Consider the following 576,716-nt stretch of genomic DNA (forward strand, 5'->3'; position numbering starts at 1 on the left):
GGCAGCTCCATAGTATTGCTTTCCCCTAAACACTCCCTAAAATCTCTACAAATGTGATGTGTGTGCTTCAATTCATGCAGAGTGTTTTTTTTTTCTTTTTTTGGGGGGGTTGTGCAAAACTAATTAGGAACCCCCCTCCCCCCAACTGCTAGGCCAGCTGATAGCAATCTTCTATCTGTTGACTTTACCAAACCCAATCCACAACAATACCTACCTTTTTGATGCTCACATTTATGGATGAATTCACCTAAGCATGTAGTGTAAGGGCCTGCCTCAATACTTTAACCTTTTTTTTGCTTTTAACCTATTAATTATCTGGATATGTAATAGCAGAATGTCAAAAAGTGCTTACATTTTGAGTAATTTTTTGTATTCTGACACTTCTTACCTGTCCGGTGGGCTGCCAATAGTGTAACTAAGGAGGGGCTTCCCAAAGTATCACACATTATTTAGGCATTCAGCTCTCAATCAAGTGGAGAGGGTTACCTGTCCTAAACACCCCCCCCCCTCATTTTTTAGCAAAGGCCCATCAGATGGGGGGGGGGGGGGGTGATGACTCTCATAAGGGGACATTAGACTTTAGGCTTTAAATACTCAGTTCGCAAAATGTTTTACTAATTTTGTCACAAAATGTTTGTGTCTAATCTGCTTGGAATGTTGATTGGTCAAACTAATAATTTTTGTTCTTGTTTCAATCCACAGTGTCCTTCAACGCCACAGGAATGGCAGACTGTGGCCTCCCACTTTGCCAGTCGTTGGGACTTTCCCAATTGTGGAGGAGCAATAAATGGGAAGCACGTCCGCATCGTCCCACCACCCAACTTGGGGTCATACTATTTTAACTATAAGGGGTTTCATAGTATCGTGATGTTGGCAGTGGTGTCTGCGACATATGAGTTTTTGTATGTGGACGTGGGGCAAAATGGACGGATGTCGGATGGTGGAGTGTTCTCACGGACAGAGTTCTACTGGCGTCTCCAGAGTGGAAGTCTGGGCTTGCCACCCCCAGAGGAGAATCAAGAAGGACTCCAGTTCGTCTTCGTCGTAGATGAGGCGTTTGCCCTGACGAACCATCTGATGCGGCCTTTCCCCATGAGGACCCTCACCCCAGAGCAGAGGATTTTTAATTTCCGCCTGTCCAGAGCCCGAAGAGTGGTGGAGAACACTTTTGATATACTGGCCAGCCGGTTCCGCCTTTTTCTTACGCCTATTCACATGGCAGAATACAAACTGAATCACATAGTGCTGGCGTGCTGTGTTCTGCACAATTATTTGAAAAAAGTTTCTGCGAACTATGCGGTCTCAGTTGGCCAACAAGAAGCAGACTTGATGGACAATGCAGATAACCTCACGGGCCTTCAACATGCTCATCCTGGCTTGCCCCCCCAAAGTGAGGTTAGAACACAATACATAAACTACTTTGTGGGTAGGGGGGCCATTGATATGCCAGACAATGTCTGAGCGGCATCTTAAAATTAAATTTTTATCTGAAACTCCTTCATTTACTGCTTGGCTTGGTTTTATGTGTCTCGTAGGTATAATTAGGTTTGATCAAGTTGTGCCTTTTTCACCAACAGTGCAAACCCAAGTTCAGAGCGAGATGAGGGGACAGTCTCTTCTTCCGCTAATGTTATTATGTTGTGGGTCTGCTACACACACACCTTCTTTTTTGTTAACTAATGTATGTAGTGCATTAGTGACCCAAATCGTGCTCATTTTCAGCACCATGGCAGGAAAATGGCATGATTGACCAAATTTACACATCACTGTGGGTGTTTTTTTAGTAAAGGCACATCCACTATGCACTACAAGTGCACTGCAAAAGTACACCTGAAACTGCCCTGGGAGTGCAAAGTGGAGTTGCCTTTAGTAAATCACACTCCTTCTCAGCACAAACTTAAATTGTACTCCAAATAAATTTTTGGTGCCATGAAAAAAAAAGCCACACATTGTTGCTAATTAGACATGTGCAGAGTAAAATATTTCGTTTCGGAATTTCGTTTTCGTCCGAAAACGTAATTTCTTTAGTTACTCCCGAAATTCGTTTTTATTTATTTAGTTTTTCGTTCAAAAATTGCATTCGTCCGAAAATCCACATGAATTATGATCGAAATCTGTCTTTGAAGGCTTATGGTGTCTGTCGAATGTATGAAGAAGATTTGACGGAGCTAGTATATAGCATACTTTAGAACCCTATTAAAGTCTATAGGACTCCAACGTTCAAAATCTAAAGTGCTAATTGTAAAGACTAATTTGCAAGTTACTGTCCTAAAAAATGTTTGGGGACCCGGGTCCTGCCCCAGGGGACATGTATCAATGCAAAAAAAAGTTTTAAAAACGGCCGTTTTTTCGGGAGCAGTGATTTTAATAATGATTAAAGTGAAACAATAAAAGTGTAATATTCCTTTAAATTTCGTAGGGGGGGGGGGGGGGTTGTCTATAGTATGCCTGTGAAGGGGCGCATGTTTCTGGTGCTTAGAACTGTCCCTGCACAAAGTGTCATTTATGCAGGAAAAAGTCCTTTAAAATCACTCGCAGCTATTATGAATTGCCGGCTCCGTAATACAGAGAACACTTATTGAAAGTCATTAATAAAAAAAAAAAAAAAAAAAAAAGCGTGGGGGGGCGTGGCCGGACGTGCAACAGGGCAGACGTGTGGACACAGAGCTCCTCACCACCGCGCCCAATCTACAGCCACCCGCAGCCCCAAACGACGAATCTTAACCACCGCAGGTACCGGGAGGCTGCCGAACAGCGACGGGAGGTATCCACGGGGAAATCTTGGCTTTTTACCGCGATCGCGCGGCTCGGACCTGCATCGCGGCCCGCCACCATCTTGCGGCCTAGCAGCAGCGGACGTGGATGCCTCTCCGGGAGTAGCAGCGGAGGTATGGGAGACAGAGCAGAGCTGCGAACACCTTGGGGGACCTCCACGGGAACTGGGCAGCTACCGGGAACCTCCGCACATCCCGGACCCCGCCGGTACCATGCCGCACCGGCTGCAGAGGAAGGCGAATGGCCGCCATTTTGACCAGGCCTAAAGCACTGACTACCAGGAGCATGATTGGGCGCGAGGGAGAGATGGCTGCTTAAAGACGGAGCTAGGGGGGGAAAGACAGCTCACACAGCAAAGCGATCAATCACCAACACCATGGGCAAAGCATCTAAGGGGGCGTCTCACTACAACCACCCCCGCACCCCCGGAACCTCCAAAACAAAACAGATCCCGGAGATATTCCTGTCACAAGGGCAGGGAAGGAGAGGACCCGAGGAGGACAAGATGGCCCGCTCTGATATGAGGGAGGAGGAAGAGGACTTTGAATCCGCCTCACTAACGAACTCCGAGGACACGGTAAGAGACATATCACCTATAGACCAACCACTCACTCATGCTGCCATGATGGACATAGCTGCTGACATAAAGACATCACTGTCCACAGCCATTACTGACTTGAAAGCTGATATTCTAATGCTCACAGAGCAGATGGCTGCGGGAGAAAGAGCAGGCAGGCAAAGAGACAGAGCCATCCAGAGACTGGAGGATATTTCCATCACTCATTCACAACACATGATTAATGTGAATAGGCACTTAGAGGATTTGGATAACAGGGGCAGACGATGCAACATTAGAGTCAGAGGCATTCCTGAATCTGTACCCGCAGAACAGATCAGACCTGCCCTTTGTTCAATCTTTAACAGGCTTATGGATAGACCGCAGGAATCTCCTATAGACTTTGATAGGGCGCACAGAGCACTGAGACCTAGAGCACAAGATCCAGCTCCGCCCCGTGATATCATCTGCTGCCTTTCCAGCTACACACTGAAAGAAGAAATTCTACAGAAAGCGAGGCAAAATGATCAAATCACTTTCAATGATTCCAACATACAACTGTTCCAAGATCTATCGCCTATCACCCTAAGGAACAGAAGGGCAATCAAGCCTCTCCTGGAAGCCCTTAGAGAGAAGGGAATTCAATATAAATGGAGATTCCCCTTTGCTCTACAAGTCTCTTACAATGGTAAACAATTCCTACTGCGCACTCCAGAAGACCTTCCTGGTTTTTGCGATAATATCCAGATGGATCTGATAGACCTGCCAGAGTGTTATCAAGAATTTCGACTACCCCCAATGATGCCTAATTCCTCCTCCCCTTCTCGCTTGCCAACATGTAAGTCACCCTTCGCCAAAGGAACAAGTGGGAAGAAACAAAAGCTGTTTGAGAACTACCACCCAGCTACCCCTCCACTTAAATCCAGTAGAATGAAAGATAACCGTTAACTACATATATCTTACAGCAGGATTTTAGAATCTGTTTTCGTTAACTTCCACAACATGCTGAACAAATGACCACTTACATCCTCCAAGAAACATTTTTTGTTCCTTTTTTCTTTCTGCACTTTTTTCCACGGCTATTTCTTCTTTCCCCTACCACTAGATGGACCCAATATCCAGTTCAGCACACTGTGGAGCGCTGATAAAACACTCTAAAGGTTTTCCCACAGAGTCTCTGTTCTGGACAACCTGATGACTGCACTTCACTTGCTTTATTTCATCCCACAGGCAAAACGCAGCCCTACGGTTCTTCGGAATGAGGAGAGACCCTATAATCTAACCAAACATTGACGCTTGATAAGCTGGTATACGAGAGAAGAAGTGACAGTCCAGACTTACTTAAAGATTTCTTTCTTTGGGTTTATTTTTCTTTTTTTTTCTCTCTGATTAGGCAGACCAACATTTGCTACAATGCTACTCACTGGTTGTTGAGGTAACTTAACTCTCGAGAATCAGTGACACTCACACACCGATTTTGGTGTTTTGACTATCTGTTCTCGTATAATTTTCAAAAGCTGCGACGAGCTTTACTGTTCTCACAATCTACCATCACGGACTCAGTCCCAGACTCATCTCCTCAGTCCTAGACTGCATAATTGAACTGAACCTGACAATTTCTGATCTCTAGATCTGAGGAGTAATTGAAAAGTTCTCATAACCATTGGGCTTACCATTTTTTCTTTTTTTTTTGTGTTTACTTTTTCTTTCTCTCTCCTCAACAGCTACCATCCAGTAGAAACTCTATCATCCAAGCATACTTAGCCTCTAATCCTGGTTTGATAGCTATTATGCTGTCTAAGAGTTTCATCTGACAATATTTTGATAAGCGTACAGGCTTTGAAGGGGGAGGAAAGGAGAGATAGGAAGGCTGAGACAACCTTATAAACCACTTATCTGTATAATTCTACTGTCTTACCCCTTCCTATACAGTTCATCAACCGTATTGCCACAAATTTCCTTCTAATACTACATCACATTGCCTAAATCTCAGATGTCAATTAAAGCTTTGGCATATAACATATTACCCGAGAAAGTCCAACGGGTTCTAGGGACATGATCCCATTCCCCTGAGCCTTAACGTAACCAAGGGTGTTTCCACTCTGCTGGGTGTATACCAATTCCCCTCTAGGATCACTACAATATAACCCAAGAACCCCTCAAACCTATATCCCTATATCACAGAGTTAAGTGGTCATCATATGTTAAGGTTGTCTCAACATTCATGGAAATTCTCTATATACATATCCTGCTATGTTATGATGTTATTACGTTTTTATCTTACACTATGCTATTTTTCAAAGTTATAGGTTATAACTCTTATCTTGGTTATCAAGGTTGACAAGGCCCCAAGGCTTCCACACCTTGACACGCCGACGGGTCACACAAGACTTGTCGAGGGTGTGGAGCCGAAGGGTTTTACTTTTGTTTAGGTTAATTATAATTATCGATCGCTCAATACACCACCACAGTTTGCTTCTAGGTGGGCGGTCTTTCCCCTCTTTCTCCCTGACTCCGTCCACTTTACTTAGATTTCAGACAGGTTTTTCATTCACCGTCTGTTCGGTGCTAATCTACCCACTAACCCCCCAATTTACACTTTAAGCATAATAGAATATCTTATTGCCTAACCTTATTCCCACATTCAGTCACAGAGGAGTTTTTCTCGTCGTGACAGAATATTAACAGTTTCCTTATCCCCCTATCCATTTTTCCTCCTCCCCCCCCCCCCCTCCTTCTTTTTCTTTTTTTTTTTTCTCTCCCCTTCCTTCCTCTTTTTTTTTTCTCTTCTTCACTAGCGATAAGTCATAGGCACCTCACATTATGGCATTCCAAGGCCTGGGACCAGCACCCACAATTATCTCACATAATGTGAACGGCCCAAATACACCTGAAAAAAGAAACAAATTTCTTACTGAACTTAGGAAAGCTAGACCACAAATTGTCTTTATTCAAGAAACCCATTTCAAGGGACACCAGATACCCAGACTAACAAATAATTTTTTCTCCGAAGCCTTTCACGCCACAAACCCACATGCTAAGACAAAAGGAGTCTCGATCCTCTTTAGCAGGGAGTCTTCTTTTGTTGCTCAACACCAATTAATAGACCCAGATGGTAGATACATTTTCCTGAAAGGTTCTATACATGGCAAACCAATCACACTAGCCAATGTATATTTTCCAAATACGTCCCATGTCTCTTTTTGCCAGCGGATTATTGACGAACTAAAAAGTTTCGCAGAGGGCTGCATCATCCTAGGCGGAGATTTCAACATCCCTCTAGAACCAACACTAGATGCCTCCTCAGGCAAAACATGCATAGCTTACTCTATCCTCAAAAAAATTAAGGCCCTACTTAAATCCCTGACTCTCCTAGACACATGGCGTTTACTACACCCTTCGGTCAAGGACTTTACTTTCTTTTCAAACGCACATAAACGCTACTCACGAATTGACCTTCTTTTCATCACCCAAAGTGACTTACAAGACCTTCAGAAAGCAGAAATAGGTTCTATAAATCTATCTGACCATGCACCCATTTCCATCAAACTACAAACGAACATTAATCACAAACGCACATTCTGCTGGAGATTAAATGCCTCCCTTTTAACAGATCCTGTCATTTACACACAAATTCATGCAACCCTTACTGATTATTTTGCCTTAAATAACACACCTGACATGTCACCTCTAACTATATGGGAGGCGCATAAAAGTGTGGTCAGAGGTGAACTAATCAAATGGGGCGCTAGGAAGAAAAGAGAAAGAGAAGAAAATGCAAACAAGCTATTACAGAAAATTACATCACTAGAACTAGCGCATAAACACTCTTTAGCCCAAGCTCACCTACAGGAGCTAACGAAGGCTAGACAGGAATTGCAGGACCTTCTAGATACTAGAACCAGGAAATTATTATTTTTCAAAAAGACCATTTACTATGATCAAGGAGACAAAAGCGGTAGATTACTAGCCAGGGCGTTAAAAGACTCTATCTTATCCAATAATATCCATGGGATACGGTCCTCAGACGGGAAAATAACACACGACTCTTCCAAAATAGCCAATTTATTTCACTCTTACTACTCATCCTTATATAACATTCAACCCCCCAACAAGGTACCAACAAACATCAGGGACAAGGAACAGGCCTTCTCCAATTATCTATCCAACTGCAACATGCCCGTTCTATCACAAACAGACACAGACTCTATTGACAACCCCATCTCCCCGTCCGAAATAACAAAAGCCATTAAAGAAATGGCCTCAGGGAAAAGCCCGGGTCCCGACGGTCTCACTTCCCAGTACTTTAAGTCCTTTACAGATATCCTGACTGAACCCCTAACTAGAGCCCTAAATGCTTTCTCATCAGGACATCAAGCCTCATCTGAATTCCTTACGGCCCACATAACGGTCCTACCAAAACCCAATAAAGATCCCACCGATTGCTCAAATTATAGACCCATCTCGCTCCTCAACCTAGACCTAAAAATCTTAGCGAAGATCATAGCGAACAGACTTAGACCCATGTTGGAGAAGCTCATTGGCCCTGAACAAGTTGGTTTCATGCCGAATCGCGAAGCGAAAGATAACACCACCAAAACCCTTAATTTAATCCATAGAGCGGCACGGGACAAGGTCGAGGGTCTTCTATTGTCTACCGATGCGGAGAGGGCCTTCGACCGAGTCGCTTGGGACTACATGTTCCGAGTATGCGAACACGTGGGATTTGGCACCAATCTGATGAAATGGATAAGGGCTATTTATGCTAACCCGAATGCTAAAATCAAAGTAAATGGGACTCTCTCCAACATGGTAAAAATTCATAATGGAACGAGACAGGGATGCCCCCTCTCGCCACTACTATTTATACTTTCCATTGAATCACTCATTAGAACTATAAACCTTCAATCAGACATAAGAGGTCTTTTAATTTCCGGACGAGAGTACAAGGTAGCAGCGTATGCTGATGATTTGCTCTTTTACATAACTCAGCCCCACATCTCAATCCCAAATCTCATCAAGGCCTTTCGAGAATTCCATCTCCTATCAAATTTTAAGATCAACCACAAAAAATGTGAAGCCCTGGGACTTAACCTCTCTCAAGAAACCGAACGGTTAACAAGGTCCAACTGCCCTTTTAAGTGGGAAATTAATTCCCTACAATACCTAGGAGTGCATGTCTCCTCAAAATTGGACTCACTATACACACAAAATTTCATACCTCTGCTGAAGAGAATCGAGGCTGATCTTTGTAGGTGGGGAGGTGGGAGGTTTTCCTGGTTTGGCAGGGCAGTCATTCTGAAAATGGCAGTCCTGCCGAGACTACTCTACTTATTTCATACCCTCCCTATCGACATTCCCGATTCCTTCTTCAAACACTTAAATAGAATTCAGGGTGCCTTCCTCTGGGCAAAAAAAAAACCTTGCATAAGTCTCAATTACCTGCAAAGACCTAAATCAAAAGGTGGCATAGGCTTACCCGACTTTAGAAAATACTATTTTGCTTCACACCTCGCCAGAATCATTGACTGGCACTGCCACCGAAAATGTAAAGATTGGATGAGACTGGAGGAAACGAGTTCGGATCTAAATGTCCGGTTTTTGCCCTGAACAAGGTACTCCTCTATCCCACTCAGCATTAAAGGAAACCCTATCATCAATACCACACTTCAGATTTTCCACAGGATAGCATCAAAACACATGATCTCCTCGGTCCCCGGCCCCCTCACATCTTTGGCCAACAACCCAGATTTTATCCCGGGTTTAAATAATAAAAAACTCTTTAGAGAATTTCCCAATGAACCTCTAACAGTATCCCATTGTCTTCAAAACAATCATTTTAAAGAGTTCACAGACCTTAACCACGAATTAGATCAGCAACTCCTGAATCCCTGGACTTATACCCAAATACATGATTTTATCTTTAATGGTAAAAACAAAGAGGCCTTTCTCAGGCAACTAACTAATTTTGAACACATTTGCGCTGGGAGGATGCCGACAAAAAAAAGCACCTCTCTTATGTACAAATGGCTTATCCAGCCGGTGTCGGACTCCCCAGACAGGCATAAACTGATGTGGGAAAACGATCTACAAATACAAATTTCTGAACCCCTTTGGGAGAAAGCAAATATCTTTACTCACAAATGCTCACTGAGCACCCGCATGCAAGAGACCTCCTATAAATTGCACTCCCAATGGTACATAACTCCGATCAAAAAGAAACTATGGTTTCCTGGGGAGTCTGACACTTGCTGGAGATGTGGAGAGGGAGTGGGATCTTTCCTCCATATATGGTGGAACTGCTCTAAAATCCGACCTTTCTGGGCGCAGGTTATACATTGGACAAAACACATCACAGGGTATAAAGGGGACCTCAATGCTGCTTGGTGCCTCCTCCATGTAACACACCTATCATATAAGGCATACAAGAAATCTCTCATCAGACACTTGCGGAATGCAGCGAAGAGTTTGATCCCAACACATTGGAACTCTCAAGGTATCCCTTCCATCAAAGACTGGCTTACTAAGATAAACTACATCCAAAGTATGGAAGAGATAGTGGCTATAAAAATAGAAAACACTGACAAGTTCCATCAGTTATGGGAACCTTGGAACTCCTTCACCTCATCCAACACCTACACGACCTTGGTCAAACCTCTGAGATTATGGCCGCGTACACACGCGCGGACTGTTCGCCCAACTTTGTCCGTCCAACAGTTTCGGCAAACAGTCCGCTCAAAATTAGCATGGACGGACATGGCCACACACGACGAACGAACAGTTTGCTGAAACCGTGCGCGATGACGTGAACGGCACGTACGACGGGACGAAAAATACGACGTCCTATACACTGCATTATAACTTTCGGCGTGAAAATCCTTTCTGAGCATGCGCGGAACTTAGTTTGACGAACAAGCCTACACACGGGCGGACTGTTCGCTGAAACAAGGTTTCAGCGGACAGTTTTACGGAATTTCCGAAAAACCTTGTTCGTCAAACTGTCCGCTGAAACTGTCCGCTGAAAGCCCACACATGAGCGGACTGTCCGCCCAAACACTGTTCAGCGGACAAAGTTGGGCGAGCAGTCCGCGCGTGTGTACGCGGCCTAAGACTTGATTAAAACGATACAGATTAATTGATCCTTGTCCTTCCAATTTCGTGCTCCATCCATGCATTGTCCCTTTGATCCGGGTTTCTGATGGTCTATTTCTCTAGTATTAAATTATTTTCATGTTTTTCTGTTTCCATATACGAGACTATTATGATTGCATTAAAATATGACTCGCATTTATATTATAGCACATTGTACTATTACCTAATGTCACAACTCATATCCATATACAATACGCTTTATGTTATTATTTCCTAACTGTCACCTTTGTTATTACTTATTTTCATTAATAAAACTATTGTGAAAAAAATAAAAATAAAAGTGTGGGGGTCCCCCAAATTTAATTACCAGGCCTTTCAGGTCTGGTATGGATATTAAGGGGAACCCTACTTCAAATTTAAGAACAAATTTGATGTGGGGTTCCCCCTAAATATCCATAACCAGACCCTTCAGGTCTGGTATGGATATTAAGGGGAACTCTGCGTCAAATTTTAAAAAAAATTGACGTGGGGTCCCCCTAAAAATCCATACCAGACCCTTTATCCGAGCACACAACCTGGCAGGCCGCAGGAAAAGAGGGGGGACGAGAGAGCGGCCCCCCCTCCCTCCTGAACCGTACCAGGCCACATGCCCTCAACATTGGGAGGATGCTTTGGGGGTCTCTGACCCCTCAAAGCACCTTGTCCCCATGTTGATGAGGACAAGGGCCTCATTCCCACAACCCTGGCCGGTGGTTGTGGGTGTCTGCGGGCGGGAGGCTTATCAGAATCTGGAAGCCCCTTTAACAAAGGGACCCCCAGATCCCGGCCCCCCCCTGTTTGAAATGGTAAGGGGGTACAAAAGTACCCCTACCGTTTCACAAAGAAAGTGTAAAAAATAGTTAAATAAGACAAACACACTTTTGAAAAATTCCTTTATTAAAAATAAAAAAAATAAAAAAAAAGATTCCAGCGGTGCTAATCCCCTCTTGCTATCCAGCGATGGACGATCATCTCTCCGGGGTCCAGCGATGGCTCATCTGAATCAGCGCAGCATCCTTCTTCTGTCTCCATGGAGGAGACACTGCAGGGATTCCGGCGGCCTGACGTTTCTTATATACGGAGGGTGGGGCCCCCCGTCACCTGACCCCACCCCCTCTGACGCAAGGGGAAACCCGGGGTTCCCCCTGACGTATGGGTGACCCCGCCCCCCTCTGATGTAACTGAAACCTGCCTGTGTTACATCAGAGCTGTGCGGGGTCACCCATACGTCACAGGGAACCCCGGGTTTCCCCTTGCATCAGAGGGGGGCGGGGTCAGGTGACGGGTGGCCCCGCCCTCCGTATATAAGAAACGTCAGGCCGCCGGAATCCCTGCAGTGTCTCCTCCACGAAGACAGAAGAAGGATGGATTTGCTGCACTGATTCAGATCAGCCATCGCTGGAGAGATGACCGTCCGTCGCTGGATAGCAAGAGTGGATTACCACCGCTGGAATCTTTTTTTTTTTTTTTTTTTTTTTTAATAATAAATTTTCAAAAGTGTGTTTGTCTTATTTAACTATTTTTTACACTTTCTTTGTGAAATGGTAGGGGTACTTTTGTACCCCCTTACCATTTCAAACAGGGGGGGCGGGATCTGGGGGTCCCCTTGTTAAAGGGGGCTTCCAGATTCTGATAAGCCCCCCGCCCGCAGACCCTCACAACCACCGGCCAGGGTTGTGAGGATGAGGCCCTTGTCCTCATCAACATGGGGACAAGGTGCTTTTTTTCCTGCATAAATGACACTTTGTGCAGGGACAGTTCTAAGCACCAGAAACATGAGCCCCCTCACAGGCATACTATAGACACCCCCCCTACGAAATTTAAAGGAATATTACACTTTTATTGTTTCACTTTGATCATTATTAAAATCACTGCTCCCGAAAAAACGGCCGTTTTTAAAACTTTTTTTGCATTGATCCATGTCCCCTGGGGCAGGACCCGGGTCCCCAAATACTTTTTAGGACAGTAACTTGCAGAATATTTTCTCTCTGTCAAATCTTTTTTCTCTGTCGAATATTTTCTCTATATCAGGGATGTCCAAACTTGTGCGAGGGCCGACCATTTTGCCTGACATTCTTTGAACCATTAAAATTCGCTCTAAGTGTGTTCGTCTGAGCACTAATACACTTCCCCACAAGAATTCTCTTGCCTTTGTGGCTGTGTGTGGTGAATGTTTGAACTCAAGTGTATTATTTGGATACAGCGTATTTATTGGCGTATAACACGCACCATCACTTCAGGGAAGCTTCAGGAAAAAAAAACTTACAATTTTAAATAAACAAATGTGAAGCAAAATAAGGGTCAGTGTCCATCTGCAGACCCACCATTGCTAGGAATGCAGTGCCCACCATTGCCAGGGTGGCACCCACCATTGCCAGGGATGCACTCACCATTGCCAGCAATTCACCCACCATTGCCAGCAATGCACCCACCATTGCCAGGAATGCACCCACCATTGCCAGGAATGCTGCCACCATTGCCAGCAATGCACCCACCATTGCCAGGAATGCACCCACCATTGCCAGGAATGCACCCACCATTGCCAGGAATTCCCTCACCATTGCCGGGAATGCTGCCAACATTTCCGGGAATGCTGCCAACATTGCCGGGAATGCTGCCAACATTGCCGGGAATGCACCCACCATTGCCGGGAATGCACCCACCATTGCCAGGGATTCACCCGCCATTGCCAGGAATGCAGCCACCATTGCCAGGAATGCAGCCACCATTGCCAGGAATTCACTTCCCATTGCCAGGAATGCACCCACCATTGCCAGGAATGCACCCACCATTGCCAGGAATGCACCCACCATTGCCAGGAATTCACTCACCATTGCCGGGAATTCACTCATCATTGCTGGGAATGCAGCCAGCATTACCGGGAATGCAGCCACCATTACCGGGAATGCAGCCACCATTACCGGGAATGCAGCCACCATTGCCGGGAATGCAGCCACCATTGCCGGGAATGCTGCCACCATTGCCAGGAATGCTGCCACCATTGCCAGGGATTCACCCACCATTGCCAGGGATTCACCCCCCATTGACGGGAATGCAGCCACCATTGCCGGGAATGCAGCCACCATTGCCGGGAATGCTGCCACCATTGCCAGGAATGCAGCCACCATTGCCAGGAATGCAGCCACCATTGCCAGGAATTCACTCGCCATTGCCGGGAATGCTGCCACAATTGCCAGGAATGCACCCACCATTGCCAGGAATGCAGCCACCATTGCCGGGAATGCTGCCACCATTGCCGGGAATGCTGCCACCATTGCCGGAAATGCAGCCACCATTGCCAGGAATGCAGCCACCATTGCCAGGGATTTACCTGCCATTACCAGGAATTCATTGACCATTGTCGGGAATGCTGCCACCATTGCCAGGAATGCAGCCACCACTGCCAGGAATGCAGCCACCATTGCCAGGAATTCACTTGCCATTGCCAGGAATGCACCCACCATTGCCAGGAATGCACCCACCATTGCCAGGAATGCACCCACCATTGCCAGGAATTCACTCACCATTGCCGGGAATTCACTCACCATTGCCGGGAATGCAGCCAGCATTACCGGGAATGCAGCCACCATTACCGGGAATGCAGCCACCATTACCGGGAATGCAGCCACCATTGCCGGGAATGCAGCCACCATTGCCAGTAATGCTGCCACCATTGCCAGGGATTCACCCACCATTGCCAGGGATTCACCCCCCATTGCCGGGAATGCAGCCACCATTGCCGGGAATGCAGCCACCATTGCCGGGAATGCAGCCACCATTGCCGGGAATGCTGCCACCATTGCCAGGAATGCAGCCACCATTGCCAGGAATGCAGCCACCATTGCCAGGAATGCAGCCACCATTGCCAGGAATTCACTCGCCATTGCCGGGAATGCTGCCACAATTGTCAGGAATGCAGCCACCATTGCCAGGAATGCAGCCACCATTGCCGGGAATGCTGCCACCATTGCCGGGAATGCTGCCACCATTGCCGGGAATGCAGCCACCATTGCCAGGAATGCAGCCACCATTGCCAGGGATTTACCTGCCATTACCAGGAATTCATTGACCATTGTCGGGAATGCTGCCACCATTGCCAGGAATGCTGCCACCATTGCCAGGAATGCAGCCACCATTGCCAGGAATGCTGCCACCATTGCCGGGAATTTCACCCACCATTGCCAGGAATGCAGCCACCATTACCAGGGATTCACCCACCATTGACAGGGATTCACCCGCCATTGCCAGGAATGCTGCCACCATTGCCGGGAATTTCACCCATCATTGCCAGGAATGCAGCCACCATTGCAAGGGATTCACCCACAATTGCCAGGAATGCAGCCACCATTGCCAGGAATGCAGCCACCATTGCCAGGAATTCACTCGCCATTGCCAGGAATGCTGCCACCATTGCCCGGAATGCAGCCACCATTGCTGGGAATTTCACCCACCATTGCCAGGAATGCAGCCACCATTGCTAGGAATTCACTCACCATTGCCGGGAATTCACTCACCATTGCCGGGAATGCAGCCACCATTACCGGAAATGCAGCCACCATTACCGGGAATGCAGCCACCATTACCGGGAATGCTGCCACCATTACCGGGAATGCTGCCACCATTGCCGGGGATGCTGCCACCATTGCCAGGAATGCTGCCACCATTGCCAGGGATTCACCCACCATTGCCGGGAATGCACCCACCATTGCCAGGAATGCAGCCACCATTGCCGGGAATTTCACCCACCATTGCCAGGAATTTCACCCACCATTGCCAGGAATGCAGCCACCATTGCCAGGAATGCAGCCACCATTGCCAGGAATTCACTTGCCATTGCCAGGAATGCACCCACCATTGCCAGGAATGCACCCACCATTGCCAGGAATTCACTCACCATTGCCGGGAATTCACTCACCATTGCCAGGAATGCAGCCAGCATTACCGGGAATGCAGCCACCATTACCGGGAATGCAGCCACCATTACCGGGAATGCAGCCACCATTGCCGGGAATGCAGCCACCATTGCCGGGAATGCTGCCACCATTGCCAGGAATGCTGCCACCATTGCCAGAGATTCACCCACCATTGCCAGTGATTCACCCCCCATTGCCGGGAATGCAGCCACCATTGCCGGGAATGCAGCCACCATTGCCGGGAATGCTGCCACCATTGCCAGGAATGCAGCCACCATTGCCAGGAATGCAGCCACCATTGCCAGGAATGCAGCCACCATTGCCAGGAATTCACTCGCCATTGCCGGGAATGCTGCCACAATTGTCAGGAATGCAGCCACCATTGCCAGGAATGCAGCCACCATTGCCGGGAATGCTGCCACCATTGCCGGGAATGCTGCCACCATTGCCGGGAATGCAGCCACCATTGCCAGGAATGCAGCCACCATTGCCAGGGATTTACCTGCCATTACCAGGAATTCATTGACCATTGTCGGGAATGCTGCCACCATTGCCAGGAATGCTGCCACCATTGCCAGGAATGCAGCCACCATTGCCAGGAATGCTGCCACCATTGCCGGGAATTTCACCCACCATTGCCAGGAATGCAGCCACCATTACCAGGGATTCACCCACCATTGACAGGGATTCACCCGCCATTGCCAGGAATGCAGCCACCATTGCCAGGAATGCAGCCACCATTGCCAGGAATGCTGCCACCATTGCCGAGAATTTCACCCATCATTGCCAGGAATGCAGCCACCATTGCAAGGGATTCACCCACCATTGCCAGGAATGCAGCCACCATTGCCAGGAATGCAGCCACCATTGCCAGGAATTCACTCGCCATTGCCAGGAATGCTGCCACCATTGCCAGGAATGCAGCCACCATTGCTGGGAATTTCACCCACCATTGCCAGGAATGCAGCCACCATTGCTAGGAATTCACTCACCATTTCCGGGAATTCACTCACCATTGCCGGGAATTCACTCACCATTGCCGGGAATGCAGCCACCATTACCGGAAATGCAGCCACCATTACCGGGAATGCAGCCACCATTACCGGGAATGCTGCCACCATTACCGGGAATGCTGCCACCATTGCCAGGAATGCAGCCACCATTGCTGGGAATTTCACCCACCATTGCCAGGAATGCAGCCACCATTGCTAGGAATTCACTCACCATTTCCGGGAATTCACTTACCATTGCCGGGAATTCACTCACCATTGCCGGGAATGCAGCCACCATTACCGGAAATGCAGCCACCATTACCGGGAATGCAGCCACCATTACCGGGAATGCTGCCACCATTACCGGGAATGCTGCCACCATTGCCGGGAATGCTGCCACCATTGCCAGGAATGCTGCCACCATTGCCAGGGATTCACCCACCATTGCCGGGAATTTCACCCACCATTGCCAGGAATGCAGCCACCATTGCCGGGAATTTCACCCACCATTGCCAGGAATTTCACCCACCATTGCCAGGAATGCAGCCACCATTGCCAGGAATGCAGCCACCATTGCTGGGAATTTCACCCACCATTGCCGGGAATGCAGCCACCATTGCTAGGAATTCACTCACCATTGCCAGGAATGCAGCTCCACAATTGCAATTGCCAGGAATGCAGCCACCATTACCATCAGTGCAGCCATGGAGGGCAGGACGAGCGCTAAAGACATCCTACTGGAGAATCTCCTGTTTACACAGCGGCCTCTTTAAGAGAAAGTCCCGCCTCCTTTGATGGACAGCACAGTCGTCCAATGGCAGAGACGGGACTTCCTATTACAGAGGCTGCCGTGTAAACAGGAAATTCTCCTCCTGTGTGCATGGCACTCGTCCCGCCTCCTCCCTCCGAGGCAGCCGGACTATATATCTTTTTTGGCCCCGGTGCTGGGAGATCGCCGGGGGCCACAAAAGATATATATGTTTAAATAATCAGGCGGGCCGTTCAAAACCGGACTGCGGGCCGCGATTGGCCTGCGGGCAAGACTTTGGACATGCCTGCTCTATATAATCTTGGACTAATAGAGGTAAGGTAAGGCACATTCGACCACAGGTTCTATAGACAGATTGTTATTGTCAGAGTCACGTCGAATCTTCTATTCTATATCGAACTGTTGTAACAATGAAAACGAAATTAAAGCATTTATTTATGTCGGATCTTTCGTTTTTCGGATTCTGTGCTTTCGTTATCGTTTGTCAAAACGAAAATAGCTGAAATTCGGACGAAAATGCATTCGTACGAAAACGAATGCACATGTCTATTGCTAATTGAACTGTTTAATCCAACCACATTCACATGTGCATTTTGAAAAGGTTTGTACAACCAACCTAGAAATTGTGTTTTTTCAAAAATGAGTTTCTTGAAAATTTGGTTTAATTATTGTTTTGGTGTAAACAGGCATATATCTAACTGTAAAATACAGGACACAGGAACATACAAAGTTCCACTTTGAAAAGTGAAGACAATATCAGACATGAGTATGTACAAACTGGCCTGATCTTGCCTTCATCACATGGGGTGTCACCCCTGAAAAATCCAAATTTGGAAGATGCACAGAGTGTGTCAACATGTGCTAGCTCCCATCATGGGGGATCAATGTACATGCTTTGGGGCTGCAACCCCTTCATCTCAGACACTAAACACAAAACACATACATTGATCCCACATGATGGGAGATAATGCATGTTTCCACACTCTGTGCATCTTCCAAATGTCGAATTTGGAGAACTACAACATTTTGGTCTTAAAATTCAAAAAAATAAGACCCTATCTAGTTTGGGGTGTTTCACACTCTCCCCAAAACATCAAATTTAAATTAACATCATTGATGTTTTGCAGGATATGTTCCCAATACCCATTGCACCCCATTATCTCCCTGATCTGGGCACTTTCACTGGTAAATAGTGATGGCCGAACGGTTCGCCCGGCGGTCGTTTCGCGGCGAATTTCCGACATTCGCGGTCCGCACGTTCGAACGCCTTTTTCCGTCGTTCGCCGCGGCGGACTTACGTGTTTAATGTATACAAGAACTTTAACCTTTGGTGACACGTTTATCATGTGATACAGGACAGCCAATTGAGACATGACAGCACATGGACACTTGTACATTCCCCCTAACCTATAAATACACCCGATCCGGTGGCCATTTTACATTCTTTCTTCTGTTACGATAGGGACAGGTTCCTGTGTGGAGTAGGGAGAGATAAACCACTAGCTATTTGGTACACAAAAGTTCTTTTCAGGACTGGTATAGGTGTTAGGTGTTGATAGGTTTGCTGTGCTGCTGATTCTTGCAGCAGCCTGAGTGTCTTTTGTTAGTTTAGAGAAAGGGAAAGGACGGTGTATGCTACAGGGACAGCCAGATTAGTCTTTCATCATCATCATCATCATCATCATCATTAGCTGTTACTATCAAGGTCCACAAAAGAGCTGTTCCAGTAACCACTAATCGTTCTCTTTTTTTGCCAATTTGTATAGGGACAGGAAGGAAGCAGTGTTGTCAGGCAGTGAGGGTAATTTTAAAGACTTGCTGTTATTATTAGTTCCACAAAGGTTCTTTTCAGGACTGGTATCAGTGGTACAGTAATAGGCTTGTACATGTATAATATTCTTTCTTCCAAATATAGAAAGGATATTATACTTGACTGCTGCCCTTCTGCTGCAGTCTGCTAAACATTCACAACTCACTTGTTCCACAAAAGTTCTTATAAGGACTGGTAACTTGGTATAGGGTGCTACGGTACATAGGCTTGAGTGCGGTACAGTCTGCTGTTCTGTAAGGACCGCTATCGGTCCACAATAGATAGGGTTGACGTGCACCACTGCTGACCGCTGCCCTATACTGCAGCAGTCCTTCAGCGGTATAGGGACTGACGTACAGTCTGCTAAACACTAATACACAACCTGCTTGGTCCACAAAAGTTCTTATAAGGACTGGTAACTTGGTATAGGGTGCTACGGTACATAGGCTTGAGTGCGGTACAGTCTGCTGTTCTGTAAGGACCGCTATCGGTCCACAATAGATAGGGTTGACGTGCACCACTGCTGACCGCTGCCCTATACTGCAGCAGTCCTTCAGCGGTATAGGGACTGACGTACAGTCTGCTAATCACTAACACACAACCTGCTTGTTCCACAAAAGTTCTTATAAGGACTGGTAACTTGGTATAGGGTGCTACGGTACATAGGCTTGAGTGCGGTACAGTCTGCTGTTCTGTAAGGACCGCTATCGGTCCACAATAGATAGGGTTGACGTGCACCACTGCTGACCGCTGCCCTATACTGCAGCAGTCCTTCAGCGGTATAGGGACTGACGTACAGTCTGCTAAACACTAATACACAACCTGCTTGGTCCACAAAAGTTCTTATAAGGACTGGTAACTTGGTATAGGGTGCTACGGTACATAGGCTTGAGTGCGGTACAGTCTGCTGTTCTGTAAGGACCGCTATTGGTCCACAATAGATAGGGTTGACGTGCACCACTGCTGACCGCTGCCCTATACTGCAGCAGTCCTTCAGCGGTATAGGGACTGACATACAGTCTGCTAAACACTAATACACAACCTGCTTGGTCCACAAAAGTTCTTATAAGGACTGGTAACTTGGTATAGGGTGCTACGGTACATAGGCTTGAGTGCGGTACAGTCTGCTGTTCTGTAAGGACCGCTATCGGTCCACAATAGATAGGGTTGACGTGCACCACTGCTGACCGCTGCCCTATACTGCAGCAGTCCTTCAGCGGTATAGGGACTGACGTACAGTCTGCTAATCACTAACACACAACCTGCTTGTTCCACAAAAGTTCTTATAAGGACTGGTAACTTGGTATAGGGTGCTACGGTACATAGGCTTGAGTGCGGTACAGTCTGCTGTTCTGTAAGGACCGCTATCGGTCCACAATAGATAGGGTTGACGTGCACCACTGCTGACCGCTGCCCTATACTGCAGCAGTCCTTCAGCGGTATAGGGACTGACGTACAGTCTGCTAAACACTAATACACAACCTGCTTGGTCCACAAAAGTTCTTATAAGGACTGGTAACTTGGTATAGGGTGCTACGGTACATAGGCTTGAGTGCGGTACAGTCTGCTGTTCTGTAAGGACCGCTATCGGTCCACAATAGATAGGGTTGACGTGCACCACTGCTGACCGCTGCCCTATACTGCAGCAGTCCTTCAGCGGTATAGGGACTGACATACAGTCTGCTAAACACTAATACACAACCTGCTTGGTCCACAAAAGTTCTTATAAGGACTGGTAACTTGGTATAGGGTGCTACGGTACATAGGCTTGAGTGCGGTACAGTCTGCTGTTCTGTAAGGACCGCTATCGGTCCACAATAGATAGGGTTGACGTGCACCACTGCTGACCGCTCACCTATACTGCAGCAGTCCTTCAGCGGTATAGGGACTGACGTACAGTCTGCTAATCACTAATACACAACCTGCTTGGTCCACAAAAGTTCTTATAAGGACTGGTAACTTGGTATAGGGTGCTACGGTACATAGGCTTGAGTGCGGTACAGTCTGCTGTTCTGTAAGGACCGCTATCGGTCCACAATAGATAGGGTTGACGTGCACCACTGCTGACCGCTGCCCTATACTGCAGCAGTCCTTCATCGGTATAGGGACTAAGAGTTTTGTCACAGGGTCATTTAAAAAATGACAGGCAGCGGAAGAGGCAGGCCCTTCCGCAGGGGTGGTAGGGGTAGGGCAGGAGCAACAGGCTTGAGCCAAAGTGGGAAGTTGCAGAAGGTGCGTTCAATTACTTTAAAGGATGCACCAGACTTGGTTGAGTGGCTCGCTCAGCCTTACTCTTCTGCACCCTCCTCATCCTCTCGATCTGCACCCTCTTCTTCACTCTCTGCTATGTGCACCCCCAAAGACACTACCACCAACAACACGACCACCACCACCACCACCACATACCTTCCGCTTGAGTCACTGGAATTATTTTCCGATCCATATCAAGAGGACATTTCTGATGCGCAGCCACTCTTGGTATTGGATCAGGAAGAGGAGGTAGCAACAAGCGCTACTCAGCAGTCTGACGCCAGTACCCAGATCAGCCCAAGGAGGAGGTTGGTCCCCGGTGTTGCTGCCTACTCCGAGATCTCTACTTATAGCGGTGGGGAAGGTGACGTTGATGATGACGTGTCTAGTGATGTCACGTGGGTGCCCACAAGAGAGGAAGAGGAGGGGAGTTCAGAGGGAGATATGGACCAGCAGATAGGGAGGAGAAGCAGCAATGACTTACATTGCACAGCAGGGACAAAGCAGACTGCAAATGTATCAGGAGCGAGTCATCGACCATGTACGGTCACATCTGGCGCTCCCAGGACACCGGCACATGGCTCCGCAGTGTGGGCTTTTTTTAACGTGTCCGCTGCTGACAATAGCGTTGCCATCTGCAATCTTTGCAGTCAACGCGTTAGTCGCGGTAAGCCCAATACTCACCTAGGGACGACCGCCTTAAGAAGGCACATGAGCAGCCATCACCGAGCCCAGTGGGAGCAACGGAACACACAAAGCCACACTGCAGGCTCTCACCGTCCAGCCTCGTCTTCTACTTCTCCTTCTCCTCTCTCCTCACAATTGTCCTCCACTCCACCTTCCATCACGCCAAGCTCACATTTTTCTGCAAAAAGGCAGGCTTCCGTGGGCCTAATGTTTGAGCGTAAAAAAATGATGACGCCGGATAACCCTCTTGCCCAACGGTTGGCGGCTGGCTTGTCAGAACTCATAGCCCGCCAACTACTGCCATATAAACTGGTGGACTCGGAGGCCTTTCGCAAATTTGTGGCCATTGGAACACCACAATGGAAGGTCCCAGGAAGGAAGTATTTCTCAGAGAAGGGCATCCCAGAGCTATATGGCCATGTTCAGCGGCAAGTGAATGTATCTCTGGCACACAGTGTCGGTGCCAAGATACATCTGACCACAGACACGTGGTCTAGCAAACACGGGCAGGGAAGGTATATCAGTTTTACTGCCCACTGGGTGAACCTTCTGACGGCCGTCAAGCATGTAACCCGTGGCACCCGTGTAGATTTGGTTTTACCGCCACGGATTGCATGCAGGCCTGACTCTTCTTCTCCTCCTCCTACTCCATCCTCCTCCCTCTCCTCCTCAGCTGCCTCCTCCTTTTCCGCTGCTAGCGTCTCTTCCACTGCACCGCCCAAGCTCCCCAGAACCTATTCCACATGCCAGGTGAGACGTTGCCATGCCGTGCTGCGTCTGTTGTGCCTGGAAGCAAAGAGCCACACTGGCCCGGCACTCCTTTCAGCTTTGCGTTCACAGGCAGATGAGTGGCTAACACCGCTCAATTTGACAGTTGGTAAAGTGGTGTGTGACAACGGTGCCAATCTGCTTAGCGCATTGAAACAGGGCAAAATCACGCACGTGCCGTGCATGGCACACGTCTTAAACTTGGTCGTGCAGCGATTCCTTGTCAAATACCCTGGGGTCCAGGACATCTTGCGGCAGGCAAGGAAAATCTCGGCCCATTTCAGAAGATCTTACACGGCCATGGCTCGCCTTGCTGACATTCAGCGGCGACACCATCTGCCGGTCAGACGTCTTATTTGCGATTGCCCGACGCGATGGAACTCAACCTTCTATATGCTTGATAGGCTGCTCCAGCAGAAACGTGCAGTTAACGTCTACCTGTATGAACTCTGCGAAAGAAACGGTTCTGGGGAGCTGGGTTTTTTTTCACCGCGCCAGTGGCTGCTCATGCGCGACACATGCAGACTTCTGCGGCCATTTGAGGAGATCACCAAACTGGTCAGTCGCAGCCATGGCGCCATCAGTGACATGGTACCTTATGCCTTCTTTCTGGAGCGTGCATTGCGTCGTGTCATTGATCAGGCTGTGGAGGAGCAGGAGCGGGAAGATGAGGAAGTCGCAATGCTGGATGAATTCCCAGGGGGGGCTACTCTATCTGAGACAAGTCAACAACAGGAGTCTGATGAGGAGTCAGAGGAGGATGGTGCCGGGGCGGATGAGCAGGAGCAAGAAGAGCATGCTTTAAACCTTTCTGGGATCCCTGTTGTGCGAGGATGGGGAGAGGAGAATGAAGAGGACGACATTATCCTGGATGATGAGCAGGAGCCAGGCCACCACACCGCTTCCACTTTAGTGCAAATGGGGGCCTTCATGCTCCAGTGTTTTAATAGGGACCCCCGTATAAAAAGCATGAGGGTCAAGGACCAGTACTGGGTGGCAACGTACTTAGACCCCCGGTACAAACACAAAATGGCGGAAATGTTACCGCCGTCGCAGAGGGCTGTCAGAATGCAGCACTTCCAGGCCTTGCTTCGAGAAATGCTGCATTCTGCTTTTGCGTGCGCTGGCAGAGGAGCAATTCCCACTCCCAGAGAAGGATTTGCGGGTACCAATCCAACAGCGCCTGCAAGAAGAGGCCGGTTTGAAGATGTGTTGGTGACTTCGGATATGAGGTCATTCTTTCAGCCGACCCATCGACAGGTGTCATCCGGATCCAGCATCAGGGAACGCCTAGACCGTCAGGTGTCCGACTACATTGGGTTAACGGCCGATGTGGACGCTCTGAGGAGTGATGAACCCCTAGACTACTGGGTGGGCAGGCTTGACCTCTGGCCAGAGCTTGCCCAATTTGCAATCGAACTGTTGGCTTGCCCCTCATCCAGTGTCCTGTCCGAAAGGACGTTCAGCGCAGCAGGGGGGATTGTGACCGATAAGCGTACTCGCCTAGCTCACCACAGTGTTAACTACCTCACATTTCTAAAAATGAATGAGGCATGGATCTCGGAGGAATTCAACACATGTGACCAGTAGACCATGTATATGTCTATAAACTATTTTTTTAATCAAGCACACAGACCTTCTTAATTCATTTGGCTCACTTCCTTGACCCAAAAAAGCACACCGTACTATATGCCCCTACCCTCCTCTTTGAAGAGGTTGAGCGGTGTCATATTTCTACTGGGGCTGCTTATGATATCCCTGTGCTGTGCTGACTTCCTCCTGGGGGTTCTTATTATGAAGGGATCACACTATCCCTGTGCTGTGCTGACTTCCTCCTGGGGGTTCTTATTATGAGGGGATCACACCATCCCTGTGCTGTGCTGACTTCCTCCTGGGGCTGCTTACGGTGCTGCTGTCAGTGCTGTATGTCACGGTGCTGCTGTCAGCGCTGTATGTCACGGTGCTGCTGTCAGCGCTGTATGTCACGGTGCTGCTGTCAGCGCTGTATGTCACGGTGCTGCTGTCAGCGCTGTATGTCACGGTGCTGCTGTCAGCGCTGTATGTCACGGTGCTGCTGTCAGCGCTGTATGTCACGGTGCTGCTGTCAGCGCTGTATGTCACGGTGCTGCTGTCAGCGCTGTATGTCACGGTGCTGCTGTCAGTGCTCTGTATTACGGTGCTGCTGTCAGATGCCTCTATCACGGTGCATGTGTCATTCCGGTATGTCACGCTGCTGGTGATCATCTCCTGCACCCTCTTCTTTGCCTACCCTGGTCCCTGACCTTCCCTCTCCTCCATTGCCTTCATTAGCTCCATAGTCCTGAATTGTTAGAACAATTTCCCAAATAAAATAAAAATGCTTGTAGTTATCGATCCCAAATTCACCTCATACATGTATTATGTCATTGTCCAGATGGTGGGACTACGTTTTACCCCCTAATAATTACCACGTGGCCGCAAATTCGACATGAAGGTTTGCAAAGTTCGCCTCCCATTGAAGTCAATGGGGCCCGCGGCGAACGTTCGGTTTCGCGAACGTTTGGGTCCGTTCGCATTTCGCGTTCGCGAAACGTCCCGTCGGAAGTTCGTCCATCACTACTGGTAAAACGGAAATCTTCTTCCACATCACCTATAAAACAAAACAAAAAAAACATGTAATTTAAATATGGTGACATACATTGATGAGCTTACCGGAAGCTGTGTTCTCCGACACTCACCTGTTGTGGTGACAATTTGCACAACCTGCACGATCTCTCCTTCCTCCTCCTCCTGCTCCCCTGTTTGTTCTTTTGGAAGTTGTCCTTCTTTGTGAGGGGTGGGGTCCCTGGTGTCCTCATACTTGACGAGTCTTCTCTCCCCTATGAGATTTGTAAAAATTAAATAATTATCACACAGAGGGCAGAATTAACAATATGAAACATTGTTTGGAAGTGTTGTTCAATTGTTTATTTTGGCCGAGCTTCAAGGTCATAACATTATTGGGGACACTGTGTTCAGCTGGAATACTTATCTGCAGAACGATGTTTCCTGCGAACGAATGAAACCATGAACTTGAAAGTGGCCATTTTAAAATGCACAACATGAACTCAAAGCACATGGAGCAGTATGCAAGCAAAAATAATCATATGAACACACAACTACTTACTTTTGTCCATAACACGCTTGATCTTTATGTACTGCTCGTGCTCCCTCAGTTTCAGGTCTGACCAGCGTTTTCTCAGTTGATCCATGGATCGGTGTACCCCAAAATTAGGCAGAAGACACTTCACAACTTTATTCATGATCTTGGCCTTTCTGATATTTGGGTTTGGGTAAAGTCCATATTTCCCATCATAGTCGGTCATGTTCAATATGTCGACCATCTCCAACATCTCTCCAAAATATATAATATATATAATATAAAATATAGACATATTTGCGGCCTTAAATCTTGTCTTCCTGGATCGGGACGTTTCAGGCTCCGGCCTTTCCTCACCTTCCTCCTCGTTTAGTGTAATTATTAGTGCGCACCTGTGTTCTCTCCGCCATGTGCTCTCCCCACTGCGCCGGAAGCGAAGGGGCGGGGAATAGTCTGGACTCTGAAAAGAACGTCAGGGGCAGGCGGAGTTGCACGTATGCGCACTGTATATAAAACGTAACATGCGTGTGTCGTCCGTACGATCTGTGAACAGAGGGAGAAGCTGAGGCGGCGAACGCGCAAACAGGTAAAATTTTGAACTTGGCACATCACTAGGCTATACTGCTTCTAGATTGAGGCCTGCATTAGTGGAGTTTAGCCTGACATTAGGGTTTGTCTTGTGTTGTGTCTTGCAGACATGGGCGGGTTTAATGACTACAGCTTCCTCCCTCTATTCATCGACAAATATCGAGACCTGCCAGTCCTGTGGCAAAACACCCATCCTTTTTACAGTAACAGAGCAAAGAGGCAGGCAGCAATAATGGAACTGGTTGAGTTTGTGAAGCCGGTGGTCCCCAGGGCAGATGAGAAATATATTAAAAAGAAAATTGGGAACCTCAGGAGTACATATCTGAAGGAGAGGAATAAGGTGGTGAAGTCCATGAAATCAGGAAATTCAGCAGCTGACGTTTATGTTCCCACCCTGTGGTATTATGACAGGATGAATCTTCTGTCAGACCAGGCTGAGGCCAGACAATCACTCTCTACTCTTCCTTCCACGCGTCCTATGCTCCATTCTACACCCGCTGAGTCTTCTGACGTCCAACCTGGGCCTTCCACTCAGGAAGAACTGGAGGAGCCCAGCTTGAGCCAGGTATAGTATTGTTGTACATATTTGTGGAGTCAAAATGAATGATGTTAACTTGATTTCTGCTCCCTAATTGGTGAGTTTTGAAAGTGTTTCACATATCAATAGACAGTAGTGGCCAAAACCTTTGGGACAATAAAGAAAAATGCTGGGCTCAGAATGATAGTCTTTTCTTTTTTTTTTCCATAAAGATTTTATTGAAAAGTGTAACAGTTTACAGGAACAGGTCAACATAAGTGAACAGGTACACGTCAAGAGGCCAAACACACCAAGGAAATAATGCACGGTGGGGGAGCAGCCAACAGGGACCTCCCAACGGTACTAAGCAGAAGAATAGGCTTGAATACTGTTCCAATCACTATATCAGTACTACATCAAGTCTAATTATGATGGCTTCACAGCCGCGGGAGGGGGACAGCTCGGGTGGCTACCTGCGCCCACCCGAGAAACCCCAGGGAGAACAAAGGGTATAAGGTAAGGGCAAAGGTAAGTGTCGAGGAAAATAAGAAAAAGGGAAACCGGAGAGAAGAGGTGTCAACAGGGGAGGGGTCTTGGGGAAAGAAGAGGAGGGGGGGAGGGAGCAAAGAAGGGAGGGAGAAAGACGGAAATGGGTGGGGGGAGAGGAGAAAGGGAAGGAGAGGGGGGGAAGTGAGGGAGGAGGGAAGGAGAGAGGAAGGGGGTGTGTGGGGTGTGTGGCCTCCCGCCCCAGGGGGGGGCTCAGGGGAAGTAATAGACGGTTGGTAGAGAATCAGGTGGGGGTCAGCCTTCAGCCAGGAGGAACATGTTGTTTATACTCAGGAGTAGTTGTGAAATGAGACCAACAGGCCCACGTAAAGGAGTATTTCTCGAATCTCTCTTGGGAGATGTGGATCAGCTCCTCCATGCCAGCAATCCTGGAGATAGTCGAAAACCATTCGGCCAATGAAGGGGCACGCGTAGACCGCCAGTGTCTGGGAACACACAACCTGGCAGCATTGACCATATGCATGGCCAGGGATTTCAAGTAGGTTCTCCGAGAAAGGGAGGTGTGATGGAGGAGGAATTGTGCCGGAGTGTAATCAAGATCAAGAGTAGTAACGGCTAGGATGAGTCTGTGGACTTCCCTCCAGAAGAGTTGGATGATCGGACACGCCCACCAGATGTGGAGCATTGTCCCAATATCAGCGTTGCATCTCCAGCAGACATTTGGGGTAGAGGGGGAGAACTTATGAAGGCGGGAAGGGGTCCTGTACCATCTGGTTAAAATTTTGTAACCATTCTCCTGGATGGCTACATTCAGCGAGCCTTTATGAGTATATTCATGGACTCTAGTCCATTCCGTCTGTGTTAGAGGAGTCGGTAGATCCCTATGCCAGGAGGATTGAGAGGGGGAAAGGGTCGGGGCAGCCGGGTCCGCGATGAGGGCATACAGGAGGGAGACAAGGTGTTTTTGGGGTATCTTACGGTTGCACAAGTCTTCAAACGGGGTGAGTGGTCGTATCCATTCCTCCAAAGGGGCCCGGGTGGAAAGAAAATGGTGAACCTGGCGGTACGTCCAAAACGAGAAGGAGGAGGCATTCGGGAGGCTACGAAGGGCGTCCAAAGAGAGAACTTTGCCCCCCTGGAAAAAATGAAGGGCCAGGACGTCCTCGAAAGGCCAGACCTGTCGAAGAAAGCTGGGTGAGTAACCAGGGGGGAAGTCAGGGTTGAATCTCAGTGTGGTTAAGGGGCCCGGGGACGGCGCAATAGGTACGGAGGCAGAAATTTTCCTGCATAGCATCAGGGAAGTGTGGATAAATGGGTGTGTTGCGAGGGAATGGGGCCATTGTTTTGGGAGCAACCAGGGGAGGAGGTGAATGGGGACTGTGGAGAAGGCATCTTCTAGAGATACCCACAGTTTGTCAAGAGAGTGGATATGCCAGTCCGCTACTCTGGTAAGGTGGCAGGCGACGTAATACTTGTATAGGTCTGGGAGGGCGATCCCCCCTTTGGATTTGGGGAGGGTGAGCCTGGAATATTTGATCCTCGGGGGGGAGTCTCTCCACAAAAAGGACGAGCAGACCTTCCGGTAGGAGGAAAAGAAACTACAGGGCAGGGCCATAGGGATGGTCTGGAACAGGTATAAAAAGCGGGGCAAGATGATCATTTTAATTAAGGCCGCTCGTCCGAACCAAGACACGTTAAGGTGGATCCAATCCTTAAGATAGGTTTGGGTGTGGGTCAGGACCGCGTGGAAGTTAAGGGAGTAAAGGTCAGAAAGGAAGCGAGGAATTTTGATGCCTAGGTATGAGATAGCGGTGTGTTCTTCCATGGGATACTTCCCGGGGGGGTAGGGAGACATTTAGGGCTTGGGATTTGGAATAGTTGATCTTAAGGTTGGAGATCTTACCAAAAACTTCTAGATCTTGAAGCAGTGATGGAAGAGAAGTGCGCGGCGCAGTCAGAGAGAGCAAGATGTCGTCCGCAAAGGCCGAAACCTTGAGCTCCCTCTCCTTAATCGAGATCCCCCTAATATCCGGGTTCGTTCTGAGTTTATTCAAAAGTGGCTCCAGAGTGAGGATGTATATCAGTGGTGAGAGGGGGCAGCCCTGACGAGTGCCGTTGCTGATAGGGAAGGCGTCCGATAGGTGGCCGTTGACTCTCACCGCTGCAGTAGGGCCCGCGTATAAGGTCATTATAGAAGCTAGCATGCGGTCGCCCAGGCCCACCGCTGTTAAGACTGCACGCATGTAGTCCCAGGCCACTCTATCGAACGCCTTCTCGGCGTCGAGGGAGAGGAAGAAACCAGGGGTTTTAGAAGAAGTGAGCCAATGGTGAAGGTTCAAGGCGCGGATAGTGTTGTCCCGAGCCTCCCTTCCCGGGACGAACCCCACCTGGTCATTGGGGATTAGGCTGGGGATCAAGGGGAGCAATCTGTTGGCTAAAATTTTGGCATAAAGTTTGATGTCAACATTTAACAGTGAGATTGGCCTATAGTTTGCTGGCAAGAGGGGATCCTTGCCCTCCTTGGGTATCACAGTTATGTGAGCCTTTAACATTTGATCTGACTTCACCTGGGGGTCCGCGAGGGCATTGAAGGTGAGAAGAAGGTGCGGGGAGAGGGTGTCCAGGAAAGATTTGTAGTACTGGAGGGAGAAACCATCCGGCCCCGGGCTTTTGCCAACCTTCATCTGCTTCAGTGCAGTATCCAGTTCCAGGGAGGAAAATCGTGCCTCCAGAGATTGAGCACACAGGGGAGAGATAGGGCTGGGGCTATGTGACGCGAGAAAATCTGCGATAAGAGCGTCCCGGGCCGCTCTTGCGGTCTGAGAAAGGGGAGAAGGGTGAAGGTTATAAAGTTTGGTGTAGAAGTTTTCGAATTCCTTCGCAATATCCTCATTTTTAGTAAGTAAGGATCCCGAGGGATGTCGCAGGCCATGGACAGAGGGAGATAATTTAGCTGATTGGACCGACCGAGCCAGGAGACGGCCACATTTGTTGCCGTGTTCGTAAAAGACCCTTTGGCCTAAGACATAACGTCTTTTAGTGCGTTTGCCCAGCTCATCTGTGAGCAGAGTGTGAGTGTGTATCAGCTCATTGAGGGTAGCTTGGGCCTGAGATAATTTGTGGGACGTTTCCAACGTCTTCAGCTTTGTCAAAAGGGAGTTCACGCGCTCCTGGTGTAGTTTTTTGGCTTGGGAAGATAGGGCCAGCAGCTCCCCTCTAATTACACACTTATGGGCCTCCCAGAGAGAAACCGGGGAAGCAACGGACCCCGAATTCTCCTGGAAGAACAGTCGTATGCTCGAGCGAATACGCTCCAGGGCGAGGGAATCTTTAAGCAAGGACGGGTTGAAGCGCCAGGTTTTAGTTTTGGGGCAGGAATCGGGGAGGGAGAGCGTGACGGTGATAGGGTGATGGTCAGAGAGGAACATGGGCTCAATGGATGAGTGTTGAAGGAGAGGGAGGTCCCTCTGGGACAAAAAGAAAAAATCAATTCTGGAATATTTTTGGTGGGGAGCCGAGTAGAAGGTGTAGTCTTTGGAGGAGGGGTGAAGCGTACGCCAGGCGTCGTGAAGTGATAAAGCTTGGAGCTGAGCTTTAATCTGGCGGAGGGCTCTGTAAGTCAGCGAGGATGTCCCCGTGGACGTATCAAGAAGAGGGTTCAGAGGGACATTAAAGTCCCCCGCTAAAAGAAGCAGCCCACTCTGGAAGGAGGATAAGAGGGTACAGATCGTGCGGAAAAAGGTTACCTGATGTTCGTTAGGGCAATAGATGTTGGCCAAAGTAATCGGTGTAGAAGCGTAGGTGCCCTTAAGGAAGACATACCTGCCCTCCGGGTCTATCAGGGAGTCGGAGAGATGAAAGTTAGTGGCCTGGAGACAAGGACGGACACACCCTTCGTTTTTGCTGCAGGATTGGTGGCATGGAAGGCCGTCTTATATACGTGGTTCGAGAGTTTAGGTATAGCGTCAGAGCGGAAGTGCGTCTCCTGTAAGAAAACAAAGTGTGCTTTAAACTTGGTCAATGAGGATAAAACTTGAGATCTTTTTTCCGGTAGGTTGAGTCCCTTAACGTTAAGGGAAACACATTTCAGTTGCAGGGGAACGCTATTCGCGGATGAAGGCTGCATCCTGAGGGGTTGGGCAGGTGGAAAAGGTTTGTACCGGGAATACCGGAATAGAGGCCTATAGAGGGGGACGTGGGGCAGGAGACCACAAACCCCGGGGCAAGGGAAGAAGAGAAAGGGGAAAGGGGCGGAGAAGCAGAGATGAAGAGAGAGAGGACAGGGAGTTAGGGAAAGGTAGGAAAGGGAAGGGACGGGCAGGGGATCAGGGGGGAAGAAAAGGACAAAAAAAGACCAGAGGTAGAATTAGACCAGCTATCTACCTAGAGGGACGGGTGGTGAAATCTGGTGTGTCAGCCTAGTCTAGGAGAGACTGCTGTGCGGGAACAGTGGGGTAGACGAAAGACACATGACGTCTGCGAACCAGGGAATCTAGGTGAGTATGAAAGGGGTCCCGCCCATTTGTATTGGGGAGGGACCAGGCGTATAGGGGAGCCTACCAACAATAAAGGGGAACAGGAGAAAAAGGGGAAGGAGGGCCTACTGTTAGGTATTAGGGACTATACAGAGAGTAATAGAACGTGATGGAGCCGTGGCTGGAGGCGAAAGAGACATGTCATGGGTCTCAAATCCTAGAAAGTGGAGTAAGGATGCACAAATAACATAACAACTTAACAGATAAAAAAGAAACAATATTAACATCAGTATAATAGCCTAAGACTGATAAGCCTGAGAGAAGTCTCGGTCGAGTACCTACCCCATATGAGGCGGGGATTGGGGGGGAAAGGAGGGGAAGGGGGGGGGAAGTGGGGGAGGACGGAGGGGAGGGCGGGAGGGCGGTAGGGCTTTGAGGGGGGGAAGTAGGGAGGGGGAAGGAAGGAGAGGTAGGGGAAGGGAGGGGGAGAGCAGCAAATATAAAACAGAGAGATCCAAAGAAAAAGAGGGTTTTCAAAATCCTCTCCCCCCCCCTCCCCCCACCCACACATCCAAGCAATGATACATAGTACCCGGTATAGGAAGGGCAAGCGTAGTAAGCCAAAGTCTGTGTCCGTCTCTTACCCTTCCAGATGAGAAAGGAGTCTGCAATTAGAGAATTTGGAGCCGGGAGGGAAGCAAACCTCGGGGGTTAGAGGTAAAATCAGGGTACAGTAGCAAAAAAAAATAAAAATAAAAAAAAAAAAGGGGGGGGGGTCTCACAAGCATAGGTGACTCCCCGCAGAGCAGGATTATTTCACAGAGGAAAGTCGATGGATTCCAAGAGTCCGGACGGCAGCAGGGGACGAGGGATCCTTGTCAAGGCGAGAAGTCCCATTTCTGGAGTAAGGAGTGTTGAGAAAGGTAGGTGAGGGGTGGCCAGGGAGACACCTGCGGGCCATGCAGGGCGCAATGGAGCTTGGTGGATGGAAGCCAAAAGCAATCGGTTAAGGGAGCACGGGGAAGGAAGGAGAGAGGGCGAGGTGGACAAAGGTGAGTCTCGGGGAGAGGGCAGGAGGGAAGCGGGGCAGGGTACTCACTCAGAACGTAGAACGAACGGCTGAAATCTCTCTTAGTCCTCAGGGGCTTCGCCTCGTGCTAGCGAAGGTGAGGGGCTTCATTGGCGCAGTTCCCGTCGGATAGGACGGTCGTTAGGAGACCTCGGATCCAGGCGGCGATGTCGCGAACGTTGACGCGCGGCTTTCGGTGATGGATTGAGAGACACAGGACGCCAGGGCTCCGTCGGAAAAAAGGTCGAATACCAGTCCAGGAGTTCGATGAGTGGCAGGTCAAGTTGGTCGCAGAAGGCTGGGAGATCCTCTGGGGTGCGAAGAAGTGCAGAGCGCCCTCTGGCTGAGGCTGAGAGGCCAAAAGGGAATCTCCAGCGGTACTGGATGTTTCTAGAGCGGAGGGCCTCCAGTAACGGACGGAGCGCCTTCCTGTTCTGGAGAGTGATCTGTGAAAGATCCTGGAAGAGCTTCACATCTGCCCCGTTGTACACAATACGCCCCTTCATGCGTGCTTTTCGAAGAATTTCCTCTTTCAAAGGGTAGTTGACAATGGCACAGATGATGTCTCTGGGTGGCTCAGAGTCTCTGGGTGGGGGGCGGAGGGCCCGATGAGCCCTTTCCATGTCAATAGGGGAATCCGCGGGGCGCTCCATGAGATCATTAAATATGGCGCATAGGGTCGGCTGAATGGCGTCTGGCTCGATGCTTTCGGGGACACCCCGGACCCGTATGTTGTGCCTCCGACCGCGGTTGTCCAGGTCCTCGACGTGTCTATGGAGTTCGAAGACTTGAGAAAGCTGGGAGTCATACGCGGATTGCACTTGGCGGATGGCCGCCGCGTGGGTCTGGGTAGTCTGCTCCACGTTGTCCATGCGGCGGGCAACTGCCAGTAGGTCCGTCTTGAGGTCCGCGATCGCTGCAGTCACCGTGCACTTAATGTCCTGGGCGACTTTCTCCAGATCAAGGAGGCTCGGGGGTTGGGAACCCCCAGGTCCAGGTATGGACGCCCCGGGCATGTGGGCAGGCGAGGATCCGTCAGGTGAGGCCGGGGATTGGGCCTGTGAAGGCTCGAGGGCCTGGTAGCGCTGCGACCGGAATATGTCCGGAATGTGCCTCCCCTGAGCGGTCTTGGGCTCCTTAGGGGTGCGGGAGGTGGACGAGCTCCTGGTAGACCTGTTCATAGCAGGGAAAGGAGGTAGGCTCCCGTGTAAGCAGGCAAAGTATTCCCGGGACGCAGGAGCTCACTCGTTAGGCGTCCATCACGGTCTCCGTCCAGGCCACGCCCCCGATAGTCTTTTCTATTGGTTACCAATTTGCAACAGTGTTGATGTAAAAATTGTGTGTGTTTGATGAACCAAAAACTCAAACTATGTCCCTTTTTCATACACAGGAAGAACTCAGCCAGGACCAGGAGGGTGTGGAATGCAGCAGCCAGGAGGTGGCTGTGGAAAGTGGCAGCCAGGAGGAGGCAGGTGCCTTGAAGCATTCGGTGAGGCAAGGAGCCTCACCGAATGCCAGGTCCCTCCCCTCCGCCTTCCACGTAGAAGGGCGAGAAAGGGGGGGAATGTTGAGGAGTCGGCCCTGAGGCTGATTGGTGAGGCTTCTGTGGCACTACAAGCAAAACCAACACACCAAGAGGCCTTGGCCACCTTGATTGTGTGCAAGCTTGAGAAAATGGAGCAGGGGCAACAGATCTGGTGTGAGCAGGTTATTCTCCAAACCCTCAACACGGGTCTGTTGGGCCAAATGACACGAGAATCACACTTGTGTCATTTGGCCCATGCCCCTGCTCCTCCTCCTCCTCCTCCTTCTGCCACACCTCCAGCACCACAGCCACAGCCTGGAAGGAAGCGTGTAAGGAAGACCAGAGTGTGATGACCTGGGTTCAGTCTGGTCTGCCAGAAGATTCATTCTGTTGTAGTACCACAGCCTGGGAACATAGATGTCATCTGCTGCTGTTCCGGGTTTCATGGACTTCAGGACCAGACTTCTCTCCCTCAGATATGTACTCCTCAGGCCACCAATTTTTGCGTTGAAATATTTGATGTGTGCCCTGGGGGCCAAAGTCTTCACAAATCTCCCCAGTTTCAACATTGCTGCCTCTCTCTTTATCTGTTACTGACACCGAAATAAAGGTATTTCTTGATCATACATCACGGGACACAGGAGCTTCATTACATAGTGGGTTATATAGGCACCTCTGGTGATTGGACACTGGTTGACCCTAATTAAAGAGAATTCCTCCCCTATATAACCCCTCCCATCTGGGAGGCACCTCAGTTTTTTCGCCAGTGTCTGGTTGATGGTCACGTAAAACTTAGCTCTATGCAGGTCCCTGCGAGGGCCGAAGGGCTACAACAAACCGGATCCATACCTCGGGCCGATATTGACTCCCATGATGGTATGGTACCCAGGCCTCGTCTGCCGAAGAAACAAGGTTTTTCCTGTAAGTCCTCTCCATTGGAAGACTGGGCTCTGGGAAAACCAGACTTGGGGTACTGTTTACTCAGAGCGCCCGTAAGTTTCTGGCAGAGCTTTCTACATGGCCCAGGTGGGAGGATCTTTTCGTAAGAGCCCCAGATATACCTGAAGGTTGGCTAACAATACCCGCCGTGATGGGTGAAGGCTGGAATTGGTCTGATATCAGCAATTCCTGCGGCGGGGACAGGTAAGGGAAGTCATCCTATATATTTAAATATATGAATGGATTTCTTCATTGTGAGTAGTTGTATGTCTTACCTGGTTTCCACCACTAGAGGGAGTAAGAGCAGCCTGATGCATACTTACATGCCTTTCAATAGAAACACGCTCAGTGAAAGCCTGGTTCTCCAGCTACTCACGTCTCCTTTCCTGCCACAGTTAAAGATAAAAAGGGGTCCCACGCAGGTCAGGGGTCCCACGTTGCTCCCTTTGGGTTCTCCTTCCCCCCCCCCTGGATTCCGCGGTCCTCGTGCTCGCGCGCGGGCGCGTGCACGCGCGCCGGGCGCGCTCCCGGCCTAATGGAGGAGGGGGGGTGTGGTTGCGAGCCGTGCACGTTAGTGTGCACGGCGCTGTACTGCGCAGGCGCCAGGCGGCAGTTTTAAAAAGCCCAGAGCGTCAGGGGACTGTAACTGGAGACACAGGAGCTGTGGGCTGTAAGCATCCATGGGGATTGGATCCAGGCAAACTTTAAGACACCTACTCAGCATCAGGTTGTGCAGTTTAAGCATATATTTATTTATTGTGAGACTTTAAGCGCAACAGTGATCGCATTTGTACTAGTACCTCTGCTTTGTAGCTTAGTACTATGTCTCCTCGTAAGAGGGTCTCAGGGGGAGGTAATAAGAGCACTGGCAAGTCACCGCCTAGGTCCAGGGGTTCCAAAAGTGCCTGTAAATTACCATCCCCCTCTGCAAGACTGAAGCCTGCCTCTCAAGACGAGTCGGTGCCCCTTTCAGGCTTTGCAGCCTCTCCTAATGTCGCAGCCCCGGTCTATGTCACTGAGGACTCCCTTAGGGCTACATTGGAGGGTTTTGAAGGGAGGATCATGAATTTTATTTCTGCTTCCCTAAAAGATAGCAGGAAAAGGGGTAGATCCCCTCCCTCTGTTGAAATCCCTCTCTCAGATACTTGTTCTGAAAATGAGGAGGGATCCCTATCTTTGGATAGGGATCATGAGCAGTCGGATGAGTCAGAGGAAGAGGAGATAGTCCCCTCCTCCCAGGCACTCAGAAAGCAGGTGCAGTATTATACTGAATTGGTGCGTACCACATTCAGAATGCCGGCTGCTGAAGTCGCTACATCCTCTGTCTCTTCCCTGGGAGTCAGGAAAGCCCCACAGACTGCTTGTTGCTTCCCAATTCATCCTTTAATGGATGAATTGATGTATGAGGATTGGGGACATCCCGATAAACTGTTTACTCCTCCCAAAAGGTTTTCTATGCATTATCCTGTGGAGGAAAGTTTCACCAAGAAATGGGGGGTCCCATCTGTCGATGCGGCTGTTTCTTGTGTGAATAAAAACCTAACTTGTCCTTTGGATAATGCGCAGGTATTTAAGGATCCAGCTGACAAAAGGCTGGAAACCTTATTAAAAGCCTCCTTTTCCATGGCTGGCGCTGTGGTGCAACCTACAGTCGCAGCCGTGGGGTTGTGTCAGTTCCTCAAGGAACAGGTTAAACAGATGTTTGGACTCCTTCCCAGTGAGGAAGTAGAGAATTATGCAGAATTGCCTCACATCTTGTGTTTCATAATTGATGCGATTTTGGATTCTGTCCAACAAGCATCACGTTTGTCCCTCATGTTGGTTCACATGCGAAGGACCCTATGGCTAAAAAATTGGGCTGCTGAGATGTCATGCAAAAAGCATTTGACTGGGTTCCCGTTTAAAGGGGAACGTTTGTTTGGGGAAGAATTAGATAAGTTCGTCCAAAATATTTCAGGAGGTAAGTCTACTCTCCTTCCAGTCAAAAAGAGCAAACGTCCTTCATTCAGGCGTACTCTTTCTCCCGAAGCATCAAGCTCAAAACAGTGGCGACGGCCTTCCCAGCCCTCCTCTGCTAGAAAGCCTCAGGGCCGAGCGCAGGGACAGAAAAAGACTTGGGGGCGAAAGCCTGCCAAGCAGACCCCCAAGACCTCCTTGTGAAGGGGCGCCCCCGCTCGGCAGAGTGGGGGGAAGGCTCCTGCAGTTTGCAGGCGCCTGGCGGGAAGAGATTCAGGACAAGTGGGTGATCTCTTCGGTATCTCTGGGCTACAGGCTAGAGTTTCAGGAGATTCCACCTTATCGTTTCCTAAGGTCAAGGATCCCCAAGGATCCAGTAAAGCAGAAGCCGCTATTCCTGGCCTTAGATCAGTTACTATCCCAGGGTGTGATAGTAGAAGTGAGCCCGAAAGAGCAGGGTTCAGGTTTTTATTCAAATCTCTTCACCGTTCCAAAGCCAAACGGAAGTGTCAGACCTATCCTGGATCTGAGAGACCTAAACCGGTTTTTACATATCCAGGCCTTCCGGATGCAGTCAATCCGCACTGTGGTCTCCTCCCTGCAAGGGGGAGAATTCATGGCATCAATAGATATCAAAGACGCATATCTCCATGTGCCAATATTTCCCGCACACCAGAAGTTTCTAAGGTTCGCGGTAGAGCGGCGCCATTTTCAATTTGTGGCCTTGCCGTTCGGGCTGGCTACAGCCCCTCGAGTCTTCACGAAGATTCTGGACCCTCTCTTAGCAATCTTAAGAGTTCAGGGCATAGCCGTCAGGGCTTACCTAGACGACTTGCTTCTCGTAGAGAGAACTGCAGCGTGCCTAAGTCGCAGCGTCACCAAGAAGCTAGAACATCTAGAGCACCTAGGTTGGATTATAAACCTAGAAAAGTCATCCTTGCAACCGACCACCAGGTTGGATTACCTGGGTTTGATTATCGACACCGCTCAGGGCAGGGTGTTTCTTCCAAGGCCAAAGGCCTTGGCCATTGGAGATCTGGTGCGCCTGATTCTGGGCAGAAGATCTTCCTCCATTCGGTTATGTATGAGACTTTTGGGAAAGATGGTCGCCTCATTCGAGGCCGTCCCATTCGCCCAGTTCCACTCAAGGCCTCTGCAAAGATGCATCCTTGCGGTTTGGAACAGGAAGCCCCAATCCCTGGATCTTCCTATGCACGCAAAAGTCTTGTCTGGTGGTTACAAACCAGGAATTTGCTGAAAGGCAAAACTTTTCTTCCCCTCTCATGGAAGATTGTCACAACGGATGCCAGCCTGACAGGCTGGGGAGCCGTATTAGAGGGAACGTGCTCGCAGGGGAAATGGTCTGCGACCGAAAGTCTGCTGCCCATAAATATCTTGGAGATTCGGGCAGTTTACATGGCACTCATAGAGTGGTCTTACAGACTGCGAGGTTTCCCAGTTCGGATTCAGTCCGACAATGCCACCGCAGTGGCTTACATCAATCACCAGGGCGGTACCAGAAGTCTGGTGGCCCAAAAGGAGGTGAATCACATACTTGTCTGGGCAGAAGAGCATGTTCCGTGTCTTTCTGCAGTCTTCATCCCAGGAGTGGAGAATTGGCAGGCGGATTTTCTCAGCCGCCAGCAGCTATGCCCAGGAGAATGGGCTCTGCACCCCGACGTGTTTCAGAACATATGTCACAAGTGGGGCACTCCAGACGTGGATCTGTTTGCGTCCAGATTCAACAAGAAACTGGACAGGTTTGTGTCAAGGACAAGAGATGCGCTTGCCCAGGGGTCAGATGCTCTGACGGTTCCCTGGGATCAGTACAATCTGATCTATGCCTTCCCCCCGAGCCCGCTGCTATTGCGGTTCCTGGGAAGGGTCAAGAGGGAGTCGAAGTCGGTCCTTTTGGTGGCCTCAGCTTGGCCCAGGCGACCATGGTTTGCAGAAATCATGAATTTGGCAGTGGGCAGGCCATGGACCCTCCCTCTCCGGCCAGATCTGCTCTCACAGGGTCCAATCTACCATCCTGCTTTACGCAGTCTGAATTTGACGGTCTGGCTGCTGAGACCCACATTCTGAGAGACCGTGGCCTTTCGGGGCCAGTCCTTTCTACTCTGGTCAATGCCAGAAAGCCGGCCTCCAGGCGTATCTATTACAAGATCTGGAGGACATATGTTTCCTGGTGTGAACTCAGGAGATGGCATCCTAGAAAGTATGTCATTAACAGAATCTTGGCCTTTCTCCAGTCAGGCCTAGAAATGAATTTGGCCATAAGCACCATCAAGGTGCAGATTTCGGCCCTGTCGGTATTTTTTCAAAAACCTCTTGCATCACACTCCCTAGTACGGGCTTTTATCCAGGGGGCTATGCGGATAAAACCGCCAGTTAAACCTCCCGTATGCCCATGGGATCTGAATTTGGTTCTCTCGGCCTTACAGGGCCAACCATTTGAACCTTTGCATCTGGCTTCTTTAGCTCTCTTGACTAAAAAGCTGGTCTTCTTAGTAGCCATATCCACGGCTAGAAGAGTATCAGAATTGGCAGCTCTTTCCAGTAAAGAGCCGTATTTAATTATCCACAAGGACCGGGTGGTTATGCGTCCCAGCGGGGCCTTTCTACCTAAGGTGGTTTCGGGTTTCCATCTGAATCAGGATATAATCCTACCATCCTTTTTTCCGAATCCTCAGTCCATAGAGGAAGAGTCTTTACACACTTTAGATGTGGTTAGAGCAATCAGTCTTTATCTTCAAGCAACTGCTCAGATAAGGAAAACTGACTGTTTATTTATTCTGCCGGAAGGCCCTAGAAGGGGTCAGGCAGCGTCAAAGTCCACTCTCTCAAGGTGGATCAGACAAGTTATTTCTCAGGCCTATAGCTTAAAGGGGAAGATTCCTCCTTTTCAGGTGAAAGCGCACTCTACTAGGGCTGTCAGTGCCTCTTGGGCAGTGCATCACCAGGCCTCCCTGGCTCAGATCTGTAAGGCTGCGACTTGGTCATCAGTCCACACATTCACCAGATTCTATCAGGTGGATGTCAGAGGGCAAGAGGATATCGCCTTCGGGCGCAGTGTACTGCAGGCTGCAGTTTAGGTCCTCAGGTCCCTGGCGGTCTATTTTTATGATCTGTGTCTCCCTCCCCTCAACCTGAGCATTGCTATGGGACATCCCACTATGTAATGAAGCTCCTGTGTCCCGTGATGTATGATCAAGAAAATGGGATTTTTATATACAGCTTACCTGTAAAATCCTTTTCTTGAGAGTACATCACGGGACACAGGGCTCCCGCCCCTCTTGGGTTTTACGTGGTTTCTTATTGCTTTCCTACAAAACTGAGGTGCCTCCCAGATGGGAGGGGTTATATAGGGGAGGAATTCTCTTTAATTAGGGTCAACCAGTGTCCAATCACCAGAGGTGCCTATATAACCCACTATGTAATGAAGCTCCTGTGTCCCGTGATGTACTCTCAAGAAAAGGATTTTACAGGTAAGCTGTATATAAAAATCCCATTTTTTTGTTTGGATGAAATACTTGCGTATGTGTTTTCCTTAAAAAAGGCCAGTTTATTTGTGAGCAGGCAGGTACATTTCCAAAAAACAAAGTGAAATAAATAACAAGGGGTGTTAACACTAAACAACCTCCTGTAGATTAAAAAAGAAAAACAAAATCTCAAAAATTAAATAATGTTGTTGTTGTAAGTTTACACAAAAAAAAAAAAAGGAGAAATGAGCAAAGTGTCTTTAAAGGAGATTTTTAGGGAATCCCCCCCCCAAAAAACATCCCAAAAATAAAAAAAACAAATCAAACATTGTGTAGATGTGACGCAAACTAAAATTGTATTGCCAAAATGGTTAAAAAAGAGTAATGAAATCCGTTCGGGAGAAGTGTGTGTGACTATAAGCATAAAAAGAAGTTGGTTCTTGCAGCATTGTAAAGAACAAGAGAATGCGCTTGATGAATGATTTTTTAACATTGCAGCGTGACGAATGTGCTATATCGCTTACGAGCAGTAGTTTTACCTGGACGAGCACTTCCGTGTCGGAATTTGAATGTGAGCATGCGTTGCACTTGGTCCGATGAAAATGCTCTACACATGATCGGATTAGGTCCGTCCGGCCCAGTTGGTCATGAAATCTTTCCAACATATTGGAAAATGGGTCGGACGGAGATTCGGACGGAATCAGTCCGATGCATACCACACACGGTCGGATTATCTGACGACACGGTCCGATAAGACTCATTCCGACAGATTCTCCGACCGTGTGTACAAGGGCTAAGGATGCTGCATTTACAGCCCCGGACACTTGCTGGGTCTGTGCAACTGACAGATTCCACCCTAGCTCTGGCCCAGCTGGGGTCCTTAAAGTTGGATTAATAATTCAACTTTAAGGACCACAGAACAAGAAGAACAAGTAGTTCACAGTGGGCAACTTCTTATGAATCAGGACTTTTTAAAAAATGTGATCTTTTATGTCTGCCAGCCACTCTTTTCCCTTCAGCTTCACACATGGACCGTGTCATCGGTCACAAGCAGAGGTTACAAAAGGATTTATCCAGATGCTCAAGTCAGGGTCTTACGAGTATGCATTTTGTCTGTATGGACATGTTTTCTGGATGTACAATGGCTAATGCTACTGCAAAGGGCACAGTAAAACTTGTTATTATAAGTACCGTATATACTCGAGTATAGGCCGACCCGAATATAAGCCGAGGCCCCCAATTTACCCCCAAAAAACTGGAAAACTTATTGACTCGTGTATAAGCCGAGGGTGAGACATGGCTGTCCATCCCTGTGTGTCCGTCCATCCCTGTGTGTGTGTCCGTCCATCCATCCCTGTGTGTGTGTCCATCCATCCATCCATCCCTGTGTGTGTGTCCGTCCATCCATCCCTGTGTGTGTGTCCATCCATCCATCCATCCCTGTGTGTGTGTGTGTGTGTGTGTATCCATCCATCCATCCATCCATCCCTGTGTGTGTGTGTGTGTGTGTGTGTGTGTATCCATCCATCCATCCATCCATCCCTGTGTGTGTGTGTGTGTGTGTGTGTATCCATCCATCCATCCATCCATCCCTGTGTGTGTGTGTGTGTGTGTGTGTGTGTGTGTGTGTGTCCATCCATCCATCCCTGTGTGTGTGTCCGTGCAGCCTTGTGTGTGTGTCCAGCCTACCTGTGTCCCGAGCCTCCGTCCCGAGCCTCCTCCGTCCCGAGCCTCCTCCGTCCCGTGCCTCCTCCGTCCCGTGTCGTGCCGATGGATCGCCGCTCTTCTCGGCAGCCATTCTACAATTCAAAAGCCGCGCCTCCGCCTCCGCCTGTGATAGGCGGAACACTCAATTTCCCAGCAGCCTGTGTTCCGCCTATCACGGACATCCTCTCATCGTCGTCCGTAGTATGAGAATGAGCGGATGTCCGTGATAGGCGGAACACTGACTGCTGGGAAATTCAGTGTTCCGCCTATCACAGGCGGAGGCGGAGAAGGAGGCGCGGCTTTTGAATTTTAATGTCCGCCGTCTGTCTGCTCGATACGCTGATCGAGCAGTCAGACAGCGGTGACTCGAGTATAAGCCGAGGGGGCACTTTCAGCCTCAAAAAAGAGGCTGAAAATCTCGGCTTATACTCGAGTATATACGGTAGTTTGTAAGTACAGAGTGCAGAATCTACAGAGAGTAACAGAGGAAATCATGTTTATAGGAGCGTCCTTACTGGAAGTTTTTATTTTTACACCCCCTACAGTCTATAATGTAGCGGAAAAAGTAGAGTAAGAAACTAGAAAACTTTTGCCTGAATGTTTATTATATTTTATCAAGCTCCTAAGTGGATGTTGGACTCTCTCCCTATGGGATTTGGTTTGGGAGTGTGTTACTCACTTGGTTATATTTTGTCTCAGCAGCTGAAGTCCTCCATTTGGATCTCACAGAGAATTTTGCTTATCTTTTAAGGTTTTTGACAAACTCATTTATTATTATTATTATTATTCAGGATTTATATAGCGCTAGCAATTTACGCAGCGCTTTACAATATAAAAGGGAGACAATACAGTTACAATACAATTAAATACAAGAGGATTAAGAGGGCCCTGCTCAGAAGAGCTTACAATCTAAAAGGTTGGGGCAGGTGGTACAGAAGGTTATAACTGTTGGGAATGAGTTGATGAAAGTGGTAGGAGATTAGTTTGAGACGTGATAGGCTTCCCTGAATAGATGAATTTTCAGGGATCGCCTGAAGGTAGCAAGAGTAGGGGATAGCCGGACCGGTGGAGGTAGCGAGTCCCAGAGGATTGGAGAGGCTCTGGAGAAATCCTGGAGACAAGTGTGGGAGGAGGAGAGGAGAGAGCTTGAGAGTAGGAGGTCTTGAGAAGAACGGAGGGGACGGTTTGGGTGATATTTGGAGACAAGATTGGTGATGTAGCTCGGGGCACAGTTGTGAATGGCTTTGTATGTGGTGGTTAGTATTTTGAATTTAATTCGCTGGGTGATTGGGAGCCAGTGTAGGGATTGGAGGAGAGGGTTGGCAGACACTGAGCGGTTGGTAAGGTGGATAAGTCTGGCAGCAGCATTCATGATAGACTGAAGAGGAGATAGCCTATGGAGAGACAGGCCAATGAGAAGGGAGTTGCAATAGTCAAGGTGAGAGATAACAAGGGAGTGAATGAGGAGCTTGGTAGTTTCATTTGTATAAAAGGGGCGAATTTTAGAGATGTAACGGAGGTGAAATCTACAAACTTTTGACAACGATTGGACTTGGGGCTGAAATGACAAGTCAGGGTCTAGGGTTAGACCTAGTACCCTGGCGTGAGGGGAGGGCCTGATGGTTGCATTGTTGATTTTGATGGAAAAGTCATGGAGGGGGGCATGTGCAGGGGGGATTATTAATAGCTCAGTTTTAGAGAGGTTTAGTTTAAGGAAATGGTGTGACATCCATGCTGATATGTCAGTTAGCAGGTTAGTAATGCGAGAGGACACTGAAGGAGTGAGGTGAGGAGTAGACAGATAGATTTGGGTGTCATCGGCGTATAAGTGGTATTGGAAGCCATGGGCGGTTATCAAGTGACCAAGGGAGGAGGTATAAATAGAGAAGAGAAGGGGTCCAAGAACAGAGCCTTGGGGGACCCCCACAGAAAGAGGCAATGGAGAGGAGGATACAGAGTTGTAGGTGACACTGAAGGAGCGCTGTGATAGATAGGCAGAGAACCAGGAAAGCGCAGAATCTCGGAGGCCAAGGGAATGTAGTTTATTGAGGAGGAGCGGGTGGTCAACAGTATCAAAGGCAGCAGAGAGGTCAAGTAGTAGGAGTATGGAGTACTGGCTGTTGGTTTTAGCAGTTAGTAGATCGTTAGTGAGTTTTAGTAAGGCAGTTTCCGTGGAGTGCTGAGAGCGCAAGCCAGACTGTAATGGGTCAAGAAGGTTATTTTCACTTTTATTTATGTGTTTTCTTCCCAATTCCAGAAGGACCTAAAACTAAAGCCAGGTGACTTGTGGATTGTTAAGAAACATTTATATATAAGGAAATGTTTGGAGACCCAATACAGCATCTATTTAATGTACAATTATGCAAAACTTGAAGAAAAGTCCCCTGGATCCACACCAGACACTGCAAAAATGACTAAATTAAGGAAATCTTTGTGTTTGATTTGCAATCACAGTCTAGGGTACTGTTTGATTCAATTACTTTAATTGTAAGTATGTTATATATATATATATATATATATATATATATATATATATATATATATATATATATATATATATATATATATAATGTGATTTGAAGTTTGGCATGTCAAAGTCATATTTATCTTTTGTACGTCTTCCATTTTATGTAGAATTGTCTGTGTTTACATATGCTAATAAATCATAAATCAGCATGCCAACAATTAAGTTAGAAGGCCATGGAGTGTACAGTCGATATTCTGTAAATATGTCTTATCAAACATTTGTTTTTCACAATGAAAAGTCATTTTGTAATGAAAAAGCTGCTCAGCTATTATATTCTCCACAATGGAGTTTTGCCTCTTTGTACAGGACTACCTTGACCTAAGCATGTGGAGGTTCCAGGTTAAAGGTGATAGCAGGTAGGGTTATTGATCAAAATATTGATCAAAAGTGAGGAGATTGTTGTAACATTAATGTGATACCTGCGTAATCATGTGTATAAAAACCTGCAGAGTGTATCTTTTGTGTCTGTTCCCTACTGCAGTAGTTATTAATTTGGACCCACTAATCAATATGAGGATAGGAGTTGCCTATCTATAAAAAGGCCAGGTCAATGGGCACTTATAAAAAGATGTATGCTCAGTTAAAGTGAATGGATATGGATGGTTGAACTCTCTGGGGTGTTTTGATTTGTCTCAAATCACTTGGAAAGCTGCAGGATGTACAGCACACTCTGTCTCACGCTGCTTTACTTTTCCTGACTTGGAAATCCCTTCAAGTCATATGTCATTCTGTACATCCCCCTTCCACACTGCCTCATTCTTTATGTCATGCTGGATGTTCCTCGTTCCACAATGCCTCATTTTGTATGCCATGCTATATGTTCCCTATCCACAATGCCTCATTCTGTATGTCATGCTGGATGTTCCCTATTCCACAATGCCTCATTCCATATGCAATATTGCATGTTCCCTATTCCACAATGCCTCATTCCTTATGCCATGTTGTATATTCCCTATTCCACAATCTCTCATTCCATATGCAATGCTGCATATTCCCTATTCCACAATGCCTCATTCTGTATGCCATGCTGGATGTTCCCTATTTTACAATGCCTCATTCCATGTGCCATGCTGGATGTTCCCTATTCCACAATGCCTCATTCTGTATGCCATGCTGGATGTTCCCTATTTTACAATGCCTCATTCCGTGTGCCATGCTGGATGTTCCTTATTTCACAATGCCTCATTCCGTGTGCCATGCTGGATGTTCCCTATTCCACAATGCCTCATTCTGTATGCCATGCTGGATGTTCCCTATTTCACAGTGCCTCATTCCGTGTGCCATGCTGGATGTTCCCTATTCCACAATGCTTTATTCCGTATGAAATGGTGCATGTTCCCTTTTCCACAATGCCTCATTTTGTTTGCCATGCTGCACATTACCTGTTCCGCAATGCTACATTTCATATGTCATGCCGTACTTTCTCTGTTCACACACTCTCTCATTCTATACACATTTATGTACATGTTATATTCCACAAAGTCTTATTCAGCATACTGTGCTGTACAATCCTTTTTCTGCATCACCTTACTCAGTACACGCTATACATTTCCTCTTTCACCTGACAAATTTTCTACTGTGTTGTACAATTTATATCAGTTATATACAGTTGATCCATTCTGTGCAGTGGGTTGTACATGTTATTCCACACTGCCTTTTTGTATGCACTGTGCTGTACATGTTTTGTTTCACACTAACCCTTTCTGTATGCTGCACTGTACAATTTATATTTCAAACCATCCTATTCTGTATACATTGTACTGAACATTTCCCATTCCATACCCCCTCAGGCTGGATTCACAGCTATGCCTTTTTTGTGCGTTTTGCATTTTGCAGATTTGCACTACAGAACGTGTTCCATAGGAAACCATGGTAGATGGACTGTAGTGCAAATCTGCAAAATGCAAAAAGCACTAAAACTGCACAGGGGTGAATCCAGCCTAATTCTGAATTCTATGCTGTTCATGTTACATTTCTCACTGCTCTGTTTTTTTTTTTTGAGAGACATGCAGTATACTCCCTATTCCACACAGTGTCATTTTGCATGCTGTGCTGTACGTTATATGTTTAATTTTAAACACTGTGCTCTACCTACAGTCCCACAGTGAGGCATGAAAAAGTCTCCCTTTTGCACTGGTGGAAAATCCCAATCAAACTTTTTTATCTTAATAGCACTGACAGCATGGCAGGAAAAAGATTTGTTCTAAGGAAAAAAAGCCCACCTTAAAGCAAACCTGTCATTACCTGCTCATTACGACATGTGATGTATTGAGCTCCCTCATATATCTAGGGAAGCACCAATTAGGCAGTAGGTGAAGGAGGTTATCTCTTCCCATAATACCTTTATATTACAGACCAGTAGAACAGTTAAGCTTTCCAGTAACTATAGATATGTCTATGTGATAGTAGGAGGGAGTCCCCGTATTTACTGTTCCCTAATCTTGTCTTACAGGTTCACTAAATCCTAGATGGCCCTTGTACAGCTGTATTCTTTGAACAAAATGAGTGTCTGCCCCTGTGTCATTTAGTCTCCTTTTTTCCTGTTGTGATGTTACTAACATTGCAATTTTAAAGCTTAGATCAGTAAATTTAAATTCTGACAATTGATGCTTTTTCTGATTTGTAAAAAAAAAATAGCTATCAGAAACTGATTAATTCTGCATGCTGACATTTGCATGTTAAAAGAGAAGTATGGGTTTCCTTTTTGTATTGCTTACATCTATTCTATGTGAGCTGCTGATATCTAAAAACCTTTCCAGCCCTCTCAGAAGTCCCCCCATTTTGTTAAAACCAAGCTACAGTAGGTGACCGCGATATTGTGTCAATCTTGCCGCTTTTATCGGCGACATTGACACCCTGCGAGCCCCATCACGGGAGCCAGCGTCGAGCCGGCTCGCATCGGGAAAGGAAAAATGTTTCTTTGCCTTTCCCGCTAAGCAACAAGCATCGCTGACATTGAGGCTGGGTTCACGCTGGTGCGGGGTCCGAATTGGATTCCCGCCAATACCAGGCACTGTATTTGGTATGAATCCTAAGGGAGAACTCCACGCCAAATTAAAAAAAAAAACAGCATGGGTTCCCCCTCCGGAGGCATACCAGGCCCTTAGGTCTGGCAGGGATTTTAAGGGGAATCTCCTATGCCGAAAAAAAACGGCGTGGGGGTCCCCCCAAAATCCATACCAGACCCCTATCTGAGCACGCAGCACCTTGTCCCCATGTTGATGAGGACAAGTGCCTCTTCCCGACAACCCTGGCTGTTGGTTGTCGGGGTCTGCAGGCGGGGGGCTTATCGGAATCCGGGAGCCCCATTTAAGAAGAGGGCCCCCAGATACTGGCCCCCCACCCTATGTGAATGAGTATTGGGGTACCATGTACTATGTACCATTCACCTGGTGAAAAAAAAAGTAAATAAAACACAACACACAAGGGTTAAAAATAGTTTATTGCACAGCTCCGGTGGTCTTCCGTCTTGGGGGTCTTCTCGCCGCCGCCCGGGGTCTTCTTCTGACTTTGGGGGTCTTGTCCCCCTCTTCGGTTCTTGCCAGGCCTCTGCTTTCTTCCTTTAGCTCTTTTACAAGCGGAGGCCTGGTCTTCCGCCGCCCCTTCTTCCGACTTCGGGGGTCTTGTCCCCCTCTTGGGTTCTTTTTGCCGGGCCATCGCTCCTTCTTCCAGCTCTTTTACTAGCAGTGGCCCGGTCTTCTGCCGCCGTCGCCTCCCGCCGCCGCCTTCCGTTCTTCTGTTCTTCTTCCTTCTTGAGATGTTGACTCAACGCTCTCTCTGGCCGCAATGCCAGGGACACGGTGTGCGGCAACTTATATAGGGATAAGGGGCGGGGTCACCGGTTGATGTCACATGGTGACCTCGCCCCCTTATGATGTCACAGTCCCGGAGGATGCTGGGGCTAATTGATTGGGCATTGATCAAAATACCAAGAATAGAAAATATAAAACACAAGGATTTTTATTAAATTACAAAATAGTAAAAACAAAAGGAAAACAGCAATACTTCCATACAGCAGGATATAAATATTAATTGGATATAAATATATAAAGCGCTAGCACTCTCGACATGTTTCTCTCATTAGAGTTTCTTCAGGAGATTGATGGTAAAGCTCTTTTGTATGCTGCAATAGAACATAAATAAGAAACATCCTTTTGAAGAGCATATAAGCATAGATACATCATACAATGTTAATTGAGATTAATGACTGTAATCAAGGACTGTGAAAGATCTGTGAAAATGTGGAATAGACTCCCTCCAGAGGTGGTTCTGGCCAGCTCAGTAGATTGCTTTCAGAAAGGCCTGGTTTCTTTCCTAAATGTACATAATATAACTGGGTACTGACATTTATAGGTAAAGTTGATCCAATGAAAATCTGATTGCATCTCTGGGATAAGGATTTTTTTTCCCTGCTGTACCAAATTGGATAATGCTTTTCTGGGGGTTTTCCTTCCTCTGGATCAACTGTGGGTATAAGATTGGGTATATGGAATTGTATAATATTTTTTTTTTATTTATTTTTTATGCTTAAACTAGATGGACTTGTGTCTTTTTTCAACCTGACTAACTATGTAACTATATGTTTATTGAATTTATAATAATAAGAGCCGCAGCAGTTCATTCGTTTCTGTGTACGGTTCATTCCTTTCTGTGTACACGCACCTGTGGCACTGGTATTTTATAATACATTGTTCCATATTATATTTATCACTGCTCTATTTTTTAAAGGTTGATGTATACTCCCTATTCCACACAGCCTCATTTTGTATGCTGTGCTGTACACTATATGCTCCATTTTAAACACTGTGCTGTACCTATAGTCTCACAGTGAGGCATGACAAAAATTCCCCCTTTTGCATTGGTGCCAGTAGGACTCCCAATCAAACTTTTTTTCTTAATACAGCTGACACCATGGCAGGAAAGGGTTTTGTTCTAAAAAAAAAGGTCCCCCTTTAAAGCAAACCTGTCATTACCTGCTCATGACGACACACGATGTCTTGATCTTTCTCATATGCGCCAATTTGGGGTTATCCAGTGAATGCCCCATCATGTCTTGGCCAAAAAGCATCAAAAGGGAATGGAAAAAGCATTCTGATTGTCTAAGCACCAATTAGGCTCTATTCACTCTAATGTGTTTTTTGATGCAATTTTTTAACATGGTTTCATATGGAACATGTTCACATCCATGCATTTTTGTGCATCTGTGTTTTTGTAAAGGATCGGGGACCTTTTTTCCCACAAAACGCAGCGTTTTGTATGTAATAGACTTCAATGGACCCACATCCACTCAAGTACCGCGTTTTCGGTTCAATTCGTGTTTTTTTGTTACACTGTATATAGCTGGTTGCTGGGGGGGGGGGGCTGGGAAGCTGGCTGCTATATCCTTAACAACTGATTACTCATCAGCTGTCAGGGGGCTCTGCTTGGTGCCCCCCACCCCAAAGCACCCTGCCCCCATGTTGAAGGGACAAGGGCCTCTGATAAGCCCCCTGCCCGCAGACCCCGACAACCACTGGGCAAGGGTTGTCGGGGTCTGCGGGTGGGGGGCTTATCAGAATCTGGAAGCCTCCTTTAACATGGGAACCCCCAAATCCCGGCCTCCCTCCATGTGAATGAGTATTGGGTACATTGTGCCCATACCCATTCACCAAAAAAAAGTAATGTAGGGTTAAAAATACAGTGGACAGTTTTTGACAAGTCTTTTATTAAAAATATCTTCTTCCCCGCTTCTTCCTTCAGTCTTTCTCCATATTCTCTCACATCTTCATCCTCTGGGCTTCTCCTTCTCCCACTGCTTCTTCTTCTGCTCTTCTTCTTTCTTCTGTCTTCTTTGTCTGGTGTTCTTCTTTTTCTGCCGCCACTCCCGCCGATGACCCTTCTCTGATGCTGAGTTAAGCTGATCTGTCAGTGACTATGTCAAGCATTTCTTGGATAGCAATTTTTTTTGGTGAATGGGTAGGGCTACAATATACCCCATACTCATTCACATAGGGAGAGGAGGCCAGGATCTGGGGGGCCACCTTGTTAAAGGGAGCTTCCAGATTCTAATAAGCCTCCTGCCCATAGACCCCGATAACCACCAAGCAAGGGTCTTCGGGAAGAGGTTCTTGTCCCCATCAACATGGGTACAAGGTGCTTTGGAGTGGGAGGCACAGAGTGCCCTGGCCCCAAAGCACTCATCCCCTAAAATTGAGGGTGTGTGGCCTGGTATGGTTCAGGAGGGGGGCTCTCGATCGTCCCCTCCCTTCCCTGGCCTGCATGCTCATATAAGGGTCTAGTATGGATTTTGTGGGGGACCCACACCATTTAAAAAAAATTGGTGTGGGGGTCCCCTCCGAATCCATATTAGACCCAAGGGCCTGGTATGGTGGTATGGACCTCGGGGGGATCCAACTCTGTTTTTTTTTTCTTTTTTTCTTTTTCTTTTTTTTACACAATTTTTTTTTAGCCGGAAATTCTTTTTTTTACATTCAGTGGGAAAGCCCACTGACAGCTGATGATGCATCGGTTGTTCCCAGCCCTCTCTTTAGCAACCAGCTATATACAGTGTAAAAAAAACCCCGCAAAATGCAAATTTCGGTAAAAACACGTGTCCAAAAACGTGGCAAGCACGGAAAAAAGCACTGCAGAAACGCACAAAAGCAACATTCATAGATCTAAATCAAGCCTTAGGCCGCGTACACACGGGCGGATTTTCTGCCCAACTAAGTTCGTCAGACAATCCGACAGACAGTCTGTTAAAAATTTGCATGAACGGACTTGACCACACACGATGAGAAGACAGTCCGCTGAAAGCGTGCGTGATGACGTTTACAGCACGTACGACGGGACTAGAAAAACGACGTCCTATACACTGCAATGCAACCTTCGGCCGTGTAAATCCTTTCTGAGCATGCGCCATACTTAGTCCGTCCAACTTGCCTACACAAGAGCGGACTGTCCACTGAAACCAAGTTTGGACGGACAAAACCAAGTTTGAACGGACTGTCTTACAGAAATTCCGTAAGACTTTGTTCGTCAGATTGTCCGCTGAAAAAGTCAGCTGAAGCCCACACACGAGCGGATTGTCCGCTGAAACACGGTTCAGCGGACTAAGTTGGACAGACAATCCGCCCGTGTGTACGCGGCCTTAGGCAGTAGGTGAAGGAGGTTATCTATGCCCGCAACACCTGGGTATTACAAACCAGTAGAACAGTTAGGGTTTTTACTAACCATAGATATATCTATGTGATAGTAGGAGTGAGTCCCAGTATTCGCTGTTCCCTAATCTAACACTGTAATTTTAACATTTAGATCAGTAAAGTTCAATACTGACAATTAGGCATCTAAAGTTACGTGCACTCACTTTTCCTTTTCCTCTCAAGCAACATAAAAGCTTTAAGACCCGAGACCTTTAACATGCAAATTTCAGTATGGAGATTAAATCAGTTTTTGATAGAGATCAGAGATGCTTCTGCTTATTTGTACAAAAATATCTATCACAAACTGGTTTAATCTCCATACTGAAATCTGCATGTTAAAGGTGTTGGGTCTTAAATGACAAAGGGCCTCATCCCTACAACCCTTGCCTGGTGGTTGTGGGGGTATGTGGGCAGGGGGCTTATTGGAATTTGGAATCCCCCTTTAACAAGAGGACCCACAGATCCCGCCCCCCCCTATGCGAATTGGTAACGGGGTACATTGTACCCTTACCATTTCACAAAAAAGTGTCAAAAGTGGTAAAAAAGACAAGAGACAGCTTGGGACAAGTCCTTTATTAAAAATAAAAAAAATAAAAATGTCCGGTGATATAAATTCATGCCGCCCGATGGACTGGAAAGATAAATAAATGTGCAACAGTTCCACCTCCATGGGAAGCTCCTGCCCATGGACACTTCGTCTGGGTGACAGCTGTAATATAGCTGAAGGCGGGACCACCCGGTGATATGAATGGATGACACCTCCCCCCGCTGACACCACGGGGGCTTCCCCGTGGCTTCCCATGGCGTCAGATGGGGGCAGGTCACCTGTTTCCTGCAGTCTGCCAGGTTGTGTGCTTGGATATGGGTCTGGTATGGATTCTGGGGGGGACCTTGACACAATTTATTTTTACTTTTGCAAGGTTCCCCTTAATTTCCATACCAGACCTGAAGGGCCTGGTATGGATTTTGGGGGGGGGGGCCCACACAATTTTTTATTTTAAATTTTGGTTGGGGGTTCCCCTTAATATTCATAACCCAAAGAGCTTGGTAATAGACTGGGGTGGAGCCCTTTTTTTCAATGAGTTTTATGTATATTGCCGAGACTCGACAACTCATTACAGCCGTGATCACTTTTGAATGACAATTTTTCCTTTAGAAAAGTCACTTTGCTGTGGTACTGTTCTAAACATGGGGGAAATTTGCCACTTTACAGGCATACTATAGACACCCCCCAGGCATGATATTTAAAGGAATATTTAATTTTTATTGTTTCACTTTACAGGTGGAGGAGTATGCCTATATATCAAGAATAATGTACACGTGAATGTGAGAGATGACATCACGAAGGGAGCTAGGGAGGAGGTGGAATCCTTATGGGTAGATCTCCAAAGGGATGAAGCTAAGGGGAAAATAATACTATATAGTGTCAGAAACCATGAACCAGATGGAGACAGAAGCACAATTAAATCACACTTAAAAAATAAAAAGGTACATGCATACCCCACTTTTAAGTACACAATTTATTTACTAAAGCTAGAAAGTGCAAAATCAGGCTCACTTCTGCATAGAAACCAATGAGCTTCTAAACACAGTTTGTTCAATTAATCTTTGGTAATAAAACCTGGAAGCTCATTGGTTTCTATGCAGAAGTGAGCCTGATTTTGCACTCTAGCTTTAGTAAATAAAACCAATTGTGTACTTAAAAGTGAGGTATGTGAGTAAATAGAGTAAGCATAGTCAAAGCATAGCCAGAGTCCAGTACCCAGATTGAGTAGTCAGCCAGGCTAGAGTTCAGTAACCAGATCGGTAATCAGCCAGGCCAGAAGTCAGGGATCCAAGTAAAGGAACAGCAAGCAGGATAATGGGCCAGAAGGGATGTCAGCAAGCCAGTCTTTAAACAGGAATGTAGGAGATGGTTTCTTGTGATGTGACCAAGGTGAAGGCAGAGATGAAGTGAGCTGGACAGCTTTAAGTAGACAGGTCAGACGAGCAGGATCAGGAACAGCTGTGAAGAGAGATGAGAGCTGGCAATTAACCAATAACTGAGCCAGCCCAGAGAAGGAAAGGATAAGCCAGCCCTGACAGTACCCCCCCTCAACGACCCCTCCCCCTGGGAGGACCACCGGGCTTGAGGGGAAAACATCTATGGAAATCGCAGAGGAGGGCAGGGGCATGTACGTCCGAGGATGAAACCCAGTGAAATCCATAGACAGGTGGGTCCAGGGCCTCTCTACATTGGGTATGGGTTGTAGGAGGCCCACTGGAAGGTGTTGTGGAGTCTTACTCTGAGCACACACGGAACAGGCAGCTATGAAGGCAGTTACATCTGCCCGTAGACTAGGCCACCAGAATTGTTGGGAAATAGCCCAAATGAGTTAATTCTTCCCAGGATGGCCAGCTGCCTTGGGAGAATGGTAAGTCTGGAGCAAAGCAGTATGGAGACTCTCTGGGACAAAGCAGCGGTCACAAGGTTTCTCAGGAGGAGCATGGACCTGAGCAGGAAAAATATTGTCACCCAAAGGAGAAGTAAGACTGGTGCGAACTGTAGCCAGGATACGATCAGGAGAAATCACAGGAACTGAAACCACAACTTGGAAGTGGAGGAAAATTGTCGTGACAAGGCATCAGCCCTTACATTCTTAGTACCGGGTAAGAATGAGACAATGTAATTAAAAATGTCTCCATTCTTTCAGGGCTATAATGATCTCCAACAGCTCTCTGTCATCAATCTAGTAATTGCACTCAGCAGGTGACAATTTCTTGGAAAAGTAGCCACACGGATGCATAGCGCTCTCAGAGTTAGGACATTGAGACAGAAGGGTGCCAATTCCAGTCTCAGAAGCACCAACTTCTAGGATAAAAGGCAACATAGGATCAGGATGTGCCAACACAGGAGCAGAAACAAAGGCAGCCCTGAGAGTCTCAAAGGCCTTAATGGACTCCGGAGACTAACTCTGTAGGTCTTTCTGGTCATATCAGTCAGGGGCTTGACCAGAGATGAGAAGTTACGAATAAACTTCCGATAATAGTTGGCAGAGCCCAGGAAACGCTGCAGAGGACGTAAATCCACAGGTCGAGGTCACTGTAGGAAAGCTGGAAGTTTCTCTGGGTCCATCGAAAAAACAGCAGTGGAAATGACATAGCCCAGGAATTTAACCTGTTCAAGATGGAACTCACACTCCAGTTTACAATAGAGATTGTTCTCTAGAAAGTCGACAAAAAGAACAGAAATTTCACCGCTTTCAATTCATCGGTCTTTAAACTTGGAGAAAAAGAGAAATCTCATAGCATTGCAGTGTGATATCTCCTGTATATATACAATTCACAAATAATGTTCGAGTGAGTTTACACACACTGCGTTTATATATCACTATCTTATGTGGAATAGACGGTGTCTATACACCTGTCACAGTTATTGCATTACAGATGCCTCTGCATTGTCCATGCAGGTCATCAGTCTTTATATGGGCCATCTGCGTGGATTGTGCGGGGTCATCATAGGTTGGGGGGGTTATTCTTCCTTTCTATTTTCCCCTTCATTTTTAACTCTTCAATCATAATGTTAATGGAACACTTAAGTTATGGTCGGCCACCAAGAGTACATGGCTCATTTAGGTGCATTTATTGTTTTATGCATCTGATTGAGGCTTCAAGACTCATTTCATTGTCCGTGAGGGTTCTCAAAGCTTTTTGTTTTCTTTTTTTGTTTTGTTTTATTTTATATCAACAATTTTATATGTAACATGTTTTTTTTTTACTTTTTGAAAATATGATGGTAGTTGTGAACATATTTTTATGATTATGTATTGATCGATGCATCATTTAAATATCAGTATTTATCTATCCACCGACAAAAGCATGAGATCGGTTGGTGTATGTACAATCTTATAAATGTTTGGCGGCTATGGTTTGTTCTGAGTCCTGGGTTCTCCGTGCATGCGAACTACTTGTCATCTGAATAATGCTATCAATTGTATGGCTTTACACTGGCTTTTTACATTCATTTTTTGACAGTCCATACAAATATTTCCATTAATTTGATGCGGTTTTGTTCAGTGCATGTTCATTCCTGTCACTCTTAGCCCCTGTACACACGGTCGGAGATTTCCACAACGAAATCCGTCAGATTTTGTCCGTCAAATTTATGCCACGTACACACGGGCGGACTGTCTGTCCAACTTAGTCCGCTGAAACACATTTCAGCGGACAGTCCGCTCGTGTGTGGGCTTCAGCTGACTTTTTCAGCGGACAGTCTGGCTGACTAAGTCTTTCGGAATTTCCGTAATATTGTCCGTCCAACTTTGGTTTCAGCGGACAGTCCGCTCGTGAGTAGGCAAGTTGGGCGGACTAAGTATGGCGCATGCTCAGAAAGGATGTACACGGCGGAAGGTTGCATTGCTGTGTATTGGACGTCTTATTTCTAGTCCCGTCGTACGTGCTGTACACGTCATCGCGCAAGCTTTCAACGGACTGTCTGTTCATCGTGTGTGGTCAAGTCCGTTCATTCAAAAGTAGGACGGACTGTCCGTCGGATTGTCTGACGGACTTAGTTGGCCAGACAGTCCGCCCGTGTGTACGCGGCTTAAGTCTGACGGATTGTGTCCGAAACTGTTGCATACACACAGTCGGACTAAGTTGTCGAAAAATCCGAACTTTCAGAACGTGATGACGTAATTTCGTTACGATGGGACTAGATTCAGGCTAGTAGCCAATAGCTTTGATGTAGGAATTTGATGTGAGCATGCGTGGCACTTGGTCCAATCAAAATTCTCTACACATGATCGGATTACGTCCGACCGGCCCAGTTGGTTGGGAAATGTTTCCAACGTGTTGGAAAATTGGGTCCAACGGAGATTCGGACGGAATCAGTCCGATGCATACCACACACAGTCAGATTATCTGACGACGCGGTCCGATAAGACGCATTCCGACGGATTCTCCGATCGTGTGTGCGTGGCATTAGACCACATTTTCCTCTAAATATGGAATCTATATATATATATATATATATATATATATATATATATATATAAATATTTAACACTGTTCTTTTTGATTCTAAATTGTATAATATTCATTCACCCTTTTTCTTGTTTATGCATTCATAGTTTACTTTGCACAAATGCACAATCAGCATTATATTGAATTATATTTGTATTAATGTATTTACATACATACATTTACATATATATTTTCTTTTACTTTATACACTGTCACTCTCACCCACACATTTTTGTACATTCATATTTTGCTTCAAACCCATATAATCACTTTTCACCACACAGATATTTTCACCCCTTTTTTCCTAGTCATTCTCATCAATTAACAACTGGGTGTGGAATGCATGTGTGGAGAATCTACGATGATAGTTAACCAGCTGTCACAGTTTTACTTCTGATTTCACCATTGTGTGTCTATACTTGAATGGTATATATTTGTTTTTTATTCAGAACAAATGTCAGCTATGAGTAAGCGCTGTTTGTAGCGTGAAACGCGTCAGTAACCTTGTTCTATTTTTTTGTTCCCCTTTGCTGTGATTTGTTGTTCAATGGAGTTTTGCACTTGCATTTGAAGAAATAAAGGCACTTTATTTTTTATTCAATCCGGAGTGCGGCTATCCAGAGTTTTGTTCAGATTTTGCACACTTGGCTAATGCAATCAGCCTGCACCTGGAACCCCTACCTACCTGGAGAGCTAGTAGCCTGTCAGTGGATTGACCTGGAGCGGTGAAATTTCTGTTCTTTTTGTCGACTTTCTAGAGAACAATCTCTATTGTAAACTGGAGTGTGAGTTCCATCGTGAACAGGTTAAATTCCTGGGCTATGTCATATGTCATAAACTTCCAGCTTTCCTACAGTGACCTCGACCCATGGATTTACGTCCTCTGCAGCGTTTCCTGGGCTCTGCCAACTATTATCGGAAGTTTATTCGTAACTTCTCATCTCTGGTCAAGCCCCTGACTGATATGACCAGAAAGACCCACAGAGTTGGTCTCCGGAGTCCATTAAGGCCTTTGAGACTCTCAGGGCTGCCTTTGTTTCTGCTCCTGTGTTGGCACATCCTGATCCTATGTTGCCTTTTATCCTAAAAGTTGGTGCTTCTGAGACTGGAGTTGGCACCCTTCTGTCTCAATGTCCTAAACCTGAGAGCGCTATGCATCCGTGTGGCTACTTTTCCAAGATATTGTCACCTGCTGAGTGCAATTACTAGATTGATGACAGAGAGCTGTTGGCGATCATTATAGCCCTGAAAGAATGGAGACATTTTTAATTACATTGTCTCATTCTTGCCCGGTACTAAGAATGTAAGGGCTGACGACAATTTTCCTCCACTTCCAAGTTGGAGTCGGTTCTGGTTTCAGTTCCTGTGATTCCTCCTGATCGTATCCTGGCTACAGTTCGCACCAGTCTTACTTCTCCTTTGGGTGACAATATTTTTCCTGCTCAGGTCCATGCTCCTCCTGAGAAACCTTGTGACCGCTGCTTTGTCCCAGAGAGTCTCCATACTGCTGTGCACTTTATTTTTTATTCAATCCGGAGTGCGGCTATCCAGAGTTTTGTTCAGATTTTGCACACTTAGAGATTGTTCTCTCTTAGTTTCGGAAGCACATGACAGACACCTGTGTGGTGGCTCTCCAGGGACTTGGAAAATATGAGGATTTCATTGAGATAAACCACTACACATATCTGCAACAAATCTCGGAGGACATCAGTAATAAATTCCTTGAAAACTGCCAGGGCGTTACAAAGGCATTACCAGGTAATCATAATGCCCTGTTCTGGTATTAAAAGCAGTTTTCCACTCGTCGACCTCCTTAATCCACACAAGATTGTATGCCCCTCTTAAAAAAAGCTTTGTGAAAACCGTTGCTCCCTTGAGGTGGTCAAATCATTCTGTAATCAATGGAATCGGGTAGGCATTGTTAATCGTGACACGATTGAGACCCCTATAATCAATACAAGGTCTCAGTTCAGCACTCTTCTTATTCATAAAGAAGAAACCAGCACCAGCAGGAGACAAAGATGTGCAGATGAAACCTTGAGAAAGTGTGTCTGCAACATGCTCCTCCATGGCCTTATCCTCCAAGACCGACAAAGGATTAACCGGGCCACAAGTTGAAGGTCAATAGCACAATCATAAGACCGGTGTAGAGGCAAACTATCGGCTTGATCTTTGTCAAAGACATTGCTAAAATAGCAGTACTCCTCCGGCAGGGAGGAGAGTGAAGAGGTGCACAAGACCTTGGATACCTTCAGGAAGCATGTCTCACTGCATTGTGGTGACCAGGAGAGAACCTCAGCACGGAGCCAATCAAAAGAGGGGTTATGCCTCTATAACCAAGGATAACCATTAACCAGCGGAAACCTGGGTGAGGAAATAACTTGGAATTGGATTATCTCATGGTGAAGAGCCCCTACGGCCATGGACAATGGAACTGTTTTATGAGTCAAATGGGCAGGCTGTAGAGGTCTCCCGTCAAGAGCCTTAATGGCAAGTGGAGTGTCACACAACTGCAGCAGAATCCAAACAAAGGCAGCATCAATGAACAGGCCTGCAGCCCCAGAGTCGATTAGAGCCTGTATCTCGGTGGACGACTCAGCCCAAGAAAGGGTGACTGGGGGCTTATCCTTCTGGATAACTGGGGACGAAACAACGCTACCTAAGGTCTATCCATGACAGGACCTCAAGGTTCAGGCGTTCACAATAAAGGCACAATCTCTCCCTCCTCCTAAAGGCTCTCTCATCCGCAGAGAGACACGTGAAGCCCAAGTGCATGGGTTCATCTTCACTAACCGACTCGGTACCAGGAGGCATGGGTGGGACTGCAAAGCTCGGAGGCAAACATACAGGAGGCTTCTGCAAGTGCTTCTTTTTTTTTTTTTTTTAAAGAGCTTTATTGAAACATAGTCAAAAAAAATGTGACAATAGGTCTCCCGCGCAGGGGAGTCGAGAACATAAGGCTACAGAACAGAGGCTCAGCAGATCTGACAAAAGCTCTACTACTTGCATAGTAAGTCAGGGGGTGAGCGGATCAAGACCCGCCACCTGGCCCGTATCGTTTGGTTGCTCAAAGAGAACACTGAACAAGGCACAACAGTTAAATTAAAGCAAAAATTGCTCCGGAACCCCAACACCCCTTCTGGGATCATGCTGTGTCGGGGACACGGAGCAATCCCATGAGACGGCAAATTATATTATCAAGGGCCCTCTCCGAGCAGGGTCCACGTTTGCCACATCGGTTAGCTAGGGTAATGTCAGATAAGGAAGAAAGGAATAATAGGGAGGAGGGGTTCGGGAAAAGGGAGAAAAAGGAGGAAGAGAGAAGAGGAGAGAGAAGACATTCAGGAGGAAAGTGGGGGAGAGGGGAGAGGCCTCGGGGAGAACCCGGCCCCTCCGGAGGAAGGCTCCCTCAAGGAGGGGACCTAGAGGGGAAGAAAAGAGATCGGGCCTTAACCGAGAGAAATCCCCATATGACTGGCCCAGGGTTCCAGTATTCTTTTAAACCGGTCTACTTTGTCTAGAATAACGCTGGAAGTTCGTTCTTGGAACATGATCCAAGTAATCTTTTGTTTTGTAGAGTGGATGGATACCTTAGGTGATTTCCAGGCCCTGGCAATGGACAATTTCGCTCCAGTTAGGATGAAGTGGACTAAAATTCGGGAGTATTTCTTCACATGAGGAATATCCTGATTGAGAAGAGCAATCTTGGGGTCCTGGGAAATCCCAAGCCCCGTGACTTTGCGAATAAGGCTGAAAACATTATTCCAATATCCTCTGATTCTGGGGCATTCCCAGAAAGTGTGTATAAGGGATCCTAAGTGGCCACATCCCCTGAAGCAAAGGGGGGAGGATTGGGGGAAAATTGAAGCTAAGCGCGTCGGAACCAGATACCATCTGGAAATCACCTTGAGGATGGCCTCCATCAAAGAGATATTGATAATCCCCTTGAACCCTCTCATGAAGCTGCCATGCCAGGTATCCAGGTCCCATTCGAAATCAAGATCTCGCTCCCATTTCAGCATGTATCCTGCCTTTTCCTGTGGTTCTGCTAGAGCTGCATAGATCAGGGAGATTCCCCCTCTCATAACCACGGCTGATGTGCACCATTGTTCATAGGGGGTGACTGTCAGAGGGCCTAAAGTGCAGGAGGAAAGTGAGTTCAGGAAGTGGTAGATTTGGTGAAAGCGCAATCTCTCAGTAGGGGGCATCTCGAGTTTCGATTTACACTGTTCTAGCGTGAGAGGGCCGTTGGAGTTGAAGTAGTTCCCTATTCTAATGAGACCCTTGTTGAGCCACCATTGAAACGCTTTGATGTCTAGCCCAGGAGGAAACTGGGGATTATTGAAGATGTGGGCTAAGGGACGCCACTGGGAAGTCAGGGAGTTCGATGAGTAGATTGAGTCACAGAGGGCCATTGAGTGAGACAAAGTGGGGGACATAATCGGAGGCCTGGACTTGGGGGGTCGCCAAATAAGGAAGTCTATGGTGAAGTTGGGAATGGCTTGTCTTTCCATGTCAACCCAATCCGGTTTCCCACCTTTAGAATAGATACAGGAGATCTGGCTCATCTGAGCAGCTTGGTAGTACCACCAAAGATTAGGTAATCCAAGTCCTCCTTTCTGTCTAGGTCGAAAGAGAACCGATTTGGAAAGTCTATGGGAAGAACCGCCCCACACAAAGCGGATTATCGAAGAGTGCAGACTGTTGATGTGAGATTTGGGAACCGAAATAGGGAGCGAACGAAAGAGATAAAGGATTCGGGGTAGTAATGTCATCTTAATGGCATTAACTCTACCTAACCAGGAGAGCTTGTAGAGGGACCATTGGTCCAAGTCCGCTTTCAATTTATTAAACATAGGGGGGAAATTATGCTTGTAAAGTAGGCCTATGTTTGAGGTGAGGTGAATTCCCAAATACGGGATGGACGTAGGGTTCCACGAGAAGGGGAACTGGGTTTGGAGTTTTGCAACCGAGAAAGAGTTGACAGAGACGTTAAGAGCCACTGACTTAGACATGTTGACTTGCAGACCAGAGGCTTGCAAAAAACTTGTGAAGCACCCGTAGAATGTTAGGAGTGGAGATGAGTGGCGAGGTAATGAAGAGGAGGACATCGTCCGCGAATAACGCGCATTTATGTGTAGAGGGGCCGCATTTCACGCCGTGGATATCTGGATGTGTCCTAAAAGAGATTGCTAGAGTTTCTATAGCTATAGCGAATAAGAGGGGGGATAATGGGCATCCCTGCCTAGTTCCCTTGGCAATAGGAAATGGGTCTGATAGGTGGCCTTGGAGTTTGATCTGGGCACTAGGTTGGGAATAAAGGGCAGAAAGAGTATTAATAAATTTGTGGCCAAAGCCCCACCGCTCCAGTGTGCGAAATAAGTAGGGCCAGGTAACGGTATCAAAGGCCTTTTGTAGATCTATGGACAGCAGAAAACCTTCCTGGAGAGGGCCGCCATCCCAGCCAGACTGGAGGATGGAAATGATGTCAATAGCTCTCCTCACCTGGTCCGGTCCCTGTCTGCCTGGTATGAAACCTGCCTGGTCCTTATGGACATATGAGCCTATAAAAGAGCCCAGTCTGTTTGAAAGGATCTTAGTCATTATTTTCAGGTCATTATTAATTAGGGATATAGGTCTATAATTGCTCACCAGGCTTAGGTCTTTATCAGGTTTAGGTATCACCAATATAAAGGCCAGGTTAGCCGTCGGATCCAGAGGTGACTTATTGTTGAGGGAGTTAAAAAAGCGGGCCAGGTAAGGAGCCAGAACATCGATGAACGTTTTATAGTATTTAGTTGAGAACCCGTCAGGGCCAGGGGCCGAGCCGAGTTTGAGTCCTTTAATGACTTCTCTGACCTCCTCCTCTGAAATAGAGGATTCCATAAGATCCCTATGGGGGTCTGAGATTCTATTGAGTGCGATTCCGTCCAGGAAGGCATCAATCTGTTGATTGCTGGCGGGGTCAGGGTTAGAATAAAGATTAGAATAAAACTCATTAAAGGCCTCAAGTATCTGTTTAGGATTTTGGGTCAATTTTCCGGAAAGGGACTTTACTTTGGGGAGTGCATGAATCCTGTGCCGGGGGGAGAGCCTCGCAGCCAACTGGGGGCCAAATTTGTTAGAATGGAGGTAGAATCTGCCACTGGTCCATTTTAGATGGTTCTCAGCACTGGAAGTCAGGGCCATATTTAGAGCAATTCTGGCGGTGTCCATTTTGGCTAAGGAAGTGGGTGAGGGACTTTTCTTGTGAGCAGCACTTAGGGCCTGGAAGTCCCGTTCCAGATTGACTATGCCTAGGGTTTTTTCCCTCTTGAGCTGGGAGGTCAACTGAATAATTTTGCCTCTCATGACTGCTTTGTGGGCCCCCCACAACGTGCCCGGGGAGACTTCAGGAGTATCATTAGTTTGAAAGAACTCTTTTAAGTCTTTCTCAAGCTTCGTACAGTGTACTTGGTTAGCGAGGAGGGACTCATTAAGGCGCCATTGGGGGGGGCCCGCTGGAGCCAGAAAGCCCACCAGCTTAATGTAGATGATGGAATGATCAGACCACGATACCTCTTTAATACAAGCCTGGGATAAACAGTTAATATCTGCTGTGTGGACAAAAATGTGGTCTATGCGGGAGAATGTCCTGTGTGGTGCTGAAAAGTGGGTGTAATCCCTAGAGTCAGGGTGAAGCTCCCTCCAAGAGTCAATCATCCCTAGTGAATGTAGAAGTTTGGCGATTTTTAGACTCTGTTTGGGGGGACGTTTCAAGTGGGTTCTGCCATTGGAAGTCTTGTCCATGAGGTGGTCAAACGCGATGTTCGAGTCACCTCCCAGGATTACCCTACCCTCCAGGTGGGAGGATAGGGTAGTCAGCATGGATGAAAAGAAAGGAGCTTGGTTTTTGTTGGGCGCATAATAGGAGACAAAGGAGAAAAGGGTATCGTTAATAAGGCCTTTAACCATGATAAATCTCCCTTCGTTAGCTCTAATGGTTTGAATGTGGGTAAATGGGGTATGTTTGGAAAATAGGATGGCGACCCCCCTTGTCTTGTCATCAGCGTTAGCTAAAAAAAAGGTAGGGTAATTTCGGTGTAAAAATGTGGGGTTATAGCTTTTGGGGAAATGGGTTTCTTGGAGCATAACAATATTAAGGCCCCTATTGTAGTAACTGTGGAGGGCTTTACGTCTTTTAGACGGGGAGTTTAGGCCTTGTGTATTATGAGACGCTATCTTGAGCGTCGTCTTATTAATATGTGGATCAGCCATGGTTATCAGAGTATGGGATCAGAATAGAGAGAAACGATCTTACCCTGGGTTGTAGGGCTTGTTCGCTGTTCCGATGGTCAGGATACAGGGGCTGGAACATGCTATTGTCGGACGGGCGGGAACTCCCCGAGGACTCCTGTAGGTAGAGGGAAATAGAAAAAGAAAGGGTGAAAGAAGACGGATAGGTAGGGGAGGGAAGGGAGAGGGGGGGAAGGGGAAGGACCCGAGAATGGGAAAGCTCGGAACCTTCTATGGCAGGTCTGGTTTGGCAGAGCCTACCCCGAGTCCCCTGAACCATGAGGACTCGGACTAAGGGCAGTCTAAAATCAGACTGCATTCCTGGTGACCCCAAGGGAGAGGATCTCCACGAGGGGGCAACAGGTAGAGTGGCACACGGCAAATAGCCCCGCTCCGGCTCCAGCACCTCTATTAGAATGCTGAAAGAAGTGGACGCCAGCGGGAAGTAACAAAAAAAAAAACATAAACCATAGAGAACTAAAGAACAATCGAGCACCGGAACTGCACAAAAATATAAGGAGGCACATAAACAAATAAGTGGGGGGGGGTAGAAAAAAAAAATAATTTTTGTGGGGGAAAAAAATTGAGTCCAGAGGGTCCTGAGAAGGACCGGAGGGAAGCCGGAAAGTCCGTCGGCCCCTCCTGAGAATCATCAGGATTCAAAAAAGATAAGTCAGGGGCCTAGAGGCCCTGAGGGCTTAGGAGTCACTTTGGAGGTACAGAATCACGTTGCCTCTTCGACTTCTGTTTCACCCACAGGGGGGCCAACGGGCTGTTCGGGGGGGTCTTTTAGACGCGTTCGTCCAGCTCTCCAACTGGTTGGGTTGTAAATCTTGTGAGATGAGCCCGAGTTGCAGGAGGAGGGTTTCCCCGTCTTGGAAGTTGGTGAAGCTGTACTGTCTTTCTTTATACTGGAACTGCAGGCGAAATGGGAAGGCCCATCTGTATTTGATCGAATTTTGATTGAGGACCTCCAGAAGGGGTCTGAGAGATCTTCTCTTTTGTATCGTGGCAGGAGAGATGTCCGCGAAAACTTGAATTTTATTGCCCTGGATGGTGAGATTGTCACGATTGCGAGACCGCAGCATGATTTCCTCTTTTATCCCGTAGAAGTGAGGCTTGATCACTATGTCTCGGGGTAGACCGTCTTGGCGAGGGGCTTGTAAAGCTTGATGGGCCCTATCCAGCTCAAGCTTGTGGTCCGGGACGTCCGGGATAATGTCCTTAATGAAGGCCTTGACGGTACCTTGGATGTCCGTGACAGATTCAGGCACTCCTCTGATGCGGAAGTTATACCTTCTGCTTCTGTTTTCCAAATCATCTATTTTTGAGAGAGCAGAGTCCAATTGCTCCTGCAGGGATTGTATGCATTTAGTGTTCTGGTTGGTGCGTGCTGCTGTATCGTCCACTGCCTGTTTTATGACATCCATTCTGGCCCCAAGATTCTGCAGGTCTGCTTTGATAGAGGAAGTTATTTGAGCAGCATTCTGGGCCAGACCTGCTGCCAGCATTTCAGAGAATCTGCTTAAAAGCTGTGCCATATCAGGTGGATGGATAGGCTGTGGGGAGGCCTGCAGGGCCTCAGCCAGGCTGTTTGGGGAGATGATTTGGGTAGAATAGGAGTAGCCTGCCAGCGATCTGTTTATGAGGGATATAGTGGATGCTGGAGAAGTCAGGGGGTCCTAGTGGTTACTCACGTCAGCGGAGGAGAGCTGAGGAGGGGGGGGATCCGTGATGTTGTCCTGGGTGTCCGTGTCTCCGCCTGAGAGAGGAGCGGTCGCCATCTTGGTAGACTCAGGCGCGGCTAGGCCGTAATGTAGCTGGCGGCTGGCGATCGATTTTGCCCGGCCTTTGGGCATATGGACGAACGCCTGGCGTCTTCCGGAGCTCGGTAGTGGTGGCGGCGGAGGTTCCCGCTGGCTGGGGAGGCTGATGTGAGCGCCGAAGGGCCGGAGCGGTGCGGAGCTCCCGATCAAGGCGTCCGACCGGAAGTCCCGCGCATGCGCACTCTCTGCAAGTGCTTCTTAAGAGAGTGTCTTTCTCTGAGTCTGGAGTCAATGAGGATGGCAAACAAGATACAAGTTCTCCAACTCAGTGGGTATATGTCGGGCTGCTATCTCATCCTTGATGGAACCCAAGAGACCACGAGGGCTTCATTGTTCCAAGCAACCTCTGCTGACATAGTATGGAATTCAATGGGGTAGTTGGCAACAGTTCTCATACTCTGTTTGATGGACATGAGGCACTTGGCAGCAGAAGCAGAGCATGCTGGAACGTCAAATACCCTTTTAAAGGAGGCCACAAAGTCAGGGTAACTTAAGACAACAGGTTTTTGCATCACCCATAGAGGGTTTGCCCAGACCAAGGCTCTCTCAGAAAGCAAAGATATCACAAAACCTACTTTGCTTCTGTCTGTGGGAAACGCCTGGGGCAGCATCTCAAAGTAAATCTCAACCTGGTTGAGAAACCCTCTGCATTGAACTTGACCGCCTCCAAATCGCTGGGGAAGTGGAGCAGAATCAGACATAACTTTTATAGAGGTAATACTTGAGGCAGGTGCCTGCACAGAGACTAGCGCAGCAGCAGGGACGGCCTGCAATTCAGGTTGTACCAGAGCAGCCACAGTGGGGGATTCCAGGTGAGCCAATGCGACTCAGGAGTGTTTGTAACGCTATGGCAAACTGATCCATGCAGTGATCTTGCTCATCCAATCTGAAAAAATATTATCAACAAGTGGATTGACTGTATCTTCTGAATTCATGGCCTTCGCCTACTGTCAGAAACTATGAACCAGACTGAGACAGAAGTACAATTAAATCACACTTGTTTATTAATAAAAAATAAAAAGATAAATAGAGTAAGCGTAGTCAAAGCATAGCCAGAGTCCAGTAACCGGATCGAGTAGTCAGCCAGGCCCAAGTTCAATAACCAGATCGGGTAATCAGCCAGACCAGAAGTCATGGATCCAATTAGAGGAACAGCAAGCAGAATAAGGAGCCAGAAGGGATGTCAGCAAGTCAGTCTTTAAACAGGAATGCAGGAGATGGTTTCTTGTGATGTGACCAAGGTGAAGGCAGAGATGAAGTGAGCTGGACAGCTTTAAGTAGGCAGGTCAGACGAGCAGGATCAGGAACAGCTGGGTAACTGTGAAGAGAGATGGGAGCTGGCAATTAACCGACAGCTGAGCAGTCAGCCCAGAGAAGGAAGGGCTAAGCCAGCCCTAACATATAGGCCCCCTTACCTGTGGGAGGAAGGGGAGAGAGATCGCCTATCACAATTTGGATTAGCAGCAAGGATGGGAAGTGTTATCTGCATGGCTGTCATCTCAGAAGGAAGCCTCTTCTAAAGATGTCATAGTCATAGTAGGTGAGGTTGAAAAAAGACAAAATCCATCAAGCTATGTATTATTATTAGGGATGAGCTTTGAGTTTGAGTCGAACTCATGTTCGACTTGAACATTGCCTGTTCACCTGTTCATCGAACAGTGAACAATTTGGGCTGTTTGCGGCAAATTCGAAAAGCCGGAACACCCTGTACAAGTCTATGGGAGAAATCTAAAGTGCTAATTTTAAAGGCTAATATGCAAGTTACTGTCCTAAAAAGTGTTTGGGGACCTGGGTCCTGCCCCAGGGGACATGGATCAATGTAAAAAAAGTTTTAAAAACAGAGACGTTTTTTCAGGAGCAGTGATTTTAATAATGATTAAAGTGAAACAATAAAAGTGTAATATTCCATTCAATTTCGTACCTGGGGGGTGTCTATAGTATGCCTGTGAAGGGGCACATGTTTCCCGTGCTTAGAACTGTCCCTGCACAAAGTGTCATTTTGCAAGGAAAAAAGGTCTTTTAAAATCACGTTGAATTGTCGGTTCCCGTAATACAATATTTTTCTGTATTACGGAGCCGACAATTCATTCATTGATAAAAAAAAGCGTGGGGTTCCCCTAAATTGAATTACCAGGCCCTTAAGGTCTGTTATGGATATTAAGGGGAACCCCGCATCAAATAAAAAATAAATTGACGTGGCAGTCCCCCTAAAATCCATACCAGACCCTTTATCCGAGCACGCAACCTGGCAGGCCGCAGGAAAAGAGGAGGGGACGAGAGAGCGCCCCCCTCCTGAACTGTACCAGGCCACATGCCCTCAACATTGGGAGGATGCTTTGGGGGTCTGTGACCTCTCAAAGCACCATGTCCCCATGTTGATGGGGACAAGGGCCTCATCCCCACAACCCTGGCCGGTGGTTGTGGGGGTCTGTGGGCGGGGGGCTTATCAGAATCTGGAAGCCTCCTTTAACAAGGGGACCCTCGGATCCCACCCCCCCCCCCTGTTTGAAATGGTAAGGGGGTACAAAAGTACCCCTACCATTTCACAAAGAAAGTGTAAAAAATGGTTAAATAAGACAAAACACACTTTTGAAAAATTCCTTTATTAAAAATAAAAAAAATAAAAAAAAGATTCCAGCGGTGGTAATCCACTCTTGCTTTCCAGTGATGGATGATCATCTCTCCGGGGTCCAGCGATGGCTGATCTGATCCAGCGATGGGTGATTTTCAGTCCAGCGCAGTCAAATCCATCCATCTTCTGTCTCCACTGAGGAGACACTGCAGGGATCCCAGCACTGACGTTTCTTATATTAGGAGGGCGGGGCCACCCGTCACCTGACCCTGCCCCTGTGATGCTAGTGAGGGAAGCCAGGGGTTTATCAATGACGTATGGGTGACCCTGCCCCCCTCTGATGTAACGGAAACCTGCGTTACATAAGAGGGGGCAGGGTCACCCATACGTCATTGGGGAACCCCTGGCTTCCCTCACCAGCGTCAGAGGGGGCGGGTCAGATGACGGGTGGCCCCGCCCTCCTAATATAAGAAACGTCAGCGCTGGGATCCCTGCAGTATCTCCTCAGTGGAGACAGAAGACGGATGCATGGATGCACTGCGCTGGACTGAAAATCACCCTTCGCTGGATCAGATCAGCCATCACTGGACCCCGGAGAGATGATCATCCATCACTGGAAAGCAAGAGTGGATTACCACCACTGGAATCTTTTTTTTTTTTTAATAAAGGAATTTTTCAAAAGTGTGTTTGTCTTATTTAACCATTATTTACACCTTCTTTGTGAAATGGTAGGGGTACTTTTGTACCACCTTACCATTTCATACAGGGGGGGGCGAGATCTGGGGGTCCCCTTGTTAAAGGGGGCTTCCAGATTCTGATAAGCCCCCTGCCCACAGACCCCCACAACCACCGGCCAGGGTTGTGGGGATGAGGCCCTTGTCCCCATCAACATGGGGACATGGTGCTTTGAGGGGTCACAGACCCCCAAAGCATCCTCTCAATGTTGAGGGCATGTGGCCTGGTATGGTTCAGGAGGGGGCGCTCTCTCGTCCCCCCTCTTTTCCTGCGGCCTGCCAGGTTGCGTGCTTGGATAAAGGGTCCGGTATTGATTTTTAGGGGGACCCTCACGTCAATTTTTTTTTTATTTGACGCAGGGGTTCCCCTTAATATCCATACCAGACCTGAAGGGCCTGGTAATTGAATTTAGGGGAACCCCACGCTTTTTCTTTTTTTTTATCAATGAATGAATTGTCAGCTCATTGAGTGTTCTCTGTATTACGGGAGCTGACAATTCAAAGTGATTTTAAAAGACTTTTTTTCCTCACGAAATTAAACTTTGTGCAGGGACAGTTCTAAGCACGGAAAGCATGTGCCCCTTCACAGGCATACTATAGACACCCCCCAGGTATGAAATTTAAAGGAATATTACACTTTTATTGTTTCACTTTAATCATTATTAACCAGTTGCCGACCAGCGCACGCCGATGTACGTCTGCAGAATGGCACGGGCAGGCAAATGGGCGTACCTGTACCGCCCTTTAAATTGGCCGCCCTGCCGTCGGGATCGTGCCGCCGGCGGCGCGCTCCCGCGCTGGTCAGGACCCCCTTGAGTCCAGTCGCGGGACCCGTGGACTCGATCGCCGCGGGCATACCTGCGATTGTCTCACGGAGTGGCCGAATGAAGAAATGCCATTGTAAACAGCATTTCTCCATTCTGCCTAGCAACTAGTGACACTGACCTCTGCTCCATGTGATTGGAGCAGAGTTCATTGTTCACTAAATTAAAGCCCAGCCCCCAACAGTTAGTAACACACCCCTAGGAACACTTAACTCCTACACTGCCACCCACTGGTTAACCCCTTCACTGCCAGTGTCATTTACACAGGAATCACTGCATTTATATAGCAGTGATTGCGGTATAAATGACAATGGTCCCAAAAATGTGTCAAAAATGTCCGATGTGTCCGCCATAATGTCGCAGTCACTATAAAAATCGCGGATCGCCGCCATTACTAGTAAAAAAAAAATATTAATAAAAATGCCATAAAACTATCCCTTATTTTGTAAACGCTATAACTTTTGCGCAAACCAATCAATAATCGCTTATTGTGATTTTTTTTTACCAAAAATATGTAGAAGACTACGTATCGGCCTAAACTGAGGGAAAAAAATGTTTTTTTATATATTTTTGGGGATATTTATTATAACAAAGTAAAAAATAATGTGTTTTTTTCAAAATTGTCGCTCTATTTTTGTTTATAGCGCAAAAAATAAAAACCGCAGAGGTGATCCAATACCACCAAAAGAAAGCTCTATTTGTGGGAAAAAAAGGACGTCAATTTTGTTTGGGAGCCATGTCGCATGACCGCGTGATTGTCAGTTAAAGCGACACAGTGCTGAATCGCAAAAAGTGGTCTGGTCTTTGACCAGCAAAATGGTCCGGTCTGTAAGTGGAAATCATTGCTCCTGAAAAAACTGCAGTTTTTAAAAAAAATTTTTGCATTGATCCATGTCCCCTGGGGCAGGACCCAGGTCCCCAAAACACTTTTTAGGACAGTAACTTGCATATTAGCCTTAAAAATTAGCACTTTATATTTTGAACGTTCGAGTCCCATAGACTTTAATAGGGTTCTAACGTTCACACGAAGTTTAGGTCTGTTTGCAGGTTCTGGTGCAAACCGGACAGGGGGGTGTTCGGTTCATCCTTAATTATTATCATAATAGGGGATTTTAATTATCCAGACATAGACCAGGCAGAGGGAACCACGCATTCATCTTATGCCTTGTACACACCGTTGGACATTCCGACCACCAAATCGGTCAGATTTTTTCCGATGGATTTTGTCCCAAACTTGTGTTGCATATACACAGTCGCACAAAGTTATCGGAATTTCCAATCATCAAGAACGACGTACAACGCATATGGCGGGACTATAAAAGGGAAGTTCAGCACCACGTGCGGCACCCTTTGGGCTCCTTCTGCTGATCTTGTGTTTATCGCGTGTTAATAGAAGTTTGGTTAGAGACGATTCATGCTTTTCAGACTTGTTCAGATCATACTCTATGTAGATGCTCTACAGTTTGTGCTTGTCGGTGCGTATCTGCTTATCAGTGCGTGTAGTCAGTTCGCATTTGTTTGTCATTGCGGCCTATATTTATATAGTACGCTTTGATTTTCAGTGCTTGTTGTCCGCCCGTTTCTGGTTATTAGTTCGTTCTTCCAGGCCTTGCTGTTTATCATGCTTTTTGTTATTCCGTTCTGACCAGCCGACCGTTTTGAAGCCATGTTGCGTGTATGTACTGGGCGTAGAGTTTGTGCTGTGCAGGGGCTTGGTGTTGGGCTTTTAGCTTTGACACAAACTCAGTCCATGAACAGGGCGAGGAGGAGTTCATGGAGCAAGAATTGGTTGCTCCATCGTGACCAATTCTCACACATGCCTTTGCTTCATGAGATCCGGGAGAACAATCCTGATGATTTCAGGAATTATCTCAGGATGAGGGACCCCGTTTTTCACCATCTGTTGGCTTTGCTGACCCCTTATATCAGCAGGCAGGATACCTGCATGCGGCAAGCCATCACTCCGGAGCAGAGGCTAGTTGCCACGTTGTGGTACTTGGTGACAGGAAGAAGCCTTCAGGGCCTCAAGTTCTCTACAGGCATCTCCCCCAGTCTCTGGTGATCATTATTCCAGAGACCTGTTCTGCCATCATTCAGGTCCTGCAGAAGGACTATATTAAGGTAAGATTTCTTCTTTAACATCATATTCTATGTATTTAATGTTTGCTAACGTATTGTATTTCTTTCATCGTTCCCTAATTATCATGATTGGAATGTGCTGTAATATGCTGTGCCCCTTTGTCCTCATGCATGCTGGAAGCTTTTAAACTTCTTTTTTTGTTCTTCATGCATATTTGCCTTCACTAACCTCCCCATCATGCTCTTCTGGGCCCATAAACATCTCTAACCTAGTCACTTAGCAATGTATTTTGTCTGCTTAATAGTAGTGCTTTCCCCTAAACACCCCCTAAAATGTGTAAAAATGTTATGTGTGTCCTTAAATTCATGCAGAGTGCCAGAGGCTTTTTTTTTGGTGGGCCAAACTCATTAGGAACCCCCCTCTCCCAACTGCTAAGTCAGCTGATACCAATCCTCTATCTGCTGACTTTGCCAAACCCAATACACACTACACCTACCTTTTTTGTGGTCAGATTTATGGATGAATTCACCGAAGCATATCGTGCAAGGGCCTGCCTCAATACTTTCAACTGCTACTGTTTTAAGTTTTTTTTTATCCTATTATTATCTTGATAGGTATTAGCAGAATGTAAAAATGTGCTTCCATTTGTTCATTGTTTTTTTTTTTTTTTTGATTATGACACTTCTTACCTGTCCAGCGGGCTGCCAATAGTGTAAGTAAAGAGGGGCTGGCCAAAGTAACACACATTAGACGGCACAGTGGGGTAATGGTTAGCACTCTCACCTAGCAGTAACAAGGGTTGCTGGTTTGAATCCCAACCATGACACTACCTGCCTGCAGTTTGCATGTTCTCCCTGTGCCTGCATGGGATTCCTCTGGGCACTCCAGTTTCCTCCCACACTCCAAAGACATGCAGGAAAGTTAATTGGCTTCTGTCCATGTTTGGCCCTAGTATATGAATGGGGACCTTGGATTGTGGGCTCCTTGAGGGTAGGGACCGATGTGAGTGTGCAATGTACAGGGATAGGGACAATTGTAGACACTCACTCAGGTTGGCCTGGTGTATTTATTCAACCTAACTAACATTATTTATGCATTCAGCTCTCAATGAAGTGGAGAGGGTTACCTTTCCAAAACATCCCCCCCCCCCCTATTTTTTTGCAATGGGCCATCAGAGGAATCTGATAAGGGGACTTTATACATTTGGCTTCAAATACTCATATCCAAAAATGTTATACAGATATCGTGGGCAAAAATGTTTGTGCCTAATCTTCTTGCAATGTTGATGTGCAAAATTTCTATTTTTCTTTCTTGTTTGATTCCACAGTTTCCTTCAATGTCACAGGAATGGCAGACTGTGGCCTCCCACTTTGCCACCTATTGGGACTTTCCCAGTTGTGGAGGTGCAATTGATGGGAAACATGTCTGCATCGTCCCACCCCCCAACTCAGGGTCCTACTATTATAATTACAAGGGGTATAATAGTATCGTGATGTTGGCGGTGGTGTCAGCTACCTACGAGTTCCTGTATGTGGACGTGGGGATAAATGGCCGGATGTCAGATGGTGGAGTGATTGCGCAGACGGAGTTCTACTGGCGTCTCCAGAGTGGCAGTTTGGGCTTGCCACCTCCAGAGGAGAATGTAGAAGGACTCCCCTTTGTCTTCATCGAGGATGAAGCGTTTGCGCTAGGGGACACTCTTATGCGGCCATTCCCGATGAGGACCCTCACCCAGAGAAGAGTGGTGGAGAACGCTTTCGGGATAATTGCCAGCCGGTTTTTGACACCCATCCACATGGCGAAATATACACTGAACCATATAGTGCTTTCCTGCTGCATTCTGCACAATTTTTAAAAAAAGTACTCTCCAAATTATGTGGCCTCAGTTGGGCCTCAGACAGACTTTCCTGAACTTGCCAACCTGACGGCACTTAAAGCTGGTCGGTCTGGCTTGCCCCCCCAAAGCGCCCGTGAGGTCAGAAACAGATACACGGTGTACTTTGTGGGCAGGGGGGCCATTGATATGCCAGACAATGTCTGAGAGGCATTTTTTAATTACATTTCTCTTTCAAACTGCAATAATATGTGTTTTCATTTACTGCTTGGGTTTGTTTTAGGTGTCTCCTAGCTTTTTTTTTGGTTTATTTTTTGGGCCTTTTCTTCAACAGTGCAAAACAAATTTCTGTATGAGATGAGGTTACAGTCTCTTCTTCTTCACATAATATTATTATGTTGTTGGTCTGCTACACACACACACACACCTTGTTTTTGGTAATGTAGGTAGTGCATTACTGACAAACATATTCCTAATTTTCAGCACCATGACAGAAATGTGTAGAGTCATGAAAATGGCATGATTGGGGAAAATTGTATAGCACTGAGGGTGTTATTTACTAAAGGCAAATTCACTATGTACTACAAGTGCACTGCAAAAGTACACATGAAACTGCACTGCAACAGTACAAAGTGGATTTTCTTTTAGTAAATAACACCCATTGCCACAGAAAACAACAACTTTACTACAAATACTGTTTTTGCACATTGAAAAGGGAAGCCACACATTGTTGATAATTAAACTTTTTACTCAAAGCACATTCACATGTGCGTTTATAAAAAGGTTTTACAACAAACCAACATATTTGGTGTATATAACATTATTTTTGGTAACTGGCATGTATCAAAGCATAACATACAGAGTACATTGATCCCACATGATGGGAGATAGCACATGTTGACACACTGTGTGCATCTTCCAAATTTGGCTTTTGTCAAAATGTAAAACTGTTTTTTCAAATATAAAATTGATGCTAGCTAGTTTTGGGTGTTTCAGATTCTCCCTAAAACATCAATGATGTTCTTAATTTTTTGTTGAACATCATTGATGTTTTTCTTTAGATTTTCTAAATCGTGATTGCACCCCATTATCTCCCCGATGAGGATCTGGGCACTTTCACTTGTAAAATGCAATTCTTCTTCCACAACATCCACATCACCTAAAAATAAACCAAAAAACACACCGTATACCGTATATGCCAGCATACATCGATTACCTTACCTGAAGCTGTGGTCTTAGACACTCACCTGTTGTGGTGCCAATTTCGTCAATTTCAACAACCTCTCCTTCCTCCCCCTCCTCTGCTTTTGGTGTTGGTCTTTCACCTTCTTTGTGAAGTGTGGGGTCCTTGGTGTCTTCAGACGTGCCAAGTCTTCTCTCCCCTATGAGAATGTAAAAAAGGAATACTTTTAGCACACAGATATTTGAGGGCAGAAATAGGAATAGGAAACAAGTGTCGTACAATTGTCTTTTTTGGCAGAGTTCTGGAAGCTTCCATCAAAAGAAAGCTCTATTTGTGTAAAGAAAATGATAAAAATTTCACATGGTTACAGTGTAGCATGACCGCGCAATTGTCATTCAAATTGTGACAGCACTGAAAGCTGAAAAATGGCCTGGGCAGGAAGGGGGTAAAAATTTCTCTTAAGCTCAACCCTAATACAAACAAAAAAAATATATTAGAATGTTCACAGTACACCCACCAGAATAAAAATGAATGGATCTGAATCAATTGGGATCATTTGGTTTGTTGCGTTTTTTTCGGCTGCTCCAAATATTAACAAAAGGCCCAGACTAATGCATCATGTTACCCAAATGAAACAAATGAATACAAATGAATTAGTTATTCTTGTTATCATTTATATTTTCCTTGGAATTCATTACTATGCAAAGTTTGTCCGAATTTTGATTCATAACGAAATGAATAGCGCACGTCTAGTAGCGTGATGTACAATGTCACAGCAAAAGATTAATTATTAAGTGAAATAATTTCTATACCAATTCGGTCAAATACAGATCATAGGGTATTGTAACTTGTACAACATACCGTATTTTTCGGACTATAAGGCGCACGTAAAAGCCTAAATTTTCTCCCAAAAACGACCGTGCGCCTTATAATCCGGTGCGCCTTATATATGACCTGTTGACATCGCTGGAGATTCGTGGAAAAAGCCACCCGGTCTCTTGACGTTAACCTTCGGACTATAAGGCGCACGTAAAAGCCTAAATTTTCTCACAAAATCGACCGTGCGCCTTATAGTCCGATGCGCCTTATATATATGGAAATATCCATTTTATCAGCCGGTCGTTGCTAGTGCGCCTTATAATGCGGTGCGCCTTATAGTCCGATGCGCCTTATATATGGAAATATCCATTTTATCAGCCGGTCGTTGCTAGTGCGCCTTATAATCCGGTGCGCCTTATAGTCCGAAAAATACGGTAACTGATATATATATATATATATATATATATATATATATATATATATATATATATATATATTATACAGGAATTCTGTGCAGTGAGCAATAGGGTCAGGTATTGGCGCTAAAATATTACAAAAAAAATGGAAATACTTGGGGTAGGACTTTGCATGTGCCTCAGTGGAGTATGAACAATAATTTATAGCACAATGTTTTTTGTTTTTATTTTAAATACAAATACTTTATTTACATCCTTGGATGGGAATAATTAAAACATTACAAACTGAATGAAGATAAAATTTACTATTGGTTGACCCAGGTTGTGCGAATCCTGGGAGTATTGGGAGTGTGGCCTATGCGTTTCACGGGAACCCCACTTTGTCAGGGCCTTTTAGAACAGCACAAACAGCATGTAAATATTAAAGGTATCCTAGAGATACAAAATTACAAAATTAGCTATATCATAAAATAGAATAATATTTAGTAAAATATTAAAGTTACATATGTAAAAAATATAGAAAACTCCTACACCGTTGTAGGGTGTTATATAATTACCTGTTGGTCTAGAATACCAATATTAATATAACATAATGATGTTCTTTTTAACAAAAAAAAAAAAAATCATGTTTAATAGTTTGTTATAAAATTTTGCAAACAGGTCATTTTTCTCCTTCATTGAAGTGCGCTGATGAGGCGGCACTGTTAGGCTGCACTGGTGGGCACTGATAGGCTGCACTGGATGTAAATAAATTCCAAGGATGTAAATAAAGTACCGTATTTACTGGCGTATAACACGCGTCAGCGTATAACACGCACCCCAAGTTTAGGAGGGAATTTAAAAGAAAAAAACTTTTAGGAGAGAAGTTTAACCACTTGCTTACTGGGCACTTACACCCCCCTCAGTCCCAGACCAATTTTCAGCTTTCAGCGCTGATGTACTTTGAATGACAATTGCGCGGGCATACAACACTGTACCCAAATGAAATTTTTATCATTTTTTTCCCACAAATAGAGCTTTCTTTTGGTGGTATTTAGTTACAGCTCAGAGTTTTATTTTTTGCTAAACAAACAAAAAAAGATGCAAAAAAAAAATAAAAAATCATGTTTTAATAGTTTGTTATAAAATTTTGCAAACGGGTCATTTTTCTCCTTCATTGAAGTGCGCTGATTAGGCGGCACTGATAGGCTGCACTGGTGGGCACTGATGGGCTGCATTGGTGGGCACTGATGGGCTGCATTGGTGGGCACTGATAGGCTGCACTGGTGGGCACTGATAGGCATAGTTAAGGCGGCACTAATAGGCACAGATAAGGCGACACCGATGGGCACAGATAAGGCGGCACTGATGGGCAAAGATGGGCACAGATAAGATGGCATGGATGGGTGGCACGGATGGGCACTGATAGGTACCACTGATAGATGGGACTGATGGGCACTGATAGGTGGCACTGCTGGGCACTGATGGGTGGCACTGCTGGGCACTGGTAGATGACACTGATGGGCACGGATATGTGACACTGGGGTGCAGCACCTTTGAGGCAGATTGTGGGCACTGCTGGGTGGCACTGTGGGTGGCACTGCTGGGTGGCACTGTGGGCACTGCTGGGTGGCACTGACGGGTGGCACTTACTTTTCGTACATGTGGCACTGCAGGGGGCAGGTGGGCACTGGCAGGGGGCAGGTAGGCATTAGCAGGGCTGGCCGTGATCGGGACTGATGTCCCGATCACGGCCGCCCGTGATCGGCTGTTAGCGCGAGGAGGAATAATAGCCGATTACCGGCTCCGTTATATCACATGATCAGCTGTCATTGGCTGACAGCTGATCACGTGATAAGGGGTCGGGATCGACCCCTTGCACGGATCGGTGATCAGGCGAGTCTCATGGACTCGCCGATCACAGAGCGCGCCGCTCGCGCCCCTCAGGGAGCGCGCAGGCCGCTCGTACACGGGACGACGTCTATTGATGTCGTCCCGGAAAAGGAGATCTGCGCTGTAGCCGTCATTTGGCTATAGCGCGGATCTCAAGTGGTTAAGGAAAGAAACTTACATTTAAATGCCCATTAATGCAGCCTTGTCAGTCATTTGCAGCCTTGTCAGCGTCTTTGCCGGCTTGCCGTTTAAAAATGGCGCAGCCAAGATACAGAGCGGATGTCCTGTGTATCTTGACGGCGCTCGGTAGCTCTCGGCGGCTTTTGGCTATTTTCGGCCATTCTCGGCTACTTTCGGCTGCAATCGGCTGTTCTCTGCGGTTTTCAGCTTAGAAATGGCGGGGGATCGGCGTATAACACGCACCCACGATTTTCCAGATTTTAAGGGGAAAAAAGTGCATGTTATACGCCGATAAATACAGTATTTATATATTTTTAAATCATTGGGGGTTATTTACGTAAGGCAAATCCACTTTGCACTGCAAGTGCACTTGGAAGTAAAGTCACTGTAAATCCAAGGGGGAAAAGGAAAATAAAAAAACAGCATTTTAGCTTGCACATGATTGGATGATAAGATCAGCAGAGCTTCCCCTCATTTCAGATCTACCCCTCAGATTTACAGCGACTGCACTTCCAAGTGCACTTGCAGTGTACTTGTAGTGCAAAGTGGATTTGCCTTTCGTAAATAGCCCCCAAATTATTGTTTATACTCCACTGAGGCACATGAAAAGTCCCACCCCAAGTCTTTCCAATTCTGTATCTATTTATCTATCTATCTACCTATTTTATATATATTTGAAGATTTGGATACATTTGGATACATCCGTATCTCCGAATAGCGAAAATGTTGCCCAATTTTGATTGTCACAGCAAAAGATTAATTATTAAGTGAAATCATTTCTATACCAATTCGATCAAGTACAGATTGTAGTTTATTGTAACTTGTACAGCATATCCAACCAATCCAACTGATCAATATATATTTATACAGGATCTCTGTGCAGTGAGCAATAGAGTCAGGTATTGGCTCTCAAACATATCTATCTATCTATCTATCTATCTATCTATCTATCTATCTATCTACTTATTACTGTATATATATATATATATATATATAGGTGCGGACTGAACATTTGGCCACTCGGGCACCGCCCGAGGGCCCTGGGCCACTAGGGGGCCCCATCAGGATTGCTAGCCTCAGTAAAACCAGGGACAGTATGTAAAAATCTGTGTTTTTTTTACATCTGTCTCTGAAATATCCCTTACCGACATCCTTTTGGTTTAAAAATCCTGAGATTATAGCTGCCCCATCTCTCCAGTACGTTCTCAGCTAATAGAAACATGTCTGTGTATACTGTGTGTACATGTATGTGTATACTGTGTGATGATATACTGTGTGGCCCCATAATTTGATTGTCCGGGGGCCCCATGAGTTGTCAGTCCGCCCCTGTATATATATATATATATATATATATATATATATATATATAAAGAGAGAGAGCACATATTTTAGTGATATAATGTGATACACACAATAGGACTGATACGTTAAAACTGTATAAAAAGAAAGAAATAGAAAGGTTTCACCTTTCATTTTGTGAAATAATTAAAGTGACACCAAACTCTGTTTTTTTCTTTTTGTTTCGTTTTCAAACCTCCAAATTCCTTTTCTTTTTTTTTTTTTTACTGCTGTGATATGACTTCTTGTTCCCCGACTTCCCTTCCTGAGGGTAGCTATGGTTGTTCTTAATGTCCCAATAATAGTAGATGTGTATTGATTACATTTAGAGAATAATCATTTAGTGTCATTTTAAGTAAGAATTTTGATTGGTCACGATGACCAACGCTTTTTATTTACTTCTTATTTTCTTTTTTGCATACAAATAGCAACATACTATTACTAATCTGTATAACATGAATCGAACTTGGTCAACGTATGAGCTAATATTATTGTATTTTTAAGCCCTTGTACACACGGTCGGATGTTCCGACGGAAAATGTCCGATCATAATATATATATATATAATCCGACTGTGTGTGGGCTCCATCGGACTGTTTACGTCGGAATATCCGATGGACAAAGTTTTAGAGCTTCGACAACATGATCCAATCGGACTTTGTCCAATTGTGTGCAGAGAATTCCGATCGGACAAAGTGCCACGCATGCTCAGATCAATTTCCTAGACCAAAGCTATTGGCTACTAGGCTGAACGTAGTCCCGTCGCAACGAAATAACGTCATCACGTTCTGAACGATCTGATTTTCCGACAACTGTTGCGTGTATGCAACACAAGTTCGGACAAAATCCGTCGGACAAAATCCGACGGATTTTATTGTCGGAATGTCCAACCGTGTGTACAAGGGCTTAGATTGTTGCAGTGCAATAAACATGTGAAGGTAACATTATTAAGAATTATTATTATTATTTTTTTTTTTTTATATGGCTGCTTTGATATTAGATGTGTTTGAGGTGGAATTAAAAAAAAATATTCTAAAAAATAAAATTGCTGACATAATGCAATTTTCAAATCTTTATTAAGTCTCTATATTTAGGTAAAAGGAACAGGTTATTTGCATTTTGTTATGTAATAACCTGAGTAGACAGGCTTGTCTAGCAATTCCTTGGTTGAAAAGAAAAATACCTTTCAGAAGATTCCTTCCTCATAGTCTAAAATTAAGAAGGAAAAAAAGAGTAATGTTTGCTGATTGTAGAGATTGGATATTTCCTTACCCTTCCTGGTGTGAGGTCACTAACATACCAGATATTCTTATAAATAGCAAGAAGTAACTGTATCTTATACTACTAAAAGGTACAATGTACCAGCCTACCAGCTTTATGGTGCTGTGGATGGCACAGGCTCTCTTTGGTGTCGTTACTATGGATTCAGGTATTTGTTCCTCTATGACTGACCATTTATCTCATAGAAATTTGGCATTATAGGCAATAAGATAAAAATAAGATAAGGCAATAAGATAAAAAAATGATTTTAATAAAGACAGCAAGACAACAGAATTACATTATAAGGTATAGTCACTGATGTCTTGTTTTAGCTGTATTTGTTATTTTAACTAATTATAATTTCCTCTTAAAAGTGGTTAGTTCACAAACCTAAATATTTCCAGGGTGTTTAACCCCCTTTTCCTTGTTAAATCTTTTTATTGAATTTCAAGAGAAAAAAAAAGGGAAGTTTACAGATCATAACGAGCATCATATCATGAGTATCGTAAATTAACAATATAGTTATAATCAGGTATTGATCACATAGATTAGGTATGTTATAAGTGAAAGTATAAGTAACACAGAGATTATATACTATAATATTATAAGTACTGAACTAAATTAGGAACAAACTATATGAGAGAATTAATGAAATATGCCTCCAGACCACCTGTCCACCCCAAATGGGTTCAAGCTGTGAACAGGTGGGGGCAGATATAATTAAAAAGTAAAACTCTTTTCCTGGTTAACTTTAGCTCAGCACAACCAGTATTTAAAGAAAGTTTTGAAGAATAGACCCTCTAAAAGAGAGATCGATTCTCTATGTTGATGAGAAATAAACCAAGTTTTGAAATATAAAACATAAATAAAATAAAAAAATAAACAAAAGAAGAAGAGGGATAGAAAAGGAGGAAAAGAGAGAAGAAAAGGGATGAGATGAAAACTCTTGAGGTAGTGACCTGGTACGTGACATAAATCAATAGCACAACAGCTATACACAAGGATTTTATTGTGGGAACAGCAATGACTGGTCAAAATCAGAAGGAAAGAAATGTTTAACCCATGGTTGCCAAATCATGTGAAATTTACTAATATTATTGTTTTCAATAGCTGTCATTTTATCGAAAATGAGAGCTTTGTTCAGTCTGTGTTTGGCTTTCGCCACAATTAAATTCTCGGTTTTCCATGCCTTAGCTATGGTTTGTTTAGCTGCCGTATTAATATAAACAAGTAGTTTGAATTGTGTCCATGTGAGTGAATCTGGTTTGAGATTTAAAAGTGCAATAGCTGGGTCTGGGGCAATATAGATATCTAAAGCTTTAGAGGCCATTGCAAATATGTTATTCCAAAATTCTTGCGCCACCGGACAATCCCACCATATATGAAAATTAGTACCAGGAGAGGAGCAACCTCTAAAACAATGATTAGGGTAAGATGGAGAACATTTTGCAATCCTTGCTGGTACTAGGTACCATCGTGCCAGAACTTTAAAGTTAGTTTCCAAAGCATAACAGTTGGGAGATGATGATTTAGTAGCTAACCAAATGTTGGACCAGTCATTGTTGTTAAATATTCAACCCAAATCCTGTGCCCATTTAACAGAATATGATGGAAGTACCTCATTGGGGTTAGTAATAAGGGTTTGGTACACATATGAAATTAAACCTTTAACATGTGGGTCACTTATACAAATATGTTCAAATTTAGACATCTGACGAAGTGCTAAACCTGACCCAATAAGAGGCATATAGAAATTTTTAATTTGTAGATATCGAAATATCTCATTGTTTGAGAGCCCGTAGTTTGTACATAGCATAGGGAATGTTTGAAAGGTATTTGAGGATAATAGCTTATAGAATCTAGTCAGATTAGTAGAAGACCATGCTGAAAAAGATTTCGGAAATGTCCATGCAGGATAAAAAGCTGGATTCCCTAGAAAGGAAAGAAGTGGATTATGTACTGATTGTAATTTACATGAACTACCAAATCTATCCCAGATAACCAATGAATGTTTTGTGATAGGATTAGTCAGATGCGATCTGTCCTTTGGCTGAATCCATAGTAGATTGGCCACTGATATGGGGTCACAATCAATGGCTTCAATAGATACCCATAAAGGTATGTCTTCTGTTGAATGATATTTAGGGAGTATCGATAGTTGAGCTGCAAAGTAGTAAGAAGCGAAGTTAGGTAGCCCCAAGCCTCCACTGGTTTTACTAAGATATAAAGTGGATTTAGGTATACGGGGTTTAATATTCTTCCAAATAAAAGACATAATTCTACGCTGTGTGTCGTAAAAAATATGAAGGTATGGAAATGGGAAGTACCCTATATAAATATAAAAACGTAGGCAGTGTTGACATTTTTATTGCGTTAATCCGACCCATCCATGATAGTGGTACTGCGGACCATTGCTTTAATAAGCCTGTAACTTGCTTCAGCAGGGGTAAATAATTAGCTGCAAAAAAATGAGAAAGTGAGGATGTAAGGTGTAAACCTAAATATGGTATTTGGCGATCAACCCAATTGAAAGGTAGAGTGGATTGAGCCTGTAATAGGTCAGAGTGTTTTATAGAAATATTCAATGCATTTGATTTGGTGGGGTTTACAAAGAGACTGGAAATATGTGAAAATGTATCCAATATTCGCAGAAGAATTGGGGCAGAAATGTGGGGATGAGATAGATAAATAAGTATGTCATCCGCATAAAGACACAGTTTATGGTGATGCCCACCTAGTTCAATACCTTTGATATCTGGGTTAGATCTAATTAATTGTGCCAAAGGTTCCATAAGTAGGGCAAAAAGTAGTGGGGATAAGGGACAACCCTGTCTTGTGCCTCTTCTGATGTCTATTATTGCTGATTTATAACCTGCATATTTAATATACGCCCTGGGATTGTTATAGAGGGAAGAGATCCAAGTCAGGAAATGATTACCAAAACCCAATTTTTTGAGAGTAAATTGCATATAAGGCCAGGTGACTGAGTCAAAAGCCTTAATGATATCCAAAGATAGAAGGCAAGTTGGGATACGTCTGTTTTTAGCGGCTTGAATAAGTAATAGTGTTTTTCTAATATTGTCTCCTGCCTGTCTCTTGGGTATAAAACCCATTTGGTCTTGATGAATTAGGTGACCTATAAAATTATTCAAACGAGACGCAAGGACCTTAGCTAATATTTTAATGTCTAAGTTAAGGAGAGAAATGGGACGATAATTAGATGAAAATAGTTCAATCTGATCATGGTTTAGGTAACATAACTATAATAGAAGATAATGGCTCAGGCTGAAATAAATGACCCAACAGAAGGGAGTTGAAGGCTCTGGTTAAGACTGGTGTTAAAATATGCTCAAAGTTTTTATAATACAATGTCAAGTAGTCATCTGGGCCAGGCCTTTTATGTAATTTTAGTCCCTTTATATCAGTCTGAACCTCATTAGTTGTAATAGGGCTTTCTAGTCTCTCTCTTTGTTCAATATCAAGAGTAGGGAGATTAATATTAGAAAATAGCCTGTCCGCACTGGCCTGATTGAAATCAGTAGCAGGGGAGTCAATTTTAGCTAATTTGGAACGAAACACCTCTAAAATTTTCACTGGATTACTGGGCTTATGGAGGATCTGATTTGATTTATTGATCTTAAACTTCTGGCCATAAGGGAGTCTGGTTTATTAGCTTTGAAGTATTGTGTATGTTGGCGTTTACGGAGGAGTTTATCTGCCGAATCCCTTAAAAATAGATCTAAATCTAAACGGGCTTTATCTAATTTAGCATTATTAATGGCATTTGGGGAAGATTGAATTGTATCATGACAGGAAGTGAAGTTAGCTTCCAGATTTGTAAACATGAGTTTACGTTCTTTTTTAAGCTTTGCAGCTAGTTGTATCAACTTACTCCTAACAACGGTTTTATGGGCTTCCCACAATGTCAAGTCGGAAGTGTCACCAGTATCATTAAATGAAAGATAGTCATTAATCTCTTTTTCTATCGTCTGTCGATGTAGAGGGTTAGCTAATGTAGAGTCGTTTATGCACCAGGTGGTATCATGTGATCTGGGTATTATAGAAGCAATAGTTGTGAATACGGCACAATGGTCGGACCATGTGAACGGGATAATATTAGATGATAGAATTTCAGGTAGCATACTAGAAGGGACCAGAATATGATCAATACGGGAGAAAGATTTATGTGGGTAGGGGTAATATGTAAAACGTCTACTAGTCTGATTGGTTTCACGCCATGTATAAACCAGATTATGTTTGGCAAGTAAATGTTGAAGATTAAGCTTATTAGAGCTAGTGATAGGGGCTGGGGGAGACTTATCTAGAAAAGGAAATACCATATTATTCGAGTCACCACATAGGACTACAGTACCAAATTTATGTGTCTCAACCACTTGAAAAAGATGGGATAAAAAAGATTCTGTTTTTTTATTTGGAGCATAATATGAAACAATTGTAATAGCTATATCTGCTATATATCCAGTAAGGAGTAGATATCTACCTTTGGGAGCATTTAGTTGTGTTAAGAGGGTGAATGGCATGGAATAGTGAAATCCAATAAGAGTTCCGCGTTGTTTAACCGTGGTAGAAGCGGTAAAAAATTGCGGGTATGAGGAGAAAAGAAATTTAGGGGCAGCTTTGTCAATAAAATGGGTTTCCTGCAAACAGATTATATGTGCCTTCTTGGCCGAGAAAGATCTCATTGCTTTTGTTCGTTTGTGTGGGATATTAAATCCTTGTACATTAAGAGATAAAATATTCATGGGGGCCATAAAAAGTCTAAGTAAACTAGCTCATAATAAGAACAATGACTTGAACTTAGAATACAGGTCACCATCTCAAGAGAAAAAAGAAGAGAAGACAGAATAGAATAAAGAAGAACATAGCTTGGAAGAATAACCCTAATATGAAAATCACTAGGGTATGAGAGCAACTCCTGGGAGTGAACAAAGGATCTACAGGGGCTCCACAGCCATCATCAGAGTCTCGCATAATAAAAGCAAGGGTCTCAGGATGGCAAAAGGGCAGCAAGTAGTTCCTAAAGTGACGAACCACGCCAGAGAACCACAGGAACTATACAAAAAGCATCTATACTATCATAATAATAACTGTATATATATTATCCAGAAAAAAAAAAGGGGGTGGGGGGTGTTGGAAGACTATCAAGACCATAACCTCAGGAAATTACCACATAAGTATCTTTGACTGATATGAGAGAGGGAGACAAAAAAAAAAGATAAGAAAAAAAAAAGGGGGGGGGGGTTTAATTAAATAAGCAGTAAAAAAAAAAAAAAAGTTTTATATAGAAGAGGCCCAGCAAAGAATTGTAAGCCAAAGGGCCATAAAGTTGCAAAAATTAGTAACTTAAAAATTAAGTTGTTTCAGAAAAAGTGGAATCCTGCAGTTCTGAAAAAGAGGAAATGTATCAAAGAGGAGAAAAAAAAATATTTATTTTAAACTCAGTCCATAGAGTCTTCAGTATTAGGAGGCTGATGTTCAAATCGACTACATTTATGCTGATTATGGTGAGAAGGAGCAGATGACTTAGAGCTGGTTGCAGTGTTTTGTTGAGGGGACCTGGAAGCTGATCCTCTGCGGAATTGGTCTTTAACCACTTCAATACTGGGCACTTAAACACCTTCCTGCCCAGACCAATTTTGAGCTTTCAGCGCTGTCGCACTTTGAATGACAATTGCACGGTCATGCTACACTGTACCCAAATGAAATTTTTATCATTTTTTTCCCACAAATAGAGCTTTCTTTTGGTGGTATTTGATCACCTCTGCGGTTTTTATTTTTTGTGCTACAAATAAAAAAATACCGAAAATTTTGAAAAAAAAAATGTTTTTTTTTTGTTTCAGTTTCAAAACTTTGTAAATAAGTACGTTTTCTCCTTCACGGATGGGCACTGATGGGGCTACACTGATGGGCACTGATAAGGGGGCACTGATGGGCACCAATTAAGTGGCACTGATGAGGTGGCATTGATGGACACTGATAGGCGGCACTGATAGGCGGCACTGATAGGCGACACTGATAGGCGACACTGATAGGCGACACGGATGGGCGACACGGATGGGCGACACGGATGGACACTGATAGGTGGCACAAATTGGCACTGATAGCTGGCACGTATTGGCATGGATGGGCGGCACAGATGGGCATGGGTAGGCGGCACAGATGGGCATGGGTAGGCGGCACAGATGGGCATTGGTAGGCGGCACAGATGGGCATGGGTGGGCACTGATAGGCGGCACAGGTGGGCACTGATAGGCAGCACAGATGGGCACTCATTAGCGGCACAGGTGGGCACTCATTAGCGGCACAGGTGGGCACTCATTAGCAACACAGGTTTTATACTGTACTAATGGATGCCAATCAGTGCCAAACAATAATGCATGCCAATCAGTGATGCCCATTGTGGGCACTGATTGCCATCCATTATGGGCACTGATTGGCATCCATTGTGCCTGACTGGCATCCCTGGTGGTCTAGGGAGGATTACCTCTGCTGGGCATCCCTGGTGGTCTGGTGGCGTCCCTGGTGGTCCAGTGTGGGCATCCTCGGGGGGGCTGTGCTGATAATCGATCAGCACAGACCCCCCCTGTCAGAGGAGCAGCCGATCGGCTCTCCTCTACTCGCGTCTGACAGACGCGAGTGAGGAAAAGCCGATCACCGGCTCTTCCCATTTACACTAAGATCAGCCGTGATTGGACACGGCTGATCACGTGGTAAAGAGTCTCCGTCGGAGAGTCTTTACCGAGATCGTAGTTGCCGGGTGTCAGACTGACACCCCGCAACAACGATCGCCGCGATGCGCGACCCCGGGGGCGCGCAGCGGCTCATAATCCTGATCACGTCATATGACGTCCGGTTAGGATTATGAAACCACTTTGCCGCGGTCTATTTGTAATAGGGCGGGCGGCAAGTGGTTAATTGTGGTTTAATCTGCAAGACCTAATTCGACCAAGGCTGACTGTAAGTCCTCTGAAGAGCGACATACATATCTGGTTTACAGATGTGTGAATTTGAGGGAGAAAGGAAACCCCCAATGATAAGTGATCTGGTGCTGTTGAAGTATTTGTAGCTGTGGTTTAAGAGCTCGTCCTTTAGCCACTGTAATAGGAGATAAATCTGAGAAGAGTTGGTATACTTGTCCTTGGAACATTAGGGAACCCTTTTCTCTGGCTACTGCCAACAATTGTTCTTTTGTACGAAAATAGTGCATTTTGGCAATTATGTCCCTGGGAAAGCCGTTAGGTTTACGTGGCGCTAACGCTCTATGCACTCTGTCCATTTCTAATCTCTCCACAGAGATACCAGGGTGCAATTCCTGAAATAAAGCAATCATAGTGGCATTCACATCCATGACAGTCTCTGGAATGCCTCTGATCCTCAAGTTGGCCCTTCTGTCTCTATTCTCCTGGTCCTCTAAACGTGACTGAAATATGACAGTCTCTTCTTTGAGACTATTAAATTCAGAAATGTAGTGCTGAGTTTGACTTTCAATATCATCTACTCGTATCACTAATTCAGCTGTTCTCTGACCCAGCTCTCTAATTTATATTGTCAGTTTGTCAGTAATATGATCTGATGTCTGTTTCAAAGCCTTCTGTAAAATATGCTCACATTTTTTAACCACTTGCTTACTGGGCACTTAAACCCCCCTCAGTCCCAGACCAATTTTCAGCTTTCAGCGCTGATGCACTTTGAATGACAATTGCGCGGGCATACAACACTGTACCCAAATGAAATTTTTATCATTTTTTTCCCACAAATAGAGCTTTCTTTTGGTGGTATTTAGTTACAGCTCGGAGTTTTATTTTTTGCTAAACAAACAAAAAAAGATGCAAAAAAAAAAAAAAAAAAAATCATGTTTTAATAGTTTGTTATAAAATTTTGCAAACGGGTCATTTTTCTCCTTCATTGAAGTGCGCTGATAAGGCGGCACTGATAGGCTGCATTGGTGGGCACTGATGGGCTGCATTGGTGGGCACTGATAGGCTGCATTGGTGGGCACTGATAGGCTGCACTTGTGGGCACTGATAGGCATAGTTAAGGCGGCACTAATAGGCACAGATAAGGCGGCACTGATGGGCACAGATAAGGCGGCACTGATGGGCAAAGATGGGCACAGATAAGATGGCACGGATGGGTGGCACGGATAAGTGGCACGGATGGGTGGCACGGATGGGCACTGATAGGTACCACAGATAGATGGGACTGATGGGCACTGATAGGTGGCACTGATAGGTGGCTCTGATAGGTGGCACTGCTGGGCACTGATGGGCGGCACTGCTGGGCACTGATGGGCGGCACTGCTGGGCACTGATGGGCGGCACTGGGGTGCAGCACCTTTGAGGCAGATTGGGTGGCACTGTGGGTGGCACTGTGGGTGGCACTGTGGGGTGGCACTGTGGGGTGGCACTGTGGGTGGCACTGTGGGTGGCACTGTGGGCATTATGGGCACAGACGGGGGGCACTTACTTTTACTTTGTTATATTTCAGGATGGCACTGCGGGAGGCAGGTGGGCACTGGCAGGTGGCATGTGGTGCCTTTCATTGCTGGCCGTGATCGGGACTGATGTCCCGATCACGGCCGCCGGTGATCGGCTTTTTTTTTTTCTCCTCGCGCTGTCAGCGCGAGGAGGAATAATAGCCGATTACCGGCTCCGTTCTATCACATGATCAGCTGTCATTGGCTGACAGCTGATCACGTGATAAGGGGTCGGGATCGACCCCTTACACGGATCGGTGATCAGGCGAGTCTCACGGACTCGCCGATCACAGAGCGCGCCGCGCGCGCCCCTCAGGGGGCGCGCAGGCCGCTCGTAATCAGAGCCCTCAGTATTTTCTGTGGTGTTTATATTGGATTTAGGAGGTTTAGCCAGCTGTGAAGAATGAGGCTGTGAGGAGACTGCTGCAGCCATCTTGGAAGACGGCTGAGGTAATTTCTCTTTGCATGTTCCACTTTTAAATTTACCCTTTGTACCCTTTAAAACCATACTTATATGTGCCTGAGTCTTAGTAGTAGGTTTTTCTCTCATTTTGTGTACAATTAGGGACTTCTGTGACCTGTAGTCCTCCGGCGCCTTCATCACAGGAGAGGAGCTCTAAGCCGGCATTACCGTCCTGATAGGCATCCACACATGCTCCTTCATTTAACCCCCTTTTCATGAAAAAGCTATTTACCATATATACTGATTATTATTTTATCATCACTTCAAATTGCTCTTTCCCTGCTCTACTCAATAGACACCTTACTGAAACTCACAAGACAATAGTATTTTAAATTAGTATTTTAACCACTAGACCCTCTAAAAGAGAGATCGATTCTCTATGTTGATGAGAAATAAACCAAGTTTTGAAATATAAAACATAAATAAAATAAAAAAATAAACAAAAGAAGAAGAGGGATAGAAAAGGAGGAAAAGAGAGAAGAAAAGGGATGAGATGAAAACTCTTGAGGTAGTGACCTGGTACGTGACATAAATCAATAGCACAACAGCTATACACAAGGATTTTATTGTGGGAACAGCAATGACTGGTCAAAATCAGAAGGAAAGAAATGTTTAACCCATGGTTGCCAAATCATGTGAAATTTACTAATATTATTGTTTTCAATAGCTGTCATTTTATCGAAAATGAGAGCTTTGTTCAGTCTGTGTTTGGCTTTCGCCACAATTAAATTCTCGGTTTTCCATGCCTTAGCTATGGTTTGTTTAGCTGCCGTATTAATATAAACAAGTAGTTTGAATTGTGTCCATGTGAGTGAATCTGGTTTGAGATTTAAAAGTGCAATAGCTGGGTCTGGGGCAATATAGATATCTAAAGCTTTAGAGGCCATTGCAAATATGTTATTCCAAAATTCTTGCGCCACCGGACAATCCCACCATATATGAAAATTAGTACCAGGAGAGGAGCAACCTCTAAAACAATGATTAGGGTAAGATGGAGAACATTTTGCAATCCTTGCTGGTACTAGGTACCATCGTGCCAGAACTTTAAAGTTAGTTTCCAAAGCATAACAGTTGGGAGATGATGATTTAGTAGCTAACCAAATGTTGGACCAGTCATTGTTGTTAAATATTCAACCCAAATCCTGTGCCCATTTAACAGAATATGATGGAAGTACCTCATTGGGGTTAGTAATAAGGGTTTGGTACACATATGAAATTAAACCTTTAACATGTGGGTCACTTATACAAATATGTTCAAATTTAGACATCTGACGAAGTGCTAAACCTGACCCAATAAGAGGCATATAGAAATTTTTAATTTGTAGATATCGAAATATCTCATTGTTTGAGAGCCCGTAGTTTGTACATAGCATAGGGAATGTTTGAAAGGTATTTGAGGATAATAGCTTATAGAATCTAGTCAGATTAGTAGAAGACCATGCTGAAAAAGATTTCGGAAATGTCCATGCAGGATAAAAAGCTGGATTCCCTAGAAAGGAAAGAAGTGGATTATGTACTGATTGTAATTTACATGAACTACCAAATCTATCCCAGATAACCAATGAATGTTTTGTGATAGGATTAGTCAGATGCGATCTGTCCTTTGGCTGAATCCATAGTAGATTGGCCACTGATATGGGGTCACAATCAATGGCTTCAATAGATACCCATAAAGGTATGTCTTCTGTTGAATGATATTTAGGGAGTATCGATAGTTGAGCTGCAAAGTAGTAAGAAGCGAAGTTAGGTAGCCCCAAGCCTCCACTGGTTTTACTAAGATATAAAGTGGATTTAGGTATACGGGGTTTAATATTCTTCCAAATAAAAGACATAATTCTACGCTGTGTGTCGTAAAAAATATGAAGGTATGGAAATGGGAAGTACCCTATATAAATATAAAAACGTAGGCAGTGTTGACATTTTTATTGCGTTAATCCGACCCATCCATGATAGTGGTACTGCGGACCATTGCTTTAATAAGCCTGTAACTTGCTTCAGCAGGGGTAAATAATTAGCTGCAAAAAAATGAGAAAGTGAGGATGTAAGGTGTAAACCTAAATATGGTATTTGGCGATCAACCCAATTGAAAGGTAGAGTGGATTGAGCCTGTAATAGGTCAGAGTGTTTTATAGAAATATTCAATGCATTTGATTTGGTGGGGTTTACAAAGAGACTGGAAATATGTGAAAATGTATCCAATATTCGCAGAAGAATTGGGGCAGAAATGTGGGGATGAGATAGATAAATAAGTATGTCATCCGCATAAAGACACAGTTTATGGTGATGCCCACCTAGTTCAATACCTTTGATATCTGGGTTAGATCTAATTAATTGTGCCAAAGGTTCCATAAGTAGGGCAAAAAGTAGTGGGGATAAGGGACAACCCTGTCTTGTGCCTCTTCTGATGTCTATTATTGCTGATTTATAACCTGCATATTTAATATACGCCCTGGGATTGTTATAGAGGGAAGAGATCCAAGTCAGGAAATGATTACCAAAACCCAATTTTTTGAGAGTAAATTGCATATAAGGCCAGGTGACTGAGTCAAAAGCCTTAATGATATCCAAAGATAGAAGGCAAGTTGGGATACGTCTGTTTTTAGCGGCTTGAATAAGTAATAGTGTTTTTCTAATATTGTCTCCTGCCTGTCTCTTGGGTATAAAACCCATTTGGTCTTGATGAATTAGGTGACCTATAAAATTATTCAAACGAGACGCAAGGACCTTAGCTAATATTTTAATGTCTAAGTTAAGGAGAGAAATGGGACGATAATTAGATGAAAATAGTTCAATCTGATCATGGTTTAGGTAACATAACTATAATAGAAGATAATGGCTCAGGCTGAAATAAATGACCCAACAGAAGGGAGTTGAAGGCTCTGGTTAAGACTGGTGTTAAAATATGCTCAAAGTTTTTATAATACAATGTCAAGTAGTCATCTGGGCCAGGCCTTTTATGTAATTTTAGTCCCTTTATATCAGTCTGAACCTCATTAGTTGTAATAGGGCTTTCTAGTCTCTCTCTTTGTTCAATATCAAGAGTAGGGAGATTAATATTAGAAAATAGCCTGTCCGCACTGGCCTGATTGAAATCAGTAGCAGGGGAGTCAATTTTAGCTAATTTGGAACGAAACACCTCTAAAATTTTCACTGGATTACTGGGCTTATGGAGGATCTGATTTGATTTATTGATCTTAAACTTCTGGCCATAAGGGAGTCTGGTTTATTAGCTTTGAAGTATTGTGTATGTTGGCGTTTACGGAGGAGTTTATCTGCCGAATCCCTTAAAAATAGATCTAAATCTAAACGGGCTTTATCTAATTTAGCATTATTAATGGCATTTGGGGAAGATTGAATTGTATCATGACAGGAAGTGAAGTTAGCTTCCAGATTTGTAAACATGAGTTTACGTTCTTTTTTAAGCTTTGCAGCTAGTTGTATCAACTTACTCCTAACAACGGTTTTATGGGCTTCCCACAATGTCAAGTCGGAAGTGTCACCAGTATCATTAAATGAAAGATAGTCATTAATCTCTTTTTCTATCGTCTGTCGATGTAGAGGGTTAGCTAATGTAGAGTCGTTTATGCACCAGGTGGTATCATGTGATCTGGGTATTATAGAAGCAATAGTTGTGAATACGGCACAATGGTCGGACCATGTGAACGGGATAATATTAGATGATAGAATTTCAGGTAGCATACTAGAAGGGACCAGAATATGATCAATACGGGAGAAAGATTTATGTGGGTAGGGGTAATATGTAAAACGTCTACTAGTCTGATTGGTTTCACGCCATGTATAAACCAGATTATGTTTGGCAAGTAAATGTTGAAGATTAAGCTTATTAGAGCTAGTGATAGGGGCTGGGGGAGACTTATCTAGAAAAGGAAATACCATATTATTCGAGTCACCACATAGGACTACAGTACCAAATTTATGTGTCTCAACCACTTGAAAAAGATGGGATAAAAAAGATTCTGTTTTTTTATTTGGAGCATAATATGAAACAATTGTAATAGCTATATCTGCTATATATCCAGTAAGGAGTAGATATCTACCTTTGGGAGCATTTAGTTGTGTTAAGAGGGTGAATGGCATGGAATAGTGAAATCCAATAAGAGTTCCGCGTTGTTTAACCGTGGTAGAAGCGGTAAAAAATTGCGGGTATGAGGAGAAAAGAAATTTAGGGGCAGCTTTGTCAATAAAATGGGTTTCCTGCAAACAGATTATATGTGCCTTCTTGGCCGAGAAAGATCTCATTGCTTTTGTTCGTTTGTGTGGGATATTAAATCCTTGTACATTAAGAGATAAAATATTCATGGGGGCCATAAAAAGTCTAAGTAAACTAGCTCATAATAAGAACAATGACTTGAACTTAGAATACAGGTCACCATCTCAAGAGAAAAAAGAAGAGAAGACAGAATAGAATAAAGAAGAACATAGCTTGGAAGAATAACCCTAATATGAAAATCACTAGGGTATGAGAGCAACTCCTGGGAGTGAACAAAGGATCTACAGGGGCTCCACAGCCATCATCAGAGTCTCGCATAATAAAAGCAAGGGTCTCAGGATGGCAAAAGGGCAGCAAGTAGTTCCTAAAGTGACGAACCACGCCAGAGAACCACAGGAACTATACAAAAAGCATCTATACTATCATAATAATAACTGTATATATATTATCCAGAAAAAAAAAAGGGGGTGGGGGGTGTTGGAAGACTATCAAGACCATAACCTCAGGAAATTACCACATAAGTATCTTTGACTGATATGAGAGAGGGAGACAAAAAAAAAAGATAAGAAAAAAAAAAGGGGGGGGGGGTTTAATTAAATAAGCAGTAAAAAAAAAAAAAAAGTTTTATATAGAAGAGGCCCAGCAAAGAATTGTAAGCCAAAGGGCCATAAAGTTGCAAAAATTAGTAACTTAAAAATTAAGTTGTTTCAGAAAAAGTGGAATCCTGCAGTTCTGAAAAAGAGGAAATGTATCAAAGAGGAGAAAAAAAAATATTTATTTTAAACTCAGTCCATAGAGTCTTCAGTATTAGGAGGCTGATGTTCAAATCGACTACATTTATGCTGATTATGGTGAGAAGGAGCAGATGACTTAGAGCTGGTTGCAGTGTTTTGTTGAGGGGACCTGGAAGCTGATCCTCTGCGGAATTGGTCTTTAACCACTTCAATACTGGGCACTTAAACACCTTCCTGCCCAGACCAATTTTGAGCTTTCAGCGCTGTCGCACTTTGAATGACAATTGCACGGTCATGCTACACTGTACCCAAATGAAATTTTTATCATTTTTTTCCCACAAATAGAGCTTTCTTTTGGTGGTATTTGATCACCTCTGCGGTTTTTATTTTTTGTGCTACAAATAAAAAAATACCGAAAATTTTGAAAAAAAAAATGTTTTTTTTTTGTTTCAGTTTCAAAACTTTGTAAATAAGTACGTTTTCTCCTTCACGGATGGGCACTGATGGGGCTACACTGATGGGCACTGATAAGGGGGCACTGATGGGCACCAATTAAGTGGCACTGATGAGGTGGCATTGATGGACACTGATAGGCGGCACTGATAGGCGGCACTGATAGGCGACACTGATAGGCGACACTGATAGGCGACACGGATGGGCGACACGGATGGGCGACACGGATGGACACTGATAGGTGGCACAAATTGGCACTGATAGCTGGCACGTATTGGCATGGATGGGCGGCACAGATGGGCATGGGTAGGCGGCACAGATGGGCATGGGTAGGCGGCACAGATGGGCATTGGTAGGCGGCACAGATGGGCATGGGTGGGCACTGATAGGCGGCACAGGTGGGCACTGATAGGCAGCACAGATGGGCACTCATTAGCGGCACAGGTGGGCACTCATTAGCGGCACAGGTGGGCACTCATTAGCAACACAGGTTTTATACTGTACTAATGGATGCCAATCAGTGCCAAACAATAATGCATGCCAATCAGTGATGCCCATTGTGGGCACTGATTGCCATCCATTATGGGCACTGATTGGCATCCATTGTGCCTGACTGGCATCCCTGGTGGTCTAGGGAGGATTACCTCTGCTGGGCATCCCTGGTGGTCTGGTGGCGTCCCTGGTGGTCCAGTGTGGGCATCCTCGGGGGGGCTGTGCTGATAATCGATCAGCACAGACCCCCCCTGTCAGAGGAGCAGCCGATCGGCTCTCCTCTACTCGCGTCTGACAGACGCGAGTGAGGAAAAGCCGATCACCGGCTCTTCCCATTTACACTAAGATCAGCCGTGATTGGACACGGCTGATCACGTGGTAAAGAGTCTCCGTCGGAGAGTCTTTACCGAGATCGTAGTTGCCGGGTGTCAGACTGACACCCCGCAACAACGATCGCCGCGATGCGCGACCCCGGGGGCGCGCAGCGGCTCATAATCCTGATCACGTCATATGACGTCCGGTTAGGATTATGAAACCACTTTGCCGCGGTCTATTTGTAATAGGGCGGGCGGCAAGTGGTTAATTGTGGTTTAATCTGCAAGACCTAATTCGACCAAGGCTGACTGTAAGTCCTCTGAAGAGCGACATACATATCTGGTTTACAGATGTGTGAATTTGAGGGAGAAAGGAAACCCCCAATGATAAGTGATCTGGTGCTGTTGAAGTATTTGTAGCTGTGGTTTAAGAGCTCGTCCTTTAGCCACTGTAATAGGAGATAAATCTGAGAAGAGTTGGTATACTTGTCCTTGGAACATTAGGGAACCCTTTTCTCTGGCTACTGCCAACAATTGTTCTTTTGTACGAAAATAGTGCATTTTGGCAATTATGTCCCTGGGAAAGCCGTTAGGTTTACGTGGCGCTAACGCTCTATGCACTCTGTCCATTTCTAATCTCTCCACAGAGATACCAGGGTGCAATTCCTGAAATAAAGCAATCATAGTGGCATTCACATCCATGACAGTCTCTGGAATGCCTCTGATCCTCAAGTTGGCCCTTCTGTCTCTATTCTCCTGGTCCTCTAAACGTGACTGAAATATGACAGTCTCTTCTTTGAGACTATTAAATTCAGAAATGTAGTGCTGAGTTTGACTTTCAATATCATCTACTCGTATCACTAATTCAGCTGTTCTCTGACCCAGCTCTCTAATTTATATTGTCAGTTTGTCAGTAATATGATCTGATGTCTGTTTCAAAGCCTTCTGTAAAATATGCTCACATTTTTTAACCACTTGCTTACTGGGCACTTAAACCCCCCTCAGTCCCAGACCAATTTTCAGCTTTCAGCGCTGATGCACTTTGAATGACAATTGCGCGGGCATACAACACTGTACCCAAATGAAATTTTTATCATTTTTTTCCCACAAATAGAGCTTTCTTTTGGTGGTATTTAGTTACAGCTCGGAGTTTTATTTTTTGCTAAACAAACAAAAAAAGATGCAAAAAAAAAAAAAAAAAAATCATGTTTTAATAGTTTGTTATAAAATTTTGCAAACGGGTCATTTTTCTCCTTCATTGAAGTGCGCTGATAAGGCGGCACTGATAGGCTGCATTGGTGGGCACTGATGGGCTGCATTGGTGGGCACTGATAGGCTGCATTGGTGGGCACTGATAGGCTGCACTTGTGGGCACTGATAGGCATAGTTAAGGCGGCACTAATAGGCACAGATAAGGCGGCACTGATGGGCACAGATAAGGCGGCACTGATGGGCAAAGATGGGCACAGATAAGATGGCACGGATGGGTGGCACGGATAAGTGGCACGGATGGGTGGCACGGATGGGCACTGATAGGTACCACAGATAGATGGGACTGATGGGCACTGATAGGTGGCACTGATAGGTGGCTCTGATAGGTGGCACTGCTGGGCACTGATGGGCGGCACTGCTGGGCACTGATGGGCGGCACTGCTGGGCACTGATGGGCGGCACTGGGGTGCAGCACCTTTGAGGCAGATTGGGTGGCACTGTGGGTGGCACTGTGGGTGGCACTGTGGGGTGGCACTGTGGGGTGGCACTGTGGGTGGCACTGTGGGTGGCACTGTGGGCATTATGGGCACAGACGGGGGGCACTTACTTTTACTTTGTTATATTTCAGGATGGCACTGCGGGAGGCAGGTGGGCACTGGCAGGTGGCATGTGGTGCCTTTCATTGCTGGCCGTGATCGGGACTGATGTCCCGATCACGGCCGCCGGTGATCGGCTTTTTTTTTTTCTCCTCGCGCTGTCAGCGCGAGGAGGAATAATAGCCGATTACCGGCTCCGTTCTATCACATGATCAGCTGTCATTGGCTGACAGCTGATCACGTGATAAGGGGTCGGGATCGACCCCTTACACGGATCGGTGATCAGGCGAGTCTCACGGACTCGCCGATCACAGAGCGCGCCGCGCGCGCCCCTCAGGGGGCGCGCAGGCCGCTCGTAACCGGGACGACGTCAATAGACGTAGTCCCGGAAATCTAGGTCCGCGCTAATGCCGTCATTCGGCAATAGCGCGGTACCCAAGTGGTTAAATATGACAGATTGAAACTCTGATTCTAATACCGAAGCACCACAATCAGAGCCCTCAGTATTTTCTGTGGTGTTTATATTGGATTTAGGAGGTTTAGCCAGCTGTGAAGAATGAGGCTGTGAGGAGACTGCTGCAGCCATCTTGGAAGACGGCTGAGGTAATTTCTCTTTGCATGTTCCACTTTTAAATTTACCCTTTGTACCCTTTAAAACCATACTTATATGTGCCTGAGTCTTAGTAGTAGGTTTTTCTCTCATTTTGTGTACAATTAGGGACTTCTGTGACCTGTAGTCCTCCGGCGCCTTCATCACAGGAGAGGAGCTCTAAGCCGGCATTACCGTCCTGATAGGCATCCACACATGCTCCTTCATTTAACCCCCTTTTCATGAAAAAGCTATTTACCATATATACTGATTATTATTTTATCATCACTTCAAATTGCTCTTTCCCTGCTCTACTCAATAGACACCTTACTGAAACTCACAAGACAATAGTATTTTAAATTAGTATTTTAACCACTTGCTTACTGGGCACTTAAACCCCCCTCAGTCCCAGACCAATTTTCAGCTTTCAGTGCTCTCACATTTTGAATGACAATTACTCAGTCATGCAACACTGTAACCAAATGATTTTTTTGTCCTTTTCTTCATACCAATAGAGCTTTCTTTTGGTGGTATTTGATCACCTCTCGGTTTTTTATTTTCTGCGCTATAAATGAAAAAAGACCGAAAATTTTGAAAAAAAATGAATTTTTCTTCGTTTCTGTGACAAAATTTAGCAAATTAGCAATTTTTCTTCATAAATTTTGGCCACAATTTATACTACTACACATCTTTGGTAAAAATAACCCAAATTTTTGCATATTATATGATCTGTGTGAAATTTATAGAGTCTACAAGCTATGGTGCAAATCATAAAGATTTGCAAAAAAAGATCACATCTGATGTACTAAGGCCTATCTCCATTCTTGAGACCCTAACAAGCCAGGAAAGTACAAATGCCCCCCAAATGACCCCTTTTTGGAAAGTAGACATTCCAATGTATTTAGTAAGAGGCATGGTTAGTTATTTTAAGTTGTCATTTTTTCCCATAATTCTTTGCAAAATGACGATTTTTTTTTTTTTTTTCACAAAATTTTCATTGTAATAGCTTATTTCTCCCACACGGAATGTGCATACCACAAATAACACCCCAAAATACATTCTTCTACTCCTCCTGAGTATAACGATACCACATGTGTGAGACTTTTACACAGCCTGACCACATACAGAGGCCTAATTTTGAAGTAGCACCTTCAGGCATTCTAGGAGCATAAATTACACATTTCATTTCTCAACCACCTATTACAGTTTTGAAGGCCCTGGAACACCAGGGCAATGGAAACGTCCAGAAAATGACCCCATTTTGGAAAGCTAACACCCCAACGTATAATCTATGAGGCATAATGAGTCTTTTCAATGGTTCATTTTTTTCCAGAAGTTTTCGGAAAATGTGGAAAAAAATGAAAACGCATTTTTTTTTACACAAAGTTGTCCGTTTATAAGATATTTCCAACGCATAGCATTTACATAGCAAAAATAACACCCCAAAATACGTTCTACTACTCCTCCTGAGTATAACGATACCAAATGTGTGAGACTTTTACACAGCCTGACCACATACAGAGGCCTAATTTTGAAGTAGCACCTTCAGGCATTCTAAGAGCATAAATTACACATTTCATTTCTCAATCACCTATTACAGTTTTGAAGGCCCTGGAACACCAGGGCAATGGAAACGTCCAGAAAATGACCCCATTTTGGAAAGCTAACACCCCAACGTATAATCTATGAGGCATAATGAGTCTTTTCAATGGTTCATTTTTTTCCAGAAGTTTTCGGAAAATGTGGAAAAAAATGAAAACACATTTTTTTTTACACAAAGTTGTCCGTTTATAAGATATTTCCAACGCATAGCATTTACATAGCAAAAATAACACCCCAAAATACGTTCTACTACTCCTCCTGAGTATAACGATACCACATGTGTGAGACTTTTACACAGCCTGACCACATACAGAGGCCTAATTTTGAAGTAGCACCTTCAGGCATTCTAAGAGCATAAATTACACATTTCATTTCTCAATCACCTATTACAGTTTTGAAGGCCCTGGAACACCAGGGCAATGGAAACGTCCAGAAAATGACCCCATTTTGGAAAGCTAACACCCCAACGTATAATCTATGAGGCATAATGAGTCTTTTCAATGGTTCATTTTTTTCCAGAAGTTTTCGGAAAATGTGGAAAAAAATGAAAACGCATTTTTTTTTACACAAAGTTGTCCGTTTATAAGATATTTCCAACGCATAGCATTTACATAGCAAAAATAACACCCCAAAATACGTTCTACTACTCCTCCTGAGTATAACGATACCAAATGTGTGAGACTTTTACACAGCCTGACCACATACAGAGGCCTAATTTTGAAGTAGCACCTTCAGGCATTCTAGGAGCATAAATTACACATTTCATTTCTCAACCACCTATTACAGTTTTGAAGGCCCTGGAACACCAGGGCAATGGAAACGTCCAGAAAATGACCCCATTTTGGAAAGCTAACACCCCAACGTATAATCTATGAGGCATAATGAGTCTTTTCAATGGTTCATTTTTTTCCAGAAGTTTTCGGAAAATGTGGAAAAAAATGAAAACGCATTTTTTTTTACACAAAGTTGTCCGTTTATAAGATATTTCCAACGCATAGCATTTACATAGCAAAAATAACACCCCAAAATACGTTCTACTACTCCTCCTGAGTATAACGATACCAAATGTGTGAGACTTTTACACAGCCTGACCACATACAGAGGCCTAATTTTGAAGTAGCACCTTCAGGCATTCTAGGAGCATAAATTACACATTTCATTTCTCAACCACCTATTACAGTTTTGAAGGCCCTGGAACACCAGGGCAATGGAAACGTCCAGAAAATGACCCCATTTTGGAAAGCTAACACCCCAACGTATAATCTATGAGGCATAATGAGTCTTTTCAATGGTTCATTTTTTTCCAGAAGTTTTCGGAAAATGTGGAAAAAAATGAAAACGCATTTTTTTTTACACAAAGTTGTCCGTTTATAAGATATTTCCAACGCATAGCATTTACATAGCAAAAATAACACCCCAAAATACGTTCTACTACTCCTCCTGAGTATAACGATACCACATGTGTGAGACTTTTACACAGCCTGACCAAATACAGAGGCGCAACATGCAAGAAACACCGTCGGCGTTCCAGGGACACATAGCCTGCACATACCAAGAATTACACCCCCAAATACATTATGCTGAGCAAAGGGTAAAGAAAAGATTACCTGTGGTTTTAGAAGCGCAGTTGTCCACAGGAGGATATCACTGGTCCAGGCAGCAGGCAGGGACTTGGTCAGCAACAGCGAACACAGTTTTTCAGGCAGCAGGCAGGGATACTGTCCATATTACAGTCCAGGGTTAGTGCAGAGATGTCAGCAGTGCCAAAAATATTGGTCCTGGTAGTAGGCAGGTCCTTGTGGTGTGGTCAGTGCGGCATGATGGCAGTAAGTCCTACAGGCAGCAGACAAAAGTAGAGCCTCGTTCAGGACAGAATGGGGATAGGGGTAGAGGCTTCTCCCTCCCAAATCTCTTTGAAGCCTCCGAGTCTCCAGACCCTAATCTAGGAATAAGAAAACAAAGAAAATTGTTTTCTTCTTCCAGAAAAACTATACTGGAGCCCCTCACATATGTGAGACCCCGTGTTGAATCCCACTAGTCCAGTTGCAGAATACAAGATCAGTCCAAGAGGCAGGCAAATATCGTGGTCAAACAGTCCAAGGTCAGTTCCAGATCAGGCAGAGATATATACAGAATCGTTAGACAGAAGCATGGTCGAATAACAGTCCAGGGTCAGTTCCAGATGAGGCAGAGGTATGTACAGAATCGTTAGGCAGAAGCGTGGTCGAATAACAGTCCAGGGTCAGTTCCAGATCAGGCAGCGGTATGTACAGAATCGGCAGGCATAAGAGTGGTCAAATAACAAGCCAGGGTCCGTTACAGAGCAGGCAGTGGCATAAGGGGTGTGAAGGTGTATGAAGGCAGGAACTGAGGATTATGTTTACCATACTTCACTAAAAATTTATTGAAGTATGGTAACGCCGAAAACAGTCGCCTATACAGAGGCCTGGTTGGGAAGGACATTGTGCACAATAATAAGATGTGTCTTTTCTGACTCCTGCTTTGGTACACACCTTACATCTTTTTTGGCGTCTTTTGCCTGCTGGTGTGGGAGGAATTTTATCCGGAAAGTGGCGCTCGGAGAGTCGACTTACAACGTCTGATCGGATATTTTCTGGTGGGCCGTTTGGGAAAATAAGGGCTGTGAAAACTTCCTCCTGGTAGCCAAAGAAACGTTTGGGGTTTTGGGTGGCGTTGCTGTAAATTACATATGAATTGTAAATGGCCAATTGAAAAAAATAAATTACTACTTTTTTGTACCAATGATATGTCCGTCTTGAGACCAGATATGGTTCCATCATTTGGTCGTTGAAGTCGACTCCTCCCATGAACAAATTATACTCTGAAATACATTTGGGTTTCTTTACGGGGCCATTCCTTCTGGGGATTTCTACGAAGGTATCGTTGTGGATAGAAGATAACATGTACACATCTCTTCTGTCCCTCCACTTCACTGCCAGAACCTCCTTGTTTCTTAGACTTGCGGTTTCTCCTTTCCGCAGCTTCTTGTTCACCAGACTTTGAGGAAAGCCCTTCCGGTTCTTTTTTACAGTGCCACATGCTGGCGTCTTCTTCCGGTGAAGGTTGTGGAACAGGGGCAGAGATGTGTAGAAGTTGTCTACATAGAGGTGGTAGCCTTTATCCAGTAGGGGGTATATGAGGTCCCAAACAATTTTTCCGCTGGATCCCAAATAATCCGGACAATTAGGGGGCTGTAGCTGGGTGTCCTTCCCTTCGTACACCTTGAAGGAATATGTGTACCCTGTGGCTCGGTCACATAATTTGTAGACCTTCACCCCATAGCGGGCCCTTTTGCTGGGCATAAATTGCTTCATCCTAAGCCTGCCACTAAATTTAATAAGGGACTCATCCACACATATGTGTTGGTCCGGGGTAAACAATTTGGGGAATATTTCAGAAAAATAATTTAGTATTGGTCGAATTTTGTAAAGGCGGTCAAAATTTGGATCATTTCGTGGAAGGCACTGGGAATTGTCACTGAAATGTAAGAACCTCAGGATCATCTGATATCTGTGTCTGGGCATTACCGCGGAGAAGAGCGGTGAGTGGTGGAGGGGGTGGGTTGACCAGTAGGTACGTAATTGGTTTTTTTTGTTGAGTCCCATATTAAATGTGAGGCCTAAAAAAAGCTTGAACTCCTCCACCGTTAGGTCTCTCCATTCGTAGGGACGGGCATAATAGGAGGTTGGATTTTGAAAAATACATTGTTGTGCATACAGGTTGCACTGGGCCACAATTGACGCCAACATGTCCTCCGTAAAAATTAAATTAAAAAAATCGATGGGGCTAAAATTCTCCGTGTCCACCTGGACTCCTGGCTGGGCGGTGAAAGGGGGAACATTGGCCTCTCCTGAATTAGGAGGAAGCCACAAGGGGTTCTGAAGGGCATAGGGAAGGCCAGCATGGCTCCTAACCCTTTGGGGCTGAGATGACACCCCACTGGTACTTGGCCTTTCTTGCTGGGGCACTGCGGTGCTGGTGGACGGCATTGCGGTGCTGGTGGACGGCACTGCGGTGCTGGTGGACGACACTGCCTCACTAGAACGCCTTCGCTTGATGGGCCGGATATCTTCCTCCTCGGATTCATCAGTCAGTGTTTCACTGCTGAGGACTGGCTCATAAGTTACGTCGGCTTCAGAATCCGAATCCGAAAAGGAATCGGAAGAGGAGAGCTCCCCGTTGCTCTCGTCGGCCGCGGAAATAATTTGGTACGCCTCCTCAGCGGAAAAGACGCGTTTAGCCATTGTAGCACTGATGGGCACTGATGAGGTGGCACAGATGGGCGTTTTTGAGGTGGCACAGATGGGCGCTTTTGAGGTGGCACAAATGGACACTGATGGGTCGGCACAGATGTGCACTGATTTATTGCACAGATGTGCAGATTTGTTGCACGGATGTGCACTGATGAGGCGGCAGATGGGCACTGCTGAGGCGGCAGATGGGCACTGCTGAGGCGGCACAGATGGGCACTGCTGAGGCGGCACAGATGGGCACTGCTGAGGCGGCACAGATGGGCACTGCTGAGGCGGCAGATGGGCACTGATGGGTCGGCACAGATGTGCACTGATTTATTGCACGGATGTGCACTGATTTATTGCACGGATGTGCACTGCTGAGGTGGCAGATGGGCACTGCTGAGGCGGCAGATGGGCACTGCTGAGGCGGCAGAGATGGGCACTGCTGAGTCGGCACAGATGGGCACTGCTGAGTCGGCAGATGGGCACTGATAGGTCGGCACAGATGTGCACTGATTTATTGCACGGATGTGCACTGATAAGGCAGCAGATGGGCACAGATGGGCACTGCTTAGGCGGCACAGATGGGCACTGCTTAGGCGGCACAGATGGGCACTGCTGAGGCGGCACAGATGGGCACTGCTTAGGCGGCACAGATGGGCACTGCTGAGGCACAGATGGGCACCGATTGGTACAGATGGGCACCGATTGGCACTGGCTGGCACTGGCTGGCACTGGCGGGCACTGGCGGGCACTGGCGGGCACTGGCGGTGCACAGATGGAGCACTGGCGGTGCACAGGTGGGCACAGGTGGGCACAGGCGGGCACAGGCGGGCACAGGTGGGCACAGGTGGGCACAGGTGGGCACAGGTGGGCACTGGCAGGGTAGATCTGGGCACTGGCAGGGCACTGGCAGGGTAGATCTGGGCACTGGCAGGGCACTGGCAGGGTAGATCTGGGCACAGGTGGGGTTTTTATCCGTTTACTGACACTTTTACACTCACAAGACACATTCGGTCTCCTCACACGCTATCGCTGTGTGAGGAGACACGTTTGGCAATGGGTGATGATCTCATTTGTTTACATTTGAGATCATCACCCATTGGAGGAGGCGATCGCGCTGTAAACGGCCGCTGTGATTGGCCGTTTACAGCGATCTGTGATTGGCTGTGTCCAGCGGACACGGCCAACACAGATTTTCCCCGATGCGCGCTCCCGGGAGCGCGCGGGGAACTCTTAAAGGGGACGACGTCAATAGACGTAGTCCTGAAAATTGAGATCCGCGCTATACACGTCATTTTACTATAGCGCGGATCTCAAGTGGTTAAATTAGTATTTTAAATTAGTATTTTAAATTAAATTATTAAAATTAGTCTTTTAATTTTGAATAGAGCAGGAGAATTGCTAAAAATGCTTGTTGGGCTTTTTTCCCCCATGTTCTATTGGGGGTAAATACCCTCTACATTTGCCCTGGTGAATATTGGCAAAGGGACAGAAAATTAAAATTGATATACAGTTAGGGTACCAGATCATACGGTAAGGGACTATTTTCCAATATTTTCCAATAGGGCACCCATTCTGGTGACATCTTAAAGTGGTACTTATCCCCAAAAACAAAAACGTATTCTATTACAGCTTAATAATTCTTAAATAAGGTGGCTGCATTCGTTTTTTCAGACCACAGTTTCAGAATTTTTGAAGGCATGTTTAGACACATTTTTAAAGTGCTTTCAATACATTCCAGTATGTTTTTTTACTCTTTTTTTTTTTTACACCTAAAAAATCTTAGGACAATGGCTTCTAATGTGTGTTCCTGTGTGTTTACACACATTTACATGCATCTACATGCATTTTGATGTGTACCAGATAAAAAAAATGCAGCAGGTTGTAAGTTTGTTTAACCACTTCCCGACCAGCGCACGACGATGTACGTAAACAGAATGGCATGGGCAGGCATATTGGCGTACAGGTACGTCCAATATTCGATGCCGCCCTACCATCGGGAGCGCGCCGCCGGCGGCGCGCTCCCGTGCTGGTCGGGACCCCCGTGAGTCCGGTCGCGGGACCCGCGGACTCGATCGCCACGGGCATACCCGCGATCGTCTCACGGAGCGGCCGAATAGAGCAACTGCTGTGTAAACAACATTTGTCTATTCTGCCTAGCAACTAGTGACGCTGATCTCTGCTCCATGTGATTGGAGCAGAGATCAGTGTACACTAAATGAAAGCCCAACCCCCCCACAGTTAGTAACACTCCCCTAGGAACACTTAACCCCTACACTGCCACCCACTGGTTAACCCTTTCACTGCCAGTGTCATTTACACAGGAATCACTGCATTTATATAGCAGTGATTACTGTATAAATGACAATGGTCCCAAAAATGTGTCAAAAATGTCCGATGGGTCCCCCACAATGTCGCAGTCACAATAAAAATCGCTGATCGCCGCCATTACTAGTAAAAAAATAAATAATAAAAAATTATTAATAAAAATGCTATAAAACTATCCCTATTTTGTAAACGCTATAACTTTTTGCGATTTTTTTTACCAAAAATATGTAGAAGAATACGTATCGGCCTAAACTGAGGGAAAATTTTTTTTTTTTATATATTTTTGGGGGATATTTATTATAACAAAAAGTAAAAAATAATGCGTTTTTTTCAAAATTGTCGCTCTATTTTTGTTTATAGCGCAAAAAATAAAAACCGCAGGGGTGATCAAATACCACCAAAAGAAAGCTCTATTTGTGGGAAAAAAAGGACGTCAATTTTTTTTGGGAGCCACGTCGCACGACCGCGCAATTGTCAGTTAAAGCGACGCAGTGCCGAATCGCAAAAAGTGGTCTGGTCTTTGACCAGCAAATTGGTCCGGTCTGAAAGTGGTTAAAGCACCAGAACTGACCACACTAGTCTGAACTAGGGGCTTTGGAATACATGCAAATTACTGTATATGCATTCCAGATGCATTTTAAAAATGTACTGTATAAGCATTTGGTGCGAGCCAGCCCTTAAGGCTTTTTGCCCTTTTTTTTTACCTAGTGATCCAGCCAGTAAGTCTGCTATTTTTCAACTTCCTTTACTAAACCAAGCTGTCTTCCAAAAGTGACAGTTAGAGGGATGAGACAAACCATTCAACAATGACAGGAGTGCTTACAATGATCAGCTTGTATTAATTTATGTAAAACATGTATCCAAAAAGAAAAAAAACTGTTGCTGTAACTGCTTTTAAAGTGTTAGCTGGAGTTCAGCATTAACTTGTTAGTGAAGTCCATCCAAATCTGCTAGTGCATCCACAACTACTCTCTCCCAAGAATGACAGTGGTGCTGTCCAAAGGTGTCTCTGTTGTAGAGTGGAGACAGACAGGTAGTGTGATACTGGCTGGATCAACTCCTGACAATAAAGGACAAATGTCTAAAACTAATGCAGCCATCACATTTAAGTATTTATAAGCTGTAGTATATTACTTTTTTGTATTTTGGGGGTTTAATACCACTTTAAGGTAATGAAGAGCAATCTGCCTAATGGGCCACAAACAGCAACCTGAGAGGAGTTTTATCCATTCTCTACTTATCCAAAATGAATAAAAAAGTGTCTAGAGATGCTCCCGTGAAAATATCTTTATGAATTGAATTGTACACTCAAAATACAAATACAACAAATTGATAAATGTGTGTGCATTGTTGTGATTAAAATGGTATTTCTATATACCTGACAAAGACCAGCTAGAGGTATAACTAATGCAATTACAATACTCACGAAACCCTTTAACTAATGCTGCAGCATTAGGAGACAACACGAAAAAACAGACCAGCACATTTACAGCTTAGCAGTTGTCTAATTTATTGTGGGAGGGGCTTCACTTTATATGCACCCTTATCAGCCAATCATTGCATAGAACATGGGTGTGGTTAATACATAGGCGTACATTACACACCATCATTACACACCATCATTACATATCATTACATATCATTACTCATGTCATCTGCTTCTTAATCACAGTCATGGGATATGTGGCCCAGACATATTGTGACACAATCTCTTTATTTACACTGCATAGAACGAGACTGCCTATGCAAGCTATATTTCCCTATGTGCATGTTTACAGAAAAAATGCTACAGTCTGCAGATACAGAATCTAAGCACAATCCCATATGAACTTACAAAGATGTAGTCACTCTGGTTCAGCCATATTACTACAATCCCCTCTAAGTCATGACAAACCACAAACATGACTTACTTCTTCTCACTGTGGCCATATTAAAAGTTAAGATATACTCTATTAGCTGCAGCTGGGTTGGAAGGTCAAGTACCTTGGAAACCATGCACATAATAAACCTGAAGCAGGCATATAAAAGTAATACCATAAGCAAAATCAGTACAACACAGATTGCAATATCCCCAATTCAGGATTAATCCAGGATTCAGGAAACAATGACCTAGCATAACGGTGTTTGAGGGGGCATCCAGGACGAACACTAGCCTTGTGCAAGTGACGTTCCTCACTGTTCCTGAGAATAACCACTATCAGAGCCAATGAGGCCAAGTAACACCATCCCCTGGAATCATTCAGAATCCATGGATGGCATGGTCTTCCACAACAAATGTACGTGCTGTTGTCCAAGGCCAGTGGCTGTCTGCTTAAGGACCTGTTGGACACCCTCAGAGAATCCTGCAAAAGCAAGCTGTGAAAGTAGCTTGGCCATCTCAGTATGGGGGCCAGAGGCATGCATGAAGTGTGGGGCACGATCTAAGGTGTCAAGCACTGTGGAGTTCCTGTAGACTCTGAATGCACATCCCCTCTATGTCCAATAAGTGTGTTACTAGTGATTTTATTGGGTAGGCCACATATAAACTTAAGGCTCCCCCTTGAACACAGAGGCTGGTAGATGACATGTGAACCAATACATATATAATACAGTGCCTATGCCAGCATCCCTTCAAACAGTATACACTGAAATGGTTGAGCATGTACTGGGCACACTACAATAACAATCCCAATATTACCCCTGACCCTCACCCGGATCACCTTCTAAGCATTTAAAAATAGGAAACAATGAACATGTAATCTCAGCTGCATAGCAATTGTCCATGGAGTGCAAAAGGGAGGAAGGGACGTGATAGTCCATAGAAACAAGTGGTAGGGGCATGATAGCCTTTAGGCCAAATAAAAATAGTCCCAAAGAAAATACTCAAAAAGAAAAGTCTCCTGGATGGCTTCTGAATGTCCATTAGATTTGCAGAAAAGGAAGGAAAAGGAAATGTCCACATTATAACTCTCATTCTGCTCAACTTTTTCCAAAACCTTTTAGTTCAATTCTGTGATCACTCATATGTACAGACATGACTTCTCTACTCCAAAACACTGCCTCTTTGTAAGGACAGAACTTGATATCCACAGACAGACTGGAACTGATGCGTTGGGCGAGACCAGGGACTTTCGGCTGGCACATCTGGATCTTTTTCATGTGGTGCTTACACGAATTTTGTACCCCAGGTTTGCGTCATGTTGCTCCCCCTTGAGGTATCATTCGCAGGAACATTTTCCAGCCGGAGTCCGCCTTTAGTCATCTGAGCACCTCCTATGGTATTTGAACAACAAAGATGAACAACAAAGATTTCCATGTTAAAGCTGTAGTCATCACTTCACTCGGACAGGATATAGGGCAGGGTATGGATGGGGTGTAGGGTATGACTGGGGTGGGCATTTCTTCATGTGAATAGGGCTGTGGGTGAATGCAGGCTGGCTGGGGCAGATGCTCCTCATCTGACAAGAGTTGTCACAGAATCTACCTGATCAATTCAGGCCTTAACCATTGGAGATATTAAAAATAATATTCTTAATTGACTCAAACATAAGTAAAACATGCAGGAATGAAAATGTTTCTCAGCAAGGGTTTTCATTATATAGCTTCAATATATTTAGCTAAACATTTTTCCAAATCCAGTATTATAGCAGAACTTCAACAAAACTTAAACCTCTTTAGTTTCTTCTATTCCCGGGATCCAAGTGGACCCGAGGAACTTAGGACAGAACATTTTACCCAAACACATATTCTGACTCAGAAGTCTCCATAACTTTGCAAATATGTCTGATCATCAGCAACAAACAAAACATTGATGGATTAACAACATTTCATCATCAACACTTCATGACTGACACCCTGGTAATTCAGAAGGTAGATATCCAGAATAGTCATTCTGATTGCTTATTTCAAATAAATCCTTCCCATCACATTTTAGTACCCCATGGACTCAATATATGCAGCAATGTATCTTGATTACAGTCATTTAATTTCTTCAAACATTTTTTTTTAATTTTCACCCTTCCTTTACCAAAATCCCTTTATCAATTCTTTTAATTTAATTTAACCCCAAACTTTTGGGGAAAGTATAACAGGGGCCTAGGCACAATATGAGACACCTTGTTGTGCACATTCCATACACACATACAACAACTCTCTCTCATCCCACATTCATCTGGCCATTCCATTCATCCTTCATTTAATTTATAACACCTCCAAACCTTAATATTTTTCTCTCTAGTGTCCGGAATTACACAACACAGTTACTTTTCTTTTTCTTTACTAACCACAATTCCTCTGGCGTAGCGCCTGGAATATACAACTTCCCTTTTATTTACTTTCGAATTCTGGGCTCTTAATTATAATATTCTCAACCCTGTCAAAATCAATATTTCAAAATCATTGTTAATACAGCTTAAACACTATCAAAACAATTTGCACAAATATAGCACATTTGCTGTTATCAGAAAAAAACACACTTTAACTCTAATAATGTAAGGATAGGCAACCACACCCAAAATAGTCTTAAAGTCAGACTCAAAAAATCTGCATCTGATCAGATTCCTCTAAAAAACATTTGGTAATTTTATCAGTGACATGTCACATTCCCCTTTTAATGTTCCCAATTTACTATGGAGTAAATATGGGCTTAGTATATGCCCAACATATTTCATGAATAGACTGACACTAGTTGCAACATTTTAACAATAAACATGTACCTTTTATGGATAACTTTTCTGAATCAGATCCTTCGTTAACATTCATTTTCCACTTCAGCAAGTCCCTGACTCGCTGACTATGGAATACAAATATAAAAATATACTCCCCACAAAACCCGTGGTGAAAATATAGTTGAAGTTTGTTCCCCTCTTCCACCCAAAACAAGATACAGATGAGTACCCTACTCTGTCCCTTTCACCTGCCCACTTTAGCAACGCTCTCTGTCTTAGCAGGATCATAGGACATATATCAACTACCCAACCATCTATCTGAATTCAGAAAACAAAAACAATCTTATACTCTAAATTGGAATTCCAAGACAAGACAAAAATTCACATACACATAAAATTAAGCATTTCTCTCCATTACCCAGTTCCCTCTACCCATGTGTCCATCTTATGACCCTGCGAACAGAGCGACCCAAGGACTGCCACTAACCACAGTCCACAAACAGTCCATAAAGCAGAGACAGTCATGGGAGAAGTGTTTAAACATGTTCTCCCTCTGACAGAAACAGTCAGTCCATGAAGCTGCGACCCTAGTGCCTCACCGGAGATCCATGTCAGAATTCACACCCCCAAACCCACCAGCTCAGAGGTGGAGAATTGGAGAGCGATGAGAGTATCTGGGGGAATCCGAGGGGGGAAGCAGGAAGATTCATATTCTCCCTCTACCTAACTCAGACCCCCAAAACAGTAACAGTGTCCCCCTGTCAGTGCATCCAGCAGCAATCTAATCACTGACAATAAACCAACATCTTGATGTCTCTATGAATCTCTGGTAACGTAATCCTGCAAAAGTCTCATGAGACCCCAGCACCAGGGCTGCTCATTACACAAGGTGGGGTGCTTTTAACAAGGTTTCTAGCCTCCCCACCAGCTCTCTCTCTTTTACTTTCTAAAACATTTTTATTTTCGTAACAAAAGGAAGATGACACAGGCAAGCATGGCCAACAGATGACTTGATACAGCACGTATACAAAGCAGAGTAAAACACTTTCTCAATACAACGTTATTAATAATTGAGCTGAATCCACCCACCTAAGGCTACAGAAGTAACAATAAAATTGCCTTAGCTAGTGCTCAGTCAAGGGAGCTTTTGCCGTGGTACCAGGTCAAGGCATCTCCAAGGTAACACAAAAAAAAATAGACAAAAAAACAGATTAAAACCAACAACGGGTTTTTCGCGATGCTATAAGAGCACTAAGGTAGGAGAGAGATTCCGTGGTGCCTGCTGTAAATCACTGCCGTCGAGGCAAAGGAAGAACTGGGGCGGCCCCTGAGTCACTCAGCACCCCTTACGGGAACAAGCTGTGCCAAGTGAGGGAATCGACCAGGGAACCCCCTACTCCCGAGAGACCACCTCTCTCGCCCCTATTATCGCCCATAGGCTCCCTCCTGTCGTATCCGCTTCCACTTATGTTTAACTAGAGGTCAACTGTCAGCCACCTGGACCATGAATAAAAGGAAAGAAGAGATAAGAAAGAAGAAGGGGTAGTGAGAGTGGGAGAGGGAAGGGTGTGGGGCCCAGTAGAGTCAAACCAAAAGGAAATAGGACCATGCTATCAATCCGATAACCAACGTTCTTGACCAAACTGCAATTGCTCATCATCCCTATGGGGTGTGGATCAGGGAGATGCCCATATGAAGGGCCCAAGGTTCCCAAATAACATCAAATTTGGAGCGGGTATCGGAGAGTATACTAGACAGTTTTTCCTGGGCCATTATCTATGAGATCTTTCTCTGAGCGGCCTTAACGGAGACGGAGGGTTGTTTCCAAGCTTTTGCGATGGTGAGTTTGGCCCCTATTAGGATAAAATGGATCAATTTCCTGGTATGCCTGGGGGTCTTGGGAATTTGTTCATTAAGCAAAGCAATGGTAGGGGACCTGGGGTATATATTTTGGTTTTCCCTCAGTGAGATAGCTAGAGTTTCGATTGCCAGGGCAAATATCAGCGGGGAAAGAGGGCAACCCTGTCTGGTCCCCCTCGCAATCTGGATAGGTTCTGAGTAATGGCCCTGTAGCCTAATCCTAGCTTGGGGGGTAGAATAGAGGGCTTTGATCAGCCCCTGGAATCTATCTCCGAATCCCCACCTTTCTAAAAGCGTTAGGAGGTAGCTCCAAGAAACCAAGTTGAAGGCTTTTTTTAAGTCCAACGATAGTAACATGCCTTCTTGTTTAGGGCCACCGTCCCAATTAGATTGTAGGATTGAAATAATATCAATGGCTCTTCTGATTTGGTCTGGTCCTTGCCTACCTGGTATGAATCCCACTTGATTTTTATTGACATTATCATATAAGGATATGAAGGAAGCCAGTCTGTTCGCTAGCATTTTAGTTAAAATCTTAAGGTCACAATTAATAAGAGAAATTGGTCGATAATTGTCCACTACTTCCGGGTTCTTGTCTGGTTTGGAGATCTACAATTAAAAAGAAAAACACTGCGCTGTGATTTGTTATAAGTGAAGAATGGCCTCAATAGCCAGAAAAGCAGCCAACACCAAAAACAAACAAAGTTCAGCAAATAGGATAATAAAAACAGTGTAGCGCTTCAATGATAATAAACGTGATCAACATAAAAAATAATAATATGTCAAAAATCACATAAATATAAATGCCTAGAGAAAAGTCCAACATTGGGCGCTCATTCCACTATGTAGCTGGCATGGGGGTGACCGAACCGTCACAGAGAAGGAAAGTAATACACTAGGCGAATGTATTCATATGGATCTGCTTGACTGTAAACATCAGTAAAGAGTGGATAAATACTTCTTACCGGAACAGTTGGACTCACACTGTCATATGACGGTTGAGTCTAGAAAGCTTGAGGTCACAATCTGGGACCAAGGAGTATAAGGAGGGAGATCTGTTGAGCTGGTGGTGGAGCTCCAGGCGGTTGTAGGCCCAATGGTGGATCTTTACAGATGGAACGTCAAGGTAGTCAAACTCAGACGCAGCCTGTTGTACCAATACTCCAATCTCCCCCGAATGGGGAGGGAAATGATGTGAAGGTTTAGACCAAAGAAACAGAAAAAAGAAAAAAGAAAAAAGAAAAAAAAAAAAAGAAAAAAAGGCTCCACATGGTGCGGGTCAAACGATATAAAAAATGTTGATTTATTAAAGTCAAAAGGTAATTAATGACTTGGTGATCACATAAAAAATAAAATGAAATTAAAAGCAATGTGGGGTGCCAACAGCTCGCCCGACGCGTTTCGACATATGTGTCTTCAACTGGGGCATGTTGGAACCCACCACATTGCTGACAAATATATAAGGAATGAGAGAGAAGTTCCGCCTACCAAGGGGCGGAGAATCCCATCTCAGACAACATCTTAAAGATACAGTGAACAGTTTGGTCAAGTCAGAGTAAACATGTTCAAACACAATAAGCAATTATAAATAGCATCTAGAGATGTCACTCATGCAGGCTGTTAAATTAATATTGTTAACAATAAAATATATAAAAATATATAGAAAAAATTGGCCACCATGCTCGCGCATGGATAGCTGTGAATAGATTGCATTATTCATAGCCTCATCGGACATATAGATGCAAAAAAATTCAACATACATATAAAACATATACAGAAAACACATCCAATACTGGTACGAAGAAATCAGACATGTATCGTTAATTATACATAAACTGCATTGCACCAAAATCTGAAAGTAATAGTCCGCATCTGCATTATTCATAGCCTCATCAGACATATAAATGCAGGGAAATTCAATGCACACGCGAAGTATACACAAAAAACACTTGCAGCTCTGGTACAAAAAAATATCAGACATGTATTGTTAACTATACATAAACTACATTGTAACGTCACCTGAAAGGACTACTTTACATTTGTGTTGTATCATGAATGGAGATGTGAAGGTCTCAGTAATAGTGTCTGATAAGGATCTGTCATTGTGCAATTTGGATGTCTCTTACTTGTTATACTAGCAATCTGTAACCAGAGAATATGTATAATTAACCATGATGACAGTTCATACGTACTGATCTTTTATTTAGAGTTGCGATCGAATGATCATAAACATCATGACGTGCAGTAAGACAGGAAAGGTTCCACTAATCCCTCAATGTGTATATCATGTGACTGGGTGTGGGAGTGGTAAAAAGGAGCTCGCGTCTACAGAGCAAGGGTGTGTATATTTCTACATCATTATGCTAAATATAAGGGAGGGGGAGGCATTCAAACATTGGCGCCATTTCTCCGTGTTGTGCGTTCCACGCTGTGAATCAAAACAAACAGCGTTTCTTTTTTCTTTTTTCTGTTTCTTTGGTCTAAACCTTCACATCATTTCCCTCCCCATTCGGGGGAGATTGGAGTATTGGTACAACAGGCTGCGTCTGAGTTTGACTACCTTGACGTTCCATCTGTAAAGATCCACCATTGGGCCTACAACCGCCTGGAGCTCCACCACCAGCTCAACAGATCTCCCTCCTTATACTCCTTGGTCCCAGATTGTGACCTCAAGCTTTCTAGACTCAACCGTCATATGACTGTGTGAGTCCAACTGTTCCGGTAAGAAGTATTTATCCACTCTTTACTGATGTTTACAGTCAAGCAGATCCATATGAATACATTCGCCTAGTGTATTACTTTCCTTCTCTGTGACGGTTCGGTCACCCCCATGCCAGCTACATAGTGGAATGAGCGCCCAATGTTGGACTTTTCTCTAGGCATTTATATTTATGTGATTTTTGACATATTATTATTTTTTATGTTGATCACGTTTATTATCATTGAAGCGCTACACTGTTTTTATTATCCTGGTTTGGAGATCACTGAGATAAAAGCCGAGTTCAGGAGCGGGTCAAGCGGGTGCCCCTTTGCCTTGGAGTTACAAAATTTGGCCAGGTGTGGGGCTAAAGTGTTTGCAAAGGTTTTTTAGTAGGGGTTGGACAACCCATCTGGCCCGGGGGCTGAATTGCATTTTAATCCCTTTATAGTGTCAAGGTCTTCCAAGAAGGGGGCTTCAAGAATGTCCATGTGTTCTTTGGAGATACGTGGGATGGGTAGTTTGTCTAGAAAGGAGTTGATGGCCTCGTTATGGTTAGACGTGGGCGCGGAGTAGAGGTTCGAGTAAAATGATTGGAAGGCCTCTAGAATTTTCACTGGATTGGACGATAGGCCTGACCCTGGGATTCTTATACGGGGCATATAGTGAGATCTTGGTCTGGGGGTCAGTTTGGAAGCGAGCATAGTGCCAATTTTATCTTTCTGAGTGTAGTATTTATTTTTACTCCATCTGATGCTTTTTTCTGCCCGGGTCGTGAGGGCTAGGTTAAGTTCCAATTTTATTTTATCTATTTGGGGAATGTTTTCCCTCATGGGGTTTCTCTTATGTTTTGCTCTCAGAGCTGCATATTCCTTCTCTAGTCTATCGATGTCGGCAAATCTTTCTTTTTTCAATTGAGTGGCCAATCTTATGAATTCTCCCCTAATAAATGCTTTGTGCACCGCCCAAACTGTCTCCATAGATGTGTCTTTGGTCGTATTCAGTTTAAAATATTCCTCTAGAGCCTTTTCTATAGTGGGGACCCTACCAGGGTCCGTCAGGAGGGATTCATTGAGTCTCCAAGGTTTAAAGCTCAGGGAATGGTTCGTGAGGCGTATGTACATCAGCACTAACGCATGATCTGAGAGAACAGTGTCTCTGATCAGTGAACGCTCAGCAAAGGGAAGTAGATGATTTTGTATGCAAATGTGGTCTATTCTTGCAAAAGTATTATGGGGGGCTGAGTAATGTGTGTAGTCCCTAGTGGATGGGTTCAGTTCCCTCCATGTATCTGTCAAGCCCTGGGAGTGCAACAGTTTTGCTATTCTATGGCTGACTTTGCGTGGGCGAATGAGCTGTTGTCCTAGAGGTTTAGTTCTGTCTAATTTCTGTTCAAATGTGACGTTCGAATCCCCGGCCAATATTACTTTTCCTTCTAGCATGGGGTTGAGGGTGTGGAAAAGGTTCGCAAAGAATTTATCTTGCCCTTTGTTTGGGGCATAGTACAATACTAGTGAGTACATTTGGCCTTCTATCAAACCTTTTACTAAAATAAACCTGCCTTCCCTGTCCCTGAAAACAGAGGACATAGAGAAGCCGCAGTTCTTAGAGAGAAGGACCGCGACCCCCTTCGTCTTGTTTTCAGTGTTCGCAAAGGAAAAAATTAGGATAATGAGTGTGCAGGAAGGACGGGCTGTACCGGATCGGGAAATGAGTCTCCTGTAGCAATACAATATCTAATAGGAGGGATTTATAAAGGCTGAACAGTTTCTTACGTTTAAAGGGGGAGTTTAGCCCTTGTACATTATGAGAGGCCAGCTTCAGTAGCTTAGGTGTGGTGTTAGCCATGGGAGCAGAGAGTCAGATCACGCGAACAATCACCTTCACTTACCAATGGGAGAATTCTCTCGGTTCCGAGGAGGTGCGTCCCTGACTCTGTGGGGTTCGGGCTGGAAAGTGTCACTTGGTGATGAGCATTTGTGAAATATACAGTTATTAGCATAGGCAGTCTAGATGGCACATAGCAGTTCAACTGGGTAGGGGGAGGGGAAGGGATAGAAAAAATTCGCCCAAGAAAAGCGTCAGACTCCGGAGGGGAGAAAGAAACTCCGGAGTCGGAAATCTCCAAAAAGGATCGAGCAATCTCCGAGAGTGAACTCTCGGAAGTCCTAGCCCCTGAAAGCCCGAAGGATCACAGGGGGAAGGCAAAGGCACATGTGTACCGCCCCGGACCAAGGGGCTCCTGAAAAATAGTTTAGCATTTTAATGAATCAGCAATTTAGCAACTTATGAGTATAAATTCTATCAGAGTGGTAAACACTGTAACTGAAATACAATTTTTGAGTAATTTATGCATACAACCCCGCAACTAGAATTGGTAACAAAAAACAACAACAAAAAAAGGGGAAAAAAGGAAAAAAATTATTTGTAAAGTTCTCGGTCTGCTAGCCACGTAATGGGAACTAGTCCTGTAAATGTTCGGACCTCTTTAGTTAACAGACTGAGTCACCGGAGTAAGTTTCCCTAAACTCCTTGAATCGCTAGAACTCTTGCTGAACAAGGCATAAGGCTGAAAACACAGGGGGAAAAAAAAGCAACAAAAGCAGGGGGGGGGGAGAGGGGGGATTAGTACCCCTCCATTCAGGGGATGACTCTGAGATTGGGAAATCCAGAGGAAGTCAACAGAGAGTGGGTCGGGTTAAGCGACCATTCCCGAACAGGTATGTAGCAACCGGGGAACGTTCCGAAAGATCTTCAGGTGTGGCCGGTGTCTCCAGAGCGTCTTAATTTGGGTTTGGACCAGAGTGGAATTGAGGGGCTGACTGGGGGAGGTCTTTTCTCCGAGCTTGAGGGAGCAGCAGTCGTGTCCATCCCTGCGTCTTGAGATATAATTTTCAATCAAAGAAGGATTTGTTCTCCAGCGGGAAAGTTGGCAAAGGAGTAGTTGTGGCCCTTGTATGTGAACTTTACTGCAAAGGGGAATGCCCATTTATATTTGATGTCCTTCTGGACCAGGGCGGACAGTAGTGGTTTCAAGGCACGTCTACGTTGAATGGTTGAAGGGGCAAGATCTGCAAAGATTTGAATCGCATGACCTTGGCACCTCACCTGGGTAGCGGACCGGGCCTGCTTCATCACTTCTTCTTTAACTGCGTAATGATGCGGTTTGACAATTATGTCTCTGGGAAGGCCATCTTTCCTGGCGGGGCTCAGGGCTCTGTGCACTCTGTCCAATTCCAGGCGCTGAGGGTTGATGTTGGGCAATAACGATTTGATCAGGTCTTGGGTCGCAGCAGTCAAGTCCGTGATTGTTTCCAGTAACCCCCTGATCCTGAAGTTGTATTGCCTCAACCTGTTCTCAAGGTCGTCGATACACGATAAAGCAGTGTCCAGCTGATCCTATATAGAGTGGATCATGTCAGAGTTCTGATTAGCAACTGCGGCTGTAATGTCCAGTTTAGATTCTATTGCCTCTATTCTATGGCCAATGTTTTGTAGGTCTGATTTAATGTCACCTGTAATTTTAGCTGCTGTAGTGGCCAGTCCCTTTTCCAACAGCATTGATAGCTTTACAAAAAGATCTGTTGTGGATAGGTTTTGCTCCTGGGGAAGCTGTTCAGCCGTGGGGGGGCCCGGGGGAGAGGGCCTGAATGCATCTGTGGGAGAGAGGGCCTGGTCTAACTTGGTCAGTCCTATAAGAGACTCTGTGGAGGCCGGCGAGGGGGTTCCCAGCTGGGATAAGTTCCCATGAAGGATAGGGGTGTAATTCAGGATGGCCGGGGAAAGAACTTGCCTGTGTTCTACGTTGATATCCACGCTGTGAGCATGAGGCTGCCTGTGTGCTTCAGCCGCGGTGGCCATCTTGGTACACCCTGCTCGGGAGGCCGCTTCTAATTGTGGCCCCAGATCACATCTGGTTGCGCTGGCGGTCATCCGGGGGCTCCCTGGGTATTCGGGTGGCAGAGAATGCAGATTGTTATCTCTCTGGATCGTGTTTGGCCGCTCAGTGAGCTCCGTTGGTCCGGTGGGGTGCGGAGGATCAGGTGCTAGCGGCCATCTTGGATCCCTCGCGCATGCGCACTAGCTCTCTCTATTTTTACCCTTGGTTGAACCTTTTTCCTGTGCCCATTGCTAAACATGGATCTGCACTGATCTGCACATCCCACCAACCGACCTGTACCGACTCATTATTACTTCAGCAAACAACCAAAAACAAATAATCAATAAAAAGACACACAAATAAACAAGGTAAGTCTACACTAAAACATCCCTAGTTTTACAACACCTTTTATATGATAATCCAAATAAAACTAGCTGTGACACTTTAAAAATCCTTATTTTAAACAAAACTCTCTCTGTGTTAATTTCCTTACCTGCCCAAAACCTCCCATCCCGGCTGTCCTTTAAAATCATTTCCTCAACGCAAATAGAATGTCCCCTTTAACTCTCAAAACAAGCTCTGCTAAATTCCCGTTTTTAAATGTAACTTTCCTTCACTTTTTTTTTCTTCCTTCTATGTCAGTTCTAAAATGGCTTTGAAACCCGGCTTGTATATAAAAAGAACAATGCATTGAAAAACCTTGCAAAATGCCCACTTTCCTTTAATAAATAACTCAAATCTCTCCTTTACCTTCTAACTTCACTTACTTTACCCTCAACAAATGTAGGATATTCTTAATTAACATTTTACTCCCTTACTTAAATCTCATCACTCCTGGGCATTCTTCCAAAATACCCACCTGTCAAAATCAACCCCCTTCCACCTTAACACATACATTTTATAACCTGCAAAAAATACCATTCCGATACCCTTCCAAGAGTTACCAAAACAATGTTAAACATGTGCAAACAAATTATGCACTTCTCAAGCAGAATCAAGCACCTATCATTCCAGAGCTCTATAGCCAACATACTAGCAAAAGGGGAGAAGTCATATTATTCATATACTATACCATTGTTTCTTCAAAGAATACCTTAGCAAACTTATATGAACATGCATATAACAGTACTCACCCTTCCCACGATACCTAAACATAAGGGAAATTTACTTCTCTCTAATCTAATTTCCCCTTTTGGGACATCATATAACAGTGAAAACAGGGCTGTCTTACCTTCCATACAGCCCTGTATCCCACACAACACATATCTTATTACTTTAATGCAAATGCGATAGACAAGAAAAGCCAGATATAGCAAAAGTTTTGTAGCAGTTTTGTGGGTTCGGGTAGTAATTGGTAATTGCCCCATTAGCCTTTTTTTCCTTCTCCTACCCTAAAGGAGCCTAATATTAGGTTTTTAAACAGAGTCCCACCAAGGACATAGGCTTCTCATAAGCCACTTCTTAACAGCCTGGTCCGTCTCACAATTCTCTTAAAGCGGGATTCCGCTGCTTTTTTTTTTTACCTGTGTCACTGGTGGGCGATACCTACGGTGTCTTTGCAGTCACGATCGGCATCTTTTTAACCCCCGGCGTGATGATTTCATTGCTAAGGCAAACTTTTAAAAAAGCAGTCCGGCGGTTTCCATTTTCACTGTGGGCGTTTGAAGCCCACAGGCATTTACTTCCTGGATGCGATGACGCTGAGCTCCCAGCATCCACCACTCCATCTTGCACATGCTCATTGAGTGTCCTCTTTGTTTTCCTTCCTCTTGCCTCTAGTGCTATAGTGGTAATGGCAGATAGAGCTGTCTGCCCACTTTCAAAATGGCAATTTCAGACATACCCTCGTCACGTGACCGGCGTCCTTCCGAAATCTCACGAGATTTCGGCATGACTGTGTCCCCCACTGATTCCTGGGAAATAGCTAAAGTTCCCAGGGACCATTGCGAAGCCGATAAACACGCCTACTCCCACAGGAGGAGAGCCCGGAAGTCGGCATAAACATTAAAAATAAAAGGTAAATACTGCATATTATTTTATTTCAATGGTCATAACTGCATCTATGTTCCAAAGCCATTTGAATAAGATGAACTTGCAATTTTCTGTACAAAACCGCTTTAAATTTATCTGGCCAGGGTTGTGTGTGTCAAAGCTTCAATGCTTGACCACACCCTGCCAAGTCCTAAATTCCTAAATTCCAAAATCTCAGCAAGTGCCTCCATTCTGTTGTGATTAAAATGGTATTTCTATAGTATACATTCCCTATAAATGTTTATTTAGCTGCTATTGCACTAATTAATTTAACTAAAATCTTAAAGTGGTTGTAAACCCTTACAAACCCCTTTGACCTACAGGTAAGCCTAGATTAAGGCTTACCTGTAGGTCCAAGAAATATCTCCTAAACCTATACGGTTTAGGAGATATTTACCCGTAGACAGCGGCGCGCAGGTGCACTGGGCAGGCCGCAGATCGCGGCGATATGCCACGAGTGTCGGCTCCCATGCACATGCGCGGGAGTGACGTCATCACGGCTCCGGCGAATCACAGCGCCAGAACAGTGAGACCCAAAGTCACTCCAGGATCCATGGCAGCGGCGAAGAGGAAGATGGAGGACCGCTTCGGGGGCTTCGTTCTCAGGTAAGTTATTCATAATGAGCTAGTATGCTATGCATACTAGCTCATTATGCCTTTGCCTTGCAGGGTGTGGTTTTTATTTTTTTTATTTTTTGCCTTTACTTCCACTTTAAGGGGCTGTTATGTTTTCAAACACTTGTTTTTCCATATTTTTATGCTTTTGATAAATGTAGAAATGTATTAATCAAAGACTGGGGGGTGCTTTGGATTTGATTCAGCCTCGTTCAACCTTTTAGCCCCATGCACATAAGGATATGAATTTATGATGCATTTTTTTCTGCCAAAACGTTGGCAGAAAAAAAGGCCAATGAATATTCTAGCCAATAAAATACATGTACATGCATACACACATATATATTTGTATATGTGCATAAATTATGCTCAGCAGCATCTCTCCAAGTACAGCTTTGGGGTGTTCTTTTTTTTTTTTTTTTCTTTTATGCCTGTGAATGCTGCACAAATATGTGCATAAAAGTCTGCATTTGCATGGCCATGTTAAATAACATCCGGCTGTGTTCATGAGCTTAAAAAAATAATGCCAGATGCCCCTAGCAGCAGCATTTTTCTACTTGTCTGCATGAGCACTTTGCTTTAACCACCTTCAGACCGGACCATTTTGCTGGTAAATGACCAGAGGTCTTTTTACAATTTGGCACTGCGCTGCTTTAACTGGTAATTGCGCGGTCATGCAATGTTGTACCCAAACAAAATTTGCGTCCTTTTCTTCCCACAAATAGAGCTTTCTTTTGATGGTATTTGATTGCCTCTGCGATTTTTATTTTTTGCGATATAAACGTAAAAAGACCGCAAATTTTGAAAAAAAATGATATTTTCTACTTTTTGTTATTAGAAAAATCCAATAAACTCAATTTTAGTCATACATTTAGGCCAAAATGTATTCAGCCACATGTCTTTGGTAAAAAAAAAGTCAATAATTTTATATTTATTGGTTTGCGCAAAAGTTGTCACATCTACAAACTAAGGTACGTTTTCTGGAATTTGCGCAGCTTTTAGTTTACGACTGCCTATCTCATTTCTTGAGGTGCTAAAATGGCAGGGCAGTACAAAACCCCCCCAAATGACCCCATTTTGGAAAGTAGACACCCTAAGGAAATTGATAAGTGGCATGTTGAGCCCATTGAATATTTTATTTTTTTGCCTCAAGCGATTGAATAATGACAAAAAAAAATTATTATTATTTTTTTTACACAAAGTTGTCACTTAATGATATATTGCTCACACATGCTATGGGCATATGTGAAATGACACCCCAAAATAAATTCTGCTGCTTCTCCTGAGTACGGGGATACCACATATGTGGGACTTTTTGGGAGCCTAGTCGCGTACGGGGCCCCCGAAAACCAAGCACCGCCTTCAGGCTTTCTAAGGGCGTAAATTTTTGATTTCACTTCTCACTACCTATTACAGTTTTGAAGGCCATAAAATGCCAAGATGGCACAAAACCCCCACAAATGACCCCATTTTAGAAAGTAGACACCCCAAGCTATTTGCTGAGAGGCATTTTGAGTCCATGGAATATTTTATATTTTGCCACAAGTTGCGGGAAAATTACAAACTTTAATTTTTTTTTTTTTTTTTACACAAAGTTGTCACTAAATGATATATTGCTCACACATGCTATGGGCATATGTCAAATGACACCCCAAAATAAATTCTGCTGCTTCTCCTGAGTACGGGGATACCACATATGTGGGACTTTTTGGGAGCCTAGTCGCGTACGGGGCCCCGAAAACCAAGCACCGCCTTCAGGCTTTCTAAGGGCGTAAATTTTTGATTTCACTTCTCACTACCTATTACAGTTTTGAAGGCCATAAAATGCCAAGATGGCACAAAACCCCCACAAATGACCCCATTTTAGAAAGTAGACACCCCAAGCTATTTGCTGAGAGGCATTTTGAGTCCATGGAATATTTTATATTTTGCCACAAGTTGCGGGAAAATTACAAACTTTAATTTTTTTTAATTTTTTTTTCACAAAGTTGTCACTAAATGATATATTGCTCACACATGCTATGGGCATATGTGAAATGACACCCCAAAATAAATTCTGCTGCTTCTCCTGAGTACGGGGATACCACATATGTGGGACTTTTTGGGAGCCTAGCCGCGTACGGGGCCCCGAAAACCAAGCACCGCCTTCAGGCTTTCTAAGGGCGTTACAGTTTTGAAGGCCATAAAATGCCAAGATGGCACAAACCCCCCCCAAATGACCCCATTTTGGAAAGTAGACACCCCTAAATTTAGGGGTACACTAGTGAGACTAGGTAATAAATGGCGGGTGCCCTGAAACTATAAAAAAAATAACTAACCAACCAGCGTCACCTGTAACAGTTATATGGTGATCACTGGTGAAAGGGTTAAATAGGGGGCAATCAGGGGGCTTTATGCGGTAGTATATGGGGGTCCCTGGCGCTATAAAAAGCTGCGGCGAACCTAAATACCTACCTGCCTAACTAGCGTCACCTGTGACACTAATACAGTGATCAGAAAAACGATCGCTTATTAGGCTGGGTTCACACTGGAGCGATGCGGGAACGCCACGAATCCGCGGCGGGTTCCCGCATCACATGCCTCCCAGCGGCAGTTCACACTGCCCTATGCGAACTGCTGGGAGTGTCAGTGAAATGTTAATGACACCCCCAGATCAGTTCGCATATCGCAGTGCGATCTGCAAACTCGGATCGCATGGTGTGAACACCCATGCGATCCGATTCTGCTGCGGACCAAAAAAAGGGTCCCGTGCGAGTTTGCGGCGGGTGCGGCGGGTGCGACACGAATTCAGCCATACTATCTGTATGGCTGAACTCGAATCGCACAGAGATCGGATGTGATTTGCACTGCAGTGCGGTGCGAATCACATCCGTTCTCATAAACCGCTGCAATGTGAACCCAGCCTTAGTGACACTGGCGACGGGGGGTGATCACGGGGTTAAACCTTTATTGGGGGGGTTAGAGGGGTACCTTAGAACTAAAGGGGGCTAACCCTAACTGCCCTAACAGTTATTACAGTCACAAATGACACCCGCCGGGTGATCAGGGGGTTAAACCTTTATTAGATAATAAATGGCGGGTGCCCTGAAACTATAAAAAAATAACTAACCAACCAGCGTCACCTGTAACAGTTATATGGTGATCACTGGTGAAAGGGTTAACTAGGGGGCAATCAGGGGGCTTTATGCGGTAGTATATGGGGGTCCCTGGCGCTATAAAAAGCTGCGGCGAACCTAAATACCTACCTGCCTAACTAGCGTCACCTGTGACACTAATACAGCGATCAGAAAAACTATCGCTTATTAGGCTGGGTTCACACTGGAGCGATGCGGGAACGCCATGAATCCGCGGCGGGTTCCCGCATCGCATGCCTCCCGGCGGCAGTTCACACTGCCCTATGCGAACTGCTGGGAGTGTCAGTGAAATGTTAATGACACCCCCAGATCAGTTCGCATATCGCAGTGCGATCTGCAAACTCGGATCGCATGGTGTGAACACCCATGCGATCCGATTCTGCTGCGGGCCAAAAAAAGGGTACCGTGCGAATTTGCGGCGGGTGCGGCGGGTGCGGCGGGTGCGACACGAATTCAGCCATACTATCTGTATGGCTGAACTCGAATCGCACAGAGATCGGATGTGATTTGCACTGCAGTGCGGTGCGAATCACATTCGTTCTCATAAACCGCTGCAATGTGAACCCAGCCTTAGTGACACTGGCGACGGGGGGTGATCACGGGGTTAAACCTTTATTGGGGGGGTTAGGGGGGCACATTAGAACTAAAGGGGGCTAACCCTAACTGCCCTAACAGTTACTACAGTCACAAATGACACCAATGCAAAAAAAAAAAAAAAAAGCAATTGGTGTCACTGTGACTGGGGGGGCAGGGGTAATTGGGGGGTGATCGGGGGGTAAAGGGGGGGTGTGAGTGTGCCTGGCATGTTCTACTGTATGTGGGGTGTGTTGGTGCAACTCACCGAACCTCTCTCCTCGGTGCCGGAACGAAAACTACCGACACGGAGGAGAGAATACATCACTTCCTCTCCTGTGTTTACATTACAGGAGAGGAAGTGATGTCACCGGACATTTTCATTCGCCGGGAGCGATCGCGAGGGGGTGGCCATGAATGAATGGCCGTTCCCTCGTCCGGGATCGCTCCCGAACGAATACCAACCGCCGCAGGCACCGGGCGGGGGCCCGATCGGGCCCCCGACCAGCGGGCAGGCAAGGACGTACATGTAAGCCCTTATGCCTGCCCGTGCCATTCTGCCGACGTACATCGGCGTGCGGCAGTCGGCAAGTGGTTAAATGAAACTCCAGCCTTGCCTTCAGTCTTGCACTGTACTGATCTCTCTCCTGTACTAAAAAATGCTTACTCTGATTGACTGACATTGTAAACTTCCTACAGTGTGCATTAGTTCTCCATTTCCTGGCTGGAGAACATCCAGCATCTTCAAGCTGTTTCCTCCCCAGCCTTGCAGTCCTTGACCTTCCCCTTTCATTTATTGGATTTTAGTTTGGTTCAGCAGGTTTGGTATTATATGGTATTATCTAAGACAGTCTATAAATGCAATCTGTACTGCAATTGAAGTCTGTTTATGAACAGCCGTTCCTCCAGACTGATATCCACCCAGACATTCTGGTATTTGCATAACTCCTCCTAATGCCCCGTACACACGAGCGGACTTTTCGACATCCAAACTCCGACGGACTGAGTCCGGCGGACTATCCGCTCGTGTGTGGGCTGCAACGGACTTTAACTTCGCAAAAGTCTGACGGACTTTAGAAATGAAGCATGCTTCAAATTTTCCCGACGGAACTCCGCCGGACCCGGTCCCCTTCGAAAAATTCGCTCGTGTGTGTGCTACTCCGACGGACTAAAACCGACGCTAGGGCAGCTATTGGCTACTGTCTATGAACTTCCTACGTCGAATCCAGTCGTACGTCATCACGTTCGACTCCGTCGGAGTTTGGTGTGATGGTGTGTGGTCAAGTCCGTTCGGTCGAAAAGTCCGCCAGAACTCCGTCGGAACTCCGGCGGAACTCCTTTGGAGGTCTGTCAGACTTAATCCCTCTCGTGTGTACGGGGCATTAAGAGACAGAAACTGCTTGCATCAGGACTGAAGGCTCTTGAGAAAAGCATTGAAGCAGTGTGTGGCGAGGTTTTCAGGAATTTACGTACAGCACCCCTCTAGCCCCTCCCACTTTCAATGATCTGCCAGCATTACATAGAGATATACAGAGAGTGATATCATCACTGGGTCCAAAAAAAGGTATCATTAAAACAGCAAGCTTTTATTTAAAACATGCAAGCAGCATGTCGATGAGGGGGTGGATGGAGGAACCAAGTAAGGAAAAATATAAGCAAATTAAACGGGTTGTAAACCCTCGTGTTTTTTCACCTTAAAGTTTTAATTTGGTGGTATTTGATCACCCCTGCGGTTTTAATTTTTTGCGCTATAAACAAAAATAGAGCGACAATTTTGAAAAAAACACATTATTTTTTACTTTTTGTTATAATAAATATCCCCCAAAAATATATAAAAAAAATATTTTTTCCCTCAGTTTAGGCTGATACATATTCTTCTACATATTTTTGGTTAAAAAAATTGCAATAAACGATTATTGATTGGTTTGCGCAAAAGTTATAACGTTTACAATATAGGGAATAGTTTTATGGCATTTTTATTAATATTTTTTTTTTACTAGTAATGGCGGCGATCAGCGATTTTTATTGTGGCTGCGACATTATGGCGGACACATCGGACATTTTTGACACATTTTTGGGACCATTGTCATTTATACAGCAATCAGTGCTATATAAATGCAGTGATTCCTGTGTAAATGACACTGGCAGTGAAGGGGTTAACCAGTTGGTGGCAGTGTAGGGGTTAAGTGTTCCTAGGGGTGTGTTACTAACTGTGGGGGGCTGGGCTTTCATTTAGTGAACACTGATCTCTGCTCCAATCACATGGAGCAGAGATCAGCGTCACTAGTTGCTAGGCAGACTGGGGAAATGCTGTTTACAATGGCATTTCTCCGTTCAGCCTCCCCGTGGGTCCCGTTGCAATTGAGTCTGCGGGACCCGCGACCTGACTCACGGGGGTCCGACCGGCGGAGCGCTCACGATGGCAGAGCGGCATTAAGGATTATATATATATATATATATATACCACAACATGGAAAAGAGAAGTTTCATGGTGCTGAATGAATTCTTTAATTTAAGTGGTTGTTATCCCAAAGTTAGCAATTCACACTACCCTCTCTGTTTAATCATGTAATGCATCCCTGTGTCTGTGCCTTATAAAAAAATGCAGCTATACACCGAATTTCAGAGCGCCAATTGGTGCTCATGTTACCGGCTGGCTCTATCCTCTCTCGGCCTGACAGCTGCAGGGGGAAGAGTCAAGATTTTGTCACTGATGTCAGTCAGGAGGGGAGGAGGAGAGAGCCGGCAGATCACGTGAGCCCCAATTGGCGCTCTGAAATCAGATATATATATAGCTGCGTTTTTTTTATAAGGCACAGACACAGGTGCTCCTTACATGATTACATGATTAAACAGAGGGGATAATGTGAATTGTGAACTGTAATTTTAGCAGCAAGATGGGAGGGGGTGGGCACGGACATGGAGCTGACAGGCAGGGAGGAGGGGGAGAGAACAGAGGAGGACAGGATACATAGCTGATGATGGAGGCATGTAAACTGACCACGTTGTCAGGGCTCAGCAGCCATGATAAACCGTGGTCAGTTTACAAAGGGGAGGGCAGAACTAGGCAGGATCAGCCAGGCATTTTAGGCGATAGAAAGGGCCAAATTACAGGATCCGTTTTTTTTTTAGAGTAACAAACACTTTAAGTTAAAATCATGGATTAAAAACACCTACCAGTAACATATACAGTAAATACAACAAAATAAAAAACTCCATCCAGTAAGTTCACATCCAGAGAAAACAAACATTGATACTGCGCACCCCTTTGAATCCTCAATGGCAGCTCTAGCAGTGTGATGATGTCACTGGACACAGGTTACACACCTATATGCATTACGATGCTGAAATAGCCTTGCTAGTCTGTTACCATGCACACTAGTAGACAATCCACATATCATATGATTTACATTTCTGGATCTTCCCGACTAGTGAAGGAAAATCTCACAAATCAGTCTTATTGTATTGTTGGAAAGAAGTAGTGAGATCACCTTTTTAGTGCCAGCAGGCTCCCAGAAGGGGATTTCACGTAATTGTGCAGATTGGTCTTTTGTTATTAACATGGATAAATAGGCCCAACTTTGGGTATTTATTGCTCTTAATTGGATGGGACCCCAGACAGTGAACAAAATTAAAAATACTCACCTTCATTTTGGAGCAGCCAGCCACAGAACTGTTTTTTACCATAAGATGACCTCAGTCTTTCTGGTTGAATGATGCCAAGTGTCATGGCCTTACAGCCTGTGTGGGCATTACCATAGTACCCTTTATTCATAGTCTATTGATGCAGAAAGCAGTACTAGTGTCACTTTGTCGAAGTACGGTATATGTCTAACTTGAGCTTCGAGCTTCGAGCCTAATCATTTTAATTATTTGGAACAGAATTTTATAAGGAATGTTTAAGTGTAATCAATGATGACCACATATACTGTCTCCTAACAGGTCAAACCCCTAACCACAGTAACCATGTCTGCAGTACTTGGGGGAGTTATCACTTCAAGACATTTGATGGTGATTATTACGAATTTCCTGGAAGCTGCACCTACAACTTTGTTTCACACTGTGGGGGATCCTATAGCGATTTCTCGGTTCATATCCACCGATCAAATGACAGTAATCACCCAGTCATAGACAAGATCCTAATCACTATCAAAGATGTCAACATTGAACTGAGAACAAGCATAGCAGTGGTATCTGGATTAATGTAAGTCATTCCAAAGTATTTCATTATGTGTTTGTTGAATGTATAACATATTTTTTTTCCTCTGTTCTGTAGGGGAATTAAATTGGGTGTAGTGCAAGATGAAAGGATGGGCGCCAGTCACTTTTAAAAATGAACAAAGAGGATTTTCTTCCTCTTAATAGGAACAGGGAAGAGAGGGGTAGGGCATTGGACACCCTTAGGCAAATGCAATAGGAAATAGGCAGACTCAGCAGACAAAAATAGAACTAGGCAGACAGCAATACAGGAAAAGGGCCTTTAAGCTGAATGCAGCAATCTGTCTCCTATAGCAACAACTTAACTCACAGTATCCCACTGTAGAACCTCAAGCTTAGCTCCCAGCTACCCGCTGGACTTCTCAAGATTCACTCACAGCTACCCGCTGTATTCTTCAAGCTTCACCCACACTACCCACTGGGTTTTTCAGACTCTTTTCTTCAAGCTTTACTTACAGCTACCTGCTGTACTCCTTCAATCTTTACTCACAGCTAACCTACTGTACTCCATGAAAAAGTTATTTCCTAAAGCTTTTTCCAGCTACTTCACAATCCCTGGCTGATGAAGAATTTCCTCTGGTACTCCTTCAGAACTCCATCCCTTTACACCTACCTCCGGCAACAAGAGTGGTTGTCCCTCTGTCAACTTCTTCGCCCTTGCCTTCTGGCGGTAATCAGGCTCCCCTTGGGCTGAGCCCCTTTACACAAGGCTAGGCCTCAGGCTTCAGGCCTATATCTCAGCTGCTGCTCCACATACCCACCCAGGCTGCAGTCTGGGTGGAAAGAACCCTGATTACTTGACTCTCTCCAAATAAATACATTATCCCAGCAGCCTCAGTGGCCAAAGAAAGTCCTGCTGATTGGCTGAGAAAGCACATTTACTCATAACCTGAATTGACTGTAATCTATCATACTTATGCCAAAGGTATCAGTGCCACCTATTAACAAAAGAGAGAATCACAGTTCCATTCAAGCTTAGGAGAAAACCATGGAATGACCAACTGATATAAACCCAATAACTACAATTTCATATGAGCATTAACATGTGAAGTGATTTCAAAAGTCGTTTGCAATTGTTTACAATTCAGGTATTTCATTGAAAGAGTATCTGGTGATTATGCCATGAATATTCTTGTCCAGGCCTCAGATGGGGTTAAAAGAGAAGTATGGGATTTGTGTTTATTTAAAAATAATACTTATCTAGGTGGATGTAGCATTGTCCGATGCTGCATCTGTCCCCGCCATCTCTAACATTGAGATCCGAGCAATCAAACATTGCTGATCACTCAGGTTCTCAGAGCTCCCTGAGCAGAGAGCAAGCCCCCCCACACTCACTGGACTGGAGTGCTGGGCTGTAGAGGGGTGGGATGGCTGGCTCAAGCTCTCAGTGGCTCGCTGAGAGGCTGAGCTGGGTGCCGGTCCAGGTTGTTAATGAACCAGCTTCACCAGACTGCTGATTCATTGCCCAATGAGCAGGCAAGTGACATTAAAAACTTTCAAGATTAGAAGATAAATATTGTATCCAACATCAAATATTTTAGATCCTGCTCCAGATGAGAACAAGCTCCACGCTCCTTGATCACATCTAGGATGCTGGCTCTGCTAGTCTCTACCCAAAGAAATCAACTGTACCAGCAACAGGAATAGCACATACGAAGGTGCAAAATTATACTGTCCCTTTATTATAATACTTTAGTGTAGCACCCTGATGTTTAGGCAGAGTTGCTCTTAAATTTATCTGCCAAGTGATAGTTGCTTTGGTCAATTGATAGTAGGTCAATTGATTTCACCCTAATTCTGGAATTGCTGCACTCTCTTCTGTCACTAGATTGCCGGGTATCTGGTGGCATTAGCTAAGACCAGGGCATTGCATGGACAGATTAGAAATGAATGAGGTGTCTCAGCCAATGGGCATGGATTTTCCTGGCCTGCTGGGTGAGCCTATTTATTTGGGTGAGGTCAGGTGATTGGAGTTATGTGCCACCTGGATGGCTGTCTGGTAGAAGTGTGTTGTATTGCCCCGGTCTGCTAGGCCAGAGACCTGGGGCCTATTCCGGGGGCATCTGGCTGCTAGGCTATCTGAGGGCATATCCGGAAGCAAGAGAGCAGCATAGGGTTGGGATTGTGGCTTACTGTCCAACCAGAAGTAATGGCTCTGCTGGCCAGAGAACCTGTTGTGGTAGGGGGTAGGGGGCAAGCTGTCGCCACTAAGGGACTATCCACCTTGATATCAGGGACCACTGTGAGTAGCTGAAGCAAGTACCTGAGCAGTATTCTCACCAACTGGCGACGGTGAAGAACTGCGAAGCTTCAGCAGAGGTCAAGCCAGAGACCCAGCCAGTGGAGGTGATGTTTGCAGAGCATTATTGTGTGCCAAGCCAGGGACCGAGCAGGCCAGTGGGGTGAAGTTTGAAGAGTGTCTGTGAGTGCCAAGCTAGGGACCCAGCAGGGACATGGGGGCGACGCTTGAGTAAAACACTCAGTGAGAAGATTGGAAGAGCTCAAGAGATCCAGTGGCAGCGGATCAGCGGGTCTACGTGATAGACTGGGAGCTCAGTTGAGTGAAGATCTAAAAAGGAGATTGTGGAAGAAGTAAAAGAGTTCATTACAACTTTTGTTAGAAACTGTTCAAGATTGTTGCCATAGGATACAGGGTGTCTTCACATGCAAGCGTGGCATCTGGGTGCCTTTCCCTGCATGGCTGTCTATCTATAGGAGTCTCGGAGTCTGCTAATTAACATTGCAACTACTAAAGCTTGTCCTGGCCCTAACACCCTCTCCCACAGTTCTGTTTAAGAGAAAATAAATCTCTTTGCATTCAAGAAATGTCTGGCGCCCATTAATCTACATTACATTGCACCCACCATGCTTCATAACCCACTCTACACAGAAGGATGTCAGCTGTCCTTGACTCTGGAGGGTCCATTAGGCCTGGACAGGCTTGGGACTTGTCTACAGAAGCTTGCAGGAACAAATTTTATTCTGACATGTTTCTCTCTAGGCACAGTGGGTTGATTCACTAAAACTGAAGAGTTCAAAATCTGGTGCAGCTGTACATGGTAGCCAATCAGCTTCTAACTTCAGCTTCAATTAAGCTTTGACAACAAAACCTGGAAGATGACTTGTGTAAAGACTTGTACACATGGTCAGAGAATCCGTCGGAATGTGTCCTATCGGACCGTGTTGTCGAATAATCCGACTGTGTGTGGTATGCATCGGACTGATTCGGTCTGAATATCCGTCGGACCCAATTTTCCAACTTGTTGGAAATATTTCCGACCAACTGGTTCGATCGAACATACTCCGATCATGTGTAGCCTACTCCGATGGACAAGGTGCCATGCATGCTCACATTTAAATTATGACACGGAAGCGCTCGTTCAGGTAAAACTACTGCTCATAAGCGATATAGCACATTCATCACGCTGCAATGTTAAAAATTCTTTCATTAAGCACATTCTCTTGTTCTTTACAATGCTGCAAGAAGGAACTTCTTTTGATGCTCATAGTCACACACACTTCTCCCGAACATATTTCATTACTCTTTTTTAACCATTTCACCAATACAATTTTAGTTAGCGTCACATCTACACAATTTTAGATTTTGTTTATTCTTTTTTGGATGTTTTTTATTTTTAATTCCTAAAAATCTCCTTTAAAGGCAGTTTGCTAATTTCTCCTTTTTTCGGGGTGTTTTTTGTGTGTAAACTTCCCACAACAACATTATTTTATTTCTTATCTTTGGTTTTTCTTTTTTAATCTACAGGAGGTTGTTTAGTGTTGGTACCCCTTGTTATTCATTTCACTTTGTATTTTTGAAATGTACCTGCCTGCTCACAAATAAACGGGCCTTTTGGAAGGAAAACACACACACAAGTATATCTTCAAACAAAAAAAACCTTTATTTTGGTCGCAATAAACTAAAAAGAGGAACGCAGCGCTGGAGAAACGTGTTACTTTGGTGCAGCCTTTGGCCCCTAGGGCAGACATGAACAAATTAGAATAAGAAAAATTGGTGGCCTGAGGAGTACATATCTCAGGGAGAGAAGTCTGGTCCCGAAGTCCTAGAGAACAGGAAATTCAGATGCCATTTATGTCCCCAGGATGTGAATCTTCAAGAGGCTGCATCTTCTGTCAGACCAGACTGAACCCAGGCCATCACTCACTCGTCTTCCTTGGGCACTTCCCACCAGGCATCCTTCGAGGCTGTGGCTGGGCTGCTGTAGTTGGGGCAGGAGGAGGAGGGCATTGGTCGACCTCCTGGCTGCCACTTGCCACAGCCTCCCCCCGACTAAGGTCTTCCTGTGTATGAAAAGGGGACATAGTTTTAGTTTTTTGATCATGAATCACACCATTTTGTGCTCCTGGCTTTCGAGAATTGAATGTTACCAAATAGAACAGACTATCATTCTGAGCCCAGCATTTTTCATTCTCGTCCCAATCATTTTTGGTCACTACTGTCTCTTGATATGTAAACCACTTTGATAAATTACAACTTACTGATCAATAAGAACATCTAGTTAACATCAATAAATGTACCACAAGAAATATGTTCAACAATGCAATACCTGTCTCAAGCTGGGCCCCACCACATGTTGCTGCCTGGAAGGCCCAGGTTGGACATTGGAAGCCTCAGCTGGGAGTGAAGGATGCCTTAAATGAAGACTGGAGAGTGGTTGCCTGAGTGGTGGCCTGGGTACCCCCTGGTCTGCCAGAAAATGCAGCCTGCCAAAGTAAACCATCCTGGGGTAATAAACGGCATCTGGATCTCCTGATCTCAAGGACTCCAGGTGCTTCTTTCTCTCCCTGAAATATGTAATCTTCGTTGCCCCAATTTTCCTATTCAGATAGGCCATGTCTGCCGTGGGGACCATGATCCACACCAAAGAAATCAGTTTCTCCAGCGCTGCCTTCCTCTTTGTTATGTCGGCATAAAACTTGTTGTGGAACTGCCACAGGCAGGGCATCTCCTTGTACAGTTCTAGGAATAGCCCCATAAAATTTACATTTTGGAATGGATCCATATTGTCTGCAAGACACGACACAAGACAAACCCTCAAATACTAATAATGCCATTAAAAACCCTCCTAATCTTGTCCCAACATCGGCCTATATAGAAGCAGTCTAGTCTAGTGAAGCACCAAGTTAAAAGTGTTACCTTCGTTTGCACGTTCGTCACGTCCGCGCCTCACTCTCTTCCCAGATCTTACGGACAATACACGCGTGTTGCGTTTTATATACAGTGCGCATGCGTGAAACTCCGCCCACCCCTGACGTTCTTTCTAGACTATTCCCCGCCCCTTCGCTTCCGGCGCAGTGGGGAGAGCACATGGCGGAGAGAACGCAGGTGCGCACTAATAATAGTTCCACTAACGAGGAGGAGGATGAGGAAAGCCCGGAGCCTGAAACGTCCCGATCCAGGAAGACAAGATTTAAGGCCTCAAATAAGTCTTTTGGAGAGATGTTGGAGATGGTCGATATATTGAACAGGACCAACTATGATGGGAAGTATGGACCTTACCCAAACCCAAATATTAGAAAGGCCAAGATCATGAATAAAGTTGTGAAGAATCTTCATAAGAATTTTGGGGTACACCGATCCAAGGATCAATGAGAAAACGCTAGTCAAACCTAAAACTGAGGGAGCACGAGCAGTACCTAAGGATCAAGCATGTTCTTAAAAAAAGTAAGTAGTTGTCGTGTGTTCATATCATTATTCTTGCTTGCATACTGCTCCTGATGTGCTTTGATTTCATGTTTTGCATTTTAAAATGGGCACTTTCAAGTTCATGGTTTCATTCGTTCGTAAGAAACATTGTTCTGCAGTGAAGTATTCCAGTTTAACAAAGTGTACACAATAATGTTCTCACCTTGTAACTCGGCCCAAAAACACAATTGTACAACACTTCCAAGCAATGTTTCAGATTCCTATTTCTGCCCTCTGTGTGCTAATTATTCTTTGTTTACATTCTCATAGGGGAGAGAAGACTCGGCAAGTATGAGGACACCAGGGACCATGAGGACACCAGGGACCACACCCCTCCCAAAGAAGGGCAACTTGGAAAAGCAGAAACAGAGGAGCAGGAGCAGGAGGAGGAAGAGGAGGTTGGACAAATTGTCACCACAACAGGTGAGTGTCGGAGAACACAGCTTCCAGTAAGCTCAGCAATGTATGTCACCCTATTTTTATTACATGGTGTGTTTTTTTTGCTTTGTTTTGTAGGTGATGTGGAAGAAGATTCCCGTTTTACCAGTGAAAGTGCCCAGATCTTGATCGGGGAGATAATGGAGTGCAATCGTGATTTGGAAATTATCCAACAAAACATCAATGATGTTAAAAATAAAATGAAGAACATCATTGATGTTTTGGGGAGAGTGTGAAACAACAAAAACTAGATATTGTTTTATTTTTGCAATTTTAAAAACAAAAAGTTGTATTTATCGAAATTCTAAATTTGGAAGATGCACAGAGTGTGTAAACATGCGCTATCTCCCTTCATGGGGGATCAATGTACGTGTTTTGTGGAAAGTGGCTGAGATGAAGGGGTTGCAGCCCCAAAGCATTTACATTGATCCCCCATGATGGGAGATAGCACATGTTGACACACTGTGTGCATCTTCCAAATTTGTATTTTTCAGGGGTCACACCCCATGTGATGAAGGCAATATCAGCCCAGTTTGTACATGCTCAGGTCTGATATTGTCTTCACTTTTCAAAGTTGAACTTTGTAAGTTCCTGTGTTCAGTATTTTACGGTTTAATACATGCCTGTTTACACAAATACAACAAGGAAACTAAATTCTGATTAAACTCTGTTTTGGATACACACAATCTCTTGGTTTGTTGTAAAAACCTTTTTGAAACGCACATGTGAATGTGCTTGTATTAAAAAGTTTAATTATCAACAATGCGTGGCTTCCTTTTTCATTGCGCATAAAATGTATTTGTAGTCAAATTTTAGTTTGTGCTGAGAAGGAGTGTGATTTACTAAAGGCAACTCCACTTTGCACTCCAAGTGCAGTTTCAGGTGTACTTTTTCAGTGCACTTGTAGTGCATAGTGGATGTGCCTTTAGTAAAAAACACCCACAGTGAGGTGTACATTTTGACAATCATTCCATTTTCCTGCCATGGTGCTGAAAATGAGCACGATTTTGGGCAGTAATGCACTACATACATTAGTTACAAAAAGAAGGTGTGTGTGTAGCAGACCCACAACATAATAACATTATCTGAAGAAGAGAGTGTCCCCTCATCTCGCTCTGAACTTGGGTTTGCACTGTTGGTGAAAAAGGCACAACTTAAAAAAAAAATGGCAAAGTGGGAGGCCACGGTCTGCCATTCCTGTGGCGTTGAAGGACACTGTGTAGTGAAACAAAAACAACAATTATTAATTTGTCAAATCAATATTGCAAGCAGATTAGACACCAACATTTTTGGACAAAATTCTTAAAACATTTTGGGAACTGAGTAGTTAAAGCCTAAAGTATAAGGTCCCCTTATGAGAGTCATCACCCCCCAACCCCCCCCCCCACCCCATATGATGGGCCCTTGCTAAAAAATGAGGAGGGATGTTTAGGACAGGTAACCCTCTCCACTTGATTGAGCACTGAATGCCTAAATAATGTGTGATACTTTGGGAAGCCCCTCCTTACTTACACTATTGGCAGCCCACAGGACAGGTAAGGCCGCGTACACACGCGGGGACTGTTCGCCCAACTTTGTCTGCTGAACAGTGTTTCGGCGGACAGTCCGCCCGTGTGTGGGCTTTCAGCGGACAGTTTCAGCGAACAGTTTGCTGAACAAGGTTTTTCGGAATTTCCGAAAAACTGTCCGCTGAAACTTGGTTTCAGCGAACAGTCCCCTCGTGTGTAGGCTTGTTCGTCAAACTAAGTTCCGCGCATGCTCAGAAAGGATTTACACGCCGAAAGTTGTAATGCAGTGTATAGGACGTTGTATTTTCCGTCCCGTCGTACGTGCCGTTCACGTCATCGCGCACGGTTTCAGCAAACTGTTCGTTCGTCGTGTGTGGGCAAGTCCGTCCATGCTAATTTTGAGCGGACTGTCTGCTGAAACTGTTTGACGGACAAAGTTGAGCGAACAGTCCCCGCGTGTGTACGCGGCCTAAGAAGTGTCATAATAACAAAATGAAAACAAAATGGAAGCACATTTTGACATTCTGCTATTACATAGCAAGAAAATTAATGTGTTAAAAAAAAATGGCATTTGAAAGTATTGAGGCAGGACCTTGCACTACATGCTTAGGTGAATTCATCCATAAATGTGATCATCAAAAAGGTAGGTAGAGTGTGTATTGGGTTTGGTAAAGTCATCAGATAGAGGATTGCTATCAGCTGAGCTAGCAGTTGGGGGGAGGGGGGTTACTAATGAGTTTGGCACAACCCCAAAAATTAAAAAAAGGTCACTTTGCACAAATTGAAGCACACACATCACATTTGTCGAGATTTTAGGGGGTGTTTAGGGGAAAGCAATACTATGCAGCTGACAAAAAACATTGTTAAGTGACTAGACTATAGTTTTATGAGCCAAGAAGAGCATGGTGGGAAGTTAGTGAGGCAAATCTGCATGAGGAAAAAGGGGCAGAGCATATGAATTAGAGCATATTGCAATGATGGTAATTAGGGAATGAGGAAAGAAATGCAAGACATTAGCAATCATGAAATACATAGAATGTGATGTTTAAGGATAAAACTTAGCTTCATATAGTCCTTCTGCAGGACCTGAATGATGGCAGAACAGGTCTCTGGAATAATGATCCCCAGAGCCTGGGGGGAGATGCCTGTAGAGAACTTGAGGTCCTGAAGGCTTCTCCCTGTCGCCAAGTAGCGAAACGTGGCGATGAGCCTCTGCTCCGGAGTGATGGCTTGCCGCCTGCAGGTATCCTGCCTGGTGATATAAGGGGTCAGCAAAGCCAGCAGACGGTGAAAAACGGGGTCCGTCATCCAGAGATAATTCCTGAAATTATCAGGATTATTCTTGCGGATCTCACCGAGCAAAGGCATGTGCGAGAACTGGTCACGCTGGCGCAACCAATTCTTGGTCCACAAACGCCTCCCCACCCTGTTCATGGACTGGGCTTGTGTCAAAGTAAGAACCCCAACACGAAGCCCCTGCACAGCACAAACTGTACGATGAGTACATAGACGAAACATGGTTTGAAAACGGTCGGCTCGTCACAACGAACACCAGAAAGCACCGATAAACAGCAAGGCCTGAAAGAAGGACCTGAATAGCAGAAGCAAGCAGACAATAAAAAATGCCTTTCAAAGCGTACTATATCAAGATATAGTCCACAATGAGATACAAATACTTAATGACTGCACACACTGATTATCAGATTCGCAAAGACAAGCAGAAATGGAAGAGCAGTAGCGATCTGAATCACTAATGTGAAAAGCGCGAATCGTCTCTCCCCAAACTTCTACTAACACGAGATCAGCAGAAGGAGCCCAAAGGGTGCCGGACATGGTGATGAACTTCCCTTTTCTAGTCCCGCTGTACACGGCTTACGTCACCGCGTTCTTGGCAACCGCAAAATCAGACAACTTGGTCCGACCATGTGTATGCAACAGTTTCGGACACAATCCGTCGGACAAAATCCATCAGAGAAAATCCGATGGATTTGGTTGGCAGAATGTCCGACCGTGTGTACAGGGGCTAAGAGCTGCTCCAGCTTTTACACTCTCCAATTTTAATAAATCATCCCCAGTGATTTCTCAAAGAATGACAAAATCACTACAATTATACCATTATATAAAAACATGACATTTAACCTCTTCATTTTTTAAACATATTCATATTCATTGTGCAATACAAAAATAGATAAATAAAAAAATGAACAAAAAAAAAAAAAACATTTTGGAAATATCTATCACAGCATTTGCATTGGAAGGTATAATTTTTAATAAAGAAAAAATATAATTTTCAACTCGGTGAGCGACATTCCTGTGTATTTAGTTGTTTAGCAGGAGTTCAGTTATCATGCCATTAGATAGATGGTATTAATGCATGTTCTAAATAATTTTTTTAAAGAAAACGTATGATTATTTAAGTTTTTTGCTTTAATTGTTGTATCTTACAGTGCTGTAACACCATACTACAGAGATGGGATTGTCATTACGAAAAGTGTTGCATACTTTAAAGTGTATACCAAGACGGGTTTTACTCTCATGTGGAATAAAGGAGATGCCATCATGGTAAGGAATCTTGTATCACCAACCCAAAATCTCTTCCTGATTTCTGTAACAGAATATAGGGAAAAACACCATTACAAAGCACCCGGTCTTTCTTTTTACTTCATCTTTTAGCTAGTAGTAGGTAGTAAAATTCAACTGAACTTGCTCTGTAATGTTGAAGATGATTTGCCACTCATTCATGCTACTGTAATTTAGTTCTGAGCGTTGGGAATATATCTCAACATTCATGTTCACAGGGAATCATAGTTCTATTCTAATCACCATAGCATCATGAAATGTGTCAAGGCAGATGCTGAATGAATAAGAACATGATGATAGATGTGTTTGTACAAAACTCTTTTCTAATTCCCATAATACAGCAACCATTGTGCTGTGATCTGAGATATGTGATATGGAATACACAGCTGAAAGTGTAAATTGTCAGATCTCTGGGGTAGGGATGTGAAAATGGCTCACATAACTTTCACTTCTCCCACCAAGTTCTTGGACAACCATCATCTGCTTTAACAACATTGCATAACAACATTAAATTTAGGTGACTGGATTGCCCCATGGCTATAAATACTTGGGTACGTTTCTGGCACCAATTTAAACTGGGAAGCCAGGTGGATGAGTAATAAAAAGTCATCAACATTACTATTTTATGACTTGGATACATTAAAATCTCCATGGACATACAGTACATAAAAACTTAGAAAAACTACTGCAGAAAAAGGCTGAGTAGTTCATCGAGTCTGTCCTTTTTTTTTTGTTTGTTTGTTTATTTATTTATTTTCATGAATCTTGTTGTCGGACTATAAATTTATGTTTATCCCAAGCATGTTTGAAGCCATTTACTGTTGACTGTCTCACTACCTCTGTTGGTAGTTTATTCCAATCATCATCCATTTCAGTAAAATAATACTTTCTAATGCCCCATACACACGATCAGAAATTCTGCCAGCAAAAGTCGGATGTGAGTTTTTGGTCAGAAATACCAACCGTGTCTATGCTCCATCGGACTTTTGCTGGCAGAATTCCAGCCAACAAAAGATTGAGAGCATGTTCTCTATTTTTCGGTCGGAAAAAGTTCCTGTACAAATTCCAACACGCAAAATTCCTACACATTCTCGGAAAACAATTTGATGCGTGCTCGAAAGCATTGAACTTCATTTTCTTGGCTCGTTGTAGTGTTGTATGTCACTGCGTTCTTGGCGGTCGAAAGTTCCGAGAACTTTTGTGTGACCGTGTGTATGCAAGCCAAGCTTGAGCCGAATTCCATCAGAAAAACCATCCAAGTTTTTTCCGACAGAAAATCTGCTCGTGGCATGAGATTCATTTTGAACTTTCCTCCTATTAGTTTGAGGTCATGTCCCCGTGTTCTTGATTTTGGTTTCATATTGAAAAGACCGCCTTCCTGAACCTTATTCACCCTCTTGATGTATTTAAAGGTTTCAATCATGTATCAACTTTCCCTTCTTTCCTCCAGACTGTACATATTAAGTTCTTGAAGTTGCTCGCAATATGTTTTATCCCCCAGAACTTTCACCATTTTTGTTACCTGTCTCTAAACTCGTTCTATCTTATCAATATCTTTTTGTAAGTGAGGTCTCCAGAACTGGACACATAATGGACATATATCTTTCACCTTTATGTATTATAACATACTGTATTTGAATATCATTGTCCGCCTTGCTGATTTAGACATTTACTAAAAGCACTGAGCAAGGTTAGGTAATAACTCCCAGCAAACCATCAGACCTGAGTCTTTTTCAGATTTCGATTGCAATAACAATAAAACAAGATTTTGTGTTGGGCATCATTTCCCATAAATTATTGCATTTTGCCTTTTCTTATATCTAGAAGTACAGTCAAAACTATAAGGCAGTGACCCATAGCTACTCAATTTAACCAAGTAGCCAGACCATTGTTCAGATGCTTCCTGGATGGTTGCTTTAGGTTATTATTTAAAGTGTTAGAACGTAACAATAACTAAGATTCTTCCTCTTCTGTACAGGTGGAGCTGGATCCCATTTACAATAACTATACCTGTGGACTGTGCGGTGATTATAATGGCATAAATGATTTCTCTGTGGAAGGTGAGTGATCTGGAAATATGGCAGGTTATTGCAGCATCAATTTAGAGTCCAATATTACTTTCAGAATGTATTTTCCACAGTGAATAGCATATTGATGTGTTCCAGCTCACAGAATCAGTATATTCTTGTTAATTTTTTACCTTATTGTAATTAAATCAATCAGTCAACTGATTGGTAGTTTTGTTATAGCACTTTCTGAAGTTGTATATAAAATACAAGTCTTTCATGTTCTGCAGTACTTTCACATAGTGACAAAATGCTAAGAGGAGAGCTGTATATTAACCAAAAGTGACCAGTCTGACCTTATTTGTATTCCCACGCTTCTAGTCTTCTAGTTGATTATTGACTAGATGCTATGAGCTAAAAGCTAGGAAGAGAGCCTTCACCTTGGGATATTTGCATTCAAAATCTGCCCTTTAAGTGTATCGCTAGTCTCTGTCAAGTTTTTATTGCAGTAGGTGTGAAAGAGAAGAGGAATCCAACATTTTTGAGTTGTCCCAAGAACAAGTGCTGAGGGGAAAACGTCCAATAGGAACACCTGTTCTCGGGGACAACTGTCCAATGGTGGCCACACAGGCTTTGATTATTATATCACATCAATGTGTAATTCAATCAAAACTATCTAAATTGCAAACATTTGAATAGAGATAACTTTCCCTTAGATTAATTTAAACGTAATTTCAATTGGATTCGATCAAACTGAGTCAATCATCCGGGGGGGAATTATTATCAATCGATACGACTGAGATACTTTGTTCATGCAATCATTTTTTTACTTTCAATAGTTTGTATTGAAGTTTCAGCGAGAATATTGTAACAAAGGTACAGGTAAAGCGGTTTCTTTACATCAGGTGTAAAAATACATGTTATGACTCAATGCTTTAAGAAAACAATGAGGTCTTATGTACCCTCAATGGGGCTTCTATGACATCTGCTAGCTCTTAAAGGAGCAGAGGACTCCTCACTCCCGACACCCCTTAAGGGATCTAGCTGTGTCAGGAAGTGAGGGGTAGCTCCTCTCGGACATAGATTGCTAGATGATTGTTAAAGGTTTGATGGGCAACCGATGTAGGATAGACTAGGAAAGACCAAATCAGAGATAGAGGGTAGAAGTGTGGATGGTCATCCTTAAGACAGCTCATAAAACCTGAAATAGATAGCTGACAAAAGACTTGTCATGACATATAGCTGTGAGTGCATAGACCAGGGATATTGAATTAGCGGACCTCCAGCTGTAGCAGAACTACAAGTCCCATGAGGCATAGAAAAACTCTGACAACCACAGGCATGATACCCAGGGGCGGAGGCATGATGGGACTTGTAGTTTTGCAACAGCTGGAGGTCCACTAATTGCATATCCCTGGCATAGACATTCAAAAAGGAAAAAAAAAAGTAATGTTGAAATGCATTGTATGACTGCAATGCCTAGACACCTGTATGAACTGTTATGAGCCAAAGGGATTCATACATGTGGATGTCTGCTAACCAGAAAGTATCAAGATGAAGATCCAGGTTTTAACAGATCTACTTTCATAGTGGGCTATATATGCCTCCCCATTGCAGTTTCGGAGAGGGGCAAAATCGTGTCCCAATGGTATAGTCCTGTGACTGTACCTATAGGATATCAGGGAAAAGCAGTTAGAGAAAAAGGAAAAAGATAGAAGAAAGATTTGGGAGATGAGAGAAAGAGAGAGAAACAAAAAAAAAGAAAGAAGTACCTGATGACAGTGTGATACTCGCTCATCTACACGGATCCAGGTTGAGGAGAGGTGGTAGGTGTCAGAGATATGTATCAGGTCCAGGGCTCCCAGATGGCATCATGTTTGTCAATCGTGTCCAAGATGATGCTACCTGTTTTCTCCTGGGCCATAATCCATGAGATTTTCCTTTTGACCAAGAGAAGGAAACAGTAGGTTGTTTGCAAGCTCAAGCAATTGTCAGCTTGGTCCCAAGGAGAATAAAAATAGTAAGGCTTTGGGCCAATTTCTGGGCCCTGGAGTTAGGAGTTTAGAAGAGCAAATTGAGGAGTATTTTGAATGGGTATGCCTGTAATTTTCCTGATAGTGTGAAAGACTCACACTATCACAAACATGTAGCATTGATCCCATGTGCCCGCAATTTCGAAAAACACAAAGGAGACACACTCGGGTAAATTTTGTCAATTTTTAAAGGCAACAATATACTACCTCATTAAGACTTTTAAGTTAGCTTCGTTTAGTGCTATGTTCAAAATGCCCTTGGAGGCTGAAGCCGAAGCGCTATGGCACTCCGCAAGGCTCCAGTGATGTCCCAGGTCTTTCTCCCATTCTCTCATAAAGAGAGATTTGGTCTCAGCCCTAGCAAGTGATCGGTATATCACTGTTATCCCCCCCCCCCCCGATCCATGGCTTGACCACACCCCATTTCATAAGCCATGATAGAGAGTGGGTTGGGTTTAGAGGACAATAAGGAATGAATCAAATTAGAAATTTGGTGGAATCTAAACCTTTCTGACCTTGGTATTTGGAACTTACCAACGCAGTGGGCCAGAGTGAGAGGTCCCACAGGGTTGACAAAATGTCCTTTCATATAGAACCTTTTGTCTTGCCCCCAATGGAATGCTTTGATGTTCATATTGGGGGAACAGAGGGTTTCAAAAAATTGAGATAATGGGTGCCAGTAGTAGATCAGGTGTGAGTTATTTTTTGAGGGAATCCCATAGTACTAAGGAGTGGGATAATGTGGGGGCCATGATAGCAGGTCTAGATTTGGCAGGGCACCGGAGAAGATAGTCCAAAGTGTAGTGGGGTATTGCTTGCATTTCCATGTGTACCCAGTCAGGGTGTGCTATTTTGGAATAAATAATGGAGAATTGGGATAACTGGGCTGCTTGATGATACCAGAGAAGGTTTGGTAGGCCCACTCCTCCCTATGGCCCCCACTAACTGGTTATGCAAGTCTTGGACCTGATCTATTGTGGCGTCCACTCTAATTTCAATGGTCTCAATGCAAGATCTCAGAAGTTGGAGATCTGAGTTACCTGCTCTGGGAGCACCAGACGAACTGAGCCTTGATGGAGCTATGTGATCAGGTGTCCATTTCATGCATGCACCTGCTCATGCAATAATTTTGTGATCGATCACATTAGGAGATATCATAGTGAAAACAGAGTTACGATAATATTTTAGCTATAGATTGAAATCCATTCCCCCGTGTGTGGTATACCGATCAAATGGATTTTGAACTATAGATCGATTATCTTTATTGGAAGGAAGTAATCAGAAAATAAATCAATTTTTTATTGAAGTTTATATAGCCATCATAAAAGGGAGATTACCTCCATGCTGGAAGATTCCCACAAACTTCCTGTCGTGTCTCAGGGAAAGTGAAAATAAATTTTCCCAATGGTACATAGACAGCAAAAAAAGAAAAAAGCCTCATCTGGGCTGTAACCCTTGCCTACTCTATCCAAAGCTACAATAAAGGTTTAGCTATACATACACTTTGATTTTGCAAAACATACAAAGCTCAGTTAAAGCTACACAGTTTAGAATGAAAAAGTCCTTTGTCAATCCACCTCACATCCTCTTTAAACTGTCTTAGTGAATACGCTTACCATTATATACCAAAATTTCCAGCACCAGCCCTGATATGTGGTTGACACCAACGTTTACTCAATCTATTGATGTGCTAATCATCAGTTAGAGATTAGATATGAATACATCTATACACAGAATTTGTAATGTGCTCAATTCTAGGGATATTGCAAGATTTGCCTCTGGTGGACTTATACAATCTAGAAGACTGGGGACATTCTGTGAGAGCAGAACATTGTGTACCTGCTCTCTGAGGAGGCAACTTCATAGCACCTTGCACTCACAAAGTAATGATGCAGAGAGCAGTGTTTACTTCATCATGTCAGTACTGCACTTTGCATCATGGAGGACCACTTATAATTGGGAAAAAACAAAACAACGAGGACCCTGCATGACAGGAGAGTAGCTTAATGAAATCTTAAATTGGTAGTTACATAAAAAAAAAAAACACTAAAGCATAAAATAAATGGAGGGCAGGAGGAGTAAGCACAGAGTTGGGATTTAATGTTGGAATTACTAATCTTTATTTGTTTTTTTTAACCACAGGCAGGAAACTCAGTCCAATACAATTTGGAAATCTACAAAACATCTATGATCCTAAAGAAACATGTACTGATCTAGATGAGACTAAAGCAATAATAGATACATCCAGTTGCTCTCAATATGTAAGTAACAGTATCATATCACCAGACAACATCTCTAGAATTTGCTTAGTAAAGGTATATTGATATATGTGTAGAGGGTTGGATTTCCATCACAGGAGACTTTGCTGGTATCAGTGTTTTCTTGTTAGACGACTGTACATCAAGTGATGATGGGGAACAATGTGTAGCCAATAACTACACAGATAAAAGCTTCTTGAAATTTAACACTGGTGAAAGGTAGGATTTTGTGTAGACACATTTTTCTTTATTTTTGGACAGCATGACACAATTGCTGTTATTTTTTTTTAACGATCTCTGACTCCACTGGGGAGATTGTCCCTCACTTCCTATCCCCATAGCACCCCTTTAATAAATAGGAAGTAGGATTTATTATGGGAAAGGAAAGCATGGACAGTAGTTGTTTTTCTTTCTGTCTGTGTTTCTGATAGACAGACTGGCCCCATGGCTTCCTGTCCTGATACGGAATGAAGGAAATCACCTCAACATTCTAACCCTTCTCTGTTCTATCCAAAATCAAGTTAGAGTTGAATGTAAACAAAGAAACCTTAGTCTCTCAAATGCTGGCATCTTTATTTTTTCACTATTAAAATGTCTCACTTTCTCAGTTCCTTTGTATAAAGCCCAGCAAAAGATTACATCACCATCACATAATTTGTATGAGAACCTCATAACAGCTATTTTCAATGATTTCCTTGATGTCAAATTTCAATAGATAATAGAATCGATAAGAGTGGGCAGAAATATAAGTGTTCATCTCAAAAGTAAATGTACAAAATTGATTTCCATTTATCTCTTCACCATCATCACATTAATAAATACATATTCTCAAATATATTGTGAGAGGGGATGGCAAGCATCATGAAAAGGTGCAATCAATTATGTTTCAGTTAATACTTTCTAACCCTGAATAAGTACATGTAGAAATGTATTTGTTGATATATTAATTTATATATTCAATTAATTTTATTTTAACATTGCATTTTTCCTTAGCGCTTGGTGTGTGAAAACCGCCTGGGAGATGCTGCATTTGCTGACTGTAGAGAATTTCTCAATTTGGAAGCTTATATTAATGCCTGTATGTTGGACATGTGCTCCTGCGGCCAATCCCCGACTACAATCTGCCTGTGTAGCACTATCAGTGAATTTTCCAGGCAGTGTTCCCATGCTGGAGGTCACCCAGGAAACTGGAGGACTGACAGCTTCTGTCGTAAGTATGCTTTTCCTGAATTACTTAAAGTGCACAATAGAGCATGTTCACAGTCTAAGCATAGCAAGTTACTTTCACAGTTTTAGCAGACACTAAAATAGCTATAAAAACAAAGGCCCCCACTGACCTCTCTACCTGCAGGTACTGTGAAGTAATTCCTTCTCAAAGATCCTCAAAAAACACAACAAAACTCTAAAGAAACACTTGCTCTGTGTATAGAGGGCTGTCAGACTGCCAAGTTTCTGCTCTCTATACAAAGAAAAATTGAAAAGAACTGTGTTTTCAATTATGGTAATACTGGCTTAACATATTAATGCATAGTGATATGGACATTAGGCATTAACAACTTATGGATTTTATAATATTTTACATCTGTTTAGCCCTGATAAAGATGAAGTTCTAGAGCTCAGGAACAGAACACATTTGCTGTTCTACTTGATCACAATATGAATTAATTCAAAATTATTTGGACCTGCTGGCTATTGGTCCTATTGGCTTACTCAAGGTCCCCAGTTAGTGGCACTCTGTTAAGCCCTGTACACATGATCAGATTTTTCACAGACAAAACCTCAGACTTTTGTCCGAAGGCGTGTGCCTGGATTTTGTCTTGCATACAAACGGCAAGGAATTGTTGGCCAACAAACACAAACATACTGACGTACTACGTCTTTTTTCAGCTCTTTAGCACCACCCTTTGGCTCCTTCTGCTAATTTCATGTTAGTAGAGGTTTGGTGAGTGTTGATTTGCACTTTTCATTTCACGCTTTTTATTTCGTGCTTTTCGGTTTGCACTTTTCATTTTGCGCTTTTCAGTTAATTTCTGAACAGCCGTTCGTCAACCAGACATGTTGCAGAATCAGAGGACTTGGAGTTATTACTTTGACCCAAGTCCAGTCTACGAACAGGAGGAGGAGGAGTTCTTGGATCAACAATTGATTGCTTTATTAATGGTGACCAATTATGTCACATGCCATTGCTGCGGGAGCTCCAGGAGAATAATCCAGATGATTTTCAGAATTATCTCTGGATGACGGACCCCTGCTTTCACCAGCTCTTGGCATTGTTGACCCCCTACAGAAGAAAAAGCAGGACACATGCATGAGGCTTTTATTTTATTTTTTGGTTGAATAATAATGATTTGATTTGGTATATTTTCTATATTTTTCGATGCACAATAAAAACATTATGTAGAATGATGGTCGGACTTTCCGATGACAAAATCAGTCGGATTTTTTCCGACGGATTTTGGCCCAAACTTGTCTAGCATACACACGGTCGCACAAAGTTGACGGAAAATTTGATCATTCTGAACGCGATGTAAAACACATACGATGGGACTATAAACAGGCCAGTAGCCAATAGCTTTTGTCTTGTCATTTATTCTGAGCATGTGTGGCACTCTGTCCGTCGGAATTGTCTACACACGATAAGAATTGAAACTATTGGATTTTGTTGTCTGAATTCCGACGGAAAAAAGTCTGACGGAGCTCAGACACAATCAGATTTTAGACAACACGATCCAATCGCACATTTTCCATCGGAAAGTCCGACCGTGTGTACAGGGCATAATACTTGGCTATGTGTTTTACTTCAAATGACAGTTTGGGAGTAGGCAGTTACATTTAAAACAATATAATGTAAAATTGACAAGGGACACCAACATAGTTGTATCTTTGATCTAAAAAACTACGGGATAATGGTGTAACTTACCCCAAAAAAAAGTCTGGTATGTTATCAAAAAGAGTATAAATACTAGAGAAAATATTTTTTGTTTTTCCTGACCTGTCCATGCCTCTTCAGGAACCCACTCTGTTCACAGTTTGGTGGACCACTAAGGCCGCGTACACACGCGCGGACTGTTCGCCCAACTTTGTCCGTCCAACAGTTTCGGCAAACAGTCCGCTCAAACTTAGCATGGACGGACATGGCCACACACGACGGACGAACAGTTTGCTGAAACCGTGCGCGATGACGTGAACGGCACGTACGACGGGACGAAAAATACGACGTCCTATACACTGCATTATAGCTTTCGGCGTGAAAATCCTTTCTGAGCATGCGCACAACTTTGTTTGACGAACAAGCCTACACACGAGCGGACTGTTCGCTGAAACAAGGTTTCAGCGGACAGTTTTACGGAATTTCCGAAAAACCTTGTCCGTCCAACTGTCCGCTGAAACTGTCCGCTGAAAGCCCACACACGAGCGGACTGTCCGCCCAAACACTGTTCAGGACAAAGTTGGGCGAACAGTCCGCGCGTGTGTACGCGGCCTAAATAAACTGGCCAAATTTAGTCACCATGAACCCTTGGTTTCTGCTTGTTAACAAACCTCCTGGGGATCTGTTATTTATCAGTGATAGTACTGCTGCTAAATAAAAGAATCCCAGCTTGCTTCCGTTTGGAAACACATCAGATAGAGATATTGGGTGATACCATTGACCAAATATCATCATCCCCAGACCATTTTTTTACAAACAGAATCTGCCATTTTGCAGTGATAGTGCAGTAGAATGGCATTGTCAGGTGTTGTGACAACAACATCAGATGGCAGGTCATTTGTGAATGCCAGAGATTTACTTCACTGGATGACATAATTTAACCTGGATATATATATTGAGGGACATTGTTTTGTTTTGTTTTTTTGGAGGATGGGGGAGCCTCATCATTAAATTACTTTGTCTGAGGTGTGGGTCTCTTTATTTGATTTCAACTATTTCTGGGAATGAGCTTGAAGGGGTACTTTACCCCATAATCATTGCCTTAGGGGGAGGGGAAACTATCTAGGAGCCCTCTTATCATAAAATGGGTTTCCAGATTTCAATAACTCCCATCTGTAAACCCTTGCATACTTTTGGGGCATCAGATGTGGGAATGAGGTTCAGGAAGCCAAAGGCCTGGCATGAACTATAGAGGAAATCCCATAGTATTTTCAAGTGTATTTCTTTAACCACTTCCCGACCAGCGCACGACGATGTACGTCGACAGAATGGCACGGGCAGGCATATTGGCATACAGGTACGTCCAATATTCGATGCCGCCCTGCCATCGGGAGCGCGCCGGCGGCGGCGCGCTCCCGCGCTGGTCGGGACCCCCGTGAGTCCGGTCGCGGGACCCGCGGACTCGATCGCCGCGGGCATCTCCGCGATCGTCTCACGGAGCGGCCGAATAGAGCAAATGCTGTGTAAACAACATTTGTCTATTCTGCCTAGCAACTAGTGACGCTGATCTCTGCTCCATGTGATTGGAGCAGAGATCAATGTACACTAAATGAAAGCCCAACCCCCCCACAGTTAGTAACACTCCCCTAGGAACATTTAACCCCTACACTGCCACCCACTGGTTAACCCTTTCACTGCCAGTGTCATTTACACAGGAATCACTGCATTTATATAGCAGTGATTACTGTATAAATGACAATGGTCCCAAAAATGTGTCAAAAATGTTCGATGGGTCCCCCACAATGTCGCAGTCACAATAAAAATCGCTGATCGCCGCCATTACTAGTAAAAAAAAAAAAGAATAAAAAATTATTAATAAAAATGCTATAAAACTATCCCTATTTTGTAAACGCTATAACTTTTGCGCAAACCAATCAATAATCGCTTATTGCGATTTTTTTTACCAAAAATATATAGAAGAATACGTATCGGCCTAAACTGAGGGAAAAAAATGTTTTTTTATATATTTTTGGGGATATTTATTATAACAAAAAGTAAAAAATAATGCGTTTTTTTCAAAATTGTCGCTCTATTTTTGTTTATAGCGCAAAAAATAAAAACCGCAGGGGTGATCAAATACCACCAAAAGAAAGCTCTATTTGTGGGAAAAAAAGGACGTCAATTTTGTTTGGGAGCCACGTCGCACGACCGCGCAATTGTCAGTTAAAGCGACGCAGTGCCGAATAGCAAAAAGTGGTCTGGTCTTTGACCAGCAAATTGGTCCGGTCTGAAAGTGGTTAAATAAAACAAGTAACAAAAAAAAACTGAGTGGGGTCCCAGGCATGCAGTGCGGGAGGGCAGGAGGCATACATCCACCCTCTCCTCCAGACCATGCTAGGCCACATGCCTTCAGCATAGGGAGGGTACAATACATGGTTGGCAGCAAAGCCCCCTGTCCCTGCAATCCAGCTCATTCCAATAATGAGGTGAAAAGGGCCTAATCGAAACCTCCAATACCACTAGAGGATGTGAGTGTTTTCAAAGGAGGACTTATCAGAACCCCAAGAAAAAAAGTAAAAAACAAACATTATAACAAAGCCATTTATTTAAAATAAATATGCTTCAACGTCAACCCAATGTAAACCTCATCATCCAGCAATGTATATCTTCATGAATCACAATGACACAGCACCAATGATGTTTCCATGCCACTATAAAATCCTCTGCAAAAAGACAGACCCATGGATGGCTACTGTTTGTAAACAAACAAGCTGGGGGTACTGGGTGATATCATTGACCATATATAATCATAGCAGTTATAAATAAAGGTTAGTGCTTAGAAGTATTTGTTAGCTGTAAAATCATGATGGTAAGAAAATCTGCCAGATTTAAAAATTGAGAGATTCATATGCACTCAACAAGTTGCTAACACCATTAGAAAAAAAAAATAGCTCTATAAAGTATGACTTTATCAGGGTATTTATATTGTATTGTTTTCAGATGTACAATATCACAATATGATATTTTTTCTATCTTATAGCCATTGAATGTCCTAATAATATGATTTATCAAGAGAGTTCCTCACCCTGTATGAATACTTGCTCCAACCTTGACTCAAACCACGTGTGTTTGGAGCATTACATAGACGACTGCTTCTGTCCTGAGGGTGAGTTATACAAGGCTAATATACCAAACACATAATAATGTCATGTGTAATGTGTTTTTTGAGTATTTTTCACAGTTTTTATTATTACCTATTGGATATTGATTTCTTGTTTAACTAAAGGGAAAGCAATTAACAAAAACATACATGGGGTTTACCTATGGCAGTTTGCATGAAATTTCATCCTGCTTAGGATCACCTACTCCTTGAAACCGACATTCACTGATCTAGGCATTTTGATATTTGCACAACTCTTCCCAGCCCATAGCTTGCATTAGATCTTGGGTTCTTGTGAGGAGCACCTTGTCAGGCCTTCCCACCAGCCAATATCTGCCTGCAAGCGTGGAGAAGCACAGGTACCCAAGAATAACGTCACTGAAAGGTATTTAATGAAATCCAATATACAGGTATAATGAAAACAGAAAGTTTTTATTTATACCATATTGATGGGGATTGAGGGTTTGGGAATGGAAACCAAGGAAGGCAAAATATAAGCTAATTAAACTTCAGCTTAAACAATTTTAATGAAAGTTAAATTTTATGGGTTTAGGCTTGGTGTGTGACACCCATATCACTTATGTAAACCACGTCAGCCCCAGGAAGAATTTACCCCCTTCCTGACCAGACCACTTTTTGCGATTCGGCACTGAGTGTTGCTTTAACTGACAATTGCGCGGTCGTGCGACGTGGCTCCCAAACAAAATGTACTTCCTTTTTTTCCCACAAATAGAGCTTTCTTTTGGAGGTATTTGATCACCCCTGCATTTTTTATTTTTTGTGCTATAAACGAAAAGAAAAGAGCGACAATTTTGAAAAAAATTCATTATTTTTTACTCTTTACTATAATAAATATCCCCCAAAAATATATAGAAAAAAAATGTACTCAGTTTAAGCATACATATTCTTCTACATATTTTTGGGAAAAAAATCACAATAAGCGATTATTGATTGGTTTGTGCAAAAGTTATAGCGTTTACAAAATAGGGGATAGTTTTATGGCATTTTTATTAATATATATATATTTTTTAAATGGTGGCGATCAGTGATTTTTTATCATGACTGCAACATTATGGTAGACACATCGGACATTTTTGACACATTTTTGGGACCATTGTCATTTATACAGCAATCAGTGCCTTACAAATGCGCTGATTCCTGTGTAAATGACACTGGCAGTGAAGGGGTTAACCAGGAGGTGGCAGTGTAGGGGTTAAGTGTGTCCTAGGGGCATGTTGCTAACTGTGGGGGGCGTGGTTGTGTTGTGCACATCACTGATCTCTGCTACAATCACAGGGAGCAGAGACCAGTGTCACTTGTTGCTAGGCAGAATGGGGAGATGCTTGTTTACTATAGCATCTCCCCGTTCTTCCTCTGCGTGAGGCAATCGCGGGTATCCCCGTGGTGATTGAGTCTGCGGGACCCGCGACCGGACTCACGGAGCTTCCTGCGGGCGCGAGAGCGCGCCCCCACTGCCTTAATGGGCAACATACAGGTACATGATTCTGCCAACGTATATCAGCGTGAGGCATTCGGGAAGCGGTTAAAGTGGTTGTAAACCCTGTTACATCACTTTTACCTACAGGTAGACCTATAATAAGGCTTACTTGTAGGTACCGTGAATATCTCCTAAACTTGCACAGTTTAGGAGATATTCACTGCACTGAAGAAACCTGTCTGCTTGTGCCATTTCTTCAGTAGCCGTGCCATGACCGGCGGCTCCCATGTGCATGCGTGGAAGTGACGTTATCGTGGCTCTGGCCAATCACAGCTCCAGAGCCCACTAACCCAGAAATAATTCAGGGAAACATGTCACCTGCCACATCGGTGTACAGGGACTGCTGCAACAGCTTCAATCTAAGGTAAGTATTTCATAATGAGATAGTATGTAATGCATACTAGCTCATTATGCCTTTGTCTTGCAGGTTTTTTATTTTGTTATTTTTTTTTTTTTTCTGAGTTTACAACCACTTTATTTATGTTATGTTTTTAATTTGCCACAGACCATCGTAAATACATTGTTAATAATCTTTGGGAACTATTCCACACGGTCAAGTGTTGATAATAATTGATTCATGGGTAGGCATGCCTGAATTAAACAGCTCCATTCCATGCCAATCTATCAGTGAAACTTCTCCAGTTGGGAAGGATCAAATATATAAATGGAGTTAAAGTCGGACAACCAAAGGGATTTTCAGTTCTGATCACTGTATTAACAGGGTCAAATCTATATAGTGAGTTAGCTATCATTGACCTTCAATAGTGGTGGAAATGTTGTATAGAAAGCTGTTTTCTACACTGGCAAGTATGTATGGTTATTTGACTAAAGGGCTCTGCAAAATAACTTTATTTTTTTTGTTTGTTTTTTTAATCGCTAGGCACTGTGCAGGATGACTACACAGAACAGGGCTGTGTCCCAGTTAGTGAATGCCATTGTATATATCAAGAACGTCTATATCGCCCAGGAGAAATGATAACAAATGACTGTAACACATGGTAAGAGTTTCCCAAAAAATATAATTAAATATAATTAGAGCAGATTTGTTAGTGCTTGTCCACACTGTGTGAGGTGACCTGCATTTTTCTGCACTGAAAAAATAAAGGTCGTTGCTAGGGCACACAGAATGCCATTTCAGTTCTATGTGCCCCGTTCATATCACAATACTGGTGTGATGCGCGGTAAAATGCAGCATGTCTGCATTTTTTTTTACAGAGCACTGGACGTTGTTGCAGATCACGCACAGCAGCACAATGCAAGACGCTGCTGTTCAGTGACATGAATGAAATGTCACTAAGTGACACTCCAAAAAAATGCTGCGAAAAAACAAAAGCAAGTAAGCAGTATGATGCTATGAATCATGTATCACACTGCTCTCTGCCGGACACAGAGCTTGCATTGGCCCACAAGGTAAAACGCTGCGTTTTTCCATGCAGGCTACTGTGGACCTAGCCTATAACCAGTGTGCAGAATCTTTTTCATTCATCAAATACATTGTCTTTATAATAGCATCTTTAATTTTGGGGACTATGGTATATTTATGTATAAAAAGTATACATATTAAACCAGTATTTATATTTTAAATATCACATCCACAAATACATTTCAAATACTCTATATCAAATATAGAGGATGAAAACTGATGTGTCTGGTTTCTCGGCATATGCCAGAACTTTTAATGTATTGATTTTTTCTCCCTGCTTATGGTTGGTAATTACAACTGTGATACATGTCCATGCAATAGAGTTGGTGAACTTGAATGTTAAGATAGACTTTTTTATGTAAACGTGTATTGGAAACAAGCTGTACTGTCACAAAGATGTGAAAAAAATCTGTGTATTTTCTGAATTTGTCAGCAAGAACTGTAGTATGATAGCAGTTAATATGTCAGCCAGTGAGTTACAGTAGATATAGTAAACAATCCAATCAAAGATCATCAAGGACAGGGGAGTTTCTAGGTGGCAAAAAGACCAGGGGCTTCAGCCCGAAGTCCAATGTCGGCTCAGGGGGTGGGGTAGTGGTGCAAAGTTTTTTGGCTGGGCTGTGGGGTAGTGTGGTTGTGTGGCGGGGGATAAACTCACTTGTTGCCTGGCTTATCAGTGCCCTTACACACACTGACCTACCTGCCTGACACATACACTGACCTATCTACCTGACACACACTGACCTACGTACCTGACGTATGCTGACCTACCTACCTGACATGCACTGACCTACCTATCTGACATACACTGACCTACCTTAAACATACATTGACTTACCTGACACATACACTGACCTACCTTCCTGACATACACACTGACCTACCTACCTGACATACACTGTCCTACTTATCTGACATACACTGACCTACCTGACATGCACTGACCTAACTGACCTACCTGACATACACACACTGACCTACCTGACCAGGAGACAGACCTCATATGTCCTGCAGCAGCAGCTCAGCCATGGTGTCTGAGGCAGCCAGAGAAGAGGAGGAGAGCCCCCGCCCGAGCACCGAAAGGGAATCGATGTGGTGCGGCGGCCGTATTGTAATTCCCACCTTCTGGAGCCTGCAGCACCTATGATGGACATCTCATGGCCCCACCATTGGAACAGTGGGATGTCCGTCATAGGCGCTGCAGGCTCCAGAAGGTGGGACCTGCCATGTGACTTGGCCATACTCGGCCGCACTCGGCTGCACTTGGGATCAGATCGGTCCCCGCTCAGCAGCAGGCGGCGGCACTCAGGGCTAATAATAGAATAGTGCCCACCCGAGACCCAGGGCTTTTTTGGGTCCCACTCCGGGCTTCAGCCACTGTCAGCCCCCCCTGCTGATACCACTGATAAAGGACCTCACCATTCCCAAGCTACAAATACTGTCCTCCATTGTGGAGACATATTGGATGCCTTCAGCTGCCATTGTGCTTTGCTGGGCATCTAGTGTGTCTCTGTGCCTTTAAGGAGAATTGAGCTCCCTCCAGGCAGAGTTAGGACTGCAGTATACAGAGGAGCTTTGTCGTGGGCACTGTGGCTTAAACATATATTTGCAAATGTGGGCAACAAAACCCTCTGTTTTTAATGCGAATTGGAAAATTTGTGTTTGTTTGTGATGTCCTCCTTTGTGGGCCAGGTCCCTGGAGTACATTCCTGCTCCATACAGGCACTATATGAAGAGACAGATTTTACCATGTTTAAAAATCTGTATTGAGAAAAACAATGCACATTGGATTACAGTCCACACCTAGAAGAATCCCCCACCACCACACTAACACGGGTCACCCGACCAGTTAGGTGCAATGCATTAAAGGGTGGGCCTCCTAGGTGGGGATTTCAGTGTACTTGGTTTTGCTTAGTAAAGATTTTTGAAGAAAGCGAGCAACCTTCCTCTCTTCACAAATCCAGTGTGGTCCATTTTGAACAAAAAAGGATTTGTTGGGGGCGCATGCGCGGCGCGCACGAGATAGGGTGCACAGGCTGAGAGCTCCGTGATGCGCGGAGACTACAAACACTTCCCCGGGGCTTCCAGCACAGATTTTTGGCCCGATTTCACTCCGCACCCCCGGCGGGACCTAAACATCGCCGTAGCACACCGGCTCAGAAATCCCTGACGACCTATCTGCTACGAGCGCGGGAACAGAGCGTGATGGCTCAAGATGGCGCCCATGCAAAGCAGGCACAGACTCCTCCACGGGCTGCGGCGAACTCCCCAGCACACTCCCTGGTGGAAAGTGAGTACTCCTTGCACTTGACTAAAGCTGATCTTGATGAGAGCCTTACAATGATGTATGACAAGCTGGCACAGAAATTTCAGGAGCTGCACAAGTCTACCAATACTCTCTCTCTGGAGATTGCGGCCCTGGGCTCCCGAACGGATTTGCTGGAGACTAAGCACGACGAACTTTCTTTGGCCTGCACAGACCTTCGTAAAGACCACGAAGTCTTATCAGAAACGGTTTCCCAGCTCCAAGCGCACATTGAAGATTTGGACAATAGGAACAGACGCAATAATCTTAGGGTGCGAGGGGTCCCCGAGTCAGTGACGGACCTTTTGTCTACGGTCCAAAAGCTGTTCCACACGTTGCTCCCTGAGGCTCCGCTTACAGCCTTCGCCTGTGACAGGATCCACAGGGCCCTGCGCCCCCTCCACCCCCCGAGAAACCCCCAAGAGACATAGTTCTGTGCCTAAAGGACTTCCTGGTAAAAGAGGATGTACTGCGGGCTTCGAGGAATACCCCGAATTTGCGTCTAGAGAATGTACCCATACAAATCTACCCAGATATCTCCCCAACCACGCTGGATAAACGTAGAAGGATGAAAGAGGTCACCACAGTACTACAGTCTGCAAGGATCCGCTACAGATGGGGATTCCCATTTAAGTTGCAAGTCCCACACAACGGCACGACTTACACTGTGCTTACTCCCACCGAGGGAAAGGAGCTTCTAGTCAAGCTTGGCCTTTTAGAAGCCGCCGCCTTACCACGACTGCCTTCAACTCCACGCCACTCCGCCATCTGGGCCACCCCTCCCCCCAGAAGGGACCGCCGAACCTGACAACTTGTCCGACCCTTGGTGGCTCTCTACATGGTCTCTCCCGACATGCTAGACGCCGCTGACAGTCTCCGGCTTGGGTGTCGCCTCTCTGCTCCGCACACTGGCCTGCCCCCCTGTCTTCATTCCCGCTGAGCCCGGCGGGTTCCCCCAGGACTCCACGCTGCCCAGGATGCTGGACTGTTGGAGGGTTTTATCGCCTAGATCCTTCCTTGCGGGGATATGCTGCTGGACTCGCGGGATTGGAGGTTTGGACCATCGGGTCCAGGTTATCTTTTTTCTTTGGGTAGAGGGGAGCCTTTCTCCCCCCCACCCCCCACAACTGTATAGTGTCGCTTTTAGGCACGTTTTTCAGGTTTCTAAAGTACTTTCACTTACTGGTCTTTCTGAGTTTCAGTTTTTGTTTTATTTTTTTCTCCACTGCCTTGATGCCATTTTTCTTTTATTTTTCTACTCATGCTATTAATTTTGCACTTTTAATGATTGTTAGCGATGATGTTGCTGCTCTCCGCTCTATTACAGATGCTGTCTTCTCTGGTGTTATATGGTTGTTGTTGTATATGGGCGCCCCTCTTAGACTGGTCTCCCCTCATCCTGTAAACTTTTTCTATTGATGCCTCATGGGTCTTAAAATTATAACTCACAATGTCAAGGGATTTAATTCCCCCCAAAAGAGGAGGAAGGCCTTTAGGTCTTACAAATCCTTAGGTGCGGAGATCCTCCTCTTACAGGAGACTCACTTCTCCGCTAATAACCATCCCTCCTATTTTGACAAATCCTACAAACAATGTTTTTACTCGACTTATGAGTCCAGGACCAGAGGGGCGGCCATATTTATAAAAAACACAGTATTGTTCCAGGTTCAACAGTCTTATATCGACCCACATAGTAGGTTTGTTATAGTTCAGGGCTCTATACAGGGCAAGTCCCTGACCCTGGCCTCGGTGTATGCCCCTAACTCTGCACAGGCTACCTTTTTTAAGAGCTTTTTCCAAGTTCTGGAAAAATTTCACTCCTCTCACCTGTTCATAGGGGGGGACTTCAACCTGGTGGCTCATTCAAAGCTGGATAGGTCGAGGGACAGCCAGGCCAGTAACGCATTTCCCAGATCTCTTTTGACTGCACTTAAAGACCAACAGCTCTCTGACGTATGGAGGGCGCATAATATAGGCTCCCGGGAATATACGTTTTTCTCCCACCCCCATGACACCTACTCGCGTTTGGACTACCTATTTTGTACCCCCATTCTGCTTGCGAACTCTACCTCCTCTAACATACATATTTGCCCCTGGTCGGACCATAACGTTGTTTCTTGCGATCTTTCCAATATAGGCCTTCCCTATGCTGACCGTTCCTGGCGCATTAATGACTCTCTCCTTACGGACCCTGTCGTACGCGAGCAATTGGCCGAACGCCTTGCGGAATACTTTAGACTAAACGACATTGAGGACATTGCCCCTACTACCCTCTGGACAGCCCATAAGGCGGTTATGAGGGGACACCTGATAGAGATCTCCACGACCAGAAAAAGACAGAAAGCGCTTGAAGCCCGACAGCTCACCTTAGACCTCCATAAACTTTACCATCAACATAGCCATTCCCCATCCCAGGATGTGTTAATCCAGATTAACAACAAGCGGAGGACCCTGGACACTATTTTGTCTGAACACGCTGAAAAATCCCTTAGATGGGCCAAAGCTCGGTTCCTCTTAAACAGTAATGCTGCCTCTACATCCTTTGCTAGGAAGCTCAAAAGCAGCACTCCCAGCCCACCCATGTATACAAATTGAGGAACAGGGATGGTAACCTTACCTCCCACCCTAGGGAGGTATTGCAAATTTTCACTTCCTTCTACCAACAGGTGTATTCGGCTCCTGGTTCCCCTCCCCGAGTCCCTCCACAGTCCTGGTTAGACCCCCTACGGCTCCCCTGCCTATCTCCTGATCAACTACTGACCCTTAATGCCCCTTGCACGACGGAAGAGGTAGCCTCGGTCATCTCTTCCCTCAAGCCTGCTAAAACCCCTGGTCCCTACGGTTTTTTGGCGACCTACTATAAGAAATTTGCAGATTCCCTACTCCCTAAACTGACCAAGCTCTATAACTTTATCTTAAGGGGGCAGCATTTTCCAGAGGAGATGCTCCAGGCTAGCCTGTCACTCATCCCAAAGCCGGGGAAGGACCTCACCCAACCTCAAAATTTTAGACCTATCTCTGTTATCAATAATGATTTAAAAATCTTTGGGAGAATTTTAGCAGATCGCCTAGCCTCGATCATCACCTCACTTGTCTCTCCGGAACAAACGGGCTTTATACCCTCGAGACAAATTACGGATAATATCCGTCTGGCCTCCAATATCATCCAAGATGCGGACGCTGGCTCCCGTGGGGTCCTGATGCTGAGTCTGGATATAAATAAGGCCTTTGACAGCGTTCTCTGGTCATACTTGGAGGACGTCTTGACTAAGTTTGGCTTTCAGGGGGAGTTTGTTCATGGCTTTCGGGCCCTGTACCATCACCCCCACACGAGCATTAGGATCCCGGGTGCTAGTTCTTCGTATTTCCCCCTGGGCCGGGGCACGAGGCAGGGGTGTCCCCTTTCTCCACTTTTATTTGCCCTGGCCATGGAGCCCCTGACGAGATCTATTTTAGATGACCCTAACATACGGGGTTATGTAAAAGGGGACCAGGAGTTTAAGGTCAGTCTATACGCGGATGATGTTCTGTTGTTCTTATCCGACCCCCTTATCTCTCTACCCAATCTATTCGCCTCCCTATCCTCTTTCCACAGCGCCTCTGGACTGGGGGTCAACCCGGCCAAATGCTCGGCCATGCCTATTCATCTCCCCTCTCCACTTTTGGAATCCCTTAAGAACTCCTAAAAATTCTCATGGAACCACAACTTTCTCCAATATTTAGGAATTAAGCTTACCCCGACACTCAAGCAGCTGTACTCCCTTAATTACCCACAGGCATTCTCATCCATTAAATCCCTCCTTAACCAATGGTCCACCTACCATATTTCATTTTTAGGGCGCATCCAAGCGGTAAAAATGTCCATTCTCCCAAAACTTCTATTTTTGTTTCGTTCCCTACCGATATATGTCCCCCGCTCCACCCTTCAGGAAGTCCAGGCACACTTACTTTCTTTCATCTGGCAAAAGAAAAAGCCCAGACTGAATCGCTCGCTATTGTATAGACCCAGGTACTTGGGTGGTCTGGGGTGTCCAGACCTATGGAAGTACTTCTTGGCCTCGCGACTGATACAGACTGCTCAATGGCATATGGATCCAGCCCCAATCCCATGGTTACGCTTCGAGGGTGCCTCAATTGCCCCATATTATCTCCCAGGGATACTGTGGTCCAAAACTATATCCCATAAGGATATCTCCCCTCTGAACGGCATAGTGGGTCAGGCCCTCTACCTTTGCGCCCTTTATGGGCAGAAATTTCAACTTGGTTCCGGGGTCCCCCTCTTGTCTTCGTTTATAGGGGAGCCTGGGTTCCCCCCGGCCTTCCGTTCTGAAACATCCTTTAGTAGATGGACCGCACGAGGCCTTACGCGACTAGACTCCTTACTACTGAACTCCAACTTCTGCTCCTTTGCATATTTGCAACAAACTCATGATCTAGATAGGTCAGCCCACTATCAGTTTCTCCAGATAAGACACTTTTACTCCACTCTGTTCCAAGACCTGAGAGGGGCCAGGAAGACGACGTTTGAGGGGCTCTGTGGGGAGGAAGCCAGGGATAGGGGCACCATCTCAGCTCTATACAGACACCTTAATGAGTTCAAAGTGGCCCCTAAGTCCGTGGCAATGTTGGGCTGGGAGGCGGAGGTAGCTCAAGAATTTTCTGTAGAAGACTGGGAGGTTATGGTTGACAATATGCACAAATGTACTCGCTCTGTCTCCATTAAGGAATCGGCCCTCAAGCTTCATACCAGGTGGTATTACTCCCCTGACCGTCTGCATAGGATGTTTCCACTGGTATCGGCCTCCTGCTTTAGGGGATGTCAGAGTAGAGGCACGCTCCTTCACACTTTTTGGGAGTGTAAAGCCCTGGAACATATCTGGGCCAAATCCTCCATATTGGTCGAGAGGATCACTGGCGCCTCTGTTTCGCTTTCGTACCAGCTGTGTGTTCCCTACGCTGATATCCCAGGAGCCCCCCGTCCACAGCAGAGGCTGATCCACACTCTTTTTAGCGCCATTCAGTGGGCGATAGCGCTGCACTGGAAGAGCCCCGTGGTACCATGGTCACAGGTCATTCACCGCATGGAGTCCATTAGACTAATGGAGCGCATTCACCATACTCTCTTGGACTCCATGCCAGTATTTGATAGGAAGTGGAGTGGATGGACGGCCCTCCTCCTTACGTCCAGGTTGGAGGACCCATGACCCGCACGGGTGGTGGGTCTCAGGGCTGTGTTGGGGGCAGAGAGGGTCCCCGCTCGCATTGGAGGAAGGGCTGGCGAGACGCTGGTTCTGGAGCTTACGTACCACAGCTGACATCATGACCTGTTTGAACTGCTGAACTAGAGCATCGAAGGCAATCTGTTTTTTTTCGTTTTTTCTTTTCTATCCTTTTGTTGGGTTTTCTTTTTCTTTGTTTCTCCTCATGTTGGTTGTTTTATGACCCTATTTGCTCCCAGAGATGCCTCATGGAGGTCTTTTTGATGATGCCTCTGCACTCCACCTGGCCTGCAGTGTTCTTTCTGAAATAACGTTTTTCTGCCTGTTGGACGGGTAAACTTGGGTGTTCCTCTGTTAGGTCACCTACTACAGTATATCTAATGACCTTGTATCTATTAATGCTATGTTTGTATCTGGTATTCTCTGTGACAAATTGCCTGTACCTTTGCAATAAAAACGTTTGAAAACAAACAAAAAAAGGATTTGTTATACAAACTTATACTGGCATTAGCTTGGCCCCTTTCACACAGGCAATCCAATCAGGTCTGCCTGTCAGTTTTTCAGATGGACCTGATCAGAAGGTTCATGCATTTCTATGGACAGGCAGATATAAACGGACCTTTGTCTGTTTAAACTGGCCTACCTCTGGGTAGACATGTGCAGAGTAAAATATTTTGTTTTGGAATTTCGTTTTCGTCCGAAAACTTAATTTATTTAGTTACTCCCGAAATTCGTTTTTATTTATTTAGTTTTTCGTTCAAAAATTGCATTCGTCCGAAAATCCACATGAATTACGGTCGAATCTGTCTTTGAAGGCTTATGGTGTCTGTCGAATGTATAAAGAAGATTCGACGGAGCTAGTATATAGCATACTTTAGAACCCCTGTTAAAGTCTATGGGACTCCAACGTTCAAAATCTAAAGTGCTAATTTTAAAGGCTAATTTGCAAGTTACTGTCCTAAAAAGTGTTTGGGGACCCGGGTCCTGCCCCAGAGGACATGTATCAATGCAAAAAAAAGTTTTAAAAACGGCCGTTTTTTCGGGAGCAGTGATTTTAATAATGATTAAAGTGAAACAATAAAAGTGTAATATTCCTTTAAATTTCGTAGGGGGGGGGGGGGAAAGTCCTTTAAAATCACTCACAGCTATTATGAATTGTCGGCTCCGTAATACAGAGAACACTCATTGAAAGTCATTGATAAAAAATAAATTAAAAAAAATTAAAAAAAAAGCGTGGGGGTCCCCCAAATTCAATTACCAGGCCCTTCAGGTCTGGTATGGATATTAAGGGGAACCCTGCCTCAAATTTAAGAAAAAATTTGACGTGGGGTTCCCCCTAAATATCCATAACCAGACCCTTCAGGTCTGTATTGGATATTAAGGGGAACCCCGCGTCAAATGTAAAAAAAAATTGATGTGGGGGTCCCCCTAAAAATCCATACCAGACCCTTTATCCGAGCACGCAACCTGGCAGGCCGCAGGAAAAGAGGGGGGGACGAGAGAGCGCCCCCCCTCCCTCCTGAACCGTACCAGGCCACATACCCTCAACATTGGGAGGGTGCTTTGAGGGTCTGTGACCCATCAAAGCACCTTGTCCCCATGTTGATGAGGACAAGGGCCTCATCCCCACAACCATGGCCGGTGGTTGTGGAGGTCTGGGGCGGGGGGCTTATCAGAATCTGGAAGCCCTCTTTAACAAGGGGACCCCCAGATCAGGCCCCCACCCCCTGTTTGAAATGGTAAGGGGGTACAAAAGTGCCCCTACCATTTCACAAAGAAAGTGTAAAAAATAGTTAAATAAGACAAACACACTTTTGAAAAATTCCTTTATTAAAAATAAACAAAATAAAATAAAAGATTCCAGCGGTGGTAATCCACTCTTGCTATCCAGCGACGGACGGTCATCTCTCCAGCGATGGCTCATCTCATCCAGCGCAGCGATCCATCCTTCTTCTGTCTCCTCGGAGGAGACACTGCAGGAATTCCGGCGGTCTGACGTTTCTTATATACGGAGGGCGGGGCCACCCGTCACCTGACCCCGCCCCCCTCTGACGCAAGGGGAAACCCGGGGTTCCCTGTGATGTATGGGTGACCCCGCCCCCCTCTGATGTAACGGAAACCTGCCTGTGTTACATCAGAGGGGTGTGGGGTCACCCATACATCACAGGGAACCCCGGGTTTCCCCTTGCGTCAGAGGGGGGCGGGGTCAGGTGACAGGTGGCCCCGCCCTCCGTATATAAGAAACGTCAGACCGCCGGAATTCCTGCAGTGTCTCCTCTGCGGAGACAGAAGAAGGATGGATGACCGTCCGTCGCTGGATAGCAAGAGTGGATTACCACCGCTGGAATCTTTTTTTTATTTTTTTTTATTTTTAATAAAGGAATTTTTCAAAAGTGTGTTTGTCTTATTTAACTATTTTTTACACATTCTTTGTGAAATGGTAGGGGTACTTTTGTACCCCCTTACCATTTCAAACAGGGGGGGCCGGGATCTGGGGGTCCCCTTGTTAAAGGGGGCTTCCAGATTCTGATAAGCCCCCCGCCCCAGACCTCCACAACCACCAGCCACGGTTGTGGGGATGAGGCCCTTGTCCTCATCAACATGGGGACAAGGTGCTTTGAGGGGTCACAGACCCCCAAAGCATCCTCCCAATGTTGAGGGCATGTGGCCTGGTACGGTTCAGGAGGGAGGGGGGCCGCTCTCTCGTCCCCCCTCTTTTCCTGCGGCCTGCCAGGTTGCGTGCTCGGATAAAGGGTCTGGTATGGATTTTTAGGGGGACCCCACGTCAATTTTTTTTTACATTTGACGCGGAGTTCCCCTTAATATCCATACCAGACCTGAAGGGTCTGGTTATGGATATTTAGGGGGAACCCCACGTCAATTTTTTTCTTAAATTTGAGGCAGGGTTCCCCTTAATATCCATACCAGACCTGAAGGGCCTGGTAATTGAATTTGGGGGACCCCCACGCTTTTTTTTAAAAATTTTTATTTATTTTTTTATCAATGACTTTCAATGAGTGTTCTCTGTATTACGGGAGCCGACAATTCATAATAGCTGCGAGTGATTTTAAAGGACTTTTTTTTCCTGCATAAATGACACTTTGTGCAGGGACAGTTCTAAGCACCAGAAACATGAGCCCCTTCACAGGCATACTATAGACAACCCCCCCTACGAAATTTAAAGGAATATTACACTTTTATTGTTTCACTTTAATCATTATTAAAATCACTGCTCCCGAAAAAACGGCCGTTTTTAAAACTTTTTTTTGCATTGATACATGTCCCCTGGGGCAGGATCCAGGACCCCAAACACTTTTTAGGACAGTAACTTGCAGAATCTTTTCTCTCTGTCAAATCTTTTTTCTCTGTCGAATATTTTCTCTATATAATCTTGGACTAATAGAGGTAATGTTAGGCACATTCGACCACAGGTTCTATAGACAGATTGTTATTGTCAGAGTCATGTCGAATCTCCTATTCTATATCGAACTGTTGTAACAATGAAAACGAAAATAAAGCATTTATTTAAGTCGGATCTTTCGTTTTTCGGATTCTGTGCTTTCGTTATCGTTTATCAAAACGAAAACGAAAATAGCTGAAATTCGAACGAAAATGCATTCGGACGAAAACGAATGCACATGTCTACCTCTGGGTATGACCCGGTCCACTATAACAAAAGCAAAAGGGGACCCATCCTCTTTCGTTTAGGTAAATCGGATTGGAGGGTAATTGGTTTTAAATGGACAGTGCAGTCTGTTTACTCCTGGCTGCTCAAAGAGCAGAGCGTGTCATCTGCCCACTGTGCTCCGATCAGCAGGGGATCTGATCCCCTGATGATCTGAACAGAATTTGCCCCATGCAAAAGGGCCTTTTGTCAATGATAAGCTGATCTCCACTCATAGTAGCTGATCTCCACTCATAGAATAACTTATCTCTACATATTATGACTACTCAAGTATTTCTGTTACAGCCACTGTATATCCGGAATATGGAACTGCACAGACCATGCTTGTCCTGGACCTTGTTCTATTGAAGGAGGAGCCCATATCACCACCTTTGATGGGAAGTCCTATACCTTCCATGGAGACTGCTATTATGTGCTGTCCAAGGCAAGTGAAATTTTCATTGCTCTTTAGTGTATAGATTGATAAGAAAGAAGATTAAGAAATGATAAAGCTGTCTGAAACAATTGACAGCAATTACAGTATGAGACAATTTGGCTTCTAAAACTTGCTGTTTATAACAGGGGACATTTTTTATAGCTATGGCATTAAGTATTTTTACACATGGAATAGATATTCAAAGTCAATGTAAGCCCTAACTGAAACATTTTGGGTCCATGCACATTAGGATGAAAAAATGTCAGAAACTCTGGCAGAGAAAAAAGGATAACAAATGCTCATAGTGGCTCAAATTGCACAAGAGTTTATAAGGGTTTTTTCCCAAAACATTAGACTCTGCTCATTTTTTACTATGATCTATGTACATTTGAAAACACAGCATGCTCCTAAACCTGCAGCTGGTGCTTACGTGCTAAGGTCCCACTTAGGTGCTAAGGGTTCCCACTTAGGTGCAGAGGGTTTCCCCCTTGGTTGCTAAGGATTTCCTACTATGTTGCTAGGGGTTCCCTCTTGGTTGCTGAGAGCTCCTGCTTGTTCCACCCTTACTCTTGCTTGCTCATTACTCAAAGACCAGTCCAGGGTATTTGGGTTTTGTATTTTATTTGGAACTTGGATGGGAGAAGAGATGAGTGGGAGACTCCAACTAGAACTATTCACAATAGACAAGGAACTCTCACTTGGCCTCAACAAATTATCTGAGGAAGCAGACACACTGCTTTTGACCATACAGCCACATGTATGGAAGGGTTAAGTCTTCTTCCTCTCACTAGCAACAGACTTGATGCACTAAATTATCTTCAGGACGCTCTCTAGCATCCCCTTTACTGACACCAGTCCACTGACTCTTCTAGCTGAAGGGGGCAGCCCTCACGCGACAGGCTCCAAAGACACAGATCTGTACTCACAGTAGGCAGAATCAGATCCCTTCCAGTCAGCTCTGCAGGACCTCTGGGTTCAGCTTGTCTCTCTGGCTGCACAATCACTTCTGTGGAGGAGAGAGAAGTAACTCCTCTCCCTCCTGGGCTCTGTTCCCCGGCTCAACTCCCCTGACCACATGTACTATGGCCTTATATACAGTATCCCAAAATGCAATGCAGCACTTTCCTTTTGCCAATTGCCAGGGCTGTAACAAAAGTCTGCACACTCACTTGCCAGGTCCCCTCCCACTGTCCGATATGCCTCCCTATTGCACCAGTTGGGGACAGTCAGAACAAACTGAGCTGCACCTGAGTACAATGAGCAGACCTAACCAATAGATGCTGCTCCCTGGTAGGCAGAGGGCACTCTAATGCCGAGTACACACGACCAAACTTTCCTGCAGAAAAGGTCAGACAGAATTATTCCGTTGGATATTACGATCATTTGTGGGCTTCATCTGACTTTTTTATTCAAAAATTCAGATGAACCTAGAAATAGAACATGTTTCAAATCTGTCCGACGGAATAAATTTATATTGTGAAAAACGTTCGTCTGTATGCAGGTCCGAAGGACCAAATACGACGCAAGGGCAGCTATTGGTTACTGGCTATTGAACTTCCTTTTCTAGTCCCGTCGTACGTCATCACGTTCAAAACAAATGGACTTTGGTCCGTTGTGTGTGAGCAAGTCTGTTCTTTCATAATTCTGTCCATGCTACACAAGTAAAATGAAAATAATGTAATTTATTAAGAATAAGTGGATAACAAAAATATAAATGCACCTCAAATATACCAGAACTGCATAAATTAAACAAGATTGTCGAATAAGTAAGTGAATAGACAATGAACAACTACCCAAACCAAATATATACAGATAGCAGACTATGAGAAGCATTGTGTCTTAGGTGGAGGCATACACAGAGTGTAAGTCAGGCAGAAGGAGCAGGGAGCAAGCCAGGGAGCAAGCCAGGAAAGGGGGAGGGTAAACAGGAGAAGGAACAAGCAGTCAGATAAGGGATCAGGATGAAGGGTCAGGGTGCAGTGTCAGGGCCAGGGAGGCAGGATCAGAATGCAGGAACACAGGTCAGAGGCAAACACCAAGGCAAAAAGGAGTAACACAGGCAGGGCTTAAATACTCTTTCTGTATTTCCATGAGCTTCTGAATGCTGAGAGACACCTGCTGGTGGACACCGCAACTACACACTATAGGTCTGGGAGCCACAGTGCCACCCACAGGTAAACCCTTTCCCGACACAGCCTCCACAACAGACAATACATATAAATCTTCAAACCAGGCTTTTATGATGAAGAGTAGCTTCTTTTTCTTTTGTGAAGGGTCATGATTGTGGAACACATAGTAAACTGCTTGAAAACAGCACCTATTGATTGGTGGAGTAGGGGGTTAAAGTGATATTAAAGGCTTTCTTAAAAAAAAAAAAAAAAAAAATTGTTAAACTTATATGCTCTGTGCAGTGGTTTTGCACATAGCAGCCCCGATCCTCATCTTCTTGAATCCCTTGCCGGTGCTCTTGGCCCTTTCCTCCTTCTGAGTGCAATCACAGCAAGCAGCTTGCAATGGGGGCACACAAGCAGGCTCTTTCCTGAGCCGCAGCTCTGTGTGTGAATGGACTCAGCCCACCCCTTCTCTCTCCTCATTGGCTCACTGGCTGTGATTGATAGTAGAGGAAGCCAATGGCTCCCGCTGCTGTCTCAGTTAATGAAGAGTGAGAGTCCCCGAAGAGCCAAGACTCTCATGCATAGGTAAAAAAACATTGAGCCTTTAGAACCGCTTTAACAACCTAGAGTGCAGCAGTATAGTTTCTCGGCAGCAATTCTTTTTCAGGGCATATTTTCTGATGGGGTGACCATGGACCATACCTGTGCACTATGTGTTGAAATGGTCTCTGAACAAAATTGGCAGACAGTGACTGAGCACTGTCATTAATATTATAACAGGAAGCGTCTGAAGAAGGCTCATTATGGCAAAATTGCAAGATATTATTTTAAAGTGTGACTAAGGGCAAAACTTTTTTTGTTTTGAATAGAGTGGAGAGCAATTGGAACACTTGGGCAGCACAGGTGGTGTCACTGGTTTGAATCCCAACCACAAAACCACCTGCCTGGAGTTTGCATGTTCTCCCTGTGCCTGTGTGGGTTTCCTCTGGGTACTCCGGTTTCCTCCCACAATCCAAAGACATGCAGGTAGGTTAATTGGCTTCTGTGCAAAATTGGCCCTAGTATATGAATGGGGACCTTTGATTGTGGGCTCCTTGAGGGTAGGGACCAATGTGAGTGTGCAATGTTCAGGGATAGGGACAATTGTAGACACTCACTCAGGTCAAACTGGATGGACTGGTGTCTTTATTCAACCTAACAAACTATGAAACTTGTTGTCCTTGCCTCCTTTACTGTTATCATCAAACGTAAAGAAAAATCCCAAATTTTGGGGTGACAAAAGACTAATAGAGTGGAAATCCTCCAATGCGTGCATTCGTTCTGGTGACCCTGGTAACACATCAGATTTCCCTCACTTTGGAAGGATTTCCTCTCACTTCCTGTTTGAGTTATGGGACAGGAAGTGAAGGGAAATCTCCTTAATGGGACACAAATGCCAAAAAAAAAAACCTGACAGGGGATATAACTCTCTGTTACTCCAAAAAAAATAAAAAATTCAGTTACATGTTAATGATAGCTACACATTTAGTGGAGTTCCACCCAAAAATGGAACTTCCACTGATTGGATTCCACCCCCCTCCAGTGTCACATTTGGCACCTTTCATGGCGGAGGGGGAAGCAGATACCTATATAATCCAAGTATTTGCTCCCTCTTCCGGGCACAAATCACTGCAGGCTCTGTGGTGATCTACACCATGTCTGGCCCCTCCTCCACCCCCCCCCCCCGCTGTCTTCTGGGAGACACACAGGTCCCAGAAGACAGCAGGGACCAGTAGCGTGACTTGCGCATGTGCAGTAGGGAACCAGGCTGTGAAGCCACAAGGCTTCACTTCCTGATTTCCTTACTAAAGATGACTACGCCTCCACTCAAGAGCCGAGGAACAGATCTATTTCAGATGAGGACATTGCGGGTGCCCTGGACAGGTAAGTGTCCATATTTTAAAAGTCAGCAGCTGCAGTATTTGTAGCTGCCGACTTTAAAAAAAAAAATTCAGACGGAACTCCACTTTAACCCTTTAACGTTCTGCTCCACCGTTTTGTAGTGCACATTTTGAGTCATGCTAACTCATTGAAAATGTGGACTTTAAAGGGCTAAAGTGCATGTAAACCCTAATGAGCTCCTCCTCATTTACTAAGCTCTGGTGCAACTACACTTTGCAAAGTGCACAATCTATTTGACCTCAGTAAATTAATCCATAAGCCTGGGTTTACACTGATGCAATTTTACAATGGGTTTGATGAGTTTAGAAACACACAGATTTGCAGGTCATATAAAAAGCATAGTATTCCATGGCTTTGTTTCACATCTAAGCATTGCGAATTTGGTGCGAGAAAAAAAAAAAGGTCCAGTGAGTGTTGACTGCGGGTGCGATGCAAATTCCTATGGTGCAGTGGAATTTTATCTTCATAGGCTTCAATTGAACTTGCAGTAAACTTTGTAAACCATCATAAATAAAGTATGCAGGACTGACACCACATTTTTAGGAATTCAGAGCTATGTTCTCATGTCAAAAAGGAAGGTAAGGGCACACTATATTTCTGGCACACCATTGGCTATTGTTTTTGTGCTTGCGACACGTATAAAGGGATAAAACACAGGGAAATGTGCAAGTATTTCAGAGATGTACTAAATATATATTTTATTTGCTCTGGGCATATGCTTTTGAAAAAACATATAGTGAAGGAGGGTGGATCAGTCACACACTCATTCAGCTGTCTCTTTATTCCGTCCTATAAAATCATTTTTATAGAAAGCTAAAATAGTAAATATGTAACGAGAGAAATCTAGAACTCCATATGCTCTAATTAAATCATAAATCTGAAATATTTATGTCCATTTGTTTCATAGGGAAAATAATTTTGGGTCAAGGGTTTAAAGATAAATTTTAATTTTGTTTTTGCCATGATGCAATGTTCATACATCGTCAAGAGAAATCAAATTAGTCGTTACTAAAAAGATTGACAATATTAACTAACTGTGTTTCTTTTTTTGTTGCAGGAATTTGAAAATAGCTCACATGTTATTTTAGGGGAGATTACTCGTATCAGTAGCTTGGAGACCATTCTCAAATCCATTATGGTGTTTATGGATGACAGGAAAAATGTGAGTATATCAGTTCATGTTTCTAACACTGACTAGTAATCAACCTGACTTAGTAAACTATAAAAAATCATCAACAACTGTATAATGATTTCAGCAAAATAATTTAGGCAAATCAAATGTATAAAGATATTTTCAGAAGAGCGTTTTCAAGATTACATTAAAGGGAAAAAAGCAAATCCCCAATTAATCAATTTAGGATGAATGTCTGTCAGTTGAAACACCATCTGACCCTTCATATCTATTACAGGTTAACTATACAAAATGAAAACCTACATTTTTGGTGGAAATTACCTTTAACCTTGACCCCCTTGTGACCTTACTAAGCAAAGTATCAATTCACCAAGATGAACATTCACCAAAATTATATTTTTGTTGTTTCAGGGCAATTCCATCTGATATCTTAAGATTCCATATTGCTACCTGTTTTGTTTTTTTATCTAATCACCCCTAATTGTTTTGCGCCCTTCTTCCATATTTTCTAACAACATAGACATATAAATTTCACTTAAGATGTGAAATAAAAAAATCAATGTGACCACAATAATATCAAACTAGAGGGTCGATCATGAGCAAGGGAGACAAATTACAGACAGGTAGCAAACAGTTTATATAATACAGGACGACAACTTGAAGTATAATATACTTAGTTAACTGTTTCAAGAGCACTCCAGTGGGTGAAACCTTCTACTTTCTACTGATTCTCACCCAGATGAGTTTGAAGATTACCTATATCTAGGTAGGATAACACAGCCATCTTTAAATATAAAGTGCAGGGGGTGGCTGATTGGACTCTCACCTACCCTCTTCTCTCTCACACGATAATAAGTATAGTGGTGACAATCCTAGGGGCTATATACCTAAACAGTTATATTTTCAAGCTATGATTTTCTCAATAAGGCCTAATCACATATGGGTTGAGTTCAGTCAAATTTGAACGCAGTTACCTAATCACACATGGTACACTAACCAATGTGATACTGATGTTGGCATAATATTATCTTAATGCCTGGTATGCCGTGTTGGCCAAGATATGTTTCTATCTTCAGTATTTTCAAAATGTATATTGTATTTTCTATCTGTTAAAACCAATAAATGCTATTGAAAGATAAACTTAAAGTGCAAATAAAAGCAAACCTTTTTCTTTTGCTCTGGATAGAGTAGAGAGGGATTAGATTACCTTTAAGGTTCTATTGCTGTGCCCCCATTCACTCTCTCTATTTGTCCTGTTTAACATTAGCATTGAAAGTGAAAGTAAAAGCGAATCACACATTTTGGGTTGCTTCCAGAAAAGTAGGGGACATTTTCCAATAGGGACACTAGTTCTGGTGACCTAGGAGTTCCCAAGGGATTCCCTTAATTTGCAAGGATTTCTTCTCACTTCCTGTTTTGGCTATGGGACAGGAAGTAAAGAGAAATCTCAGCAATGGAACACAGATGGCAAAAAATAAGCCAACAGGAGTTATGACCCTCCATTAATCTATCCAAAATGATATATAGTTCAATTTTAATTGTTGATAATAAGCTGTTCAGCCAACATTATGTTGATAAAAATGTTCAGCCAAAACGTTGTTGCTTAGTTCTGGATACAGTGAGGAAGGGTTACTGCTACAGGTGCCTTTTGATCATATACATACAAGTACTTTTAATATTCTATTAAGCCCAGTCACATGATATGTAAGCCTATATAACGGGGTAGATATTGCCTTTACCTATGACCTCCTTGTTACCCTATTAAGCAAATATTCCTTCTCTGTTCTAGGTGGTGACTTTCAAGACTGATGGCAAAGTGCTGCTGAACGATCAGGGGGTAACACTGCCTCAGGTCACAGGTAATATGACAAAACAATGTGCAGTATAATTCACAACTGTGTTAAAAATGTTTACTACATCATAGTGGTTGCAGAATTCTAAGCAATACCTGTTTATTGAGCTGCCAAAATAATCTATAACTCTGTTAAGCCAGAATTTTGATTCCTAAATATTTATTAACTGCAACTTTCTATGTTTTTTTTACAATCAGCCTCTTCATCACTGGATAATGAATTAGCATCATCAGCTCCATAAAGCTGGATGAGGAAATAGTACCGCTGAGCCACAACCTTCCTAGTTGTGCAGTATGACAGAGTGGTGGAAAGCCTAAACCACTGATTAGTGATGAGCTTGGGTTCTTGCTCGGTTTTCATTTGAGCTCAAGTTTGCCCAAACCTGTTAGCTACCATTGGTGGGCCAATGAGCTGCGGGCAGGAGATTTCCTGGCCCGCAGCCTACATACACAAAGGGATGAGGATGCTAGTGACACAAGTGACCTAATATGTACACATGCTAGGTTACTGTCATTGACCTAATAGGGCCACGTTACGTCAGTGGTATCATGAGCATTCCTGCCCTTATGTACTGTATATGTGCAGCTATAGGACAGGGAATCTCCTGCCTGCAGCTTATTTGACCAGCAATGAAAGATAACTTCTGGGCTTGGACTAAACTCAGTTTGGACTAAACCCAAGCTCATCTCTATCATCTACCAGAGCAGATATTATACACCTCACAACATTTTAACCTCAGAATACCACACCTTCCTTTAGATCCTCCTCAGCTAAATTCTCTCAAGCCCTGATAAAGGGGAAATTTTTTAACCCCTAAAATGCTTTTAAACAAACATTTTAACCAACAGATTTACATTTGGTTCAACAACATTTAAAATCAGAGAAAACAGTAGACATTTAAGCTTCAACTATACATTTTGATATTTTCCATGGAATTCCACTTCAATATGCAATATCCCATATTGATGTAAATGTAAAATCCCAGAATACTAATCCCAGAATACATTTAACATAAGAACTCATACACATGTGCAAGACAAGCAGTGTAAAATTGTAGCCCAGTGGTTGAACTAAAAATGTGGCCAATTATTGGTATCTTTGTGCTTTTTTTGCAGCCACTTTTTCCATTTCTCAACCCACCGACTCTTACATCATTCTTAATGCTGCATTTGGCCTTCAGATGCAGATTCAGCTGCAACCCATGATGCAGCTATACATCACTATGGATACATCGTTCATTGGAAAACTACAAGGTTAGTTGAAGAGGACCTGTCACCTCAGTGACCATAATGCATGATATCTATACCTGACCGTACTGCGTGTTACAATATTTGTATACAAGTATGTGTATAACATAATCTTTTCAAATATAAATATGTTTGTCTATTTGAGTGTGAACAACCAATTTATAAGCATTGAGAGTTTTCATTATTTCAGTGCCTCAGACTCTTGATTAGTTCTAAATGTCCTCTATTAACTGACAAAGCTACAGTTGTGACATTTCACTCTCAGAGAGATATTATAGGACCAAGAACTATTAACACACCTGTAATAACAAAATGTAGATAATATTGGCAATAGCTACTGCATAAAATAAGGTAAAATTTACTTTCAATCTGAAGTTTAGTTGTACCAAATATAGACTGACTGCTTCAGTATGCAATTAAATCTTTTCATGCAGGGGACTTTGCCAGTGGCCAATCACATAATAATCAGCTCTGTGGGAGGGAGGGGTTTGCCTAGAAAACTGTTTTTACTTCCTGGAAAGTTGCTTCAGTTAAGACAGGGGATCCAACTTGGAGGCAACTTCCATTGAAATCAATGGGTACAAGTTGCCTAGAAGTCAGATTGAAGTAGTATAGGAACCTTTTCTGAAGTCAGAGCGACTTCAGTAGTGTACATTAAGACGGCTCTCATTCACTTACATTGAGTTTATCATGTTGCGTGACTTGAGGCAATTTGGGACGCCTTCAAGTTGGATCCAAAGTTGCCCCTGTGTTAATGGACTCAACTAATGCAGAGTTGTAGTAACAGGAAGGTGTAAAATGGAGGTTATTAGTACAGAGTCTATATATATTTCTCTGGCTTCAACTGGTTTTGAATTTATGAACATTAAAGTTACAGCTTTTGAGATGTAACAAAATATTGATATATGCTTGGATCTGTTTTTATAGGTCTTTGTGGAAACTTCAATTATATGGAAATAGATGATTTTCAAATATCAGGTGGTCTAGTTGAAGCCACAGCCTCAGCTTTTGCCAACACTTGGAAGACCAACGCCATGTGTCCTGATGTGTCAGACTGGCTGGATGATCCGTGCAGCCTTAGCATTGAGAACAGTAAGATATCATCTTTATCATGTTATCTCAGTTATGTTGCTATTCAATATTCATGCTGAAATGGTTTTAAATCAACTTCCTCATTGGAGACATAGTCCAAGCTGATAACCCAGGCATTCCCACAAAAGCATTAGAAGGACCACTACATTCAAAAGTAAAAAAAAAAAATGGAATTAGGATTTCACATTCTCCCTCATTCCCAGATGCACCAGCTACAAAAGATGAAGAAGTGGCATGGAGGTGCTTTGCCTCTATACTAGAGGTCTTCATTCAATATAAGTCAATGAAAATCAAGAACTGACATTTTTCAAAGGTGTTGGGACATAAAAAAATAATTCTGTACAGTTAGCAACTATCTACGTATACTAATGCTGTCGCCAGCTATTTTAACATTAAAACATTTCTTTTACTTTGTTACTTCATTTATTTTTTCATTTACACAAATTAAGCACAGTGCTTCACTCTTTCCAGAAAAATATGCAGACCATTGGTGCTCTTTGCTGGAAGATAACACGTCTCCTTTCGCTAAATGCCATTTAACCATAAAACCAGCTGAATATGCAAAGGTGAGTGTTGCTTTGTATGTGGTCACATGTAATAACATATTATGATCAGTGGTGGTCTATTGAGAGAGCCTTGAGGTTACTGGAAGACTATGGTGACTCCCTAGTTTTGGCTTATGGTCATCTGGAGGCTGAGTGCCCCTCCCTTGCCTGGCTCAGTCTACTACTTTTTTTAGTATATCAAAATATGTTTATTGAGAGAACACATGGTACAGAAGAGCAAAAAAAACAACAACAGTAAAGCTTATCATTCCAGTACATTGTAAAGACATTTACAACTTACAGTTTGAAGACATTAGTTACAGAGATTTATTGTATCTCCCACCTGTCATATACAACAAAACTCAACAGCAATTTATTTTTTACCTTAAACCTTGGGTCTGTGTATCAGTGTCGTGATGCTCCATTAGCCCATCTGGATGTCATTGTGTATTGGTCAGCATCTGCAATTGCAACTGTCCTCACATTTTCACCTTCCTACCTTTCAATGTTTTCAATGAGGCTATACTCAATAAAAAAATTCAACCCCAAATATATAACGGTCTGCACAAATAGGTATAACAGTGCCATGCTCATATTATATGGTTTTGGTAAATCTGAAGGAAAAAAACAGCAGAAAATCTGATAGTGTGTATGGGGCTTAACTTCTAAATTAGAAACAGATTTTAGTTCTAAAAAAAAAGAAAAAAAATGTGGCATACATTAAAAACAATTAGAGGCTATGTGAAGTAACTGCAAATATTGTGACACATCCGAGTTTCTTAGCTCAATGGTAGTGCCACAAGGGAAAGTTTACTCAAAGCCAGATATAGTTTTCAGGGCTTGCCTGCCAACTTATATTTAAAGAAACGCCAACAGTTTACATAGGCATATCTTCCAACGCAGGGGGTTCTCTCCATCATTGCAAAAACTTAACATTTAGCTTCCTGGCTCTTGTGGCAGCCTCTTTAGGATCCTCCTGAACCTTAGTACCTTTTTGATCCTCTTGACCATGAAACACATCCCAGTCTTTATGCACAGCCGCTGCACCTCAGCTTTGTGTCATCCTTACAGCTTTCTAGCTGCTCTGTCCCATGTGGACTCTTTCTCAGGCTCAGGTCTTGCTCCATCCCAACCTGCTGAACACCATGGCGCATGGCAGCACCTTTCACGGCTCCCTTCACACACTAACCTCCTTGGGAGGGTGAAGCTCTGAGCTCTATCTCTGGCTCTCATATGAAGCCAGCACACACTTGTGTCATAAGCGTTCTAGCTTCTTAGAAAATCTTGGCGTAAACCACCATTTTAAACAGTGGCACGGGCTCACCCTGCTACATGTCTAGGGGAACTTGAGTTATTTTTATCGGACCATAGAGAACATGGTAAAAAAGTGGCTGTCTAGTGTTAGGCTGTATTCACATCTTCATAGCGATTTACTTGCATTTTTAGAAAAGTATTACAAGAGTTTTATAAGCATATTACAATTGTTTTACAGCTTCAGGCATTTTTGTTTAGCCAATAGTAAGCACTAGGGCGAGGAGATTGAGAGTAAATTAGGGGTGGAGAGTTGCTGTTTAAGCAAAAAACATGTTACAAAATGCTCAGAAATTACTAAAATCAGGCGTTTCTATTGAAGACTATGGGACCAAAAACACCAAAAATAAGCTCATGTAATTTTTTTAGCAACAGACATTTTGTATCAGATGACAGAATGCTCATATGTGAACAGGGGCCATTTAAATTAGGATAAATTGATAAAATATATGCAATTGAGTAGTAACCTAATGTTACAAAAAATAAAAAAATTAAGAAAATGTTATATGAAGAAAACAAAAATTGTGATGCGGATACTTCCTACTAAGTTCCATATTTTCTTGAAGTTTAATAAATGTACTTCTGTTCACAAAGTAACCAACTTCTATTGTTTCTGTTTTCTCAGAGGTGTCATTATGACTCTTGTAGCTGTAAAGACAGTGAGAAGTGTATGTGTGCTGCACTCTCCTCCTATGTCAGGGCCTGCGCTGCAAAAGGGATCATCTTGTGGGGATGGAGGAAGGGCATTTGTGGTAAGTGCTTTTTTTGCCAGTATGTAATTTTAATTATCTAGACTGATTGTAAGAGCTGTTTTCTTCTTAGTATACATACATGTAATGTCCCTGTGTACCCTACCACTTAAAAATAACACAATAGAGTGTATGTTGGGCCAAATTGTTTTGATAAATTGGGGAAGAATTAGAATCATTGTCTAATTTTTACTGCTATCATGGGCTCCGCCAAGAAGAAGCATCCTCCCTGTCCTGCTGGCAATGGTTTCACCCAGACAGGAAGTGAGATAAAATGTGCAGCAATGACACAAAGAGCAAATACAAATTTGACAGGGGCCTAGCCTTCCCCCGCTTTACAAAAAAAAATTGTCTTATCCCTCTGTGTTGCTGTTGGAGAGTTTCCCTCACTTTCTGTCTTGTAAAACATTTTCAGCAGGAGAACAAGGGTGGGAAATCTCTCTAAGGCTGGATTCACACCTATGCATTTTTTTAGTGCTTTTTGCATTTTGCAGATTTGCACTACAGAATGTGTTCCATAGGAAACCATGTTAAATGGACTGTAGTGCAAATCTGCAAAATGCAAAAATCACTAAAAATGCGTAGGTGTGAATCCAGTCTAACAGAGCCTTCAATAGATGTAAGAATAAATGCTATAAAAGAGGATTATTTAATGCTGAAATGTGCCATCATCCCAAATAAAGCTAACTACCAAGACCTAACATGTGGCTAGGACTTTATAGTCACCTATAAGTTAAACAGATCTAATGAAATTGTAAAACCACTAACAATCTGTATTTAGACAAGCATTAAAAAATGTCTTGGCTGATCAAAGTTCAATTTGTGTAGTCCTTAGAGAATAAATTATACAATGTTATACCAATATTTTGCTCAACATATTAACAGATGACATGCAGACACCACAATCTGAGCGACATTCACACATGTCAAGAATCACAATTAGCCAGTGATTACCTACCAATAGGGATGAGCCGAACAATCCCCCCCCCCGGTTCGGTTCGCACCAGTACTTGCAAACAGACAAAAATGTGTGTGAACACCGTTAAAGTCTATGGGACACAAATGTGAAAAATCAAAAGTGCTTTTAAAGGCGTATATGCAAGTTATTGTCATAAAAAGTGTTTTAGGACCCGAGTTCTGCCCCAGGGGACATGTATCAATGCAAAAAAAAAGGTTTTAAAATGGGTGTTTTTTCAGGAGCCATGATTTTAAGAATGCTTAAGGTGAAACAATAAAAATGAAATATTCCTTTAAATATCGTGCCTGGGGGGTCCCCTTAGTCTGCCATACCAGGTCTGGTATGGATATTAAGGTGGACTGCATGCCAATTTTTTTAAAAAAATGGCGTGGGGGGTTCCCTCAAAATCCATACCAGACCCAAAGGACCTGGTATGGATGGGGGAACCCTTGCAGTTTTTTTCTTCATTCTGTCATAGGGCTCCCCTTAACCACTTCAATAAACAATATTATACACTGTACTATATATCCTGCACTGTATTATATATACTACACGGAGGACACTATATACTCTGAACTGCAGTATATATACTATATGGATTGCACTATATACTCTGAACTGCAGTCTATATACTATACACACTGTACTATATACTCTGCTGAAAAATTGGACCTTTTTTTTCAACACCGCACCACACTGTATTATATACGGTGTACACTACCTGAGGTGTATTTGAAATTATACACACTGAATTATATACTGTATACACCTGCACTGTATTAGAAACTGTACACTGCCGAATCTGACTGTGAGAATATATATATATATATATATATATATATATATATATATATATATATATATATATATCAAATACACTGCCTGTATCGACTGAATATAGAGTTTACACTGTATATATAGGCTACGCTGAATGCAGAGTATATATATATATATATATATATATATATATATATATATATATATATATATATATATATATATATATAATATCCTAGTCTGACTCTGTGTACATATATATATATATATATCAAATACACTGCCACTAACTAATCTGCCTGCCTAATCTAGCTCTATCTCTCTATCTCTGTTCACTTTAACACACTATATGGGCGCAATGTAAGCAATGCATTATGGAGCTCTCAAATTTGCTGCAAATGCCCCATAAAATTCACTGTTGGGTGAATGGGCGAACACCAGATGTTCAAGGGGAACAAGTGTAACATTTAGTGCAACTGTGCATGGTAGCTTGTTCAGTTAAGCTTTGGCAAAAAAAACTAAATTGGAGGCTGGTTTGTAAAGAGATGTCGCAGATTTTGCACTCTCCAGTTTTAGTAAATCAACCCCTATGAGCCATGATCAGCCAAGCCAATTTTTAATGTTTGCCTAAATAAAGATTGTTTGTGGTTTTAGGATTTTGTAGCATTTGTTTAAATTGTAGGTGCCTATAAAGTCCCACCAACATGTTTGTTCTTTGTACTTAGCAGCAAACATCAGGCAGCGGTTTATATCAGACATAGGTTTACATCAAAGGTTATATCCCTTTTTCATTACTTCCAAAGGTGTAAAAAAAAAAACTATGGCATACACATTTTAGGTTTTACATGCCATTATATTAAAATATATTTTTTCATTTTGAGTATTTTGGTCATTTCCTAAATTAAATTTTTTAGTACACTATATTAGATATATTATATTACATTATATTATATTAGATGAAACTGAGAAACAAGTATTTTATGTCCTTTAAATACTTAAAAGACAATGCGAAATTCCTCTTTTGTAGACAAGTACACCGATTCTTGCCCGTCTAGCAAAATCTATCTATATAACCTGACCACATGCCAGCCAACCTGCCATTCCCTGGCAGAAGGTGACAAAGCCTGTGCCAGTGGGTTTACTGCAGTTGATGGCTGCGGCTGTCCAGATGGAGAGTTTCTGAATGAGAAGGACCAGTGTGTGCCCATATCTCAGTGCTCATGCTACAATGATGGCTCATACGTGAACCCACTAGAGTCCATTACTAAACAAAATGAACACTGGTAAGTACAATGATAAAATCTAATGGCGCCCAGCTGGCCATAAACATGTGGAATCGATTTTATTAGGTTACTCAGGGCAGAATAGTAAACTCACATTGTTAATAAAAAAAAAATTCAGCTTGGACAAATGTAATTATGTATATACCACACCTGCCTGATGCCCCTGGAAGCTGGAATTCCCTGAAGCAGACACCGCTACTCTGATGATCTCCACTTGCTTCTGGGCTCTGCACCAAGTGACTGCACCTCTGCTTACTCAGCACAGGTATGCTTTGCATTTCCCCCCTTCCCAGACAGGTATGATATATGGTATATGGTATACAGTATATACTAAGCTACATTGGTTCAGATGGCCCAATGTAATATGTATACCATACCTATGTCTAGGAATCTTCTTTAACCACTTAAGCCCCGGACCATTTTGCAGGCCAAAGACCAGACCACTTTTTTTGGGATTCGGCACTGCATCGCTTTAACTGGCAATTGTGCAGTTTTGTTTTCTTTGCGCTATAAACAAAAAAAGAGCAACGATTTTGAAAAAAAAAACACATTATTTTTTAAATTTTTCTATAATAAATATCCCCCAAAAATATATAAGAAAACAATTGTTTTCCTCAGTTTAGGCTGATACGTATTCTTCTACATATTTTTGGTAAAAAAAAACCTGCAATAAGGGATTATTGATTGGTTTGCACAAAAGTTATAGCGTTTACAAAATAGGGGATAGTTTTATTGCATTTTTATTAATATGTTTGTTTTTTTACTAGTAATGGCGGCGATCAGTGTTTTTATCATGACTGCGACATTATGGCGGACACATCAGACATTTTTGACACATTTTTGGGATGATTGTCATTTATACAGCAATCAGTGCTATACAAATGCACAGATTCCTGTTTAAATGACACTTACAGTGAATGGGTTAACACTAGGTGGCAGTGTAGGGGTTAAGTGTTTCCTAGGGCCGTGTTTCTAACTGTGGGGGCGTGGCTGTGTATGACACGTCCCTGATCTCTGCTCCAATCACACAGAGCAGAGGTCAGTGACACTGTCACTAGGCAGAATGGGGAGATGCTTGTTTACATTAGCATCTCCCCGTTCTCCCTCCCCGTGAAATGATCACGGGTATTCCCATGACGATCGAGTCCGCGGGACCCACGATTGGACTCATGGAGGTACAATATACCTGCACTACCTTCAGTTTCCATACTGCAGAGTGTGTTATCATGAGCCTTCTGACTAGATCCTGGGAACAATAAGAATCCAAAATCAAGTCAGGATGAGCACTGCTCAGTCATTCACAGGAAGGGTTCCTCTGATTGACTGAGGCAGAATTGCTATGTCGTCTACCGGGCTCTCCACCTCAGCCAATCGGAAGACATTCAGAGACAGGAAGCTTCACCCAAAGGAACTATTTAAAGTAAAATGAAACCTGCGGTTAGGCTTTAATGAAGCAAGCATAACATTAAGCTTCTTTATCAGGACTTATCAAATTTGAAGAAACCTAGCATGTTTTTTTTGACAGCTTACATCTTTAATATCTCAAGTTAACCAGTAAAGGTTAAACTTTAAACCTTCAAATTTCAACATTGATTGGTATTAATTGATATCTATGACCAGGGCTTTTTTTCATCTGGGACTACTGATACTGGCTGCTGGGGGATCTATGGTCGCTGGTGGGGAGGTTTATTGTTGCTGGTGGGGGATCTATTGTTGTGGGGGGGGGGGGGGTAATTGTTGCTGGAAGGGATCTACTGTTGAGGGAAGTGTATATTATTGCTGGCGGTGGGGAGATCTTTTATTGCTAGTGGAGGTCTATTGTTACTGGGGTGAGGGTATTTTTTTGTGGCAGCTCTATTGTTGCTGGGGGTATATTATTGATTGCGGGGTGGGGGGGGTGGGGGTTGTGATGGTACTGAAAGGTGGGTAGAGGGTGGAACCCAGGGTCTGTGCTCAGAGGTGTGTAGGGGGCAAAGACAAGGGGGTGATTGGAAAGGAGGGAGTACCTGCACCTATTCCATGAGAAAAAAGCCCTGTCCATGACTAAGCACATAACATGGTAATGGTGTATGTCTCTTAATTCTTTGTCTTCTCACTTTGTCAACTAGCACTTGCCATGATGGGAAACTTGTTTGCAGTCCTTTCCACGCTAACGGTAAGGAAATTTACATCTTTTTCTTTTATTTTGCTTTATTCATCAGAGATGGATGAATCATTATCCGGTTATTTTACAGTAAGATGGGCGCCTCTGTGGTAAAAGGAAACTGTTCAGCTACTCTTTATGAGCCAGATTGCCCTGCACTTTGCAGCAATAGGCACATGACAGAGGTGGCTGAAGGAAGGAAATGACGGGTATGGGTTTATAAACAGGAAGGGTTTAAATAATGACAAACTTCTCTATCTGAAGTCCTCAAGTTCCACAATGCGCAAATGTGGCAGAGCACGTTTAAGCATTGTGGAACTTGAGGACAACATTCAGGGAGAGAAGTTTGTTCCAGCTTTCCTCCCTGTTTTAGAATGGAAACGCTTAAGAAAATAGTTTAGAAGTGACAGTGTATAGGGACCTGTTTAATTTTTTAAACTGTATCTTTGATGTTAATTTTACGATGTTATTATTATAAATGTTCATTTACCATTTATTATAGCTTTGGCCATAATATGTCATAGGTACGCGCTGGCAAACTGTTGGCGCTATATAAATCCTGTATAATAAAAATAATAGGTAAACATTAGTGTATATGTCAGCATTTATTGAATTAGAGTTGTTTTATGGCGGATATGGTATATATTTTGTTTTACCCAAGCTTCCGAGCCCCAGCCCTATCGAGGACAAGTTATTTTTGATATGATGCTAATTTGAGGTTTCTTTTCAGCTTGTTCCAATGAAAAAGTCTACTATGACTGTAACAACCAAACAAATGCCCCCAACCAAAGGAGTTGCAAGACACTTGCCACTGGCAATGTAAGTGTACCTTTTATGCATTTTGGGGAGTGTATACATTAAGATTATAATACTGAGTCTTTAAATAATGAATTTTATTTTTTATTACCTTTATTTGGCATAATAGTTTCCAACAGCATGTATCTCAGGATGTGTTTGCCCCAATGGACTTCTAGATGATGGGGCTGGAGGATGTGTTCCTGAGGAAGATTGCCCATGTAGCTACAAAGAAGATATTTATCGCAGTGGGACCACGATAGATGTGGACTGTAATACATGGTAAGCAGATATTTCAATTTACTTAAAATGTGTCCTTTACAACCCTTCTTTTGTGATGTATACACTGTTGAAGTATACAGCACATGTACATTAGGTACATAGGACTCTTTATCTACAATTAACATATAAATGCTATAAAAAGCCAGAACTGAATATTTTACAAAAAGCCTTAAAATTACATATGAAAAAATATTTGTGCAATAATATCTGTCAATATCCAAGCAAATTACACTTTACGCCCTGTAATAACCTATGAACCCACCACTGCTACTTTTGTTTATATAAATAATTTTTATTTTCATTCATTTGGGGATTATTTCTGCAGTTGGATAAGAATAATTTTCAAATTCTGTCCAGATGGCAGATTCATTGATAAAATAGGGTATGACCATTCAGAAGTGGGGGTTCTCAATATACTGTGGATAAACAGAGGAGAGGGGAGGGGGGGGTGGGGGTGGACTTTCAAATCCCGATGAACTAGGAGTGGAACCTGCCCATTTCTTACATGTTTAAAACTCTACTGGTAAGGGGCTCTGTCTTTCAGCTTGTCTGTCTGCATATCTGCCTTATGAGGGGCTCTTATTTTCCATGTTGAATTTTATAATTTAAAATGGTTGTAAAGTCTTACATATACCCAGTGAAGTAGCAGGCATCGGGTGATACACAGAATTGAAAACATTTCTCCTACATATATTGTACCTGTTTACCTGTTTATCTGCAGTCTTCTGTACAGCCGTTCAAAGTCCAGAATTTATAAAGCTTGGTTGAGCTGTCAAAAAAGGGGGGCGGAGAGTTGAAGTTACACTCTGCAGAGCTCAGTGATGAGAGTTCTGAGAGCTGATTGGAGAGAAGGGACCCCCCCCCCCCTTTCACACAGCACGCTTGAACAGAGCTGAGGATGTTAATCAGCTGAAGCTCCCTCCCCTGTCACCTCTTTTCTATTGGTGTCAAGAAAACTTGTCATAAGTAACTCATGCAAATAGCAGAGGAACAAAGCAGCAGGCAAAAATTACACACAGTGCTCTTAATTGAGACAAGTACACACTGTTGAAGGATATGCTTTGCTCATATTTCATGTCTGAGGTTTACAACCACTTTAATCTATATTATGGAGTTTTCATCAGGAGGTGCTAGGACACACAAAAATGGGCAAAAACACCAATAACTGAGTTGGGAATTTGAATAGGAAGTGCTTGTTGTTGTTAAAGTATCCAAGACATAGGAAAGCCAGATGATGATTCAGTTGACTGCACTTTTAGGATTTTTTCACACCTAGTGTTAAATTAATACATTCACTGGAATTCTCTTTATATTCAAAGTCAACTTGCCCCATAGCACATGCATCAAAACATGTTGATGTACATCACGATTAGTTGATATGCTTCATGATGCATTGACATGCTTCGATTTGCACACCTTAACTAGTTGCCGCCCGCCAACCATCAAATGACAGCGGAGCGGTTCGGCTCTCATTCTGGGGCGACGTCATATGATGACATCCCAAAATGGCTGCGGAGTGCACAGTATGGCGGCCGTGCCGAGTTGCTAGGAGCAACCCCGATCTCTGTAAAGAGCCACGTCAGCTTCTCTTTAACCATGTTATCGGCTGTGTCCAATCACAGCCGGTCACATGTAAATACAGACAGAGTGTGAGGAGAGGAGAGCCGATAAGCAGCATCTTCTCACAAAGGATAGTTAAGGTATGTAATCAGTGCCCTGATTACAATTAAGTTCCCACCAGTGTCACCAATCAGTGCCCACCAGTGTCACCAATCAGTGCCCACCAGTGCCAGCAATCAGTGCCCACCACTGTCCACAAGTGCCACCAATCAGTGTCCATTAGCGATGCCACTCAGAGCTGGCCATTAGTGATACCCATCAGTTCCACCCATCAATGCCCATCAGTAACGCCTATCCGTGCTGCCTATCAGTGCCCACCAGTACCACCTATTAGTGCTTATCAGTGCCACATATTGGTGCCACCTATCAGTGCCCATAAGTGAGGCATATTCGTGCCTCCTCATCAGTGCCACCTAATCTGTGCTCATAAGTGCTACCTCATCAGTGCCCATAAGTGCCACCTTATCAATGCCCACCAGTTCAGCCTATCAATGCCCATCAGTGCCGCCGCATCAGCGCACATCAATGAAGGAGAAAATAATTTTTTCTATTTTTTTTTGTAAAAAATAAAAAACGCAGCAGTGATTAAATGCTACCAAAAGAAAGCTCAATTTGTGTAAAGAAAATTATAAAACATTTGTTTGGGTACAGTGTAGCATGACCACGCAATTGTCATTCAAAATGTGACAGTGCTGAAAGCTGAAAAATGGTTCGGGCAGGAGGGGGGTTAAGTGGCCTGTAGGCAAGTGGTTAATGAATGCATTGATATGTGGTGATGGCCCGAACCTCCGACGGGACGTTTCGCGAACGCGGACCGCGAATGAGGCCGACTGTTCGCAAAACCGAACGTTCGCCGCGGGCCCCATTGACTTCAATGGGAGGCGAACGTTTCAAACCTTTAGGTCGAATTTGCAGCCACGAGGTAATTATTAGCAGGGAAAACATAGTCCCACCACCTGGCCAATGACATAATACATGTATGAGGTGAATTTGGGATCGATAACTACAAGCATTCTTTTTTTATTTGGGAAATTGTTCTGACAATTCAGGACTGTGGAGCGCATGAAGGCAATGGAGGAGAGGGAAGGTCAGGGACCAGGGTAGGCAAAGAAGAGGGTGCAGGAGATGATCACCAGCAGCATCACATACAGCAATGACACATGCACCGTGATAGAGGCATCTGACAACAGCACCGTGATAGAGGGCACTGACATCAGCAGCGTGACATAAAGCATTAACACCAGCACCGTGACATACAGCATTGACAGCAACACCGTGATAGAGAGTACTGACATCAGAAGCGTGACATTAAGCACTGACATCAGCACCGTGATATACAGCACTGACAGCAGCACCGTGATAGAGAGCACTGACATCAGCAGCGTGACATACAGCACTGACAGCAACACCGTGATAGAGAGTACTGACATCAGAAGCGTGACATTAAGCACTGACATCAGCACCGTGATATACAGCACTGACAGCAGCACCGTGATAGAGAGTACTGACATCAGAAGCGTGACATAAAGCATTAACACCAGCACCGTGACATACAGCATTGACAGCAACACCGTGATAGAGAGTACTGACATCAGAAGCGTGACATTAAGCACTGACATCAGCACCGTGATATACAGCACTGACAGCAGCACCGTGATAGAGGGCACTGACATCAGAAGCGTGACATACAGCACTGACATCAGCACAGTGATATACAGCACTGACAGCAGCACCGTGATATAGAGTACTGACATCAGAAGCGTGACATTAAGCATTAACACCAGCACCGTGACATACAGCATTGACAGCAACACCGTGATAGAGAGTACTGACATCAGAAGCGTGACATTAAGCACTGACATCAGCACCGTGATATACAGCACTGACAGCAGCACCGTGATAGAGAGCACTGACATCAGCAGCGTGACATACAGCACTGACAGCAACACCGTGATAGAGAGTACTGACATCAGAAGCGTGACATTAAGCACTGACATCAGCACGGTGATATACAGCACTGACAGCAGCACCGTGATAGAGAGTACTGACATCAGAAGCGTGACATTAAGCACTGACATCAGCACCGTGATATACAGCACTGACAGCAGCACCGTGATAGAGAGCACTGACATCAGCAGCGTCACATACAGCACTGACAGCAACACCGTGATAGAGAGTACTGACATCAGAAGCGTGACATTAAGCACTGACATCAGCACCGTGATATACAGCACTGACAGCAGCACCGTGATAGAGAGTACTGACATCAGAAGCGTGACATAAAGCATTAACACCAGCACCGTGACATACAGCATTGACAGCAACACCGTGATAGAGAGTACTGACATCAGAAGCGTGACATTAAGCACTGACATCAGCACCGTGATATACAGCACTGACAGCAGCACCGTGATAGAGGGCACTGACATCAGAAGCGTGACATACAGCACTGACATCAGCACAGTGATATACAGCACTGACAGCAGCACCGTGATAGAGAGTACTGACATCAGAAGCGTGACATTAAGCATTAACACCAGCACCGTGACATACAGCATTGACAGCAACACCGTGATAGAGAGTACTGACATCAGAAGCGTGACATTAAGCACTGACATCAGCACCGTGATATACAGAACTGACAGCAGCACCGTGATAGAGAGCACTGACATCAGCAGCGTGACATACAGCACTGACAGCAACACCGTGATAGAGAGTACTGACATCAGAAGCGTGACATTAAGCACTGACATCAGCACGGTGATATACAGCACTGACAGCATCACCGTGATAGAGAGTACTGACATCAGAAGCATGACATTAAGCACTGACATCAGCACCGTGATATACAGCACTGACAGCAGCACCGTGACATTAAGCACTCACACCAGCACCGTGATATACAGCACTGACAGCAGCACCGTAAGCAGCCCCAGGAGTAAGTCAGCACAGCACAGGGATGGTGTGATCCCCTCATAATAAGAACCCCCAGGAGGAATTCAGCACAGCACAGGGATATCATAAGCAGCCCCAGTAGAAATATGACACCGCTCAACCTCTTCAAAGAGGAGGGTAGGGGCATATAGTACGGTGTGCTTTTTTGGGACAAGGAAGTGAGCCAAATGAAGAAAGAAGGTCTGTGTGCTTGATTAAAAAAATTGTTTATAGACATATACATGGTCTACTGGTCACATGTGTTGAATTCCTGCGAGATCCATGCCTCATTCATTTTTAGAAATGTGAGGTAGTTAACACTGTCGTGAGCTAGGCGAGTACGCTTATCGGTCACGATCCCCCCTGCTGCGCTGAAGTCCTTTCGGACAGGACACTGGATGAGGGGCAAGCCAACAGTTCGATTGCAAATTGGGCAAGCTCTGGCCAGAGGTCAAGCCTGCCCACCCAGTAGTCCAGGCGTTCATCACTCCTCAGAGCGTCCACATCGGCCGTTAACCCAATGTAGTCGGACACCTGACGGTCTAGGCGTTCCCTGATGCTGGATCCGGATGACACCTGTCGATGGGTCAGCTGAAAGAATGACCTCATATCGGAAGTCACCAACACATCTTCAAACCGGCCTCTTCTTGCAGGCGCTGTTGGATTGGTACCCGCAAATCCTTCTCTGGGAGTGGGAATTGCTCCTCTGCCAGCGCACGCAAAAGCAGAATGCAGCATTTCTCGAAGCAAGGCCTGGAAGTGCTGCATTCTGACAGCCCTCTGCGACGGCGGTAACATTTCCGCCATTTTGTGTTTGTACCGGGGGTCTAAGTACATTGCCACCCAGTACTGGCCCTTGACCCTTATGCTTTTTATAGGGGGTCCCTATTAAAACACTGGAGCATGAAGGCCCCCATTTGCACTAAAGTGGAAGCGGTGTGGTGGCCTGGCTCCTGCTCATCATCCAAGATAATGTCGTCCTCTTCATTCTCCTCTCCCCATCCACGCACAACAGGGATGCCAGAAAGGTTTAAAGCACGCTCTTCTTGCTCCTCCTCATCCGCCCCGGCACCATCCTCCTCTGACTCCTCTTCAGACTCCTGTTGTTGACTTGTCTCAGATAGAGTAGCCCCCCCTGGGAATTCATCCAGCATTGCGACTTCCTCATTTTCCCGCTCCTGCTCCTCCACAGCCTGATCAATGACACGACGCAATGCACGCTCCATAAAGAAGGCATAAGGTACCATGTCACTGATGGCGCCATGGCTGCGACTGACCAGTTTGGTGATCTCCTCAAATGGCCGCAGAAGTCTGCATGCGTCGCGCATGAGCAGCCACTGGCGCGGTGAAAAAAACCCCAGCTCCCCAGAACCGTTTCTTTCGCAGAGTTCATACAGGTAGACGTTAACTGCACGTTTCTGCTGGAGCAGCCTATCAAGCATATAGAAGGTTGAGTTCCATCGCGTCGGGCAATCGCAAATAAGACGTCTGACCGGCAGATGGCGTCGCCGCTGAATGTCAGCAAGGCGAGCCATGGCCGTGTAAGATCTTCTGAAATGGGCCGAGATTTTCCTTGCCTGCCGCAAGATGTCCTGGACCCCAGGGTATTTGTCAAGGAATCGCTGCATGACCAAGTTTAAGACGTGTGCCATGCATGGCACGTGCGTGATTTTGCCCTGTTTCAATGCGCTAAGCAGATTGGCACCGTTGTCACACACCACTTTACCAACTGTCAAATTGAGCGGTGTTAGCCACTGATCTGCCTGTGAACGCAAAGCTGAAAGGAGTGCCGGGCCAGTGTGGCTCTTGGCTTCCAGGCACAACAGACGCAGCACGGCATGGCAACGTCTCACCTGGCATGTGGAATAGGTTCTGGGGAGCTTGGGCGGTGCAGCGGAAGAGACGCTAGCAGCAGAAAAGGAGGAGGCAGCTGAGGAGGAGAGGGAGGAGGATGGAGTAGGAGGAGGAGGAGAAGAAGAGTCAGGCCTGCATGCAATCCGTAGCGGTAAAACCAAATCTACACGGGTGCCACGGGTTACATGCTTGACGGCCGTCAGAAGGTTCACCCAGTGGGCAGTAAAAGTGATATACCTTCCCTGCCCGTGTTTGCTAGACCACGTGTCTGTGGTCAGATGTATCTTGGCACCGACACTGTGTGCCAGAGATACATTCACTTGCCGCTGAACATGGCCATATAGCTCTGGGATGCCCTTCTCTGAGAAATACTTCCTTCCTGGGACCTTCCATTGTGGTGTTCCAATGGCCACAAATTTGCGAAAGGCCTCCGAGTCCACCAGTTTATATGGCAGTAGTTGGCGGGCTATCAGTTCTAACAAGCCAGCCGTCAACCGTTGGGCAAGAGGGTTATCCGGCGTCATAATTTTTTTACGCTCGAACATTAGGCCCACGGAAGCCTGCCTTTTTGCAGAAAAACGTGAGCTTGGCGTGATGGAAGGTGGAGTGGAGGACAATTGTGAGGAGAGAGGAGAAGTAGAAGACGAGGCTGGACGGTGAGAGCCTGCAGTGTGGCTTTATGTGTTCCGTTGCTCCCACTCGGCTCGGTGATGGCTGCTCATGTGCCTTCTTAAGGCGGTCGTCCCTAGGTGAGTGTTGGGCTTACCGCGACTAATGCGTTGACTGCAAAGATTGCAGATGGCAACGCTATTGTCAGCAGCGGACACGTTAAAAAAAGCCCACACTGCGGAGCCATGTGCCGGTGTCCTGGGAGCGCCAGATGTGACCGTACATGGTCGATGACTCGCTCCTGATACATTTGCAGTCTGCTTTGTCCCTCCTGTGCAATGTAAGTTAGTCCTGCTTCTCCTCCCTATCTGCTGGTCCATATCTCCCTCTGAACTCCCCTCCTCTTCCTCTCTTGTGGGCACCCACGTGACATCACTAGACACGTCATCATCAACGTCACCTTCCCCACCGCTATAAGTAGAGATCTCGGAGTAGGCAGCAACACCGGGGACCAACCTCCTCCTTGGGCTGATCTGGGTACTGTCGTCAGACTGCTGAGTAGCGGTTATTGCTACCTCCTCTTCCTGATCCAATACCAAGAGTGGCTGCGCATCAGAAATGTCCTCTTGATATGGGTCGTAAAATAATTCCTGTGACTCAAGCGGAAGGTATGTGGTGGTGGTGGTGGTGGTGTTGTTGGTGGTAGTGTCTTTGGGGGTGCACATAGCAGAGAGTGAAGAAGAGGGTGCAGATCGAGACGATGAGGAGGGTGCAGAAGAGTAAGGCTGAGTGAGCCACTCAACCAAGTCTGGTGCGTCCTTTAAAGTAATTGAACGCACCTTCTGCAACTTCCCACTTTGGCTCAAGGATGGTGCTCCTGCCCTACCCCTACCACCCCTGCGGAAGGGCCTGCCTCTTCCTCTGCCTGTCATTTTTTAAATCACCCTGTGACAAAACTCTTAGTCCCTATACCAATGAAGGACTGCTGCAGTATAGGGCAGCAGTCAGCAGTAGTGCAACTCACCCCTATCTATTGTGGACCGATAGCGGTCCTTACAGAACAGCAGACTGTACCGCACTCAACCCTATGTACTGTAGCACCCTAGACCAAGTTACCAGTCCTTATAAGAACTTTTGTGGACCAAGCAGGTTGTGTGTTAGTGATTAGCAGACTGTACGTCAGTCCCTATACCAATGAAGGACTGCTGCAGTATAGGGCAGCGGTCAGCAGTGGTGCACCTCAACCCTATCTATTGTGGACCGATAGCGGTCCTTACAGAACAGCAGACTGTACCGCACTCAACCCTATGTACTGTAGCACCCTAGACCAAGTTACCAGTCCTTATAGGAACTTTTGTGGACCAAGCAGGTTGTGTGTTAGTGATTAGCAGACTGTACTTCAGTCCCTATACCAATGAAGGACTGCTGCAGTATAGGGCAGCGGTCAGCAGTGGTGCACCTCAACCCTATCTATTGTGGACCGATAGTGGTCCTTACAGAACAGCAGACTGTACCGCACTCAACCCTATGTACTGTAGCACCCTAGACCGAGTTACCAGTCCTTATAAGAACTTTTGTGGACCAAGCAGGTTGTGTGTTAGTGATTAGCAGACTGTACGTCAGTCCCTATACCAATGAAGGACTGCTGCAGTATAGGGCAGCGGTCAGCAGTGGTGCACCTCAACCCTATCTATTGTGGACCGATAGCGGTCCTTACAGAACAGCAGACTGTACCGCACTCAACCCTATGTACTGTAGCACCCTAGACCAAGTTACCAGTCCTTATAAGAACTTTTGTGGACCAAGCAGGTTGTGTGTTAGTGATTAGCAGACTGTACGTCAGTCCCTATACCAATGAATGACTGCTGCAGTATAGGGCAGCGGTCAGCAGTGGTGCACCTCAACCCTATCTATTGTGGACCGATAGCGGTCCTTACAGAACAGCAGACTGTACCGCACTCAACCCTATGTACTGTAGCACCCTAGACCAAGTTACCAGTCCTTATAGGAACTTTTGTGGACCAAGCAGGTTGTGTGTTAGTGATTAGCAGACTGTACTTCAGTCCCTATACCAATGAAGGACTGCTGCAGTATAGGGCAGCGGTCAGCAGTGGTGCACCTCAACCCTATCTATTGTGGACCGATAGTGGTCCTTACAGAACAGCAGACTGTACCGCACTCAACCCTATGTACTGTAGCACCCTAGACCGAGTTACCAGTCCTTATAAGAACTTTTGTGGACCAAGCAGGTTGTGTGTTAGTGATTAGCAGACTGTACGTCAGTCCCTATACCAATGAAGGACTGCTGCAGTATAGGGCAGCGGTCAGCAGTGGTGCACCTCAACCCTATCTATTGTGGACCGATAGCGGTCCTTACAGAACAGCAGACTGTACCGCACTCAACCCTATGTACTGTAGCACCCTAGACCAAGTTACCAGTCCTTATAAGAACTTTTGTGGACCAAGCAGGTTGTGTGTTAGTGATTAGCAGACTGTATGTCAGTCCCAATACCAATGAAGGACTGCTGCAGTATAGGGCAGCAGTCAGCAGTAGTGCACCTCAACCCTATCTATTGTGGACCGATAGCGGTCCTTACAGAACAGCAGACTGTACCGCACTCAACCCTATGTACTGTAGCACCCTAGACCAAGTTACCAGTCCTTATAAGAACTTTTGTGGACCAAGCAGGTTGTGTGTTAGTGATTAGCAGACTGTACTTCAGTCCCTATACCAATGAAGGACTGCTGCAGTATAGGGCAGCGGTCAGCAGTGGTGCACCTCAACCCTATCTATTGTGGACCGATAGCGGTCCTTACAGAACAGCAGACTGTACCGCACTCAACCCTATGTACTGTAGCACCCTAGACCAAGTTACCAGTCCTTATAAGAACTTTTGTGGACCAAGCAGGTTGTGTGTTAGTGATTAGCAGACTGTACGTCAGTCCCTATACCAATGAAGGACTGCTGCAGTATAGGGCAGCAGTCAGCAGTAGTGCACCTCAACCCTATCTATTGTGGACCGATAGCGGTCCTTACAGAACAGCAGACTGTACCGCACTCAACCCTATGTACTGTAGCACCCTAGACCAAGTTACCAGTCCTTATAAGAACTTTTGTGGACCAAGCAGGTTGTGTGTTAGTGATTAGCAGACTGTACGTCAGTCCCTATACCAATGAAGGACTGCTGCAGTATAGGGCAGCGGTCAGCAGTGGTGCACCTCAACCCTATCTATTGTGGACCGATAGCGGTCCTTACAGAACAGCAGACTGTACCGCACTCAACCCTATGTACTGTAGCACCCTAGACCAAGTTACCAGTCCTTATAGGAACTTTTCTGGACCAAGCAGGTTGTGTGTTAGTGATTAGCAGACTGTACTTCAGTCCCTATACCAATGAAGGACTGCTGCAGTATAGGGCAGCGGTCAGCAGTGGTGCACCTCAACCCTATCTATTGTGGACTGATAGCGCTCCTTACAGAACAGCAGACTGTACCGCACTCAACCCTATGTACTGTAGCACCCTAGACCAAGTTACCAGTCCTTATAGGAACTTTTGTGGACCAAGCAGGTTGTGTGTTAGTGATTAGCAGACTGTACGTCAGTCCCTATACCAATGAAGGACTGCTGCAGTATAGGGCAGCGGTCAGCAGTAGTGCACCTCAACCCTATCTATTGTGGACCGATAGCGGTCCTTACAGAACAGCAGACTGTACCGCACTCAACCCTATGTACTGTAGCACCCTAGACCAAGTTACCAGTCCTTATAAGAACTTTTGTGGACCAAGCAGGTTGTGTGTTAGTGATTAGCAGACTGTACTTCAGTCCCTATACCAATGAAGGACTGCTGCAGTATAGGGCAGCGGTCAGCAGTGGTGCACCTCAACCCTATCTATTGTGGACCGATAGCGGTCCTTACAGAACAGCAGACTGTACCGCACTCAACCCTATGTACTGTAGCACCCTAGACCAAGTTACCAGTCCTTATAAGAACTTTTGTGGACCAAGCAGGTTGTGTGTTAGTGATTAGCAGACTGTACGTCAGTCCCTATACCAATGAAGGACTGCTGCAGTATAGGGCAGCAGTCAGCAGTAGTGCACCTCAACCCTATCTATTGTGGACCGATAGCGGTCCTTACAGAACAGCAGACTGTACCGCACTCAACCCTATGTACTGTAGCACCCTAGACCAAGTTACCAGTCCTTATAAGAACGTTTGTGGACCAAGCAGGTTGTGTGTTAGTGATTAGCAGACTGTACGTCAGTCCCTATACCAATGAAGGACTGCTGCAGTATAGGGCAGCAGTCAGCAGTAGTGCACCTCAACCCTATCTATTGTGGACCGATAGCGGTCCTTACAGAACTGCAGACTGTACCGCACTCAACCCTATGTACTGTAGCACCCTAGACCAAGTTACCAGTCCTTATAAGAACTTTTGTGGACCAAGCAGGTTGTGTGTTAGTGATTAGCAGACTGTACTTCAGTCCCTATACCAATGAAGGACTGCTGCAGTATAGGGCAGCAGTCAGCAGTAGTGCACCTCAACCCTATCTATTGTGGACCGATAGAGGTCCTTACAGAACAGCAGACTGTACCGCACTCAACCCTATGTACTGTAGCACCCTAGACCAAGTTACCAGTCCTTATAAGAACTTTTGTGGACCAAGCAGGTTGTGTGTTAGTGATTAGCAGACTGTACGTCAGTCCCTATACCAATGAAGGACTGCTGCAGTATAGGGCAGCGGTCAGCAGTGGTGCACCTCAACCCTATCTATTGTGGACCGATAGCGGTCCTTACAGAACAGCAGACTGTACCGCACTCAACCCTATGTACTGTAGCACCCTAGACCAAGTTACCAGTCCTTATAGGAACTTTTGTGGACCAAGCAGGTTGTGTGTTAGTGATTAGCAGACTGTACTTCAGTCCCTATACCAATGAAGGACTGCTGCAGTATAGGGCAGCGGTCAGCAGTGGTGCACCTCAACCCTATCTATTGTGGACTGATAGCGGTCCTTACAGAACAGCAGACTGTACTGCACTCAACCCTATGTACTGTAGCACCCTACACAGACCAAGTAACCAGTCCTGATAAAGAGCTTTGTGGAACAAGTGAGTTATGAATGTTTAGCAGACTGCAGCAGAAGGGCAGCAGTCAAGTATAATATTCTTTCTATATTTGGAAGAAAGAATATTATACGTGTACAAGCCTATTACCGTACCACTGATACCAGTCCTGAAAAGAACCTTTGTGGAACTAATAGTAACAGCAAGTCTTTAAACTGACCCTCACTGCCTGACAACACTGCTTCCTTCCTGTCCCTATACAAAGTGGCAAAAAAGAGTAGACTGGAACGATTAGTGGTTACTGGAATAGCTCTTTTGTGGACCTGATAGTAACAGCTAATGATGATGATGATGATGATGATGAAAGACTAATCTGGCTGTCCCTGTAGCACATACCGTCCTTTCCCTTTCTCTAAACTGACAAAAGACACTCAGGCTGCTGCAAGAATCAGTAGCACAGCAAACCTATATACACCTAACACCTATACCAGTCCTGAAAAGAACTTGTGTGTACCAAATAGCTAGCGTTTTATCTGTCCCTACTCCACACAGCAATCTTTCCCTATAGTGACAGAAGAAAGAATGTAAAATGGCCACCGGATCGGGTGTATTTATAGGTTAGGGGGAATGTCCAAGTGTCCATGTGCTGTCATGTCTCAATTGGCTGTCCTGTACCCCATGATAGACGTGTCATCATAGGTCAAAGTTCTTTTACACATTAAACACGTAAGTCCGCCGGGGGGAACGACGGGAAAAGGCGAGCGAACGAGCGGACCGCGAACGACCGAAATTCACCGCGAAACGACCGCCAGGCGAACCGTTCGGCCATCACTATTGATATGCATTGTTTTTTATGCATTTCTATTGATTTCAATAAAAAGTAAAAAAGCACATAAAGCAAAATGGTCGGCGGTTATCTGAACTTCCCTGATCATGATTCTGAAAAGATAGATTTTCAGAAGATTTGCTTATGTTTGTATATGAGATTTTCTTCATTCTTGTAGAACCCATGAATGAAAAATACAATAAAACAAAAATAATGGTACAAAATCATACAGTTCACATGAATGCGAATATCTTCAGATTTGTATAAACTGACTACCTGTCTTCTGATCATTAATTCACAGCTTTTGTCAGAGTGGAAGTTGGGATTGCACCAAAAATGTGTGTTATAGGACATGTTCAATTTATGGAAGTGGTCATTACGTCACATTTGATGAGAAATTGTATGACTTTGATGGGAAATGTGAGTTTGTAGCTGCCACGGTAAGTGACCCTATAGTTATTTTAGCTGTGCATTGTTTATACATAATGCAGTTTAGCTGGTTTATAAAAACAAATACCAGCAGACAATTTTGTGTCCTTTCTGTATGATGTAAATATTGTATCTAAGCTTTGTATAATTTAATATTCAACTAACTCTATTTACACTTAATGGCAGTATCCTTCAGCTTTAAAGCCCATTAAAAAATAAAGTAAAAAGCAACTTTTTTAGCAATGTACTTTTAAAGTTCATTCAGATTCTGTCCACTGCAGTAATTCTGTTCCACCACTAAATGGTACCCCTCTTTTAAATTAAATGATTTCCAGCATCCTTTACCCTGCTTCCTCTAAGACCAGCATGTCAAGGACCTGCCTCGTGGAGGCTTAAAAAAAGCTGGATCCTTTTTAAAAATCACACCACACCTAAATCCATAGTAAATTGTTAACATGCTCTTTGGCGTGCACTAACGCTTGAAAAAGACAGCATGTTAGCAAGGTACGTGGGGGTACCAATAAGAATTAATGAATTCATTTACTTTAAAACCTCAGATCAGCCTCAATTCATGCACCTCCAGACACCAGATCAATCCCAATTTAGTTTTAATACTGCTTTAAAGTAATGAAGTTGTTTAACTGACATAATCTCTTAAAGCCTAGGGCAGGCAACCAAGGTTATCACAGACAGTGTTGATAGGGGAATCCCTCCCGCTTAGCCATTATGTTCTCCCAGCAGGGGGCAGGGGGAGTCAGGCCCACCAGGAGAACACTGTTATTATTGCATGTAAGATCCGGCAGGCTGGTGGTGCCCAAGTTGTTCAAACAAACAACTTGGATACATTAAGCCTGCCATGCGGTTTGAATCGCAGACGGTTCCTGCTGAACTGGCAGAGAAAGATATTTTTTAGATTTAGATTTAGATTTTTTTTGTCACATTTGTGTTTCTTTCTATAACTCCATTGGGGATCTGTTGTGACTGGGACAGAAAAGCACAAATATCAGTAAAAAAAATAAATAAAAAAAAATAAAGAACATTCTGATTCTCATTCTACTGAAAATGTGTTTTTGGTTTTTCTGCATTCAATGGAGATATTTCCCATCAGTTCATGTCCTGAACACTATGAGCAGGTGAATTCCTGTGCAATTCTTATGCTAATTAGTACAGTACGATTTAAGCTTATTCATTTTGAATGGGCTCAGATTGTACTGCATCACACCAACAGTAGTTGGAACCACTACTTTTGGAAATGCACTGCAACTGGATTGCATGGTACCTTTGTACTGTGCGATCCAGTGCAGGCAAAGTCAATGTGTTTGCAACCTGTGTTTGGGGTGTTGTTAACTTAACATTGGCACTCGCTGCAATTCATTTTAAATGTGGTATGGTGTGAACCTAGCCTAAAAGAGGTTTTAACACTTCTCTGCTCTGTCAAAATCTAAAAAAAAAAAAAAACACTGAAAAGTTAAAAGTGAATGTTCAAGATTGCTTGCAATATCAATGTATTTTCAGGATTACTGTGGTCCCAACCATTCCACTGGCACCTTCAGCATTGTCACAGAAAATGTTCCATGTGGCACAACAGGCGTTACATGTTCCAGAGCCATCAAGGTCTTTCTGGGGGTGAGTATCCTCAAATTCAATATCTTGGCTGATCCTAGATAGGTGTAAATAAATAAATTTAACAGAAATGTTCCCTCAAATAACACTACAGATACTGTGAGTCGGTCATTTGTATAACTAAAGAAAGCCTGGACCCAATAGAGTAAGGCAGGATTTTTCAACCAGGGTTCCTCCAGATGTTGCTAGGGGTTCCTTGAACGGTGAGAAATGACTGCCTCCACTGACACCATTGATCTTTTTAGCTATCTTTAGGAGGTAATTCTTCACAATGACCACAATTATTAGAAGCATTTTTCCCACTGACCATCACACTAATGTATTATTATGAGTAGATATAGTAATTTTAAGCAGGGTTTTTTTGAGACTGCAAAGTTCTTTCAAGGGTTCCTCTGTGTTGAAAAGGTTGAGAAAGGCTTCAGTAGGGTGTCCATACAGTTAGCCTTATGTATTTCTTTACTGTACTTCTACTGACAACAAAAATGGGGTGCTATTGCTCCCAACGACTCCAACTATTTCTCTGCCTAATATCAAAGTTGGTCATTGTTTATTTCCACTGGCCACAATCCGACCCCTCCCAAAGTTTGAAGGATAGTAAACTGGCTCTTTCTTTATAAAGTTTGGAGACCCCTGCTATACAGCGTACAGATGGTTCTCCCTCATATCCCATGGAGAGAATCTACCATGTTTGTATCATATTTATATTTGATTTTGGGGAGATGTCTCTTCTTTACATTCTTGATTAGATACTGTCACACCAAATCTACTAATTATTTAATTTGCTTGCAAACTTATTAAAAGACTGTTAAAAATCATATATAATAACTAAACATTATTATTCTATTTTTTTTTTTTTTGGCTTATCTCAGAATAAAATACTTAAATTAGCAGACAGGAAATTGGAGGAAACTGCAAGCGAAGGTGAAAAAAGTGTGAGTTACCTGACCCGTGAGGTTGGTCTTTACCTGGTCATACAAACAGATAATGATATTCTTCTGATTTGGGACAAAAAGACCACCGTATTCATCAAGGTTTCCCCTACATACAAGGTAAGACCATTATATACAATTTTTCTCACAAGTTGTCCTTATCATGCAGAACAAGGTGTTACATGTTTTCTTTGCACTTTTGTTCCCACCTTGTCTAAACCAGCCTAAGATACTGTATGTTCAGGCCTGAAAACCTCTGAACCCTGATAAAATATCATTGCAGATGACTTTCTTCTTTGAAGTCCCTAAACTAACAATGGTAGCAGAATATAACTCACCCTTTCCCAAGTTCCAGTAACCAGATCGGGTAGTCAGCCAGGCCAGAAGGGATGTCAGCAAGCCAGTCTTTAAACAAACCACAGGAGATGGTTTCTAGTGATGTGTCCAGGGTGAAGGCAGAGGTGAAGTGAGCTGGAAGGCTTTAAGTAGGCAGGTCAGACGAGCATCATCAGGAACAGCTGGTAACTGTGGAGAGAGAAGAGAGCTGGCAATTAGCTGACAGCTGAGCGGCCAGCCCAGAGAAGAAAGGGCTAAACCAGACAGAACCTGACAGTTCCCAACCATGAAAACATCTTTCTTTTTGGGTAGTGCCAGATTTCAGGAAGCGGACGTGCTGGCCAGCAGATAGTAACTGTGGGTTGGTTTAATGAAACCAGAGAGTGCACAATCTGGTGCAGTTGTGCATGGTAGCCATCATCTCATAACTTCAGTTTGTTCAATTAAGCTTTGTAAATTAAAAACAAAAAAAAAAAACGGGAAGCTGACCCCTGTGACTTTAGCACCGTTAACACTTTGCAAGACATTTTTCCACTTTGTAAGCTAACATATTGTTTTCAGACACACCTAATCAGAATTGGAGTTTAAATGTGTCAACCCATTTTTTGACTACTAATGGGGAATTTGCAAAGCATGGCAAATGTGGAAAATGTTTATAAATTTGGTAAAATTACTCTCCAGTTGTGCTCCATGTATTCCAGATCTAGGTTTGAAAACCCAAAACATAATCAATTGAACATGAACAGACATACTCATCTCATGTATTTTTGCTTAAATCAAGGCAAAATAGTAGAACATCCTGTATGAGATTAAAAATTGTGTTTAGAGTGTATTTAAAGCCAAATCTTCTTTTTAGATTTAGTGTAAAAAAAAGGACAAAATCCTCCTATCTAGTTGTTTTCCTGGCTTAGTGCTCCTTAAGATTGGCAGCTGGGGGAGGATAAAACCAGGTGGCTGGTTTTAACACTCTCCAGCCGACCCACCCGAACTGTCATAATACACCTGCACAGCCACAGCATTTTTCATTTGGGGTGGAGAATTTGACAGGCAGTACTGTCTGTCAAACTCACCCATTGAGTTTAATGGTGCCGCAATGCAACTGCATGCCATGCACGTGATTGTGACGTGGTTGTGTCGCATTATATAACTAAATCAGGTGGCAAGAAGGTGTTATAATGCCTTCTCACCACATGTCAAATGCCCTCACACAAAGACAGCAATAAAAAGTTGAAAAATGATCCAGTCCCTCACCACTCAAAGCAAAAAAATAAATAGAAAATCTGCCTTAACACACACATCGAGAATACGTCAAAAGATTTTCACATTATTATTATTTTAGAATTATTATTATTGTGCACAAGATTTTGTGTCTATATATGGTATTTTTCCTCCTTTAGGGCAATTTGTGTGGGTTGTGTGGAAACTTTGATGGTAATTCACAAAACGACTTTATGGCCAAGAACATGTTACAAGTCGTTAATGTGCTGGAGTTTGGAAATAGCTGGAAGAGTGACTCTGCCTGTCCTGATGCAACAGAGGTGGTCAAACCCTGCCTTAAGAACCCCCACCGTCAGGCCTGGGCTGAGAAGCAGTGTGGATTAATCAAAGGTGATGTCTTCAAAATCTGTCACAGCAAGGTATGATGATGAAACTTGAGTTTAGCATAAAAACTAACAAAAAAATTGTTTTCTCCAACTGCAAGAACTGAGTAGGTTAATGGGTCAGGGTTTTGAATATGTCTATGGGTAACCCTTTAATGACTGCAGGTAGTTGAAGCTTAGATGCCCAGCCCAATTTTAGCCCTGTTAGGTTACATTGTGTAAAAATGCATTTCATACTTCATGGTGAATATTTTTTTCATTTTTGCACTGCAACAACTGCAGTCATTTAGGGTTATGGTCACTACTACAGATCGTGAGCATAAAGCGCCAGCACAAAACATAGTGTATAGTCTATTTTTTTTTAGCGCATAGTTTATTCCCCTTACCTTAAACTGTACAAATGGAGTAGTTAAAGCAGAGTTTCCACTGTTAAAAAAATAAAAATAAAATTAGGATGCATATATTTTTCTTTAAGGCTTGTTTAGAGCACTCACCTTTATGTGATTAATCAGCGCTCGATTGTCGATTTCATAGAGGACTATATGTTATATATTCCTCTATCGTGGCAGTTTCCATAGTGCTTGTGGGCATGTGAAGACCATGAACTCTATCTTCCGGGCTCTGGTGCAGCTGAGCGACCAATATGCATTGCCCATTCTTGCGCATGTGCCGTATGTACAGTGCAATGTCGTACACCTCTGACATTGCCATCACAACGGGCGGTGTCGTCGAAAGTGCCTACCCCCTTGTGATGGCAACAAAGCCCTCGACGCTGCCCAGTGACTCCTGGGAAATGATGACAAGCATCTCCCAGGAGCCCTAGCGAGCACGGATGCTGAAGGAAATTACGTCAGGTCGCCTTGGGGGGAAGAGGCAGATTACGAGGGACTCCCTAGCAAGAGACCTGAAAGGTGAGTAAAAAAATAATATTTTTTTTCCACAGGTTGTTCTTTAGATGTCATGCTGCTGAATACTGTAAATACTGTAAAAAAATATGACTGGAACTCCCCTTTAATATTTAATAAAAAGTGTTTTGGCTTACCTTTGCTTTTGTAAAGTTTTATATGTGAACATATAGGGGTTGATTTACCAAAGGCAAAAAGACTGTGCACTTTGCAAAGTGCAGTTGTTCAAGAGCTTAGTAAATGAGCAGACGCTCTGCTGACTTCCATCATTTAATCATGTGCAAGCAAAAATGCTGTTTTTTTTAATTTTCCTTGCACCTGATTGGGTATTTTTTACCTCATTTATTAAGCTTTGGAGCAACTGTGCTTGCAGAGTGCAACTGCACTTTGCAAATTGCACAGTCTATTTGCCTTTAGTAAATCAACCCCATAGTATTTATCATAATTTTTTCCATATAACTATAAAGATTAAAGTAATCTTTCAGTTGTTTTTGTTGTGATAGGTGGATCCACTTCCATTCTACGAAGCTTGCGTGAGTGATGCTTGCGCCTGTGACAGTGGTGGAGACTGTGAATGTTTCTGCACAGCGGTAGCTGCCTATGCTCAGGAATGCACCAAAGCCAAAGCCTGTGTCAACTGGAGAACACCAGACATATGCCGTGAGTAAAGTATTATATAGCTATGGGGTGGTACATTAATGCGGGTTTCAGGTTACATCCAGTTCAGTAAGCTGAGTGACCTCAAATTAAAGGGGTTGTAAACCCTTGTGTTTTTTCACCTTAAAGGGGTTGTAAAGGTTTTTTTTTTATTTTCTAAATAGGTTCCTTTAAGCTATTGCATTGTTGGTTCACTTACCTTTTCCTTCGATTTCCCTTCTAAATGTTTTTTTTACTTTGTTTTCTTTGTCTGAATTTCTCACTTCCTATTCCTCCTCAGTAAGCTGTTCTGGCTGACTAAACACTGCTCGGATGATGGTGTGAAGTTTACTGAGGAGAAACAGGAAGTGAGAAATTCTGAAAAAGAAAAAAAACATTTAGAAGGGAAATCGAAGGAAAAGGAAAGTGAACCATCAATGTACTAGCGTAACCACTTCCCGACCAGCTCACGACGATGTACGTCGACAGAATGGCACGGGCAGGCATATTGGCGTACAGGTACGTCCAATATTCGATGCCCCCCCGCCATCGAGAGCGCGCCGCCGGTGGCGCGTTCTCCCACTCGATCGCCGCGGGCATCCCCGCGATCGTCTCACGGAGCGGCCGAATGGAGGAAATGCTGTATAAACAACATTTCTCCATTCTGCCTAGCAACTAGTGACGCTGATCTCTGCTCCATGTAATTGGAGCAGAGATCAGTGTACACTAAATGAAAGCCCAACCCCCCCACAGTTAGTAACACACCCCTAGGCTCACTTAACCCCTACACTGCCACCCACTGGTTAACCCTTTCACTGCCAGTGTCATTTACACAGGAATCACTGCATTTATATAGCAGCGATTACTGTATAAATGACAATGGTCCCAAAAATGTGTCAAAAATGTCCGATGGGTCCCCCACAATGTCACAATAAAAATCGCAGATCGCCGCCATTACTAGTAAAAAAAATAATAATAAAAAATTATTAATAAAAATGCTATAAAACTATCCCTATTTTGTAAACGCTATAACTTTTGCGCAAACCAATCAATAATAGCTTATTGCGATTTTTTTTATCAAAAATATGTAGAAGAATACGTATCGGCCTAAACTGAGGGAAAAAAATGTTTTTTTATATATTTTTGGGGGATATTTAGCATAACAAAAAGTATAAAATAATGCGTTTTTTTCAAAATTGTCGCTCTATTTTTGTTTATAGCGCAAAAAATAAAAACCGCAGGGGTGATCAAATACCACCAGAAGAAAGCCCTATTTGTGGGAAAAAAAGGACGTCAATTTTGTTTGGGAGCCACGTCGCACGACAGCGCAATTGTCAGTTAAAGCGACACAGTGCCGAATCGCAAAAAGTGGTCTGGTCTTTGACCAGCAAATTGGTCCGGTCTGAAAGTGGTCAAAGGAACCTATTTAGAAAATAAAAAAAACAAAGCTTTACAACCCCTTTAAGGCATCCTATGCCTTAAGGGGAAAAAACTTCTCACACTGACCGGCCCCCTAGGCCCCCCTCCCTCCCCCCCGTTTTACTCACCTGAGCCTGTTCATTCCCTCGCCAGAGACGTGCTCTTCCTCTCTGACCGGGGTTCTCGGTTCTTGATTGGATAGATTAATAGCAGTGCAGTCCCTGCTGTCAGTCAAATCCAATAACGCTGGGACAGGGGGACGGGGCCGAGTATGACATTCTGTGTCTATGCATGCAAATGCTGGACTTGGGAGCATGTCGGCAAGAGTGTGCTTCTCTCAGGGGGTTAACCGATGCGTGGAAAAGCTGTGAGCGCTGCCAGAGGTCCAGAGATATTGAGGATTGGGGCCACACTCTGCAAAACGAACTGCACAGTGGAGGTAAGTATGAAAGTAAAAAAAAGAAATAAACAAGGGTTTACAATCACTTTAATATACTAAGTTAGCACTTGCAGAATGTGTGTGGACACATTTTAGAAAAATGTGTTTTAATTTGCCTTATAGTGTATATAAATATATAAAAAATATATATTCAGTACATCTCTGATATACATGTACATTACATTTCCAATATTTTATCCATTTAAACACACTGCAAGTACAGGAAACACATTTTGTTAAGTTGTATTGGCTGCTACGTCATGCATGTGACATTTCAATAAAGTTGGTTTAGCAAAAAAAATTAACAGTGCATAGCAGTGGATATGTGCCGATCCACATAGCAGTGGATATGTGCCGATCCACATAGCAGTGGATATGTGCCGGTCCACATATCAATGGATCGGCACTGCAGGGATCCCATTGCACCACATCACGCATTTTAACACAGCTACAGGTGTGAATTAGCCCTTAAGCTCTAAACATAAAGGACCTACAAGATGATAGAGCACAGAGAAGACTTAATCAGATTACTTCTGCTCCTTCTTATAATAAGCAGTAGGCTGGTGGCAGACAGGTGACCCTACGGTAATTTGTATTTGTTAACAATAGGAGAGAAAGTGTCAAGTAAAATATTTCAATAGTGTTTTTAATTTAGTTCAGTTTTAAATACAAAATCTTTACCATTAGAAGCAGCAGAGCTCCATGGCATATGTGACAACATCTAGGCACCCCTGTTCTTAAAGCCTAGCAGTCACCTATCAGGAGTCTGCCAGCACAAGAAGCAAATCCTGCCCACTCATGCCTCTGATTACTGGATTTGCTAGTGTCTTGACCGGTGCCATTTGAGGATTGGGTCTATGAACAGGAAGAGTTGCCTGGTGATAGCATATATCTCCATTATTATGGGGAAAGGTCCAAAGCAACACAGAACTGCAGAACAAATAAAAATGGGCTCAGGGAAAAAAAACTGTTGCAGAATGCATACTGTCAGTATTATATCATTCACAACTAACTAACTGTCTCCCAATGTCTAAAGGATACGATTGTTTCAGTCTGGGTAGGCTCTAATTCTCCATTCACACTTGAATGTAGCAAATTACTGGCACTTTTAAAACGTTTTTTCTAAGCGCTTTTGCAGCTTTTTACAAGCGTTTTAGAAGTGTATTACAAGCGCTTTACAGCTTCAGGCGTTTTTGTTTAGCCAATAGAAAGCACTAGGGGGGTGAGAGGGAGAGGATTTAGGGGTGGAGAGCTGCTGTTTGACCAGAAAACGCGTGACAAAATGCTTGTAAAAAAATGCTCAGGCTTTTTTTGTTAAGTCTATGGGGCCAAAAACGCTTGTAATCTGCCAAAAAGAAGCTCATGTACTTTTATGAGCGACAAGCATTTTGCTTCAGGTGACAGAATGCTCAGATGTGAACAGGGGCCATTGAAATGAATGGGATTTGGCTTGTTGAGCGGGGCATAATTTGCATATACTGTATAATGTAAGGCCAAATACTGATACTGGACTGTGTGCACCAAATAAAATATATTTTATTTCCCTCTAGCCATATTTTGTGACTACTATAACCCCAAAGATGAATGTCAGTGGCATTATCACCCTTGTGGCAACCACAGCATGAAGACATGTCGCTCTATTAACAATGTATATACAAATGTCACCATTACATACCTGGAAGGTGAGTCTCCCACAACTATTATATTCTATTACTTATTTCATGATGCATCAGTCGCTGATTATATAACCACTATATAGTCATAAAACATAACATCATATCTAAACATATTAACAATATACATATTGTAGCTTTAAGATGTCATTAACCCCTTGGAGACTGTGTATTTATATATACATACACACACATATATATATATATATATATATATATATATATATATATATTTATGGTCCAGAGCCCTCTGACCGATACGGATAAGGATGACAAACAAGGTTAACATAAACTCGCTTACTTGAAATGGACCTGAAAGTGTGCCCTGGTCTGACGTACGGTATACCAAAATAAGGGGGCATACCTTAGATAGAGAAGTGGGTGATAAATGAAATGAATATGAATGGAGTGAAATGAGTACTCTCATGAGGAGTATAATGCTTGAGAAATGCCCTGAAAAAGGGGACGGGTGGGTGGGTATCGCGCACCGGAACCGACGAGGAGGATAGGCGAACGGGCTGGTTATATACTCCACCGGGCTCCTCCCATAATTTCAGGCCACCATACTGGCCTTTCTATTTATGGTCCAGAGCCCTCTGACCGATACGGATAAGGATGACAAACAAGGTTAACATAAACTCGCTTACTTGAAATGGACCTGAAAGTGTGCCCTGGTCTGATGTACGGTATACCAAAATAAGGGGGCAAAAACATTCAGGTAGGGGTTGCATTTTATTGATTCAAGTTTGTTACTGGGCGAGCTCGACAAAGGCCTGGGCCATCTCCACTAGCGGATTGGGTATGTAGCGGGCAAAACAGGTGGACCTCCATCTGCCCAACTTCTTGATAATGTGGTCCGGGACCCCTTGGCAGGATGCTGTTGAAGCTGCTCCGATACGGAATGAATGTCCGGAGTAGTGAGTAGGATAGAGGTGAAGGATACCCAGGAGTATCCTGAGATGTTCCATAAAGCGGGCAGCGTTCAGAGGCTTAGTGTGAAATGGCAGAAGCGTACTAGTTCCTGGTTGATCAGCCAAAAGGGTCAACAAGCGTGCGAGAATGGCGACCGGGTACCAGCGGTTGTTGGACTTATAGAAGTGTATGTCCGTACCCGAGCCAAGCTGCTGTGTCTTGGAGACTGCTAAGTGTAAGACGAAATGGTCTTTGAATCGGACCAGGTGGTGCTTGCACAGCATGCGTGCCGTGAGGCTACTACCAGTAAACTCGCTCGGCCGTAAGAAGCCGTAGAAGGCCGGGTGTATGGCTGCTTGTAAATGACACTAATGTGGCGACCGAAAAGGTGAAGTGGCCAGGATATCTGACATATTTCTAAAACGTCTCCTGTGATAGGCAGTCGTTTGGTGCCGGCCATCGGCTGGCGCTTCTGGATACCGCGCATAACAGCCTGAACGGCGTGGTAAAATAAGGAGGGTACGGTAGGGTCCTGGAGGGAGGTGAAATGTTATACCGGTCAGGTATAGCCGGATCGTATTAAAGGATAACACCAACTGCGAGTGGCAGTAGGAAATGAAGGCTATGACTTGCTTGACACGGGACGTCTCTGTGCTGTGATACGTGATTAAGCGGTTAAAGGCCCTCCAGGCTGATTGATAGGCCTTGAGGGTATTGCGGGAAAGGGAGTGATCAATGAGTTGGGTAGCCGCTAGGAGGTGAGGGGCTAATCCAGGGTCAGTCGAGACCAGTCCGGGATAGCTGCTGATGTTGGTCCGGCTCCGGGTACCTGATCGAAAACGAGACAAGGTTAAAGCGGGAGAGGGCGTCCGCTGCCTGATCGAATTTACCGGGGATAAAGGAACAGCGGATGTTGAACTGAAACAACAACAAGAGCTGGACCAGTCGACGTAGGAAGGACATAATCAACAGAGAGGACGCCTTGGCGCAGCCAGGAATTGCCAGTAACTGGGGAGGCCAGGGAGCTGCGAGCCAGAGGTGGCCAAAAACAGCCGCAAGCCCGTGGAGGCCACTGCGTCGGTCATCACCTGGGGAGAAAGGGAAGACACGGAGGGAATGAACAGGGAGACGCCATTCCCAGACGATAGGAATTCCTCCCGCATAGCAAGGACTGCTATTGCCGCGGGATCCAGGCTGAGGGCTTGCTCTGGATCCTGTGAGAGGGACAGTAAGACCAATAGGCGTGACACAAAGGCGCGACCCTGAGGGATGATGCGCATAGGGAAACTCGACATGCCGTGTAGGGACTGTAGGTGTCTTTTGGATGACTAGACTGGGGAATATGCGAGGATATTATATGCCCCTAAAGATGGTAGTTGTGATGGGCGAGCGTTTGCCGTTGGCTATGGGCTGATGCCTCTGGATGCCTCGTAGTGGGGATCTTGCTGTACGGGCCGAATGACAGATGGCTCTCCGTGCACTGTAAGGATAAGAAATGCTGAACGCTGGCTAGAAATAGCCTGGGCGTGCTACAGGAAGAAGCCAGTTGCGTGTGTCAACATGATCCTGGTGCGGGACGGAAGTTGAACTCAACTGTCCTAAGGAAGAGACGGGTAGGCAGACAACAGTGAGTGGTTTGTAAGAAAAGCCACAAGAGACGAGTGGCCAATTAAGTGCTGCTGAAAATGACGTGTAGCCGGTTCGTGTGCCACTGAGAACGTGCTTGCCAACGAATGATTGCAAGAAGTTATGCTAAGTCGCGAGCCTTGGCATGACCAAAAGTGTGTTAAACGTGTGCTTGCGACAATTGCTCGGGAGTCTGTCACTGGAGATGTGTACGTAGTGACTGTGAGCCATTCGTGTTACCGCATGTGCACTGCGAAGACTGCAGGAGTTGTGCTTGAATGTATGTTTGGACGCGTGCTTGCGATGATTGCAAGATGTTACCCAGGATGCGTGCTTGCTATGATTGCCAGATGTTATGCTAGGATGCGTGCCTGCAACTAATGCAAGGAGTTATGCCAGGACTCGTGCTTGCAACGATTGCAAGGAATTATGGTAGGTCACATGGGTAGCCAGGCCGGAAAGACAGAAGTCCATCCAGTCCCACCACAAATCAAAATAAATAAGGTATCACACAACCTGACACACCCAATTCTACGCCCGCAGCTGATCCAGAGGAAGGCAAAAAACCCCCAACAGAGCATAGCCCAATCTGCTTACAGCAGGGGAAAAAATTCCTTCCTGACCCCTCGAGAGGCAATCGGATTTTTCCCTGGATCAACTATATCTATAAATATAAGTACCCCGTAATACAACGTACCTTTAGGAAGGTATCCAGGCTTTCCCCAAAGCAACCTATCGAGCAGCCAGAAGTGCCTGCCAACAACGATTGCCATGAGTTGTGCCTGGACATCTGCTTGCAACGATTGCAAGAGGTCTATGCTCGAATGCGTGCTTGCCATGATTGCAAGAGGTCTACGCTCGAGTGCGTGCTTGTAATGAGTGCAAGAGGTCTATGCTCAAATGCGTGCTTGCGATGATCGCAAGAGGTCTATGCTCGAATGCGTGCTTGCAATGATTGCAAGAGGTCTATGCTCGAATGCATGCTTGCAATGAGTGCCAGAGGTCTATGCTCGAATGTGTGCTTGCAATGATTGCGAGAAGTCTATGTCTGGATGCGTGCTTGCCATGATTGCAAGAAGTCTACGCTTGGATGTGTGTTTGCAACGATTGCAGGAAGTCTACGCTTGTATGTGGAGAAAACAGCGAGACACGCCTAAACGAAGCTGTGTTTCCCTTCCGAGGCAACTTATAATGAAATGAGGCCGAGGAGCAAGGCCCCCGGTAGGCGTCCAAACATTGAAGAATCAACTGGACCCAAACCGGGAAGCGGTATGTGACAGTGAAATGAGAGAACCTGCCATGACAGAGATCCAGATCGCCATGCCACAACTTGCGACCGAGCACGAAACGGATTCTGGAGCATGTACTGAAATGAGGCCATTCCTGGGGCACGCCGAGACGAATTTGGTACACAGATGTGACTATTCGTACCGGAACGTGATAGGTGAAATGAAATGAAAACCCATGACAAAGACAAGAATCAGAGGACGAGCCCATGAACCAAACAGATGAATCCTGTCTTTGGAGCATGTACTGAAATGAGGCGTAGCGGCTGGGCACACCAGAACGAATCAGTGCATAAAAAAACAAAATGCGACAGGATTCGAATTGGAGCGTAATAAGTGACAGAAATGATATGCCATGACAGAGACAAGATTCAACGACTGGACTGATAGTTACAACAAAGAATCCGTCTCTGGAGCATGTACTGAAATGAGGCGTAGCAGCTGGGCACACCGGGAAGAATCGGTGCATAAATAAATGCAACAGGATTCGAATCGGAGCGTAATAAGTGACAGAAATGATATCCCATGACAGAGACAAGATTCAATGACTGGACTGATGGTAACAATAAAGAATCCGTCTCTGGAGCATGTACTGAAATGAGGCGTAGCAGCTGGGCACACCAGAACGAATCGGTGCATAAAAAATGCGACAGGATTTGAATTGGAGTGTAATAAGTGACAGAAATGATATCCCATGACAGAGACAGGATTCAACGACTGGACTGTAGGTTACAAAGAATCCGTCTCTGGAGCATGTACCGAAATGAGGCGTAGCAGCTGGGCACACCAGGACGAATCGGTGCATAGAAGAATGCGACAGGATTCGAATTGGAGCGTAATAAGTGACAGAAATGGTATGCCAAGACAAGAATCAGGGACCGTGCGTGAACCTGCGAGTGACTCAGTCTCTGGAGCATGTACAGAAATGAGGCCGAACCCTGGGGCACTTCAAAGCGAATCGGTGCACCAGAGGTGCGACAGGATTCGCGCCGGAGCGCGGCTAGTGACAGAAATGATTTGAAATGGTAGAAATGACTGGGACTGAAATGACTTGAAATGAGATGAAATGAGATACATAACATAACTGCATGAATGATGAGATATACTCGAACTGGAGCAGACCAACCGATACGCGCGGACTGCTTGCTTTGTCGTAACAAGCAGTCGGCTGTGAGTCGAACGATTCGACCGATACTAATAGAAATGCTCGGGGAGTCTAATGGTTTCGAATGCCGTACTTGCGAATGAATCGCCTGACGTGGAGTGATCGAACATGCCGAAAGGTGATAACGACTACATCGAAAGTAGAAACAGTGACATGAGTACGAGAGCCACAGTAAAACATTCGACTGAAAGGAAGTGAGCGGTTCGTGAGTTCAGGGAATGTTGATGGGACATTGTAATACATGAACTGAAAAGGGGGTGCCGATGCCCTACCAGCGACAGCCGGCCCAACGTGTAACGACAAATTCGATGGGTATGACGACACTCCGACGGCGAAACCCACGGACGCTGATGAACGGGAAGACGAGTTTGTCAAGACGGAGACGAACAACGCGGGAACTCACGAACAGGCTCACTGCGTCTGGTCTAGGATAGTCGGCCCTTGATATCTGACGTATCAGATATCGCGCACCGGAACTGACGAGGAGGATAGGCGAACGGGCTGGTTATATACTCCACCGGGCTCCTCCCATAATTTCAGGCCACCATACTGGCCTTTCTATATATATATATATATATATATATATATATATATATATATATATATATACAAATTTACAGTTTGCACTGCGATCTGCGAACTGATCTGGGGGGGGGGGGGGTCATTAACTTGTATTGTCACCCTCAGCAGTTCACAGAAGGCAGTGTGAATTGCCTGCGAGGGAGATGTGATGGAAGAACCGGCACTGGTTTCCACATCGTGTATGTGTGAGTCCAGGCTAAAATCTAGAAGCTGATTGGTTTCTATGCACAGCTGAACTATGTTTACTTCAAAAGTGAATTTTCAATGTCACCATTTTTATTGCTGTCTGTGCCCCCGTTAAGGAGATCCACCCTGTTTATCATTATCATTGAAAGTGAAAATAAAAGAAAATCCCATCTCTGTTCAATCATACAATCATGTGCAAGCATAAATTCTGTTTTTTATTTCTTTTGCACGTGATTGGCTATCCTAAGAAAAGTGACATTTCACTGTTTCACCTCAATTCACTAAGATAGGCAAAAATTCATTCATTCAGTGAACGTGTTCTAATTCTTTAATGAAGCAACTCTTATGTTTATGTTATATATGTTTATATTGTATTTGGCCTAGTTATTGTCTGTGAATTAACCAGCAGTGTACAAATAACTTACAAAATCATTTTTCATTTTTTTTAGGTTGCTACCCAACTTGCCCTAAAGACAAACCTATTTATGATGAGTTTAACAGGATTTGTGTGCGGCCAGAGCGTTGTGGCTGTTTCATTAATAACACCCGCTATGGTATTGGGGATCCAATACCCAATTACAAGATTAGTTACAATTGGTAAGACACAGGGTCTACTGTGGAAGGTGGAACTTTATGTACTTTATTTAGATGTATTTTATACATACAAAACACATTTTTTTGTAGCATTCTGTGGGTCAGAATATACAAGCTTAACTTTAAGGATCTTTAATCTAAATTTTCTAAGGATTAAAGAACCCTCTGAGCATATTGTAAGGAACCTCATTGCGTGAAAGCAATGATTCCCTTATAGATGGTCTTCAAGACTAAAGTTACTTTAGCTATTTTGATAGACACAACTATTATGCTTAAGTTTATTATATGACTAACACATCCCTCATATTAAAACAATAAGAATTATACTTCTGTTGAAAGGAACTTAGGCCAACCGCAGCCATAAAAAGCCAAATACTTTCAAGCAACTCAACAAACGTAAGAGGTGGGTGTGATTATTTGACAGGGGGTGAATCTCAAACAATAGTGAGCTGCTATTATTGCACATAGAGATGCTCTCTTCACAATTTTTCATTTTTAAATACAACTAGTGTACAGGTAAGTATTTGATTCTGCCTTGATATCAGCCATTTATATTTCCCAATCTGTCAGACTGAGAGAAGAAGGCCAGTGCTTGAAGCCTGACATTTTCTGTTGCAGTGCACATGGGCTGACAAGGGAAATTTTCTTTTCACTGATGACCTCATGAGCATGTTGCTGCTCTTAATTTATCCAATCATTAAGCTGAGTATGTTGTTTGACCAATGTTCTCTACACAAAGCTTTGCTGTTACAGTGTAGGTCAATGATCTCTTCTGCTGTCTAGCAGGGATTCTGGAAGGTGGTATAAGTTTGCTATGTGAGTGATTTCTTCACTCTACAAAGGAGGCTGGCATAGTATGGGCAGGCAATACCTAAAAAATAATATTTGCAAGCAATATCTAAAGTTAGTTTAACTGTTTCTTGTGGGGGATTCCATTAAAATGTATGAATGCATTATTATAGTTGCTCTTTATAATACAATTCAATATTTTTTTTTTTTCAGTAATTGCACAGAAGGAGGAATTTACTGTGTCATTAGCGATACATCAGGTATGTTCTTACAGAGCTCTCTTTTTCCAGATATAAAGTGGCTGAGCATTTTGACACTTTCTCTAAAATATCAGATTTGATGTTTGAAAAGTATTTAGCATTGCAGCATGGGCAAAGGTGGTATTAGTTCTTACCATTTAAACCTGTAGATTGCGATTTACCAGTAGATCTCAGGCAGATGACTCGTAGATCATGGCTGGGCTTGCTGACGTGCCATTCCAGAGAATAAAACGCAACACAATCCAGAGGGACTACTTGTAAAGTTGGAGCTATAAAGGGGCAGGAGCCACATAAGTCAATGCCTAAATTGTAGTTCTTGCTCCTGTCCCATGCCGAGTGATACTAACTGTACTCCACCTTTTATCCCAGCTAGCAGTCTCCAGAGTGCTGCCAGCTGCAGGAAAGAAAGATCTTCAGGTCAGTGTGAAGCAATACACTGGGCATAATAGCAGCATTGTGTTGCTTTCTCACCACCTGCTTTCACCCCTTGGACCCCGAAGAAGCATGCAGTTGCGGGCCTCTTGAAGAGTGGCCCCATTTACTTGAATGGGTCACGATTTGCAGGCGATAGCACCCACCAGAAGCAACAGGAGGCTTAATTCCTGCTGGGGCATGTGTGCACCAAAGGAGGTAGGGATTGGGGGAGGTAAAACCACAACTCAACCACAGAGTTTTACCATCACCTCCTCCAACTTAATGTGTGAACAAGGCCTAAAGGGTGCCACAGCCGAATGTAACTAAGTGCTCCTTTACAAATGCAGCATTTGTTTGCTCCTGTTTAAATAAGGTGTGAGGAGGTGACACTGTGCCCAGTGATCTTTGACGTCTCTCATGTTGTTCAGGTCAGGGCCGTCTTTAATATTGATTGGACCCTGGCCAAAAATTTTCCTAATACACTTATCAACTATTTGAGGGCAGTGTGGGCTTGAGTGTCAGCTGCTTTGGGCCCCATAACAATGACTGGGCCTGGGGCAGCTGCCCCTTTTGCCAAGTGTTAAAGACGACCCTGGTTCAGGTAGATCTCCACCTCTTTAAGGTTGCCTACCCCTCAATTCAGAGTTCCTTATAAACCTTGACTACCAGAAAATCATCAGCTGCATCTTCCTTAGTAACTAAAATAAGGGTTTGAATCACAAAATATTTGTACAATGTGACCATTTAAAGCAGTACTAAACTCTGCTTTTCTTTTTTTTAATAAATGGGCTCCCAGTTGATTTATGAAATAATGTGCTAGTATGCACCACATATTAGTACATTAAGGCAGATACATCTGTGCAACTCAAATAAAACCCAGAAGCGCTAAGCTGTCACCACTCCCCTGATCAAAGGCACTTCCAACTTCGCCCGGTCTTCCTTTTGGGTTTTCTCTCTCCAGCTGCTTGAATGGCCAGGCCTCTTTGAAGTCACTCCCGTGCAGGCATATTGGAATCACCATCATGGCACGGTGCTCCCTGCATTCACAAGAAAGGCAGTGTGACATGAATACACAGTAAACTGTGCATGCGCGAGTGATGTCATCCCAGGCAGCACAGTGGTGTAGTGGTTAGCACTCTTGCCCAACAGTAAAAAGGGTCGCTGGTTTAAATCCCAACCACGGTACTACCTGCCTGGAGTTTGCATGTTCTCTGTGCCTGCATGGGTTTCCTCCAGGTACTCTGGTTTTCTTCCACACTCCAAAGACATGCTGGTAGGTTAATTGGCTTCTGTCCAAAAATTGGCCCTAGTATATGAATGGGGACCTTGGATTGTGGGCTCCTTGAGGGTAGGGACCGATGTGAGTGTGCAGGGATAGGGCCAATTGTAGACACTCACTCAGGATGGACTGGTGTCTTTATTCAACCTACTAACTATATCCCCTGGAGCAAACATTTATATCTCGTTAACATTGCAATTTTAGAAGATTTTGAAGATACTAGCAAGGAATATATATTATATGTTGTAATACAGAGGAAAGTCAAAATGTTGGATTTAATACTCTTTTTTTTCCAAATATAATTTTTATTGAACAACAAAGGTGCCAGACCCCATTATTACAACAATAACATGATGATAATTGAGATTGTAAACATGTAGTTCAGTTCATAATAAATCAATGAACATATTGCATTATCATATTACTCATTGGTACAAAACAAGACAGAGATTGCAATTAGCTTGCTCGGTTGTAACTAGCGTAACGTGACTATCGTGTAAGTGCAAAGGGGTAATAGGGTCTCCCCAATTTTTTTCCCTCTTTTCTTAAATAGTAAAAGGAAATAAGATATAGTCAGAGATAGAGCAGAAAGAGCAGAGTAGGGGAGAAGAAAGGGGGAGAGGGAAGGGGAAGGGAAGGGATGCGAAGGGAAGCAGGTAAGAAGATGACTATGGCTCAGGACCATAGCAGTAGCTCATGTGTATTTCTCACGGTTATGTTGTGCAGTAAGAACTACAGTAAATCCTCCATCTTGTTTATATCCTCCACTTTCCGCAGCCAACACATGGTTGTTGGTGGGCATTGCTGTTTCCAGTAAAGTTAATACTCTTTTAGGTTATGAAATATCAGTAAAAAACATATCTTAAATAATATGTAGTATTTAAAGCATATCTAAACCCAAGAACATAAATGTTATATATTGCAGCTTGCCTGGGCATGCAGCCAAGGCAGCTGATTGGAGGAAAGGCACACACCCCTTCTCCTCATTGGTAGTGACATTCAGCTCCGTTCGGTGAATCGTTCGGGGCTCTGCTAATCTATTTATAGCATCTTCCCCAACACAAAACTCTGTCTGCTTTTATCACATGCATCGGAGAATTTGTCAGAGGTTCTCATGCTGATAATAAAAGAACAGCATGAGACAGCTACAGGACTTAGTGCTTTGAAGAGAGATAAGAAAACACTCCAGATATACAGTATGTGCACAGCTAAAATTTCATGAATCGGTTTACATCCACTTTAAAGGATTATTGTCATTTTTTAATTTATGATAGTGGTTGTATAACTTCTTGCACGATTAGAGATGAAATTTTATGAACACTTAAAATTGTTTGCTTATTGGTCAAAAATATTTTGTTAGTGATTCATACTAAAACTTAAACCAGTTCACAATATCGTAATTTCTTGTCTTTGTTTGCAGTCAGCACCACCTCTCCGTGGACGATGACAACTCCAACTTCAAGTAAGTTATGATTGTTACTACAGCCTGTACATGTCATGATAAAATATTAAAGCTGAAGTCCAGCTTTAGTCTTGCACAGTTGTATAACTCCTATTCTGTACTTATAATGCTTAGTTGATTTCACACTGTGAAATGATTGCAGGGTTTGCAAATACAGAGAAATACCCATTCACCCTGTCTATAATCCACTGTCCTTTGTTTCCTATAAACTTAACTAGAATCTCAAAAATGTTATCAGTCCTCTGTGGACTACAGACCCTATGCTATAGAAATGAGGAGAGGAGGAGTCCAAATCAGGAAAGCAACCTATAGTGACAATGCTGCTTCTTCATAGATACAATGAAGTGACTGTTGTCACCCTAGAGCAGGAAGTTTGCTAATGGCAGAATCACCAGGTGAAATTACAGGAAAAAAACATCTAATGCAGCTTTCACATCTAAGCCCTTGTACACACGGTCGGAAATACCGACCACAAAATCCTTCGGATTCTTTCGGACGGATTTTGTCCGAAACTGGCGTTGCATACACACGGTCGGACAAAGTTATCGGAAAATCCGATCGTTCAGAATGTGATGACGTTCGTTCGTTACGACGGGACTACATTCAGCCTAGTAGCCAATAGCTTTGCTCTCGTACTTTGATCTGAGCATGCGTGGCACTTTGTCCGATCGGAATTCTCTACAAACAAACTGAATTTCCGACCGTGTGTACAGGGGCTAAGATCTGATAACCTGCATTCTGATGTAATGTGTAATTTTGTTTTGAGGTTTAGATACATTTTAACGAAAATTTAAAAATTCATACAAACTGCACAAGGAAGATTTAAAGCAAAAGCGTATTTCTGTTAGACCCTTATTGACTAACTATAGTCAAGCTGTGAGTTTTTTTTTTATAATATTAATCTGACAGAATTTTCAAACTTTATCTATTTCACGGAAAAATATGTTGTGTTACAGTCTGTGTCCCCATTGGGGAGATGTCCTTTCACTTCCAGTTAGGACAGAAAGTGATTGAAAATATCTTCAGCAGGGGCACAGCCTGTGGTCAAACACACAAAAATAGGTATGGTCCTGCGTCACAGCTACTTTACAGTAGCCTGGCCATCCTGAGAGGTGTATCAAGGACATTCTAAGATCCCCCCACCAACAGGACCCACTGTCACCTAACTAACACCACTCCTGTCCCAAGCTGGCCGCTGAACTCTTCTACTTTTCCCCAAAGCTGCGCTTTGGTCCTCTAAGACCAGCGTTCATGCTGCACGTGGTAATGAGCTGGTTTTTGGCTTTAATACATTTTACTGCAGATTCAAATATTGGTGGTATTGGTGAAAAGATAATTTCAGAAAAGTTACTCTTTACAATTAAATGAATGATACATTTGTTTATTTATTTGGAAATATATAATTTTCTGTCTGTTTTATTGAGTAGCAAGATCTGAAGATTGCTTTGTAAAAAAAATTGTGAATGGCACTGAGAAAATGGAGCACGTGATTTGTCCAACTTCTATACCCATTACTACATCTGTTACCTCCACTACCGTTACTACAACAACTGTGTCAACCTCAACAGGTAATAATTTCGACATGAGGGGCATGTTTATTAACCACTTTCAGACCGGACCATTTTGCTGGTAAATGACCAGAGGTCTTTTTACACTTTGGCACTGCGCTGCTTTAACTGGTAATTGCGCGGTCATGCAATGTTGTACCCAAACAAAATTTGCGTCCTTTTCTTCCCACAAATAGAGCTTTCTTTTGATGGTATTTGATTGCCTCTGCGATTTTTATTTTTTGCGATATAAACGTAAAAAGACCGCAAATTTTGAAAAAAAATGATATTTTCTACTTTTTGTTATTAGAAAAATCCAATAAACTCAATTTTAGTCATACATTTAGGCCAAAATGTATTCAGCCACATGTCTTTGGTAAAAAAAAAGTCAATAATTGTATATTTATTGGTTTGCGCAAAAGTTGTCACATCTACAAACTAAGGTACGTTTTCTGCAATTTACGCAGCTTTTAGTTTACGACTGCCTATCTCATTTCTTGAGGTGCTAAAATGGCAGGGCAGTACAAAACCCCCCCAAATGACCCCATTTTGGAAAGTAGACCCCCTAAGGAAATTGATAAGAGGCATGTTGAGCCCATTGAATATTTTATTTTTTTGCCTCAAGCGATTGAATAATGACAAAAAAAAAAATTTTTTTTTTTTTTTACACAAAGTTGTCACTAAATGATATATTGCTCACACATGCTATGGGCGTATGTGAAATAACACCCCAAAATAAATTCTGCTGCTTCTCCTGAGTACGGGGATACCACATATGTGGGACTTTTTGGGAGCCTAGCCGCGTACGGGGCCCCGAAAACCAAGCACCGCCTTCAGGCTTTCTAAGGGCGTACATTTTTGAGTTCACTTCTCACTACCTATTACAGTTTTGAAGGCCATAAAATGCCAAGATGGCACAAAACCCCCACAAATGACCCCATTTTAGAAAGTAGACACCCCAAGCTATTTGCTGAGAGGCATGTTGAGTTCATGGAATATTTTATATTTTGCCACAAGTTGCGGGAAAATTACAAACTTTTTTTTTTTTTTTTTTTTTTCACAAAGTTGTCACTAAATGATATATTGCTCACACATGCCATGGGCATATGTGAAATGACACCCCAAAATAAATTCTGCTGCTTCTCCTGAGTACGGGGATACCACATATGTGGGACTTTTTGGGAGCCTAGCCGCGTACGGGGCCCCGAAAACCAAGCACCGCCTTCAGGCTTTCTAAGGGCGTAAATTTTTGAGTTCACTTCTCACTACCTATTACAGTTTTGAAGGCCATAAAATGCCAAGATGGCACAAAACCCCCACAAATGACCCCATTTTAGAAAGTAGACACCCCAAGCTATTTGCTGAGAGGCATGTTGAGTCCATGGAATATTTTATATTTTGCCACAAGTTGCGGGAAAATTACAAACTTTTTTTTTTTTTTTTCACAAAGTTGTCACTAAATGATATATTGCTCACGCATGCCATGGGCATATGTGAAATGACACCCCAAAATAAATTCTGCTGCTTCTCCTGAGTACAGGGATACCACATATGTGGGACTTTTTGGGAGCCTAGCCGCGTACGGGGCCCCGAAAACCAAGCACCGCCTTCAGGCTTTCTAAGGGCGTTACAGTTTTGAAGGCCATAAAATGCCAAGATGGCACAAACCCCCCCCAAATGACCCCATTTTGGAAAGTAGACACCCCTAAATTTAGGGGTACACTAGTGAGACTAGGTAATAAATGGCGGGTGCCCTGAAACTATAAAAAAATAACTAACCAACCAGCGTCACCTGTAACAGTTATATGGTGATCACTGGTGAAAGGGTTAACTAGGGGGCAATCAGGGGGCTTTATGCGGTAGTATATGGGGGTCCCTGGCGCTATAAAAAGCTGCGGCGAACCTAAATACCTACCTGCCTAACTAGCGTCACCTGTGACACTAATACAGCGATCAGAAAAACGATCGCTTATTAGGCTGGGTTCACACTGGAGCGATGCGGGAACGCCACGAATGCGCGGCGGGTTCCCGCATCGCATGCCTCCCGGCGGCAGTTCACACTGCCCTATGCGAACTGCTGGGAGTGTCAGTGAAATGTTACTGACACCCCCAGATCAGTTCGCATATCGCAGTGCGATCTGCAAACTCGGATCGCATGGTGTGAACACCCATGCGATCCGATTCTGCTGCGGGCCAAAAAAAGGGTCCCGTGCGAATTTGCGGCGGGTGCGGCGGGTGTGGCGGGTGCGGCGGGTGCGGCGAATGGCTGAACTCGAATCGCACAGAGATCGGATGTGATTTGCACTGCAGTGCGGTGCGAATCACATCCGTTCTCATAAACCGCTGCAATGTGAACCCAGCCTTAGTGACACTGGCGACGGGGGGTGATCACGGGGTTAAACCTTTATTGGGGGGGTTAGGGGGGTACCTTAGAACTAAAGGGGGCTAACCCTAACTGCCCTAACAGTTATTAGTCACAAATGACACCCGCCGGGTGATCAGGGGGTTAAACCTTTATTAGGTAATAAATGGCGGGTGCCCTGAAACTATAAAAAATAACTAACCAACCAGCGTCACCTGTAACAGTTATATGGTGATCACTGGTGAAAGGGTTAACTAGGGGGCAATCAGGGGGCTTTATGCGGTAGTATATGGGGGTCCCTGGCGCTATAAAAAGCTGCGGCGAACCTAAATACCTACCTGCCTAACTAGCGTCACCTGTGACACTAATACGGCGATCAGAAAAATGATCGCTTATTAGGCTGGGTTCACACTGGAGCGATGCGGAAACGCCGCAAATCCGCGGCGGGTTCCCGCATCGCATGCCTCCCGGCGGCAGTTCACACTGCCCTATGCGAACTGCTGGGAGTGTCAGTGAAATGTTACTGACACCCCCAGATCAGTTCGCATATCGCAGTGCGATCTGCAAACTCGGATCGCATGGTGTGAACACCCATGCGATCCGATTCTGCTGCGGGCCAAAAAAAGGGTCCCGTGCGAATTTGCGGTGGGTGCGGCGGGTGTGGCGGGTGCGGCGGGTGCGGCGAATGGCTGAACTCGAATCGCACAGAGATCGGATGTGATTTGCACTGCAGTGCGGTGCGAATCACATTCGTTCTCATAAACCGCTGCAATGTGAACCCAGCCTTAGTGACACTGGCGACGGGGGGTGATCACGGGGTTAAACCTTTATTGGGGGGGTTAGGGGGGTACATTAGAACTAAAGGGGGCTAACTCTAACTGCCCTAACAGTTATTACAGTCACAAATGACACCAATGCAAAAAAAAAAAAAAAAAAAAAAAAAAAATGACATTGGTGTCACTGTGACTGGGGGGCAGGGGTAATTGGGGGGGTGATCGGGGGGTAAAGGGGGGGTGTGAGTGTGCCTGGCATGTTCTACTGTGTGTGTAGAGTGTTGGTGCAACTCACCGATCCGCTCTCCTCCGTGTCGGAACGAAAAATACCGACACGGAGGAGAGAATACATCACTTCCTCTCCTGTGTTTACATTACAGGAGAGGAAGTGATGTCACGGGGGATTCCTATTCGTCGGGAGCGATCGCGAGGGGGTGGCCATGAACGAATGGCCGTCCCCTCGTCCGGGATCGCTCCCGCACGAATACCGACCGCCGCAGGCACCGGGCGGGGGCCCGATCGGGCCCCCGACCCGCGGGAGGCAAGGGACGTACATGTACGCCAATATGCCTGCCCGTGCCATGCTATCGACGTACATCGTCGTGCGGCGGTCGGCAACTGGTTAAGCTGTACAGTAAAAAAAATATTTGTAAATCATCCGCTTTGATTTCAATTTGACTATGGCGTAACTTATTAAAGCTTAATTCCAGGCGCAAGAACAAAAAAACAAAAAAAAAAACAACCTTACAGTGGCACCACCCTTCACTGCAAGGTTTGAATGCTCCTTTCTCTGAAGCTCTGACCTGTGAGCAGAGCCTCAGCTTCATTAGATACAATGTAGGGCTATTAATCCTGTATTGTACATGGTGGAGGCTAAAGTTTGACCTCCGCCAGGAGCAGCTTACAGAGGAGGCTATGGTGGACTGGTCACACAGATAATAGTATCCTGCTGGAGTGGAAATCCAGGTAAGTAATAAAGCCTCTTCGGCAACCCCCTTAACCCTTGCAGTATGGGAGACAACGCTGCAATGATATTTCATTTACCGTATGTTGTGCCCAGAGCTGGGCTTTAAGGAGTGAGCATTAGACCTTCAGAGTGAATTTTTGATATGTTAAGGTAAAAAAATGAAAAAAGACGATTGAAATTAGTTTTAGTTATCAACCCCCATCAGTTATTATCTCCTTTCTGTCCACAATCCATGTGCTGATATCTCCTAGCACTATGCCCTATCCTGTTGATACGTTAAAGCATATCAAAACCCAAGAAAAAAAATGTATATATCGCAGCTTACAAGTAGTTAGAGGTGGTGGCTGCATTCATTTTCTTTCCATAGACTAAAAATGCCTTCAGCAAATACACAAAATCCCCTTTGATTGTTCTTGTTGCTTTCTGTAAGCTAAATTGAAAGCAAAGACAATTTTTTTCTGTAATTTACACAACATCTATATATTTATTGTTAAGAGGGGAAATCTTGTTTGAATTTCAGCCTTGGTGACAGCTATGGGTCCCTCCATAAATGACAGGAATTACGACAATCATAAAAAAAGAAAACCATCTATTGGCCATTAAATTACAACAAATTAAATGTTTATTTTTGTGTTCAAATATGCCCCAATAAGGCTCGTTTCACACCTTTGCAAGTGCAAAAGTGCACCTGTGTTTTTGCTTGTTTTGTGCGTCACGTTTAGGCAGCCCATGCATTTCAATGGGTTGCCCTACATGTAATAAATCTCACAAAAGAAGAGCAAGCACCTTTTTTCTTTTTCTTTTTTTTTTTTTTTTTTATTAAATCACATTGTACTACAGTACATGGGAAAAAGTTCTAATGTATTGTAGTTCGATTTAGCGGACATAATTTGACTGGTGTATTTTGGGTGCTATTAGGAATGAATGGCATCACAGAGTACCTGCCAGGACATCATATAAATTTCTGGATTGCATAGGCATGATCCAAGATCCCATTGCTTAACTAGCGGCTGGCAACCACCCTGGCCGCTAATTCTGTCACTGTGATAGTGGCCCTGTCTGATGCAAGGATCACTTGGCATTTTTTTTTCCACAAAAAGATTTATTTAGAAAAAATTTGAAGTATACGTTGCCTATAAACAGTAATCGTACATAGGTTCTACTTGACATTTTTTACAAACAAGCCAGTGTTGGGTGGCTGAACTACTGTTAAGATAGCAAAAAAAAAAAAAAAAAAAAGAACAGGTGCTTTAACAGAAGCAGTCATCAGGCTCCAGCTATTATTACACTTAGTGCTCTTAATTGAGACAAGCACACACTATAGAAGAACATAACATAAAATGCATCTTGTTAAAAAAAGGAATGATGGATTAAGTTATTTAGAAAGTCTAAAGTGACCCTTTCTAAAAGAGGTCCTAACAGAGAAAGAAGCAGAGGAATCAACTTCTGGTGGACAGTGATGGAAATCTTCATGGGATATGGTCGTTGCTGCTATCCATCACTTCTGGATGTGTCAGATAGCATGGCCCCTGCTACTAGCTGTGGTTCCTTTCACCATTCTTAGGTCATGCTGGAAGATTTCCCTCACTGCCCACCTGGAAAGTGAGTATTTCTCTACTTTTTTTGCAGGGTAGTTTTGCAAACATCTTGTGGTTAAAGACAGGATCACTTAAAGCCCAACTCCAGCCAAAAATAAAATTTACATAGGTCATAGTCCAATAGTTACCTTACTCCTATGCCTTGATTCCAAGCACCTCTTCCCTTGCCACCCTGCAGTGTAATAGATCAAAGTCATGGTGTCCTCTATGTGCCAAGCTAATATTCTGCCCTGGGGAGGGTCCAGTCATTTGTTATGGTCTTGGTCTGAGTTCTCCTGGAGCCTGTGAGAGAGCACCCAGCCACTGGAAGTGTTGCCTCTACCAATAGGAGATGTCCACATCACACAGGCAGTGATGTGAAGACCTGAAGAAGACCCCTGGAAGTACACAGTTGACAGAAGGAGCATCACATGGCTTCAGGTAAGTAAAATAGGTATTTGGATATGGTTTTTTTTTCTTTACCAGTGGTTAATTATAGTTGGGTGGGGATGAGGGTTGTTAATATCCTGGAAGAAAAAAAAAGACTATTCTAAGCTGTTGAAAAAGTGAAAATGCATTTGTCTCCAATTTTTGTCTATTTAGAAGCCTCATTTTTAATGTTTTTACACACGATTTACACAACTTTTACCTAGGATTCATACTTTTTTTTCAGTTTTTTCAGTTAAATGCAATTAGAAAAGCGTGAGTCTTGGGTGAAATTTGTGTGGAACTATACAGTGGTGTGAAAAAGTGTTTGCCCCCTTCCTCATTTCCTGTTCCTTTGCATGTTTGTCACACTTAAGTGTTTCGGAACATCAAACCAATTTAAACAATAGTCAAGGACAACACAAGTAAACACAAAATGCAATTTGTAAATGAAGGTGTTTATTATTAAAGGTGAAAAAAAATCCAAACCATCATAGCCCTGTGTGAAAAAGTGATTGCCCCCTAAACCTAATAACTGGTTGGGCCACCCTTAGCAGCAACAACTGCAACCAAGCGTTTGCGATAACGTGCAATGAACCTTTTACAGCGTCCTGGAGGAATTTTGGCCCACTCATCTTTGCAGAATTGTCCTAATTCACTTACATTAGAGGGTTTTCGAGCATGAACGGCCTTTTTAAGGTCATACCACAACATCTCAATAGGATTCAGGTCAGGACTTTGGCTAGGCCACACCAAAGTCTTCATTTTGTTTTTCTTCAGCCATTCTGTGGTGGACTTGCTGGTGTGTTTAGGATCATTGTCCTGCTGCAGAACCCAAGTTCGTTTCAGCTTGAGTACACGAACAGATGGTCGGACATTCTCCTTCAGGATCTCTTGGAAGACAGCAGAATTCATAGTTCCTTTTATCACGGCAAGTCTTCCAGGTCCTGAAGCAGCAAAACAGCCCCAGACCATCACACTACCACCACCATATTTTACTGTTGGTATAATGTTCTTTTTATGAAATGCAGTGTTCCTTCTACGCCAGATATACTTGGACACACACCTTCCAAAGAGTTCCACTTTTGTCTCATCGGTCCACAGAATGTTGTCCCAAAAGTCTTGGGGATCATCAAGATGTGTTGTGGAGAAATTGAGATGAGCTTTGATGTTCTTTTTGCTCAGCAGTGGTTTTCTCCTTGGAACTCTGCCATGCAGGCCATTTTTGCCCAGTCTTTTCCTGATGGTGGAGGCATGAACGCTGACCTTAACTGAGGCAAGTGAGGCCTGCAGTTCCTTGGACGTTGTTGTGGGGTCTTTTGTGACCTCTTGGATGAGTCGTCGCTGCGCTCTTGGGGTAATTTTAGGCGGCTGGCCAATCCTGGGAAGGTTCACCACTGTTCCATGTCTTCGCCATTTGTGGATAATGGCTCTCACTGTGGTTCGCTGGATTCCCAAAGCTTTGGAAATGGCTTTATAACCCTTTCCAGACTGATAGATCTCAATTACTTTCTTTCTCAATTGTTCCTGAATTGCTTTGGGTCTCGGCATGATGTGTAGCTTTTAAGGATCTTCTGGTGGACCTTACTGTGTCAAGCAGCTCCTATTTAAGTGATGCCTTGATTGTGAACAGGTGTGGCAATAATCAGGCCTGGGTGTGGCTAGAGAAATTGAACTCAGGTGTGGACAACCACAGTTATAGTATGTTTTAACAAGGGGGGCAATCACTTTTTCACACAGGGCCATGATGGTTTGGATTTTTTTTCACCTTTAATAATAAACACCTTCATTTACAAATTGCATTTTGTGTTTACTTGTGTTGTCCTTGACTATTGTTTAAATTGGTTTGATGTTCCGAAACACTTAAGTGTGACAAACATGCAAAGGAACAGGAAATGAGGAAGGGGGCAAACACTTTTTCACACCACTGTATACTATTTCAGTTATAAATAGACCATGTTATTAACATATCTTGTTATTTGGAATACTGTGTTCACAAAAAAGCATTTAATGCTAAATCGTTTTGTGTACTGCTTCTTTAATTTACTGTGTAGCTAACGGATCATTTACATAAGATTGGGTAGTCAAAGTGAACTGAAATTTTCTTTTCACATAATTGGATAACTGAAGTGAATATTCACACAATTTGTTGAGTAAAGATCCTCAACTCCTTCAGTAGATCAGCCAGAGTATGTTGTATATCCCATCAGGTCCTACGTTAGATATCCAGTAAGTCTACATTTTTGGAAACTGGGGATAAGTGTCTTAAAGTGTATGTAAATCATCAGTGAATTGAACAGCCTCAGATGATACACAGGGATGAAACAAATCTCTCTAAATAAGTTTTACATATATATCTATTGTCTTCTGCTTTATATATTCTTTAGAAAGTCCAGATCGTGTTAGGAATTTTTCTCTTCCTGGTTAGCATTGCAGTGAAGCCTGGGCATACAGCCAAGACAGCTGATTGGAGGAAAGGCACACACCCCCTCTCCTTATAGGTAGAGACTTTCAGCACTGTTCGTTGAATCGTTCGGGGCTCTGCTAATCTATTTATAGCATCCTCCTCAATACAAACCTGTCTACTTTTATCACATGCATCTGAGAATTTGTCAGAAGTTGTCATGCTGATAACAGAAGAACAGAGCATGAGACAGCTACAGGACTTAGTGCTTTGAATAGAGATAAGAAAACACTACAGATATATGTGCAGAGCTAAAATTTCATGAATCGGTTTACATCCATTTTAAAGGATTATTGTCATGTTTTTTAATTTATGATGGTGGTTGTATAATTTCTTGCACGATTAGAGATGGAATTTTATATACACTTAAAATTGTTTGCTTATTGGTCAAAAATATTTTGTTAGTGATTCATACTAATACTGAAACCAGTTAACAATATTGTAATTTCTTGCCTTTATTAGCAGCAACCACCTCTCCATGGACGATGACAACTCTAACTTCAAGTTATGACTTTTACTACAGCTTGTACATGTCATAAAAAAATATTAAAGCTCAAGTCCAGCTTTAGTCTTGCATAGTTGTTGTATAACCCCTATTCTGTACTTCTAATGCTTAGTTGATTTCACACTGTGAAATTATTGCAGGGTGCATTCAAAGCTGAAGCAGTATAGATAGAGGTATCTCATTTCCTGGCTGCAGGACGAGTGGCATCACCGGCTCATTCCTCCCAGCCTCGCTGTCCCTTGCCTGCTGTTTTCATTCATTCAATTTCAGTCCTGGTGCTTCAGCATTACAGGCATACCCCACTTTTAAGTACACAATGGGATTTATTTACTAAAGTTGGAAAGTGCAAAGTCAGGCTCACTGCTGCATAGAAACCAATGAGGTTTTAACTCCAGCTTGTTCTAATAAGCTTTGGTAATAAAACCTGGAAGCTCATTGGTTTTTATGCAGAAGTGAGCCTGATTTTGCACTTTCCAGCTTTAGTAAATAAACCCCATTGTGTACGTAAAAGTGGGTTATGCCTGTAGCTAGTTGGGTCTGTATACAAATGCTGGCTTTCTAGAAATGCCCACCTCCTCCAGTCTGACAGCCACTCATGAAGGCATTTTAAATATTTGTATAACTTCTCCCAAGAGTCAACCCAATGTTTGCACCAGGGCTGAGGCTCTTTACAAAAGTACTGAGGCAAAATGCTGTAAATCTTTAAAACAGGACCCAATCATCTCATCTCACTAGCCAAGATTTGCTTGCATTGCATAGAGAAGCACAGACACCAGTGATAATGTCACTAAGTCTGAAATTAGGTATGTAATGAAAATGGAATGGTTTCATTTAAAATTTAGCATGCTGATAAATGGGGAGCAAGGAAGCAAGTAAGAAAACATACGTTTTAATATTTTTTTTTAAATGGTATTACACCCCAAAACAAAAATGTAATATGTTGCAGCTTGCCCATCTCTAAATGTGGTGGATGATTTAACCACTTCAGCTCCGAAAGGTTTTACCCCCTTCATGACCAGGCCATTTTTTTGCAATACAGCACTGCGTTACTTTAAGCGACAATTGTTCGGTCCTGCAACACTGTACACAATAAAATTGATGTTCTTTTTTTCCCACGAATATAGTTTTCTTTTTGTTTTATTTGATCACCTCTGTGGTGTTTATTTTTTGCGCTAAAAAAAAATATATATATATTTTTTACTTTCTGCTATAAAACACATCAAATAAAAAAATTTAAAAAAATCGAATTTCTTCTGCAATTTAGGCCAATGTGCATTCTGCTACATATTTTTGGTAAAAAATATCACAGTAACCATATATTGAATGGTTTGTGCAAAAGCTATAGTCTACAAACTGTTTTTTTTTGGCATTTTTATTTATTTATATTTTTACTAGTAATGGTGGTGATTTTTAGTGGGACTGCAACATTACGGTGGACAAATCAGACACCTAACTGACACTTTTTGCACTTTTTTGGGATCCGGTGACATTATTACAGTGATCAGTGGTAAAAATATGCACTGTTACTGTACTAACGACACTGGCGGAGAAGGGGTTAACACCAGGGGCGATCAAAGAGTTAAGTGTGTCCCTAGGAGGTGCTTGCTGTTAACTGTGTGGGGGAAATATTAATTGGGTGGGCTCTTCCCTGAGCCTACCCTTTTTTAAGGCAATTAGAGCCTTATTGGAATCCATGTGTCCGGCGCCCTGCATGTAGATTAGGGGCCAGATGCATGGAATCAGGTGGGGGCGGCGCTCCTACGCCCTTATGGACAGGCCACCACTGGTCTCCACTCTACTGAGTACAGCAACAAAGACACCTTTGGACAGCAGCATTGTCAATCGGAGGAGAGGGTAGTGTTAGATGTACTAGCAGATTTAGATGGACTTGACTAATAAATTAATGCCAAACTCCAGCTAACACTTTTTAAGCCACTGCAATGTGTTTTTCATTTTGGGATAAAGGTTTTACATAAAAGAATAAAAGCTGACCATTGTAAGCACCTCTCTCAATAGTAAAAGGTTTGTCTCAACCCTCTAACTGCCACTTTTGCTGGAAAGCTTAGTCTTAGGATCACAATGATTAAAATAAAGATTAAAAAAAAAATTCTAAAAAAGAAAACGAATGCAGCCACCACAACTGAGAATTGGTAAGCTGCTAATTATGAAATGCTGCTTTTGGGTGTGTCACTGTTCACCTAATCATTTTTTCTATACAAACAATGCAAATAAAAACATAAATACTGTACCCTAAAATCAAATAAAAATATTGCCCCCCGATCCTAAAAATCAAACGACATCTAAAACTCATACTCGGCAAGTGTACACGATGCCAGGCATTTTCCAGACAGTTACACTGGGAATTCAGGCATGTACTGGCATCGGGACTACCGGGAGTTTCCCGGTGGGCTGATGGCTCAGTGGGCCACTCTGATGTAAGGGGGCTGGTGATGGGCCACTCTGATGTAAGGGGGCTGGTGATGGGACACTCTGATGTAAGGGGGCTGGTGATGGGCCACTCTGATGTAAGGGGGCTGCTGATGGGACACTGTGATGTAAGGGGGTGCTGATGGGATACTCTGATGTAAGGGGGTGCTGATGGGACACTCTGATGTAAAGGGGCTGCTGATGGGACACTCTGATGTAAGGGGGTGCTGATGGGACACTCTGATGTAAGGGGGTGCTGATGGGACACTCTGATGTAAGGGGGTGCTGATGTGACACTCTAATGTAAGGGGGTGCTGATGGGACACTCTGATGTTAGGGGGCTGCCCATGGGACACTCTGACGCAAGGGGGTGCTAATGGGACACTCTGATGTAAGGGGGCTGGTAATGGGACACTCTGATGTAAGGGAGTGCTGATGGGACACTCAAAATGTAAGTGGGCTGGTCTGGATGAAGTCCAGGGCCAAATTTCTGTCCCAGTCCAGCCCTGGTCGAGTCTGGAGCTCCATACCATGGTAAAATTAGCAAGGTCGATTTGTATAATACAGGTCATTGTGAAAAATGTACTCTATAAAAGAGATCCTGTCACTAGTTATTAGGACTTGTTTTGATGCCTTGAGGCAATACTGTAACATTAGCATTTATTTTTTTCCTTAACAAAGCTTTCATCTGGTTCTTTGCTGCCCCCCACCCCTACGCTGGCTGCTGTAGTACTTTTGGGAAGAGCTCCCAGCAGCATAACCTCATGGAAATCATATGACAGCACTAAGGCACAGCAGTTCGATCCAAATTATACTGGTATTCAAAAACTGTCCAGACACTTCCTAAATTACTCAGAAGCACCTTGTATTTATTCTATTCTTAATGTAATATGTTTTGCATCATCTGGGGCCATGTTATATCCAAGATGGTGGTGCCTGGCAGTGCCTTGTTCCAGTTCCTGCACAAGTAAGGCCCCTATAGGTGCATTGGGGTTGATTTAGTAAAGGTAAATCCACTTTGCACTAGAAGTACACTTGGATGTGCAGTCACTTTAGATCTGAGGGGTAGATTTGAAATGAGAGGAAGCTCTGCTGATTTTATCATCCAATCATGTACAAGCTAAAATGCTGTTTTTTTATTTTTCTTGCACGTCCCCCTCGGATCTACAGCGACTGCACTTCCAAATGTACTTGTAGTGCAAAGTGGATTTGACTTTAGTAAATCAACCCCATTGCATTGAGTACATGCATATAAATGCAAAGAATATGAAACATACATGTTTTTATTAGCTGCTATCTGAAATTTTACCTACTGGGGCTGTAAGTTCAAGTAACATTTCTGTCATTTAGCATACTCCTATAACATTGAAAAAAGTATAGATATTTAGAGAACATTTTGGACATCAGACCATTTGCCTGTATTTACTTTATAATATAATTAAATTCAGACAACCTTATTTTTTTTTAAATAGTAAGAAAAGATTGAAATGTCTCCTTGATATATAATAGCAGCCGACTGCAAGCCCCTGAGTTCTGAAGCCAGGCTTTCCCCGAATCTCCACCTCCTAGTTATGTAGATGACTCTCTGTTGGCACTGTAGAGTATGCATCTGCTGAAGCTCAACACAACAAGTTCACTTTAATTGAATCTGCCAACTGCTGATACCCCCTTTCTTCACTGCTTGGCCACTCCATTCACCTGGAGAAGGACCCTTACACGGTATTCTGGGCATTGGGGAGTATGTCACTCAGCTTCTTTTCTCTCACATCATGACTGCATTAGTGTTTGGTGATTGGCTGCTCTGGCAACCAGTATTGTCACTGGAGTCAGGAGAAAATCGGTACTTCTGTGTAAGTCATGATCTGGAGAAACTGTAGGAGAACTTGTGACAAACAAATACATACTTTGAATAGATGTTGTATGTTCCTTAAATGACCTGTATATTTTTTGTCCTCACAGCTTGTGTCCCTAAAAAGGTATGCCAGTGGACTGAGTGGTTTGATGTCAACAAGCCAAGCGATGGGTTGGACGGTGGTGATTACGAAACATATGAAGAGATAAGAAAGCGATATACATTCTGCAGTATGCCTAAGCAGATTGAGTGCAGAGCAGTTAATGCCCCTGATGTCAGTTTGGAGGATCTGAAGCAAAATGTTCACTGCAATGTATCGAATGGTCTTATCTGCAAGAACAGTGATCAGCCAAGTAACAGCCTATGGCAGAAGTGCTTCAACTATAAGATCCGAGTGAACTGCTGTGACTATGACAGTTATGACTGTAGTACCACCACTAGGACTACTACCCCAACAACCACTACTGAAACATCTACAGTTTCCACTACAACACCCATCACTACTACCTCTCCTACCACCACAATGACTGCTACCCCAACAACCACTACTGAAACATCTACAGCTACCACTACAACACCCATCACTACTACCTCTCCTACTACCACCACTATGACTACTACCCCAACAACCACTACTGAAACAACTCCAGTTACCACTACAACATCCATCACTACTACAGGTGAGTGAACATTGTATATTCAGTAGTAAAGACAAAGGGGGAGATTGACTTTAACATTTTGGCAATAAAATCTTGAAACGGATTGGTTTCTATGCAAAGCTGCACCAGGGATTGCACTCTAGTTTTAGTAAATCAACCCCAAAGTCAGTTAAGTGGAAATGGTGCAAATTTGAGAACAAAGGCAAATAGACTCTGAATTAGACCCAAAAAGTGCTGCAATAGTTTTGTGTTGCAGTAAGATTATAGCTGTAAAGATGAATTTGCCCTGGACTGTATCCAGCTATATGTAGTCAAGCTACACCTCCATGGGAGGCCCCCTACTGACTGCTCTTTCTTTGCTTTGACAGCTCTTATATAGGCAAGGGTGGAGCCACCTGGTGGTGTAACTGGCTGACCCCTTACCTTCTGACATCATGTCCTCTGCAGACCCCAAAAACCACAGCCCAGGATTGTTAGGAAGAGGACCTAGTCCCCAAAGTACCCTCCCTATTTTGAGGTTATGTAGCATGGTATGGTTCAGATGGGGAGGGGGGCACTCGCTCACCCCCCCCTTTCCTGGCCTGCCAGGCTGCATGCTCGGATAAGGGTCTGGTATGGATTTTGGGGGGCCACGCCATTTTTTACGTTTCACACGAACATTGGGCCCATCACTAATCATAAGCAAGAAGGCACAGACAGAAATTAAAGGTTGCCACATTTTTACCTTTCCCTATTTTACTAAAATGTGTTTTTATTATTGTCAGTATCCTTGCTGGGGAGATATCCCTTTAACCACTTCAATGCCAGGCATTTTCACCCCCATCCTGCCCAGGCCAATTTTCAGCTTTCAACACTGTCACACTTTGAATGACAATTGCGCAGTCGTGCGACATTGTACCCAACATTGTACAATTCAATTTTGATAGTTTTTTTCCCCCCACAAATAGAGCTTTCTTTTGGTGGAATTTGATCACCTCTGCATTTTTATTTTTTGCGCTATAAATTTTGTAATTTTATAATTTTGAAGAAAACACAATATTTATAACTTTTTGCTATAATAAATATCCCATTTATTTTTCAAAAAAATGTTTTCCCTCAGTTTAGGCCAATATGTATTCTACATATTTTTGGTAAAAAAAAAATCCCAATAAGCATATGATTGGTTTGCACAAAATGTATAGCATCTACAAAATAGGGTATAGATTTGTCATTTTTATTATTCATTTTCTTTTTTACTACTAATGGCGGTGATCTGTGATTTTTATCCTTACTGTGACATTGCGGCGGACAGATCAGACACTTTTGACACTCTTTTGGGACCAATGACATTTCTAAAGCGATCAGTGGTATAAAAATGCACTGATTACTGTGTAAATGTCAATGGCAGGGAAGGGGTTAACACTAGGGGGCGCTTAAGGGGTTAGATGTGTGTCCTAGGGAGTGATTCTAACTGTGGGGGGGACTCTGATGAGGGGAGGAGACAGATCGGTGTTCCTCTGTACAAGGAACATACGATCAGTTCTCGTCTCCCCTGACAGGACATGGATCTGTGTGTTTACACACACAGATCCACGTCCCTGCTTTGTGATGAGCAATCGCGGGTGCCCGGCAGACATCACGGCTGCCTGGCACGTGAATCGGGTCTCCAGCAATGTGGTGAGTGTGCGCACACTCTCCACAATGCTGGGAAGTCAAGGACGTTATATAACCGAGGGAGGAAGGGTTCCTGTCGCTGTCATTTGACTATACGATGGTAGGGAACTGGTTGAATGAAAATCTTCTGAGTATAGCCACTTGATGACCAAGACTTTTTATTTAGAAATGTATATCAGTATTATTTGCTAGAAAACTATTAGAAACCCCCCAAACATAATACCGGTATATATTTTTTGCAAAGACCCTAGAGAATAAAATAGTGATCATTGCATTATTTTATGTCACATGGTATTTGCCCAATGTTTTGTCACATAAGATGTCACATTTTAAATTTGCGCACATTCATGATATGGAAAAATTAATATGATTCATAAAAATCTCCACATTCGCTTTAAATAAATTAAAAGGTTACTTGTTTAGCGTTACAGAGGAGGTCTAGCACTAGAATAATTTTTTCTGCCCTAGCGTTCGCAACGATACCACACATGTGTGGCACGAACACCGTTTACATATGCACGCGCAACTTATGTATGCATTTACTTCTGCACGTGAGCACGGGGGATGGGAACGATTTAATTGTTTTCCTTATTTCTTTTCTTTTTTTGCACTGTAATGTGCTCTACAAGTATGCATGACACAATGGCTTTGTGATACCCAATCATTGCCTGGCTAGCCAAACACCAGATGGATCCAACAGTTCTCTGGTAGGCCAGACTGACCATACAAAACCCAATCCCCAGTATCAACCTACAGTTGAGAATTAATCTATCAATTCAGCTTTAAGCTAAAGTTTAGCTAAACAAATCCTACAGCGTTAGTCAAATAACTTGCCTGTAATAAAGTATGCTCCATGTTTACAGCTTTGGGTCTTCAGGCAGAACAGCAGTAACATCAGTAAAGATGACTTGACTGGGACACGTTCCCTCCTGCCTCTTCCTCTATTGAGAAAAGTTATTTCATTGATTACCATGCTTGTAACAAAATCTGTGAATGGTGGCAGGGACCGTGTGACTGATCAGACCTCCCTCCATTCACAGATCATGTTACAGGCATTGTTATCAATGAAATAACTTTTCTCCATGGGAAGATGAGAAACAGGGAGCATGTACATCTGTTCTTCCTGAAGACCTAAAGCTGTTAAGCATTGCATTGTCTGGAGTTCAGAGACAGGAAGAGGAAAGGCATCTCTGAAGTGGAGATTTCTCCTGGATGCCCACCTACACACCATGACCTTGTATAATTACTGGTAAATGGTGTGACCAAAGTTGTAGGGAATTTTTGATCTAACTTTTAAATGTGTTACCAACCCTCACAAATGAAGATAACTTTTGCAAGTACAATTAGTTGCTGTAGGGCACTGTGGGGGACCTAAAACTGGATTTTAGAAATGTTGGAGGCATGCCTTCACCTTATCCTACAATGTAAACCAGGTCTCTGTAAACTTTTTTAGAAGCAGCCCATATTACACTGTTTTATGCTGAGGGGACACACTTTAATGCTGAAATTCGGAAAAGTTAATACTGTATTTCAATGATGAGATTTCCTTATGCCGCGTACACACGATTGAAATTCTCGTCGGAAAAAGCTCTGATGGTTTTCCCGACAGAATTCGGCTCAAGCTGTCTTGCCTACACACGGTCACATCAAATTCCGATCATTTATAACGCTGTGACGTACAACACATTCCAACGTGACTAGAAAAAGCAAGTTCAATAGCCAGAAGCCAATAGCTTCTGTCTCGTAGTTGAATCTGAGCATGCGTGATTTTTTGGCGTGTCGGAATTGCATACATCGGAATTACCAATAGAAAGTTTTTCCGTCTGGAAAATTGAGAACATGCCATCAATTGTTGGCTGGCGGAAATTCGGACAGCTAAATTCCGATGGAGCATACATGCAGTCACATTTTCAGATGAAAAGCTCTCATCTGTCTTTTTCTGGCCGGAATTACAATCGTGTGTATGCGGCATTACAGCAACACTGTGGGAAGGCATCAATCAACAGCCCATTGTGCAAGTCTTGCTTTCAAAATTTGCATTCATTTGTAAGAGATTTGTTTTAAATATGTTGATTTCACCAGGACCCCTATATAATGTTTTATTATTACAGGATATATTATCAATTTGCTTTGTATTTTAATGATGCATGTGTTTATATTTCTTTTTTTTTTCCCCGAAGTTCCGATCTGTAAAAAGTGTGAGTGGTCACGCTGGTTTGATGTCAGTTCCCCTACATTAGAACCAAATGGAGGGGATTTCGAGACCTATGCTAACATTCGAAAAGCTGGGTATGATGTTTGTGAAAAGCCAGAACAGATTGCTTGCAGATCAACCAGATCCCCAAATTCATCACTGGAAAGCAATGGGCAGTTTGTGACCTGTAATGTCTCCAGTGGTCTCATTTGTCGAAATAATGACCAGGAGGGAGACCTACATCTATGCTTTGATTATGAGATCAGTGTCTGCTGCTGTCAAGAATCTACACCTATTACAACAACCCTGAGCACCTCTCCAAGCACAAGTAAGGGGGATACAAGGAAACTAATAAATATTGTGTTTGAAATGTTTAACACTGCTACTAACAATCACTCATTTGGGGTTGCTTTACTCAGTAAAATATGCAATAGAAAGGATAAACCATAGGGATAGGTTTGGATTGCACACCCACTCGTGTGAGTAAACACATGTGAGTTTTCATTTACACGTGTGATTACAATCCAATACCTTATCAAGGTGATTGTACACTAATGTTCAGTGAGTATAGTGATGTCCTTGATTGCCATGTACATTGAACTTATAAAATACTCTTGTACAAACAGAAACGTTAAAAAAAAAAATTGTTCTTTGGGGGTGGAGATTGCTCTGGACTGACTCAATCGGTCACTGCTTATGGATGTGAGGAAATGTGGAAGGAAGGATGTGCTGCATGAGGTTAGTGCCCAGATTGAGAAAGGAGTGGGGACCTGTTGGGGTCTGGGCTGCTGACTCGGGGTACGGCCGAAGGATCAATTCCGCACATAATCGAGAAAAGTGAATGTAAAGAAGCACCTGGTGTCCAGTCAAAGTAGGTTTGAAAAAGGTTTTATTTGGAGTAGCAACAAATTTTTTTTTATCGTTGCTACTCCAAATAAAATGTTTTTTCAAAATAATAACATCTTTTTACAATCTGTAATAGCTATAGCTATGTGCACTTGATGCATATTATTTCTATATGGCATCTCCATGCAAAATTGCTCTCAGAACTTAGACCCCAAATCACATGACTTGGCTTGTGTACATTTGGACGATGAAGCATACATTCTATAGCAAACCACCATGGGTAATAAATTCTGAGGATAATCAATTTACTTGAATATTTGTGTACAGCTAGGATGAATGATAAATTCCATGGTCAAGAGTTAATTAATCCATGGTGGCATCAATGCATGATTGTATCTTTGTAAATAATAGTAAATCAGAGCTATTATCTCTTTCTTGACTGCTCCTGTCCAAGGTAAACAAATCTTGGAGCAATTTTGGCTACAACTTCTACAGCAATAGCACTTGGAGAATTTCTACTTCCCAAATTCCTCCTGGACCAAATGAACAGGAAAGTGCTCAGCGCTTTGCAGGGCAAAGCAATGGTGTCTCTGCAAAGGGCATCTCCTAACCCATACTCACCTTACTTGTGCTCCCGCACAGCTATTAACTTCTCGTTATCTGGAGCTGAAATTGGCTGTGTCAGTAACCCGAGGGGAGTGGTGACATCATTCTCCTGGACATGTGACAATGATTAGGCCAAACAATAGGCCACAATAGGGGAGCAGGCCACATGTTCCCCATACTTGGAAATGCCTGGTGGAGGAGCAAGGGGCTGTAAAGGAGTGCAGGTAAGCTGCTTATTAGGGGATTGGGAGTTACCCTCTGCAGAAGCACTATCACTTTGGGGTTTATTTACTAAAGGCAAATCCACTTTGGAAATGCAGTCACTTTAGATCTGAGGGGGTGATCTGAAATTAGGGGAAGCTCTGCTGATTTTATTATCCAATCGTGTAAAAGAAAATATGCTGCCCCCCTCAGATCTACAGTGACTGCACTTCTGTGTGCTCTTGCAGGGCACTTGTAGTGCAAAGTGTATTTGCCTTTAGTAAATAAACCCCTTTGTCCTGCATGAGCAAGGTTACATAGGGGTTTATTTGCTAAAGGAAAATACACTTTGCGCTACAAGTGCACTGCAAGTAAATCAACGCCAGAGCCTCCTTAAATTAAGATAAATGATAATGGTTATAGAATGTTATTACTTGCGATTCATACATTACAATTGTCCATTTCAGCTAAACAGGTTTGTTACAATAAGCCATATTCTAAAAGCCAATTCTCCACAAAGCTCCAGTCACACTCATTCTTCACAACATTTGAATCTGAATGATACTTTGAAGGAAAAGAACATAACGTGTCATAATGATAAGTGGCTATACTGTGCTAAATATAGTGTGTGGGGCTGAAATGAGCCTACTCACAGTATACAAACAACCTGGAGTCTGTGTACTCACAAATGAGAGATGTTACAAATACAAAGTTTGGAAAGAAAGCACACCAATGTAGTTCATTACTTATCAATTTAGCTTGAAAGAACGCAGATGGGCATGTTTACAAAGGAGTAAATGTGACTTTCACCAAATATTAGCTGGTGGTGAATAATTACTGGCACTGAAAACACATGCCCCATGAAGATTCACCTGTAGTGAATGTTTGTTAGATGTTAGAATTACTGCTTTATAAGTATACCTGTTAAGTTTCGCTAAACGGTCATTGATTTAGAGCTCTGATGCTCTGAATGCTGTACTGTATATAGCATTAAACTTGCTGCATATGATGTAGAAAGTTATGCTTTCTCAGATTGTTTGTGCTATATGTTGTGTATAAATATACCATGTACAATAACAGATAATGTTGTAATGGCACACATAATTAAATAATCATAACCTTTTATTCGCCACCTACAAGTGATAGCACAACTCGTGCACCTATGCCACCAAACACCACATTGACAACCATGACATCTGAAACAACACAAAGAAGTTGATTTGCTAAGCTGGTGCACTTACATAGTTACATAGTCGGTGAGGTTGAAAAAAGACACAATTCCATCAAGTCCAACCTATGTGTGTGGTTAGAAACTATCAATACCCCCCGCTGAGACCACCACCTGTGGAAGGGAATTCCACACCCTTGCCACTCTTACAGTAAAGAACCCTCTACGTAGTTTAAGTTTAAACCTCTTTTCTTCTAATTTTAATGAGTGGCCATGTGTCTTGTTTAATTCCCTTTTGCGAAAAACTTTTATCCCTATTGTGGGGTCACCAGTATGGTATTTGTATATTGAAATCATATCCCCTCTCAAGTGTCTCTTTTCCAGAGAGAATAGGTTCAGTGATTGCAACCTTTCCTCATAACTTATATGCTCCAGACCCTTTATTAGTTTTGTTGCCCTTGTTTGTACCTGCTCCATTTCCAGTGATTCCAGTACAGAGTCTTGTAGAGCGGGAGAATTATCGTTTTATCTCTGGAGTTAATTCCTTTTTAATGCATGCCAATATTCTGTTTGCTTTGTTAGCAGCAGCTTGGCATTGCATGCCATTAGATGAATGTGTACGTGAGAAACAGGAATGTTAAGGCACCAGGGGATGACAACATCTCCAAAGATCTGTGTCCAGCTTCAGACAGGTAGTGGGCAAATGGCGTTTGTTGAATTAATTTTAAGCAAAAAGGGAAAGGGGAAAAAAGGGCGCAAGTTTATCCACTAGTAATGGGTCACTTTTATTTGACCACTATTAAATCCTTAATTAAGATGTTGGTGCCGTAACCAAATAGCATATAGAAAAGGAAAGACACAGTTTGAAAAGACTCAAACTGCAAAATAGGTTACTTTTGGGCACCAAGAAATAATTCAGGGTAGAGTTAATTCGTACAAATTTTTTTTATATTTTTATTATTATATATTAAGTTACAATATTAACCATAATTCAATTAATAAAAGACCAAGAAGCAATTCATAAAGAATACCCATATTTAAATAGACAGTACATATATCAAGAAAGACAGACAACCAACAGGACATACATATATGACACATACAACAAACATAGAAAATGATGCTGGTCCGGACCAAAAGCTGTTGGCTGCCGTAATTAATCCTGGAGGAATACTCCAGTTTCTTTAAACATTTAATTAGCAGTCAACAGCAAGCTTAGGGGAGAAGGCAATTAAGCTACAGTAATTACTAACAGCCTGGTTTCTACCTAGTTTTGTGGCAGAGTGTTCATTGAATAAGTATAAGGTGCAAGTCCATTCACCAACATTAATATAAACAAATTTCATGTAAATATATTTTTCCCTTTTTTTCCCCGTTTAAACCATGCTACTTTGTTTCAAGGAATTTTTGTCCATACAGATATCTGTTCTTTTAGACGGGCTAAGACCGAAGCCACTCAAGGTAAGTGTGTTGCAAGCCTACCGAGTTTTTCAGACAGCGAGGCTATTCCTTATAGTTATATCTATGGACCCCGCAGTATCCCAATAATTTTTTGACTGAAAAATGTTCAGATAGTTGTACGTTACCACGGCTCTCCTTAGCACCGCTGTCTGGTTCTCTGTTGAAATAAAGACAAAAAGTCCAGCCTATCACCGTTCACTCTGCGGGCATATCATAGGCACTATAATCCAACATTTAGCCAAGTCCACTCAGTGTGCTGCACACACAAGCCGACCGTGCACCGATTGTTTGTTTTCCTATGTGGATTGCTTTTATCAGCACTTGTGATCATGTGCTATTAGGAGTCCGCCTTATGTAACTGCATGAGCTGAAAAAGCGCCGGTCTTCCTAACAGAAAAAAAAAGTTTGTAGCCGGTTTTTGGGAAAAAGGCACTCTGCTAGCCAAGCTGTGTCTCCTATCTCCAGACTATGCAAGGCTCGTTCAGCGTCCTGGTGTGATGTCAACGCGTTTCGCTGGCTATTAGCGTAGCTTCATCTCGGACGATCATTAACACACAGTCACACGTCCTTTTATAGCAAGTTTGTCCAGGTTTTGTTAATTTAGCAATCAGATTTTACTTTTGCCTGTTTTTAGTAAAGTAGAGAGTCCATCACGAAAGTTCCTTAACTAAGGCTTGCTCCTGTAAATTTTTTATCATTTTTAGCGATTGGGAATTCTTAAAAATTAAATAAAAGAATAGGATAAAGTGGCCAACAACTGGGTGACAAAACATTCACCGTGACTTTTGCTTGTATCCAGGCAGTAGTCACCACTACCAGACATCACTGTACTACATAAAACATTCAGACAGCATAAAGGAGAGAGGTACAGGAAAAGGAAATGGACAAAATAATATATTTGTATATATATATATATATATATATATATATATATATATCTCCATAATGACTTCTATATCAATCTGAAAGATTAGATGTCATGTGCTTATACAGAAAATTGGGCAACAGATATTCATAGCCCCAAATCGAGACACTAATACAGTAAGCCCAGGTCTCATGCGTCTAAGAACACCTGCAAATTCAGCTCGGTGTTCAAGTCCCCGGGAGCGAGCGACTTTAATCGATACACCCACCATTTCTCTTTTTGTAAGAGGATGCGATCAAAGTCGCCCCTCCTGCTGGACAATTTTAAGGCATAAATACCTTTCACTGTCATACCCTTTGGATTATGGTCATGGTACGTACCAAAATGTTTGGCTAGTGGTTTCTCTGGTGGTTTACTCTTATCCTTAATTTCACGTATGTGTTCCCCTATCCTGATTCTCAGTGATCTTTTCGTTTTGATGACTTATATTTTGGGACAAGGGCAGGTAATTAAGTAGATCACTCTTGTTGTTGCACAGTTAATCAAGTCTCGTATTTCAAAGGATTCCTGATTATTAGCGTCTGTAAAGACTGAAGTTCGATGCAGATAAGGGCAAATTTGACACTTAGTGCAGGGAAACATTCCTTTAGATCGTGCTCTGACAGCCAATTTGAATCGGTGTCCTTGATAAATTCTGATCATATTAACATATCGCCTAAATTTCTAGTGCGTCTTGCTACGAGGCTAGGGGATTGACCTACTATTTTGGCCAAGCCTGGTGAATTTGTGAGAATACCCCAGTGTTTCTCCAGGATTAATCTAACTTTATCCCACTGGGACCCATAATTTGTTATAATCCTCACTGGCTCAGCTATATTTTGTGAAGCTTTCGCTGTCATAGGTGGACTAATCAAAAGACTTTCCCGTTTCCTCGATGCCACTTTCTTCTTAGCACTCTTAATTTGGCTGTGAGAGTACCCACATTCACAGAATCTTTTATAGTGTTCCTGGCTTTCTCGTCTAAAGTCGTCAACACCTGCACAATTCCATTTGGCTCGTAAAAATTGGCCCACTGGGATCCCGTTTTTGAGCCAGTGTGGGTGATGGCTAGTCGCATGCAAAAGAGTATTTGCTGCTGTTTCCTTCCGGAATGTGCAAGTGCTGAGATGACCATTTTTAAGTGTTATTTGAAGATCCAAAAAGGATAAATTCTCCTGGTCAAAATTGTAAGTCAGTCGTATATTACGCTGATTTATGTTCAGCTCAATCATAAATTGGTGTAACTGTTCAGAGGAGCCCCTCCAGGCCATCAATACATCATCGATGTACCGCAACCACACCAATGTCTTCCCATATGCCAAGGTGGAGGCAAGCATAGGACGGAGCCCACAACGCCCCCGATTTGATGATAATATGTTGACAGAAACTGAAAAAAAATATTTGTCAAAGCAAATTCTAATAAATCTGTAAAGAATTCATTTTGCGGTCCTGAATCTGGATAGTTTTTATCTGGAGAGCGTAATGCTGCCTGTATTCCCACATTGTGGGGTATTGTGGTATATAACGATTCTACGTCTATGCCAACCAGCCACAAATCATCAGGCTGGCTATAGGCCTCCAGAGACATCATTTTTGCAAGAACATGTCTGGTATCCTGAACGAAGGATCGAAGTTTCTTAACGGGATCCTGCAATAGAGAGTCCAAATAGCGCCCAACTCTTTCCAAAGGGCCACCAAAGGCTGAGACAATAGACCTGCCTGGGGGATTTTTTAAGTCTTTGTGCACCCTTGGGATAATATAAAAGGTTGGCACATTGTACTCCCTTACTTGCATATGCCGAAACTCGCGATCTGACAACAGTCCCTCGTCCCTGGCAAATGTCAGTTTACGGTTTAATTCTTCAGTCAATTTGGGGAAGGGGTTAACACCTAATTTCTGGTATGTCATACTGTCACCAAGTAGGCGTTTAACCTCTCTTTCATATTGTTGTTGGTTAATAAGGACGACATTACCCCCTTTGTCGCTCTTTTTTATCACTATGTTTCTGTCAGTAAAATTCCATTCTCTTACTGATCAGTCAACTCCAGTCATGTTGATTAGAAGACAGATTTATTACAGATGTACCAGTACAAACGGATGAGGGACCCTTCCAGCAGAAGGTCCACAGCAAAATCCCACCAAGAAATATGTACACAGTTACTTTATAGTAGTATTTGGCAACCTGCCATTGGCTAAGGCACACCGGTGACTCATGGTGCATTGTCAGCTTTATTGCCAAATCCAAAGTATCTTTAAAAAGTTTCCTAATTTGGTAATATCTGCTAGTTTCTTAATTATTGCCCCAGGCCTTGGTCAGGACCCATGAAACTTGCATAAACAATAAGCCAGCGCCCTTTTAGCTACAAAAAGTACATATAAGGAACAAGGCAAATATCGATATCACCTGTAATTCTTTGCATATTTCTTATCAGTTTCTTCTATCTTTCAAGTCACTGAGAGCCTGCCGTTCACCCACTGAGAGATTATCGGGGGATCGGAGAGACCAGACTATTTTTTCTAAATCAACTTGTACCATATCCAAAAAAAGGGTTAACCATTTATTCCTGGATAATGGTGGCATTTTCTGAGACTGAATTTTCAAGTTTGCCGGTCTTTTTATAGAGACTGGATACTCACTTCGTCCCTCGCATTCCTCAAGTAGGGAATTTAGTATCGCCAAAGCTCTCTGGTCCTCTGCATCGAATAAATCGGTCTTTACCTCTGGGTCTGATGTATACAGGGAACGAAAGAACACTTTGCGCAAAAATAGGGTAACATCCTTATAGACCGTAAACATGTCCATATTTGACACCGGAGAAAAAGTCATCCCCTTTTGTAATAAGCTAATATGGTCAGTAGACAAATTTAAATCTGTAAGATTAATTATCTTTTTGTCCTCCATATCTAATTTGTTGTGCACTGGGATCTGATTAATCAAACTCTCTTCTGACTCCTTGTGTACGTTCGTTCCTGAGGTGTTTTTGACGATTTGGAATTTTTGGGGTCTGTCTTTACTTTTGGAGGTGTCACTTGGCCATTTGTTGACTTCCCCTCCTCTGCCTCTAAAAAAATCACCGACTTTCGTGTCTCCTCTTCAGAATCACTATGTGATTTATTTCTATTAGGTCTTGAGTATTGGCGATGACTTCGTCTCTGTGATCTACTGCGTCCTCGTAATGTTGTTAAGTCAAATACCTCGTCTTTATCAAAATCTGCCAAGTCATTTTGCTTGTTTTGTTATCTTTAAATTTAACTGAGCTTTTTCAACTTCCTTTTTTAAGATTTCATTTTGTTTAATGAATTCATCTGTCTCCTTAAACCTTTCAAGATTATTTGCACTTTCCGTTATAGATGATTGTATGGAGATTAATTGAATTGTTTCCTCCTCTACTATTAATCCCATGAAAGCTAAACCGTGATTAATGCACAGTTCCTTCCATTTAGGAAGAAAACTATCCGTATGCAGATGTTCTGCTGGGATGGTTTTCTCCCTCAGGCCCCTTGGGACCATACGGTGAGAGATATAGGTTTCCAGCGAAGACACATCCCACTTTCGGTTTAGATGTTTAATCAACAATCTTTTATGTTCTTTAAATTTATTTTTTATCTCATCATCTTGATGAAAAGTTTGGGGTGTGTCTGTGCTGAAAGCCGTCTCAATCTCTTGATCTATCTCCTCTCCTAACATAAAAGCCATAACCTATTCTTCTAATAAAATTTACATAAAACAATTAGGGAATGCCCTTGATAAATTTATGAAGTGGACTTGCTAGAAATCACATAGTGATCAAAAAAATTACCAATGAATTTATTTTAAGGAAAAAGGGAAAGGGGAAAAAAGGGGCGCAAGTTTATCCACTAGTAATGGGTCACTTTTATTTGACTACTATTAAATCCTTAATTAAGGTGTTAGTGCCGTAACCAAATAGCATATAGAAAAAGAAAAGACACAGTTTGAAAAGATTCAAACTGCAAAAGAGGTTACTTTTGGGCACCAAGTAATAATTCAGGGTAGAGTTAATTCGTACAAAAAATTGTTATATTTTTATTATTATATATTAAGTTACAATATTAACCATAATTAAATTACTAAAAGACCAAGAAGCAATTCATAAAGAATACCCATATTTAAATAGACAGTACATATATCAAGAAAGACAGACTACCAACAGGACATACGTAAATGACACATACAACAAACATAGAAAATGACGCTGGTACGGACCAAAAGCTGTTGGCTACCGTAATTAATCCTGGAGGAATACTCCAGTTTCTTTAAACATTTAATTAGCAGTCAGCAGTAAGCTTAGGGGAGAAGGCAATTAAGCTACAGTAATTACTAACAGCCTGGTTTCTACCTAGTTTTGTGGCAGAGTGTTCATTGAATAAATATAAGGTGCAAGTCCATTCACCAACATTAGTATAAACAAATGTCATGTAAATATATTTTTTTCCCTTTTTTTTCCCATTTAAACCATGCTACTTTGTTTCAAGGAATTTTTGTCCATAAAGATACTGTAACTGTTCTTTTAGACAGGCTAAGACCGAAGCTACCCAATTCACCAGGCTTGGCCAAAATAGTAGGTCAATCCCCTAGCCTCGTAGCAAAACCAACTAGAAATTTAGGCGATATGTTAATACAATCAGAATTTATCAAGGACACCAATCCAAATTGGCTGTCAGAGTATCCACGATCTAAAGGAATGTTTCCCTGCACTAAGGCTGCTTTCACACTGGGGCGGTATTCAGGCGTTACAGCGCTAAAAATAGCGCCTGTGTAGCGCCTGAAAAAAACCGGCCCCTTTCCCTCCAGTGTGAAAGCCGGAGGGCTTTCACACTGGAGCGATGCGCTGGCAGGACGGTGAAAAAAGTCCTGCTAGCCGCATCTTTGGAGCGGTGAAGGAGCGGTGTATTCACCGCTCCTACCCATTGAAATCAATGGGACACCGCGGCAATACCGCCGGCAAAGCGCCGCTGCAGCGGCGCTTTGCGGGCGGGTTTAACCCTTTTTCGGCCGCTAGCGGGGGTTAAAACCACCCCGCTAGCGCCCGCAGACTGCCGCTAAAACGACGGTAAAGCGCCACTAAAAATAGCGGCGCTTTACCGCCGACGCCGCTCCCGCCCCAGTGTGAAAGCAGCCTAAGTGTCAAATTTGCCCTTATGTGCATCGAACTTCAGTCTTTACAGACGCTAATAATCAGGAATCCTTTGAAATACGAAACTTGATTAACTGTGCAATGACAAGAGTGATCTACTTAATTACCTGCCCTTGTCCCAAAATATATGTTGTCAAAATGAAAAGATCGCTGAGAATCAGGATAGGGGAACACATACGTGAAATTAAGGATAAGAGTAAACCACCAGAGAAACCACTAGCCAAACATTTTGGTACGTACCATGACCATAATCCAAAGGGTATGACAGTGAAAGGTATTTATGCCTTAAAATTGTCCAGCAGGAGGGGCGACTTTGATCACATCCTCTTACAAAAAGAGAAATGGTGGGTGTATCGATTAAAGTTGCTCTCTCCCGGGGGCTTGAACACCGAGCTGAATTTGCAAGTGTTCTTAGACGCATGAGACCTGGGCTTACTGTATTAGTGTCTCGACTTGGGGCTATGAATATCTGTTGCCCAATTTTCTGTATAAGCACATGACATCTAATCTTTAAGATTGATAAAACACAGAAGTCATGATGGATGATGGACAAAATAATATATTTGTATATATATATATATATATATATATATATATATATATATATATATATATATATATATATATATATATATATACAAATATATTGTTTTGTCCATTTCCTTTTCCTGTACCTCTCTCCTTTATGCTGTCTGAATGTTTTATGTAGTACAGTGATGTCTGGTAGTGGTGACTACTGCCTGGATATAAGCAATAGTCACGGTAAATGTTTTGTCACCCAGTTGTTGGCCACTTAATCCTATTCTTGTATTTAATTTTTAAGAATTCCCAATCGCTAAAAATGATAAAAAATTGACAGGAGCAAGTCTTAGTTAAGGAACTTTTGTGATGGACTCTCTACTTTACTAAAAACAGGCAAAGGTAAAATCTGATTGCTAAATTAACAAAACCTGGATAAACTTGCTATAAAAGGACGTGTGACTGTGTGTTAATGATCGTCCAAGATTAAGCTACGCTAATAGACAGCGAAACGCGTTGACGTCACACCAGGACTCTGAACGAGCCTTGCATAGGCTGGAGATAGGAGACACAGCTTGGCTAGAAGAGTGCCTTTTTCCCAAAAAGGCTACAAACTTTTTCTTTTCTGTGAGGAAGACCGGCGCTTTTTCAGCTCATGCGGGTTACATAAGGCGGACTCCTAATAGCACAGGATCACAAGTGCTGATAAAAGCAATCCACATCGGAAAACAAACAATCGGTGCACGGTTGGCTTGTGTGTGCAGCACACTGAGTGGACTTGGCTAAATGTTGGATTATAGTGCCTATGATATGCCCGCAGAGTGAATGGTGAAAGGCTGGACTTTTTGTCTTTATTTCAACAGAGAACCAGACAGCGGTGCTCAGGAGAGCCGTGGTAACGTACAACTATCTGAACATTTTTCAGCCAAAGAATTATTGGGATACCGCAGGGTCCATAGATATAACTGTAATGAATAGCCTCGCTGTCTGAAAAACTCGGTAGGCTTGCAACACACTTACCTTGAGTGGCTTCGGTCTTAGCCCGTCTAAAAGAACAGATATCTGTATGGACAAAAATTCCTTGAAACAAAGTAGCATGGTTTAAACGGGGAAAAAAAGGGAAAATATATTTACATGAAATTTGTTTATACTAATGTTGGTGAATGGACTTGCACCTTATACTTATTCAATGAACACTCTGCCACAAAACTAGGTAGAAACCAGGCTGTTAGTAATTACTGTAGCTTAATTGCCTTCTCCCCTAAGCTTGCTGTTGACTGCTAATTAAATGTTTAAAGAAACTGGAGTATTCCTCCAGGATTAATTACGGTAGCCAACAGCTTTTGGTCCGGACCAGCGTCATTTTCTATGTTTGTTGTATGTGTCATTTATGTATGTCCTGTTGGTAGTCTGTCTTTCTTGATATATGTACTGTCTATTTAAATATGGGTATTCTTTATGAATTGCTTCTTGGTCTTTTAGTAATTTAATTATGGTTAATATTGTAACTTAACCTCCCTGGCGGTATGATTCAGTCTGGAATTAGGTGCTGAAAGCGGTACAATTATTTTGCACAGAAATCTGGCTTTTATTTTGTAGTCCTGTAATTCTTAGGAATAACGCTCTGAAATCTCTTCAAACCAGAGTCTAGCGGACATCCCGGGTATGATAAAGTTTATAATATAATAAAGAATAATATAAATTATTCAATAATGTAATCAAATCCAAAAAAAACTGAAAAAGGGACATGTTTTGGTTGCTATGGACAATCTCCAAATTCCAGGCAGAAAAAACTGTATTTATAATATAAAAGTGCATGCAGGGCATTGCACAGACCACTAGGGACAAAGGGGGTGTGTATTTTTTAATACAGCACTGTAATCTGTAAGATTACAGTGCTGTGTGTGTTTTGTGTGTTTTTACTTTTTTGAATTTGCCGCCGTTCTCGGCTCCTGTGCGTCGTAACGTCGCAGGGAACGGAGCTCGGCGGCATTCGGCACTGTGATTCGAGCGGAGGACAACTCAATCACACAGCGCGGCGGACATCGCTGGATCCAGGGGACAAGGTGAGTAACTCTCCCTGTGTCCTCCCCTGCATCGAGCGATGCGATCCCGAGTCTGGCTCGGGGTTACCACTTATGTAATTAAAATCCCAACCCGAGCCAGACTCTGGATTACCGCTAGGGAGGTTAATATATAATAATAGAAATATAACAATTTTTTGTACGAATTAACTCTACCATGAATTATTTCGTGGTGCCCAAAAGTAACCTCTTTTGCAAATGGCGTTTGTTCCCTAGGGGCCAGAGGCTGAATTTTTTTAATACATCCAGCGTTGGATCCAGTATATTAAAATCTCTAACTGCAATAAGTGGGACTAATGGGTGGCTTATATTAAATTGAAGAAAACACTTCTGCTGCCATCTGATTGCAAATAGGCGAGATCTGCAAATAGGGGTGTCTACTTTCCAAAATGGGTTCAGTTGAGGAAGGTTTGTGCCATCTGGGCATTCCATGGCCTTCAAAACTGTGATAGGCAGTGAAAAGTGAAATAAAAAATTTACACCCATAGAAAGCCTGGCGGTGATTGGTTTTCGGGGTCCTATACATGGCTAGGCTCCCAAAAAGTCTCACACATGCGGTATCCCCGTACTCAGGAGAAGCAACAGAATGTATTTTGGGGTGTAATTTCACATATTCCTATGGCATGTTTGAGCAATATATCATTTAGTGACAACTTTGTGAAGAAAAAAAAAAAAAAAGGAAGAAAATTGACTTTTTTCCCGCAACTTGTGTCAAAATATAAAATATTCCATGGACTACATGGACATGGTCTACTTTGCAAAATGGGGTCATTTGGGGGGGGGGGGGAGGGGGGGTTGAACTGTCCTGGCATTTTATGCACAATATTTAGACAAAGCCCTTTCTGGCACTTTTTGTTTATATGAAAACATTTTTTTTTTTTGCAAGATAATTAATTTGAATCCGTAAACATTATATCATTTTTTAAAGCGAAGGCCCTACAGATTAAAATGGTGGGTGTTTCATTTTTTCCCACACAGTCACTGAGACTACAACTAGCACAGAATGGCCAACTACTTCAGAAGTAACAAGTCCTACAACTCCATTTACTTCAACAACACTTACAACTACACCATCAACCACCACATTGACCCAGTCGACAACTACGACTTTCTCTACAACAAGTAAGTGCAGTGTATGCTATTTGTTAATAGAAGTGTTGAGAAAATTAAAAGCCATTAAAAATGTTGTCTTTACAATGTATTTTTGTAACTGTGTGTGTCAGGAAGATAGTTTGGTGTGTATTTACTAAACTCTTCCAGTTATTTTAATCTTTCTTTTGCAATAGCTATGTAATAAAGGTCTGTATCTCTAAATTACAGCATGTGCACCCCACAGTAGTAAGGACCAGTACAGGGATCCTGGAGCTGGTGTACTCCATGGTTCCTTCTTGAAATGTCCTGCAGATCACAACAACAATAATGCTTATTATCACTTTAAATGAAATATCGCTTATGGCATTTCTTGAAATAGACAACGAAAAAGACTTGTGGCTAGCTTAGCGCAAAAGATTTTTTACAACTGGAGTACTCAGAATCTGGTGCAGCTTGTTCAGTTATTCGTAAAAACGTATTTATACTAAGTGAAGTGACTGGCCTCAGGTGATACACAGAAATGTAAAAAATCCTCCTACATAAGTTGTACATGTCAATCTGCAGTCTTCTTTTCTCTCCATCCATTCAAAATGCTGAATGTTTAAAGTTATCTGAGAGTTCAGAAAAAAAGTGGGCAGAGGGCTGAAATTATACTCTGCAGAGCTCAGTAAGCAGAGTTCTGAAAGCTGATTGGGAGAAAGAGACCCCACCCCCTCTCCACATAGCTCACAGGAATAGAGCTGGGGCTGTCATTCTGCTGGTGGTCCCTGACCTATCACCATTTTTCTCTTGGTGTAAGAAAAGCTTGTCAGAATTGATTCATGCTGATAGCAGAGCAATGAAGAAACAGACAAAAATGACACTTAGTGCTCTGGATTGAGACAAGTAAACATTAAAGGGGAAAATGCTTTGTTCAGATTTCATGTCTGAGGATAACAACCGCTTTAAGCTTTGATAGTGAAATCTGGAAGCTAATTGGTTTCTATGCAGAACTGCACCAGATTTTGCACTCTTCAGTTTTAGTAAATCTCCCCCTACGAGTGTTAAGGGTAGACACGGCTTATTTTTTCAGTTGATATCTAACCAAGAGTTAAATGTCTCATGTGGTAAGTAGTTGAATTTGGTGCTATGTACACATTTATCACTGTCTGTCCTTATCATACATCTTTATTATTACTCTCCCATGGGACTTATTCTTGTCACATTCTAGGAGGAAATAATCTATTATTTTACCAAAAAATTGGCAGAAGCTATGAGCACTGTTGGTTCATAGCCAGTTCTAGTTTTTATGTTTTTATTTAGGGGGGTAATATTTCACTTGTTTCATTCAAGCCAGTATTTGGACACCTGTGATCATTTTCATAGTTTTATTCAGGTTACCTTCTTTGAAATAAAGAAATATGTTGTTTACAGATATTTCAATTTCACATTCACATACTCCAAGGAAAAGGGTCAGAGCAGTGACTAGCCCTCTTCCACCTACACCATTCATATAGTATTCAGGATGTAGGCCTGTCCACCTCTCCAATAGGGGAGATTTACTAGAACTGGAGCACTCAGAATTTGGTGCAGCTATGTATGGTAGCCAATCAGTTTCTAACAACTATTTACTATTTCCAAAATTCAGTTATGCAAAAACACCTTTGTAATAATGGAATCATGATTTGTGTTTCAGCACCTTCCTGTGCTCCAGTCTGCTCGTGGTCACCTTGGTTTGATGTGAGTTATCCTAATTCTACTACCAATTGGGGGGATTTTGAGACCTATAAGAACATCAGGGAAGCTGGATTTCACATTTGTGAGAAACCACAAGGCATTTCCTGCAGATCAAAGGAAACCCCAGATACAGCCCTGGAAGAGCTGCGACAGAACGTGACCTGTGATGTCTCCTATGGGCTTGAGTGTTACAAAAACCATCCTGTTTTTCCATGTATCAACTTTGAAATTAAAGTATTCTGTTGCACAGTGCCTACAATTTGCACAACTCAATTTACCTCAACAATACTTACAACTAAGCCATCAACCACCACAGTAACTGAGACTACAACTAGCACAGAATTCCCAACTACTTCAGAAGTAACAACTCCTACAACTCCATTTACCTCAACAACACTTACAACTATGCCATCAACCACCACAGTAACTGAGACTACAACTAGCACAGAATTCCCAACTACTTCAGAAGTAACAACTCCTACAACTCCATTTACCTCAACAACACTTACAACTATGCCATCAACCACCACATTGACCCAGTCGACAACTACGACTTTCTCTACAACAAGTAAGTGCAGTGTTTGCTATTTGTTAATAGAAGTGTTGAGAAAATTAAAAGCCATTCAAAATGTTGTCTTTACAATGTATTTTTGTAACTGTGTGTATCAGGAAGATAGTTTAGTGTGTATTTACTAAACTCTTCCAGTTACTTTAATCTTTCTTTTGCAATAGCTATGTAATAAAGGTCTATATCTCTAAATTACAGCATATGCACCCCACAGTAGTAAGGACCAGTTCAGGGTTCCTGGAGCTGGTGTACTCCATGGTTCCTTCTTGAAATGTCCTGCAGATCACAATAACAATGATGCTTATTATCACTTTAAATGAAATATGGCTTATGGCATTTCTTGAAATAGACAACGAAAAAGACTTGTGTCTAGCTTAGCGCAAAAGATTTTTTACAACTGGAGAACTCAGAATCTGGAGCAGCTTGTTCAGTTATTCGTAAAAAAGTATTTATATTAAGTGAAGTGACTGGCCTCAGGTGATACACAGAAATGTAAAAAATCCTCCTACATAAGTTGTACATGTCTATCTGCAGTCTTCTTTTCTCTCCATCCATTCAAAATGCTGAATGTTTAAAGTTATCTGAGAGTTCAGAAAAAAAATGGGCAGAGGGCTGAAATTATACTCTGCAGAGCTCAGTAAGCAGAGTTCTGAAAGCTGATTGGGAGAAAGAGACCCCACCCCCTCCACATAGCTCACAGGAACAGAGCTGGGGCTGTCATTCTGCTGGTGGTCCCTGACCTATCACCATTTTTCTCTTGGTGTAAGAAAAGCTTGTCAGAATTGATTCATGCTGATAGCAGAGCAATGAAGAAACAGACAAAAATGACATTTAGCGCTCTGGATTGAGACAAGTAAACATTATAGGGGGATATGCTTTGTTCAGATTTCATGTCTGAGGATAACAACCGCTTTAAGCTTTGATAGTGAAATCTGGAAGCTAATTGGTTTCTATGCAGAACTGCACCAGATTTTGCACTCTCCAGTTTTAGTAAATCTCCCCCTACGAGTGTTAAGGGTAGACACGGCTTATTTTTTCAGTTGATATCTAACCAAGAGTTAAATGTCTCATGTGGTAAGTAGTTGAATTTGGTGCTATGTACACATTTATCACTGTCTGTCCTTATCATACATCTTTATTATTACTCTCCCATGGGACTTATTCTTGTCACATTCTAGGAGGAAATAATCTATTATTTTACCAAAAAATTGGCAGAAGCTATGAGCACTGTTGGTTCATAGCCAGTTCTAGTTTTTATGTTTTTATTTAGGGGGGCAATATTTCACTTGTTTCATTCAAGCCAGTATTTGGACATCTGTGATCATTTTCATAGTTTTATTCAGGTTACCTTCTTTGAAATAAAGAAATATGTTGTTTACAGATATTTCAATTTCACATTCACATACTCCAAGGAAAAGGGTCAGAGCAGTGACTCACCCTCTTCCACCTACACCATTCATATAGTATTCAGCATGTAGGCTTGTCCACCTCTCCAATAGGGGAGATTTACTAGAACTGGAGCACTCAGAATTTGGTGCAGCTGCGTATGGTAGCCAATCAGCTTCTAACAACTATTTACTATTTCCAAAATCCAGTTATGCAAAAACACCTTTGTAATAATGGAATCATGATTTGTGTTTCAGCACCTTCCTGTGCTCCAGTCTGCTCGTGGTCACCTTGGTTTGATGTGAGTTATCCTAATTCTACTACCAATTGGGGGGATTTTGAGACCTATGAGAACATCAGGGAAGCTGGATTTCACATTTGTGAGAAACCACAAGGCATTTCCTGCAGATCAAAGGAAACCCCAGATACAGCCCTGGAAGAGCTGCGACAGAACGTGACCTGTGATGTCTCCTATGGGCTTGAGTGTTACAAAAACCATCCTGTTTTTCCATGTATCAACTTTGAAATTAAAGTATTCTGTTGCACAGTGCCTACAATTTGCACAACTCCATTTACCTCAACAACACTTACAACTACGCCATCAACCACCACAGTAACTGAGACTACAACTAGCACAGAATTCCCAACTACTTCAGAAGTAACAACTCCTACAACTCCATTTACCTCAACAACACTTACAACTACGCCATCAACCACCACATTGACCCAGTCGACAACTACGACTTTCTCTACAACAAGTAAGTGCAGTGTTTGCTATTTGTTAATAGAAGTGTTGAGAAAATTAAAAGCCATTCAAAATGTTGTCTTTACAATGTATTTTTGTAACTGTGTGTATCAGGAAGATAGTTTAGTGTGTATTTACTAAACTCTTCCAGTTACTTTAATCTTTCTTTTGCAATAGCTATGTAATAAAGGTCTGTATCTCTAAATTACAGCATATGCACCCCACAGTAGTAAGGACCAGTTCAGGGTTCCTGGAGCTGGTGTACTCCATGGTTCCTTCTTGAAATGTCCTGCAGATCACAATAACAATGATGCTTATTATCACTTTAAATGAAATATCGCTCATGGCATTTCTTGAAATAGACAACGAAAAAGACTTGTGGCTAGCTTAGCGCAAAAGATTTTTTACAACTGGAGTACTCAGAATCTGGTGCAGCTTGTTCAGTTATTCGTAAAAAACGTATTTATATTAAGTGAAGTGACTGGCCTCAGGTGATACACAGAAATGTAAAAAATCCTCCTACATAAGTTGTACATGTCTATCTGCAGTCTTCTTTTCTCTCCATCCATTCAAAATGCTGAATGTTTAAAGTTATCTGAGAGTTCAGAAAAAAGTGGGCAGAGAGCTGAAATTATACTCTGCAGAGCTCAGTAAGCAGAGTTCTGAAAGCTGATTGGAAGAAAGAGACGCCATCCCCTCTCCACATAGCTCACAGGAATAGAGCTGGGGCTGTCATCCTGCTGGTGGTCCCTGACCTATCACCATTTTCTCTTGGTGTAAGAAAAGCTTGTCAGAATTGATTCATGCTGATAGCAGAGCAATGAAGAAACAGACAAAAATGACACTTAGTGCTCTGGATTGAGACAAGTAAACATTATAGGGGATATGCTTTGTTCAGATTTCATGTCTGAGGATAACAACCGCTTTAAGCTTTGATAGTGAAATCTGGAAGCTAATTGGTTTCTATGCAGAACTGCACCAGATTTTGTACTCTCCAGTTTTAGTAAATCTCCCCCTACGAGTGTTAAGGGTAGACACGGCTTATTTTTTCAGTTGATATCTAACCAAGAGTTAAATGTCTCATGTGGTAAGTAGTTGAATTTGGTGCTATGTGCTTCCCCCCCCCCCCCCCCTGGGGTTGGCTGCTACCTGGTGCCTTAACCCCCCATTGATTGTTTTTTTCTGGGGGGCGTCCCCTTTCACTTGTCACATTGGAACTGTTTGCTACCGGGCTCCTACATAAGTCTGAGGCACAGCAACCCACAGCAAGCCCACAGATTGACTACTGACGCTTTTCTAGCTGCTTCTGCTTCAATACACCACCTCCTCTCAAGGTAGCAGCACACGCAACTAGTTTCAAAATGTGTTTTTGAGGCCCCAGATTAGCTCCGCTTGGGACTTCAGCCTATCACTGAGGTACATTTGCTCCACGTTTCACCCCCCCCCCTTTTTTTTTCTCACCTCATCTCCTAACCCGCAGAGCCTTGGTGTATGCCGGCTAAAAAAAAGAAGGCACGGAGCACCGCCCAAAAGACCCTCACACAGTACCTTCTACGCTCTCAAGAACAATCTAGCATGGAGCGTGAGGGGGCAGTTGGGGGGCGTCTCTCCCCCGACCCGGCCTCCCCTCCGCGCTTACTGGACCCAAACTCACCTGCTCCATTGTCGGACAGAAGAAGTCCCAGTGCCCTCTCAAAAGAAGATCTAGAGGACAGTCTGGAATCCATGTACAATAGATTGGCTTCCAAGTTTCAATCAGAACTTCAAAAGACTTCTCATGCACTTTCACAGGAGATCTCGGCTTTGGGCGCAAGGACTGAGAGGCTAGAGACTAAACATGATGAATTGGCGATAGCTCACAATGACCTCAGCAGAGAACATGAGGCCCTATCCTCCACGGTCCAGCTACTTCAGTCTCAGATAGAAGACCTCGATAACAGAAATAGACGCAATAATCTGCGCATCCGTGGCATCCCGGAGTCCGAGTCTGAGCTCATCCCGGTGGTGATTAGGTTGTTTAAATCCTTGCTCCCTGACCATGAAGCCAATATGTTCAAGTGTGATCGGATACATAGAGCTTTGCGTCCCAAACCCCCGGAGGATAAACCTCCCAGGGATGTCATCCTCTGTATGAAGGACTTTCTGGTCAAGGAGGACATATTGAGAGCAGCTCGTAACAAGCAGAGGATCACTCTCAATGACAAAGTAATCCAAATTTTCCCGGATATCGCACCGGCGACTTTGGAGCGGAGAAGGAACCTAAAGGAGATAACCACAGTCTTGCAATCAGCCCGCATCAGGTACCGATGGGGGTTCCCGTTTCGTCTTGTGATTCCTCATAACGGCTCGACATACTCTGCCACCTCGGTCCTGGAGGGTCAGGAGATCCTGGTGAAGCTTGGACTTTTGGATGCCTCTACGATTCGCAGACCGCCCTCCACTCCCCGGGCTACACCTATTTGGCAAACTCCCCCGACCAGAAGGGACAGGCGCAGAATCAGATATGGTGCTGAGGATCGGGTGGAGGATAGTCCTCGATGATGCTGTCTTTCTCTCCTTTTTCTGAAGGCTCAGACTGCGGTTTGCTATAATTTCCAGTGGCTGTTTATAAACTGCTCTTGTTTACATTTTTGGGGGTAGAGTATGTTCAGGTTCTAGTTTTATACTGTTTTTCCCCTCTTGTCTCCCGCTCGCTCTGCGCCTCCATCTTTTCGGGGGTTGGCGGGGCGTGCTGGAGAGAGGGGCAATGTGTTTCCCAGGTTTTCCTACCCAACACACTGGTTATTTACAAGTCCCTAGGAGCTGTTGTATGGCTCCCCTTTCCAGTGGTTGGTTGCTTCTCTGGTGGGTTCCCCCTACCGTTGCGCAACCCTACTGGTCACGAGACCTGGTTGTCTCGGGTTTTGACTGTTATTTTGGTGTGGCTATTCTTTCCCACACGCTACCACGCTTAGCAATAATGTGTTTTCCCAGGCCTATATCAGGCTCTGGGCTTTTCCTCTCTAATGTTTACTTTCTTTTGTTATGTTTTTTGGTTTTCTCCCTTTTAGGTGGATCATTTTCCATGTCTTATGCTCCTTCAGTCACTCAGGCTCCTTTTATGCTCAGGATTAGCGTTATCATGCTACACTTGTTGTTATTGCACTGTATCTTGTTTTTCTGTTTCCCTGCGGACGATATGAGGGTCCCCCTGTTTTTTTGGCGCCAGTTGGACGAGTATTCCCTGAGAGTTTCCCTCTCTCCCCCTGCCACCACATTTGATCTCTTACCTATAGTTGTTATTTCTCATTTTCCATGGCAATAACATGTGTCTCCCATAATGTTAAGGGATTTAATTCACCTTCCAAACGGCGTAAAGCCTTTTCCTTTTATAAAAGTCTTGGAGCTAAAATCCTTCTACTCCAAGAAACCCATTTCTCCCACTCCTCTCACCCTAAATTTTTCCATAAGGATTTTCCTCAGGCCTTTTACTCGCTCCACTCGTCCAAGACCAGGGGTGCCGCCATACTCCTCCACTCCTCCCTCCCGATGGAGGTTAAGCATATATTTAGAGACCCCGAAAGTCGTTATGTTATTGTTCAGGGCATTGTCCACAACAGAGAACTTACTATTGCCAGTATTTACGCACCCAATGAGGGCTCAGCCACTTTCTTTGGGTAATTTTTTGAGAAAATAGCACAATACCATTCTTCTCACTTGATCATGGGTGGCGATTTTAATTCAGTAGCCAACGCCACTCTAGACCGTTCATCGACATCGACCACTTCTAGAGCTTTCCCGAAGTCGCTCTCTAGAGGTCTACGGGACCTGCAAGTTACTGACACCTGGAGAGCCCACAACATAGGCTGCAGGGAGTACACTTTTTTCTCCCACCCGCATAATAGTTATGCGAGGTTGGATTACATATACTCCACTCCAATTATACTTGCTAATTCTTTAGAAGCCTCCATTCATCCCTGTGTTTGGTCGGACCATCAGGCTATTTCCTTTACTACGGGGTTCATTAAACTCGCCCCCACGCCCCATTCCTGGAGATTGAACAAATCTATTCTCTCGGATGCAGGGGTGGAAGCCCAGGTAGCTCAGTCTCTGGAGGAGTATTTTTCCTTGAATGCTCGCCCAGATTTACAGCCCTCGACTCTCTGGATGGCGCATAAAGCCGTCATTAGAGGAAGACTTATCAGTATTTCCGCGGCCCGTAACAGATCCAACAGACTTAGGATAGTGGAATTAACCAGAGAATTAGATCACTTATACAAAGACTCATCCTCATTGCACTTGGACTCGACCAGGCGTTCCATAGACCAGAAGCGCCTGGAACTTGACTCCTTGTTGTCATCCAAGGTTGAGAAGACGCTTCGCTGGGCCAAGGCCCGCAGTTTGTTATTCAACAACTCTGCATCGACCTCCTTTGCTAGGAAGTTGTCTAACACACTTCGCCCGCCTCATGTCTACCGGCTGTCTAATAGTGAGGGTTTTGTATCGTCACATCCCAAGGAGGTTCTCAAGATCTTTGAGCAATTCTATTCAAAACTCCTAGAATCCCCCCACACTTTTCCTTCCCCCGTTGACCTGTCCTGGTTACATGACATCCCTCTTCCGACACTCTCCCCCTCACAAATGGAGGCACTGAATGCCCCCATCACGGTCCCTGAGATCTTAGGGGTTCTCAAGTCACTAAAATTGGGTTCTGCCCCGGGTCCGGACGGCTTTTCAGCTCTCTATTACAAAAAATTCTCCATGATTTTAGCCCCTAGAATGATGCAACTCTTCAACTCAATTCTGTTAGGCGATAGCTTCCCGGAGGAAATGCTGTTAGCTAACATGTCACTGATCCCTAAACCCAATAAAAATCACAATTTACCTCAACATTTTAGGCCAATCTCGGTTATAAACAACGATATCAAAATATTTAGTAGAATCTTAGCTGACAGACTGGCAAAATTTATCCCTTCCCTTATTTCCCCCTTTCAATCTGGATTCATTCCACATCGCTTTATCACAGATAATATCCGCCTAGCCTCCAACGTTATTCAAGATGCCATCCTGTTCTCCCGTAGGCTCCTCCTGTTGAGTTTAGACATACAGAAGGCGTTTGATAGTGTTACATGGAACTATTTAGACACACTTTTGCCACTCATGGGCTTTCGGGGCAGCTTTCTGATGGGTTTCCAAGCCCTCTACAACAATCCTATGACTCGCATTAAGTTGCCTGGCTGTAGCTCAGAATTCTTCCCCATAGGTAAAGGCACTAGACAGGGGTGCCCCCTTTCCCTTTAATTTTTGCTTTAGCCCTAGAGCCCCTGGCTATTGCCCTCCTGAGACATCCTGATATTACTGGTTGCACTAAGGGAAACGAAATGTACAAATTTTGCATGTATGCCGATGATGTTTTGATGTTTATTACTAACCCTCATGTCTCTCTTCCCAATCTTTTTATGACACTGTCTCACTTTGCGAAAGTCTCTGGCCTTTCCATTAATGTTTCCAAATCTGTAGCCCTCCCTATAGGCTTTACCCCCAATGATTTGGCCCTTATTAAACAAAACTACTCCTTTACTTGGGCTTCCTCCCATATTCCCTACTTGGGTGTGGGACTGCCCGGGAATTTCGGGGACCTCTATGGGGTCAATTATCCCCCACTGATTAGCAAACTTAAAAACACCCTTAAAAGCTGGCTCTCTTTACGTATCCCCTTTATAGGACGAATCACGGCCCTCAAAATGGTTATCCTTCCCAGGTTACTGTATCTATTTCGCTCTCTACCGGTTAAACTCTCCAAATGTTTTCTCCTTGACCTTCAGTCCCATTTCAACAGGTTTATTTGGAACAATAGATCTCCCAGGTTTGCGAGGGGGGTACTCTACAGATCTATGAAAAATGGGGGTTTGGGGGTACCTCAGATTTGGTTGTACTACCTTTACTGCAGATTTACTCAACAAGCACAGTGGTCGATCCCTAATTCTAGAGTCCCCTGGGTGAGGTTTGAGAGTGACTCGATCACTCCATTCTTTCTCCCTGGACTTATGTGGTCAACTAATCGTCCTCACTCGACTTTAAACACCCGTAATACTATAGTGGCGGATTGCCTCCTACTGTGGCACCGCTTTAAGCAGAAATACGATCTTGTCCTGGGTCGCTCTATGGGCGCTTCCTTCCTAGGTGGCCCTAGGTTCCCCCTAGCTTACCTCCATCCTGAATCTTTTGGTATGTGGGTCCATTGTGGGCTTACCCAGTTGAAGGACTTTGTGACGGGCTCTGGCTTTGTTCCTTTTTCGACACTGCAGGCCCAACACCAACTCCCGGATTCTGAACGTTTTAGATACCTACAGATCCGCCACTTCTTTCTCTCCCGTTATGGACTCCGTCCCCAGGCACAGCTCACTATCTTTGAAGACGTATGTTTTAATTTCCCACGTCAAAGAGGATTGATCTCTCTGATATATAGGGCCCTGGAGGGACATTCGGAGTGTCAGCCTCTGCGTTATAGAACGCGTTGGGAGGAGGAGTTGGCTCTAGAGACAGGAGTGGTGGATTGGGAGGAAGGTTGGAACAACATGCGCAAATGCACCAGATCCCTAACTGTTAGAGAGACGGCCATCAAAGTTCTCACCAGGTGGTACTACACCCCGGTACGTTTGCGCCAGATTTATCCCCTTACATCCCCCAACTGTTTTAGAGGGTGTAACCACCCTGGCACTTTTATTCACGTTTTTTGGGACTGTGACTTAATTCGCCCTGTCTGGCAGGAGGTCTTGAGACTGATGGATGGGTTCCCTGGCCGAGCACTGTCCCTCTCTTATCACCACTGTCTTCTCTTCCAAACCCCGCCTGACACTCCTAAACACTTTGTGCGGTTGGTGCACTCTATGTGCGTCGCTGTACTGTGGACTATTGCACTTCACTGGAAATCCCCGTCGATACCATTAGCACAGGTTTTCTCACGTATTGACCAGGTGATGCTGTCTGAAAAGATCTTTCACACTTTGCATGATACGGAACGCATTTATGACCTTAAGTGGAACCCATGGTTCCTATTTCGCTTACTGAAGTGATCGCACTTTAGGTTTTTCATGCTGCTTTTTTATTTTTTTGCTCTCTGTTTGCATTTTTTCCTCTTTTCCCTTTGATTCTTTCTGTTCTCTTTCCCCTCTTTCTCTTTCATGATCTTTCTTTTGTATTTTGGCTATGATGGTCAGCTCATTGAACATGTCAGTCTCCTTATTTTTTTATGACCTGTTGTTGGATGTAAGACCCATACAGTTAATCAGTAATTGGTGGTTTGTCCTGCAGTGTTCTGCTATTTGTTTATCACCTTTCTGTAACCTTATCATCCAACTACTTATGCTAATGTTGAAATATGATTCATTTTGCTGACTCTGTATTTCTGTTAATAGCTTTAATAAAACCTTTTTTGAAAACAAAAAAGAAATAAAGAAATATGTTGTTTACAGATATTTCAATTTCACATTCACATACTCCAAGGAAAAGGGTCAGAGCAGTGACTAGCCCTCTTCCACCTACACCATTCATATAGTGTTCTGTCCACCTCTCCAATAGGGGAGATTTACTAGAACTGGAGCACTCAGAATTTGGTGCAGCTATGTATGGTAGCCAATCATCTTCTAACAACTATTTACTATTTCCAAAATTCAGTTATGCAAAAACACCTTTGTAATAATGGAATCATAATTTGTGTTTCAGCACCTTCCTGTGCTCCAGTCTGCTCGTGGTCACCTTGGTTTGATGTGAGTTATCCTAATTCTACTACCAATTGGGGGGATTTTGAGACCTATAAGAACATCAGGGAAGCTGGATTTCACATTTGTGAGAAACCACAAGGCATTTCCTGCAGATCAAAGGAAACCCCAGATACAGCCCTGGAAGAGCTGCGACAGAACGTGACCTGTGATGTCTCCTATGGGCTTGAGTGTTACAAAAACCATCCTGTTTTTCCATGTATCAACTTTGAAATTAAAGTATTCTGTTGCACAGTGCCTACAATTTGCACAACTCCATTTACCTCAACAATACTTACAACTACGCCATCAACCACCACAGTAACTGAGACTACAACTAGCACAGAATTCCCAACTACTTCAGAAGTAACAACTCCTACAACTCCATTTACCTCAACAACACTTACAACTACGCCATCAACCACCACAGTAACTGAGACTACAACTAGCACAGAATTCCCAACTACTTCAGAAGTAACAACTCCTACAACTCCATTTACCTCAACAACACTTACAACTATGCCATCAACCACCACATTGACCCAGTCGACAACTACGACTTTCTCTACAACAAGTAAGTGCAGTGTTTGCTATTTGTTAATAGAAGTGTTGAGAAAATTAAAAGCCATTCAAAATGTTGTCTTTACAATGTATTTTTGTAACTGTGTGTATCAGGAAGATAGTTTGGTGTGTATTTACTAAACTCTTCCAGTTACTTTAATCTTTCTTTTGCAATAGCTATGTAATAAAGGTCTATATCTCTAAATTACAGCATATGCACCCCACAGTAGTAAGGACCAGTTCAGGGTTCCTGGAGCTGGTGTACTCCATGGTTCCTTCTTGAAATGTCCTGCAGATCACAATAACAATGATGCTTATTATCACTTTAAATGAAATATGGCTTATGGCATTTCTTGAAATAGACAACGAAAAAGACTTGTGGCTAGCTTAGCGCAAAAGATTTTTTACAACTGGAGAACTCAGAATCTGGAGCAGCTTGTTCAGTTATTCGTAAAAAAGTATTTATACTAAGTGAAGTGACTGGCCTCAGGTGATACACAGAAATGTAAAAAATCCTCCTACATAAGTTGTACATGTCTATCTGCAGTCTTCTTTTCTCTCCATCCATTCAAAATGCTGAATGTTTAAAGTTATCTGAGAGTTCAGAAAAAAAGTGGGCAGAGGGCTGAAATTATACTCTGCAGAGCTCAGTAAGCAGAGTTCTGAAAGCTGATTGGGAGAAAGAGACCCCACCCCCTCTCCACATAGCTCACAGGAACAGAGCTGGGGCTGTCATTCTGCTGGTGGTCCCTGACCTATCACCATTTTTCTCTTGGTGTAAGAAAAGCTTGTCAGAATTGATTCATGCTGATAGCAGAGCAATGAAGAAACAGACAAAAATGACACTTAGTGCTCTGGATTGAGACAAGTAAACATTATAGGGGGATATGCTTTGTTCAGATTTCATGTCTGAGGATAACAACCGCTTTAAGCTTTGATAGTGAAATCTGGAAGCTAATTGGTTTCTATGCAGAACTGCACCAGATTTTGCACTCTCCAGTTTTAGTAAATCTCCCCCTACGAGTGTTAAGGGTAGACACGGCTTATTTTTTCAGTTGATATCTAACCAAGAGTTAAATGTCTCATGTGGTAAGTAGTTGAATTTGGTGCTATGTACACATTTATCACTGTCTGTCCTCATCATACATCTTTATTATTACTCTCCCATGGGACTTATTCTTGTCACATTCTAGGAGGAAATAATCTATTATTTTACTATAAAATTGGCAGAAGCTATGAGCACTGTTGGTTCATAGCCAGTTCTAGTTTTTATGTTTTTATTTAGGGGGGTAATATTTCACTTGTTTCATTCAAGCCAGTATTTGGACACCTGTGATCATTTTCATAGTTTTATTCAGGTTACCTTCTTTGAAATCAAGAAATATGTTGTTTACAGATATTTCAATTTCACATTCACATACTCCAAGGAAAAGGGTCAGAGCAGTGACTCACCCTCTTCCACCTACACCATTCATATAGTATTCAGGATGTAGGCCTGTCCACCTCTCCAATAGGGGAGATTTACTAGAACTGGAGCACTCAGAATTTGGTGCAGCTGTGTATGGTAGCCAATCAGCTTCTAACAACTATTTACTATTTCCAAAATTCAGTTATGCAAAAACACCTTTGTAATAATGGAATCGTGATTTGTGTTTCAGCACCTTCCTGTGCTCCAGTCTGCTCGTGGTCACCTTGGTTTGATGTGAGTTATCCTAATTCTACTACCAATTGGGGGGATTTTGAGACCTATAAGAACATCAGGGAAGCTGCATTTCACATTTGTGAGAAACCACAAGGCATTTCCTGCAGATCAAAGGAAACCCCAGATACAGCCCTGGAAGAGCTGCGACAGAACGTGACCTGTGATGTCTCCTATGGGCTTGAGTGTTACAAAAACCATCCTGTTTTTCCATGTATCAACTTTGAAATTAAAGTATTCTGTTGCACAGTGCCTACAATTTGCACAACTCCATTTACCTCAACAACACTTACAACTATGCCATCAACCACCACAGTGACTGAGACTATAACTAGCACAGAATTGACAACTACTTCAGAAGTAACAAGTCTTACAACTCCATCTACTTCAACAACACTTACAACTACGCCATCAACCACCACAGTAACTGAGACTACAACTAGCACAGAATTGACAACTACTTTAGAAGTAACAAGTCCTACAACTCCATTTACCTCAACAACACTTACAATTACACCATCAACCACCACAGTAACTGAGACTACAACTAGCACAGAATTCCCAACTACTTCAGAAGTAACAACTCCTACAACCCCATTTACTTCAACAACACTTACAACTACACCATCAACCACCACAGTAACTGAGACTACAACTAGCACAGAATTGACAACTACTTCAGAAGTAACAACTCCTACAACTCCATTTACTTCAACAACACTTACAACTACACCATCAACCACCACAGTAACTGAGACTACAACTAGCACAGAATTGACAACTACTTTAGAAGTAACAACTCCTACAACTCCATTTACCTCAACAACACTTACAACTACGCCATCAACCATCACAGTAACTGAGACTACAACTAGCACAGAATTCCCAACTACTTCAGAAGTAACAAGTTCTACAACTCCATTTACTTCAACAACACTTACAACTACGCCATCAACCACCACAGTAACTGAGACTACAACTAGCACAGAATTCCCAACTACTTCAGAAGTAACAAGTCCTACAACTCCATTTACTTCAACAACACTTACAACTACGCCATCAACCACCACAGTGACCCAGACGACAACTCCGACTTCATCTACAACAAGTAAGTGCAGTGTTTGCTATTTGTTCATAGAAGTGCTGAGAAAATGAAAAGCCATTAAAAAGTTTGTCTTTACAATGTATTTGTATAACTGTGCGTATCAGGAATTTAGTTTGGTGTGTGTTTACTAAACTTTTCCAGTTACTTTAATCTTTCTCTTGCAATGGATATGCAATAAAGGTGTGTATCAGCATACGTACTCCATAATAGTAAGGACCAGTGCGGGGATACTGAAGCTGGTGTACTCCATGGCAGTGTTGCCAAGTTGCCAACCTCCTGAAGTGAAATTTACTGGCAGGATGCCAAAATTTACAAACATCACCAATTATTTACTGGCACTGCAAAAAAGTACATAGCCTCCCTGGCAGTATTCCCGAGTCTGGCTTGGGGTAAGATTAAAAATACCATAAGCGGTATTCCAGAGCCAGACTCGGGACCACATCGCTGGATCCATGGAGGGGTTTACTTACCTTGTCCCCAGGATCCACTGATTCCCCCCCACTGTGATCTTCGAGCCATCCTCCGCTCAATCTGTCACAGTGCCAGCTCCGTTCCCTGCGAGCGTTGCGATGCACGGGGATGGAGTTCGGCACCAAATTCAAAAAGTTCAATACAAAGTATAGATACAGTATACTGTAATCTTACAGATTACAGTACTGTATCAAATAGTTACACATCCCCTTTGTCCCTAGTGGTTTGTCCAGTGCCCTGCATACAGTTTTATATTATTATATTTTCTATCATAAAGTGGTCGTAAACCCCGTTTTGTGATTTTGTACCTACAGGTCAGCCTGTAGTAAGGCTTACCTGTAGAAAAAATGAATCTCTCCTAAACCTGTACGGTTTAGGAGATATTCACCCTGCATGCAGTCACTGACGTCAGCGGCGCATGCGCTCTGAAGGTCTGGCTTACCGTGCCGAAGCTTCAGAGCTTCTTGCCAAAACCAAGGGCTTTTGCACACATGCGTGGGAGTGACATCAACCTGGCTCCAGCCACTCACAGCACCAGAGCCAGCAATCCCAGAAGAAAGGACGGGATAAGATGTAATTTCTCGCAGAGGTGACCGGGCGCCACTGAGAGGGCTTCACTCCAAGGTTAGTATTTTATAATTTGCTACTATGCGATGCACACTAGTACATTATGCCTTTGTCTTGTGGGGTTTTTTCTTTTTCCCTTGGTTTACAACTGCTTTAAAAGTAAACATAGTCTTTCAAAGTGAGGACATGGGCAAGAGGTCTTCCCAAAGATCTTTACACAGGTTTAAATTCCTTATTCTCCTGATCAAGTGATAAACACAGATCCAGAGCATACATTTTAGGAAAGGCCCATCTGATATGTATATGTTTGCCACACATCTTCCGAAACAAGCTGGGATAGGTGAGGGAAGGGATTTCACTATTCTAAATGGGGTGAGGTACCACCAAAGTAAAACTATACATTCCTGATACTATAAGGTTACATGCACATTTTGAAGCATTTTCTAACATCAACCCATTTCTCTGCAGTAAGTATAGTGCCTATTTTCCTTTTCCAATTTCAAGCATTTATTTATAATTGTATCGGATAGCATGGATGTGTATAAAGAGAAGATAGGGTATTGTGCATGTTATTTATGCAAACATTTACATTTTAATGACCTGGAGTGTAGTTTTCCCTTGAATGCAGGATGAAACATATGTTTTATATTTTTACATTAAAACATTTAATTGAAAAATATATTGAGGGGAATTTACTAGGACTTGGAGCAGCAAGAATCAGAAGCTGTGCATGGCAACCGTTTAGCTTCTAGCTTTCTGTCAAAGCTTAAGCCCTGCCTCACACTACCTTGGCTAATCATGCAACTTGAGAGTTCAAAGTCACATGACAAGTTGCGCCCCATTAACTGCAGTAGAACTATTCTAATCGGTGCCACTCAAATCGCTCAAACTTAGAAGAGGTTCCTGCACTACTTTTGGTGCAACTTCAATACAATTTGCATTGACTTCCATTAAAGTAGTCCTATGCAAGCCACAATGAAGCTTTGCAGGCATGTCGGAGCGAAAGTTGCGTGGCTTTGAAGCTGCGGCAGTGAGAACAAGGGCTGACAAGCTGACGTTAGAAGCTGATTGATTACTATCCACACCTGCTCCAGGGTCTTCTCCCCCACTGTGTTTTCTTGTTAATAATGATAATATATCTTATTTATTCATACAGAAGAGCATGTTATAATTATCGCACCTACAACAACAGCCCGAACACCAGAACACCAGAACGGTCATTTTCGTAATGATTTGAGATAAAATGAAAATGATCTAGTTTTACTACACTTTGAGTAGTTTAATAGCATTGAGAACATAAGGAAATATTTATTGAAGGGTCATTCATATAACTAACCATGTTAGCCACCGATTAATGCAGAAGGTTTGGAGTTTAAGAGATACCCTTTACCCAGGCAGACCTAAAACCCCAGGTATTGTTATGCTCACTGAATATATCTCGGGCTGGGTGGAAAATATCCTAAAACACTTGGTCTGTATAAAACACCTAGCTAAATTTAAGACACAACTGATCTCCTAAATAAACTCACTGCCATTGGCCCCATACTTGAAGGAGCCACTCTAACCGCCATGGATAGGGAGTTTTTATATACCAACATTCCGCATGATGATGGTATTGCAGCCTGACTGCGTTGTATTAAGAAATTGGAACAGTCTAACCTATTGTTTTTCTCTTTAAAATGTTTTTGAACAAAAGGAAATTAACAGTTGGTCATGTTGTCTTCCCACCCGGCACAGTTTGCTCCCAGATGAGGTGTCCGGGGGCACTTGACAATACGCTGTTCTTTACATTCAAGATCTAGAATTACTTACATTATTCACATATGATGGCTATTGTTGCTCTATTCATACTTTTTTCATGAAATGATTTACTAGATCCTACTATAGGCAGATATTGTTAATTTTTCTTATTGTTCTTTCTGATTAGCTGCAATACAAATATTGAACAAGAACTTGCAACAGTCTAATAATCCAATTACCCAGTTTAAAACATTTATTCTGACCTAAAACTACTTTCCCTTTGATCAAAACCTCTACCCCAACACATAAACCCTTTTATGGCTTAAATAGAGGTGTACCTAGCCACATACCAAACAAAATTCATGGCCTACTTTCACTTCATTGCTGGTACTTTGATTAGCTGGAAAGCAAGGGAAGATGATCCTTACCAATTTCACAGGAATTCAACAACTTCCACCACACAAAAATTCTCCATACACATTTGTGCGATTTGTCATACAACTTTGGACTATTCTTTTCAATGGCACCCATTTAAATCGGTGCAACTGAAAGTTGCATTGACTTTGAAAAGGTGTCTGCACTACTTTGGTGCGACTTTAATCCATAGAATGTAAAGTCGGATCAAAATCACACCAAAAGTTGTCTCAAAGTCAAAGTAAAATTAAATCAAACCACTTACAAACAGTAATTAATTTCCTAGACACTGCAAAATTTATTAAAAGGAACATCAATCTACAGAACACCCACAGACTCTTCCACATATCTCAATCAGACAAGCAATAAGGTGCAATCATGTCTTCTTGCACACCACAGACAGAAATTACTAACTGGAACACCTCAAGACAAAGAGATTTAATAAAACAGTGTTATAAATTAATAAACACAAAAATCAGGAAAACAGCAAATATTGCCCAGAGCCAGTCTTTACCACTATAAAAAGACAGAAGAGGAGAATTGGGTTCTTCCAGTCATATACAGTACAACCCATGCTCTAAGTTCTAAGATCAATTGCAAATGAGCGCGAGTCTTTGCCGCATGAAGATGGGAAACCTTGAGAAATATTCCCAGAACTGCTACTAGTATCATATCAACAACTACACAAAGACAGCTTATTGTCAGAAGTTCCCTAAACAGCCCCACCCCAAATTGAATATCTCCCTGCATGAAGATATATTCATAGCACTGATAGTGTTGCAAGATCATCAGTGATCTGAGAATGAGGTATGATAAAGATGAAGCCTGTGAGATCTGTATTTAAAGAGGAGAACAGAAAACACATGTGGTTCACTTGCATTCTGAGTTTAATGTGAGCTTGTTGGTATAGTCTCCTGAAGTCACACTACAAATCATTAAAGCTCCCCCTAGCTGCAGCCTAGTAATAACATTAGTGGGAGGTTTATTCATTTACTTGCTACAATAGGATAGCCACACCAGGATGACATGGTAACTTTTGCTGCAGATTCTCATATGGGTTATACATGATTGTGTGCAAAATGTCCTGCAGGACTCTATGTTGAGGAGATAACTCATGCCCTTCACCAACAAATGAACCTATCTAAGATTCACAAATACAATAACAAAACAGTTGCAACACATTTCTGAAGCAGAGACCACAACATAAATGATCTAAATTTATAGTAGTAAAAGGGAACTTCATATATGTACATGCACATCACTCTTAAGCCTTGTACACACGATCGGATAATCCGTCGGAATGTGTCCTACCGGACCGTGTTGTCGGATAATCCGACTGTGTGTGGTATGCATCGGACTGATTCCGTCGGACCCAATTTTCCAACTTGTTGGAAATATTTCCCGACCAACTGGTTCGATCGGACATACTCCGATCATGTGTAGAGAATTTTGATCGGACAAAGTGCCACACATGCTCAGATCAAATTCCTACATCAAAGCTATTGGCTATTAGCCTGAATGTAGTCCCATCGTAACGAAATTACGTCATCACGTTCTGAAAGATCGGATTTTTCGGACAAGATCCGACGGACAAAATCCGACGGACAAAATCCGACGGACAAAATCCGACGGATTTGGTTGTTGAAATCTCCGACCGTGTGTACAGGGGCTAAGGCTATTCCTCTTACCCTGCTGCTCCAGAAGCCTCTATCCCAGGAGGAGGGTGCGAGCCCTGTATGCAAACAAGTGCTTAGAAAAAAAGAAGGCTGGAGGGCCACACTCCTATTCAATTTCTTTATTCAAATACCGGATACAAAGGTGAACTACAGATACAAACTAACATGTTTCACACTAGTCGGGTGCTTCATATCGTGAAAAGAGGGGCTGCAATGAGATTGTAAAGTTTATACACGAACTCCAAACTGTGAACCAAGGTTCTAAATCATGGATCTAGTTTTATGCACCACTTTGATTTTAATTCATTTTCAGATCTCTAAAAGCAAAAAGCCATTTTTTTTTCCAACCAAAAATGATGGACAACTCAAAAGAACAATAGCTGCATTTGCTTCTGTTGACACTTAAAAAAAGACAGTCATTTGAGGTTAGATCTCTGCCTGAAATCCTTATCTGTGAGTTATACCCCAAAAACACCTCTAAACTCTTATCTATTATATCTTACAATATTCTTTACTACTAAAGGCCTCAAGCACACTGGAAGTTTTTAATGTTACTCCTAGGGGCATCTGGTGTTTTATTTTTTTTCTGCCTCTAAATGCCCCTCTATGTTAGCATATGTGTCCATGCACACATTTCACAGAGTTTAGAGGCAGAAAAAAAAAAAAAACACTGTCAGTGCCTTCAGAAGCAGCAGTGTTTTGGTGGAAAAATAGCACCTAAATGTGCATTAGCACTAGACGAATTTAGCCCTGGAGCGCTAATTCATTTGAATGCACAACATCAATTATTATTCTAGGCAAATGAAAGGTAACATCCAAGCACTTGATGAACCTAAATGCATGCGTTTACAAGCATTAAACGTTAATTCTGTGAAAACACTGCTGCGCTGCCAGAAAGATATATACATACATATATACATACATACATAGTATATTTAAATAAAAATGTGAATGTCCTTGCTCCTCCTTGTAAATTTGTGTATAACCATGCAGGTTTCTGAACCATTTTTCAAAAATGTATAAAGCCTGAGGGAGGAATCTAAGCTATCCTGAAATCTTGAATCTTTAAAAATTGAAGTTAGCCAATAAAGACTAAACTCCAAACTTCCTGCATATAACAGATAGATAAATGCACTTTTATGAGAGGAACTGAACATCTTTCAAGAAAAGAGGTACACGATGCCCATAGATCAGTTGGAGTATGCCATCAAAATCCGATCATGTGTGGGCTATATCGGACTTTTTCCGTTGGAATTTCCAACGGAAAAAGTTTGAGAGCTGGATCTAACATTTTCCGACAACAAAATACGATCTGAGTTTTTCCGATCGCGTGTAGAGAATTCCGACGCACAAAGTGCCACGCATGCTCAGAAAAAAATTGGAGACAAAAGCTATTGTCTTCTGGCCTCTACGTAGTCAGATTGTATGTTTTGTACGTCACCTCGTTCCAAACGATCTGATTTTACGACAACGTTGTGCGACAGTGTGTATGCAAGACAAGTTTCAGCCAAAATCCATCGGAAAAAATCAGATGGATTTTGTGGTCGGAATGTCCGATCGTGTGTATGGGGCATTAGAGATACCAATAACTTTATTTTCTTTAAATAAAGTAAAAAAAGATCAAATGCAATCACTATTGTGCTAACTAGCACCAGTATAATGCTCCCAGACTTTCTTACTCCCCTCCCTAACTCCATCCACACAGAAAACAAGGCTGCGGTGAGGTCAACAAGCTTACCCCCCAACACATTTAGTCACATCTAAACTTTCTCAACAGCCTTTGATATGAAAAGTATTCTTGGCTGCTTTAATGAAGGGACTGATACTATATGCACATGTGTATTGATTTCAATGGGTGATAAGGGTTACAGCCAAAATAGTTTGGCTGGATATACACTTTAAGACTATATTCACTGAATACATTAGCATCATATTATATATTTTTGAGTCTTATATATTTTTGTCTGCAAAATGCATTGACCTTATTATTATTTCCTTGTAAAAGCTGAAGATATCACTATGTTAGACTAGACTTACATGACTTTTCTTCTTGTTTTTAACAAAAGGACCTACTACCACTTCAGCAACCATTACCTTTGTAAATACTACTACACCAGAGAGCACAACTACATCTGCTACACCTTGTGTGTGTTCTTACAATGGAGTAACTTATCCAGAAGGTAACTATGCATGTTTTACAATCACATTAAAATGCTCGTTCACATATGGAAAAATTCTGAAGCAAAAGCATGCCCCAAATATTCCTGGTGGCATTCTGACTGTATATAGAGAGTCTAATGATGGAAAATAAGAGACCAGGCTATGCTTTGCTTCATAGCATATATAAGGAATTTTAACCACTTGCCGACCATATGACACGGCAGCAAGGTGGCACTGCTGCACCGGATCACATACCTAGTATGTGACCTCTGGGTCTGGAGGGCATGCATACGCGTCGCAGGCGACCTGCTGTAATTGTACACAGTGGGAGCTGATCTGCGGGTACCACGGACTCGATGTCCGCCGGCACCCTCTGATTATCCAGCACAGAGGGAGAACAGCAATCTGCCTATGGAAACATGGCATATCGAGGCATTAAAAATTACCCTGTCACAGCAAATAGGCAAACTGCCACATATTGAGGTACCTATACCTAACTCCAGTAGCCTACAAAACATTCCTGACATGGTCAAATCTCAAACAATTCTAACAGGAAAAGCTTTGACACTTCCTGTCTTTTAAAAATACTTTATAATTGTGTTTGCTTTTAACATTCGGCTATGGAATGAAAAGAATTTCTGTTAAAAATGTGTTAATTCGAGAAAACATTTCCATAAATGACATCAAGCAAACCTCCACAGTGGCTTGAATTTGTTCTCCCCTAGGTGGGCTTTCAAATGTTTTGAATTTTTTGTATACTGCTAGTTTCTAAACTATTTGAATGTGGGTGTAATTAATATGACATAGAGAAGGATGGATATGTAAATTAAATAAATTGCAATTGTTTGTTTTCATCTGCAGGTGACATTAAAAGTGGCGCATTCGGGAAATTATGCTATAGAATAGTTTGCAGCGAAACATGTACCGTAACATCGCAGAGCTGGGATTGTGAACCACCAACCACCACAACTCCAACATCTACTGCAAGTACATCGGCAGCCTCAACTACTACTCCCACATCAGAAACAAGCAGTACTACAAAACAATCGACACATAGCACTGTTTCAAGTTCTACATTCCTCTCACCTCCACCTGATTGTTTGCTTGTACCCCCTCGTAAGGTAGGTAATCCCTCCATAAATGATATTGTAATTGCAAACACTAAAGTAAATGTATGTAAGATAATATCACTTAATGTGGTTGTAAAGGCTGAAGGTATTTTACCTTCATGCATTCCATGCATAAAGGAAAAAACCTCTGTGTAGCCCCTCTAATACTTATCTGAGCCCCCTCTCGAACAAGCGCTGTTCATGGGAGCCTCGGCTCTCCCAGCACTCTGACACCTCATTGGCTGAGACACAGCTGCGGGAGCCATTGCCTCCTGCTGCTTTCAATCACAGTTGGTCAGGAGAAATTATGGGTGTGATTGAACAGGGCTCTGTAGCGAGCACATACCAGTGCGCCTTTAGCAAGTGGCTTGCTTTGGAGGCACTGAGAGGAGGGGAGGGTCTAGGAACTAAGAGAAGAAGGATCGGAGCTGCTCTGTGCAAAACCATTGCACAGAGCAGGTAAGTATAACATTTTTTTTTTGATGATTCTGCTCTTCTGGATGCCGCAGAAGTCTATCAGCAAGTACCCGTCAATGGATGACCACCAGCACCAGCTGGTCAGCAAGGAGACAGACAGAATGGAGCTCTTCCTTTGTAAACAAGGCAGCACTCTGTCCTGTCAGCGGGGATGTACTGGATTTTGTTTCCCTGCAAAGCATAGCAGGGAATAAAACCAGCACATTTCTCAGTGAAAGCACCAAAAACACTCATCATTGAATATTTTTAGCACTGATCACAGTATTAGTGTCACTGGTTCCCACAAAGTGTCATAAGTGTCAGTGTCAGATTGTCACAGTCCCGCTATAAATAAATAAAAATTCCAGTATATATACTATAGCTTGTAGACACTTTAACTTTTGCATAAACCAATCAATTATTTGCTTATTGGGATTTTTTTTCTAAATCAAAAATATGTAGTAGAATACATACTGGCCTAAATTTATGAAGAAATTAGATTTTTCCATTTTTCTTATTGTATGTTTTATAGCAGAAAGTAAAAAAAAAAAACATTATTTTTTTTTTTTTTGCAAAATTGTTGGTTTTTTTTGTTTATATCGCCCAAAAAATAAAAAACCCAAAGGAAAGCTCTATTTGCGGGAAAATTGTCAGTTTAAGTAACGCAGTGCTGCATAGCAAAACATGGCCTGGTCATGAAGGGGGTACATCTTCTATAGATCAAGTGGTTAAACACACATTGTAATGAAAAATATTGTATTCTGAACTATATGTGGTTAATATATGTAAGGATAGTATTGTGTATATGATTTTTTTTTATATATATCTGTTTGTTTACTGTTTTGTTTACTTTTCTAAATATTTACACGCAGACCAAGCTGTCCAGTAAATGTCAAAGTTTCAAGAGTTGGGGCAAATTATAACACCGCCAGGGGAAGTTTCTATGATTATCTTGAAATTATATAGTATAAACCTTTTTCCCCAAAAAAAAAAAAACTTGCTCTAACTGCCTATTTTTCACTTACTTAAAAGCCATCTAAAGCTAAATGTCCAAAGCGTAACAACTCTGAAATGATTTCATTGCAGAATGAACAGAGTTGCCACCCTGCTGAAGGAAGTTGAAACTGAATAGATCTATTGATAGGATGAAACCTTAATAAAACAAATTCACAGAGAGGCTTAAATGGATTGTAATGCCGCGTTTACATACCGCGTTTGCATTAAGAAGTGTTTGAAAAAAATAACGTTTTTTTTTTTTCAAAATAGCCAAAAATGAAAAACGCCTGTAAACGAAACGCGGCTAAATGCCTTTGGCGTCTAAAACATCGGAAACTTCGGCAATCTGAACTCATTTTTTTGCCTTCAAGGAAAAGAAACTACTTAAAAACGATATTAAACAAACCTGTGTACATATACACTAAAGGCACAAGGGTTTTTTTTTTTTTATCTTAATGCATACTATGCATTAAGATAAAAAAAAAAAAACATTCTGAGTGTAGCAGCCTCCCTAATACTTACCTGAGCCTGGCTTTATCCAGCGATGTTGTAGGAGTGTCTAAGCTGCCCAGGGCTTCCCCCTCATTGGCTGACACAGCAGTATGGCACGATTGGTTCCCATTGCTGTCAATCAAAATCAATCAGCCAATCAGAAGAGAGATGTCTGAATGGATACAGGGAGCTGTGGCTCGGCTTGGGTGCCCCCATAGCAAGCTCCTTACTGTGGGGGCACTCTGCAGGAGGGAGGGGCCAGGAGCACCGAAAAGGGGACTGAGAAGTGGAGGATTTGGGCTTCTCTTTGCAAAACCACTGCATAGAGCAGGTAATTATAACATGTTTGTTATTTATTTTTTATTTTTATGTTTATTAACAAGACTTTACAATCACTTTAAACAAATGCTGCTTTATTACTATTTTCAGGCTGCATCATATATGCAATGTTATCCTATCACTATTGTTCTAGCTTAATTGCAATCCTTCTAAAGTTATGGGATTTTGTTACAATATATTGTTTGTTTTGACTATTTGTAATATAAAAACATTCAATAAAAAATTGCAAAGTTGTTCTAGGCAAATAGCTAAACAAACAATTAAAATACACACAAGTTTTTCGGTAAAATCATTTGTATTTCTCTCCATCTAGTCCTTAAAGAGGAAGTAAAGCCCAAAAAAAAAAAATAGACCCTGCAAGGCAAAGGCATAATGAGCTAGTATGCATAGCATACTAGCTCTTTATAAATAACTTACCTGAGATGAAAGCCCCCAAAGCGTCTCTCATTGTCCTCCTCCGACACCGCCATCTATTCCGGAGTGACTTCCGACGCAGTGACTGGCCAGAGCCGCGATGGCATCACTCCCGCACATGTGCATGGGAGCCGCCACTAACAGCATGCTCAGTGCGCCTGGGTGTTGCTGTCTACGGCGCATGCGCTATAGACAGCGGTGCCTGTCTTTTGCAAATATCTCCTAAACCGTGTAGGTTTAGGAGATATTTCTTGCACCTACAGGTAAGACTTAATCTAGGTTTACCTGTAGATAAAAGTGGTCTGTGAGGGTTTACAACCACTTTAAGTATATACAGCATTATCAGTCACTATAGCCAGGATGGTTACTTGGGTTTTCTACTGCAGTCTAACAATACATCCTGGTCGCCTCCCTGTCCCCCTGTCTCCTGTTCATCTGCAAAGTCATTTGATCAACAGGTAATAAATAACATGCTATTTACATGACTTTTTGATAAGCAAAGGCCTGTAAACACACAAAAGGATGATCACATGGTTTGTTTATCTATGAAGGATTTCATTTCATGCATGCAAAAGGGCCCAGGCAAGCTGCCATGCATTGAACCTTGAGATATTGATCTCTGTGGAGGATCCATGGACTCCATATGCTGGCTGCCTGTCAAAATATAAAATATTTATGTGCAACGTTTTCTATTTCCTGAGTATAACGGAATAAAAGTGGAAACGTTTACAAATTTAGTACATTTGTTAAAGGGTTACTATAGCTAAAAAAATATATTCTTATGAAGCTATGCAAAGATTCCACATCAACTTCAAATATCTCAATTTAATTTACAGGTAAAAGAACATTTATATGTAGTAGTGCCTTTACAGAATGTATATAAATTACATTTTTGTTTTTAGGTTTAGTGAGTTTCTTATCTAGGCTCAGTGATATATTAACAATTCTGAACTCTTTGATTTCTTCAGTATAATGAAACCTGGAAAATAGACAACTGCACGGTGGCTAGATGTTTAGGAGGCACCTCAGTAAATATTACGAGCACTAAGTGTAAACCTCAACCTCCAATCACATGTGTTAACGGTTTACCACCAATATCTGTAACCGATGATGATCAATGCTGCCAGCACTGGGAGTGTCAATGTAAGTATTCTCTATCTGCATAATATCAGTAGCTATTGCTGTTTGACCTATAGAAAGTATGGATGGCTGTAACATAGAGGGACTTTTTCTTCTCCGCACTGATGAGACTGCACTGATAAGACTGAATGCACTAATGAGGCTGCGCTGATGAGAGTGCACTGATGATGCTGCACTGATGAGACTGACTGCACTGATGAGGCTGAACTGATGAGGATGCACTAATGAGACTGCACTTATGAGACTGACTGCACCAATGAGACTGCACTGATGAGACTGACTGCACCAATGAGACTGTACTGATGAGGCTGCACTGATGAGACTTAACTGATGAGTCTGCACTAATGAGGCTACACTGATAAGGCTGCACCGCTGAGACTACACTGATGAAACTGACTGCACTGATGAGGCTGCATTGATGGGCACTGATAAAGTTGCACTGATGAAACTGCTCTAATGGGCACTGATGAGAGTACACTGATGGTAATGGAGGACTCTGATGGTAAAGGGGGGCTCTGATGTTACAGGGTAACTTTAGAAGTAAAATTTTTTTTTTATCCACTGGACTGTAAGAAATTGGGCTTAAAACTGCCCTGGCCAATTTCTCAGAGTCAAGAGAGTGCTATATGTCAGCTAACAACACTCTTTTACTTATATCTTTTTAGATAGAATTAAAAAATGCTGGTAGCTGACAAAGATGGTATCTGTTTTCATGCAGAAAAACAGGAAGGGTGCACCGAACTTGTGCATTACCAAAGATAAAATGTATTTAAATAATAAAAACAAAACAAAAATACCCACAAATAAACATTTAAAAAAGGCTTAACATTGCTCCAAAAATTCTGAACCATATCTAATAGACGTGAACAAAATAGCTGATAAACAGCGATTATTAAACTCCGCGCCACTAAAAATAATCGGATTTGATCAATAATCAGTGAAAAATAAAATAACTAATAGCTGCTCCCTAAAAAAACAAGGAAAAACTTGTCATACTGGAAATATACTAATGATAGGGGCGCTAGTGCAGATGTAAATATCAAAAAAATGTGAAGAAAAGTGACAATCATAAAACATCTAAAATAATCCACACCATATCACAAAGCTGCAATAAACAACAAATAATGCAAGCAAAGTAAATAAAGTCCCACGTTCGGGTAATAGAACTCCAAAGTCCAAAAACAAATGTGATTTTTTCAGTGAAAAACTCCTTCTGAATCCATAAATCGGAAAAAGTTGAAATCTTCTATAACGTGATAAAACGTCCCTTCACCAAACAACTTATGGATAAGGAAAAACAACACCCCACTTTTAAAGATAAAGATGTCTTCTTACCAGATGCTGTTGACTACTTTAATTAAAAAGATAGTCAAATAGGCTTATGCAGGTTGATTCCCTGCTGACATGGAATGTGATGGACCTCATATGGACAGAAGCTTCCTCCTCATAGGCTCAGATAGGACATAAAAAAGCCAAACAAAATTCCATAGCATAATACCGTTTAATCATAAAATCAATTTAAAAACATAAGGCCAAGTGGCTGCTTACATGTGTAGGTGCCCAACCTGGCACTGGGGCTGCTTGCTTAAAACAAAAATTTCGTAATGGATACGTAGTTCCTCGTGGTGCAAGGCGTGCGTTCCACCGAAGGGCAGCCGATGACCAAGGACGACCGGAACTAGACGTAAACGAACGTGACTGGATACCGCCTCGACGTACGTTTCGTTTGACACGTCATCAGGAACGCTTCCTGATGACGTGTCAAACGAAACGTACGTCGAGGCGGTATCCAGTCACGTTCGTTTACGTCTAGTTCCGGTCGTCCTTGGTCATCGGCTGCCCTTCGGTGGAACGCACGCCTTGCACCACGAGGAACTACGTATCCATTACGAAATTTTTGTTTTAAGCAAGCAGCCCCAGTGCCAGGTTGGGCACCTACACATGTAAGCAGCCACTTGGCCTTATGTTTTTAAATTGATTTTATGATTAAACGGTATTATGCTATGGAATTTTGTTTGGCTTTTTTATGTCCTATCTGAGCCTATGAGGAGGAAGCTTCTGTCCATATGAGGTCCATCACATTCCATGTCAGCAGGGAATCAACCTGCATAAGCCTATTTGACTATCTTTTTAATTAAAGTAGTCAACAGCATCTGGTAAGAAGACACCTTTATCTTTAAAAGTGGGGTGTTGTTTTTCCTTATCCATAAGTTGTTTGGTGAAGGGACGTTTTATCACGTTATAGAAGATTTCAACTTTTTCCGATTTATGGATTCAGAAGGAGTTTTTCACTGAAAAAATCACATTTGTTTTTGGACTTTGGAGTTCTATTACCCGAACGTGGGACTTTATTTACTTTGCTTGCATTATTTGTTGTTTATTGCAGCTTTGTGATATGGTGTGGATTATTTTAGATGTTTTATGATTGTCACTTTTCTTCACATTTTTTTGATATTTACATCTGCACTAGCGCCCCTATCATTAGTATATTTCCATATCTAATAGACACCTGCAACCTTGACCGGATGTTAGGAACCAGATTGCAATGGCTTAAGCGTTACGAGGGAGGACCCTCTTTATCAGAGCCATAGCAATAGCAGACTGACTTTCTCTACATTCCCTCTATATAAAGCCACATTCACATGTCTGGGTGAATGCCCACCAGGGCCTGCCACACCCATCCTGATGGGAGCCGCCTACCATGTCCATCCATCAAAACATACCACATATTAAATCATGCTGTCGACCATCTAGGCATATCTTTACTCTCATAGACAGGAGGCTATGTCCCTGCACTAGCGACAGGGTGCATCTCCTGCATCCAGCAAACCGTCATCATATGTAAGGACCAGATCTAATGTTCCCCATGTCACAATATAGCATTTATCACTCTTAAATTCACCTACCTTTTTTATATATTTTATATTTACCCATCTCTTGCTGTACACCGTTCCTGCTAGTGGATTCAATTGTAGGGCAAGGATGGGGTGGAGGAGGTGCTGGAGGAAGCAGTGGAGGGGAAAGACCAGAGCATGGACAGGAGAGGTAGAGCACCTCCCCCACTTAATTGGAGCTAAAAGTTGAGACATTAGTGTAGGGTGGGATCTGCCCTCCACACTGGGAGCTCATCGGTGTGCGTCCCAGACACAATACCGCTGGTCTTGTACTATGTGATTGCTGTGTCCAATCACAGCAATCACATAGTAAACAATGCAAACTGAAAGTAAGCATCAGTTCTCGCTGCTCTCTTTCTGAGAGCAGAGAAAACTGTTGCTGCAGCCTATGAGTGTACAGCAGCTTTTCACACTGCATGTACACTCACAAACTACAGTGCCAGCTTGCCCCAGTGTTACCTCATACCAGCATTCTGATCACCGCCATACCCCATACCAGCATACTGAGCATGCCATACCAATATCCTGATCGCTGCTATACCTCATACCAGCATTCTGATCACCGCCATACCCCATATCAGCATCACGATCATCGCTATAACCCATACAAGCATCCTGATCACCGCCATATGCCATACCAATGTCCTGTCCCATACCATCATTCTAATCATCGCCATACTCCATACTAGCATCCTGATGAATTTTAATATATATACCATAGTTTGTAGACTCTATAACTTTCAGACTAAACAATATACACTGAAGTACTGTACTAGATGACAATGGTGTTCTTCTGCAGAGTATGTACATTAACAGGGAATATGCTGAGAGGAATCATAAATTATGAGCCAATGATGTGCTGCTCGTCCTTTTATACAAAACCAGTATACTGAGGTTGTGTCATTGACCAAATCATGCAGCTATTGCAGTGTGGAATAAGGTAAATTTACAACACATTGAAGGTCAAGGACTTGGTTATGCAGTCTGTTGTTAGGTGTTCCTGCATTGCAGGCTGAAGAAGATGACAAATGCATTTTAGCTGAGCATTTACCTGCTTGACTGGAGTTCAGCTGTGATTGAATTTATTAGTTGGGACATTACACAAAACTGAATGAATTCCAGACCGATAATAACATCTAAAATGGGTTTCCTTTCTATAACTGCAAATTTTTATTTTGTAGGTTCTTGCTTTGGTTGGGGTGACCCCCATTTTTATACATTTGATGGAACTTTCTATGACTTTCAAGGCACCTGCACTTATACTCTAGTGGAAGAAATTATAAAGAAGATTAGTACCTTTGGTGTATACATTGATAATTATGACTGTGGTGCTAAAGACGGAGTATCATGTCCACGTGACATCATTGTGAAATATGAAAATCAGACAATACGTCTTCAAAAAACATTCCAGTCAAAACCAACAGTACAGGTAGGATGGATCTTATTTATTATATTACTTGAGTAACCAGCAATCCTATGCTTGGAAACCTAAATAATATGTTGGTTGATGTAAAGTGCTTTCATTTGTTAACAAAAAAGTGACTGAAATATTTTCATTATAATAAAAAAAAAAAAAAATTCTAAGCTCGTTATTACATAAAATACTCTTGCATCTTAAATGATCTTAACTCCTTACATTTCTGATTGGTGGCATCTAGGGATATTGACCAAACCCAGAAGTAAACTGTCATTGCCAGGCCAAACAGCTACAGGCAGGAATTCCCCCTGCAGGAGCAGGGATACTCTTGGCATGTATATACACAAAGGGGTTGGGATGCCCATGACATCACTGATATTAAGCCCGTTTGTGTATGTATAGCTGGAAGAAGTCTGACTGGCCCAAAGCTGACAGCTGCCTTCCTGGTTCAGCCAATCATTGATTTAGACCAAACCTTGCACCAAACCTAAGCTCAACCCTGGTGCCATCCCTGGCTCAAAGTGGGTTTTTTGCCATGTATGACTATGTATCTCAAATCTAGCTAGCAGATTGGCTTTGAAATATTGAGATTTGCAATCCATTTGCCCATCTGGCCATAGTTTAACTGGCTGCACTTAGTAAAACACCCTGAATCCCAGTACAGATAAACCCCAGCCTCCTTTAAGATAATGACTGATAACCACAACATTGGGGATGAGCCCGATGTTTAAGTCGAATGTAAATTCGACTCAAACATCAGATGTTCACCTGTTCACCGAATACAGCAAACATTATACGGTGTTTGTGGCAAATTCAAATGCCACCAAACACGTTAAAGTCTTTGGGACACTAACATGAAAAACCAAAAGTGCCAAAAGTGCTGATTTTAAAGGTCTTATATGCAAGTTATTGTCATAAAAAGTGTATGGGGACCCGGGTCCTGCCCAAGTGGACATGTATCAATGCGAAAACAATAGTTTTTTAAGGAACAGTGATTTTTATAATGCTTAAAGTGAAACAATAAAAATTAAATATTCCTTTAAATATCGTGTCTGGGGGTGTCCTTAGTAAGCCTGTAAAGTAGCACATCTTTCCGATGTTTAGAACAATACCACAGCAAAATGACATTTCTGAAGGAAAAAATATAATTTAAATCTGCTTGCGGGTGTAATGTGTTGTCAGATCCCCGTAATATAGATAAATATCATTGAAATAAAAATGGCATGAATTCCCCCCAGTCCATCACCAAGCTCTTTGGGTCTGGTATGAATATTAAGGGGAACCTCTCACCAAAATTTTTTTTTAAATGCATGGGGGTCCCCCAAAATCCATACCAGGCCCTTCAAGTCTGGTATGGTTATTAAGGGGAACCCTGCGCCATTAAAAAAAAAAAAGAATGGCGTAGGGGTCCCCCTAAAATCCATACCAGGCCTTTCAGGTCTGGTATGGATATTAAGGGGAACCCTGTGCTAAAATAAAATAAGGCATAGGGGTCCCCCCAAAATCCATACCAGACCCTTCCATCCAAGCATGCAACATGGCAGGCCACAGGAAAAGGGAAGCGAGAGAGCGCCCCCCTCCTGAACCATACCAGGCCACATGCCTTCAACATGGGGATGCTTTGGGGCCTCAACCCTTGCCCAGTGGTTGTGGGGGTCTGCGGGCAGAGGGCTTATATGAATCTGGAAGCCCCCTTTAACATGGAGACCTCCAGATCCCAGCTCCCCCAATGTGAATGGTTATCGGGTACATTGTACCACCACTCATTCAACAATAAAAATGTCAAAATGTTAAAAATGACAAGAGACAGCTTGGGACAAGTCCTTTATAAAAAAAAACTGTCCTACGATGTTCATTCATCTTCAATCACAGCGGCGACGGACCGAGAAAAGAAACCTGCAAATTTGCCTTCATGGGAGGCACCCACCGACTGAATCCTCGTTGCGATGACAGCTGTTCTATTGCTAAGGGCGGGGCCACCTGGTGATGTAAACGGGTGACCATGCTCCCTCCTGATGTCACACAACATCACGCGACATCAGAAGGGGATGGAGTCCCCTCTTTACTAAATATTATTTAGTCTGTAACAAACTATGGCATACATATCTGAAAATCAATCAATCCTGATGTACTGATGGCCCAAAAATACTAGGACATTACAAATATCCCCCAAATCAACCCTTTTTGGAAAGTAGACAGTCTGAGGTATTTTGTAAGAGGCTTTCATTAGAAGTTGTAATTTTTTGTCCAAATATTTTGGAAAATGAAGTAATTCAAAAAGAAAAAAGAAAACAAAGAAAAAAAAAACAATCTTTTTTTTTTTTTTTTTTTTTTACATACTGGTACCAGTGCAGTACAGCATCATCATGTAACTGATGTGGTGGTGATCAGGGACACTGACTGGTGACAGTATGCAAAAATAATATTTTTTTTTCTATTTTTTTTTATTGATTCATTCAGTGTGTTCTATTGTGATTAGCTGTTATTGGTACAGATGGGCTGTGATTGGCACTGTCTGTATCATCTGATCACTGTGACCAATCACAGAGATCAACACAATAGTACACAATGAATGGCATAAATAGAAGTGTACCATTGTCATGTGATCTGCTGTGATTGGTCACAGGGATCAATTGTACTGGTAGTGGTCCGGTACACTGATCTGTCATCCATTGTGTGATGACAGATCATGTCATATGACATCCACCCAAAATGGGAGAGCTCCCGCCAGGCCATCATTTGTCTATAGGGCAGACGGAAAGCAGATATACAGTAATTTAAAAAAAAATGTTAATAAAAATATTTTTTACAATATTTATTTTACTTTTTCTTACCCTCATGCCTGGTGAATAAGTTAGGATTCTGAGGGACCAGTTCCCCGGGGTGGTTTGGGAAGGGCATCCATTTTTTGAAGGATACACTTTCAAAGCACCCCCCAGGGCATGGTATCAACATAACAGGGTGGGGCTGCATGCTTGCTGCTCTCTTTCTATGATGACTCCAGCCTGTATGTCTTCTAATCTGGTAACCCAGGGATCTTCAAACTATGGCCCTCCAGTTGTTCAGAAACTACAATTCCCATCATGCCTAGTCATGTCTGTGACTGCCAGAGTTTTACAATGCCTCATGGGATGTACAGTTTCACAACAGCTGGAAGGCCGTAGTTTGAGGATCCTTGTGGTAACCTATTGCAGGATGGGGAAACCATGCTGTTTTTAAAATAAAACAGGTTAAATAAATAACCATATAAATGCTGAGCCTGTATTAAAAACACAGGTCTCACATAATATATACACAATCATAGGGTAGCACTCACCCTTTGTTAAATAGGGTGAATGTCACAGTAAAGGTCCTTTCCAGTTGTTGAACAGAAAGTCCAGAAATATTATTTTCACTGGGTGAATTCTGAGTGAAGGGCAAAATAATTGATACATATACCCCAATGTTATCATTGTGGTGAATATATAGGAAGTAAGAACAAGAACAAAATGTTATTCACATTCACCCATGGGGGCAAGAAGATGAAACCCTTCCTAGTCCTGGTTAGAGTTTACACAGGGCTAAAGACTTTCCAGTCCCATGCTCTGGTGCCTGAGCAGCCGACAACCTGTACTGTAATGTATAAGGAAGTGGAATGAGCCATTGCTCCCCTTATTCTCCAGGCAAGAGAAGCAGATGGTGCAAAGGTAAGGTGTACCCGAGTGAACCAAGCACATAGCGCAAAGAAAAGTTAAGTATAAGTAGCTGTGAGGCCCCGTACACACGCGGGGACTGTTCGCTCAACTTTGTTCGTCAAACAGTTTCAGCGGACAGTACGCTCAAAATTAGCATGGACGGACTTGCCCACACACGCCGAACGAACAGTCCGCTGAAACCGTGCGCGATGACGTGAACGGCACGTACGACGGGACTAGAAAACGACGTCCTATACACTGCAATGCAACCTTCGGCGTGTAAATTCTTTCTGAGCATGCGCGAGACTTAGTTTGACGAACAAGCCTACACACGAGGGGACTGTCCGCTGAAACAAAGTTTCAGCGGACAGTTTTTCGGAAATTCCGAAAAACTTTGTTCAGCAGACTGTCCGCTGAAACTGTCCGCTGAAGCCCACACACGAGCGGACTGTCCGCCGAAACACTGTTCAGCGGACAAAGTTGAGCGAACAGTCCCCGCGTGTGTACGCGGCCTGAGGTTTAGCTGTACTGTGATTACCTGGGCACAGTGCAGTTGTACTTAAAGGTAAAAATTTGGTTGGTTTCACAAATATATATATTTTTTTTTCTTAAAAAAAAAAAACACGTTAACTTACTTCTACTTCTTTTCCTTATGTTAACCCTAGGTTATTGTAAATGACGCAGTTGTAGGGACCCCTTACGCAAATAATGGAGTGAAAGTGTATGCATCAGGAATCAATTATGTAGTGGAGATTCCAAGTATACAATCTTTCATAAAGTACGATGGCTTTAGATTTGAAATCAACCTGCCATATCATCGTTTTGGAAACAATACACAGGGGCACTGTGGTAAGTTATTGTCATTATTTATATTTTCAGAAATAAAATGTTGTAAATGTTCTATGGTATTATTTTAGATAACGAGACTCAGAAATAAAGTCGCTGGAGGGAAGACGTCTCATATGTAGCAACCTCCTAGATAGGTGCTAGGTTGGGTAAATCTAGTTCTTTAGCTCTTCTGTAATCTGTGCAGCTGCTTGTGGTTGCTCAGTTTCACTGGTTGGGGTGTTGCTGTCCCCTGCCCTCTGGATGATTGTGGAAAGTAGTGGGCTGGGAGCATAAAATCTCCAGTCTGAATATTTATGTGGTCTTAGATAATCCCTGGGAGAGGGGGCCCAGTAGGTGGCTGGGAAGGAGCATAAATGACATGAGGCCTGGAGCAGATGGCTTCATGTCCACAACAAAAATTTCCCAGTTTGAGTTGTTGCCCTTTTTATCAGTCCAGCTGTGCTTCTTCAGCTGGAGGACCTACTGTATTCTACAGAACTTTGCTGGAGCTGACTAAGGGATTTCCTTTTGGGAATCTGGTCTGAAGAGTTCATGGGAGAAACATCTGGCTGATATTGGAAGTAAGCATCTAAAAACTATCCAGGAACATTTGTGAGTATATACTGGTGTGTTAGATCCCAGTAAATCAGTGCTGCTGTCATCCCTCTTACATCAGAGTCAGCCTATGCTTAAAAGTGGACATTGGTTACTGTGCCCATGCGTAGTTCAGTACATTTTTTGCTGCAGCAAGTACAGTGCTAGGAATCTTTGAGAAGGAGACAGGTGTCCTCAAGTTACTACTTAACTCTACTAGAGTATCTCATGGTTATCCAGCACTAGGGATGAGCCGAACACCCCCCTGTTCGGTTCGCACCAGAACCTGCGAACAGACCTAAACTTCGTGTGAACTTTAGAACCCTATTAAAGTCTATGGGACTCGAACGTTCACAATCTAAAGTGCTCATTTTAAAGGGTAATATGAAAGTTACTGTCCTAAAAAGTGTTTGGGGACCTGGGTCCTGCCCCAGGGGACATGGATCAATGCAAAAAAAAGTTTTAAAAACGGCCGTTTTTTCAGGAGCAGTGATTTTAATAATGATTAAAGTGAAACAATAAAAGTGTAATATTCCTTTAAATTTCGTAGCTGGGGGGTATCTATAGTATGCCTGTGAAGGGGCGCATGTTTCTGGTGCTTAGAACTGTCGCTGCACAAAGTGTCATTTGTGCAGGAAAAAAAGTCTTTTAAAATCACTTGCGGCTAAATTGTCGGGTCTCCGTAATACAGAGAACACTCAATGAGTGTTCTCTGTATTAGCCGACAATTCATTCATTCATTGATTAAAAAAAAAAAAAAAAAAAAAAAAGCGTGGGGGTTCCCCTAAATTCAATCAAAAGGCCCTTCAGGTCTGATATGGATATTAAGGGGAACCCCGTGTCAAATTTAAAAAAAAAATTGACGTGGGGGTCCCCCTAAATATCCATACCAGACCCTTTATCCGAGCACGCAACCTGGCAGGCCGCAGGAAAAGAGGGAGGGACGAGAGAGCGGCCCCCCCTCCCTCCTGAACCGTACCAGGCCACATACCCTCAACATTGGGAGGATGCTTTGGGGGTCTGTGACCCCTCAAAGCACCTTGTCCCCATGTTGATAAGGACAAGGGCCTCATCCTCACAACCGTGGCCGTTGGTTGTGAGGGTCTGCGGGCGGGGGGCTTATCAGAATCTGGAAGCCCCCTTTAACAAGGGGACCCCCAGATCCCGCCCCCCCCCCTGTTTGAAATGGTAAGGGGGTACAAAAGTACCCCTACCATTTCACAAAGAAAGTGTCAAAATGGTTAAATAAGACAAACACACTTTTGAAAAATTCCTTTATTAAAAATAAAAAAAATAAAAAAAAAATTCCAGCGGTGCTAATCCACTCTTGCTATCCAGCGACGGGTCTCCGGGGTCCAGCGATGGATGATCATATCCAGCGACGGGGGATCTCTCAGTCCAGCGCTGTCCATACCTCCTTCTTCTGTCTCCACTGCGGAGACACTGCAGAGAGCCGAGCGCTGACATTTCTTATATTGGGAGGGCGGGGCCACCCGTCACCTGACCCCGCCCCTCTGACGCAGGAGAGGGAAGCCAGGGGTTCCCCAGTGACGTGTGGGTGACCCCGCCCCCTCTGATGTAACGCAGGTTTCCGTTACATCAGAGGGGGCGGGGTCACCCACACGTCACTGGGGAACCCCTGGCTTCCCTCTCCTGCGTCAGAGGGGCGGGGTCAGGTGACGGGTGGCCCCGCCCTCCCAATATAAGAAATGTCAGCGCTCGGCTCTCTGCAGTGTCTCCGCAGTGGAGACAGAAGAAGGAGGTATGGACAGCGCTGGACTGAGAGATCCCCCGTCGCTGGATATGATCATCCATCGCTGGACCCCGGAGACCCGTCGCTGGATAGCAAGAGTGGATTAGCACCGCTGGAATTTTTTTTTTATTTTTTTTATTTTTAATAAAGGAATTTTTCAAAAGTGTGTTTGTCTTATTTAACCATTTTGACACTTTCTTTGTGAAATGGTAGGGGTACTTTTGTACCCCCTTACCATTTCAAACAGGGGGGGGCCGGGATCTGGGGGTCCCTTTGTTAAAGGGGGCTTCCAGATTCTGATAAGCCCCCCGCCCGCAGACCCTCACAACCAACGGCCAGGGTTGTGAGGATGAGGCCCTTGTCCTTATCAACATGGGGACAAGGTGCTTTGAGGGGTCACAGACCCCCAAAGCATCCTCCCAATGTTGAGGGTATGTGGCCTGGTACGGTTCAGGAGGGAGGGGGGGCCGCTCTCTCGTCCCCCCCTCTTTTCCTGCGGCCTGCCAGGTTGCGTGCTCGGATAAAGGGTCTGGTATGGATATTTAGGGGGACCCCCACGTCAATTTTTTTTTAAATTTGATGCGGGGTTCCCCTTAATATCCATATCAGACCTGAAGGGTCTGGTATGGATATTTGGGGGGACCCCCACGTCAATTTTTTTTTTTAATTTGACACGGGGTTCCCCTTAATATCCATGTCAGACCTGAAGGGCCTTTTGATTGAATTTAGGGGAACCCCCACGCTTTTTTTTTTTTTTTAATCAATGAATGAATGAATTGTCGGCTAATACAGAGAACACTCATTGAGTGTTCTCTGTATTACGGAGACCCGACAATTTAGCCGCAAGTGATTTTAAAAGACTTTTTTTCCTGCACAAATGACACTTTGTGCAGCGACAGTTCTAAGCACCAGAAACATGCGCCCCTTCACAGGCATACTATAGATACCCCCCAGCTACGAAATTTAAAGGAATATTACACTTTTATTGTTTCACTTTAATCATTATTAAAATCACTGCTCCTGAAAAAACTGCCGTTTTTAAAACTTTTTTTTGCATTGATCCATGTCCCCTGGGGCAGGACCCAGGTCCCCAAACACTTTTTAGGACAGTAACCTGCATATTACCCTTTAAAATGAGCACTTTAGATTTCTCCCATAGACTTGTATAGGGTGTTCCGGCTTTTCGAATTTGCTGCGAACAGCCCAAATTGTTCACTGTTCGCTGAACAGGCGAACAGGCAATGTTCGAGTAGAACATGAGTTCGACTCGAACTCGAAGCTCATCCCTATCCAGCACCCATCCAAGTTCAAGTTTTCAATAAAGCATCAAAAAAGGATACCCCTAGACCAGGGATATGCAATTAGCGGGCCTCCAGCTGTTGCAGAACTACAAATCCCATGAGGCATAGCAAGACTCTGACAGCCACAAGCATGACACCCAGAGGGAGAGGCATGATGGCACTTGTAGTTTTGCAACAGCTGGAGGTCCGCTAATTGAAGATCCCTGCCCTAGACTAATTGTTGAGCCAGAATAGTGACTGGGACTGTGTGCCTGGCTGCTAGTGCACTTACTGTATTAGGAAAAGGGATGATTCAGCAGGCCCTTTAGGTGGTAAGCACCACACATAAGACAGCTTTGAGTTCAAACATTCACTTACTGCATGGAGGGGCAGTGAGGAATGCAGTGGTGTCCTTTCTCACTGTCCTCAACCTGAACATAGTTTCTGTTTTTGGAATATCCCACTCAATTCCCTCAACCGTATCCAAGTTCTCCAAAAATAAAAACAAAAACAACACCCCTAGACTGGTTATTGAGGTAAAGTGTGGCTGAGAGCGTGTGCCTGGCTGTAGGACAATTTACCGGGAAAGAATATGGGCAAATTTCTATCGGCTCCTATGGTTGTAAGTGCTACATACTCAACCTATTTTCAGGTTGAATTTAGGTATGTCCGATGGTGAAGTTGTAAATTCATAGAAGATAAATGCTATTTTAGAAAAAGGAACCCCACACATGAGGGTAAAGTAGGCATATTTTGTAGATACTAGAACAAAACCAGGTATAGACTTTACAGTAAAAGATTTACCATGTACCATGGGCAATGACCATTATAACTTTTTAGCTTTTGAAATGTCTTTTACAATTTGTAAAAAGACCATACAATAGGAAATTTCTTCAGCTGCATGTGACCAATAGGATTTGGGTATACACAGGAGACAGATATTGAATGTTTGTATCATTTTCAAGTTACAGCATGTATAGTCAAATTGTATAGCTCTGGTTATTTGCTACCCCACCATGCCTTACTTTACAGAGGAACAAGTAAATATAAATTCAATATATAAATGAAACATGCATGAAAAATAAATCCACTGTAAGGGATTTAGCTTCAAAATGCTGGAATGCTTGTCTGCGATCCTCCCTTTAACGAGCTTCATTCATATAGCGTGTATTCATTGCGTAACCCTCATTATGAGTGAAACATGTTGGAGGAAGGAGCCCAGGCAAGTGTTCCAGTGTGATTGAGTTAAAATAAACTTTTAAAGTAGATCTTTCCAGAGTGCGGCTTTTGTTTTTTTCCAATATCACATTGGAGGATAAGGCAAGTGCTAAGGGAACCTGCACCCAATGTCATGTGTAAAAATATTATATGCTTTGAGAGGGGAGTGGGAAACATTTCTGCAACTGGGTAAGTATAAAGTCTTTTACAATAGCTTTTCAGTTTTTTATTTTTATTTCAGCAAATGGGTTACTTTATTAAATAGAATTAGGAAAGAAGAAATATGCATTGTATTTTATTTTATGATATTGCAAATGAATATATCTTATCTAGGCACTTGCACCAACAACAGATCAGATGACTGCTTGACAAAAAGTGGTAACTATGTATCAAAGTGTGAAGATATGGCACCTTCATGGATTTATAATTATACAAACAATCCTAATTGTGTCATTGGAACAACAACAGTCTCCCCTGTGGTCAGTGTTACACAAAGCACTAAAACTACAACTTGTACACCATCGCCAACCTGCGAAATCATCAAGGACACGTAAGCATTTATAGATTCTTTGCAAAATACATCAGGGTGATTGTTTTTTTGTTTTGTTTTTAATACCAAGAAAAAGCAAAAATAAATATAATTGATTGATGGCAAAAATTCTGGCCAAGTCACACAGTCTATAAGGGTTAAGGGTCGGTTCACACCAGATGCAGTCCAGTACGTGTTTTCTGCATCAGAAATAAATAGACAGTAGATCATATGGGTTCCAATGGCATGGCTCACACCAGTGCAGTCAATTTCAGTGCAGAAAAAAAAAAATCAGAACATGCAGAATATTTTCTGCACAGAACTTGCTGTAATGCATCAGAACACATAAAAAACCTACTGGAATGCATCTAAACGTATAAAAAGCACACCAGAATGCAACACTTGAAAAGAAAAACCTTGAAGAAAAGAAACCCAAGAGGGTAAAAATGCACCGGAACGCATTGAAAACGCCCAAAAAAATGTGCGCACAGAAATGTATCTGGAGTTTTTATGACGTGAACTGAAAGGAAAAATGCATCTGGAATGCATTTTTGTGGTGTGACTCGACCCTCAATGTGTAACAGTATCACCTTAGTTAATACTATGTGTATGTATATATAAAAATCATCTATGCTGTGGAAAACAAATGGTGTACGGCTGCTTTTCACATATAGACAGTAGAGCACTGCACATTTTGTTTTCATTCATCACCTTAACTAGAGTACAACTTTGTGTTTTAGTGTGAAGGGGTTTTAGAACCTCTGGCAAAGTTTTATTTTTATTGCTATCTGCATATCCATTAGAAAGATTTAGGTCCTGGTCACACATTTGTACCATAGATGATATGAATGATGCAACCTAACAAACTGATTATGATAGTGGCAAGCCCATAGAGCTTTCAATGGTAATGAGCCTAAAATGTATCTAAAACCCAGTGTCCCTAAAATGCAGTGCACAGATGTGAATCAGCCTTTACTATCTCTATTAATGCTGATGACTACTGTCACTGTTAAAGAGGAAGTAAACCCTGATGAGTTTACTTCCTCTTTCATTCCCTGCAAAGGCAAAGCATAATGGACTACTATGCATCGCATAGTAGCCCATTATGTGTCACTTACCTGACACAGGAGCCAGCGAAGTCACCGCTGTCCCCTGTAGTCGCATCCATCTTCTGTAGGCGCATCCATCTTCTCGGTGGGGTCTCGCAGCTCCGCCACTGTCATGCGGCGAAGCCACGATGACGTCACTCCCACGCATGCGCACGGGAGCCGACATGCGCGGCAGCTCCATTGTTGGAAATGCCGCGCTCAGTGCGCCTGCGCGCCACTATCTACGGCGCATGCGCCGTAGATAGTGGTGCCTGTCTTCGGGCAAATATCTCCTAAACCGTATAGGTTTAGGAGATATTTCTTGGACCTACAGGTAAGCCTTAATCTAGGCTTACCTGTAGGTCAAAGTGGTTTGTATGGGTTTACAACCACTTTAAGCCCCATACACACTATCAGATTTTCTGCTGATTTTTTCCTTCTGATATACCAAAACCATATAATATGAGGTCAAACTTTAGGAGTTTCAATGTGTATGCCATCAGGCAGGCCGTTGCACTACATGGTTTTGGTAAATCTGAAGACAAAAATCAGCAGAAAATCTGATAATGTGTATGGGGCTTTAGTGAAAGAAAAGGAAAAATTTATCACCAGAACAGGAATGGAGTGTAACGTTTGTTCTGGGAGCAAATGTCCAGGAGGTGATTTCCCTCAGTTTGGAAAGATAAAGATAAAAAAAAAAAAAAAAAAACTGTCAGTGGGTTTAAGCATTCTTTATTTTATCCAAATTGAAAAAAAATCTTATATTGGAATGTATTGGTGTATTTCTATTCCCTGTGTTGTTTGCCTTACCTTGTAATGATGGGCTCACATGTTGTGGCTGCAGTTTTCAGTATCATGGCTGATCGATTCCTCTATGTCCATGCATTAATTCACCTAACATGGTCATATCTACCAAAGGGAGTGGTAATGTAATGAAAACCCATCTCTTTCAGCACACATGAGATCTTTGTTATTTGTCTGCCTGTTTGTTTCTGTGCCAAATCTAATGATTATTTAGCTCTTATCTGCACTGACACTACAGTGAGTGACCCCGATATTGTGAGATCTATAGGAAGCTCATTTCTCACACTACAGGCAGAGGTCATGCATTAAAGTAGTGGTGGTAAAGTCAGAAGGTTTTTTTTTTTTTTTATCTTAATGCATTCTATGCATTAAGATACAAAACCTTCTTTGTGCAGCAGCCCCCTAATACTTACCTAAGCCTCATTTCGATCCTGCGATGTTGCTCGAGAGACTCGGCTGCCTGGGACTCTCCCTCCTCTTTGGCTGAGTGACGCCGTTGGCTTCCACTGCTGTCAATCAAAGTTATTCAGCCAATGAGCAGAGAGAGGGGTAAGGCCAAACCATGTCTGAATGGACACACAGAGCAGTAGCTTGGCTCGGGTGCCCCCTAGACATGTGCATTCGTTTTCGTCCGAATGCATTTTCGTCCGAATTTCAGCTATTTTCGTTTTCATTTTGACAAACGATAACGAAAGCACAAAATCCGAAAAACGAAAGATCCGACATAAATAAATGCTTTATTTTCGTTTTCATTGTTACAACAGTTCGATATAGAATAGGAGATTCGACATGACTCTGACAATAACAATCTGTCTATAGAACCTGTGGTCGAATGTGCCTAACCTTACCTCTATTAGACCAAGATTATATAGAGAAAATATTCGACAGAGAAAAAAGATTTGACAGAGAGAAAAGATTCTGCAAGTTACTGTCCTAAAAAGTGTTTGGGGACCCGGGTCCTGCCCCAGGGGACATGGATCAATGCAAAAAAAAGTTTTAAAAACGGCTGTTTTTTCGGGAGCAGTGATTTTAATAATGATTAAAGTGAAACAATAAAAGTGTAATATTCCTTTAAATTTCATAGGGGGGGTTGTCTATAGTATGCCTGTGAAGGGGCTCATGTTTCTGGTGCTTAGAACTGTCCCTGCACAAAGTGTCATTTATGCAGGAAAAAAAGTCCTTTAAAATCACTCGCAGCTATTATGAATTGTCGGCTCCGTAATACAGAGAACACTCATTGAAAGTCATTGATAAAAAAAAATTAATAAATAAATAAATAAATAAAAAAGTGTGGGGGTCCCCCAAATTCAATTACCAGGCCCTTCAGGTCTGGTATGGATATTAAGGGGAACCCTGCCTCAAATTTAAGAAAAAATTTGACGTGGGGTTCCCCCTAAATATCCATAACCAGACCCTTCAGGTCTGGTATGGATATTAAGGGGAACCCCGCGTCAAATTTTAAAAAAAATTGACGTGGGGGTCCCCCTAAAAATCCATACCAGACCCTTTATCCGAGCACGCAACCTGGCAGGCCGCAGGAAAAGAGGGGGGGACGAGAGAGCGGCCCCCCTCCCTCCTTAACCGTACCAGGCCACATGCCCTCAACATTGGGAGGATGCTTTGGGGGTCTGTGACCCCTCAAAGCACCTTGTTCCCATGTTGATGAGGACAAGGGCCTCATCCCCACAACCGTGGCCGGTGGTTGTGGAGGTCTGCGGGTGGGGGGCTTATCGGAATCTGGAAGCCCCCTTTAACAAGGGGACCCCCAGATCCCGGCCCCCCCTGTTTGAAATGGTAAGGGGGTACAAAAGTACCCCTACCATTTCACAAAGAAAGTGTAAAAAATAGTTAAATAAGACAAACACACTTTTGAAAAATTCCTTTATTAAAAAAAAAAAAAAAAAAAAAAAGATTCCAGCGGCGGTAATCCACTCTTGCTATCCAGCGACGGACGGTCATCTCTCCAGCGATGTCTCATCTCATCCAGCGCAGCGTATCCATCCTTCTTCTGTCTCCGCGGAGGAGACACTGCAAGGATTCCGGCGGCCTGACGTTTCTTATATACGGAGGGCGGGGCCACCCGTCACCTGACCCCGCCCCCTCTGACGCGAGGGGAAACCCGGGGTTCCCTGTGACGTATGGGTGACCCCGCACCCCTCTGATGTAACACAGGCAGGTTTCCGTTACATCAGAGGGGGGCGGGGTCACCCATACGTCACAGGGAACCCCGGGTTTCCCTTTGCGTCAGAGGGGGCGGGGTCAGGTGCCGGGTGGCCCCGCCCTCCGTATATAAGAAACGTCAGGTCGCCGGAATCCTTGCAGTGTCTCCTCTGCGGAGACAGAAGAAGGATGTATTCGCTGCGCTGGATGAGATGAGAGATGACCGTCCGTCGCTGGATAGCAAGAGTGGATTACCGCCGCTGGAATCTTTTTTTTATTTTTAATAAAGGAATTTTTCAAAAGTGTGTTTGTCTTATTTAACTATTTTTTACACTTTCTTTGTGAAATGGTAGGGGTACTTTTGTACCCCCTTACCATTTCAAACAGGGGGGGGCCGGGATCTGGGGGTCCCCTTGTTAAAGGGGGCTTCCAGATTCTGATAAGCCCCCCGCCCGCAGACCTCCACAACCACCGGCCACGGTTGTGGGGATGAGGCCCTTGTCCTCATCAACATGGGGACAAGGTGCTTTGAGGGGTCACAGACCCCCCAAAGCATCCTCCCAATGTTGAGGGCATGTGGCCTGGTACGGTTCAGGAGGGAGGGGGGGCTGCTCTCTCGTCCCCCCTCTTTTCCTGGGGCCTGCCAGGTTGCGTGCTCGGATAAAGGGTCTGGTATGGATTTTTAGGGGGACCCCCACGTCAATTTTTTTTTTAATTTGACACGGGGTTCCCCTTAATATCCATACCAGACCTGAAGGGTCTGGTTATGGATATTTAGGGGGAACCCCACGTCAAATTTTTTCTTAAATTTGAGGCAGGGTTCCCCTTAATATCCATACCAGACGTGAAGGGCCTGGTAATTGAATTTGGGGGACCCCCACGCTTTTTTTTTTAATTTTTTTTTATTTTTTTATCAATGACTTTCAATGAATGTTCTCTGTATTACGGAGCCGACAATTCATAATAGCTGCGAGTGATTTTAAAGGACTTTTTTTCCTGCATAAATGACACTTTGTGCAGGGACAGTTCTAAGCACCAGAAACATGAGCCCCTTCACAGGCATACTATAGACAACCCCCCCTACGAAATTTAAAGGAATATTACACTTTTATTGTTTCACTTTAATCATTATTAAAATCACTGCTCCTGAAAAAACTGCCGTTTTTAAAACTTTTTTTTGCATTGATACATGTCCCCTGGGGCAGGACCCAGGTCCCCAAACACTTTTTAGGACAGTAACTTGCAAATTAGTCTTTAAAATTAGCACTTTAGATATTGAATGTTGGAGTCCCATAGACTTTAACAGGGGTTCTAAAGTATGCTGTATACTAGCTCCGTCGAATCTTCTTTATACATTCGACAGACACCATAAGCCTTCAAAGACAGATTCGACCGTAATTCATGTGGATTTTCGGACGAATGCAATTTTTGAACGAAAAACGAAATAAATAAAAACGAATTTCGGGAGTAACTAAATAAATTAAGTTTTCGGACGAAAACGAAATTCCGAAACGAAATATTTTACTCTGCACATGTCTAGTGCCCCCATAGCACGGGCCAGGTGCACCAAAGAGGGACCTGAGAAGAGGAGGATCTGGGCTGCTCTGTGCAAAACCAATTGCATAGAGCAGGAAAGTCTAACATGTTTCCTATTTTTAAAGAAAAAAATATGAGGCTTTATTATCACTTTATCCTGTGCAATGCCATGCAGCATGCCTTATGTTTAAACACAGAAACATCGGACACAGGAATGTGAAGATTTACTATGTGCATACAGGGCAACAAATAACTTCAAGATGTAGCTGGGAATGTTTATAATGTCTTTAAAAGTTTTCTCATATATCGTAATTATTCTTTGAACCCTTTTTCTGTGTGTTTTTTTTTTCAAGGATCTTCCAAGAATGCCATAAATTGTATCCACCAGAACTTTACTACAGGACTTGTATTTTTGACAGTTGTCATTCATACAACATGGAATGTTCCAGCTTAGAGCAATACGCCCAGCTCTGTGCAGGACAAGGAATCTGCATTCCATGGAGGAATAACACTTCAAAATGTAGTAAGTTACTTTAATCAGTTATCTGTTTTATGACTGCAGAGAGCTTTTATGCTGATTTGTACTTCTAAACAGGTACATATCTACTAGGTGAAATATATAACATTTTATTATTCCAGTTAAAGCTCAGTTTTTCATTAAACAAGCTAAATACATTTCAAATGCGACAAATCAAAAAGTGTTTCACATTTTAAACTGGCCATAAAAGATTAACATTTCAGCTTAGTACTGCTGAATTGGCCAAAATTCAAGCCTTGGAAAATTGTCAATCTAGTAGTGGCTACATTCCAGGTGCAGTCACTGCTCTAGTATTCAAACAGCCAACAAACGCAATGGCTGGCAGTAGAGATTTCTCCACCCGCACTGCAGGCTGAACAAGAACACTATAATGTTAGCCTTACAGTTCGAATTCAAAGCCACAGTCTGAGTAGTCACCAAAGGCCATGACCCTTGCATCTGCAGTGAGAACATCACTTCTACACAGAGAGCATAGGGCCTTCTCAACAGTATGCTGGCAGGGGACAGGCATTTCTACTCTGGCTTAGACATGTGCATTCGTTTTCGTCCGAAGGCATTTTCGTCCAAATTTCGGGTATTTTCGTTATCATTTTAACAAACAATAACGAACGTGCAGAATCCCAAAAATCAAAAGATCCGACATAAACAAATGATTTATTTTTGTTTTTTTGCGACAACAGTTCGATATAGATAGGAGATTCGACATGATGCTGACAATAGCGATCTGTGTCTATCGTACCTGTGGTTGAATGTGCCTAGGCTTAGCTCTAATAGTTCAAGATTATTCGACGTAGAGAGAAAAGATTTGACATAGAAAAGATTTGACATAGAGAGTTTTATCATTATAGAGAATATAGCAAAAAAGGTCGAATGTGCCTAACCTAACTCTATTAGTCCAAGATTATTCAACATAGAGAGAAAAGATTTGACATGAAGATACGACAAAGCAGTCGCCGCGAGTGGACATTTATGGTCTAATGCTCCGCCCATAGGCTATAGAAGAATTCTAATATTGGTTGACTAGTAATAATAATGAATAAATATTACTAGTGTCATACAACATTAGAATTCTACTATAACTTGTAGGCGGAACATTCAACCGGAAATGTACGGTTGCGGCATTGTACAGTTTAGCTGCTCCGTTGAATCTTCTTAGAACATTCAATAGACACCATGAGCCTTCAATGACAGATTCAACCTTAATTATTTAGGATTTTTGGACTAATGCATTTTTTAACGAAACAAAATAAATAAAAATGAATTTTGTGAGTAACCAAATAAATGTATTTTTCAGATGAAAACAAAATTCCAGAACAAAATATTTCAATGTGCACATGTCTACACTGGCTGTGGTTGCTTGCTAAAGAAAACAAACTGTAAAGTCTAATACATATTAGCAAAAAAACAAACAAAAAAAAACTGAAGAGCTTGGGAGGAGATGCTGTATTAACAATCTGCTGTTAGTACAGCGATCTCCCCCTGAGCTATTGTGTTCTGACAATGAGATACCCCCTCTGCCAGAACACACTGGTCGGTGCTGTATTCTGATCAGCAGATCTTTTTCGGTCATGCCCATTTGGCAGAAGCTGGCTTCTGTCTGACCATCTTACATACACATGGGCCAAATGTTGGCGGGTTTCTATTGAACCCACCAATACCGCCCAATATACATGTCAATGGGCCTTAAGACTATGGGCACTTTTTGTTTTGATACATCTGAATGTGTTCCTACTATATATTTTCCATCACTCCTTATATGTTGAAATCATTGTAAGGAAAAACAAGCAAGGGTGAATCTAATGGAGCCCAGATAACAGGAAAAGCTCAACAGAAATTTTAATCCTAAAACTAGAAAACAAAATGTTTGGCTTGATATACACTTAAAGCAGAGTTCCACCCATTTTTTAATCTTCTCTTCATTAGCTTTGCAACTGGCCATTGTCTCTGCATTGGGCATTTTTTATTTTTTTTTGCTTTGCTTACCTGGTTTCCAAGGTTTTCTCTCTTGCGGATTTCCACAGCAATGTATGTAATATCCTGTGGCGCACTGGCTCCTGGGAGATGTGAGTCACGATTTCCAGGAGTCAGTGGGCATATGCATGAGATTGGGAGGTGCATGCTGGGTTTCCAGCAGCACCATACCCCGGAAGAGAGCCCGAGTGGGCTTCACATGCCCACAATGAAGATGGAAGCGCTCAGGATGACAAAATTTAAGGTACGTATATTCTAAAAAACATGTATAAAAAAGGGGTTTTATTTGGAGACATGAGTTCATGTAAACTATGTAGAAAAGCAGAGGGGATGCAGAAAAGAAAAAAGAAAATGTGGTCGGAACTCCGCTTTAACTGTTTATAGTGCCATGCTTACACTTTATTGAAAAAATTAATTTATTGATTTACTAAAGAAGTAGAGAATGTCCGCTTTGCAAAGTGTATGTGAATCTTTGTTATTTTTTAATACTGTCATGTGTGAAGGAATTTTTAAAATTAGAATTTAATTGAAGCACGATGAAAAAAAATAAGCACAGCTTCACCTCATTCATCAATGTCTACTTTGCAAAGTAAACATACACTTGAAGTGAACAGTCTCTTCTGATTTAGTAGGCTACCGTGATTAGGTACAACCGTTTCTCACCTTCCACCTGCCTCCACATCTATCTGCAGAGTAAACTGGCATTTTATATGGCTGTAAATTTCATTTTTGAATGAATGAATGAATGAATGAAATACTTGTATAGCGCACAATGTGAACTGAATCGCCTCTATGCGCTGTTTTTTTTAGCTAGTTGCATAAAGAAGTAATGTTGTATTCATTATTAAACTGGTTCCAATACATTAAACACATTTTTTTTTACCTCCAGGATTGACTTGCCCTTCAGACAAAGTCTATAAGGCATGTGGCCCAATTAAACAAAGAACATGCCAAACTACGTAAGTGTGTAAACACCAAGCATCAGACAGTTTTATTACTGCTAATTTTGTATTGATTTGCTTGTCTTGCTACTGTAATTTCATAATCATGGCATTGACACTTAAAAGAGAAGTTTGGGAATAGAAAAAAAATAAACTATCATACTCACCTAGATGGCTGCAGCATCAATCCCAGCTGCAACTGTCCCCCGCCGTCTCCACATCGAGAACTGAGTGATCAAAGACCAATGACTATCAGAGCTCTGCTCTGCCCCTCCAACACTCACTGGAACACTGGGCTGTGGGGAGGAGGGAGAGGCTTGCTCAGACTCTCAGGACACACTGAGAGGCTGAGTCAGCTGCTGGTCTACGCATCTGGGAGAATACCTACTTTTAAGGTCGGGATCTTTTCAGACCCTCGACTGGCTGAGTGACATCAGCTGACAGAGAACTTCAGCCCACTGTTGGCTGAAAATGGGTCACAGGAGTACAGAACTAAGTGCACTTCTGTGATCCATAGGAGAAGTATCTGTGAACCTACTTCTCCTTTGAAGGCCTATGTATAATCAAAATTTGCTTTGTTGACCTGGCCCCGTGGTTGTGGGGATCTGCAGAGTTAAGGGGCTTATTTGAATCTGGATGTCCTTCTTAACAATAAGAAGTCCCCTAGATATTGCCCCACCCCCCCCCCCCCCCCATGTGGATGAGTACACATCAGCAGTCTTCATTGTCCCATCATTTTCAATTAAGCTTTTCTATCTTGTACAGCCTCCAATATTTTAGGCAGTGTTGGATGATTTCAGCACTTGTTAAATGAGGTTGCCCTCCCTCTCCCCCATCCTTGCATGATCTGAATAGACAGCATGGCAACACAAAACAACTCATGGCCAATGTTGGAAGATGTGGTATTAAACCAACTAGTCTTGTGAAGTATTTACCACGCTGAATTGTTTTCATTGCACATCAGCTAGCAATAGCTGTGTACAAACATGCTGCCTGTTCAGATCACATAATTTTCCAGTAGCTGGTGACATAAGAGGGGAGCAGCTTGGCTGTAAGGAGCAGAAAGCCTCCAACGCTGTTCAAACCAGTGATAGAAAATAGAAGTGCTTTGTCCATAAAAATTAGAGAACCAATTGGCAGGTGAATACTTGCTTTAGTATCTGCTCAGTACTTATAGTAACAGGGTATATATAATGTGATGTATACAGAGTGTCACTTGAAATCAGTCAGAATGTTGTTGTTTTTTAACGGTCTTGAAAATGGAGATGAATTACGTTGTATGACTTCTTACAGGCCAGAACAATATGCAGTGATGCAGAATAATACTCGTTTAATTGAAGGATGTTTTTGTCCAGAGGGTACAATGCGCCACAGTGAAGCTGTAGATAAGTGTGTACCGGACTGTGGTAAGGAGTGTCTCATTTTATACTTCTCTAATTAATGTAGTTTTGTACAAAAATAGAGGTACCAGCAACCAACAACTTATTAATTTTTGACTACAGACAGTATTACAAGCTCAGAGGTGCCAAATACAGATGAACAGACCACTCTGCTAGTTTCAAAATCCAGTCTGAACATCGCTGGTTCAGCTTGGTTTAATAGGCATGTGAGCTGGTCTCCTTTATATACTTCACTCTGTATATACTTCACCAACTGAGCCAAGGGCAAAACAGGGATCGCTGTTTCAAAACAATAACCTGGTTTTGATGTGAACTAGACTTTTCATTATTTCCAGGAAGGATAAAATATCTCAACAGCATACTACCAAGCTTGCAAAGCAATGTTTCAGGAGTACAATCATGAACAGAATATGCAGTCATGGACTTTGTGTCGACATATAGAAGAGAAACTGAGTACCATAAAAACAACTTTTTGTATAGCCAAAACATATTTTTAGTTATGAATGGAGTAGAAAAGGGTTCAAATCACTGTCATTTTATTTTAAGCTGTCTAAGCCCTTGTACACACGATTGGAGATTCCGACGGAATGTGTCCAATTGGAGCGTTTTGTGGGATATTCCGATTGTGTGTGGTCTGCATTGGACTGTTTTCGTCTGAATATTTTCCAACTTGCCGGAAATATTTTCCGACAAAATGCTCTGATCGGACATACTCCGATCATGTGTAGAGAATTCCGATTGGACAAAGTGCCACGCACGCTCAGATCAAATTCCTACATCAAAGCTATTGGCTACTAGCCTGAACGTAGTCCCATCATAACGAAATTACGTCATCACGTTGTGAAAGATCGGATTTTCCGACATTTTTGTCCTACCGTGTGTATGCAACGGTTTCGGACAAGATTCGTCGGACAAAATCCGATGGACAAAATCCCACGGATTTGGTTGTCGGAATCTCCAACCGTGTGTACAAGGGCTTAGTCCCATTGGTAAGATTTACCCTTCAGTTCCTGTCCCACAGATCCAACAGGAAATAAAATGAATTCTCAACAAAGTGAAGGGAATCCCCTGTTAGACCACTTTGGTGTCTTTGAGGTGTTGCCATTTAAATTGTACCCCTATCTCTTGTTCTTGTGACAATTGTAAATTCTGCATTTTCTGTCTCAGTGAAAATAGTCACCAGGACCAAATTAGAGGGTGACTGTAATGGCTGAGACAAAAAAGCAATTTTCACATTCTAACCCCTTACCACACTATTCCCCCCAAAAATATTGGCTATGCATACAGATTAAAATATCTTACCCTTTGTATTTAAGAAAAAATAAAAATTTTCACTTATTGAATACATTTAAAAAAGGTCTACACAATGTGACTTCTAGAAAGAAAGCATGAGATTCGTTAATCAAGTATCTGGAATATGATATTTAGGAATGATTCTCAAATGTTCATTAGTATTTATAGAAAACCATATAGTCCCTATTTTGCCCCATCTTTCTGAACTCCTATGTAGATGTTAAAGATGTTAAAGAAGCATATTGGTGTATTTACAGTAGAGTCGTGCTTGTTTTTTTATAGACCCTATGGGCTGTGATTAAAAGCTCATTGGGCTGTATGACGATTGCAGCTCTGTGTGTGACAGAGTAAAGGGGATAGATTTTAATAAAATTATGAGACAGTCTAAGCAAAAGGTTTAATGGAAGGGTGGGCCAAAATGAACCAAAAAGTCCTCTGCTGAGCAAATAATAAGAGAAGATTTAATTAAAACATTTTTTTAATTAAGAAAAGCTGGATCAATGGGTCTGAGACTTCTGGTGCCTACAAACACACCGTCATCAGAAACGACTGAAGTTGACTGGATTGGAAGATGCTTGTGTGATGTCTATAGCTAGATTTCTGATACACGATTTGTATTTCTGAATGTACTGTTATGATTGTTATTTATCTTTTCATTTATTTACATTATTTATTATAGATTATATTCTTGCTATAGTGATTAATAAGTCTATGAAGTACATACATATATAATGTATGAATGGTAAAGCATTTATATGCTAGGATAAAGTATGATAGTACAGTGAAGTTATAAACAGGTAATACTAGATATTGGGACATTTTCCTAAGAAGATTTTTTTTGTCTCTTTCAGGATGTGTTGGGCCAGACAATGTTCCACGACGGGTATGCTTTTTTTTTTTTTTAATCAGCTTGCTCTATACCTATAATCTTCAATCATGGAACATCCATGAAATATGGAAGTCTACTGTGTAGACCTATGCATATAATGTTGACCTCTGTGACTAGAGGTGGCCAGACACAACAATAAAAAAATGAATCATCTGAGTACTAATTGCAAATAACTTAGGTCCTGAAGAATAGTTTTTAATAAACTCCACTTTGCCCTAGGCAACAATCAAAGATGACGAATATTGCCCTCCCCTTACATTTATTGCAAGCATACCTGATCTTATATCTAAAATGACCTTTTAAAAAATGGAATAAATGCAATTAATAGAAAACCTACACCCCGGTATTTACTCCATCAGAGTACAAATCTGTGTACAATGCACACATTAAATAAACGTCTTTTTCCAAAGATTTTATTCTACCACCTTTTATAATGAAAGGTAGACTTATATGAATGCGGGCAGGAAATGGCACTTTTTTTTATTACACCAAGAGCAACGCGTGTTATATTCTCAATACTATAGGCAGTCTTTTATGAGTTGGCCGTCCCAATGGGACTGTTTAATAAAGGAGGAGGAGAACATTTTGAAGGGTTTACCTATTACAGATCAGTGAATCTGCTCGGGTTCAATTCACAGGAGATGCTTGTCAAATCTTGCTTAAAATCCACAAAACCCCAAATTAGCAGCACGCCCCAATAAAATCTATGGGCGACATATCTTAAAGTGGTTTTAAAGGCTGTGTGTTTTTTTTTACCTTAATGTACACCCTGCATTAAGGTAAAATATGCCCACTAATTATTTCCATCCCCCCTCCCTCTAAACACTTACCTAAGCCTGTCAGGGATAAAGCAGGGTGCCTGGCTGCGGTCTTCTCTCCCTTCTTCTCCTCTTCTGCCTGACTCTGATTCCTCGCACTGTACAAGGCAGCGTCAATTAAAAAATGGTGTTGGCAGAGCGCCCTGCATGTATGTGGCTAGTTATGCTGCCGCACATGCGAAGACCATCCATGCCGTGAAAAGCACACAGGAAAATCAGCATGGGTGGAGTGGTCTCTGCGTGCATCGCAGAATGAATGGCCATGTATGTGCTATTTTTGAACTGATGCTTGGTGAATTGGCCTGGAGACATGCAATTACCATGTAGGTTAACTGTGTGCCTAGCTGGTGCTTGCTAACTGTGTGGGGGTTTCTCTGACTGGCTGAAGACAGAGATCAGTGTTCCTGCTCAGGAGTGCTCCATTTTAGTGACTCTACCCTATAGTTTGTTAAAATAGATGTAAACCCAACCTCCAAAATCTAATATTATCTTTAATTTGATAATATCCATTGGAAAGCCTCTTTGCATTTTACTTGCCAGCATTCACAAAAATAACACCTGTTGCTACCGATATAAACATCCTTGTTTGTATATACAGGTCCTTCTCAAAAAATTAGCATATTGTGATAAAGTTCATTATTTTCTGTAATGTACTGATAAACATTAGACTTTCATATATTTTAGATTCATTACACACAACTGAAGTAGTTCAAGCCTTTCTTGTTTTAATATTGATGATTTTGGCATACAGCTCCTGAAAACCCCAAAATCCTATCTCAAAAAATTAGCATATTTCATCCGACCAATAAAAGAAAAGTGTTTTTAATACAAAAAAAGTCATCCTTCAAATAATTATGTTCAGTTATGCACTCAATACTTGGTCGGGAATCCTTTTGCAGAAATGACTGCTTCAATGCGGCGTGGCATGGAGGCAACCAGCCTGTGGCACTGCTGAAGTGTTATGGAGGCCCAGGATGCTTCGATAGCGGCCTTAAGCTCATCCAGAGTGTTGGGTCTTGCGTCTCTCAACTTTCTCTTCCCAATATCCCACAGATTCTTTATGGGGTTCAGGTCAGGAGAGTTGGCAGGCCAATTGAGCACAGTAATACCATGGTCAGTAAACCATTTACCAGTGGTTTTGGCACTGTGAGCAGGTGCCAGGTCGTGCTGAAAAATGAAATCTTCATCTCCATAAAGCTTTTCAGCAGATGGAAGCATGAAGTGCTCCAAAATCTCCTGATAGCTAGCTGCATTGACCCTGCCCTTGATAAAACACAGAGGACCAACACCAGCAGCTGACATGGCACCCCAGACCATCACTGACTGTGGGTACTTGACACTGGACCTCAGGCATTTTGGCATTTCCCTCTCCCCAGTCTTCCTCCAGACTCTGGCACCTTGATTTCCGAATGACATGCAAAATTTGCTTTCATCCAAAAAAAGTACTTTGGACCACTGAGCAACAGTCCAGTGCTGCTTCTCTGTAGCCCAGGTCAGGCGCTTCTGCCGCTGTTTCTGGTTCAAAAGTGGCTTGACCTGGGGAATGCGGCACCTGTAGCCCATTTCCTGCACACGCCTGTTCACGGTGGCTCTGGATGTTTCTACTCCAGACTCAGTCCACTGCTTCCGCAGGTCCTCCAAGGTCTGGAATCGGTCCTTCTCCACAATCTTCTTCAGGGTCCGGTCACCTCTTCTCGTTGTGCAGCGTTTTCTGCCACACTTTTTCCTTCCCACAGACTTCCCACCGAGGTGCCTTGATACAGCACTCTGGGAACAGCCTATTCGTTCAGAAATTTCTTTCTGTGTCTTACCCTCTTGCTTGAGGGTGTCAATGATGGCCTTCTGGACAGCAGTCAGGTCGGCAGTCTTACCTATGATTGCGGTTTTGAGTAATGAACCAGGCTGGGAGTTTTTAAAAGCCTCAGGAATCTTTTGCAGGTGTTTAGAGTTAATTAGTTGATTCAGATGATTAGGTTAATAGCTTGTTTAGAGAACCTTTTCATGATATGCAAATTTTTTGAGATAGGAATTTTGGGTTTTCATGAGCTGTATGCCAAAATCATCAATATTAAAACAAGAAAAGGCTTGAACTACTTCAGTTGTGTGTAATGAATCTAAAATATATGAAAGTCTAATGTTTATCAGTACATTACAGAAAATAATGAACTTTATCACAATATGCTAATTTTTTGAGAAGGACCTGTATAGTATATATTCAAAATACAAATTATGTTACATGATGACAACACCACTTCATCTCCCACAATTTCATACCCGTAGATTGCATTTTCCACTTTTGTCACAATTTAAAGTAGACCTTTCATGAAAAAGCCCCCACCCCCAAAGTCAAATCACCTGGAAAGATGACTTTAAAATAAAGTTGTTGCTAAAGAAAATGTATTAAAATATTTACCCCAGCTCCTAGCACGTATGGGAGCCACAGGTGATGATACAGTGCTTTACTGCTGCTTCCTGTGATAGTTGGGCTGTCAAAATCCCATGAGAACATACCTCTGCAATTTGCTGGATGGCATGTGATTTCAAGCTCCCAGCTATCTCAGGAGGCAGCTGTAAGGCACAGTGATGCCCCCATAACCTCCTGGAATGGGTTGGAAGCTAGGGCTGAGGGATTTTTTTTTTAAGCAAAAGCTTTTTTTTTTTGTTTCCTTTTGCAGGATTTGACTTTGGGGTGTGGGGGTTTTCAATGGAGTAGACCTTTTCAAGGAATTTGCAGCCATCAACAATTAGGAAATTTGCCCCAGGAAAAAAAAACACATGCAGTCTTTTATCATTGTAGTTCATGTGTACAGGCTGTAAAGAGACTGCATGACATCACCTTTAAGATAAAAACATGCTGCAAAAAGGTAAAAACGCTTCCCTCCTACACCCACAAATACCCCTAGATACACATTATTTTGCTATCTATCAGACATTCATTAAGGGTTTATATTTACTTCAACAGACCCGACAGTGCCTACAAGCCCTACACTTATCTGTCCCTGTAACATTATCAGCAGCGCTCCCTATGCTTTCCCTATCACAGTTAAAACATATTGTCAATACAGCTAATGGGAAACCCACCCTTTTATAGCAAGGGGCTGGCTTATCAAAAAGACCCCTTACTGTTTCTTTTACACCAGCTGACTTAAGTTCAAAGGCCAGGCATTGCATTATAGTTACCACAGTATGGCAAATTCCTACATAATTTGCAGGGTCCAAAAAACTATGAACATGCCAGATTCACAGCAAACCCACAGTAGCAACAAATCTGAACCTCATCCCTATTACCTATATTGGCAACCAAAATGTTCCATTATAAAAGATGACACCTACAGTCTCAATTTTTACCACAAAGAAGGTCTATTTCCTAATTCTGGTTATTGTAAATTAGTACTGATATGTAAGTAAAACATTTTCATAATTGTGCTCATTCTTCACTTTACAGTTTGGAGAAACTTTCCAGTTAGGTTGCCTGGACTGTGTCTGCAGGGAAGGTGGCAGTGGTCTCTATTGCGATAAACACAAGTGTTCCATGAATAAGAATGTCACATGTGAGCAGGCAGGTTTCATTCCTGTGACCCGGATCGACTCTAATGACCCCTGTTGTAATGAAACAGTTTGCAGTAAGTGCTATTTATTATTTTTGCACATTTTTTTCCCAGGAAATCATAGAAAGCTTTGAGTATTGGCTCTTTTAGGTGTACTATCAAGAGACCTTTCCTACTTAGGAGGTTCATTCCTCATTAACGTAACCAAGAAAATATAAGATTGGTCTGGCTGGCCACAAGCATCAGACATATATGTTTCAAAGCAGTTATGCAGACAGATATGCTCCTTATTATAAAGGTTCTCAACATATATGTCATTATATGTTATAAGTAAGAAAGCTTGACTAACCCTAAATATTGTATCTTTTCTTACAGTATGTGACATTAATCAATGCCCAAGTAAGCCTTCCTGTACAATTGGCTATGAAGCTGTTGATGTCATTGCAAATGGAAGCTGTTGTACATTGTATAACTGTGGTACGTTGTGTCCTCTAAGGGTGGACTTTTTTTTTCTTTACATTTCAGGGACTTAAACAGTTCACATACACATGTATAGTATTAAAGCACAGCTACATTATGCATACTAAATAGAACTTATGCTGAAATCTGAAGAAAACTAAAAATGAGGCCTAGGAGTGGACACCACAAGACAAAGTGCCTGCTATTACCTCCCTTAGCTAGAAAAACTTGTTTTACATTTGCTATGAACATTGGAATGAACTCTGACGGACTTTTCAACTGAGTTACGCTGAAACAGACATGCCTAAATGCAATGACGTACGATGGGACTAGAAAAAGGAAGTTCAATAGCCAGTAGCCAATAGCTGCCCTTGCGTCTTTGTTGGTCCATCGGATCTGCATACAGATGAGTGGTTTTCTTGATAGGAACTGGTTACGGCGGAGTATCTGGCGGAAAGATTTGAAACATGTTCTATTTCTAAAGTCCGTCCAATTTTTCGCCAGAAAAGGTCAGATGAAGCCCACACATGATCAAATTGCCTGACAGATTCATTCCGTCTGAACTTTGCTGTCAAAATGTCTGGTCGTGTGTACACGGCATTAGTGCACTCTCATTGAACAGGGGATCAATGGATCAGTAAAACATTAGGGGGATTTACTAAAACCTGGGCACACAGAATCTGGCACCGTTGTGCATAGTAAACAATCAGATTCTAGGTTTTTCTGTCAAAGCTTTATTAAATAAAGTGAAGTTAGAAGCTTTTTTTTTTTTAGTTCAGAATACAAAAAAACAAAAAGAAACAAATTACCTTACAGGACAACAAAGCACCAAAAGCACATCAGTACATGGAATTCAGTATCATCATGTATAGCAAAATGCTGGGAAGTAGAATTTCTGTGCACCACTATGTTTTATTGATAGTGTACTAAAGCTTTATAGCAAATCATCCCAAAAAGCTCAAAACATACCCAACTACTAGTACGAAACATGAATAGAACGCATTGCCTTCATCCATTTTTTCTAGATTTTTTTTTCAAATTTATGGAACACATTATGTTGGGAATGTATATACTTCTCAAACAGTATATGTTTATTCATTTCCAGTATCCAACCTCTAAAGGTAGGAGACTTAGACAAAAACCCATCAGGAAGCTAACAACTTACATGACAAAAAAAGTGATCTTGAAATAATAACTGGTAATTCAATTCACTGGATTTCCCAACACGCATAGAACAGGGCCTAAAGTCAATGAGCCATATACAGTATTTAGAATATCACCATCGATAACATTTAGGACATCTCCAAAACAGATGTATAAAGTAGTCTGTGTTTGCACATCTTACACATTGAGCGTTATCTCTATGGCCTAATTTGTCCAAAAATTCAGGGGTACAGTAGACCCCATACAAAATGAAAAGCTGGGTCACCCTATGGGTTGGAGATAATGAAAGCAAATGTACATTCTGCAATACTAGATCCCTTATATCTTCTAAGGTTACATCCATATCCATCTCCCATCTATGCCTGCAAGGAGTAGTAAATCTAGAATGGAATTTACTGTATATGACAACTATGTATATACCTAGACATGTGCAATTAGTTTTGGTCCAAATGTAAATTCGGACAAATGCTTAGATATTTGGAGATTTGTTGAAACTTGTTCAATTTCATTTTGTTTCTTTGTTTTCTAACGAATCCCAAATTTTTGGAACGATTCAAATTTGGATTGGTTGAAAAATGAACGACCGATTTGAATTATGTGTGAAGAATAAACAAAACGAAATTGAAGAAATTTCTGTGAAATTTTGTAGTGTCTTTATTCACTTTTTACACTTTTTAGATAAATGGATAGGGCTACTATGTACCTCATACTGATTCACATAGGGGGGTTGGGATCTGAGGGCCGCCTTGTTAAAGGGGGCTTCCAGATTCTGATAAGCCCCTCCGCCCACAGACCTCCACAACTACAGCCCAGGGTTGTGGGGAAGAGTCCCTTCCCTCCTTCAACATGGGAACAAGGTGCTTTGGCTCTGCCCCCTGCCCCAAACCCCCCCCTCCCCCCATGCTGAGGGCATGTGGCCTGGTATGGCATTCTTTTGTTTACATTTCAGCTTAGCACGGAAGACCGCTGACAGATGATGAGTCATCAAATGTTAAGGATGCGGCAGCTGGCTTCCTGTACCACTCCTTAACAACCAGCTATTCTTCACACAGAATTCAAATCAGTTGACCATTTTTCGACTGATCCAAATTTGAATCATTCCTTAAATTTGGAATTCGTTATAAAATGAATAAATAAAATGAAAATGAAACAAAATGAAATTACCGTATATACTCGAGTATAAGCCGAGATTTTCAGCCTCTTTTTTGAGGCTGAAAGTGCCCCCCTCGGCTTATACTCGAGTCATCGCTGTCTGTCTGCCCGATCAGCGTGTCGAGCAGACAGACAGCGGCCATTCTAGGATTCAAAGGCCGCGCCTCCGTCTCCGCCTTCGCCTGTGATAGGCGGAACACTGAATTTCCCAGCAGTCTGTGTTCCGCCTATCACGGACGTCCTCTCATCCTCGTCCGTAGTATGAGGATGAGCGGACGTCCATGATAGGCGGACCACTGACTGCTGGGAAATTGAGTGTTCCGCCTATCACGGACATCCGATAGGCGGAACACTCAATTTCCCAGCAGTCAGTGGGAAATTGAGTGTTCCGCCTATCACCGACGGAGGCGCGGCTTTTGAATCCTAGAATGGCCACCGACGAAGAGCTGCGGGACGGGCCGGGACGCAGGCCGGGACGCAGGCCGGGACGGGACGCAGGCCGGGACGGGACGCAGGCCGGGACGGGACGCAGGCCGGGACGGACACAGGCTGGACGGACACAGGCTGGACGGACACAGGCAGGCTGGACACAGGTAGGCTGCACGGACACACACACACACACACACACACACACGGATGCATGCACACACAGGGATGGATGGACACACACGGATGCATGGACACACACACACACACACACACACACACACGGATGCATGCACACACACAGGGATGGATGGACACACACACACACGGATGCATGGACACACACACACACGGATGCATGGACACACACACACACACACACGGATGCATGGACACACACACACACGGATGCATGGACACACACAGGGATGGACGACACACAGGGATGGACAGGCATGTCTCACCCTCGGCTTATACACGAGTCAATAATTTTTTCCAGTTTTTTGGGGGTAAATTGGGGACCTCGGCTTATATTCGGGTCGGCCTATACTCGAGTATATACGGTAAAAACAAATTCCAAAACGATCAATGAAATTAAATTAGTAACTTAACAAATCTATCCAGAACTAAATACATTTTTCCGTTCTACACATATCTATATATACCTTAGAAATAAGGCCTTTCGTAATATATGCTTGAACTTTAGTGTAGTTATAAGTAGAAATTAGATGGTTAATATGCACAACTGCACCAGATTCTGCATGCACCAGTTTTAAGTAAACCTCCCCCACATTGTGTCAGAAAAAAAAAAAGGGGGGGGCACTTTTATAGAAAACTGACAGCATTTTTAGATGCAGACCTAGGGAGGCTTTGCTGAGCAAGGGAAGTAAAAGCGGAACCTTTCCAGTCTACATTTTACCTTGGAAACACAATATTACTTTAATCCATTTATAACATGGGACTGGAATTGGATTTCAAGTAAAGCTGTATTGAGAAAAATATGGATGAAACCATTTGTGACCTTCTGAAAAAGACAGTTGCCTGTCGATCTATGCTTTAACAAACAGTGGCAAACTATTAGGAAAACAGTGCAGTTCAAATTCTTGATCCTCATACTGGTTCTAGGTCAGCAACTCAGAAAGTACTAAAGCCCCTGGGTTAGGATGAAAGCCAGGTCATTTGCATTTCTGGAAGAAGAGGCCAGCAATGGTAGCCTACATATTCTCTTAGTACAGGATGTAAGTAGGTTGTGTTTTTGGATACTAAATTGTAAGTTGATTATGTGTTAGCAAGTAGTTATTATAATTTAAATTGTAACTAAAACTGAACAAAGAACATATGTTAAATAGCAGCTTTCTTTGCACATATAAACCAACCTGGTGTGCTCTTTTTGCAGTTCCGAAGAAAGTCTGTGTACACGAAAATGCAGAATATATGGTAAGTAGAGTAAATCAAACACCTTGGTGATTTTTATGTTGCTCCTAAATCTGCTTATTTTTTTCAGCATACTGCTGGATGTTAAGTAAACGGAGATTTATTAAAGCAGCATATAAATAATATTTAGTGAATTAGACCATTTCCTTTGGTTTACCAGCTTCCTTTGATATCTGAGATGTGTCTATAAAGTTTTGTAAGAAACTGCATGGTTACCATTTTTGTATTGACTAAGGATGTCCTGGGTTAAGGGGAAGTGCACTTATAGAGAACACCCTATAAGTATATATATCTATTAGTTTCTGTACCCAGTATGAGTACATATACTGACCTTAAATCTTACTCTGCTGAGAGCTACACGGTGTGGCTTCATGAGCACCACACAAATTCTTCTGAAAATTCCCATCCATCCATGTGCACTACAGCTTCTATTTCAATTGGAAGATTGCTCACCACCTGTCCAGGTGGCTATGAATAGAGTATGCAATGTAAAGGAGGTGCACAAGCCAGCTTACAAAAGATTTTGTTGGAGTGGGCTACAGGTAGGTGTGTGCTTGTATAAAAGGATCTGAAAACAGTATGTGCAAATCTCCTAACATTCTAAGATTGAAAGAGAACCCCCTTTTAGCACAAAGAATGCAAGGAAAAGAAAAATGTCTATGCCATGCTTCCCAGTTATGCAGATTGTGAAGACTCAGTAATAATAATAAGTTAAAACTACAAGGTCTTTACCATTACTTTTCCTTTATTTTAACATATCAGATGCATCAGTTTAAAGACCACATGCAAGGTTTAGTGTAGTATAACACTTTGAGCAGTTAATTTTTTATATAAGCCTATACATCAGACCAAATAGAGGGACAAATGGTGAGGAAAGAGGAGCATAAGTAATTGTACTATAGGTGCACTTACCTTTTTTTTTGTAATTCGGATTAAGGGTATGAAAAACGAACTGCCTAAATTAGTCCTTCAATGTATGTAATTTTTGAGTACAAAAAGTACATTATATTGCACATTACTCTGGGGAAGGGATTAATACGAATGATTTTATGTATTCTGCACTCTATACCACAATTACAAAAAAGAAGTGAAAAACACTCTTCTGCAGATAATATAAAACACACAAAAGCAAACAAACAGTCTATATTTATGCTTCTCTCAAAAGATTTAACATCCCCTTACAGCTAAGCAAACATCTGCAGTTACTCTGGGCTGGTGTGGGTTGGTTCTGATGTAGAAGTTAATAGTGAGAGGGTAGGGGAGATACATAAGTTCTTATTAGGAGATGGCCCAGATTTTTGTATTACCAGCAATTCAATGAAGTGACATGAAGCCTGTAAAATTACATGTTGTGCAAAAATCTGTCTTTTGTAGATCAAAAGTGTATATGCATGCATAATAGGGATGCACCAATGAGTACAAGTGCCAATACTTTTTTTTTAGTACTCGCCGATACCAATTACCGATACCTACTGCAACTGTTTTGTTTTAACTTCAGCTGTCAGCAATGGTACAAAGCATTGAAAAGTTATTTACAAATGAAATAATTTATTTTTATTTTTAATTTAATGCTTTTTCAATGTAAAATGTGTAAATATATGTTAATATATATGTGTGAAAATATTGATTAACAAAGCAATCAAAAAAAAACATTTGTTCGTCCCTCTGATGCAGCTGAAGAAACAGAAATATACAAAAATAAAGAATGTTTCCTTTTATTTGAGTGTTTCAGGGCTTAGCAATGCTGTTAATAAACATTGCTGCCTGTTTTTTTTTTGACAGCTCCAATTACCGGACTTCTTTAACACAGGGGAGACCCACTGACAGCTCAAAGAACTGAGCCTGAAAGTATTGGTTTTAGGTATCGGTGCATTTGCACGAGTACTGATACTTGTACAAATACTCAGTATTGGCACCTATACCGATACTAGTATTGGTGCAACCCTTAGGGTGGATTCACACCTATGTAGTTTTAGTGCTTTTTGCATTGTGCAGATTTGCACTACAGTTCATTTAACATGGTTTTCTATGGAACATGTTCTGTAGTGCAAATCTGCAGAAGTATAAATGTGACAGGGTAAAAAATGTCTACGTCTACATACGTCTTGACATTCTAATTAGAATTTCCTGTGTATAAGCATCCACGTAATCATTACATTGACCGCATCCAATTATGAATATTATTTTTTTTTCTCTATAGCCTGGCACTAAAGTGTTCCTTGACAAGTGCAAGGATTGTGTGTGCTCATACTCTGATTCTGGAGCAGAGATACAGTGCACAAATGTTTCTTGCAACAAACAGTGTCCACGGGTAAGTGTAGTATGTTCAACCCTTCACAATATTGCATACATACCCTAAATATTCCAGTAGAAGCAATGACTTATATGAACATGTTTTTTAAATGTAACTGTTCTAATGAATATATGTATAAAATGTGAACAAATACCCTGGTCTTCAACTGATTTGGCAAAATGTAAAGCTTCCTCTAGAGTAGCCCAGATAACGGGCTCCCTTACCACATTGACTATGCCAATGTGTCCACTCTTTACTCCTCTCCCAGAGGTCAGAGCCCCCGCCCAAAATTAGCCCATACACTTTTCTGTGCCATTGTACTAAATTGGCGTGCCCCTACAGTACCCTGGACCAGGTGCTTCAGAGAATGGAAGCCATGCGACTAATGGAGCGAGTGCATCACACCATTTTTGATACATTGCGTATCTTTGATCGTAAGTGTGCAATCTGGGAGTCATATAGTAACTTCATTGGATGAAATGAAAAACCTTACAATAATTCCCCTAGTGGTATGATATATACTTTGCACACTGTTCATAGCATATCTCTTCTTTTTTAAAGGTTTTTCTACATGTTCTTCTCTTTTCTTAGACTGATTTGTTAGGAAGCCTACTAGGCTTATTTCTAGTTAATATTATTACTCTAATTCTTGAACCAGGAAACAGTGATCTAACTATTTTTGGTACAGTTAACTTTGTGGAATACATAGATAGGACTGTAAAATATTTCAGATATACAGACACTTTGATACTTATGACTCTGGACTGATTCCCTGCATACTCTATGGTCTCTAATGATTACCTACTTTGCCCATTGAGCCTTGGATATACTAATATGTTATTTTGTATGTACAAGTTACATCCCATGTAATTCTTTCCTTTGTTATGCTTTTAAACCCTCAATAAAAGCGTTTGTATTAAAAAAAAAAAAAGTGAACAAATATGTATTTTGCTTTTTGCAGGGCTATGAGTTGATGAACAGCACAAGTGATTGTTGCGGTGATTGTATACAGACTCATTGTGTCATCAATGACAAACATGGATTAAGTTTGCTAGAGGTATCTCACACTTAATATTTTTTAGAACTTGGTCCTCAAATTAATACATAAAACATTTAAAACAATCTGGTTCAACTGACAAAGCCTATTTCGATATTATTATTTTACTGTAAGAATGCCATTACTCTTATGCCAGAGCCTCACTAGGTTGATACAGTGCTCTACCAACTATCCTAAATAGTCCCCTGTAGTCCCCAGGCCAGATATTGTGAGATTTCCTCTAGTCTCATAATATAACGATAATTGTAAAATGTTACCTTTCCCTGCATTTTCTGTCTTTAAACTGACATTAAAGTGGATCTTCACTGCCTCTGAGCACCACAAAGCGAAAAAAAATGTTTCATTCCTTTTTAAAATTCAAAACAATCTCCACCATCCATCCATGTTTCCATTCTTTATTTTGTTGAGAAATCACCCCCTAGCATTTCTGGCTGTGGTCATCTTGAGTAAGGGCTCATGATTCATCCAGAATTTACTTCCTGGAATCCCTTTGCCCTTAGCTCAAGCATGCATGCAGGAGAGTATGCTTAACTGAGAAAACCCCCCTCCGCTCCTGAAGAATCCTGGGATGTATGACATAATTTACCTAGGCAAAAAACAGGAAGTAACTGAAGAAACATAAAACAAAAAGGTTAAAACAAGTAAACATGATACATTTTCCTATCAATCTTCTAATGCTAGCATCATAAGGATTAAAAATAATCAATGTTGATTGGGAGAGTGAAGTTCCACTTAAAGTGGAATAAAAAGAGGGAGTGGGACATGCACAGTAATAAAGACAAGAGTCTGAACTCTTCCACACTCTAACCTAAACTACACAAGACAATAGACATTTCAAAACTCCAGACTTTGAGATTGGGGACAGGGTCTGTTTATCCAATTAGAACCTCTCTCTGTGGAAGCTCCGCCCCAATTTTAACATCCCATTTTTGATCCTCAAAAAGATGAATCCAGTGACATTCCAACTCAAGTTACTATCCAGTATAGGAATTCCAGACGTCCCTTGCATGTTTCTTCTCAAGAATGTCCACTCCAATCTTCAGAAATAGAATGTTAATGCCGGATGTCTCTGTGTTACTGTTCAATGACAGACACGATCTCCGCTCAGAGCTGTGCTGTCCTGAGAAGGCAGACGGCACTGATGGATATTAATAGCATTCGCTGATGGGCACTGATAGAAGGTACTGATGGGCACTGATAGAAAGCACTGATGGTCACTGATAGAAAGCACTAATGGGCACTGATATGAGGCACTGATGGTCACTGATAGAAAGCACTAATGGGCACTGATATGAGGCACTAATGGTCACTGATAGAAGGCACTAATGGGCACTGAAAGGAGGCATTTATGGGCACTGATAGGAGGCACTAATGGACACAGTTAGGAGGAATTTATAGGCACTGATAGGAAGCACTGAGGAGCACTGATATGAGGCACTGACAGGCACTGATAGAAGGCAGTAATGGGCACTGATAGACGGCACTAATGGGTACTGATAGGAGGCACTAATAGAAGGCACTGATGGGCACTGATAGAAGGCACTAATGGTCACTGATAGAAGGCACTGATGGATACTGATGGAAGGCACTGATGGACACTGATAGAAGGCACTAATGGGCACTGATAGAAGGCACTAATGGGCATTGACAGGAGGCATTTATGGACACTGATGGGCACTGATAGGAGGCACTGATGAGTACTGATAGGCCACATTGATGAGCACCAATAGGCAGCACTGATAGGGGGCACTTATGTGCATTGATAGGTGGCATTGATGGGCACTGATAGGTGGCGCTGATGGGCACTGAGGAACACTGATAGGCAGAACTCTGGCAGTATTGATGGCCAGAATTGAAGAGTATTAATAGGTGGCACTGATGGATGCTCTTAGGCAGCATTAATGAGCACTAATAGGTGGTGCTGATAGGCAGAATTGATGGATACTATTAGGCGGCATTAATGAGCACTGATAGGTAACACTTGTAGGTGGAAGTGATGGGCACTGATAGGCGGCATTGATGAGCACTGATAGCCAGCATTGATGGGCACTAATAGGTGGCATTGATGAGCACTGATAGATGCCCTAGATGCATGTCCCAGGGGTCATGCGGGAAGCACAGTTTTGGGAGGATGTCCATGGACACCCTCCCAAAATTGGAAGCCTGGGGCTCGGATGGAAGAGGGACAGGGGGGCCCCATCGTGGTTTCTTGCATCGGGGCCAAGAAGGTTCTAGTTACACCTCTGATCAAACCTACATGGTTCAAATAATATTCCTCCCTACAGGGCAGATATTTGGTCTTAAAACCTCCCAAGTGGTAGTTATGAGTGAGTATAGATACCAGCTTTCAGTCATGAAAAAGATCTTGCAGTGTCAATAGGTTCAGGATTCAAATCCTTTATTCATAGTATAGCTGCAATAGGAGTCACTTATTCTGACTCTATTATGGGGGTCCCTGAGACACACCATCTGTGACAGTGGGGTCACTTTGGACACAGGGTGAATAAAAGAAACCCCCGATATGGTCTGTGATAGCCATATTCAAGGCTGTATAATACATTGTGTATAAATTGGATGTATACTGTATGTGGGGGTTAAGTGTCATTGCTGCGAGGAATTAAGTTGTTTTGCATTTCTATTGTTCATTTAAGTCTATCCTTGTGTGTATTGTAAAGTGCCAGACAGACTGGCTGCTAACCCTTTGTGAAAAGATGTGTATTGGGTGGGATCGTTTGAAGCCTAGCAGACGTCTTGGGATGTGTGGGTGGAGCTGGGCTCTTGTTCATGTTAAAGCATGTGCCTTGAATTGTGTATAAAAATACAATGTTGGTTTTTAATAAATTCATTCCTACTACAGAAGGGACAGAGTGCGTCTCGTCTCTTTGCCAGAGGGGTCGGCTCCTATAGGAAAGGGTCGTTTAGCTGTGGATATTGGCAGTGAGTGGATGTGTGTCCAGAAGAGGGAACATCGTAAACGGCGTTAACCCCCTTTATATTAGGGGAGCCGTTACACCATCCATCATGGGGGGGGGGGGTACAAACTACCTTTTTAAAAATTACTTGTGCCACATTTGATATTTCTCTCTGCACTCTCAGCAAGACCCATTGTAAAAAATAATATTAAATTAAATAAAAAAAACATAAAACGGGATAGACAACATAGAGAAAAAGTAAGGGGTGTGAAAGAAATGAACCATAAAATCTTTTAACTACCTAAAGAGTAACTCCACTTTTGCTTTTGTTGAGAAAAAAAATATTCCCTTCTGGGTGATCTACATAGATTGCAGGGATTTTAACAAACTTTGTTGTTCCTTCCTTTTGTTATCCTGAAGAAATAGCTGTTTGTCTGTGTCCATGTGAAAAGTAACCTATATGTGAGTGATTTTGTAATTATCAATCAGCTGCTACACCTGCAGGGCTCTAATGAGGAAGTTGGCAGGGTCTGCATCTCTTTAGACGTGATGTACCTTTGGGAGTACCTCACCAAAAATGACATTTTAGTTGCGGAAAGGGTCGTTTAGCTGTGGATATTGGCAGTGAGTGGATGTGTGTCCAGAAGAGGGAACATCGTAAACGGCGTTAACCCCCTTTATATTAGGGGAGCCGTTACACCATCCATCATGGGGGGGGGGTACAAACTACCTTTTTAAAAATTACTTGTGCCACATTTGATATTTCTCTCTGCACTCTCAGCAAGACCCATTGTAAAAAATAATATTAAATTAAATAAAAAAAACATAAAACGGGATAGACAACATAGAGAAAAAGTAAGGGGTGTGAAAGAAATGAACCATAAAATCTTTTAACTACCTAAAGAGTAACTCCACTTTTGCTTTTGTTGAGAAAAAAAATATTCCCTTCTGGGTGATCTACATAGATTGCAGGGATTTTAACAAACTTTGTTGTTCCTTCCTTTTGTTATCCTGAAGAAATAGCTGTTTGTCTGTGTCCATGTGAAAAGTAACCTATATGGGAGTGATTTTGTAATTATCAATCAGCTGCTACACCTGCAGGGCTCTAATGAGGAAGTTGGCAGGGTCTGCATCTCTTTAGACGTGATGTACCTTTGGGAGTACCTCACCAAAAATGACATTTTAGTTGCGGGGGATGCCCAAAATCGATCAGTCTATCTTAGTGCAGACTTTTGTGATAATCAGTAAGCCAATCACACAAGCAGGAAATTACATATCTGGGAGGCGTTCTGTACACCATCTGTTTACAGAATGCCTCCAGGTAGCCATATTTCATTGCATTTTACAGAAAATAACAGCACTGCAGATTAAAAAAAAATACTTTTTAATAACATTCAATGGCAATATGACTTGTGTCGCAATTGTATACTCTATATTATTATTTTTTCCCATGAAAGTGGAGTTGCCCTTTAAATCCAGTCCAAATATAATTTTTTTCCTTACTGGGTTAAGCAAGCACCACAACACAGAATACTGTCTGCTGGGGCCCCAGAGGCCCTCACAATAAAGGGCCAAAGGATGGGCAAGGATGTTAAATAGAAATCATTTATATGGGATTCGATTAGAGTAAAACAGTGCATAGGAAGAATGTACATCAAAACACATGCATTTTTTTAAAATTCATACAGTATGTTGTAAGTGTAGATGTTTTTAAATAAACATGACCAATCTTTATGTTTTCTGGTCCCTTACACCGTTGCATGACATAACACTTATTTATAGGCTTGGTTATAGAGATTATTGATGCTAGTAAATCATAGTTTTCCAATCCCTTGTTTTTTTGTAGCCTGGAGAGTCGAGAAAGTCAAAGTATGATTCCTGTAAAGTGTACAACTGTACTCTGATCAAAGGTCAGTTCAGCACATCAGTCTCACAAACCCCGTGCCCGTACTTCAATGAAGATAACTGCGTACCTGTAAGTAAAATATTACCCATTGCTTTTAAAAGTAAACAAACCTTTTTTTTTGTAATGTTAATTGTATTTATTTATTTTTTAAGCTTATACTTTTAGAAACTGTTTTTATATCATTTTGGAACATCATACTGTATATACAGTATTTATATAACATAAAACATTTAATATTTGACAAAGGATTACCAAAGCACTCTAAATTATCTAAAGGGGCAAAAAAATGGTAACTACCTGTTCTGAGGCTCTCTTTGTCTGAATAAAACACTCTGATGAGGGTTAATTTACTGAAATTACTAATTGCTATGAATTATTCACCTGTGTTTATAATTCAGCTTGAGCTGTTGAAGCTGGTCAACAATAGTTTATAATGGAGGGACTAAGCAATCTCTAAAAACATGTGGAAAAGTGCCTCTAGCTACACTTGTCGACCCAAAAGAATACCAAATTTTAAAAGGGGTCCCTATATTAGATATATTTTCATGCTAAAGGTGTATACATGCTGTACACACGATAGGATTTTCCGACAACAAAATCAATTTTGGCTCAAACTTGTCTTGCATACACACAGTCACACAACGTTGGTCGGAAATTCCGAACGTCAAGAATGCGGTGACATACAACACCTATGACGAGCCGAGAAGAATTAAGTTCAATAGCCAGTGCTGCTCTTCTGCTTGATTCTGAGCATGTGTGGAACTTTGTGCGTGGGAATTGTGTACACATGATTGGAATTTCCGACAACAAGCTCCTATCAAACATTTTCAGTCGGAAAATCCTATTGTGTGTACAAGGCATAAGTGTAACACTTATGCTGCGTACACACGATCGGTCTTTCCGGCAGATATGGTGCGGCAGACCGCAATCCGTTGAACAATTAGATCGTGTGTGGGCTGCAGCTGACTTTTTTCCCCCAAAAGTCCAATCGACCTAGAAATAAAACATGTTTCAAATCTATCCGACGGACTCAAGTGTGACGGACTAAAAATGATGAAAAACGTTCGTCTGTGGGCTAGTCCGACAGACCAAATACGACGCAAGGGCAGCTATTGGCTACTGGCTATTGAACTTCCTTGTTTAGTCACCTCCACCAAAAGTCCGTCAGGAAGACCGTCAGACCTAGTACGTTGAAAAGTCCGATCGTGTGTACGCGGCATTACAGGTATTACTATCTTTCACAGAGATCACAATGCCTTCATATGATTTTCTTTCTTGAAGTAAGATGACACTTTGTTCAGAAATTTTATATGGTCAGGATCTATTTCTGGTTCTATGATAACACGGTACATCCTGGTGCTTATGCAGTTTTTAGTTGTGTTCTCAAATGTCTGACAGAGATCAGTTCCCTGCTTTATCCTCTCACCTTGTGATTTTATAAAAGTTTCCAATGATTTAGTTTGAATACTGCGAGGAAGGCTTTTTTTTTTTCAATCTGTTTGATATTTCTGTAAATATTTAGCTTACATGACTTCAAAAATGGTTAGTCTGGTGTCCAGTGGTTACTACAATGATAATTTTTTGTATCCTACTAGCATACCCAGAATATATATTTTTTAAAATATAACTTATTTATATTTTCAGGGAACCATTGAACTTTCACCGAACGGCTGCTGTAAGCAATGTAAGTACAGTACTCATTCATTGAAATGTACAAATTTGTAGAAGTAATTGTGTTTTTTTTTTTTATTGCTATTTTGGCAGTTGTCCATTCTGCATTAGCTTGGTTTACTTTGAATTTAATTGCTTAGTAAAATATCAACTATAGAGACAACCGGATACGCTATTCTGTTAGTATTTCAGCCTTGTTACATTAGCCAGCATTCACTTGACACTCCCTAGTAGGGATGAGCCGAACACCCCCCGGTTCGGTTCGCACCAGAACTTGCGAACGACCCCCGCGTTCGGTACGAACGTTAGAACCCCATTGAAGTCTATGGGACTCGAACGTTCGAATTGGAAAGTGCTCATTTTAACGGCTAATATGCAAGATAGTGTCCTAAAAAGGGTTTGGCGACCTGCCTCCTGCCTCAGGGGACATGGGTCACTGCAAAAAAAAGTTTTAAAAACTACCGTTTTGGCGGGAGCACTGATTTTAATGACGATTAAAGTGAAAAAAAAAAAGTGAAATATTCCTTTAAATATGGTGCCTGGGGGGTGTCTGTAGTATGCCTGTGAAGTGCCACGTGTTTCCCGTGTTTAGAACAGTCCCTGCACAAAATGACATTAAACGGAAATAACACCATTTAAAACTGCTTGCGGTTTTAATGTTATATCTGGTTCCTGCAATATGGTTGAAAATCATTGAGAAACATGGCATGGGTAGCCCTCCCTGCCCATTACCAGCCTATTTGGGTCTTGTACGCATATTAAGGGGAACCCCGTACCCATATTAAAAAAAGGAAATGCGTGTGGCCCCCAGGCCCTATATACTCAGAACAGCAGTATACAGGCGGTGCAAACAAGACAGGGACTGTGTAGGTTTGTTGTGTTAAGTTGAATCTGTTTGTCATTTTCAACCGGTACATTTTTAAAGTGTAGCTCCAGTCAAAAAAACTATCTTTAAGCTTTTTGGAAAACATAGGGAAGGGTTATCACCCCTGTATAATTTGTTTTGTCGTCCATCTTTTTTCATCTCACTTGCTGCTGTCTCCTTGCGTTTGCAAGTAGGAGATGTTTGTAAGTTGGATGTTTGAAAGTAGGGGCCTGCCCTATATTATAGCGGTATGTACTGGGTACAGAGCACGCAGACAGCACGCACTCCTAACACTACTGACTGCAAGCTCTATTATTAACCACTTGTTAGCCCAATGTTTGCATAAAGTGAAAGATGAAGTTATGCTGAGTAAATAGATATCAAACATGTCACTCTTCAAAATTGCACATGCCCGTGGAATGGCGCCAAACGTCGCTACTTAAAAAATCCCCATAGGCGATGCTTTAAATATTTTTTTACTGGTTACATGTTTTGAGTTGCAGAGGAGGTCTAGGACTAGAATTATTGCTCTCGCTCTAACATTCTCGGTGATACCTCACATGTGTGGCACATGCGAGCACATGGGGACATGGGCGCTTTAATTTTTATTTTATTTTTTTATTGTTCATTTTACTTTATTTATTTATTTTAGTTTGACATTTTTTTTCCCAAAAATATATTTTTGATCACTTTTATTCCTATTACAAGAAATGTAAACATCCCTTGTAATAGGAATATGGGGTGACAGGTCCTCTTTACAGTGAAATCTGGGGGGTCAATATGACCCCACATCTCACCTCTAGGCTGGGAAGCCTGAAATAAAAAATAAAAAAAAGATTCTGGCTTTGATCGTACTGGCGAGTTGGTAGAAGCACCGGAGGGCGGTGAGGGGTGGGGGGCGTCTATGGCTGGGTATTTCAGGGTATCACCGAGTATGGCTGGGTATCTCTGAGTATGGCTGGGTATGGCAATTTATGGCAGGGTATTACAGAGTATTGGCGGGGTATTGGCGGGGTACTACAGAGTAATAGCAGGGTACTGCACTGCAGAGTAATGGCAGGGTACTGCACTGCAGAGTAATGGCGGGGTACTGCACTGCAGAGTAATGGCGGGGTACTGCACTGCAGAGTAATGGCGGGGTACTGCACTGCAGAGTAATGACGGGGTACTGCACTGCAGAGTAATGGCGGGGTACTGCACTGCAGAGTAATGGCAGGGTACTGCACTGCAGAGTAATGGTGGGGTACTGCACTGCAGAGTAATGGCGGGGTACTACAGAGTAATGGCAGGGTACTGCACTGCAGAGTAATGGCAGGGTACTGCACTGCAGAGTAATGGCGGGGTACTGCACTGCAGAGTAATGGCGGGGTACTGCACTGCAGAGTAATGGCGGGGTACTGCAGAGTAATGGCAGGGTACTGCAGAGTATGCACTGGTATTGCAGAGTATTGGCAGGGAATTGAGGGGTTAAATTCGGTGAGCAGCGATGTGGGCACTGCAGATGCAGCCCACATCGCTGCTGACACCGATCTCTTTCCCCTCCGCTGTACCGATCGGTACAGAAAGGGGAGGGAGGAACAGGCATCATAACATGACGCCGGTTTGTTTCCAAGTGATCACTCCGTCATTTGACGGAGCAATCACGTGGTAAACGGCCGCTATGAGCGGCCGTTTACCGTGATGCGCCGGGTCCTATGGACCCGGCGGTCACGGATGCTCTCGAGTGCGCACACCTCGGGGCACGCGAGAGCAGAATTCTGGGAGGCCGTTAATTAACGGCCTCTCTGAGTTAAACAACCGCCCTGAAGCCGTTAATCGGCAATGGGCAGTTGTTAAGTGGTTAAAGCTAGATCACTAGCTATATAGGTGAGGTGAATATAGTGGTGTATACTGCAGTCAGGGCACAGACAACAACCACTACACAGCAGCAAGATAGGAAATCAGCCAAAAACGATTGGTGTGTACTGTGTTGAAGGTACACAGAACACCCACTGCTTCAGATGCAAAGTAACACACTACACGAAGCCGCCTCAAAGGCGGCCTTATATAGTGTGGGGCGTGCACTACACAGCCTGAGCTATGATTGGCCACAGGCAGGATGCCTGTGGCCAATCATGGCTCTCCTCGCTGCCGGCGCTGCGATTGGCCAAGCATGCGGGGTCACAGTGCATGCTTGGCCAATCATCGGGCAGCAATGCACTGCGCCAACGCAGTGCATTGTGGTCCGCGCGCGCGTCACTCGAATTTTGACGCGAACGGCCAAAACGTTCGGAATTCGCCGAACGGCCGAACGGCCAATGTTCGAGTCGAACGTACGTTCGACTCGAACACGAAGCTCATCCCTACTCCCTAGTCACACTAAGAGCCGGTTCACACTGCGGGCGATGCGAGGCGACACGACACGACTTGCCTCGCCGCGATCTGACAAGTCGCCCCCGTTCTGTACAATGGAACCGTTCTGAGAGGAGCGACTCGAGTCGCTCCGACTCAGAAAAAAGGTTCCTGTACTACTTTTGGGCGACCTCGGGGCGACTTGCATTGACTTCTATACAGAAGTCATTTGCAAGTCGCCGCTGAGGTCGCGGCAGGTCGCAGCGAGGCAAGTCGGTGTCGCCTCGCATCGCCCGCAGTGTGACCCGGCCCTTACTGTAGTGCAACAAGTAACATAATTGAAAGACAAATGGTGACAGTTTCATACAAAGTAAAGATGTTAGAATTAACAACACATGTGATACAAAACACACAAACAGCTATAATGACTAACTAAGTGGAAGATAAACAATGAATAGTGTATTGTACCCATAAGGTAAACATTTACATAGTGGTTTATTAATCCTCTACACATGTAGAGGTATTATGTAACCATCTATCCCATATCTTATGGTACTTATTTGTGCACCCTCTATAAATATATAGGACTTTTTTGTAGGGTAACATAGCGTTAATGGTCGCGATCCAATGCTGGACAGTCAGAGGTGACTCCCTGAGCCAAGCCCTTGCCATTAACACTCTGGCCATGAAGAATGTTTCTTGCAGAAAAATATGAAGGGGTTTATCTTCCTCCAAGGGGAAAAGAAGGTCCAATAAGCATTTCTTAGGGCAAAGGGTTAGTGGGGAGCCCATTTGGTCATGTAGGAATTTGAAAACGTATGTCCACTACTCTTGGATAATAGGACAAGATCACATTAAATGGTAGAAGGTGCCACTGGTCTCACCACATATGGGGCAATTTGGATTGTAATTTGGGTGATATTTAGATAAATGGATAGGCGTTACATAGGACCTATAATAAATGTACAGGTGAGTGAGGCTGTCAGAAAGTTTGAGAGATACTAATTTACAGGTTTCTAGAACCTCACCCCAGTCTTCATCAGCGAGTTCTCCACCATGATTTTAATTGGTAAGCTAAGTTAGTAGCAGCCAGCAGTAGGAGATAGTTATAAAATGTAGATATAGCTTTTTAGGGTGTGGGCCCATAATTACCTCCACCAGGTACAGGGAATCAAGACTGGGAATGGAGTCTCCAAATTGGGTATGGATAGCGTAACCGAGTTGGAGATAACAAAAAAACGTGTTTGGGTAATCCAAAGTCTTAAGTTTCTGAAATGATTTAATCTCGCCATTGGAGAGGACATGTGAGATATATATATAATATATATAATATATAATATATAATATATATATATATATATATATAACCTCCCTGTCAACCCATAGCCTATGGTCGGCACTGATAATAATTCAGGTAAACACAGGTTACTCCAAAAGGGCATATGGGCATAAAATAGAGAAGCATTTGTTTGACTCATGGCCAAATTCCAAATTTCACAGTGATGAAATAGTATTCGTCCTTGGTCTCCCAGGTAGATAGGATTGTGTGAGCCACGCAGAAGAATCTGGAAGGGGTGAATAACGGGGTTGGGAATACTGGTACATATTAAAGTAACGTACCTATCCCTCCCCCCTTATCGAGATAAAAAAAACAATTGGAAATCTGGGAGTCTATATAATAAAAGGTTAAGAGTTGGGGGAGGGAGTGGGGGTGAGAAGTCCGCCCGTTGGGAGGAATCCTCGGAGGGGAAGCGGTTGACCCCCTCCCCCCCCGGTGCCCGGAACGTCCTGCCCTCCTCCCCCTAAGATGAGGCTCCATGGCAGCGAATGGCAGCGGCAGTAGCATGCTGAAATGCGTGGTGGTGGGGGACGGGGCGGTGGGCAAAACTTGCCTGCTGATGAGCTATGCCAACGACGCTTTCCCGGAGGAGTATGTACGCACCGTCTTCGACCACTATGCAGTGAGTGTTACTGTTGGCGGCAGACAGTACCTTCTTGGACTTTATGATACCGCGGGACAAGAAGATTACGATCGGTTGAGGCCATTATCTTATCCCATGACAGACGTTTTCCTCATCTGCTTCTCCGTGGTGAATCCGGCCTCCTTCCAGAACGTGAAGGAAGAATGGGTTCCGGAGTTAAAGGAATACGCACCGAACGTACCTTTCCTGCTAGTGGGAACTCAGATCGACCTCCGAGATGATCCCAAGACTCTAGCAAAACTAAATGATGTGAAGAAAAAACCCATTACCAGCGAGCAAGGGCATAAGTTGGCGAAAGAGATCGGGGCATGCTGCTATGTCGAGTGTTCGGCTCTGACACAGAAAGGGTTGAAAGCCGTCTTTGATGAATCCATTATAGCTATTCTTACTCCAAAGAAAAACCCCATGAAGAAGAGACTGGGCTCGAGGTGTATAAACTGCTGTCTGATCATGTGAGGCAAGGATGTCTCTCGTGCAACAACCACACACGGTACGAGTCCAACGCACACAACGCTTGTACCGCAGCTGCACAAAAAAATATTTTATTGACCTGCTTTTGCGAACATAACGCTTGACGGCAACACGACGAGGACATGATTGTTCAGCGATGTTCTGAAAGATGCCATTTCTCAGGGTAATATTTCTATAGAGGTTACAAGTGTCTCTTATGGGGACAGAACTTGATAAGGTGGCCTGAGTTTCATTGCACAGAAGCTCTAATCATCCGCCCGTCCCTGCTATCTTCGTTTGTATGTCAGTTGTTTCCGGTTCCAGTAAATCCAGAAGGGTGCCAAGAGGAGGCTGATAGCGTAACCAAAACTGGCACCCAGAGAGCAAGAGATGGGCCACACCTAAAGGAAGACACAGAACAAGTAAGGTCACCAATTAGCACAATGGTAGGCACATCATACAGATGTAATGACTGTATCTACAGGATAGCTCTGTATCATTGAGCCTGTTTTTTTTTTTTGTTATCTTGCCACAGATATAAAAAGATCTAAGTTATTATTGTGAACATGGAAAAATGCTTAAAGTACTAAACAAATAAGTGCATTAAACAGGGAAAAAAAATAAACCTATCTGCCCCCTAACAGAAAAAAAATAAAAAAAATAAATAAAAAAAAAATAAAAGGTTAAGGACAGGCAAGGCTGTACCATCTAGATTTATGGGGCTTTTCAGGCTACGCCATGACAGTTTGTGACAGAAATAAATAAATGTGTTAAGTAGAGATCCCGTGGACTTTAAAAAGCAGGATATATAAAAGGGCTTGTCAGACTATATAAAGGAGCGTAAGGAGTAATATAATTTTCAGTGAATTAATGTGCCCCATAACTCCAAGAGGAAGTCAGACCATGCCCAATATAATCTCCTAGGGAACGAGAAATCTAGATGCCAAGATACCTGATCTGACTCAGTCTTATCAGAGAGAGGAGGGCCTGCCCAACAGTGGGAGCCAATATGTCTATGGGAAAGATATGGTCCAATTGATTTGTAACCTTGAGAACTCTCCAAAGCGTTTAATGAGATGTAGAGCATCCGATCACAATGGACCTGCATCCTCCAGATACAAAAGCATATCATCCACATAGAGGCCAATAGTTTCAACTACCGTACCTGAATGAAGGCCTCTAATGTCTGGATGTGTTGTGATAGCAATGGCCAGAGGTTCTATGGCCAGTGTGTAGAGCAGTGGGGACATTACTCATCCCTGTCGTGTACCTTTAGAGGGGGGGATAGGATCAGAGACCCTACCATTGATCTGTATCTGAGCTGTGGGGGCCTGATACAAGAGCTGGAGCCATTTGATGAAAGCCAAACCTGCAAAGACATTACCACAAATAACCCCATTTTACTAAATAAAATGCCTTGGCAGCATCTAGACTAACCATGACTCTAGAGCCAATGGAGTCATGGGTGGACTTGAGGTTCATAAAAAAACATCTTATATTAAAGGCTGTGTTTTTAATAGGCATAAATGGTTTGGATGGATTAGGCTAAGTATAACTAGGAATTTTACATCAGTAAATGTCACATTTAAGCTAGCTATACAAGTGTAGTTTTCTCTCATTTAGCCTGCAGAGTGAAAGAGAGAAATCAATCGAATGCTAATAGCATTGATGGAAAACTCTCCACTGCCAGTAATTGTATTCAAGCAGCTGCAGCTGCAGCACTCATAGCTGCCTAAATACCTGAACAGTAACTGCATTTCATAGGGTACAATCCCTGTTTAGTCAGTAATAACCCCCCCCCCAATTCAGTCGATTTTTAGATTGTCATTTATCAAGCTGGGCTGTGCCAACAATGCCACCTGCATCTGAATCTGCCAAAATGTGAGCCATGTATTGCTACCTTTACAACAAAATCTGTTTCAGTTCAGTCAGATTCCAGTTCAGTCCCCAGAGTGCTGACACTATGTTTTTATCTTGTAGGGGTATTTATGTTTATTAAAATGCACCCTATAACAAGGCGTTCAACCTTAAATGTACAGTTTGAACACTCCCCTTAGACAGTTATTGTCTTTCCATTATAAATTGCTATGATCTGGCATCTCAAGCAAGGACAAATTTGTTTTTAAATGTGTCCAGTGAACTAGCAGCATATCTGCAGTAGTTGTAACAATCATCCATTTATAAATAGAGTGAATGTTTCTGAAATCGCCTTTTTTGCCATTGAAGAACAAATGTTAGCAAAAGTTAGAGAATTCATTTTCCACCAGGTGAATGTTTGGCAAATGTACAATGACTGTAGAGGTTTAAATACTGCTTAGTGAATTGGGGCAAATGTTTGTGCAGGCAAATCCTTTACGAGGCCAAGCCCAAGCTCCTTTACGTGTCTATGTTAATTTCAGATAGCATATCCTTTGATAACTCCGAGCTGTTTTTGATGTGATTTTATTAACTCGCAGGTATTGAAACCAGCCCGTCCTGCAAGTTGAATCAAAAATTGGAATACCTATCTCACAATGACTGTCAATCAGAACATTTGGTCAATATAACTTATTGTGAAGGACCTTGCAATACCCTTTCCATGTAAGAACATTATTCTATTAAATAATCATATTACAAATTTATGCTAAGGAACTTATCTTTTTTGTATTACAAACACTCTAAAGTTGAAAGTTAAATATTATGCACGTCCATATTTTATATTATCTATAGCCTATCATGCTTAGTCTGTTCCTTTGACTTTAGTAGGGGGTCATGAAGAGATGGTATCATCGGAGGGAAGTTATATAATTATTCCCTCACCAAAGTATCCATTTTCATTCTTGGCCAGGAAGCAGGCAGTTCTGTTCCCAATCCTCTTTCTTTTCTGCTAATTTATCATCCATTTGTTACTTGATTTTCCAAAATGCAGCTGTCATTCAAATCAGATGGGAGAATACAGGACAAGACCAGAGGAACCATGTTGTTCTTTGCAATAATGGTTTCTGTTCCTCATGTAGTACAAGTGGAGCAGTGGTCTTCAAACTGCAGCCTGGGGGCCAGATGCAGCCCATTGCTTGCTTTGAGTACTATTCCATCCAATGACACCAACAATGGGGCATAATTCCTATTGCTGACACCAACAATGGGGCATTATTAGAAGCACATCTGTGAGGTCAGCCACTGATGTGGATGAGAAGGCCTGGCTCGCAGTCTGCACTCTAATTCATCCCAAAGGTGTTCTATTGAGGTGAGGTCAGTTGCCCCAAACTCGCTCATCCATGTCTTTATGGACCTTGCTTTGTGCACTAGTGCACAGTCATGTTGGAACAGGAAGGGCCATCCCAAAACGGTTCCCAGAAAGTTGGGAGCATGAAATCGTCCACAATAATTTGGCATGCTGACTTGTTAAGAGTTCCCTTCACTGGAACTAAGGGTCCAAGCCCAACCCCTGCAAAAGAACCCCACACCATAATTCCCCCTTCACCAAATGATTTGCACCAATGCACAAAATAAGATCCGTAAAGACATGGATGAGCGAGCCTGGGTTGGAGGGACTTGGCGGGCCTGACCTCAACCCGATAGAACACCTTTGGCATAAATTGGAGCAGAGACTGCGAGCCAGGCATTCTCATCCGATTCAGCGCCTGACCTCACAAATGTGCTTCTAGAACAATGGTTAAACATTCCCATAGACACACTCCTTGTGGACAGCCTTCCCCAAAGAGTTGAATATATTAAAGCTCCAAAGGATGGACCAACTCAATATTGAACCCTACGGACTAAGACTGGGATGCCATCAAAGTTCATGTGAGTGTAAAGGCAGGTGTCCCAATACTTTTGGTTATGTATATATATATATATATTATCAAAAGTATATATGTCTCATCAATCCACAGAATATTTGCCTAAATGTCTGTGGGGGTAATCAAGATATGTTTTGGTAAATGTGAGATGAGCCTTTGTGTTCTTTTTGGTCAGCAGTGGCTTTGGCCTTGCAACTCTCCCATAGATGCCATTTCTGCTCAGTCTCTTTCTTATTGTTGAATCATGAACACTGATCTTACCTGAGGCAAGTGAGGCCTGCAGTTCTTTAGATGTTGTTCTGGTTTCTTTTATGACCTTCTGGATGAGTCGTCATCATGCTCTTGGAGTAATTTTTGGTCCGTCGGAGTGCGAGAAGAAGAAGAAGAAGAAGAAGAAGAAGAAGAAGAAGAAGAAGAAGAAGACTCCACGGGACAGTTTTATTTTTTTAATAAAGGACTTGGCGTGTAGGCACAAAGGCATGTAGTGTCTTTTTTTTTTTTTTTTTACACATTTTTTGTGAAATGCTAGGGGTACATTTGTACCCCGTTACCATTTCACATGGGGGGGGCTGTGATCTGGGGATCCCCTAGTTAAAGGGGGCTTCCAGATTCCGATAAGCCCCCCGTCCGCAGACCCCCACAACCACCCGGCAAGGGTTGTGGGGATGAGGCCCTTCTCCCCAACAACATGGGAACAAGGTGCTTTGGGAGGGCCGCTATCCCAAAGAACCCTCCCAATGTTGAGGGCATGTGGCCTGGTAGGTTTCTTGCGGCCTGCCAGGTTGCATGCTCGGATAAGGGTCTGGTATGGATTTTTGGGGGGACCCCAAGGCCATTTTTTTATATATTTTGGCGCAGGATTCCTCTGAATAGCCATACCAGACCTGAAGGGCCTGGTATGGAATTTGGGGGAACCCCCACTCATTTTTTATTTTTTTTTGGTTCGAGGTTCCCCTGTGGGGGAATCCCATGCCGTTTTTATCAATTAACTTTTATGTGTATTGCCGGACCGACAATTCATTATAGCCGCAGATAGTTTTAAATGACTTTCTTCGTTTAGAAATGCCATTTTTCTCTCAGACTGTTCTAAACACGGGAAACATGCTACTTTACAGGCATACTATAGACACCCCCAAGTATGAAATTTAAATGAATATTACACTTTTATTTTTTCACTTTAAGCATTATTAAAATCACTGCTTCATTGAGGGAACCATGAATGCCAACATGTACTGTGACATACTGAAGCAGAGCATGATCCCCTCCCTTTGAAGACTGGGCCACAGGGCTCTAGTCCAACATGATTACCACCCCAAACACACCTCCAAGACAACCACTGCCTTTCTAAAGAAGCTGAGGGTAAAGGTAATGGACTGGCCAAGAATGTCTCCAGACCTAAACCTATTGATCAGTGGGCCATCCTCGGGTGGAAGGTGGAGGATCGCAAGGTCTCTAACATTCAACCAGCTCCATGATGCCGTCATGGAGGAGTGGAAGAAAAATCCAGTGGCAACCTGTGAAGCTCTGGTGGACTCCATGCCCAAAAGGGTTAAGGCAGTGCTGTAAAATAATGGCGGCCACACAAAATATTGACACTTTGTGCCCAATGTGGACATTTTTACTTAGCGGTGTACTCTCTTTTGTTGCCAGAAATGTAGACATTAATGGCTGTGTGTTGAGTTATTTTTAGGAGACAGCAAATTTACACTGTTATACACGCTGTACACTTACTACTTTACATTGTAGCAAAGTGTAATTTTTTCAGTGTTGTCACATGAAGAGATGTAATAAAATATTTACAAAAATGTGAGGGGTGTACTCACTTTTGTGAGATACTGTTTGTATATATAGATATATATAGATAGATAGGCCAGGCAGGAAAGTGTTAAAAAGTCAACAAGCCAAGAAGTATGAATAATAATATAATGGTTCTTCAAAAAGTATACACACTTTTTTATGAGTTTCACAGCCATCTCTTCCACAGCATGACAAAACTTATACTAAACTGCAGGGTCAGCTGGCTTGCTATAAAATATAAAATAAAATAATGAAAATATAAAAAGTATAAAGTTAATAAAATGTATTTATCCTAAATCAGTTATCCACTGTGTTATGCCGCGTACACATGCTCAGATTTTCCGACGGAAAATGTTCGATGGTAGCTTTTTGTCGGAAATTCTGACCGTGTGTAGGCTCCATCGGACATTTTCCATCGGAGTTTCCGACACACAAAATTTGAGATCTGGATCTCAAATTTTCCAACAATAAAATCCATTGTTGGAAATTCCAATTATGTGTACACAATTCCGACACACAAAGTTCTACGCTTGCTCAGAATCAGGCAGAAGAGCTGCACTGGCTATTGAACTTCAATTTTCTTGGCTTGTTCTTGATGTTCAGAATTTCAGACAACATTGTGTGACGGTGTGTATGCAAGACAAGTTTGAGCCAACATCCGTCGGAAAAAATCCCTTGGATTTGAATGCCTTGAATCCCTTGAATGTCCGATCGTGTGTATGTGGCATAAAAGTGATAATACATTGATGTAAAACCAACGTAATCAATATAATTGATTTACTTTTATCTTCTACGTAGATACTCGTTGGCTGCCAGCAAAATGTCCCACACATGTACCTGTTGCCAGGAGGTGAAAACCACAGAAAGAACAGTGACAATGAGATGCAGCAATGGACGTCGAGAAGAACTCAGTTATGTTAAGGTGGAGGAGTGTAACTGCGTCAGCAATGACTGTGAATCGTCGCAATTGCAAAAAACATTTACAACTGGCCGAGCTCGACGCTTCACTCGAGACAAGAAATGAGGCAGTTCACAGGCAGCAATAAATTAAGCACATAGCTATTTCTATAAAGTATGTAAACGCCTGTTCATTTACATTCATGTTATAATTAAAATGAAAGCAATTGTGACATATAATAGTTTCCTGGATTAATTGTAAACACTGTTCATTGCTGTAACAGCCATTAAACCTAAATTTTCTACTTTAGGCCTCATTTACACAGACTTACCGATCTGTACACCCATACAAAGGACTGTTTTCACCTGCAAGGGATAAACAAGTGTTTTATGCAGACCTGTTCAAATCAATGATAGGCATCCATCTGCATAGATCTCTAAGCTCATCCCTGACTGTAGATTCATGTGGGTCTGATGCATGGATCATAACACAGTTTTTCTGCATCCTAATTCATGCATCGGACCCACAAGATATACACCCCGGGGTGCATGCAGCAGGCTGCCTGCACTAGTCTGCACAGAACATCTGTGAATCTGTGTGGGTGAAAATGGCCCTTTGCATGAGTGGGCGGATTGGTACGCCCGTGTGAACGAAGCCTTAATGTGCTACAATTTGCAACACCTTTCTCAACCTTTTTATGTCTAAGGAAACCTGGAAAACATTTTTTGGTCTCGGGGGAACCCCTGCTAGAACCAATTAATTGGGGGTCAGTGGGAAAAATGCCTCAACAATGGCAAACATTAGGGAGAATACACTTTTACAGCGATGGTCACAATTCTACCTTTACAGATAAAAAATATAATTGGTGTCATGAAGCTGGCTATGCCATGTGGTGTTGGCCCAGAAAATGTGCAGGCACATCAAATGGGAGGTCAATAACCACCTCAAGTAACCTCTAGCAATCCACAGAACTCTGGCTGAGAATAGCTGGTCTATAACTATAATGTAAAGATGATAGGTGTTGGGAAAACTAGGTCTCTCATTCTTCCGATGGGCATAATGGCAGCCAAGACATCTTACCTCGGGCAAACTGTCCCCAATCCTCACACACACAGTTTGTGCATGGCAGAATGATGTCGAAATTAGAAAGACACATACATGTGTGTATTTTTTTTCAACTTTTTGCCTTTACTGAAGTGAAACATTCAAATAGAATTGTTTACAAGAGAGACTCTGTCATCCGAGCATTGATTTCAACAACAATCTTTCCAGATGAGATGATATATTCATTTAACATACTTTAAGCATGTTGTTCATCTGTAAAACCCTCTCTTGTGTACACATCCAAAAACTCTGAAATTGCTACCGGGTGCCACCATCTTTGATGTGAACGCAGCTTCAGACTTGTCACTTAAGAGACACTCTACAATATTTCCTTTGTTCCTTCCCGATCATTACAATAAAGGTTATGTAGGGAGGTGAAGGGGCTTGGCCAGAAAAGACAGTAACTAGACACTATCAGAAGAGAACAGGGCTGTGCCATGCAATGATGAAGGGGTTGTGTAATTGAAAAGTGACTGCTCTTGCAGTAGTTATATTTGTTAACAAGTTCAGAGGCACATTGCAAGTCAATAATTAATAATTAATGAAAACCAAAAACGCTGCAAGTAATCATTTGGAAGTCCTTATTCTTTCCTGTGCTTTTACCTGAAATTGTTTAAGTTGGTGACACAGTCTCTCTAAAGAAGATTTTGCTTAGAAGCGTTAACTGTGGGTTTGCAAGTACCTCTTGTGCTTGTCAGAGCAATCCATCATTTCACACCATGGAAATACAATTCCTGTTCTCAGTACTCAGGGAAGCCTCAACTAGGATCCATGTCACTTCCCTGAGGCACCACCCAAGCATTAGTGTGTCAATTGCAATGGAAATGCTGCAAGCCTTGGTGTTAGGCAGCTTTCATGGAAACAGATAATCAATAAAGAGTGCTGAGCTATAAATCAAAAACAATCAGTAATGGTACAAGTGTAACTAAAAATGATAATCAATAAACATATATTGCTGAAAGTTCATCTATAAAGTTCATATGTAAAATCTGTGACTGATTGAAGTGAATTAAAAAAATCAATATCAATGGTGCAAAAAGTGCTTGTGCTCCGCTCCACAGTCACGGACCTCTAATGAAGTCAATGCTTTGACGAAATGCGTCTAGGGGATGGAGCCTGCATATTGATGTTACATCGCAGACATCTTGAGACTTATTGTGTCTGAAATGTGTTTTCAGTTTGCACGGCTTACAGTACCATCTTTGTGAGTGGTATACCTTACCTTTTTTTATGCATGATTAAATATTTTAAACAGAGAGCACTAGATTCTGCCTTCCATCTTTCGCATATCCATCATATTTGGTGAGATGATCTGGGTTTTTAACCCATGAGAATAGGCGATTTGGAGGAGGAAAGTGATTACCAGCCAGCCTTCTCTATTATACCCAGAGGGGAACACTGCTGATTTTATTCAGATGTGAGGTGAACAGCCTATGAGACTGGTGGAGGAGAGCACAAGCACTTTGGATTTTTGCACCGTTAATATATTGATTTTTTTTAATTCACTTCACTTAGGCACAGATTGTATATATGAACTTTATATATGAACTTTGAGCAATATGTATTTATTAAATATCATTTTTAGTTACACTTGTACCATTATTGATTGTTTTTGATTTAAAGCGCAGCACTGTTTATTGATTATTTGCACCTTTTAAGTGAAGTGAGAACACTCGTTAATGATAGCAGCTATTATTAATTTTATTTTTATTTTTTACACAACTTTATTTACAAGATTGTGCAGATTGATATTCACTTCATAGATTTTCATGGAAACAGCACTAGGGAGATTGAGTCACTTAGCCAAAACTCTAGATAGCTCCAGCTGGAATTAGAGAGGGGAGTCTGTAGCTGGCTTTTCTTTCACCACAGTCCACAATCTTAGGCCAGGCTCATTCCCAAAGCACTGGCAGATCCTCCTCCCTATAAAAATGTAAACCTTTATACTCAGGTCAGCTGCAATTAGGGTTACAGTATAGTTACAAAAAAAAATTGCTATGCAATTTCAAAAGCATTCATACATACATACATACATCCTTGTAATGTAGCTAATATGTTTATTTCCTATGATCAGCAGCTTTATCTACTGGCCACAATACAGTATTTTCCTGATTGAGGTATTTTAGGAAAAATACAGCATTCTGGCTAGTAGATGGAGCTGACAATCATAGGGAATAAACATATTAGACACATTACGGGATTATTCACATTGGCTGCATGAATGCTGAGACATTCACATAGCAAATTTCTTATAAATAGACCACTACATTTTCTGTATATAGGAGATACAATCAGAGTGTCTATGTACAACATGTACTTCAAAATCGCTTTAACATATACGCTTATGCCGCATACACACGGTCGAACTGTTTGACGTACTTAGTCCATTGAAACACATTTCAGCGGACAATCCGCTCGTGTGTGGGCTTCAGCGGACTTTTTCAGCGTGCAGTCCGGAGTACTAAGAATTTCGGTTTTTCCAAAAATCTGTCCGTCGTACTTTGGTTTCAGCGGACAATACGGTCGTCAGTATGCTAGTCCGACGGACTAAGAATGGCGCATGCCCAGAAAGGATTTACAGGGCTTTGCTGCGTCTTGGACTTCCTATTTCTAGTCCCGTCGTACGTGCTGTACGTCATCGCGCAAGCTTTCGTCGGACTGTTTGGGTATCCGTGTTTGGTCAAGTCCGTTCAGTGGAAAGTATGCCGGATTGTACGTCGGATTGTATGACGGACTAAGTACGTCAAACAGTTCGACCGTGTGTACGCGGCAATAGAAATCTTAAGAATGGTGTTGGAAGGTTCGGAGCCTTTGCAGGGTGTGATAAGATGGGGGAAATTAGGGACATAAGCTACAATAAAAACCGAATACGGCTCTAACCCTTCTCTACCCTAAACAGAAAGGTATAAATGCTTTTTTTCCCCAGACAATTTCAGAAATAAAGCTGAAGCCCGATACACAATATCAGATTTTCTGCTGTTTTTTTTCTTCAGATTTACCAAAACCAAAATGTAGTGACAGTTCCTGCCTGATTGTATACAAATTGAAACTCCTAAGGTTTGACCTCATATTATATAATTTGGTAAATCTGAAGGAAAAATCTGGAGAACATCTGATAGTGTGTATGGGGCTTTAGAGTGGAAATAACCCCTTCTATCCTTTACAGCCACAGAAGCTGCCATTTTAACCTTGATCTGCAGCAGCCATAGTGCTGCACGTGTGATCAGCTATGAAACCAACCATTTGATGGCTTGATAACAGACCCCTCCATCACAGATGGACCCCCCACCCAGTACAAACCCCTCAGTACTGAAACACCCCAGCACAGACTGACCCCCTCTAACAATCCTACATCCCTCCAATACAGACACCTTTCCCCTGTTATAGCCACACCTCCTCTGGGTACACACCCCTTTCTACACAACCTTCTGCCCAGTAGCCCAGTACAGACACCCCCCTCCTTACACCTACTTACTCACTCACTAATGATATACAGGAGCTCAGTGTGGAGACATTTTTCTTGGCAGTAAAATCTTGGTACGCCTACTGTCATTGAAGCACCTGGTGCGGACTTGTTGGGGGTGCCGCAGCTGCCTTGCGTTTTTTTTTTTTTTTTGTGTTGTATGGTACTGTGGGGAAAAGGAGAGCAACACAAAAAATAATTGACAGAAAGTTGCAGAACCCCCAGTGAGTCTGCACCCCCTTAGTACGCCACTGATATGTGCTTTCCATAATTGAATGTTTCCATATAAAATACATTTTAACCCCCATAAATGAGAGTCTGACAGCTGATGCAACTAGATGGATCTGATTGGTGCACCTTGCTGTACTTATGTTTAGTGAAGTATGCACCCTAGGATGAATGTCCAGAATGTCCAGTTTTGGAAATTTGTCCCTGGGCACATACTACCCTAAACATACAATGTACATACCGTTAGGTGCAACACCCAGCCCCATCTAGCCAAAGCAGCTGTCAGACTCTCATACGGTTTGATAGGTTGTCAGCAGTGGGACTAGATGGTCTGCCTATGCCCTCCAATGTGCCTCCAGACGCCAAAGGTCAGTGCAGTTGACAGATTCGTGTAACTGTTGTGGACAGCTACATACAGTAAATATGGAGTATGCACCATCTGTGAAGTTACACTAAGACCAGAATTCTCATATGGTATTACTCCCTCAGTGCAACTGCACTTTCTTCCTGCCCCTGCGGTTGTCACACTTACAGCGCAACAGTTGGGAGCTTTGTATCAGGGTGGGTGGAGCATGATGGCCATTCGCAGGCACTAATTCCCCACTAGGTCCACTCCCCTTGTGATTGAGAGCAGGCAGTGTGTAGGCAGGTTGCCTACTCTTGGTTAATCAGCCTACCTGGCTGTCCAGGTTGGGAGGGGAGGACTTAATGCTTGTGCTGACACCCCTTGTGTGTTTTCCTCTGGGGTCCTTCCTATGTGATATAAGGGGAAGAGGCCCAGATCCTTGGGGGGGGGGGGACCAAGAATGGAGGAAAAACCTAGAATAATCCTGGAACCTAGAATAGGCTTGGGATGCACATACAGAGACTCTGAATTGTGTCCTGAGCAGCTTATTGGAACACCAACCCATGGGAACACTCCCAAGGACATAAAATCTTTTTTTTCCAAGCTATTGGCGGTTTGGACTTCCCACAAAGGTGCTACAACCATACAGGTAACCTGGGGCAACCACAGTTAAGTTAAGTTAGGGAAAGGATGCTATTGCATGTTGCACATGTTCTGCCAAATGCTCAGTAAAGTTGTTATTGTGCTCAAAGTCTGGCCTGAAGTTACTCAAGGAGTGCATTTGGGGTCCCGGTGCCTTTCTTAGGAACCTGGGTCTGAATTTGCACATTGGCGTCTGTGAAATATCACAACAAAAGGTTAACTTGCAAAGAAATTGCTGTGGGTAACCAGATGGAAGAACAGTAACCAGTCGTTGGTGCGATACCTGAATATATGACAGGTTCTCTGGTAGTGAGGGGGGGATCGGTACTAGGCTCACCTCCAACTATCTGTCGCCAATGATCTCTGGGAGCAGATCAGTTTTATGGAGATCTTATGCTTGGTTATCTGGTATGGAAGGAGAATGGTTTAGAGGAGCATGCATGAGATCCGCTCTATTACTGGGAGTGAGGTAACAGAGGTATGCTGACTGGTGGCTTGGACATAGGCTCTACATGTCCCTCCTAATGCAACACATACATCTACATACACACAAGTGTGTAGGATAAGGGACAACATCTTTTGAAAGAACTCTGCATACAACACTACACACAAGTGTCTCATCTCTAAATTAGGGGACTACGTGAATGTTTGCCTTTTATGTGACCGTGGTCTTCGCCTAGTTCCAGACATTGACAAGCACACCTTTGGGCAAAATGTTACCCCTGTGCTGGGATGAGTGGCCCCATTTATCGCCTGGCACAAGCCCAAAGAACCCACCACAGGGGTAGACCTCACATGTGACTTATACTGCGTACACACGATCAAACAATCAGGTGGAAAAGTCCGGCAAACTCAAGTCCGCCGGACAATCCCCCCGTGTGTAGCCTCCGGCGGAATTTTTGGACCCGAAAGTACGGCGGAGTAGTAGTTTTGCACTCCAATCTTCCCACCGGACTTGCATTTCGGCGGACAATCGGGCCGTGCGTAAGCCAGTCCGCCGTACTTTTGAAATGAACTGACTTTTCCCGCCCAGAGAAAAGTCCGCTAATTTTGAGCGCGTCTCCAGGTAGGCGGGGCCCGCGAAGAGGATGTGGCTGGCCCCGCAAGCTGGTATGGACTTAAAGGGGAACACCAACGCCAAAAAAAAAATCGGCGTGGGGGTCCCCCCCAGGTCCACATCAGACCCTTGTCCGAGCACACTACCCGGCTGGCCAGGAAAGGGGGGGACGAGCGAGCGCCCCCCCTGAGCCGTACCAGGCCGCGTGCCCTCAACATGGGGGGTGCCTTGGGGAAGGGGGGGCCGTGCGCCCCCCCCCACCCCAAAGCACCTTGTCCCCATGTTGATGAGGACAAGGGCCTCTTCCCGACAACCCTGGCCGTTGGTTGTCGGGATCTGTGGGCAGGAGGCTTATCGGAATCCGGTAGCCCCCTTTAATAAGGGGGCCCCCGGATACCGGCATCCCACCCTATGTGAATGAGTATGGGGTACAATGTACCCCTACCCATTCACCTGTGAAAAAAAGTAAAAAAAAAACACAACACAGGGTTAAAATTGTTTATTGCACAACTCTGGGGGTCTTCCGTCTTCGGGGGTACCATGATTTCTAACAGTAGCCATGGGTAATGGCGGCAAATATGTCGCTCTGTTACATTGCATACTGAGACAGGCATTCCGCCTTTCTATGTCAAGATATGGTTGATCTTAATTACCTCCAGTTTCATTATTTACAATCTGGGGGTCATTATTTTTGAATGTGCTAAATTAAAGTGGAACTTTAGTTAGAAAATTAAATCCCTCCAGATCATTTCATGCGGGTCCCTTTTGCAAGTATAGCTATGTAAAAAAATGATACAAAAGTCTTGTTTTATTATTAGTTAAAAATAACAAACATTTCATACTTAGCTGCTCTGTGCAATGGTTTTGCACAGAGCAACGTGCTCCCATATGGGGATACATGTGTGTGCTCGCCCCCGAGCCCTGCTCTCTGTATACATAAGACACAGAGCAGGTACGTAAGTATGACATGTTTGCTATTTATGTAGGGGACCCCTGACTTGGTCCTCCGGTCTGATCCCAGGTTCTGATCCCTTACTGGAGCAAGTAGTAAGGCACAGGAAATTTTCAGCCAAATGCATAAAATCTCACTCAGTCCTTAGACAGTAATCAACCATATAGTGTCTTTCTTTTTGTTGTTTTTATTGTTTTATAGAACTGGGAACAACTTGAATGAAGACACTATCTTGAAGCAGCTATACAGCTATACAAAATGAAGCGGTTTCTCTCCACAAAAAGGTAGCACACACTTGTCGCACAAGGCCTTCTCTTCTCCAAGGCATAATCTGGCAGCAAGTCTGGAATGATCCCTCTAACCAGCAGAGGGTGTACAGGCAACAGTCTCTCTCCTGAGAATTCTCTAAGCCCTACTCACTGTGAACCAGGTACTCTGAAGACTCCTCCAGGCTTCAAGTGGTTTGTAAAGTCAGAAGATTTTTTATCTTAATGCATTCTATGCATTAAGATAAAAAGCCCTCTATGTGCAGCAGCCTCCTTCAGCCCCTTTAATATTTACCTGATGTCCCTGTTCATCTACCTATGTTGTAGGAATGTCTTGGCGGCCTGGGACTCCCCTCCTCATTGGCTGAGACAGCAGTGTGGCACCATTGGCTCCCCTTGCTGTCAATCAAAGTCAGTCAGTCAGTGAAAACAGAAAGGGGATGGGGCCAGGGTGCAGTTCCGTGTCTGAATGGACACAGGGAGCTGTGAGTCAGCTCGGATGGCCCATAGCAAGCTGCTTGCTGTGGGGTCACTCAACAGGAGCAAGGGGTCAGGAGCACAGAAGAGGAACCCAAGAAGAGGAGAATCTGGGCTGCCTTGTGCAAATCCACTGCACAGAGGAGGTAATTATAAAGTTTATTATTTTTAATTAAAAAAAAAAAACAAGACTTTACAATCACTTTCACCTTGGCTCAAGAAAAACGGGGGGGACAGACAAGCCCGCAGCTGCAGACCTCAAAGTAGGCAAAATACAATCATATCTCCACTTCAGCAGGGCCAAAAACAAAATGCACTTCTAGCACCTAAACTAGGAGGGTGCTACATTTTTTTTTTACAAATAACAAAGTGTTTTATTAAAAAGAGTATAGGCAATGTACAGAGTAAACAGTGTCATGACAATAATACACAACAGAGGTTCGGCAGAACAGGTTCCAGCAAGGAGAGAAAACAAAAGTTACATTCGTACAACATTATTACACAATGCAGTACAATACATTAACCATCTCTAGTATCTAGGTTTACTATCAGTTGGGTGCTTGGTTTTGTCCCATTGCAGTGGAGAAAGATAAAAAACCCAATGCGGGCATCACTCAGGCAGCTCATTGCATGTAGCGGCATTGCCCAGCCAGGTGTCCCATATTTTGCCATATTTAGCTTGGCATATATGCCTGTGAGCATATATTTCTTTTTTATAGGGGAGAACCTTGTTAACTGCAGTTATCCATTCCTGGAGTGATGGGGGCAAGTCCTGAAGCCATTTTCTCGCTATAAGCAATCTAGCTATGTAGAGTGTCTCCTGAAGAAATATTTTATGGAATTTGTCCGAGTCTGGGTCTGGGAATATTCCTAGTAGACATTGTTTGGGGCACAGCGTCAGGGGCGATCCGATCTCGTCATGGATGAACTTTACAATATGGGTCCAATAATGCTGAATCACTGGGCACGACCATAAAATATGAAAGAAAGTACTACATGGGCTGTTGCACCTGGGGCAGAGGGGACTGTAGTTCGGTTTTTATTTTGCTATTCAGATCAGTGTCAGGTATGTTCTATGCAGAATATATAATTGCGTAAGGCAATCAGATAACCTAGTCGAGACCTTTTTACAGGTGTCCAATGCTTCCTCCCATTCATCATCCTCCAGATCGCCCACGTCCCCGGGCCACCGCTCTTTTAACTTGTATGCCAGTACCACCTCTGGGGGTCGGAGGAGGAAGTTGTAAAATGTTGAGGTTAGCTTGTGGAGGTCCTGTCCCGTGATGGTATCTACAATGTCTAGACGTTCAACGTTAGGGGGGGGGGGCTCACAAAATCGTGTCTGCAGGGCATGGCGGAGCTGGAGGTAACATAAGTGCATGGAGTTAGGGAGGCCAAATTCATCTTTAAATTGCTGGAACGGTTTCAACGTATTACCCTGGTAAGCGTCAGACAGATACCTCACTCCCTGATTGGTCGGGTAGATTCTGCAGTTCCCGTAGGCCAGGATTATCCCATAGGGATGTATGGAAGTGTGTATGTGTCAATTTCAGTCTGCGCCTCACCACCTCCCAGACCTTGTAGTGGTGTTAGAGCAATCCCCTCTCATTCTCCAGTGCCCATGTATCGACATCCCTAATCTGAAAGGGGTGGGTAAGCTTGTGGGCATAGGGGGAACATATTAGCGGCAAGTATCAGTCTTTATCATGTTTGTCATGTTTGTCTAGGTGGAAGAAACGGGAGAGTTGTGCCACTAAATAATAGAGATTAAAATCAGGCAGGGTCACTCCTCTCAGCTCAGTGGGTTTTTAAACGTTTGCCAGGATAATTTGTGTCGATTGGTAAAAAGTCTAAGGGGAAAATAAACAAGTGCCAAAGAACGTGCAGAAACCTGGGGAGGAGGATCATTTTTATTAAGTTTATCCGGCCCATCACCCTCAGTTGAAGTTTGGCCCATGTCTGGATTTTTGCTTTCATGTTTTTTATCTGGGGTTCTATATTCAACCCAACAAAGTCTTCTGGTGAGTGGGTAATTGTGATGCCTAAGTATTTCATAGAGCTGGCTATGAGGAGCGGGAAGGAGGACTGAAGTGCTGAGGGGGTGCCCACATCTATGAGAAGTATCTGGGACTTATCCCAGTTGATTCTTAGCCTGGAATAATTGCCGAATGCCTGGATGGTTTCAAGGACTGCCTGTAGAGATGGTCCTGTATCAGCTAAATATAGCAGCATGTCGTCTGTGTAGAGGCTGATCCTCTCCTCCAGATCTCCACACTGTAGGCCCCTAATACCCAGGTGTGCTCTAAGGGCTGAGGCAAGGGGTTCTACGGCAAGAGCGTATAGTAATGAGGACAGGGGGCACCCCTGACATGTACCTCTGGAGAGAGGAAAAGGATCAGAGATCCTCCCGTTAACCAAGATCCTGGCACAAGGACTTCAGTAGAGGAGACGGATCCACTTAATAAAATGGGGTTCGAAACCAAATCATGACAAGCATTCCCACAGATATCCCCACTCAACTAAATTTAACGCTTTTGCTGCGTCGAGAGACACCACGGCTCTAGAACCTGTTTGGTCATGGCGTGCCTGAATGTAGAGTTTCCTTAAATTGTAGGCCGTATTTTTAACGGGCATGAACCCTGTTTGATCAGGGTGGATTAATTTAGGGATCACTGTATTCAGGCAAATCGCCAGAACCCTGGCCAGGATCTTGATGTCAAGTTGGAGCAGGGAGATTGGGCGGTAGGTATGAGCTCAGTGTTCAAGTCGAACGCATGTTCGACTTGAACCTCGACCGTTCGTCTGTTCGGCGAAATCAGAACTTTGTGGACCGTTCTCACCATATTCGTGTGGCGCAAATGGCCCACAATGCACTACGCCATCGCAGTGCATTGCTGGCTCATGATTGGCCAAGCATGCAGGGTCACAGTGCATGCTTGGCCAATCACAGTGCCGGCAGCGAGGAGAGCCATAATTCGCCACAGGCAGGATGCCTGTGGATGCCTGTGGCCAATTATAGCTCAGGGGGTTTAGTACACGTCCCACACTATATAAGGCCGCCATGCGCGGCAGCCTTGTGTAGAGTGTTCCGGCGTGCAGCATAGGCAGGGACAGTGTGTTCTTTTCTTGTGAATCTGCAGCAGTTAAAGTGGGTATTGTGTGCCTCCAGCACAGTATACACATGTAGCTACCCTTTATTGCTGGTGTTCTCTAATACAGGCATCCGCAGGAGTTAAAGTGGGTATTGTGTGCCTCCAGCACAGTATACACCTGTAGCTACCCTTTATTGCTGGTGTTCTCTAATACAGGCATCCGCAGCAGTTCAAGTGGGTGTTGCGTGCCTCCAGCACAGTATACACCTGTAGTTACCCTTTATTGCTGGTTTTCTCTAATACAGGCATCTGCAGGAGTTAAAGTGAGTGTTGTGTGCCTCCAGCACAGTATACACCTGTAGCTACCCTTTATTGCTGGTGTTCTGTAATACAGGCATCTGCAGCATTTACAGTGGATGTTGTGTGCCTCCTGCACAGTATACACCTGAATCTACCCCTTATTGCTGGTGTTGTTCTGTTTCTGTAACACAGGCAGGCAGCTGCAGTAATTACAGTTGGTGTACTGTGTCATCTGCTCAGTATGCACCTAAAGCTACTTAATTGCTGGTTTTCACATCTCCCTGAAGGCCATTACTATGTCTGGAAGGCCAACAAGGAGAGGCAGACTGTCACAAGCCAATAAAAGAGGGCAAGCAGGCTCTGTGTCTAGAGACAACAGTGCTCGATAGTGGACACGGTGCATCGTCATTAGCACGTGGTCATGGGACATACTTCTCCGAAGACTTGGTAGAGTGGATGACCAAGCCCTCCTCATCCTCTCTCACCCAGGCTCAGGGTACTAGCAAAGCAGCTGCCAACATGTCCTCTTCCCTCATCTCAATGTCATCAGTCACTCCTTCCCTAGGCCCACCATGTCCTCCTCAGGAGTCCCCCGAACTGTTTGAGCACAGTGTTGGGTACATGCTCTAGGAGGATGCCCAGCGTTTTGAAGGCTCTGATGATGATGATACCCAGCTAGAGGAAGGCAGTAGCATGAGCGCAGAGAGAGGGGATTCTCAAAAAGGACAGCAATCTGGCAGTCATGTTCCATCAGCTGCAGCATACTGCCAGGTTTGCTCCAGTGATGAAGAGGGAGTGGATGATGAGGTCACTGACTCCACGTGGGTGCCTAATAGGAGAAAGGAGGAGGCACATCTCCAATGAGGCAGAATGCCCTCCGGGGGCCAGGTTAGGGGCAGCACACCGACTGAATCACACCACAGAGCTCCGCCTGTGCAGGGTGCTGCCTCTGCGCGTTATTCCAAAAGTTCTTTGGTGTGGGCCTTTTTTGAGATCGCACTGCTGCTATTTGCAACATATGTCTCAAGAGTAGCTCGCGTGTCCAAAACATCAGCCGCTTGGGCGCCACATGCTTGACCAGACATATGTTGACCTGCCATGCAGCTCATTGGCAAGCGCACCTTAAAGACCCACACCAAAGAACAAAACTGACCTCTCCTTTCTCCTCATTAGAGATTAGCTTCAAGTTTGAGTCAAACTCAAGTTCGACATGTTCGGCAGACAGCGAACAATTTGGGGTGTTCGCGACAAATCCGAAAAGGCGCGGAACACCCTATACAAGTCTATGGGAGAAATCTAAAGTGCTCATTTTAAAGGCTAATATGCAAGTTATTGTCCTAAAAAGTGTTTGGGGACCTGGGTCCTGCCCCAGGGGACATGTATCAATGCAAAAAAAGTTTTAAAAACTGCCATTTTTTCGGGAGCAGTGATTTTAATAATGCTTAAAGTTAAACAATAAAAGTGTAATATTCCTTTAAATGTCGTACCTGGGGGGTGTCTATAGTACACCTGTGAACGGGCGCATGTTTTCCGTGCTTAGAACTGTCCCTGCACAAAGTGTCATTTCTGCAGGAAAAAAGTCATTTAAAATCACCCGTGGCTATAATGAATTGTTAGCTCCCCATAATACAGAGAACAGTCATTGAAAGTCCCCCTAACAATCCATGCCAGACCCTTTATCTGAGCACGCAACCTGGCAGGCCACAGGAAAAGAGGGGGGGCAAGAAAGTGCCCCCCTCCTGAACCATACCAGACCACATTCCCTCAACACTGGGGGGTTGCTTTGGGGGTCTGTGACCCCTCAAAGCACCTTGTCCCCGTGTTGCTCATCCCCACAACCCTGGCTGGTGGTTGTGGGGGTCTGTGGTCAGGGGGCTTATCAGAATCTGAAAGCCCCCTTTAACAATGGGATCCCCCAATCCCACCCCCCTGTTTGAAATGGTAAGGGGGTACAAAAGTACCCCTGCCATGTCACACAGAAAGTGTAAAAGAATGTTAAAAAAGACACACACACCGTTGAAAAAGTCCTTTATTAAAAATAAAAAAAAGATTTCAGCGGTGGTAATCCACTTTTGTTATCCAGACAGATGTTCATCTTTCCGGGGTCCAGTGATGGCTGATCTGATCCAGCGACAGGTGATCTCTCCCTACAGCGCAGCACAGTCCATCCATCCTCTGTCTCCACTGGCGGAGGCACTGTGGGGATCCCGGCAGCCTGACATTTCTTATATGAGGAGGACGGGGCCACCCATCACATGAGACCGCCCCCCTCCTGATGCAAGTGGGAAAGCCTGGCTTCCCAAATGATGTGTGGGTGACCCCGCCCCTCTCTGATGTAACGGAAACCTCTGCATCATGTTTTGTGACTACTTCAGAGGTGAGAGTATTTACTCGACGTAATATCATCTTTCACATTATACAAAAAAAAAAAAATCGGGTTATCTTTAGTGTTATCCCGCTGCTTTAGGAAGACAACCCATCCAGGGATGGAAGTCGGAGCCTTGATGGAGAGGATGCCTGACACTTCTGGGAGTGTGCTGGGAGATAGGAACGTGTTTCAAAGACACAGGTACTAGTAACAGGATCCAGCCGGAGCCACACATGGCAAAGTGTAGGGGCAAGGGGTGAACTGTGTTCACGTGTCAAATACCCTAGTAAAATATATACATTTTATACATACATACATACATACATACATATATATATATATATATATATATACATTATATATATATATATATTGTGGCAGCAAGCAGGTAAAGTCACCTGGTTGTATCCAGGATGGGAAATATGTGTGCCCTAGATTCAGGCTTTATGCAGACCTTTACAATTAGGGGGGAAGAGTTAATGAGCCCAGCTGAAGTAAGTGGGCTCATTAAGACCTCTACAAAAAACCCCAGCATGCTTAGGGAGATGCTCCATCCTGGAACCAGTTTTTGTGTTGTATAGACTGGGGAGTGTGACACCTGTTCTGTGCGGTGAGTTAACGCCTGTGTGGCAAACCTCTACAACAGGGACAGGGACTGGGGCAGCACAAGGCTGCCCTCAGTTGTTAGATAGGGAATCTAAGTGTGTAGTTAGAGGTCAAGCTGACCAGGATTTATTTTCATGTTTTATTTTTATTTGGCTGTTATATGTATCACTGCATGTAGCATAAATAAACCGCATCTTTTGTTTTTTTGCACCTACCACGCTGTCTGCTGTGCCTGATTTTGTGTTGTGAACCCATCCAGGGGGTCACACACACCCGCTGCCGAGCTAACCCCTCACAGTTGGTGGAGAATTTTGGCAGTTTTTTTTTTAAAGGCCAGCATGGAGGAGATACTGAGACAGCTGGCTCTAGCAAATGCAAATCAGCAGCAAACAAATGCGGGTTTACAAAGGAGCCTTGCAGCCCAGCAGCAGACAAATGCAACTTTGCAGCAAAGTCTGGAAGCTCAGCAGAAGGCTCACCAGCAGAGTTTGGAAGCTCAGCAACAAGCCCAGCAGCAATCTGAAGCCCGCTTTATAGACCTGTTGCAGAAGCAAGAACAGAGTTTTCAACAGAAAATAGAGACATTAATACAGCAACGTCCGCAGACCAATGAAGCAAGTGGTTACAATAATACCGCATCCTTTAGTGTGAGCCGTTTATTGACAAAAATGACTGGAGAGGATGATCCGGAGGTGTTTTTGACCACATTTGAAAGGACTGCTGAAAGGGAAAAGTGGCCTAAGGAGCAATGGGCTGGACTGGTGGCCCCTCTGTTAACTGGGGAATCGCAGAAAGCTTATTATGACCTAGAGCCTGACCAAGCAAAAGACTATGTGGTGCTAAAAGCAGAAATATTGGCACGGCTGGGTGTCACCCTGGCTGTCCGGGCTCAGCGTGTGCATAATTGGACTTTTCAGGTTGGAAAACCCCCCAGGTCTCAAATGTATGATCTCATTCACCTGAGCAGGAAGTGGCTGCAGCCAGAGACTTTGACCGCACCAAAAATTGTGGAACGTGTTGTTATGGATCGTTTCCTGAGAGCTCTTCCTACTGCCATCCAAAAATGGGTAAGCCATGGAGACCCAGAAAATGCAGATAAACTTGTGGATCTGGTTGAGAGGTACTTGGCTACAGAGAACTTGACCACCTCTTCCAGGGACTCACGGACTTTCCATCCTAAGACCAGTTCATCCCCAGTGGCGGGTAAGATGACTCCAAGGGGTGAGGGTGGAGAGAGTGAGAGGGTGGGGGGGTGGGGGTTCTACCTAAGGTCTGGCGGGAGCAGCCCAGGAAGCCCATGCTGCAAGAGACAGTGAAAAAGATTATTTGCTACCGCTGCCGGCAAGAGGGACATATTGCAGCCAATTGCCCCGTTGTGGATGAGCCTATGCAATGTGACTTTATAAGGGAGAGACGTCAGTCGCTGTTTGCGACAGTTGCATGCACTGCCATTCGGGGACCTGAGAAACATTTATGTAAAATGTGTATTAATGGTAGAAATGTTGATGTGTTGCTGGATTCAGGTAGCCTGGTAACATTGATAAAAGCTGAATTAGTTACTACAGAGGTCTCTGGGAAGAACAGGGTGGCTGTTATTTGTGTGCATGGGGACACCCGAGAGTATCCTGTAACTTCAGTGTTTTTTGAGACCCCCAAAGTTAACCTCTCTCATCAGGTGGGGTTAGTGTCTCACTTACCACATGATGCTATTGTGGGAAGGGATTTTCCAAAATTCTGGGAACTCTGGGATTGTCCTGAGCCCCCCACTGGTGCCCCTATAAACCAGGAAGATGACCAGAATTCCTCTGGGAGTGGTGAGGACTCTCCTGAATTTCCCTTGTCGGTATTGGCGGGGGAAACTCGAGAAACTGGGGAGGAGCCAACATCCTCAGATGAAAACATGCCGTCTGTGGAGTTTTCGGATCTTGAGGTTCACAGGGAAAATTTTGCCACAGAACAGTTAAAAGACCCCACCCTAATAAAGGCACGGGAAAATGTGGTGAAAATAGATGGCGAGTTAGTGAACCCAGATAAGACTTGCCCTTATCCTTACTTCACTATGGAAAGGGACCTGCTGTATCGAGTGGCTCAAAGGGCAGAAGAAACCATTGAGCAACTTGTAGTGCCCAAACCTTACAGGAAGTTGGTGTTAGAATTGGCTCATGGGCACATTCTGGGAGGTCATCTGGGGACAGAGAAAACCAGAGAGAGGGTATTGCAGAGATTCTATTGGCCTGGGGTCATGAAGGAAATAGAAAATTATTGTTCCTCCTGCCCTGTGTGTCAGAAGTCGGCACCTATGCCACATTTCCGTAACCCGCTGGTACCTCTTCCTATCATTGAGGTCCCCTTTGAAAGGATCGCAATGGATTTGGTAGGTCCGATAATGAAGTCCGCCAGGGGCCATCAGTACATTTTGGTTATATTGGACTATGCCACCCGTTATCCGGAAGCAATTCCTCTCCGAAATACCTCGGCCAAAACCATAGCCAAAGAGCTATCTCTTGTTTTTAGCCGCGTGGGTATTTGTAAGGAACTGCTTACGGACCAAGGTACACCCTTTATGTCCCGGGTTATGAAAGAATTATGCAAGTTGTACAAAGTGAAGCAATTGCGTACATCTGTGTATCACCCCCAAACAGATGGGTTGGTTGAAAGATTCAACAAAACCCTAAAACAAATGTTAAAGAAAGTGGTGGATAGAGATGGAAAGAATTGGGACTGTCTAATACCCTATCTGATGTTTTCCATTAGGGAGGTACCCCAATCCTCTACGGGTTTCTCACCCTTCGAGTTGCTCTATGGGAGACACCCAAGAGGGCTGCTGGATATCGCCAAGGAAACTTGGGAAAATGAGAGTTCTCCTCACAGGAGTGTGATTGAGCATGTCGCCCTGATGCAAGACAGAATTGCACAGGTAATGCCAATTGTAAAGGAACATTTAACCCAAGCGCAGTTAGCACAGCAGAGAGTGTACAACCGTGGGGCCAAGACCCGTACTTTTTCCCCGGGGGATAGGGTCTTGGTGCTAGTCCCTACGGTTGAAAGCAAATTTCTGGCCAAATGGCAAGGTCCATATGAAGTAATTGAAAAAATTAGCGAGGTGAACTACAGGGTTAGACAGCCAGGAAGGCGAAAGCCGGAGCAGATCTATCACGTAAATCTGCTGAAAGCCTGGAGGGATAGGGAATCCCTAGTCGCAGAGACTTTGTCACAAGTACAGCCTGATTGCTTAGTTCCTGAGGTTGGAATAGCAGACACCTTATCGAAAGCCCAACAACAGGAGGTTAAAGAGTTTGTACTTCGTAACAAACAGATTTTCTCTGAGCTTCCGGGACAAACATCTGGCATAGAGCATGACATTATCACCCCGCCAGGAGAAAGGGTAAAACTAAAACCTTATAGAATACCAGAGGCCCGACGGGAGGCAATACGTGGGGAGGTTCAAAGGATGTTGGAATTGGGTGTGATAGAGGAGTCCCAGAGTAACTGGTCCAGTCCTATCGTACTAGTGCCCAAACCTGATGGGAGCTGGCGGTTTTGTAACGATTTTCGACAATTAAATAAAGTTACAAAATTTGACACCTACCCCATGCCGCGTATCATTTTTTTACGCTCAAACATTAGGTCCACAGAAGCCTGCCTTTTTGCAGAAAAACGTGAGCTTGGCGTGATGGAAGGTGGAGTGGAGGACAATTGTCAGGAGAGAGGAGAAGTAGAAGACGAGGCTGAATGGTGGGAGCCTGCAGTGTGGCTTTGTGTGTTCCGTTTCCGTTTAAAATTTCCGCCATTTTGTGTTTGTACCGGGGGTCTAAGTACGTTGCCACCATTAGCACTAAAGTGGAAACTCACATTTGACATTAAAAGCATATGCGTATGGAAAAACTCAGCCGTTCGTCTCAAACGAGTGCACACAACGTGGCCACGCCCTACGCGTTTCGTCACTACGACGCTAAGCGCTCCAGAGGACGTCGTGGTGACGAAACGCGTAGGGCGTGGCCACGTTGTGTGCACTCGTTTGAGACGAACGGCTGAGTTTTTCCATACGCATATGCTTTTAATGTCAAATGTGAGTAGTTTTTAATACTAATAAACGAACGATCTGGTTAAGAATGTATTACACTATGGATATGTCTTTCCTCATATATAATTAACGTTGGATACCATACGGACGGAATAACGAAGCTTCACCCAGTGCACCAGCAGCAGCCAGAGAGCGGCACAGTGGCTTACATTGTGAAGGTCCATCCAGCCCCACAAGGGGCATTAACTCTGGTGAGAGCATTCACATACTATAGCACTGAGTGGCGCACCGGGGATGAAGTTCTCTAATTGAAAACCCGCACTATTTGCACGAGTGAATCAAATATTCCCTATTGACTTTATGCATCAATTACAACAATAATCTGAAGAGGCAGTATCATTAAGCCAAACATTAATTTTGGACTTACATTGGACATAGATGTGTCTTCATGCGATTATTGGTTGAATATATTTCTGATCCCTGGTTGTTCTGATCCTTAGTTGCTTTTTTGCACATATTTTGCGTCTTCATGCGATTATTGGTTGAATATATTTCTGATCCCTGGTTGTTCTGACCCTTAGTTGTTTTTTTGCACATATTTTGCACATGTTTGCACAGTCTGTTCTGAACTAGCACATTGTTGAATACAAACAACATTTTCACCATTTTGCATACCTAAATGAATGTTTACATGTTTTTAGTATCCACCCATAGTAGGCTGATACGTATAAGATAACTTAATATCCACTTTGATTATAATTATGATGGAACACGAATGTTGATTCCACATTGATCACACACATTTTTTAATTAGGATAAAATTATTTTAGGAAATCTTTGCACGCTACTGCCAACAGTTTTTTCTTTTTATATAAAAAATTAAACACCAGGTTTTGATGATAGGTTAACTCATCACATCACTGATAGGGTTTAGCGCCATAACCTTTTTTATTCTACACCCACGTGACATCACTAGACACGTCATCATCAACGTCACCTTCCCCACCGCTATAAGTAGAGATCTCGGAGTAGGCAGCAACACCGGGGACCAACCTCCTCCTTGGGCTGATCTGGGTACTGTCGTCAGACTGCCGAGTAGCGGTTGTTGCTGCCTCCTCTTCCTTATCCAATACCAAGAGTGGCTACGCATCAGAAATGTCTTGATATGGATCGGAAAATAATTCCTGTGACTCAAGCGGAAGGTATGTGGTGGTGGTGTTGTTGGTGGTAATGTCTTTGGGGGTGCACATAGCAGAGAGTGAAGAAGAGGGTGCAGATCGAGAGGATGAGGAGGGTGCAGAAGAGTAAGGCTGAGCGAGCCACTCAACCAAGTCTGGTGCGTCCTTTAAAGTAATTGAACGCACCTTCTGCAACTTCCCACTTTGGCTCAAGCCTGTTGCTCCTGCCCTACCCCTACCACCCCTGCAGAAGGGCCTTCCTCTTCCTCTGCCTGTCATTTTTTAAATGACCCTGTGACAAAACTCTCAGTCCCTATACCGATGAAGGACTGCTGCAGTATAGGGCAGCGGTCAGCAGTAGTGCACCTCAACCCTATGTATTGTGGACCTATACCAGTCCTTATAGAATGGCAGACTGTACCTCACTCAACCCTATGTACTGTAGCACCCTAGACAGACCAAGTTACCAGTCCTTATAAGGACTTTTGTGGACCAAATAGGTTGTGTGTGAGTGATTAGCAGACTGTACGTCAGTCCCTATACTGATGAAGGACTGCTGCAGTATAGGGCAGCGGTCAGCAGTAGTACACCTCAACCCTATGTACTGTGGACCTATACCAGTCCTTATAGAATGGCAGACTGTACCTCACTCAACCCTATGTACTGTAGCACCCTAGACAGACCAAGTTACCAGTCCTTATAAGGACTTTTGTGGACCAAGTAGGTTGTGTGTGAGTGATTAGCAGACTGTACGTCAGTCCCTATACCGATGAAGGACTGCTGCAGTATAGGACAGCGGTCAGCAGTAGTGCACCTCAACCCTATGTATTGTGGACCGATACCAGTCCTTATAGAATGGCAGACTGTACCTCACTCAACCCTATGTACTGTAGTACCCTATACCTTACCAGTCCTTATAAGGACCTTTGTGGATCAAGTAGGTTGTGTGTGAGTGATTAGCAGACTGTACGTCAGTCCCTATACCGATGAAGGACTGCTGCAGTATAGGGCAGCGGTCAGCAGTAGTGCACCTCAACCCTATGTATTGTGGACCTATACCAGTCCTTATAGAATCACAGACTGTACCTTACTCAACCCTATGTACTGTAGCACCCTAGACAGACCAAGTTACCAGTCCTTATAAGGACTTTTGTGGACCAAGTAGGTTGTGTGTGAGTGATTAGCAGACTGTACGTCAGTCCCTATACCGATGAAGGACTGCTGCAGTATAGGGCAGCGGTCAGCAGTAGTGCACCTCAACCCTATGTACTGTGGACCTATACCAGTCCTTATAGGATGGCAGACTGTACCTCACTCAACCCTATGTACTGTAGCACCCTAGACAGACCATGTTACCAGTCCTTATAACTAGCTTTGTGGAACAAGTGGGTTGTGAATGATTAGCAGACTGCAGCAGAAGGGCAGCAGTCAAGTATAATATTCTTTCTATATTTGGAAGAAAGAATATTATACGTGTACAAGCCTTTTACCATACCACTGATACCAGTCCTGAAAATAACCTTTGTGGAACTAATAGTAACAGCTACTGATTAAACTGACCCTCACACACTGCTTCCTGCCTGTCCCTATATAAACTGACAAAACAGAGGCTACTGGAACAATAATTGAAATAGCACTTTTGTGGACCTGATAGTAACAGCTAATGACTAAACTGGCTGTCCCTGCAGCACACACCGTCCTGTCCCTTTCTCTAAACTGACAAAAGACACTCAGGCCGCGTACACACGGGCGGACTGTCTGTCCAACTTAGTCCGCTGAAACACATTTCAGCGGACAGTCCGCTCGTGTGTGGGCTTCAGCGGACTTTTTCAGCGGACTGTCTGGCGGACTAAGTCTTTCGGAATTTCCGTAATATTGTCCGTCCAACTTTGGTTTCAGCGGACAGTCCGCTCGTGAGTAGGCAAGTTGGACGGACTAAGTATGGCGCATGCTCAGAAAGGATTTACACAGCCGAAGGTTGCATTGCAGTGTATTGGACGTTGTATTTCTAGTCCCGTCGTACGTGCTGTACACGTCATCGCGCAAGCTTTCAACGGTCTGTCTGTTCATCGTGTGTGGTCAAGTCCGTTCATTCAAAAGTAGGACGGACTGTCTGTCGGATTGTCTGACGGACTTAGTTGGCCAGACAGTCCGCCCGTGTGTACGCGGCTTCAGGCTGCTGCAACAATCACTAGATGCCGGATAACCCTCTTGCCCAACGGTTAACGGCTGGCTTGTCAGAACTCATAGCCCGCCAACTACTGCCATATAAACTGGTGGACTCGGAGGCCTTCGCAAATTTGTGGCCATTGGAACACCACAATGGAAGGTCCCAGGAAGGAAGTATTTCTCAGAGAAGGGCATCCCAGAGCTATATGGCCATGTTCAGCGGCAAGTGAAGGTATCTCTGACACACAGTGTCGGTGCCAAGATACATCTGACCACAGACACGTGGTCTAGCAAACACGGGCAGGGAAGGTATATCACTTTTACTGCCCACTGGGTGAACCTTCTGACGGCTGTCAAGCATGTAACCCGTGGCACCCGTGTAGATTTGGTTTTACCGCCACGGATTGCATGCAGGGCTGACTCTTCTTCTCCTCCTCCTCCTACTCCATCCTCCTCCCTCTCCTCCTCAGCTGACTCCTCCTTTTCCGCTGCTAGCGTCTCTTCCGCTGCGCCGCCCAAGCTCCCCAGAACCTATTCGACATGCCAGGTGAGACGTTGCCATGCCGTGCAGCGTCTGTTGTGCCTGGAAGCCAAGAGCCACACTGGCCCAGCACTCCTTTCAGCTTTGCGTTCACAGGCAGATCAGAGGCTAACACCGCTCAATTTGACAGTTGGTAAAGTGGTGTGTGACAACGGTCCCAATCTGCTTAGCGCATTGAAACAGGGCAAAATCACGCACGTGCCATGCATGGCACACGTCTTAAACTTGGTCGTGCAGCGATTCCTTGTCAAATATCCTGGGATGCAGGACATCTTGCGGCAGGCAAGGAAAATCTCGTCCCATTTCAGAAGATCTTACACGGCCATGGCTCGCCTTGCTGAAATTCAGCGGCGACACAATCTGCCGGTCAGACGTCTTATTTGCGATTGCCCGACGCAATGGAACTCAACCTTCTATATGCTTGATAGGCTGCTCCAGCAGAAACGTGCAGTTAACGTCTACCTGTATGAACTCTGCGGCAGAACCGGTTCTGGGGAGCTGTTTTTTTTTTAACCGCGCCAGTGGCTGCTCATGCGCGACGCATGCAGACTTCTGCGCCCATTTGAGGATATCACCAAACTGGTCAGTCGCAGCCATGGCGCCATCAGTGACATGATACCTTATGCCTTCTTTATGGAGCGTGCATTGCGTTGTGTCATTGATCAAGCTGTGGAGGAGCAGGAGCGGGAAGATGAGGAATCAGCAATGCTGGATGAATTCCCAGGGGGGGCTACTCTTTCTGAGACAAGTGAACAACAGGAGTCTGAAGAGGAGTCAGAGGAGGATGGTGCCGGGGCGGATGAGGAGGATCAAGAAGAGCATGCTTTAAACCTTTCTGGGATCCCTGTTGTGCGTGGATGGGGACAGGAGAATGAAGAGGACGACATTATAGTGGATGATGAGCAGGATCCAGGCCACCACACCGCTTCCACTTTAGTGCTAATGGTGGCAACGTACTTAGACCCCCGGTACAAACACAAAATGGCGGAAATTTTACCGCCGTCACAGAGGGCAGTCAGAATGCAGCACTTCCAGGCCTTGCTTCGAGAAATGCTGTATTCTGCTTTTGCGTGTGCTGGCAGAGGAGCAATTCCCACTCCCAGAGAAGGAGTTGCGGGTACCAATCCAACAGCGCCTGCAAGAAGAGGCCCGTTTGAAGATGTGTTGGTGACTTCAGATATGAGGTCATTCTTTCAGCCGACCCATCGACAGGTGTCATCCGGATCCAGCATCAGGGAACGCCTAGACCGTCAGGTGTCCGACTACATCGGGTTAATGGCCGATGTGGATGCTCTGAGGAGTGTTGAACCCCTGGACTACTGGGTGGGCAGGCTTGACCTCTGGCCAGAGCTTGCCCAATTTGCAATCGAACTGTTGGCTTGCCCCTCATCCAGTGTCCTGTCCGAAAGGACGTTCAGCGCAGCAGGGGGGATCGTGACCGATAAGCGTACTCGCCTAGCTCACGACAGTGTTAACTACCTCACATTTCTAAAAATGAATGAGGCATAAATCTCGGAGGAATTCAACACATGTGACCAGTAGACCATGTATATGTCTATAAACAATTTTTTTAATCGAGCACAGAGACCTTCTTTCTTCATTTGGCTCACTTCCTTGTCCAAAAAAAGCACACCGTACTATATGTCCGTACCCTCCTCTTTGAAGAGGTTGAGCGGTGTCATATTTCTACTGGGGCTGCTTATTATGAGGGGCTCCCACCATCCCTGTGCTGTGCTGACATCCTCCTGGGGCTGTTCCTCTGCTGTGCATATTATGAGGGGCTCCCACCATCCCTGTTCTGTGCTGACTTCCTCCTGGGGCTGCACCTCTGCTGTGCATATTATGAGGGGCTCCCACCATCCCTGTGCTGTGCTGACTTCCTCCTGGGGCTGCACCACTGCTGTGCATATTTTGAGGTGCTCCCACCATCCCTGTGCTATGCTCATTATGAGGGGCTCCCACCATCCCTGTGCTGTGATGACTTACTCCTGGGGCTGCTTATTATGAGGGGCTCCCACCATCCCTGTGCTATGCTGACATCCTCCTGGGGCTGCTTATTATGAGGGGCTCCCACCATCCCTGTGCTATGCTGACATCCTCCTGGGGCTGCTTGTTATGAGGGGCTCCCACCATCCCTGTGCTATGCTCATTATGAGGGGCTCCCACCATCCCTGTGCTATGCTGACTTTCTCCTGGGGCTACTTACGGTGCAGGTGTCAGTGCTGTATATCACGGTGCTGATGTCAGTGCTCTCTGTCACTGTGCTGCTGTCAGTGCTGTATATCACGGTGCTGGTGTGAGTGCTTTATGTCACGCTGCTGATGTCAGTGCTCTCTATCACGATGCTGCTGTCAGTGCTGTATATCACGGTGCTGGTGTGAGTGCTTTATGTCACGCTGCTGATGTCAGTGCTCTCCATCACGGTGCTGTTGTCAGATCACTCTATCGCGGTGCAGGTGTCATTGCTGTATGTCACGCTGCTGATGTCAGTGCTCTCTATCACGGCGCTGCTGTCAGATGACTCTATCACGGTGCAGGTGTCATTGCTGTATGTCACGCTGCTGGTGATCATCTCCTGCACCCTCTTCTTTGCCTACCCTGGTCCCTGACCTTCCCTCTCCTCCATTGCCTTCATGCGCTCCACAGTCCTGAATTGTCACAACAATTTCCCATATAAAAAAAAGAATGCTTGTAGTTGTCGATCCCAGATTCACCTCATACATGTGTTATGTCATTGGCCATGTGGTGGGACTATGTTTGCACAGCTATTAATTATTTTGTGGCTGCAAATTTGACCTGTAGGTTTGCGAAGTTCGCCTCCCATTGAAGTCAATGGGGCCTGCCGCGAACGTTCCGGTTCGCGAACTATCGGCCGTGTTCGCGGTCCGCGTTCGCGAAACGTCCCGTAGGAAGTTCGTCCATCACTATGTCAATAACAAAAAAGTAAAACATTATTCATGAAATTGATGATTTCTCATAAATGGTATTACAGCAACAACAACAATAGAAGAACCACTTTATAACACATACAAATGCATAAAAACCACTAGAAATATATATATAAATATAGACACATGAAAAAGAACATGCACATACCTATATAAAAAGACCAAATTTACGTAAAAAGAATTGATCGGGGGGGGGGGGGGGGGGGGTAAAAGGAAATAAAAATATAAATAAATAAAAGAGGAAGAGGCTCATGTACAGTGACTACAGTACGCAATTATACAATTTTATGAATCTCAGGGTCTTCATTCAGCCCCCCGGGGGTGGTTCGCTGGTGCGCAGGAGCATTTCTTTTCTGTTAATAAATATTACTAACCTGAGGAAAAAGTGTGTTCTTTTTTAAATTTGGGATATTTATTATAGCAAAAAGTAAAAGATATTGGGGGTTATTTACTAAAGCAAAATCCACTTTGCACTGAAAGTGCACTTGGAAATAGAGTTGCTGTAGATCCGAGGGGGACATGCAAGGTAAATAAAAACAGCATTTTAGCTTGCACATGATTGGATGATAAAATCAGCAGAGCTTCCACTCATTTCAGATCTACCCCATACATTTAGAGTGACTGCACTTCCAAGTGCACCTGTAGTGCAAAGTGGAGTTGCCTTACGTAAATAACCCCCATTGTATTTTTTTCAAAGTTGTCGCTCTTATTTTGTTTAATGTGCAAAAAATAAAAAACACACAGGTGATCAAATACCACTAAAAGAAAGCTCTATTTGTGGGGCAAAAAAGGACGTCAATATTTTGTTTGGGTACAGTGGTCATTGAGCATCCAACTCTTCCGAAGTGGTTAAAGGGGTCGTAAACCCTTGTGTTTTTTCACCTTAACCTTCCTAGCGGTAATCCCGAGTCTGGCTCGGGTTGGGATTTCAGTACCAAGAGCGGTAACCCTGAGCCAGACTCGGGATCACATCGCTGGATACAGGGAGAGGTTACTTACCTTGTCCCCTGGATCCAGCGATGTCCCCCCCCCCCCCGCTGTGTGATCGAGCTGTCCTCCGCTCGATTCACACAGTGCCCGAATGCCGCCGAGCTCCGTTCCCTGCAACGTTACGGTGCATGGGAGCGGAGATCGGCGCCAAATTCAAAAAAGTAAAAACACACAAAACACACACAGTACTGTAATCTTACAGATTACAGTACCGTATAAAAAAATTACACACCCCTTTGTCCCTAGTGGTCTGTGCAGTGCCCTGCATGCACTTTTATATTATAAATACTGTTTTTTTCTGCCTGGAATTTGGAGATTGTCCATAGCAACCAAAAAGTGTCCCTTTATGTCAAAGTGATTTTAGACCAAATAGAAAACAGCGATAATAAATTATAATCACTTGCAGAATTGAGCGATAGCGATTTGTGGGGAAATTCGTCATCAAACACTAAATCTAATGACAGCGACAATTCTGCAAATGAGCAAATTTCAGTGTTTTTGGATTTGATTACATTATTGAATAATTTTTATTATTATTTATTATAATATAAACGTTATCATACCCGGGATGTCTGCTAGACTCTGGTTTGAACAGATTTAAGAGAGTTATTCCTAAGAATTACAGGACTACAACATAAAACGCCAAATTTCCATGCAAAATAATTGTACCGCTTTCAGCACTTAAAACCAGAACTAATCATACCGCCAGGGAGGTTAATGAATCCTATGCATTAAGGTAAAAAAATGTATGACACTTAGCAGCCCCCTCATGGCCCCCCTGTTTTACTCACCTGAGCCCGTTCATTCCCAAGGTGCAGATGAGCTCTACCTCTCTGCCTGTTGTCTCGGCTCTTCATTGGATAGATTGATAACAATACTGCCATTGGCTCCCACTGCTGTCAATCAAATCCAATGTCGCCAGAGCCCGGGAGCAGGGCTAAGTCCTGCTTTCTGTGGGAATACACGCAAAAACTAAAAAAAAAGGACTCGGGAGCGTGCCCGCACGGGTGTCAACCAAGGAGAGTGCTTCTCCAACGTGGACACCTGATGTGAGGAGAGGCTACCAGTGCCGCTGGGGGCCCCCAGAAGCGGAGGACCAAGGCCACTCTGTCCAAAATGAACTGCACAGTGGAGGTAAGTATGACATGTGTGTTATTTAAAAAAAAAAAACAAGGGTTTACAACCCCTTTAATGATAATCGTTTCTATGGACTATCAAGTCCTTTAACATTATTAAGATAGATAAGATACTTTATTGTCATTGCAATAAGTCACAATGAAATTACTTCATAAATCTACTTACATTTAAAAAGAATATAATAACAATCAACAGTAACACTGCACACAAAATTAGTCAAGTATCCCCCCCTCCTCTCTAATAGGAACAGTGGGAAAAGTGTCACAGTAGGTGCCTAGTCACCATTTCTGACTATCTCTCTTTCCCTAAAAACTTCATTTACAGCCTTGATTAGAGGAAAAAAAGGGTTCCCCTGGTGATGGACTTTTTAGGCACATACACAAAGGAATATATAACAAAATACAAAATGTATTTAATGGACTAAAATCATGCCATGAAGAAAAAACAGCATCATGTATAAAGTACAGAAAATAAATTATCCATACATGTTATCATTATAGTTAACCACAGTATAAGTTTCCCTACGCGTTTCGGAGCATTGGGAATCTCCTTATCCAGGGACAGATATACAGTATGGAGTACAGTTCTATTGAAATACAAACAGCAGAACATTAGAATAATAGACAAATTTGCCAAGAGAAAGAGAGGGGAATAGTAGCATCTATAGGGGTGTACTTACATATCAACAAATTATGCTATATGTAAATGATGTGCCAATGATTAAAAACAGAGAGGATAGGTCAAAAAATGCATGTAGATGGCTCCCCGAGCTTCAAGAATCTCCATCAATGTGTAACGTTCAGCAAAAGCAGTAAGCACTATGCAGCTACAGGTTTTAAAGCCCCAAAAAGAAAATGGGCCCGTCAAGCACACACGGGAGAGGCACTGAGGTGGACAAATTGTTGCACTCCACCTTAAGAAAAAAAGACAAGAGACAGAAGGTAGCACAGTAGAACAAAAAAAAAGGATTTTTTATATATAAAAAAGTGTTGTAGGATAGTGAGTATTGCTAGAGTATAGGCAGTGTAGGAAACCAGTATAAATAATTAAGGAATTTTTACCATATACAAAGTATTGTAGGATAGTAAGTATTGCTAGAGTATAGGCAGTGTAGGGAACCAGTATAAATAATTCAGTTCATACCTTGGATCAAGTAGGAAAGAGCTTGTTTTGACCGTCAAGCATTCCACAGACTCAGCTGCGGAATGCCAACAGGTCTACCATTAAGGGTATATATGGGGTAACTCCTCCAATCATCTGCCTCAAGAAATTCACAGCAGCTGATGGAGGAGGAGAAGAAAGGCGGGTGGGCACAGATCCGCCCCGAGCAGTGTGCGTGCAGCCTCGCCCCGGCTGCGCATGTCAAAGACATGAGCGTCGGTGCGGGGTCCTGCCCCCTCCACCCGCCGACACAGAAGGCTTCACCCGAGCACTGTGCATGTGCTCTCGGTTAGCCAAGTGGAGATCAGCCGGAGATGAAGTGTCGGCCGAGATCTCCCACAATGCCGCCAAGAGCTTAACAAGCTCAAGCGGCTTGGTGTGCTGGGTGACTACCCCGCACGTACCAAACAGACATAAGTGAAGGAATGTATATCAAAGAAAATATAAATATCACAAAGGGGAAAGGACATAACTATTACGTGAAATTTATAGTTAAAAAAGGCGATTAGTCTTTCAAACCATACTTAGACAACAGAGTAGGGGGATTTTCTGAAGCTCGGAGGTCATAAATAAAATTATACCGTATGGTGGAATTATGTATTACACTTTACAGTAAAAATTAACAACCAAATATAAAGAATTACAAATCTCATCAAAAAATGCTAAATAAATAAAAATCATAAAGAATTCATAAATGTACATATTATTGCAACAACAAAAAAACATAAATATGCTGATATGTTTGAAACATTAAACTGAAGTAGCATTCAATTCAAGATTATATAGAAAGGAAACTTCATTGTGAGCATAGACATAAGGTCACTATGCAGTATACATGTAAAATATTGTTGTTATTAATTAGACACTTGATATCAAAGCATGAGACATAAAGAGTTTATTATTCCTCCATGCCCCCTGATGCAAAAAGCCTTTAAGGAAGGGCTTGAACCAGATCTTGTTGTTTAAGCCCGGGGGTTCAGTAGCCCTAAGTTTGTATATCCACCGAGATTCTAGTTGAAGAAGGGCCTTATTCCAGTCCCCTCCCCTAGGTTCTGGGTGTATACTATCTAATATCAAAAATTTGATCTTAGGAAATTTACCGTTGTGTACTATAGAGGTATGGCGGCCTAAGGGCAAATCCAAATCACAACATTGCATGCTAAGAATATGTCTATAGGCCCTCTTCCAGAACTCTGGAAACTCAGAACTCCTTGATTGCTCTTGGAAAAAAGGTTTCCCTAAAGCGATTTGTCCTCATCCTATTACTGAAACGTCTGCCAGGTGGCGGTAGTTCAAACAGATGGTGTCCAAGATGGGATAAATCACTCACTGTCCTTGCAGCTCTCCTTGTACAGTGGAACTGGTACATTTCATTTACAGAGACAAACTTACAGTCCACTACTCTCTGCCCAATATTTGCAATGGGATAGTAAGCAGTAGGCAACGATAACTCTAATATTAAAACTTTAATTACCATATATCAATTTAAAATAATTTGAAACCACACCACTGAAATGGATGTATAACGACCATGGCTTTATTAATGTTTTTTTGTAATTTACAACTAAAACATGAGCAATAAATACTTTTAATAATCTCTTATTAAAGTACCAAATATTTCAACATGACCCAGCTACTATGGCTCAGGCCTAATAATTCATTACTTTTAAAAAACGTTACCCTCCCCTTCTCTTCCTACTGTAAAAGATTAAGGGGGTCCCACTTCATTATAAGCCACGACAAGGGAATGGGGGGGGGCGGGGAGCTGTCCTGTTAATCCCCTCTGGTGACTGGCAAAAGCCTGTGTCCAGAACCCCTTTTTATAGGGGTCCCCAAGAATTCTAGAATCTTCCAAGGGGTCATGTGGCCTTTACTGGCCAATCCTGAATGACCCCCCTTAGATTCCAGAATGTTCTTGGATCAACTGACTTCACTGGCCTATCAGAACCTCCCTATTATTTCTGCTACCTCATGGAGCTAGAAACTGCCACTGCCTCAATTCCATGAAGAAAAAGGGGGCCTTGAAACCGGCTTTACACCCTTTTTTCCTTACATGGGATAGTAAGCGGTAGGCAACGATAACTCTAATATTAAAACTTTAATTACCATATATTAATTTAAAATAATTTGAAACCATACCAGTGAAATGGATGGATAACGGCATTGGCTTTATTAATGTTTTTTTGCAATTAACAAATAAAACATAAGCAATACATATTTTTAATAATCTCCTATTAAAGTACTGAATATTTCAAATGACTCAGCCACTATGGCTCAGGCCTAATAATTTATTACTTTTAATAAGCGTTATTTCTTTCTCAAATAAGGCAGGAAGATTACCATAACTCCTGGCACCTAGCCCTTAGCCCGCAGCCTGTTCTATGCAATACTGAAAATTAGTATTAAGGATATCTAATTCTATATTAGATTAGTGTACCCCATCGTTTCGACAGAGTCCAGACAGACGGCCTTCCAACTCCCTTTGTCTGAAAGAAAACCCTATTGGTGGGACTAAAAGTTTATGAACATTCCGACTGATTCTCTTTTGAATTTTTTCAAAAGGTCTCAAATGGACTGAATCTAACTAGCGAAGTCTTTGTATAATCTCCAAGAACACAACCACTGTGTTAGGAGACAATAAATGTGTCTGTTGAATCAAATGCTGGACACTAAATATCAGGTCCAATGTCTTAACTTGACCAATATCATTACCACCTAGATGAATAATGATAACATCAGGCTGTGGCCAATAATTATACAAATTTCCTAATTCAAAATTCAGGTTAGCCCAACTCATCCCTCTCCTGCCACTGCATAAAACTTGAAACAAAGCAGGATCCAGACTCAAGTTTAATGTATAAACTCTTGCAGTCGCTCTCTTTTTTGGCCCAAAATACATAAGAGTGGCTGAGAATCCATGCTATAAACGGATTACCTGCAAATATTAAACAAACTGTTTTTTTTTTTTCCAATTCTATTTTTATTTTCAATTATTATAAAGCATTACACATAGTTAAACAATTTTCAAACATGTATATTACTTACATACATAATAATCACATTTATTATTTTATTTCCTCTTCCCTCCCTCCCAAAAAAAAAAAATAAAAAAAAAAAAAAAAAACAACAGAGAGGAGGAAAGGGGGATACTGTATATCTAACCTCTCCCCCTCCCCCGCTTCTCTCTCCTCTCTCCTCCACAGATCCCTCCCTCCCCTCTCCTCCCTCCTAGTTCCTTAATTTTTTACCAATTTCCTATGTTGTCTCCATGGAGTCCAAACCAAGTGGCACCTTTCATATGTATCTACTTCTTGTGCTAAGAGTATCTCTATTCTCTCTATATTATCCATTTCTAGAGCCCATTCATTTATCGTAGGCGACTGGGTTGATCGCCAGTGCCGCGGTATCACAGTTCTTGCCGCCGTCAACCAGTATCCTAATAGATTCTTTTTAACATTTTTATATGTTCTTGGTAACATAGAGAGAAGGGTGATTTGTGGTGTATTCGGGATTACCTCCCCAGTGACTGTTGTATATAATTGCATAAGCTTTTCCCAAAATCTAAAAATTAGGGGGCATTCCCACCAGATGTGGAGCAATGTGCCCTTGTTTCTATGGCACCGCCAACATATATCCAATTTTTCTGGGTATATACGGTGGAGTGTCACTGGGCTCCAGTACCATCTTGAGAGCAGTTTGTAATTCGTCTCTTGTGCTTTAATCGACGGTGATAAACAGTGAGAGAAATTAAATGCCTTCTCCCATTCCCCAACCTCAATTTGAGCGTTGATCTCATTAACCCATTTATTTATATATTCTGGGGGCTCCGGGTGATTTTTAATAATAAACATCTTATACAGTACTGATATAACATGATTTGGTTTTTGATCTTGTGTCAGGATAGTTTCAAGTTGTGTTAAATCTCTACCCAGAGACTTGAATGAATTGTACACCAGAATGACCGCAACTGCCAAAACTCCAACATTTGCATAAGTGATGGTCGCAGAGTAGGGAATAAATTTAATAAAGACGGAATTGTCCCCTGACATAAAATATTACTCAGTCTATAATGGGATTCCCTATTCCATATAAGAAAACTTGTCCTATTTAATGCCGGTGGAAATAAAGGATTGCCAAATAGAGGTGTCATAGGTCCTACATAGGAAGAAAGTTCCAATTTTATAGCTGTTTTGCCCCATATATTCAACACATGAGATGTGAGGGAAGGCATAGATTCTAACAGCTCTCGATTTAAATTGCTACCAGACAAGTCTAACCATGGCAACACCTTTAAATCCAATTGATTCAACCCTTGTTCTATTTTTACCCATTGTTTGGTTTCCGAACAATAAAACCAGTCCACCAGTCTAGTCAAAACAGCCGAAACGTAGTAGTAATATAGATCAGGTGCACCCACACCTCCTTTCGTTTTTGGTAATGATAATAATTTCTTTTGTAATCTTGGTTTTTTATGTCCCCAAATAAATTTTGTAAAAGCCGATTGTAAAGTGGAGAAAAATGATCTAGGGACACCAATTGGGATAGTTTGAAAAAAAAATAAAAAAACGCGGTATTATATCCATTTTAATATATTAATTCTCCCAAACCATGAGTATTGCTTAACATCATATTTTTTTAGATCTTGTAGGGTACGTTGCAGAAGAGGAACAGAGTTCATTGAGTATAAATGATTTGAATCCGGGGTGATTTTAACACCTAAATATTTTACAGCTGTAGAGCAAATCCTAAACTTAAAATTAGCTCTCAACATTGTAACCTGTTCAGGTACGAGCGACACATTAAGGATTTCTGATTTTGATACATTTACTTTAAAATTACTCAGTTTCCCAAACCGCTGGAATTCAGATAACACAGAGGGAATTGCAATGTGTGGATTAGTGATATAAAGTAATAGATCATCAGCAAACAAAGCCATTTTTATTTCCCTCTGTTTTATCTGCACACCAGAAATGGAAGAGTTCCGTCTAATAGCTGTCGCTAAGTATTCCATTACTATAACATAGAGTAAAGGGGATAACGGGCATCCCTGACGGGTACCATTTTGTATATTAAAACTTGTTGTCAACGAACCATTAATTTTTATTCTAGCTACCGGTTTAGTATATAATGCCATGATCTTATGGAATATATTTGACCCCAGTCCTATTTGCATTAAAGAATGTTTAAGGAAGGGCCATCCCACCCGATCAAATGCCTTTTCTGCATCAACTGAAAGAAGGCATACTGGAATTTTAGCCCTTTGTGCATAGTTCATCAACAAAAAAGTTTTAATCGTGTTATCGCGTGCTTCTCTACTTTGAATGAATCCTACCTGATCTGTATGTATTAAGCTTGGAAGCAATGGTTGAAGGCGGAGTGCAATCAGTTTAGCATATATCTTTAAATCTATCCCAATCAACGATATAGGTCGATAACTAGAGCAAAGTGTTAAATCCTTTTCTGGTTTGGGAATTAAAGTGATATGAGATTCCAAAGTCTGTGTTGAAAATTGGTTAGTAAAGGAGATAGAATTAAACACTTGAAGCATAAACGGGGCTATATGTTCTTTAAACGTCTTATAGAATTTTGATGTAAACCCGTCAGGACCTGGACTCTTATTTGTTGGAGTATTGGCAATTACTTCTAGTAGCTCTTCAAGTGAAAATGGAGAATCCAAAGATTCCCCAGTAGCACTATCTATTGTCGGAATAGCGTTTTCCCATACATATTCCCCAATAATATTGTCTCCAACTCCCTCATCCTCCAATAATGATGATGGGGTCAAATTATAGAGGGCTGAGAAGTATTCCCTAAAAGTTTGTTGAAGCTCACGGGGATCAAATGTCAATTCTCCTGATGATTTTTTTATACTTGGTATAAAAGTCTGTGATTGACGTGGGTGTAACATATCAGCCAACATTTTCCCACACTTATTCTCAGATCTATATCTTCCCACTGCACGTCTTTGTTGGTATGAGCTCTGAGATGATTTGAATAACTGTAATAAAGATATCCTTATAGAGAAAATATTGGCTGATATATCTGGAGAACAGTGGGCTTTATGTCGAGTTTCCAAAGAATGAAGCTTTAATAACGTATTTTCGATAATTTTTTTTTTAAGACGAGAACCATGTTGAATAAACACCCCTCGTATTACTGCCTTTAAGGCCTCCCATTTCAAGGGTAAGGCAGTTTCATCCTGTTCATGGTCGGAGATAAAATTATCAATCGCCTCCGCAATTGCTTTATGACAGATTTGATCTTGCATAAGTGTATCATTCAAACGCCACGACCAATTAGTACCCTGAGTCTGAGGGGGTGCTATTGTTAAGAATACTGGTGAATGGTCGGACCAAATGAATGGTCCGATTTCTATAGAGGGGTTCCATTCCAATAACTTAGGACCAGTTAAAAAAAAGTCAATTCTACTATATGTTTTATGTGCTAAAGAAAAGTATGTATAGTTACGATCTTTAGGGTTTAGGGTTCGCCAGAGATCCATCAACCTATGTTCAAAAAGTTTGTTTTTGAGTGCCCTCAAACGAGAATATGAAATATTTGATCGTTGAGCTGACGTATCTAGTGAAGGGTCCAAAACTAAGTTAAAATCTCCTCCCACGATAAACGTACCTTCTGCAAAATCCGCTAGAAGGCCAAGATAACTCACGATTGTCTTAGTTTGGTCATAATTTGGAATATAAAAGTTTGCAATTGTGAAAATTTTATCCCACAATCGGATTTTAAGAAACAGATATCTTCCATTTAAATCAGCTCTACATTCCAAATTCTGAACTGGTAAGCGCTTGTGAAAAGCAATAGAGACCCCTCTTGATTTTGAGCTCGACATAGTGCTATGAAACCATTGCGAATAGTGTTTACGAGAACACACAGGAATATTATCACTTCGAAAGTGGGTCTCTTGAAAGAGTATAATATCTACCTTAGCTTTATGCAAACTATATAAAATCTGACCTCTTTTTGATTTATTATTAAGACCTTTAATATTGTAGGTACATAATTTCAGTGATACTGGCGAGGAAAAAATCGCTGCCATATCAAATTCTGAGTGAACTAAAGAAAATGGAAGAAAGATGGAAAAAGAAACAGGAGGGAAGAGAAAGAAAAGAAAAAAAAAACACCACACCCCCGGCGCAACAATTACAGAGTTGTGCTCTCTAAAATTGGAGAAGCTCCTTCTCCCCGATCCCCAAGTTACCCAGGGAAACGTTAACTAATTACCCAGAAAAAAAAGGAAGAAAGAAAAAAAAAAAGGGAGAAAAAAAAAGAAAAAAAGAAAAACCCCTACCCAATATGGAATCTATCCCAAAAAAAACACCAAACCCTACCCGAGGGACGGTGATTCCTATAAGGGGAAAGAGTTAAGGAGCACTTAGGGAGGCTCTATGCAGTGACAGTGGGCATCCATAAACAAATATAATAATAATAATCCAAGAAAAGATAATTCTTAATTCTTTATTAAATTAAATAACAATTTCTTCCCATTACACTTGAATTTGCCAGCTGTTTTACTCTGCCTGATTAAATTTTGGATTTTCAGATTGATTGTTTCTAATGTCCTCCCGGGGTTCCGGTCTTCTAAACTGTGTATAAGTCTTGGGCCAAGTTATTAATGGAAGATCGTGTAAACCCAGGGCAGATTGTATAGCGGGAATATCAGAGGGATCACGTAAATTTAGCCACCTGCCATCTTTCTTAATTTGTAGCTGAAAAGGGAAATTCCACTTATATACAATGTTACGATCTTGCAGCATTTTTAATAGAGGCCTTAACGCCTTCCTCTTCTCCAGAGTAAATTGACATAGATCTTGTAACAATTGTATATTTGCTCCATTAACATTAATTCGTCCCATCTCTCTTGCCCTTCTCATAATCTCCTCCTTATCCTTATAGAAATGTACTCGACATATTATGTCTCTTGGTTTATCTGGATCTAGTTTACGTGGTCCCACTGTCCGATGTACTCTATCAAGTTCCAAATTTGATTCCTCAGGTTTCCCCAACAGTGAGGTAAAAATTTGGTTAACTGTTATAACAAGCTCTTCATTTCTAACTGATTCTGGCAGTCCCCTAATCCTAATATTATTTCTTCTATTACGATTGTCTTGGTCCTCCCATAATTGAAATAGTGTATGAATATGAGACTCTTGGGTATCTATACGCTGTTCCTGAGATTGTACACGATCCCCTAATATGTCTACAGAATGTTCGACTTCTGATATTTTCTTCCCAGTTGCCTGTAGTTCTTTATGTACAGATTGGATCTCCTTGTGGAGACCATGTTCTAGACGCTGGATAAAAGCTTCCATTTCATGGCGAGTGGGCAGTGCTCTTAAGTAAGTCCGTACATCCCCCACTTCTGGTCCCAACTCATCACCCATTATGTCACCTTTTCGGTTCCCATCTATATTCTCACTATCCATTATATTCACTGGATTATATCCCCCTAACAACGAGGGGGATGGGGTTGAGTATTGAGGGCCATCCTCGAGTCCTCCCACATTCATATGCATATCTAGTGCGCCTATATCTGAGGTATTGGGCACTTTGTTTATAACTACGGATTCTACAAACTCAATCGGTTCTTGTGAATCCAAAGCCGATTCCCACATGTTTTTTATGGCATCTGCACTATCCATTTTTGCTATCTGTAAATCTTTTACTGCCCCAATGCCTAAAGAGCCCAACGGCCCTACAGATGACACTGATGGTTTCATTATTGATACTACTGGTGTTAATATAGTTTTTTCTGCTTGTACTGATTGTATATGTGTATCCTGCATAACAACAGAAGCTGACATTCCCCTGTTACTATCTATTGTTGTCTTCGATGTACGTGATCGTGTCCGGCCACCTACCGGAAAAACTCTGCTATCCCTTGTTGAGCGTTAGAGGAACCTATTAATGGACGATTAGATGTATTCCCTAATTTACCCTTATTGCACAACACCGGACTCGCCGGTTTACATACTGTACTATACTCTCCTCTCCTCTTCCTCCATCCCATGGGTATTCCCAGTGGTCACTGCTTTAGAGTCCTATTAAAAGACAGTTTATCCACGCAATCTACCTTCTAGTACAAACCAGTGTTATCAAGTGCAAACCTCCCAATGATAATAACTTATGATCACTTTTATTGTCAAAACAGGAATATCAATGTTTTTGACATTACCCGCTAAATCTATGATATTCTTATTATCTGAAATATAAACAATATAAACAGTTTTAACGATATCAGCAGTTTGACACTAACAAAAAATTAATAGTATCTAAATTTCAGCGATATCAGCAACCTGTCAATATCGACAATATCAATAATTTAGCAGCATAAATTGTTTTTCATCCATAACACTTCAGCAGCATCAATAATTAAACAGCGTCAACTGTAATAGTAATAATCAGTAGTTTAGCGATATCAGCAGTTGAGCGATAACAGCAGTTGAATGATATCAACAATTTGAGCAATGTCAACAGTTGAACAATGTCAGCGATTGAACGACGTCTGCCGTTAAGCAATTTCAACAGCTGAACAATGTCAGCGGTCAAGCAATATCAGCAATCGAGCAGTGACAGCAGTTGGGCAAAGTCAGCAGTCAAGCATTGACAGCAGTTGAACGATGACAGCAGTTGAGCAACGTCGGCACTTAAGCAACGTCAGCAGTTGAACACTGTCAGCAGCCAAATACTGTCACCAGTTAAGCACTGACACCAGTTGAGGACTGTCACCAGTTGAGCACTGTCATCAGTTGAGCACTTGTCAGCATTTAAGCAATTTCAGCAATTGAGTGATAACAGCAGTTAAGCAATTTCAGCAGTTAAGCGAAATCTGCAGTTAAGCAATTTCAACAGTTGAGCAATGTCTGCAATTGAGAGATTTCAGCGGTTGAGTGATATCTGCAGTTGAGCCATTTCAGCAGTTGAGGAATGTCTGCCGTTCGAACGATTTCAACAATTAAGCAATTTCAGCAGTTAAGCGATTTCAGCAATTAAGCGATTGCAATAGTTGAGCGATTTCAACAGTTAGGCGATTTCTGCAGGTGAGCGATATCAGCAACTGTGCAATGTCAGAAGCTGAGCCATATCAGTAATTGAGCCATGTCAACAGTTGAATCAGGTCAGCAATTGGGCAGTAACAGCAGCTGATCAAATGACAGTAGTTGAACATTGACTGCAGTTGAACAATATCAGTAGTTGTGTGATGACAGTAATTAAGCAATATCAACTGTTAAGCGATAGTAGCATTTGGGCGGTATCAACAATTAAGCGATGTCACTGATTGAGCAGTACCAGTGGTTAAGAAATGCCAGCAATTTAGCACTGTCGGTAGATCTCCTGTTTAACATCAGCAGTTTAGATAGCGTTGGTACAGCAGTTATCAGCAGTTCACGGTTGAAACTAACTATAGCAGCGATAATAGCACTATCAATATTATTATCTATAGTAATGTCAATTGCAGATTTCATTTTTTAATGATGTTAATTATGGCAACAGATCTGCGGTGCCTGCGATGTCTGCGATAACAGTAGGAATAGTGTTTTTAACTTTGTTGGCCACATCAGAAGTCTGTATCACCAATGACACTATCAGTCCAGTAACACTGTCAGGAAACTTTCTGGGAACATCTAGGGTAGCAACAAAATCAGCAGCATAAACCACATCCAGTAACACCAGACCCACCGATCCCACCAGTTTGATAGGGCAAGTCCATATCTATGTAAAGAAAATAAACGAGGCAGTCCACACCAGTACAGCTAACAAGCCCAACAAACCAAGCAGCCTCCACTCACCACCCGCCGAATGTCCATATGTCCACACGCTCCATAGGTGCTCTCAACCCAGGCGCTCTCAGCCGAACCACCACAGGACCTCAAAAGATCCCTCGTCCACCGCGTCTGAATTCTGAGATCACTGGTGACACTGATGAGGGGGGGCGGCGGTGGGGCAGCGGCAGTAGCGGCGGTAGCGGTAGTAATAGCAAAATCAACAGCAGCGGTGGCGGTATTGGCGGTGCAGTGCAGTGCGGTGCGGTGATGGCGGTAGCAGCAGCAGCAGCAGCGGTATCCAATAAGCCCAGCCCAAGTCACTGCTAGAGCCTGGAGCACGTCTAGCACGCTCCCTACTCCATGCTCAACCACTCCTCCTTCTCAACCACTCCTCCTCCCCAACCACTCCTCCTTCCGACAACAAACTGTTTAGGATGAATATATAACTTATACAAATTCAATCTCCATATACCTATCTTCTTCTTATTCTCCTCCCTAAACCCTAATTTTACCTCTTTAGTAGCCACACCTATTCTAAAAGAATGTGATGACAATATTAAGTGGTTTAAAGTTAATGCTGATAGACATTTCTTCAAAATGCAATTGCACTGGAATCTAGTCAGCAGGACCCATTTTTGCGGATAAACAATAATTTCTGAGTAGTTGGTCTACTAAGCAAATGTTGTTGCAATAAAAATACTGGGCATATATTTGAATTGGGACAAGAGTTTAATGAAATCCATTGACCTCTGCCAAAGCGATCATTCTTGCTCTTGGGAAGGAAAACACTAAGTTGGCCATCTCTAATAATTATATTTCTAATCTGCAACCCCTTATTATCATTCTTTGAAGCAGCCACAACCTTGGACAATTGAAATGTCGTAATGAACAGTAAAGAAAACACTGCTCTAAACATAACTGACTCAAAAGATGAAAAACAAACTGTTTGAGTGATTACGCATAATTTCATTAAAATATCTGGGGTAATGGGGGCTCTGCTATCAAGAGAGAAGTTAGTCTTTTTTAAATCCTTCATAGCCTATTTAACAGGAAAAAAAACCCGTAAACAAGCTGTTAATGAATTCAGTCTAAGGAAGAACGAAACTCTGGCCAATTTCTTATTAACATGAAACCAGGAATAACGTTTAGCCAATAAACGATAACAGTAAAACAATTTTTCTTGTTCATACATCACGGGACACAGAGCCTTTGATAATTACTTAGTGGGTTAGATAGTCGCCATCAGGTGATTGGACACTGGCAACCCTAATTACAAGGCGAGTTCCTCCCGTATATAACCCCTCCCATATGGAGAGTACCTCAGTTTTTTCTCCAGTGAAGGATCTGCTAGCACAAGGGTTAGTTGCCTTAACAATTCCATGGGATCAGTATTCTTTGATCTATGTTTTCCCACCAGTTCCACTTCTCCCACAATTCCTTCAGAGGGTCAGAAAGGAAGGAATGCCAGTAATTCTGGTGGCCCCGGCTTGGCCCAGGCAATCTTGATATGTGGAGATCATAAAATGGCAGACTTTGGATTCTTCTGCTGCACCCAGATCTACTCTTACAGGGTCCAATATTCCATCCTGTCTTACAAAGTCTAAATTTAATTCCGATATATTTTTATTAATTTCAAAATTTTTCACAAACAACAACAAACTGTGCACAAACCAATATAATCATCCTAAATACATGATTATTAATTGTTCATTAATTGTATAATTATTAACTTGTAGGATAAACAGATCCCCAAAAAAAAAGAAAAAAGAAAAAAAAAAACGCTTCCAGGGGAAAAACATGGTATCTCACATTAATACAGTTGCAGGTTCTTTCTTCAACTTATTACAAATTTGGAACCAAGATAGAATAAATTTGTTCCAAAAAAAATGAGTCTTAAGAATTAAAAAACTTCCAAGAAATTGGATGAATCTTTAAATGTTATCCAGGTCTGCCACACCCCCATTAAACATCTATATAGTATCATTATTTTCAGCTACCAATATCTCCATATGCATAATGCCATTAAGAGTATCAATCCACTCCGAAATTGAGGGAACAGTAGAGGTTTTCCAGTATCTAGGTATCATTTACCTGATAGCTGAGAGAAAAAAACAAAGAAGAAATTTTTTTTGTTTTAGATAATGATCGAGGTAAAATAGAAAAGAGAGCTACTTCAACCGAATTGTTGATTGATTCACCCATAACACAATTGTATTAGCTAATTACTTGATCCAATAATTTGTAAATAAGGGGACAAGCCCACCAAAGATGAGATAAGTTACCTTTGGCAACATTGCAATGCCAGCATATATCTAAATGTGATGGAAAAATTTGATTTAAATTAACTGGAGTACGATACCATCTAGATAGCAGTTTAAAATTGCTCTCTTGAGTATCACAAGCTATTGAAAGTTTATGGATATTGATAAAAATGTGATCCCAATCTTCCTCTTGTAGTAATCTATTTAGCTCCATCTCCCATTTAGTCGTATATGCTGGTAAACCAGGTGGGTTAAAAATAGATAATAACATATATATCTTAGATATAGTATGTGTTGGTGGTTCCGGAGATATACATAGTTGCTCAAAGTCTGTAAATGGTCGATGGATAGAGTGTTTCAGTGTTAAAGAGGAGTACTTCTGATCATGTAAAGCTTGACATTTTATAAATGGCATAAAGGTATCTTCCAAAATCATATGTCTAATCTGAGGCAAAGTCTGAATTTGATGGTTTGACGGTTGAGACCCACATTCTTAAGGGTCAAGGCCTCTCAGGGCCAGTCCTGTCCACTCTAGTTAATGTTAGGAAGCCAGCCTCCAGGCTCATCTACAACAGAATCTGGAAGGCAGGTGTGAATCCAGGGGGTGGCATCCTAGAAAGTATGCCAATAGCAGGATTCTTGCCTTTCTTCAATTAATCGTAGAAATTAAGTTGGCCTTGAGCACTATCAAGGGCCAGATCTCGGCCTTGTCAACATTCTTTCAAACATCGCTTGCCTCTCATTCCCCGGTCCAGGCCTTTATTCAGGGTGCACTATGCTTGAATCCACCGGTTAAGCCTCCTGTGTGCCCATGGGATTTGAATTTGGTTTTGTCTGTTTTACAGGAACAACCTTTTGAACCATTGCACCAGGCTTCTTTAGTTCTTTTGACAAAGAAATCGTTTTTTCTGGTAGCCATATCCTCGGCTAGAAGGCTATTGGCGTTAGCAGCTCTTTCTTGTAAAGAGCCATATTTGATTATATTTGATTAAGACAGGGTAGTGTTGCGTCCTCACCCGACTTTTTTGCCTAAAGTGGTTTCAGGATTCCATCTGAATCAAGATGTGGTCCTACCTTCCTTTTTTCCAGATCCACATTCCGCAGAGGAGAAATTGTTACACTCTTTAGATGTTGTAAGAGCAGTCAGAATCGATCTGCAGGCAATGGCTCAGATACGAAAAAGACTGATTGTCTATTCATTCTGCCAGAAGGCCCCAAAAAGGGCCAGGCAGCGTCAAAATCCACTATCTGTAGATGGATTTGATAGGTTATTGTTCAGGCTTATGGTGTAAATAAGAAGATTCCTACTTTTCAGGTTAAAGCAAACTCAACTAGAGCAATTAGTGATTCATGGGCAGTGCATCACCAGGCCTCCATGGCTCACATCTGCAAGGCTGCAACTTGATCTTCAGTCCATATATTCACTAGATTCTATCAGGTGGATGTAAGAGGGCATGAGGATGCCGTTTTTGGGTGCAGTGTACTGCAGGCAGCAATATATGTCCTCTTGTCCGTTGGAGGACTATGTTTTTATGATCTGTGTCTCCCTCCCCTCAAATTTGGGCATTGCTCTGGGACATCCCACAAAGTAATTATCAAAGGCTCTGTGTCCCGTGATGTATGAATAAGAAAATAGGATTTTTTAAAAACAGCTTACCTGTAAAATCCTTTTCTTGGGAATCACGGGACACAGATTTCCCACCCCTCTTTGGGATTATACGTTGGGATGCTTATTGCTTTGCTACAAAACTGAGGTACTCTGAATATGGGAGGGGTTATATAGGGGAGGAACTCGTCTTGTAATTACGGTTGCCAGTGTGACCCGACGGTGACTATCTAACCCACTAAGTAATTATCAAAGGCTCTGTGTCCCATGCTGTATTCCCAAGAAAGGAATTTTACAGGTAAGCTGTTTTTAAAAAATCCTATCGTTCGGAAAAAAGGAGGAAATATCTAAGTTATTAGCTCTTAAAAATGATAACCATAACATCCACCATGATAGGTAAACCAAGTAGATTTACCTATAGATTTTTGGATATTAGCCGACACTTAATCAGCTTCCACAAATGTTGAGGACAAGGAACAGAATCGATCCATCTGGAAATGAGAAAGCGGATCTGCCAACAAATTCTATTTTCCTGGAACATAACAAGCTTTTAACCAAATGTTTAATGATAAACTTTTGAAAACTAAATATCGCAAATACTTAATGACTGAGTAAAATCTTGATGAAAGGCAATTCATTGCATATAACACTTCTTTGTTATCTGTATTTACCAATTAACGCCTATTCTTCAAGTAATTGCCCCAAATTTCAACAGTTACTGTCAGAATTTTTATACTGAAATAATAAAACAGTATTGTAATTATGAAAATATGCAAATCTTAGATTTGGGAGATTTACAATTTTCTACCAATACCAACAAGAAATTCAAGTTAATTTATCCATGCTATTTTGAAGACAAGTGACACAAATGATATTGCTTAAAAATATATTTATTAACTAAAAATACAGTGCAAAATAATATCAGGTATATTTCGTGATACAACAAATATGTGGATATTCTTCTACATATTAGAGATAATGATGGTTCAGTTAATATTCACAGTTAAGCTCTTATTACAAAATATCTTATTTCAATACTAGAATGATACTTGTACATTTAAGACTTGATTACTCTTAGTGAATAGTTTCTGTGACTTCACGGACTTATGTAAACAATTATGTTTACCTTAACATTATGATGTGATCTCTTCTGAAAACAAACCAATCTTACACTCTTAAATGCACAAAATTGTTATATTGTGCACAGTTTTATAGTTTAATCAAAGCTTATATTAAATTTAGAGTCAATCTATTTTAAACCTATCTCATAATAAAACCATTATACAAGATCTGGCTGTTAGCCTTTTAAAGACAAATAAAACTGTGTGTGTCTTTTAATATTTGGAATATAATTATTTCATACTGCAGTTAAAAATAATACAACTCCAATTTGCTTTGCCATATATTTAATGTATATGCAAAAACAATTAAATTATCAAAAAAGTATAATATGGAAAGGTCAATACTTTACCAGAACTTTAAGAAGTCTGTCAGTTTGAGAAGATAAGTACCCAAAGGAACTTCTTTCCACCTTAGAGATAACCCCATCCAGCCATCTTCAGAGCTTCTTCAGATCTTCCCATAGCTCTCCGATCCCTCTCTGCTATGAGTAACACCTTTTTATCCCACCCCAAAAGTTGGTGCGTGTGTAATACTATGTAATTGGTGATGTCATATGACAATGGAGTTTCCACATTACCATGACAACCATGTATGTGCGGCCATCTTAGATTGTTACTATGTTCCCCTCTAGTGAGCAGTGTTGTATCAGAAATTACTTCTAATGTTATTTTGATGACCTTCTGACCTCGGCTTAGCAAAACATCATGAACTGTCTAATGGTTGACAATCTATTGTGACTACCCCCAGACACACTGGCGTTTCTTAAAATATATGTGTATGAGAAAATGTACCCCACACAATCAACTGTGGTTGTAAATGCCATGATAGTGAAGTCAATACAGCTAGAATCTCACACATGCGACTTTTACCATCATAATATAAATGTATTAAATGGGTTTATATGTAATGAATTAATACAGATACATTATAGACATATTATAACCATATTATGAAAAAAACATTATTTAACATATATATACAATACCTTCATTTGTGAATAAGCCCTCTTGTTTTGTGGCTCAATTCTGGAAATACCAATTAAGTTTGTAAGCTCACTTGAAATATGATTCTCTAAACGATACACTATCTATGGAATCTCCCTTTATCTGGTTTATTTTACTAAGTGTTCAAACCTTTGAATTATGGTCTAGGTAGCTTGATATACCCACACTTGGTCTCATTGTAAGACAGAAAAACATTGTCTATTAATTAAAGACAGTGAACTCAAATTAACCTCTAAAAAGAAATGCAAGATGTCTTTGGGTTTGCTCAAAGCCTCCATGAAAATATACATAATATAAAGGCCTATATATATATATATATATATATATATATATATATATATATATATATATATATATATATATATATATATAAATTATTTTAACCTCAAATGTTCTGACATTACTATTGTTGGAAATAGCTCCAACAATACTATATTCTTACAAAGTCCTCTAAAATACCATGCTTTTCACCAAATATCCACACACCAATGTTTTCGCCAGATAGCCACAAATATTATGGACCCTTCTGCATCAGTAAATAGACAAAATTCTTCTGTTTTTATGAATTCCCTTTGCCATATAGTGCATCCATTATATTGCTCAAGGAAACCCAGCCATGCCAATAAATCTTCCTTTATATCACTGGTCAATCGAACATGAGAGGAAGGATTTTTCAGACCCGAAATGAGGCGGTACAAAACATGTAGAAAAAACCCTTCCTATTGGCAGAACCCTAGTGGCAAATGCCAATAGACCCAGTAAGGACTGGATTTCTTTAAGTGTCACTTTTTTCTTCTGATAAAGGTTGTCAATAAGTTCCTAATTTTATTAATTGTTTCTGAAGGCAACCTAAATTCCATGCGGATCGTATCTATGGTTATAACCAAAAGTTCTAGGCAAAATACAGGTCCTACTGTTTTTTCTTTAGCTAACGGTATTCCAAAATAAGAACAAATATAATTAAAATTATTTAGCATATTAATGCAATCACCGGAATGCACAGGGCCTAAAAATAAAAAAAATTGTCTAGCTAATGAAAGATAAAATTAGAACCTCTTTCTTTTGAAATCACCCATTCTATAAATGTGGAAAAATGTTCAAAGTAATAGCATGCATAAAGAACATCCCATTGGTAGGAATTTATCTATGTAATATGTATTATTAAAATAAATGCCCAATGAATTAAAACAATAAAGCTCCTCTTCCTAATATTCTAAGTTTGGTAATCACAGTCTCAAATGATGCATAAGACACTGATGTCAAAATGGATCTATTTGGTCGTCAAGTGAGTTGCCATAAGGATAAGACAGGTGTTGAATGAATCTATATTCATTAGTGAATCTATATATTCATGAATCTATATTCAATTGGGGAAATGCGCAAACTATCAAATGGAGGAGTTGTGAATGATCCCACTATTCTACCTAAAGATATTTCTTTATTCAATTTTTTCTCAACTATTAATGGCAAATTCAGAACTGATGCTAGATTTTCTACAATAACACAGCCATTACCTTCACATTTTGGCAGAATAAAACCTTTTGAAAAAACATCAATTAGTAATGTTGCTGTCTGTCTGTCTGGGTAATTCTTGAGCCATGGGAGCAAGTTTCCCAAATTCACTGGAGTTTTGGCTTTTTTTAATTAAGATCTCTGGTTTGTGGTACTGATGTTGTTTATAATTTACGTAAACATTTTACCACATGATGGGACCTTGTACAAAATGCGTATTCATGTCTATATTTAGATGATTGCATCCATTTGCATTGTAACTGGCATTTATTGAAGTATTGTATTCGCCTCTCCATATTTTTTCCTTTACTGTAGAAGACAAATGAAAGCCTAATGGACACATGACACAGGGCATAACTTCCCTACTGCATGTTGCTGGTATGCCTGGCATAGCTAAAGTCGCAGAGCCAATAGTGTTACCTGATCCAGTCAAGGTTGGAGTGACACTAGGTACTGCACAATAAATAGCTTAAAAAGAAGCTATACAAGGTGGCGCCCAACTAGAGGCAGCCTCACTTGTAATAATATTAGCATTATTATTGTAAGGTAAAGACATATCAGCAATAATCTTATTGATAGATGAAGACAGAGCTGACAGCAGCTGTGTGTTACTGAACTCACCCTGTCTAGGCTCTGTATGTCCTGATAATTCAGGCTTTTGGGCTGTGCTGACCACTGGTATTGTCATACTGGCATGGTTGCTATGCTGCTGTGTGCCCCGGGTGCTTGCTGAAATTCCCAGAGGGTCATGTGGCCTTTACTGACCAATCCTGAATGAGCCCCCTTAGATTCCAGAATGTTTTTGGATCAGCTGACTTTGCTGGCCTATCAGAATCTCTCTATTATTTCTGCTACCTCAGGAGCTAGAAACTGCCACCCCCTCAATCCCATGAGGAAAAGCGATGGGCCTTTCTCTCTTTTTTCTACATTCTCTGAAGAGCAGCCTTTTCTGCTATGGTACAGATTGAATACCAGGCCAGAATACAGTAAGTTAACACACTCTCAATAGAGGACTGGTAAAAGGACTGTAGGATGTTTTTACCTAGGCCCTGTTTGCTAAGGAGTCGCAAAAAATACAAGCATTGTTGACACTTTTTAGTAACAGCTCTTACGTTCGCTGACCAAGATACGTTCTATCAATTCTTCTTTAATATAGAGTGGTGCCCAATCTTTTTTTCCTGCCTAAAATCTAGTATCACTTTCTTGAACTTTCCTGTATTTAAGGACAGGTTGTTATCCTCACACCACTTTGCCATTCTTCCAGCATCCTTCCTGCCCTTAATCCAACCAACTGGAAGTGTCATCCACAAGTTTGATGCCGCTACTTTTTGGAAAATAAGCAGCACAATCATGCGTATATAACTAAATGAGAAGAGGACTCAATTTGAGCCACACTTTACATGTATATTGTATACTGACATCAGTCCCTACCCTCATGAAGCTTACAATCTAAGGTTCCTAACAAACATTTATACATACACATACTGGAGCATATTTAGAAAGGAGACAATTAACATACCAGCATGTATTTGGAGTGCGGGAGGAAACTGGTGTACCCAGAGGAAACCCACACAGGCACAGGAGAGCATGCAAACTCAAGCAGGTAGTGAATTGGTTGGGATTCCAATCGATGATCCTAGTGCTGCAGGGACGTGCGGTGAGGTCAGTGGCTGGTGAGGCACTGGCTAGCACCAGAGCCAGATACACACAGGTTACATACGCCACGAACGTTAGAGCGAGAATAATAATTCTAGCACTAGCCCTCCTCTGTAACTCTAAACATATAATCTGTAAAAAAAAAAAAAATCATTGCCTATGGAGATTTTTAAGCACTGAAGTTTAGCACCATTCCATGAGTGTGCGCAATTTTAAAGCGTGACATGTTAGGTATCTATTTACTCGGCGCAACATCATCATTCACATTATACAAAAAATCTGTTTATCTTTAGTGTTATCCTGCTGCTTCAGGAAGACAACTCGTCCAGGGATGGAAGCCAGAGCCTTGATGGAGAGGATGCCTGACACATCTGGGTGTGTGCTGGGAGATAGGAACGTGTTTCAAAGCCACAGGTGCTGGTAACAGGATCCAGCCGGAGCCACGAATGTCAAAGTGTAGGAGCAAGGGGTGAACTGTTTCATGTGCCAAATACCCTAATCAGATCAAATAATAAAGTTGTGGCTGTGTAATAGCAAAATATATACATTATATAGTTACATAGTTAGTAAGGTTGAATAAAGACACTAGTCCATCTAGTTCAACCTGAGTGAGTGTCTACAATTGACCCTATCCCTGTATATTGCACACTCACATCAGTCATATACTAGGGCCAATTTTGGACAGAAGCCAATTAACCTACCTGCATGTCTTTGGAGTGTGGGAGGAAACCGGAGTACCCAGAGGAAACCCATGCAGGCACAGGGAGAACATACAAACTCCAGGCAGGTAGTGTTGTGGTTGGGATTTGAGCCAGCGACCCTTCTAACTGCCAGGCGAGAGTGCTAACCACTATCCCACTGTGCCGCCCGACATACATATATATATATATATATATATATATATATATATATATATATATATATATATAATGGTTGTGGGGATGAGGCCTTTGTCTCCATCAACATGGGGACAAGGTGCTTTGGGGGGCTACCCCAAAGCACCCTCCCCATGTTGAGGGCATGTGGCCTGGTGTGGTTCAGATGGGTGTGGTTCAGATGGGGCACTCTCTCGTCCCGTTCTCGTACTTTTTTTACATTTTGGTGCAGGGTTCTCCTTAAAATCCATACCAGACCTTCAGGGCCTGGTAATGGACTGGGGGGGATCCCATGCCGTTTTTTTAATGACTTCTTTTATCTGTATATGCCAAAAATGTGCCACTTTACAGGCATACTATAGACACCCCCAGGTACGAAATTTAAAGGAATATTTCACTTTTATTGTTTCACTTTAAGCATTATTAAAATCACTGTTCCCGAAAAAATTCAGTTTTTAATACTTTTTTGCATTGATACATGTCCCCTGGGGCAGGACCCAGGTACCCAAACACTTTTTATAACAATAAATTGCATATAAGCCTTTAAAATGAACACTTTTGATTATTCATGTTCATGTTCCATAGACTTGCATGTGCGAACAAATTTTTTGCCTGTTCACATGTTCTTCTGCGAACCGAACCAGAGGGTCTTTAGCTCATCCCTATGTAACACCATATAGTTCTATGTAGGTTACTGCCAGGTTAATTCCATTTACTTTTGTGTGCATTACTGCCAGTTTAACACCATATAGTTTTGTGTGCGTTACTGCTAGTTTATCGTCATATAGATTTGTGTGCCTTACTGCCAGTTTAACGCTATATAGTTTTGTGCGTGTTACTGCCAGTTTAACGCCATATAGTTCTGTGTTCGTTACTGCCAGTTTAACGTCATATCGTTTTGTGCATTGCTGCCAGTTTAACGCCATTTACTTCTGTGTGCATTATTGCCAATTTAACGCTATATTGTTATGTGTGCGTTTCTGCCAGTTTAATGCCATATTGTTTTGTGTGCACTACTGATAGTTTAGTGCGATTTACATTTGTGTGCATTACTGCCAGTTTAACGCCATATAGTTCTGTGCATCACTGTACATTTGGAACATTATATTCCATAATATTATAGTGTCCCTTGTAGTCCCTTGCAGTTGCCAGAGTGGATAAACCTGCCTCCTTGTCCACATCTATTCCTGCTATATCCCCAATATCAGCCTTTGAGGAGTCAGCTGAGTTATTTGACCACAGCATCAGCCACTTGCTCCTTGATGATGCCCAGCCATTACTGGATTCCGATGTTGGTTCTGAGGTTGAGGGTGACAGGAACATGAACCTAGAGAGAGGGAGGAACACTGGTAGACAAATTGGCATTCATGTTCCCCAAGCCGCAGTGTATTGCTAAGTTGTCTCCAGTGGTAATGATGAAGATGGAGATGATGATTATGAGTAGGGATGAGCCGAACACCCCCCCCCCCCCCAGTTCAGTTTGCAGTAGAACATGCGAACATTAGAAAAATGTGTTCGCAAACACCATTAAAGTCTATGGGACACGAAGATGAAAAAGCAAAAGTGCTAATTTTAAAGGCTTATATGCAAGTTATTGTCATAAAAAGTGTTTGGAAACCTGGGTCCTGCCCCAGGGGACATGTATCAATGCAAAAAAAAGTTTTAAAAACTGCAGTTTTTTCGGTATCAGTGATTTTAATAATGCTGAAACAATAAAAGTGAAATATTCCTTTAAATTTCGTACCTGAGGGGTGTCTATAGTATGCCTGTAAAGTGGCGCAGAAAAGTCTGAGAGCAAAATGACATTTCTAAAGGAAAAAAAGTTATTTAAAAGTACTCGTGGCTATAATGAATTGTCGGTCCTGGCAATACACATAAAAGTCATCTAAAAAAATGGCATGGGATTTCCCCACAGTCAATTACCAGACCCTTCAGGTCTGGTATGGATTTTAAGGGGAACCCCATGCCAAAAAATAAAAAATAAATCACAGCAAAATCAATTCTTGCTTTCATCAAGATTACCTCTATAGAGTTACGATGGGAAGGTGCAACCGACACTCAAATACCAATTTTTACGCACCTGTTACTTCTATACAAAATCCACCTAGGTAAGTATATATATATATATATATATATATATATATATATATATATATATATATATATATATATATATATATATATATATATATATATATATATATACTTCTCTTTAAAAGAAGGACTAAACCAATTACTGAAATCTTGTATTAGATTAAATGTTTTAATTTTTATTAAAATAATACCTGGTGACCCTGTCATGAAGGTCTATGTTCGGTGACTTTATGTTATGGAATAACCTTTGTCTCCCAATTGTGTTCTTGCCCCAACAACCTTCACACATACCCCTGTTTGGAACCATTGGCATGTGTAATGGTTACATATACTCAACTTAAGATTTTTGATTCTTGTGACATCATTGGTGTGCAGCTCATTGTTTGAAGTTGAGTGTACACAGGGGTGGGCTGCTGGTCTTTGCACCCAGCCAGCCACAGAGTGAAGGAACAAGTGGGCAACTTAGATTCAGTGAGATTCTGGGAGATCGTCCAACTGTAATTGTGCCAACTATAATGCAGATATGGTCCTCTATTGTTTCAATCAGGAAGCAACATTATGTAGCCAATGCTGAAGTGAATGCATATAGACAAGAAGAGTCTGAAATCGGCTGGAGGAGGTCAATAGCACTGAGATGAAAGAAAAAAAAGATAAAGAACAATGTAAAAACAGTTATTTTTGTAAAAAACAAAAACAAAAAAAAACAATGGTATGAATGGTATATGTACACAGTATTTGATAAATCAAATTAAATCTCCACTTTTACCCCCGCGTTGCTTTAACTGACAATTGCGCGGTCGTGCGATGCTGTACCCAAATAAAATTTATGTCATTTTTTTTTATCACAAATAGAGCTTTCTTTTGGTGGTATTTAGTCACCTGTGGTTTTTATTTTTTGCACTAGAAACAAAGGACGACCAACAATTTTGAAAAACAAAAACTATATTTTTTACTTTCTGCTCTAAACAAATCCAATAAAAAATATATAAAAATATAATTTATTCATCAGTTTAGGCCAATATGTATTCTTCTACATATTTTTAGTAAAAAAAATCCTAATCAGCGTAGATTGATTGATTCGCGCAAATATTACAGTGTCTACAAACTGTGGGATATTTTTATTTATTTCTTTTTACAAGTAATGGCAGTGATCAGTAGGGATGAGCTTCGTGTTCGAGTCGAACGTACGTTCGACTCGAACATTGGCTGTTCGGCCGTTCGGCGAATTCCGAACGTTTGGGCCGTTCGCGTAAAAATTCGAGTGACGCGCGCGCGGACCACAATGCACTGCGGTGGCGCAGTGCATTGCTGCCCCATGATTGGCCAAGCATGCACTGTGACCCCGCATGCTTGGCCAATCGCAGCGCCGGCAGCGAGGAGAGCCATGATTGGCCACAGGCATCCTGCCTGTGGCCAATCATAGCTCAGGCTGTGTAGTGCACGCCCCACACTATATAAGGCCACCTTTGAGGCAGCTTCGTGTAGTGTGTTACTTAGCATCTGAAGCAGTGGGTGTTCTGTGTACCTTCAACACAGTACACACCAATCGTTTTTGGCTGATTTCCTATCTTGCTGCTGTGTAGTGGTTGTTGTCTGTGCCCTGACTGCAGTATACACCACTATATTCACCTCACCTATATAGCTAGTGATCTAGCTTTAACCACTTAACAACTGCCCATTGCCGATTAACGGCTTCAGGGGGGTTGTTTAACTCTGAGAGGCCGTTAATTAACGGCCTCCCAGAATTCTGCTCTCGCGTGCCCCGAGGTGTGCGCACTCGAGAGCATCCGTGACCGCCGGGTCGCATCACGGATCACGGTAAACGGCCGCTCATAGCGGCCGTTTACCACGTGATTGCTCCGTCAAATGACGGAGTGATCACTTGGAAACAAACCGGCGTCATGTTATGACGCCTGTTCCTCCCTCCCCTCTCTGTACCGATCGGTACAGCGGAGGGGAAAGAGATCGGTGTCAGCAGCGATGTGGGCTGCATCTGCAGTGCCCACATCGCTGCTCACCGAATTTAACCCCTCAATTCCCTGCCAATACTCTGCAATACCAGTGCATACTCTGCAGTACCCTGCCATTACTCTGCAGTACCCTGCCATTACTCTGCAGTACCCCGCCATTACTCTGCAGTACCCCGCCATTACTCTGCAGTACCCTGCCATTACTCTGCAGTACCCTGCCATTACTCTGCAGTGCAGTACCCTGCCATTACTCTGCAGTGCAGTACCCTGCCATTACTCTGCAGTACCCCCCATTACTCTGCAGTACCCCCCAATACTCTGCAGTACCCCCCAATACTCTGCAGTACCCGCCATTACTCTGCAGTACCCCCAATACTCTGCAGTACCCTGCCATTACTCTGCAGTGCAGTACCCTGCCATTACTCTGCAGTACCCCCCATTACTCTGCAGTAACCCCCATTACTCTGCAGTACCCGCCATTACTCTGCAGTACCCGCCATTACTCTGCAGTACCCGCCATTACTCTGTAGTACCCCCCAATACTCTGCAGTACCCTGCTATTACTCTGTAGTACCCCGCCAATACCCCGCCAATACTCTGTAATACCCTGCCATAAATTGCCATACCCAGCCATACTCAGAGATACCCAGCCATACTCGGTGATACCCTGAAATACCCAGCCATAGACGCCCCCCACCCCTCACCGCCCTCCGGTGCTTCTACCAACTCGCCAGTACGATCAAAGCCAGAATCTTTTTTTTATTTTTTATTTCAGGCTTCCCAGCCTAGAGGTGAGATGTGGGGTCATATTGACCCCCCCAGATTTCACTGTAAAGAGGACCTGTCACCCCATATTCCTATTACAAGGGATGTTTACATTTCTTGTAATAGGAATAAAAGTGATCAAAAATATATTTTTGGGGAAAAAAATGTCAAACTAACATAAATAAAGTAAAATGAACAATAAAAAAATTAAATAAAAATTAAAGCGCCCATGTCCCCATGTGCTCGCATGTGCCACACATGTGAGGTATCGCCGAGAATGTTAGAGCGAGAGCAATAATTCTAGTCCTAGACCTCCTCTGCAACTCAAAACATGTAACCAGTAAAAAAAAAATTAAAGCGTCGCCTATGGGGATTTTTTAAGTAGCGACGTTTGGCGCCATTCCACGGGCATGTGCAATTTTGAAGAGTGACATGTTTGATATCTATTTACTCAGCATAACTTCATCTTTCACTTTATGCAAACATTGGGCTAACAAGTGGTTAATAATAGAGCTTGCAGTCAGTAGTGTTAGGAGATAGTGCGTGCTGTCTGCGTGCTCTGTACCCAGTACATACCGCTATAATATAGGGCAGGCCCCTACTTTCAAACATCCAACTTACAAACATCTCCTACTTGCAAACGCAAGGAGACAGCAGCAAGTGAGATGAAAAAAGATGGACGACAAAACAAATTATACAGGGGTGATAACCCTTCCCTATGTTTTCCAAAAAGCTTAAAGATAGTTTTTTTGACTGGAGCTACACTTTAAAAATGTACCGGTTGAAAATGACAAACAGATTCAACTTAACACAACAAACCTACACAGTCCCTGTCTTGTTTGCACTGCCTGTATACTGCTGTTCTGAGTATATAGGGCCTGGGGGCCACACGCATTTCCTTTTTTTAATATGGGTACGGGGTTCCCCTTAATATGCGTACAAGACCCAAATAGGCTGGTAATGGGCAGGGAGGGCTACCCATGCCATGTTTCTCAATGATTTTCAACCATATTGCAGGAACCAGATATAACATTAAAACCGCAAGCAGTTTTAAATGGTGTTATTTCCGTTTAATGTCATTTTGTGCAGGGACTGTTCTAAACACGGGAAACACGTGGCACTTCACAGGCATACTACAGACACCCCCCAGGCACCATATTTAAAGGAATATTTCACTTTTTTTTTTTTCACTTTAATCGTCATTAAAATCAGTGCTCCCGCCAAAACGGCAGTTTTTAAAACTTTTTTTTGCAGTGACCCATGTCCCCTGAGGCAGGAGGCAGGTCCCCAAACCCTTTTTAGGACACTATCTTGCATATTAGCCGTTAAAATTAGCACTTTCCAATTCGAACGTTCGAGTCCCATAGACTTCAATGGGGTTCTAACGTTCGTACCGAACGCGGGGGTCGTTCGCAAGTTCTGGTGCGAACCGAACCGGGGGGTGTTCGGCTCATCCCTAGTGATCAGTGACTTATAGCGGGAATTCGATATTGTGGCAAAAAAATTGGACACCTGGTTGACTCTTTTGACATTTTTCTGGGGGACCAGTGACACTAATACAGTGATCAGTGCTAAAAATATGTACTGTCACTGTACTAATGACACTGGCAGGGAAGGATTTAACATCAGGGGTGATCAAAGGGTTAAATGTGTGCATAGGGTGCTTTCTAACCCTGGGGGAGGGGCTTTTACTACTGGAAGACATGAATCTGTATTTTTGCTTCACAGAAACTCAAGATCCATGTCTTCTGTACTCACAGAATGACAGTCTGCCTATGTAAACAACAATTGGCAGGTACCGGCAGACATCGGATCCGTGGAACCCGCTGATCAGTTCCCACTGTGTAAAATCACAGCGGGAGAAAGCCACTGACTATGCATGCTCGCGCACAAAATCCAGAAGTGCAGAATCATGTATACATATGTGATTCTGTACAGAGTGGCTGCCCTGTCGGAGTAAATTTGCTTTGGGGCAGTCTTGAAGCAGATAATGTAAAAAAAAGTGGACTGTTTATTAAAGTGGAGTTCCACTCAAAGTGGAAGTTCCGCTTTAAGCACTCCTCACCATCTTACGTGCCACATTTGACATGTCATTTTTTTGGGGGAAGGTGGGTACCTAGTTTTGACAGGTACTCAGTTCCCACTTCCATTCAGGCCACCTAGGCCACTCCAGAAGTTCTCCTCTCCCACTCCCTGTCCGCAATTCTGGGACACATCACAAGTCCCAGAACATTGCTCGACCATTGAGGAGACGTACAGCCGGGTGCCCACACTTGGGGTGCCGAACTAAGATAGAACTAAGGGTTCGGACGGCCGCATCGCTGGGACAGGTGAGCTGCTGCTTTTAATAAACATAAAAACGAGTGGAACTTCACTTTAAGATGTTTGCCATGAGTGTCCGCTTCATTACATTTGGTAGAACTTATATTCTCAGAAACAAAGCTTTAAAGTTGACAGAACACTGTCTATAAATGATTCATTATGAATTGCAAAGACTAATAGAGGTATCATGCCAACATGATAATTAATTCAAGTCAAGAAGAGGTAACACATCATGCATGAATGACTCATATGCCATTGTCCTTCATGAAAGCTGACATGGCACGAGGAAGAAAAAGGCTGTGGTGACAGTGGAAATAAATTCATATGAAATGAGTCATGTTTTATAATTTAAGCATCAAAGTTATTAATAACAGGAATGTGACGTACGGTAACTCTTATCAATCAGAGCGACTAGGCAGGGCATAAAACCACAGTGGCTCATCTCTATGAAGAAATTATCAATATTTGCCCATAGACATTGTCTGGAAGTCAGTCATGACAAGTTTAACTAGTGTATTTGTTTGACATGACGCATCACCAGTCTTCCTTGTTGGAATTATCAAGTTGCCTGCTTGCCCATAAAAGTGCCATCTAAGTCTATGACAGTGATGGCAAACCTTGGCACTCCAGATGTTTTGGAACTACATTTCCCATGATGCTCTGGTACCTTGCATTGTAGTGGAGCATCATGGGAAATGTAGTTCCAAAACATCTGGGGTGCCAAGGTTCGCCATCACTGGTCTATGACAATGATTATTCCATTCATACACAGGCTTTTTCATCAAAGAGTAACAAGTGAATGCTTGTATTTGAAAACCCCAATCTTAAAAAGGGCCATATCGACATGCTGTATTTTAGTAGTGTTTTTTGTGTATACCATAAAATGTTTCGAAAAATGCCGAACGGTATCCTACTGTATTTCTTAAAGTGGAACATCAGTCATTTTTTCATTTTTCCATCTATTAAATCTCCTGCCCTTGTTCTCTTAACTTTGGATAGTAAAACATTTTTTTTTTCTGCCAGTAAATACCTTATACAGCCCACTTCCGGTTTCTTGTCTGGTAAAAAGCCTAGGCTGATGATATCATGCACAGATCTCTCTCTCGCTCTCGTGAGAGTTTTCCAGGAAGGGTTGAGTCATAAGAGGGCCAATGTGAGCTGCAGATCTGGAGGTGTCCCTATGTGTCACTGTGTAAATCGAGGAAGTGAACAGGCATCAGCTTCAGCTGCCCACAGTTAAAATGATTGCAGCCAGAATTAGTGGAAGGAGATTTCTGAAATAGTGATGGCCGAACGGTTCGCCTGGCGGTCGTTTCACGGCAAATTTCGGCTGTTCGCGGTCCGCCCATTCGGCGGACTATTGGCGCCGTTCGCCCGGCGGACTTCCGTGTTTACTGTGTAAGAGAACTTTGACTTATGATGACACATCCATCATGGGGTACAGGACAGCCAATTGAGACATTACAGCACATGGACACTTGGACATTCCCCCTAACTTATAAATAGACCCGATCCGGCGGCCATTTTACATTCTTTCTTCTGTCACTATAGGGAGAGGTTGCTGTGAGGAGCAGGGAGAGATTGCAGTGACCCAAATCGCTAGCTATTTGGTACACAAAAGTTCTTTTCAGGACTGGTATAGGTGTAAGGTGTAGTTCACAGTTCAGGATATAGGTTTGCTGTGCTACTGATTGTTGCAGCAGCCTGAGTGTATTTTGTCAGTTTAGAGAAAGGGACAGGATGGTGTGTCTGCTGCAGGGACAGTCAGTTTAGTCATTAGCTGTTACTATCAGGTCCACAAAAGTGCTATTCCAGTAATTGTTCTAGTAGCCTCTGTTTTGTCAGTTTATATAGGGACAGGCAGGAAGCAGTGTGTGAGGCAGTGAGGGTCAGTTTAATCAGTATATCAAACAGATGGTACAGCGCTCTAACTAAAATAAAATGATTACTAACATATTAAAATTAATAAAAAGTCCAAAGATAGCTTTTGAGTCAAAAAGTCCACGTGAGGAATCTTCAGTGGTATACAGTCAGTTCATGCATAAAGTGACTTAGTGCCAAGGGGGGGGACCACCACCAATGGTAAAATTGGCTGCTCACCTCATCGTATGAACCCTTTAAATTACAGAGGGTCGTATGCACTTAAATATCAACTCATCCAATCGCTGTACTCCTCTCCGACAATATCCGACCAATTCACAAACGAAAACACAGCTTTCTCCTATTCAGAGTCAAATGAACTGACACGTTCGTGGAATACCCACACTGGATCGGTATATAGCAGTATTCACAATTCCTCAGACCATGTGGATAGAAAGACAGGCCATAGTGCTCTCCATAGAAAAACGTTTTAATGATGAATATACATAAAAAACACACTTACAATAACAAAGCTTCATACGATCTTTAAAATGATCAATGACCGCGGGTGACGTCACGTGATCTCCGTCCGTACGTTACGTCCCTATGGGCGGGACATCATCAGCGGACACGGAAACTACGTGACACCCGATATATGAATAGACATTACGGGGTTCCTATAGTGCGCTTACGGTGAGCACGACGTGACGGACAGCCTCTCCATGTTTACGACAGTTACCAAGGTAACAACACATCCTGTCGTGTAGTACGAATCTACACGATAACAGGCAAAGACCTCAGGGAAGCCCTTGTGAATTTAAACAAACGTTACCAAGTTAACGGCTCATCCCATCATGCCTATCCGCACTATGCAAATGAGCACAGCAACGAGCGGAATATAAAAAAGGAATCATATAAATATTTGCAAACATTTCCGTTGCCACAATGAATCCTTTCCCCTTATGTATATAATGTAATCAAATAAAGAAAAACTGCTTAATGGGTACCAATACAAAAGAACCCCATTATTAAACACATTTTTAAATTGCAAAGCATGAACTTTTTTCTCCAAACTTGAGTTTACAAAGTCCACCTCCTACAAAATGCAAATAAAGATGTGTTTCAAACTTAATATTCAAAAACAATTAAGAATATTAAAATGTGTATAATACACATATATCAACGTGACATCACCTGCAGCCAATAAATTAAATAGTACTAAAAATACAATAAAAAGTAAACAATAAAATCATCGATCAGTAATAAAACAGTTAATATCAAAATCGACATTCAATCCACCAGGCATTAATACATTGGTCTCATGTATCCAGTAAGATTTCCTACGACTTAACTGGCGTATGAAATTACCCCCCCTCCAATGTTTTGTGACCCTCTCAATCCCCCAAAACTTTAGGCCTTTAGGGTTTTGCTGATGGAATTGTTTAAAGTGTCGGGACACATTGTGGGTTTTCAGACCTTTTTTTTATATTATCTACATGTTCTGCTAAACGCACATGTAAAGGTCTAGAAGTGCGTCCTATATATTGTAACCCACATTCGCACTCTAACATGTAAACCACTCCGATCGTGTCACATGTAATCAATTGCCGAATATCGTATTCCTATTAGTTGCAGAGGCCAGAAACTTCTTCCGTTTCTTAATGTTGACTTTAGAATGCTTACACGGCTTGCACCGCCCACAAGCATAAACCCCCCCCAAAAAGGAGAACAATCGGTTCTCTGATGGAATAGGGGGGTTAAGAACGCTGGGAGCAAGACGGTCCCTCAGAGAGGGAGCTTTTTTATAAATAAACTGTGGACGAGTTGGTAGTACGGGTCCCAAAATTTTGTCCTGCTTTAAAATGGACCAATGTTTAGACACCATCACTTGCGATGGGAGCTCGTTTTGCTCCCAGTGTGGCCAACTTATTTATGGCCCACTGGGAGGAAGAAGCAGTTTTTAAACATCGCCCCCCAGAACTGGTGTGCTACCGTAGATTTATAGATGATCTTATCTTGATTTGGGATGGTACTAGATCGTCACTCGATATTTTTATTCAATCATTGGATTCCAATGATAGGAATATTTCGCTCACATGGAATGTGAGTCAAGATCATATAGTCTTTTTGGATCTGGAGATCAACAAAGATTTGGGTAACTTCAGGTTGGTTAACCATTTTAAACCTACTGATCGTAACGCTTATATTCCCCTGGGGAGTTGTCATCACAAATCTTGGTTGTGCAACATCCCCAGGGGACAATTCATTAGGTTACATCGTAATTGTACGAGGAGTGAGGATTACATATCTCAATCCGATGTGTTGATCTCCAGATTTGAACAAAAGGGATACGATCGGTCGGTCTTGAAGGCAGAATTTGAAAAGGTCAAACAGATTGATAGGACTACTTTAGTCTCCAGTCAACCTAGGGAGACTAATAATAGTGAGCAAAATTTTAGAATGATTTTAGATTACAATGTTCAACACAAAAAATTTGAAAAGATAGTGTCTAAACATTGGTCCATTTTAAAGCAGGACAACATTTTGGGACCCGTACTACCTACTCGTCCACAGTTTATTTATAAAAAAGCTCCCTCTCTGAGGGACCGTCTTGCTCCCAGCGTTCTTAACCCCCCTATTGCATCAGAGAACCGATTGTTCTCCTTTTTGGGGGGGTTTTATGCTTGTGGGCGGTGCAAGCCGTGTAAGCATTCTAAAGACAACATTAAGAAACGGAAGAAGTTTCTGGCCTCTGCAACTAATAGGGAATACGATATTCGGCAATTGATTACATGTGACACGATCGGAGTGGTTTACATGTTAGAGTGCGAATGTGGGTTACAATATATAGGACGCACTTCTAGACCTTTACATGTGCGTTTAGCAGAACATGTAGATAATATTAAAAAAGGTCTGAAAACCCACAATGTGTCCCGACACTTTAAACAATTCCATCAGCAAAACCCTAAAGGCCTAAAGTTTTGGGGGATTGAGAGGGTCACAAAACATTGGAGGGGGGGTAATTTCATACGCCAGTTAAGTCGTAGGGAATCTTACTGGATACATGAGACCAATGTATTAATGCCTGGTGGATTGAATGTCGATTTTGATATTAACTGTTTTATTACTGATCGATGATTTTATTGTTTACTTTTTATTGTATTTTTAGTACTATTTAATTTATTGGCTGCAGGTGATGTCACGTTGATATATGTGTATTATACACATTTTAATATTCTTAATTGTTTTTGAATATTAAGTTCGAAACACATCTTTATTTGCATTTTGTAGGAGGTGGACTTTGTAAACTCAAGTTTGGAGAAAAAAGTTCATGCTTTGCAATTTAAAAATGTGTTTAATAATGGGGTTCTTTTGTATTGGTACCCATTAAGCAGTTTTTCTTTATTTGATTACATTATATACATAAGGGGAAAGGATTCATTGTGGCAACGGAAATGTTTGCAAATATTTATATGATTCCTTTTTTATATTCCGCTCGTTGCTGTGCTCATTTGCATAGTGCGGATAGGCATGATGGGATGAGCCGTTAACTTGGTAACGTTTGTTTAAATTCACAAGGGCTTCCCTGAGGTCTTTGCCTGTTATCGTGTAGATTCGTACTACACGACAGGATGTGTTGTTACCTTGGTAACTGTCGTAAACATGGAGAGGCTGTCCGTCACGTCGTGCTCACCGTAAGCGCACTATAGGAACCCCGTAATGTCTATTCATATATCGGGTGTCACGTAGTTTCCGTGTCCGCTGATGAAGTCCCGCCCATAGGGACGTAACGTACGGACGGAGATCACGTGACGTCACCCGCGGTCATTGATCATTTTAAAGATCGTATGAAGCTTTGTTATTGTAAGTGTGTTTTTTATGTATATTCATCATTAAAACGTTTTTCTATGGAGAGCACTATGGCCTGTCTTTCTATCCACATGGTCTGAGGAATTGTGAATACTGCTATATACCGATCCAGTGTGGGTATTCCACGAACGTGTCAGTTCATTTGACTCTGAATACGAGAAAGATGTGTTTTCGTTTGTGAATTGGTCGGATATTGTCGGAGAGGAGTACAGCGATTGGATGAGTTGATATTTAAGTGCATACGACCCTCTGTAATTTAAAGGGTCCATACGATGAGGTGAGCAGCCAATTTTACCATTGGTGGTGGTCCCCCCCTTGGCACTAAGTCACTTTATGCATGAACTGACTGTATACCACTGAAGATTCCTCACGTGGACTTTTTGACTCAAAAGCTATCTTTGGACTTTTTATTAATTTTAATATGTTAGTAATCATTTTATTTTAGTTAGAGCGCTGTACCATCTGTTTGATATATTGTATTTTGGGATTTGGTAATTGATCCTTGGTGTCCAGCAGCTTTTCGTAAAGGGGTTGTACTGCGCTGATTTTTTCTGTATTTACAGTTTAATCAGTAGCTGTTACTATATTAGGTCCACAAAGGTTCTTTTCAGGACTGGTATCAGTGGTATGGTAATAGGCTTGTACACGTATAATATTCTTTCTTCCAAATATAGAAAGAATATTATACTTGACTGCTGCCCTTCTGCTGCAGTCTGCTAATCATTCACAACCTACTTGTTCCACAAAGCTCCTTATAAGGACTGGTGATAACCTGGTGTAGGGTGCTATAGTACATAGGGTTGAGTGAGGTACAGTCTGCCATTCTATAAGGACTGGTATAGGTCCACAATACATAGGGTTGAGGTGCACTACTGCTGACCGCTGCCCTATACTGCAGCAGTCCTTCATCGGTATAGGGACTGACGTACAGTCTGCTAATCACTCACACACAACCTATTTGTTCCACAAAGGTCCTTATAAGTACTGGTAACTTGGTCTGTCTAGGGTGCTACAGTACATAGGGTTGAGTGAGGTACAGTCTGCTATTCTATAAGGACTGGTATAGGTCCACAATACATAGGGTTGAGGTGCACTACTGCTGACCGCTGTTCTATACTGCAGCAGTCCTTCATCGGTATAGGGACTGACGTACAGTCTGCTAATCACTCACACACAACCTACTTGTTCCACAAAGGTCCTTATAAGGACTGGTAAGGTATAGGGTACTACAGTACATAGGGTTGAGTGAGGTACAGTCTGCTATTCTATAAGGACTGGTATAGGTCCACAATACATAGGGTTGAGGTGCACTACTGCTGACCGCTGCCCTATACTGCAGCAGTCCTTCATCGGTATAGGGACTGACGTACAGTCTGCTAATCACTCACACACAACCTACTTGTTCCACAAAGGTCCTTATAAGCACTGGTAAGGTATAGGGTACTACAGTACATAGGGTTGAGTGAGGTACAGTCTGCTATTCTATAAGGACTGGTATAGGTCCACAATACATAGGGTTGAGGTGCACTACTGCTGACCGCTGCCCTATACTGCAGCAGTCCTTCATCGGTATAGGGACTGACGTACAGTCTGCTAATCACTCACACAACCTACTTGTTCCACAAAGCTCCTTATAAGGACTGGTAACTTGGTCTGTCTAGGGTGCTACTGTACATAGGGTTGAGTGAGGTACAGTCTGCCATTCTATAAGGACTGGTATAGGTCCACAATACATAGGGTTGAGGTGCACTACTGCTGACCGCTGTTCTATACTGCAGCAGTCCTTCATCGGTATAGGGACTGACGTACAGTCTGCTAATCACTCACACACAACCTACTTGTTCCACAAAGGTCCTTATAAGGACTGGTAAGGTATAGGGTACTACAGTACATAGGGTTGAGTGAGGTACAGTCTGCTATTCTATACGGACTGGTATAGGTCCACAATACATAGGGTTGAGGTGCACTACTGCTGACCGCTGCCCTATACTGCAGCAGTCCTTCATCTGTATAGGGACTGACGTACAGTCTGCTAATCACTCACACACAACCTACTTGTTCCACAAAGGTCCTTATAAGGACTGGTAAGGTATAGGGTACTACAGTACATAGGGTGGAGTGAGGTACAGTCTGCCATTCTATAAGGACTGGTATAGGTTCACAATACATAGGGTTGAGGTGCACTACTGCTGACCGCTGCCCTATACTGCAGCAGTCCTTCATCAGTATAGGGACTGAGAGTTTTGTCACAGGGTCATTTAAAAAATGACAGGCAGAGGAAGAGGCAGGCGTGGTAGGGGTAGGGCAGGAGCAACAGGCTTGAGCCAAAGTGGGAAGTTGCAGAAGGTGCGTTCAATTACTTTAAAGGACGCACCAGACTTGGTTGAGTGGCTCACTCACCCTTACTCTTCTGCACCCTCCTCATCCTCTCGATCTGCACCCTCTTCTTCACTCTCTGCTATGTGCACCCCCAATGACACTACCACCAACAACACCACCACCACCACCACCACATACCTTCCGCTTGAGTCACAGGAATTATTTTCTGATCCATATCAAGACATTTCTGATGCGCAGCCACTCTTGGTATTGGATCAGGAAGAGGAGGTAGCAACAACCGCTACTCAGCAGTCTGACGACAGTACCCAGATCAGCCCAAGGAGGAGGTTGGTCCCTGGTGTTGCTGCCTACTCCGAGATCTCTACTTATAGCGGTGGGGAAGGTGATGTCGACGATGTCACGTGGGTGCCCACAAGAGAGGAAGAGGAGGGGAGTTCAGAGGGAGATATGGATCAGCAGATAGGGAGGAGAAGCAGGACTAACTTACATTGCACAGGAGGGACAAAGCAGACTGCAAATGTATCAGGAGCGAGTCATCAACCATGTACGGTCACATCTGGCGCTCCCAGGACACCGGCACATGGCTCCGCAGTGTAGGCTTTTTTTAACGTGTCCGCTGCTGACAATAGCGTTGCCATCTGCAATCTTTGCAGTCAACGGTAAGCCCAACACTCACCTAGGGACGACCGCCTTAAGAAGGCACATGAGCAGCCATCACCGAGCCGAGTGGGAGCAACGGAACACACAAAGCCACACTCTAGGCTCTCACCATCCAGCCTCGTCTTCTACTTCTCCTCTCTCCTCACAATTGTCCTCCACTCCACCTTCCATCACGTCAAGCTCATGTTTTTCTGCAAAAAGGCAGGCTTCTGTGGGCCTAATGTTCGAGCGTAAAAAAAATGATGAAGCCGGATAACCCTCTTGCCCAACGGTTGACAGCTGGCTTGTCAGAACTCTTAGCCCGCCAACTACTGCCATATAAACTGGTGGACTCGGAGGCCTTTCTCAAATTTGTGGCCATTGGAACACCACAATGGAAGGTCCCAGGAAGGAAGTATTTCTCAGAGAAGGGCATCCCAGAGCTATATGGCCATGTTCAGCGGCAAGTGAATGTATCTCTGGCACACAGTGTCGGTGCCAAGATACATCTGACCACAGACACGTGGTCTAGCAAACACGGGCAGGGAAGGTATATCACTTTTACTGCCCACTGGGTGAACCTTCTGACGGCCATCAAGCATGTAACCCGTGGCACCCATGTAGATTTGGTTTTACCACCATGGATTGCATGCAGGCCTGACTCTTCTTCGCCTCCTCCTCCTACTCCATCCTCCTCCCTCTCCTCCTCGGCTGACTCCTCCTTTTCCGCTGCTAGCGTCTCTTCCGCTGCGCCGCCCAAGCTCCCCAGAACCTATTCGACATGCCAGGTGAGACGTTGCCATGCCGTGCTGCGTCTGTTGTACCTGGAAGCCAAGAGCCACACTGGCCCGGCACTCCTTTTAGCTTTGCGTTCACAGGCAGATCAGTGGCAAACACCGCTCAATTTGACAGTTGGTAAAGTGGTGTGTGACAACGTTGCCAATCTGCTTAGCGCATTGAAACAGGGCAAAATCACGCACGTGCCATGCATGGCACACGTCTTAAACTTGGTCGTGCAGCGATTCCTTGTCAAATACCCTGGGGTCCAGGACATCTTGCGGCAGGCAAGGAAAATCTCGTCCCATTTCAGAAGATCTTACACGGCCATGGCTCGCCTTGCTGACATTCAGCGGCGACACAATTTGCCGGTCAGACGCCTTATTTGCGATTGCCCGACGTGATGGAACTCAACCTTCTATATGCTTGATAGGCTGCTCCAGCAGAAACGTGCAGTTAACGTCTACCTGTATGAACTCTGCGGCAGAACCGGTTCTGGGGAGCTGGGGGTTTTTTCACCGCGCCAGTGGCTGCTCATGCGCGACGCATGCAGACTTCTGCGCCCATTTGAGGATATCACCAAACTGGTCAGTCGCAGCCATGGCGCCATCAGTGACATGGTACCCTATGCCTTCTTTATGGAGCGTGCATTGCGTCGTGTCATTGATCAAGCTGTGGAGGAGAAGATGAGGAAGTCACAATGCTGGATGAATTCCCAGGGGGGCTACTCTATCTGAGACGAGTCAACAACAGGAGTCTGAAGAGGAGTCAGAGGATGATGGTGCTGGGGCGGTTGAGGAGGAGCAAGAAGAGCATGCTTTAAACCTTTCTGGGATCCCTGTTGTTGTGTGTGGATGGGGAGAGGAGAATGAAGAGGACGACATTATCCTGGATGATGAGCAGGAGCCAGGCCACCACACCGCTTCCACTTTAGTGCAAATGGGGGCCTTCATGCTCCAGTGTTTTAATAGGGACCCCCATATAAAAAGCATAAGGGTCAAGGACCAGTACTGGGTGGCAACGTACTTAGACCCCCAGTACAAACACAAAATGGCGGAAATGTTACCGCCGTCACAGAAGGCTGGCAGAATGGAGCACTTCCAGGCCTTGCTTTGAGAAATGCTGCATTCTGCCTTTGCGTGCGCTGGCAGAGGAGCAATTCCCACTCCCAGAGAAGGAGTTGCGGGTACCAATCCAACAGCGCCTGCAAGAAGAGGCCGGTTTGAAGATGTGTTGGTGACTTCAGATATGAGGTCATTCTTTCAGCCGGCCCATCGACAGGTGTCATCCGGATCCAGCATCAGGGAACGCCTAGACTGGCAGGTGTCCGACTACATTGGGTTAACGGCCGATGTGGATGCTCTGAGGAGTGATGAACCCCTGGACTACTGGGTGGGCAGGCTTGACCTCTGGCCAGAGCTTGCCCAATTTGCAATCGAACTGTTGGCTTGCCCCTCATCCAGTGTCCTGTCCGAAAGGACGTTCAGCGCAGCAAGGGGGATCGTGACCGATAACACTGTCGTGAGCTAGGCGAGTACGCTTAACTACCTCACATTTCTAAAAATGAATAAGGCATGGATCTCGGAGGAATTCAACACATGTGACCAGTAGACCATGTATATGTCTATAAACAATTTTTTTTATCGAGTACAGAGACCTTCTTTCTTCATTTGGCTCACTTCCTTGTCCAAAAAAAGCACACCGTACTATATGCCCGTACCCTCCTCTTTGAAGAGGTTGAGCGGTGTCATATTTCTACTGGGGCTGCTTATTATGAGGGGCTCCCACCATCCCTGTGCTGTGCTGACATCCTCCTGGGGCTCTACCTCTGCTGTGCATATTTTGAGGTGCTTCCACCATCCCTGTGCTATGCTCATTATGAGGGGCTCCCACCATCCCTGTGCTGTGCTGACTTCCTCCTGGGGCTGCTTATTATGAGGGGCTCCCACCATCCCTGTGCTATGCTGACATCCTCCTGGGGCTGCTTATTATGAAGGGCTCCCACCATCCCTGTGCTATGCTGACATCCTCCTGGGGCTGCTTATTATGAGGGGCTCCCACCATCCCTGTGCTATGCTGACATCCTCCTGGGGCTGCTTATTATGAGGGGCTCCCACCATCCCTGTGCTATGCTCATTATGAGGGGCTCCCACCATCCCTGTGCTATGCTCATTATGAGGGGCTCCCGCCATCCCTGTGCTATGCTCATTATGAGGGGCTCCCACCATCCCTATGCTATGCTGACTTCCTCCTGGGGCTGCTTACGGTAAAGGTGTCAGTGCTGTATATCACGGTGCTGATGTCAGTACTCTCTATCACGGTGCTGCTGTCAGTGCTGTATATCACGGTGCTGGTGTTAGTGCTTTATGTCACGCTGCTGATGTCAGTGCTCTCTATCACGGTGCTGTTGTCAGATGACTCTATCACGGTGCAGGTGTCATTGCTGTATGTCACGCTGCTGATGTCAGTGCTCTCTATCACGGTGCTGCTGTCAGTGCTGTATATCACGGTGCTGGTGTTAGTGCTTTATGTCACGCTGCTGATGTCAGTGCTCTCTATCACGGTGCTGTTGTCAGATGACTCTATCACGGTGCAGGTGTCATTGCTGTATGTCACGCTGCTGATGTCAGTGCTCTCTATCACGGTGCTGCTGTCAGTGCTGTATTTCACGGTGCTGGTGTTAGTGCTTTATGTCACGCTGCTGATGTCAGTGCTCTCTATCACGGTGCTGTTGTCAGATGACTCTATCACGGTGCATGTGTCATTGCTGTATGTCACGCTGCTGATGTCAGTGCTCTCTATCAAGGTGCTGCTGTCAGTGCTGTATATCACGGTGCTGGTGTTAGTGCTTTATGTCACGCTGCTGATGTCAGTGCTCTCTATCACGGTGCTGTTGTCAGATGACTCTATCACGGTGCAGGTGTCATTGCTGTATGTCACGCTGCTGGTGATCATCTCCTGCACCCTCTTCTTTGCCTACCCTGACCTTCCCTCTCCTCCATTGCCTTCATGCGCTCCACAGTCCTGAATTGTCACAACAATTTCCCATATAAAAAAAGACTGCTTGTAGTTGTCGATCCCAGATTCACCTCATACATGTGTTATGTGATTGGCCATGTGGTGGGACTATGTTTGCACAGCTATTAATTATTTTGTGGCTGCAAATTTGACCTGTAGGTTTGCGAAGTTCACCTCCCATTGAAGTCAATGGGGCCCGCCGCGAACGTTCCGGTTCGCGAACTATTGGTCGCGTTCGCAGTCCGCATTCGCGAAACGTCCCGTCGGAAGTTCGTCCATCACTATTCTGAAGCATATTTGGCAAGTACAGAATCACAGTATATATAAAATAATATGCAAATGGCCCAGTATTCTAAAAGAGGTCTAACTAAAGATCTACAGTATATACGGGAATCAGTAACTCCTTCTTCCTGCTGGTGATCTCTCTAGTAATGCACTGCCTGGTCACACTGTTTGCTTATTTTGCAATCATCTGAGTTAAGTACTCCCAAATAATTTTTTTCTTTAGTACTGGTCAACACTGTATCCCCAATATTGTACTCTTTCAAGGAATTCTTTATTCCTTAGATACATTTTACATTTGGACACATTGAACTGTAGTTTCCTCTGCTTCTGACTTCCAGCAATGCAAAATCATGTTTCATATTACAGACACCTCCAGGGATATCAACCCTATTGCACACCTTTGTGTGATTAGCAAAAATACGTATAATACTCATCAAACCTTTAGTTATATTGGTTACATATAGATAAATGGAACAGGATATACCGGTAGTACAGAGCCTTGTGGTACATCACTAGTGATTGGTCATAGTGTGCAAAAAAAAAATTCTGATTGCTTCCCCAGAGTAGTACAATGTTACTATCATAAAAATAAAAAATAAAACAAAATGTAATAAAAAATAAAATAAAAAAGTGAACAAAAAGTGTGTAATTTATTTTTTATTGTTTACATACTGTCACCACTCAGTGTCCCTAATCACTGCCATACTAGTTATATAATGACACTGTACTGCACTGCAGACAGTATGTAAAAAAAAAAAAAAAAAAAAATTGTGAAAAAACTAAAAATTACAACTTGAAAAAACTTGCCATGCTTCTTATTAAATGCCTTGGACTGTCTACTTCCTAAAAATGGGTCATTTTAGGGGTATTTGTACTTTCCTGCCATTTTTGTACCTCAAGAAATTATATACCCCGTCAGTACATCAGGATTAATTGATTTTCAGATACTGTATATGTATACCAATAGTTTGTGGACTCTATAAATTTCCTATAGAATAAAAAATAAACACTGTTTTGGGATATTTTCACCAAAAAAATGTAGCACAAATTACAGTTTGGCCTAATACCACCAAAAGAACGCTACATCCCTATCTATCAGAACAGGTAAAAGCCAACTTTTTGAAAGACTGTGGAAACAGTGGACAGACTGATGTAAACATAATAATAAATGGCAAAGAAATACCGCGCTAAACCTACATGAACATAACCTAGTAAAAACATTTTATAAAATAGCTGCAGCTCAGTTGCAAGATATGCACAAAACAAATGGGTAGATAGGAAAAGGAGCCACGCAAAAATACAAAATAAAAGTGGGTGAATGATTGTGGTACAAAGAAAGCCAGTCCATGCACCACTGGAAACAATAATTCTGACAAAGTTGTAACCAGGTGATTAAGAACAGTCAATTGATAAATGTAGATACAGTGAACTGCTTAACACAGAATAACCACCATCTGATAGGAGCCTCCACCAAATAGATTACACACTTACCGGAAGGCAAGCTTTAGTAAGCCTGTATTAACCTCCCTGGCGGTATGCTTAGTTCTGATTTTAGGTGCTGAAAGTGATACAATTATTTTGCATGGAAATTTGGCGTTTTATATTGTAGACCTGCAATTCTTAGGAATAACTCTCTTAAATCTGTTCAAGCCAGAGTCTAGCAGACATCCCGGGTATGATAAAGTTTATAATATAATAAATAATGATAATAAATAATAATAAAATGATTCAATGATGTAATCAAATCCAAAAACACTGAAATTTACTCATTTGCAGAATTGTCGCTGTCATTAGATTTAGTGTTTGATGATGAATTTCCCCACAAATCGATATCGCTTAATTCTGCAAGTGATTATAATTTATTATCGCTGTTTTCTAGTTGGTCTAAAATCACTTTTGACATAAAGGGACAGTTTTTGGTTGCTATTGGCAATCTCCAAATTCCAGGCAGAATAAACAGTATTTATAATATAAAAGTGCATGCAGGGCACTGGACTGACCACTAGGGACAAAAGGGGTATGTATTTTTTTATACAGTACTGTAATCTGTAAGATTACAGTATTGTGTGTGTTTTTACTTTTTTGAATTTGGCGCCGATCTCCGCTCCCGTGCGCCGTAACATCGCAGAGAATGGAGCTCGGCGGCACTCGGGCACTGTGTGAATTGAGCGGAGGACAGCTCGATCACACAGCGCGAAGGACATCGCTGGATCCAGGGGACAAGGTAAGTAACTTCTCCCTGTATCCTCCCTGTATCCAGCGATGCGATCCCGAGTCTGGCTCGGGGTTACCGCTCGTGGTACTGAAATCCCAGCCCGAGCCAGACTCAGGATCACCGCCAGGGAGGTTAATAGTCGCTATCCAGACATCCAGCAGCAGCAGCTCTCTGAGATTAACCAAAGACAAGCCAGGTGACCTCACATCAGTGGATATACAGGGTAGGAATCGATCAGGAAACCCAAGAAAATAGAGAAGAACTCACCATTGTTTAAACCAGATTTATTAGAAAAATAAAGTTGCACTTACATAAAATTAAGATAAAAGATCCATAAAGATTCATAAAAGTTTGCCAGCCGGCATACAGACACCTGTCCACTTACAAGGTACACCACGTTGACGTCAGCAGGTCTGCCTCCCGACGTATGTTTCTCCACAGGGTGGCGTTGTATTGGGGAACAGGCGACGCACTGACTCATAGCATTAAGTACAAATATAGACAGCCACACCTCATTGTGAAACCTAAGTGGCAGGACCTGATCGCCTAAGCATAAAGTTAAAAAGTGACTGATATCAAATAATGATATTTAACATACCAGTGAACATTGATTAATGGAAACTATAGAAGGACAGGAACATTATAAAAAAAATATATATAAAATAATACATAAAAATGCCAGGACCATGATGGCTCATGACACAAAAATGGCCAGAGATATATTAAGTGAATGGGTATTACCATGGAAAAGTGGTAAGTGCAAACCCTCTATCCTGTCTATAAAAGTGGCCACTAAACTAGAAATAACTATGGAATGCTGCAAATTGCAGCAGTTCCATAATGCAAACATCAACATTAGTGCCACTCTTACTGAATGTTTGACCTAGTGCTGTATAGACATACCTAACCTATTACTATTTTGCTATCTGCAGTACGACTATGACTATTTGCAAAAAAAATACTTTTTTTGTAAAGATCTTCCCAAATTGATATGTTTTGTTTTGTAAAGATTTGTTTATCTCTACGTACTCTGTAACTCTGTAAACATGTTAAATACTCAATAAAAATGTATTGATAAAAAAAAGTTGGTTTGACTCTGCTAAAGATCAAAAAAGTCAAATAAACTCCATAATTGCTTTAAAAAGAGAAATATCAGCCACTCTAGACTATTTTTGGGATACACCCAGATTCTTGAACAGCAGCTGGCTGAGCCTTACAGTGTGCCACTAAGAGCCTGAGCTAGCTGCTCCTGCCCTTTCTACAGCCCAGTGCTCCAGTCAGTACTGGATGGGCACAGCAGAGAGCAGTGACTGTCAATAAAAAACTGGAAATGAGTAATCAGCGGCCTTGCAATTGCTCAGTTCTCGGGCTTAAAGGCAGTGGGGGACAGCTGCAGCATGAGATCAATGTGTTGAGTTTGTGTTTTTGTTTTACATCCCACACTTCTCCTTTAACTATGAGACCACTATTCTATAAGGTCATACTGTAAATAAAGCATTTGCAGATCTCTTCAGTACTTTCTATGGGAGATCAAAATTTAATAAAAATGTTACTGTCCAAAAAGAAAACAATAAAAAAAATAGAGGTGCAGATTTTATGTTCATCAATAAACTTAGAAAAATAAGAAAAAATAAGCCAAACAAACTTTCTTAAAAATGCCAAAACAAAATTATACTAGTGTATGGCCAGCTTTATTTGCTTGCTAGTTGACTGGCTGTCTCTGGGTTCATTCTATAGGAGTACAGAAGAAATTAGAACAGCAAACATATAAGCAATGATGAGTAAACTAGATGTTAATGATTGTCTTGTATTCAAAAATAGTAGCCATCACATGTCAGGAGTTACAAATCCTCTCTTCTTCAGATCCTAGAAGTAGCATAGAACAGCTGCTGCAGTCTTGACTTGTCTACATTTCTTTATACGGTATTAAATAAGATAGGAATGAATATCAGCAAACCAGTGTGTGGTGTCTATAATGATATGTAGCGGCACTTAAAATGTCATTAAACCCACATCACCCACATCATCAGGGCGAACACCCAGCAAACGTGCTGCAAATTTTCGGCAAACGTCCGAACAGGCAAATGTTTGGCCCGAACTCATGCTCGGGCCTAACTGTTCGCCCATCCCTAGTCAGAAGTGGCAGAGGTCTTGCAAGCTCAAGACAACTGGTGGAGTACAGAATCTTCGAGCAACCCGAACGAGGGTAACACTATGATTGTATTAATGTGTAAGTTATGGTGCCAGATTGTGATTATGCAGAATAATGCAGAATAATCTTCTTTTCTCTGCCAATCCTTTACAAGAAATAGGGGATGTTTTACTGGAAAAGTCACAGACAGCAAAAAATGTTGTCACCTGTTCCAACTGTTTTCCAATATACCAAAGAAATTGTGCCCCCATTGAAGAGATTTCTTATTGTGCTGAAAGGAAGTGAAAGGGAGATCTCCTCAATAGGGACACAGATGCCATTAAAACAAACTTGATGGAGGACCAACCCCTCCCATGTTCTATCAAAAAAAAAAAAAAAAAAAAGCTTTAGATGAAGTTAAAAGATACATTACTGTTACATGTTACACCCATATTTAGAGTGTAACATGTTAATAATTGAGTAACCCCTGCAATCTCCCTGAGTCTGTATTGTGACAGCGGGCCAGGCGTCTTCTCCCTGGCCCACTGTCACAATTTTTTAAAAACTTGCAGGGCTCCGCTCACCTGACTGTGTTGTTCATTCACACAGTTCCATAAATAGGAGAGCCAGAACTACTGTCAGCTATTGCGACTGATAGCTTGCTTGTATCTGTAGTTCTCAATGAACTAAAAGGGCTCTGATGAGTGCTCTAGGTAGTTCAATGATCTTTTCTGTCATTCAGTGACTGCTTGCATGTATGAGGTACAGTCAGTCAGCAGGTGCAATGCTTTGCGGGCTCCTAATAATAAAAATAATAAATGCAAATTTCTTTACCTGTGAAAAGATGTGCATTTATAATTTTTTTTTTACAAAGTTGAACTTATTCTTTAAGCTTTAACTATAACACTCTTACTAACCCTAAGTATAAACTTTCTAGTCCTAGGCCTCTGATTTAAGCCTCCCCACTAAACTGTTCCCTGCAACAGGATGCTCTTCCTATACTCATCTGGAGGGTGGCATGTGTATTCTCAGTAGCACTGTAAAGAGTAGCAAGAGCGGTGCCCCAGGCGATGCATTTCAGAGGCCCACCACCTTTTTTAAGCCTAACAATTACACTTGCAAAGGGCAAAGACCACAAGGAACTTTAAGGCCAATGTTAAACTTAAAAACTTTCCAAATGAAATGGGGATCACCTGATTTTTATGTTACATACTGAGAATACACATGCTGCTGCCCTGACAGTGGAGACAGTATGGCTTCATTGCACCTTTGCCTGCTTCTGTCTGACAATTCTTTACTCTCCTCTCACCTGAGGTCCCACACTTCGTTCTATGCCTTGTGCTGTAACTCCTGTGCACACTCCTGAAAGCTACCGAGTAGGTGAATATTATTTTTGTTGAATAAACCCTTTTCTCTGCAACACTCTATAACACATTGTGGATGGAGTTTTTTTTTACTATAGAAGATGAATTAAATATGATGGAGAAATGTTTTCTTTATACAATATATGTGGACTTTTCCCCTTGTTGACTCACTGGTCACATCACACAAGTGTTATAGATTATGTACAGATAGAGATGGGCCAAACACTCTCCTGTTCAGTTCGCACTAGAACTCCCGAACAAAGAAAACGTCTATGGGACTTGAAAAATCAAAAGTCCCCATAAGATAATTTTTACACGAGCAGTGATTTTAATGATGCTTAAAATGCAAAAATAAAAATTCCTTTAAAGATAGTGCATGGGGGTCCCTTTAGTCTGCCTGCAAATTGGTGTAGCATGTATACGTAGTGGTAAATTGGGTATCTGGTGCTCCAGGAGGTAATGCCCTTAGTTTGTAATAATGTACATTCGATTAGCCAGGCTTTAGGTAAAAACAAAGTTGAACCATGGTAAGAGGGTTATTTAAAAAGAGGCAGACATCCTCAGAGTGTGTCCAGCAATTCTGCAAAACATATAAAAGAAACAAGGGGGTGGAGGGTGGCTCCTCTAAGTTTAGTAATAAAACAGTATTATTTATTGCACAAGATTAAAATCACTTACAAGATATTAGTGGGAGTCATGCTCCTCATAAGTATGTAGTCCTGGCAGTTCTACTACATTCCACAGGCTCCTCGCACGATCCGGGTAGCTGAGAGAGGTCCTGGTGTGATGTTGTGCTGAATAGCTGTACATTCAGGAAAACCGGGAAGTAGTCAGCTCCATGCTGTCCAGCTTGAACCGGAAGAGGAAATGATGTCACCAGCAGCGGGCAGGAGGAAGAGGTCAGGACTGTCTCTGTGGAATGAAAGGCTACGCGCTTGGAGCTCACAGACCCTTCTACTGGCCTCTAGAGGGAGCTGTGAGCTCCGAGCACGTAGCCTTTCATTACACAGAGACAGTCCTGACCACACTTATATCTTGTAAGTGTTTTTAATCTTGTGCAATAAATAATACTGTTTTAAACCTACACTTAGAGGTGCCCCCCTTGTTGCTTTCATTTGTGGTATGTATAGAACATGGTGCAGCAAAAATGAAATTTCTAAAGAAAATAAAAATGCATGAAATGACATTTAATTTGAAATACAATACCATTCCCGGCAATAGACAAAAATGTTAAGAAAAACAGCGTGCCCCCCGCCCCTCCCCCCGCAGTCTATACCAGGCCTTTCGAGTCTGCTATGGATTTTAAGGGGAACCCCACAACAAAAATTTAAAAAAGAATGGTGCCTCACAAAATCCATACCTGACCCTTATCTGAACACACAGTTTAGCAGGCCAGGAAAGGGGTGGAATGAGCACAAGTTTTGGGACAGGGGAGGCTCTGCCAGAAATATAAAGCAGGAGTTTTGACCATGTTTTGTTATAATGATTCTCAACTTAGTATCTTCTACATGTTTCACCAAAGCTGGCTTCTTCAGGAAGCGTGAACTACATAACATGGGTTCCAGAGGTTACACCTAGGTGGAATTATGATGGGAGCCTGGGAAACCTCTCCACGTGGAGCCATGGCATTCCTGTGCTGAGGGAATCCACAGATTTAATTACTGACTTCCAGAGTGTTACCATCTTCCCAGGCACATTTATCATGAATTTGCTTTTAACTTATTTTTGCCCTGTGACGTTTGTGCCTCTTCTGCGGCTGGCCCTATCACTTACCTGATCGGAGGCTGAAATGCTGGGAGGGCTTCCCTTGCGACTAAGTGCAGAGCGCTCCCTAAAGGTGACACAGGGAGAGCTATACTCAAAGCAGCAGGGGTCGCTGGCTGAGGCAAGCTGAGGTGGAGAAGAGAAGTCCACTGGTAGGCAGCTGATGAGCATGGTAGACCTCCGGGCAGGAGTACCTAAGAAGCACCAGATGAAATTGTGCAGCAGGAGGAACCAGAAGCTTTGTCAGGAGCCAAGCCGGAGTTCATGTACAGGACTGCAAGCAGCAGCAAAGTCAATGGAACAAGCCAGGGTCATACACAGGGCAGCAGGTCAAGAGGGTTAACAGGAACAAGCCAAGAGTCAAGCCGGGGTCAACACAGATCAGACAGGTCAATGCAAGCCGGGTTGTTAACAGGTATCCAAGACAACAGGAACAGGAACTCACAAGAAGCTGAAGATCATGCAGCAGTTAGTCACTGCTGCAGCAGGATTTAAATAGGACACTGGTGCCTCTTAGGTATTGCGTACACACTGGCGAATATGTTGTCCTGGCTATCCTCGCTGTGCATGCGCAAGCATGCGAAATTAGCATTGGAGAATTTGTATTTGCAGATCCGCGATTCTGGTAGCCATTGATGCCAGTTATCCTGCGGGTTGGTCCCTGACATGCCCTAAGCATGGGCGCTGTGAGCAGGGGACTTGGGGATTCACCTAGGGGCCCCATGTGAGGACTTTCAGGATGCGCATGCAAGCAGAGAAGATAATTCCTCTAGAAGAACTTCTGAGCATAAGCTAAAACATTTTCCCTTTCACGCTCGTAAGAATTGGGCACTGGCTAATAAATATGCAAACTCACATGAGCGCACGAGCCGTTGCACATACCCATGTTTGCCGGCGCTTGCGTGCACCTGTGAGAGATGCTGGCGCCAAACAGACTATTTAAACTCAGCCAGTGCTCAGGATCAGTGCTGCTTTGCCTTCAGCCACCTGTGTATCTGGGATCCTGTGAACCTGCATCCTACTTCCAGTTACTTGCTTGTCTTGACCATTCTCTGATCTCCATCTGCATCGATCTCGGCTAGTCCCCAGAATGTTCTTCTATATGCTATTTTGGCTCCTGTTTCACTGATCAGTTCCAGACCAGGCTTGTCTCCTGACCACATGTCTGTGCCTTGTACCCCATCCATCCGGTCTGTTTTTAACCCAGAATTCCTGACCTTGCTACCATGCCTGCTGTGACCAGCACCAGTTGCCTGCCTACTTTCCTACTTGCTGAAGCCATCTGACAACTTCTCCTGCCCAGCAAGGACACCTGCCCTGCTGCTAACGGGACTTCTTATGGCTTTCTTTCAACAATAGCTTTCTTATTGTCACTCTTCCATAAAGCCCAGATTGGTGGAGTTGTTCCGTGGACAGATTTTCCCACCTGAGCTGTGAATCTCTACAGCTCCTCCAGAGTTGCCTTTTGGCTGTTTCTCTGATTATTCCTCTACTTACATGGCCTGTCAGTTTAGGTGGAAGGCCATGTCTTGGTAGGTTTGCAGCTGTGCCATGCTCTCTCCATTTTCGAATGATGGATTGAACAGTGCTTTGTGAGATGTTCAAAGATGGGATATTTTTTTACAACCTAACCCTGATTTAAACTTCTCCACAACTTTATCCCTGACCTGTCTGATGTTTTCCTTGGCCTTCATGATGCTGTTTGTTCACTAAGGTTCTCTAACAAACCTCGGAGGGCTTCACAGAATAGTTATATTTATATTGAGATTAAATTACACACAGGTGGACTCTAGTTACCAATTAGGTGACTTCTGAAGGCAATGGGTCCCACTAGATTTTAGGGTATCAGAGTAAAGGGGGCTGAATACAAATGCACACCACACTTTTCAGATATTTATTTGTTAAAAATGTGGAAAACCATTTATCATTTTCCTTCCCTTACACAATTATGTGCCACTTTGTGTTGGTCTATCACATAAAATTCTAATAAAATACATGTACGTTTTAGTTGTAACATGACAAAATGTGGAAAATTTCAAGGGGCATGAATACATTTTCAAGACACTTTAGGTATTGTATGTGTACAATGTTTAAACTTTGAAAAATAAAACGTTATTGTTTTTATAAACAGTATCTTTCTCAAAAATCCCATCCTTCTCTGCTTGGTTTCTTAACCGTTTCCCGACCAGTGCACGCCGATGAACGTCGGCAGAATGGCACGGGCAGGCATATTGGCGCACAGGTACGTCCAATCTTCAATGCCGCCCTGCCATCGCGAGCGCGCCGCCGCCAACAGCCATAGTCTCGGACAATGGAACTCAATTTACATCGCATGAGTTCCAATCCTTCCTTAGTGGCCTGAGCATCCAACACTACAAAACAGCTCCTTATCACCCAGCCTCGAATGGGCTAGCAGAACAGTTTGAGCAGAAATTTAAGAAACACTTGCTGTCCACTCTGGGCCAGGCTGGAAGGAGAAGAAACTGCTGGAGTTATTGACCATGTACCGAAACACAAAACACACTACTACTGGGCTGTCCCCTGCTTTTCTAATGTTTGGCAAGCATCTCCACACCAAACTTGATTTAGTCTGTCCACAGGAACAGTCACCAACACCTCCTCCACCAGGCCATCCTGGATTCTGTGCCGGGATCTTGTATGGATTCGGAATGACAGAGTTTTGCCTCATTGGCTTCCTGGCATTATTGATGGACCTCTTGGAAGAAGAATGTACCTTGTTTGCCTGGAGAATGGGGTTTATGTTTGAAGACACCTTTCGCAATTGAGGAAGTGCATTTGCCGATCACTAGAGAAAAACCCGACCCCTCTTTCTAACCAACCACCACAGTCTACTCGGGGCTCTACTGGTGACACATGGCATGGTGTCTGGCATGATCTCACAAGTTTAAAATCAACCCTTGAAATGATTGGTGACCATATTCCTGAGGAGTCTGGACATGTGCCTGGAATTGCAGATACTGATTGGTCTGTTGGACACCCACTGAGATCTCCAGAACCCTTGACTGACTCTATCCCTTCCAGTTCTTTGCCACTTCATACGTCTGCTCGCCAAAGACATCAAACTCAAAGTGCTGTGGAAGCCACAGAACTGAGTTGGAGATACAATTTGCTGAACTGATCCTGCTTGCCTTGTTCTTTATGTGTTGAGTATTTGTTGTTTGTTGTTTATTTTTTTCTTTGAGAAAAAGAGGAGGTGTAATGTTTGTGCAGATTCACTGTGACCCTTAAACCCTTTCTCCTGATGCATACCGGGGGAGGGGCTGTACCAGGAAGTCAGCCACGAGTGCGCGTGGGACTGGAAGCAGCCACAATACTTAAAGTGAGACCTGTTGTATTACGACTCCTCCATGTAAGAATGTACATCGCTTTCTGAGTAAGTAATAAACCTTTCCCTGGTTAAAAAATGCATCCAGCCTGTGTGCAACTTGCTGAGCGGATACTGGCAGCATTGCTAGCAACACCCTGGAAGACCCCATGTAGAAGGGACATAACAAAAAGCAATGTGCTTTAGAATGCAAAAATACCCAATAGTAGTGCTGCTACTTAAATAACATAAACATAACAAGAGACCAAAAACATAAATATATAACAGTGTGTATATAATATTATCCACAGTAGCTCTCTTAAATGTGTCCAAAAAAGACAAAAAAAATCCTTATTAATAATAATAATAATAATAATAATAATAATTATATATCTATATACCAGTAAATGAATAATGAGGACGTCTTGTGACAAGACTTTCTCATTATTCATATATATATATATATATATATATATATATATATATATATATATATATATATATATATATATATATATATATATATATATATATATTTATATATATTTATTTATTTTTTCATTATTAAGGATTTTTTTTAAATCTTTTTTGGATACATTTAAGAGCACTACTGTGCATGATATTATATATACACTGTTATATATTTATGTTTTTCGTCTCTTGTTAAGTTATGACTGTATACCCTCAGCAATATAGCTTTTTCTCTCTTGTCAAACACAGTTGGCAATTTCAAATGAAACACCATGTGTTTTTAAAAGGATATTTGTGTTGCAATAATATTTTTTCTACAAAGAGCTAGGTCTTTGAACTTGGTAGATAATGTGTATTTCCTTGGATTTGTCATGCCTGTTGATAAAAACTCTTTAACATAAGTAGCCAACACCTTGAGTGGAAGGTTGCCAAACCTAATATTGGTATGAAATTATCACTGCAAGGGTCAGTAGTATCAGAACAACATCTACACCTTTGTGGGCCTGGTTCTTAAACCATTCAGTAAATGTTACAAGTGATATTTTATTTTATTTTTTTTATTGGAAGCTATAATGCATTTTCCAAGAAATTCTACATCCAATCATCTTCATGCTTTGCTGGTTTTTGAGGTTGTGTGATACAACTTCACACAAACAATCAGCAGCAGTAGCATGGAAAAATCAACAAAGGTTACAGTGCTGTTAGACAAAGACTGCATGTTTGTCTATGTGTATTTACTTTGGAAGAATCCAGAATTCTGAGATTTAAAGTCAGAATTCTGAGTTTCAAAGTCAGAATTCTGAGTTTCAAAGGGAGAATCCTAAAATTTTAAGTCAGAATTTTGAGATTCAAAGGGAGAATCCTAAAATTTTAAGTCAGAATTTTTAGATTCAAAGGGAGAATCCTAAAATTTTAAGTTGGAATTCTGAGTTTCGAAGTCCTCTTCTGGGGTCCCCCACTGGTGCTCCTAGCTCCTCCTCTTCTCTGTGTGCCCCACAGTAAGCTACTTGCTATGGGGGCACACACGTGTGCTCGCTCCCAATCTGTGTGTTTCTATGGAACTGTGTTCCATAGACACACACAACGCGGCTTCATCCTGCCCCAGTTCCTCCTCACAGCAGGTGCCATTGGCTCCTGTGAGAGAGAGGCGAGAGAAGACTGCTGCAGGGCACAATGCTGGATCTATGTCAATCTCAGGTAAGTGCTTGGGGGGGGTAGGGAAGTATTTAGTGGGGTGTTTTTTACATTAGTGCAGGGAATGCATTAAGGTAAAAAACACTTAACCTTTAGAACTACTTAAAGAGGGAGGCACATGCAAAAAACAACACATCAGACCCTTTATTTGAGCATGAAGCAGGAAAGGATGGATGGCTTCCTGATTGTCCTCATTTATGGCGAAATATGGTTTCCAACCTTCCATGTTGCCTGACTAGTTTGTTCCGCAGACTATTCCTGCATAAGAAGAGCATCTCCGTGGTCTTCTTTCCACTTGGACATAAGTCCAGGAGACTTTGCGATGTGCTAATGATAGGTTCAGACTCCATGCTGACTGCAAACGCCTGCCTGTGCCTTTCTACCAGGTTGGGGACAGGGTCTGGCTGTCATCTCGCAAACCACAGACTTCCTGTTCTCTCTCTGAAGTTTTCACCTCAGTTTATTGGGCCTTTCCATTTACTTCACAGGATTAACCCAGTGGTTTAAGCATTAGACCTTCCTTCTAATATGTGTATCTCAAATGTATTTCATATCTCCTTATTAAAACCTTTGGTCTGCAAACACTTTTCCACCTCGGTGCCTCGTCCTCGCCCTGTACAGGTTGAGAACCATAAGGAGTATGAAGTATAGTCCAATGTTGACTCCCGTAGGTTCCGTGGGTGCATACAGTACCTGGTGCATTGGAAAGGGTACGGTCTGGAGGAACGCTCTTGGGTCTCATCCTCGGACGTACATGCCCCTGTCCTCCTCCGTAAATTTCCATAGATGTTTTCTCCTCAAGCCTGGTGGTCCTCCAAGGGGAGGGGTCATTGAGGAGGGGGTACTGTCAGGGCTGGGCTCGGCCCTTCCTTCTCAAAGCTGACTGCTCAGCTGTTGGCTAATTGCCAGCTCCGTTCTCTCCACAGTGACTCACCTGTTGATGATATCCTGCTTGTTAGTCCTGCCTACTTAAGCCATCCAACCCAGATGATCTCTGCATTCGCCTTCGTCACATCTCTAGAAACGCTCTCCTGTGTTCCTGTTAAAGACTTGCTTGGCTGACATTCCTTCTGGCTCCAGATCCTTCTTGCTGTTCTACTACGCTCATCTCTGGCTCCCTGACGTTTTGGCTTGTCTGACTATCTGTTCTGGTTCCTGAACTCTGGCTATGTTTTGACTACGCTTACTCTGTTTATCTTTTTTATTATTATTGTTAAACAAGTGTGATTTAACTGTACTTCTGTCTCAGTCTGATTCATGGTTTCTGATAGGATCACATGGAAAGCTGTAGACCAGACATCAATGATCCTGAGTACTGGTCTGGTTTAAATAGTCCATTTTGCACCAAGAACTTTCACAACATGTGCGAACTTCATTGGGATGTGGAGAACAGGCATTCTTCTGTAGCTGCCATCTTGGTTGCTGAAATGCCCTTCCAGACATTGCCACCTCCCTATGGGGAGCCTCCGGATGCCCAACTGAGCCAACTTTGCAGGCTCGCTTAACTCCCAACATCATCTGCAACCATTTTCAATAACCACCAGGAACTGTTACGCCTAGTGCAATTGCCTCACCCCTGTTTCCTATCATCCTTGGCAAGCCCTGGCTACAGGCCCACAACCCATACATCAATTGGGCCCAAGAGGAAATCAAGTTTCACTCTTTCTACTGCCCCAGCACTGTTTACAGGAAATCTCATGTGATCCACTGTCCTTGCTATGCCTGGACTCTGACTCTGAAATTTTCCAATCTGTTTCCAATAGGCCCTAAAAGAACCTATGATGACCCACGATTCAAAAGGGAAGAGAAAGACCTTTCTATGTCAAACCGCTCCCTTAAAGTCCTGATGCCACGGAACCAGCAAGCAAACAGCACAATGTATAAGAAAAGACTATGTGAACAATGCAATAAGTAAATGTGTGTGTAAAGAGATGGGTAAAAGTGTCTGCATGTAAGTTACACAGGGTGGGCCTCTGCCCGCTCACCATTCCTGATAACACCAAGACTCAAGGGAACAGGATGTCCCGGAACAGGCCCTTGAGGAACCTGCAACCAGTGAAGGGTGCCTGGTCGTGTACGAGGTGATGCTGGGATTCATCTGGGTCTGTAACAGTGATAATGAGAGTGACCCTGACAGTCATTCAGCCGACAGGCACTGGTGTTGGTGAATCCACACGCAGGTCTATGGCTCACTCGCTAAAAACTCTCCACACTGTCCAGGATGCAGCACATGCTTGCATTCCCCAGGACGGTCGGGTACCTGCTAAGTACACCCCTTACATTTTTATTAATATTTTATTATATCTTTTGGACAACAATGAAGAAATGACACTTTGCTGCAATGTAAAGTAGTGAGTGTACAGCTTGTAAAACAGTAAAAATTAGCTGTCCTCGCAAACTAACTGAACACACAGCCAATAATGTCTAAACTGCTGGTAACGAAAGTGAGTATACACCTAAGTAAAAATGTCCAAATTGGGCCCAAAGTGTCAATATTTTGTGTGGCCACCATTATTTTCCAGCACTGCCTTAACCTTCTTGGGCATGGAGTTCACAAGAGCATCACGGGTTGCCACAGGAGTCCTCTTTGACTTCTCCATGACAACATCACAGAGCTGGTGGATGTTAGAGACCTTGCGCTCCTCCACCTTCCATTTAAGGATGCCCCACAGATGCTCAATAGGGTTTAGGTCTAGAGACATGCTTGGCCTGTCCATCACCTTTACCTTCAGCTTCTTTATCAAGGCAGTGGTCATCTTGGAGGTGTGTTTGGGATCGTTATCGTGTTGATATACTGCCCTGTGTCCTAGTCTTCGAAGGGAAGGGATCATGCTTTGCTTCAGTATCTCACAGTACATGTTGGCATTCATGGTTCCCTCAATGAACTGTAGCTCTCCAGTTCCGGCAATACTCATGCAGCCCCAGACCATGACACTTCAACCACCATGCTTGAATGTAGAGACACACTTGTCTTTGTACTCCTCACCTGGTTGCCACCACACACGCTTGACACCATCTAAACCAAATGAGTTTATCCTGATCTCAGACCACAGGACATGGTTCCTGTAATCCATGTCCTTAATCTACTTGTCTTCAGCAAGCTGTTTGTGGCTTTCTTGTGCATCATCTTTAGAAGAGGCTTCCTTCTGGGACAACAGTCATGCAGACCAATTTGATGCAGTGTGCACTCAACTTCTTTGGTCGACCATGGCGAGGCTTGTTCTGAATGGAACCTGTCCTGTTAAACTGCTGCATGGTCTTGGCCACCATGCTGCAGCTCAGTTTCAGGGTCTTGGCAATCTTCTCATAGTCTAGGCCATCTTTAATTAGAGCAACAATTATTTTTTTCAGAGTTCTTTGCCATGAGGTGCCATGTTGAACTAGTATGAGAGAGTGAGAGTGATAACACCAAATGTAACACACCTGCTCCCCATTCACACCTGAGACCTTGTAACATTAATGACACTGGTGAGACCTTGTAACACTAATGACACTGGGGAGAGAAAATGGCTTATTGGGCCCAATTTGGACATTTTCACTTAGGGGTGTACTCACTTTTGTTGCCAGTGGTTTAGACATTAATGGAGTTATTCTGAGGGGACAGAAAATTGAGACTGTTATACAAGCTGTACACTCACTACTTTAAATTGTAGCAAAGTGTAATTTCTTCAGTGTTGTCACATGAAAAGATATAATAAAACAATTACAAAAATGTGCGGGGTGTATTCACTTTTGTGAGATACTGTATATATATATATATATATATATATATATATATATACACAGTATGTATATATAAAGGAAAAGCTTTTACAAATCTTTCAAATAGTATGCATACAGAATGATTGTCAGTGTACTATGTGGGTAGTACAAAATTGTTGCTCATTGGTCCTATAATCTTATAAACAATGACCCTCTAAATAGAGACTACTTCATTTAACCACTTCAGATCCGCGCTATTGCCAAATGACGGCATTAGCGCGGACCTACATTTTCAGGACTACGTCTATTGACGTCGTCCTGGTTACGAGCGGCCTGCGCGCCCCCTGAGGGGCGCGCGCGGCGCGCTCTGTGATCGGCGAGTCCGTGAGACTCGCCTGATCACCGATCCGTGTAAGGGGTCGATCCCGACCCCTTATCACGTGATCAGCTGTCAGCCAATGACAGCTGATCATGTGATAGAACGGAGCCGGTAATCGGCTATTATTCCTCCTCGCGCTGACAGCGCGAGGAGAGAAAAAAAAAGCCGATCACCGGCGGCCGTGATCGGGACATCAGTCCCGATCACGGCCATCAATACAAGGGACCACCTGCCACCTGCCTGTGCCCACCTGCCTCCCGCAGTGCCATCCTGAAGTAAAATAAAAGAAAAAGTAAGTGCCCCCCGTCAGTGCCCCCTGTCAGTGCCCATAGTGCCCACAGTGCCACCCACAGTGCCACCCACAGTGCCACCCACAGTGCCACCCACAGTGCCACCCCACAGTGCCACCCACAGTGCCACCCAATCTGCCTCAAAGGTGCTGCACCCCAGTGCCGCCCATCAGTGCCCAGCAGTGCCGCCCATCAGTGCCCAGCAGTGCCGCCCATCAGTGCCCAGCAGTGCCACCTATCAGAGCCACCTATCAGTGCCACCTATCAGTGCCCATCAGTCCCATCTATCTGTGGTACCTATCAGTGCCCATCCGTGCCACCCATCCGTGCCACTTATCCGTGCCACCCATCCGTGCCATCTTATCTGTGCCCATCTTTGCCCATCAGTGCCGCCTTATCTGTGCCCATCGGTGCCACCTTATCTGTGCCTATTAGTGCCGCCTTAACTATGCCTATCAGTGCCCACCAGTGCAGCCCATCAGTGCCCACCAATGCAGCCCATCAGTGCCCACCAATGCAGCCCATCAGTGCCCACCAATGCAGCCTATCAGTGCTGCCTAATCAGCGCACTTCAATGAAGGAGAAAAATGACCCGTTTGCAAAATTTTATAACAAACTATTAAAACATGATTTTTTTTTTTTTTTTTTTTGCATCTTTTTTTGTTTGTTTAGCAAAAAATAAAACTCCGAGCTGTAACTAAATACCACCAAAAGAAAGCTCTATTTGTGGGAAAAAAATGATAAAAATTTCATTTGGGTACAGTGTTGTATGCCCGCGCAATTGTCACTCAAAGTGCATCAGCGCTGAAAGCTGAAAATTGGTCTGGGACTGAGGGGGGTTTAAGTGCCCAGTAAGCAAGTGGTTAAAATCCTTTGTATCTCAGAATGCTAACTTTGAAACTCAGAATTATGACTTTTAATCTCAGCATTATGACTTTAAAACTTAAAATTCTGACTTTCAATTTCACATTTTTGATTATGAAACTCAGAATTCTGACTTGCAATTTCAGAATTTAGTTTAATAAATTTTAGGATGGCCCAACATTTTAATCTTAGAATTCTGGCTTTGAAACTAAGAATTGTGTTTAAAATTCTGTAGGATGGCCCTAGGGCTCTTCCATAATTTACCCATCTTCCTTTAACATCAAAAACAGTGCAGTGCTAGTGTTAACAAACTTCCCATCAATCTTATGTAAACTCAGTAAAAAACAACCGATATCAAAATGACAATATATCATTTGAAAACTATGAAGTGGCTCCAATACAATTACAGTACATCTTCAAGAATAAAACTGTACTTTAGAGATCCCTATAAATGCAATTATTGCCTAGGTGTAGATTCCACATATGTGCTCTTTAATACACACTGTGCTCAACCTCCACCAGATGTACTTTCACCTCAATGCTTTGACCTCACATGTTAATGTTCAGACAAATAGCGCTTGTGCCCCAAAGACCCAATACACAATATACAACTTTTGTTGTCTGATTTCCTTTAGACTTACCAAAACCATGTAGTGTATAGGCCTACCTGATTGCATACAAATTGAAACCCTTAAAGTTGTTGTTAACCCACTTTCCTATGTTGACATAATCCGTTCTGTGACTTCTCTCTGCCTGTCTTGCAGAAGCAGCGGGTGTGGCTGAGGTTTTCCCGTTTACATCAGCGAGATGTAAGGAGGAGAGGAGAGAGGAGACACAGCCGGTTACGTGACTGCCGGGAGCCATCGTGAGATACGGTGAAGAAGGAATTTTTTTTTATAATACACAGAGACAGTAGGGCACTGTATGAGGAGACAGAACAGATAGTATGTAGATATATTGAATATTCCTGCAGCAGGAGGGGGATGGGGCGGCACTGTCACTAAGTGGCACACAGAGAGAAGAGAGGGGAGGAGGGGGAGGAGTGGGACAGTGGAGACAGACACAGGAAAGCAGGCTGCGGCTGATGGAGGGGCACAAACAGACCACAATGTCAGGGGCTCAGCAGCCATGATTATCATGGTCTGCTTGCAGAGGGGAGGGGAGAAACTGGCAGGATCAGCCACATATTATAGGTTTTACAGGTGGCCAAATTACAAAGTACAAGCACTGTGCTGTGTAACATGTTTTAAAGGAGCAGGGGCCATATTCTTTGGGGGGGTTAACAAACACTTTAAGGTTTGAGCTCATATTATATGGTATATGTGAATCCAGCTTTAGACTAGACTAAGATCTACAATCCTTGGTGTACTGAATGACGGTGTCCTCGGTTTGGTACTCTCCTCCTCCTTTTGCTCCACTCAACACCATGAACACATGCAACAACCACTGGATGGGACTTGGATGATGCCACGGTGCTTGGTCTTATATGTTAAGTGTGGTTATTTACACAAGTGATCTTGCACAAAATCGCTATACTTATAGAAAGGCTGGATATATTTGGTGTAATTGAGCACCCAAATCCAAATAATGTGAGTACATTTTATTTGTATTTGGAAGTTAGTAAATATTTTATAGGATAAATCACTATTCTAAGTAGTTTATTTCCATTGTGTTGAGCGGTGCAAAAGGAGGAGGAGAGTGCCAAACTGAGGGGCACCATCACAAGACCCACTGAGGGTTTAAATGTGTGAGCCTGGAGGACTGTATGTTGTATCCCTTCAGTTTAATAAAGTATCGCAGGAGCTTTGAAGCAGGTGCTGGCTATTCTTGTTCATGCGATTGTAGGCCACACCCACCCCACAGTTACCTTACCCAACCATCATAATTATAATTAAGAGAACAAGAAGTTATGGCAAATAATGGCCACTGCACTTTTATTGGATTTAAAGCTTTATCAAAAATTGAAAAGATTCAAACTTTACAATCGTTGAGTTAGTAGAATTCGAGCAAAATAATACAACTTATATTAGAATATAAACGTCCTCCACAGATATCCAGGGTGACCCATCCACATAGAAGTGCACACAACTTGGGCAGGAGTTCTTCAACTGGACGGGTCAAAGAGGAAGTCCCAGACTCTGCAGCCCCTTATATACATATCCCTAAAATTCCAGAAATTTCTGGGTGTTCCCATTGGATCCCAATGGAACAGCTCATTAGCATTTAAAGGAACAGTACTCCCTATACCACTGTCTATACGTATAATAGTAGCACTCATTAATGTTACAAAATAGGGCTGGGGAGGCCACAATCTCAAGAAAGGGGGCCCCAATTACTGCCCCCCTTTTATCATTCACTGTCCAGTCCCTGCAGCCTTCTGGCACTTGACAAAAGTTTTCCATTATTCCCATTCAACTGTTGATCTAATGAACAGGAATGGCTACACATGGATTGAAATTGCTGAACCAGATGACATTTGATCCATATCTGGCCAGCTTAAGACTAAAAGTGTGTGTATAAGGGGTTTACATTGGGAGAAATGACAACCGGCAGTGATGTATGTTAGTTAAGTAAATATTATGTTCCATTTTTTTAAATATGTATTTTATTACATTTTCAAGATTATGACATGAGAAAAATAGTGGTAGCAACCACAAATAAGAAATGATCATTTGCATGGCAGTGTAAAAACACAATGAAACTCAGAGTGATCTTATTGAGATATTTGCCATTTAGTTTATATAGAGAGAAAAACATGTAAGAAAAGACTGTCCGTTCCGGTGCCCCAACAGTGCCTCACCGTCCCTCCATCATTTGACAGTTCCGGCGGCAAATGGTTAAAGTATTTTTTTTTTTTTTAATATGCACAATTCCAATCCAACACTAACAGGTCATAAGCAAAGCAAAAGTAAAAAAATATATGTGACATTGAAGCAAAACCAAACCAACAACCTAACTATAGACACTATATAAAAATGGAGGGGAACTGACATAAACAGGGATAACTAAGGGGGAGATTATATATCTTTCCAGCAGCCAGTATTAGGTGGAGCCTGATGGCTACTGGAACTGTGTCCTCCGGCTCTTGGAGCAATAATGACACCAGCAGGTGATCCAAGTCCTGACACGAGTCCTGACAATGTGTGTGTGCTTAACTCTTTATTGATCGAGACAGTTTTATATTTACATAAACAAAGAAAAACTTCAAGGTATATATCTAACTGTTAAAATATTCTAAACACTTTGGGGTTGATTTGCTAAAACTGGAGAATGCAAAATCTGGTGCAGCTGTGCGTGGCAGACAATCAGCTTCTAACTTCAGCTTGTTTAACCACTTGAGACCCGCGCTATAGCCGAATGACGGCTACAGCGCGGATCTCCTTTGCTGGGACTACATCTATTGACGTAGTCCCGTGCACGAGCGGCCTGCGCGCCCTGTGATCGGCAAGTCTACGAGACTCACCTGATCACCGATCCGTGCAAGGGGTCGATCCCGACCCCTTATCACGTGATCAGCTGTCAGCCAATGACAGCTGATCATGTGATATAACGGAGCCGGTAATCGTCTATTATTCGCTGTCAGCGCGAGGAGAAAAAAAAAAAGCCGATCACCGGCGGCCGTGATCAGGACATCAGTCCCGATCACGGCCAGCCCTGCCAGTGCCCACCTGCCCCCTGCTTTGCCACATGAATAAAAAATGTGTCCCCCCTGTCAGTGCCTCCCAGCAGTGCCCATAGTGCCACCCAGCAGTGCCCACAGTGCCACCCAGCAGTGTCCACAGTGCCACCCAGCAGTGCCACCCAGCAGTGCCCACAGTGCCACCCAGCAGTGCCCACAATCTGCCTCAACAAAGGTTCTGCACCCCAGTGCCACATATCCGTGCCCAGCAGTGCCGCCCATCAGTGCCCATCAGTGCCCAGCAGTGCCACCCATCAGTGCCCAGCAGTGCCACCTATCAGAGCCACCTATCAGTGCCACCTATCAGTGCCCATCAGTCCCATCTATCATTGGTACCTATCAGTGCCCCTTAGTGCCACCCATCCGTGCCACCCATCTGTGCCACCCATCCGTGCCATCGTATCTGTGCCCGTCTTTGCCCATCAGTGCCACCTTATCTGTGCCCATCGGTGCCACCTTATCTGTGCCTATTAGTGCCGCCTTAACTATGCCTATCAGTGCCCACCAGTGCAGCCTATCAGTGCCCACCAATGCAGCCTATCAGTGCCCACCAATGCAGCCTATCAGTGCCCACCAGTGCAGCCTATCAGTGCCGCCTCATCAGCACACTTCAATGAAGGAGAAAAATGACCTGTTTGCATAATTTTATAACAAACTATTAAACATGATTTTTTTTTTTTGCATCTTTTTTTGTTTGTTTAGCAAAAAATAAAACTCCCAGCTGTGATTAAATACCACCAAAAGAAAGCTCTATTTGTGGGAAAAAAATGATAAAAATTTCATTTGGGTACAGTGTGGTATGACCGCGCAATTGTCATTCAAAGTGCATCAGCGCTGAAAGCTGAAAATTGGTCTGGGACTGATGGGGGTTTAAGTGCCCAGTAAGCAAGTGGTTAATTAAACTTTGACAAAAAAAAACTGTCAGTTAATTGGTTTCTATTTAGAGCTGCACAGGTTTTTTAATTTTTTGACACTCTCCAGTTTTAGCATATCTACGTTTGTGTATTAAAATGAATACACATGTTTTGGTCAGAGCTGGGCAAGGGTTAGATCCTCTATAAATTTGTTTTTGTTGTATGTGACCTTACTGGGCTTCTTTAACTCTCTATTTTTCCTCCTAAGCATTGATATTGAGCCAGTGAAAGAGTTGTCACTAGAGCAGAGGATAGATCATCCAGTGGGGACAAACATTCCAATTACAGTTGTCTAAAATGGAAAACCCTTAGAAAACATCTTCTTGCTTCTTGTTGCATCTATAGAACAATAATTTTATGGAAGTCTCCCCAAAAGGACACAGACAGCATAATTTGATGGGGGTTTTAGTCTTTTGCCCATTTATCCTATCCTTAAAAAAAATGTTTTGGCTATACATGCACTTAACATAAAAAGTGCACAGCTTTTTGGAAGATAGATTTAATTTAACTTTCAGTAACATATTAAAAAAAATACTTTTTCATTGATTTATTTATGTTATTAATAACATTTTTATTCAGAAGTGTAATGTGCAAAATAAACAATTATTTTCAATTTTTCAAGAAAAAACAAAACAAAAACACCACAAAAAAAAAACCCCACTGTGCTACTCAGATAAATCTCTTAACCTAGTCTTCTATTTTATCTAATTACAAGGATGCTGGCATTTTATGCATGTTTTCATGTTCCATCCCTTTGCATATAAATACTTTACATTACAATATAAGCAAACATTTTCATGAAAGCCCTCCATTTGCCATTGTACAGATCCAAAAACATTAATATTTGACTTGTATCAGTTTATGAACAAACCATTTTATCATAAAGTAACATTAACCCAACGGGTGTATTTTGTGATACACGTACACTATTGGACATTTTTCAAAGTTATTTTTATTTTTTTTAATAAAGGACTTGTCAAAAAGCATCTCTTTATTTAGTGATTGAATAGAGGTACTATGTAACCCTTACTCATTTATTTAAGGAGGCACTGGTATCTGGACAACCCCTTATTTTTAAGGGGGCTTCCAATAAGCCCACCCAGACACCCACAACCACCAGGCCAAGGTTGTGGGGAATAGACCCTTGTACTTATCAACATGGGGAAAAGGTGTTTTGCTTTGGTGTATATCCTTCGCCTATGACCCCAGAATTTGGCAATTACAGTTTTTCAACATTTGGCTCCCATTGACTTTAATGGGGTTTGGATCCAGAACATGAACTTTAGTAATATTTATCAAATCTACCTTGAAATGAACCCACTTATGTCCCTACCACAGAAGCCTGCTACTACCTAAGGAGGTAAGATAGCATTTGGATAGGGAGGGTGGTCGATAGACTGTATATGTTTAGAGGGCTGAGAGCTGTGTTTTTAAAGAAAAAATAAATGATTTTGCCTTTTAAATCAGTTTGACGTTGTTATTTCATGTACAGATTACCAGGAAGAACTGTGAATTTGTAAATTCCAAAGAGAATTTAGGGAAGATGAGGGTGTATGCTGACTCTAAACGAGGGGTGGAATAAAGTGCTCTTTACTTTTCTAGTGTAATCTCAAAGTAAAGAAACACAGCTCAGTGAGTAGAAAGATGGTTATTTGCCAGAAGTAAGAGGTAAGATCCATTAATCTTTATAAACAGAAAAAAGTGAGCACAAAGAAAACTTTGAGCATAAGGTCATTTGTCTTGCAGTCATAGTAAATGCAGGCCAGAAAACTGGTAAAATGAATAACTCTAAAAACAAAAGACACATTTTTTTTCTGTTGTGGAATGATTGGATCGTGACTTCCAGTCTTCTAGCTAAAGTTGAATTTCAAGAACAGTAGATAAAAAAACACAACTTATTGCAGTTCAGTCTTCACTATATATATATTTTTTAATCAAGTAATTATTATTTTATTTTTTTCAATTTACAACAAACCTCAAAATTCACATTCCCACCAACCAACCCCATCAAACAAAATATAAATAAATAAAAATACAAATTTATATACATACTTTTTTGCATCATCCAGATTTACTTGTATCAAACTTAGTAATAACCTTTCTTTTCCTACATAAAGTTAGTGACAATACAGATCTGACCACTATATTATGACTGATTACTATACCTTAACTCTCTCTCTCTCTCTCTCTCTCTCTCTCTCTCTTCTCTCTCTCTCTCTCTCTCTCTCTCTCTCTATATATATATATATATATATATATATATATATATATATATATATATATATATATATATATATCACTGATCACTGTATTGGTGTCGCCAAAAAGAGTCACCTAGGGTCAGATTTGTCGCAATGTCGCAGATCGCCACTACTAGGAAAAACAATAAAAAATTCAAAAATCCCTAAATCTTTTCCCTATTTTCTTTGAAAATTTACTTTTTTTGTTTATAGCGCAAAAAATAAAAATTGCAGAGGTGATCAAATATCACCAAAGAAAGCTCTGTTTGTGGGAAAAAAAGGAGACCAATTTTGTTTGGGTACAGCTTAGCACGGCCACACAACTATCAGTTGAAGCAACGCAGTGCAGTATAGCAAAAAAAAAAAAAAAAAGGCCTGGTCAGGAAGTGGGTAAATCCTTCTGGCGCAGAAGTGGTTAAGAATTTAATATAAGATGATTTCATATCAGAATGCAGAGCAGCGTGCTGATGTAATTTTCAGTAAAAGGGGGGAAAGTCCACTTTAAGCTGCAGAGAGACAGCTGTTAACTGATATTTTAGCTTGGTGATCACTTAATATGTTAGAGCAAGTAGATATAAGCCCTTGTACACACGGTCGGACATTTTCCGACCACAAAATCCGTCGGATAATTTCCGATGGATTTAGTCCGAAAGTGGTGTTGCATACACATGGTCGGACAGAGTTGTTGGAAAATCCGATCGTTTGGAACGTAATCATGTTCGTTCGTTACGACGGGACTAGGTTCAGGCTAGTAGCCAATAGCTTTGGTCTCGTAATTTGATCTGAGCATGCGTGGCACTTTGTCCGATCGGAATTCTCTACAAACGATCGGACAAAGTCCGATTGGATCATGTTGTCGGAAAATTTGATACCCAGCTCCTAAACTTTATGGTTGGACATTCCGACAGAAAAACTCTGGCGGAGCCCATACACGGTCAGATTATCCGATAACACGGTCCGATCGGACATTTTCCATTGTAATGTCCGACCGTGTGTACAAGGGCTTGGAGAGAAAACACATGGACACCAATTGCAGAGAAGGAAAAATACAGTACTAGGGTAGCAATGACTGTAAACTCTGTAACTTCTACAACAACTACAATGTAAAGTAGCGAGTGTACAGCTTGTATAACAGTGTAGATTTGCTGTCCCCTCAAAATAACTCAACACACAGCCATTAATGTCTAAACCGCTGGCAACAAAATTGAGTAAACCCCTAAGTGGAAATGTCCAATTGGGCCCAAAGTGTCAATATTGTGTATGGCCACCATTATTTTCCAGCACTGCCTTAACCCTCTTGGACATGGAGTTCACCAGAGCTTCACAGGTTGCCACTGGAGTCCTCTCCCACTCCTCCATGATGACATCACAGAGCTGGTGGATGTTAGAGACCTTGCTCTCCTCCACCTTTCGTTTGAGGATGCACCACAGATGCTCAATAGGGTTTAGGTCTGGAGACATGCTTGGCCAGTCTATCACCTTTACCCGCAGCTTCTTTAGCAAGGCAGTGGTTATCTTGGACGTGTGTTTAGGGGAAATACGTTGGAATACTGCCCTGCGGCCCAGTCTCCAAAGAGAGGGGCTCTTGCTCTGCTTCAGTGTGTCATAGTACATGTTGGCATTCATGGTTTCCTCAATGAACTGTAGCTCCCCAGTTCTGGCAGCTCCCCAGTTCTGGCAGCCCCAGACCCTGATATTCCCACCACCATTCTTGACTGTAGGCAAGACACACTTGTCTTTGTACTCCTCACCTGGTTGCTGCCCCACATACTTGACACCATCTGAACCAAATACATTTGTCTTGGTCTCATCAGACCACAGGACATAGTTCAAGCAATCCATGTTCTTAGTCTGCTTGTCTTCAGCAAACTGTTTGCAGGCTTTCTTGGGCATCATCTTTAGAAGAGGCTTACTTCTGGAAATGCAGACCAATTTGATGCAGTGTGCGGCGTATGGTCTGAGCACTGACAGGCTGACCCCTTCAACCTCTGCAGCAATGCTGGCAGCACTCATACGTCTATTTCTCAAAGACAACATCTGGATATGACACTAAGCACGTGCACTCAATTTCTTTGGTTGACCATGGCGAGGCCTGTCCTGAGTGGAACCTGTCCTGTTAAACCGCTTTATGGTCTTGGCAACTGTGCTACAGCTCAGTTTTAGGGTCTTGGCAATCTTGTTATAGCCTAGGCCATCTTTATGTAGAGAAACAATTCTTTTTTTCAGATCTTTCGAGAGTTATTTGCCATGAGGTACCATGTTGAACTTCCAGTGACCAGTATGAGAGAGTGAGAGCGATAACACCAAATGTAACACACCTGCTCCCCATTCACACCTGAGACCTTGTAACACAAATGAGTCACATGACATCAGGGAGGGAACATGGCTAATTGGGACCAATTTGGACATTTTCACTTAAGGGTGTACTCACTTTTGTTCAGTTATTTTGAGGGGTCAGCAAATTTACACTGTTATACAAGCTGTACACTCACTACTTTGTAGCAAAGTGTAATTTCTTCAGTGTTGTCACACGAAAAGATATAATGAAACAATTTAAAAACACTTTTGCAAGATACTGTATATATATATATATATATATATATATATATATATATATGTATATATATATATATATATATATATATATATATGTATATATATATATATATATATATATATATATATATATATATATATATATATATATATATATATATATGTATGTATATATATATATATATATATATATATATATATATATATATATATATATATATATATATATATATATATATGTATGTATATATATATATATATATATATATATATATATATATATATATATATATATATGTGAGTGCACCCCTCACATTTTTGTAATTATTGTATCATATCCTTGTGAAACCACTGAAGAAACGACACTTTGCTACAATGTAAAGTAGTGAGTGTATAACTTGTATAACAGTGTAAATTTGCTGTTCCCTCAAAATAACTTAACGCTAATAATGTCTAAACCACTGGCATCAACAGGGAGTATGCCCCTAAGTGAAAATGTCCAAATTTGGCCCAATTAATAATTTTCCCTCCCTGGTGTTATTGACTTGTTAGTGTTACAAGGTCTCAGGTGTGACTAGAGAGCAGGTGTGTTCAATTTGGTGTTATCGCTCTCACTCTCTCATACTGGTCACTGAAAGTTCAACAGGGCACCTCAAAGCAAATAACTCTCTGAGGATCTGAAAAAATAATTGTTGCTCTACATAAAGATGGCTTAGGCTTTAAGAAGATTGCCAAGACCCTGAAACGGAGCTGCAATATGGTGGCCAAGACCATGCAGTGTTTTAACTGGACAGGTTCCATTCAGAACAGGCCTCTCCATAGTTGACCAAAGAAGTTGAGTGCACATGCTCAGCATCATATTCAGAGGTTGGGAAATAGACGTTTGTGTGCTGCCAGGATTACTGCAGAGGTTGAAGGGGTGGGGGGGTCAGCCTGTCAGTGCTCAGACCATATGCTGAACACTGCATTAAATTGGTCTGCATGGCTGTCATCGTAGAAGGAAGCCTCTTCTAAAGATGATGCACAAGAAAGCCGGCAAACTGAAGATTGCTGAAGACAAGCAGACTAAGGACATGTATTAATGGAATGATGTCTTGTGGTCTGATGAGACCAAAATAAACTTATTTGGTTCAGATGGTGTCAAGTGTGTGTTGCGGCAACCAGGTGAGGAGCACAAAGACAAGTGTGTCTTGCCAACAGTCAAGCATGGTGGTGGGAGTGTCATGGTCTGGGGCTGCATGAGTGCTGCAGACACTGGGGAGGTACAGGTCATTGAGGAAACCATGAATGCCAACATGTACTGTGACATACTGAAGCAGAGCATGATCCCCCTCCCCCCCTTTGGAGACTGGGCCACAGGGTAGTATTCCAGCATACTAACGACCCCAAACACACCTCCACGATGACCACTGCCTTGCTAAAGAAGCTGAGGGTAAAGGTGACAGACTGGCCAAGCATGTCTCCAGACCTAAACCCTATTGAGCATCTGTGGGGCATCCTCAAATGGAAGGTGGAGGAGAGCAAGGTCTCTAACATCCACCAGCTCACTGATGTCGTCATGGAGGAGTGGAAGAGGACTCCAGTGGCAACCTGTGAAGCTCTGGTGAATTCCATGCTCAAGAGAGTTAAGGCAGTGCTGGAAAATAATGGTGACTTTGGGCCCAATTGGACATTTCCACTTAGGGGTTTACTCGATTTTGTTGCCAGTGGTTTAGACATTAATGGCCGTGTGTTGAGTTATTTTGAGGGGACAGCAAATCTACACTGTTATACAAGCTGTACACTCGCTACTTTACATTGTAGAAAAGTGTAATTTCTACAGTGCTGTCACATGAAAAGATGTAATAAAATATTTACAAAAATATGAGGGGTGTATTCACCTTTGTGAGATGCTGTATATACACACACACACACACACACACACACACACACACACACACACACACACACACACACACACACACACACACACACACACACACACACACACACACACACACACACACACACACACACACACACACACACACACACACACACACACACACACACACACACACACACACACACATATATAATATACTTATAACGCCACCTCTGTTACGGCCATTGGAAGATGACAGACCCGAAAGGTTTCCCTGACCTTGCAAGCCTCCCGATACCTCTGACACCCTGGGTTCGGATATGTTTCAAAGAGATTATGCAATTACACAGACAAACGACTGTAGCATAGTAAACAAATATTTTATTTAAGATTTTAAAGATGATAAGAACAAGAATGGCTTAGGCAAATATATTTTAGTATCAAACTCTAACTCTTGGTAAACATGCAAATAGTATGTAATGTAAAGAGAATCACAATAAGTCAAACAATAGTAACCAGTAGGTCCTGAAAGAACCTATGACCCCAGGTTTAACATGGAAGAGAATACTCTTCCTTGCATCAGACTACTCCCTTCAAATCCTGATGCCATGGGCCCAGCAAGTTTGTAGCACAATTATAAAACAAGTTACAAAAAAAGCAGTAAATTAGTCTCTGAATAGAGTTCCCCTTAAATTTGAGATCTGGTTCTCAAATTTTCCGACAACAAAATCAGTTTGCGTAAATTCCAATCGTGTGTAGACAATTCCGACGCACAAAGTGCCACACATGTTCAGAATACATCACGAGACAGAAGTTCTCAGTCTGGTAAAACTACCGTTCGTAATGGACATAGCACATTCGTCATGCTGCAATGTTTTAAATAGTTTAATGCAGCACATTCTCTTCTTCTTTATAATGCTAGAAGAATGAAGTTGTTTTGCTGCTCATATTCACAGAGTTCTCACAAACTTCTTTCTTTATTATTTCTCGTGATTTCATGAATGCAATATTTTTTAATTTTGCCAGATTTCCCGAAGAATTATTTTTTTTTGTTTTTATAGTGTTTTTTCAGCATTTTCTCCAGCATTTTTCATTCGCGTCCCAAACATTTTTGGCCACTACTGTCTATTGATATGTAAACCACTTTATTAAATCAGCAATTAGTTATCAATAATCACATCTAGTTAACATCATAATTTTTTTGACAAGATATATGTTGAACAATGCTAAACCTGGCTCAAGCTTGGCTCCTCCACTTCTTCTTGGCTGGAAGGCCCAGGTTGGGCATTGTAAGCCTCAGCTGGGGTGGAAGGAAGTATGGAAGGGAGAGTGGAAGGAAGAGTGGAGAGTGATTCCCTGACTTCAGTCTATCTGACAGAAAATGCAGTCTCTCATAGTATCAAAGCCTGGGGATATAAATGTCATCTGCTGCTGCTTCTGATCTCTGGGAATCCTGGACCTTATTGTGCTCCCTAAGATATGTGCTCCTTAGGCCACCAATTCTTTTTTTTTAATAGTTGATGTCTGCCATGGGGACCTGCAGCTTCACCAACTGCAGTGGTTTCTTCATCGCTGCCTGCTTCTTTATTTTGTTATTATATTGTGGATGTTTCACCTGCCACAGACAGGGCAGCTCCCTGTACTTGTCTATGAAGATTGGGAGAAACCTGTGGTCTTTGAAGCCATTTTCTCTGCAAGACACAACACAAGACAAACCATAATGTCAGGCTAAATTCTCCTAATCTTGACCCAATATAGGCCTCAATCTAGAAGCAGTATAGGTCCGTGATGCACCAAATTAAAATTCTACCTTCGTTAGAATGATCATCACTTCTGTTAATTCGTCCTCCGCTCACAGATCATACGTAAAACACACGCGTGTTACACGTGCACATGCGTGAAACCCACCCCTGACATTCTTTCTAGTCTATTCCCTGCCCCTTCTCTTTTGGTGCAGTGGTGAGAGCACATGGCAGAGATACAGCAGGTGCATGATAATCTCAGCAACGAGGACCACAAAAGCCCAGAGCCACAAACGTCCTGATCCTGCTGGAGAAGAGTTAAGCCTTAAATATGTCCTTTGTAGAGATGGTGGAGATGGTGGACATCTTGAAGAGGGCTGAACCCAAATGTGAGAAAGGCCAAGATCATGGCTAAAGTTGTGAAGAGTCTGCACAGGAATTTCTGGGTACAGTGATCCAAGGATCAACTGAGGAAATGTGATCCAAGGATCAACTGAGGAAATGATGGTCAGACCTCAAATTGAGGGAGCACGATCAGTACAGAAGAGAATGCCTCTAAAAAGTAAGTATTTGTCCTGTGTTCATATTTAGGGATGAGCTTCAAGTTCGAGTCAAACTCATGTTCGACTCGAACATTGCCTGTTGGCCTGTCAAGTGTTTGCCTGTCAATTGCCTGTCAAATTTGAAAAGCCGCGGAACACCCTGTACAAGTCTATGGGAGAAATCTAAAGTGATAATTTTAAAGGCTAATATCCAAGTTATTGTAATAAAAAGTGTTTGGGGACCTGGGTCCTGCCCCAGGGGACATGTATAAATGCAAAAAAAGTTTTAAAAATGGCTGTTTTTTCGAGAGCAGTGAATTTAATAATGCTTAAAGTGAAACAAAAGTGTAATGTTCCTTTAAATTTTGCACCTGTATAGTGTGTATAGTTTGCCTGTAAAGGGGTGCATGTTTCCTGTGCTTAGAACTTTCACTGCACAAAGTGTAATTTCTGCAGGAAAAAAAGTCATTTAAAAGCACTCGCGGTTATAATGAATTATCGGCTCCCCATAATACAGAGAACAGTCATTGAAAGTCATTGATTAAAAAAAAAAAAAAAAAAAGCGTGGGGTTCCCCCAAATTCAATTACCAGGCCCTTCAGGTCTGGTATGGATTTTAAGGGGAACTCTGCGCCAAATAAAAAAAATGGCGTGGAGTTCCCCCCAAAAATCCATACCAGACTGTTTATCCGAGCACGTAACCTGGCAGGCCGCAGGAAAAGAGGGGGGATGAGAGAGGGCCCCCCCTGAACTGTACCAGGCCACATGCCCTCAACATGGGGAGGATGCTTTGGGGTCCCCCCAAAGCACCTTGTCCCCATGTGGATGAGGACAAGGGCCTCATCCCCACAACCTTGGCCAGTGGTTGTGGGGGTCTGCAGGCGGGGGGCTTATCAGAATCTGGAAGCCCCCTTTAGCAAGGGGACCCCCAAATCCTGCCCCCCTGTTTGGAATGGTAAGGGGGTACAAAAGTACCCCTACCATTTCCCAAAGAAAGTGTAAAAAAATGTTAAAAAACACACACACACCGTAAAAGTCCTTTATTAAAAATAAAAAAACTCAAAAAAAGATTCCAGCAGTGGTAATCGACTCTTGCTATCCAGCGATGGCTGATCCTTTCTCCAGGGTGCAGCGATGGGTGATCTCTCCCTCCAGCGCAGCGCATCCATCCTGTCTCCACCGGAAACACTGCGGGATTCCCGGCAGCCTGACACTTCTTAACTGAGGAGCGCAGGGCCACCCGTCACCTGATCCCGCCCCCCTCTGATGCAAGGGGAAAGCCAGGCTTCCCCAGTGAGGTACACGTGACCTCGCCCCCCTCTGATGTAACGTAAACTTGTGAAATGGGGAGTGTTTGGCTCATCCTTATTCCTATTATTCCTTGTATACCGGTCCATGTGCTTTTCTTTACTGTTGTGTGGTTTAAAATGGCAACTTTCATGTTCATGGGCACATTAATCGATTATAGGAAACATTGTTTGTTCGCCAACTAAAATACAATGTTTTGGGCAAATGCAGGTTAACTACATTTATTCAGACCTATTTGTATTAAAAGAAGTTTAAAATATTAAATAATAGTGTTGCGCTAAGATCAATATTCCACCTAAAAACCTAAATTGCAATGTGCAAAGTGTGAAAACCAGCTAAATACAACAAAGTGACCCTGGGGGTAGAAAAAAACAAAAAACAAAACTGTCTCCCCACCACTTTAGAATGTATTCGTGATTCCAACATATAATAACACTAGCTAATGTGACAAATTAATATATCTAAAGTAAAAAGCCAAATAATATCGTGGCAACATAAATGGCATTAAGTGCAACGTGCAATTTGTGTAGATAAATAAAGTAAGAAAAACACAGGTGGAGAAAAAAAATTCACAAATACACTAATGCTAGAAAAAGGTGCATCAATCATTGTGTGACAAAAATAAATATCAAACACAATGGGGCTGATTTACTAACATGAATGCGCTGCGCTGGTTCATACCTCCATTTGTGCGCCAGATACATTTTCAAGTGAGCATATGGACTGGCGCAGGCATAAGCGCAACACAGAATATGCCGGTGCAATTCATAGTAGCAAGCGCCGTATCATTAACAGTGCATTCACACAGGGGCAACAGGACTTCCAGTGCAACTTTGGGAGACAACTTGGACACGACTTGAGTGTGAATCACAGCGCGACTTACGGCAACTTACAACATGACTTTAAGTCGCCCCAGGCCAGGCAACTTTAATTTAAAAAAAAAACGTCATGGGTTCCCCTCCAAAAGCATACCAGGCCCTTCAGAGGGGGGGGGGCGGGGTCACCGGGTGGCCTGTCAGAAGAAGAGAAGCGTCACACAACGGGAGCCTCCCATTGTGCGGAGCAGCCCGAGAACCAAGAAAAGACGCCGTGGAGGAAGATACCGGACGAGAACACCGGAGCAAGAAGAAGCGGATCGGAGGAAGAAGAAGATGGAGAAAGTACATGAAGAAACCGAAGGATGAAGAAAAGAAGAAGGAAGAAGACCAGAAGAAAGAAGATGAAAGAAGACTTTAATAAAGGACTTGTCAAAGACCGTCTTCTGTCATTTTTAACCCTTTTGTCACTATTTTTGTGAAATGGTAGGGGTACTTTTGTATCCCCTTACCATTTTACACAGGGGGGGCTGGGATCTGGGGGTCCCCTTGTTAAAGGGGGCTTCCAGATTCCAATAAGCCCCCACCTGCAGACCCCCACAACCACTGGTAAGGGTTGTGGGGATGAGGCCCTTGTCCTCATCAACATGGGGACAAGGTGCTTTGGGGGGCCGCTAACCCAAAGCGCCCTCCCAATGTTGGCCTGGTATGGTTCAGGAGAGGGGGGCGCTCTCTAAATGCGCTCAGGAGTGGCTATTTTTTTACTTATTTTTCTGGCTATATTGAACAAGTATTGTTATCTTTAAGGCTTGTTAATTTATGATGATATATTGAAACTATTATTAAGGGCTTTATGGCGACTTAGCCCCATTGCATATTGCTGTATACAGCCCACTGTATATTTTGCACATATCTTCTTTCATTTAGCTACATATTTTCTTTCATCAGCTACATTTTTATCAACGTTGGTGTATTTATCTTATACTGACTGACACATTGTCTTTGATATTTATTTTTGTCATGCAATGATTGATGCATCTTTTTATATCATTAGTGCCTAGTGTATTTCTGCCATTTTTTTTCTCCCTCTGTGTTTTTTTTTACTTTATTTATCTACACGGATTGCACATTGCACTTTAGTGCCACTTATGTTGCCATGGTATTATTTGGCTTTTTGCTTTAGATATATTAATTTGTCACATTAGCTAGTGTTATGCCGCGTACACACGGTCGAACTGTTTGACGTACTTAGTCCGTTGAAACACATTTCAGCAGACAATCTGCTCGTGTGTGGGCTTCAGCTGACTTTTTCAGCGTGCAGTCCGGAGTACTAAGAATTTCGGTTTTTCCAAAAATCTGTCCGTCGTACTTTGGTTTCAGCGGACAATACGGTCGTCAGTATGCTAGTCCGACGGACTAAGAATGGTGCATGCCCAGAAAGGATTTACAGGGCTTTGCTCTGTCTTGGACTTCCTATTTCTAGTCCCGTCGTACGTGCTGTACGTCATCGCGCAAGCTTTCGTCGGACTGTTTGGGAATCCGTGTGTGGTCAAGTCCGTTCAGTGGAAAGTATGCCGGATTGTACGTCGGATTGTATGACGGACTAAGTACGTCAAACAGTTCGACCGTGTGTACGTGGCATTATTGTTTGTTGGAATCACAAATATATTCTAAAGTGGTGGGGAGACAGTTTGTGGGGGTTTTTTTCTCCCCTCAGGGTCACTTTGTTGTATTTAGCTGGTTTGCACACTTTGCACATTGCACTTTAGGTTTTTAGGTGGAATATTGATCTTAGTGCTACACTATTATATAATATTTTATTTATTTATCTTGGTGACTGACCACGTTTAAGTGTTTGCAGCTGTTTTCATTTAGGCACGTTCCACTGATTATCCATTTTTGCGCTTTAGTATTTTTTGTTTCAATTAAAAGAAGTTTGTTGTCTAGATTGGTTTGTAACTAGAATGAAATGTAAACCTTATTCAGTGTGAGGAGAGGACACTCAGCAGCTGTTTACACATCTGGATGCAGGAGCACTAGTGCGGGACACCAGAACAAACTTTTTAGGGTGTCCCACACAGGTGCTCCAGTGGATACTTGGGGTGTCTCAATGTGTGAAACTTGTCCAAAAAAGGGAAGTATTCCAGCTTTAGAAAGGAAATAAAAATGTCTTCAGCTTGGAACTGCCAAAACAGAGAAGTGTACGACACTTCTTCCAAGCAATGTTTCATATTCCTATTTCTGCCTTCAAATATGTATGCTAAGTATACCTTTTTTTATTCACATTATCTGAGGACACCAGGGACCCCCCACCTTTAAAAAGAGATGTTTTTGAAGTGGGTGAAATTGTCACCACAACAGGTGAGTGTTTGAGACCACAGCTTCAGGTAAGATCTGTTCCTGCATATTTATAATACATGGTGTGTTTTTTTTTTTTTTTTTAGATGATGTGGATGTTGTGGAAGAAGAATTTCATTTCCCCAGTGAAAGTGCTCAGTTCCTCATTGGGGAGATAATGGGGTGCAATTGCGATTTAGAAAATCTAAAGCAAAACATCAACGATGTTCAACAAAAAATTAAGAACATCATTGATGTTTTAAGGAGAAACTAAAACACACAAAAATGTAAAACTTTTTTTATCGTCTATTTTTAAAAACAAGTTTTAAAATATTTTATAAACCAAATTTTGAAGATGCACGCAGTGTGTCAACATGTGCTATCTGCCATCACGGGACATCAATGTATGCATTTTGTGGGTGCAACCCCTTCCTCCCAACTAAAGTAGCTGAGAGGAAGGCGTTGCACTCCCAAAACACGTCCATTTATCCCACATGATGGGAGCTAGCACATGTTGACCTTAGGTATTGGATTAGGAGGGAATTCCCCAGTTTGAATCCCAATTTGTGTGCATCTTCAAAATTTGGCTTTTACAGGGGTGACATCACCCCATCTGATGAAGGCAATATCAACACAGTTTTGACATACTAATGTCTGATATTGCCTTCACTTTATCAAAGTTGAACTTTGTAAGTTCCTGAGTTTTGTATGTTATGTTTTGAAACATGTCTGTTTAACCTAAAAAAGCTATTTCTAATTAATGTGACAAAAAATAATGTTATACTCCAAAGATGTTGGTGTGGTCAAAAAAACTTTTATAAATGCACACGTGATTGTGCTTTGAGTAAAAATGTTTCTACTCAACAATGTGTGGCTTCTTCTTTCAATGCTCAAAAGCAGTTTTTGGAGTAGTTGAAGTAGTTGACGTTGGTGTTTACAGCGACAATGTTTTTTTTTTACTAAAGGCAAATCCACTTTGCACTACAAGTCCACTTCCAGTGCAGTTTCAAGTCCACTTTTGCAGTGCACTTGTAGTGCAAAGTGGATTTGCCTTTAGTAAATAACACCCACAGTGGTTTATAATTTGCAACAATCACACCATTTTCATGACTCCCCAAATTTCAGTCATGGTGTTGAAAATGAGGAATATTTTTATCAGTAATGAATTACATAAATTAACAACACAAACAAGGTGTGTGTGTGTGTGTGTAGCAGACCCAAAACATAATAATTTGCAGAAGAAGAGATTGTTACCTCATGTATCAATAAATTTCATTTGCACTATTGAAGAAAAGGGCCAAAAAGAAAAGACCATTAGATAACCTAGGAGACAGCTAAAAGAAACCTAAGCAGTAAATCAAAGCAAATATTAGTCCTGTTTCAATGCCCCCCCCCCCGCAAAGTATTCCATGTATTTTATACGGACCTCGCAGTCGCTTTGGGGGGGCAAGCCAGGACAGCCAGTTTCAAGCGCCGTCAGAGTTTGTTCATTAATAAGTCCAGCCTCAGGTACAACTGAGGCAACCTAGTTCTAAGAATTTCTACTTAAATCGTTGTGGAGAATACAGCAAGAAAGGATTATTTGATTGAGTTTATATTCCGCCATATTAATTGGAGTGAGACATTTTTGGAACCGGCTGCCCATTATCCTGAAAGCATTCTCCACCACTCTTCAGGCTCTGGCCAGGCGGTAATTAAAAACCCTCTCCCCGGGTTGAGGGTCCTCATCGGGAATGGCCGCATCAGATGTTCACCCAGACCAAATGCGTCATCAGCAACAAACACAAACAGGAGTCCTTCCACATTCTCTTCCGGAGGTGGCAATCCCAAGCCACCACTCTGGAGACTCCTGTAGAACTCCATCTTGGCGATGATTCCACCATCCAACATCCAGTTATTATTCCCCACGCCCACATAGAGGAACTCATATGTTGCCGAAACCACCATCAACATCACAATACTATTAAACCTCTTATAATTATAATTAGGGATGAGCCGAACACCCCCCCCCCCGGTCAAGTCCGCACCATAACTTTCGAACGGACCGAAAATTTTTGCGAAATTTAGAACCCCATAGAAGTCTATGGGACTCGAACATTCGAAATAAAGGGTGCTAATTTTAATGGCTAATAGGAAAGATAATGTTCTAAAAAGGGTTTGGGGACCTGGCTCCTGCCCCAGGGGACATGGGTCAATGCCTAAATGTTTTTAAAAGTGGCCGTTTTTGCGGGAGCATTGATTTTAATGACGGTTAAAGTGGAAAAAATTTGAAATATTCCTTTAAATATCATGCCTGGGGGGTGTCTATAGTATGCCTGTGAAGTGGCACATGTTTCCCGCATTTAGAATAGTCCCTGCACAAAATGAAATTTAACAGAAAAAAAGTAATTTAAAACTGCTTGCGGTTTTAATGTAATATCTGGTTCCTGCAATATGGATGAAAATCATTGAGAAAAATGGCATAGGTAGGGCCCCTGCCCATTACCAGCCCCTTTGGGTCTTGTGCGGATATTAAGGGGAACCCCTTACCCATAGTAAAAAAAGGAAAGGGGTGGGGCCCCCAGACCCTATATACTCAGAACAGGAGTATACAGGCAGTGCAAACAAGACAGGGACTGTGTAGATTTGTTGTGTTAAGTAGAATCTGTTTGTAATTTTGAACTGGTACATTTTTAAAGTGTAGCTCCAGTCAAAAAATCTATTTTTAAGCTTTTTGGAAAACATAGGGAAGAGTTATATCCCCTGTATAATTTGTTTTGCCGTCCGTCTTTTTTCATCTCACTTCCTGTTGTCTCCTTCCGTTTGTAAGTTGGATATTTGAAAGTAGGGGCCTGCCCTATATGCTCTACAGAAATTTGCGCCTAAGGTGTTGGTGTTGCCACAACACTGTAAGCCCTCAAAGTGACTCTTGGTAGGCGCTGGAGAGCCCTGCTGTGAACAATTATATCAAGCATTGTAATTACATGCCATTGTTGAACAGTGGTAGAAAAATAGGGCCTTTGGTGGTTGTGGTGGTGGTAGTGGTGCTGGTGCCACGACACTGTAAGTCCTCAAAGTTACTCTCGGTGGGCGCAGGAACGGGCCCTGCTGTGAAATATTATATCAAGAATTGTAATTGCATGCGGCTGAAAAATTGGGCTGGTGGCACTGGTGCTGGTGCCACGACACTGCAACCTCTCCCATATACTCTATTTGTAGTGCAGGAATGAGCCCTGCTGCAAAGCATTGCATCAAAAATTTAAATTACACGCCTCTGTTAAACAGAGGCTGAAAAATTGGGCTAGTGGCACTGGTGCTGGTGCCATGACACTGCAACCTCTCCCATATACTCTAGTTGTGGTGCAGGAATGAGCCCTGCTGCAAAGCATTGCATCAAAAATTGTAATTAAATGCCCCTGTTAAACAGGGGCTGAAAAACTGGGCTGGTGGCACTGGTGCTGGTGCCCTGACACTGCAACCTCTCCCATATACTCTAGTTGTAGTGCAGGAATGAGCCCTGCTGCAAAGCATGGCATCACCCAGATACAAAAATGTTCTTCAAAGATATCAGCGGAGGAGGGAAAGGATAGACAGTCAGCATAACAGGACAGTCACTCAGCATCAGCATAGGCAGTCTTGAAGGGATGTGATATTTAAAAAAAAAAATTATTCGGTTACATCAGCTTCAGGTGCTTGGTAGCTGGTGGTGATCCAAGACTGATTCATCTTTATGAAGGTCAGTCGATCAACCGAGTTAGTGGACGGGTACACCCTGTGATCGAATACAAAGCCACCAGTAGCACTGAAGGTGCGTTCCGAAAGAACGCTGGATGCAGAAAAGGCCAGTAGCTCAATTGCATACTGTGCAAGCTCTGGCCAGTGATCCATCCTCAAGACCCAGTAAGCCAGAGGATTTACGGTGGGAAAGGTGTCCAAGTCTGACCTTGCCCCTAGGTATTGCTGCACCATGTAAATCAGACACTGGCGATGGTTGCTGGAACTGATCCTACCTTGGCGCTGCTGACTAAAAAAATTTCTGAATGCATCGGTCAGACGGCCACCTTCTCCACCGCTCCTTCTGACCGATGCCTAAACAACAAGTTGTCCAGGACCAGCAGTTTGCAACCTCCCAGTCTCTGGGAATGTGTTGCACAGACCTTTAAGCAAGGCCTCCCAGAAATGTCTCATCCTCTGCTCCCTCTGCAACGGCAAGATAAGGTCCGCAACCTTACCCTTGTACCGTGGATCAAGGAAAGTGGCCAGCCAGTAATGGTCCCTCTCCTTGATCCGAAGAATACGAGGATCCTTCCGCAGGCTTTGCAGGATCAGGGAGGCCATGCAGCATAGGTTAGCTGAGGCATTCGGTCCTCTGGGTCACTAAGGACAACATGATCCGCAGCTACCTCCTCCCAGCCATGTACAAGTCCACGGGTTTCTTATGACTGTAAATCATCCCTACAAGACTGCTGCTGCTGATGCTGAGTGCCAGGCTCCACCACCATGCTGACACAATCATCCTCCTCCTCCTTCTCTTCCTGTGTGATGGGTGGGACAGCAGGAACACTATCTGGATAAAGGGGGCCTTGAGAGGCAAGGAAGTCCTCCTCTTCCTGCCTCTGTTCTGCTTCAAGTGCCCTGTCCATTATTCCACGCAGCGTATGCTCCAACAGGTGGACAAGAGGTACAGTGTCACTGATGCATGCACTGTCACTGCTCTCCATCCTTGTGGCCTCCTCAAATGGTGACAGGACAGTGCATGCATCCCTGATCATGCCCCACTGGTGAGAAAAAACCGAGCTCCTCTGACCCTGTCCTGGTGCTGTAGTCGCATAGGTACTCATTGATGGCCCTCTGCTGCGTGTGCAGCCGCTGCAGCATGGCCAACGTTGAGTTCCACCTGGTGGGCATGTCACATATAAGGCGGTTCTTGGGCAGGTTCAACTGCTTTTGGAGCTCAGCTAGCCGAGCACAGGCATTAAATGATCTGCGGAAATGCACACAGACTTTCCTGGCCTGCTTCAGGACATCCTGTAAGCCCGGGTACCTGCCCAAGAACCGCTGCACCACCAGGTTAAGGACATGAGCCACACAGGGCACATGGGTCAGTTGTCCCTGTCGGAGGGCAGAGAGGAGATTGGTGCCATTGTCGCGAACTACCAATCCTGGCTTAGCTGGCGTGGCGTATATTGTATTATTATTGTTTTATATATATATATATATATATATATATATATATATATATATATATATATATATATATATATATATATCTTTTTATACATGTTGCGTACTCTTTATATGTGTTTCGCGTCTTAACTGCCTTGCAGCATTCAGTCCCCTTCTTAACAGTTGAAGGAACGTTGCAGTTCAGCATTGGGTCAGTTGATGGGGTAGGCCTGAGCAAGTAGTAAGTGTGGGCGTGTACATTTGAACCTATATGTATACACCTTAACATATACTAATGTATTGCTTTGGGTGGACGTAGCTCATCAATGGCCGGAAGTGGCGGATGGAACGCAAACACACCTGCACTTCCGGGCCGCGTCCTCTGTGCACGCAGTTCCATCACTCACATGTACGGAAACGCAAGTGTCACTGAGGCTGGCAGGAAGTTGCGGGTGGAACGCAGGTACACCTCTACTTCCTGGATATCAGAGTGGCATGCGTTCCATCAACTGGGGGGCTGTGGTGGGGGGCTTTATCATGTCTGGTAAGGTTCCCCCCCCAATTCTCCTTTTTACTCTGCTACAAGCATGGGATAAGTGTGGGGGAGGTGCAGGTCTATTATGTGCCTGATGACTTCCCTATGGGAGGTCACTATGCCTTCATATGCACCCCCTTTGGCCAGGTTCCTGTATATTATTTATTCCATCATTGGGTAAAGTATACTGTTTCATATGAAGCCCGTATGACAATTCATGCTATTGATTGGGTAAAGCCAAGGAGGGCCTATCAATGTGGGTGGGCGTGACCTATGTGGGTGGGCGTGAACAGTGATTGAGTTGCGCAGACACATATATAGAGGGGACCATGTGAGGGAAGCCATTTCCTGCTTAGGCTCTGAAGAAAGGGGTTCTCCCTTGAAATGCTCCAGTCATCTTGAGGTATTGTTCAATCCATTCGATGTCAGGTCCTGGCTTGTTGATATTCAGAACAGCGTATCTGCTCAATTGTTTATGCCTTATACTAATGCTCCTTTGTGAGTATACACTTTGCTGATTTATGCTTTCTCACCCTTAACCCCCCCCCCCCCAGTTGTATGAGTAGCTGTGCATATATAGTCTTCCCCCTTTCCCTCTTTCGCCCATATCCCTCTCCTTCCCTTCTCCCTCTCTCTATGTTTCTTTTTGTAATGAATTTCTTCCTTTCCTTTCTAACCTTCACTTTTGTGTGGGTGTCTGGTTCATTCATCTGCACACTTCTCTGAAAATGACAAAGCTTTTTGGTCCTTTCAGGTTGTTAATTTATTGGAGGCCATTATCATTATATACAGCATTTGAATGGGTCAAATAAACTGTCAAAATAACCAACTGTGTGTCTTCTCCTTTATTCACCTTTGCTTCCCAAATATCTTCAACTCATCACATGTAAAACCCAAAAGAAACTCATATAGTGTAGTATTTTATAAATAAATTGAAAACAAGCATATCTATATTGTGCTCACATGAATATACCAACATCAGTGCACCGCCAGTGATAAAGTGCTCCACTTGCCACTTGTGCCATCTCTTACCAAATATTCAAATTAAAACCACATATCATTCCATTCCAGGTAGGTCACTTGATCAACATCTCTTGGTGTTCCTCCTCTCAGTATACGTAACTCAAAAGAAGATTACTCAAACTAGTGTAATACTGTAAAGATTAACCCTGCAATCCATATGAATAAAGAAATCACACTCATATTAAATCAATATTAAAGTGCAGACCTGTGATTCCCACACCAAATGTTAGCTTAATATGTACTAACCCCTTACCAGAAGTATGTCCTTTAAAACACAGAAATATGGTAATCTAATGCTGCGTACACACGATCAAACAATCCAGTGGAAAAGTCCGGCGGACTCAAGTCCGCCAGACAATCCGCCCATGTGTAGGCTCCGGCGGACTCTTTTTACCCAAAAGTCTGGCGGACTAAGAAAGTAGTTTTGCACACCAATCTTTCTGCCGGCCTCGCATTTCGGCGGACAATACGGCCGTGTGTGTGCTAGTCCGGCAGACAATACGGCTGTGTGTGCTAGTCCGCCGTACTTTTGAAATGAATGGACTTTTCCTGCCCGGAGAAAAGTCCGCTCATTTTGAGCGCGGCTCCAGGTAGCTGGGACCAGCGAAGGAAATGTCGCTGGCCCTGTCACCTGGTATGGAGTTAAAGTTGAATCCCTACGCCGAAAAAACGGTGTGGGGGCCCCCCTCTAGGTCCATATCAGACCCTTATCTGAGCACACGACCCGGCCGGCCAGGAAAGGGGGTGGAGACGAGCGATAAACTATTTTAACCCTTGTGTGTTGTGTTTTTTTACCATTTTATTCACAGGTGAATGGGTAGGGGTACATTGTACCCCATACTCATTCACATAAGGTGGGGGCCCCCTTATTAAAGGGGGCTCACAGATTTCGATAAGCCCCCCGCCCACAGACCCCAACAACCAACGGCCAGGGTTGTCAGGAAAAGGCCCTTGTCCTCATCAACATTGGGACAAGGCACCCGCTCGTCCCCACCCCCTTTCCTGGCCGGCCGGGTAGCGTGCTCCGATAAGGGTCTGATATTGACCTAGAAGGGGATCCCCACGCCGTTTTTTTGGCGTAGGGATTCCCCTTTAACTCTATACCAGGTGACGGGGCCAGCGATGCCTCCTTCGCTGGTCCTGGCTACCTGGAGCCGCTCTCAAAATGAACGGATTTTCCTCCGCGTGTGTGGAAGAGTACGTTAATTTAAAAAGTACGGCGGATAGTCCAGCGGACTTAGTCCGCCGTACCTAGTCCACCGCAAAAGTACCATGTGTGGGCAGGTAGCTCGTTCGGAAAGTCCGGCGGACAGTCCACCAGACTAAGTTCGCCGGATAGTCTGATACGTGCCAACCTTCTGAGTGCTCAACATTAATACCAGCTAAATATCTTACCAAAATGGATCCTTTAAGGCACAGGATATGGTAATCTAAGCCTCTCTCCCGGTCTTTACAGTATTCAGCCTCCACATAGATTAATAGTTAAAGGACATGGAGTAAGCAAAATGAGCTCATAGTGCAGAAAATCCCATAAAAACTGTTTTATTCAACACCAATATGCTTACATGTAAGAAGGTATACAGACATCTAACATACAAAATGGCTGCCTGGGTGCTTCCAGTTCCAGCATCTGATGTCACTTCCTGAAATGTTTCCACGGTAGACATTGTCAAAGGAATATGGTATATTATTGGACTCCATATTCTTTTGACAAAGATCACTTCAGCAAGCAAGATCAGATGAGCTCTTTTTGGCTTCTCCACGTCCTTTAACTATTATTTCTATGGAGAGGCTGAATTCTGAGAAGACCAGGAGAGGGGCTTAGATTACCATATCCTGTGCGTTAAAGGATCCATTTTGGTAGGGTGTTTAGGGTGTTTAGCACATATAAAGGTGGCAGGAGTGTGGGAATTAGGGATGAGCCGAACACCCCCCCCGGTTCGGTTCGCACTAGAACTTTTCGAACGGACCCCAAATTCGAACGAACGTTAGAACCCCATTGAAGTCTATGGGACTCGAACGTTCGAAATGAAAAGTGCTAATTTTAACAGCTAATATGCAAGATACTGTCCTAAAAAGGGTTTGAGGACCTGGCTCCTGCCCCAGGGGACATGGGTCAATGCCTAAAATGTTTTTAAAAATGGCCGTTTTGGCGGGAGCACTGATTTTAATGACGATTAAAGTGAAAAAAAAAGTGAAATATTCCTTTAAATATGGTGCCTGGGGGGTGTCTGTAGTATGCCTGTGAAGTGCCACGTGTTTCCCGTGTTTAGAACAGTCCCTGCACAAAATGACATTAAACGGAAATAACACAATTTAAAACTGCTTGCGGTTTTAATGTTATATCTGGTTCCTGCAATATGGTTGAAAATCATTGAGAAAAATGGCATGGGTAGCCCTCCCTGCCCATTACCAGCCCCTTTAGGTCTTGTACGCATATTAAGGGGAACCCCGTACCCATATTAAAAAAAGGAAATGCGTGTGGCCCCCAGGCCCTATATACTCAGAACAGCAGTATACAGGCGGTGCAAACAAGACAGGGACTGTGTAGTTTTGTTGTGTTAAGTTGAATCTGTTTGTAATTTTCAACTGGTACATTTTTAAAGTGTAGCTCCAGTCAAAAAAACTATTTTTAAGCTTTTTGGAAAACATAGGGAAGGGTTATCACCCCTGTATAATTTGTTTTGTCGTCCATCTTTTTTCATCTCACTTGCTATTGTCTCCTTCCGTTTGCAAGTAGGAGATGTTTGTAAATTGGATGTTTGAAAGTAGGGGCCTGCCCTATATGCTCTGCAGAAATGGCGGAACAAGGTGTTGGTTTTGCCACAACATTGTAAGCCCTCAAAGTGACTCTTGGTGGGCGCTGGAGCGCCCTGCTGTGAACGATTATATCAAGAATTGTAATTACATGCCATTGTTGAACAGTGGTAGAAAAATTGACCTTTGGTGGTTGTGGTGCTGGTGCCACAACACTATAAGTCCTCACCGTTACTCTGGGTGGGCACAGGAAGGGGCCCTCCTGTGAAATATTATATCAAGAATTGTAATTACATGTCCCTGTTAAACAGGGGCAGAAAAATTTGGCCTTAGGCACTGGTGCTGGTGCCACCACACTGCAACCTCTTCCATATACTCTAGTTTTATTGCAGGAATTAGCCCTGCTGCAAAGCATTGCATCAAAAATTGTACTTAAACGCCCCTGTTAAACAGGGGCAGAAAAATTTGGCCTTAGGCACTGCTGCTGGTGCCACCACACTGCAACCTCTTCCATATACTCTAGTTTTATTGCAGGAATTAGCCCTGCTGCAAAGCATTGCATCAAAAATTGTACTTAAACGCCCCTGTTAAACAGGGGCAGAAAAATTGGGCCTTAAGCACTGGTGCTGGTGCCACCACACTGCAACCTCTGCCATATACTCTAGTTTTAATGCAGGAATTAGCCCTGCTGCAAAGCATTGCATCAAAAATTGTAATTAAACGCCCCTGTTAAACAGGGGCAGAAAAATTGGGCCTTAGGCACTGGTGCTGGTGCCACCACACTGCAACCTCTGCCATATACTCTAGTTTTATTGCAGGAATTAGCCCTGCTGCAAAGCATTGCATCAAAAATTGTACTTAAACGCCCCTGTTAAACAGGGGCAGAAAAATTGGGCCTTAGGCACTGGTGCTGGTGCCACCAAACTGCAACCTCTCCCATATACTCTTGTTTGATTGCAGGAATTAGCCCTGCTGCAAAGCATTGCATCAAAAATTGTACTTAAACGCCCCTGTTAAACAGGGGCAGAAAAATTGGGCTGATGGCATCAACCAGAACCAGAAATGTTCTTCCAACATATCAGCGGAGGAGGAAGAGGATAGACAATCAACATAACAGGACAGTCACTCAGCATCAGCATAGGCAGTCTTGAAGGGATGTGGTATTTCAAAAAAAGTCTTCGGTTACATCAGCTTCAGGTGCTTGGTAGCTGTGGGTGATCCAAGACTGATTCATCTTGATGAAGGTCAGTCGATCAACTGATTCGGTGGACAGGCGCACCCTGTGATCGGTAACAAAGCCACCAGCAGCACTGAAGGTGCGTTCTGAAAGAACGCTGGATGCAGGACAGGCCAGTAGCTCAATTGCATACTGTGCAAGCTCTGGCCAGTGATCCATCCTCAAGACCCAGTAAGCCAGAGGATTTTCGGTGGGAAAGGTGTCCAAGTCTGACCTTGCCCCTAGGTATTCCTGCACCATGTAAATCAGACGCTGGCGATGGGTGCTGGAACCGATCATACCTTGGGGCTGCAGACTAAAAAATTGTCTGAAAGCATCAGTCAGATGGCCACCTTCTCCACCGCTCCTTCTGACCGATGCCTCAGCAACACGTTGTCCAGGACCAGGAGTTTGTAACCTCCCAGTCTCTGAGAAAGCGTTGCACAGACCTTTCTGCAAGGCCTCCCGGAGATGTCTCATTCTCTGCTCCCTCTGCGATGGCAAGATAAGGTCGGCAACCTTACCCTTGTACCGTGGATCAAGGAGAGTGGCCAGTCAGTAATGGTCCCTCTCCTTGATCCGAAGAATACGAGGATCCTTCCGCCAGGCTTTGCAGGATCAGGGAGGCCATGCAGCATAGGTTAGCTGAGGTATTCGGTCCGGAGTCCTCTGGGTCACTAAGGACAACATGATCCGCAGCTACCTCCTCCCAGCCACGTACAAGTCCACGTGTTTCTTGGGACTGTAAATCATCCCTACAAGACTGCTGCTGCTGCTGCTGATGCTGATGCTGAGTGCCAGCCTCCACCTCCATGCTGACACAATCATCCTCCTCCTCCTCTTCCTCCTCCTCATCCTCTTCCTGTGTGATGGGTGGCACAGCAGGAACACTGTCTGGATAAAGGGGGCCTTGAGAGGCAAGGAAGTCCTCCTCTTCCTGCCTCTGTTCTGCCTCAAGTGCCCTGTCCATTATTCCACACAGCGTATGCTCCAAGAGGTGGACAAGAGGTACAGTGTCATTGATGCATGCACTGTCACTGCTCACCATCCTTGTGGCCTCCTCAAACGGTGACAGGACAGTGCATGCATCCCTGATCATGCCCCACTGGCGTGGTGAGAAAAAACCAAGCTCCCCTGACCCTGTCCTGGTGCCGTAGTCGCACAGGGACTCATTGATGGCCCTCTGCTGCGTGTGCAGCCGCTGCAGCATGGCCAATGTTGAGTTCCATCTGGTGGGCATGTCACATATAAGGCGGTTCTTGGGCAGGTTCAACTCCTTTTGGAGCTCGGCCAGCCGAGCACAGGCATTAAATGATCGGCGGAAATGCACACAGACTTTCCTGGCCTGTTTCAGGACATCCTGTAAGCCGGGGTACCTGCCCAAGAACCGCTGCACCACCAGGTTAAGGACGTGAGCTACACAGGGCACATGGGTCAGTTGTCCCTGTCGGAGGGCGGAGAGGAGGTTGGTGCCATTGTCGCAAACCACCATTCCTGGCTTAAGCTGGCATGGCGTCAACCACCTCTCGGCCTGCCCCTGCAGAGCTGACAAAACATCCGCCCCAGTGTGGCTCCTGTCCCCCAAACAAACCAGCGCAAGCACTGCATGGCATCGTTTTGCCTGCGTACTTGCGTAGCCCCTGGAATGCCTACGGAACACCGCTGGTTCTGAGGACAGAGCACTGGACGAGGCCACGGATTAAGAAGAAGAGGAGGGGGTGGAGGAGAGAGGTGTGTCACAACCAATAGTAGCATTTTGGAGGCGTGGTGGCGGAACAACCTCCAACACTACTGCACCTTGTCCTGCATCCTTCCCAGCTGCCAGAAGACAGAAGCTTTTTGGTCCTTTCAGGTTGTTAATTTATTGGAGGCCATTATCATTATATACAGCATTTGAATGGGTCAAATAAACTGTCAAAATAACCAACTGTGTGTCTTCTCCTTTATTCACCTTTGCTTCCCAAATATCTTCAACTCATCACATGTAAAACCCAAAAGAAACTCATATAGTGTAGTATTTTATAAATAAATGGAAAACAAGCATATCTATATTGTGCTCACATGAATATACCAACATCAGTGCACCGCCAGTGATAAAGTGCTCCACTTGCCACTTGTGCCATCTCTTACCAAATATTCAAATTAAAACCACATATCATTCCATTCCAGGTAGGTCACTTGATCAACATCTCTTGGTGTTCCTCCTCTCAGTATACGTAACTCAAAAGAAGATTACTCAAACTAGTGTAATACTGTAAAGATTAACCCTGCAATCCATATGAATAAAGAAATCACACTCATATTAAATCAATATTAAAGTGCAGACCTGTGATTCCCACACCAAATGTTAGCTTAATATGTACTAACCCCTTACCAGAAGTATGTCCTTTAAAACACAGAAATATGGTAATCTAATGCTGCGTACACACGATCAAACAATCCAGTGGAAAAGTCCGGCGGACTCAAGTCCGCCAGACAATCCGCCCATGTGTAGGCTCCGGCGGACTCTTTTTACCCAAAAGTCTGGCGGACTAAGAAAGTAGTTTTGCACACCAATCTTTCTGCCGGCCTCGCATTTCGGCGGACAATACGGCCGTGTGTGTGCTAGTCCGGCAGACAATACGGCTGTGTGTGCTAGTCCGCCGTACTTTTGAAATGAATGGACTTTTCCTGCCCGGAGAAAAGTCAGCTCATTTTGAGCGCGGCTCCAGGTAGCTGGGACCAGCGAAGGAAATGTCGCTGGCCCTGTCACCTGGTATGGAGTTAAAGTTGAATCCCTACGCCGAAAAAACTGCGTGGGGGCCCCCCTCTAGGTCCATATCAGACCCTTATCTGAGCACACGACCCGGCCGGCCAGGAAAGGGGGTGGAGACGAGCGATAAACTATTTTAACCCTTGTGTGTTGTGTTTTTTTACCATTTTATTCACAGGTGAATGGGTAGGGGTACATTGTACCCCATACTCATTCACATAAGGTGGGGGCCCCCTTATTAAAGGGGGCTCACAGATTTCGATAAGCCCCCCACCCACAGACCCCAACAACCAACGGCCAGGGTTGTCAGGAAAAGGCCCTTGTCCTCATCAACATTGGCGCTCGTCCCCACCCCCTTTCCTGGCCGGCCGGGTAGCGTGCTCCGATATGGGTCTGATATTGACCTAGAAGGGGACCCCCACGCCGTTTTTTTGGCGTAGGGATTCCCCTTTAACTCTATACCAGGTGACGGGGCCAGCGATGCCTCCTTCGCTGGTCCTGGCTACCTGGAGCCGCTCTCAAAATGAACGGATTTTCCTCCGCGTGTGTGGAAGAGTACGTTAATTTAAAAAGTACGGCGGATAGTCCAGCGGACTCAGTCCGCCGTACCTAGTCCACCGCAAAAGTACCATGTGTGGGCAGGTAGCTCGTTCGGAAAGTCCGGCGGACAGTCCACCAGACTAAGTTCGCCGGATAGTCTGATACGTGCCAACCTTCTGAGTGCTCAACATTAATACCAGCTAAATATCTTACCAAAATGGATCCTTTAAGGCACAGGATATGGTAATCTAAGCCTCTCTCCCGGTCTTTACAGTATTCAGCCTCCACATAGATTAATAGTTAAAGGACATGGAGAAAGCAAAATGAGCTCATAGTGCAGAAAATCCCATAAAAACTGTTTTATTCAACACCAATATGCTTACATGTAAGAAGGTATACAGACATCTAACGTACAAAATGGCTGCCTGGGTGCTTCCAGTTCCAGCATCTGATGTCACTTCCTGAAATGTTTCCACGGTAGACATTGTCAAAGGAATATGGTATATTATTGGACTCCATATTCTTTTGACAAAGATCACTTCAGCAAGCAAGATCAGATGAGCTCTTTTTGGCTTCTCCACGTCCTTTAACTATTATTTCTATGGAGAGGCTGAATTCTGAGAAGACCAGGAGAGGGGCTTAGATTACCATATCCTGTGCGTTAAAGGATCCATTTTGGTAGGGTGTTTAGGGTGTTTAGCACATATAAAGGTGGCAGGAGTGTGGGAATTAGGGATGAGCCGAACACCCCCCCCGGTTCGGTTCGCACTAGAACTTTTCGAACGGACCCCAAATTCGAACGAACGTTAGAACCCCATTGAAGTCTATGGGACTCGAACGTTCGAAATGAAAAGTGCTAATTTTAACAGCTAATATGCAAGATACTGTCCTAAAAAGGGTTTGAGGACCTGGCTCCTGCCCCAGGGGACATGGGTCAATGCCTAAAATGTTTTTAAAAATGGCCGTTTTGGCGGGAGCACTGATTTTAATGACGATTAAAGTGAAAAAAAAAGTGAAATATTCCTTTAAATATGGTGCCTGGGGGGTGTCTGTAGTATGCCTGTGAAGTGCCACGTGTTTCCCGTGTTTAGAACAGTCCCTGCACAAAATGACATTAAACGGAAATAACACAATTTAAAACTGCTTGCGGTTTTAATGTTATATCTGGTTCCTGCAATATGGTTGAAAATCATTGAGAAAAATGGCATGGGTAGCCCTCCCTGCCCATTACCAGCCCCTTTAGGTCTTGTACGCATATTAAGGGGAACCCCGTACCCATATTAAAAAAAGGAAATGCGTGTGGCCCCCTAGGCCCTATATACTCAGAACAGCAGTATACAGGCGGTGCAAACAAGACAGGGACTGTGTAGTTTTGTTGTGTTAAGTTGAATCTGTTTGTAATTTTCAACTGGTACATTTTTAAAGTGTAGCTCCAGTCAAAAAAACTATTTTTAAGCTTTTTGGAAAACATAGGGAAGGGTTATCACCCCTGTATAATTTGTTTTGTCGTCCATCTTTTTTCATCTCACTTGCTATTGTCTCCTTCTGTTTGCAAGTAGGAGATGTTTGTAAATTGGATGTTTGAAAGTAGGGGCCTGCCCTATATGCTCTGCAGAAATGGCGGAACAAGGTGTTGGTTTTGCCACAACATTGTAAGCCCTCAAAGTGACTCTTGGTGGGCGCTGGAGCGCCCTGCTGTGAACGATTATATCAAGAATTGTAATTACATGCCATTGTTGAACAGTGGTAGAAAAATTGACCTTTGGTGGTTGTGGTGCTGGTGCCACAACACTATAAGTCCTCACCGTTACTCTGGGTGGGCACAGGAAGGGGCCCTCCTGTGAAATATTATATCAAGAATTGTAATTACATGTCCCTGTTAAACAGGGGCAGAAAAATTTGGCCTTAGGCACTGCTGCTGGTGCCACCACACTGCAACCTCTTCCATATACTCTAGTTTTATTGCAGGAATTAGCCCTGCTGCAAAGCATTGCATCAAAAATTGTACTTAAACGCCCCTGTTAAACAGGGGCAGAAAAATTGGGCCTTAGGCACTGGTGCTGGTGCCACCACACTGCAACCTCTGCCATATACTCTAGTTTTATTGCAGGAATTAGCCCTGCTGCAAAGCATTGCATCAAAAATTGTACTTAAACGCCCCTGTTAAACAGGGGCAGAAAAATTTGGCCTTAGGCACTGCTGCTGGTGCCACCACACTGCAACCTCTTCCATATACTCTAGTTTTATTGCAGGAATTAGCCCTGCTGCAAAGCATTGCATCAAAAATTGTACTTAAACGCCCCTGTTAAACAGGGGCAGAAAAATTGGGCCTTAAGCACTGGTGCTGGTGCCACCACACTGCAACCTCTGCCATATACTCTAGTTTTAATGCAGGAATTAGCCCTGCTGCAAAGCATTGCATCAAAAATTGTAATTAAACGCCCCTGTTAAACAGGGGCAGAAAAATTGGGCCTTAGGCACTGGTGCTGGTGCCACCACACTGCAACCTCTGCCATATACTCTAGTTTTATTGCAGGAATTAGCCCTGCTGCAAAGCATTGCATCAAAAATTGTACTTAAACGCCCCTGTTAAACAGGGGCAGAAAAATTGGGCCTTAGGCACTGGTGCTGGTGCCACCAAACTGCAACCTCTCCCATATACTCTTGTTTGATTGCAGGAATTAGCCCTGCTGCAAAGCATTGCATCAAAAATTGTACTTAAACGCCCCTGTTAAACAGGGGCAGAAAAATTGGGCTGATGGCATCAACCAGAACCAGAAATGTTCTTCCAACATATCAGCGGAGGAGGAAGAGGATAGACAATCAACATAACAGGACAGTCACTCAGCATCAGCATAGGCAGTCTTGAAGGGATGTGGTATTTCAAAAAAAATTCTTCGGTTACATCAGCTTCAGGTGCTTGGTAGCTGTGGGTGATCCAAGACTGATTCATCTTGATGAAGGTCAGTCGATCAACTGATTCGGTGGACAGGCGCACCCTGTGATCGGTAACAAAGCCACCAGCAGCACTGAAGGTGCGTTCTGAAAGAACGCTGGATGCAGGACAGGCCAGTAGCTCAATTGCATACTGTGCAAGCTCTGGCCAGTGATCCATCCTCAAGACCCAGTAAGCCAGAGGATTTTCGGTGGGAAAGGTGTCCAAGTCTGACCTTGCCCCTAGGTATTCCTGCACCATGTAAATCAGACGCTGGCGATGGGTGCTGGAACCGATCATACCTTGGGGCTGCAGACTAAAAAATTGTCTGAAAGCATCAGTCAGATGGCCACCTTCTCCACCGCTCCTTCTGACCGATGCCTCAGCAACACGTTGTCCAGGACCAGGAGTTTGTAACCTCCCAGTCTCTGAGAAAGCGTTGCACAGACCTTTCTGCAAGGCCTCCCGGAGATGTCTCATTCTCTGCTCCCTCTGCGATGGCAAGATAAGGTCGGCAACCTTACCCTTGTACCGTGGATCAAGGAGAGTGGCCAGTCAGTAATGGTCCCTCTCCTTGATCCGAAGAATACGAGGATCCTTCCGCCAGGCTTTGCAGGATCAGGGAGGCCATGCAGCATAGGTTAGCTGAGGTATTCGGTCCGGAGTCCTCTGGGTCACTAAGGACAACATGATCCGCAGCTACCTCCTCCCAGCCACGTACAAGTCCACGTGTTTCTTGGGACTGTAAATCATCCCTACAAGACTGCTGCTGCTGCTGCTGATGCTGATGCTGAGTGCCAGCCTCCACCTCCATGCTGACACAATCATCCTCCTCCTCCTCTTCCTCCTCCTCATCCTCTTCCTGTGTGATGGGTGGCACAGCAGGAACACTGTCTGGATAAAGGGGGCCTTGAGAGGCAAGGAAGTCCTCCTCTTCCTGCCTCTGTTCTGCCTCAAGTGCCCTGTCCATTATTCCACACAGCGTATGCTCCAAGAGGTGGACAAGAGGTACAGTGTCATTGATGCATGCACTGTCACTGCTCACCATCCTTGTGGCCTCCTCAAACGGTGACAGGACAGTGCATGCATCCCTGATCATGCCCCACTGGCGTGGTGAGAAAAAACCAAGCTCCCCTGACCCTGTCCTGGTGCCGTAGTCGCACAGGGACTCATTGATGGCCCTCTGCTGCGTGTGCAGCCGCTGCAGCATGGCCAATGTTGAGTTCCATCTGGTGGGCATGTCACATATAAGGCGGTTCTTGGGCAGGTTCAACTCCTTTTGGAGCTCGGCCAGCCGAGCACAGGCATTAAATGATCGGCGGAAATGCACACAGACTTTCCTGGCCTGTTTCAGGACATCCTGTAAGCCGGGGTACCTGCCCAAGAACCGCTGCACCACCAGGTTAAGGACGTGAGCTAGACAGGGCACATGGGTCAGTTGTCCCTGTCGGAGGGCGGAGAGGAGGTTGGTGCCATTGTCGCAAACCACCATTCCTGGCTTAAGCTGGCATGGCGTCAACCACCTCTCGGCCTGCCCCTGCAGAGCTGACAAAACATCCGCCCCAGTGTGGCTCCTGTCCCCCAAACAAACCAGCGCAAGCACTGCATGGCATCGTTTTGCCTGCGTACTTGCGTAGCCCCTGGAATGCCTACGGAGCACCGCTGGTTCTGAGGACAGAGCACTGGACGAGGCCACGGATTAAGAAGAAGAGGAGGGGGTGGAGGAGAGAGGTGTGTCACAACCAATAGTAGCATTTTGGAGGCGTGGTGGCGGAACAACCTCCAACACTACTGCACCTTGTCCTGCATCCTTCCCAGCTGCCAGAAGACAGAAGCTTTTTGGTCCTTTCAGGTTGTTAATTTATTGGAGGCCATTATCATTATATACAGCATTTGAATGGGTCAAATAAACTGTCAAAATAACCAACTGTGTGTCTTCTCCTTTATTCACCTTTGCTTCCCAAATATCTTCAACTCATCACATGTAAAACCCAAAAGAAACTCATATAGTGTAGTATTTTATAAATAAATGGAAAACAAGCATATCTATATTGTGCTCACATGAATATACCAACATCAGTGCACCGCCAGTGATAAAGTGCTCCACTTGCCACTTGTGCCATCTCTTACCAAATATTCAAATTAAAACCACATATCATTCCATTCCAGGTAGGTCACTTGATCAACATCTCTTGGTGTTCCTCCTCTCAGTATACGTAACTCAAAAGAAGATTACTCAAACTAGTGTAATACTGTAAAGATTAACCCTGCAATCCATATGAATAAAGAAATCACACTCATATTAAATCAATATTAAAGTGCAGACCTGTGATTCCCACACCAAATGTTAGCTTAATATGTACTAACCCCTTACCAGAAGTATGTCCTTTAAAACACAGAAATATGGTAATCTAATGCTGCGTACACACGATCAAACAATCCAGTGGAAAAGTCCGGCGGACTCAAGTCCGCCAGACAATCCGCCCATGTGTAGGCTCCGGCGGACTCTTTTTACCCAAAAGTCTGGCGGACTAAGAAAGTAGTTTTGCACACCAATCTTTCTGCCGGCCTCGCATTTCGGCGGACAATACGGCCGTGTGTGTGCTAGTCCGGCAGACAATACGGCTGTGTGTGCTAGTCCGCCGTACTTTTGAAATGAATGGACTTTTCCTGCCCGGAGAAAAGTCAGCTCATTTTGAGCGCGGCTCCAGGTAGCTGGGACCAGCGAAGGAAATGTCGCTGGCCCTGTCACCTGGTATGGAGTTAAAGTTGAATCCCTACGCCGAAAAAACTGCGTGGGGGCCCCCCTCTAGGTCCATATCAGACCCTTATCTGAGCACACGACCCGGCCGGCCAGGAAAGGGGGTGGAGACGAGCGATAAACTATTTTAACCCTTGTGTGTTGTGTTTTTTTACCATTTTATTCACAGGTGAATGGGTAGGGGTACATTGTACCCCATACTCATTCACATAAGGTGGGGGCCCCCTTATTAAAGGGGGCTCACAGATTTCGATAAGCCCCCCACCCACAGACCCCAACAACCAACGGCCAGGGTTGTCAGGAAAAGGCCCTTGTCCTCATCAACATTGGCGCTCGTCCCCACCCCCTTTCCTGGCCGGCCGGGTAGCGTGCTCCGATATGGGTCTGATATTGACCTAGAAGGGGACCCCCACGCCGTTTTTTTGGCGTAGGGATTCCCCTTTAACTCTATACCAGGTGACGGGGCCAGCGATGCCTCCTTCGCTGGTCCTGGCTACCTGGAGCCGCTCTCAAAATGAACGGATTTTCCTCCGCGTGTGTGGAAGAGTACGTTAATTTAAAAAGTACGGCGGATAGTCCAGCGGACTTAGTCCGCCGTACCTAGTCCACCGCAAAAGTACCATGTGTGGGCAGGTAGCTCGTTCGGAAAGTCCGGCGGACAGTCCACCAGACTAAGTTCGCCGGATAGTCTGATACGTGCCAACCTTCTGAGTGCTCAACATTAATACCAGCTAAATATCTTACCAAAATGGATCCTTTAACGCACAGGATATGGTAATCTAAGCCTCTCTCCCGGTCTTTACAGTATTCAGCCTCCACATAGATTAATAGTTAAAGGACATGGAGAAAGCAAAATGAGCTCATAGTGCAGAAAATCCCATAAAAACTGTTTTATTCAACACCAATATGCTTACATGTAAGAAGGTATACAGACATCTAACGTACAAAATGGCTGCCTGGGTGCTTCCAGTTCCAGCATCTGATGTCACTTCCTGAAATGTTTCCACGGTAGACATTGTCAAAGGAATATGGTATATTATTGGACTCCATATTCTTTTGACAAAGATCACTTCAGCAAGCAAGATCAGATGAGCTCTTTTTGGCTTCTCCACGTCCTTTAACTATTATTTCTATGGAGAGGCTGAATTCTGAGAAGACCAGGAGAGGGGCTTAGATTACCATATCCTGTGCGTTAAAGGATCCATTTTGGTAGGGTGTTTAGGGTGTTTAGCACATATAAAGGTGGCAGGAGTGTGGGAATTAGGGATGAGCCGAACACCCCCCCCGGTTCGGTTCGCACTAGAACTTTTCGAACGGACCCCAAATTCGAACGAACGTTAGAACCCCATTGAAGTCTATGGGACTCGAACGTTCGAAATGAAAAGTGCTAATTTTAACAGCTAATATGCAAGATACTGTCCTAAAAAGGGTTTGAGGACCTGGCTCCTGCCCCAGGGGACATGGGTCAATGCCTAAAATGTTTTTAAAAATGGCCGTTTTGGCGGGAGCACTGATTTTAATGACGATTAAAGTGAAAAAAAAAGTGAAATATTCCTTTAAATATGGTGCCTGGGGGGTGTCTGTAGTATGCCTGTGAAGTGCCACGTGTTTCCCGTGTTTAGAACAGTCCCTGCACAAAATGACATTAAACGGAAATAACACAATTTAAAACTGCTTGCGGTTTTAATGTTATATCTGGTTCCTGCAATATGGTTGAAAATCATTGAGAAAAATGGCATGGGTAGCCCTCCCTGCCCATTACCAGCCCCTTTAGGTCTTGTACGCATATTAAGGGGAACCCCGTACCCATATTAAAAAAAGGAAATGCGTATGGCCCCCAGGCCCTATATACTCAGAACAGCAGTATACAGGCGGTGCAAACAAGACAGGGACTGTGTAGTTTTGTTGTGTTAAGTTGAATCTGTTTGTAATTTTCAACTGGTACATTTTTAAAGTGTAGCTCCAGTCAAAAAAACTATTTTTAAGCTTTTTGGAAAACATAGGGAAGGGTTATCACCCCTGTATAATTTGTTTTGTCGTCCATCTTTTTTCATCTCACTTGCTATTGTCTCCTTCCGTTTGCAAGTAGGAGATGTTTGTAAATTGGATGTTTGAAAGTAGGGGCCTGCCCTATATGCTCTGCAGAAATGGCGGAACAAGGTGTTGGTTTTGCCACAACATTGTAAGCCCTCAAAGTGACTCTTGGTGGGCGCTGGAGCGCCCTGCTGTGAACGATTATATCAAGAATTGTAATTACATGCCATTGTTGAACAGTGGTAGAAAAATTGACCTTTGGTGGTTGTGGTGCTGGTGCCACAACACTATAAGTCCTCACCGTTACTCTGGGTGGGCACAGGAAGGGGCCCTCCTGTGAAATATTATATCAAGAATTGTAATTACATGTCCCTGTTAAACAGGGGCAGAAAAATGTGGCCTTAGGCACTGCTGCTGGTGCCACCACACTGCAACCTCTTCCATATACTCTAGTTTTATTGCAGGAATTAGCCCTGCTGCAAAGCATTGCATCAAAAATTGTACTTAAACGCCCCTGTTAAACAGGGGCAGAAAAATTGGGCCTTAGGCACTGGTGCTGGTGCCACCACACTGCAACCTCTGCCATATACTCTAGTTTTATTGCAGGAATTAGCCCTGCTGCAAAGCATTGCATCAAAAATTGTACTTAAACGCCCCTGTTAAACAGGGGCAGAAAAATTTGGCCTTAGGCACTGCTGCTGGTGCCACCACACTGCAACCTCTTCCATATACTCTAGTTTTATTGCAGGAATTAGCCCTGCTGCAAAGCATTGCATCAAAAATTGTACTTAAACGCCCCTGTTAAACAGGGGCAGAAAAATTGGGCCTTAAGCACTGGTGCTGGTGCCACCACACTGCAACCTCTGCCATATACTCTAGTTTTAATGCAGGAATTAGCCCTGCTGCAAAGCATTGCATCAAAAATTGTACTTAAACGCCCCTGTTAAACAGGGGCAGAAAAATTGGGCCTTAGGCACTGGTGCTGGTGCCACCAAACTGCAACCTCTCCCATATACTCTTGTTTGATTGCAGGAATTAGCCCTGCTGCAAAGCATTGCATCAAAAATTGTACTTAAACGCCCCTGTTAAACAGGGGCAGAAAAATTGGGCCTTAGGCACTGGTGCTGGTGCCACCAAACTGCAACCTCTCCCATATACTCTTGTTTGATTGCAGGAATTAGCCCTGCTGCAAAGCATTGCATCAAAAATTGTACTTAAACGCCCCTGTTAAACAGGGGCAGAAAAATTGGGCTGATGGCATCAACCAGAACCAGAAATGTTCTTCCAACATATCAGCGGAGGAGGAAGAGGATAGACAATCAACATAACAGGACAGTCACTCAGCATCAGCATAGGCAGTCTTGAAGGGATGTGGTATTTCAAAAAAAATTCTTCGGTTACATCAGCTTCAGGTGCTTGGTAGCTGTGGGTGATCCAAGACTGATTCATCTTGATGAAGGTCAGTCGATCAACTGATTCGGTGGACAGGCGCACCCTGTGATCGGTAACAAAGCCACCAGCAGCACTGAAGGTGCGTTCTGAAAGAACGCTGGATGCAGGACAGGCCAGTAGCTCAATTGCATACTGTGCAAGCTCTGGCCAGTGATCCATCCTCAAGACCCAGTAAGCCAGAGGATTTTCGGTGGGAAAGGTGTCCAAGTCTGACCTTGCCCCTAGGTATTCCTGCACCATGTAAATCAGACGCTGGCGATGGGTGCTGGAACCGATCATACCTTGGGGCTGCAGACTAAAAAATTGTCTGAAAGCATCAGTCAGATGGCCACCTTCTCCACCGCTCCTTCTGACCGATGCCTCAGCAACACGTTGTCCAGGACCAGGAGTTTGTAACCTCCCAGTCTCTGAGAAAGCGTTGCACAGACCTTTCTGCAAGGCCTCCCGGAGATGTCTCATTCTCTGCTCCCTCTGCGATGGCAAGATAAGGTCGGCAACCTTACCCTTGTACCGTGGATCAAGGAGAGTGGCCAGTCAGTAATGGTCCCTCTCCTTGATCCGAAGAATACGAGGATCCTTCCGCCAGGCTTTGCAGGATCAGGGAGGCCATGCAGCATAGGTTAGCTGAGGTATTCGGTCCGGAGTCCTCTGGGTCACTAAGGACAACATGATCCGCAGCTACCTCCTCCCAGCCACGTACAAGTCCACGTGTTTCTTGGGACTGTAAATCATCCCTACAAGACTGCTGCTGCTGCTGCTGATGCTGATGCTGAGTGCCAGCCTCCACCTCCATGCTGACACAATCATCCTCCTCCTCCTCTTCCTCCTCCTCATCCTCTTCCTGTGTGATGGGTGGCACAGCAGGAACACTGTCTGGATAAAGGGGGCCTTGAGAGGCAAGGAAGTCCTCCTCTTCCTGCCTCTGTTCTGCCTCAAGTGCCCTGTCCATTATTCCACACAGCGTATGCTCCAAGAGGTGGACAAGAGGTACAGTGTCATTGATGCATGCACTGTCACTGCTCACCATCCTTGTGGCCTCCTCAAACGGTGACAGGACAGTGCATGCATCCCTGATCATGCCCCACTGGCGTGGTGAGAAAAAACCAAGCTCCCCTGACCCTGTCCTGGTGCCGTAGTCGCACAGGGACTCATTGATGGCCCTCTGCTGCGTGTGCAGCCGCTGCAGCATGGCCAATGTTGAGTTCCATCTGGTGGGCATGTCACATATAAGGCGGTTCTTGGGCAGGTTCAACTCCTTTTGGAGCTCGGCCAGCCGAGCACAGGCATTAAATGATCGGCGGAAATGCACACAGACTTTCCTGGCCTGTTTCAGGACATCCTGTAAGCCGGGGTACCTGCCCAAGAACCGCTGCACCACCAGGTTAAGGACGTGAGCTAGACAGGGCACATGGGTCAGTTGTCCCTGTCGGAGGGCGGAGAGGAGGTTGGTGCCATTGTCGCAAACCACCATTCCTGGCTTAAGCTGGCATGGCGTCAACCACCTCTCGGCCTGCCCCTGCAGAGCTGACAAAACATCCGCCCCAGTGTGGCTCCTGTCCCCCAAACAAACCAGCGCAAGCACTGCATGGCATCGTTTTGCCTGCGTACTTGCGTAGCCCCTGGAATGCCTACGGAGCACCGCTGGTTCTGAGGACAGAGCACTGGACGAGGCCACGGATTAAGAAGAAGAGGAGGGGGTGGAGGAGAGAGGTGTGTCACAACCAATAGTAGCATTTTGGAGGCGTGGTGGCGGAACAACCTCCAACACTACTGCACCTTGTCCTGCATCCTTCCCAGCTGCCAGAAGACAGAAGCTTTTTGGTCCTTTCAGGTTGTTAATTTATTGGAGGCCATTATCATTATATACAGCATTTGAATGGGTCAAATAAACTGTCAAAATAACCAACTGTGTGTCTTCTCCTTTATTCACCTTTGCTTCCCAAATATCTTCAACTCATCACATGTAAAACCCAAAAGAAACTCATATAGTGTAGTATTTTATAAATAAATGGAAAACAAGCATATCTATATTGTGCTCACATGAATATACCAACATCAGTGCACCGCCAGTGATAAAGTGCTCCACTTGCCACTTGTGCCATCTCTTACCAAATATTCAAATTAAAACCACATATCATTCCATTCCAGGTAGGTCACTTGATCAACATCTCTTGGTGTTCCTCCTCTCAGTATACGTAACTCAAAAGAAGATTACTCAAACTAGTGTAATACTGTAAAGATTAACCCTGCAATCCATATGAATAAAGAAATCACACTCATATTAAATCAATATTAAAGTGCAGACCTGTGATTCCCACACCAAATGTTAGCTTAATATGTACTAACCCCTTACCAGAAGTATGTCCTTTAAAACACAGAAATATGGTAATCTAATGCTGCGTACACACGATCAAACAATCCAGTGGAAAAGTCCGGCGGACTCAAGTCCGCCAGACAATCCGCCCATGTGTAGGCTCCGGCGGACTCTTTTTACCCAAAAGTCTGGCGGACTAAGAAAGTAGTTTTGCACACCAATCTTTCTGCCGGCCTCGCATTTCGGCGGACAATACGGCCGTGTGTGTGCTAGTCCGGCAGACAATACGGCTGTGTGTGCTAGTCCGCCGTACTTTTGAAATGAATGGACTTTTCCTGCCCGGAGAAAAGTCAGCTCATTTTGAGCGCGGCTCCAGGTAGCTGGGACCAGCGAAGGAAATGTCGCTGGCCCTGTCACCTGGTATGGAGTTAAAGTTGAATCCCTACGCCGAAAAAACTGCGTGGGGGCCCCCCTCTAGGTCCATATCAGACCCTTATCTGAGCACACGACCCGGCCGGCCAGGAAAGGGGGTGGAGACGAGCGATAAACTATTTTAACCCTTGTGTGTTGTGTTTTTTTACCATTTTATTCACAGGTGAATGGGTAGGGGTACATTGTACCCCATACTCATTCACATAAGGTGGGGGCCCCCTTATTAAAGGGGGCTCACAGATTTCGATAAGCCCCCCACCCACAGACCCCAACAACCAACGGCCAGGGTTGTCAGGAAAAGGCCCTTGTCCTCATCAACATTGGCGCTCGTCCCCACCCCCTTTCCTGGCCGGCCGGGTAGCGTGCTCCGATATGGGTCTGATATTGACCTAGAAGGGGACCCCCACGCCGTTTTTTTGGCGTAGGGATTCCCCTTTAACTCTATACCAGGTGACGGGGCCAGCGATGCCTCCTTCGCTGGTCCTGGCTACCTGGAGCCGCTCTCAAAATGAACGGATTTTCCTCCGCGTGTGTGGAAGAGTACGTTAATTTAAAAAGTACGGCGGATAGTCCAGCGGACTTAGTCCGCCGTACCTAGTCCACCGCAAAAGTACCATGTGTGGGCAGGTAGCTCGTTCGGAAAGTCCGGCGGACAGTCCACCAGACTAAGTTCGCCGGATAGTCTGATACGTGCCAACCTTCTGAGTGCTCAACATTAATACCAGCTAAATATCTTACCAAAATGGATCCTTTAACGCACAGGATATGGTAATCTAAGCCTCTCTCCCGGTCTTTACAGTATTCAGCCTCCACATAGATTAATAGTTAAAGGACATGGAGAAAGCAAAATGAGCTCATAGTGCAGAAAATCCCATAAAAACTGTTTTATTCAACACCAATATGCTTACATGTAAGAAGGTATACAGACATCTAACGTACAAAATGGCTGCCTGGGTGCTTCCAGTTCCAGCATCTGATGTCACTTCCTGAAATGTTTCCACGGTAGACATTGTCAAAGGAATATGGTATATTATTGGACTCCATATTCTTTTGACAAAGATCACTTCAGCAAGCAAGATCAGATGAGCTCTTTTTGGCTTCTCCACGTCCTTTAACTATTATTTCTATGGAGAGGCTGAATTCTGAGAAGACCAGGAGAGGGGCTTAGATTACCATATCCTGTGCGTTAAAGGATCCATTTTGGTAGGGTGTTTAGGGTGTTTAGCACATATAAAGGTGGCAGGAGTGTGGGAATTAGGGATGAGCCGAACACCCCCCCCGGTTCGGTTCGCACTAGAACTTTTCGAACGGACCCCAAATTCGAACGAACGTTAGAACCCCATTGAAGTCTATGGGACTCGAACGTTCGAAATGAAAAGTGCTAATTTTAACAGCTAATATGCAAGATACTGTCCTAAAAAGGGTTTGAGGACCTGGCTCCTGCCCCAGGGGACATGGGTCAATGCCTAAAATGTTTTTAAAAATGGCCGTTTTGGCGGGAGCACTGATTTTAATGACGATTAAAGTGAAAAAAAAAGTGAAATATTCCTTTAAATATGGTGCCTGGGGGGTGTCTGTAGTATGCCTGTGAAGTGCCACGTGTTTCCCGTGTTTAGAACAGTCCCTGCACAAAATGACATTAAACGGAAATAACACAATTTAAAACTGCTTGCGGTTTTAATGTTATATCTGGTTCCTGCAATATGGTTGAAAATCATTGAGAAAAATGGCATGGGTAGCCCTCCCTGCCCATTACCAGCCCCTTTAGGTCTTGTACGCATATTAAGGGGAACCCCGTACCCATATTAAAAAAAGGAAATGCGTGTGGCCCCCAGGCCCTATATACTCAGAACAGCAGTATACAGGCGGTGCAAACAAGACAGGGACTGTGTAGTTTTGTTGTGTTAAGTTGAATCTGTTTGTAATTTTCAACTGGTACATTTTTAAAGTGTAGCTCCAGTCAAAAAAACTATTTTTAAGCTTTTTGGAAAACATAGGGAAGGGTTATCACCCCTGTATAATTTGTTTTGTCGTCCATCTTTTTTCATCTCACTTGCTATTGTCTCCTTCCGTTTGCAAGTAGGAGATGTTTGTAAATTGGATGTTTGAAAGTAGGGGCCTGCCCTATATGCTCTGCAGAAATGGCGGAACAAGGTGTTGGTTTTGCCACAACATTGTAAGCCCTCAAAGTGACTCTTGGTGGGCGCTGGAGCGCCCTGCTGTGAACGATTATATCAAGAATTGTAATTACATGCCATTGTTGAACAGTGGTAGAAAAATTGACCTTTGGTGGTTGTGGTGCTGGTGCCACAACACTATAAGTCCTCACCGTTACTCTGGGTGGGCACAGGAAGGGGCCCTCCTGTGAAATATTATATCAAGAATTGTAATTACATGTCCCTGTTAAACAGGGGCAGAAAAATTTGGCCTTAGGCACTGCTGCTGGTGCCACCACACTGCAACCTCTTCCATATACTCTAGTTTTATTGCAGGAATTAGCCCTGCTGCAAAGCATTGCATCAAAAATTGTACTTAAACGCCCCTGTTAAACAGGGGCAGAAAAATTGGGCCTTAGGCACTGGTGCTGGTGCCACCACACTGCAACCTCTGCCATATACTCTAGTTTTATTGCAGGAATTAGCCCTGCTGCAAAGCATTGCATCAAAAATTGTACTTAAACGCCCCTGTTAAACAGGGGCAGAAAAATTTGGCCTTAGGCACTGCTGCTGGTGCCACCACACTGCAACCTCTTCCATATACTCTAGTTTTATTGCAGGAATTAGCCCTGCTGCAAAGCATTGCATCAAAAATTGTACTTAAACGCCCCTGTTAAACAGGGGCAGAAAAATTGGGCCTTAAGCACTGGTGCTGGTGCCACCACACTGCAACCTCTGCCATATACTCTAGTTTTAATGCAGGAATTAGCCCTGCTGCAAAGCATTGCATCAAAAATTGTACTTAAACGCCCCTGTTAAACAGGGGCAGAAAAATTGGGCCTTAGGCACTGGTGCTGGTGCCACCAAACTGCAACCTCTCCCATATACTCTTGTTTGATTGCAGGAATTAGCCCTGCTGCAAAGCATTGCATCAAAAATTGTACTTAAACGCCCCTGTTAAACAGGGGCAGAAAAATTGGGCTGATGGCATCAACCAGAACCAGAAATGTTCTTCCAACATATCAGCGGAGGAGGAAGAGGATAGACAATCAACATAACAGGACAGTCACTCAGCATCAGCATAGGCAGTCTTGAAGGGATGTGGTATTTCAAAAAAAATTCTTCGGTTACATCAGCTTCAGGTGCTTGGTAGCTGTGGGTGATCCAAGACTGATTCATCTTGATGAAGGTCAGTCGATCAACTGATTCGGTGGACAGGCGCACCCTGTGATCGGTAACAAAGCCACCAGCAGCACTGAAGGTGCGTTCCGAAAGAACGCTGGATGCAGGACAGGCCAGTAGCTCAATTGCATACTGTGCAAGCTCTGGCCAGTGATCCATCCTCAAGACCCAGTAAGCCAGAGGATTTTCGGTGGGAAAGGTGTCCAAGTCTGACCTTGCCCCTAGGTATTCCTGCACCATGTAAATCAGACGCTGGCGATGGGTGCTGGAATCGATCATACCTTGGGGCTGCAGACTAAAAAATTGTCTGAAAGCATCAGTCAGATGTCCACCTTCTCCACCGCTCCTTCTGACCGATGCCTCAGCAACACGTTGTCCAGGACCAGGAGTTTGTAACCTCCCAGTCTCTGAGAAAGCGTTGCACAGACCTTTCTGCAAGGCCTCCCGCAGATGTCTCATTCTCTGCTCCCTCTGCGATGGCAAGATAAGGTCGGCAACCTTACCCTTGTACCGTGGATCAAGGAGAGTGGCCAGTCAGTAATGGTCCCTCTCCTTGATCCGAAGAATACGAGGATCCTTCCGCCAGGCTTTGCAGGATCAGGGAGGCCATGCAGCATAGGTTAGCTGAGGTATTCGGTCCGGAGTCCTCTGGGTCACTAAGGACAACATGATCCGCAGCTACCTCCTCCCAGCCACGTACAAGTCCACGTGTTTCTTGGGACTGTAAATCATCCCTACAAGACTGCTGCTGCTGCTGCTGATGCTGATGCTGAGTGCCAGCCTCCACCTCCATGCTGACACAATCATCCTCCTCCTCCTCTTCCTCCTCCTCATCCTCTTCCTGTGTGATGGGTGGCACAGCAGGAACACTGTCTGGATAAAGGGGGCCTTGAGAGGCAAGGAAGTCCTCCTCTTCCTGCCTCTGTTCTGCCTCAAGTGCCCTGTCCATTATTCCACACAGCGTATGCTCCAAGAGGTGGACAAGAGGTACAGTGTCATTGATGCATGCACTGTCACTGCTCACCATCCTTGTGGCCTCCTCAAACGGTGACAGGACAGTGCATGCATCCCTGATCATGCCCCACTGGCGTGGTGAGAAAAAACCAAGCTCCCCTGACCCTGTCCTGGTCCCGTAGTCGCACAGGTACTCATTGATGGCCCTCTGCTGCGTGTGCAGCCGCTGCAGCATGGCCAATGTTGAGTTCCATCTGGTGGGCATGTCACATATAAGGCGGTTCTTGGGCAGGTTCAACTCCTTTTGGAGCTCAGCCAGCCGAGCACAGGCATTAAATGATCGGCGGAAATGCACACAGACTTTCCTGGCCTGTTTCAGGACATCCTATAAGCCGGGGTACCTGCCCAAGAACCGCTGCACCACCAGGTTAAGGACGTGAGCTACACAGGGCACATGGGTCAGTTGTCCCTGTCGGAGGGCGGAGAGGAGGTTGGTGCCATTGTCGCAAACCACCATTCCTGGCTTAAGCTGGCATGGCGTCAACCACCTCTCGGCCTGCCCCTGCAGAGCTGACAAAACATCCGCCCCAGTGTGGCTCCTGTCCCCCAAACAAACCAGCGCAAGCACTGCATGGCATCGTTTTGCCTGCGTACTTGCGTAGCCCCTGGAATGCCTACGGAGCACCGCTGGTTCTGAGGACAGAGCACTGGACGAGGCCACGGATTAAGAAGAAGAGGAGGGGGTGGAGGAGAGAGGTGTGTCACAACCAATAGTAGCATTTTGGAGGCGTGGTGGCGGAACAACCTCCAACACTACTGCACCTTGTCCTGCATCCTTCCCAGCTGCCAGAAGAGTGACCCAATGGGCCGTGAAAGACAGGTAACGTCCCTGTCCATGCCTGCTGGACCATGAGTCAGTGGTAATATGCACCTTACCACTGACCGCCCTGTCCTGCGAGGCAAGGACATTGCCTTCCACATGCCGGTAGAGAGCCGGAATCGCCTTCCGTGAGAAAAAGTGGCGTTTGGGGACCTGCCACTGAGGAACCGCACATTGTACAAACTCACGGAAGGGGGCCGAGTCTACCAACTGAAAAGGCAGCAGTTGAATTGCTAGCAATTTAGCCAAGCTAGCATTCAACCGCTGGGCATGTGGATGGCTGGGAGTGAACTTCTTCCGCCGGTCCAGCAGCTGGGGCAGGGACATTTGCCTGCTATAATCGGACGTGGGTGTACCGCTAGCAGAGTTCCCGGAAGCACTTGGCTGTGACACACCTAATTCTACACCTTCATTCCTATCAGAGCAGGTTTCAGAGAGGACTGAAGGTCTAGTGGGGTTGGAGATGCCAGCTGATGAGGAGCAAGGAGAGGTCCGCTTTGTTCTTTGGTGTGGGTCTTTGAGGTACGCTTGCCAACGAGCTGCATGGCAGGTCAACATATGTCTGGTCAAGCATGTGGTGCCCAAGCGGCTGATGTTTTGGCCACGTGAGATACGCTTGAGACATATGTTGCAAATAGCAGCGGTGCGATCTGATGCACTCGTCTCAAAAAAGGCCCACACCAAAGAACTTTTAGAATAACGCGCAGAGGCAGCGCTCTGCACAGGCGGAGCTCTGCGGTAGACATGTGCATTCGTTTTCGTCCGAATGCATTTTCGTCCGAATTTCAGCTATTTTCGTTTTCGTTTTGACAAACGATAACGAAAGCACAAAATCCGAAAAACGAAAGATCCGACATAAATAAATGCTTTATTTTCGTTTTCATTGTTACAACAGTTCGATATAGAATAGGAGATTCGACATGACTCTGACAACAATCTGTGTCTATAGAACCTGTGGTCGAATGTGCTTAACCTTACCTCTATTAGTCCAAGATTATATAGAGAAAATATTCGACAGAGAAAAAAGATTTGACAGAGAGAAAAGATTCTGCAAGTTACTGTCCTAAAAAGTGTTTGGGGACCCGGGTCCTGCTCCAGGGGACATGTATCAATGCAAAAAAAAGTTTTAAAAACGGCCGTTTTTTCGGGAGCAGTTATTTTAATAATGATTAAAGTGAAACAATAAAAGTGTAATATTCCTTTAAATTTCGTAGGGGGGGGGTTGTCTATAGTATGCCTGTGAAGGGGCGCATGTTTCCCGTGCTTAGAATTGTCCCTGCACAAAGTGTCATTTATGCAGGAAAAAAAGTCCTTTAAAATCACTCGCAGCTATTATGAATTGTCGGCTCCCGTAATACAGAGAACACTCATTGAAAGTCATTGATAAAAAAATAAATAAATAAATAAATAAAAAAGCGTGGGGGTCCCCCAAATTCAATTACCAGGCCCTTCAGGTCTGGTATGGATATTAAGGGGAACCCTGCCTCAAATTTAAGAAAAAATTTGACGTGGGGTTCCCCCTAAATATCCATAACCAGACCCTTCAGGTCTGGTATGGATATTAAGGGGAACCCCGCATCAAATTTTAAAAAAATTTGACGTGGGGTTCCCCCTAAAAATCCATACCAGACCCTTTATCCGAGCACGCAACCTGGCAGGCCGCAGGAAAAGAGGGGGGGACGAGAGAGCGGCCCCCCCTCCCTCCTGAACCGTACCAGGCCACATGCCCTCAACATTGGGAGGATGCTTTGGGGGTCCGTGACCCCTCAAAGCACCTTGTCCCCATGTTGATGAGGACAAGGGCCTCATCCCCACAACCCTGGCCGGTGGTTGTGGAGGTCTGCGGGCGGGGGGCTTATCAGAATCTGGAAGCCCCCTTTAACAAGGGGACCCCCAGATCCCGGCCCCCCCCCCTGTTTGAAATGGTAAGGGGGTACAAACGTACCCCTACCATTTCACAAAGAAAGTGTAAAAAATGGTTAAATAAAACAAACACACTTTTGAAAAATTCCTTTATTAAAAATAAAAAAATAAAAAAAAGATTCCAGCGGCGGTAATCCACTCTTGCTATCCAGCGACGGACGATCATCTCTCCAGCGATGTCTCATGTCATCCAGCGCAGCGAATCCTCCGTCCTTCTGTCTCCGTGGAGGAGACACTGCAAGGATTCCGGCGGATGACGTTTCTTATATACGGAGGGCGGGGCCACCCGTCACCTGACCCCGCCCCCCTCTGACGCAAGGGGAAACCCGGGGTTCCCTGTGACGTAGGGGTGACCCGCACCCCTCTGATGTAACACAGGCAGGTTTCCGTTACATCAGAGGGGGGCGGGGTCACCCATACGTCACGGGGAACCCCGGGTTTCCCCTTGCGTCAGTGGGGGGCGGGGTCAGGTGACGGGTGGCCCCGCCCTCCGTATATAAGAAACGTCATCCGCCGGAATGCCTGCAGTGTCTCCGTGGAGGAGACAGAAGAAGGATGCTGCGCTGCGCTGGATGACATTAGACATCGCTGGAGAGATGACCGTCCGTCGCTGGATAGCAAGAGTGGATTACCGCCGCTGGAATCTTTTTTTTTATTTTTAATAAAGGAATTTTTAAAAAGTGTGTTTGTTTTATTTAAACATTTTTTACACTTTCTTTGTGAAATGGTAGGGGTACTTTTGTACCCCCTTACCATTTCAAACAGGGGGGGGGGCGGGATCTGGGGGTCCCCTTGTTAAAGGGGGCTTCCAGATTCTGATAAGCCCCCCCGCCCGCAGACCTCCACAACCACCGGCCAGGGTTGTGGGGATGAGGCCCTTGTCCTCATCAACATGGGGACAAGGTGCTTTGAGGGGTCACGGACCCCCAAAGCATCCTCCCAATGTTGAGGGCATGTGGCCTGGTACGGTTCAGGAGGGAGGGGGGGCCGCTCTCTCGTCCCCCCCTCTTTTCCTGCGGCCTGCCAGGTTGCGTGCTCGGATAAAGGGTCTGGTATGGATTTTTAGGGGGAACCCCACGTCAATTTTTTTTTTAATTTGACGCGGGGTTCCCCTTAATATCCATACCAGACCTGAAGGGTCTGGTTATGGATATTTAGGGGGAACCCCACGTCAAATTTTTTCTTAAATTTGAGGCAGGGTTCTCCTTAATATCCATACCAGACCTGAAGGGCCTGGTAATTGAATTTGGGGGACCCCCACGCTTTTTTTTTTATTTATTTATTTATTTATCAATGACTTTCAATGAGTGTTCTCTGTATTACGGAGCCGACAATTCATAATAGCTGCGAGTGATTTTAAAGGACTTTTTTTCCTGCATAAATGACACTTTGTGCAGGGACAATTCTAAGCACGGGAAACATGCGCCCCTTCACAGGCATACTATAGACAACCCCCCCCCTACGAAATTTAAAGGAATATTACACTTTTATTGTTTCACTTTAATCATTATTAAAATCACTGCTCCCGAAAAAACGGCCGTTTTTAAAACTTTTTTTTGCATTGATACATGTCCCCTGGGGCAGGACCCGGGTCCCCAAACACTTTTTAGGACAGTAACTTGCAAATTAGCCTTTAAAATTAGCACTTTAGATTTTGAACGTTGGAGTCCCATAGACTTTAATAGGGTTCTAAAGTATGCTATATACTAGCTCCGTCGAATCTTCTTTATACATTCGACAGACACCATAAGCCTTCAAAGACAGATTCGACCGTAATTCATGTGGATTTTCGGACGAATGCAATTTTTGAACGAAAAACAAAATAAATAAAAACGAATTTCGGGAGTAACTAAATAAATTAAGTTTTCAGACGAAAACGAAATTCCGAAACGAAATATTTTACTCTGCACATGTCTACTCTGCGGTGTGATTCAGTCGGTGTGCTGCCTCTAAGCTGGCCCCCGGAGGGCATCCTGCCTCGTTGGACATGTGCCTCCTCCACCTCCTCCTCCTCCTCCCTCCTTCCAGGCACCCACGTGGAGTCAGTGCCCTCATCATCCCCTCCCTCTTCATCGCTGTAGCAAACCTGGCAGTATGCTGCAGCTTGTGGAACATGACTGCCAGATTGCTGTCCTTCTTGAGCATCCCCTCTCTCTGCACTCACGCTACTGCCTTCCTCTAGCTGAGTGTCATCATCAGAGCCCACAAAACACTGGGCATCCTCCTGGAGCATGTACCCAACACTGTGCTCAAAGAGTTCAGGAGACTCCTCAGGAGGACGTGGTGGGTCTAGGGAAGGAGTCCCTGATGATGACATTGAGAGGAGGGAAGACGATGCGTTGGCAGCTGCTTTGCTACTACCCTGAGACTGGGTGAGAGAGGATGAGGAGGATGAAGAGGGCTTGGTCATCCACTCTACCAAGTCGTTGGCATGTTGCGGTTCAACATGTCCAGCTGCCGAAAAGAAGGACAAGCATGTCCCATGGCCACGTGCTGATGACAATGCACCGCGTCCACGACCAGCACTGTTGTCTCTAGACACAGAGCCTGCTTGCCCTCTTTTATCGGTTTGCGCCTGTCTGCCTCTCCTTGCTGGCCTTCCAGACATGGTAATGGCCTGAAGGGAGTTGGGTAAAACAGCAGTTGGGTAGTTTATATTGTGCTGGAGGCACACAACACCCACTAACTCCTGCAGATGCCTTTATTATAGAACACCAGAGATAAAGGGGTATATACAGATGTATACTGTGCTGTGCTGGAGGCACACACAACTTCCAATAACTCCTGCAGATGGCAAGTGGGCTCAAATAGAGAACAGCTATGTAGGTGGATATAGCGGTACGTACTGGGTACAGAGCACGCAGACAGCACGCACTATCTCCTAACACTACTAACTGCAAGCTCTATTATTAAAGATAGATCACTAGCTATATAGGTGAGGTGAATATAGCGGTGTATACTGCGGTCAGGGCACGCAGACAATAACCAGAGAACACCAGAGATAAAGGGGTATATACAGATGTATACTGTGCTGTGCTGGAGGCACACACAACTTCCAATAACTCCTGGAGATGGCAAGTGGGCTCAAATAGAGAACAGCTATGTAGGTGGATATAGCGGTATGTACTGGGTACAGAGCACGCAGACAGCACGCACTATCTCCTAACACTACTGACTGCAAGCTCTATTATTAAAGATAGATCACTAGCTATATAGGTGAGGTGAATATAGCGGTGTATACTGCGGTCAGGGCACGCAGACAATAACCACTACACAACAGCAAGATAGAAAATTGGCCGAAAACGATCGGTGTGTACTGTGTTGAAGGTACACAGAACACCCACTGCTTCAGACGCCAACAGACTACACGAGGCCGCCGCGATGGCGGCCTTATATAGTGTGGGGCGTGCACTACACAGCCTGAGCTATGATTGGCCACAGGCATCCTGCCTGTGGCCAATCATGGCTCTCCTCGCTGCTGGCGCTGCGATTGGCCAAGCATGCGGGGTCACAGTGCATGCTTGGCCAATCATGAGCCAGCAATGCACTGCGCCATCGCAGTGCATTGTGGGCCGTGAGCGCCATGCGAATTTGACGCGAACGGACCAAAATGTTCGGATTTCGCCGAACGGATGAACAGCCAATGTTCGAGTCGAACGTACGTTCGACTCGAACACGAAGCTTATCCCTAGTGGGAATCACAGATTTGCACTTTATGACTGGTATTAATTGAGCACTGAGAAGATTGGAAGAGAGATGCAGGTTTTTTGCATTAAAGGACATACCTCTGGTAACGGTAGTACACATTAAGCTGCTATGTGGTGTGGGAATCACAGGTCTGCAATTTATAATTGATTTAAAGGATACGTTCACCTTAAAAAAAAAATATATATATATATATATATATATATTATATATATATATATATATATATATATATATATATATATATATATATATATATATATATATGTATATATATATATATATATATATATATATATATATATATATATATATATATATATATATATTGTATACACATCTTTTTCTAAGTAAAACATTTTTTTTATTTTTTTTATTAGGAGCCTTTAAAACATTGTACCTGTGGGTGCAATTCAGAGCTCTTGAAGACTGTCAGTGTAAGCTGTCTGTTTGAACCTCATACGGTCAGGCATTAAAACTTTAACAGGAAGCATTAAAGCACTCAATAGCGCTCTGGTAGTTCATTGACAACTACAAACCAACAGCCAAAAATTCTGTCGGTACTTGGAGTGGAGAACCCACAGTACTCTGTTTTTTTAATTGTGACACCAAGATTGGGGAGAAAATCCCCAGCTCACTGTCACTACAGGTGGTGGATCGGGGAGATGCTGCAGCAGTCTGAAGATGTTACATGTTCTACCCAAAAATAAACGGGTGAAACATGAAACATGAACTTAAGTGTGAGCATGATTTATTTATTCATATTACATAGTTACATAGTTGGTGAGGTCAAAAAAAGACACAAGTCCATCAAGTCCAACCTATGTGTGTGATTATATGGCAGTATTACATTGTATATCCCTGTATGTTTTGGTCGTTCAGGTGCTTATCTAATAGTTTCTTGAAACTATCAATGCCCCCCTCTGAGACCGCCGCCTGTGGAAGGGAATTCCACATCCTTGCCGCTCTTACAGTAAAGAACCCTTTATGTAGTTTAAGGTTAAAACCATGTTCTTCTCATTTAGATGAGTGGCCACGAGTCTTGTTAAACTCCCTTCCGCTACAATCTTTTGTTAATCTACTCCTCCCTGACTCGACCCGCGGAAGCATACATCCCCCCATTCCCTGCCAAGTGAGAGACGGACCTCAGAACCCGCTTTACTGGTTCTCAGAGGGAGAAGATTCTCCACTTTTCCCAGAAGTCATCCATAGCCACAAGAGTCCAAGAGACTTGTTACAAAATCAAGACCCATTGGTATAGGGTACCCACTACTCTACACCATTTCTTTCCGCAAGTCCCACGTCTATGTTGGCATTATGGTAATGCAGAGGGTATGAAGCTACACATTTTCTGGGACTGTCCCAAACCCTTTTTGCATGATCAAGCATCTGACTAACATTTCTCTGGAGGGGAACCCCACAGCTTTGCCTTACAGAGCTACCCATCAAAAAATACAAAGCCTCCCTCACCATCCAGCTGTTAAATGCTGTCAAGGCTTGCATTCCCCTCTACTGGAGATTGGAGAATCCGTTGTTGAAATCCCTGTGGTTTTCTAAAGTGAACGACTTGAGAGATATGGAAGATCTCACCCCTACCTTGCACAACAGGGAGGGGGCCTTTTGGGAGACCTGGAGACCTTGGCAACAATTTATATATACGGATGACTACTTCCGTGAAGTTGCACAGTCTGATTGATTCATTGGGTCTGGTTTGCTCTCTTGTCAGGGGACACTACTCTACACCGCACTACTCTACTCCACTCTGCCTCACCTCCCTACGCCTCTTTCTTTCTATACTCCCCTTTATCTTCCCCCCTCCCCTTCACCCACCCCTGGACCTTACCCCCCTCTCATCCTGAGAGTTGCCTTACCTATCACCCCCTCTCCCCCTTTGTATGTATCCTGTCCCCATAGTATCTATCCAGTCATGGGCCGTTTTGATCAGATATTGTGAATATCATAATGTCCATCCCCCAAGTCATGTATCCCATTTCTGGACCCAGTTGGTCTTTGGGATGCCCTGCCTCCTGAGCAGCTGTGCAATTTTTCTGTTAGATATAACTCCGAATTTGTTATTATAATGTTCTGGGTCATGCTAGTCAGTGTTCGGATGTCACGCTGGCTCTGCACACTGTTTGTCTTTCTTTCAAAGGTGCCTTCCTCATTGTGTACTGCTGGGATCTTAGCCCTTGTACACACGGTCGGAGAATCGGTCGGAATGTGTCCTATCAGACCGTGTTGTCAGATAATCCGACTGTGTGTGGTATGCATCGGACTGATTCCGTCGGAATATCCGTCGGACCAAATTTTCCAACATGTTGGAAATATTTTCCGACCAACTGGTCCGATAGGCCATACTCCGATCATATGTAGGAAATTCCAATCGGACAAAGTGCCATGCATGCTCAGATCAAATTCCTACATCAAAGCTATTGGCTACTAGCCTGAACGTAGTCCCATGGTAACAAAATTACGTCATCACGTTCTGAAAGATCGGATTTTTCGACAACTTTGTCCGACCGTGTGTATGCAACAGTTTCGGATAAGATCCGACGGACAAAATCCGACGGATTTGGTTGTCGAAATCTCCGACTGTGTGTACAGGGGCTTAGATATATTTGATATGTTTGATATGTTTGATAAATTTGATATATTTGATACTTGATATTTGTTTTTTTATGTCTGATCTGCTTATTACCTTATATGACCCTTTCTGTTCCTTGTGTTAGTGCTATTAACTTGTATCTCCCTTCCGCGAAAAAGCTTTATCCCTATTGTGGGGTCACCAGTATGGTATTTGTATATTGAAGTTGCAGTACAACTTCCATGGATGTAAGAGCTCAGCAGAAAGGGTTAGCATAGTCAGGCACTCTTGATGAAAGCCTGTGACCGCCCCTTAATTTTATTAACCCCTGTTGCACCAGAAGACTGCAGTTGTGGGTGTAGGGAGGGACACGGATGGAGGAAGATTTTCTCTAATTGAAGAGGCATCAGTCGAAGGGACACATTCTGTAAGTTATGTCCCTTGTGCTCATTTTTGTATTTTTATTTTGGCTGAACATAGGCTTTAAATAAGCATTTTATCCTGTAACTTTACTAGGATCACAGTTCAATGAGTTCATGATCTTGTGCAATGAAAAAAATGCAACTTATTTTCTAAATAGATCTGAAGAAATCATTTCTGTTGAATACATGCTTTTGTTTGTCTAATTAATACTGTCTTTGGAATTTTTAAATGTGATTGCGGTTATTCACTTGCCCTTTTAATACCATAGTTTCCCTGATTGTCTTAATATATTTATAAAGTTCCTTGAGGAAGCCTATTTCTGTTTATTCTGTCTTGTGGTTAATGAATAAACCTAGAAATAACTTTTAGAGGTAAATGTAATGTAGATATTGGAATGTAAATAGCCATCATTTCACCATAAGGATTATCACCCTTTCATTGTGTTGAAATATAGAACAGAGAATTAATCTGTGGTAGATGTTGAGATTAAATAATGATAATATTTAAAGTGATTCAAACCAACGTGAGAATCGAGTTACCAAGAGTAGTAAGTGACTCAAAGGATTTGTCTCCATTAAAGGTGTTGGCTTAGCAATAAACACCCCTTGGTGAGCTAAGGATAGCTGTTCTCAGATTGAGGCAAACAAGCTTCTGCTTCTCCATATTTTCATCTCTGTTCTCCAATATAGTAATATTTTTCTTTCCAAAACTTTCACTTCTCCAGTCTAGCTACTAAATAAGGAAAACCCTTTGTTTTTTTTTTACTTTTTTTATAATGACATATTTAGTTTTTTTACCTCTAGTAATATATATTGGGACCTATGAAAGAATTAAATAATTATTTTAATGTATTCATTTTTTTCCATATCTCGACTTCTCACTTTTTATTTAGATTTTTACATTCCTGCTTATGTTTATGCTTATTCTGATGTGTCCTTTCTTCCTCTTTCTTCTGTATAGTTCTTTGCTCCAAAAAGTCTCCTTTTTGTTTTGTACCTACATATTTCTTCTCTTCTTTCTTGATCTTTATTTCCCTATTCTTGTTTCTTTCTTTTTTCCTTCTAGTGTTACTCTCTGCTCTGTTTCTTTAAGGTTTCCTCAATTAGTGCACCCTTTGGCTCAGCCCTCTTTTACCCTAGCAGCAGCCAATCTGTGTTTCCCCGCTGGTGGCATCGGAGTGGTCTGATATCATGGGTTACCACAGTGTTGGTGACCCTGTCAGCTAGCGTCCTTTGTTACTAAGAGAGACAGCCAGCTGCATTACACATGGGCGACCAGTGCCTTTTGCTGTGATAAGCTGAAAGGACTGGTTGACAGGTTACTGATCCTGTATGTTGCATTCGTTTGATTGGCGCATCTGGCAGGATGGGTCTTTTTTTTCCAAACCAAAGAGGACAGTACTTTTAAACAGCACTATATATATGTGTATATAAATCTGCTGATTATATCACAGTCCAACCCTTGATAAGCTAATGAGGAGATATATGGGATGAGATTGAACACTACAAACACAAAGGCATGGGATCCTTCATTATTTGTTAGGTGTTTCCCCCCCCAGGCATTTTGAAAAGTAAAAGGGGTTTATCTTCTGCTAGTAAATATCAAGTAAGGATGAGAATCAGCTGCATATGAAAACAGATCAGTACATAAAAGCATTAAAATAACTTTATGCCCCGTACACACGAGCGGATTTTCCATCGGAAAAAACTTGGATAGTTTTTCCGATGGAATTCCGCTTAAGCTTGGCTTGCATACACACGGCCACACAAAAGTTCTCTGAACTTTCGACCGCCAAGAATGCGGTGACACTACGTTAACACTACTGCGAGCTGAGAAAATTAAGTTCAATGCTTCCGAGCATGTGTTGAATTGTTTCCAAGCATGCATAGAAATTTTGCGTGTCAGAATTTGTACAAGCGATTTGAATTACTGATTTGAGCTTTTTCCGACTGAAAAATTGAGAACATGCTCTCTTTTGCTGGCCAAAATTCCGCCAACAAAAGTCTAATTTTTCGACCAAAAGCTCTCATTAGACTTTTGCTGGCGAAATTTCTGATCGTGTGTATGGGGCATTAATCAGTTTTATGTGGCGAGCAGTGTTCTAATTATTTCATTGCTCAAGACCTGTATCTGGTTTTAGATATTTAGGTATTTATGGTTGACTGAATTTTTCATTTCCTGATAACAATGACTTTCTAAAACTGCCAGAAAAGTGAAACATTTCTAGGATGCTTGCAAAGTTCTACAGCCACCTTCCACAGTTCGTTCATGAAGTTTTTTTTTCCCAAAAAAAAAAGAAGCTTTTTGGGAAGAGTAAATTATTGATTTTTGTTTTCGTTTTATCACTTTTTCTATAGAAAATGGGGTCCCCCGCAAATCCAAATCATACCATTCAGATTTTGTATATATTTTAGGAGAGCCTGCTGCAAAGCAAAACAAAAATAAGAAAAGCTGTGAGGTCCACACTAGACCCTTCATATCTGTTACTTACAAAATATTTCATGGGTTGAAGGGGTTGAAGGAAAGAAATTTGTTTAATTCCTTCATCAACACTAAAGCCCCATACACACTATGCGATTTTCTGCTTATTTTTTCCTTCAGATTTACCAAAACCATATAATATGAGGTCAAACCTTAGGAGTTTCAATTTGTATGCAATCAGGTAGGCCCTTGCACTGCATAGTTTTGGTAAATCTGAAGACAAAAATCAGCAGAAAAACTGATAGTGTGTATGGGGCTTAACTGTGAAAACCCTCCTGCAGCACTATTGTATTTTGCCAGCAGGGATACTTCCCCGTCAGCAGTTTACAATGACCAGCCACTGGCAGTGATTGGGTGAAAAAAAAAACTTGACAGGCTAGTTGTACTGAAGTTGATCATATGATCGACTTCAGTACAATTGGCTTGGCCATAGATAGGTCGAAAATTTTGTTGGTTCCTACAGAACCGGTTGCATTTTCTGTATGACTTAAGGGGTACATTGTCATCCTTCTCATTCACAAATAAATGACAATAATAATTTTAAAAAAAGCCACATGCCAAGATTTTACAAGCCCTTTAAAAAAAAAATCCAGCATTGTAAATCCATTGTCAATTATGTTGTCCAGCAAAGCAGATCTTTGTCAATCTAGATGAACAATGCCCACCAATTGGCAAAACAAAAAGCCCGCTGTGCCCATTAACCCATCTGCACCCATTGCATTTCATCGCCACTAAGGATGCAAACTGAGGGCACCATCAGTTGAAGTCAGATATGAAGAAACGCGTCAGTACGTGACCTCCACGGTGATATTTCACACTGTCCAAACTCGCCTGCAATGCTGATGACTTTTCTTTAAAGTATTATAAGGATTTACTTTAAGGTCTGAGATATTCTGAGCTCTGGTGAGTGTAACCCTTTGGGGGAGTGTGCCTCACGTGGCGAAGATCTTGGTCTTTGGTACACGCTTTCACAACCATTTAGGATCACCTGCTATTTCCAGAGAGGAACTCACTAATGCCGCCTACACACCAGTGGAATGTCTGACAGAAAAAGTAATCTCAAGCTTTTCATCGTAAATTCCGATCGTGTGTATGCCTCATCAGACTTTTTTGTGAAAATTCTGATGGACCTAGAAATGGAACATATTTTAAATATTTCTGACGGAACCAATTCCTATCGGGAAAATTGCTTGTCTGTATGCTGTTCCAACGGACCAAAAAATGGCGCATGCTCTGAAGCAAGTTTGAGATGGAAGCTATTGGCTACTAGCTATTGAAATTCCTTTTTCTAGTTCCATCGTACGTGCTGTACGTCACCGCGTTCTTAACAATCTAAAATACCAGCGCTACATATATGTATATATAGGTATATAGATATATCTACCTATCTATATATACATATAAAAGAAGAAATGGAAGGAAATGGTAGAGGGGTCCGTTTCAGATATGGCACCTCATCCCAAAATTGAGTTAATGGAAAAATGGAATGTTTGGGATATGAGGGATTATTGCAGTGCCTGTCATTCAAACCAATCACAATGGCTTCTTCAGGGGAAATAAAACTTGACTGGCAAAAAAACAAAAAATGCTACAAAAGATAGAAAACAAATTATTAGTGGATTTGGGTTAACTGCTGCATGGCTATTATATAAAAGCGATCAGATGAACTTGATCAAAAAAAACTCCTCCCAGAATTTTCTATCTCCCAGTTAGATGGTATATCAACGTGAAGTGTATACGTACCCCAAACTTTACCCTCAACGTGAGATGAATAGGGTGACCCCCCAGGTGGGAAGCACCCCAACCTAAGGACCACCTTGATGTGACTGCAGGGGGCAAAAAAGGCAACCAGTAGCCCTAAAACTAAGGAAAAAGGGGACAATAACAAGTTCAAGTTAAACAAATAAATAAACAAACCCCAGTTGGAGTTATAGATTGGAGCCAGCATGGCCTCCATACCTACCCAATTAGTTAATAATATTGGTATATGAAACGGGGACACCGGAAAAGAGTTGGATGATTCCCAAATTTCCAAAAAGGATATGCAAAAACTAAAATAAAAAACAATAAAAAAATCTTTAGTAGAGAAAAAAAAGAGAGAGAAAAAAAAGGGGAGATACACTTTTGCACTATGTCCAGCAAGCCCTTTGGGTGCTTACCTTGTCAGATCAAAGATTATGGGCCATTGCTGGATTAGAGTAATCCAGCAATATCCACAATAACAACAGTGTTGGAGTAGTGAGAACACCAGTCACACAGTACGCCTTGTTTGAAAATCCCTATATACAGCAAAAATAAAAAGAGGAAGAAGAAAGAAAAAACCCAAATTATTTCCCACCGGACAAGCTGGGAGAGTGTGGACCAGACACCTCATGCGCCGCAAACTAACCTTATTTTAACCAAGAAATCACAATGGCCTCCCTGAAGAACCAGCACAGAGTGTCTGGCTCAAATGACTTAAATACCCCCCACTCACTCCGCGTACTTGCGTCATCACTGAGTGAGAGCGGACAAATGGCGACACTGCGCATGTGCCCGATGCACAATGTAAGACTACACTCCCCAGAATGCTAAGCGCCACGTCATGCACATCACCATAACAGCGGCATACACATCCGAAGGTGTAGGCAGAGACAGGCACATAGCCTAATGGAAAGGGGTGGGTATAACAATACCCGGGAGAATAGTGGATACAAATTGTACAGCGGGGAATAGTATGCTACCGCATAGTCGACATAAACGGCCCAGTCTCCACAACACTAGACCCTGGGTGGCCATACAGTTACAGGTGGTAAGGGGGCTTCCCTAGCCACAGGGCCGACCCCTAGTACATCAACATAGAAAAGTGAGAGGAAAAGTTGGAGGGAAACAGACTACCTAAAATGACAAGAAAGGGAAAAGAAAAAGGGAGAAAAACAAGTAAATTAAAAACTGACAAAAATAGTGTGCACATAATAGGGAATGGTCTCAGCTTGGGGTTCCCAATCCACTCACGCCAATAACCATAATACTAATTATTGAACCAAAGCCATGCAACAACATAAGCCCAAATACAAAAAAAAGAATAAAAAAAAAAAGAACAAAGACACTAAATACAAAATAGATATGAGAATTGCAATGAGAGATACAAAAATCAATACAAATTTGTCTACTGACGGAAATTTTCATAAATTATTTTAAACTAACTACAAATGAATAAAATGTATTTAAATTAATGTCCCCATATGAAGTTTAAAGGATTTCAGTTTAAGTTACATTCATTAAACAAGAAAAAACAAAAAAGGGAATCCAAATTAATGTAAATTGAATAATCAACAATAATACATAAATATAGTAAGTTAATAAGATAAGAGGGCGCCTGACAGATACATATGTAGGAGTAGGTTAAGCTGGAAACCTAAAACTCTTGGATACAATGAATAACTTATGCAGCGATTCCATAGAGAAAGTATATAGAGGACGGAGGGGGGAGTTTACAAAAAAGATTTGAAGCTAATATATTCATTTAGACCAGTATATTTAGTCACATCTAGGTTGTGTATCCACCTTCTTTCAAGTTGTAGCAAGGTGGAATCGATCTCACCGCCTCGGACATATAATGGTACATGCTCGAGTGCAGAGAATCACACCATACTTGGATCAAAATTGTGTTGGTGGCCAATATGTCTATTAAGAGCAGTTGTACATAAATGTTTAAATAGTGGCAACATGTGGTCTCTGATTCGTTTGAAAAAACTACGTTTTGTTTTGCCAATGTAGAAACATCCACAACGGCACGTAGCAAGGTAAACCACCCCTACGGTTTTGCATGTAACATTGTGTTTAATCATATGTTGGTAACCATTAGGTAGGAGGGTATGGATGGAATTTGAAATAAATGGACAGATATCACATGTCCCACAAGAAAATGTTCCTCTTTTAGACAATTTGATAGTATTTTTAGACGCAAAGTGACTTGTTACAAGACGATCTTTCATAGACGGTGATCTCCGATAGGTAAGCAGGGGATAAGGTTTTATATATTTCTGAATGGTTTGGCCAGCCAATAGTAATGGCCAATATTTTATTAACCACTTCCCGACCGCCGCACGATGATGTACGTCGACAGAATGGCGCGGGCAGGCATAAGGGCTTACATGTACGTCCTTGCCTTCCCGCGGGTCGGGGGCCCGCCGCGGATTCGTGGCGTTCCCGCATCGCTCCAGTGTGAACCCAGCCTAATAAGCGATCGTTTTTCTGATCGCTGTATTAGTGTCACAGGTGACGCTAGTTAGGCAGGTAGGTATTTAGGTTCGCCGCAGCTTTTTATAGCGCCAGGGACCCCCATATACTACCGCATAAAGCCCCCTGATTGCCCCCTAGTTAACCCTTTCACCAGTGATCACCATATAACTGTTACAGGTGACGCTGGTTGGTTAGTTATTTTTTTATAGTTTCAGGGCACCCGCCATTTATTACCTAGTCTCACTAGTGTACCCCTAAATTTAGGGGTGTCTACTTTCCAAAATGGGGTCATTTGGGGGGGTTTGTGCCATCTTGGCATTTTATGGCCTTCAAAACTGTAACGCCCTTAGAAAGCCTGAAGGCGGTGCTTGGTTTTCGGGGCCCCGTACGCGGCTAGGCTCCCAAAAAGTCCCACATATGTGGTATCCCTGTACTCAGGAGAAGCAGCAGAATTTATTTTGGGGTGTCATTTCACATATGCCCATGGCATGCGTGAGCAATATATCATTTAGTGACAACTTTGTGAAAAAAAAAAAAAAAGTTTGTAATTTTCCCGCAACTTGTGGCAAAATATAAAATATTCCATGGACTCAACATGCCTCTCAGCAAATAGCTTGGGGTGTCTACTTTCTAAAATGGGGTCATTTGTGGGGGTTTTGTGCCATCTTGGCATTTTATGGCCTTCAAAACTGTAATAGGTAGTGAGGAGTGAAGTCAAATATTTACGCCCTTAGAAAACCTGAAGGCGGTTCTTGGTTTTCGGGGCCCCGTACGCGGCTAGGCTCCCAAAAAGTCCCACATATGTGGTATCCCCGTACTCAGGAGAAGCAGCAGAATTTATTTTGGGGTGTCATTTCACATATGCCCATAGCATGTGTGAGCAATATATCATTTAGTGACAACTTTGTGAAAAAAAAAAAAAAAATTAAAGTTTGTAATTTTCCCGCAACTTGTGGCAAAATATAAAATATTCCATGGACTCAAAATGCCTCTCAGCAAATAGCTTGGGGTGTCTACTTTCTAAAATGGGGTCATTTGTGGGGGTTTTGTGCCATCTTGGCATTTTATGGCCTTCAAAACTGTAATAGGTAGTGAGAAGTGAAATCAAAAATTTACGCCCTTAGAAAGCCTGAAGGCGGTGCTTGGTTTTCGGGGCCCCGTACGCGGCTAGGCTCCCAAAAAGTCCCACATATGTGGTATCCCCGTACTCAGGAGAAGCAGCAGAATTTATTTTGGGGTGTCATTTCACATATGCCCATAGCATGTGTGAGCAATATATCATTTAGTGACAACTTTGTGTAAAAAAAATAAAAACATTTTTTTTTTGTCATTATTCAATCGCTTGAGGCAAAAAAATAAAATATTCAATGGGCTCAACATGCCACTTATCAATTTCCTTAGGGGGTCTACTTTACAAAATGGGGTCATTTGGGGGGGTTTTGTACTGCCCTGCCATTTTAGCACCTCAAGAAATGAGATAGGCAGTCGTAAACTAAAAGCTGCGTAAATTCCAGAAAACGTACCTTAGTTTGTAGATGTGACAACTTTTGCGCAAACCAATAAATATACAATTATTGACTTTTTTTTTACCAAAGACATGTGGCTGAATACATTTTGGCCTAAATGTATGACTAAAATTGAGTTTATTGGATTTTTCTAATAACAAAAAGTAGAAAATATCATTTTTTTTCAAAATTTGCGGTCTTTTTACGTTTATATCGCAAAAAATAAAAATCACAGAGGCAATCAAATACCATCAAAAGAAAGCTCTATTTGTGGGAAGAAAAGGACGCAAATTTTGTTTGGGTACAACATTGCATGACCGCGCAATTACCAGTTAAAGCAGCGCAGTGCCAAATTGTAAAAAGACCTCTGGTCATTTACCAGCAAAATGGTCCGGTCTGAAAGTGGTTAAAATGCCTTTCATTTGAGAGTGTTTTCGTGAATATTGAGTAATAATACGGATTGATTGATCAGTGGAAGAAGATTTTTTTGAATAAATAAGATCATTCCTATTCAGTTTAGCGACTTTATTAAATGTTCTTTTTAAAAGTGATTTGCGATAGCCACGCTGATGTAATCTAAAGTCATTGGCAGCCGATTGAAAATCAGTGTCTAAAGTACAACTGCGTCTAAGACGCAGGTATTGGCTATACGGAATACTATCAAGTAGTGGCTTAGGGTGTGCACTCTTGGCATGCAGAATAGTGTTGCCGGAAGACGGTTTACGATTAAGGGAAGAACAAATTCTTCCACTGTTGTCAATGTGGATCTGCAAATCAAGAAAATGTATTCTTGACTGATTGCATTCCATTGTAAACTTTAAATTTTAGTCATTAAAGTGGGATTTCACCTACAAAAAAATATTAAAAGCCAGCAGCTATAAATACTACAGCTGCTGACTTTTAATAAATAGACACTCAGCTGTCCCAGGATCCAGTGATGTCGCTCGGGTCTCGGCTGCTGCCGCCGCCATTCTAGGTGAGGTAATCAGAAAGTGAAGCATTGCGGCTTCACTTCCCGGTTCCCTACTGCGCATGCGCGAGTCGCGCAGCACACTAGGAATGGTCCGTGCTGTCTCTGGGACCCGTGTGTGTCCCAGCAGACAACGAGGCGGGACAGGAAACAGCATAGACTTCCGTGGAAGTCTATGCCCAGAAGTGGGTGCAAATACCTGTCTTAGACAGGTATCTGCATCCCCTCCCCCCTGAAAGGTGCCAAATGTGATACCGGAGGGGGGAGGGTTCCGACGACCATAAGTTCCACTTTAGGGTGGAATCCCGCATTAATGGCCAGTAGATCCACCAACTGCAAAAGCTCATTCTTTGTACCTGTCCAAAATAACAGGATGTCATCGATATAGCAATGCCATCCCAAAATGTGCTGTAGTAAAATGCGGAAGCACCTGAAACTAAGCAGCTGAAAATAGTGCCATGGCTGCTGCCATGCCAATCCAGGGACAAAACAGGGACATATTCAGTCCAGGGAAAGCGTCCCAAATCCGGGGACTGTCTCCGGAAAATGGCGATGTCTGGTCAGCCTAGGGTAGGTATGTCTCTTGTATAATGTAAACAAACAGTCACTTCCTGTAACATTTCTCCATGTTCTTGAAAAGGAAAATAAATGAAGTCCATTTTACGTTTAGGCCACTAGATGGTGCCAAATACCAATTTATAACACTGCAATAGATTAACATTATCCCCTTCCCGCCGAGCGTACGCAGATGTGCGTACTCGGCTTCCGGGGGTTATACCGGGATGATGCCCGCACCTGCAGGCATCATCCCGGTACCGTTTTCTTCAGCAGGCGATTGGCTTTCCAGCCATATTAACCGATGCAGCTAAAAGCCGTTCGGCTGTTATGCCGGAGGAGCGGGAGGGGACGTCCCCCCTCCCGCCGCCTCCCGCCGCTGTTACCGGTGCTCCCGTTCGATCGGGAGCACCGATTCCATGTGCGATGCCTCCGGCTGCTTGAGAGGAACTGGAATGAAGCTGTAATCGGCTTCATTCCAGTCTCCTCATAGTAAACACGGAAGCGATGTCATGACGTCACTTCCCGTTTACTCGGCTGCCAATGGCGCCAGTTTTAAAAATATATACGGTATTCAGAATCGCCGTTTTCAGTGATCTGAATACATTGAAGTGTAAAGGAGGGGTGGGGGGTCTTTTAGACCCCCGATCCCTCCATAAAGAGTACCTGTCACCACCTATTACTGTCACAAGGGATGTTTACATTCCTTGTGACAGCAATAAAAGTGATCAAATGTATTTAAAAAAAAAAAACAATTTAGTAATTTTAAAATAAATAAAAAAATATATTTTTTTTAAAGCGCCCACCGTCCCCGCGAGCTCGCGAAGCAAAGAAAACGCATACGGAAGTCGCGCCCGCGTATGTAAACGGTGTTCAAATCACACATGTGAGGTATCGCCACGATCGTCAGAGTGAGAGCAATAATTCTAGCACTAGACCTCCTCTGTAATGCTAACCTTGTAACCGTAAAAAAAATTTAAAGCGTCACCTATTGAGATTTTTAGGTACCGTACTTTGTCGTCAATCCACAAGTGCGTGCGATTATAAAGTGTGACATGTTTGGTATCTATTTACTCGGCATAACATTATCTTTCACATTATGCAAAAAAAATGTGCTAATTTTACTGTTTTGTTTTTTTTTAAATTCATGAAAGTGTTCCTTTTCCCAAAAAGTTGCGTTTAAAACACCGCTGCGCAAATACCGCGTGACATAAAATATTGCAACAATCGCCATTTTATTCTCTAGAGTCTCTGCTAAAAATATATATATATATATATAATGTTAGGGGGTTCCAAGTAAATTTCTAGCAAAAAATATGGATTTTAACTTGTAAACACCAAATGCCAAAAATAGGCTTAGTCATGAAAGGGTTAAATAACATTAATAGGCAAAAATACCAGCGCTATATCTATCTATCTATCTATCTATCTATCTATCTATCTATCTATATATAAATATATATATATATATATATATATATATATATATATATATATATATATATATATATATATATATAGCATATATATCTATATATTTATATAGCATATATATCTATATATGTGTGTGTTTATTTCAATGTGTATTTCTACATCTATATATATATACACTATAGATTGCTAACCTGCTCATTTTGGGGTGTGTAATGGTAGGGAATATGTGCTCGGAATGTATGGCTGCTCATGGGTGAATGAAGGTGCTTCCTCCTCATCTTTATATCATTATTGATAAGTGAGATTGGACGGTAGTTACCAACCTCGCTCATATCTTTTCCTGATTTGGGGATGACAGAGATGTATGTGAAGTTAAGATCTTTCCCTAGGGGGGCTCCATTCTGGAGAGAGTTGAAGAACTGCATCAGTTATGGGGCGCTGTAATATTATGTGGAGAAGCCATCATACCCAGGAGAGGAGCCCAGTTTGAGGGAGTTGATGGTGTCTAAAACCTCCTCTGAGGTAAAGGGGTTCTCTAAAAGTTCCTTGTGGTCTCAGGTTATAGGGAGGTTGTCGACAAAGGTATTCTTGAGTGTTTGAGAAGGTGGGGGGTTGGTTTTGTAAACTGCAGATAAAGTATCCATTATTTTGGTTGGATTCTGGGTCAGGTCCCCGGATGAGGATTTCATTTTTTGGGAAAGACAATGTGCGTTGTTTGGGACTCCGTTTGGTGACAAGTCTGGAGCCAAATCTGTCTTTTTGGGAATAAAATTTAGCCCCAGTCCATCTGAGGTGTTTTTCTGCAGCCGTTGGGAGGGATAGGTTGAGATGGGATTGGGCTATGTCAAGCTGAGTTAACGTTACACATGTAAGGTTACACCTGTGGGCTTTAGCTAGTGATTGATAGTCTTCCGTTTGTTTCTGTATGTCTGCCCTGTGCGCCTTCTTAATTTTAGAGGAGAGCTGGATGAGCTTTCCCCTGAGGACCGTTTTGTGAGCATCCCATAGGATCGTTGGGGGGCACCTTGTTGCTGTAATTTTCAAGGAAGTACTCTTTAATGGCTTGTTCCAGAAGTGTATACTGTATTGGGTCACTCAAGAGAGCCTCATTGAGATGCCATTTGAAGAGGCCTGTGGTTCCTTAATGACAGCTGTGTGACTAGAATAACAATAGAGTAATCTGAGAGAGGGGTATCGACAATTTTAGACCTAAGGATCAATGGGATTATTGTGGAATGTGAAGATGTGGTCTATTCTGGCATGGGAATTGCGGGGTGCTCAAAAATGGGTGTAGTCTTTTGCGTGGGGGTTGACCTCTCTCCAAATGTCCACTAGCCCTGCTGAATGTAGCAGGTGAGCAATTTTCCTGCTCTGTTTTGAGGGGTGTTTGGGTTTTGGTTTCCCTCCAGCCGTTTTGTCCAAGGAGAAGTCAAAAGCGGTATTAGATTCTCCTCTAGCGAAAACCGTTCCCTTGAAATGTTATTGTAGTTTGTGCAGCTTTGGCCCTTATTGGGGGCATTGTAAGAAATAAAATGTATAAATAAATGTATAATTTTCAATGGTGCCTGATACTAAAATGTAGCAACCTATAGGATCTGAGACTATCCCCGGCTGAGAATAGTTGATATGTTTTGGTGAAGCATATGGCCACTCCCTTTGTTTTGTTTTCCATGGATGCGATATCGAATTGAGAGTAGCACTGGTGTAAAAAGAGGGTTTATAGGTAGCAGATTCTGGCCTAAATTTATGAAGTAATTTTATTTTATTGGGTTGTAGAGGGGTCAGAGTGCTGGGGGGATATCTATGGTGTAGAGGGATTAGAGTGCTGGGGGGATATCTGGGATGTAGAGGGATCAGAGTTCTGGGGGGGATATCTGGGGTGTAGAGGGGTCAGAGTGCTGGGGAGATATCCGGGTGTAGAGGGGTCAGAGTGCTGGGGGGATATCTGGGGTGTAGAGGGGCCATAGTGCTGGGATGGCATCAATCTAGCAGATATATAATATGCACAGGAAAGCTTTGAAACTTTATGTATGTAGTATGTTCCCACTGTTTCGTTGTTGTACAGAATGATTGTTCATGTAGGTAATGTGGAGCTCCACCCAAAAGGGGAAGTTCTGCTTGTCTGCCTTCTACCTATTTGATGTCTGTTTACCTGCACTGTCTCCATTGTAGGGGCCCCAGAGCATTACTTTGCCCAGGGGCCCATGATGCTATTAAGACAGCCCTGGTGGTCTCTCCTGTTTTCATATAGCACTGTCCTGACTGAGAAATTGGGCAGTGCAGTTTTAAACCCAGTTTCTTACAGTCACTCCTTGCTGACACCATCACTAAGGCCCCTTTCACACGGCGAGTCGCATCAGGTCTGCCTGTCAGTCTCATACATTAGGCTGCACACACAAATGTACTGTATGCTTGTAAATGTCTCCAGCAGTTTTCTTTTTAGCAAAACTAACTACTGACAGAATAGTACACAAATCAGTCGATGTGATTGCAAGTTTTCTCCACAAGAGGGCAGCAGTGTACATGCCATGTAACAAATATGAGAGCAAGCTGTATTCTCTGATCATATAAAGAGACATACAGTAATTTAAGTCTTGCAATGAGTGAATATGCATTCATCATTCTCAAATTATTAAAGTGTACCAAAATGCTTCAAATAAAAATGCTTTAAAGAAAAAAACAATGCACATATTTAGTCTCTCTTGTCTTTTGTTGACCAGTCACCTCTTGTGCCTTAAGAAACTTTCTGTGTATAATAACTGTGTCCCTCAAACACCACTGTGCTCAAAGAACTCTCACCTCCGTCTTTCTTTTATCACAGCTCACATCATAAATCCTTCACATGCATGGATCCTTCTTTGGTCTCTCTCCACTAGGGACCCTCTTAGTGGGAATTCCACTGCCATGAGTCTGTTAATGGGTACATTTTCCTTCAGGTGCTCTTTAAAGTGGTTGTAAACCCTTTTGTGTGACATTTACCTATAGGTAAGCCTAGAATGCATATTAGCCCGTTATCCTTTTAATTTGCCGGCCTTGTGGGGAGCAAAAGAGGAAGAAAAACCCATCAGGGTTTACTTCCTCTTTAATGCATAGTTGTCAACAGTCCCAATTTGCCCGGGACATTCACAGAATTTAAACTCATGTCCCAGTCTGAACATGCCCCGGGCAGAATCACGGAGAATATGCTTTGTCCTGGGCAGGGGCAGACTGGGCCACGGGTATGAACCCCCCAAAAAAGCCGCAGCGCAAGGTCATCAAATGTGGCATCCCATGCCAGCTACATAATAAACTGGGTGGGCTGGTAGTCGGGACTGCATGATGGAGGGTTGTCACAGAAAAATTCAGCCAGCTATTTGCTGCGGGGGTAGCAGGGGCATGGCCGTCGATAGGGCAGTACAATCAGCCCTGATGTACTGGGCCCGCCCAGATCAGCTACACAGTGGGGCCCGGGCATCATAAACAATTTGTTACTGCATTAAAAAAAAAACATTTTCTAAACTCTTCCCTGCTTCCGCCTCATCTGGTCAACGCAGGGGCTCAGGAGGGGAACACAACAGAGGGACTATTTCTTTATTTTCGGGGCGCATATACATCATGCCGCCCCACTATTTTACTAGTCCCGGCTGGCGGGGTGATATTGTGATTCTCTGTTCGGCTCCCGGCTGCAATCCTCACCAGATGTGAAGAAGCTGAATGGCTGAAAGGGAAGAGCAGGAGGAGATTGTGGCTGCACTGGACACAGTAAGTGGGAAATAGAGGAAAGAATACTCACTGTGTCCTATTATATATCTCACAGCAGGGTACAATCATCACACAGGCAGCACAGCAGGGTCTCTGTCATGGCTCTGTGTTACATTGCTTTTGGGTGCTGACTTTGTTATGGTTGTACTGTTACAGTCTGTTATATGCAATACAGCCATAAGTTAACTAAGCCAGCACTCAACAGCCATGTCACATAAAGTCATGATACATTCATGATAACTTCATGATAGAGCCCCTGTTTACTGTGATGCATGTGTGATAATTGTAACCTGATGATAATAAGTAACATGCTACTTTAAAAACGAATTTGGAGGAGCAGTACTGCCCCCCAAACCAATCCCCTTTAATTGCTTCCCATCGTTGCTGGATTGGAAGGTTGATGATATCTCAATATCATCAATGATATGCTCAATCATCACGATATGCTCTTGAACAAGCATATGATCAAACTGATCTTAGCTTGAGCAGATGCTTTGGAGGCCAGAGGACAGATATGGGGTCTAAAAGACATCATATCTCCCTATAAAGAGGACCTGTTATGGCCCTTGCTATCACAACAAGGAATGTTGTCCATCCCCTGTGAAAGCAAAAATGACAATAAAAAATGTAAAGGTACAATGTAAGATTTTTTTTATTTGTAATTAATAAAATACAATTGAAAAGAAATGTAAACTGCCCCCTGCTCCTTCATGCTTACTAATTGCAAACATGTTTTGGCTTCACACACATATGTAAACGGCAACAAACCTGCATTTCCCTTCAAGTCGGGGTCAGGGGTGGGGGCAAGGGCGTGGTTGAAGGGGGCCCTGTCAGGTAGGCTGTACGGGGCCCCATGATTTCTAACAGCGGCCCTGAGCAGGAGGCAGGCTGCATTGTGTTCCAGCCATTAGGTGCACTGTTTACTGCTCTGTTACTGCCTGTATTGTGGCATGGAGCTACCTTGGAAAGAAGCCAGCTACGTTAGTGATTAAAGTGAGCAAGAACACAAGAACAAAGCTTATTATGGCTGAATAGGGATGAGACAAACGTAAGTTTGACTCGAACATTGGGTGTTCGCTTGTTCTTAAACAAACTGAACATATGGGACGTCCGCAGGAAATTTGAGCACTGCAGAGTGCCTCATAATGCACTATTTTTCGTATTTTTACATGGTTATGTTTTAAATACCCTATATTGATTTGCATCTCATGTCTCTCAGGCTGTACCATGCAACACACAATTCCCACAATTACTATATTGCACACTCTATACTTATACATACATATATTTACATATATTTATATTTATATATATATATATATATATATATATATATATATACAGTATATATATATATATATATATATATATATATATATATATATATATATATGTCTTTGGAATCCATTCCATCTAGAACGTCAGGAGAGCTTTAGAACCTAGGAGAACTAATCACCCGCCACGTGACACACCTCCCTCATGCTGATCCATGATACTGTACAGACTACTTCTCTTTTCTCAAGGCTCTGATGAAGGAGGTTCCCCCCGAAACGTGTCAGCTCACTGTAGTATTGCCCCTGTATGGACATGCCTAATTTTTTGATTTTGTTAATCTTTTATTTCCAATTGTATGTGTATAATTTGTAACCCTGTTGTTGTTGTAAATACGTAGACTTTCCATATGCTTTCATATGTCTTTTATACATGAATTAAACTATACATTTTTTAATCCAAGCGTCAGATCAGGCACCTTCCACTTCTCCTTTCATTCCACTTGGTTTCCTTCGGACCACCCCAGGTCAGTCTAGGCAGCGGGACACACGCGATGATCCTTTTTTCATCCCATTTTTTTATTTGAAAGTACTACCACCCTTCACTTATAACGCCTTCGCAAGGTCATTAGATATTCTTTCTTTTTATCCATTTAGTGTAGTATATAACACAGTGTATTGAAGTAGTCAAGGGGAACACTGTGAACAATTTATTTTTAAAAATTGCCAAGCGGTCCCTTCTAGGTCTGGTATGGATTTTAAGGGGAACCCAGCGGCACATTTTATTTTTAAAATCCATACCAGACCCTTATCTGGGCATGCAACCTGGCAGGCCACAGGAAAAAGGGGGACAAGAGAGTGCCCCCCCTAAACCATACCAGGCCACATGTCCTCAACATGGAGAAGGTGTTTTGGGGCCCCATATTGATGGGGACAATGGCCTCATCCCCGCAACCCTCGCCCAGTGATTGTGAGGGTCTGAGGACCGGGGGCTCATAGGTATCTGGAAGCCCTTTTAACAAGGAGGTCCCCAGATCCCGCCTCCCCATGTGAATGGGTATGGGGTCATTTGAACCCCTACCCATTCACCAAAAAAGTATCCAAAAAGAAAAAAACGACAGGAGACAGTTTTTGACAATTCATTATTTTTTTAAAAAAGTGTCATGTGATGTAAATTCATTGTCCATCATGGCATCTGATGGTCCCCAAAAAATACAAAAAAACAAGAAAAACTCTGTCTCCATGGGAGGCTTCCCCGCGATATCAGTCTTTTCGCTTGGACAGCTGTTATATCGGCATGGGCGTGGCCACCTGGTGACATAACCGAATGACCACAACTCCTTCCTGTGACTTTAGAGTGGGCGAGGTTACCCTTTTACGACAGTGGGTGGCCCCACCCTTGCCTTTATAACGGCTGTCACAGTCAAGAGACAGCAGTCGGCGGGACGCCTCCCATCGAGGCGGGGCTTTTTTTTCAATTTTTTCGGATCCATCTGCGCCATGATTGAAGATGGATGGACATCGTAGGTCATGGGGGTGACGATTTCATCCCCATCAGCATGGGGACAAGGTGCATTGGGGGACCCCAAAGCACCCTCCCCATGTTAAGGGCATGTGATTTGGTATGGTTCAGGGGGGGGGGCGCTCTCTCATCCCCCTCCCTTTTCCTGCGGCCTGACAGGTTGCATGCTCGGATAAGGGTCTGGTATGGATTTAGGGGAGGGGACCATTTTTTTTTACATTTTGGTGCTGGGTTCCCCTTAAAATCCATACCAGACATGAAGTGCCTGGTATGGATTTTGGGGGGCCCTACGCCAAAGTTTTAAAAAATGTTGGCTTGTAGTTCCCATTTACTATCCATACCACACCCAAAGGGCCTGGAAATGGACTGGGGGGGAACTCACGCTGTTTTTTTTCAATGATTTTTTTATGAACGATGCTGGGATCCAGCAATACATTACAGCCACAAGCAAATTTAACATTTTTTTCCTTTAGAAATTTAATTTAGCTGCAATACTGTTATAAACATGGGAAAGATGCATTACTTTACAAGCAGGACTAAGGGGACCCCCCAGGCAAGATACACTTTTGATTTTTCACGTTCGTGTCCCATAGAATTAGTATTTTGGCACAAATGTTTTGTCTGTTCGCATGTTCTGGTGTGAACTGAACCGGGGGGGGGGGGGGGGGGGTGTTCGACTCATTCGTATGGCTGAACTGTACTACACTCTCAATCTATCTGCAAGTATATTATGGCTGAGAATAAATCTCTCTATCTCCTTCTTTCTTTCCTCCTCCACCCACCCATCCCTCTCTCCATCCCTCTTTCTTTCCTTCTCTCTCCCTTCCTCCATCCATCTTTCTTTCCTTCTCCCTCCCTCCCTCCATCCTTCTTTCTTTCCTTCTTTCTTTTCTTCTCTCTCCCTTCTTTAAATTACTGCTATAAAACATATCCAATAAAAATAACATTTTCTTTTTTCAAATGTTTTCATCAATTTAAGCCAATCTGTATTCTGCTACATATTTTTGGTAAAAGAAATCCCAATAAGCGTATATTGATTGCTTTGCTCAAAAGTTACAACGTCTACAAACTATGGGATACTTCTATCCATTTTTATTTATTTAATTTTTACTAGTAAGGGTGGCGATCAGCAACTTATAGCAGGACTCCAATATTGCTGCGGACAATTTGGACACTATTTGACACTTATTGGGCACCAGTGACATTATTACAGTAATGCGTGCTAAAAAATATGCACGGTCACTGTGCTAATGATACTGGCTGGCAAGGGGCTACCATCAGCGGGCGATAAAAGAGTAAAATGTGTGCCTAGCTACTGATTTTGCGTACTGTGGGAGATGCTTTTACTAAGGGAAGGTATGGATCCATGTCTCTGCTTTTCAGGAACACAGGATCAATGCCTTCCCTACTGACAAAACAGCGATCTGCCTTGTTTACATAGATTGCTGTTCTGCTTGTGTACTGAACAATCAGTGGGTACCGGCAGACATGAGTGAATGAGGCGCTGGCGGCGTGCTCTACCTGGAAGAGCCGGATCGCCTATGAATACGTGACCCTGGGAACTGCTATGGAGCGGACCTGAACAGGTTAATCTTGGAATGGAAATCCCTATTCCTGTGCTGTACTGAATTCCTACTTTAATTAACAAAATAATAAGAATAAAAAAAAAACACCATGCAGAATTCACAAGCCACAGTTTAGAGATGTAACCGTATTTCTTTAGAGCTTGCAGAAGCATGGCATGTGCTTATGCTTCTACTCTGCAGCCTCCTGTCCAGCCATTCTTAACCATGCCTCTGTTACCCAGCATTAGTGGTAAGGCTCCCTTCACTACCTTTGCACAACCTTTAAAAGGTGTCTTCATTGCTAGGCAGTGTGTCTGCTCCTTCTGTCTTGCCTTCTTTGTACTGACCGGCCTATGGCCACCATCTGGCCTCTTCTCTTGACTGGCTGGAACACTGTCAGGCATGTACTGGCCATCGGAACTACCAGGAGTTTCCCGGTGGGCCAATGGCTCAGTGGGCCGGTTTTAGTGGCAGCCTGCCAAATTAATAGCTGCGCTACTCACGCAGCCACTAATTTGAGCACCGCTGTACTGCCCATGGCTAGGTATCGAGCTTCTGAAGAGCGGTGCACTTCAGCTCTTTCCGCCCCCACTCGGTGCTTTCAGAACACTGAACACATCTTCAACCACCTCCGACCCACACTCTTCCTTTTCCATCACCGTTGGCAGCTGCTCACTACTGTGTTTGTTAAAAAATAGGTGTGCACATTAGTTGTTTATTTTAAAATATATAATGCAGTGCCAAGCTTCAGGCAGGTGACAGGCGGACACCAGGGGTGCTGGAAAATACAAGACAACCAGGGGGCCCATGGAATGAAGAGGCTCTTGTGCGAAGAAGGGGGTGTTTGAGATGTAGGGGCCCTATCAAAAGGACCCTAGGGAATGAAGGTGGCCCCAATGGTAAGAAGGACCCTATAAAATGTAGGGGTTATATGCTATGTAGGGGGACTAAAGAAGGACCCTACAGAAGGCCTTAGACCGCTGGTGCATGGGGGAGAAGACTCTGAGGACCATTCTAACAGGATGGAGGATCAAGTAAGCAAATCTTCCTTTTTCATGCTGCCTGGACCTAAACAAGCCCTTGCTGTGTGGGCATGATTTTATTGTCACATGACGAACTTACCTTTGAAGCGAAGCCCTCCAGCAGCGTGCTGTCACTGCCGGGCCATGATGAGGTCACTCTCTTGCAAGTGCACAGCATACTGTTTCTGTGCATGTTTTCAAAATTAGAATGAGCCAGTCTGGATAAAGTCCAGGGCCAAATGTGTGTCCCAGTCCAGCCCTGGACACTGCAGTGCTTTATTTGAGCACCACAAGTCCAAGTATCTGGGCTTGTGATAGAAACTTTCTACTTAGCTCCTGACATTTGTCTTGCCCAGTTAGTTCCTGTCTGTCTTGCCCTGCCTTCAGATTCTCCTCTTACTGATCCATTGTCTTTAATTCAGACTACTCTTTGGGTTGCTGTCTACTTGTCTGTTGCCAGCCCTGGTGTTAGACTGTTCCTTAATTACTCTGTGCTTAGTGCTTGGCCTGACCTTGGATTGTCTCTGGAAAAAGCTATAATATACTTCCTGCCCACAGGCAGAAATGCATTACCTCCTCAATAAAAACTGTTTGGGCTGGCCCTAGGCATCTAGACTGACAAACTATTGTTTAGGTAAGGGGTCTGAATTGCAATCCACTGGTCCCAGGATCTATGGTAATTACTTAGTTTTCGAGGCTGACGTGTCAGGTAAGGCTCATAGCTAGTTGTGTATTTTTAGATAATCAATGATTCTTCTTTTTAGGAGTGATTCCATTAATGTTTATACACATTTAATACATTTTAATATGTCAATAAATTGGGTAAATTGTCAGGACTTAGTATAAATTGGGAGAAATCCATGTTTTTTCCACTAGATCCTTTACCAGCCTCCCTACATTGTACTTTGCTTCACTTTTAGGTTGTGTCCTCTATAGTGTATTTGGGTATAACTATGTCTGCCTCACACCTGGCATTCATGCTAGATAATATTACTCCGTTATTGTCTAGATTTCAAACTCAAGGTAAAGTCTTGAGCAAGTTACCCCCTTCTGTAGTAGGTCATATTAATCTACTCAAAATGATATGGATGCCTCAGCTTTTGTATTATGATATAATTCTCTTGTTTGGATACCCTTGCAGATCTTTAATAAGATTATGGGCTCATTTACACTTGCTTTGGCTTCAACACAAATTTTACGGCTAGTTTACACTTGCTTAAAAACAAGCTTTGTTAAAGCTCTTTGAACACCAGTCAAAGCTCCTGTCACTAAATAAAATGGTTAGCTTACAGTCCTGTTTTCACATTGCTTTTGCTTTGCTTTGGCTTTGCTCCAAAAATTATACCCAATGTAGCTTTAGTGGTGCTTCAAAGCATCTTCAAAGCCTCCATAGATTTCTATGACAAAGTTTGCTTGAAGCTCCGCTAAAGCCCCATCGAAGCCTCAGCGAAGCCCCACCAAAGCCTCATTGAAGCCTCATCGAAGCACCAAGAAAATGCAAGTTGTAAACAGGCAAGACTGTGAGCTAACCATTTTATTTAGTGACAGGAGCTTTGACTGGTGTTCAGAGAGATTTAACAAAGAGTGTATGAAGCCATGTTTTGAAGCCACTGTAAACTAGACCTAATGGCATATTTAGGGATTTAATTTGGTGCCTAAGAAGGCCCCTTGTATAAAATTGGAGGTACTAAAATATCCTAGGGATGCGGGGGGAATAGCAGCACCTAACCTGGGGATATACAGTCAGGTCCATAAATAGTGGGACATCGACACAATTCTAATCTTTTTGGCTCTGTACACCACCACAATGGATTTGAAATTAAACAAACAAGATGTGCTTTAAATGCAGACTTTCAGCTTTAATTTACATCCAAATCAGGTGAACTGTGTAGGAATTACAACAGTTTGTATATGTTCCTCCCACTTTTTAAGGGACCAAAAGTAATGGGACAGATTAACAATCATCCATCAAACTTTCACTTTTTAATACTTGGTTGCAAATGCTTTGCAGTCAATCACAGCGTGAAGTCTGGAACACTTAGACATCACCATATGCTGGGTTTCATCCCTGGTGATGCTCTGCCAGGCCTCTACTGCAACTGTCTTCAGTTCTTGCTTGTTCTTGGGGCGTTTTCCCTTCAGTTTTGTCTTCAGCAAGTGAAATGCATGCTCAGGTGATTCAGGTCAGGTGATTGACTTGGCCATAACATTCCACTTCTTTCCCCTAAAAAACTCTTTGGTTGCTGTCACAGTATGCTTTGGGTCATTGTCTATCTGTACTATGAAGCACCGTCCAATGAGTTCTGAAGCATTTTGCTGAATATGAGCAGATAATATTGCCCGAAACACTTCAGAATTCATACTGCTGCTTTGTCAGCAGTCACATCATTAATAAATACAAGAGAACTGGTTCCATTGGCAGCCATATATGCCCACGCCATGACACTACCACCACCATGCTTCACTGATGAGGTGGTATGCTTTGGATCATGAGCAGTTCCTTTCTGTCAGAAACCATGAAACAGACTGAGACAGAAGTACAATCAAATCACACTTGTTTATTAATAAAAATAAAAAGGTAAATAGAAAAAAGCGTAGTCAAACATAACCAGAGTCCAGTAGACAGATCGGGTAGTCAGCCAGTCCAAAGTTCATAAACCAGATCGGGTAATCAGCCAGGCCAGAAGTCAGGGATCCAAGGAGAGCAACTGCAAGCAGGATAAGAAGCCAGGAGGTATGTCAGCAAGCCAGTCTTGAACAAACAGCAGGAGATGGTTCCTTGTGATGTGACCAACGCGAAGGCAAAGGAAAAAGGGAACTGGAAGGCTTAAAATAGGCAGGTCAGACGAGCATCATCGGGAACAGCTGGTAACTGTGGAAAGAGAAGAGAGCTGGCAATTAGCCGACAGCTGAGCGGCCAGCCCAGAGGAGGAAGGGCTAAGCCAGCCCTGACACTTTCCTTCTCCATATTCTTCTCTTTCCATCACTCTGGTACAAGTTGATCGTGGTCTCATCTGTCCATAGGATGTTGTTCCAGAACTGTGAAGGATAGATTTTGCTTGGCAAACTCTAATCTGGCCTTCCTGTTTTTGAGGCTCACCAGTGGTTTACATCTTGTGGTGAACCCTCTGCATTTGCTCTGGTGAAGTCTTCTCTTGATTGTTGACTTTGGCACACATACACCTACCTCCTGGAGAATGTTCTTGACCAGGCAAACTGTTGTGAAGGGTGTTTTCTTCACCAGGGAAAGAATACATCGGTCAAGTATGGGTGACCCCGCCCCCCTCTGATGTAACGGAAACCTGCGTTACATCAGAGGGGGGCGAGGTCACCCATACATCATTGGGGAAGCCCGGCTTCCCTCACTAGCGTCAGAGGGGGCGAGGTCAGGTGATGGGTGGCCCCGCCCTCCTCATATAAGAAACGTCAGGCCGCGGGGATCCCCGCAGTGTCTCCAACAGTGGAGACAGAGGATGCATGGATGGACTGTGCTGGACTGAGAAATCACCTGTCGCTGGATCAGATCAACCATCGCTGGACCCCGGAGAGATGATCATCCGTCGCTGGATAGCAAGAGTGGATTACCACCGCTGGAATCTTTTTTAATTTTTTTTTTATTTGTAATAAAGGAATTTTTCAAAAGTGTGTTTGTCTTATTTAACTATTTTTTACAATTTCTTTGTGAAATGGTAGGGGTACTTTTGTACCCCCTTACCATTTCAAACAGGGGGGGCCAGGATCTGGGGGTCCCCTTGTTAAAGGGGGCTTCCAGATTCTGATAAGCCCCCGCCCGCAGACCCCCACAACCACCGGCCAGGGTTGTGGGGGTGAGGCCCATGTCCCCATCAACATGGGGACATGGTGCTTTGGGGTGGACCCCAAAGCATCCTCCCAATGTTGAGGGCATGTGGCCTGGTACGGTTCAGGAGGGGGGGTGCTCTCTCGTCCTCCCCTCTTTTCCTGCGTCTGCCAGGTTGTGTGCTCGGATAAAGGGTCTGGTATTGATTTTTAGGGGGACCCCACGTCAATTTTTTTTGACGCGGGGTTCCCCTTAATATCCATACCGGACCTGAAGGGCCTGGTAATTGAATTTGGGGAACCCCACGCTTTTTTTTTTTATCAATGAATTTCAATGAGTGTTCTCTGTATTACGGGAGCCAACAATTCATTATAGCCGCAAGTGATTTTAAATGACTTTTTTTCTGCAGAAATTACACTTTGTGCAGGGACAGTTCTAAGCACGGGAAACATGCGCCCCTTTACAGGCATACCATAGACACCCCCCAAGTACGAAATTTAAAGGAATATTACACTTTTATTGTTTCACTTTAATCATTATTAAAATCACTGCTCCCGAAAAAACTTTTTTTTGCATTGATCCATGTCCCTTGGGGCAGGACCCAGATCCCCAAACACTTTTTAGGACAGTAACTTGCATATTAGCCTTTAAAATTAGCACTTTAGATTTCACCCATAGACTTGTACAGGGTGTTCCACGGCTTTTTGAATTTGCCGTGAACACCCCAAATTATTCACTGCTCGCCGAACAGGCGAACAGGCAATGTTCAAGTCGAACATGAGTTTGACTCAAACTCGAAGCTCATCTCTACTTATATCATATACTACTTTACTTTTATTCTGTTATAACAGTATTTATTGATACATATGCATTAATGTTTCAGTTGACATTAATCAATGGATATTGGGAGATCTTTGGTGACACACACCCCTATTCTGGCCATGTCTGCCTCCCCTTTGTGCTCTGTTGGGTTGGTTTTTCCTCTGCCTCCTCAGCTCCCGAGCCGGACGCTCATTACTGCCGCCTCTGGGTATTCAGCATTTGGTAGTCTGATCCAGCCTTTGGTGAGTTATAGGGCCATGTGTTTTGGACCCTCTTAACTATATATCACAATACCATCTCTATGTTGATACGTATCTGGTTCATTATACACCCCACAGATGTACTACACACACATCTACCCCTGATGAAGTGAGCATGGTCTTGCGACATGCGTTGTGATACTGTTCATGCCTGTGTACTTTGCAATTTACATTTTTCATGCCTGTGTACTTTGCAATTTACATTTTATACCATGATACGTGTAATTACATTTTTTACTGTATGTATCATTTCAGTGGCTTGGCTATGATTCATGTTGCCCATGTTTGCATGACAATTTTTGTAAATTTTGAGACTGCATTTACTCTGTCAATTATTGGCTAGCCACATTCACCTCATTTAAAGTCCCGGGGCGTTTTCCTCTATTTTGTTGCATATCACAATCCCTTTCTTGCATCCTCAGTCCCCCCTTCACATCACAGTCACTCTCCTTCACATTAGTGTCCTCAGCCCCCCCATTACAATTCTCTGCCCCCATTACTGCCCTTAGGACCCCCTCAATAATGCCCCCCATTAATGTCCTGAGCCCCCCATTACTGTCCTAAAACCCCCCATCACTGTTCTTAGCCACCCCATTACTGTCCTTAGTCCCCCATTACAGTCCTCAGCAACCCCATTACTGTCCTCAGCACCCCATTAATGTCCATCCCTTATTAATGTCCTGAGCCCCCCCATTACTGTCCTAAACCCCCAATACTGTCCTCAGTGACCCCATTTTTGTCCTCAGCCCCCCCCCCCCCCCATTGCTGTCCTCTGTGACTTAATTAATGTTCTGAGCCCCCTCCATTAATGTCCTCAGTGACACCATTACTGTCCTCAGTACCCATTAATGTCCTCAGCTCTCTCCATAACTTTCCTCAGTAACCCATTAATGTCCTCAGCTCTCTCCATTACTGTCCTCAGTAACCCCATTACAGTCCTTTGCTTCTCCCCTATCCTATTACTGTCCTCAGCACCCCAATTAATGTCCTAAGCTTCCCCATTACTATCCTCAGCTCCCTCTATTAATGTCCTCAGTGACCCCATTACAGTCCTAAGCTCTCCAGATTACTGTTTTCAGATCCCCCATTACTGTCCTCAGCCCCTCTCCATTAATGTCCTCAGTGACCCCATTACAATCTTGGCCCTTCATTAACATCCCCCTTCATCAATATCCTTAGCCCGGCCCCATTAATGTCCTCAGCCTCCCCTTCATTCATGTCTTAAGCTCCCCCATTAATGTCCATTGTCCCCTCCATTAAAGAGGAACTGCAGTCTGCTCACATAATTTGTAATAAAACATTTTTGCAATTTTGAAGCTTCTCTCCAACAACTTTGCATATTATTTTATATATACTGTGATTCTGTACATGCCAAATATGCTGCAGAAATCTCCCCCACCCACATTGCCCTCTCCTGTCTTACCTTACACAGTACAGAGACCCACATGACAAGTATGACCAAAAAAGCTTTGGCCACTCTTCTCTTTTAAGACACATACCTACTAATGTCTGTCTCTCTTATAAGGATTGATTTGTTGATTATGTGATTTGTTACCTAGTCTCTTGGAGACTAAAGATAGATTATAGAGAACATTTAAAATTTGTCTTCTGGTTTTATATGCAACTGTCAGTAGAAGAAAAAGTGTACACACAGGTTGTATTATACATCTGAATATTAATCAAGTTATAGGTGTATTCAAATGATGTCGGCAAATATCCTTATCTTTAGTGATTAACGATTTGAAATTGCCAATAATATTATAAAGACCTTGAGGTGTATTTTCCTGTGTGCAAAGCCAAAAAACATATTAATTTTGGCAGATTGATCAGTAATCCTTATCATCTGGACAAGTCCCACAAATTGAAATGGCCATGAGAATTTTGAATTCAGAATAGGCCACTTTACTTTTGTGCAAGTATTGCGAAAGATACCTAATATATTTTGCATTTACTTGGCAAAAAACCTGTTAAAGGTAAAACAAAAATAAATAAATTCTACGGACCCCTGACCAATAGGGATGAGCAAACTGGGCAAAGCTTGGTTTCCTGATCTTTGGCAAACCCGTAGTGAAGCTTGCAAACTTCAAACAGTGCCAAACCCTATTGAAGTCTGTTGGAAGAGAATCTTGTCATTTTCGTTCTGTCCTTTTTCAAGGTTAATTTGCAATTTTTTGTTAAAAAAGGGATACTGCCATGATTCACATGTACCAATGAAAAAATAAATGTAAAACAAAACCTGTTCAGCAATAAGAGAGTCTTTAATGCAGCCTAAGGGGCAACACTCATATACTTTAATTTGAATGTTTTTATTGATTTTAGTGTTACATAGAAATATAACAGAGTAAAAAAATCAACAGGGTAAATATAAAATACATGCTCATAGGATACATTGGTTCGATATGCAGAAGTCTAGGATATAAACTTAACTTCGTAATAGTAGGGGAAACATACCATGTCCATGGGCTGCATAGTAGAGCCTAACAAATGGGGGAGGGGGAGGAATTACATTTAAGACAGGGTTTCAAAGGATTTTTCCATTTTTTTGTGATGTTGTGTCTGGCTGCTAGTAAGATGCGAGTTACTGTTTTGTGGAAGTTGTATGGGGGTGTTGTCAATGGTTAGGTTCAGAAGAGCAAGGTCAGGTGAAGGAGAAAAGATTATTCCTGTGGCCTGGGATAGTAAAGAGTACATTTCTCACCAGAAGGCTGTTAGTATTGGGCATTCCCACATAATATGTAGAAGTGAACCAGTGGCTCCTCAGTTTCTCCAGCATTTTGGGGATGCATTGTGGTCAAAGTAAGCAATTTTGAGGGGAGTTAAATATCTGCATTGGGTTAGGTTTTGAGTTAAGTTCCAGAGGGCACTGCAGTTAGTGGCTTTCTATATAGAGTGTAGGGCTAGTTCCCATTGGTGGGTATCGTAGCTTTGTGTTAAATGTTGTTCCCATATGCAAAATGATTTGTATAGTTGAAAGAACATTTTTTCCTGTAGCAAGCTGTACAATAGTGAGATTCCTTTTGTAGATTTAGTACCTGAAGAGTAGGGATGAGCCGAACACCCCCCCGGTTTGGTTCGCAGCAGAACATACAAACAGGCAAAAAAATTGTTTGAACAGCCTGTGACAGCATGGTGCTGTATACTGGTGCTGCACAAGGCTGTCTCCCAGTGGCATACCCATTCTTCTATACATCTATATATTTTTCCTATGGGCGGTATAGGTTATCCTGGCTGCACCTTACCAAAGTGCCTTTTCCTATTGGACCTTTGATGTCTCCAGCGATATTTCTTTTTGGTAGTTATCACTATTGTTTCCACAAGAGACACACATTTATCCCTGCCATAGCAATATATAAAGTTTATTTATGAGATCAGCTGTGCGCTGTCTATCTGTTTACACCTTGCCAGAAGCATTCCACATTTTTAGAAACCTTCTGGCGGTTGAAGTTTTGTACATGAGACCTAGCCCACCCCAAGATAGTGAGATTCGCTCTCCTTTCTCTTTTTTCTATTACGTCTTTGAACCCTGATTGTGTCCTGAAGAAGCCTCATGGTGAAACACATAGACACACAAGGGCTCATTGTACAAGCTATATCATTCCACAAGATTTTTTATCTTTTTTAACACTGTGACTGTATCATGTATTTTTTTCAATAAACTTTATGTTACTTATTCATTGTTTTTATGCCTCTAAAGTCTGACCTTTGGTTACTGTATTTGTACCCCCCCCCCCCTTTCCCCTCACAGTTAATCTTGTTGGGCACAGGAACAGGCCCTGCTGTGAAATATTATATCAAGATTTGGAATTACATGCCCCTGATAAACAGGGGCAGAAAATTGGGCCTTTGGTGGTGGTGGTACCAGAACACTGTAAACCCTCACAGTTAAACTTGCTGGATGCAGGAACGGGGCTCTGCTGTGAAATATTTAAATATGTTAAAAAGAGGCAGAAAAATTTGTCCTTTGGTGGTGCCACAACACTGTAAGCCCTCACAGTTACGTTTATTGGGAGGAGGAATGGCCCTTACTATGATATATTATATTAAGAATTGTAATTACATGCCCCTGTTAAACAGGGGCAGAAAAATTGGGCCTTGGGTGGTCATGGTGGTGCCACAACACTGTAACCCCTCACAGATACTCTTGTTGGGCAGAGGAACGGGCCCTGTGATGAAATATTGTGTCAAAATTGTAATTACATGCCCCTGTTAAACAGGGGCAGAAAAATTGGGCCTTGGGTGGTGGTAGTGGTGCCCTAAACCAAAAATATCCATCATCCATAGAAAAATCAATCGGTTATATCAGCATCGGGTGCTTGATAGTTGCTGATCCAAGACTGATTAATTTTTATGAATGTGAGCCTATCAATGGAGTCTGTAGACAGGTGCACTCTATGATCTGTTACAAACCCTCCAGCAGCACTGAATGTGCATTCAAAAAGAACGCTGGATGCAGGACAGGCCAGTAGCTCGACTGCATATTGAGCAAGTTCTGGCCAGTGGTCCATCCTCAAGACCTAGTAACCCAGTGAATGTTTTGTTGGAAAGGTCTCCAAGTCTGCTCTTGCCCCTATATATTCCTGCACCATGTAATGCAGACACTAGCGATGGTTACTTGAACCAATCAGACCTTGGTGCTAAGCACTGTAAAATTGTTTAAAGGCATCGGTCAGCCGGCCACCTTCTCCACCTCTCTTCCTCTAACTGAGCGAAGCCTCAGTAACATGTTGTCCAGCACCAGGAAATTGTAACCTCCCAGGGTCTGGAAATGCATTGCACAAACCTTTCTTCAAGGCCTCCTGAAGATGTTTTATCCTCTGCTCCCTCTGCAAAGGCAGGATGAGTTCTGCAACCTTACCCTTGTAACGTGGATCAAGAAGAGTTGCCAGCCAGTAATGATCCCTCTCCTTGATACCACGAATCCTAGGGTCCTTTTGCAGACTTTGCAGAATCAGGGAGGCCATGCAGCGTAAGTTTGCAGAGGCATTCGATTTTTAGTCCTCTGGGTCACTAAGGATCACATATTCCATAACAACCTCCTCCCAGCCATGCTGACACAATCCTCCTCCTCCTCTTCTTCCTGTGCATTTAGTGGGTCCACAGGAATACTATCTGGATAAAGGGGGCCTTAAGGGGTAAGGAAGAGCCCCTCTTCCTCCCGCTGTTCTGCCTCAAGTGCATTTCCAAAGTTGAGTTCCACCTGGTGGGCATGTCACAAATGAGGCGGTTGGTGGGCAGGTTGCATTCCCTTTGAATGTCAGCCTGCTGAGCACTGGCATTGTATGGCCAGCGGAAATGACCACATACTTTTCTGGCCTGCCTCAGGAGATCCTGTAAGCCTGGGTATCTGCTCAAGAACTGTTGCATCACCAAATTCAGGATGTGTGCCAAACATGGAAAATGGGTCAAGTGTCCCTGTCAAAGGGCAGAGAGAAGGTTGGTGCCATTGTGGCATACAAGCATTTCTGGCTGAAGCTGGCATGGCATTAACCACCTCTGAGACTGCCCCTGCATAGCTGACATAATCTCTGCCCCAGTGTGGCTCCTGTCCCCCTGCTTGTATAGCCCCTCTAACGCTTACAGAGCACCACTGGTTCAGAGGACAAATCTGCTGAAGAGGCCATAGAGGAAGAAGGAGAGGAGGGGGTGGAGGAGAGCCGTGGCAGAATAACCACTAGCATTTTGGAGGCGTGTTGGCGGATCAAGCTCCAACAATACTGAACCCTGTCCTGCATCCTTCCCAGCTGCCAGTAGAGTTACCCAGTGCACCATAAAGGAGAGGTAATGTCCCTGCCCATGCCTGCCGGACAATGAGTCTACGGTAATATGCACCTTACTGCAGACTGCCCTGTCCAATAAGACCAAAACTTTGCCTTCCACATGCCAGTAGAGAGCCGGAATGGCCTTCTATGAAAATAAATGATGTTTTGGAACCTGCCACTGAGGTACAGCACATTGCACAAATTCACAAAAGGGGGGTGAGTCTACCAGCTGAAAAGGCAGCAGTTGCAGTGCTAGCAATTTGGCCACGCTAGCATTCAGATGCTGAGCATGTGGATGGCTGGGACCGAATTTCTTTTTACGGTTTAGCAACTGGGGTAGGGAAATTTGCCTGCTAAAATCAGATGGTGGCGTACTGCTAGCAGATTGGCTGCAAGTACTTGGGACACCTATTGCTATACCTTCATTCCTCTCAGTGCTGGTTTTTGAGAGGACTGGAGGTATAGTGCAGTTGGAGATCCCAGATGAGGAGCAAGGAGAAGTCCGCCTTTTTCTTTAATGTGGGTCTTTCAAGTGCTGTTGCCAATGGACTGCATGGCAGGTCATCATATGTCTGGTCAAGTATGTGGTGCCCAAGCAGCTGCTGTTCTGGCCATGCTTGATCCACTTCAGACATAGGTTGCACACAGCAACAGTTCGATCTTCTGCACACGTGTTGAAAAAACCCCACACCAAGGAACTTTTAAAAGTCAGCGGGGAGTCAGCAGCACCCTTCACCTTCGGAGCTATGTGGTGTGATATAATAGGGTAGCTGCTCTTAAGCTGCCCCCTAAAGGACATCCTGCCTTGTTGGAGTTTTGCCTCCTCCTCCTCTCAGGCACCCAAGTACAGTCAGTGACCTCATCGTCCCCTCCTGCCTCGTCACTGGAGCAAACTTGGCAGTATGCTGCAGCTGGGGGAATATGATTGCCAGTTTCTCTTCCTTCTTGGTCACCCACTCTCTCTAGGCTCACGTTACTCCCTTCCTCAACCTGGGAACCAACATCGGAGCCTTCAGCAGCATGTACCCGTCACTGTGGTCAAAGTTCTGGGGACTTCTCCCTGCATGATAGTGGGGCTATGGAAGGAGTGATTGTGGGCAAAGAGCCAGTGGAATAGGTCGCTTTGGCAACTGCATTGGAAGGCAAACTACTGTAAACATTGAAGCTGTCAAGCTATGCCCTCTACCTTGCAAGCCATCATCCCAATGTTGAGGGGATATGGCCTGGTATAGTTTTAGAAAAGGTGCCTGCATGCTCACTATTTTTTGAACTATCAATACACTGTTTTTTGAAGGGACAGTAAAACTCAAACCAGACACTTTCTGAGACATGCAGCATTGGTAGCTACAAGGAGGGCAAATAATGTTCATCCCTCACTTTTTGAACCATATCAAGCCAACATGGAGTGGGGCTATTGGAAGGCACCTTATCAGAATTTAGAAGCCCCCTTTATAATAAGCAGTGGTAATATTACAACTGCTAGGTGTTTTGCTTCACATTGTAACTAGAGGTTTGCTCCATCAAACACTCATTTTTTTTGTCCATTTGTACAGGCTTCTTTATAGACTCTACACAGTGCAGATGTCCCCCTCATAATTCTTCCCCTGGTAGTTGAATGTTCTTAGCCCCTGGTGTTAGGCTATTTTCTCTATTGGTGAATGTTAACTCTCATGGTTTAACGTTCTTAGGGCTATTTTTCACATAGAATTGAATGTCAGGGAATGTCACATTCATCCAGTGAAAGGAAACAAAGAAACTATTATACACATATAACGCACATTAAGCCCTGATTCACATTGCAGTGATTTGACATGCGATTTGACATGTCAAATCATATGCCAAATTGGCAGCTATTGCCAGCAATGGCACCATCTGAATTGGTGCAATGCCACATTTGCAGCGCTGCCCCAATTCTCAAAATTAGTTTCTGTACTACTTTTGGCAACTTCAGGGTGCGATTTCAATTCACATCTGTGCAGAAACACACACAGATGTCTCTGAAATCGACCCATCAAAGTCGGGACTGCTGAACTCGCACAGTTTAATTCCTGCTGTCATTGTGAACCTAGGCTAAAGGTATTAATTTGTTTTTTTTATTATTAAACCCCTAAAATTACAGTCACTAACAAATCTGATCTGTTTTGCTAACTTTGATTAAGTCACTGTATTTAAAAGTACATATCTTGTACACTGTATGTACATATCACCCTACTTTATGAGATGAAAAAGTGGGACAAAATGTTGGAAATGCCTACATGCCACCTCCCCAGTTTAGAGTACCACCAAAAATGAATACTTAAAAAAGAGACTGGGGCGGAGGTTCACCTTCCAGCAGGACAACAACCCTAAACATACAGCCAGAGCTACAATGGAATGGTCTAGATAAAAGCATATTCATGTGTTAGACTGGCCCAGTCAAAGTCCAGACCTAAATCCAATTGAGAATCTGTGGCAAGGGGGGGCGTGGCCGGAAGCGGTGGGGAGAGGACAAATCTTAGTTGAGCTCCGCCGGCCGAGATAAAATCTACAACCATCCGGCGCTATTAGGCTGGATTCTGGCCGGCGGACAACTCAGCTCACTCCCCGTGAGTCCCCGGAGTGCCTTACATCGCATCTTGGAGCCCCAGACCGTCCGTGGGTCCCGCGATCGGGCCGAGGCCTGCATTACTCCACGAACGCTGGCCGCTAATCTTGTGGCCTACAGGGACGCCGGAGCCTCCGCGCTCGAGTGCCGCGAGCCGCGCGGATAGCGGCGAAATACACACACTCATCGCGGGTCAGAGGAGCCCCCCTGAGTCCTGGGGCAGGGATTCGGCAGCGGAGACCAGCACCAACAGGCCGCACGCTGCTGAGGAAGATACACTGGAGGCTGAGGTAAGCGGTGGCCATCTTGGTCCACCCAGTCCACCATAATAGGCCCCTCTCACTCCCAAAGGTAGATCCTGCTCCCCCCCAGTACTGTATACCACCCAACTAGATTACAGTGGCCCTGGAGGGCCCAGGGATGGACATATAAATTGACTGGGGGTGCATGCGCTGTCGCAGGGACAATGGCAGCATCATTTCCTAGCACCGTGCCGTCGGAACATTACACTTGGTGGATAAGGCATATCCCGCTAACAATTACTGTCACATCTACCCCAACCACTGCGGGTGCTATTGGGTAACCGGTGGGTATGTATAATACGCCCCGGAACCGTCCCCGCAACAGATCACAACAGAAATCCTCTCCAGTCCGGGGGAAGGCGAAAAGGAAGGGCAGGATGGCGCCCGAACCGCCGGAACCTGATGATACCACACCGTATTCAGACGATAGCCTGTCACGATTTCCCTATAACCTAACAAGCCCTGTGGACACTAACTCTGAAGCTTTGCTACTGAAATTCCGCACCATAGTAAAGGACGAGATCACCGCAGCCTCTCGCAAACTGTCTGCTGAGCTGGTGAAGGGTCTTAAAGAGCTAGGACACCGCACTAATCAGTTGGAAGAGAGCAGGCCCGGACTGGCCATAGGGCAGACTGGGTATTTGCCCACAGCGGGAGGTAAGCGGGAGGTAAGCGGGGCCACGGCCTGATCATGGGTAACACAGGCCACGGCCGCTGCTCGCCTACCGCCATACGGCCATGCCTGTGTCATGCGGAACTGGCGGCTGCATGGGCTGTGCTGTGTGTCTCTCTCACACAGCACAGCCTCAGCGCCGCGCTGACAGTTCCGCTCTCCTCCTCCAGCCATGGGCGTCCACATGGTGGGGAAAGCTTCAGACTGCTGTCACTATTCCCCCCTCGCTCCCCCTCCCCTTCTCACGTCGGCAGCAGGGGAAGAGAAGGCGTTCCTGTATTGTCGTTTTCCCTCCCCATTGGCCAACACAGAGGGCCAATCAGAAGAAACTAGAGGGGCATCATGGGAAATGTAGTCCCAGAGATACATGGCACCATTGGTCTCAGCAGGGAGCAGACTACAGTCCCCAGCATGCACTCTGCTGGGGTGAAAGAGAAAACCCAGAAACAAGCTGAGGAGTGCTTGTAGCAGCTACTACAGGAGACATGGCAAATAAAACAGAGGACTGTACTGGGGGAACTAATAGCCCCAGCACAACCAGAGAGAGAGAGAGCAGCGCTGCACCGCACCACCAGAGAGAGCGACGCTGCACCGCACCACCAGAGAGAGCGACGCTGCATCGCACCACCAGAGAGAGCGATGCTGCACTGCACCCCCAGAGAGAGCGACGCTGCACCGCACCACCAGAGAGAGCGACGCTGCACCGCACCACCAGAGAGAGCGACGCTGCACCGCACCATCAGAGAGAGCCACCCTGTACCTGCAGCACCAGAGAGAGCCACCCTGTACCCGCAGCGCCAGAGGGAGCCACCCTGTACCCGCAGGGCCAGAGGGAGCCACCCTGTACCCGCAGGGCCAGAGGGAGCCACCCTGTACCCGCAGCGCCTGAGGGAGCCATCCTGTACCCGCAGCACCAGAGGGAGCCACCCTGTACCCGCAGCGCCAGAGAGCAGGTCAGTGTCACTGGGCCATGGACACAATAGGAGACAGACAGTACTGCCATGGCCACAATAGGACTGGGACACTATAATATAAAGGGGACTGCCCCGTAAAAAGGGCACTGTAATCATTGCAGTGCCCCTTTTTAGTACAGTTCCCTTTATATCACAGTGTCCCTGCACATTACAGTGTGGAGGACCAACACCAGCCACCCCCACTAATGTCTACCGAACCCCCCCCCCGGGTCCCTGGAAAGGTTGGCTGCTCAATCTAAAATGCCCGGGCCTATTTTTTGTCTCAGTCCGGGCCTGGAAGAGAGGATGGACCTAACAACCACGGTACTGGAGGGACATGAGGAAGAGGTGGAGAAACTGAATGCTGAACTTTAACTCTCCAGGACAAACTTGAGGACTCAGAAAATAGGGCTCGCAGAGGAAATTTGTGTATACGCGGCCTCCCGGAGACCATTACAGACCTCCAGGGAACAGCTACAGCGTTCTTCCAGGAGCTTGCACCTGATATACCTACGGAACGCCTAGAATTTGACCGTATCCATAGGTCCCTCGCTCTCAAGCCAACTGAGGGCCCCCCAGAGATGTGATCATAAAATTTCACTTCTACGGAACCAAGGAACGGCTTCTCCAAGCGGCCAGAGAATTACCAGACATTACATTTCAGGGAAACTCCCTCCAACTGTTTGCAGATCTTTCCCTGGTCACTATCGCTAAAAGGCGGAATATGAAGCCCTATCTGCAAATCCTGCAAGCCAGAAACATCCGCTATAGGTGGGGGTGCCCCTTTAAACTCTCCTTTTATCACCTGGGACGTCAGTTTCATGCCTCATCTTTGCCGGATTTGAGGCGGCAATTCCAGGAGCTGCAGTTTGACCTCCCTCCTTCTCAACCCGAAGCTTCAGTGGCCCGCCCGGGTCCCTCTGGGCCCCAACGAGATCCTCACAATCCTCACAGCATGGATCCCAAGCCCTCCGTTCTCTCAAGGCTCAAAGGTTTCATGAGGTTTCTACAGACGGGCATCATTAGAAAATGCTGCTTCCGCCTTTTGTATGTGATTTGTTTTTTTTTGTTTTTTCCCTGCCTTCGCACAGCAGGCAGGCATCTAGCTCTTGAGCCAGTTGCAATTAATGCCACCAGGAGGCTGGAGCGAAACACCTCCGAACCACAACTAAATAAGAAGTAAACTAGTCTTTATTTGATTTCAGACAGACTGTGCTGATCCTCAACCCCGGACTATAGTGACCCACCTTGTCGGCTGGTGATGGTGGGCAGGGGAACCGTCTTGATCTTTTCTTGGACAATTGTTGCACTCAGGTAATGACTGCCTTCTCCCCCAACCCCCCCAATTACATAAGCTTTTTCAATTCCCCACTTCCTTTTTTATTTTTATTTTTTGCCTTTTTGTTGTGTTCAATTATTTTTTTCCGGTTCTCCCAATATTGTCTATTTTTTATATATTGAGTTGTAATTACTATTTTAATTTTCAATTTCCTCGCTTTTGATTTTTTTCCTCGCCCCCCCATTGTCCAGATCTCCGCATACTGAGGTATTGGGCAGACCACCCCCCTTCCCCCTTTTTTTCCCCTTGTTTTTTGTTTTTTCAAAGTGTAAGTTTAGAGTGTGTACATACAGTATGGACTTGGCCCCTGCTTGCTATTGGCCTGATGGGGTGAGGCCTTGCGCCCGCCCCGCGGTTAATAGGCACACCCGTTTTTGGGTTCAACTCAGATGACGCTGGGTTCATGTTGTTTATTCCTGAGCAGAGGGTCCCCCCACACACTAATCTGTTTTTAAAAAGGAAGAAAAAACAAATTTTTGTTTTTTTTGTTCACTCGTTTTTGAGGTTTACACCTATATGCCATTGTTGACATGTTCTTTAACCACTTACAGACCGGACCATTTTGCTGGTCAAAGACCAGACCACTTTTTGCGGTTCGGCACTGCGTTGATTTAACTGACAATTGCGCAGTCGTGCGACGTGCCTCCCAAACAAAATTGACGTCCTCTTTGTCCCACAAATAGAGCTTTCTTTTGGTGGTATTTGATCACGCCTGCGGTTTTTATTTTTTGCGCTATAAATAAAAATAGAGCGACAATTTTGAAAAAAACGCATTATTTTTTACTTTTTGTTATAATAAATATCCCCCAAAAATATATAAAAAAATTTTTTTTTCCCTCAGTTTGTGCCGATACGTATTCTTCTACATATTTTTGGTTAAAAAATCGCAATAAGCGATTATTGATTGGTTTGCGCAAAAGTTATAGCGTTTACAAAATAGGGATAGTTTTATAGCATTTTTATTAATAATTTTTTTTTTTTTTTTTTACTAGTAATGGCGGCGATCAGCGATTTTTTTTGTGACTGCGACATTGTGGGGGACCCATCGGACATTTTTGACACATTTTTGGGACCATTGTCATTTATACAGTAATCACTGCTATATAAATGCAGTGATTCCTGTGTAAATGACACTGGCAGTGAAGGGGTTAACCAGTGGGTGGCAGTGTAGGGGTTAAGTGTTCCTAGGTGTGTGTTACTAACTGTGGGGGGGTTGGGCTTTCATTTAGTGAACACTGATCTCTGCTCCAATCACATGGAGCAGAGATCAGCGTCACTAGGCAGAATGGAGAAATGCTGTTTACACGGCATTTCTTCCATTCAGCCGTCCCGTGAGACGATCGCGGGTATGCCCGCGGCGATCGAGTCCGCGGGTCCCGCGACCGGACTCACGGGGGTTCCCAACCAGCGCGGGAGCGCGCCGGCGGCGGCGTGCTCCCGATGGCAGGGCGGCATTGAAGATTGGACATACCTGTACGCCAATAAGCCTGCCCGTGCCATTCTGTCGATGTACATCGTCGTGCGCTGGTCGGGAACCGGTTAATATTCATGGTTATTGTTTATGTTATGCCGAGTGGTTTCCGACGGACCACTGCACCCTCATGATGTGGTACTTGACCCGGACTAACGTTCGAGTCAACACCCGACCAAGTAGTGGGATGTTAAACCCATGACCCATAGCAATCTTAATGTTAAAAAGTTATTTGTTCACAGCATTGCACGATTCTACTACCTTTTCTGACATGACACTTTATTTCTCTTTTCCTTCCCCCTCTTCACTGCTTCTACCCCTTCCTTTCTCCCTTGGGTTCGCAGGGTGTGCACTCTGGTTCCAGGTTAACGGCCACCCAGTGATATCCCAATGACAATTAACTGGTTGTCCCTGAATGTCCAGGGCATGAACTCTCCCCATAAGAGGGTGAAGGTTTTTAAATATCTGCGCAAAGCAACAAGTTGACATTGCTTGTTTACAGGAGACGCATTTTTCTGAGACCTCCTATCCTAGGTACTTTGATGCTCAGTTCCCTCAGGTATTTTTGGCAAATGCTTCAACTAAGCAAACGGGGGTTCTCGTGGCTTTTCGCAAATCAGTTCCATTTAGTTGCACTAAACAGATCGCAGACCCTGATGGAAGGTACCTACTGCTCCAAGGCACCATTTATGACACGGAGGTTACCGTACTGACGTACTATGCCCCGAATGTGAATCCAGGGCCCTTCTTGACCCATGTCTGCGCCCTGCTTATGTCCCACTGCAAGGGCACCCTCCTTCTTGCGGGTGACTCTAATCTCATATTAAACCCCAAACTATATAAGCATCTGCCCGAGAGAAACGGTCAGTCGGCAGGGGCTAAAAAGTTCACATCCTCTTTGCAAACACATGACCTAGTTGACCTGTGGAGGGAGTGTCATCCTCAGGGCAGGGACTACACCCATTACTCTCACCCCCATCAGGTCCACTCAAGGATAGACCATATGTTTATGCTCAGACGTCACCTTTCGTTAGTGGTTTCGGCCTCAATCTTGGCTGTCCCTTGGTCGGATCACGATCCAGTGCTAGTCGTCTGCCACTCTATCCTAGATAGACCCAGATTTTCTCCCTGGGTGATGAATGATTCACTTCTTTCCCATGCAGGGGTGACAGAAGAAATTATTAAGGCTTCGGAGGACTACTTTCGTGACAGTTTGGGCTCGGTGCAGTCTCCAGTGGTCCTCTGGGAGGCTTATAAAGCAGTGTTACGGGGTCGGATAATTGGTCTGGCTTCGGCCTGTAAGAAAGCTAGGGAGACAAAACAGAAAGAGCTTGAGTCCCGATTGGTGTCACTATCTGAGAAGTTTAAGCAATCTCCCACCTCGGGCAACCGTAAGTTGCTGGAACTAGCCAGATCGGAGCTCGATCTGTGCCTCACTGAGGGTGCTGAGCGTGTTCTACGCTGGTCCCATCAGAGATGGTATATGAGAGCAAATAAGCCAAATCGTATGTTAGCCAACAGACTCCGAACCTTTGCCCCTAAATTAAACCCAATCACCCTACGAGATCGAAAGAATGTTCTATCAGGGAACCCGAAACATGTCCTGGAGGAATTTGGGTTTCGCCTTGCGAAGCTGTACGCGGCGCCGGAAGGGAAATGCTGCTCAGAGCACAGCGGACTTCCTTGAGAGCCTTTCGCTCCCATCCTTAACGGGGGCTCACGTTACCCTCATGGATAGGGATATTCAGCTCTCCGAAGTTCTACAAGCAATAAAAGAACTTAAGGTTGGAAAACATCCTGGGCCTGACGGGTACACCGCACTTTATTATAGGAAGTTGGCAACGGTAGTAGCTCCCCACCTGGTAGCAATGTACAATTTGGTGAAAAACGGCTATCCTCTCACCCCAGATCTTCTGACAGCAAATGTGGTGATGATTCCTAAGCCGGACCGTGACCACTCATCTTGGGCCAATTTCAGGCCTATCTCGCTCATCAATGTAGATATGAAACTCCTGACAAATATTTTGGCGACTCGTCTAAACTCTTTTCTCCCTCGTTTGATAAAAAAAGACCAGGCTTCGTGCCACAAAGACAGGCGGGCGATGCAATTCGACATATAGTACAACTCCAACATATAGCCCATGCTCGCTCTACGGAATCCATGCTTCTATCCCTCGATATAAATAAGGCCTTTGACTCCTTGGCCCTACCTTATGTCTGTCCTACGGCACTATGGATTCGGGACCTCTTTCATGACTTGGATGTCAGCCCTATATGATTCCCCCCAAGCAAAAATTTAATATTACGGATTTGAATCCCCCATTTTCGATATCCGCAGAGGGGAACCCGCCAGGGGTGTCCGCTGTCGCCCCTTCTTTTTGTGTTGGCACTGGAACCTCTGGCGGAAGCAATAAGAGCTCATCCGGATATCAGGGGCATTGAAATAGCAGGTTGTCCCCATAAGATTTCCTTATTTGCAGATGACATTCTTCTTTCTGTCACCTCTCCTAGAACTTCCCTGCCAAACTTACAGACACTGTTACAGATCTTTGCATCTCTCTCAGGACTCCAGATTAACTCATCAAAGTCGAAGGCACTGTCGACTAACCTCTCTATGGAGTTGCTGGGGGACTTGCAGTCGACCTTTCCTTACCAGTGGGTCTCCTCCTTGCCTTATTTGGGAATCCGTCTCACATCTATGAATCAGGCTTTATATCAGGCGAATTATCCACCATTGTTAAAAAAATTAACGGATATGTTGTCAGCGTGGTCCTCCTTACCTCTTTCATGGTTCGGGAGAATAACAGCCATCAGAATGGCGTATCTCCCAAAGCTACTATACTATTTTAGGGTTCTTCCTATCCCAATTCCTTCACATGTCCTCAATACCCATCAGCGTAGGATCCTGCAATTCATCTGGGGATCGTCTCGCCCCCGCATTAATAAACAAATCATGTTCGCCAAAAGAAGTAATGGGGGCCTCTCGGTCCCGAATATAAGAGACTACTACGTAGCTGCTACCATTGCTTCGCTCTCTCACCTCCACGAGACGTATCAACTCCCACTATGGGCTACTATTGATCTGCTTGAGACTGACCCCGTCCCAATCTCTTCATTACCATGGCTCCCACCTATGCACAGCCCTAAGATTACAGGGCCTTGTATGAATCACACGCTACGAGTTTGGGACTCGGTGAAGTACTCTGCTGGGCTGGCTTCTCCCCATCTTCCGTTGCTGCGACTTCTTCGTTGCCCACTTTTTCCCCCGGGCCTTGATAACCCAGCACAACTCAAGTGGCCGACCATGAATGGATTCGGGGACGTACATTCCTTGCTTACTCCCACTAGGATCTTATCATTTGAAGTTTTACGCTCGTCACATGACATACCTTTACAAGAACATTTCAGGTTTCTATAGATCCATCATTTCCTCCAGAGTCTCATTAAATCTCAAGATGCCCCATACAGGTTGACACCGTTTGAGAGCATCTGTAGATCCAGGCCCCACTCTCCTGGTCTGATATCTCTGATATACTCAGCTCTGATCTCTAAGAGGAGACCTCCAGTGCGGTTCTATCATTTGCAGTGGGAGAGAGAGTTGGGGAAGAAGCTTGATCCGGAGGATTGGCAGGCAATGACCCTTGCCATATTCAACTGCTCGCGCAATGTAGTAATTTTGGAAAATGCATATAAGGTATTGTACCGGTGGTATTATACCCCGATGCGTCTGGCTCGCTTTGTCCCAACCTGTTCACCTCTCTGCTTCAGGGAATGTGCACAAGAGGGCACTATGGCCCATATTTGGTGGACGTGCCCGCGGGTGTGCAGACTATGGGTCAGGGTGTATGCATTGCTCCGTAGCCTACTTTGAGTAAATCTTAAAAGAGATCCGTTCGAGGCACTTCTTGGCAAACCAATCACTGAACTATTACGCCCAGAATGACAGTTGGCGCAACATCTCTTTACTGCGACTAAGTTGACAATAGCCAGAGCATGGAGAACCCCAGCCCTGAGTTTTGAGGCAGTCAAGAACCGACTCAATGACGTTATGGTCAATGAAAAATTGTCTTCTGTTCTTTCTGACACTCATGCCAAGTTCCTACGGGTCTGGCAACCCCAGATCACATACCATTATTCTCCTAGATTCGATGTTGCTATATTGTCAATGTAAGGACCGGTTGGGCACACCCTGTGAACCCACTCTCTTCCCTCTTTTCCCCCTCTCATCCCTGACTCCTCTTCCTTCTCTTTTTTGACCCTCACTACTCCTCCCCTCCTTTTCATTCTACAATCTCTTCTAATCAACTCTTGACTCTTAGAACATCTTCTTCCCTCCCTCTTCTTTTTTCGTCTTACCAATTTACTGCAGATGATTAATATGGGCTTTCTATGTATTGTACGACACGCTTCTGTTGCATACATGTGAAAACCCGGGTTCGCCCGGGCACAGGAAATGTTGGCATTACTTAGGCAACAGCCTGCTTTAATTTACACTATACTGTGAAACACCTGTACTGTAATCTGAATGCAAACCTATTGTATTGGAACGTAAACTTTTTAATTAATAATAACAACTTTTGTAAAAGAGAATCTGTGGCAAGATCTCCAGATGTGCAAAGCTGGTAGAGACATCCCCAAAAAGACTTGCAGCTGTAACTGGAGTGAAAGGTGGTTCCACAAAGTACTACAAAGGGGGGCTAAATACAAATTCACACTTTTCACATATTTATTGGTAAGAAATTTTGAAAACCATTTATCATTTTCCTTTCACTTCACAATTATGTGCCACTTTGTGTTGGTCTATCACATAAAATCCTAATAAACTACATTTGTTTTTGGTTGTATCATAACAAAATGTGGAAAATTTTAAGGGGAATTAATACTTTTTCAAGGCACTGTATTCGGAGAAGGAAGGATAAAGAGGAAATTGGATTTGGTTCCAAAAAAGTTACAGTCCCTCCAAATGAGGGACAGTCTGGGGCTATGTTTGCATGAAAAGCTCTATTGTCAAGCTTTGCTCTAATGGTTTTTCATGACTGTTCACACACCTATCCAGCACAGTAAAAGCCCAAGATTGTATTTGTTCTGGTCCCTTGCTAGCTTTCTGGGCAGCACCAGAATGTGAAATGACGCTTGCAACCCATGTTAGTCATTAGTAGAAACGTACAGCTGGGAAGAGTAAATAAATGACAAATACAAAAGATCTGATTTCTGAGGGATTAAGCCACTATGTGTTCACTCCCTGCTGTCTGTTTGTGGTGCAATGTTAAATGTTCCGAGAGAAGCCAAGAAAGTAGCCGGGCAATTCCCACACTTCATGTGCACAGTGGATGATAACACATTCATTGATTTGAGTGAAGTGAATGACAGTTGTATCTGGTACCTGCCACACGCATTTTCACCATATAAACAGTCATACAAAAGGAAGTGTTATACCTTCAGAACTATAAACAAAGGATCTTTTCTGTAGTGTATTAACCCTGAAACATGTCTTCCCTTCACTTGTCTGGATGTAGTTTGATGTGATGATCATGTACCTTCTCTAGTAAATTAGAAGTAAGGGTGATCAAGTTTGAAAACCCAATTCCTAATACAATTCATTGAACTTGCAAACTTTCACTAAATACATCCCATGTGCATTGAAAAAAAGTGTGCCAAGTCTTAAGCCCCATACACACTACTTCTGCGTACACAAGATCGGACTATCTGGTGGACTTAGTCCGGCGGACAAACCTCCGGACTTTGAAGCGGAGGTCCGCCGGACTTCAAAATGAGCGGACCTGCCCACACACGACCAGAGTTTTCCGGCAGACTAGGTGCGGCGGACAAACCGCCAGACTATGGCCGGACTTCAAAATGAACAGGCTTGACCACACACGGAGGAAAGTCCGTTCATTTTGAACGCATCTCCAGGTAGACCGGACTAGCGAAGAAAGTCAATGTGGACTGAAAGGGGAAGCCCTACGCCGAAGGGTCAGTATCAGACCCTTATCCAAGCATGCAGCCTGGCCGGTCAGGAAAGGGATGGGGACGAGCGAACACCCCCCCTCCTGAGCCGTACCAGGCCGTGTGCCCTCAACATGGGGGGGTGCTTTGGGGAAGTGAGGGCCCTGCGGCCCCCCCACCCCAAAGCACCTTGTCCCCATGTTGATGAGGACAAGGGCCTCTTCCCGACAACCCTGGCTGTTGGTTGTCGGGGTCTGCAGGCGGGGAGCTTATCGGAATCCGGGAGCCCCCTTTAATAAGGGGGCCCCCTGATACCAGCCCCCACCCTATGTGAATGAGTATGGGGTACAATGTACCCCTACCCATTCACCTGGTGAAAAAAGTGTAAATAAAACACAACACAAGGTTTTAAAATAATTTATTGCACAGCTCCGGTGGTCTTCCGTCTTGGGGGGTCTTCTCACCGGACTTCTCCGCTATCTTCTGCAAGCTCTTTTACTAGCGGAGGAGCCTGGCTTTTTTCTTCTTTTTCGCCGCCGCCACCCGGGGGTCTTCTTCCGACTTCGGGGGTCTTGCCCCCCTCTTCGGTTCTTCTTGCCGGGCCTCCGCTTTCTTCTCCTAGCTCTTTTACTAGCGGTGGCTTGGTCTTCTGTCACCGTCACCTCTTCTTCCGACTTCAGGGGTCTTGTCCTCCTCTTCGGTTCTTCTTGCCGGGCCTCCGCTTTCTTCTTCCAGCTCTTTTACTAGTGTTGGCCCAGTCTCCTGTCGCAGCTGTCGCCGCCTTCTCTTCTTCTTCCTTGAGATGTTGACTATATAGGGACAATGGGTGGGGTCACCGGGTGATGTCCCCACCCCTTATGATGTCACATCCCCCTGTATCTTCCAGGACTGTGACATCATAAGGGGTGGGGACATCACCCGGTGACCCCACCAATTGTCCCTATATAAGTCGCCGCGCAACGCGTCCCTGTCATTGCGGCCAGAGACAGCGTCGAGTCAACATCTCAAGGAAGAAGAAGAAAAGGCGGCAACAGCGGCGACAGAAGACTGGGCCACCATTAGTAAAAGAGCTGGAAGAAGAAAGCTGAGGTCCGGCAAGAAGAACCGAAGAGAGGGACAAGACCCCCGAATTTTAAAACCTTGTGTTGTGTTTTATTTACACTTTTTTCACCAGGTAAATGGGTAAGGGTACATGGTTCCCCAATACTCATTCACATAGGGTGGGGGCCGGTATCTGGGGGCCCCCTTATTAAAGAGGGCTCCCGGATTACGATAAGCCCCCTGGCCGCAGACCCCGACAACCAACGGTCAGGGTTGTTGGGAAGAGGCCCTTGTCCTCATCAACATGGTGACACAGTGCTTTGGATGGGGGGGGCTGCAGAGCCTCCCTTCCCCAAAGCACCCCCCCATGTTGAGGGTACGTGGCCCAGTACGGCTCAGGAGGGGGGGCTCGCTCATCCCCACCCCCTTTCCTGACCGGCCGGGCTGCGTGCTCAGATAAGGGTCTGATATGGACCTTGGGGGGGACCCCCACACCGTTTTTTCAGTGTAGGGCTTCCCCTTTAATACCAGGTGACGGGACCAGCGAGGTGTCTACTTGGAGCCGTGTTTAAAATGAACAGATTTTCCTCTCAGTGCAAGCAAGTCCGTTCATTTCAAAAGTCTGGCGGACTAGAGCACAGACGGCCAGATTGTCCGCCGACTGCTGAGTCCAGCGGACAATTTTGAGTCAAAACTTCTTTCTAAGTCCGCTGAACTTTTGGGGAAAAAAAGTCCGCCGGAGCCCACACATGGGCGGATTGTCCGCCAGATAGTCCGATCGTGTGTATGCGGCATATCAGATTTCCTGCTGATTGGAATGGAAGGAGGGGTAGCACCTTGGAAATACATTGTTGTTGGCATGGAGGACTCCAAGCCAATACTTGTCCAGAATTCCAGTCAAGATGCAGGGAGTGTTTCTGCAACCATGGAAGGCCCAGGATGATGGGACTGGAGGATTTAGGCAATATTAGGAAAGAGATCTCCTCACTATGCAAAGCCCCAATGCATAACTCTTTAGGAGACGCTACCCGGCATGGGGACAAGGTGCTTTGGGGTGGGGGCGCCCCCCTTCCCAAAGGTACCCCCCCATGTTGAGGGCACGCGGCCTGGTATGGCTCAGGAGGGGGGGGCGCTCGCTCGCCCCCCCCTTTCCTGGCCGGCCGGGTAGCGTGCTCGGACAAGGGTCTGATGTGGACCTGGGGGGGACCCCCACGCCGATTTTTTCGACGTTGGGGTTCCCCTTTAAGTCCATACCAGGTGGCGGGGCCAGTGACATCTCCTTTGCGGGCCCCGCCTACCTGGAGATGCTCTCAAAATGAGCGGACTTTCCTCCGCGTGTGTGGTCGAGTCCGTTCATTTCAAAAGTACAGCGGATAGTCCGGCGGACTTAGTACGCCGTATTAGTCCGCTGAAAAAGTGTCGTCTGTGGGCAAGTAGCCCGTTTGGTAAGTCCAGTGGACAGTCCGACGGGAAGTCCGCCGGACTAAGTCCACCGGATAGTCGGCTACGTTTGTACGCGGCATTAGACTACCTCCCATGGCATCAGGTCTGAGGAAGAATTGGAAACTTCAAAATGCCTTACTGCCCCCATCCGCAGCAGCATGTTCTATTGCTGATGTCAGTTCTGGTACGGTGCTATCTTGCGTCCCACGATGGTTGTCGCGGCAATCAGTCGCCTTCCTGGTTACCACTATATATGCTTGCTTGTTGCCACAAATATGTGAGATGCCAATTGTTTCACTTTTAATAAACCAAGGTGATTTTAGTGCTACACTTCGTCTGGTGCCCTCCTGTGTTTTCTCTTACTACCTATTTAAAACTACCACTCACTTACCATGGGTCACATTGACCATTTAGAACCCCTGGTGGGGGGCCACCCCAATCAAATATCAAGTGAGCATTGAATATTTCTGGATTAGATAGACAAATACACAGGAAAAAATTACAGCAAAGACACACACAGTCTAAACAAGGCAACTGAAATATGTTTATCATTACCATTTTCTTTTTCTTTTTTCCTTTTTTGTTTGATTCTGCAAGATGTAAAAAGACTTGTGACAATAAGCCCAGCCCTTTAGGTACCCCTACGTTTCACCATGCTCACCAATCAATATACCTTCATGGCGCACCTTGTTTGATGCACTTTTTTTAGCCCATAGGAAACTGTCCCTACCATGAAAGGGCTAATTGGCTGTGTTTTCCCCAAGGGCCAAAGGTTCAAAGTCATCATTTGGCTGAAACACGGATGACTCAGGACCACACCACTAAAATGAATGCCATATATACAGTATATCAAACATATCAAGATGACTGATGATTTTAAGCTGAAGTGTAGGTATGAATATTTTTGCATAACTACATTGGTCCAGCCTGGAACAATGTAAGTATTTATGCCTAGCCGATCCCTGTGGAAGTTGGAAATCACTGTAGTAGACACTGCTACTACAGTGATCACGGTAAGCTTTTGGGTCCCATGTTGAACAGCTGTCCTGCAAAGTGTATTTTGATTGGATGAAGTGGAGAGGTAGGGTGGTGATGTTATGATCTCTACCTTGTCTAATCAAAGAACGCTTTGCATTCATTAACAAAAATGCTGAGCAAGTGAATACTTGTGTTCAATTCACCTAATACTGAATACTTTTACAGCCTTCCTGTCCAGGCCAATTTTCAGATTTCAGTGCTGTTACACATTGAATGACAATTACAATTTTTTTATAATTTTTATAATTTTGTGAGACAGATATAGCTTTCTTTTGGTGGTATTTAACCACCTCAATACAGTGCAGTTACACCCCCTTCCTGACCAGACCAATTTTCAGCTTTCAGCGCTCTCACAGTTTGAATGACAATTACTCAGTCATCCAACAATGTATCCATATGAAACTTGCGTCCTTTTTTTCACACAAATAGAGCTTTCTTTTAGTGGTATTTAATCACTAGTGGGTTTTTTATTTTTTGTGCTATAAATAAAATAAAACGTAAATTTTGAGAAAAAAAATGCCTTTTTCTTAGTTTCTGTCATAAATTATTGCTAATTAGTAATTTTTCTTCATAAATTTTGGCCAAAATTTATACTGCTACATATCTTTGGTAAAAATAACCCACATTAGTATATATTATTTGGTCTTTGTGAAAGTTATAGAGTCTACAAACTATGGTGCCAATCACTGAAAAATTGATCACTTCTGATCAGGCCTTCAGTACATCAGGTGTATCTCATTTCTTGAGACACTAAAAAAGTCAGGAAAGTACAAATACCCCCCAAATGACCCCTTTTTACAAAGTAGACATCCCAAGGTATTAAGTAAGTAGCATGGTGAGTTTTTTTAAGTTGTCATTTTTTCCCACAATTCTTTGCAAAATGAAGATTTTTTATTTTTTTTTACTAAATTGTCATATTATCAGGTTGTTTCTCACACACAGCATATGCATACAACAAATTACACCCCCAAATACATTCCGCTACTCTTCCCGAGTACGACGATACCACATGTGTGAGACTTTTACACAGCCTGGCCACATACAGAGCACCAACATTGATGTAGTACCTTCAGACGTTCTACGAGCAAAAATGACGCATCTCATTTCTCAACCACCTATTACACTTTTGAAGTCCCTGGAGTACCAGGACAATGGAATTTCCCATAAAATGACCCTATTTTGGAAAGCAAACACCCCAACGTATAATCTGTGAGGCATAATGAGTCTTTTGAATGGTTAATTTTTTTTCCAGAAGTTTTTGGAATATGTGGAAAAAAATTAAAACGCATTTTTTTTTACACAAAATTGTCAGTTTATAAGATATTTCTAACACATAGCATGTATATAGCAAAAATTACATCCCAAAATACATTCTGCTACTCTTCCCGAGTACGGCGATACCACGTGTGTGAGACTTTTACACAGCCTGGCCACATACAGAGCACTAACATTGATGTAGTACCTTCAGACGTTCTACGAGCAAAAATTACGCATCTCGTTTCTCAACCACCTATTACACTTTTGAAGGCCCTGGAGTACCAGGACAATGGAATTTCCCATAAAATGACCCCATTTTGGAAAGCAAACACCCCAACGTATAATCTGTGAGGCATAATGAGTCTTTTGAATGGTTATTTATTTTCCAGAAGTTTTGGGAATATGTGGAAAAAAATTAAAACGCATTTTTTTTACACAAAATTGTCAATTTATAAGATATTTCTAACACATAGCATGTATATAGCAAAAATTACACCCCAAAATACATTCTGCTACTCCTCCCGAGTATGGCGATACCACATGTGTGTGACTTTTACACAGCCTGGCCACATAGAGAAGCCGAACATTGAAGTAGTACGTTCAGGCGTTCTAGGAGCATAAATGACACATCTTATTTCATTCCTACCATCACACTTTTGAAGGTCCTGGACCACCAGGACAGTGCAATTACCCACAAAATGACCCCATTTTGGAAAGCAAACACCCCAACGTATATTCAATGAGACATGGGCTGCAAATAGGTACTCGGGTACTCTGATGGGCTGGAGATAGGTACTCGGGTACTCTGATGGCCTGGTGACAGGTACTCGGGTACTCTGATGGCCTGGTGACAGGTACTCGGGTACTCTGATGGCCTGGTGACAGGTACTCGGGTACTCTGATGGCCTGGTGACAGGTACTCGGGTACTCTGATGGCCTGGTGATAGGTACTCAGGTACTCTGATGGCCTGGTGACAGGTACTCGGGTACTCTGATGGCCTGGTGACAAGTACTCAGGTACTCTGATGGCCTGGTGACAGGTACTCGGGTACTCTGATGGCCTGGTGACAGGTACTCGGGTACTCCGATGGCCTGGTGACAGGTACTCGCATACTCTGATGGCCTGGTGACAGGTACTCGGGTACTCTGATGGCCTGGTGACAGGTACTCGAGTACTCTGATGGTCTGGTGACAGGTACTCGGGTACTCTGATGGCCTGGTGATAGGTACTCAGGTACTCTGATGGCCTGGTGACAAGTACTTGAGTACTCTGATGGCCTGGTGACAAGTACTCGGGTACTCTGATGGCCTGGTGACAAGTACTCAGGTACTCTGATGGCCTGGTGACAAGTACTCAGGTACTCTGATGGCCTGGTGACAAGTACTCAGGTACTCTGATGGCCTGGTGACAAGTACTCTGATGGTTTGGTGACTGGTATTTGGGTACTCTGAAGGGCGGTGACAGGTACTCATATGGGCTGTGACAGGTACTCGGGTACTCAGATGAACTGTGACAGGTACTCGGGTACTCTGATGGGCCGGGACAGGTACTCGGGTACTCTGATGGGCCGGGACAGGTACTCGGGTACTCTGATGGGCCGGGACAGGTACTCCAGTACTCTGATGAGCCGGGACAGGTACTCCAGTACTCTGATGAGCCGGGACAGGGACTCGGGTACCCTGATGTGCCGTGACAGGTACTCGGGTACCCTGATGTGCCGTGACAGGTACTCGGGTACCCTGATGTGCCGTGACAGGTACTCGGGTACCCTGATGTGCAGTGACAGGTACTCGGGTACTCTGATGTGCCGTGACAGGTACTCGGGTACCCTGATGTGCCGTGACAGGTACTCGGGTACCCTGATGTGCCGTGACAGGTACTCGGGTACCCTGATGTGCCGGGACAGGTACTCGGGTACTCTGATGGGCCGGGACAGGTACTCGGGTACTCTGATGGGCCGTGACAGGTACTCGGGTACTCTGATGGGCCGGGACAGGTACTCGGGTACTCTGATGGGCTGTGACAGGTACTCAAATACTCTGATGGGCTGTGACAGGTACTCTGATGGACTGTGATTGACAGGTACTATGAGGGGTGGTGACAGGTCCTCTTTATTGGGGGGGGGCAATCAGTATGTTTGGTGTACACTGTATGCGGTAACGAGATGTTACCGCAATCTCCTCCTCACACACGATCGGTGTGTGAGGAGGAGAACCCGGTAACATCCCGTTACCGCGGTTTGTTTACATTTGAGTGATCGGCTGTGAAAGGATCACAGCCGATCACGTGGGTAAACAGCCGGCCAATGGCTGTTTACCAGCGTCGGTGATGAGCAGTGTTCCCGGGGAACACGCCGCCACCAACGTGCACGCGCAGCGCGCTCGCGATCGCGCATGCACCGTGCACGTTCGGGGTGTTACCATCTGTGATCGGCCGTGACTTCATCACGGCCGATCACGTGGTAAACAGCCATAACCTATGGCTGTTCACCCCCTTCGGTGGCGAGCGGTGTCTCCGTGACACGCCGCCACCGAAGAAACAGGGATGCGCGCGCACAATCGCGCGCATTCCCTGTTTAAACGGGAGGCCGTCATATGACGGCCTCCCGCCACAATAGGTGCGCCGCCTGGCCGTCATTTGACGGTCGGCGGTCAGCAACTAGTTAAACACCACATTGTTTTTTGTATTTTTTGCTATATAAGCAAAAAAATGTTTTCTTAGTTATAACATTTTGCAAATAAAACGTATTTCTTCATAAATTTACGGTGAAATGTATTCAGCTAAATTTGTTTGGTAAAAATAACCAAAATCTGTGTCTATTATATACTCTGTGGGAAAGTTATAGAGTCTACAATAGTGATGGACGAACTTCCGACGGGACGTTTCGCGAACGCGAAACGCGAACGGACACAAACGTTCGCGAAAACGACCGTTCGCCGCGGGCTCCATTGACTTCAATGGGAGGCGAATTTCGCAAACCTTTAGGTCGAATTTGCGGCCACGGGGTAATTATTAGGGGGTAGCACGTAGTCCCACCACCTGGACAATAGCATAATACATGTATGAGGTGAATTTGGGATCGATAACTACAAGCATTTTTTTTTTATTTGGGAAATTGTTCTGACAATTCAGGACTATGGAGCTAATGAAGGCAATGGAGGAGAGGGAAGGTCAGGGACCAGGGTAGGCAAACAAGAGGGTGCAGGAGATACAGAGCACTGACAGCAGCACCGTAATACAGAGCACTGACATCAGCACCGTGACATACAGCGCTGACAGCAGCTCCGTGACATACAGCGCTGACAGCAGCTCCGTGACATACAGCGCTGACAGCAGCTCCGTGACATACAGCGCTGACAGCAGCTCCGTGACATACAGCGCTGACAGCAGCTCCGTGACATACAGCGCTGACAGCAGCACCGTGACATACAGCGCTGACAGCAGCTCCGTGACATACAGCGCTGACAGCAGCTCCGTGACATACAGCGCTGACAGCAGCTCCGTGACATACAGCACTGACAGCAGCTCCGTGACATACAGCGCTGACAGCAGCTCCGTGACATACAGCGCTGACAGCAGCACCGTGACATACAGCGCTGACAGCAGCTCCGTGACATACAGCGCTGACAGCAGCTCCGTGACATACAGCGCTGACAGCAGCTCCGTGACATACAGCACTGACAGCAGCTCCGTGACATACAGCGCTGACAGCAGCTCCGTGACATACAGCGCTGACAGCAGCACCGTGACATACAGCGCTGACAGCAGCTCCGTGACATACAGCGCTGACAGCAGCTCCGTGACATACAGCGCTGACAGCAGCTCCGTGACATACAGCGCTGACAGCAGCTCCGTGACATACAGCGCTGACAGCAGCTCCGTGACATACAGCGCTGACAGCAGCTCCGTGACATACAGCGCTGACAGCAGCTCCGTGACATACAGCGCTGACAGCAGCTCCGTGACATACAGCGCTGACAGCAGCACCGTAAGCAGCCCCAGGAGGAAGTCAGCACAGCACAGGGATGGTGTGATCCCCTCATAATAAGAACCCCCAGGAGGAAGTCAGCACAGCACAGGGATGGTGGGAGCCCCTCATAATAAGAACCCCCAGGAGGAAGTCAGCACAGCACAGGGATGGTGGGAGCCCCTCATAATAAGAACACCCAGGAGGAAGTCAGCACAGCACAGGGATGGTGGGAACCCCTCATAATAAGCAGCCCCAGTAGAAATATGACACCGCTCAACCTCTTCAAAGAGGAGGGTAGGGGCATATAGTACGGTGTGCTTTTTTGGGTCAGGGAAGTGAGCCAAATGAATTAAGAAGGTCTGTGTGCTTGATTCCAAAAATTGTTTATAGACATATACATGGTCTACTGATCACATGTGTTGAATTCCTCCGAGATCCATGCCTCATTCATTTTTAGAAATGTGAGGTAGTTAACACTGTGGTGAGCTAGGCGAGTACGCTTATCGGTCACAATCCCCCCTGCTGCGCTGAACGTCCTTTCGGACAGGACACTGGATGAGGGGCAAGCCAACAGTTCGATTGCAAATTGGGCAAGCTCTGGCCAGAGGTCAAGCCTGCCCACCCAGTAGTCTAGGGGTTCATCACTCCTCAGAGCGTCCACATCGGCCGTTAACCCAATGTAGTCGGACACCTGACGGTCTAGGCGTTCCCTGATGCTGGATCCGGATGACACCTGTCGATGGGTCGGCTGAAAGAATGACCTCATATCCGAAGTCACCAACACATCTTCAAACCGGCCTCTTCTTGCAGGTGCTGTTGGATTGGTACCCGCAAATCCTTCTCTGGGAGTGGGAATTGCTCCTCTGCCAGCGCACGCAAAAGCAGAATGCAGCATTTCTCGAAGCAAGGCCTGGAAGTGCTGCATTCTGACAGCCCTCTGCGACGGCGGTAACATTTCCGCCATTTTGTGTTTGTACCGGGGATCTAAGTACGTTGCCACCCAGTACTGGTCCTTGACCCTCATGCTTTTTATACGGGGGTCCCTATTAAAACACTGGAGCATGAAGGCCCCCATTTGCACTCAAGCGGAAGGTATGTGGTGGTGGTGGTGTTGTTGGTGGTAGTGTCTTTGGGGGTGCACATAGCAGAGAGTGAAGAAGAGGGTGCAGATCGAGAGGATGAGGAGGGTGCAGAAGAATAAGGCTGAGTGAGCCACTCAACCAAGTCTGGTGCGTCCTTTAAAGTAATTGAACGCACCTTCTGCAACTTCCCACTTTGGCTCAAGGCTGTTGCTCCTGCCCTACCCCTACCACCCCTGCGGAAGGGCCTGCCTCTTCCTCTGCCTGTCATTTTTTAAATCACCCTGTGACAAAACTCTTAGTCCCTATACCGCTGAAGGACTGCTGCAGTATAGGGCAGCGGTCAGCAGTAGTGCACGTCAACCCTATGTATTGTGGACCGATAGCGGTCCTTACAGAACAGCAGACTGTACTGCACTCAGGCCTATGTACCGTAGCACCCTATACCAAGTTACCAGTCCTTATAAGAACTTTTGTGGACCAAGCAGGTTGTGTGTTAGTGATTAGCAGACTGTACGTCAGTCCCTATACCAATGAAGGACTGCTGCAGTATAGGGCAGCGGTCAGCAGTAGTGCACGGCAACCCTATGTATTGTGGACCGATAGCGGTCCTTACAGAACAGCAGACTGTAACGCACTCAGGCCTATGTACCGTAGCACCCTATACCAAGTTACCAGTCCTTATAAGAACTTTTGTGGACCAAGCAGGTTGTGTGTTAGTGATTAGCAGACTGTACGTCAGTCCCTATACCAATGAAGGACTGCTGCAGTATAGGGCAGCGGTCAGCAGTAGTGCACGGCAACCCTATGTATTGTGGACCGATAGCGGTCCTTACAGAACAGCAGACTGTACTGCACTCAGGCCTATGTACCGTAGCACCCTATACCAAGTTACCAGTCCTTATAAGAACTTTTGTGGACCAAGCAGGTTGTGTATTAGTGTTTAGCAGACTGTGCGTCAGTCCCTATACCGCTGAAGGACTGCTGCAGTATAGGGCAGCGGTCAGCAGTAGTGCACGGCAACCCTATGTATTGTGGACCGATAGCGGTCCTTACAGAACAGCAGACTGTACTGCACTCAGGCCTATGTACCGTAGCACCCTATACCAAGTTACCAGTCCTTATAAGAACTTTTGTGGACCAAGCAGGTTGTGTGTTAGTGATTAGCAGACTGTACGTCAGTCCCTATACCAATGAAGGACTGCTGCAGTATAGGGCAGCGGTCAGCAGTAGTGCACGGCAACCCTATGTATTGTGGACCGATAGCGGTCCTTACAGAACAGCAGACTGTAACGCACTCAGGCCTATGTACCGTAGCACCCTATACCAAGTTACCAGTCCTTATAAGAACTTTTGTGGACCAAGCAGGTTGTGTGTTAGTGATTAGCAGACTGTACGTCAGTCCCTATACCAATGAAGGACTGCTGCAGTATAGGGCAGCGGTCAGCAGTAGTGCACGGCAACCCTATGTATTGTGGACCGATAGCGGTCCTTACAGAACAGCAGACTGTAACGCACTCAGGCCTATGTACCGTAGCACCCTATACCAAGTTACCAGTCCTTATAAGAACTTTTGTGGACCAAGCAGGTTGTGTGTTAGTGATTAGCAGACTGTACGTCAGTCCCTATACCAATGAAGGACTGCTGCAGTATAGGGCAGCGGTCAGCAGTAGTGCACGGCAACCCTATGTATTGTGGACCGATAGCGGTCCTTACAGAACAGCAGACTGTACTGCACTCAGGCCTATGTACCGTAGCACCCTATACCAAGTTACCAGTCCTTATAAGAACTTTTGTGGACCAAGCAGGTTGTGTATTAGTGTTTAGCAGACTGTGCGTCAGTCCCTATACCGCTGAAGGACTGCTGCAGTATAGGGCAGCGGTCAGCAGTAGTGCACGTCAACCCTATGTATTGTGGACCGATAGCGGTCCTTACAGAACAGCAGACTGTACTGCACTCAGGCCTATGTACCGTAGCACCCTATACCAAGTTACCAGTCCTTATAAGAACTTTTGTGGACCAAGCAGGTTGTGTGTTAGTGATTAGCAGACTGTACGTCAGTCCCTATACCAATGAAGGACTGCTGCAGTATAGGGCAGCGGTCAGCAGTAGTGCACGGCAACCCTATGTATTGTGGACCGATAGCGGTCCTTACAGAACAGCAGACTGTAACGCACTCAGGCCTATGTACCGTAGCACCCTATACCAAGTTACCAGTCCTTATAAGAACTTTTGTGGACCAAGCAGGTTGTGTGTTAGTGATTAGCAGACTGTACGTCAGTCCCTATACCAATGAAGGACTGCTGCAGTATAGGGCAGCGGTCAGCAGTAGTGCACGGCAACCCTATGTATTGTGGACCGATAGCGGTCCTTACAGAACAGCAGACTGTACTGCACTCAGGCCTATGTACCGTAGCACCCTATACCAAGTTACCAGTCCTTATAAGAACTTTTGTGGACCAAGCAGGTTGTGTGTTAGTGATTAGCAGACTGTGCGTCAGTCCCTATACCGCTGAAGGACTGCTGCAGTATAGGGCAGCGGTCAGCAGTAGTGCACGGCAACCCTATGTATTGTGGACCGATAGCGGTCCTTACAGAACAGCAGACTGTACTGCACTCAGGCCTATGTACCGTAGCACCCTATACCAAGTTACCAGTCCTTATAAGAACTTTTGTGGACCAAGCAGGTTGTGTGTTAGTGATTAGCAGACTGTACGTCAGTCCCTATACCAATGAAGGACTGCTGCAGTATAGGGCAGCGGTCAGCAGTAGTGCACGGCAACCCTATGTATTGTGGACCGATAGCGGTCCTTACAGAACAGCAGACTGTAACGCACTCAGGCCTATGTACCGTAGCACCCTATACCAAGTTACCAGTCCTTATAAGAACTTTTGTGGACCAAGCAGGTTGTGTGTTAGTGATTAGCAGACTGTACGTCAGTCCCTATACCAATGAAGGACTGCTGCAGTATAGGGCAGCGGTCAGCAGTAGTGCACGGCAACCCTATGTATTGTGGACCGATAGCGGTCCTTACAGAACAGCAGACTGTAACGCACTCAGGCCTATGTACCGTAGCACCCTATACCAAGTTACCAGTCCTTATAAGAACTTTTGTGGACCAAGCAGGTTGTGTGTTAGTGATTAGCAGACTGTGCGTCAGTCCCTATACCGCTGAAGGACTGCTGCAGTATAGGGCAGCGGTCAGCAGTAGTGCACGGCAACCCTATGTATTGTGGACCGATAGCGGTCCTTACAGAACAGCAGACTGTACTGCACTCAGGCCTATGTACCGTAGCACCCTATACCAAGTTACCAGTCCTTATAAGAACTTTTGTGGACCAAGCAGGTTGTGTGTTAGTGATTAGCAGACTGTACGTCAGTCCCTATACCAATGAAGGACTGCTGCAGTATAGGGCAGCGGTCAGCAGTAGTGCACGGCAACCCTATGTATTGTGGACCGATAGCGGTCCTTACAGAACAGCAGACTGTAACGCACTCAGGCCTATGTACCGTAGCACCCTATACCAAGTTACCAGTCCTTATAAGAACTTTTGTGGACCAAGCAGGTTGTGTGTTAGTGATTAGCAGACTGTACGTCAGTCCCTATACCAATGAAGGACTGCTGCAGTATAGGGCAGCGGTCAGCAGTAGTGCACGGCAACCCTATGTATTGTGGACCGATAGCGGTCCTTACAGAACAGCAGACTGTAACGCACTCAGGCCTATGTACCGTAGCACCCTATACCAAGTTACCAGTCCTTATAAGAACTTTTGTGGACCAAGCAGGTTGTGTGTTAGTGATTAGCAGACTGTACGTCAGTCCCTATACCAATGAAGGACTGCTGCAGTATAGGGCAGCGGTCAGCAGTAGTGCACGGCAACCCTATGTATTGTGGACCGATAGCGGTCCTTACAGAACAGCAGACTGTAACGCACTCAGGCCTATGTACCGTAGCACCCTATACCAAGTTACCAGTCCTTATAAGAACTTTTGTGGACCAAGCAGGTTGTGTATTAGTGTTTAGCAGACTGTGCGTCAGTCCCTATACCGCTGAAGGACTGCTGCAGTATAGGGCAGCGGTCAGCAGTAGTGCACGGCAACCCTATCTATTGTGGACCGATAGCGGTCCTTACAGAACAGCAGACTGTACCGCACCCAAGCCTATGTACCGTAGCACCCTAGACAGACCAAGTTACCAGTCCTGATAAAGAGCTTTGTGGAACAAGTGAGTTGTGAATGATTAGCAGACTGCAGCAGAAGGGCAGCAGTCAAGTATAATATTCTTTCTATATTTGGAAGAAAGAATATTATACGTGTACAAGCCTATTACCGTACCACTGATACCAGTCCTGAAAAGAACCTTTGTGGAACTAATAGTAACAGCAAGTCTTTAAAATTATCCTCACTGCCTGACACACTGCTTCCTGCCTGTCCCTATACAAATTGGCAAAAAAGAGTAGGCTGGAACGATTAGCTGGAACAGCTCTTTTGTGGACCTGATAGTAACAGCTAATGATGATGATGATGATGATGATGAAGAAAGACTAATCTGGCTGAGCTGTCCCTAAAATAGCAGCATACAGCGCTCTGTCCCTTTATCTAAACTGACAAAAGAAACTCAGGCTGCTGACCTAACACCTATACCAGTCCTGAAAAGAACTTTTGTGTACCAAATAGCTAGCGTTTTCTCTGTCCCTACTCCACACAGGATCCTTTCCCTACAGTGACAGAAGAAAGAATGTAAAATGGCCACCGGATCGGGTGTATTTATAGGTTAGGGGGAATGTCCAAGTGTCCATGAGCTGTCATGTCTCAATTGGTTGTCCTGTAACACATGATAAACGTGTCACGAAAGGTTAAAGTTCTTGTATACATTAAACACGTAAGTCCGCCGGGGCGAACGACGGAAAAAGGCGTTCGAACCCGCGGACGGCGAAAGTCGGAAATTCGCCGCGAAACGACCGCCGGGCGAACCGTTCGGCCATCACTAGTCTACAATCTATGGTATATATACAGTATTTGAAATCAATCCTGATGTACTGACTGCTTGGCTCATTTCTTGCAGCCCTAAAATGCCAGGATGGTACAAATATCAATCAAGTTACTCCTTTGTGGAAAGTAGACAGTGCAAAGTATTTAGTGGGAGTTTTTTGGAGGTATAATTTTTTTGTCACAATTTTTTTCTAAAATGAAGAAATTAAATAAAATGTGCTTTTTTTTTACATTTATTTTTTTTTCGTAGCACCCTGGTGTTCAGACAGGGTTGCTCCTAAATTGACCTGGCAGGTATAAGCTACCTTGGCTAATTGTTGAGGATCAATTGATTTCACTCTAATGCCTTGTACACGCAGTCAGAATTTCAGACGGAAAATGTGCGATCGAATAATGTTGTTGGAAAATCCGACCGTATGTGAGCTCCATCTGACTTTTTCCGTCAAACAAAGTTTGAGGGCTGGATCTCAAATTTTTCGACAACATGATCCGATCGCGTCAATTCCGATCGTGTGTAGCCTAGTCCGACGTACAAAGTGTCACGCATGCTCAGAATAAATTATGAGACGGAAGTGCTCGGTCAGGTAAAACTAGCGTTCATAATGGATATAGCACATTTGTCACGCTGCAATGTTAAAAATTGTTTAATGCAGCGCTTTCTCTTTTTCTTTATAATGCTAAAAGACTGAAGTTGTTTTGCTGCTCATATTCACACAGACTTCTCCAAAACTTATTTCTCTATTCTTTTTCCTGATTTCATGAATAGATTTTTATTCATCAGATCTCCTGAATCATTTTGGATTTTTATCTTTTATTTATTTATTTTTTATTTTGTGGTTGCTTTTTTAATCAAGATCTCCTTTTTTTTATTTTGGTCATCTTCTTAATTTGTTTGGTGTGTTTTTGTGTGTCAACTTACCACAACACCATTATTATGTTTTTATTTTATTGTTTTATTTTTTAATCTCGAGGAGGTTGTTTGGTGTTGGTGTCCCTTGTTAATTTGACTTTGTATTTTTGAAATGTACCTGCCTACTCACAAATAAACTGTCCTTTTTGAAGTAAAACACATAGGCAAAAACCAAAAAAATTTTTATTAGGTGTTATAATCAAATAAAGAGGGAGGCAACGCTGGAGAAACTGGTGAAATTGGTGAAGCCTTTGGCCCCCAGGGCAGTCATCAATTATTTAAAGGCAAAAATGGGTGGCCTGAGGAGTCCATATCTAAGGGAGAACAGTCTGGTCCAGAAGTCCAAGAGATCAGGAATAGCAGCAGAAGACATCTATGTCCCCAGGCTGTCGTCATACAAGAGCCTGCATCTTCTGTCAGACCAGACTAAACCCAGGCCATCACTCTCTGGTCTTCCTTCCACGCTTCCTTCCAGGCTGTGGCTGTGGCGTTGGAGGTGTGGCAGAAGGAGGAGGAGTATGGTCCAAGTCACACAGGTGTGTTTTTGGTGTCATTTGGCCCTTCACCCCCTTGTTTAGTGTGAGGTCAATTATTTTCTCACACATGAGGCGTTGCCCCTCCTCCATTTCCTGCAATTTGCAGGCAGCCAAGGCGGCAAAGGCCTCTTGATAAGTGGGGGTGGCTTTGAGGGCCACAGAAGCCTTCCAAATCAGCCTGACTCCCCCCCCTTTCTGGCCCTTTTGGTTGGAAGCCGGAGGGGAGGGACTTGGGATTCTGTCAGGCTCCTAGGCCTGCCCACATCCTGGCTGCCACTAACCACTGCCTCCTCCTGGCTGCCACATTCCACAGCCATCTCCTGGCTGCCAAATTCCACAGCCATCTCCTGGCTGCCACATTCCACGCCCTCCTCTTGGCTGAGGGCTTCCTGTGTATGAAAAAGGACATACTTTTAGTTTTTGGTTCATCAATCACACACAATTTTCAGCTCTTGACTGTTTTAAATTGAATGTTAACAAATAGAAAAGACTATCATTCTGAGCCCAGCATTTTTCATTCTTGTCCCAAATATTTTGGCCACTACTGTCTATTGATATGTAAAACACTTTGAAAAAACAGCAATTAGTGAGCAAAAATCAAGTTAATCTCATTCATTTTTACTCCAAAAATATGTAGAACAATACTATACCTGGCTCAAGCTGGGCTTCTCCACTTCTTTCTGGCTGGGAGGACCAGGTGGGCGTCGGAAGCCTCAGCAGGGGTGGAATGAAGCGTAGAAGGAAGTGTGGAAGGAAGAGTGGAGAGGGATTCCCTGACCTCGGGCTGGTCTGACAGCAAATGCAGCCTGTCATAGTACCACAGCCTGGGGACATAAACATCATCTGCTGCAGCTCCAGATCTCATGGACTCCTGGACCTTCTTGCTCTCCCTCAGATATGTACTCCTCAGGCCACCAATTTTCGCTTTTAAATAGGTGATGTCTGCCCTGGGGACCACCGTCTTCACGAACTCCAGGCGTTTCTCCACCGCTGCCTGCCTCTTTAATTTGTTGCTGTAATGCAAGTGTTTTTTCATTTGCCATAGACAGGGCAGCTCCCTGTACTTGTCTATGAATAGGGGGAGGAAACTGTTGTCGTTGAACCCATCCATATTCTCTGCAAGGCACAACACAAGACAAACCCTAATGTCAGGCTAAACTCTCCTAATCTTGTCCCAATATAAGCCTCAATCTTGAAGCAGTATAGGTTAGTGATGTACCAAGTTAAAATTGTACCTTCGTTCGAATGATCATTGCTTCAGTTCCTCCTCTCACAGATCGTACATACGACGCACGCGTGTTATGTTTTATATACAGTGCGCATGCGTGGAACTCCACCAGCCCCTGATGTTCTTTCTAGTCTATTCCCTGCCCCTTCTCTTTCGGCGCAGTGGGGAGAGCACATGGTGGAAACACAGCAGGTGCATGATAATTCCACTAACGAGGAGGAGGACGAGGAAAGCCCAGAGCCAGAAACGTCCCGATCCCGGAGGAGAAGATTTAAGGCCTCAAATATGTCTTTTGTTGAGATGTTGGAGATGTTGGAAATGGTGGACATATTGAAGACGAACGACTATGATGGGAAGTATGGACCTTACCCAAACCCAAATAACAGAAAGGCCAAGAGCATGACTAAAGTTATGAAGAGTCTTCAGAAGAATTTTGGGGTACGACGATCCAAGGATCAACTAAGGATCAACTATGAAAACGCTGGTCAGACCTGAAACTGAGGGAGCACGATCAGTACAGAAGGATCAAGCAAGTTCTTCAAAAAACTAAGTAGTTGTCGTGTGTTCATATTATTATTATTGCTTGCATACTAATCCATGTGCTTTTATTTAGTGTTGTATACTTTCATGTTCATGGGTTCAATCGTTCGTAGTAAACATCATTCACTCATCCACTTCAAATACAATGTTTTTGAAAGTTGCACTTAACTACATTTGTTCATGCCTATTTCTAGTCAAAGGAAGTTTGTTGTCTAGAGGGGTTTGTAATAGAATGAAATGCAAACTCGATTCAGTGTAAAGGAAAGGACACTCAGTAGCTGTTTGCACATCTGGACTCAGGCACACTAGTGTGAGACACCAGAACACCCTTTTTATTAGGGTGTCCCACACACGTGCTCCAGTGGATACTATAGGGGTGAATTCTGCCAAAAAAGACAATTGTACGACACTTCCAAGTAGGGATGAGCCGAACACCCCCCGGTTCGGTTCGCACCAGAACTTTCGAACGGACCCCAAATTCGAACGAACTTTAGAACCCCATTGAAGTCTATGGGACTCGAACGTTTGAAATGAAAAGTGCTAATTTTAACGGCTAATATGCAAGATACTGTCCTAAAAAGGGTTTGGGGACCTGGCTCCTGCCCCAGGGGACATGGGTCAATGCCTAAAATGTTTTTAAAAATGGCCGTTTTGGCGGGAGCACTGATTTTAATGACGATTAAAAAAAAAAAAGTGAAATATTCCTTTAAATATGGTGCCTGGGGCGTGTCTGTAGTATGCCTGTGAAGTGCCACGTGTTTCCCGTGTTTAGAACAGTCCCTGCACAAAATGACATTAAACGGAAATAACACCATTTAAAACTGCTTGCGGTTTTAATGTTATATCTGGTTCCTGCAATATGGTTGAAAATCATTGAGAAAAATGGCATGGGTAGCCCTCCCTGCCCATTACCAGCCTATTTGGGTCTTGTACGCATATTAAGGGGAACCCTGTACCCATATTAAAAAAAGGAAATGCGTGTGGCCCCCAGGCCCTATATACTCAGAACAGCAGTATACAGGCGGTGCAAACAAGACAGGGACTGTGTAGGTTTGTTGTGTTAAGTTGAATCTGTTTGTAATTTTCAACTGGTACATTTTTAAAGTGTAGCTCCAGTCAAAAAAACTATTTTTAAGCTTTTTGGAAAACATAGGGAAGGGTTATCACCCCTGTATAATTTGTTTTGTCGTCCATCTTTTTTTCATCTCACTTGCTGTTGTCTCCTTCCGTTTGCAAGTAGGAGATGTTTGTAAATTGGATGTTTGAAAGTAGGGGCCTGCCCTATATGCTCTGCAGAAATGGCGGAACAAGGTGTTGGTTTTGCCACATTGTAAGCCCTCAAAATGACTCTTGGTGGGCGCTGGAGCGCCCTGCTGTGAACGATTATATCAAGAATTGTAATTACATGCCATTGTTGAACAGTGGTAGAAAAATTGACCTTTGGTGGTTGTGGTGCTGGTGCCACAACACTATAAGTCCTCACCCTTACTCTGGGTGGGCACAGGAAGGGGCCCTCCTGTGAAATATTATATCAAGAATTGTAATTACATGTCCCTGTTAAACAGGGGCAGAAAAATTTGGTCTTAGGCACTGCTACTGGTGCCACCACACTGCAACCTCTTCCATATACTCTAGTTTTATTGCAGGAATTAGCCCTGCTGCAAAGAATTGCATCAAAAATTGTACTTAAACGCCCCTGTTAAACAGGGGCAGAAAAATTGGGCCTTAGGCACTGGTGCTGGTGCCACCACACTGCAACCTCTGCCATATACTCTAGTTTTATTGCAGGAATTAGCCCTGCTGCAAAGCATTGCATCAAAAATTGTACTTAAACGCCCCTGTTAAACAGGGGCAGAAAAATTGGGCCTTAGGCACTGGTGCTGGTGCCACCACACTGCAACCTCTGCCATATACTCTAGTTTTATTGCAGGAATTAGCCCTGCTGCAAAGCATTGCATCAAAAATTGTAATTAAACGCCCCTGTTAAACAGGGGCAGAAAAATTGGGCCTTAGGCACTGCTGCTGGTGCCACCACACTGCAACCTCTGCCATATACTCTAGTTTTATTGCAGGAATTAGCCCTGCTGCAAAGCATTGCATCAAAAATTGTACTTAAACGCCCCTGTGAAACAGGGGCAGAAAAATTTGGCCTTAGGCACTGCTGCTGGTGCCACCACACTGCAACCTCTTCCATATACTCTAGTTTTATTGCAGGAATTAGCCCTGCTGCAAAGCATTGCATCAAAAATTGTACTTAAACGCCCCTGTTAAACAGGGGCAGAAAAATTGGGCCTTAGGCACTGGTGCTGGTGCCACCACACTGCAACCTCTGCCATATACTCTAGTTTTATTGCAGGAATTAGCCCTGCTGCAAAGCATTGCATCTAAAATTGTAATTAAACGCCCCTGTTAAACAGAGGCAGAAAAATTGGGCCTTAGGCACTGGTGCTGGTGCCACCACACTGCAACCTCTCCCATATACTCTTGTTTGATTGCAGGAATTAGCCCTGCTGCAAAGCATTGCATCAAAAATTGTACTTAAACGCCCCTGTTAAACAGGGGCAGAAAAATTGGGCTGATGGCATCAACCAGAACCAGAAATGTTCTTCCAACATATCAGCGGAGGAGGAAGAGGATAGACAATCAACATAACAAGACAGTCACTCAGCATCAGCATAGGCAGTCTTGAAGGGATGTGATATTTATCTAAAAAATTATTCTGTTACATCAGCTTCAGGTGCTTGGTAGCTGTGGGTGATCCAAGACTGATTCATCTTGATGAAGGTCAGTCGATCAACTGATTCGGTGGACAGGCGCACCCTGTGATCGGTAACAAAGCCACCAGCAGCACTGAAGGTGCGTTCCGAAAGAACGCTGGATGCAGGACAGGCCAGTAGCTCAATTGCATACTGTGCAAGCTCTGGCCAGTGATCCATCCTCAAGACCCAGTAAGCCAGAGGATTTTCGGTGGGAAAGGTGTCCAAGTCTGACCTTGCCCCTAGGTATTCCTGCACCATGTAAATCAGACGCTGGCGATGGGTGCTGGAACCGATCATACCTTGGGGCTGCGGACTAAAAAATTGTCTGAAAGCATCAGTCAGATGGCCACCTTCTCCACCGCTCCTTCTGACCGATGCCTCAGCAACACGTTGTCCAGGACCAGGAGTTTGTAACCTCCCAGTCTCTGAGAACGCGTTGCACAGACCTTTCTGCAAGGCCTCCCGGAGATGTCTCATTCTCTGCTCCCTCTGCGATGGCAAGATAAGGTCGACAACCTTACCATTGTACCGTGGATCAAGGAGAGTGGCCAGCCAGTAATGGTCCCTCTCTTTGATCCGAAGAATACGAGGATCCTTCCGCCAGGCTTTGCAGGATCAGGGAGGCCATGCAGCGTAGGTTAGCTGAGGTATTCGGTCCGGAGTCCTCTGGGTCACTAAGGACAACATGATCCGCAGCTACCTCCTCCCAGCCACGTACAAGTCCACGTGTTTCTTGGGACTGTAAATCATCCCTACAAGACTGCTGCTGCTGCTGCTAATGCTGAGTGCCAGCCTCCACCTCCATGCTGACACAATCATCCTCCTCCTCCTCTTCCTCCTCCTCATCCTCTTCCTGTGTGATGGGTGGCACAGCAGGAACACTGTCTGGATAAAGGGAGCCTTGAGAGGCAAGGAAGTCCTCCTCTTCCTGCCTCTGTTCTGCCTCAAGTGCCCTGTCCATTATTCCACGCAGCGTATGCTCCAAGAGGTGGACAAGAGGTACAGTGTCACTGATGCATGCACTGTCACTGCTCACCATCCTTGTGGCCTCCTCAAACGGTGACAGGACAGTGCATGCATCCCTGATCATGCCCCACTGGCGTGGTGAGAAAAAAACGAGCTCCCCTGACCCTGTCCTGGTGCCGTAGTCGCACAGGTACTCATTGATGGCCCTCTGCTGCATGTGCAGCCGCTGCAGCATGGCCAATGTTGAGTTCCATCTGGTGGGCATGTCACATATAAGGCGGTTCTTGGGCAGGTTCAACTCCTTTTGGAGCTCAGCCAGCCGAGCACAGGCATTAAATGATCGGCGGAAATGCACACAGACTTTCCTGGCCTGCTTCAGGACATCCTGTAAGCCGGGGTACCTGCCCAAGAACCGCTGCACCACCAGGTTAAGGACGTGAGCTACACAGGGCACATGGGTCAGTTGTCCCTGTCGGAGGGCGGAGAGGAGGTTGGTGCCATTGTCGCAAACCACCATTCCTGGCTTAAGCTGGCGTGGCGTCAACCACCTCTCGGCCTGCCCCTGCAGAGCTGACAAAACATCCGTCCCAGTGTGGCTCCTGTCCCCCAAACAAACCAGCGCAAGCACGGCATGGCATCGTTTTGCCTGCGTACTTGCGTAGTCCCTGGAACGCCTACGGAGCACCGCTGGTTCTGAGGACAGAGCACTGGAAGAGGCCATGGAGGAAGAAGAAGAGGAGGGGGTGGAGGAGAGAGGTGTGTCACAACCAATAGTAGCATTTTGGAGGCGTGGTGGCGGAACAACCTCCAACACTACTGCACCTTGTCCTGCATCCTTCCCAGCTGCCAGAAGAGTGACCCAATGGGCCGTGAAAGACAGGTAACGTCCCTGTCCATGCCTGCTGGACCATGAGTCAGCGGTAATATGCACCTTACCACTGACCGCCCTGTCCAGCGAGGCAAGGACATTGCCTTCCACATGCCGGTAGAGAGCCGGAATCGCCTTCAATGAGAAAAAGTGGCGTTTGGGGACCTGCCACTGAGGAACCGCACATTGTACAAACTCACGGAAGGGTGCCGAGTCTACCAACTGAAAAGGCAGCAGTTGAATTGCTAGCAATTTAGCCAAGCTAGCATTCAACCGCTGGGCATGTGGATGGCTGGGAGTGAACTTCTTTCCCCGGTCCAGCAGCTGGGGCAGGGACATTTGCCTGCTATAATCGGATGTGGGTGTACCGCTAGCAGAGTTCCCGGAAGCACTTGGCTGTGACACACCTAATTCTACACCTTAATTCCTCTCAGAGCAGGTTTCAGAGAGGACTGAAGGTCTAGTGGGGTTGGAGATGCCAGCTGATGAGGAGCAAGGAGAGGTCCGCTTTGTTCTTTGGTGTGGGTCTTTGAGGTATGCTTGCCAACGAGCTGCATGGCAGGTCAACATATGTCTGGTCAAGCATGTGGTGCCCAAGCGGCTGATGTTTTGGCCACGTGAGATACGCTTGAGACATATGTCGCAAATAGCAGCGGTGCAATCTGATGCACTCGTCTCAAAAAAGGCCCACACCAAAGAAGTTTTAGAATAACGCGCAGAGGCAGCGCTCTGCACAGGCGGAGCTCTGCGGTGTGATTCAGTCGGTGTGCTGCCCCTAAGCTGGCCCCCGGAGGGCATCCTGCCTCGTTGGACATGTGCCTCCTCCTCCTCCTCCTCCTCCTCCTCCTCCTCTCTCCTTCCAGGCACCCACGTGGAGTCAGTGCCCTCATCATCCCCTCCCTCTTCATCGCTGTAGCAAACCTGGCAGTATGCTGCAGCTTGTGGAACATGACTGCCAGATTGCTGTCCTTCTTGAGCATCCCCTCTCTCCGCGCTCACGCTACTGCCTTCCTCTAGCTGAGTGTCATCATCAGAGCCCACAAAACACTGGGCATCCTCCTGGAGCATGTACCCAACACTGTGCTCAAAGAGTTCAGGAGACTCCTCAGGAGGACGTGGTGGGTCTAGGGAAGGAGTCACTGATGATGACATTGAGAGGAGGGAAGACGATGCGTTGGCAGCTGCTTTGCTAGTACCCTGAGACTGGGTGAGAGAGGATGAGGAGGATGAAGAGGGCTTGGTCATCCACTCTACCAAGTCATTGGCATGTTGCGGTTCAACATGTCCAGCTGCCGAAAAGAAGGACAAGTGTGTCCCATGGCCACGTGCTGATGACAATGCACCGCGTCCACGACCAGCACTGTTGTCTCTAGACACAGAGCCTGCTTGCCCTCTTTTATCGGCTTGCGCCTGTCTGCCTCTCCTTGCTGGCCTTCCAGACATGGTAATGGCCTGAAGGGAGTTGGGTAAAAAAAGCAGTTGGGTAGTGTATATTGTGCTAGAGGCACACAACACCCACTAACTCCTGCAGATGCCTTTATTATAGAACACCAGAGATAAAGGGGTATATACAGATGTATACTGTGCTGTGCTGGAGGCACACACAACTTCCAATAACTCCTGCAGGTGGCAAGTGGTCTCAAATAGAGAAGAGCTATGTAGGTGGATATAGCGGTATGTACTGGGTACAGAGCACGCAGACAGCACGCACTATCTCCTAACACTACTGACTGCAAGCTCTATTATAAAAGATAGATCACTAGCTATATAGGTGAGGTGAATATAGCGGTGTATACTGCGGTCAGGGTACGCAGACAACAACCACTACACAACAGCAAGATCAAAAATCGTCCGAAAACGATCTTTGTGTACTGTGTTGAAGGTACACAGAACACCCACTAACTCCTGCAGATGCCTTTATTATAGAACACCAGAGATAAAGGGGTATATACAGATGTATACTGTGCTGTGCTGGAAGCACACACAACTTCCAATAACTCCTGCAGATGGCAAGTGGGCTCAAATAGAGAACAGCTATGTAGGTGGATATAGCGGTATGTACTGGGTACAGAGCACGCAGACAGCACGCACTATCTCCTAACACTACTGACTGCAAGCTCTATTATAAAAGATAGATCACTAGCTATATAGGTGAGGTGAATATAGCGGTGTATACTGCGGTCAGGGCACGCAGTCAATAACCACTACACAACAGCAAGATCGAAAATCGGCCGAAAACGATCGGTGTGTACTGTGTTGAAGGTACACAGAACACCCACTGCTTCAGATGCCAACACACTACACAAGGCCGCCGTGCTGGCGGCCTTATATAGTGTGGGGCGTGCACTACACAGCCTGAGCTATGATTGGCCACAGGCATCCTGCCTGTGGCCAATCATGGCTCTCCTCGCTGCTGGCGCTGCGATTGGCCAAGCATGCGGGGTCACAGTGCATGCTTGGCCAATCATGAGCCAGCAATGCACTGCGCCATCGCAGTGCATTGTGGGCCGTGAGCGCCACACGAATTTGGCGCGAACGGACCAAAATGTTCGGACTTCGCCGAACGGACGAACAGCCAATGTTCGAGTCGAACGTATGTTGGACTCGAACACGAAGCTCATCCCTACTTCCAAGCAATGTTTCATATTTCTATTTCTGCCCTCAAATATCAGTGTGCTAAGTATTCCTTTTTACACTCTCATAAGGGAGAGAAGACTCGGGATATCTGAGGACACCAGGGACCCCACACCTCCCAAAGAAGGGGAAATCCCAAAAGCAAAAGCAGAGGAGGAGGAAGGTGAGGTTGCTAAAATTGGCACCACAACAGGTGAGTGTCTGAGATCAAAGCTTCAGGTGATGTATGCCTGCATTTTTATAATACATGGTGTGTTTTTTGGTTTATTTTTAGGTGATGTGGATGTTGTGGAAGAAGAATCACATTTTACCAGTGAAAGTGCCCAGATCCTCATCGGGGAGATAATGGGGTGCAATCGCGATTTAGATAATCTCAAGAAAAACATCAATAAGGTTCAACAAAAAATGAAGAACATCATTGATGTTTTAGAGAGAATCTGAAACACACAAAACTAGCTAGCATCAATTTTATATTTTAAAAACCAGTTTTATATTTTGATAAAAAAGCCAAATTTTGAAGATGCACACAGTGTGTCAACATGTTATATCTCCCATCATGGGGGATCAATGTACGTGTTTTGTGGGTGTAACCCCTTCCTTGCTACTAAAGTGGCTGAGATGAAGGGGTTGCACCCCCAAAACACGTACATTGATCCCCATGTTGGGAGATAGCACATGTTGACATTAGGCATGGGATCAGAAGGAAAATGCCCAGTTTGATTCACAATTTGTGTGCATCTTCCAAATTTGGCTTTTACAGGGGCAACACCCCATGTGATGAAGGCAATATCAACACAGTTTGGATATACCCATGTCTGATATTGTCTTCACTTTTCAAAGTTGAACTTTGTAAGTTTCTCGGTTCTATATGTTATGCTTTGATACAAGCCTGTTTCCTCAAAAATAGCAAGTTATATTAATGTTACCAAAAATAATGTTATATACACCAAATATGTTGGTTTGTTGTAAAACCCTTTTATAAACGCACATGTGAATGTGCTTTAAGTAAAAAGATTAATTATCAACAATGTGTGGCTTCCTTTTCCAATGCACAAAAGCAGTATTTGTAGTAAAGTTGTTGTTTTCTGTAGCAATCGGGGTTATTTACTAAAGGCAACTCCACTTTGCACTCCAAGTGTAGTTTCAGGTGCACTTTTGCAGTGCACTTGTAGTGCATTGTGGATTTGCTTTTAATAAATAACACCCTCAGTGCTTTATAATTTTCCCCAATCACGCCATTTTCATGAATCCACACATTTCTGTCATGGTGCTGAAAATTAGCAATATTTTTGTCAGTAATGCACTACATACATTAACAACAAAAACAAGGTGTATGTGTAGCAGACCCACAACATAATAATAATATCTGAAGAAGAGACTGTCACCTCATCTCGCACAGAAATTTTTTTTGCACTGTTGAAGAAAAAGGCCCAAAAAATAAACAAAAAAAAGCTAGGAGACACCTAAAACAAACCCAAGCAGTAAATGAAAACATATCGTTGCAGTTTGAAAGAGAAATGTATTAAAAAAATGCCTCTCAGACATTGTCTGGCATATCAATGGCCCCCCTACCCGCAAAGTACTCTGTGTATCTGTTTCTTACCTCACGGGCACTTTGGGGGGACAAGCCAGGACGGCCTGCTTCAAGTGCCGTTAGGTTGGCATGTTCTGGAAAGTCTGCCTCAGGCCCAACTGAGGCCATATAGTTTGGAGACTACTTTTTAAAAAAAACTGTGCAGAATGCAGCAGGAAAGCACTATATTGTTCAGTTTATATTCTGCCATGTGGATGGGTATCAAAAATAGGTGGAACTGGCTGGGCATTATCCCTAAAGCATTCTCCATCACTCTTCTGGCTCTGGCCAGCCAGTAATTAAAAACCCTCTGGTCCTTCCTCATTGGTAATGGCCGCATAAGATGGTCCCCCAGCGCAAACGCTTCATCCACGATGAAGACGAAGGGGAGTCCTTCCACATTCTCCTCCGGCCATTTTTCCCCACGTCCACATACAGGAACTCGTAGGTAGCTGACACCACCGCCAACATCACGATACTATTATACCCCTTGTAATTATAATGGTAGGACCCCGAGTTGGGGGGTGGGACGATGCGGACGTGTTTCCCATCAATTGCACCTCCACAATTGGGAAAGCCCTAACGGGTGGCAAAGTGGGAGGCCACAGTCTGCCATTCTTGTGGCATTAAAGGAAACTGTGGAGTCAAACAAGAAAAAAATTAGTCATTAGTGGCATTAGATTAGAGAAGGGCAATGCAAGGTCAGATTATGGGTATATGGGGTATCCCAGCCAATGGGCAGGGGTTTTCTTAAATCCATTGCCCTGCTGGGAGTACTTATATATTTGGGTGTAGTCAGGTGATCAGTGTTCTGTGCCACCTGAATGGCTGGCTGTCCAGAGTTTGGGCCTATTCCAGCGTATCTGGCTGCTAGAATGTTTGAGGGCCTATCCAGAAGAAAAAAGCAGTACAGGGTTGGGATTGCGGCTTGCAGTCCAACCAGAAGTTACAGTTCTGCTGGCCAGAGAACCTGTCATGATCTGAGGCAGAGGGGAAGCTGTCGTCACTAAGGGACCAACCACCTCATTACCAGGGACCACAGTAAGTAACTGAAGCAAGTACCGGAGCAGTATTCTCACCAACCGGGGACAGTGAAGAATTTGCAAATTTCAGCGCGTATAAGGCCAGGGACCCAGCCAGCAGAGGTGACACTTGCAGAGCAGCCTTGTGTGTCAAGCCAGGGACCGAGCAGGCCAATGGGGTGAAGCTTGAGCAGTATCTTAAGTGCACGCTAGGGACCCAGAAGATACTATCATGAAGATTGGAGGAGCTCAAGGGATTCAGTGGCAGTGAATCATCTAGTCCAGTGAGAGAGAGACTGGGAGCTCAGTGAGATGAAGGACTATAAGAAGTGATTGTAGTTGAAGTGAAGAACTGGTTACACTTTGTGTTAGGAACTGTTATGCCCCGTGCACACGATCAGACTATCTGGCGGACTTAGTCTGGCGGACAATTCGCAGGACTTTCCAGCGGAGGTCCGTCGGACTTTCAGAACGAGTGTACTTACCACACACGACCACACAGGAACTGACTTTTCCGATGGACTTTTCAACTGAACAGACTTTACTCTGTGTGTGGGCAAGTCCATTTAAATGAACGTACTTGCCCACACACGGAGTAAATTCTGTTCATTTTGAACGTGACTTGAGGTATGACGGGACAAGCGAAGTCAATGTCGCCGCCTCCACCTTGTGAGCCCCGTTGCCTGGGATGGATTTTAAGGTCCATACCAGACCCTTATCTTGAGCATGCAGCCCGACTGGTCTGGAAAGGGGGCCACGTGCCCTCAACATGGGTGGTGGGTGCTTTGGGGAAGGGGGGGCCCTGCAGCCCCCTGACCCCAAAGCACCTTGTCCCCATGTTGATGAGGACAAGGGCCTCTTCCCGACAACCCTGGCCTTTGGTTGTTGGGGTCTGTGGGCGGGGGGCTTATCGGAATCCGGGAGCCCCCTTTAATAAGGGGGCACCCAGATCCCGGCCCCCACCCATGTGAATGAGTATGGGGTACATCATACCCCTACCCATTCACCCCGGGGGAATAAGTGGTAATAAAAAAACCACACAACACAGTTTTTTAAAGTAGTTTATTAGGCAGCTCCGGGGGTCTTCTTCCGACTTTGGGGGTCTTCTCGCCGGGCTCCTCCGCTATCTTCTGCTCTTTTGCCGCTCTTTTGCTACTGGAGGAGCACAGCTTTCTCCTTCATCGTCGTCACCGTCCAGGGGTCTTCTTCTGACTTCAGGGGTCTTCTTCCGACCTCGGGGGTCTCCTCCTGCTCTCCGGTTCTTCTTCCAGGATCCTCCGATATCTTCTTCCAGCTGTTTTACTAGCATTGGCCTAGTCTTCTCGTTCGTCGCCGCCGCTGCTGCCGTCTTCTTCTTCCTTCTTCTCTTCTTCCGATGTTGACACGACTCTCTCTCTCCGGCTGTGATGCCGGGGACACGTTGCGCTGTGACTTATATAGGCATAACTGCATGAATGTCCTGTTGAAGTCTCAGAGTCTGCCAATTAATCTTGCAACTACCTAAGGGTGTCCTGGCCTTAACCCTCTCTCCCAAAGTTCTGTTAAGAGAAATAAAAGGAGCTTGTGCATGCTGTCTGCGTGCTCTGAACCCAGTATACACCGCTATATCCACCTATATAGCAAACTATCTTGCTCGTTTTAAATAGAGCTTGCAGTCAGCGGTAGGAGCTTGTGCGTGCTGTCTGCGTGCTCTGAACCCAGTATACACCGCTATATCCACCTACATAGCGCTTCTCTATTTGAGCCATCTGCCATCTGCAGGAGTTAGTGGAAGTTGTGTGTGCCTCCAGCACAATATACACTATCCAATTGCTGTTTTTCCCAACTCCCTTCAGGCCATTACCATGTCTGGAAGGCCAGCAAGGAGAGGCAGACAGGCGCAAGCCGATAAAAGAGGGCAAGCAGGCTCTGTGTCTAGAGACATCAGTGCTGGTCGTGGACGCGGTGCATCGTCATCATCAGCACGTGGCCATGGGAAACGCTTGTCCTTCTTTTTGGCAGCTGGACATGTTGAGCCGCAACATGCCAACGACTTGGTAGAGTGGATGACCAAGCCCTCTTCATCCTCCTCATCCTCTCTCACCCAGTCTCAGGGTACTAGCAAAGCAGCTGCCAACGCATCGTCTTCCCTCCTCTCAATGTCATCATCAGTGACTCCTTCCCTAGACCCACCACGTCCTCCTGAGGAGTCTCCTGATCTCTTTGAGCACAGTGTTGGGTACATGCTCCAGGAGGATACCCAGTGTTTTGTAGGCTCTGATGATGATACTCAGCTAGAGGAAGACAGTAGCGTGAGCGCAGAGAGAGGGGATGCTCAAGAAGGACAGCAATCTGGCAGTCATGTTCCACAAGCTGCAGCATACTGCCAGGTTTGCTCCAGCGATGAAGAGGGAGGGGATGATGAGGGCACTGACTCCACGTGGGTGCCTGGTAGGAAAGAGGAGGAGGAGGAGGAGGAGGAGGAGGCACATGTCCAACGAGGCACGATGCCCTCCGGGGGCCAGCTTAGGGGCAGCACACCGACTGAATCACACCGCAGGGCTCCACCTGTGCAGGGCGCTGCCTCGTTATTCTAAAAGTTCTTTGGTGTGGGCCTTTTTTGAGACGAGTGCATCAGATCGCACCGCTGCTATTTGCAACATATGTCTCAAGCGTATCTCGCGTGGCCAAAACATCAGCCACTTGGGCACCACATGCTTGACCAGACATATGTTGACCTTTCATGCAGCTCGTTGGCAAGCGTATCTCAAAGACCCACACCAAAGAACAAAGCGGACCTCTCCTTGCTCCTCATCAGCTGGCATCTCCAACCCCACTAGACCTTCAGTCCTCTCTGAAACCTGCTCTGAGAGGAATGAAGGTGTAGAATTAGGTGTGTCACAAACAAGTGCTTCCGGGCACTCTGCTAGCAGTACACCCACGTCCGATATTATAGCAGGCAAATGTCCCTGCCCCAGCTGCTGGACCGGCGAAAGAAGTTCACTCCCAGCCATCCACAGGCCCAGCGGTTGAATGCTACCTTGGCTAAATTGCTAGCACTCCAACTGCTGCCTTTGAAGTTGGTAGACTCGGCACCCTTCCGTGAGTTTATACAATGTGCGGTTCCTCAGTGGCAGGTCCCCAAACGCCACTTTTTCTCATTGAAGGCGATTCCGGCTCTCTACCGGCATGTGGAAGGCAATGTTCTTGCCTCGCTGGACAGGGCGGTCAGCGGTAAGGTGCATATTACCGCTGACTCATGGTCCAGCAGGCATGGACAGGGACGTTACCTGTCTTTCACGGCCCATTGGGTCACTTTTCTGGCAGCTGGGAAGGATGCAGGACAAGGTGCAGTAGTGTTGGAGGTCGTTCACCACGCCTCCAAAATGCTACTACTGGTTTTGACACACCTCTCTCCTCCACCCCCTCCTCTTCTTCTTCCTCCATGGCCTCTTCCAGTGCTCTGTCCTCAGAACCAGCGGTGCTTCGTAGGCGGTCCAGGGGCTATGCAAGTACGCAGGCAAAACGATGCCATGTCGTGCTTGCGCTGGTTTGTTTGGGATACAGGAGCCACACTGGACGGATGTTTTGTCAGCTCTGCAGGGGCAGGCCGAGAGGTGGTTCACCGTTTGAGGAGGCCACAAGGATGGTGAGCAGTGACAGTGCATGCATCAGTGACACTGTACCTCTTGTCCACCTCTTGGAGCATACGCTGCGTGGAATAATGGACAGGGCACTTGAGGCAGAACAGAGGCAGGAAGAGGAGGACTTCCTTGCCTCTCAAGGCCCCCTTTATCCAGACAGTGTTCCTACTGTCCACACCCATCACACAGGAAGAGGATGAGGAGGAGGAGGAGGATGATTGTGTCAGCATGGAGGTGGAGGCTGGCACTCAGCATCAGCAGCAGCAGTCTTGTAGGGATGATTTACAGTCCCAAGAAATCCGTGGACTTGTACGTGGCTGGGAGGAGGTAGCTGCGGATCATGTTGTCCTTAGTATTTTTTTTTGAAATATCACATCCCTTCAAGACTGCCTATGCTGATGCTGAGTGACTGTCCTGTTATGTTGATTGTCTATCCTCTTCCTCCTCCGCTGATATGTTGGAAGAACATTTCTGGTTCTGGGTGATGCCATCAGCCCAATTTCTCTGCCACTGTTTAACAGGGGCGTTTAGTTATAATTTTTGATGCAATGCTTTGCAGCAGGGCTAATTCCTGCACTAAAACTAGAGTATATGGGAGAGGTTGCAGTGTCGTGGCACCAGCACCAGTGCCTAAGGCCCAATTTTTCTGCCCCTGTTTAACAAGTGCGTTAAATTACAATTTTTGATGCAATGCTTTGCAGCAGGGCTAATTCCTGCACTAAAACTAGAGTATATGGGAGAGGTTGCAGTGTCGTGGCACCAGCACCAGTGCCTAAGGCCCAATTTTTCTGCCCCTGTTTAACAGGGACATGTAATTACAATTCTTGATATAATATTTCACAGGAGGGCCCGTTCCTGTGCCCACCCAGAGTAACTGTGAGGACTTATAGTGTTGTGGCACCAGCACCACAACCACCAAAGGTCAATTTTTCTACCACTGTTCAACAATGGCATGTAATTACAATTCTTGATATAATCGTTCACAGCAGGGCGCTCCAGCGCTCACCAAGAGTCACTTTGAGGGCTTACAATGTTGTGGCAAAACCAACACCTTGTTCCGCCAATTCTGCAGAGCATATAGGGCAGGCCCCTACTTTCAAACATCCAACTTCCCTATGTTTTCCAAAAAGCTTACAAATAGTTTTTTTGACTGGAGCAACACTTTAAAAATGTACCATTTGAAAATTACAAACAGATTCAACTTAACACAACAAACCTATACAGTCCCTGTCTTGTTTGCACCGCCTGTATACTGCTGTTCTGAGTATATAGGGCCTGGGGGCCACACGCATTTCCTTTTTTTAATATGGGTACGTGGTTCCCCTTAATATGCGTACAAGACCCAAAGGGGCTGGTAATGGGCAGGGAGGGCTACCCATGCCATTTTTCTCAATGATTTTCAACCATATTGCAGGAACCAGATATAACATTAAAACCGCAAGCAGTTTTAAATTATGTTATTTCCGTTAAATGTCATTTTGTGCAGGGACTGTTCTAAACACGGGAAACACGTGACACTTCACAGGCCTACTACAGACACCCCCCAGGCACGATATTTAATGGAATATTTCACTTTTTTTTCACTTTAATCTTCATTAAAATCAGTGCTCCCGCCAAAACGGCCATTTTTAAAAACATTTTAGGCATTGACCCATGTCCCCTGGGGCAGGAGCCAGGTCCCCAAACCCTTTTTAGGACAGCATCTTGCATATTAGCCGTTAAAATTAGCACTTTTAATTTCGAACGTTCGAGTCCCATAGACTTCAATGGGGTTCTAAAGTTCGTACGAATTTGGGGTCCGTTCGAAAGTTCTGGTGCGAACCGACCCGGGGGGTGTTCGGCTCATCCCTACATGGGACCTTACTGCATACATACTGTCACAAGAGCAGTACAGTATCATCATATGACTGGTGTAGTAGTGATCAGGGATGCTGACTGGAAACAGTATGTAAAAAAAATATATAAATAATTTTTAAACTTTTTTTTCTTTTTTTTTTCTTTTTTCTTCATATACTGCATAGTAACACTGTACTACTCTGGAGAGATAATCGGGACTTATTGTAACACTATGATTGCTTATAACAGTGATATACTCTTATAAGCAATCATTTTATGAATGGCATCATATTGCCAAGTTGTCTCCAGTGGTAATGATGAAGATAGAGGAGATGGTGGAGATGGAGATGGAGATGGAAATGATGATGATGATGATGAGGTCACTGATGCGACTTCGGTACCAGATAGAGCAGGGGAGGAAACTGAAGGTGAGGCGGCATAACCCCAAGGAGGTCGACATTAAGAAAGAGTAGAGACGCCACCCTATTCCATCACATTCTACAGCTGTTATCTCCCAGCCCACTCCCCAAAGTTCAGCTGTCTGGGCATTTTTCAGCACATCTGCAGCAGATATCACTGTTGCTCTCTGCAAACTGTGTCTCAGGCACATAACGTGTGGCAAAAACACCAACCATTTGGGTACCACATGCCTAACAAGGCATTTAATGTTCAACCGCTCAGCCCATTGGCAAGAGCACCTAAAAGCCACACAAAAGGGGTACAAATCTGTTCCTACTCCTCCTCCTCCTTACCCGCTTCAGTCTGCCCCTGCTATACTGAGTCATTACCTCTCAGCACCCTCCATTGATAGGAATGATGCTATAGCACAGGGTATCCCAGGTCCTAGCAGCCCATCTGCCAGCAGCACACAACCAACTGTAGACTGTAGCCGGCAAATGTGCTGTACCACAATGGCAGGTTCCTAGTCGCAACTACTTTTCACGTAAGGCCGTTCTCTCTCTGTACCATCATGTGGAAGGGAATGTTCTGGCATCGTTGGGCAAGGCAGTCAGCTGTAAAATCCACCTCACTGCTGACACGTGGTCCAGCAAGCATGGACAGGTATATATATATATATATATATATATATATGGACAATATATTTAGTTCACAGAATGCTGGATAACGCTGCTTTCAGCTCGAAAAGATGCAGGGCAGGGCTCGATGCTGCAGCTTGTTGTGCCCCCACGTCTCCATGCAGCAGGTGGTGATGATACCAGACCTGTAAGCTCTACCCCCTCCTCCGCCACCTCCATGCCCTCCTCTGCAGAATTGTCCTATAAACATCAGGTACCCCTTAAGCATTCAAAGGGCTATTCTCTGAGTCAGGCTAAAAGGTGCCATGCAGTGCTTCAGCTGGTGTTTAGGGGACAGGAACCACACCAGAGCAGAAATTCTTGCAGCTCTGCAGGGACAGGCCCAGAGGTGGTTCACACGGCCAGGTAAAGCCAGGAATGGGGGTGTTCGATAATGGCTCAAACCTCCTTTCAGCCCCTAGACAGGGAAAGTTGACACATGTGCCATGCTTGGCACATGTGCAGGCATGTACTGGCCATCTGGACTACCGGGAATTTCCCGGTGCGCCAGTGGCTCAGTAGGCCACTCTGATGTAAGGGGGCTGGTGATGGGACACTCTGATGTAAGGGGGCTGGTGATGGGACACTCTGATGTAAGGGGGCTTCTGATGGGACACTCTGATGTAAGGGGGCTTCTGATGGGACACTCTGATGTAAGGGGGCTTCTGATGGGACACCCTGATGTAAGGGGGCTGCTGATGGGACACTCTGATGTAAGGGGGCTGCTGATGGGACACTCTGATGTAAGGGGGTTCTGATGGGACACTCTGATGTAAGGGGGTTCTGATGGGACACTCTGATTTAAGGGGGTGCTGATGGGACACTGAAAATGTAAGTGGGCCGGTCTGGATGAAGTCCACGGGCCAAATTTCTGTCCCAGTCCAGCCCTGCACATGTCCTTAATTTGGTGGTGCAGTGTTTCCTAAGTATGTACCCAGGGTTGCAAGATATACTAAAACAGGCCAGAAGAGTCTGTAGCCATTTCAGGCGGTCATACACAGCCAGTGCTCGGTTGGCTTAAATTCAGTGAGAAATCCACCTGCCCATAAACCGCCTGATTTGTGACATGCCCACCAAGTGGAACTTGACTTTGGCAATGCTGCAGTGGCTATGCATGCAGCAGAGGGCTGTCAACAAGTACCTGTGCCAGTATGGCATGACGACAGGCTCAAGCCACCAATGGCTGATCATTAAAGATGCATGCACTGTATTGTCACTGTTTGACAAGGCTACAAGGATTGTGAGCAGTGACAGTGCATGCATCAGTGACACAATCCCTCTTGTGTTCCTGCTGGAGCAGACTCTTCGTGGCATTATGAACAGGGCACTGGAGGCCGAGCAGCAGGAGGAAGAAGAGAACTTCCTTTACTCTCAAGGCCCACTTTATCCAGACAGAACAAACAGGGGGAGAGAGGGTAGGAGGATTAGGAGGAGGATTCTGGCACTTTCATAGGCTTCGAAGAAGAGGAAGACATGCATCATAAGCGATGGCTTTCCAACCACAAGACCCTTGGGAGTAGTACGTGGCTGGGAGGAGAAATTTCCAGATGCTGTCATCCTGAGTGACCCAGAGGAGTCTGCTTCTCAAGCCTCAGCAAATTTGAGGCACATTGGCAACCTAATGCTTCAAAGCCTGCGAAAGGACCTAAGAATATGTGGCATAAAGAAGGACGATTACTGGTTCTCAACCCTGCTTGACCATTGTTATAAGAGGAAGGTCTCAGAACTCATCCCGTCCCCACAGAGAGTACAGAGGATTTTATCAAATGTTTTCCTGACTCCAGTAGCTTACAGTGTGGTGGAAAATGGTGTTTTGAGTCTTCTGTAGGTCAAGAGAGGAGCGTTGTAGAAAGCGTCCACCTTAGTGAGACATTTTTTTATTTTTTTTTAGTCCTCACAGCCCAGGGCTGTCAGCTTCCACATCCCATTGTCTGCATCACATGGTACACGATTACCTCGGGGCCAAAAACAGAGATGGAGAGCTTTCCAGCTGATGATTCAATGACTTACTGGGTCATGAGAATAGGCCACTGGCCAGAACTTGCCCAGCATGCTATTGAGTTGTTGGGCTGCCCTGCATCCAGCGTGCTTTCAGAATGGGCATGCAGTGCTGCAGGAGGCTTCATTGCTGATCATAGAGCACGTCTGTCCACAGACTCCGTGGACCATTTGACTTTTATAAAAAATGAATTAGTCCTGGATTACCAGCTATGAAGCACCTGATTAAGTCTTTTTGGAATGTGAAATTTCTGCAGAACTTCGAGGCTGTCTAGCTTGGAGGGTGTTCAATCATCTCAACTGGAAGAATGTTTTTGGTATAGGTTCATGGGCAAAATTAACACCCAAAGACCAATTTTTCTGCACCTGTTTTACAGGTGCACATCATTGCAATTTTTTACAGCAAGGCCAATTCTTGCTTTCATCAAGATTATCTCTATAAGGTTAAGGTGGGAAGGCGCCACTGACACCCAAAGACCAATTTTTACACACCCATTGCTTCTATCCAAAGTCAAAGTGACACCAGTATGTATCCAAAAAATCTCTAATCTTGTTCCCAGTGCACTGCATTGTGGCCTCATCATTCACACTGGCTCCCCAGCTCAATATTCCAGACATGGTACGGATCTGCCACTTTACAGGTAGACTAAGGGGACCCCCTGGACACTATTTTGGAAGGGTTTTTTTCTTTTTTTTATGCTTTCACTTTAAAAATCAAAAAATCACTGCTCATTTAAAAATGATGTTTTATAAAAACTTTTTTTTTTTAATTGAAACATGTCCCCCAGGGAAGGATCCGGACCCCTATAACCACTGTATGCCCAATTACTTCCATATAAGCTTTCAAAATGGGCACTTCTGATTTTTGATGTTCGGGTACCATTGACTTTAATTGGGTTCGTTATTCAGTTCCAAACTTTTGCAGTGTTTGGAGGTTCTGGTGCGAACCGAACAGGGGTCTGTTCGGCCCTACCCTAAAGTTAAGCAACAGGACCTGGGAGCTAGTAGTGATTAATGTAGTAAGGGTGCCTACTACAGTGATTTATAGCTTCCACAGTGATCTGCAAAGTATGAGGTGGACACTTACATTGCTCCAATCAGGAAGAATGTAACAATACAAAATGATCTATACCTAAACTGTAGCTTTAAATTTACACAATGGGTGACAGATCAAACAACAGCATGGCTTCTAGAGTAGCGCTCAACTGAGGAGACATCACATATAGGCCATGCAGGAAGCAATTAAAGGAGTAGTACAGCCAAAAGTAAGGCCGCGTACACACGGGCGGACTGTTCGCCCAACCTTGTCCGCTGAACAGTGTTTGGGCGGACAGTCCGCTCGTGTGTGGGCTTTCAGCGGACAGTTTCAGCGGACAGTTGGACGGACAAAGTCTTTCGGAAATTCCGAAAAACTGTCCGCTGAAACTGTGTTTGAGCGAACAGTCCGCCCGTGTGTGGGCCTGTCCGCTGTACTTTCGAAATGAGCGGACTGTTCCCGCTCGGAAAGTCCGCCCATTTCGAGCGCGTGTACAGGTAGGCGGGGCCCGCGAAGGAGACGTCGCGGGCTCCGCCGCCTGGAATGGGCTTAAAGGGGAACCCCAACGCCGAAAAAAATCGGCGTGGGGGTTCCCCCAAAGTCCACACCAGACCCTTGTCCGAGCACGCTACCCGGCCGGCCAGGAAAGGGGGGCGAGCGAGCGCGCCCCCCCTCCTGAGCCGTACCAGGCCGCGTGCCCTCAACATGGGGGGGTGCCTTGGGGAAGGGGGGGCCGCGCGGCCCCCCCACCCCAAAGCACCTTGTCCCCATGTTGATGAGGACAAGGGCCTCTTCCCGACAACCCTGGCCGTTGGTTGTCGGGGTCTGCGCGCGGGGGGCTTATCGGAATCCGGGAGCCCCCTTTAAGAAGGGGGCCCCCGGATACCGGCCCCCCACCCTATGTGAATGAGTATGGGGTACAATGTACCCCTACCCATTCACCTGTGAAATAAAGTACAAAAAAAAACACAACACAGGGAAAAAATATTTTATTGCACAGCTCCGGGGGTCTTCCGTCTTCGGGGGTCTTCTCGCCGGACTCCTCCGCTATCTGTGTGTAGCTCTTTTACTAGCGGAGGAGTCCGGCTTTCTTCCTTCCCGCCGCCGGCCTCTTCTCCCGACTTCGGGGGTCTTGTCCCCCTCTTCGGTTCTTCTGCCGGGCCACCGCGCCTTCTTGTAGCTCTTTTACAGGCGGTGGCCCGGTCTTCTGTCGCCGCTGCCTTCCGTTCTTCTGTCGCCGCCTTCGGTTCTTCTGCCGGGCCACCGTGCCTTCTTGTAGCTCTTTTACAGGCGGTGGCCCGGTCTTCTGTCGCCGCTGCCTTCCGTTCTTCTGTCGCCGCCTTCGGTTCTTCTGCCGGGCCACCGCGCCTTCTTGTAGCTCTTTTACAGGCGGTGGCCCGGTCTTCTGTCGCCGCTGTCGTCGCCGCCGCCGCCGCCGCCTTCCGTTCTTGTTCTTCTTCTTGTTCTTCTTCTTCTTCTCCAGGCGATGTTGACACGTCGCTCCCTCCGGCCGGAATGCCAGAGCCGCGCTGTGCGGTCACTTATATAGTGACAATGGGGCGGTGTCACATGGTATATGTCACATGGGTTGGTCACATGGGTTGATGTCACATGGGGACTATGACATCGTAAGGGGGCGGGGTCACCATGTGACCAACCCATGTGACATATACCATGTGACACCGCCCCATTGTCACTATATAAGTGACCGCACAGCGCGGCTCTGGCATTCCGGCCGGAGAGCTCGTCGAGTCAACATCTCCAGGAGAAGAAGAAGAAGAACAAGAAGAAGAACAAGAACGGAAGGCGGCGGCGGCGGCGACGACAGCGGCGACAGAAGACCGGGCCACCGCCTGTAAAAGAGCTACAAGAAGGCGCGGTGGCCCGGCAGAAGAACCGAAGGCGGCGACAGAAGAACGGAAGGCAGCGGCGACAGAAGACCGGGCCACCGCCTGTAAAAGAGCTACAAGAAGGCGCGGTGGCCCGGCAGAAGAACCGAAGGCGGCGACAGAAGAACGGAAGGCAGCGGCGACAGAAGACCGGGCCACCGCCTGTAAAAGAGCTACAAGAAGGCGCGGTGGCCCAGCAGAAGAACCGAAGAGGGGGACAAGACCCCGAAGTCGGGAGAAGAGGCCGGCGGCGGGGAGGAAGAAAGCCGGACTCCTCCGCTAGTAAAAGAGCTACACACAGATAGCGGAGGAGTCCGGCGAGAAGACCCCCGAAGACGGAAGACCCCCGGAGCTGTGCAATAAAATATTTTTTCCCTGTGTTGTGTTTTTTTTTGTACTTTATTTCACAGGTGAATGGGTAGGGGTACATTGTACCCCATACTCATTCACATAGGGTGGGGGGCCGGTATCCGGGGGCCCCCTTCTTAAAGGGGGCTCCCGGATTCCGATAAGCCCCCCGCGCGCAGACCCCGACAACCAACGGCCAGGGTTGTCGGGAAGAGGCCCTTGTCCTCATCAACATGGGGACAAGGGGCTTTGGGGTGGGGGGGCCGCGCGGCCCCCCCTTCCCCAAGGCACCCCCCCATGTTGAGGGCACGCGGCCTGGTACGGCTCAGGAGGGGGGGCGCGCTCGCTCGCCCCCCTTTCCTGGCCGGCCGGGTAGCGTGCTCGGACAAGGGTCTGGTGTGGACTTTGGGGGAACCCCCACGCCGATTTTTTTCGGCGTTGGGGTTCCCCTTTAAGCCCATTCCAGGCGGCGGAGCCCGCGAAGTCTCCTTCGCGGGCCCCGCCTACCTGTACACGCGCTCGAAATGGGCGGATTTGCCTCCTCCTTACGTGGGCGAGTCCGTTCATTTCAAAAGTTGAGCGAACTGTTTGCCCAACCTTGTTCGTCAAACAGTCCGCTCGTGTGTGGGCAAGTCCGCTCATGCAAATTTTGAGCGGACTGTTTGCCGAAACTGTTTGACGAACAAGGTTGGGCAAACAGTCCGCGCGTGTGTACGCGGCCTAATTTGGCTGTACTTCTCCTGTGGATCACAGGAGTGCAGTCCATTCTGCACTCCTGTGACCTGTTTTGAGCAGACATGGGGCTGAAGTCTGCGGTCTGCTGACATCACAGTCCAGGCTCAGGAAGGATCGTGACCATATGGGCAGGATCTGCACAGATCCCTGGACTGGCATCCGGGTCAGCTTCTCAGTGAGCCACTGAGAGCCTGAGCCAGCCGCTACCACCCCCTCCACAGCCCAGCGCTCCAGTTAGCGAGAGGGGGAAGGGCAGAGAGCTGGTGACTGACAGTCATCAGCTCTCTGCTCAGGGAGCCCTGAGAACCGAGTGATCGGCGGTGTTTGATCTCCTGGTCTCAGACTGATTCTGAATCCACATTAGGTAAGTGTAAAAAAGTTCAATATTTCTCTTTTAAGCAACAGGGCAGCTGCTCAGCACAGGACCTGGAAGCTAGTGGCAAACACTGAAGGAGGGGGGCCTACTACAGGTATTTACAGCTTCCACAGGGATCTATCATGTGCATAGTTACATTGCTCCTTGCTGGACCAATGTAACAATACAAAAATATGCATACCTAAACTTCAGCTTTAAACTTACAAACGTGATCTTGGCAGGACTCAATACTATTCACAATAAGTGCTAGTGGAAGTAATGACACCAAATGTATCTAGAAGGATAATATACTGTATGACTTGCATAAAAAGGTATAAAATAGGAAAACCTAGGAGACAGCCAAAAACAAACACAAGCAATAAAGAAAAATCAAGAAATCTTTAAAATCTTGCCCGACTGGTACACACACATGGATGCCTCCCTGGGCAAGGTTAGATGAAGACTTTGAGCTATGCAGTCCTTGAAAAAGCACTGTAACATCTGACAGTCTTTCACTTTGTCTTGTCCCTATACCCTGCTGGTCTACTCAATGTCCCTCCTTGCATGAATCCTTCCACTGCCTCCTTTGTTAGGATCCTTCCAGTCCAGCTTTCCTAAACACAGAGCTAGAGGTAAACTCCCTCGGTAAGGGGTCCCTCAAGGGCCACGACAGCCTCTCCTCAGCACTGCTTCTCCATCTTCCACCGACTCCCTTGCTGGCATGGCTCAGGTCGATTTATGAGGATCCCAGTTCCCTGCCACCACTGGGGATTGGCATAAATATTGAAGGCAGCCCCTCCTAACCCCCACCCTCTAGTTTTAGAAGGTTTTCCAACCTTCCAGATACTAGGGGTTGGCACCAGGTAGTCCTCCAGCCCCGGCCTCTAGTAACCCTGTCCAATTGGCCCGGTGACCATTCTTGGCGAGAAATAGGCTTTTAGCCACTCTCACTTCTAGTAGCACACACTAGAGCAGGGGTATTGAATTAAAATTCGTTGAGGTCCGGTCAGTAAAATGTTCTTCTAGCAGAGATCTGAATATCATGTTGGTACCCATGGCACATTTTCTTTTTTTTTTTTTTTCCATAAGGTATTTATTGGGTTTTCAAACAGTACAAAGAAAAACATGCAACAATTAATGTACTAAAGGAGCACAGTACATATTATAACCGCAATCATCTAAGAAGATAAAAAGAATACTTGAACATAGCAATAAGATGTGAGACACTCTTATTTCCATACCTCCAACTTGATCCAAACTAGTTGTCCCCATACTCCACAAAATGATCGTGTTAAATCCCTGAGGGGTCATTTTTGCGTATATTGGGGAAGTACGAAGTCCAGGGGTGAAGACTCGTGTCTCGGGGAAGTCCAGTCAGTCAAAGGTTACAGTCCGTCTTCCTAAGGCTCCATGTGAAGTAAAGGGGAGAGGGAGAGATGTCAGAGGGTGGGAGCGGTAAGTAGAGGGCAGGAAAGGTACATGCCCAGTTGAGGAGTAGCGGTCAAATGTTTGCGGAAATTGAGCATCGGTGTTAGCGGACAATCTTTAAGGGGGGGGGGGGGTCATGGAAATAAAAAAAAAATCTAGGGGGGACAAGGAAATAAGCAGGAAAAGGGGGAAAGGCAGGAGGTGGGATGGTTGGGAAGGAAGGGGGGATCCTTTCTCCAGGCTCCCCCAGCTGCACAGGCATATGTGTAGACGGGCAAGCAGCCCATCATGCTAGCTTATTTTGTCTGTTTTAGTAAGGACAGCTCTTGTCTAAGCATTATCAATTACCGGGTCAATCAGGGACCCGTGCGGGGTCTGAATGGCCATTTGGACTGGTCCAGGGGCAGAGAGTGTCGTAATCTCGAAAGTGTGTCCATTTGTCCCAGGTCTGAGCAAATTTATGTGGGGAGTCTCGAGTGATATGAATGAGTTCTTCCAAATCAGCTATCTTCGCTACTCTGTTTAACCATTCATTTGTGGAAGGAACGCCCGGAGAACCCCAGTGGGTTGGGATACAGAGCTTAGCCGCATTAAGTAGGTGTAAGCTCAGTGATTTCACATATGTGTGGGGCGAAACGGGTGTGTGATGGAGGATCATGCGGGCTGGTGTGTAATCTATTGGGCTACCGGTAATGATGCTGGATATACTGTTGACCTGGGTCCAAAAGGTCTGTATTCTGAGGCAGGACCACCAGATATGTAGGAGTGAGCCCTCATCATTTAGAAATCTCCAGCACTTGTTGGGGATTTCCGGATTGAACTTGCTAACTACTTCCGGAGGTCGGTACCATCTGGAGATGAGTTTATAATTGTTCTCTTGGGTATTTACGTTCAGGAAACCTTTGTGTGTGATGAAGACATTTTTTTCCCATTCCTCCTCAGAGACCTCCATTTGTAATGCCGCGTACACACGAGCGGACTTTTCAACATCCAAAGTCCGACGGACTGAGTCCGTCAGACTATTCGATCGTGTGTGGGCTGCAACGGACTTTTGACTCGCCAAAGTCCGAAGGACTTTAGAATATGGAACATGCTTCAAATTTTTCCGAAGGAACTCCACCGGACCCGGTCCCTTCGAAAAATTCGCTCGTGTGTATGCTACTCCGACGGACTAAAACCGACGCTAGGGCAGCTATTGGCTACTGGCTATGAACTTCCTTATTCGAATCCAGTCGTACGTCATCACGTTCGAATCCGTCGGAGTTTAGTGTGATCGTGTGTGGCCAAGTCCGCTCAGCCGAAAAGTCTGTCAGAACTCCGTCGGAATTCCAGCAGAACTCCGACGGAACTCCTTCGGAAGTCTGTCGGACATAAGTCCTCTCGTGTGTACGGGGCTTAACTCTCTCTCCCAGGCTCGACATGCCTTCCAGTCCTTTGGGGAGTTGGACTGAGAGAGCAGTGAGTGTATAGAAGAGATTAAATGCCTCTGGGGTGTGTCCTGGGAGCAGAGAGTCTCAAAGGGTGTTAGTTGCCTGGATATTATTCCCCTCTTGTGCTCCCCTCTGAGAAAGTGGCGTATTTGAAAATAAGTCCACTTGGGGAAGGGGTGGCTGTCAGCATTGCTATGAAGGCTCGTATAATCCAGGAGTTTGCCATTCTTGTAGAACTGGTGTGCCAATAAATCCCTATGTGGCCAAACATCTTTGAGAAAATTTGTAGACATACCAGGGGGGAAAGATGGGTTGAGACGGATGGGTGTGAGAGGTCCCGGGTTAGAGGAAATATCATAATGTCTGCATGCTTCTTTGAAATTATTTAGTGTTGCATTTACTAAGGGATGTTCTTTCAGGGCCTTGGGTCTAGAAGAGAAGGGGAGCCAAGGTGTGTGCTTGATGGGTACTGCAGAGAATGAGTCTTCTAGTGTGACCCAGTCTTTGTCAGTCCCGTGGGTTGACCAGTCTGTGATTCTGACCAAATGACAGGCTAAAGAGTATTTTTTGAGATCTGGGAGACCAATCCCCCCTGTGGTTTTGGGGCTCGTTAATTGTACATAGATAATCCTCGGGCGCTTGTGTTTCCACAAGAATTGGGTGGATAAGCGTTTGATATGTGAGAAAAAAGAGGCCGGGAGTTGAATGGGGATCGCTTGTAGGAGATAAAGGACCCTTGGGAGCACATTCATCTTGAGAATAGAAGCGTGGCCGAACCATGAAAAATGGGGCTTATTCCATCTGCGTAAATCCTCGGCGATGGAGCGCGCTAGTGGGAAGAAGTTTTTTGAATAGAGGTCGCTGAGGTGAGTGGGGGACTTAATTCCCAAATATGTTATGGCTTCTCGCTGCCAGAAGGGAAAGATGTTCTGACAATGGGTGACTAAATCTCTTGGTAGAGTAACGTTTAGGGCGCTGGATTTTGAAAAATTTATTTTCAGATTGGAGATCCGGCCAAAAGCTTCAAAGTCTTTGAGTAAGTTTGGAATGGATGTTAGCGGTTCGCTGAGAAACAACAGAATGTCATCAGCGAACGCCGCCAGTTTGTGTGTATGTCCCGCTACCCCTAGTCATTTAATGTCTTCGTTATTTTGGAGGCGCCTAAGAAGGGGTTCTAGGGTCAGGATAAATAAAATTGGAGACAAGGGGCACCCCTGTCTCATTCCGTTGCGGATGGGGAAGGCATTTGACAGGCGCCCGTTAACTCTTATATTGGTAGTCGGTATTGAATAGAGGGACATAATCAGATCTAGCATTCTGTTAGGTAAGCCTATATGGCTAAGTACCGCTTCCAAGTAGTCCCAAGACAGCCTGTCAAATGCCTTCTCCGCGTCTAGAGACAGGAAAAAGCCTTTTTTGGTTTTGGGAGGTGAGCCAATGGTGTAGATTGATGGCTTTGGTAGTGTTGCCCCTGGCCTCTCTCCTGCGGACAAAACCCACCTGATATTTTCCAATGAGAGAGGGGAGAAGCGGGAGCAAACGATTGGCTAATATTTTGGCAAAGAGCTTTATGTCGGAATTAAGCAGGAAGATGGGCCTATAGCTTGTGACCGAGGTGGCGTATTTTCCCTGCTTGGGGATGACCGTTATATGGGCTTCTAGGAGTCTATGAAACGGCATAGGTGAGGTGCTTAGGGAGTTAAATGTTTTGAGAAAGGGCGTCGACAAGATCTCCGAGAAAACCTTGTAATAGAGAGTGGAGAGACCGTCCGGGCCTGGACTCTTACCCGGTTTCAATTGTTTAACGGCCTGCTTTAGTTCTAATTCTGTGATGGGCTTGTCCAAGTCTGCGGCTACTTCTCTTGATATCTTACCGGGGCTATACTGATCTAGAAAGTTTGCAATGAGCGTCTCCCTTTGTTGCTGGGTTCCGGAGGGGGCGGTTGGGCAGGGTAGATTATAAAGGCCCTTGTAATAGTTCTCGAACTGGGTCGCTATGTCTTCCGACGAGGTGTGTGCAGTGCCCTTCGGGTCTACTATGGTGTGTACAGTGCTAGAGGCACACTTGGTGCGAATGGCTTGGGCTAATAGTCTACCATTTTTGTTTCCCTGTTCATAAAACAATTTTTGAGTAAGGATGAATTTGCGGCGTGTTTTAAGGTTTAATGTCTCCAGTAGGAGCTGTCTCGTGTCAGTCAGATCTTGAAGGGTGTCACGTGCCAAAGATTGTTTATGGGATCGTTCCAAATGTTGGATTTTATGTATCAAATCAGATATTTTTGCTTGGTTTGCCTTTTTCCTGGCGGTTCTAGAAATTTTCCCCTTATAGTGCATTTATGGGCTTCCCAGATCGTTATTGGGGACATCGAGGGATCAGCATTTTCTAGAAAATAATGATTTAACCTGGATCTGATACAGTTAAGGTTAGCTTCAGATGTGAGAAGGGAGGCATTCAAACGCCAAATTTTCATGGCCCGTGGCTGTTCTGGGAAAGTGAGGAGCAACGAAATTGGGTGGTGGTCAGCAACAAGAAGCGGTTCAATACTAGCTGATTTGAGCAGGGGGAGATCTCTCTGGGAGATAAAAATGTAATCTAATCTCGAGTACCGGTTGTGGGGCGGTGAATAGAAGGTAAAGTCCTTTGTGTTGGGGTGTAGGGTGCGCCATGTATAGTGTAGCGTGAGAGCCCGTAGGAGAGTTTTGATTTGCCGCAATGTCCTATAGGGAAGGGAGGAAGTACCCGAGGAGGAGTCTAGGAGTGGTTGGAGTGTTGCGTTAAAGTCCCCACCGAAAATAGTCAATCCCGCTTTGAAGTTTGTGAGAAGATCTGTAACAGTGCGAAAAAAGCTCAATTGCGCTGTATTAGGACTGTAGATGTTTGCTAATGTGACTGGGCGATTGTAAACAAGTCCCTTTAGGAATATATATCGCCCTTCTGGATCAATCAAGGAGTCCTCTAATTGCCAGGGGATGTCACGCGCAATCAGGATAGTTACTCCCTTAGTTTTGGCCATAGGATTGGTAGAGTGGTAGGCTGTGGGGTATTTGTGGCTTACAATATTAGGGACCTGACCCGTGCAAAAATGGGTTTCTTGCAAGAAGGCAATATCCACCTTCTGTTTGGCCAGTAGACCCAGTATCTGGCTGCGTTTTTCAGGGATGTTAAGGCCTTTCACGTTTTGCGAGAGTATTTTAAGGGTAACCGAGTCAGAATTGACAGTTGGGGCAGGCATGGCAAGGTCTACAAAGGGGCGTGCTGTGAGGATGGCCAATTAGAACCCGGTCTACGGCTATGAACTTGCGTTTTCTACATGAATGTCAGAATGTGCTTGCTGTGGGGGAGGCCGGAGAGAGTAGGTTAATGGGAAAAAAAGAAAAAAGGTGGGAGGTGGGGGGATCAGGAAAGGGGGTAGAGGTAAGACTAGGAAAGAGGAGGAGGGAGAGAAAGGAGGGGAAGGGAAGAAGGTTGGTACCGGAGGGTTGTGTAGCACAGCTAACTTACCCTGACCTAAGTCGGTTAATCCGGAAAGGGTCAACAGTCGGAGGGTCCTTCCGTTGTGTGGGGTCGAGGAGGGAAGTCTGAGTCGAGTCCATGTAGGGATCAGTCCAACGGGAGTCCATGAAGAGTTTTCAGTAGTCTAACTGGAGCCTGCTAAAAAGTAGAAAGCAGAGGGGATTTGGATAATAGAAACATATAAAATAAATAAAAGGTAAAGGTATCAAATAATCATAAACCATATTACAACAGGTACACGAAAACAAGAAAAACAGCATTGGCAGCCCCCAGGTGGGAGGCAGCCACAACATGTGAGGATAGGTTACAATGTAAGCCACTAGGCTTCTACCGGTTACCTCTATAATCCCTACCCCCCTCCCCCCATCTTTTCATCACTCAACTATTATCTAATTCTTTTCCACCAAACCCAGCGACCCTTCACACCCACCCCGACATTGTATCACATCGACAAATGGGTCCTGATCACAAAACTATGTGAGTAGCTCTCTCTCCATGTAGATAGTGCTCAAATTAGTAGGTCAGTCCAATAAAAATAAAAAAAACCCCAGTAGGGAGGGAGAATCTTATAGATAAAGTCACCAGAGGGGATCATATTTGGGTAATAGTAAACGAGAATATGATCATGTAGAGGGGTTTTAAAGCAACCAGCAAGTTGAGCAGAAAATAGCATGTTGCTTCAGTCTCAAAGTACCTGGAGTAAAAAACAAAACAAAAAAACCTTTAAGAACTAAACATAACAGAAAGGGCCTCGGGAAGAAGGGCCTCCATGTCTGTCCCTGGATGAAACAGAGCTGTCCCAGAAGCATGAAGTCCTTTCTACGTCCGCTCCCGGTGTATCAAAAAAAAGGGGGGGTGGGGGGGACCACTGGTGCCTGAAAGCGCACATGGAGAGGGGGGCATGGAGGGGGGAGGTGGGAGAGGAGTGGGGGCATGCTTGCCACAACTCTCACAGAGCTAATGGCTCTTGGGTGGCAAGCTCAAAGGTTTGGTGGCCAACTAAGTTGCTCAGCAGGGGAGAGGGGGAAGGGAAACATGAGCCCAGCAGGGGCAGGGAAAGTACTTTCAAGTGAGAGGTCTGTATAACTTAACAAATGCCTGTCAGATTACGGGCAATCCGGTCTGGCTCGCCTGTGGGCAGGTGGGGCTGTGGGACTGTCGTACGCTCTGTCTCCAAAATCACTTTGGAGGAGTGATCTCGGTGATGATGATCTGTGTCTCCTTATGTGGAAGTCATCCCTTTCAGGTATGGTGTCCATCGAGTTGGTTCTCTGCAGATGGGTGTGACGGAAGGCCTTGTACCAGTCGGGTAGGTCGACGGGAGGTAATTGAAGCGCCTCACAGAATCTTCCAAGCTCCTCAGGTACTCGCAAAACGGTGGTGCGTCCTGCCACCGTAGCGGATAAGCCGAATGTGCTTGCTGTGGGGGAGGCCGGAGAGAGTAGGTTAATGGGAAAAAAAGAAAAAAGGTGGGAGGTGGGGGGATCAGGACAGGGGGTAGAGGTAAGACTAGGAAAGAGGAGGAGGGAGAGAAAGGAGGGGAAGGGAAGAAGGTTGGTACCGGAGGGTTGTGTAGCACAGCTAACTTACCCTGACCTAAGTCGGTTAATCCGGAAAGGGTCAACAGTCGGAGGGTCCTTCCGTTGTGTGGGGTCGAGGAGGGAAGTCTGAGTCGAGTCCATGTAGGGATCAGTCCAACGGGAGTCCATGCAGAGTTTTCAGTAGTCTAACTGGAGCCTGCTAAAAAGTAGAAAGCAGAGGGGATTTGGATAATAGAAACATATAAAATAAATAAAAGGTAAAGGTATCAAATAATCATAAACCATATTACAACAGGT

General features: G+C 43.8%; 1 protein-coding gene and 1 pseudogene across 1 annotated transcript; both read left to right on the forward strand.

The window, feature by feature from the left end:
• The first annotated feature begins 81,548 nt into the window (after positions 1-81,548).
• LOC143925937 (mucin-2-like) lies at positions 81,549-338,587 on the forward strand. Its single transcript, XM_077450217.1, has 55 exons — positions 81,549-81,625; positions 130,606-130,867; positions 140,982-141,096; positions 143,093-143,174; positions 147,296-147,414; positions 148,405-148,621; positions 153,321-153,446; positions 155,819-155,936; positions 167,856-167,994; positions 173,098-173,202; positions 174,962-175,031; positions 176,141-176,278; positions 177,200-177,364; positions 177,836-177,930; positions 179,846-179,972; positions 182,732-182,987; positions 185,096-185,142; positions 185,861-185,949; positions 186,056-186,207; positions 199,416-199,554; positions 201,059-201,169; positions 202,036-202,215; positions 203,829-204,068; positions 205,441-205,597; positions 208,982-209,113; positions 215,311-215,458; positions 216,458-216,504; positions 219,618-219,659; positions 221,087-221,227; positions 234,667-235,239; positions 239,052-239,393; positions 252,990-253,133; positions 254,779-255,387; positions 257,031-257,531; positions 265,223-265,831; positions 267,477-268,625; positions 275,557-275,670; positions 276,512-276,771; positions 280,425-280,599; positions 284,672-284,919; positions 289,247-289,430; positions 294,588-294,804; positions 300,725-300,894; positions 303,770-303,839; positions 305,115-305,227; positions 307,366-307,397; positions 311,667-311,844; positions 312,145-312,246; positions 316,367-316,407; positions 318,605-318,715; positions 319,659-319,754; positions 324,513-324,641; positions 326,217-326,256; positions 334,328-334,451; positions 338,249-338,587. Exons 1-55 carry the CDS (start codon positions 81,553-81,555, stop codon positions 338,472-338,474), a joined length of 10,389 nt encoding a protein of 3,462 aa, XP_077306343.1. The 5' UTR covers positions 81,549-81,552; the 3' UTR covers positions 338,475-338,587.
• On the forward strand, positions 330,948-332,526 carry LOC143935949 (rho-related GTP-binding protein RhoQ pseudogene; annotated as a pseudogene).
• Positions 338,588-576,716: the final 238,129 nt, after the last annotated feature.

Source organism: Lithobates pipiens, unplaced genomic scaffold, assembly GCF_037356315.1.
Source record: "Lithobates pipiens isolate NorthernLeopardFrog02 unplaced genomic scaffold, aLitPip1_a1.2 Scaffold_10, whole genome shotgun sequence".
Lineage (NCBI taxonomy): Eukaryota > Metazoa > Chordata > Amphibia > Anura > Ranidae > Lithobates > Lithobates pipiens.

Excerpts from the sequence above, each read along its gene's own strand:
- LOC143925937 (XM_077450217.1), top strand. The coding sequence starts at position 81,553 with ATGTACCAGCCTACCAGCTTTATGGTGCTGTGGATGGCACAGGCTCTC. Across the intron at positions 186,208-199,415 it reads GATGTGGACTGTAATACATG|CTTTTGTCAGAGTGGAAGTT; the intron begins GTAAGCAGATAT and ends ATTAATTCACAG. Across the intron at positions 307,398-311,666 it reads CAGACAATGTTCCACGACGG|TTTGGAGAAACTTTCCAGTT; the intron begins GTATGCTTTTTT and ends TTCACTTTACAG.